General features: G+C 37.3%; 2 protein-coding genes across 17 annotated transcripts; both read right to left on the reverse strand.

Moving 5' to 3' along the window:
• Positions 1–30,255: 30,255 nt before the first annotated feature.
• Positions 30,256–312,815, reverse strand: MAP2 (microtubule associated protein 2). Of its 16 annotated transcripts, none has more exons than XM_047871613.1 (18): positions 312,673–312,815; positions 244,151–244,200; positions 169,947–170,014; positions 132,372–132,445; positions 107,081–107,365; positions 83,738–83,851; positions 81,325–81,402; positions 65,982–69,734; positions 65,577–65,783; positions 65,268–65,402; positions 62,369–62,430; positions 58,305–58,475; positions 57,177–57,324; positions 51,921–52,261; positions 40,683–40,775; positions 38,632–38,713; positions 34,407–34,519; positions 30,256–34,179 (listed from the first exon to the last, which is right to left on the reverse strand). In XM_047871613.1, the coding sequence occupies exons 5-18, from the start codon at positions 107,340–107,342 to the stop codon at positions 33,964–33,966; spliced, it is 5,775 nt and encodes a 1,924-aa protein (XP_047727569.1). In that variant the 5' UTR covers positions 107,343–107,365; positions 132,372–132,445; positions 169,947–170,014; positions 244,151–244,200; positions 312,673–312,815; the 3' UTR covers positions 30,256–33,963. The 16 variants fall into 16 exon arrangements, with proteins under 16 accessions (XP_047727569.1, XP_047727571.1, XP_047727568.1 ...); XM_047871615.1 differs by having other exon boundaries at positions 65,268–65,399; positions 132,372–132,449; XM_047871612.1 differs by having other exon boundaries at positions 132,372–132,449.
• Positions 312,816–529,328: 216,513 nt separating this feature from the next.
• On the reverse strand, positions 529,329–531,833 carry LOC125173066 (gamma-crystallin F). The gene is made up of 3 exons (XM_047871863.1): positions 531,800–531,833; positions 531,466–531,708; positions 529,329–529,601 (listed from the first exon to the last, which is right to left on the reverse strand). Exons 1-3 carry the CDS (start codon positions 531,806–531,808, stop codon positions 529,329–529,331), a joined length of 525 nt encoding a protein of 174 aa, XP_047727819.1. The 5' UTR covers positions 531,809–531,833.
• Between the last annotated feature and the right edge of the window lie 44,883 nt (positions 531,834–576,716).

A 576,716-nucleotide genomic window follows, 5' to 3' on the forward strand; every position in this document is an offset into this window, starting at 1 on the left:
TAGGATAGTAGGATAGGCAGAGTTCTAAGAGGGTCCCCAAGATTCCCACCCTTTGGTGTATATATGTACCCTCTCCAGTTACTCGATCAAAAACTAATCTAGGTGTTGCTGTGAAAAGATTTACAGAAAGCCTAAAGTTTTAAAAATTATTAATAAACTTTATTTCTTAAAGCAGTTTTAAGTTTACAGAAAAAATTAGACCAAAAATACAGACAGTTCTCATGTATCCTCTCTTCCAGTCCAGTTTCTTCTATTATTAACAGCTTGCATTTGTGTGGTACATTTATTATTACTGATGAGCCAGTATTGATATGTTATCATTAACTAAATCTATAGTTTAAAGCTCACTATATCTGTTGTACAGTTGTACATATTTTGCCAAATAATGTCATGTATCCATCGTTATGAGTTATAAGAATAGTTTCATGTCCTAAAAATCCTCTGTGCTTTACCCATTATTCCCTCCTTAATCCCTGGAAGCCACTAATATTTTTATTGTCTCCATAGTTTTGCCTTTTTCAGAATGTCATATAGTTGAAATCATATAGTACATAGCCTTTTTAGATTGGCTTCTTCACTTGGTAATATGTGTTTAAGTCTCCTCCATGTCTTTTTGTGACTTGATAACTCATTTCTTTTTATTGCTGATCAATATTTCATTGTATAGATGTACCATAGTTGGTTTATTCATTCATATACTGAAGGACATCTAAGTTGCTTTCAATTTTGGTCCATTATGAATAAATATGCTACAAATATTTCATGTGCACTTTTTGGTGTGGATGTAATTTTTAAACTCGTCTGGTTGAATACCTAGGAATACAGTTGCTGGATTGTATTTTAAGACTATGATTAGCTTTGTAAGAACTGCCAAACTATCTTCCAAAATGGCTATACTACAGAGTTTTTTAAAAATAAGAGACTTGAACATATTTATGGGCCAGAATGAAAAGTCATGGAAGAAGAAAATGTTGAGGCTATTTGAGAGAGGGGATAAAAGTTAACAAGGTTCTGGAGGATGTTATATCTGACACACAGAAGGATTAATCATTCTTTGGTGGAGGAATAATTCCTAAGATGGGAGATAAAAAGGAAGAATGGTAAAGGCTAAATCAGCAGAAAAAGAAGGATAAGCATAGGACAGAGTTCAGCCTTGATGGCCTATGTAAACTGTGAAGTAATCAGTATGGTCACTTTTTAGGAGTGATATTTGATGGAGAAGGAATAATGACATTTTTCAGAAAGATATTAATAGCAGATAACATACATTGAATACTTGCTATATGTCAAGGTCTATTTTAAATGTATCAATCAATTGATGCAAACACACACACACACGCACACACACAAACTCACTATAAATATTTTAAGAAGAGAAACCTGAGACACAGAAAGGTTATATAACCTGCCTGAAGTTACACAGTAAGTAATGAAAGAAACAGTGAAGTCAGCTTCAAAGTTCTGCCTTAACTTTTCAGCATAATACTGAGTGTTGTATAGTTGTGAGAGTTTGGAAAAAATGCTATGAGTCATGTTGGTGAGAACTGCTCAAGGACATATGCAAGAATTACCCTGTTGATGATAGAAGATGAAGAAGAGCTAACGGTCCTTTCCAATCCCAAATGCCCTTAAGGCATTGAGTCATCTAGGGGTGGAAGAAATCTATAATAAGTACCTTCAAGAGCAGTTTTCAGAATCACATAAAAATTACCATGATGGTTTACTTCTTGTATGCCTATCGAAAACCTCCAGGGGCGCCTGGGTGGCTCAGTCGGTTAGGCGTCCGACTTCGGCTCAGGTCACGATCTCGCGGTATGTGAGTTCAAGCCCTGCGTCGGGCTCTGTGCTGACTGCTCAGAGCCTGGAGCCTGTTTCAGATTCTGTATCTCCCTCTCTCTCTGACCCTCCCCCATTCATGCTCTGTCTCTCTCTGTCGCAAAAACAAATAAACATTAAAAAAAAAGATTTAAAAAAAACCTCCAAATAATTTTTGGTTTTTGGGAAAAAACCTGTCCTCCTTAAATGCTTTCATCTACATTGCCTTCTCCCATGCATTTATTTTTCAATTCAGATGAACACTGTTGGAGGGAAGCTAAGAACTGGGTAATCCAGTCAATTACACCATCACAGTTAATAAACCAGGTCCATGGTAATCACTGCATTATATTATAATCTCACTCTGCAAGAATGAATTGGAATGGAGCTTTCCCAAAGATGGTGCCAATGATGGAATGGCCTTGGGCAGGAGAGAGACTGGCTGTTGGACTTACAAAGCATGTGAAGGGAAATTGCAAACAGATACAGACAGATGTAGTTTTGAAGGTTATTGTCTTTTAAATGGAAGAGTGAATTTTGATAGTGGCCAGATGTTGAATTGCCAGATAAATATATAAATAAACATTCTTGGCAGACAGGTTGAACAGAGAACTCTGGGTCTTGGAAAAGACTGCTTCAGTAAGCAGAATCTAGAAGGCTATGTAAGTACATGAGAGCTAGTAATAATAAAAGCACTCATAGTAATTATAAAAACAGTTTTTGACAAGAGTCCACCATTAATCTATGGCAACCCATTAGAATTTAAATGTGAACAATTTAAATGATTGCTGTTATCTTCTGTCTGTCAGTAAGAAGCATATGGCAAATACATTGATGCAGTAGTTTTGCAGTTTTAGGAGAAAGGCCACACTTACTTTAAGGTCACTCCCATTATGCGGGAATGGGTATACTCAATGTGTCTTGGGCATCCTTAGCCCAAATAGCTGATCTCTCTAAGGAGGGCAAGGCTTACCGGTCTCTCAGTGAGTAGAACAAAGCTCCAAATCTCACAGTCCATGCTCATTTAGGCTTCGTGCTCAGGTTTGCAAGGGTCTTCATGATCTGACTGTGTTTCAAAACTCTTCCTGCTCCACTTTGCTCTGGACAGGCTGGCCTTTCAAGTACCTTGAATTTTTGGTCTTCTTCCACATCTGGACAAGGCTGGCACCTTTTCACTATTCAGGCCTCAGTTCAAATATAACCTCCTATGATAAGACTGTTTATTAACCTGCCTAAAGTAATCCTCCCTATACTGTTTCAGAAATGTTCTACTATAATTCTATTTTTTACTTCATAAAACCTATCATTTTCTGAATATCATGTTTACTTACTTTAAGGTTTGTCTGCTCAGCCTACAGAATAGCAAAAAGAATCTATAGGATATCCAGGAATAAATGTAACAAAAATATTTAATGTTTTTGTGGAAAAAAATACACTAAATTGTTTAGAGGCATAAAACCTTACAAAAATACCATGTTCTTGGGTAGGAAGACTCATTTTCATAAAGAAATATTGCTATTCTTTAAATCCAATGTTTTTTTTAGGATGTTTCATAATCTTAAAAAACTGTTCCTAAAGTCTATATGGAAGAATAATGAGTCAAAGATAGCCAAGAAGGAAATGGTTGAGGAATTATAAGACTATATAGTAATTAAGGCAGCGTGATCGATAATAACGTAGAGATGGAAAAATTAACTAGTAGAACAAAATAAAAAGTCCAAAAAATGAAATGTGAATATATAACATGTGACACCTTAGAATGTGTTGTTTCTATTCGGAGAAAGGTAAATTGAGATTCTTACCTGAACCCTACCAACAAATAAATTATTCAAGATGAGTTAAAGACCTAAATCTAAAATGTAAAAAGCAAAATTTATTTTTTTAAAAAAGAAATAGTTTTTATCTCCTGATGTTTTATAAACACTTTGAGTCTTACTTGAGAAAGACTTAAAAAGTTAAAATTATATAAGGAAATATAGATAACTCAAATATATTAAATAGTTTCTGCAATGAAAGGTCTATAAAAATAAGAATATACATCCTAGAATGGGAGAAGATATTTGGAATGCACTCTATAAACAAAAAATTAGAATCCAGAATATATTATTAAGTTTACTAAAAAACCAATAAACCAAGACAAAAAAATTTGAAAAATGAGATTATGCTTAAATCTCATCAATAATATGGGAAAATGCAAACAAAAAATTTAATACTTCTCCAAACTATAAAGTTTAAAAAAAGCTTTAAAATTCTGATAAATTTATGGGGCGCCTGGGTGGCGCAGTCGGTTAAGCGTCCGACTTCAGCCAGGTCACGATCTCGCGGTCCGTGAGTTCGAGCCCCGCGACAGGCTCTGGGCTGATGGCTCGGAGCCTGGAGCCTGTTTCCGATTCTGTGTCTCCCTCTCTCTCTGCCCCTCCCCCGTTCATGCTCTGTCTCTCTCTGTCCCAAAAATAAATAAATGTTGAAAAAAAAATTTAAAAAAAAATTCTGATAAATTTAACTAATGCAATAGACAATAAAAGGAAATAAAAGGTATATAGGCTGAGAAGAAAGTAATGATCTGATCATCTGTGGAGAAAAATCCAAAAACAATACAAAATAAGTCCCGCTGAAACTAATAAGTGATTATTGCAAGTTTCAGGATGCAAGATTAATACACAAAAGTCAATTGCTTTCCTATATACCAGCAATAGACAAGAGGAATTCAAAATGAAAAACACAACACAAATTATATTAGCACCCCCTAAAATGAAATATTTAGGTATGAATCTAAGAAATATACATGCACAACATCTGTATGAAGAAAACTATAAAATTCTGATGGATGAAATCAAAGAACTAAATAAATAGGGAGATACTACATGTTCATGAATAGAAAGACTCAATACTATCAAGATGACAGTTTTTCCCAACTTGATTTATGGAGTCAATGCCATCCCAATCGAAATCTCAGCAAGTTATTTTATGGATGTTACCAAACATATTCTAAAGTTTGTATGGAGAGGCAAATGACCCAGAACAGCCAATACAATACTGAAGAAGAACAAAATTAGAGGATTGACACTATCCAATTTACAACTTAATATAGAAATATGGTATAGGACAATGTGGTAGTGGTGAGAAAATAGACAAATAGATTAATGGAAATAATAGACAGCCTAGAAATAGACCCACAGATTTTTAGTCACTGATCTTTGTCAAAAGGACAAAGGCAATAAGATGGAGCAAAGATTGTGTTTTTAAAAAAATTTTTTAACCTTTATTATTATTGAGAGACAGAGCATGAGCATGACCATAGGAACGGTAGAGGGAGAGGGAGACACAGAATCTGAAGTGGGATCCAGGCTCTGAGCTGTCAGCACAGAGCCTGACACAGGGCTCGAACTCACGAACTACGAGATCATGACCTGAGCCGAAGTCAGACACTTAACCGACTGAGCCACCCAGGCACCCCTAGATTGTGTTTTCAACAAATGGTGCTAGCGCGATTAGATATGCATGCGCGCGCGCGCGCGCACACACACACACACACACACACACACACACACACACACACATATCTAGCCCTGACCTCATTCCATTCACAAAAATTAACTCAGGGATGCCTGGGTGGCTCTGTTGGTTAAGCATCTGACTTTGGCTCAGGTCATGATCCCACAGTTCATGAGTTTGAGCCCTGCATTGGGCTCTGTGCTGACAGCTCAGAGCCTAGAGTCTGCTTCAGATTCTTTGTCTTCTTCTCTATCTCCTCCTCCCCCAGTTGTGCACACTCTCTCTCAAAATATGAATAAACATTTAAAAAACTAAGAAAAAATTAACTCAAAATGGATCATAGACCTGAATGTAAAATGCAAAAGCATAAAACTCCTAGAAGATAATAGGGAAAACCTAGACTTCAGTAAAATTAAAAATTGCTCTGTGAATGACAATGGCCAGAGAATGAGAGGATGAGCCACAGACTGGGAAAGTATATTCGCAAAAGACGTATTTGATAAAGGACTATCCAAAGCATTACAAAGAACTCTTGAAACTCAAAAAAAAAAGAAAACATAAACTCAATTAATAAAAAAAAAAACAGGCCAAAGAACTTCAGAGACACCTCACCAAAGAAGACAGACAGATGGCAAATAAACATATTAAAAGATGCTCCACTTTAAAAACAGTATGGGATTTCCTCAAAAATTTAACAGTAGAACTACCTTATCCAGTAATTGCATGACTGGATATTTACCCCCAAAACAAGAGATACTAATTCAAAGGAATACATGCACCCCTATGGTTATTGCAGCATTATTTAAAATAGCTAAATTATGGAAGCAGCCCGAGTGTCCATCAACAGATGAAGGGATAAAGAAGATGTGGTATAGACATATAATAGAATATACTGAACCACAGAAAAGAAGGAAATCTTGCCATTTGCTATGACATGGATGGAGCTAGAGAGTATAATGCTAAGTGAAATAAGTCAGAGAAAAAATACCGTATGATTGCAATCACATGTGGAATTTAAGAAACAAATGAGCAAAGGAAAAAAGAGAGACAAACCAAGAAACAGACTCTTAACTATGGAGAACAAACTAATGGTTATCAGAGGGAAGGGGGAGGATGGGTAAAACAGGGATTAAAGAGTATGCTTAATGGGGTGCCTGGTGGCTCAGCTGGTTAAGTATTCGACTCAATTTTGGCTCAGGTCATAATCCCATGGTTTGTGGGATGGAACCCACATCAGGATCTGCACTGATAGCATGGAGCCAACTTGGGATTATCTCTCTCCACACCCCGCCCTCTCCCCTGCTTGCAGTCTCTGTCTGTCTGTCTGTCTGTCTCTCTCTCTCTCTCAAAATAAATAAACTTGAAAAAATACACTTATCCATGATGAGCACTGAGTAATGTATAAAATTGTTGAATCACTATATTGTACACCTGAAACTAATAATATACTCTATGTTAACTACACTGGAATTAAACTTAAAAACGTAATAAAAAAGATGCTCTACTTTGTATGGCATCATGAAAATGCAAATTAAAATAACAGTGAAATATCACTATATACCTATCAGAATGGCCAAAATTTGGAACATCGACAACACAAAATGTTGATGAGGGTGTGGAGCTAGAGGAACTCTCATTCTTTGCTGGTGGGAATGAAAAATAGCACAACTACTTTGAAAGATAAATTGGCAGTTTCTTACAAAACTACTCTTAGAGTATGGTAACATACTCTTACCACATGATTCAGCAATCGTACTTTCTGGCATGTGCCCAAATGAATTGAAAATTTATGTTTATGTGTATAGTAACAGCAGCTTTGTTCTTAATTTCCAAAGCCTGGAAGCAACCAAGACATTTTTCAATAGCTGAATGAATAACTAAACTGTGGTACATCCAGACAATGGAATATTATTCAGCAATAAAAAGAAACAAGCTATCAAGCCATGAAAATACATGGAGAGAATTTACATGCATATTTCAGAGTGAAAGAAGCCAGTCTGAAAAGGCTATGTACTCTATAATTCCGACTAACTATATAACATTCTGGAAATAGCAAAACTATGGGGACAGTAAGATCAGTGGCTACCTGGTATTGATGAGGGGCGAGAGATGACAGGTGAGAACAGAGGGTTTTTAGGGCAGTGAAAATACTCTGTAATATACTATAAATCAATATATGTTATCACACATTTGTTCAATCTATATAATGCACAACACCAAGAGGGGACCCTAGGTAAAATATAGATTTTAGGTGATTATGATAGGTCAGTGTAGGTTCACTGATTGTAACAAATGTACCAGTCTGATGGAGGTGTCACTATGGGGCAGTGTGAGGGCATGTGTGTGTGAGGGCAGGAGATATAGGCGAAATCTCTGTGCCTTCCTCTCAATTTTGCTGTGAACACAAAACTTTTCTAAAAAATTGTCTTTAAAAAAAGTCTGATAATACCAAGTTCTGTCAAGAATATGTAAGACTTCTATAATTTTGAAGACAACTTTGGCAATATCTAGTTAAAAAAACTGAAATATGTGCACACTTCAATCCAACAATCCCCTAAGTAGACCCTGGAGGATTTATCCCATATGTGCATAAAAAGATAAAAACATTACTCATAACACCAACATTTTAGCAGTGAATTCTAACCATCCTATGCACGTCCATATACGAGAGAATGCATAAATTATCTAAGATACATGCATACAAGGAAATAAAATACAGCATTTAACATGTATGATTTATAGCTTTATGTATCAACATGGGAAAATTTCCAAAATATAATGTTGAGTGAACAAAACAATTTGCAGAATGATCTCATGATATAATACCATTTAAGTGTTTTAAATATGCAAAACAGTGCTATATATTTTATGCATACCTAGGCTTAATCATTTAGTGAAAATATTTTCGGTTATTGTCTTGACCTGAGCTTCACAGGAAGCTGGGCTTGAAACCATGGCTTATGTGTTTCTTCCTACTAGGGAGTGCAGTCCAAGTGGGTAGAAGTGAACTAAAAATACATAAGGTGGAGGAGACAGAGCTAATAGGATGGCATATTACCAAGCTGACTACTACTTTGTATCAAATGCAATAGATTGCTTGATTTGGAGGTGGTCCTCTGAGAACCTGCTTCTCAGAATAACTGCTTCTCAGGAAAGTATGTCTACACAAGGAAGGGAGAAGAGTTTATCTGGAGGTTGCGTTGACTCTGTGGAGTGTCAGTTTGTCTGCACTTTCCTGACACATATGTATGGGCTCAGAGATGGTCCTACAGCATCTTGTGCCTTAATACCAACAGCGATTCCTGGGTCACTAGTAGTATATGTAGCAGGAGTATTAGGCAAGGTGAACTTGGTAAGGTCGCTCTACAGGAGAGACTGAAGCAAGAGCAAGTGGTCACTGGTTCCAGAAACAGATGAGGCTAAGAGGATTTGAAATAGCACACGAGAAGTTCAGATGTGATGACACCCCACTTCAAGACCCTTTAGAGAAAGGGTCTACCTTTTTTTGACTACCTGGGCTCAAGTACCAGTACTGCTGCTCACAAGTCATGTAACATTGAAAATGCCACTTACACCTTTTGGGATGAGCACTGGGTGTTGTATGGAAACCAATTTGTCAATAAATTTCATATATAAAAAAAATAAATAAAATAAAATATAAAAAAAAAGAAAATGCCACTTAATGTCTCTGAGACATTATCTGTCATTATCTGTCAATATCTTCATTGTTTATAAAAATGAAGAAAATAAGAGTAGCTATTTTGTAAGGTTGTGAGGATCCAGTAAGTCCATTTATTTTCTGGTCATAACTGTTACATAACAAGTGAATAGTCCAAATCTCAGTGGCATGAAACAACCATTTATTGTGCTCATGATTTGTGAGTCGGGGAATTGGGAGGTCTCTGCTGGGTAATTCTCCTTTAGAGTCTCTCATGCAGTTACAGTTAGTTGTGGGTTGGGACTGTAATTATGTGAGGACTTGAATGGTCGGTGTGTCCAAGGTGACTTGCCCACATGGTTGACAGTTGGGGCTGGCTGACATCTGGTTGCTCAGCTTGGGCTATCCACTGACCTCTTCTGAGTGATAGTCTCAAGATGGCTGGACATTTTACAGCTCAGTTCACCCAGAGAGAACATCCCAAGAGGACCAGTGGAAGCTGCATAGCTTTTTCTGATCTGGCCTCGTGTAGCAACACATTTGTAGTTTATTAAGTCACAACGTTTCCTTGATTACTGAAAGGAAGGGACATAGATCCCACCTCTTAATGGGAGAAGTGTCAAAGAACTTGTGGACCTATTTTAGAATAACTACAATATAGGTAAAGCTCTTGGCACAGTGCCTATTCTACGCGATCACGAGTCTTACTCTTTTGACATGATAACATAGCCTTTTAGTCTTTCACACAAACTCTTGTGAAGCTTAGTCTTCTTTTTCATTTTGTCTTGCTGGTGCAAATCCATGGTGCTCCTTCATGGAGTGACCCTGAGGAAGATGGACAAACAATGCTTCTGGTTATTCTTAGTCGATGTTCTATAAACCTTGCAGTTATGTGGAGAAGATGGCTACAACGTTTACATTTACACTTTTTTTTTCCACTTGGCATCTTCTTAGAGCTTCAGCATGTCCCTGAAGCACAGGGTAAAGTTATACGGAGTGGCTCACTGATGCTTGCAGACAATGGGGATGGACACAAGCTCTGGACATCACTTTGGGATTCATTTATTTGAAATCCTCACACATTCCCTTAATAGGTCAGATCTCGGTTTTAACTTTAATTCCAATGGTTTTACCAAAGAAATTCGTGCCAGCTCAGCCCTCTGATTCTGGTCAATTGTCTGACACCTCTGTTTTAGGAGTATGAAAGCTGTTTTCTGCTACAAGTTTAAGATGAAAAAAGGATGCATATTGTGCTTCGGTAGACTTCAATATCTTAAAGTCTATTGTCATTTGTTTCTAGCTTTATAAACAATCACGTTTTCTGTTTAAAGAGTGTGAAAGCCTCACAGTGCTGGAAGCCATATTTGCTGAGTCACTGAGTATTCATTTTCACTTAACATTGGTATGGCTTGAAATATTTTTACTTCTCCGGCTTTATTATTATGCACCCTGTTTGTCATATGATGAAGGTGATAAAGATGTGTAAGTTTCCACTTTATAGTATACTGTAATGGAGGGAGCTTTATTTTATTAAGGTGGAAATGCTGAGCAGTCCCTTAGAAAACTGCTCTTCAATTTAATTTTCCTCCTGATATGTAGCAAAAAAAAAATTTTTTTAAACGTCTTTTATACTATCACTCATTAAAGGAATGGTGAGAAGCGTGTTTTCCAGGAGTCCAAACCATTTCTGCACAGGGGCCAATTTAGAAAAAATAAAATGATTTCTTTTCAGAAGGTGTATCCTTTTAAAATGTGGAAAAGCAGTATCTGCACTTGAGTATTCTGTTGACTTTTTCTTACTAACGAAAGACTTGTGTGTGATGGGCTGAAATTTCAGAAATACCTTAATTAGTGTGCTCTGCAATAGGGAGTAATGAGCACTCGTGTGAGAGGAGACATGGCTTGCTGGGCTCCTTAGGAAATAGCCAGGGAGAAATAGTTTGGCTGCAGCTCTCCATCCCTCCTGCTGTGTCGCTTTGACCCCTCACTCCTGTTCCTCAGTGTGTGCGTCCTCTCCCAAGGTGGCAGCTTCTATCTGTGAGTCAGTCATGTGACAGTACCAGAAACCAGACCCTGACCTGCCTTCAGCAGAGAGAGCTTCCTCTGTTCTATAGTGAATGTAACACTCATTGCTTGTGCCCCAAACTGCATCTGAGAGTCTGCTTCCAGGGAACCTCACAGCGTGACCATGACCATGGGCTGCACTTCCTCTCCAGAGGAAGGGATTTGGTCTGCAGAAACATTTGCAACTTAATTGAAAATGCCAGCAAACTCTGACAGCTCATGGTTTTCTCCTTTAAAAAGGCAAGCACTAGCCATTGATAGAATACTTTAATTTTTCTTTATTTTCAGCACAATCACTTCTGTTGATAGAACCAAGCTCATGCAAGGCTTCCCAAGTCCATCTCATGCTGTTCTTCTGAGTTATATCAAGAATCATCTCTTCTCCTGTTTCCTTATCCAAAAGTGTTGTGCATCAGGATCAATATCTTTTTATCTGATTAAGAAATAAAGCACACATTTATCAACCCTACTGTTGACTAATTGGATTCTAAAAGAGGTTGCTAGGTTTCTTGAAACTAATGGTTCTCAACCCTGGTGATTAGAATCTTACCAAAGAGGAGCACCTGGCTGGTTCAGTTGGTAGAGCATGTGACTCTTGATCTTGGGATTATGAGTTTGAGTCCCACTTTGGGTGTAGAGATTACATAAAAATAAAATCTTTAAAAAGAAAAATCTCGGAGCGACTGGGTGGCTTAGTCGGTTGAACATCCAACTTTTGATTTCTGTTCAGGTCATGATCCCAGGGTCATGGGATCAAGCCCAGGTCAGGCTTCACACTGAGTATGGAGCCTACTTAAGATTCACTTTTTCTCTGTCCCTCTGCTCCTCCTCCCTAGTTCATGCACCCTCTTTCTCTCTTTAAGAGGAAAAAGAAAAAACTTATCAGAGAAACCCCAAAAGACATTAATTTCTAGTTCCCATATTTGATCACTTAAATCAGAATCTTTGGGGAATAGGAAGCTTACGAATATTTTTTGTGAAGGTCTGCAGGTGACTATAGTGCACAAAATAGATATGTGTACAGTAGAAAAAGCAGGTAAGTAGCTCAAGCCAATGGGGACAACTGAATACGTTAAAGGCACAAGATGACAGCACTTTTTTGAGTATAGAAAGAGACTACACAAAAGATTGAAAAACAGAAGTAAACAACTCCAACTGTCACATAAGTAGGGTTAATCAAGAAAGTACAGTTTTCTCACCAGCAAAAGCAGAAACAAATGCCATAAAAGGAAACACAATCTACTATATTCTACCTGCAAGCCTTTTATCAACATCTGATCATAGAATAGTCCTCATCCAAAACAAATGTCAGGGTTAGTAGTAATTAACGTTCTTTACTTCCCATGAGAAATAATTCAAAGTGGTTTGCCTACTTTAATTATATTTTTTAAATGTGCTCAATATTACATCAATATGTAGCTTCTCATGTCATTTTGACTATTACATGCTAGTTTCCTTTATTATTTTCACAATCATATATATGAATATATTATTTTTATGTTTCTCCCCCAAATCCTATAGGTCTACATAGGTCTTTACATACTGTAGGAAGGCAAGAAAAATGATTCATGGATCCAGCAGTATGCCTTGTTTTTGGGCTTATTTGGTCAGAAGAAACAGACCTATTCAGATGAGCTTAAACAAAGGAGGATACTATCAGGAGGGAAATCTCACAAACATAGAAGTTGTGCTTCAGTCTCGCTGACATGGAAGTAGGGTGTGCAAGGGTATGAAGAGGATCCACAGCAGGAGATCAGGCTGGAGCTCCTGTGTTCGTGTCTCGGCTACGCTCTGTGCACCTGCTCCTCTCTGTCACTTGGCCTAGGGTTTAGCTGCCTTTGAGTCATAGTGTCCTTACTGGCTCAGTAAATGGTGATAGAGTCAAGAGGAGAAAAGACATGTTCTAACCGGAACTATGACAGCAGGGATTCTGGGGGGTGGAGCTCAGACTCACTTTGAATTGGAGAGTGAGGCAGTTAAGTGATAAGTCCAGGATAAGGGGACAGCAGAAAAGGCAGCCACCTAGTCTTTTCAAATATAAGAGGCTCCATCTGGGTGGAGGTGAAAAAGCCTGGTTTTGCAGTTAGAAGTCTTGTCCATGGGGGTGTCTGGGTGGTTCAGTCAGTTAAGTGTCTGACTCTTGGTTTCAGCTTAGATCATGATCGCAGTATTAGTGAGATCAAGCCCCCTTGTAGGGCTCTGTGCTGACAGCACATTCTCATTCTCTCTCTCTCTCTCTCTCTCTCTCTCTCTCTTTCTCTCTTTCTCTCTTTCTCTCTCTCTCTCTCTCCCTCCCTCCTTCCCTCCCCTACTTGGATTCTTGCTTTCTCTCTCTCCATGCCCCTCCTCAGCTCACTCTCCCTCTCAAAATAAACAAACATGAAAAAAAAAAGACTTTTCTGTGTTCAACTTATAACTCTTTAACTTGGAAAATTACTTTGTATTAGTTTTCTCCCTATAAAATGTAGCAAGACTATATACCCCACAGGATTATTTTAAAGATTAAATAGAGGTCGAAAATGCTCTGTAAATCTAAAAACACCAAATGCAAAAGAATATTTCAGTGTACCAGAATGTCAGGTTAATTACTGTGAGGTGGGCAATGCAAGGTCACTGCTTATGAATAAATATCAGCTTGATTGTCCTTTTTAACTCATGTATCCAATACATTGATACCCTACCTCACCTGTGAATTTTCCAGAACTGAAGAATGTTGGCTGTTACTTAACTGCTTTCACATGAATGAAGGGCATCATATGGATGATTCCAATTTTGTTATAGGCAAGGGAAAGCTGAGATTCAGAGAGAATAAATTGTTTAAGTCCATACTAGTAGTAAATTCTAAAGCATGATTTGAAGCCATCTAGTATTGTGAAAGGATACAAGTCTTTACTTAAGACTAAAAAGGGCCCCGGTTTCTCCAATGACTGGCCCCTCTAGCTGCCGTCTCCCCCTGTGCCTTTGTTAGATGAAAATTAGGAAGACTGACCCACGTGAAAACACATTACGTCTACCCAAATTGCAGTTGACAAACTATAGCCTAGGCCAAATCAGCTCCTTTGTCTGTGTAGGCTAATAACAGTTTTTATATTTTAAATAAAAAAATAAAACGAATAAAAATATGAGACATGCAAGTATTATATGAAATTCACATTTCAGTGTCCATGAATAAAGTTTTATTGGAACAAGCCACACTCATTTGTGTACATGTTGTCAGTGGTTGCTCTCACATTCTAAGTGGAGTTGAGTCAACAGGGAAGATAAGGCTTGTAAAACCTAAAATAGTTACACTAAACCTGAGATTGTTACCGAACAAGTTCACAAATCCCTGATCTAAACTACTGATTGCTTTTAACGTGTTTTCTTGAAATTAATTGATCATGGGGTGCCTGGGTGGCTCAGTCGGTTGAGTGTCCAACTTCAGCTCAGGTCATGATCTCACAGCTCGTGAGTTCAAGCCCTGCGTCGGGCTCTGTGCTGACAGCTCAGAGCCTGGAGCCTGCTTCTGATTCTGTGTCTCTCTCTCTCTCTGCCCCTCCCCCACTCATGCTCGGGCGCGGGCTCGCTCTCTCTCTCTCTCTCTCTCTCTCTCTCTCTCTCTCTCTGTCTCAGAAATAAACATAAAAAATTTAAAAAAAGAAATTAATTGATCAGACACTATTTTCTTTATTTTCAAAGCATTTAAATTAAAGAACTAAATGTGTGCATAACTCATTAGCAAGGATAAAAAATTGAAGTGGTGAAATATTCCTCTATGGTGGCAATAAAAAGTAGCCTTCAGTTTTGGGAGGCAGTGTGGTTACATGTATAAAAAGCCCTTATATATTTAGCTCAATTCCACTGATAGAAATTTTGGGAAGGAAATAATTAGAGGTGTGTGCAAAGATGTGGGCAAGCAGAATCATATATAATGATGAAAATCTGCAAACAGACCAAGTGTCTAATTGCTTTGGTAAGGTACAGTATATCCACCAAAAGGAATGTAATAAAGTCATTTAAAAAGATAATCCACACCTACATGTATTAAAAAAATGTTCAAATTACATGTTTAGGGGAGAATGGCATGGTACACAAGAACACTATGTTCTTTTGGTAAAATTATGCTGGGATATTTCATTAAACATTCTTAAAGATATGAAAAATAGAACTGAAAATTTAGCATTTACTGAGTATCAAGTACTCTAACAGACAACCTTACACATTTATCTCATTTAAAAATCCCAACAACTCTATGAGCTATTCACTAATTTTAATTTAATCACATTTTAATGTGCCTACAAATGTGTCTGTTTTATAAGTATTCTCAGGCAGAGAAAAATTAAGTAAATTTCTCAAAGTTCCATATCCAGAAAGCACTAAGGGTAGGATTAGAAAGCTCATGTTCCTTGTATTCTATGACACACCTTCCTTTCAGCCTTGGGTTGGAGGTTTTATTTTAATAAAAATCATAAGTAAACTTTAATATATTTTTATTATTTTTTTAATGTTTATTTTTTGAGCAAGAGTTAGAGTGTGAGCAGGGGAGGAGCAGAGAGAAAGGGAGACACAGAATCCTAAGCAGGCTTCAGGCTCTGAGCTGTCAGCACAGAGCCCAACGCGGGGCTCAATCTCACCAACTGTGAGATCATGACCTGAGCTAAAGTCAGATGTTTAACCAACTGAGCCACCCAGGCGCCCCTAACATGTTTTTTTTTTAATGTAAATAACTGATGTCTTTCCTGGGATACAGCATAATTTAGTGGGAAAACTATAGGTTTTCCAATCAGATAGATCCATGGAATCCGTTGCTCAACCATTGATTGACATGTGAAACAAGTTATTTAGCCCTATGAGTCTCCATTTCCTTAAAATAAAATGGACAAAATGTTGTTTACCTAAGAATTATTATGAAGAGAGATGCCTGGAGGGCTCAGTCAGTTAAGCATCTGGCTCTTGATACTAGCTCAGGGCTTGATCTCAGGGTCGTGAGGTTGAGCCCCATATTGGGTTCTGCACTGGGCATCAGGCCTAGTTAAAAAAAAAAGTTATTATAAAGATTAAAAGAAACAATGTATCCAAGCACATAAGACATATTGGAAAAGCAATCTACTTTGATTCCCTTAAATACTTAATAAGAAACGAGTACCACAATTGGTACTGATGGCTGATAATACTAAGCAATGACTACGTAATTTAATTCTTCTTTTTAAATTTTTTTAAATGCTTATTTATTTTTGAGAGAGAGAGAAGGAGACAGCATGAGCAGGAGTGGGGCAGAGACACAGAATCTGAAGCAGGCTCCAAGCTCCAGCTGTCAGCATAGATCCTGATGCAGGGCTCAAACCCACGAACTATGAGATCATGATGTGAACTGAAGTTGGATGCTTAACCAACTGAGCCACTCAGGTGTCCCTTAATTCTGCTTCTTAACACCGGTTGTCAACAGTTGGTAACTACTAATTTAGAGATCATTAGTCTGTCTTTTTCAAGGAAACCATACTAAAGACTGACTTCTCACACACATAGCAATCATTCTCTGAGCCTTGCTATAAACTGTATAGCCCTTCCATTTATGAACAAGCACCCTTTACATCTAGAGGCATTACCCAGCCTGCCTAATGATATTTGCTGAAGAAAAAATGTTAGCAAGAGAAAGATTCAATTCTTCATAAAGAATGATGCTGGAAATTTCCTTTCCGGTAGTGTTAGCACTACAGCCTAGCAAGTTAAAAAAAAAAATTCCACCAATAGAGGAATGGTTGCTATGGGTTCCTCTTGTAAGTGTCATGGCTGGGGTACCAGAAATAGCTGAGCCAGCCATTGGTTCAAACACCAGAAAACAGCCTTGGTCAAGTATCTTGTACAGAGAATAATGGCATCCTGTGATTGAAACATTTTTGAGACACCAAAGGTGTTTCATCTTGCTCCGTGATTTGTGCTATGCCACACTTGGTAATTTTAATCTCTATTTTTCTAGCATATTTTCATCGGGAACAAGCCAAACAGACTTCTTTCAGTATTTACATCTTTCACGGATGTTACAGCCTAAGGTCTTTCTCTCAAATGTATGAAATTGATTCTATGAAACTTTAATGTCTCTAGAGAAGATTGGTGAGAATTTTGCTATAAAAAGGGAGTGACTGGGGTGCCTGGGTACCTTAATCAGTTCAGTGTCTGACTCGATTTCTGCTCAGGTTGATCTCAGTTTGTAGGTTGAGACTCCCCTCCCCTCCCTTCCCTTCTATCTGCACCCCCCCACCTCCACCCTGTGGGGCTCTGTGCTGGCAGTGTGGAGCCTCCTTGGGATTCTCTCTCTCTCTCTCTCTCTCTCTCTCTCTCTCTCTCTGCCCCTCCCCCACTTGTAAATAAACATTAAAAAAAATAAAAAGGGCATGACACTGGGTGTGGATTTGAGGTTCAGAAAAAAGTATTCTTCTTGCTCTCTTATATTTAATCCATGTTCTAAAAAAGAATTGAAGTCTCTTATTTATGCTTTAATGTTTAATAGGATTTCATTTTTTTTATTGGTGAAAAATTTCCTTCTAAAGCATAAGTAAATGCCCCATTTCATCTTGGGGATTTTTTTGCTTTGCAATAAGTTACGTTGCTCTGAATATGCTTCTCTAATCAAGCATCATTGTTCCTCTGGCATCAGGAACGAAAACCCAGGCAATATAGCTGGCAAAAACAAGCCTGCTGTCAGAATTAACCTGCAAATTTAGTTCCCCTTTCATTCTGGAATTGTCAGAAACACTTCTCATTTACCAGGAAATTAAAAACTAACTTAATTTTAGAATAGGCACACCATAAAATGTAGAATATTAAGTGTGCCCACATGCATGTTTGTGTAAAAACTGGAATCAGATCAAAATAGAACTCAAAGGCAAATATGTACAAGTGATTGCATGATTGTATAATGCATTCAAGTCTATCTAGAGAAGAAATCACAGTAAATTATGTAACCAAAATTAATCTGTGGTTTTCCAGACTGGCCCTGAAGGCAGAGGGTTTTAAATTCATGAACTCATTATCCATTACTCTCATAATGTGTAAATGAGAAAACTTAATAATTTTCACCTGAGATTCAGAAAGTACTCTGCAAATCTCATTGGCTAAACACAAGGACATAAGTAAGAACTATTATTTTCATTCTCGTGGCTGGAAGGGTTGGTTAAAAGATTTAAGACTAACAAATGAATCAGTAATGAAACAGGTATCAATCACTTTCTTTTAACCCCTGATATGCTTTGAGTTGCTTCACATACATAACCAAAGCCTGTTCATTCTTTTGAAAAATTTTATTCGTTCTTTTTATTATACAAGCAAATAAATCTGCTGATATTCATTTAGAAGTCAATGTCAGATTTAGCAGCTATGTGCCAGCAAAATAGCAAATGTAGGTGCTTGGGAAATAATGGAAATAGAAAGTGGCTTTCAAGAATAGCCATTGATTCAGCGCAGAGAAAAGCCTTTCCACCATTGATAATGTTGACAAACGTTGTGTACCCTGGATGAAAGGCATTTCAAGAGGAAAACATTTATATTTGAAGTTCTGCAAGCTATGCATGGGAAAATTCATTTTAGATTGCCCTTTTTTGCCAATGGCTCAGTTATGTAATTTGCCCCAGGTCATATATAAGTGAAATGAAGAAGTACAGCCCAAGAAGCCTGTTCTATCTTCAGCATCCACCATTGTTTTGCAAAGTCACCAAATGATCTATTTTAAAATTCAATGGCTTCTCATTTCTCACATTTGGCAGACTCTTTGCAAATTTTAACACTATGAAACATCCACTCCCGGGGCTTCTGTGACATTTTCTCTTAGTACCATCCCTCAAATGGCTGGTCTTCAGTTTTTATGATCATTTTTTTTCTCTGTTTGCCCCTTAAATATAGGAATTACACAAGTGTAATTTTGGGCTTTTTAAACTCCCTTTTGTGAGCCTAGTCTGCATGAACACATCCATTCTCTAGGACTAATGATTTCATTTACATGTTAGGAATTTTTCAAAGCTCTGTTTCAGATTAGTATCCTTGGCAAATGAGGAAAGAACAAACGTCAAATATTATTATAACACAGCAAAATTAATAACTTTGTCCTGACCCTTGCTGACTGATTTTAAGAATGTTATTCCTAGAGGACTTGATGTTTTGTCCCTAACCAGAAGAAATGGAGTCAAGATGTCTAATGTATACATGTCAAGAACATAAAAATCAGAAATAAAGGACCCTTCCTCACATATGACGAAACAGACAGAAAGGCGATAAATCATTTAAGAATCAGCACTGATGAAGACATAGGAAGAGTTGATACAAAATAACTACACCAAGGTAAGGAAGGATTTCTGTGGCCTGCGTTCTCCTGATTCAGATGATGTTTTAAAACTCAGCTCCTTTAACTTCCCCTAAAACCAACAACATCTTCAGAGATCTGTAACAGGCAAGTCATGGGCCTGGTGTGGTTACTAACATTACATGCATTGGTGACTAGATCAACTCTAAGGGATAATGCCTGAAATCAGAGAGACCCATGCTCTGGGATGAATGGCAAGAACACTGTTTATTATTGGTTTATATGGTTGGGTTGGAGATGACTGGGGCAAGCCACACCCCTTATTTATTCCCCTCATCCTCCCAGGCTTGAGCTCATCTAGAATCTGAGGAAATACTCGTATCCATCTTTGGTCATGATTCTACTTCTAAGATCCAGACATGAATTAACAGTTTTCTGAGATTGCCTCTTGGACATCCCACTGACATCTCATTTTCTCTACCTGTATACTTCACTACCTCATTTTCTCTACCTGTATACCTTCTTTAATACCTAAGTTTAAAAACTCAAATGTATTTCTCCTTCTCTGTTAACTAACTCATGTCCCATGGTCTCCAAGTTCTGTGCCATTTATTTCAAAAGTGCTGGAAATATCTTCCCTCCTCCCAATCTTCACTACCACTCTCCTGACTCAGACTCTGTCACCTCTCTGTGGTTTCCCCAGCTCTAGTCTCTTCTCTACAGTCCAGGTTCTTCACTGTGGTCAAAATTGCTCTTCTAAAATTCAGACGTGATCATGTCATTTCACATCCCTCCAAAACCCTGTAACAGTTGCTTATAGCTTTCACAATAGAATCCAAACTTCTGAGTGGAAGATCCCAAATCTGTCTCCAAGTTTTTTTGTCGTTGTTGTTGGGGGGGGGGGGAGTTCATTTTCTCTGACTCACCTATCCTCCAGATACACCAAGTGATTTCATAGTATCAGAATGTATCCTTCACTCATGCCTTTATGTGTCTGCTTTTGAAATCTGGTTCCATTCTCTATTCTTACTGGACTCTCTCCCTCCGCCTCCTCCCATAGGTTCTTTGTGAACTTGCATTACGACCACTATTCACTGTTTATCCTAGACTGTGGTTCATTGTTCATGATCTGCCCCCATCACTTGACTCTCTGATTCCTTGAGGGCACTGGACCAGATGAAGATGTACACTAAGTGTTTGTACCATTTATTCATTTTCTATTTAAAAAGGTAAGATATTATGAGATTACTCTAGCAAAAAGTGTAGAAAAGAAAACACAATGTTAGAATTAGATTCCTTTGGCTTGAGAGACTACCAAGGGGCTAGCCTGATTGACATCAGGACTCAAAAGTGAGTGAAAAACTGCCCTTTCTTTATGTACAGATTCATAAAGGAAATGATCTCCAGAACTGTGTTCCTGTCAGACTAAGAACGTAAAAAAAGGGGACACAGGGAGGGATTTGGTGAGAGGAGATTCATGAGGGCATTTCTTTGGACAGAGATGCCCTGCTGTCTGTGAGTCACATGTCCTTTTAGGACAGCCATGGGGAGGTGCTGCCTTCTAACCGAGGCTTTAATAAAAAGAGTGTTCAAATACTTGGAGAGATTGAAATGTGTCCCCTGATGTTGGGAGACACTGGAGTTCTATATGCTGGAGAGATCTAGTGTCTAGAGGAGAGCTCATGGTTCTGGTGCGGCTGAGTTGGAAACCACCTCTGCTCCTACAGCAGCAGGGGAGGGAATACAAAAGGGCCAGATGAGGGCCATAGAAGGGAGGCAGCTGGAGAAAGTCAGCTAAGTCAGCTTATGTCCCATCCTAGAAGATTGCCTGAATAGGAGACAAACCTCAGCAGAAAGAAGTTGGAAGTATACCACAGGATGCTGACTGAAAGGGAGGAACACGGCTGAAAGCACATTCCCTTACTTCTCCTACTCTCTGTTTTATACCAAGAGGAAGCAGAAACAGCACCTGTGTAGGACTATCCCCTACTCTCAATGCATGCTTGTAGCCCGAGGTAAATCCATACTGGGGAAGAGTATAGATCTTACACCGTCAGCTTCAGAGTTTTGACTGTTCCGTGAGCTGGACATTTTAATCTCAGAATTGAGACTCTTTTTTAGAATTGAGATTCCTTTTATAACCAGAAGAGTTTTATTATCTGAGAGTGACTAACAAGTCACACGTCTGCCCAAGTCTTCAGCTTGAGGCAGGGAGATTTCTTCCACTGCATAATGTTGAAAGAAACTGTGAGAGACAAAAATAAACTCACGTTTTGATCACAATTCATAGGAGTCATGCTTGTTCAACACAATGGTTACACAGGAAAAGACAAAATATTGGTACGTTGGTGCCCATATAATGAGTGCTTCTGATTTTTCTACAGTTGAAGCAGAAAAAGGGCTGAGAAGTCCTCTTGGTATCTATCTGGGTCTTAATTTTCTGATGCCAATGAAAATCAACATATTTCTGTTAACTAATATTACATATCAAAGATGACAATCTGAAGTGTGCATTCTATTTCCAAGGCCTGATCAGGAATTCTCCTAGTTTGTGCTATGGATTGCAGATCCTTGTTTCATAAGGAAAATTTAAGTGACATGCTATGATTGTAATAAAAGCAATAAATTTAATTCAGGTGTTGGTGTCATAACAGAGAAAGAAAAACAGCCTTTAAGAAAGCTGCACAGTGCTGGAAGCAAGGATGATCTGGTAAGTTAATACATACATTAGAAAAACTGCTTTTATTCTCTAAAAAAATACAAATTACAAAATGGCTTGTCAAGTGATGTGTGTTGCAGCACAAATCATTCATCCAATTTACCTAATAATTTCCAAACACACTATTGATTTTTAGAAACTATTGGTTGACCTTTGCTTGACATTAGATGTCACTTGCTACATGATGCCTTTGTATGAACCATGACTTGACATAGAGAATGGCATAATGTAGTTTCAAAGATTTCCTGTTTAGTTGATTGTCACTGGATAATTTTTATTTATAAAGAAAATAAGAAAAGAGAGCAAGAGAAGAAAAAGGAACAGAGAAGAACTATAAAAGCAACCAGAAAACAATGAAGAAAATGTCAATAATTATTGCCTATCAATACATACCTATCAATAATTAGCTAAATGTAAATGTTCTAAATGCTCCAATCAAAAGACATAGGGCAAAGTAGATAAAAGGCAAGACCCATCTATCTGCTGTCTGTATGAGACTGACTTCAGACCCAAAGACACATATAGACTGAAAGTGCAAGGATGGAAAAAGATACGCCGTGCAAATAGGAGAAGCAAAAAAGAAAAGAAGAGAAAAGAAAAAAGCCAGGGTGGCAATACTTAGACAAGATAGACTTTAAAACAAAGACTGTAACAAGAGACAAAAAGGGCATTCCATAATGATAAAGGGATCAATCCGACAGTAGGATATAGCAATTGTAAATATCTATGAACCCAACACTGGAGCACTTTTAATGCAAATATTAATAGACATAAAGGGAGGAATTGGTAGTAATACAATAGTAATAGGGGACTTAAACACCCCACTTACATCAATAGGTAGGTCATCCAGATAAGAAATCAATAAGGAGGGGTGCCTGGATGGCTCAGTCAGTTAAGAAGCCGACTTCAGCTCAGGTCATGATCTCGTGGTCTGTGGGTTGGAGCCCCGCTTCAGGCTCTGTGCTGACAGCTCAGAGCCTAGAGCCTGGAACCTGCTTCGGATTCTGTGTCTCCCTCTATCTCTCTGCCTCTCCCCCACTTGCACTCTGTCTCTCTCTGTCTCTCAAAAATGAATGAACATTTAAAAAAATTTAGAAATCAAACAGTGTCTTTGAATGACATATTACATAGGAAGTACTTAACATATATTTTTATAAAACATTCCATCCCAAAATAACAAGATACAAACCCTTTTCAAGTGCACATGGAACATCCTCCAGAATAATGATGTTAGGCCACAAACGAGTCTTAATAAATTTAAGAAGACAAATGATATCATGTATCTTTTCCAGCCACAACAGTGTGAAACTAGAAATCAATCACAAAAACTAGAAAAACCACAAATATGTGGCAACTAAACGACATGCTACTAAATAGCCAAAGGGTCAACGGAGAAATCAAAGAGAAAATAAATACATGGAGACAAATTGAAAGAAAACACAAGGGCCCAAAAGCTTTGGGGTGTAGTAAAAGCAGTACTAAGATGGAAATTTATAGTGATAAAGGCTTATCTCAAGAAACAAGGAAAATCTCAATCAATCTGACTTTATACCTAAAGAAACTAGAACAAGAAGAACAAAGACCAAAGTTAGTAGAAGGAAGGAAATAATATCAAAGCAGAAATAAATAAAACAGATTCTAAAAGAATAGAAAAGATCAATAAAACCAATAAAAATTGAATGAAAAAGAATAAAAATTGATAAATCTTAAGCAAGATTCATGAAGAAAAAAAAAGACACAAAATCAGAAATGAAAGAGAAGTGACAACTGACACTACAGAAATACAGACTATAACAGAATACCACACAAAAAAATGTATGCCAGCAAATTAAACACGCTAGAAGAAAGGGATAAATTCCTAGGAATATCTAATTTTCCAAAAATGAAATAAGAGCAATAGAAAATCTGAACAGAGCAATTAATAGTAAACAAAATTGAACTGGTAATCAAAAACTCCCAACAAACAAATTCCAAGATGAAATGGACTCATAAATGAATTCTACCATACATTTACAAGAGTCAGTCCCTATTTTCCACAAACTATTACAAAAGCAGAAGAGGAATGAAAGCTTCCAAATATATCCTATGAGGCCAGCATTGCTTTGACACCAAAACCAGATAAAAGACACTACAAAAGAGGAACACTAGAGGCTAATATCTCTGATGAATATAGATGCAAAAATCCTCAACAAAATATTAGCAAACTGCTTTCAACTATACACTAAAAGGATAATTCACCGTGATCAAGTGGAATTTATTCTGAGGATGCAAGAATGGTTCAAAATTTTCAAATCAATCAGTGTGATATACAACATCAACAAAATGAAGAATAAAAATCATACGATCATCTCAATAGATGGAGAAAAAGCATTTGACAAAATTCAAAATCCATTCATGATAAAAGCTCTCAACAAAGTGGGTTTAGAGGGAACATAGTTCAAAATCATAAAGGCCATATGCAAAACCCCACAGATAACATCATACTCCATGGTGAAAAACAGAGCTTTTCTTCTAAGGTCAAGGATGTCAACTCTTACCATTTTTATTCAATAGAGTATTGAAAAGTCCTAGCCACAGCAGACAAAAAAAAAAAAAAGCATCCAAATTGGTAAGGACGAAGTTAAACTGTTGCTATTTGCAGATGATATGATATTATACATAGAAAAACTCAAAGACTCCACCAAAAAGCTATTAGAATAACAAGTGAATTCAGCAAAGTTGCAGGAGCCAAAATTAATACACAGAAATCAGTTGCATTTCTATACACTAATAACAAAGTAGCAGAAAATGAAATTAAGAAAACATTCCATTTACAATTGCACCAAAAACAATAAGATAACTAGGAATAAACCTAACCAAAAAGATGAAAGACCTGTATTCTGAAACCTATAAAACACTGATGAAAAAATTGAAGATGACACAAGCAAATGGAAAGGTATTCCATTCTCATGGATAGGGAGAATTAATGTTAAAATATCCATACTACACAATGCAATTTACAGATTCAATGCAATCCCTATTAAAATACCAACAGCATTTTTCACAGAACTAGAATAATCCTACTATTGGTAGGAAACCACAAAAGACTCTAAATAGCCAAAGCATTCTTGAGAAAAGAAGATCAAAGCTGGAGATAACACAATTCAAAATTTCAAGATATACTGTAGAGTTGTAGTAAAACAGTATGGTACTGGCACAAAAAGAGAGACACAGATCAATGGAATGGAATAGAGAGCTCAAAAATAAACCCATGCTTATATGGTCAATTAATCTATGACAAAAAATGCAAGAATATACAATGGGGAAAAGGCAGTGTCTTTAACAAATCGTGCTGGGAAAACTATAGACAGCTACATGCAAAAGAGTGATATTAGACTACTTTCTTATGCCTACACAAAAGTAAACTGACAATGGAATAGAACCTAAATGTGAGATCTGAAACCATAAAATTCCTAGAAGAAAACACAGGCGGTAAGTTCTTTGAAGTTGGCTATCACAACATTTTTCTGAATATGCCTCCTAAAGCAAAGTTAAACGTCTGAGACTACACCAAAATAAAAGCCTCTTGCACAGAGAAGGAAACCATCAACAAAACAAAAAGGCAGTCTACTGAATGGAAGAAGATATTTGCAAATTGTATATCCAATAAGGGGTTAATGCTCCAATATATAAAGAACTTTTACAATTCGATGCCAAAAAAATAAATAACCCAGTGAAAAATGGGCATTTTTCCAAAGAAGACATAGAGATGGCCAACAGACACATGAAAACGTGCTCAACATCACTCATCATCAGGAAAATACAAATTAAAACCACAATGAGATACTACTTTACACCTGTCAGAATGACTAGATTCAAAAAGAAAAGAATTAATAAGTGTTGTGAGGATGTAGAGAGAAAGGAACCCTCATGTACTGCTGGTAGGAATGCAATTTGGTGACGCCACTATGAAAAACAGTATAGGGATTTTTCAAAAAATGAAAAATAGAAATACCACTGCTGTGTATTTACCCCCCAAAACCGAAAACACTAACTCAAAAAGAAATATGCTCATCTATGCACATTGTAGCATTATTTACAATGGCAAAGATATGGAAGCAATCCAAGTGTTCACAGTCCATTGATAGATGAATGGATAAAGAAGCAGCAGCACACACACACAATGGAATATTACTCAGCCACAAAAAAGGATGAGATCTTTCCATTTGCAACAACATGGACGGAACAAGAGGGCATTAAATAAAAGAAGTCAGACAGGGAGAAACAAATCCCATACAATTTCACTTATATCTGGAATCTATAAAACAAATGAATAAACAGCAGAAACAGACCCATAAGTATAGAGAACAAATTGATGGTTGCCAGAGGGTGGGGAGATGGGCAACATGAGTGAAGGGAAGTGAGAGATACAGGCTTTCGGTTATGGAACAAGTCATGGGGATAAAAGGTACAGCATAGAGTGTATAATCAATGGTAGTGTAATAGTGTTATATGGTAACAAATGATAGCTATACTTGTGGTGAGTACAGCACAATGTATAGACTTCTTAAATCAGTATGTTGTATGCCTAAAACTAATGTAACATTGTACATAAACTATAATTCAATTTAAAAAAAAGAAAAAATTGCGGTTTACATAATGACATTGTTTATGAGATGTAATCCTCCTTCCTTATTTGCTGAATTAACAGCAAATACATGACCATTTTTCTAGCTCCTATAATGCTCAGAGTTTTACATAATGTATATTTGGCATCTTTGTTATTGACTGTCATGAAAATTGCTGATTAGAATATTTAAAGAGATCAAAGCTAATCTATTGGACCAGATGAGACATCTTGGGCTGCTTGGGTTCAAATTCTGGCTCTGCCCATTAAGTTTTAAACAACCTTCCTACGCTTAGTTTTCTGATCCGTGAGATGGGGACGCTGATGATTACCAGTACTCATAGGAGTTAACATGTTTGTAAGGGAGCCTTCAAGACAGTCACTAAATATTTATAAAATCAATATCTATGCCAACTCCAATTGGGCTTTTCATGGGTTTTAGGCAAAGGTGAATTTCAACAGGAACCATAAAACGGCTTCTTTTCCTTGGGCATCGTTAACTGCACATTGCCCCATGGGGCCTATCTATTGCCCACAATCCTCTTCTGTTGTTGGCTTCAGGAAACCCATTACCTCCTCAGTGCCTTTTGCTATACCTTGTTAAGAGTTAAAGTCCTATGGTGACTATAGTTCCTACAAGCAACCATATGAGGGAAGTTCTGGGTGGAATGAAGACTGGTAGCAGATGACCATAGTGTGGTTACTGATCACCTGCTATTTGACAATGCCAGAAGAGGCACTGTCTCCCCTGTGGGCTTCCAGTCTTCCTCTGACTTGGAGGAGAGGGGCAATGCAGGGACAAAGGTAGGCAAGTGATGGCTGTGGCTGGCTGGCAGGCTGCTAGATGCCAGCATAGACCATCTGGGCTTCCTGGAACACCTGGTAATGCACAGGCCAGTCCTCCAGAGCCCGCTGAGGGGATCATAGCCACTGGTGATCCCTAAAAGGCAGGACTTTTGTGGGGACTGGGACAGATCTTGGAGGCTCTCGGTTGTATAAGGCACTGATTGACCTTACAGGTGTTAGAACTGGATGAGATCTGTGGAGGCTGGAGGAATAGACCTGGGGGGCCAAAGAGGGGCATTGGTAAGGAGAAGCTTGTGCAGCAAGTCTTTCAATATTCTCATTATTTATTCAAGTGAATAAGGGGTCTGTTGGCTGAAGATCAGCCCCGGGTTTAAGAACATGTCACTTGCTTCCCCAGGTTAGAACATCTTTCCAACCATGTCTTTTTTCTACTTCCAAAAGTTATAGACAAGTACTCTATAAGTTCAGGCCTACTAAGTAAGAGGATAGCTTTTGTCATTTCTCACTTGATAATGAGATTTTTATCTATCATAGGGTGGGGAAACAAGCAAACAAACTCCACTATATTTTTCTTTTTCCTTTATATTAATGATAAATACAGGTGGGAAAAGAATTTTAAATGTTTATCATAGGTATGAAAATTACCAATTGTTACTGTAAAATAAATGTACTTCTTAAAGATTTCTTTTCTTCTTTGTTGAGATAGGGCAAAAGTTGATTAAATATTGGTTCCCCAGGCTCCCAGTGGATTCTGATCTGACCTATTCAACCTGACCCTTCCCACTCCCACTTTAGGATTAGGGGTTTATTTTTTGGGGTTTTTGCTTCACAGGATGAGGAAATACTTAGGAGGGAGAGAAAAATAAGTGGGTCTAAACCTGAGGTTATAAACTAAATCTGTAGGGTCTAGCACCTACGGTAATGAGTGAATGTGAATAAGTGGTCTGAGAGTACTAACTGGCTAGGGTTGGCATTATGGCCAAGTGCAAGGAACAAACCCATATCATCATTCACGAACCAGCTCCAGCCAATTGATATCATGAATGGAGGCCCAATGTTGCCAAATTTTTTAACTTTTGAAAGATCCAAATCTAAGAGTGTGGGTCTGGGGGGTGGCGTGTGAACTTCCTTGGGCTTGAAAACACTGTGCGGGCCAAACAAAGCACATCTGGAGGCCACAGGTCTATTACCTCAACCAGGCCCGAGGCAGGCGATTTTAATGGAATTTGAAGGATTAGAAGTGGGAACAGCTGTGGTATATTGGTGATAAAAGGCAGGAGAGAAAAAAAATAAGGCTTTTTGGAGTGTGTCTGTGATGTTTCTTTGACACACTCAAGAAAACCTAGTAAAGGACAGTGGTTTGAAACAATTTTAGGTTGCTGGACTGTGTACTATGACAGGGACAACATCCTATCCCTGAATTGCTTCAGTCAATGTTCTAGAAGTACCATATCATAAAAGAGGAACAGTTTTTCTCTATATAAGCTAGAGGGTTATTTTGTAACCCTACATTATATGAGTTACTTATCTCTTCTCAAGACAAGTAAAATCTTTGCCTTGTTAATAAAAAAAGAAAATTAAGACTTTATTGTGATTAGTGCTACCAAATAAATGTCTAAATCCTGTGTAAAGACTTACTTGAAGGACAACAAGGATACTAATAAAAAAAAACACTATTAAAGAGAAAGTCCAGTGATGTTGGCTATATTGGACAAGGTCTGAATTATTAGTAAAGAAAGATGGAATGGAAGGTGATAACTCCATTGGTAGATGTAGGTTTCAGCCAAGCTAGAATGGCAAGTCTGGAAAACTTCTAATACGACACTTCTTCCACCAGTCACAAGTTTCTACCACTTGTGATAGAATTATCTAGACTCTTTAATATTAGACTTGGTGATATTATCTCATGTAGTCTTAGGAGTAATTCTTACCTGTTAGGGGGCTGCAGGGGAGCTCTTTCCCCTTGGACTAGAAGAGGTGAATGCTTCTCATCTTTAACATGCAGACTGGTTCACCTAGGGAAATGCTGGAAGTTGGCATGGGGGTGGAGCCTGTGAATTTGCATGTCTAACCAGGTCCCAGGTGATGCCTGAGCACAATTTGAGTAGCAAGAAGCTAAAGGATTGAATAAAGATAGTGAAAAGGGCATATGGACCCACAGGAAGTCCACATTAGGACCTGCACAGAATCAATTCCTCTTTTTTCTAGCAGTAGAACCCGACTTTACTTAGGACAGAACATTTAATTAGAAGGGAACATTTCCTCTTCACGATTAGTTTATGTAGTCCAGATAAGACCACTTCTTCCTTTGCTCTCCTCCTACCCCAACCGCCTGGGATAGAGTTAATCATGTGACCCAACCATGGGCAATCAGCAGAAGTAAGCAGGTGACCCAAAGTTAAATGATTTTCAGACCCGGGACCTTGGCTAATGCTAGTGGGAAGGAGGCTTTCTTTAGTGGGTTGTAAAACCTGGAGCTTCCAGTGACCATCATGAAAGGTCAATAAAGCCAACACAGAAGCAGCAGAGCTAAGATTTAGAAAAAGAAAGATTCCTAATGACATCTTTTGAATGCCTGGATCCATCCATGCCTGAGGCTTGAATTGTTGGTCACTTAAGTCAATTTGATCTGTGCTTCTGTCACTTAAAACAGATAGCATCCTGCTAAATACAGTAGTAGATGAAGCCTGGTACACAGTAGGAATTAGGGGGATAATTGTAGCCTTCTCAGCATAATTTTTCCTTGATTGAACTGAGCACTGTGTGTGCATGTGTGTATAATGTTTTTTTCCAGAGAAGAAACAATCTGAAACTATAAGTTAGGTGACAAGCAATTTTATTTTGCAAAACAATCACTATACAGCAACAAATACATTTGCAAATTTTGATTGAAAAACATGAACTAACTACAACCAGCCACTGAAGAAATGCCTTTCTATGGTAACAGGCTCTAGAATTATCAGAAGAAAGAAACCCCCCAGAGATTTGTAGTGGCATGTTGGAACCTTGGAATCCCAGCATACAGAGTATACTTTGTGTTGATTTTTTTTCTTTTTGCTAAAGTTGAAGTAGATTTTCATGATTGACATTTTCTAAGTTTAAAAATAAGCTATTTCCTGCAGAGGGACTTGGCCTCAACCTACACACCCAGGCTAAAAATCCTAGGTGTAAAAACACAAACATCAGTGTTGATTTTAGCACATCAATCTTGGAAGGAATGCCTAAAGTTTGTCTTTCCAAGTCATGAATGTATTTTTGTTTTTTGGGTACTTAGACCATGAATAGTTTATTTTCCTCATTTTTGTGGCATGAAAAATAGGAGAAAAAGTGTAATTGTAGCAATGTCACAATCAACCACATTGAGATGATTTCTTTAACAATAGCGACATGATGTTATATTTTGACTGATGATTCTATTTCCTGCTGTATTACTATATGAATGTGTGAAGAAGACCAGCTACCATCAGCAGATTCTTCCATTTAACAGAGTTCTCTCTTCAGCCTTCTTTAGCCAAACCTAGTTGGTGTTACACAGGTGTCTTGCTTGTGGGTGGGATTTCAGCCTATCACCCTGCTGGAACTCAGCAGGAGAATCCAGAGAGAGTTGGTTCCTAAATGAACATGGCCTTTGAAACTCATCAGGAACTTGGATCTTCCCTGCGTCATTATGAAGTACCCAATTATTGGTTGCAGGTGACCCAAGAGAGTGAGTTCATTGGAGAAGCTGGCCTTTTAACTCTTCACAGCTCTGGATTACTTATGTATCCTTAAACAGGTTCTCAAAGGCTAAAGCCAGAGAGAAACTGGCATTAGTAGATCTAGAATTGGAACTATGAAGCTTTAATTTCTAGATCAGCGTATGGGTATCCCCACAAGAGTGGTGTTCAAAAAGCTTAATTTGTGTCGTTAATCTTGAGAGTGAAGGCAAGATAGGTTCCACCCCCTCTTCCCATAAGAAGACATTTAGCCTGTGTGTTTCCCTCTTCCATTGGTACAAATTATCAGTTTCTTTTTGTTAACATTGTAAAGAATCACATTTCCATACAAAGGAAGGGCATTTATTCATTATAATTTTGCTGTGATTTGAAATAAACATTTGTTTTAATGCCAAATCTAAGTTAAACTTAGTGCTTTATATAATCTTTATTTGGGGCAAGTATTTGTAGGAAATGGAATTTTAATATGTACAGCATAATTACTTATTCTTAAGTTTTACAAAAAATTTAAACCAGATTGATAAAAAAATGCTTATTTTGTGGGTTAAGACTGTCCTAACCAACTGTTAACTTCTTTCTAGAGAACTTTAATCACTATCTAACACTATCAAACATGTAAGAAAGTACCATAAGTCTCCATATAACTATTCTTTCTTCCATTATTTTCTGGTGCATTTCAAGGGAAGCTGATGAGTAAAATGCTCAGATTGGTCAAATCCACATCACAGCACTTACTAGGCAGAAAATAGACATATCCATGGTCATACTGAGCAGTTTCTAATTTTTTGACTGTCGTATAAAATAACTGATTTATATTTTCAGACATGTTTGCCTATGTAAAGCCTCCTTGTTGAGAATGAATGATATGATTTTGCTCCTAGAGGTTTTTTGATGGGAGTCACATTGGTTGCAATATCCAGTGGTCACAAAATGGCAGTACCTGTGTCTGTCTTTGTATCCCTTGGCTGTGTTCTTAGATACTACTATACTTCCTCATTGCTACATCCATGCTCATCATTTCCTCCTTTATATTCAGGAATTGGCTTACGGAGATCAAACACCTATCAGACCATTTGCCTTTGACTGTTCATATCCAACCTACCAGCCCCGAGCAAGAAAAAACAGAGATAAAATACATAAGAGCATCCACCCAGACTGGTAACTCATTGCATATTCAGGCCATTGACTATAAATTGCTTATTCACAAGTCTAAAATGAATGATTTGTGAGAGGAATTAATTCATTTGTGATTTCTAGATTCAATATTAAGCCAGACCAACATTACCTTTTGATAAGTAATAGTCATATAGTGTTCCTTTACAGAGGGCAATGTTGGAAGTCCTGAAAAAACTGATTTAGATATCTGTATCTCAAATCTTTTGTAGCTATACCTTCTCAAAATACTGTATTTGTCCTTTCTGATCAAGGGATCTTTACTTTGGGTAAGAAAGCCAAATGTTTTCTATCAGGTAATTTAATTAGCAGTAACTTTTTGGAGGAGTGGGGCAACATGTCCCAAACTCCCTCTGTGAGTTTCAACTTTAGCAAATGGAAAAAAAAAAAAAAAAAAGAAAGAAATCCTAAGAAGTCTGTTTTGTGAATGATTACAGGAATAAAACACAAACTATTCCATAATTCAAAATGAGATAAATCCATAATCTTAAACCAATCTGTAAACCCTTTCAATGTATAACTGGACCCACCCCCACAAACTCCATGTTGGTAAAAGGAAAGAAAAAAAATTTTTCCTAGCATCACGGGAGAGACTTGTATCTGGCACTAAAACAGGGTTACAGCTCTGAGTTGTTACAGGAAGCAACTTCATGCTAAAACTTTTTGTTCTTTTTTAATGTATTTTTTTTTTTTTTGAGTAGGGAAAGAACCCTGCTAACATCTACTTTCACATACCTAAAATTGCAACACCGAAGGGTGCAGGAGACACAGATACTGTGAATAAGGAAGTATAATATTCAAGTATATGAGGAAGTATCACAAATGGCCACAGAGAAATATATATATATATTTATATCTATAATACTGTATCAAACAGATGGAAAGGGAGTGTGAAACTGGTAGTGTGGACACAAATCTAGCTGATCAACTGACATTCTAATCAGACACGAGCCCATCCTAATGAAAGTGCTTCATTCCTAAGAGATGCACTTTTATACCACTTCCTCAACCACAGATCAAATGCTTCGTAACTATTTTTAATTAGTTAAATAATTTATTGGATTGACTTATACTCTGATATAATTATCCAGGTCCCAAATGTTAATAACTTAACTGAATCTTTCTTCCCATTTATACAAAATAACACTTAAAAAAAAAAACAACTTATTTCTTACATGCTCTTTCCTTCCTGCAATCAGACTCCTTGATTTAATTTAACCTGTAATAAGTTAAAATGGGCAGCTTTTATCTTTTCACCCAGCAACAGAATAGTGAAATGAGCAGCTTGGATTTCAACAAGGCCTTTCAGAATGTATGGATAGCCTTCAGGCACATGAAAGGTAAAAATGCAAGTTTTAAAATAATAATACTCCATGCAAAACAGAGCAGAGCAAAAATAATTGTCCAACTGTACTCATGTAAAGCCAGTGTCTTCCTGTTGCAAATGGAAATCAAGTCAATTTCTGCATATACTATTCATTGTTTTTTTTTTTATAAAATTGTAACAATTACTACAGTTTGGGAATGAGATTATTTATTTTATGGTTTGTAAAGAATGAATATAACACCTGCTCAGAGCCCACGCCTGCCAAGAGCTCATGCCTAAATATTATTACTTCAACGCTAAATGAGAAATATTCACAAGCCCTGCTTAGCGAGTGCAGCAGTGACATCCTCGGCCAAAGTGGCAAGCTGAGGGGATTCGAGCAGGTTGATGCTTCCAGAGGAGGAGACATTGCTGAGTCGTCGGGGGGACGCCACGCTGGATCTGCCTGGGGACTGCGTGATGATCTCAGCTCCGTGGTCCACACGGGCCTTAGCATGCTCTCTGAAGTTCAGCTTTTGACTGTCAATCTGTTCAAGACAAACATCAGTCCTTGTTAACTCAAGCATCTTAAATGGCCCCTAGACCTCCCATCGTGTCTCAGAGCTGATGTCAATGTCACTTCTGTTCAGCTCTGCCATCTCTACTTCCTCTCTGGCCAGGTCTTCCATCTGGGACCCATTTTGATAAGGAGTATTTCAGAAGGATTAAAACAAAACAAAATAAGACAGGCTCGGCTCGCGACCTTGTTTCTTACCTTGACATTACCACCTCCAGGTACATGGTGAGCATTGTCGAGTGAGCCAACTTTAGCTTGGGCCTTTTCTTTGAAATCCAGTTTTACACTCTCAATCTTCACACGCCCACCACCTGTGAGAGGACAAAGCTTTTAAATGCCTTGCTACCATGACATCTTCTATTTGTGGTGACTATTTCCCTAAAATGATTTCAGTAGATAGACCATCACAAAGCACAAACTTCATTTACTATTCTTTTGACCACGGATGTGATGGGGATTTTTTTAGAATTCCAGTCCATACCATTATTCCCATAGCAGCCAAGGTAATGACATCTTTATTTTGTACCAGTATATGGCCTGCTCTACATATTAATATCTTTTTCCTCTAAGCCAAAGTGAAGGCTGATTTCTAGATAAGTTTCCAATGCACTTATCTATTTTGAAACTTATCCCCTCTGCTCTTTACTTTTCAACTAATAAATTCTTCTTAACAATCTACCTATGTCTAACCTAAAATATATGAGGGGCATTTCCTTATCAACAAAAACTCTAAAAATAACACAATGAAAATATCTTCTTTCACCCTTTCTAAAACATGGAACATCCAATCTCTTATGCTTAAGGGTACAAATTAAATTGAAATGAAAATCTTCTTTAATGTTCTTCATGGTAATAGGTCACTTTTCCAAAAAACTATAGGTTAGGAATGGTGCACATATGGGTCATATATTCATTTGTAAAATTTCAACACTGAGAGCTTGACTGATGAAATTCGAGCTGGAAACTAAGTGGTTTATAACTAGAGAGTTTTGAGAGTGTCCCGTTATCATTAGCAGATGGAGTAATAGGAGGAGAACATGAAGAGATCCCATTCTTACACAGATGCCATAGGACCAATCTTACACTCATTTTGATCTGATAATGGGGATACAGTTTGGACCATGCCATTTCCCTAAATGCTAGTCTTAAATTTGAGGATCTACTGATAGATGAGAGTGCCAACATGCCACCTTTTAGAGTGATGCCCCTATCTCTGCATGCCTTTTCCATCTTGCAAATGCAAGGAGTTCAAGCCCAGTTGGTATCCATTGTCCTTTAGTCTGAATTAGACTCCTTTACCTCTCCACCTAAGATTTGCTTTCACTTTGATTAGCAATTTGGTTTTGGCTGTGTGCATTTCTTTGAAAGGCCAGTGGTAAATGACATGATCCTCTACTATTATTGCATCTGTCTTAGGATTTTGACTTGGGAGAAACATGGAAAAGGTTTTTCAATTTTGGACTCTTGACGCTTATTTATCTCTCAAGGTCAGCAAAGAAAGGTCTGTTAAGTCTTCACAGACTTAGACCTTGCAGTATTTTTCTCATATGATACCTGGACATTTACAATGACACCCAACTACCTGGGAAAGTGCCCCTTGAAATTAAATGGTGTGATTAGATTACATTTTGAAGATATATCCATTCGTTCTTCTGAAGGTTTAGGATGTGCATGATGTTATTTAGCTCATGCTTACAGGAGACATGTAGTTGTCCCTACCTCAAAATATGTATTATTGCAATAAATTTTATTCTTCCAACATTTCACCTGGCCATGTGGGTCTCACTTGTTAGTTGTGATGGGATTAGTGTGATTTATAAAACATACTTATCTTGATTAGAGCATAGAGGATGTTGAATTCTCTAGATGAGATCCACTTTCTTGGGACCTTTTCTATTATTTTTTGGTAGCCTTTAATAGAAGTGGCCTTTTCAAGCTCTCTTTTATGATTCTATGTTGTGTCAACATAACTGTGTTAAAATTTTTGTTGAATTCTATTTTACGACAGAAAAAAAAATGTAAGGTTGACCCCAAATATATTCAGGAAAGGAAGCTCGAGAAGTCTCTTTTTGTGAAAAGCCTACTAGAAACTTTTATGTAACTATTGAGAAGCCCATTTGAATTCATGGATCTATCCCCTTGGTCCTGAAGAATCCTGGCATCCACCAGGAGCCGTGATTGTGAAGGACTATAATCTTTATCAGGCCTCATACATCCTAAAGTTGAGCTTCCAGGTATTGAGTTGTTGCCTTTATTTTCTCTGTACATATTCCACATTCCAAAGTAACTTTGTGAAAAGCTTGCTGTTGTCAAGGATCATGGTGTTAACACTTCTTTATGAATTTAGTCATCTGCTGCAGTTCTTAGAAAAGTAAGATCCAGATTTAGAAATAGGTGGGAGTCTATGACAATAGTCTTTTATGACCAATAAATCTTACATAGACTATTTCCTTAACTGTGTAACATTTTTCTGTGCATCAAGAGTCTGGTTGAATTTGGCTAATGGAATACCTATTGTCTAAAATAAAGAATTCAAAATTTTATTTTGTATTCTGGAAGAAAATAGGTGGTATGGCCAAATACTTGTCATGTTGACAAAGCAGTAGAGTCAACTAAGTGTTTGTAAGCTTGAGGTACAGACAGAATTGTGACGATATGCAGTATGACACCATGTCCCTGCTGCCTCAGGAATGAAAGAGAAGCTAATTCCAGGGTAACAGTTCTGAAATTAGTATTGGACATTATTGGGGATAATCTACAAAAAGACATGACCACTGATTGACCTGAGAGCTGGACCCGGGCACTTCGAGACTTCTCGTTCCCTACCCTGTCCTGGGAATGTGGGTTCTGCTTGCCTTTCCTGCTTCCAGAGGCTGCTCGAAGGACATAGCTCTGTGATAACGATGTGGTGTTGAGAGCCACACTGTAAACATGACTAAACCCAGTTAAGGCCTCTTTATAAGCTTCTAAGATTTGCAAGTAGGTGTTGGGATCCACCTTACTGCTACCCAAGACAAACATCATATGTAAATTCCCTTTCCTTATTAAAATTGCCACTGCCAACCTGGAGTGGCCTGCCTCTTTCTTCAGTTTCTTCCTGCCTTCTGAGTACAGGGGCCAATTTCAGATTATACCAGGGAAGCTCCCAAGAGGGTCGTGAACCAACAGAGATTCCATATATGTATTTTCTAACTCCTTGATTTACTTTATGAACACACCTTCTCAAAGTGAAGCCTGACCCCTAGACATGTTTCCAATGCATTTATTCATTTTGAAACTTATCCTATCTACATTTGGTTTTCAACTAATTTTCAATTAGTACATTGCTAATAATCTTCTCTTGGTCACAAATCTTATTGGACTCAATTGTTGTTGTCGTTCTTTTTCTTTTTAAATAGGCTTCATGCTCAGCGTGGAGCCCAATGCAGGGCTTGAACTCGACCCTGTGATCAAGATCTGAGCTGAGATCAAGAGTCGGTGCTTAACCAACTGAGCTACCCAGGTGCTCTGGGGCTCGCAGTTCTTATCCCTCATTTCTGATAACATTTGAGATAATGAATGGTAATAACCTATTACTTGGTTTAATTAAGTTATCAGGCATACTAACATCGTGTCCTTCTATAATTCAATGGTATATACTGTGTCAAAACATTCTTAAGAAAATTATAAATTTGAAAGTTGTCCACTATTTACATAGGCATGCAGGTAGAATTTAACAAAAATATGTGATAATGATACTCAGAATAAAAAATGACTTATAATATGTTAGATTTACATTTTAAAGATGAAATAATTCCCAACAAGTATGAATATAAGTTCTACTTTAGACCACTAGTCCCATAGGATATTCTAGAAAAACGAGAGGCCAATGGTTAAATAAATTGGGATGAGCACCGCATCAAGCAATGGATCCATTAAGCACTGCATTCTGCTGAGGGTTCGTAAGGCTTGTTGACCTACTATAGGATCTGAGAAATTCAGCAGATAAACACATTTCATCAGCTTTGCTTAAGCACAAACCCTATTTCACATAATGTAGAAAAAACGTTTTCATGAAAAATCTTTGGAAATGCTAATTTCAGCTCATGTAATTATGTATGAATACATGGCCCAAGGTATTTTATGGACTATATATTTTAAAAGAATTCCAGTGTGCAGGTTGAGAACGTAGAGATAAATGCATTTTATATATCTTTTGATTTTGAACTTGTCCTATGATATGTGGCCTCTTTGTGATATTGAAGTTTATCTGTCCAAATGAAGATGGCTTGAAGTTTCTAGCTTAAGTTTCTATTAATAAAAGCATGAATTTTCAGGATTTTGAGACATTTTTCCAATTAGTTATTTCATAACAAAAATTTTGCTTGTCAATTTCTTAAACACAATTTAATATTTCTCTAACTACTAAGAAGAATTTATTTACCTGGCCTGTGGCGGATGTTCTTCAGAGAGCCACATTTGGATGTCACATGGCTTAGGTCTATCTTCTTGGTAACAATCTGTACCTGTATGAGCCACATAAAATATGCTTAAAATGGTTGGGACATAGACAAGCTCCCAAGCTCATATGCAAAACCCACAAACATATCCAAGCTCACAACACCCAACAACACAGAAACCCAAACTGAAGTACACACACACACACAGGAAAACATAACCTCCCAATATCCTCCCACGTTTGGTTGGGGAGAAGGACTGAAGTGAAAGAAAATCCTAGGATAGAAGATTTTATTAGTAGAAAACAGATCATGCCACAAGAGGATAGCAACACCTGGATTAATAGGGCAAGCTTCCACTCAGAGAATGAAACCACACGGTGTTAAACCTTCCCATAAGCGAAAAGCCAAGTGAAGAGATGAATTATTTTTTTTAAAAGTGATTTTTACATAAAAGTGACCACCATTGCTCATAGATATAAGAAGACCACCACTGCTTTAAGATACAAGAAGAAAGCTGTAACCATGCTTTTCTAAAATACTATTGTCATGTCTTGGCTAATGGAATTTTTCTCATACACCAAATTATAAGATGGTATTAACATTTTTTCTTGTATTTTATTGAAATTATTTCCTCTCCCTGTGTTAGAAACAGTGCTTTTCCAAATGTGGGCTGTTGTCCATTTGCATTAGATGTACATGGGATTACTGAATTGGACACTGTGGAAATGAGGCCATGGAATCTGCATATTTGAACAAGTGATTCTTCTCTAGAGGAAAGTTTAAGACTATTGTTTTGGAGGTTGGAAGCTCCCCTAATTTCTTTAAGATGGTTAGTTATCTCATTTATCCTTTGCCACTTAGCTGTTTGGACCAGCAGGCCCTGCAGTAGAGGATAGGGGTCACCCTTTGATACCCTCCAGTTATTTCCCAGGACCGAGACTGTTTCTGTGAAAGTATCACATGGTTTGCACTTACAGTCAGGACACAGGGAGGAGGGCAACGTGTCAATGTAAATATTGATCCTGAGGCTTAGCCCAGCACCCTTAAAGGAGCCCAGCAAACCTTGTTATGGACTTCCTATGACAGTGACATTTTCATGCTCAGTGGGACTAGTTCAAGCAAGAGGTGACAGTTCCTGGTAGAAGGCAGTTGTTTGTCCCCTTTCACTGCTTGACTCCATCTCTGCCCAGCTGAGGAGCAAGGAGCCAAGAGTTATTAAACAGGTGAGAAATCTGGACTTTACACTGTAAATTACTTAAGTCACAGATGGCCAGGTTCTGAAGTTTTAGGTGACAGGATCTGTAGAACAGACAGTCAGCCTGGCTCACCTCTTTTATTATTCTTATTTTGTGAAGAATCATGCTGGCTATACCTTGGGTTTGCCTCTGCCTCAACTACATTTTAGAAACATGGATTCATCTTTCCCTTCCTCTCAAAGGACATTATTTCCACTCAATTCAAGGCACAGAAAACATAATCCCGTCAAGACAAAATTTATATTGGGACTTTGAATGACACATGAACTGTGTTTCATTAGTTTTGCATTATTGCAAATGATATCCTAACTCTCATGAATAGCGATGGACAAAAGACTGTCATAATACACTTTAGGTACTTTCAAGTGTATCAGCCTTTGCTTCAAGAGTAATTTAAATGGAACTATAAATGTGTGTGTGCCCAGCTGACTTCTGTTGGGGAGTAGAGACAGCATGAGGAAATACCTTGAAGCCAAAGGCCAGCAAACAAAATTGGCAAGTGAGGTGGGTTTGCCATCCCCCTGAAAACCACTGTGCAGTCCATTAAGGTTTTATTCCTCAATTCAAAGAAAGAAATTTGTTGATGACCTTACAGGGAAGGATGGGAAGTCCACCAGCAAAAATGCAAGGGTGACCAGCTCCCCGACCAGGGCACACGTGGAGCAGCAACAAGAAGGGGGGGTGTGTATTGTGAGGAAGGCAGGAAAAGAGACAGTGTGCTGGCTGTGCAGATGGCTCCACACAATCAGGACAGCTTTCTAATAGAAGCTTCTACTTACATTTCCGCCCCCAGCAGAATGTTTGATGTTATCCTTGGAACCACATCTGGACTGAACCTTGCTAAAATCGATCTTCTTGTTTAAAATCCTAACCTAAAAGGAATTGGAGGTAACTTCACCGTGCATTTTTCTTTCAGTATGCTGGGTATAGGGAGCCAGAATGGATCAGTGCCAAGGAGGCTCCAAACTTCCTTCCACCTACATAATCATTTAAGAGAAAAAAAAAACTAACACTGGAACTGAAGAACAGATCTATCATATAAATATGAGCCCCTATTCTCCTGAATCCCCAAGGGCCAAATGCTCAAGAACTTTAGATATCCAAGTTGCAGGCAGGTGTAATCTGGAAATGATGAGAAGAATAGAAAAATAAAAATTGGGTCATCTGTGATGGGGAGGCTCCTGATACTGTGGACAATGCTGGGACTCAGGTCTACTCTATGAAAGGCCCAATAGTGTAATTCAGTGTAGTAGATGCCCTACCCCCTTAAATCCTACAGTGTCAGCCATCGTAATGATAAATTACCTGGTACATTTGACTTTTTATTGGTTGACATAGCACAGGTGAGGTTCATGACTGGTTGGGCTGAATGCCATAGATGAGGGTTCTTATGCATCCAGTGGAAGAACCCTTGCTTTCCCAAGGGGGTCAACAAGGAGGCTCAGGGCCTCCTCTGCTGAAAGGGCTTCACTACTGCCTTGCAGGTTTGGTTCAGTGGTCTTCTGAGAGGCCTGTCTCTGACAGCTGCTCATAAACAGCCATAAACCTTGGATGATTGGTGTGGAAGCATTCTTTCCATTTTTAGAAGGAAGCAAACCAAGGACCATTAGTTAGCTGACTTATACTAGGTCGTAAAGGTAGTCCAGGCCTTCATTAGGTCCAAAAGGTTTGAGGTTAGGCGTTTTATTTCTATTTTCAGAAAGTTCAGTATTCATCTTAAGGACAATAGCAAATCTAGATCTGGACAGATATTACTCTAGTGTAATGTAATGTGTAAAGTAATAGCTCTTGTGACTTCTTTCATGTGTCTTACATTTTGCATGTTTTGGAGGGCACATGAATAACGTAAGCAGGGAAAGAAAGGTTTATTTTTGTTGTTTGTTTCTTTGATTTTTACTTTGGCTACTTCTACTACTCTGCCGGTGTCCCTTAAATAGCTAAAGAGAAATTATGTTTTCAATGCTTTAGGGGACAGTTTGTCCTCTTATTATAAATAAATATATCCTAGATATACAGCCCTCTCCAAGAGTGGTATCACATCTCTTGGTATTTGCAAAACAGAGTAAAAAATTCAAGTTGACATTGAGTCCTGACTATTTTTAACTAGACAAAGCTTAAATTGCAGTGCCTGCCTACCACTGACAAGAGAGCTTGTCCCTTACAGGGAAATATCATTGACAGCTCTCATCGGTTGCCCAAGGAAAGGGCCTCTTGCCAAAATCTGAATTCAGAAAACATGATGACTGGGCCACTCTTTAGGGCATGATAAAAATTCCAATTTAAAAAGAAGGGGGTAATTCACAGAGTCTGTATCTAACAATAAGTATAGTTGTATGCTAGGAATTTCACATAAAATGGAGACACAAATAACTTTGTCAACAAGGGCCATTACACCTCAAGCCTCACAGATAAATTATTTGTAGAAAGCAAATCCTTTTATTATTTCAAATAATAATACTTTTAATTATCCTCCATGAGTATCTAATTATTTTGTCAATGAAACAGAATTCATCTAAGCCATTTTTCCTAATCCTTGTGGATACAGGGTCCCATATTCCATTTGCAAATTTTAATTTAGAGATCATTAGAATACAAATCAAGTGACTCATTACCAAGTGATCAAAGCCAAATGTTAAATCTGATTCACTTGTTGCAAAAATGGAAATTCCAATTTTAGTTGCATGAATCTGTTTGACTCTAACATTTAATCAACTGGCAATTTTTATGATTTCTAAAACAAATGATTCAAACCTAAAGGGGGCACATTGCTAGCATTATTTAAAGACACTTTAAATCTTAAAATCCTAAAACTTAAAGGCTGACTTCTGTCGATTTTCCTCAGATTTTCTAAAGAATCATGGATTTTCTAGTGAAACAACCAGGGGTCTTTTTTGACGGTAGACTTTCCCAACCTATGTCTTTTCAATTCTTAAGATGAAGCAGACCTTTGACATGCATTAATGGCATGTTCTTTACATATTTCCATATTTGTAATAGCTTCAGAGTATATTGTTTTTGCTAAACAAATAAGGCAGAATATTACATTCACCATTTTGCTTGATGGTTGAATAGACAGAAACAAAATCACTTTGGGCACTAGATGCTTGATGCTCAGTAAAGTTGTACTCTAGCTTGACAACTTGCACCCACCTAGTCCATGTGATGCACATTTATGCTTTAACAAAATCACAAAATACTTCATGGCAAAGAACTCTGGGATAATTTACAAATAATTAACACCTTAGAGAGTTAAGTCCACAAATATCAGCAGTCCTCAGAAATCATTCCACAAAATAGAAAAATAGAAAGCTGCTGTGAAGGAGAAAGCTTTATTCCAGATTCGTGCTCTTTTTCTAAATCAGAGACTCAAATTTTAACTCTCTGTGCTCTATGGATGGGTCTAAATAAAAATGACTTTTTTGGGTAAGGAATTTCCATTGAGCTTTTGTTTTCCTATATATCAAGGGAAAATTATTTTGACATTTCAGAGATGGTCTAGAAAAAATATAACAAACTTCTATTTGATGAACTAATTTTCTATATTCATGATACGGAGGAAAAAATATTTGAATAATCATTATACAAGGTTAACTCTAAAGCACATTTTATCTTTTTTGTCAATTTCTTTCAGTCAAAATTTTTATGTGCACTATTAATGCAAAATGGAGTCATTTGAAACAGTAGCAATCTTTCCTTCTGTGTACTTTATAGTGGAAGGGAAACGTATTATTTCAATTAACTGAATCATCTTCCTAAAGCTCTGCCTTACTCAAAATTCTCCCAAAGTCTATTTTCTACTAGATGCATCAAAAATTCTTTGGTAGGCCATCAGGTTCTCCAAATTCTGATTTTTGAGCGTGCTTCTTAAAATTTTACATTTTGGCCAGACAGTGTTGCATTCCATACTTTAAGGCCCTTGTTTACGTTTTGAAGTTTATTCCCATGCTTTCTTTATGTTATCTCTCGCTAGAATGCCTCATTCCAAGTTGAGTCTGGAACTCGTCATTCTTCAAGGATCAGCCCATCAGTCCCTCTCATGGGATCAGTCCATCAGTCCCTCTCAAGGGAGGCTGGCAAAAAAGGATTTCAGTCTCAGGAACAAAGGTTGGCGACTTGCTTGCATTCACTGTTGACTTTTCATTTACATAAGAGTCATATAAGAAAGAGTTAAAAAGAATAGACTAATGTAATTGAATAATTAATCAGAATTATTTTATTTTACTTTTTACGAATTCTATCTTCCTCCACCACATTAGGGAAGAACAGTGTAGTGACTTTCTGGATATTCCTGGTGCGACTCTAGTTGGATTTTATAATGATGGTTCAGTTGAAATGATATGCCACTGTACTCTCTCTGCATGGAAGTTTGACTGCTCCTTTAGAGAAATACACTTCTTTTTCTCCCCAAATGAGGTTGCTTTAAGAAGGACCAGAAGACAAAACGTAGGATATGTCTGAAGGCAAGAACAAATTTCTTTTTACCAGAGCTTCGTTGGAAATACGAAACGTGTAAAATGAAAGAAAATATAATCCTGGTTTATGGTTTTTAGTAAAACGATTTATAAACCAGAGGCATTAATCACCATGTCAACTTGAATTTCTTAAGCAATGGTGTTTTGATCTTTTTTTTAAATTTGACACACTCTGATGCTGGTTTCTTTATCAAAAGATCCACATGCAGCTCAAGATAGCAAGATATGGAGATTGGGAGTTCAAAAGTTTGGATTCTCTTCTTGGCTCTCCTACATGATAGTGCTAGGCTCTACAGACAACCTCTAGCTAGGTATGATCCTTAATTGCTGTATCACTTCTTTATTCCTCCATCTAACGTTGTCTTAGAAAGAATACTTTTTTTTTCTTTTGAACAGCTAGTGGCCAGTGACACTCAACTGATTTCCCTTCAACTTTCCAGGAGATTAAGCTTTTCCCTTGGCTTTATATGATTTCTCAGGAGTGCTTAAAAATAAAGCCTTTCCTTGGCCTTGCATTAGAAAAACACTTTCTCTCCCTCTTTCTCTCTCAAAAGTATTTCCCATTTTGTAGCATTCAATTTTAATGAAAACTATTTATCGAACCTATTTAGGGTCCTGCAGTATCATGTATTAAAACAAAATGGGCTCCTGGGTGACTCAGTCAGTTAAGCATCGGACTCAGTTTCGGCTCAGGTCATGATCTCATGGTCATGAGTTTGAGCCTCGTGTGGAGCTCTGTGCTGACCATGGAGCCTGCTGTGACTCTCTCTCTCTCTCCCTCTCTCTCTGCCTCTCCCGCCTCTCAAAATAAAGAAATAAACACTTAAAAAAATGACAACCTCAGGTATTTCTGAAGAATAAAAGTTCTCTGGAACAGATGATGTTTTACAAAGACTCTTTTGTTAACAACCATGTACTCAGATTAAAATGCATATAGACTTTATAGTCTATTTCAAATTTTTTTTTATTTATTGAATTGCAAGGTCTCTTTTCTTTTTAATTTACACAGAGAGAGAGACAGAGTGCAAGCAGGAGAGAGGATCAGAGGGAGAGAAAGAAGAGAATCTTAAGTAGGCTCCATGCTCAGCACGGAACCCGACTTGGGGCTTGATCCCACGACTCTGGGATCATGACCTGAGCAGAAATCCAGAGCCGTTTATTCAACCCACTGAGCCACCCAGACGCCCCTCTATTTCAAACTTTAACTCTGCCTATACTGACCTATAACTTCTTCAGAATTTGATGTATCAAATATAAGCAATAAATAGAGTGCACATGTAAATGTAAATAGAAATAACAGTTTATATCAAAACCTACAATTCCACAGAACTCTAAAGGAAAAGGATACATTGGAGGGGCCCATCAAGATGACAGCCCAATTTTTCTGTGCAGGCTATGCCACACAGCAAAAAACAGAACCACATCAAAAACCCTGAATAAGCAAATAATGCTGAAAAATTTGTAAAGAAATGTTTGGTGGAACAGACACTGAGTTTAGGCATTAACCTCATGGTTGAACACTGGCACTACATTTTTTTTGTTCAGTTTAAATTTGTAAGAAATTTAAGGAATAGTGGACCAAGTGTAAAGGCAGTAATTTTTTTTTTAATTTTTTTAATGTTTATTTATTTTTGAGAGAGAGAGGCAGACTACAAGCGGGGAAGGGGTAGAGAGAGAGAGGGAGAGACAGAATTGAAGGCTGTCATTTCCACTGAGCCACCCAGGCACCCCAAGGCAGGAAGTTTTAAAGGGTTTATTTAGGGGGTGCCTGGGTAGCTCAGTAAGTTAAGCATCCAACTTCAGCTCAAGTCATGGTCTTGCAGTTTGTGAGTTCCAGCCCCACATCAGGCTCTGTGCTGACATCTCAGAGCCTGGAGCCTGCTTAGATTCTTTGTTTCCCTCTCTCTCTGCCCCTCCCCCACTCACACTCTCTCTCTCAAAAAATGAATAAACATTAAAAAAATTTTAATTTAGTTCAGTTGTTTGAAAATAATCTGAGATTCAAGGTTGTTCCTATGTCCTTGCTTGGCTTGTAAGTAAATAGCAAACATAAAAAGGACTCTATAGGCCTCAACTTGTAATGATTTTTATCATAGTTTTTAAATAATTAATATTTATCAAGCATAGCTCCAAAATTTTTCATTACCCTACAAAAGACACTTGAATTATAGTTATAAAATTTCTCTTGCATAAAGACAGGGTCCATGATATTAAGGAGCTTTTGCTTTGAGATAATGTTGACTTTCAAACACACACACACACACACACACACACACACACACACCCTTGTCAGTATAATATAATGCATATTCAGTGAATAGTTTTTCTTCATGCTGGATTGACAGTATTTTAAAGCTTATGGGATATTTTATTGCTTTTCTTATTTAGCACTTATTTATAGCCCAATGAGATGGAAAGAAATGGCTTGGAAAGAACTTTAAATTATTACATAAGGGCAAGACAGCTAGGGGAAGATAGGAAATGAAAAAAAAAAAGCCACTTCTTTTCTGCCTAGATTGTGGAGACCATGTCTCTTTCCATTTGTCATAGAGTACCCATCAGGGTCTTAATAAATGTTTGATGAAATAATACCCAATGAGAATGAGGAATAAATCTAAATAAATTTTAATTCTCTTTTAATTTATAAAGCTTATAATTTTATTAATTTACTTATATGTTAATAGCACTCAGTAGACCTTTCACAATGGTGGCCATCATAATTTGACAGAATGAGAAAAAAACCCTGTTTCAGTATAATTTATTACTTGCCTCCAGCATTAATTCCATTTTCTCCTTGAGTATGAAACTAAAAGTAACTTACTCAAATTACACGTGAAAGGCCCAAAAAGTTTTCTAATACCTAAAACTTTGTAAGAAAATCTAAAAAAGGTTCCTGTCCACATTTCCCTCATCCATTCCTTCCTTCCTCCCTCTCTCCCAATTACATTTCAGAAGCACTGATTGCTTTACTCAAGTTCAGCTTGCCCTTTGTGGCACATACTTAAGGAATTTGTTAGAATAGCTAAGTGAATATTCTTAATGAGTTGTAATGCAAAAATACTATCAATCTTTTAAGTAGAACCATGAATTTGAGAGTTTAAAGTGACCTCACCATCTGCTTAAATGAAATGGTATGACATTAAGATGGTACAAATACATTATATTAATGGCACTACAAAAAGAAGTATATTTTGTTGTTTCTATTGTCTTTTCAAAAAAGTTCACTTATTGATTTTGAGAGGGAGAGAGAGAGAGTGTGACTGGGGGAGGGGGCAGAGAAAGAGGGAGAGAGAGAATCCCAAGCAGGCTCTGGGCCGAGCCTCACGCGGGGTTCAAGTCTCATGAACCGTGAGATCATGACCTGAGCCGAAATCAAGAGTTGGATGTTTAACCAACTGAGGCACCCAGGTGCTCCTCAAGATAAGTTTTTTAAAAAGATGCTAGGGCAACACTGACTGGGAAGGTAATAGATTGACACATTCTACAAGATTCTGTATATAAAAGAGAAGTACTGTTCTTTCCTTTAACAGGTGTGACTTGCTCGAAGATGCCACCATCTTTAGCGCAGCTGACCTGAAAATGACTGACTGTTCCATGAACGAAGGAGAAGTATGTAATCCACAAGGTAATCAGTCAAATCCATAGACATGTCCTTGCACAGATCATGATCTAGCTAACCATCATATCCAAAAAGCTATAAAATAAAATAGTTTTTGTGAAGTCACCCCATCAGTAACTTTCAACTATGACAAGGGTACAAAAATTGTTCTTTGTATAAAGTGATCTTCATAAAGCTTTTGGAGAAAAAAACGAGAAACTTGTTAAAGCATGTAAAAGTATTCCACATAAATCAAAGTACCTATAAAAAAGCTGATCCATTGATAGGAAGGGTAAAAAGTACCATTCACTGCGTTCTTGCCTAAATTTTTTATGCCACGCATTTAGAGAAACTGTTTATTTTCCTACTTCTGTTTAAATCAAGCAGCTGTGTTCTTAAAAAGCTAACACTATTGATTGTAAAATCTAGATTTAGATTTCATGTAGAATAGGGAGCTAACTACATTGAAATAGTTTCAAGTTAATACACTAAGATAGTCTTACCTGAGCCTCGAGTTAAATTAACCAAGGTCACAATGTACAGTGAATCTAGGATTGGGTATGTTCTTTCCAGCAGAATGAATTTGTGTTTTAGCTGAAAAGATTAATATTATTGCTTTCTGTAAAGCTCCTCACATCTTCAGCTAGTTTATCTATTCCATTATGCATTGATTTGCTTCACTGAACTGAGCCACAGAGCTAAGCCTCTCTTCCAATATAAAATTGGACTTTTAACAGAAGCGATAATAAATGTAAGCACACAACCTATACATACGGAAGGGCAATAAATGCTCAGATTCAAGCAAATAATAAAGCTTCCCAACTTGAAAGTTGTTGGGTTCCCAAGACATATATATTTTTTATTACATATTTCCCCTCCCATTTCTTAATGATTATACAAACTTTAAAACAGCAATAATACAGCTTTTAAAATGAAATCATTGGCATACAGTCTACCCACTTCAGATTTAACAATAGAGCCTGTGTAGAAGAATTAAGGTTACATCTATAATTTTCCTCCTTTATTTATTAATAAGAGTTGTGTGACTAGTTTTCCTAATATCTATAGACTACATATCTCTATTATAAAACTTGCCTTCTACGGAAAGTATTGCTATTATCCTGTCCTCTTCAATGATTCTGAGTTGAACACCATCCATTCAAATATCTTAGGATTATCAATTTATAATTGGGAACAACATGCCATTGGCTACGGTCTCCCCAGTAGAGTGCATTTATGGATCCTCAATCAGATAACAAGGGTCTTTAGTATATCATCCTGATAATTTCTAACATGTTTTAACATAAAAATGTTTCCTAGTCATTCTGTAAAGTGGAATCTTGAATCATCCAGTCAAAACCTCCAGTTTAACATGTACAGAAAAAGAATCTCTCCTTACTCCTTGTGTTTGAGGCTTTTAAGCCTCAAAGAAAAAGATTTCTTGCAGCTTATATTAACACTGTTAAAGTGTTAAGTGATGTATTTTTCCTACCAAGACAGTTCAACTACAGAGCACCTCAATTTCCCAACTTATTTCCTCTTCCAACCTAAACACATTGTACCATCTATCACCAAATAGAAGGCAAGTATCTTCCTTCCATCTGTTGATCTTGGTGAGGAAATATCTCCTGCTTCTCCAACAAGAGTCGCTTCATAACTCCACTGTTGTGGACATTTTTCCAAGTCATCTGCAGCTGAGATAGGATAATTTTGCAGCAGATTAACACTTGCCTTATGAAAGAAGAGATTTTCTTCAAAGGACAGCATGAGTTTGAGGCTATTTTTATTCTGTAATTTTTGTGTCATATGTCTTTACTAGCCCTTAATTACGACAATCTCTGAGGCCATTTTAGTTGAATTCAAGAGAATGAGACATCTTCATGTCACTTTTATGAATTACCAAGTATAGTAGAAGTCAATTAATTAGACGTAAAAATATTCACAATCAGATATGGTAAAGAAGCAGAAGGATGAAGTATTCATATTTTTTGGACTAGTTTAACCTTAGTGACTCTGGCAAAGCGGAGGCTAAAACCATTCTTTATGCCTCTCTACCTTGAGGAGTCACATGTAGAATTTCCATGTCAAATTATACCAATAATTATTCCATTTTGATTACATTTTCTTTTTACTTTCAGGAAAATATTTTGGAGATGAGTTATATTCCCTTGTGATTCTAAGAAGAAACATGTTAAGTATCAGTATTTTCTAGAATATAAGTAAATAAACCCCACACTTAGATCAGGAAAATACAAACCAAAAGGATTATAGAAAGAGATTTGATTCTAAATATACTTACTGGCTATTGTATTTTAATAGGTATCTCAACAAAAACTAAAATGATACTTTAAAATCTGTACTAAATTTATTTTAGTCAACTAATATTTATATATAAATATAAAACATAAATATTACAAATGGTGTGTAATACAGCATTTGGGTATTTCCTAAAGACTCAAAATATTTCATTCTCTGGAGTGTGTAAAACTCTGAGGAATCCAAGAATACTATGAGATTTATGGAATTACAGGATCAAATTTGGTAGAATTAGTTTTTTGTTTTGTATTGTTTAAAAGAGATTTCTTGCAGCTCATATTTTAAGAACATCTTGTATGAAAAAGCATTTGTCGATGACTTTATTACTAGAGAATGTTACAGTCATTCTGCAGAGGGCATACTGAGCACCACCCCTGCCCTCCACTTCTTCCAACTCTTTGGTTGATTTTTCATACCTCCTTGGGCTTTGTGGAACGGAATCACAGTGAGACAGCAATCAAGTTTGGTGCTAAAGGAAGGGGCAATACTGAGTTTTTGTTTCAGCAGTGAGTAGGAATCCTTGATAGCTTCACATTTTGGCAAGATCTTTTTTCTAAACCTGCCTGAAAATATATTTTCTTTGGCATGGAAGAAGGATACCAAAAATCAGCGGCAGAAAATATAAGACACAAAATAAAGAGAGGCAGAAAAGAATACTGAAGTTAAAAGAAAGGCTTTTGGAGATGCTGAGAGGGCATTACAAGTTTGGTGATGCACAAAGGAAATGATACTTTCTTTCTTCTTTCTCTCAAGGGTGGGTGTTTTATCTCTTTACTGACAAGAAAAGTCAAACTATCCCATAGGCAGATCAATATCACAATGAAAACAAGAAATGATATTTGTATTATCTCCTTCCAGGCTAATTGTTTCATCTAAACAAACAGTATGTAAGCAAGGTTCAGGTCAAGGTAGAATTCAAACACCCTTGGTTGGTAAAAATGTGAACGTTCGTACTGGAGCTGAAGTTAAGACTTAATAGGTAGAGCTTTACTAATAATTCTATCCAATATAACTAATCTTAAAGAGTTCTGCTATAATAATTTCATGCATCAGAACTATACAAAACTGCCTGTTTATCATCAACACGAATGTCTACCCTTTGCAATTTGTAAACATGAGCAGCCAGAAAAGAAATTTGGCGAACCGTTCTGGTGTTGGTGTAGAGATGGGGAAATGGTAGATGTCATAGAAAATCATCGAAGGAGAAAGGAGATAAAAGTGGAATTCTTAAAAGATAGTCAAATGAGGTCACAGGATCTAAACTAGAACACTCAAATTCATATCAGAAATGTAATTTTAATCTCTTAAACCAAAGTCCACAAGGCAATAGACATACATTCAGAAAAGATCTGCTAGCAATTAATGGAAAAATTCTCCTGCATGGTCAAATCCATTTTTACCTGATAATAACCAGAAGGAATGGATATCTCATGTCATTTTCATTATACTTGATAAGCTAGATTTCTCAGATAAGGTCTAAACTCTTGGCAATGAACCATAACCATTAATTTTTTTAACACCTCCACCTCCCTTTTATTGTAAGAACTGTTAGCATATAATATGAGGAAGGCATTCTAATAATTAGTGGCAATTTACTTCCAGCAGCAAATATGGGTTCATATGATTCTTACCTGCCCCCCTTTAGGCTGGTATTTGATGTTGTCTGTTGATCCGATTTTGGATTTGACATTCTTCAGGTCTGGCAGTGGTTGGTTAATAAGCCGAAGCTGCTTGGGAGTAGCAGGAGATTTTGGAGGAGTACGTATGATGGCAACTTTCTTCTCACTGGGCACCAAGATGGCAGATTTGGGGGTTCCTGGTGTGTGAGGGGTTCTGGGATAGCTAGGGGTTCCAGGAGTGCCTGGTGTGCGTGAAGAATAGCTTGGTGGGGTGCCAGGAGTGATCGCGGTTGATCCAGGGGTGGTGGGTGTGGAAGTGCCACTTTTTCCTGCTCTGCGAATTGGCTCTGATCCTATATTCACAAACAAAACAAAACAAAACAAAAGAAAACAAAACAAAACTGAAACCACAGCATCAGAAAATTCTCCTCAAGACATCGTCTTCCCACGGGTGGTTAGAACTCACAATACATTAATTTTTAAGGAGTTGAGAATATTTATGGATAACAACAATGCTCCGAAAGGTGAAAGTCTCCTTTTTTTCAAAGGCTTATAACCTGGTAACATTTGTGAAAATGCATTGCTATCAATGCAAAGAAAGAACTTGGGTTTTCTTGATTTATTCTTCCTTCTAACTTTGAATGTGTCAAAAGTTTTTTATACTTGTGTGATCATTAAGGCATATGAATCTGCCTTTAGTTGGAAGAAGTGTCTGCACTGTATTTTTTGTGTGGGCTCATATTTACTAAAGATTCCTTGAATGATATGTGGACCATTTGCTCTTTTGTGCAGTAAGTTCATTCCAAGATTCAGGTAGACATACAACATACAACTGTGTGTTTATATCAGTAATTTTGAGCTGTGTACAAATTATTTATTGAATTGCATTTCAGTGGTACTTCTTCCATTTATATTGAGGAACACTGTGAATTGCAAATGTGTGTACTGAGGGCTATTCAGTCATGTTAGACATTGTTCTACAGTATTACATTTTCCTTTGTATGGAAATTCGTCTCAGGTCTTTTTTTTTTTTTTTTTAGTTTTTTTTTAACGTTTATTTATTTTTGAGAGAGAGAGAGAAAGAGACAGAACACAAAGAGGAGAGGGAGACAGAATCCGAAGCAGGCTCCGGGCTCTGAGCTGTCAGCATAGAGCCTGATGCGGGGCTTGAACTCACAAATTGGAGATCATGACCTGAGCCAAAGTCGGTCACATAACCGACTGAGCCACCTGGGCGTCCCTCGTCTCAGCTCTTAATACCACACACAAAAAAATCAATTTTTCTTCCTAGAAAAATAGGGTATTTTAACAATATATCCACTGTGCATCTTGTACCTGATTGTTTTCTCCTATACTTTCATTGCTAGTTTGCAGTTTGGAGTCAAACCAATAATCCCCCATTGTCAATTAAATATGATATTGTGGGAGGCATTTCTTTGCCTCAACCTGACTTGGGCATCATTTTACTATTTAGCTCCTTCCGCCCATTTTCCTGTACTATGTTTCTTTCACATTAACTTTTTAACTGTGTGTTTGAATGCCATTTCAAATCCTTTTTTGAAAAAAAAAAAGAGATACGTGAGACTACAGCACCTTATAGATTTCAAAGCACTTTTGTGAATACCAAACATGTGATGAGCAAACAAACACAGTAGTTAGAGGCAGCTCTTATTATTCCTAAATTCAAGAATGAGGATACTGAGGCTTGTTTACCCAGATGATACTAAATTCAAAGCCAGATATGATATTTAGCCTCTGAACTCTAATAATCTTTTCTCTTAAAATAACACATTCAGTCTAATAATACAACACTTATTTACATTGTTTACATTTATTATTCAAATACCTTCACTTTTTTTTGGTGTTTTATGGGAAGGGCATGAATTTTATTTTTTATTACTGAGTATGTATACTTTGTAAAATCAATAAATCTAGAAATTTTGTCGAGGACAAAGGTACAAGTCATTAGTTTTTAGATCAATGAAGTGAAAAGGATCTTTGAGTCATCTCGTACAATTGGTCATCAGTGTGGGAAGTTCTGCCTGAGAAAAGGGATAATTAATCATTGCTGGAATAATTACAGGGAGTGAGCTGAAGAGAGTTTCTTAGATAATTATAATCTACAGACAACATCTATTTACCTACTGGCCTGGGTTCAGTCTCCTGGAGAAACAGGAGCATTTCACTTCTTTCAGTGAACAGTTTTTACATATAAGCGAAAGCTGCCCTGTGTCCTTCTGGTTTTTTAACGTGTAAGGGCCAACCATGGGCAGACTGTTTAACTGACAATAGGAAATGGGATATAAGAAGACTAACATGACAGATGAGTGTGCGTTCTATGATTTTTATTGCTTTCCACAGAAATGACATTTCAAGACCAAGATGAAACAGCCACAGCTAACTTGGCTTTTTGAGGCTTCTTTGCTACAAAGTTCTTTTTTGGACCAAGTTTTTGATGTTTGAGTCAGTCATTCTGTCCTTCAGAAAAATCTCTTCAGAAACTTCATTTCCTCCTTAAATGTTTTCTCTATGCCTTCATCACCTTTGAATAGCTCAGGTCTTTTGGGAAGCGGAAACTTCTCTCTGTTATTTGTCACTGTATTGGTGCCTTCCATGAGATCTGTATACAGTAGGAGCTCAACATACTTTCTTTTTTATCAGTACAAATTGGATTCAGAATTAATCAGTGTGTTGAGGTGTGTTTTACTCGAGGGAGACTGAGCTGAAGCAATATTCTGCATGTGCATAACAAGTTTCACTAAAAGAAATAACTGTTTTTAAAGAGTCCTTTCTATACCCATAGAAAATGGCTTTAAGCTTCAGAAAACTAAGGAATGCAAGTTTTGTGTTACATCTGGAGAATGAAGAAAAACCAAAAGCATTAAGCCCTACCACCACTGTTGAATAGATAGGATTGATTCAAAGTATAATAAATTATATTCTAGTCATCAAATGGCAACTTCGAGTGTTTCCTATTTGTTCTGAAACTGAAAGAGTTAATTAAATCTGAAATACTAAAACAATGTGAAATATATCTATGAGAAAATATATATTTACAAATTACTTTATGAAACTGTGTTCTTATTAATCTTGTCAACTCCTCGATGACAATGCCTTTCTCTCCATTTGTGCTAAGGGCATAGCTTTGTTTCCTTCAAATCTTTTCAGTAGTGGTACAAAATGCCAGAATGTGTCTGTGTGTAGTTACGGAGATGATGGGTGAATGGGAGGAAGCACAGAACTTGTTCTTTTAGTTGTCCTTAGGCTTTTTAGCTATTGCTATAGGGAAACAAAATAAACCGAATGCTCTGAGATTATCAGGGTACCAGTTATGTTTCTTAGCAAATAATAAAATGCATCATGCTTATGAATGTAAATAAAGTTAGAAAGTCAAAATAGAATTGGCTCAGATCATAAAGGACAATTTATATATGGATGCATTTTAGAGGGCAGAGCACAGTAGTTTGAAGATGTGAAGTTATGAATAAAGTACCATTTTGCTCCCATAACCACAGATAGAAGCTTAATTCAAGGTATACCTTTGGGAAGCACTTGGTGCCTTTGTCTTGTCTGAACAACCTCCATACTGCTGATGCCCAATTCCAACTCCGGATATTTGGAATTGAAGTCTTTTCTCTGGGGATCACTATCTTTTCAATGCCTTCTTTGCTAGTTTGTTTGAATACTTTATTTTTGCGAAGAAATAGTTTTGTGATCTTAAAGGGTTCCTGGCATATACTTCAAAGAATGTTAATGCTTCATGAAACTAAATGGTGTTGGGCACAACTGCTCTAAATACAATAAACATTTTAATTCTAGGCAAAAATATGCTTTAAGTGTCATACAGAATGGTAATATTTGAAGTGGGCCAATTTTTATTAAATATTTTAAGAGTAAGTAACAAAATCAACTATAATGTGACGGGAGGAGCAATTTCCACCATTTTTAATGGTTTTTAAATGACAGAGATATTATTCTCCAAGTGATTCTACATAGTTTTATAGTACTACTTCTTCCACATAAATAAATATAAAAAAGACATTAAAAGGGCAGGTGAATGAAGTTATCAGTGGGCTTAAAACCAATTCAACCACTGTCTAGCTTAGTAGCATCGGACAAGTTACCCTCTTTAAAAGGTCAGTTTCCTCATGAGTAGATTTAACGAGGTTATTTTTACGTAACCATCAGCATTATTAACTTAAATGGAGTGAAAAACGTGTCTTAGGATCTTAGCATCTTCAGGTACTAAATAAATGGTAGCTATTTTTGTTGTAATAGAAACCTACTTGTGAAAATAATTTGCATCTGTCCTTTAACCAGATAATCTTGGTAGTAACACCACACAAGTGGGTAATGATTGGAACATTGTTATATTCTTTCCTTAAACTGTGATGACGCCAACTAGTTCATTATGGGCCATCAACCAAAAGAAATTTAAACTATTGCACGGAACATGTTATGTTTACACCCACATTGGAATGCGAATTCTTTTTTTTTTTTTTTAATTTATTTTGAGAGAGAGAGGCAGAGAGAAAGGGAGAGAGAGAATCCCAAGCAGGCTCCGCATTGTCAGTGTGAGGTCAACGCGGGGCTCAAACTCCAGAACCGTGAGATTATGAGCTGAGCAGAAATCAAGACGCTCAACTGACTGAACCACCCAGGTGCCCCTGGAATGTAAATTCCTACCAAATTGAGCAGGATCCTAGGTTTTGATTACTGACTTCCCAGTTAGACTTTAGGATTTGGAATTCTAAGGAAGTTAAGCTTATATAGATACATATTAAAAAAAAATTCCTGACTATTGGTCTTCTCTATGAATTACTTCCTTGTAGGTACTCATTTTCCAAAACAATCATTTTGAATCAAGCAGCTGTTTTGGATCCATCAATAGTCTGGCTTTTCTGATTCTTTAAAAAAAATTTTTTTTTACATTTATTTATTTTTGAGAAACAGAGTGAGACAAAGCGTGGGCGGGGGAGGGGCAGAGAGAGAAGGAGACACAGAATCCGAAGCAGGCTCCAGGCTCTGAGCTGTTAGCACAGAGCCTGACGAGGGGCTGGAACCCACAAACTGTGAGATCATGACCTGAGCCGAAGTCAGACGCTCAACCGACTGAGCCACCCAGGTGCCCCTGGCTTTTCTGATTCTTAGAAGAAATATAATTTGTTTTCAATGTGTGTTTTGTTTGAAAGATGTAAAATATAGACCTAGAATAGGCTCTACTCCACTTAAGGGATTAAAGAGGAAGCCAAATCAAAATAAACCTACTGGTGGTCCGCCTTGCTGAAGAGGAGATGGAACTGTTGAGAGAGAAGGAATTCTCCTCTCTGTCTCCTGATACACCGCGGCGAGGAGGGAGGATAGAGGAGGGCCTGGGCAGGGAAGAGCGCTTTTCTGGGCTCTTGGTTACTCCATCCTGATTGGGAAAAAAACACATTGGGTTCTCATGAATCTTCAGGTATACAAAGTGATTATGTTAGCCTGGCTAATTTCTTCCTGTGCTGATAGATACATTTCTTTTAATACACACTACTGAATTTCATATACTTAAAAGCATTTCCACTTTGAAACTTAGAAAGGGTTCCTATTTGCCTAGAGGTGCTATAAAAATCTATTATTCTGGAGTTCGTGCTAATAATTAATCATGAAATTCAAATTCTAAATAACATGGGAAAATAGTAATTTACCTAAGTAATCTCCAGCAAATGAAAAATTTTACTAATACCTCTTGATAAGCATGAAAACTCATTAATCAGAAAGGACTGGCAGTGGGCATTGCATGATGACAGTTAACAATGAACACTACCGTATGTTGTGCATTTATGTGACAGGAATTCTAAGCACTTTACATCCATTTATGATTTAATTCTTGCCACAAAATACTATGTGCATTTTATAGCCAAGGAAACAGGTTGAATCAATGTATGTAATTTTTTCAAAATCACTGAATTAATAGGTAGCAGAGGCAGTATTAAATCCTGATGTGTCTGAGTCCAAATGGTCTATCATATTATATATAATTCATCATTATTATACAATATTACATATTATACATTATATGCTATATGCTATATATATGTATATGCTACATGTTATATATTATGTATAATAGCATATATATTTTATTTTTTTGGTTTGTATCTGAAATTTTACAAGATACCAAATAAACAAATAATAAATTAATAAGGGACAGTATACCTAGATAGAGGCTTTTTTTTTTTTACTGATTAGACTATTAATAACTATTGAAACTTTTATTTGTTTATAAGAGAGTCTATTGTTTATATGTCAAACACTTTAGAGTTTAGTCTCTGTTTTTATATATTTACTGAACTGTGTCTTACAACCTCTGAAATTATATTCTTTTCTGAGACTTCAGTTGACCTGCTGCCTTACCTTGTTCCCTGATTCTGAGAATGGCAAACGGTCTGTGGAGCCTGCTGAGGTGGGCTTTATTGAAAAACTGTCAGAAAATGTAGCCCTTTTAGACGTACTAAGGCAGGCTGAGCTGCATCTTGGGGATTTTGAGCTACCCTGAAAGGCAGGAATCTTTGACAAAGTAGAATTCTAGCCATGAAAGAAAACAAACAAAAGCACAAAATAAACAAAACTATGAAGTAAAAGGAAAATAAAAAATGTATAAACATATAAGAAATTAAATACTGACATCTAAAAAGACCACATGATAAATGGTTATAATCAATGACAGAAATGCATATTATGTGAGAACAAGAGATTTTCATTGAACAGATGTTAACTGCAACTAACTTAAGAATGCTCATATATGAGAATACAGATTACAATACTCTTCATGAATTCTATGCAGAAAATCTGACTAATCCATAGGTCTTTCAATGATACCATATTTGAAAAATATCTTGAGTGTCTGTTGGAATTGTTCCTTTAATAAATACAACCCTCAAGGTGTATTTATAATAAAAATCTTGATCACATTTCAAGAACTTTAGAACAAGGTATATTTAAGGTCTCATAATGGAAAATACATTTTGTTCTTTCAGATGTCTACATTGATTTCATCAAAAAAAATTACAGAGTTTATATAAAATTAGTACATTTTATGAGTAAAATGCATACTGGGGGCCAAGTTTTACCATAGAATTGATAACATTTTTATGCATAGATCAGTTTGTACGGTGTCTTATAAATTCTAAAAATGAAAGTGAGCACTAAAGACATTGCCCATAAAAAAATCACAGGACTTAAATTACGGGTGTTGCTAGTCCCTGGAGAGATATTTCTCAAGTGGGAATCATCAGGGGGTCGGACATATGGCTTCTAGAGAAAGCTATGCTGACATGTTGCATATTTCACAGGGCACTTTGTTAAAAATGCAGAAAAGTATAAAGAAGCCAAGGAGATTTTATTTCATTAATTAATATGACTTTGCTGTTACAAAAATAGCAGTTGAAATCGACATCTTTATTTCGAGTTTTAACCTCCACAGGCACTTTAACAGGGTAGACCCATTAACAGATTGCACAAATCACTTCTCGTTTTCCAGACCCAGTGCCTTGAGCGGGACATGCACCTGGCTCGGCACAAGTCATTCTTTTTTGATTGATGCTACCCACAAAATAGTGAATTACAAAAGTGATACAGGAGAGAAAAAAATGGAATAATTGGATAGCCTCAAATTATGAAAGACAACTACTAATCCTGTGCTTAAAACGAAAACAAAAACAAAACAAATACGCAACAAATGAAGGATTATAGGTTAGGCTTACAATAAAGATCAATTGAAAAATCAGAAAGAACTGTTCTGAGGAATGTACTGAAAGTCACAGATAAAAACAGGTTAGACTTGGGGTTATAAAGGAAATTTATAGGAAGAGGGTGAGGTTATGAGGGGAAAGAATGTTAAATGAGAAAAAGTTAGAAAGAATGGTGGCCTATCTCTGTTCTTCAGAAAGGGGAGATGGGCATTTATAAAGGAAAAAAATTAGTTCTGTGTAGAAGATGTATATGGTTTCTTTTCTAAGTACAAGCATTTAATGCAAATTCCCAATGAGTTACTTGAAGACCAAGGGACTTGAAAATTTCCTAAATATTTTTCAAACAATAATAACAAACGATCCAAGGGAAAGAGAGAGAGAGAGAGACTCAAGAAACAGACTCTGAACTATACAGAACAAACTGATGGTTACCAGAGGGGAGGGGAGTAGAGGGATGGGTGAAATAGGTGAGGATTAAGGAGGGCACCTGTGATGAGAGCACTGAGCGCCATAGGGAAGTGTTGAATCACTATGTTGTACATCTGAAGCTAATATTACACTGTATGTTAACCAACTGGAATTAAAAGCCAAAAAAAAAAACCCAAAAGATTTTCCAAACAATGTCCACTTAAAAATGCTTTTTTTAAATGGGGGAAAGCTGACTTACTTTCTCTATCTGCTCCTAAAGACTTCTACCTTTCAAATAACAACAACGATCACTGTTTATTGAATAAATACTCTGTTCTAAGCACAATACAGTGTACTATTTTATAATTTACTGTATTTATTTTTCACAAAGTAGGATATAGGAATTTTAACCCTCCCTTTATTTTTGGAAAATTAAGACATAGGGAGCTATTTATTAGAGCTAATAAATGTTCAAGACCTAGACCTGGTGTGCTTCATAGCCCTGCTCTTAGCCACAATTCATTAGTTGCCCATCAGAAACAAAAGGTAAAGAGAAATCTTGAAGTTACAGTGTTTTCAAAATAAAGCCCAATATTTATCAAAGCAGTAAATGGAATCTATTGCTTCCCATATGTTCAGGAATATGCCTGGAAACATAAAAATCAATTTTTTTTTAAATCAACATAAAGTCCTTTAGGTTCAAAATGATATAAACAGTTTGGCTCTCATTGGAAATGTATTTCTATTTTTCATAATAAATAAAAAGTGAAAGTCTAAAATCTGACTAGTTTTTAGAATGCTAAACAAAGAGTTGTGATTTACATGTGACGTCTAAAACCTAGAACACTGTGATGTACTACTGGTTAACATCATTCAAAGTATTTATATTTTTATTTGTACAAAGTTTTGTAATTTTAGGATTTCTTTAATAGTCTTTCTTTTAAGATTTTATTTTTAAGTAATCTCTACACCCAGGTGGGGCTCAAACTCACAACTCTGAGATTGAGTAGCATACTCTACCAACTGAGTCAGCCAGGTGCCCCTCTTTAGTAGTCTTTTAATTTTTTTTTTTCTTTCAATCAGAAAGGAGTAAAATACTTCATGTTTGCTTTGGTCTTTTGGGAGTTTAAAAAATGATGGTTAATAACATAAAAAGTACAATAAAAAGAAATATGAAAGACAAACATATGAAGAAGTTAAACATCATTAATGCAACTAAATTAAAACAATATTTTATCCCCATAACTTGGTAAATATAGAAAAAGTACAAGAATATCTAGTAATAATAATGAACATGGGCACTCTTATATACAGCTGGAGAACATATAAGTCAGTAGAACACTTCTAGAGGACAATTTTGATAATGTTAGAAAAAAACTTTAAATGTGGACTTTCCGCTTGAAACAATAATTTCACTACTAGGAAATTATCCTAAGGAAAAGCATATGGATGCATTCACAGATTAAGCCAAAAAGATTTCTAGAGTAATATTGTTAAAACGACAATAAAAATAGTTTAAAAGTCAAGTAACAGGGAACTGATAATGTATATCACCATAAATAAATAAAACACAATGCAATGTAGTCATTAAAGTGATGTACAAGACTGGTTCATAAGAGGGAAATGTGTTTATTGATTTATTGTTTTAAAATCTATTACAAATTTAAAATCTAATAAACAAATCTATTCATTGTTTTAGTAAAAAACTGATACACAGTGCTTCCATTTTTGTCATTAAACCTACCAATATGTAGGAAAAAATAAAGATTTTATATCAAAATGGTAACTATAGTTTTCTTTAGATAAGGGGACTATAATATATTTTTACTTATATTTGCTCATCTACATTGTTTAATTTTCTCATATTCTTATTTTGTAATAACAATAATGAAAATGTCTTATAACGTACACTTTAGTGTGGATTATAGTGATTTATCTTGATTCCATGAAAAGTAAATAAACTGAGCTTCCCTATTTTTGCCAGATCATTGTGCTGTTTGTTTTTATCTTACTAAAAGAGAGACAGCCTAAATCCCAGCTCTGCCCTCACCAAGTACTATCAGATGTCATTCTAGAAGATACTGAGACATGCCCAAATGCCATGGAGAATCATTCTGGGCGAATGAATGATTAAAAATAAATAAATAAAAATAAATAAGTAAGTAAATAAATAAGTAAGTAAGTAAATAAATAAATAAATAAAATGACATGTAAGAGTAAACATCTGAAGTGTAACTTACAACTAAAGTTATTAAAACATTGCCACCAATACCAAAGGAAGCTTCAAGTGAAGAACAAGGAAAAAACCATTTTACTCACAGAGACTTTGTCCTTTGCCTGTTTAAATACACTGGAAGCCTGAGTTGTTTCACCACCTGTTGCTGTCGAAAAAAGAAGATACAAACAACCCCGAACTTAGTGGCTAAAAACCACACAATCAATTTTTTAATCTCTTTTGGTTATTCAGTTGTGTCAACAGATTAACGCAAAGCAAAATTTTGCTTATTTTGAGATTCAAATTCAGTAACTGAAGAAATCTGAATACCAACATTATAGCATGTGGCTCCCACTACAATGTGTGCTAATTAATACAACCCAGTGTTTACCAAAGCACAGGTAAGCACACCAAATAACTTCCTATTGGTTACCAAGGTACCTTTAAATCTTATTACTACATAAGCATAGATCCTTTAGAACGGAAGTCACAGAACACCATCCAAATACTGTCAAATTTAAGAAAAGGGGGAGTGATTGGTTTCTAGGGTTGGCATGATGTAAAAGAGCGTTCATGGAGATTCCCAAGCCCTCTTTTTATGGCCAGTGGCATACCTACAGATATTTCTACATTTTATATTCAAACTGTCATGGTCAGCCAACCCCTTTTCCTCTGTACCCCTTCATTTCACAACATGAGTGACACACTTGTTTGACGTGAAACGCACCACATGAGAAGAAAAACAGCTTGTCAAGGAAAGAAAACATGAGAGGAATTTCAAATTCAGTAATATAGAACATGTTCTACACATGCACTTCCTGTATGAAATTATTACCACATCTGTTACTGTTGTTTCTCTTGCTGCTGTTTAATACCTCTGGTTCCAATTTTAAACTCTACTATCCCCAGCACATTTTCTGTTGATGACTTACCTGACTTGACTCAAATATCTCTCATGATTGAAAACAACCCTTTGTGTTTTGGAAAAACGATCCCGATTTAAAAATTGTGCTTAGAAAATGAAAGGCACAAGCTTGTGTAGTTATTTCTTCCTTAATCTTCTTTCATAAGGGAAAACGTCAGGGCGGAAAAATTTAAAGCTTATAAGCACTCCAAATGAGTTTCAAAAAGGTTTCTTATGTCACATGCAGCTCTCACACACAAAAAAACAACTGTCTACAAGATGCTATATGCTATTTAGGACTGGCTAGTAAGATTCAGATTCTGGAATGATTTTTTTTTTTTTAAGAAGCAGTGCAAATGATGCTTCCCTAATGTATCTGTAGCATTTCTTAAATTTCTGCGACATAGAGCTTGCTTCAAGCCAATGACATCTAGTGTTTGGTATATGCTTTCTGCTTTAGTATCTTAATATCTGAACAGACTAAGATTCTAATTAGTCCAAACATCTTAAATTTCCCTTAATGAATGAGTTAAAAAGGTGTTTACTCTCAATGTGGTAAATCGAATACCAATGACATGTAGACACTTCACCAAACCATTTGACATTTCCTCTAAAATTTCATAATCCTGATACACTCTTTCATCCTTTTACGTATGATATCTGATTTTGATGCCCAAACCAAGAGAGTCTGTCAAGCATTTGTCTAATTAGAAGAAAAATTCCGAGTTTAATGCAAATGAATTAAGATGTGATATAAGAGTTAGAAATAGCATGTTAATGTCTAATTTAGAAAAGCTCCTCATCCTGAACTTCTATCATCAAGGTTTCTTTATAATTCTGAGCCTTCCACCTTCAAATACTGCCTGAAAGACTGCTTCTTGAAGGAAAGCTCACGAGATGATTACCATGTGGAACACAAATATAAAAAACTTGTAATTTTACTGACTATCATAAAACCATCAATTACCTTGATCTTCTTTTTCTTACAAAGGTTAATGCTGCTCTTAACCTTTAAAGCCATCCAAAGGTTTATATAAAGGTACTTCCAATATACACTGTAAAGGTAAATATTCCTTTCTGATTTAGCAATCTGATATCTTATTTACTAGACAAGTGTGCTACTTAATAAATGCTAAAATAAAATGTATTATAAATTAAGATTATCCGAGGGTAATCACACACTTAAATACTTGATACTGAAATTTAGGAATAGAGTTCGCATTATAGATATTTGTATGCGCTTTTATTTGTGATTTGTAATATGTTTTGCTCCTTCATTTCACTACTTTTTCAAGGTGAGTTAAAAACAAGTGTATTTGGAGAAGACAGAAAAATGAGGTAGTGAAATATAAATGCACCTAAGTTCTAAGAGATTCAGGGGGAAGGAGTTTTAGCTGGGAATTCTGAATACTAAATTATATCGGAAAATTAGCAGTTTGCATCCAACACATTTAAGAAAATCCCAATGACAAAAAGTCAGTGAAGAGATGGAGTACAGTGAACTGAAAGCCTTGCTAATTTTGGATACAAAAAATAAAATCTGATGGGATGACCAGACCATTTCCCTTCCTTTTCTTTTTCTTTCATCTGAAGCAAAGTAATTTTGAAATCACAATTTTACCCCAGATTTGCTTTTCATTTCCAATCTTGAAATCACTGCACATTCTTGGTAAATTCATCAACATCAGTAACAGATTTGGCAGTAACCATGTAGAAAATAGAACAAATATAGTATGGGTTTAAGCATGAGAGAGAGAAATAAGCAAAATAATGAGAGTGCATACCACAGTCCTATTCATCGTCATCCTCTAACCAAACACACAGAATGAAAATAGGAATCCCCAGAACGTGACACTAGAGCACAATGCCAAGATAAAATCACTGCTAAGTCTGAGCATAACAAAGAAACAGATGGTCATGACCTCTTCTGCAGGGAGGAGAAAAAAAAAAGAATAATGATACAAGACACTTAATAGCAAAACTGTTCATGACTGCTAAGATTCTTGGAAGAAAAACAAAATGAAGAAGCTGCTACGGTAATGAGATAAAAAAAATACACATCTATGTTTGCCAGCCACATTGCACAATTGAACAGTCACCTGTCGTTTTCCGCTTAACACAGGAGAGATGAGTTGGTCTAGTATATTTGATAGCAGGTTTTAAAATGAATTTCCTGGAGGGAGAGTGGGCCTGAACTTCTGTTTTTTTAGCAAGTTCAGCCTTCTTATAAACTGCTATGAATAAAAAAAAACACACACAAAAAGCATACCATCAGGAGAAAATAAACACTTGGAGCAAAACCGAATGAAATTTCATAAATAATTAGTTACCACTGTAAGGAAGTTTCTTTTACATAAGAGTAATAACAAATTCAAAAACATTTTGAAAGAAGGGATTGTTAAATGAACCTTTTTTCCTTCTCACTTCATCTCTGGAGACTGTGCTAGGTTCCTTTTTAGCTATTTTTCTTTCAGGAGTGGAAATTCTGCCTCTCCCGGTTTTAAAAGGCTTTTCTTTTCTATGTTTCTCAAGAGATGGTCTCCGAGCTTCCTTTTCAGCTTTCTCCTCTTTAGGAATAGTTTCTAACTGTTCTGTCATGATGCTCCTATCATCATCTGTGGATCAAAGCAAACCATGACAACAACAACAACAACAATGAAAACATTAGTAACAAATGTACAAAATCCTTCATATATTTAACAAAATGCAAAATCGAGATAAAGGGACATTTTAAAAAATGTTTAAAATCGAAAAAATCCATTAGGTTATGGGATTTTATTTGGAAGTAGAAAATTAAAAAAAAAAATGCACACCTTGAGTGTCCACCCAGAGGCTGTCGGCATCCATGATGGAATCATCAATGGTGGTTTCGTCTTTGTAATCGTCATAGGTTTCCGTCTTATATTCTGAGAGGGCAACCTCTTCTCTCTCAGGGGAAGCTGGAGCCTCCGGGGAGCCATCCTTGGGTTCTGCCTGGGCTTCGGCTGCCTCTTCTACTTCGAGCTCTTCTTCGGCGTGGGGGGACGGTCTCCTCTCCACCTCAGGCTGCTCTAGGGCTGCAAAACGCACACTGTGGGAACCTGACTCCCCTTCTTCAGTTGTGGTTTGCACTACAGTGATAAAATCATCCTCGATGGTTACCACGGACTCGATGACTCCTTTGTGCTCACCGGGGCAGGTCTCCACAAATTCCTCCCGGACACCTGCGATTCCCAGGTCGGTAATCTGAAGGGTGTCTGAGCGGAAGAGCAGTTTATCATATTCTCCCCGGGCTTCTATCTCTTCTTCTTCACTCTGAGCCTCTGCTGGTTCAGCCCCGATGGCTTTAGGTAATGGCTCAGTGACATCGGAGGGAGTGACAGATATATCTGGGGCCTCTTTGCTTTCTTCTTTTGGCTGCTGAATAAATTCCATCTGGACATCAGCTCTCTCATCTGGGGCTAAATCAGCCTCTGAAACAGCAGGTGCACAAGGTATTTCCACTGACAATTTGATGGCAATCTCATCTTGAATTAGAGAGGATTCTGGGGATGTTTCCTTCTTGCCCTCATCAGCTTTCAAAGACTCCATGGTGAGGCTCTCATGCTCACCACTGGACTCGTAGGACTCTTCTTTGTCCACAGCCTCCTGGTGCACCAAGTCAGGCTTGGCCACCTTCTCCTTGATTTCTGTCTCACTGGTTTTAGTGCCTTCTTTCATGTGGCCAGGATCAACACTCAGAAACATATCTCCCTCCTGAGGTACTGCAGATGAGGGGGTGAGATCTTGTGTAGCTTCGAGTTGAAGTTCTGTTGCTTTTCCAGCATCTCTGGTCAGTCCTGCAGCCATCTGTCCAAAGTCACTGATTTTAACATCTAATTGAACCTGGTCAGCTTTCTGTGCAATGACATCCAGTTCAGCTTTTTTGGATGGTTCCACCTCAGCTATCTCTGGGACTGAACTAAGACCTGTCTCAGCTTTCTCAGCCGCAGGAGGTGATGTGTCTTTTGATACGGGCAGTTCTTTGGTCGAAGGGTGCTCGTAGGTTACTCCTAATCCAAATGTTTCGACTTTATCACTGGCCTCTTCCGTTGCCTTGGCATGTTCTTTTGCATCAGCATGTTCTTCACTCTTTTCTAGTACAGTATCCAGCTTATCATTAGCTTTCCTCTCCTGATCAAACTCCCTACCCAGTACTGATTTGTCACCAGGGATATGTGGGGATACTTCTTTCTCAGCACCAAACTCATCTTTGACTCTGCCGGCAGCTGCCAATTTTACTTCAATCAACGAAAGGTCTGTGGCTAGATCTCTTCGCATTTTATCATCAGTGCCTTCGTAAAAGGAACCACTCTCCCCTGACAGATTCTCACTGTCTTGAACAGGTGATGGCAGTGGGACAGTGTATTTATTGAACACACAGTAACCCAGGTCTTCCAGCTGACTGTCTGTTTTAACAACAACATGGTTTTCGTCAGTGACAGGGGGCAAGCCGGCGCTACTCTCCTCAACCACAGTCTCTGATGGGACTGATTTCCTCCTGGCAACCTCAGCATCTGCACTCACAGAGGCTAATCTTGACCTTGTGCCTGCCAGGTCTAGCATTTCAGGCAGGTCAGGGGCCATGACAGTGCCATTTTTGTAATAATCTTTGGCTAGGAAAGGTGACTCACACGATGTCTCAACTTGAGCATTTTCCTCTCCGGTAGCTTTTTCTCCCTCTATCTGTTCTTCTTCCTCTTTGCTTTCTACTGGGAAACATGGGGCTTTCTCAAGTGCAGGGGTTGTGGCTGGAAGGTAATCATCTCCTTCATCCATACTTCCGCTAGTGTTCGTTAGAATATCAGAAGCCAGAGGAGAAAGATCATGTCCCCGACCAAAGTTAAATCCAAGGGCTATGGAATCCAGGCAAGACATGGGCAAATTGATTGACATGCTTCTTTGTTCTATTGCAGACCTTCCACCAAGTCCTAAACTCCTGCTTAATGTCAAGTCGTCCTTATTCTTACTGTGGAGATCCCTTTTCTCCCCATATACTTTTGGATCAATAGTAAACATTCTTTCTTGAGGAGAACTGGGTTCTTCAGGCACCTCAGATGGATAACTCTGTGCAAGAGTGCTATACCCTGCTTCTTGTGCTGGAGCACTGGGCTGGGGTTCTTTACCTGCCTGAAGTCCCTTGTCACCGTTTTTATATGCAGGAGATACGGTATCAAAAGGCTCTTGGGCACTTTCTCTTGTGTCACTTAGTTCATAGTAATCACTGCCTGGCTGGATGCTTTTTGTCACTTCTTCTTTCAAGGCAGATGTTTCAAAATACTTGGACATTCCTGACTTATCTTCATAAAATGGCATGTCAAGCTCAGCTGACGTTTCAGCCCCAACCCCTTCAACCTTATGATCTTTATCAGCAACTTTTTCTTGAAAAAGGTCCTGGGTTGCACTCTGTTCACTTACTGCAGCTGGTTCGGTCATGACTTTCTCCAGTGTCTTGGAGGTCATGGCTGAATCTGTAACTGTTTGCTCCAAACTTACAGGGAATGAGTCCTGTTTTAGTGTATCTGTGGTAGTGTCTTGGCCTTTCTGTTCTTCTTTCGAGAGGGTGTGCTCCACGGAGGGCTGAATTATGCCTGTTTCTTCATCTGTCAGTTTGGGGGGCTCACTCTCTTTTGGCATGGCTTCTTTGTCAGAGATGGTCGTTTTCTCTTCAAGCTTTAGCTGAGACTCCTTTTCAGTAAGTGTAGCTTCCTGTCCACTGAGGGTTGAGATCTCTGTTTTCTGCACACTCTCTTGCTTTATCGCCCCTTTTTCTTCTCCTAATACTTTCTCTGGGACATATTCTTCCACAGTTGGAATGTGGGCATCTTTGGATAAGGTGATTGCTTCTGAGGCTGGTGCTTCTGCCATTTTGTCAGGTTTATCCTTATGAGGCTCTTCAGCTTTAGAACTATCTTTGGCAGTCACTGGGCCACTGGTTTCTTCCAGAGATTTCTTGTCATCTGGCTGCAATAGGGCAGGGGCAAAGGGTGATGCTTCTGCAACTATTTCATTCTTTATGACATCTAAAGGAAGAGTGAAGCTTCCAGCCTGAAAGGGACTTGGCATGGGAGAATCAAATTGTTTCCCTTCCCATTTGGGGATATCCTCAAACACATCCTTTCCCTTCATGGGTGTTAGGGGGCCAGGTGATATGGGAGCAGCTAAACCCCACTCATCTTTTTTTGCTTCTACTGGCATTTCGATGAACCAGTCCTTTTGCTCTTTTGGAGCTGGGGGCTCTGCAGAGAGGTCAATACCAGGCACCACCAGGCTGGGTTCTGTCTTCTGTTTCATGTCTTCCAGCCCGGCACCAAGAGCATGCCCAAACAGGGCGGTGGGTGCTTTTTCTTCTTCTGTGCCTTGCATGTCCTTTTTATCAGGGGAAGTTTTAGTCGTCTCAGGCTGAGAAGCTAAGGCAGCATGTTTAAGGTCTTCACCAGGCTTACTTTGTTCCTCTGACTCCTTTTCCTTCTTGTCCAATGGCTCAGCTGGGGAGGGAGTCAATTCCTGCTGATCATGGAACTCCATCTTCGAGGCTGGAAGTAAACCTGAAGTAATTGGGTTGATTTTTAAACAAATAATAGGCAAATGCTTTCAGGCAGTAAGCTTAAAATTATATTTTGAAGTGACAAATGAATGGTAGGGTAAACAAAACAAAACAAAACAAAACAAAATGAAACTATGGAACATGCAAGCATGCTACCCATTTAAAAATCAATATGAAAATGTCAGGACTGAGATATATTTGTACTGCTAAAATGGACTCCTGTTGAGAATCTATGCATACAGGAATTGTAGTTAAGTGTGTAGTTTGAATACTCCTTTCTCCTTTATTTGGTCTTTCCTAAATAGTATGTCATGTATATTGTAGTGGAAAAAAATTTCATGTGCCTTCTACAGACAAAAATCATAAATTAAAGAATATTGAATAAGTCAGTAACATTATGGTATAAAAATACATTAAGGACTAAATATGAAAAAGGATGAATGTCTACTGAACTTTTCATTTTTGTTCTCGTTTAAAAATGAACTGGCAGGCCATGGGCAGAGTGCCAATTAATTCATAATAAGTATCAATAGTTTCAATTACCTTGATTTACACATGCCAGGGCCAATTTTTTGAACACTGAAAGGTTACTGACATAAGTTTTTAGAGATCATCTGAGATTAAATTTCAGGAATATAAATAAATATTTATGATATTTATCTATAAATATATTTTATATAAATATTTATAATGTAAATAAATATTTGCTATTCACTTTATATGATATGACCTAAAAGTTGACAAATCAATTTGTACCACAAATTCAAAATTCTTAATTCCTAATCATTTTAGTTAACCTACATGACAAATATAAGAAAATCTTAATTATACTGTTAACACTGGGATGTCATGTGAATACACATTTCAAAAAGAGTCAGTTATTATAACATCTTTCTCTCCCTGGTCATGACCTCATTCTCTGGAACATGACTAATGATAAGACACTAAGTAGTATTGGCTTTAAAGATGCTTCCCAGAAATTAAACAACTCTTTTTTCAATTTCAGTTTGTTCACTAACCCGAAAGGTTTTAGAGTCTCACTTTTGTCACAGGTATTTCACTGTGATCTTTAGGGCTAAATGTAATTATCTGGAAAAGATTTGGGGCAAATAAGAAAATTCAGTCATCTCTCGAAGAGCAAGTGTATGGGTCATCATTACCTTATATACTTGTGTGTCCTGTTGTAACAATAGAAAAGAAATACTTTATGAACTTCTAATAAAGGTTAGATGAATGAAAACTCAAGAGATATGGTGATGGTCAAAGAGGTTGGCTGCCATGGAGAGGAAATGATATGAGAAGCATCAGCAGGAGCTTTTAAGGAAACCAAACCAGTATTCATCGAAGCATAAAAAATATAGCACACTGCGGTTGCAAACAAAAACAATTCTACCATTTAAGCCTCTATGTGCCAAAATCCAACTCTACGATTTGAAAGAAAAGCGTATGAATCGCTGTCTCAAAAATAAAAATAAAAATATACATGTATTAGCAATGTGACTGGCAAACACTTGAGATGAGGGGGCGGACAAAAAGCTCACACAGCATCGTCAGCCTGGCCGCAAAGCGTATCGTATCATGGCAAAGTAAAACCAAGAATCAGCTGCAGCGGTGGAAAACCTAGCTGCCACACAGCACCTGTGCAAGCCACACTCTGCCCATCAAACCTAAAACAGTGGTCTTGGGACCATGAGAAGACCAAGCAATGGAATAGCATTGGAAAGGCATCAGGTTGGTAAGCTGCCGGAGAGATCATTTGCAACAAAACACATGCAAATCCTAGGAAAGACACACCTTCCCCAGCAGAGGAAGGGATTTTTACTTCTGGAGACACCTCCGAGACCTCTTTTACACTTTTCTCCTGTGGGGCCCCTGCTGGGGCACTCTCTTCAGGAACTATTTGGGCCTCCGCACTAGACTCCACTTGGCCCTCACTGAGGCCCTTGGGTTGGTCTGAGGCCTTGGCAGCCCCGCACTCTTTCCCAGGAAGAGTGGCAGGTTTCTCTTCCTCAGCCATTGTTCCCTCTAGCGTTTCTTCTTCTTAGGGATGAAAAAGATGTTGACATCATGACCACAGAACAATACACAAAATGGCAGAAATATCATTCAAGGAACACTTTCAGCTCCATTATGTTGACCTCACCAGAACCTCTTTTCCCATTTGGATGAGCAAATTAATATTCTAATGCAATGTGCATTATGTATTGCTTGGGAAATTATTATATATAATCTGCTAATAATGATGCCTTTTACACTCTTGATAAAAGACTGTTTTTTTAAAAACTTGAGAGCTGAAAGGGTTTTATTGCTCTATTACCCTTGGTGGAAATGGCAGGAAGTGGCACATGTATAGAAAGCTCGCTGGAAATAAGAGATGATGCTGCTGGACGATGGATGATCATGAAAAGATAGATGCATAGATGTACTGAAAAATACCTTTACATTTGTTAGACACCTGCTGTTTTCTCCAATGCAGTAAGCCCCTACATATGAATTTCTTATTACTTTACTTAAACCATGCAAACTTCAGTGAAGAATCTTTGGGAATTAAAAAAAACACCTGGTCTCAAAATGATAGCCACCAACTACCTTAACAGCTTTATCATGGAATCCATCAAAACTATTTTATTTAGTATTTAAAAGCAGAAGTATTTACTATTTAAAGCTTCAGACTGTACTTTAATTTGTTTAATATTTTTAAGGCAAATGACTTCCTGATTCAATTTATTTTACCTTCCTTGCATCACGTGGTATCAGAGAATGGGTAAGCAAAATATTGTGAAAAACAAGGTCCAGGTAAAATGTAATCTTCCCACTTAGAAAAGTCTACCTCTGGGACACAACTGTTACCCTATTGCTGAAACCCTTAAAATACCAATAATGTAGTTCATGTATACTTCTCTTTGATCCTGAATAAGAAAATGTGCATATTACCTATAAAGTCTTATTTCTGCAATTCAAAACAAAACCACCAAGATAACTGAATGGCAACTAAACTGCCAAAATATCCTCCCAAAAGATGTATACCACATGGGAAAATGTTAACAATTAAAATGTAGACAGCACACTTATGAAGGCCATGAATTGTCGTGTTTATTTGCTTCTCATTTGCACTTCAAATACCAATAAAATAAATCCCATTTTATTCCTTAAGAAATTAGAGGGAGATATATAAGCTGTTTTATAGTTCTCCATATGAAAGATTCTTATGAAATTCTCATGAAACAATTATACGTTATTTAAATGGCCTGGTGAGAAAGACGACAGATGGAAAGGAAAGGAATTTTCTTTTCTTTTCTTTTCTTTTCTTTTCTTTTCTTTTCTTTTCTTTTCTTTTTTGAGAAATATTAAAATTCTTGGGTGGGGGAGGGGAGAGAAATACTTCATCTATTTCCTCCCATTTAGCACCCAGCCACTTTCATTTTTATCATTTAATTATATAAGTAACATTTTAAAATTTCAGACTCCAAATTATTATTAAGGCCATTTTTACGATGCATAGAATTAGAGATTTTGATTACAGATGAGACTTTTAAAGTCACCTTGTTGTATAAAGTCTAATCAATTTAATCGACATGTTTTCCAAATCTACATAACCTTTTAGCTTTCCCTTTCCTTATTTCCTATAAATCATGTTTATTTCCACTGCACTTGTCCTTTATTCAAAATTTCACATATTTCTCTTAATTGTGGTAAGTTCACGCTATTGGAAGAACTTAGTATGGGTTAGATTTCTCTGTCAGAGTGTCTGAGCCATTGGGGTTCTTTGTTTTCCAAAGCACCCTTGAAGAAGTTTATTATCATGAATGTAGCTGGTAAGCTATGAATTTATTCCCTGTTGCCTTGGAACTATCGGCCCTTACATTAAATGCTGTCTCATATGAAAATAAACTCTTCACGCAAACAAGTCATTTCTCCCTATTTGAGAATAACCTCTTCACCTATGCAAAAAATGTTTTTAGCTCTAATTTTGTTTTCCTTTACAAAACTACCTAATTAGAATGAGATAAATTGCAGCCCACCACCCACATTTTTTACCCTCATCACAGCCAGTTATACACTAGGGTCTTCTGGCTTTATGAGGGTGGGATGATGACAAAGGCTGTGGATCAGTTCCTTCACTTTAGCCCAGGTCTGCTGATGTTAGCCAATATTCAGTCACCTGGGGGAGCCTCTCTACTTTCTGTAGAGGATTAAGTGTTTTGGAGAAATACATTCATTTTGTAACATTAATTCTGTTCCAAACAGATTCACAATCTTTCCCTTCTAAAGAGCTATTGTATTAACATGGCACTAAAAAGAAGGCTAATTCTATTTAAGTCTGGTCCTAGTAATATTATGTATCCAAAGAGGAAAAATTATATACAGGATCCTCTTCTTCAGTTTGAGTAAGAGGATATATTCTTCCCCCACTGATTTATTTACAGGGAGCAGAAAGGAGCCAAACTTTAATTGAACTCCTTTTGCTCCCTCCATTTCACTCCCCCATCTTTTTTGCCTTCTTCTCAGAAGCAATGATACAGAAAAAGAAAACACTCACATGCCTCAAATAAGGCTTCTTGTACATGAGGTATTTCGCTAGACATACAAACTATATAGGGACTTCACTTTCATGTGGAAAAAACAGGCTCTTTCCCCTCCCACCCCACATACAAAGGTACACTTAGTATGATGCATGTGGTCAAAGCTGCAGGCTGGGGAGGAGGAGCAAAAAGGGACCATGCTTGGTTCACCTTTCTCCTGGCCTAAGTGGGCCTCTGCACTCTGCGCTGGGACACTGGGGAGCACACTAGAGGTAGTCCATTGTGAGCTGAACAAAGGATGCTCATAGTACTCCTCATCGGAATTGCAAGGGTCATCATCAGGCACAGATACCGAGATGGAGGGGGCTAGGAGCCTACGCCTCTCCCCGCTGGTGGCAGGTTCATGGCTGGGGAACCTGTGTAGAGGACCCACTTGATCCTCAGCCCCTTCATCTACAAACAGACACACAGGAAGAAACTGCAGGGAGAACTGGACAAGACAGACACAAGATCAGACGAACGAGACAAACACCTGCACAAGGACACAATGGGCTACAGAACCAGCAGAGCGGGATGGAGGGGAATTAGCAAGACCAAGCTGATGGAGGATGGGAGAGAGTGAATGTTTCATGCTTCAGCAGCCACTGAATTTACACTATGCCTTAGGTAACCTTGCCATTGATTTAATAAATCAAATGCGCTAACACCCTTTACTGTATACATAATAGAAATGGTCTATACATTCCCCTCAAACAAGTCAGAATAACCACAAAAACACTGGAATAGAAACAAAGCATTACAATACAAAAGCAGTATTTGGAAGAAATGTTTTCAAGCAGGTTCTTTTCATGCTTCTGTCAATATTTTTATGAGTTAAAAAAGAAGAAAAGTGTTAGGACCTGATGCTATACAATTATAGAGGAAAACAGTCCTGTTAAAGCACAACCTTAATTATCTAGGATGCTCACATAGTTAGCACTTTGGTTAATTTAATTTTTTGTTAATGACTTTCACCAGAAAGCCATTTTTAATTCCAATCCAGTTGAGAAAAATCTATAGTGTATTATTCTTTCCTGTCTTGCTAAGGAGAGCACAGTGGCATAGCTCCTTAGATCTTTCTTTGGATGCCAAATCCTAGCGGTGTCCCTTCTAACACTGGTTCTCATTTGCATGACTGTGAAGGTAGCCGGTTTTAAGAAAGTCCCTAACAATATAAATCATTTCCTTTTCTTTTTCTTCTGAAAGTGTAAAAGTGATATAATTAGCTGAGAAGTTCCACAGAGCTGGATTCAGATTCACCAAGACTTTATTCTATGTGATTTCATTTGCACCTCTGGCTCTTGGCTGTCTTTATATTTTAAACCCTCATTGCATATTTCTCATTGAAATGCTAAAAGAACTGCTCTCACTTCTATCCTTTCCAGTGTCTTGGCTTAGAAATCAGCCTTATTTAAATATATGTCCTTAAAAACACAAGTGTAGGTTAGTCTGCTCGCACTTGGATTCTGGTATATTTCGTGAGCTTTAAGGATGATGACAGCAAACAATATTCAGCTTCTGATGTGGTATGCACACTACATCTCAGGCCTACATGACAGGTTACTGAACTTGCTAATCACTATTTGTTTACTTATAGAGAGAAATAAGTTTTAAATTTCATAACTTTCAATAATAAGAATGATTAAGATTTACTGAAAGTCTGTGTATCTATCTGTATAATTTTTATTTCTATCAAAACTTAAGCAGATGGATTAGAGCATTTATTTGAAAATGCACTGTATTTTTAGGGCAGTAACTAATTTTCAGCAACAAAGTCCTGCCAACTGGAAATAAATCTGAAATCATAAGGATACTAAAATAACATTTTATAGAGGGAATGCTTTTAATCTTTTGAGCACATTATTTACTGATTGTTCCATGTTATATTTTTTGGGGCTGGGTGCTCAGAACTTTCTCAGCCATGATGCTTATTATATCAGGGGGTAGCAGAAGACTAAAATTACATTTGATATTCTTAGTTCAACTCGGCACGATTTCTCAGCTGAGCAGATAATTGACTGAGATAATTGGCCTACAACACTGGCTGAATCATAAGCCCCGGGCTTGTCACATGTCCTAGCCATTCATATTTCCTCCAGGACTCCTTAAGGCTCTAAACACCTCATGTACGCAAGTTACTTCTAAAACTTCCAATATGCTCAATAGATTGCATGGACTATCAATAAGTGAAAATGGCATATTTGTCTCTCTGCTTTTCAACATTTTCTGGGGAGTAGGGGTTAACTATAATGTAAAATGAAAGAATTTAAAGCTGAGAGCTGATAGTTTAAAGGCAATACTCCTTGAATACATTAGCCTTTTGAAGATTTTGATCTCCTCTTTCTTGTTGCCATTGCTTGTTTTCGAAAGTGCCAAAATGTGAAAACAGTACAGAGTCTTGCTTCAGATCTGTAACATTTCACAGAAACAGTATTTTCTATTCTGAAAACTTTGACTCTAAACAGATAACAACAAAAACAGCAAAAAACTTTAGGGACTGCAGTGAAAAGGAGTTTCTCTGTAGTATTTGTATGGCCAGGCAACTCCAAAAAGAATGAATGTCTGGCAAAGTCCGGTCTTGGTACTATTAGCTGTAGGTGCTCCAAGTCTCTGTTTCGGACCTATGAGCCTCCAGTCCATCTACAAGTTGCAGAGATGTGCTAGGGAAGTTATACTAAGAGGACCATGGCTAGCTAAGACCAACCAGTGTGCTTGGTTCCAACAATAATGATAAAAGAAATAGATCTTATTTGCTACGGAATCGTAAATGGCAGGTGTTCTTGGTTCACACCCAGTGGAGGTGGGGTACATACTAATTATAAGTAAACAAATTATTTATTTTGGCATGGTTTCAAAAAAAAAAAAAAAAGGAAATTGGTCCAGGAGCTTAAACAAAAAAAACCCTCATTGGAAGATCACTTCCATTTCTTAGACCTACATTAAGAACCAAGAGAAGAATGGCTTTAGGGACACAGTGGACTATGACTGCAGGGACTGAGATTTGGATTGCAATCCTGAATTACTAGCCATGACATCCAGGGGCAAAAAGTGGAAGTGAATATATCTATCTCTGTGGGCTACTGGGAGGATTAAATGAGGAGATATCTGAGAAAATGCCAAGTGTGATGCTGGACTCCATGTATGTTAAGCATCTTTGTCTTCGATATACTCAACTTGTCATGTACCTGTGCTTTCCATTCATTTGATACACCAAGGCCAGACTTGAGAGATTTATAAAAAGTAAATTCATCTCATAAGTTAGTTTTGTCATTTATGGTCAGGATTGAATGTTTCCTTTTACTAAAAGTACACCTGTTTTGGGAGAGGGACTCTGCTTTCACCATGAAATATTCTATTTTATTTGATAATGTGATATTTCAAAGGATATGGTTACCTGATGAATCTTGGACTTTTACATAGTTCTGTTGCATAATGATAATATTCAGAAATGAAGCTTACCTGATTTCAGTGGAGGAGTACATCTCCCTGATTTGTTTTCGTACAATTTTTTTTTAAAGCATTGGAAACTCTATATTGAGTTAAAGTAAGATTTGCCACATAAAACCCAGCCTTGGTCTGTCTGTACCCTTTGGTACAAATGAGTAGTCACTTTGTAATAGACACGGAGTCTCTTGGGGTATCAGTGACTTCGTGATTTTGCCTGTCCTGGCATCGCGGCTTCTGTCCCACCACCTGGGGCAATTGGCTCTACTTACATTGTTCTCCACTATGTCTAAGCCCTTTCCATTCTGCAAGCTTTTGCTTCCCAGAGTGAGTTGGAAGGAAAAATACTTTCAGATTAGCAATGATAACTTTACGACATCACTGACACAGGAAAACACCACCCTAGGATTCTGGAGCAAACCTAAGAGGGCAGAAAGTTTCCTGGTTCTATTTTCAGATGATTCCATTGTTCTTGCACAGGCTTCCAAATTCTAACAGTTCAGTCCAAATGACAACTATTATGGTTAGGCCAAAAAGAAAAAGGAGATTAATCTGAAAACATGACAACTAATGCAGTATTAATTGAATCACTGTACCTGAGTTTCCTTTTAAGTGTGCTACTGATTTATTTTTGCCATCATAATCCCTTTGTTTCCCCAAATAAGCACACATTCTGAGAATTATTATTACATCAATTATAATAAATGAATATTCATAACTTACAGTAATTAACATCTTAAATTATTTTTGGTGGAAGCGTTCATGCTTCCCCTTTGGGAAAGAACAGATTTAAAAACTTTTGATAACATAAAAATAATCACATCCTCAAAAACATTGAATTACTCAATTTAATCTAACAGCTCTCTTACATTTGTATAAATGAATTGGCAGTCACATGCCTTTAAAGTTTCCTTGAGGGTGTGTTGAGGTAGGTAAAAAAAAAACCTTGCAGATGAAAAACCCACATACTCCTTTTCCACCCAACCTGCTATGAGCTATACATTAATAGAATTTTTCCCAGGTCTTTGCAAACCAATTGGTTTGAAAAACTGAAGAGTTCAATCCTGTCTTGTAACTTTTCACTATTTATTTTCTGATAAACAAAACCTAAAAAAAAATTATACATGCTTTCAGGGTGGCCTAAAATCAGACAGGGCAAGTAGAATTACCTAGACCCATACCTTTCACATATATAAGAATATTACTTGATCTTTTAAATTAATGAGGTAGAGTTTATAAAGGACATATATTTTTTTCATAGAAGTAAAAAATGGTTATCTTTTGAAAAGCAAATCATTAGGCCTTCATATAGTTTAATGCTTTCTTTTAAAAAAATAAAAAGTAATAATTCAATAAAAATACAAGTTTGGTTTGAAAAATGTTAAGGATAAAATATCTTGGATCATCTTCAATAGGAAGTATATTGAAAATTTCCCCAAATATACTCAAAACAACTTGGGGAAAGCAATCTCGAAATATAAGGAAATAGTTACTCTGGAAAGTGTATCAAAATATGAAAACGATTCTATGACTTATTTATATTTTCATTATATGCACGATAGCACCAATCAGAAAGCAGATTGGGTGAATTCCCAGGCGGATAGATGGATCCTACTACCCTTTCCGCTCCAACTCCCATATAAGAGTAAGAAGAGTAAATTACTAGCTTTCCAGCCAATTTTGGAGTGAACATCATACCCAAGTAACCATCTTGAGTTAAGAAGATTCTCTGATACTTGAAAGGCTTTAAGTAGAGGCTCAGAAACATTTTCAATGGCCTGAGGGAAGTACAGCTGTCATGGAAAGTTCTCCAGTGCATCCCCAGTGAAATCCAGGCTCATGAACCAAGGTGGCTACTGCTGACTCTTAAACTCCTTCAGTACTCAACCCCTTTCTCACTACCCAGTAGCCATGCGAAGTCTTTAGTTGCTAGAACACTTCATGTTCTTGTCCACCTGAGTTCCGCTGCATGTCCTGGTCTCTCCACCCCAAATGCCCTTTTCCCTGCATCTTTGCTTGACCAACTCTTCCTCATGCTTTTGAGTTCAGGTCCTTAACTGTCTTCTCACCATCCAATAAAACAAGATTTCCCTTGTTCTATCTTAAAGCTCTATTCTTTTCCTTCCTAGTGCTAATCCAACTTGAAATTATTTGTAAGCTTATTTATTGGATTGCTGTTCTCCACCAGACTCTGTGCTCCTTACAAGCAGGGATCACGTCTGTTTTGCCCACTAGTGTATACTTAGAATTTAAAGAGTGCTGGGAACACTGTAGGTGCTCTGCAAATATGTGTCAATGAATGGATGAAAATGAGGACAAAAAAATCTTTCAAATCTATAAAGGAAAAGATCAAATCACATTTTCAGGAAATTGACTAATAATCCCGATTATATCCACTAATTATAGTCCCCCAATTTTCTTTTATTCTTTAGAATAATTTAGCTCAGTTAATGCTATTTCAGGCAGTAAATTAGAAAAAAGGCCTCAATTTAAGAAAGAAAAACCTCATTAAAAGAAGTTTAGGTTTATAAATCTGTGATGATAAATAAATTATGTTTATTGATAGTTTACAGTTCTGTAACTTGGAAAATCTGTATTGAGGAACTCAAAGAATATTTTAAATGAACCTAATTATAAATTATTAAAAAAATGACTCTTTTGTGACATTGTTCAATTTTTAACCCAGTAAAATAATTGCTAAAAGGGACAACAAATGGAAAATAAATAAAACAGTAAGTGAATAAAATGGAATGGCTTTAAAATTCTGATTTTGCTATATGAAAACTAAATTATATTGAAACAAAACTTTAGCTATCGCTCTTCTCTGTCTTTGCCTGTAACTCAAACAATACACAAAAGTTAACTGATCTAAGTCAGAAAACCAGTAATAGTTTGCTTTTCAGTAGTGCCTCTCAGCTCAGATTCTGAATGAATATTCTTCAAAGGCATCCCTCTGTTTTATTGGAACTGAAAAGCTGACATAGCATTTTATGTTGAATAAAAGCATAAATATATTCATAGACAATAACAGGTCTCAGCAGGAAAGAAGCCATGATCTCAGCTTCCAGTTCACTGCTCTCAATATCAAATTCATTCATTGACTTCTTCATTTATTCATTAATATTTATTGAGAGTTTGCTATGGGCCAGGCCCTAGGGAAGTCCTTGGTAGCACAATAGTGAGCAAAACAGAGACAATTTCAGGTAACACTTCCTTATAATTTCACCAATAAATTTATTTTTGTTCAGTCACTTATAAGATAGGATTGTATCTTCTCTGTCAAAACATTTTACATTAATTAAGTGAACTGGTTCTCTGTAGCTATTTGAGCAATTTAAATAGAGTTACCTTCTCCTGCATCAAGGTGATTTTTCCTTTTTTTATTTACCATATTCCTCTACTTCTGATTTTGTATAGATAAATGATTATACATTTATGTAGAGTCTTTGTTTCTTCTTGACTGTTCGAAACAGACAGCTCTCAGCTGGGTCATGTACTAACCTATGCTGAAGTCCACTGCTTATGGATTGATGTCCATTAACACTTTACCAGAAGACAAACCTCAAAAAGTCCAATAGGCCTTACCTTCCTCCACTGTGACAGTCTGTTCTGAGGCTGGTGACGGAGGTGGAGAAGGAGGCAGATTAGGTGTCTCTTCAGCTGCTAAAGAGCAAACAGTGGAAAAACGAGATACAGCAATTAATCCTGCTAGGTCAGTAGATGGGTAACAGCTCTGCCATCTCTAAAAAGGCCACTCCACGAAATTTAGGAAAAGATTCAATAGTAAGTTGCGCTTGACTTATTTTTTGTCCCATTACCTGATTCACATATTTTAAAGAACCTAAAAAGAAAGAAAAGCATTTAATATTTTAAAAAATTCATTTTGTCTTCCCTCTAAAGAATGGATTACTGATGCCTGCTAAAGTTCTATCATTAATCCCATTAATTTGTGTCTGCTTGTTTGATTAATATAATATTTTATTCTGGCCCTAATCTACTGTATTCAAATGCACAGGCAAGCACTGTAGTTTGGATTTAGCTTGGCTGACTGAAAAAAAATTAGAACTCTATATTGTTTAAATTTTTGATCTGGAAACATATGTAACCTTCGTCATTCACAGTATTATAGGTGATGTATTTTTTTTAAACAACATTTTGTCCACTGAGTCTAATGTCAAACACTGAGTCTAATGTCAAAATGCATCTTCTGTTATGTATTCTCAGAAAAGAAAAATGAAGCTATCAGAGCCTGAGGCAACCTTCAGATGGAAACCATGCACTAGTGGGAGCTGAGTAATCTTCTGGCCTGGGCATTATACATAGAGAGCCAAAGAGAAAGGTTCTAAAAGATGTTAACACCACAGTTAACTCTACTTCTTTTCAAGACTCTTGCCTTCTTTATGACTACTCCTATGAAGGTGAGAAATTGCAAAAGGAAATGTTTATCATCAAGGCCAGCAGGAAAGTCTATCTTAAAGAGCATCTGTTTTCCCCTCTCCTAAATCAGTTACTAGTTGGAGCTTTGGGGTCACAGGCGACTTCTTAACCCCTTGACCCATAGGTTTCTATATAACACATTTTCAGGTTTCGATTTTTATTTTAATTAATTAATTAGTTAATTAATTTTTAAATGTTTGTTTGAGACAGAGCGCAAGTAGGGGAGGGGCAGAGAGACAGGGAGACACAGAATCTGAAGCAGGCTCCAGGCTCCAAGCTGTCAGCACAGAGCCCGACGCGGGGCTCGAACTCATGAACCGTGAGATTGTGACCTGAGCTGAAGTTGGACACTTAACCGACTCAGCCACCCAGGCTCCCCTCAAGTTTCAAATTTAAAAAAAATGGGTGGGGGTCTTCTATTTAAGGAATAGAAGTAAACCACAAGCAGAAGGTCAATGCTTTGAATAATATACTTTCCCTCCTGTTTTAAGAGAAAAATAAACCTTTATAATCAAAGAATATTCTACTACAAATAATGAGTATTGATTATTCTGGGAGAGCAGAATTTTAATTGCTTAATTTTTTGAGTTGCTCAAATTGCTTAAAGGGGTACTGACCAGAAAATCAAATATTAAGGGTACATGAGGCATGCGTTGGATATGTACTATTTTTTAGGCTTTAAAATTGTAACTTTCTGTGGATTAGTTATATGTACCTGTGAAATAGACATATGTTGAACCTAAGAGTTTTCTTTTTTGTGTCTTTGCATGTATATACACCTACATCTATTTATCTATCTATCTATCTATCTACCTATCTACCATGTATCTATCATTTATCTATCTCTCTTCTATCTATTTATCTGCCTATCTGCCTATCTACCATGTATCTATCATCTATCTATCTATCTATCTATCTATCTATCTGCCATCTATTTAGAGAAGAGTCAGCAAGCCTTTGGCTGAGAGTGTTTTCTTTGGCAAACACCATTACATTACTTGTTTGGCTCTGGAGGGCATCTGACTTGTGACCAAGGGAGAGAGCAATGCTATCTAGTGCCCTTAGATGAACCAAGTGAAGACCATACTGGGATACAAAGTCACTCATGATTCTAACAAAGCCCTGACTATAGGTTTTCTATAGCTGGTTCAGGGAGACTGAAATAAGACTAGACAATCATTTGCCAAAATCCATAAAGGGAAATAATCATTTCTAATTAAAGTTTTAACACATTTTCTATACAAGTGGGTGTCGTGACATCAATATGCATTGGCTTTATTTTTATAGTAAGTATCTCCAGTGGTCTAGAAATGAAAATTTAAAAACGATTTAGGGGCAAAGTCTAACTATAAGCTTATTACTCTAAAGACTGTCCAAATACCACAAATGAGCCTGGGAAGAAAGTGAAAACAGGTGCCAGTGCCTCCCAACAGAGGTGTTTGATGAATGTTATATGTAAGGATGAAGTATGAAGTAGGGCCTTCCTTTGAACATGAAGACTTGGTCCTGTGATCAGGGCACAGCAGGCATAGCCCCTGACCGAGGGTTCTTTCCCATTTACCTAAAGGCAGAGCTGCAGGCTGGACTTTATGTTCAGCTTCTTTCTCTTGTTCACCTTTCAGGACTGCTACAGCCTCAGCCGTGACTACTTGAACGATCCTTGCAGACACCTCCTCTGTAATACACAGTAACAAAAGAAAAGAAAGTGATGAGACGTCCAAAACAGGCAGCAAAGGGGAAAAGTAAGGAAACAATATGGCTGATTAAGATTTTATTTTCTATCCCCCCCCAAAATAAGTACGATAGAATTTATTAAATTGTAGATAAAACACAAATACATATATTGTAATCAGAAAAAGAAAAAAGAATAAAGAGAAAAAAAAGGGTTTGGCATTCTGGGAGCTATGCAAAATGAACACAGAATAAAAAAAATAATTAATTTGGATGGCAATTTGTTTTTAAAAGCTGTTCATGCAAACAGAAACAAAGTTTTTGTACCAAGTAACACAAATTCAGAGAAGAGAAGATTCATCTTGGGCTTAATATAAAATGTTTTGTGGTTTTCCAGAAAACTTTCTTTGCAATAGTTTCTATGCTGATTTGAAGAAAGACCATGATTTAAAACCTAAAAATGAGGCCTCAAAATGTGAATTTGTGATCAAACAGCATTATTCAGGATCAGTGTAAACAATACTGATTAAGAAAATCCTGGGAAGATAAAATTTGAATGAAACACATGGAAATGATATATCAGATGGTCTCTTTCTAAAGAGCTACTACTTTTTTAGACAGCAGAAGTTTTAAAGATTTTTAAGGCCATATGATATATACTCACCTCGTCAGGACAATAGTTTCATTCAACAAGATGGGGTTAAGGGGGGTTCATCACTAAAATAACCGGTTTGTGAGATGCCAGATAACTAGTTTTTGGGCTGAAGTGGGACCTCCTGGAGCATATCCCAGTGCTAATTTTATATAACCAAGTCAGATAAATATTCAAGAAACAATGTTCTGTATATCATCAACTAAAAATGAAAGAAGTAGCAAATAATCCCATGTACCGCCCTTACAGAAACAAGTTGTTCTACACAAGGAGGGTGGGGCAGTGGGATTTGTTCTCGTTATGTTAGCTTTCAGAATAAATCCTTACTTTGACTTTTCTATGATCAGAATTTGCACATTTACAAGCAGGTTGATAGAGGGCAGTGGGAATCCTATTTTTTCCTGGTTCATTTAGACTTAGTCTTCTCTGGAAAGCCTTCCTTACCCCACCCGGGATGATAGAGTATAGTGCTTGAGACCCAGCTTTTGGGGTGAGCAATCCACTCGCATAGGATTTATCTGAATTTTAAAAGCTAGATCACCTTATTGAGTATATTTGCCATCACATGTCTAACTTCCTGATTTTTAAATAGCCACTTGACACTATAGCCTACATACAGTCTTGATGCACTGTAGAAACACCCTTATCTAGACCGGGTAGCAGTCACAGGAATAGAAGCAGCTTTTTAAAAATACGGTGCTATGTGCCAAGCACTCTGCTAAAGTGTTTGCCCTCATTATTTCAATGAATGATTTACTATTGTTACTTCTATGTTTCAGATGAGGAAACAGACGACTAACAGGCCAGAGAATTAGACATTCTCACTATAAATATCATACTTAGAAAACCAACTTTCAAATAGTTGGGATCTTGTAAAATGCCTCAGGTACTATAACTAAACTAAATGTGATGTAATATTTCTTTTATTCTTGAAATATAATTTTAGGAAGCTGGAGACCTCATTCAAACTTTAAGTATTCAAAGAGCAAGTACTGACAGACTACTTAAAATTATTTCTGAAAAAGTTTTAATTTCTAAACAAGGCTCCAGCAAATTTGTCTCATATATTTATGTACTCAGTACTCTTCATAAAACATTTTTTTTACACGACACATTTTGTACTCTCAATTTAGCTTAAACTAAGAAGGATCTTCTCTTAATATTGCAAAAAATGTAAAGAATAATTATGATTTCAAACTAATAAGATACAGCTCATTCTTGTAAGGTGGTTTTATCCTATGCAATTTAATTCACAGCACCACAGCTGTACAGCTAAAAGGGCTTGAAGAGTAGATTGTATCTATATTCTCTCATTTTGTAGATGAGGAAATATAGTCTAGGCATGGTTATGAGATTTGCTCAAGTTCACACAGTCAATGGAGGCAAACTGAAATTAGAACCCAGATTCCCTGACTATTATGCTGTTCTTTGTCTCAAGCAGAAAAACAGCAGAAGGAATAATGAGAAAATAACCATAAACTTCCCTAACAGTCATGTAAGAATGCCCAGTGGAAATACATAAATTCTTCTAAAGGTATGAACTAAGGTAACATTCACTCTCAGACCTGCTCCTCTACCTAAAGTACAAAACTGCTATTCCTGAATGTATTCTGAGACTATGAAACAAGTAATTGACCACAACTGAGCAATAACTATGTATCCGCACATCTATGTATGTATGCATGTATGTATCCATCTATCTGTCCTCTCTATCAGCCATCTACCTGCCTACCTATATATCTTGTAGATAAAGTTGAATAGTGTAATAGATAACTTACCTCACTTCCATATAATCATTTTCAATAAAATTCAGACATTTAAAATCAATAAAGTGATTTTCAGTTCTTCTAGAACCTCAGTGTTTCATAGGAAATTCAGTGTAATGGAGAGGTGGAGCAAACACAGAGGAAACTGGGACATATATGAAACCCATGTATCTTATGGATCATTCCTGCATTACCCTGGTGGCATTTACACCAGTATAGTATCTCCTATGGCACTTAGTACATCTTGCATGGAATTGTGCTGGTACACATGCCTTATCTCCCTTGCTTTGTAGAGTTTCCCAACTCAAAGATTCTCTCTCTCTTTTTTTTTTAATTTTTTTTTTAACATTTATTTATTTTTTTTTGAGACAGAGAGAGACAGAGCATGAACGGGGGAGGGTCAGAGAGAGAGAGGGAGACACAGAATCTGAAACAGGCTCCAGGCTCTGAGCTGTCGGCACAGAGCCTGATGTGGAGCTCGAACTCACGGACCGTGGGATCATGACCTGAGCCGAAGTCGGATGCTCAACTGACTGAGCCACCCAGGCGCCCCAAAGACTCTCTCTTTATCACTGTTGCAGTCCTTGAAGCTCCTCTCATTGATGTTTACTCAGACTGGATGTCTAACAAAGTTTTTTGAAAGTATGAAAAGTTAACATGAAAGGTTTTGTTCATGCTATTTACACAAGCTTAGAAATAATCCATGCTCGTTATTATATTTACTAACTTAAACCTCCCCAAATTAATTATTTACTGAGTTCTTGTTTAAGTTTTGATGTATTTCAAAACAGTATTTCTTAAATAAGCGTTCCAGATTCTTGTGTAACTACTGATGAATTTTCCAGAGTCTGCAAACACTTAACATGAATAAAATTTCTTAATTTGGAAAAATAATCCAATAAAAATAATAAAAAGTATCTATTGGTTTGTGTGAACAAATTATAACTGAGCAATGCCACATTATTTGTCTTTTTGTTTGGAATTGCATTTAGAATAATTGTGACACCATAGACAATTAGTTTACCTGTTGTGGGCTAATGAGAAGAGAACAGGGGTGAGTGAACACTCTACAATAAAAAATGCATTCACAGAAGACATAGGCCAAATAACATCATGGTACACTATACAACAGACTTTCAAAATATTCTAGAGACAAGGAAAGGAAAAATAGGATCATTACTTTTCTCCAGTTAGTGTGGACATGTCCAACCTAAATAAAAATGCACTGTTATCACCCATTACCCCATTTCTTGTGAGCAATAGTTTAGTTTCAGTAAAGCAATAGTTTATTTTACATAATAAGTAGTGGAACATTTGAATTTTGTTGGCTTTGTTGTTTCAGATAAAATTGATTTATAAATGTGTTTGAGTTTCACAGTTGAATAAGAGCTTATGAATAAGGTAATTTTACATTTGTATATATTTAAGCAAAATGTGTAAGAAAATAATTTAACTCAGTTGTGGGAGAATTAATTATCTATTTTTCCTTAAAAGAACTTAACTGACTTTAAGAAATGCTATTTTAGAATAAGCAAACAGGCTGTGTGGGAGCCAAGATAATGACATATTATCTTCATTTTTTTTGAAAGCGTAATATTGCTAAAACTTTTCAAACAGGAAATATCACATTGTCTCATATTATTTTCCCAGTGCAATAAAACATGAGCATAGGATTATCCTGAGGGTTTCAATTGGTCCAGTCACTTTAAAATCTTCCTCTAAGCAAGGGCTGCTGTCAGTGCAGGGAGGTAGCTTCCTCCCCCCAAAGACAGATGGCCTTTTCCCAACAGAAACCTAATCAGCAAATCTCTGGGTGAGTTTTACCCTTAAAGCCTGGCTCCTGGGACAGGAGAAAATTCACTCAAGGTTTGAGGAAAGTTCAGAGAAAATTAACGGTAAACATGCCAAACAAACACAGAAGACAAAGGAAGAGAGTCACAAAATCAGACCTACAAAGATAAAAATATAAGTTATGATGTGTGTATGATGTATCTATATAGCTATCTATATCTATAATCTATATCTATATATAATTTACTCATTCATTCTACAAATATCTATTAAATGACTCTATCCACTTATCCATCCATCAAACCATCCATCTATCCAACAGATCTTTCTATCTGGGAGATCATTCCCTTTTATATTGTAGATTAAAGGAAGTCACATGGACTTTAATTCTGAGAAATGTGGGCACAAACTCTAGCATTGCTACTTTCTAGTTATTACATACTAAGAAATTTACTTGGAATGGAGTGCCTGGGTGGGTCAGTCGGTTAAGTGTCCAACTTCAGCTCAGGTCATGATCTTGTGGTTCATGAGATCGAGCCCCGCATCAGGCTCTGTGCTGACAGCTTGGAGCCTGGAGCCTGCTTCAGATTCTGTGTCTCTGTCTCTCTCTGCCCCTACCCACCTCACATTTTCTCTCTCTCTTAAAAAAAAAGAAAAACACAAAAAAATTTAAAAAATATGAAATTTACTCAGACTAATTGGGTTTCAATCCCTCATCCATGAAATGGAAATACTAATAGCACTTGTCTCACAAGTTGCTGTGCAGACTCAATTGCATAATTATAGAACAGGCCTGGAACATCAAGGAACTTGAGACTTCCAAGGAGTTCTTCACCAAGTTGTCTTTATTTCCCCCAGTCATACATTCTTCTGGGTCTTCTGGTATTTCTGCTTCAAAGGAAGAGCAACTAAAGGTCCAGACCAACTAGCCTATTACTATTATGAACATCAGATAATAGAGTTAATCTGCAATCATCTATGTTGATTTCAGGGACAGTGTTTCTTGGTTTTGCTTTGACTTTCCTAGACAAAGCTAGAGGGAAGTAAAAACTTTCTTTGTTATTTATTTTCTGGCTTCATAGCCATTTTTCTGGCTGCAGAGGTTCTGGGCTATGACCTGCTCTAGATTTCTGCTAGCGTCCCAACTTAGGACCATCTTCTGGACAGCACTCCAAGAGGCCTGATAACCCTTGTCTTCTCCTGAGAACTATTAGCAACATGAAAATATCTTTTTTCAGGGAAGAGCTACATTTTAATTTTTCATTGCTTATTTTTTCTACTTCTTTATTCCCTATCCTACTTTCTACTCTATTTTTTGGTTATTTTTTCTTTGGCACATTATATGTATAAAACTATAAATAGGACTTAGTTGTTCATAAAATTAAAGATGAATCTAGATTACACATAAACTGGCAAATTATTATACATAACTGAAAGGTAACATTGATCTTCACAGCTGAAAACGTTATACTTCTTAGCATAAGCAGAAATTATTAAGGACTCAGTTATCTTTCTTTTGAACATCTAAAGTTTTCTGGTAGTGGATATTTTTTAGTTTATGTTAAAAATTGCTTTAGTTAAGTGTATATAATTTGTATTTTATTTTCACTCTTGTTAATGTCAGGTTCTCAGTGTAAATAATTAATGGTAGTTTTTGCATTGAAGTGAGAACCAGTATTTGAATATTATTTTTCAATAGTGTCATTACAGTTAGTGAGACAGTTTCTGTAAGTATTACAAAAATATTTCATGACATGGTTCTAAGTCATATCATATCTAAATAAAATGAATGACAACTGGGATCTAATTTGGTAGGTAATGCGACCCTAAATCAGTTTGAAGGAAAACATTAAAATCAACTTATTTAAAACACATTTGTCTATTAAAATGATAGGCTGATACAAAATAAGGGTTAAAGATACAACCCATGTGACAGAGCCATGGGTGATACAGATCATCACTATATAGATAAATACCTTTAAGTAAAAAGTGAAGTCTGTCCTAAAAACTTATTCTGGGCAATGGAGATGGGGCCAGTATTCAAAAAACACTATCAAGGAAGCCCTTGGTAGATAAAATGAATTCTGGAAAGAAAGAATATTTTTTGTTGGTATTGGGGAAATAAACTGGTAGAAATACATATAGGAGGTAAATAGGGATAAGACACTAATTAAGACATGCTTGCATCTACAGAAACCTACCTGATAATCCTCAAAAGATATCATGCTAAGCTACTTATATTTCACCTAAATAATGAATAAACATCATATTGTGATACAAATTTATAAGTTGCTACCCCAGGCACTTTTATTTCTCATCAACAGATTGAATCCACACAATAATACATTTTCTCGATGGGAAAACTGGCAAAATAATGGATAAAGGTAACTTACGATCCCATTTAGACAACACTTTGAATTATATTGGTGTAGTTCAAATATTTTAGAGTAGTAGATTGTGGTGTCAGAAAATTCTGCCTCTATCTCTTACTAGCTACAAGTGAGTGACAATCTCTCTAACCTTCAGATTCCCTATCTGTAAAGTGGGAATTAAACTGGTGTTCACCTTTTGGTGTGTTGTGGCAATTAAATGCAATGATATATATATCAGTTGCTCATTTAAATTCTGTATCACTGGTTTAATCACTCTTGCTGTCTTACGGTCATCGAAGTCTATAATCATCATTTGACAAGATATAAAGATACGAAAGTTTTTGCCACATACAGAGATAATTCTGTCATTTTCCCCCGTGAGTACCTCCTTGCCTAAATGCTGAACCACTGCCTAACACACAATATGTCAGGTGCCTGCCATTAAACTAAAATGATAAACTAAATTTTACTCTACCTATAGTATTATTCAGTAGTATGCAATACTATTCAGCATGTATAGCTGTTATAACCTTCTGGCTTATTCCAAGTGCTGATTCATGCTATACCGTTGCTATGTTCTTCTGGTATTTTATCACGTCAAATTTTTAACACAGTCCCAAGGCCCTGTTTTTTGGCACATATTTCTAGTTTAGTTATTTTGTTATGTTAATCTATTGATATTGCTTGGCTGATTCATAACAAAAGCAATGGAGTTAAAACTTTCTCAGTGGTCCTGGAAACTTCAACTTGCCTCTGAGCAACATGACATTGTTGGTAGACACAGAAGTTTGATTTTGAACGTGTACTCTTTGAGTTTTCATCAGGACCAGCTGTGATTACTTGAACATGCAAAGGCTCACCAATTAGACTGTGGACAAAAAATCCAAAACAAGTTGGCATATGCTTGAGAACATATTTTTGTTGATTTCTTTCAGGTTGTTAAGGGAGAAGTAAGAGACACTAACAATAAATTCAACCATATGGAATATAAAAGCCAGTAAATGTTTCTGCTTTTAAGAATAATGGACATAATAATGCCGTGTTAAAAGAAATGACAAGTAAGCCTACCGTACACTTGTGAAAGAAGGAAAACAAAACAATTTTAGATAGAATGCTCCTGACAAGGAAAGGTTTTTCTCAGTAGGGTACAGAATGGTTGCCTAGGAAACGGGTGCTAATTGCTGCTGCTGATGGAAGCTAGTCAACAAGGAAAGCACTGTGTAGTTGGAAGCACTGTGCTAGACAAATACCCTTGATAAATTCATAAAAACAGGGAAAGAAGAAAAGTTCCTTGCTTAATTTGGAGAGCCAAATGGTTCCTCTGAAACTATTTCCTGCAATCAACTGGTGAAGAAGGAAATTAAAAGAGCAGATTGTTGGTTTTTGTTTGTTTGTTTCCTTGGCACCTCAGCATTAATTAAAGAGGCCAGCACTGGCATATCCTTCCTTAGTCAGACTCTGATCTCAAAGGGTCACCCTTGCCAATGTTGCAGCTGTAGGTCTTTGCATACCTTTCTTCCAAAGATTTCTTCTAAAGACTTACTGATTAAAACAAAGATCAATTTAGTTTATGGGGGAGAAATGCATTTGAGGTAAATTAAGTCTTGAGACATTATTAATAACATTAATAACATTTCTGCATTAAGTCCAATGAGACATCATTAGTAACATTAATGGGAAGATAAAATATCAATAAAACTAAGAGACCTTAAATAAATTCACACTTAGAGTAACTGTGGGATAAACAAAATTTAAACGTTTGTGTAGAAATGCAGTAGTGTGTGTGTGTGTGTGTGTGTGTGTGTGTGTGTGTGTGTGCCAGCACTCATATACATAAAAGTCTCTCCATGTTTTTAAAGTTCCACTTGTACTTGGGTACCTCAAAGACTTTGACCACCTAGAGTGAGGCTAGGATTTGGGTGAATCAATGTTCCTAAAGTTCCAAAATTTTTTTTTTAATGTTTATTTTTGAGAGTGTGCGCGCGAGAGACAGAGTGTGAGTGGGGAAGGCACATAGAGAGAGAGGGAGACATAGAATCTGAAGCAGGCTCCAGGCTCTGAGCTGTCAGCATAGAGCCCGACATGGGGCTGGAAGTCACAAACCGTGAGATCATGACCTGAGCCAAAGTCAGACGCTCAACTGACTGAGCCACCCAGGTACCCCTAGGTTCCTATAGTTTCAAAACTTAGGAATGCTTCAGACAGAGGATATGACGGAAAAATGGAAAAGTATTCCAGGTTCCAAAAAAAGTCATTGGAGTAAACTTTCGAAATGTAAGTTGTCTATATACCAGGAATAGTTTTTACTAGTTACTTCTATAAACTTAGTTATTTCTTCTAGGAGAAAGTGTTTGTTATGATAAAATGGCAGAAATCACCTTTTGTTCACTGCTTCTATCTCCTCCCCATCATAGTATAACTTACATGCTTTGTATGTAAGGCCTTTGGAGGCCTTGTGACCTAGAAGCATATGGAATTTAGGAACTGTGTGATAGGAAAATCACTTTGTTCACAACACATCGTAGGGTACAATCAGCACATAGAGAGACCAACATGATTTTTATGTAATTATAGTTTGCTTAAGCCTCCAGTCCCACCATGTTTCTAAGAATGAATGTGCAAATAGCAGCATATACATCAACCTTATGTGCGTTCTTCTTATCAAGTCTCTCATGAACTATAAATGTTTTAAGTGATTCTCCATCTTCTATAACTGCCTGTTTTATTTTTGCCATTATAGCTATATAAAATATCATCCACAAATATTCTCTTTACACAAGCCCTAAAACCACTTGGCAGATTTCAAGTCACTAATAAGTGTATATGGTAATTCTTCATAAATTTCAAATTATAAATGAATATACATATACCAGAGAACCGTAATTCAATAATCTGTGGGGAAAGGTACAATAGAATTAATTACATTATGAAATTCTGGAAACTAAAATGCCATGAAAATAAAACAAAAAGAAAAATAAGAAGATAGAGTTTTGAGCTAACCCTCTATTATTCATTAATAATTTTTGTTAAATAAAAGCTCAGCCACAACACAAGATAAGTGTGGCACATTCTCTGGAAAAGTTCCAAACAAGTAAAATTAATAATAAAGACTTTTTTCTTTTTTTAATTTTTTTTAACGTTTATTTATTTTTGAGACAGAGAGGGACAGAGCATGAACGGGGGAGGGGCAGAGAGAGGGGGAGACACAGAACCGGAAGTAGGCTCCAGGCTCTAAGCCATCAGCCCAGAGCCCTACTCGGGGCTCGAACTTACGGTCCGTGAGATCGTGACGTGAGCTGAAGTGGGACACTTAACCAACTGAGCCACCCAGATGCCCCTAAAGACTTTTTTCTAGGACCTCTAAGTAGCAAAATCAAGAGACTTTGCAAGATCCTTTAAGTAAGAAAATAAGTGTCAAGTCCAAAGTTATATTTGTAATTTGGTCACATTATGATAGGAAAGAGGAAAGACTTCAATAGAATTTTTAATTTCTTCATGACAAAAATTATTCTAGAATAAAGATGACTACTTTTGTATTCTGGATTGATTAATGCATCCCATAGAAAATGTTATTAAATGGGGGCGCCTGGGTGGCTTGGTCGGTTAAGCATCCGACTTCGGCTCAGGTCATGATCTCATGGTCGGTGGGTTCGAGCCCCGCGTCGGGTTCTGTGCTGACCGCTCAGAGCCTGGAGCCTGTTTCAGATTCTGTGTCTCCCTCTCTCTGTGACCCTCCCCCGTTCATGCTCTGTCTCTCTCTGTCTCAAAAATAAATAAACGTTAAAAAAAAATTAAAAAAAAGTAAAGAAAATGTTATTAAATGAATTTCTCTCCATCCACAGATTCAAAAGTTTCATTATGTATAACAAACAAGAACAAGTAATAGTAACTTCAAAGTTTTCTTCAGAAATTTGCAAATAACATACACATTCTACTTTATAAAATACCTCTTAGAGATCTGTTGAAATAAAATTTTACATTGATGATTTTGCTTCAGTGTTATTTACCATGTCAATCTCTATCTCTTCTCTGTGTATTGGTATCATTGTTACAAAGTATACTTCTAGAAATACTTGCAAATTTTGGGTGCCATCTATATCATGCTTAAATCAGCCAAAGACATTGAAGCTTTATATCAGAACGTAAACAACATCTAGAAAGCATAAAGCTGTAACTGATTATGGTAACAGTTCTGGTTGTTCTATTGTAGAAGCCCAGCAGAAAGAGAAAAATAGATTGATTTTGATGGAGTGGCAGAATTGAAAAAAAAAAAAAAGTAAGGACCAGATGTTATCTAGGTGGGTAGGCTGACATCAAGCAAGGGATTTGCATGGGGTTGAGGGGGGGATCCTGACCACATGAGGTAGCTTCAGATGCATACAGACAATCTGAAGAAAACGAAGAAATCGAGATTCAGGTACCAAAGCCAAAGGTGTTCAAGGTAAGTTTTATTTTCTTCATAATTTTGCTTAGGGCAGGCCCCAGGTAGGCAGATGCTACCGTAACTATAAGCTGTACTATGTTTAAAAACAGAGAGTTTCATTTGGCATGAAAACCACAATCCCATGTAAGGGATAGATGGGGTTACTTCATGCTAAGGTAAATCAGATTTCATAAACCTTCATTTCATTTCATAGCAGTAAAATCCAATTTACTATAAAAAACATATGAAAAGGTATATTATTTTCTTCCTGAGATCTAAGAAAAATTTGTGTATCAGGACTTGTAGCTTTTATTTTTTCAAAATGAAATTATAATTTTGTTATTTCGTACACGGTAGATCACAAACAGGTTGCCCAATTCCTGGTTCTAAGAAGAAGCCTGAAAATATTTCTGGTTCATTTCTATTTCCCTTGAAAGTTTACCAAGACTTTCTTCCCAACTTTTAGAGATATCCTCTACCCCTCAATAATGTTTTATTTGGGTTTATTTTGGGGTTTTGTTTTCCTGAAGAAAAGTTTGCTATAAAAGGAAAAACTTTCATGAAATCAGGGAACTTTGTTATTTCTGCTCTTTTTTTGTTTTTTGGCTAATTCCGACATGCAACATGAAATGCAGAGGCATGAATAACGTGGTCTGATAGGAAAAAGGTAATCAAAAGCTATAGGAAGAGAAGTATGGTCTTAATGCAACCATATGAATTAAAGCATCAAACTTAAAATTTTATAGGATAAAATAAAGGAACCACCTCAATATTTTAATCAAATAGATTTTCCAAAATATTTTCTAAAAGGCATATGTGGTAATTTTCACTTCTCTACAGACCAGGTGAAGAAAAATACTTTGTATTTATATAGTTTTTTCATATCCAATTGCATCACAGAGCATAAGGCAGAGGTGAAACTCAGCATTATTTGGGGCACAGGAGACTCAAGCATTTCCAATTAGAATTAAAGAAATGCTCATCATTTTAAAAATTTACTTTAAAAAGTTAAACATAATTTGGGAAGTTTATAATTTTTCACACTAAAAAAAAAAAAACCCAAAAAACAAATTCAATCTCATCTGGTGAATCCAGTCCTAAAATATTAAATTATCAGTGAGGGTAGCTTCAATTTACTCCTCCTTAAACAATGAAATCCAACTAGAAAGGAAATCTGTGTCACCAAAACATCCAAGTTCTTGAGAGTATTTAAAAAAATTTATTTTAATGTTTATTTACTTTTGAGAGAGAGAAAGAGAGAGAGAAAGAGAGAGAGAGAGAGAACGTGAGTGGGGGAGAGGCAGAGAAACAGGGAAACACAGATTCTGAAGCGGGCTCCAGGCTCTGAGCTGTCAGTACAGAGCCCTATGTGGGGCTCGAACCCATGAACCATGAGATCATAACCTGAGTTGAAGTCAGATGCTTAACCGACTGAGCCACCCAGGCACCCCATCTTGAGCAGTATTTTTAATGCTTCATTCAGATCATGTGTTAAGTTCGGTGTGGTCCACAGGGCATTTCAAGCAGTATAATTTTCACAGGCTGGATGGCAGATATGTCATGAGGACAGGGATCACAGGGATCATTATTACCCCAAATACATGAACTTCCCCTCCTAAAATGTGACTTTTTAGGAGAGTAGAATCTATATTTGCTTCAAACTCAGTTCTTTGTTTTCTGATTGAAATCAAGACTTTTAAGAATTGGGTGAGAACTGATCTGGAGGAATATCTTCCATGCTTTGTCACCTAGGTCAAGCTTTTTTTTTGGGGGGGGGGGGAAGCAGTTTTCCCTAGGTTAGCATTTTTGTTCTGGTAAAACTTTGAGTAAAGCAGATTTATCCCAATCTTTCCAATGCTTTAGGCACAAATCTCTAGTTTCTAAGCTGATGAGGAAAAACAATAAACAATTTTTTAAGAAAGAGAAAATGTACATAGGCTTTAAGATAAAGGATAGCAACATGCAAAATGCAAAAAGTATCTAAAATTTCATTTTTAAAATTGCTTATAAAAGCAATAGTAAATGATGATGATGATTTTCTCTTATGGAGAAGAAAAACAGTCTTATAAATGCTAAAATACTTAATGATTAGAATCAGAAAACACAAATGGGAGCATCTTTCATTTTAGTATACCAAAAAGGAAAAAAAAATGGGTTACAAAAAAATCTTATCATTTTTTAAAATAATGAAACTAAAGAAGCATATCCAATTGAAATCAAAACATTTTCCCTAAAGTTAACAAATAAATATCCCTGTTATTCAGTAGAGAAATGCTGTTTATTACCGAAGAACTTATCTTTGCAAATCATTTTACAGACTCAACGATGAAGTAGAGAGAAAAAGGACATTGGTGATACTTTTATTCAGGCTGACCTTCAAAAATAAGATTCATCTCTCCAAGACAAAACTGGTCTATTCCTTTAAAGAAGGATAATTAAATCTATGACTTAGAATATTCATTTGCTTTAAGATTCAGATTGTCCATTTGTCAGAAATGAAACTAATATGAGCTCCTGACCTAGAACAGTGAGGCGATCCTTACACATTACACCAGAGGATCAACAGGGATAAGAACTGTAAAGCTGTTTGCAGGATATTTCAGTGCCTTTCAAGTGGAGCCAACTGTTATATCGGGCTCAATTTTGCAGGAAGAGCATGAGAATTTATTTACTGTCCATGTGTTTCTTAGCTGCTATAGATGTCTCTTAGGTCATTTACCCTGAGTTTCCATACTCTTTCCAGTTCATTAATTTTTACAATCAAGAAAATATTTCTAATCAGGTGTCATACTGCTACCTTAATTAGGTCAAAGGTATATTTTCTTTACTCCAAACTTACACTCTCATTTTTAGACCATGCCATCTTCCGCTATATCCTTTCTTGACTTTCTTTTCACTACAGTATTTCTGAGTTCCTACTTAATTCCTTTCTGTTCCAGCCAACAGTTCGATAGTCCTCACTTTGATTCTAGCTTCCTCTCTCAGTTTCTCCTTTTGCTTCTTTATATCCAGCATTTCTCTCAATACAATCATTCTCTCAAGTGCGTTGCTCATACTGTGAAATAATTTTTGGAGCCCTGTTCTGCTTATGAGATTCCTGATCTCAAAACCTAATATGGATATGAACTCTTTCTCTTCTTTACATCAATTCAAAAATATTTATTAGTACTTACTATAGGAAACAATCATTGCATCACGTACTGAAAGGGACGTGAAATGATGAATGAAGCACAGCTTCTACCTCGAAACACTAACAACCTAGGGCTGGAGATTAAAACAGGTAAGAAGGCCAGTAACATGATCCATATGATGAGTGCTATTAGCAAGATACGAACATGTTACATGCAGGTGTTCAGAAGAAGATTCCTTGGAAAGAATAAAATCAACATCAGTTCTGGATCTTTGACCGTGGACTCTGAGAACCTCTCCTGTGGGATATGCACCTTTTCAAAACATTTTGCCATCACTGGTTCAATGCAGAACATGAATAAAACCACCGATTAGTCGGGCAAATGTAACTTGTTTTGCAAAAGAGAAGGTTGTTAGTTCACTCAGGGGAGTTGACCCTTCATGCTGGAGTCACTTATGGAAGAATCAGAGATGCTCATATCCCAACACTGTCTCGATCTGTCTTTCCAAATAAAAAATTTGGACAGAAAATCTTGAATCTAACTTTCAGGCTGCTGAAGCTGAATCATACTATTAAAGATGATTTTTCTCTGAATCTTGATTCCTCTGTTATTACTCATTTTGCCTGACGTCTTAAGGTTTGAACTTTTGAAATAAGTTGTAGAAACAGACATTTTGTTCTCATTTTTGTGTTCTAATAACCACCTAGCATTTGCATATTTATTAAAAGTTGCAATGAGAGCCTAAGACATATGTCATCAGTTTGGCTGGGTTTTGAATTGTATTTTCTATGAGTGTTGCCGAATGGTGACTCATTCTGTGAGATGAGCCGCACCGTGAGCAGGCAGCAAGCGGCTCAGTGTCCTTTTCCCCTCAGGACTCACGATGCCAAGTCAGATCATGCTTTCACTATCAGATCTGCAAGGCAGCACCAGTTGTTCTGTTCATCTGCTCCTGAAATGAATTTCCAGACTCCCCTGACAGTCAAAGCACGTGCTTTATGTAATGTGCTAAGGAGCAGTGAAGTGTGAGGGAATGAGAGGAAAAGGCTTGGTACCCTGAAGCAGAAAGAGTCGCAAGGGGAGGAAGGACAGGAGGAGCGATGACCGATGACCGTGAGATACTCCCTGGTCTACTAACCGCTTAGCAACAATAACATCAAAACCAGAGCCAGCCCTTGAGGTGGTATTTGGTATATAGGGACAGATATTTTTCTCAGGCACATACAAGCAATATAGTTAATTTGTATATAAGTTACACTTAAAAAATACATTGTTGATCAATGATTAATATATTCTCAAGATATCAGAGGAATTTATTTGTCGCAAATTACTATTAAAGTTGTTCTCTTATCTTTTTTTGTGAGGAGAGAATTCTTTTTTCTTTTTAATGTTTATTTATTTTTGAGAGAGAGAGAACACAAGTGGGGGAGGAGCAGAGAGAGAGGGAGATATAGAATCTGAAGCAGGCTCCAGGCTCTGAGCTGTAGCACAGAGCCTGACACGGGGTTCGAACCCATAAACTGTGAGATCGTGACCTGAGCCGAAGTTGGGTGCTTAACCAACTGAGCCACTCAGGCGCCCCTTGTGAGGTCAGAATTCTTAGTAATAGAACAAGAGACAGTCCAGTTGAGCATCTGACTCTTGATTTCAGCTTAGGTCATTATCTTATGGTCCGTGAGTTCAAACCCTGCATCAGGCTTTGCACTAACAGCACGCAGCCTGCTTGGGATTCTCTATCTCTCCCTCTCTCTGCCCCTCCCCCATCAAAGTAAATAAATAAAAAAAAAAAAAGAAATGGAACAAGAGACAGATAAAGGCTGTGCATAAGGCTAATCAAAACAAAGGCTTACATTGTCCAAAAATAAATCCAGGAAGACTTGCCTCCATGACTGATTATTTTCATCTGCTCACTGCAAATGGATTTTATGGGGCATGTAGAATTCTTCCTAAGTGGAAATTTTAAAAACCTCAAAAATACCTTAAAAAAATATGATGACAAAACGTGATAGCAAATTAGAGAGGAGGAAATGTGGTAATGTCTTGGAAAATACAGGATCAGGGGAGAGGGTCAAGTAAGAAAATACAGTGATAATTAAATTATATTTACATTTTAAAAAAAGCCAGACAGAATAATTTTACAAGTAGGTCTTAATTTTTCTTAGCTCAAATCTGTTGCAGTCATTAAGGTTCAAATTCAACAAAATAATTTTTCAGTGTCAGTGCCCAAAGAGAATGATAAACAATATTTTTCTTTAGTGACTGGGATTGTGGTTCTGACATTTAGTATAAAACAAGATGTAAAAAGAAATGGGACTAATTTTCACCAAGTGCATGGGAGGCATTTTGTGGAAGAATATACATGGGAGTAAATGTGTATGCAAATTAATATTAGTTTTCAAATCTCTTATTTATATTGTGTTAGAGCCTTGCTCCTCACAACTGGAAATGTTTGTAGGCAATTAAAATTCCAAGGAACAAAATCATATTTTAATTTGTTACATCACTGGGTTTAATTAAAATAAGTCTAGAGAAATCATGGTTTCCTTATATTTTGATTCAGAATTACTGACTTAAGACAATCTCATTCTACTTTAAGACTTCAGCTGAAGAGCAAAGAGAGATGTGAAGTCAATTTTTACAGGAAGAACCACCCCTAACTGCGCATTTAAGTAAACAACGTTATCTGGTGCCTGTCTTTTCCTCCACTTTGTGCAAACATTTTAAGCTCTAGCTATCAATATCTATATACAAGCTCATATCTTACCAAGAGTAGGAGATACAGTTCATTGTTATAACGTCCATGTAAGCAAGCTCTCCATCAGGTTCAGACCCTTCTATTTACCAACAAGACAAGCCACATTTTATGATTGAAGTTAATGCCCAAATCTGCCTCAAATGGTATAGAGACCACATAAGGACAAAGCAAACATGACAAATACAAACCTTGTGGAATTGCCTTTCTTTTTTTTTTCAATCAATCCTGTCTTTCTTACTCTTTCCAGCCCCAGATGCCTAACCATTCAAAGGAAACCACGGACGAGATCCCCATTTTGTGTACTCATCTATCGGCGCCTCCAGGCCCAGACGCTTCGCAGTGAGGCCCTGGTGCTTTTCTGCAGATCCAGCCTTGAATGCTAAATAACTGTGCTCTGCACACTCCTCTCTCTGCACAGCTCAGGGAAATGGCAGCTAGAGCAATGAGTGGTTGCCGTGGCAACAAGGAAAATCTGCAACCTCTTGTATTGTTAGGCCAGCGTGTTTACTTGCCTTGTGGGGTGGTGCAGATGGCTTTAGTCGTCTCACGAGAGACATGGTTCTGTACTTTTTTTGGCCCTGCGTACATTAATAAAATATCATATACAATATGCCATATTTTAAATGGGATGGTGACTCCTGCCAGTAAGTCTCAAATCTAGGAATGGAGGCAGGAAAAATGAGAGAGGTAAGAAAAAGGCAGGTTCACATTTCCTAAGATGAAAAAGGGAAAGAGAAGCTTAAAGGTATATTCAACTTTTTGCATGTGAATGATGACAAACTTTTCCTCCATTATGTATTTTTAAGCCTTCAGCTTCTAATTCCAGCAACAATAAACTTGCGTATCTCAGTATGTTGATCACCTGGCTGTCTAAGCTCTGGGGAGGTTAAAGTGCAGGTCAAGGCTTTCAAAGGCACAGCTCCATTGGTAAGCTCTGAAAAAGCAATAGTGTGTCACCTGGAACAGCTTTTACAGATCTCACGGCCGCAGCAGGAAGGAGACCTGAATAGGATCCCCAGGATGTTGGGAAAACAAAGCAGCTCTGGAGAACTGGAATGGGGGTAACTGGAGAAATGTCCTTTAATCTTTAAATTTACTCCAAGAGATGGCTGATACCGACTTTTGATGATCACAAAGGCCTTTACCCCCTGACTGGTCTTTCTTACTTGTGTTGAAAGCATTGCACCTTAGGGGAGTCAAAATCATGAAAGCATGATTTTTTTTTTTTACGTTTATTTATTTGTTTTGAGAGAGAGAGAATCCCAAGCGGGCTCCGCACTGCCAGAGCAAAGCCCCATGCAGGGCTCGAACTCACAAATGATGAGTTCATGACCTGAGCTAAAATCAAGAGTCGGATGCTTAACAGACTGAACTACCCAGGTGCTCCACAAAAGCATGATTTTAAATACTTCAATGTTGTGGCATCTATAAACTTCTGAGAATTGCCCCCTTTCTTGCTCCATTCATGCTAAAATCAAGACTAAAGTTAGGATGTTCTGTCATGCTGAAAGGTACAGGGATGTGGCTGTTCTGTAATAGAAGAAGGCTATAATTGGTAACAGCTGCAGCTGGCCGTGCTGCTCTGAATCTGGCAGAGTGGGGTGTGGGAAGCGCACAGGTCTATGCAGCTGGAGACCTGCAGTCTGGCTGTGGTCATGGGATCTCAGATGGGTGACTACAACAGTAAAGAGGAGGACTGAAAGGTGGTCTTACCTGTCTCTTCCAGTGATCTTGATATGAATGCTAATATGATAAGAAAGATAAGAAACTTAAAGATACGGCTCTTAGGGGCGCCTGAGTGGCTCAGTCAGTTAAGCATCTGACTTTTGGTTTCGGCTCAGGTCATGATCTCATGGTTCGTGGGTTCAAGCCCCACATTGGGCTCTGTATTGATGGTGTGGAGCCTGCCTGAGGTTCTCTCTCTCTCCCTCTCTCTTTCTGCCCCTCCCCTGCTCATACTCGCTTGCTTGCTCTCTCTCTCTCTCTCTCTCAATAAATAAATAAATAAATAAATAAACTTAACAAAAAAATTTTTTTTCTAAATAAAAAAAGATGCGGCTACTAATTTTCAGTCAGGATTGGAACTCTAGGGGTACCAAATGCAGTCCTCTTGCTTTCTTCAATAAAGATGAGGCAGAAAAGAGAGGAAAGGTTTATTACAAGCCTTTTATGATTCATGCTTTGGAAGATGATTTAAAATGACTGTTTTAAAACAAACAAAAAGCAGAAAGAGACTCCTAAATAAAGAGAATTAACCGATAGTTGCCAGAGGAAATGGGGTGAGGGGGCAGGGCAAGATGAGCATGGAGAGGAAGGTACAGGCTTCCAGTTATGGAATGAGTAGGTCATGGGGCTAAAAGGTACAGCATAGGGAATACAGTCAGTGGTACTGTAATAGTGTTGTATGGTGACAGATGGCAGCTATATTTGTGGGGAGTGTATCATAATGTGTAGAGAAGTTGAATCACTATGTTGTATACCTGAAACTAAAGTAACTTTATGTGTCAACTATATTTCAATAAAAACATAAATTTAAAAAAATGATGGTTTTAGTTTCATTATAATAGCAGCTCTCCTAAATGACTAGATTCTCAATGGTTTCTCCTTTTGTGGGGCGGGGGGGGGGGGAACTTTTATGTCATGGCTTCTAAAAAGGTTACTTTAGTGAATAAATACAGGAATAATCCTTAGAGTAATTAAAAGTTATGATACAATAAGCGAGTAAATCCATCTACTTTTCTATGGATTAGCTTTCAATTGTAAGAAAAGAGCCAAGATCTAGAAGAATAATCTGTAAAAAAAATATAAAATTTAAAATATTATTGCCTTCTAGAATTCCCTTCTCCCCCTTTCCCAGCCTCAGCACATAAGATCAAAGATAAGCTGACTATTGGTTTGCACATCTAAAAATTAAGAGTTATTATGGCCCAGAAATGAAGGTGAACATTGAAAAGCATAGGTAAGAGAGAATGAGGTAAGATCTCTGGTTCAAGTAAGCCCACCTGATGACAAAAGGAAGGAAGAAAGTGATGCAGTGATGGCGTTTCATTTATTATGGGATCTTGTTTTTAGAGAAGAATAAAAATAAACAACCTTGAGGAAAAATTTGTTTCTAAAAATTAAGAGAGGACTATAGCAAAGAAGGAAAGAAGAAAGATCTCTGGATTCAACCACTAGTGACTTGGACACCACAACATGTAGCTGAAGACCTGATGTTCCTAGGAAATGTGTCATGTTAAAAGTGCCCGGAGAAGTATCTTTTGTAAGGGAAAAATGCAATATACTGATATGTGAATATACATGTGAATGATACATGTGAATATACATGTATACATGAATATACATTCATATACATGTGAATGATAAAAGAGGAGGCCAGAATATAGCTCCTCTGGTCCTCTTTAATCACCTTGAAATACAAGGCCAGCTCACTTTAGTGATGCCTATTATCAATGGTTAGCATTTCTAAAGACTATCTTTGAGATTTAAGGACACTTCTTTTTATTGGGAATGATCTTTGTTTGTGAAACAGTTATATATAAACCATCAATAATAAAATGCATTATTTTATTAAGCAAAAGTTTGGAGAAAAATCTAACTGCACATTGAATTATCACTAGAACATCTTCTGTATCTCACATTTTTCCTTTCCCACAACTTTCTACATATGGATATTTTATGGACTTAAAAATGGTCTGTTATTTCTGGAGGGAGTTTAACTTAAGAAACATCATAGTTTGGATTGCACACTTCACTCTGGTGACCCACAACTGGCTGCTTACAACTTTTTTTCACTATGAACATACATACAGAACTTTCAGAATCAGTTTCTCAAAGGCAGTACAAGATTCGTGTGATATATGTTTAGATGAATTCAAAATTAACTCTGGATGGTCCTGAACCATAAATTAAAAGAAACATCTGTTAATCTCTTTTTAATTTATATTATTTTCTCAAAGAAGCTGGCAAGGACATACTGACCTTGCAAAGAGATTTTTCTGATGCTCTTAAATATTTAATTAAGACCACTGAAAAAATGGAATAGTAAGTGATATTGGTTCTTCCTTGACCAAACACGCTACAGGGATTTTTTTCCTTAGTATATTTCAAGCCGCTCTCATCATCAGTAAGATTCAACTGGTGAGAGCCCAAGAGACAAAGCAAGACTTTCAAGAGTTTTCATTCACCATTAATTTAAGTAGGACTTTCTTTCTTCTTTTGCATTCATTCACTCACTCATTCAACATACATTTAGTGAGTCCTTGAAGTGTAATGTCAGGTGTTGCAAGATATGACGATGAGAAAAATGTTGGTCTATCACATGATCTATTGCTTTCCCCACAACAATTTTGCTCCTCATGTCCTCGTCTCTTCATGCTTCAGTTTCTTCAAAATGTTCCTAGTTAGTGCTCCTGACACTCAGGTCCTGCCCTGTTCAAGTTGTATTATACTCAACTTTAGAAAAATATTCCTTGATCAAGAGTGCCCTATCGTCCATATTGACACCACTACTACCACCACCAATAATACTAATGGTAATTAATAGATACTATTTCTTGATTCATTGACTTTGTACACTTTACTATCTCATTTAATCCTCATTGTGGCCACGAAAGGCAAAAATAACATTTTTACTTCTCTTGTATCCACAATTCCTTACTAATGGGGCATATGTGTCTGTTGAGCACTGTGCAGCTGCTCAAATACTTAAATTAGATTGGACACTGCCACTCTCTTCTCCTGTTCCACATGACTTTCTGCAGGGTACTTGCTTCTTATTACAGCCGAAAACCTGACTTCACAAAGATAAATCTTGAAAAGGATTTTATATTTATATTTTATACTGTAATTGAATGTTGAAACTGTGGACTATCTTGAGGTCATGTAGTGCTTAACAGATGTTGAGTATCTCTGTGTTTCCTTTGAGCATTTAAAATATTCTGCCACACCCCTGAGTTTGCTGCGACTTATCAAGATGCTTCTGTAGGCAATTTGGGAACTTTGGTCCCAAGTAATAATGATCTTTCTTCAACTTTGCCTTTCTATACTGCTCATTTGGCACACAATACATTGTGTTTTGCATTTGAATTGTGTGCACAGGCCTCATATCTGCTACTGTATCCTCTGCTCTGTGAAGTTCAGAGACCACTCCTTGCAAGTGCCCTGGCACAGAAGCTAATATACCTTGCATATAGAAAATGCTCAACAGTAGTTTATCAAATGAGTGGATTAAAAAAATTACAGCACGTCCTTATGTAATTTCTCTTCAGTTATTTGAGAAGCCTTTAATATTACCCCCGTTAATTTTAAGTATATTTTTTGAACAAAGTGTACAGTTGATAAGTGCAGAAAATCAGTCTTTGAATAAGCAAGGGATGACTCTGAAGGAGGCATTACCTTTCTTATTACTTATAGTTTACCTACTCTTTTTGGAGTAGCATGTCAGCAAGTTATTGTGTACAAACACATTAAATTCTTATGACAGAAAAAACGGAAAGTAATGGTGAAGAATATAGTGAAAGCAAGTGTTTCTCTATGCTGTTAATGCTTTATAATGACTACACCATCAAGGAAGCTATTATCAATGAGAGTAAAGAGGACTATTGGTAGAAATTGCACTTTGAAAGGAAGTACTTAGGAGTAAACCAAATTAAGTTCTCCTTCAAGCATCTGTAATATTAGTTCTTCAAAAGCTCTCTGAGGAAGTATGAAATGGTTCCCATGTATGTGTTTCCTTCCCTTCCCTCCCCTCCCCTCCCTTCCCTATTCTCTCTCTCTCTCTCTTTTTATTTTAAGATTTTATTTTTTTAAAGTAATATCTATACTTAACTTGGGCCTTGAACTCACAACCCCAAGATCAAGAATCGCACGTTCCACCAACTGAGCCAGCCAGGCGCCCCAATCTCTCTGTCTCTTTTTTTTTTTTACAGGCTGGGAGATAGGCTCTATATGGCTTTCTGACCTAAAATGTACATATGCTTCTAATCAGTCAATCAGATTTAGGTCCAATATCATTCAAAGCATTTGTGAAGTTTTCTTTCAATGAGTTAAAAAGACTGAGAGTTAACTAGGAAAAGCACACACACACTGAGCCATCTGTCCATTAAAGTTAAAGTGGTAAATCTAAATAGGGAGATGAGATTAAGAATACAACTAATTTGGGGGAATGTTAGGCTCCTCCTCAAGATTTTTCTTTTCTCTTGGTGTCTATTTTCCCTGACGGACTGGAATTTTAGACCTTGTGCTGGTGAAAGAAGGTCATCATGGTAAATTAATTCAGTTTCAGACTAAACAGACTTCAAAGCACAAAGCCAGCACTGGTGACAGAGGAGCCCTTGGTTACCTGCTGTTTCTCTGTCAGCTGAGGTCAGCTCTCCATTGATGCCATTCTCTTTGGTATCTGAATAGGTGCTCTGTGACCCATGTTCTCCAAAGGCGCCCTCTTCATCCTCCCTGTATGGGAATCCATTGGCGCTTCTGACAAGTCCTTCCCCTGCCCCGCCTTGGTCCTTAATCTCAGGTGGATGTGGATGTGCAGATGCTTCTGTTAGTTGAGCTGAGGTCCAGTGAGGCGCCTTTGCTTCATCTTTCCGATCATCTGCCATTCTTCTACACCTTGTAACCTCTTCTGGGATTGGAATAAAAACAATAGCGGCCATCACTGTGGGGAACTACGATCTAATATTACTAAGATAGGGCACACTTATAGCAAACTCAATAGTTAGCTATGGTCAAAAAAACATGCTCAATAATCGACTGTTACTATCAAGAAAACAGCTGTTGTTAATACCTTCGTTTTTACAGATCTCTTCTGGCATATCAATTCTTTTAATACAGGATCACCATTAATTTACATATATATTTTTTACACTAGTATTTGGCATTTAAGGAGATATCTAACTTTCATTGATACATGATATTGACTATACAGTAGAGTCAAGGAATCCTTCAGGATAGGGAAAATTTGTAGTATGAGAAAATAGGGTAGAAGTATGTGAGAAAACAAATGGCTGAGGGGGAAATGATGAATTGGGGGAAACTACTCCAAGTACTCTTTTAAAAGCAATTCTCAGGGATGCCTGGGTGCCTCAGTTGGTTAAGCATCCAACTTTGGCTCAGGTCATGATCTCACAGTTTGTGAGTTGGAGCCCCAAGTCGGCCTCTGCACTGACAGCTCAGAGCCCGGAGCCTGTTTCAGATTTTGTGTCACCCTCTCTCTCTGCCCCTCCCCCCACTCATGTTCTGTCTCTCTCTCTCTCTCGAAAATAAACATTTAAAAAAAATTTTAAAAATATTTAAAAACACAATTCTCCCTGAACCCTAGAAAAGACAATGGCTAACACATTAGTCTTTTTTAAAAAAAATTTTAATTTTTATTTATTTTTGAGAGAGACAGAGAGAGAGAGAGAGAGAGAGTGAGCGAACACAAGTTGGGGAGGGGCAGAGAGATAGGGAAACAGAATGTGAAGCCGGCTCCAGGCTCTGAGCTATCAGCATAGAGCCTGATGCAGGGCTTGAACCCATGACAGTGAGATCATGACCTGAGCTGAAGTCGGATGCTTAACCGACTGAGCCACACAGGTGCTCCCACATTAGCTTTTTCCATTTCAAAGGTGTTCAATTCAAACCAGAGGTGGATATGTTTTCTTGGATACTGTATATTAAAAGAGAGTTTTGACTTAGTTTCTCTGCAAATTTTCCTAAACCCTATCTCTGGATTAAGAGTATACATAGATATACTAAGATTTTGTCTTAGTATATCTTACATAGAGAAAAGATTAAAAAAAATACAGTATTAGACCTACATCCTACCTTATAATGTTATTTCACAAATGAGTCAAATCAGATCTGGAAAAGTTAAATTACTGACATGTATCAGTAACTGTGAATTATAGTAAAGTTTGAAAAAGTCATGGAGTAGGTGTTTTGTACACATTAAGTCAGTGACAGACATTGCATGGCCTTCACTTACACACTGATGTCACTAGGTTTAGACATGTAGTTGATAAGAGATGATTCATTACTCACTTCTAGAAAGCTGTTGCCAGCAATGTGGTCTTATTCATGGCCTACTGTTCCCAGACTGAGGATAGAGACATAGGCCATGACTGTCTCTGATGGAAACTAAGAACACTTTCCCATTTTCTTTTTCTTTCCTTTTTTTTTTTTTACTTTCCTGTTTTCAAAACAGTAACTCAAGTAAAAACATCCAAACAAGCAAACAAAATTGTATTAAAACAAATCTTCCTGTTACTAAGCTCTGTTTAGAGACATCACAAGTAAACTAAGTTGTAAAGAAAGTAAGCTTTCCCACCAAATTCCTAACAAGCATTTGTCTTTTTTTCCCCCCAAATTTCAATGTGTTCTTCAGGTTCTCATTCTAGTTTTCTATTCATAGCTGGAAGAGCTAGATGAGTTAACTCATTTAAACTAATTTGACTACAATACCAAACCTACCCCTAACTGCTTCCCATAAGGGTTCTATTTATTATCCTTAAGAACATATTTAAAAAGTGATATGAATTTAGCTTTCAAAGCATTGATTGAAGGGCTTGTGAATAAACCAAGGAGCATCCCTATATCACCGACAATGTGTAAAGAACTTTATCCCCAGAAGTGTCTCTTCATCTGTAAAGCGAGGACAATGATGCCTAGTTTATTATTGTAAAGTTTGAACAGAAAAATATACAGGGCAGGGTGCCTTGGGTGGCTCAGTCGGCTGGGCGTCCAACTTCAGCTCAGGTCATGATCTCGCTGTCCGTGAGTTTGGGCCCCGCGTCAGGCTCTGTGCTGACAGCTCAGAGCCTGGAGCCTGTTTCAGATTCTGTGTCTCCCTCTCTCTCTGCCCCTTCCCCGCTCACGCTCTGTCTCTCTGTCTCTGAAAAATGAATAAACCTTGAAAAAAATTAAAAGGAAAAAAAAGAAAAATATACAGGGCTCAGCACAGTCCCAGTCATGTCCAATAATTAACAGTTACAATCTCTGTTATTGTTGTTAGAATTATACTACTAGCCATTATACTACAAGTCCTTATATATAAAATATTTTAAGTAGTTTTCTGGAATTATTGCCACAGGAACAAGAGTCTGAAAACTTGGTACAATAACAAGAGTTACTTGCAAATCTGTCTCCGGATATTATATGGGACTGAAAGAATGTTCCAAGGCAGACATGGGAAATGTCTGAGACATGGAAGCCTGATAGAAGGGGTGCACCGTCAGAATTAAGCACTCCAGGTACACATCTGAAATCTTCCCTACATCTTTTATAAAGATGATTCTGCACTGTTCTAGACTCCATTCTGTCATTGCCTTCCAGTCAAAAATCAAAGGACCTCATTTAGGTATATACAGATTATATTTTTTCTCAGTTGTTGCAGCATCTTCTATGTCCAATGGGCTGAAGAAATTATGTGGATTCAAACTGTCACCTTTGAATTTGAGACCCTTGGCTCAGCATCCTTTCTTTATATGCCTTGATTTCTTTACTTTTCTTTACTAAAATAGTTTAATTTAAATTTCCATATTCTTACATTATCCAATCTAGTTTGCATGCTGAGTAAATACTTGTAAGTAGCAAGTTTCCCCCCAAACAAGTACATGCCTTGTTAATGCCACTTTTAAAAAATTAATAGGCTTTATAATTTTAGAACAGTTTTAGATTTATAGAAATATTAACCAGATTGTACAAGAAGTTCCCATGCACCCCTGTACACAATTTCTATCACTAACATCTTACCTTAGTATGGTATATTTGTTATAATTAATTATAAAATATTAATATACTATTATTAACTAAAGTCCATAGTTCATTTAGATTATCTTAGTTCTAGCTAATGTCCTTTTGTTGTTGTTGTTCTAAAATTCCATCCAGGATACATTACATTTCATTGCCATGTCTCTTCAGGTTCCTCTTGGCTGTAAGATTTCTCAGACTTTCCTTGCTTTTGATGACTTTGAAAAATACTGGTCAGGTATAGATAATTCCTCTATTGAAATTTGTCTTGATTTTTTTCATGATTAGTCTTGGGTTATGTGTTTTGGGGAAGAAGACAGTCAGTGGCAAAGTGCTCAAATAAGCTTGAGAAATGCTGAGCTACAGAGGCATGTATATAACTTGAGGTTTTTAAGAGTTTTTGATAGGGGCCCCTGGGTGGCGCAGTCGGTTAAGCGTCCGACTTCAGCCAGGTCACAATCTGGCGGTCTGCGAGTTTGAGCCCTGCGTCAGGCTCTGGGCTGATGGCTCAGAGCCTGGAGCCTGTTTCCGATTCTGTGTCTCCCTCTCTCTCTGCCCCTCCCCCGTTCATGCTCTGTCTCTCTCTGTCCCAAAAATAAATAAATGTTGAAAAAAAAATTAAAAAAAAAAAGAGTTTTTGATAAGCTACTGGACTTTTGAATCTTAGGGATGGGCAATGATGTCCAAAGCATTCCAACCAGTTCAGCATAGAAAACTTTTTTTGATGCCATGTTTATTAACATGTCCAAAAGGATTTGGGAAATTCTTAGGTTTGCATTTTAGCCCTTGTTTAACACTAAGAGTCCTAGCCACAGATAGTCCAAGTAAATAAAACAATATAAGAACCCAAACTCCTAGCTAAAACTGGCAGTTTTTTCCCCAAGGTTCTCTGAGGAAGATTTGTCAGTGACCAAAAATCTTCACCTTGAACCTAAAAAAACAATGCCTTATTGGGGACAGTATCAATTAATTATCTTAAAATTAGTTATCTTAAAATGTTAAGATACTTTGTTTTAAAGAAACCAGGCCTTTACAAAGTAAACAAACTCCTTAATGTTCAAAGCTTTAGAGCTTTGGATTCTTTTTTTTTTTTTTTTTTTTTTCAGTTAATCAATAAAAGCTAATTTTGGAAAAAGAAAGAGCTGTCTGGTCATGCTGCTCCAATTAATATCAGAGGCATAAATACAGGGAATTAATTACCTAAAATTCATTATTTGACTTCCTGATAAGACTATTCAGATAATACACTTTAAAACACTTGCAGACGAATCAGATGCCACTTTCTAATTTGTTGGGTATTTGAAATGTACATAGTCTAACCATCTATTAAGTGAAAATCATTTGAGGAGATTTCAAGCTACAATCATCATTGCTCTGACAAAACTACTTTGACGGAAAATATGATTTGGAAAGATTTTCTTCTGCTGTACTGAAAAGTTGCTGGAATCAAAGGACACACTATTTGGCCATACTAACTTATAATCACAACATGGTATTATGAAAATCCCACACATTCATGGTAAACTTCACTTAAATTCCTAATCAGTGTTTTAGGGGTGTAGATTATTTCCACTCCTCAAAATGGTTTTACAATATAGTTAAAAGTGACCACAGCTTCCTTTCATTTCTTCTTCCTGATATATAGTCTTCCTTTACCTGAATCTCTCTGAAAACCGTGAATGTAGTATTAAAAAAGATAAGAAAGCTGAGATAAACTCCAATCCCCTCCAAAATATAGAAGGAAACTTGTGAGGTACTAGAAATTGTAACATCCATTCCTACTGTGTAATGAGAAAGACTCTATTTTCCATATCGCAAAAGATCACAGATCCTAACTGCTCTGAACAACTGAGCAGCTGGGGATCTGCCACACAATCATCTTACTGGAGAATTAAACTGAAAAGCTACCTGAATTCTTCCCCTCATCCCTCTCTTCCAAAAGCCTAGCTTGATAATGTGGGCAAGGAAATTATTAAGTTAAAAAGAACTGTACTAAGTCCGAGACATTGACTTCCAATGTACAACAAATTTGCAATGGGAATCTTACCTGCTAGGGCTAAACACAAGTGCCAATATCAGTGAGGATACGGCTACTTGTAATATGGATTTTAATGTTTTTAATTTTTATTATTATTTTTAAGTAGGCTCCATGCTCAGCACAGAGCCCAATGCAGGACTTGAACTCATGACCCTGAGATTAAGACCTAAGCTATGATCAAGAGTTGGACGCTCAACCGACTGAGCCACCCTGGCACCCTGTAAAACGGATTTTTTAAAAAGAGATCTTAAGGGTTCAAATTTCTCTTTATATCAGAATGAGATATTTCACTTGACTTTATCATTACCTTGCTATTATGCTGCATATTGCAGGCCCCAGTATTCATCTCAATTAAGATACACAGTTGGAAAGAAAGCTGAGAGAAGATCTTGTGCCACCAAAAATGTCAGTCATGGACTTGAGTGATAAGTTTCAATCTTTGCTACCATTTTTTTAATTTAACAATTTCCTGCTGATATTTGAGACTTCTCTAAGAACAGAGTTCTTTCTTCTTTCATCAAAAGTCTAGCCTTTAAAATTCCAGTTCTTAAAATTCTAGCTTTTTGCTTCTGCCAAAGGAAACAATCAACAAAATGAAAAGATAACCGGCAGAATGGGAGTAGATACTTACAAATGACATATCAGATAAAGGGTTAGTATAGAACATCTATAAAGAATTTACCAAACTCCACACCCAAAAAACAAGTATTCCAGTCAAGAAATGGGCAGAAGACATAAATAGGCACTTCTCCAAAGAAGGCATCCAGATGGCTAACAGCCACATGAAAAGATGCTCAACGTCACTCATCATCAGGGAAATACAAATCAAAACCACAATGAGATACCACCTCACACCAGTCAGAGTAGCTAAAATTAACAACTCAGGAAACAACAGATGTTGGTGAGGATGTGGAGAAAGGGCAACCCTCTTGCACTGTTGGGTGGGAATGCAAACTGGTACAGCCACTCTGGAAAACAGTATGGAGGTTCCTCAAAAAATTAAAAATAGAATTACCCTATCACCCAGCAATAGCACTACTAGGAATTTATCCAAAGGACACAGGAGTGCAGATTCGAAGGGACACATGCACCCCAATGTTTACAGCAGCACTATCGACAATAGCCAAAGTATGGAAAGAGACCAAATGTCCATAAACTGATGAATGGGTTAAGATGTGGTGTATGTATATACAACGGAATACTACTAGGTAACAACAACAACAAAAATGAAATCTTGCCATTCGCAACAATGTGGATGGAACTGGAGGGTATTATGCTAAGCAAAATAAGTCCATCAGAGAAAGATAGATATATGATTTCACTCATATGTAGAATTTAAGAAACATAACAGATGAACATGGGGAAGAGAGGGAAAAATTAGATACAAACAGAGAGGGAGGCAAACCATAAAAGACTCTTAAATACAGAGAACAACAAACTAAGGGTTGATGGGGGTGGGGAAAATGGGTGATGGGCATTAAGGAGGGCACTTGTTGGGATGAGCACTGGGTGTTATATGTAAGTGATGAATCACCGGATTCTACTCCTGAAGCCGAGACTACACAGTATATTAACTAACTTCAGAAAAAAAAAATTGTAGCTTTTCCCCCTCAACAATGCATGCTCTTATCCCAGCTGTTGAATCCTTGATCACTGCTACACTCTAAGTCATTTCTTTGATGACTAATTATTTAAAAAAATGTAAGATTCATTACCATGTGGCAATCTGTCATTAACTTTTGATTCTAGGGATATGGGCCAAATGATATGACTTGGCATTGATCAGATTTCCAACCTCTTAAAGATTCAATGTATACCACCGTATATTAAAACCAGAATGAATACAGTTTTTCTACAGATTAAATTCCAAGTTGAAATGGCATATGGATTAATTCCTTGTCTATTTGTTTATGTAAAATCATTCAATTTTGTTTTTAGATACAGTTGATGCATATATGTTTAATGCTGCTAAGTAAAATAAGTACTTTTTCACATATTGGGTAGAAGGTTTTAGTACCATGAATCAGGAGCCTTATAAGTAGTCAAATCTAGATAATTGTAGTTAAGAAATCCCAGGAAAGAGAAGAGCTATACAAGTAAGATACACAAGGAACAACAACAACAACAACAAAATTAAATGCCTAACTTAACATAAAACATGTCTGTATGGCAAAATTCAATCAATAGCTTGGGACAGATAAATTCCAACTTTTAATTATTTAATAAATAAATAAGTAAATATATCAATATTGTAACTAATTTAGGTTCCTGGAGATACATTTTGTAGCTTATGGATAGGTGTACCAGTCGGCACCACTATTATTTATCAGATTACTCGAATATTTATTATAATATCAGTAATTATATTTCTCCTGTATTAAGATTCTACTATATTTAAATACATCTGCTTTTCAAATTGCCCAGGTCTAAGACTGTAATGCTCTATGTTTCAAAACTCCGGATTTTATCTGAGTATCTATCTAGATACTTACATGAATTCATATATATCTATATGCACTGCTTTTTGTGTGTGTGAAAAAAATTTGCACTGGCCTACAGGCAACCTGAAAGTCTGCTTCTAATTGTATAAAGCCATTCTTGAAAACATTGCCTTTTGTGATATGATTGTCCCTTGCACAAGAATACACACAATAAAGTAATTTATATTAGAAATTCAAATATATTTATTTTGCTGATTTTTGACATTTCTTAGACAATCAAGTAATGTATCACTTTTGATATCTTTCTTTAATTACTAGGAACTTTAATGCTTCACTGCAGTATTTCCCAGCCTAAGACTGTGGTACTATGTTCTGTTTTTAATTGTAAAACTTGTCAAATCTTTTCTGAAATCAGGCAAACTATATATTATAAATAAATAATGACCATGCCTATTGCCTTCTAACAATTTACTTTAAGGTATCACTCTTTTGAGAAAATTATATAGGGGCACCTGGGTGGCTCGGTCGGTTAAGCGTCTGACTTTGGCTCAGGTCATGATCTCACAGTCCGTGAGTTCGAGCCCCGCGTCGGGCTCTGTGCTGACAGCTCAGAGCCTGGAGCCTGTTTCAGATTCTGTGTCTCCCTCTCTTTCTGCCACTCCCCTGTTCATGCTCTGTCTCTCTCTGTCTCAAAAATAAATGTTAAAAAAAAATTAAAAAGAAAATTATATAATATTATTTAGCACACAGTAGCTCTCATATTATCCCTCATGTATGTAAAATGAATAAAATACAAAAAGACTTAAATTTTTTCCACAGAGAACATTTATAAGGCCTTAATGTTCTAGATCTTTCAGATAGGTTATAGGCTAACAAAGTCACATGACAAATATGAGTTCTTGCAAAAACTAACAGTTTTTTTGTTTATTTTTGTTTTATTATTTTTTTTAGAGAGAGAGAGAGCACACTCACACACACATGAGTGGGGGAGGGGCAGAGAGAGGGAGAGAGAGAGAATCCCAACCAGGCTTTATGCTAGCAGCACAGAGCCTGACTCAGGGTTCCAGCTCAAGAACCCTGAGATCATGACCTGATCTGAAATCAAGAGTCGGACGCTTAACTGATCAAGTCACTCAGACGCCCCTAACATTACTTAGTTTTTTAAAAACAGTATTTCTCTTTTATCTATCTTCCGTAGAGTACTCTTTTAATTACTATTCTAGCAAATGTTGGTACTAAGTGAATGATAACTTTAAAATGAGAAGAGACTTATATTGATGATGTCCAAAAAACACATTTTTGTTGGTTCTCCCTAAAGGTTTAATATATGCACATTAAAACTTAATGCATTTTAAGCCCAGTTTGAAAAAAGAAGCATTTTCATCTAGACCTCCATCTATCATTGGACTACCTGAATCCTGTACTAGCAAAAAAATAGTGTGATAAGCTCTGATAGTTCCTATACTTCCTGTTCTTTACAACAAGGAGCAAATAGATACATTTATTTAAGTGCACCAAACAAAAGTTTCTAGGAACATATGCCCTGAACACTTGAAGATACAAGAAAATAAGATACGACTATCACATTTTCTCCACTATTTCAAGGGAAGAAATAAAAACTAAGTAGAAACACCAAGAATATAATGTCCCTTACAGCTCTATTGTCTTCCTGAAGTACCAAGTGAATTTCTTTTCTCAGGGCTAAAGATGCAAATCAGAGACACATTGCACTGAAAAGAAACCATTTTTTAATTTTCTGCCTACCTAGTTGGAGGTTTTCATATTTTTCTTTCAAAGTTTGAAAGGAAAGGGGTCATGCAAAAGTAAGATGTACACAAAGAAAACATGATAGTAATATACAAACTGTCCAAAATGTCATTTAGTCTTCAGTTGGGTTTCAAATATTTGTTAAATGTTGAATGAATTATTCATCAATACCCAACCTCAAGATAAACACATAGAAAAAGGTTCTGTCAGCTATGGGATGTTAGGCCAACACTAGCTCACTGGGTGAGAAGAGAATCTTTTTGAACCTAATTTTTCAGGCACAGTAGATTTGGACTCAAGTCCTAACTCCAGATGCTCCCTGGTGGTCTAATGGTTAGGATTTGGCATTCTCTCAAGTTCTAAGTCCATTGGAGAACATGTAAAAAATGACATCAAGTGCAAAGAGTAACTACACCTGGGTAAGACCTAGTATACGTAACAGAGACCATGTGAATGTCGGTTTAGAAATACCTTTAAGATAAACTCTTTTATCTCGTTTCAGAAAAGGTACTAAAATCATGAAACTGACACATTCTTTGGCAATCATCCATTCCAATGTACCTTAAAAGTGTTTTCAACCAATTACCTCCAGTATTGATCTGATAAATTAGAATTTCTGGGCATGGGGCTTGGAAATTGATTGGTAGTTTAACAAGACCAACAGGTGATTCTGATATACGAAAATTGGAAGACTCATGCTTTCAGGAAAGCCTGCTACATAGGACTTCAGAAAAGAACAGGGAAGATAGAAACACACACACACACACACAAACACCTTGTAGAATAAGTGGAGTAAAAAGTTAAGACAATAATCTTGATAGGTCACATGATCATTCTCACAAATATAGGCTGAAGCTTTTACTTCCTCAGTCTAGTACATTTATGATGAAGCAACCTAGTCCAATCACAGGACCAATTTCTTTTAGTCAGATTCCTAGGAGCATGGCAGTTTGCTGCTGTGTCTAATCCTACTTGAAGGAGGTAGAAATGTTTCAGAAGAATGTTTAGAATTACCCATTGTTTGTGGTAAAATCTACTTCACATTTTGAGAGCAGTAACTTGTCCTTAGTCAGTCTATCCACATCTTCAAATTGTCTTTAGAATATTTATTCTAGATACTCCCTGACATTCATTAATGGTTAAGGACAAAAGTGCATTTGCTTAAAATATCTCAAATCCAGTTATAATTCTCTTTATCCATTAGATCATTTTAGAAATGGATGTAGGGTAATAAACATGGTGTGAATATGTGATAATCTGAACTAGCAAAGCTCTCAAAGCAGTAACTGAATGTTTTACTATCTTGATAATTTAGATGCATGCTGAAAATGTCATTTAGTAGAGTATAACTTTTTCTCTCAGGATTCCCATATAACCACAAACCTCACTGTTTTTCTTCGGATTACAGTATTAGAAAGATCACAAAGCACAGAAATAGTCACTGATTATAGTTATTACCAGGCAACATTAAATACTCTCAAAAAATGGCAAAAAGAGAAACAATGAGAGCTTGGAAAATCTAAAGGAAAAATACACTGTGTGCCAGATAGGCAGGACTCCATTTTTCTAATGCTCTTGGCATGGACAGTTCTAGAATGTTTTCTATGATATGTTCTGCCCTGTCATCATGTAATGTACCGATTCAATAAAAACACTGGGATTGTAATTTTGTACTGCTGCATATCCAAGAATGAACAAAAGAATAAAACAACCAGTTATATAATGCAATTAATGAATGCTGTTTCCCTTTTCCATGTAGGCTCAATTATGCTTTATACTATTACTATCCATACCAGTACTACAAAACAGAAACTTTTGTTTTGGTCCCTGAGAGTATTAGAAATTTATGTAGAACGCACATCTTTGCTTATAAATGCTGAGTTCAAAGCTTAAACAGTTGTTGATGAAATGACTATAACCCTCTATTCCTTCTCTTTGTCTTCTATGCAAAACTGAGGGAAAAGTTCATGCTGACATGAGAAACTTAAGTTGAGAATCCAGATATTTGTTTCATGCCTTCTCTGTTCTTTTTCAGGATGACTGTAAAATACCTATAAGGATGATTCATTCTTCATTACACACCATGACTAATAAACAATTTGTATGAAGAGAGTTGATGGGTGCATAATTATTTCTGATGATGATGAACTCAAAGTACAAAACCCAGTGTGAGGTTATTGGTGGAATTATATAAGCTAATAGAAATAAAGCATAATCCCACGCAAGTTGGAAGTGCTCAATAAACCCTACCTATTATTTGTTATTACTTATGCCTTTTGAACATTTTTAGCAATAGCATCCATACATGGTTTATCCCAAATTAAAAAACTGAGGCCAGAGAGAGTAAATTGTTTCACCAAATTAGACACTTCTAGTAAAATCTAGAATGAGGAAACAAATCCACTAATATCCATATCATTGTTTGCTCTTTCACCAAATAGTGAGATAGTGGAATGGGGTTGGAACTAGAAAGGCCAATCCAGATAACACTAACTTCACAAGACTGCTCCATTGATAACAACCTACCATACTGAGCTGGGTAAGACACTTTATGTGACTAGTGTACAAGCTATACTTCACAGCTCTACATTATTTCTGATTCCTCTTTCCCACTAAGATGACTAATAAATACCTTATATACATTTCAGAAATAAATATTATAAAATGCTCTAAAGCTTTAGCTTCCACTGATGATATTTATTAAGGACCAGCACTTAGGTACTAAGATACGGTAGAATAAATAATAGATTTACAACCAGAAAATTAGGCCTGAATCCTGGCTCTCCCACTTACTAGGTTTGTAAACTTACATATGACACTAAACCTGAGTATTAATTTCATAAACATGAAACAAACTACTGAAGCATTCAACAAATACATTTTGACCCTTACATCAATATTTTTCTTTTCCAAACAAGGAGAAATTCAATCATAATAATTGCACTAACGTTTTCTTTAAATAAGCATAAATTTGAGCATCAGGGAAATTGTAATTTGGATTTGGGACAATTAATGATTTTGTTTTAAACTTTTTCCAGTTGAAATCTGATTTTAGATGTATCAGACTTCGTCCAGTGTCATATAACAAAACATTGTAAATATAAATCTCTTTTGGGTATCAATTTAAAGAATATTCTATGGAATTGCAGACATCCCCAAGGAAAAATTAGGTCACAAGTATTTACTTGCACCACCACCAAGTGAAGACCCTTTAGTTCTGGACACCTAAGATCCATAATAGGAAAGGCACTGGCTGGATGTTCAAGTGGTTATGATTTAAAAACAACAATCATTACTTGAGGAAAAGATGCTTCAGAGATTTCTTTATAGGAAATGGGAATAGAGCCATGACTTGGGTAAACTTGAAGGCTGTGTTATATACCACAAAATAAGATACTAGCATTAAAAACAAAAACCAACCAAACAAAAGCCAAAAAGCTGGAGAAGGAAATGACAGTCATGAAAAGAAAATAAAAGAAGAATGGAGAATTGGAAGTGAAGGGTGTGTAGAACCATATATTCAAAAATTAATGACTTATGGTTTTCCATGAAAGGAACCTGCTATTAGCTATTGAAGACAGAAGGAAGAGTGAAGACCTGGGGAATTATTAGCAAGATTCCATTTATTCTGTTTCCTCGTACTTTATCTGATCTCCTCAGTTCCTTTATCTTTTGGTGATCAATTCTCCTTCCACAGTTGCAAGCCATGTGATGCTGTCTCTAACATGTTTTAAAATCTTTTTCCAAATACAGTAAGTACATGGACTTACCATACAATGTCATAGCATTTGTTATATGTATTTCTTTGAACTTAATGCACTCCTTGACAGTGGATGTATTTAAGCAAAAGCCAAATGTCCACCCTGTGATGAATGTTATAGAATCAATTGTGGTTTTGACTGATGGAGCAATGGCTTATATGACTGCCAAAATGCCTTCCAATTCTAAGATTACAAATCTTAATTCATTAAACAAATAATTGTTTGAAAACTGTCTCTAAAACATTAATGGAAAGGCTTCATGTATCAGGCAATAGGGAAAAGATACATTGGGGATATAAGAAAAATATGTAGCCCTTTTGCTAAAGGGTCTCACAGACAAACCAATAACAAAAATATAGCATGGTACACGCAGATAAGTCAGGAAGTTGTAGAGGCACATGAACAGCTCCTACCACACTGGGAAGTCAACCAGCACTCCCAGGAGGAAGTAACCCCTGACCTGAGTTTAAAGAACAAGTAGGAACTAGCCAAAGAAAGGAGGGGAGTCTTTCTAGGAAGAATGAAAATGGATGATCACATCTTATGATGTGGTTAAGATACAGATTCTGACCATAAACAGCTCACACTATATAGAGGAAAGCAGATACGTTTGAAAAATGTAGGGTACAATATATCACAGTAAATGCAATGAAAGAGGACAAAGCAGGTGTTAAATGAATATAAGCCTTCTGAGTCATATGTATTTAAAAAGAAAAAAGGAAGAATGCAAAATATTTGCATTACATGCATTTTTAAATACACCAAACTTTTACATCCACGGAGAACCCCAAATCTAGTTCTAATTGTCTTCTAGAGAAAAGTAAAATATGAGTCATATAAGAGTAAAGTATGAGTCATATACAGTAGATCAATTTTTCCTTTCTTTCTTTTTGTTCTTTGGATTTAGGGCAGTCTGTGTGCTACATTGTGCTGTGGCACAGCTGGCTGTAATGGTGACTCAGGGGAATTCTAAGTAGAAAGTAGCCTTGCTCACTCCATCAGCAGAGTTGGGCCTTATCATTTGGACTTCCCTCATAACTCAGGTCTGATTCAATTGTCTTCATATACTGCTTGACGTATCTCTCTGAGCAGACATATCTTCGTGTGCCCTGGAGTGAATTCGAGAAATCAAGTCAATTTTCATGGCTTGTTATTTGTATTCTGCCAGACTTCTGGAGTGATATGATAGGACATAAATTTGCTAAATCCTCCAGGACTGACATGGATGTTATTTGTCTATGTTTATGAGGAGGTAAAAAACTGGACTGGAAAAAATATTCAAGTAAACAAATAGCCACAATGGTAAATTTTTCTATAATATATTCCAGTCTTATGTGTGAAAGTCTTAGTGTAGGCACAGATGTGGCAATATTAGATGGTAGGCTCATAGGTAAAATATTTTGATATAAGAATAGACTTACCATGGGCAAGTCAGGCAAATAACAGACTTAACACTGGCCAAGAGCAAATAAAACCATGATTTGATTTGGAATGTAAGAAATGTTAAATTAATTTGAAAATGAAATACACGTATAGAAAAGTCACAAAAAATTTGAGGAAGCATATTAATTTTTTAAATATATTCATTGTGAAGTGCTTACTTTCAATTTAAACCCAATACATTTTTAACACTTCATCATAGCCACTGAATTAATAAAGGATAGGAACTTTATGCTTTTTTAATGGCAACAGGAAAAGGGCAGAAAAGGGGTCAGACAGGGCTGCTGAGAAGTCTCTTCACAGGTTAGAGGTGTTGCTGGTGGTAACATCTCTGAAAAAGACAGGGTCACTGTGGACTGCTCCTCACCTTCCTTGGTCTCCAGATGAACTGAAACCAGAAAAGCATGACCACTGTAAATCTGCATCATTTAGGTAGATACTGTCTGAGCTTTTGTTTGGCACTCTGTGATTTTTGGATTTTTAACCTAAAAAATCCAAGAATCCACCTTAATATTTTTTTCAAAGCAGTGAATAGAACAATCCAGAAAATCTTCCTGTCTCTACTGTGAATCTCTAAAACATTTTTTTGAAATTCTTTTCAATTCCACACTGAAGAACTTGGGCACCAGAAAGAAATATATAGACTAAGAAATGGCTTCTCAACAATGGGAGAGCATAGTATTTCCACATGGTGTTCTTTTTAAAGGCTATAGATAGAGCCTTTCAAAGAAAGGCTTTCAAAACAAAGGGAAAAAAATCACAAATTGACCTGAGGTTCCTCAAAATCCTTAACATTGATAATTAAAATGAAAAATGTTTTTCTTACTATTTCTGAAAGCCTATAAAGAAGTGATGTACTGGGGCACCTGGGTGGCTCAGTTGGTTAGCTTCCGACTTCGGCTCAGGTCATGATCTCATGTTTGTTGAGTTCGAGCCTTGCATCAGGCTCTGCTCTTTCAGTATGAGCCTGCTTCCGATTCTCTCTCCCTCTCTCTCTCTGCCCCTCCCTCGCTCGTGCTGTCTCTCTCTCCAAAATAAATAAATGGACATTTAAAAAAAAAAGTGATGTACTATTAAAAAAGAGAGATGTCAGGATATAGCATCGGATTAGAGGAAATGGGTATGGGACTTTCAGAACATGGCTCATAGATCTCCATTTGGCCAAACCAAGTACTAGTAGACTCCTCGTCTACACTTAGGAGAACTGGTCCTATTGAAAAGGGTTTGACAGAAATAGATGGAAAAAGCAGTATCTTTACCCAACAAAGCGTGCGATCAAAAGACTTTGCTTCTTTGACTTTTTCAAAATATTTTATTATAGCTAAAATAGGAGGTAAATAGAGGAGAGAAAACTCTCCAAAGTTAAGTTAGGAATTTCAGAGTTAAGCTATGTAAAAAATGTGAACTCAAGATGGAATCAAGAAACTCAGTGATATAAGAATGCTCTAGATAACTGTTTTGTTTTGTTTTGTTTTTCCCAAGAAAATGGCTATAAACAACTGTTCTTTACCTTGACCTGGGATCCATATTTCCAGGGGAAATTTTGGTTGAGAATTTCTAAGCATCAAGATTTAATTTCATCTTTTCCACCTTTTTCTCTCTTTAACTTAAAAAATAAATTAGAATTAAATATTTTAACTAAAACTATATTCCATGTCTGGAATTTTAATCATTGAGACAAAAGGAAACAAACATTTCAGTAAACATAAATATTTTCTTGGTAAGCTCAGGATAATATAAATTACAATACATAGTCACATCTCCTTTGAGAAACCATAGACCTGAAACGTAAAGGAAACCAACATTTCTTAGAAAGTATAAAAGTCTTTTCAGGAATAATTTACATATAAGACAGAGACTACCTCACTCATCCTTATCTACAAGAAAACAAAAAGTGAGGCAGGAGCATTAAGCATAGGCAGTAAAAGAGAGAAATACGAGATCAGAAAATTTTCTCCTCTGATGGTGAAATTTAACAATATTTATTAAATACTTATTCTGTCACAGGCATGGTTCTAGATGCTGAGGTTATGAAAATACTGTCAAGACTCACTTTTGGCCTTCAGGAGTTACTGAGAGAAACTAACACTTTAACACATATTTAAGTAACAATATGACAAATGCTTTAAGAGAGGTATTAAATGAGTCAATGGAAGTTCCCAAGAAATCAGAAAGCCATGGGAGACTTCAGAATGACAAACTGGCTTTCAGTGTTGAAGGGTATTCATGGTGGACAGGGGCACAATTCTATACACAAAAACGGCAATACAAAGACATGCAGAGAGAGAACCGGAAATGTGCTAGAAAACGTCAAGGGATGTTTTGGAATGCCAGGAACCAGTGTAGCAGAAGATGCTGCCAAGAGAGGCAAGCATCTAGATGATAAAGCACTCTGCTTGTCAGGCTGTGAAGTATAACTTGTATCATCTTTAACAGCCTATCACTGAGAAACTTTGAATATATGCTGATGAGATGAGCCAGAGAAAGAGTTGCAGGTTATGATCAGAAACAGGAAAAGTAGATAGAGGGCCAATAATGTAATAATCAATGAGAGAGCAACATTGAGTTTGAATGAAGACAGCAGTGGGACTGGAGATGGGGGAAGATATAAGACATTTAGACTGAGACACAGGGAGGTCTCTCAAAATGCCCCAGGTCGTACAAACTTCCTATCCTAATGAAAGTGACATTTTAATGAGGCGATCATACAGTAACCAACGCCCTAATTAAAATGTAAACTGCAATATTTCATATGAGAATATGAACTGCCTTTTAATATTAAATTACTAAATTTATCATTTAATATATTTAATATAAAATCAAGAATGAGAAGAAGATAGCAAGGCAAGAAGTCATTTTTTTTTTTTTTCGATAGGATAGTCAGAGAAGCATCTCTGATGAGATGAACTCAGAGGAAACACAAATACTGTGGCGGGTGGTCCTTAAACACCTTTTTTAAAACAAAGTTTCCTTTAGATTTCTTAGGTTTCAAAAACAAGACCAACTTTGAAAAGAAACATATGCTAGAAAATGAAAACTAAAAACAAAAAGGTGTGCACACTGCTTCCCAACCACAGCAGTCTGCCTTAGAAAAAGGTCTATTTGATTGTTTTGGTCCTTTGCTCTTTATTTGGCATTGATTACTACCGTATTTTTCCTAGAGTTCTGATCACAGTGGTTTTAAATGATTCAAGCTTTGGCACCCCCTCACTAAAGTATTGCTTTAGTGAATTCTAAATTTCTCTCACAGAGACTACAACTGTGTCACAATCAAACTGCTTCCTGTAGTAATTACTGAGCACATCGTACAACTGGAGTCCTTGACATTCATTAAAAAAAAAAAAAGTGCAGGGGTGGAGAGTAAAAAAAAAAAATTAATCACAAGAAATTAGAAGGTTTAAGTAAATCATTCTACTTCTCAGGAAGGAGGATCTGACAGAGATATGGAAGGAATCAGCCTCCAGGATTCCAGGATCAGCCATGTTGGATTTTTGTTCATCACCTCCCATTCTTCCCACACAGGCTAAAGCATCAGACTTCCCTTCCTTCTGTGCTTGTAGAAAAGGCAGTTTTTCTCTGATGCCATGAGAACTTTATTAAATTGCTACCTATTCTCAAAGGGTAAAGGAATTTTAACTTTCCAGGAAAAACCAGTGATCATACATTTCTGTAATGTAATATAGTCACTCACCCAAGCATTCCACAGTCACAGGAAACTGAAACTCCATGACAGAATTATTTAGCAGATAAGTTGATTTTATGGAATATTTAGCTGACGGAATGGCTTTTCTACAACACCGTGACATGATATTCCATTCATAAAAAATAGATGGACTGCTACCCTTCATACAAATAGCAATATTTACTCCAAATAAATACATGGAACACAAAATATACTGTGAAGTGTGTTATGATTATTTGTGAGTTCATCAAAACATAAAAGTTCTTGAAAAATTTTTTGCAAAAGTACAAACCGGGTTTTTCCCCTCAATATTTTATCTTTACTCGTTATTTTTCTTTAAAAGGACACATCCTTCTTCAGTTCAAAATGGGTTTTGACCACTTCAGTCATGTCTTTTTATAATGAATTTTAGAAATTTGTCAAAGTACAAATACTCATTTTGCCTCTCAATTAAGCTTTCTTCATCTATTAATTAATCAATTGATTCACTTAGCAAGAAGTTATTAAAAAACTAAAGGTATTAGGCACTATGCTATTCTTAGCCATTATCTTCTTGGACACAATGCTTATTTCTATAAAGAAGGTTTTAAAAAAATATCTTATTTGTGTACTATTTTAAAAATTAGCATCGATAAGCTGATGTATTAAATACATTTACTGTTTTAACATGTTACTGAAATAATGATTCATAGTTTTGTTCCCATGGTATGATTGGCATCTCTTTTCACCAGGGTTTGAGTTGTTTGATCCAAATGTTCAAATATATTTATACTGGAGACAGATTTTTCCTTTGGTATCACAGAGTCAGCTAACAGTTTATCAGAATCTCTTCTTTTTCTGGAGCACATAGCAGGAATGTATTTCCTAACCATCCTTATAGTTAGGTGTAGTCATATAATTCAGCTCTAGCCAATGGAAGTTTGGCTCATATACAACGCCTATGTACTCCTCCCTGGTCTTTGCCCCTCTAGCAGCTGGATGGAGACAATGACAAAGTAAAGCCATGAATGGAAAGATCCCTTTGTCTGAAAGGAATCCCACAAATCTGTAAAAAAGACAGATAAGCTCCCAATCCAAACACTCATGCAGGACTGTTAAGTGAGCAAGAAATAATGTGATAATACATTTCTGGATCTATTTGTGTGTGCAATTAGCCATCCTAATGCTATGACATATGGATTGAAAACACATAGCTTTTCTAAGGCAGACAAGGGGAATCTAGGTATTTAGGCAGGAGTTGCGGAAATAACAAAGACAAGTGTAACGTGAGAAAAACATGGCTTACAAAGAGAATTAATTAAGTTGGAGAAGAAGCAACAAGTTGTCTGCCATGGTTGGAATGAAGGAAAGGCAGCTGAGTAGACAGATGGATTAGAGATTGTCCAGAAATGGCCCCTGGGAGCCCAGTTTTGAAGGGTGTTTACTGAGTTTGATACTTTATATTATAGAAAAATTTTAAGTAGGAAAAAGAAACGATCTGACGCACAGGAAAAAAAATCATGTGGTGCCTGCATGCAGGAGAGTCGGGTTGTAAAAGAGTCAGGAAAAGGGCAACTCTGAAGGTCACTGAAAGGTTCAGGTAAAGGTACTGGAGGCTGAACTGAGGGAGCAAGAGTATCCAGTCCTTGGATTATGAAGTACCTCAGTAACCACATAATTTTCCCACTTTCTTTAAGCAAAAATGTAGATTTCCATTGGCTTTCATTCCTTTCCCGAGTTGACTGAGACAAGGGCCCTGCAACTGGTCAAGAATTTTCTGAAGGCAAACATCCAACAAGAGTTGATTTTTAAGACCTCCCACAGTAAGCCTCCTTCTTTAAAAATAATAATAATAATAATGTTTATTTATTTTTGAGAGAGAGACAGAGTGCGAGCGGGGGAGGTGCAGGGAGAGAGGAGACACAGAATCCAAAGCAGAATCCAGGCTCTGAGCTGTCAGCACGGAGCCCGATGTGAGGCTCAAACCCACAGACCGCGAGATCATGACCCGAGCCAAAGTTGGACGCTTAACCGACTGAGCCAACCGACAGGCGCCCCAAGCCTCCTTCTTTAAGTCAGTTATACTCATGGCCAGCAAAAGAACTCAATGCATAATATTCATTCGTATATTCTATGCATTAGAAAAAGTGCTCATCGGCACCAAATTGTTGTGTTTTCCTACCTCCATTTGGCCAAACTGTTAAAAGGCAAGACTTGCTGACAGCATCGCCCTGACAAGAACCCGAGCCTTTTGCAGCAGGTGGTGCCCACCTCTGCCTACAGAATTGCAGCCCAAACAATCTGCTCGGAATTGCTGAGAAATCAGTAGAATGTGCTTATGACTCAGCCTGTTAAGTAGGAGGACTGTTATTGTTATTTTAACTCCTGCCAGAGTATGTGGGCAATTCTCCCTTTTTCTGTCTCTAGTTAACCATAAGACATCTTTCTTCAAAACCTCACCCCTGGAATAGGTTCTTGCTCAGTAAGAGCCAGAACAATTTGGGGTCTGTGTATAACTGCAAGCTGATAGTACAGATTAGAAGAGGCTTTCATAAAGGAGATATCTGATATCCTAATTTACCAATTGAGTTTATTTTTAGGATGTTTAATCTGCCTTTAAAATTATTCACATAGAGGGCCATGGGTCAAAGCTGAGTGCTGATAAGATAGTAACCAGTGTAAGACAAGGTACTTATTTTCAGAGAGGATAGTGAAAATACCAGGTTTTCTTTCTCTTTTCCCTAACTGTTGGGGACATTGCGGTCCTATTGTTTGTCTTTCTCTTGCCAGATGTTCTCAGCAATGTGAATACACATCAAGTGCTGTTCCTAAGGAATATTGTAAAAGTAAAAGAAAAAAAGTCAGCCTGTTTTACAGAAAATTGTTTTAAGGGCTAAAATTCACCCATCTATGAGTGATGAAAAGATACCCATCTATTCTAAAGATAAAGCAAAATCTAAGCAATGTCATGTTGTACCAAGTCTTAATATTTTAATTTAAAGGATGGCATGTAATTATAAAATAAATATCTTCTGCTCTTAAAATGGATTTCTCATATCTACCCAGCTGATCTGTGTTTAATTTCTCTGTGGTTTTAGGACTGTAAATTAAGATTCAAGATTATTTATCAGTAAAGTTTTATCATAATGTTATAAAGTTGTGCATCAAAATCGTGCACAAAAGCTCTCCAGCATCCCAGAAGCAATTGCCTCAATTAAAACAAACTGAAATAATCCTGAAAAGGGCAACAACCATCACTGATGTGTGTATTAAAGACATAGTGTGTATTCCACAGTACCCTTTACATACCTATTCAGTCCCCTTAGCAAGTGAGAATCCACCAAGATAGAGACACTGTTCTAGACGCAGCTCAGAATGTCACACAGTCCCCTTGGTGGGGGAAAAGGAGGTTGAGATCATGCCATAGAGGTAGAAGATGCCAGTTCGTATAGCACTTTGCTGGCCACAGGAGGAGCGTGGGCTTTATTCTGACTATTGGTGGATTTGGGGCAGCCACTGGTGGATTTTGAACAAAAAAGTCATATCAATTAAGATTTATAAAAGATCACATTATGTGAAGAACAGACTATAGGAGAGCAAGATTGAGCACAGGAGGCTACTGCAGTGGTCAAGATGAGAGAGAGTGGATTCCAATGGTACAAGTAGAGAGAATGAGAAATGATCACATTCTGGATGGACACCAGCTTGGTACCGTTATTATCTGCTGTGAAGCTTAAGGGAGTTAAACAAGATGCTTCTAATAGGTAGTAAAGGCTGAAAATAAACCAATCGTCAGGGTTGTTTATTACACTGTAATCTTTACATGGGGCTTTTGTGTCAAAGAGATGCTATTACGTGAAGTAGTAAGACCCTTATTAAACTTCAGAGACAGATACCAAGCTCTACATGGTATCTGAATTACATGTATTATGTATTCTGAATCTGAATCTGAATTACATGTATTATGTCTGAATTACATGTATTATGTTTGAAATACTTTATTCTAAATTTATATTTAGTAATAATGGCAATTGATTATAAAGATTATGTCATTTACAAAGCATTTTTACTCTTATTATCTCATTCAATTTAATCTAATTGGCATGGTTAGGTGACCAGGAAGGTAATTTACCTGGTAAACGATGTTAACATAGCATTGCAAAATAGAGATATCTAATGAAATAGTCACTTTTATGGTATTACCGAAGGAAACTTTGCCACTCCTAAATAGCCTGTTTTGTCTCTCTGGGTAGATCTTGTGGCTTTCTTGCCTTTCTAACATCAGTGTCTTCAAGTCATATAAAAAGATCCCAATAAATATTAGTGAAATAAAGGAAACTGCTATTTCTGTGTCAAATAGGTTAGGTAGGTTTTCTTTTTCTGGTAGACAGTATAGTTTTAGAGTCTGAGAAAAATGAATTTGAATCTAGCTCTGCAATCACTGTATGATCTTGATTAAGTTGCCTGACATATATGGACTTCAATTTCCCCATCTGCAGATTTGCATTGCACTTCTGATCTGGGTGCATACACAGTCTTGCACTTACTCATATACGCCCAGAAAAGGTTAGTTCATTTCTACTTTCTTCCCCAACACAGCTAGGGTACTCATCTACTCCCTCCAGAAATTAAGTCATGAAAGCTTCTATGTCTATAAATCTTACTAATGCATATTGATATCTCTTTTACCTTAAACAAATGCTAGAATTAAATGTAATGTTAGAGAAAATTAGAGAAAAAGTCCCTTTTTTTTAGTTTCCCTCATGATTTTTGAAGGAAATATGAGCAATTCACGTAGGCCAAATGAGAGAGTTTTTAAATATCTTTTAAATTTTGGAGGCAATATTTACATTGTATTTGGGAATAGTCGGTATTTCATCCATGGGTAAATAAAACATTTCAATTATTATATTATGGCAAAAACATTAAAAAACAACCAAAACATGAGTCTATTAATTAGCAAGATTCTTACAGTCAGTAAAAGGGATGATTTTCTACTAGGAAAAAAAACTAAAATATAAATAGAATTAGCATAGTATCACATATTAAGAACTTTGGATTCTTATATACAAATGCCAAAGATACCTTGAAAGCCATGCTTAAACCATCTTGGCATTAAATCTTCAAAATGTTAAAAGTTATTTTGAAGCAGTAATTTATAATACTAAATACCACAAGATTGAAACATTACAACAAGTCAACTTTATGACAAAATGAGTCAATCAGATCTTCATGTTTCAACATGGCTGAATCTCTATAATGTTGGGTGAAGGCAAAAGAAGTCTACAGTATGATGCCATTTATGTAAACTTTTAAAATGTAAATAATTATATGGCATATTGTTTCACACACACCATTCAAGTTCTAGAACACATATAGGAAGGATATATCATCTTTGGGATTATGACGCCTTACAGAAAAAAGGAAAAGGAGCAGGGTTAGCGTTTGTTCTCTCTGCGATGATTTATTTCATCAGAAAAGATCTGAACAAAGTTGAATATTAGCACTTGTTTAATCCATGTGGCTGATACTTAGGTAATTGTTATATGTTTTCTGTATTTTGATTTGAAAATTTTGTAAAGTTTCTTGATTAAAAATAAAGTGAGGAAGAATTCATGAAAACAGTAAAGCATACGTTGTTGTGACCAATTTAAGATTGGGTAACTAGTTACAGTGAAATACATTCTCCATTTCCTAGAATAAAAAGTCATTCATTTGCATTCTTTCTATCATATTATTCTGCTTTAACATAGGAATTTTGAGTTTAAAGAAAGGTGTAAAACAAAAGAAAAATTCTTTCTGCTTGTAAACTGAGCTAAATTTTATATATTCTTTTTTTTACTCATGCAACTATAATAAACTAACAAGTGCAAATATAAAGTAAATGTTGCCTGCCATGACTCTTTCAGTAAACACATTTTTTTTTCTTCTTGAAATTTGGATAGAACCAATTCAAAACATAGGAGAATCTGATGGCTAGGCATTTACACCACAACATGAAATTATTCTCACAATACTAGCTGGGGCTGGTGTTCTCCCAGTGCCTGCTCTTCCCAGACATATATATAAAACCTGAGTGAAGTCCTTACATCTACTTGCCTCCTCTCCCTCTGCGTCAAACCCTGAGTCTGTCTAATGCGGATGATCCCTGCATCTACTCACAGAGTTGTTGTAAGGAACACAGGGGTTAGTTATATGAAGTAAGTCATAAGTAGTTAGTTATATGAAGCACATACTAAGTGTTGAGAAAATACCACTGGTGTTTTTACCCATAGCAGGAGAAACAGGCTTAGTTCGGTCCTCATTTTAGAAAAAGATCTTTTCAACTCTTTTACTATTAAATCATTCAAAACATTTTGAAGTGCTAATTTAATAAACCTAAATCTATTAGCTGTAGAATTCATGTGTATTTCTCCCTTATCAAAACAAATTGATATTTATTTAGTAAAGTTTTTTGTTTTTTTTTGTTTTTTTTTTTTTTTAATGTGGCTGACATGGGCACCTAGATGGTTCAGTTGGTTAAGCCTATGACTTTGGCTCAGGTCATGATCTCACTCTTCATGAGTTCGAGCCCCGTGTCAGGCTCTGTGCTGACAACTCAGAGCCTGCTTCGGATTCTGTGTGTATGTGTCTTTCTCTGCCCCTCCCTCACTTGCACTCTGTCTCTCTCTCTCTCTCTCTCTCTCTCTCTCTCTCTCTCTCAAAAATAAACATTTAAAAATGTGGTTGACAACAAGTTATTTTTCAAAACTGTGGATAAGTCTTTAATTGTAGAGAGGATAGGGTCTTACCTACTCAAGGAAGTAGTAAAATGGTAAAATTCGTTATGGTGTATTCTCGAAGGGTTAATAATATGTTCTGGCTTCTTTCTGTAAAAAAAAAGAATTTAGGAAATTATTAATATAATCTATGATCCATATAAAAATCTATTACATCGTGTAGATCAACTTGTGGCTTTCTCTTGCTCTGTTGGGTAACTAGGAGGCTGCAAGATGGATTTAATGATGGTTTCTTCTACGGTCATACACTGAGCATTTACAACCAGCTAAGTGCCCTTTCATTTGTTTGGAACAGAGAAATGAAAATGTTAACAGATGCACACTTTTTCCTCATTTTTTAGCTTCACTCTAGTGAAGTTTCCTAAGTATTATATCCAAGGAAAAATAAAAATTTTAATTGTTTGAATTTTTTTAGCTAATAAATAGCAGGCAACTGTATTCTCTCACAAGAGAATATATTCATCCTAGTAAATTGTTAATTATATTTTAAAGGACTGGGCCTCTAGCCCAGCTGCACTGATTCCCTCCAGCACAGGATGGAGAGGAATTTTTTAACAACTAATTAAATTTTCCCTATACAGTATGAAACTTACTTTGACATTCATAATCCTAAAAGTCATACTGGATTAGTAATTCTGCTTAGAAATTTCACTAGAACAATACAGGACACTTCTTACTGGAGTGGTATGTGAAAATAAACCCAATTACTAGAAGGCACTAGGTTTTGTACCTCATTAAGCCATTCTCAACACATAAGCGATTTGTGTTTACATACAACAAGGGCAGAAATCACTTTGAAATCTTGCTATTTTACGACAGGTATCTAAATCTATCCATCTCTATGTGTTATCACCAGGGCCTGTGTGATTTCACACCTGGTAGAGTGGATGGATCCCATTATATACCCTCAAGGAAGATGTCATTCTATAAGTAAAGGGCCCTAAGACTCAAAGTGTGATAGCTATTAACTCTTCTTTGAGACCCAGTAGGAAATGGAAATGAACTTGGAAAGATAAGAAGTGGTGGCTCATTTCTTCTCTATCACCCTTCAGAGAACAATGCGTATAGAGATATGAGCAGACAGGGTTTGATTCAAAAGTAACAAACATTGACTGGGCCATGTTCCATATGCAGCAGCAAATAAGTCTACTACTGCATATTAAAGTTAGAAAGTCTTAACATTAAAAAAAATAAAATTCTGCAGGCAAGAAGAAACACAATAGAATTCCCCTATCTCTCAAATAACTTGACAGTTATCTTAGGGGAAAAAAGTTTTCACTGCCCACACGTCTGAACAGTTTTTCCCCCTCTATTTCAGCTCAGTGTTTTTCAAATTTGGAATATATATATATATATATATATATATATATATATATATATATATATATAACATTATTATACAGAGTTCTATACACAGTAACTTAAGACTACTTAAAAATTTTTAAGAGTAACTTTGATTAAAAGCATATTAAATGTTGTAGATTGATTTTAGAGGAAAAAGAGAGTGGTAGAGGAGGGTTCTTGAAGGGTTAATAATATGTTCTGGCTTCTTTCTGTAAAAAAAAAGAATTTAGGAAATTATTAATATAATCTATGATCCATATAAAAATCTATTACATGGACCTTGTTCAGAGAGAAAGGGTCCTCATATATTTAATCAATGAATGCTGAATAAAATATCATGCTTTGTTTCCTCTTTAAATTCCCTATTTTCCTTAAATTCCTTCATGTGCATATGTTTTACACTACATCTTCATGATTTTGAAGTACATGTCCATGTGTGTGTATAATGTGCAAGTACATATTATATATGTATGCATGTCTCTTGGACCCTAGTAAACCTTTATTAAAAGCAAGAAAGAATTCCATAGAACAAGGATCAGCGAACTGTGGTCCATGGACTGCATCTGTCCTGTTGCCTGTTTTTCCAAATACAGTGTTATTGGCATCCAGCCATGTTCATTCATTTCTTTGCTGTCTATGACTGCTTTCATGCTTCAATGCCACAGTCGAGAAGCTGTGACAGAAACTGTATGGCCTTTCATGTATTTATATATGACCCAAATGTTTACTATCTGTCTCTTTACCAAAAACATTTGCTCACACCTGTTATCAAAGAACATGTTCATCATTTGAGGAATACCAAAAGCAATATTAAAAAACTAATATCCTGTCTTTTATAGTCTTCCCAAATATTAACTCAATAGTTATATATGAATGAAAGTGAAATTACAGCCCTAAACACTTAAAAACTAATTTAATTCCAACAGAATTGGGAAATTATTGGCCAAAAGATGAGATCATTACTAGAAAATTGAGGTTACTCAGTCATAACAATTTTAGTCATAAAGATAATGTCCCATTTACCCATCATCCTGACTTTTGTGGTTTTTTTGTTTGTTATAAAATTAAAATGGCTGTGCTTCTTTCTAGACTTTATTTTATGAAAAAGAGATAAATGCCATCTGGGATTTATTTTTTAAAAGCAACTTGTGGCCTATTCCACTAGGCACATAAAATTGAATAGTCATTTTAAATTAACAGTGCAGCTAGAAGTGATCATTTTATTCCATATCAAAAGATTAAAATACTTTAACAGTTTTTGTTAAGAATATTATTTGACACAGTCTCAGTATTTGATATCTTACACATACTGGCTACAAATCCCTAAAATAATATTAGCAAACATTTATGCAGCATTTATTTTGTGCCACACAATGTTCCAAGTACTTCATATATACTAATTCACTTAGTCCTCACGATTACTCTCTATGACAGGTAACTATTGTTATCTCTACTTAAAGATGAGAAAACTGAGGCCAACAGACTTTAAGTGCCCTTCCCAGCATCACATAGCTAGGAGGTGGACAAGACTTTTCAACCATACACCAACTCCTTATGGACCCTGAGAATTGGTGTTAAGGTCTCCAACTCTGGGGAAAGACAATTTCAAGCACAAAGGCTTTTGTGGGCCCTTGAGAAGTGGTATTTCACCAATGGCAACCTTCAATTTACTAGAAACACCTACTAAAAATATATTTTATTCAGTATATTCAGCTTTTTTACCAAATTGAAATGTACTCAACTGCAGTTTTGCCTCTGTTCTCTACTCCATTATTTCTATCAGGTTTGGTTAAGCCACGTTCCAGAATCTATTAGAGTTGGGTGTGAAATCCTGAGAATCATGGCTGGCAACACCTGACAAAGTTAATTTACTTAACCACTATATTCAGGGGCCTATATATAATAGAGAATAGAGTGTACATTGGCATCACAAAATAAGCTGAGTAGATTATCTACTGAGAAAGCCAAGATAGACAATTGTTCAGCTATAGACAAAATCAGCTTTTACCAGTTTATTACCCAGATAAATAGGATGTACATACAATGCACTTAGTCTGCATATAATACATGTCTGGCTGTTGACATATTTATATGCAAGTTATGTTGTACCCCTAGCACTGAAGTTAGAATGATGAATTCATGCAGACTTAAAATCTCAGGAAGAAATTAATACCAACATGTGGTTTTCTCAAGTGATATAAGAACCAATGTTTCATTAAGCAACAAAGTCAAGATAAAATCTTCCTTAGATTATTAGGCCAGGATACACTTTTCATTAACCTTTGAAACACATTCTAGTATAAATACCATTTGATTATTTTTCCTGTTTTGATAGACTTTGTCAGATAAGTGAAACCGTGAGATGCTTGAAGTTGAAATCCTAAACAGCATTTCGGAAGGCTAACCTTAAACTCACTGGCTATCATTAGCTTATTCAGTTAGCTCTCAAATAAAAAATAGTAACATTGTTCTCTGCCTCCTTTATGAATATGCTCTATGTGATTTTGAACAGTTCATGTAATTCAGAGCACTTGTGATGGATAACAAGATTTCAACTACTGAGGACGTTCAAAATTGCCAGTACTATTGGGAAAGGATCCACTATCCAAGCAGTCTTTAAACAGGAGAGAAGCTGCCAACATAAAATCATTTAGTCTGATAGGCTATTAAACCATTTCTATTCCCTAATAGGTTTAGAAGCAGTTCATTATCACTACTTGTTTGTAAGTAGCCAAAAGTCATGGTGAACCAAAGTCACTGATAGTTAAACAGATCAGAGAGAGATCTTCCTTTCTTGGGGCTTTTGCCAAAGTTCTTTTTTGGAGAACATTATGTTTCTTGCAAAGGAAACATACCTCGAAATATATGAATTAAGGAGAGTTAACAAAAGCCCTACTCAAAACATATGGTCTCCATATCTAGGTAAGGTAGACGGTAAGAATTTTCCACTTTGATTCCCAAACCTGATATACTCCAGGCTATTGCTAAGGAGTAGCAGACTAGGTTAATCCAGTTGAGTAGAAATTAGCTAGTCTTGTCCAAAGCATCTCAACCTAATTCAAGGCCATAAAAATAGGATACAAGCAGGTGAAGGATAAAGGATTGGATTAGTCAGAAAAGTCAAGCTTAAGTCTCAGAGACTTTGCACAATAAAGGTTTATATCCTGCTCATACAAATCCTGATGTGGGTAAGGTAATGCTCCAGGACAGCTCTCTCTCATGATCACAGTACATCCTTTTTGTGGCTCAACTCATGGCCTCCAAGATTACAGTAGCAGGGAAGAAGATATGAGAGGGTTGCCCACAGCTTTTAAATGCTTTAACACAGAAGTGACACACATTATTACCTCCTCTTACCACTCAATGGACTGAACTAACCACTATGGCTCTGCCTACTTAAGGGGTTGAGAAACATGGAGGATAAATGGAACTCTGGGGGCACGTGGCTGCCTCACATTTAGTGGAGCATGTGACTCTTGATCTTGGGGTTTGAATTCAAGCTCCATGTTGGGCATAGAGATTACTTTAAAAAATAAATAAATACATGGAGATCTGGTGAGTAGTAAATGTCTCCATTGCAAGAGTGAAGGAAGCATGATGAGATGTCCAGTAGCTACTTTAGGGTCAGGTTTAGATTCCTTCTTGGTTGGAAAGGGTTGAAAAGAAATGGTCGGTGGTATCAGTGAAAAACTTATTTTGCTAAATTGTTAACATATGCTGACTCTGACTGGATATAAATAAATATCTTATTTTATAGATAAAATACAAGAGGCATTGCAATATAGAGAACCTTGGACAGCAACGGGGCACGTGTCAGTGTTTTCACGTATTTATATGTTACATTGCTGTTTTCTGCTCAGAGTCAGAATATATCTGAAGAACTAACACTTCTTTGCTTGACAGAAAGCCATCTGTTCATTTGTTTCTCATTTTCATACAAACACTAACCATTTTTAAAATGGTAGAATAAGTTAGTGCAGACTTGCAGGTTCATGCGGTACAAGAAGAAAGAACTGAGGAGGGACACAAAGGAAACAGCAGGCTGCCATAACATTATCTGACGAGGATGCCTCTTAGTGATTTCACTATCATGTTAAAAACTCTTCTGTCAACATGATAAAAACCAAATTTCTAGAACTGGTCTCAAAAGGTTCTACACTGTGCCTATGCTCAACTTGTTCAATTTCATCCCCAACTTTCTACCATCACAAAGATTCATATTGTCTCACTCTAGCCCCTTTATCAGCCTATTAATTGCCCTCTTTCCAATTTTGCATTTTTCTTCTTTCCCTCTACAAAGTCATCTTCTTTCTCTTTTTCTTCTCTTCCTCTCTCCCTGTCTCCTCCCTCCTCCATGTCTGTCAACTCCTCCTTGAATGGGAGCCCTGTTCTCTGTGAGGTCTCCCCAACGACTTCCAGGTGCATGTTGCTTGTTTTTATCACCTACTTGACATTCATATGAATGCTGTGAATGAAACTTATTGAAATTGAAAAAAATTCGCAGCCCCATCCTTTTTCTGCTTATTTCAATACTAGAAGCTATTGGTTTCTATCAAATATATGAATTCCTTTTTCTCATAGTATTCTGAATCCAAAATGAATACAAATGAAGAACAAAAAAATATGAAGACACATAAGAGTATACAATGCACTTCAAATAAGGGTACCATATTATCAAATTGTCTCAAGAAGTATTAGCAATTTACACCTCTACCACCGTCTATTTCCCTACACCATTAGCAGCACTGTGTGTTATTTATTTGTTTAATATCTGCTCCACCCCACCCCATCCCACTCCAAGGAATCTGCAAGCTCTAGAGGGCAGGGGCCATTTTTTTCATATTTACTATGACCCTTCCCTGTCTGGTAGCAAGTACTTGCTCAATAACTATTTAACAAATGAATTAAAATTGAGTCATGTACTGTAAAAAAGATAGAAAGGTGTGTTGATGCTTTAATTCTGTATATGTGAACTTGTCTGTTCTAACCAATATCTCCTTATCTAACTGGCTTACTGCTTCCCTGATTTGACAGTGGGTGATTGGCAAAAGCTGAATGAGTGAATAATTATAAGAATGATAACAGTTTATTTTTCTAACTATTCTGACTAGGATTTGATTAAGTTAGACTTTTAAAATAAAACTTTTAAAATAAAACACAAACTTTGGATATGGGTGTTGGAACACTGGCCTATCACCTACTGGCTGCATAAGACTGGGCACATCTTCTAAGTTTTTGGAACCTTAGTTTTATCAATAAAATGGAGATTATTAATGAGATTTCCCTTATAGAGTTGATACAAGAATTAAAGAAAATCATTTGTAGAAAAGTGGTTTGACAATTGTGGAAAATGGTAAGGTCTCAGATGATATATCTTCACCATTTAGCACTACTATATCCCTTATGAAGAGAGGATGCATTAACTTGAGCAAAATTCATGCAAATACATGGTTTCTAGCTTTACCTCTTCTCTTTAGTTTTGCTTAGCAGCCAAATGCCTTTTGTAAATTCTTAGGACAGAGAGTGTCTTTGAGAAGGATTGTGCCAGAGAAAGAAAGCAACTCATTTACTAATAGCCCAAGGTCACCTGCTGGGAGCCATCTGTCAACCTGCAGGAGCGAAGAGAGATTTCACTGGGGAAGCAGAGGAGGCATCTGGTTGAACCCCAGTGACAAGGCACCAGGCTATTTCTGAGGCCACTGTGAGCATGCAAATTCCAGCTGTAGTCTAAAAAAGTCAGATTTCAGCTGAGTGATGATGTTCTTTGCCAGAGGTCCTGCACTCTCTGAGGGCGACGTCCTGACTGCTGGAGAATTTGAAAAGTCATGTATTTAGGAAAGGGGGCTCCACCAAAGAGAGGAAAATACTTGCTGTGCTGTAGTCATCTGATGGGAAAGATGAAATTCTGGTAACTCTACTTCTAGCCCAAAGACCTAAAAGCTCTAGAAGCTGAGGGATTTCACCAACTCACTGAAGTCTTGGAGAAGCATTTACAATTAAGGGTGATCTCCAGCTGATTCAGGCCCTTCATCTCCTGCTGCATACTGTTTAAGAGGCAATGTGTGATAACTTAATCAGCACAGTGGGGATGAAGTAGGCACCTACCCCTCCCCTTCTGTAATGCTAATTTGAAATAACTTCTCTCCTCCCTAAGTTATTTTCTTAACAGTGGCAACCAACATTTTATTACTAAAGAAATTTTCAGTAATGACCCATTTTAAAAAGTGAAGATTTCTTAATTGAGTGAGAATATTACTTACTGGTTGAGAAAATACATCAAAATAAAAGTTTCCCTTAAAATATACCTGAATGAACTACATTAGCACTCCCAGGTGCTTTTGAAATTCAATAACAATATTAAGGCATGCATGATACAACAATTCTCCCATCAGTAAACTTAGAAATATTAAAACACATAAGGATATATCATTAAGATTTCACCAAACAAAAGGGGAGGGCTTGACACAGAGATGCTGGTAACAAAAGTGTTTGCCTCACTATAAATAGGAGGCAAAGGAGGAGGCAGATCGTCTGCTGGGGAGCTTTTTAAAATGTTTTTCCCCTCCTCTATTATTCTGTCAGTGGCCATGCAATTCCTCTTCTTTGTGCTCTTTTCAGAAGGGTGTTCTATTATTATGCTTTATTTAATTGGCTTAGATTTAAGTAAATAGACGCCACTGAGAAGAAGGGCAGTTGGAATGGAGGAAGGAGGCATTAGGAAATTAACACAGGAGGAGGGGCACAGAGAGACAGGGACTGTAACCAGATATCAGAGAACCTCAAGCCCTGCCTTCTCCAGAAACGCTTTTATCTACAGCTCCCAGTGGCCACTTAACATCTATAATCAAGCAACATGGGTCTGATTTATATAAAAACATATGAAAATAAGATTAAAGTCTAAGCTTTAAAAAAACCCAGCAAGCGAACCAATGAGGTTGCAAATATTCCAGCTGCTCTAATTACTGTTGTTTCAAAGGAAATGTGAGGGCTGCTGATGCCTAGCTAGGGTTCTCCTGGGTTCTTCTGGGACTCCATCAGCCCCTTTTGGTATCTGCAGGCACCAAAGTTTGCTTCAGAGGTAAGGTTCCATGCTCTCAATCTGAGAATGGCTTTTAGAGCTACGCTAGAGCCAAAGAAGAATCAACAGTCTTTAAACAAAATTATTGAGACTTTAAAACTGTATTATAATATTTAACAACTGTGGTTCCCAACTGTTACATCAGGAAAGTCTCAGAGTCTTCTAACTGCACGTGCAGGACCCTGCCCGATTCCCACTGACTGCCCCCATCTCTCCAGGATCTTCCCTGCACTGCGAGGGCCAGCCACCTGCTCTGTGAGTCCCCCTGCACCCTGGAAGTCATTCAGCTCAAACAAAACTCACGCAGCTAAAGAAAAGGGAGAAAACAGTTAAAACTAAGGCTGCAAGCCATTCCTTACTTCCTTTTTGCCTCATGTTTTTGGTGGCTCTATCTAGTGAGCATGGACTGAAATGTTTTATCTATACACAACCTCCTCCACTGCTCTCTCAGTTTCTTTGGAGATCTGGTGACCACAGAGGGGAATAGACCCTGGTTTAATAGAAGGTAATCTAATCAATTGCTTCCAGAAATTCCCTGAAAGCCATTACAGTAGAGCATAGACATGAAAGGGTGAGGACACATTAGATACTGACATAACTTTAAAATAACAATAAAATCGGGGCACTTGGGTGGCTCAGTCAGTTGAGCGTCCAACTTCGGCTCAGGTCATAATCTCACTGTTTACGAGTTCAAGCCCCGTATTGGGCTCTCTGCTGACAGCTCGGAGCCTGGAGCCTGCTTCTGATTCTCTCCCTCTCTCTCTGCCCCTCCCATGCTCACGCTCTGTCTCTCTCTCTCAAAAATAAAATAAATGTTAAAAAAAATTATTAAAAATAAATAAACAAAATAGCAATAAAATCTGAAACTCAGATTTCTACTAAATTGTTTGTAAGAAAACATGTTCTATCTAATTCCACTCCTTGACCAAAATATAAAGACCTTTCTGTGTCAGAAGAATGTTATAAGCTTGTCTGTCCTTGAATAAGATTCCCTTTCCAATGTGTTCTAATACGAAATTGTGTGTTAAAGGGGTCCATGCACTATCACAAAAGTCATCTACCATTCATTTCTCACCATGTTCTTGCATATTGTATTAGCATGTGGCATCATCTAACAGCCTCTGAAGTTTCAGTGTAAATTAAAAAAAAGGTTTATTTAATAGTTTTCCCATTCATTTAATAAATTACTCGCTACAGCTGCTGAATAGCACCATCAGTTTCTAGCAGGAACCACAAGGAATAATAGCCTTTTATGGCAGGTGACAACCCAGTCACAACAGACCCAGGGGAAATTTCAGGTTTCCAGTTTACCAGAGAATTGGTTTTGAGTATGTTACAAACCAACAGCCGTTGCTCCCAAATAATTAATTAAACAATTAAAATCTTTTTCCTTGAAAAGAAATTATCTGTGAAGATATTTTAAAAGAAATCATTGTTACTGTAATAAAGTTTCCATACAAATCAAATTAAAATTCTTCATATGATGACTTCATAACTAAAATGCAAACATATTTTTTTAATCTTTATTTATTTTTGAGAGAGAGAGCACAGAGCCCGACACGGGGCTCGAACTCACGAAATGTGAGCTGAAGTTGGACACTCAACCAACTGAGCCACCCAGGCATCCCAATGTGAGCATAGTTTTAAATGATAACTAGAGTAATTTGTTTTTCGTCATTCTCAAAATTGCAAGAATTGATTATATTATATCTATAATTTCGGCAAAGAAGTTTGAGCTCTTTTCAAGTAAATGCCTATAAAATAGAGATGATTGTCAGTTTTTTAAAGTGAATAATTAGTGCCCAAAAAAGGCCTTGAGTGAGATAAGGCATAATTAAGTGACATAGCACACACATATCACAGAGCCACCTCTCTTAGGCAGGAATATTATAAAAGCTCATATTTTAAAGAGGCCCAACAGACTGTCTTCCAGTTCCTTTATCGAGTTACACAGAGCTTTTTTCCTTTTCTTTTTTGGTAGTGATTTTAGAGTCACTTTGCATGATAGAATATTTGATTTTCCTTTATATTTTCTCCTTGTTAAATTGTAAAAACTGGAAGCAATTTTCTCATATTCACACTATTCCTGCCTATAAAGTGTTACCTCTGGAAGCTTCTTTTAGAAATGTGTCAGACAGTTGTGCTTAGCAAGATGGGCTCATGTGTTATACTTTGTTCATTATAATCTGTAATTTTGTTGATGACTGTGGATTTCAGTGGATGCTGACCAGAACTGTTAGACTCACACATAACTCCATTCACTTTTTTTCCTGGATACTTCCTGCAGTGGGTCACTGGCATAATGGTTACAGCAAAAGTCTACTTAATAGAGTGGAAAGAGAAGTTTTAGAGCCAGCCAGACCTCTATGTAGCAAGTTACTCAATTTCATCTGGCCATAATTTCTTCATCTATAAATTGTAAATAGTAATATCTACTCTCCCGTAGAAAGATTCTAAGGACTAGGAATAGGCTAGGGAAAGCTTTTTGTATAGGGTCTGACGTATATTCACCGATACGTGGTACTGATGTTATGACACAACTCAATGAATTGGGTAGGACTATTTGTCAAAACAGTGAAAAGAAAAAGTGTTGCTATTTATCATGCATTTTAGAACTTTCAACATGGCCAGACATCACAATCTCCTGGGATCCTGCTTAAAAATTCAGAGTCCTGAATTTCATTTCAGGGATTCTGATCCCAGAGGTCTGGAGTGGGTATAGGAATCTATATCTCTCACAGGTACTTAATACAATCTCTAAGAGGGTGATCTGGGGGTCCCAATTTGAGAAATAACTGGTATATAATATATAACTAATACTATTAGAATAATCATGAGTTTTTTACTGTGACTATATCAATTAAGAAAAGGAGGATATTGTTCTCAAGATACTAGCTTAGCAATAGCTGTTAATTTTTGTTATTTTTAATTGTATAGGCTTAGCCTTCTATAAGCGATCTAAAATAATCCCAAATATTTTTCCTAGTAATTTATGGGTTATTTATCTTCTCAAAAAAATCTGAGTTTAGCTTTTTGTGAGTGATAGACTCTTTATAAAATTCAGTGGAAGCTTTGGATCAACACCCGTGTGGCATGACCTTTATTTGTACAAAAGCTTCCTGGGTCCCATTCATATACTAGCTGGGATCTAACAAACCTCACGTTAAAAGCAGTTGGACTAAAGAATTAGGTATTAACCATTTGCAGTTTATTTCTGTACTCTTTAGATATCACAGGTCTAAAACATGATTATTGTGCAGTGGAAAAAATGTGACCTTTATATATCTATTTATTCTCAAGTAGCTTTGATTGCTTATTCTGTAGGAGGTTTGGAAAGAATAGCTCTTTACAAAATTGAATTGGAGAATTTTAATAAGGAGGCTGTTTATTCTGTTAAAATAACACAAGTTTCTAGTTTGGATAACAAGGAATTCAGTAAAAACAAACTTTAAATGCCACAGATTCTACCACAAGTTTTTGTAAAACAGATATGTATTGCCCAGCAAGTTTTACCTTTCTTATTGCATCTAAGTCCTGGGAGAGAGATGTAAGGCAATGTACATTTCCTTTTTGCTTACATTGTTCTAAGACGAAAATGCTTCAATGGCCCAATGCTCTTGGGAAAAAGACTAAAACATTACCTTGTTCTGGAATAACTTGCCTCCCTTGGATTTATTTATCTCTCCTGCCTCATTCTATGCTATACCCTCCCCACCCCCCCAACTCCCTGGTCTCCTATTATACCAGCCTCCTGGCATTCCCCCTTATATGCCATGCTTCTGTAGTCACAAGGCTCTTGCATGTGCTTTTGGTCTATCTAAAATGCTCTTTTCTACCTTCTTTGCCTAGTTAAGTATTAGGTATTCATAGATCATTACTAAATTATCCTCCCTGACAAGGTCAATTCATGAATCTCTCCTTCATAGCATTTTTTATAGTTCTAATTTTTCCCTTATTGATGTAATTATTTGACCTAAAGCTTTTTCCCCACTAGACTTTAAGCTTCACAGGGACGAAGACCACAGCTGTTTTTTGCTACCCAGACCATAAGGACTTGGTGGTCGATAATGAATTAAAAAAAAAAATGCTTTCATCATATCGTTACCTACCTAGCATCTAAAATAATACAAAACCCAATAACCAGCTAAAAGTCTAGGAATACCTCTTTGGACTTTTCTCATGCACAAAATGAGGGCTTTTGAGTAAATAATCACTGGGTTCATTTTCAGTTTTAAAAGTCAGTGACTCCACAACTCAAATGTCCATCAATTGATAAATGGATTAAAAAATGTGGCATATTCATTGGTGGAACATTATTTGGCCATAAAAAAACAATGAAGTACTGATTCTTGCCACAACATGAATGAATCCTTGAAATATTATGCTGAGTGAAAGAATCCTCTCTCAAAAGACCACATGTTGTATTACTTCACTTACAGGAAATGTTCAGAAGAAAAGGAAAATCCACAGAGACAGAAACTAGATTAGCAGTTGCCTAGAGTATAAATGAGGTGGAAATGGGGAGGGACTGCTAATAATTATGGGTATTCTTTTAGGGAGGGGATGGAAATGTACTAAAATTAGGTAGTGAAGACAGCTACATAACTCTGAATATACTAAAAATCACTGAATTGTACAATTTAAAAGGCTGAATTTTTGCTTGTGAATTATACCTCAATATAGTTATTACCAAAAAAATCAATGACCCATTGGCTATGTTAATTCATAATATATCTAATCTAAATAATTCAGTGAACATTCATCTTTTTAGAAGTTAAAGTTTCCAAGAAGTTTAAGCCCAAGGAGTAGGAAATCTTCCCATAGTGGAACAAAATATTCAGAATATTCATTCAGAGTACTTCATTGGTTACTATACATTAAACACTAAGTTATACCTACTTAGACTGTTTTAAAAAATGCATGAAACACCCTCCCTGATTGCAAGGAGCTTATACAATCATACCTGAGATGGTAATTATCTACAACACAAAGCACAGGGTGAGAATACAGATGAAACTGTACAAATCAGGGCCTACCTGGAGCCCAAGGAGAGATTATGTTGAATTTCAATTATTCAGGACAGCATGGTATTTAAGACAAACTTTATAGTTACATATGATTTGGACAAGGAAGGAAGAGGGATAGAAGAGAAGAAATTGATGGCTTAGGTCATGATCTCATGGTTCGTGAATTCAAGCCCCGTGTGGGGCTCTGTGCTGACAACTCAGAGCCTGGATCCTGCTTTGGATTCTGTGTCTCCCTGTCTCTCTCTGCCACTCCCTGACTCATCCTCTGTCTCTTTCCATCTCTCAAAAATGAATAAACATTAAAAAAATTAAAAAAAAGAAGAGAAGAAATTGAGAAAATAGTAGAAGCAAAAGAAGAGAAGCAGGCAATGAAAATTACAAGTAACTGGTACACAGGGAATTTGGGGGGAATTGGAAATGTAGGTTGGGGTCATATGAGAGAGAGCTTAGAATCTTAATTGGGAGAATGGATATTTATTCTATAGTAATGGATTCCTTGGAGGTTTTAGATAGTTTAGATTTTATGAATCAGTTGACTTTTAGGAAGATTAATCTTGAATTGACTGGACTTGGACGAGCTGATCAATTATATGTAAAACAAGTGTTTTGGCATAGACCAATAGTCATGGGATAGATCATCAATAGGGTGGCAGGATGAGGAAAAGCTAGCAAAGACAATAATGAAGAAACAAGACAAGTCAGTACTGCAAAATCTAATGAAAAAGAGATCTCAAGGAGAAATGGGTGGCTACTAATATATTTTATGCATGTGCACTATATTTAATCCTGGACAGTCTTTGGATAGTTTATAATTTGTCTGAGGTCTCACAATCAGTAGTAGGAGGCAAAGTCGACTGAAATCAGGTTTTCAGTTTTCTCTCCACTGAATTATTGCTGTGGCAAGAGAGGGCATTCAGTCTAAAGGCTGGGAGGCAACCATTCAATTTTTAAAATATGATCAACACAGGAGATCTCTCAAAAATGTTTTCAGTAAGTAGTAGAGTGAAAGAAAACATCTAGCAAAATGCTAAGAAGACAATAGGACAAATGGGAAATGAAACAGTAAGAGGAGTAGATATGTTAGAGGAGTTTGCAGAACAAGGGGAATAAGAAGATGGTAGCTGGAAATCATGTAAGCAATAAGCTTTTAGCCTGGGATTTTCACGATGAGGTATTCTGTTGTAAAAAGTTACCAGACTTGTCAGGATCTAGCAATGGACCACACTCAACAGGGGTAAGGCAGTCACATGATATTACACTGAAGGCTCCTGAAAGAGGGTGGGAGAATAATTTATTATATCTCAAAATGTGTTTGGTATGGACTGACCCTGGATCAAATTTTATGTGATTTCTTCACTAATTCATCTTAGTCAACAGAATAGTTGTTTCTCCCAGTATTTAAGTATATACCTCTTAATTTAGTGGAAGGGAAAAAAATTAAATACTCAGAGCATCCCTCAACTTTTGAAAATGTTTCAAATGATAAATTGTATCCAATGTTTATATTGTTCCCAGCTCTATTTGAAAGTAGAATACCTCCTACTTGGAAATGTACCTTGACTATATATCGTGTAATATAAATAGTATTGGTAATTGAATGAATTTGGTATTAATTTATTATACCACTGCAGATGCTATTAGTTTTTCTAATCACTAAAAATAAAGTCACTGAAAAATACATTTAAGGTTAATTAATATTTCTGATGGAGTTTAATAGGAACACAATAGCAAATAATATATTTAATATCATTAATGCTATAAGTTTACTGTGGAGTCCTCTTCAAATATGAATATGAGATCTTCTTTATCATGTGTCACTGGAGTTAGCATGTGACATTCTGTGATTGTTATTGTTTCTTTAAATGACAATTTAATTATGCAATTACTCAGCTCCAGAAAGGAAAGAGCCTCACAGATAGATGTAAAAGCAAATGACTCACAGACATGATCTCAACTATCAAACGTCATAATTATTTATTACATTCAAAACTATATCATCAAAACAAAGGGAGGGATTTGTACAGATTTTTCCAAAGCTTATATGCCCAACTTAATAGAAATTGATGCTAATTAACTGGTTTCTGATTAAACTGGATCCGCAAAGTGAATCTCCTGTAACTTTAACACCGATGTCCTCATTTCTTTTTCACATGTTAATATCCAGAAACACAACCTGCTCCTTTACTGTGCCTGAAAACAAAACATGTGTAGTCATCCCTGGCAACTCTGCATTTCTTATATATTTTTTACCCATGGACATATATTTAGAAATAGTCTTCAAGTTATTTTCTGAAAGAGCCAGAAATCAAAATGACTAAACAACTTATTGATAATAACTCTCTGTGGTCGTCTCAAGTAAATGGGCGATTTTATTTTTATTTATTTATTTATTTATTTATTTATTTATTTATTTATTTATTTAACAGAGAGAGAGCATAAGCAGGGGAGAGGGGCAGAAGGGGGAGAGAGAGAGAGAGAGAGAGAGAGAGAGAGAGAGAGAGAGAGAGAGAGAGAGAGACTCAAGCAGGCTTCATGCTCAGCATGGAGCCTGATGCGGGGCTCTATCTCTGGGATCATGACCTGAGCTGAAATCAAGAGTCAGATGTTCAACCTACAGAGCCACCCAGGCACGCTGTAAATGAGTTATTTCTTAAAGTAAAACCTTGATATATGATTTTAAGTGAGGGAGACCATTCTGCAAATTTGGAAAATTTCTTTTCTACGGGGTCCTCTCAGCATAATGTGAATACAGATCACTGACAAACTGAGCGTCAATCTGCACATCCATCTATCCTTTGGTTAACACTAGCTGTTTCTTAGAATTAGCATATAGGTGCAATTATAATGTAAAAATGTCTATGTACATTATTAATAAATTTATTTCATAATGTCTAATTGTAGTTTTTTAAACTAAAGCTTGCCTCACACTTTTTTCCACTATGTTTTAATGGAATTTGATTGGTGTTTGAGGAAGATTCATGTTAAATGTCTTTTTCTGATGCCAATTATTGTCAGATAATGAAGCTATCTTGTACATGTTCAATGCAAAAGATCTCATTTTGAATAAATCTATTTTCATAGATTTGCTGTCTAAAAGCCATACAAAACTTCTTAAGATATGGACTTGAGTCTAACCAAAATATTTTAGTGGAGACTACTGATGAATAGAGCCAGAAGAATCTGAATTTTTAAAATTGTTTCTTACAATAGTCCAGCGGCTTCTATCTAAATATTTTCCTTTCAGGGCTATTTACTCACTTCTGCATTCTCTCTCTCAATCACTTTCTCTCAGTATATTTCTGCCACACTAACTAAAATAAAGTGGGAAATTCTGGACTATGTTTAAAATCTCTGTCTCTCTGATTATGCATAATATATCATAACTATATACTCTTGTTCAGCCCTTGAAGTTTTTAGGATTTCTGTGGGGAGGCTGTTAGACGTGGGAGTTTATTTCAGTCTGCAGGGCATTGTTTTGGGATTTGCCGACACTAACACTTTGTATTTCCTGTCCCCTTATGCAACATGCCTGACAAATTATAATTATCAGTGTTTTCTTTTACAGAAGGATAATTATTTGTTATTTTTACTTAAGCAATAAAAAAAAACTGAACAGTGTTCTCCCCAAAAACAAGACTCAAATGCACAGGGTTATTGGCCTGCCAGTCTACATAATATGGAAAAATCCCAATTGCTCTCCATAAAACAGACTGCCATTTTCAGTTACTCCAGCAAAAATGCCAATGATAATTTTATAGAAATCCTTCACAAAAATCTTCCAAGAGAAAGCAAGAGAGTCACATTAAGAAGATCTCCTTTATGTTTTAGTTTTATATTTAGTTTAATTATATTTTAATTAAAATACTGATATTCATACAAGACAACAAATGTATCACTAAAATGATGTTGGTAAGATTCTTAAGACCAGGAGCAAAATCCTTTTTGCTACAATTTATGATTATGCAGAAAGGGCATTGAACTCCCTATGTGACAGTCATTTTACTTAATGCAAAGGCCAAACTACCAAATTAGCTCATCTGGATTAGGGCAGATTAAGATAGGATTTGTACAGCATTCTTGTTTCAAGGGCACTGGTCACAGACTTAATGAATACCTTGGTATCTACCGGGAATGCTAAATTGAAGCTATGATTAAACAAATGTAATCATTCTAAGAGTAAAAGTCTGTTCGTCTTTCTTGGTCCCTACCCTAATCTACGGCTTTCTTTTTGGTACCTCTCCTTAATGCTGGAGAGACCCAGTGAATCTCAGAGGTAGATTAATGCAAACTAGTGAATGCACACACTATGCAAAACGAAATCCTCCAACAGACCACGGGACCTGCCACCACTCAGCAAGGCAGAACCCTTAGCTCACTGGAATGTGTAACATGTTCCCCCAAGGCAATTGCACATTCCTCTGTCCAGCAAAAGCAGGACATCTGTGGCTTTACCTTGGCATTATATAAACTTTTCCAAATCTGATTTTGCCACCTGAGCACACACATCCTGTAGATTGTTAGATCAACTTTGAAGCCAGTAACAGTGCTTGTGCGTTGTCCCACTGATGAAAAGACCAGAACAGTACTGAAAAGAAGGGTCCTCCTATATAGCATTACATTTATTCAGAAAATTGAGATTCTGCCATAAATGGGCAAAACAATAGCTATCGTGTTATTTAGCCAAAAATGGAGGACACAAAGAAATGAGCAAAGGTTAAATTGGATGACAGAGTGTGAGTGACCCCTCTCCCCACTTAGCTATTAACATTGAGCAAAAGGAACTTCCCACCATCAAGCAGAAAAGCTTTGAAAACTTACCCTTAAATGTTTTCTCTGTGTCTACATATCAAAGGTCAACAGAACATCATTAGGGAAGGTACTGTTCATGTACTAGTAGGTTAAGCCCCACTTTCAAGTTTCTACATCAAATGAGACAATAACTATGAAGGCACACTGGAGATGATAAAGCTCTCTCTATTGATTATTTATTAGTATTATGGTCTTCCTAGGCATCAGGCATGGGCAACATCCTAGGTAGAAAAAAAAAATAATACCCATGCCATATTATAGTTTCCACATTGTACTTTGACCTTAAATAGAGTAAAGGGTTTCTTTTTCCCAGACATTTCTTGGCCTCAGGTCTATTTGGACAGCCAATCCTATTCAACCAACTATCATGCCCATGCTGGAAGCCAGTTTGACTCCTGCCTGGAGTTGAATGAAGAGTAGCTATGCACAGCCCGTGATCCTCTTTCTTAAGGATATTTTATCTTTCTTTGATATTTAAGGTTAAACAGTTTCTGTTGTAAATGGGCTCAGTTCAAGCCCTTGATTTTTGAACTTAAGATGTTTCTGCCTGAGTCATTAGCCTCCCTCCTAGGGCTGTCAGAGAGTGTGGTCGCCAGAGTATCTCTCGCCAGTCTGATTCCTATTTCCAGAAAACAAGGCAAGTCATGAAGCCATTTTAAAATCTGGTAGAGAATTTCCAACGTGTAATATTGATTTTCAGAAAAGTGGCACCAAGTCCCGTAGGAAGCACTTCACGTTTACAAAGATCCTGTTGGAGAATTAGTCCCGTTTCGGTGTGCTCAAAATCCACACTAAGGTTTTTACAAGAACCTGAGTCTTCTTTGTCTCTTTCAGTTATCAGGAGAGCTGCTTCCTATTCAATGAGCTGATTAAAAGAGATTCCCAGGGCAAATGTGCACTTTTATTGGGAGCGGGTATTAATTATCAATCTGAGTAAAGACAGAGTTTATTTCTGTATTCATCTTCCTATTTACACTAACTCTTCAAAGTGCTGGGATTCTGATCCAGTGAGCTTACTGAAAGCTCAATCCTTCTGACAGCAAAGGGGATGCCATGATGGCTCTGCGTCTGACTAAAGAAGAGCACGCAGAGAGCTCAGCCACACTTAGTTCATCACTGAACGGGTAACTGACTGCCTCTCTGTATCCTTTACTAATTCTACCTAAATGTATTTGAGGGAAAAAACTATTCCTAATAGTTTTTACATTTGCTTTAAAAGTCAATTACATTTTTAACCCCAACGGTAAGTGAAATCTACCAACTTTTTTCTTTTTAACTGAGACTGGATTTGTTTCATGTTAAGGGAAAACAGAAGGCAAATAAATAGTTGAGCCTTGTTTGAGCTGAACTGAAGGTAAGGCATATTGGTCAATTTCCTTTTTTAACCAGATAAAATTCAAAAGATGAACAAATAGTTTAGAAAAACAACCACCACATTATATGCCTTTAAGTCAGATGTTGTATACGTTCGTTTGGGAGATTTGTCACACCACATGTCTGTGAAGAAAGGAATTTATGAAGTTGAACCCTAAAGTTTAGGAGAATTAATGCACGTCACACAAGTAAACAACCTCCTTTCCCAAATGTTGTCAAGTAGTCAGTTTTACAATTTACTTTCAGTTTTGTAGATACAATGTGTACATCTTTATAGATAAAGATTTATTTTATAAAATATTAGTACTCCTTCAAAGAAGACTAAGATGCTGAATACCGTTTATTCTTTCTTATCTGTAGGTCCTCTATAGCAGAAAACTACATTGCCAGCCAAATGTAGTTTGACCTTCCTAGAATTGATTTGTAGCAGATGCAAGAATCATTATTGATGAAACCAGAATCAATCAGTGGTCTTCTCATTTACACACTTGGTAAGTCATTAGTGACATAAGGGGAGCAAACATTAAAGAAATAAAAACTCCCAGGAGCATTACCTTAATAGCATATTGACTTCCAAGCTCATTGCATTTCAGACATAATTCATGAGTTTTCTTTATAAATAAGGAAGAGCTATTCACCTTTTTTAAAGCAATGTTTTAAATAGCAAAGATTATTAAATACCTTATGAAAATAAGTATTTTTCTCTCTAGATAAAAAAAAATTCATTTTCCATAAAAGTAAAACATGGCTAAAGTTAAGCCTAAAGGAAAATTATTTTTTTCATGTAAGATGTAGAAATGAATGAGACACCTCGTCATGAAAATGTTCTGAAAATTAAACCCTACATTATTACTAAACAGAAAAACAAGGATAAACTGAAAAAAATTAATTGACTACCTATAACTTGTGCTTGTCACTAAATATAAATAAAAATAATTGAATACCAACTACTATGATTCACCACTGCTAAGTGCCCAATTGCAATAGAAATGTTAAGTAGAGCCTGTTTTACAATCTAATTTTTATTTGTAGATACAAAATGTAAGTCTTTAAAAATGAAGATTTATTAAGTACTTCACAATCTTGCTAAGCACTTCATAATCCATGTGATATTTGTTTATCACAATTTCGAAGTAAGGACTATTCACACTTATGGGTAAGAAACCTCTCCCTACAGAGTAACTGGCCAGAGCACACAGAGAAACCCAAAGCTGCACTGATCTCCGCTATTAGCCTGTCAACAATATGCTTGCTTAGTCATAAAAACATGAGCAACGAATCTGTGCACATAAAGAAAGCATAACCTTAGCCTACAGGAAAGGTTGTACGGTCACAATCCTGGCTCAACTGATTTGTTGAGTCCTGCAGAGAAGGAACAGCAGCCCATGTGAAATCAGATAGCTGAAAAGCACTAACACCTGGGGAGGGGAGCCTGCAAATTCCAGGCAGCTGCCTCCAAGATCATGGCCAGTGTCCTGGCTCCAGGAGCCCTACAAGGAGGTATACCACTCTTTATTCTGCAACAGGGACTGACAGCTCCTGCAAAAGATAACATCTGTGAAGCAAGAGGCAGAGTGTGCAAAATAATTTCTCAATAGTGTACCTTTCTTGAAGTCGAGCAATAATGGAGCCTTGTGATGTTGGGGATCAGTAGGGATTGTGATGTCAGTTAAGGGTAAAATGTTTATCTGAAACATGTTCTGGTGGTGGACAATCCTGAAAGCCAGCTGTAGAGAAGACAGAGCCTAGAGAGCTGAGAGCAGCTGGTTGGTCTGGAGGCTGAAAATAGTGAGGAAAGGCTTAGAAAAATCTGCATTGCAGATAAACCTCATGGGAGACAGCTGAACTCTTAACATCTCCCCAAGCCAGCTTCTCTCCAGAGAGCAGAGTGGTCTCAGGTGTTGTAATTTGGAATGTATATAATTTCCAGGCCTTTCTGGAGACCTTGGGTGATTTAACATAATTTTATCTTTTCCCTTGCTGCTTTTCACCTGTTTGTTGGTTGGTTGGTTGGCTGGTTGGTTTATGTAGTAGAGCAGGCAGAAAGGAGAAGCGGGCTACAATAAACAAAACTGTGAAGTACCCTCAAAACTTCTTTTACAGGTCTTATCTTTTATTTAATGTTGGGCCTTGTCTTTATCAAGCTTCTACCCTTCAGCTTTAAAACAACATAAAGGAAGAACCAAGCATCTACCTTGTCTGTTAAGAAGAGGGTGGAGAAATAAAAACTTAGAAAGTCATAATAATCACTAACAATTACAGGGCTTCCGCTATGTGAATTACCTTCGTTAACTCCTGCAATATCGTAATAAGGTTGTTTTTGTCACTCCTGTTTTATACATCTGAGGTTTGATAAATTCCCAATTTCTCATAGCTGATGAGGGGTACAACCTGGATTTGAAGCCAAGGGTATCTAATTTCAAAGTCTGTACTTATTTCACTACATTATAACCCAGCATTTGTTAAATGCCTTTAATGTGCCAAACATTCTGCTTGCAAGGCAGTTAATAGCCATAGCCTCTAGAAATTCCTGTTCTGTTGGGATGAAGGCACTGTTAAAGGGCTTTTTACATTGAGGCTGTTAATATTTAAAAAAAAAACTTTTCTAAAAGACTTCATTTTTCTAGAATGTATTTCCCCCAAAATTTAGAATTCTGTAAACAAATACCTGTAATTAAAGTCTAGCATATGATCACAAGAAAAGTAAATATTGGTAGAAAGGGGGAGGATGATGACATGGACTACAGAGGACTTTCCTTTTAAGTTTATTTATTTAGAGAGAGCAAGAGCACTGAGGGGACAGGGCAGAGAGAGAGAAAGAGAGAGAAAGAATCCCAAGTAGGCTCTGAGCTGTCAGCGTGGAGCCTGACGTGGGGCTCGATCCCACAAACCGCAAGATCATGACCTGAGCCAAAATCAAGAGTCATACACTTAACTGACTGAGCCACTCAAGCACTCTGAGCACAGAGTGGTTTTAAAGCAGTGACAGTATGATAGTATAATCATAGATATATGTCATTATACTTTTGTCAAACACCAAGAATGAAACCTAAGGTAAGCTATGGACTTTCGGTGAATTATGATCTGCCAATGTTCATCGTCGGTGGACAATGTATCATTCTGGTGAGGGATGTTGATAATAGGGGTGGATGGCCATGTGTGGGGGAAGTGGGTTTATGGGAAACCTCTGTACTTTCAATTTTTTTTTTTAATTTTTTTTTTTAACGTTTATTTATTTTTGGGACAGAGAGAGACAGAGCATGAACGGGGGAGGGGCAGAGAGAGAGGGAGACACAGAATCGAAAACAGGCTCCAGGCTCTGAGCCATCAGCCCAGAGCCCAACGCGGGGCTCGAACGCACGGACCGTGAGATCGTGACCTGGCTGAAGTCGGACGCTTAACCGACTGCGCCACCCAGGCGCCCCTGTACTTTCAATTTTATTGCAAATTTAAAATGCTTCTAAAATATAAAGTCATAGCAAAGGGGTGGAAATAAAGTATCTAATTAGAAGGAGAGAGCACATAAATGGTTTTAATAATCCAGAAGATGGATGGGATTTTGATAAGTGGAACTTTGGATGAGATATTAGGTATACTTTTCAAGGAAAGTGAAGAGAATAAAGGATCATTCTGTCAGTCAGCATTGTTGTTTGAACACCTACTCTGTATCAGTCCTCTCAGCAGATTCTGGGATTCTGGTTAGGAATGAGACATACAGTCATGGAGGTTCCAGTCTTGTGGGGAGGACATACATTCAACGGATGAATACAAGCGAAAGAAAAGCAGAGCACCATAGAGAATGTAATGAGCAGACCTGTTAGGCCAGAGGATGCAAGAAGGCTTACCTGGGAAATCCCAGACCTAACCAGTGAACAGGACTTATCTAAGTAGAGGGGTAGACGAAGTGAGAGTAAAGCAGAAGAGGAGGAGCATAGAAAGAGTGTTCCAGGCAAAGAGAATAGAAATATGTGCAATAGCCCCAAGGAAATAAACCCAGGATAGTCCTGGAGAGGCAGAAGCCAGATCATGGATAGGCTTATAGCACAGTTTATAGATTCCTGACTTTATGATGAATACTTATGGCTTTAAACACAGGAATATCATGATTAGATTGCATTTTTAAAAGATGGCACCAGTTACTATATGTATAATGGCTTATTGGAGGAAGAACTGATGCAGGCAGCTATCGCCGTTGTCAAGATCAGGGGTAATGGGAAACTAATGTAGTCCTTGGGGATATGGATGAAATGGATAGATTTGGAAAATGTTTACGAAGTAGAATCGACAGGACTTGGTAACAGATTGGACCAGTATGTTTTAGGTGACAATTTTTTTTTTTTTTTAAGCAAGCTCTACATCTAAAGTGGGGCTTGAGCTTACGAACCCAAAATCAAGAGAGGCATGCCTTACAAGTCAGCTAGGCATCCCTTTAACTAACAATTTTAATATAAATGTTTTTATATAAATAACAATGGCACTTGATAAAATGACAGTTCAGAGCCTTTGAAAGTAACTTTAAATTGTAAAATTGTCATACAAATGATGGTAAGTCATGGAGGAAGTCCAAATAACAGTGGCTTAAACAATAAAAATTCGTTACAAAGTTATCTCATATTCAAAGTGTTTACAGAAATTCTAGGCATCACCTCTGAATTCCTACCATAAGAATGGAAGAAAGAGTGATGAAGAGCACACTCCTTCCTTTTAATGTAAGTTTCACACACAATTGGAATTCATATCTTATTGGCTGGAACTGAGTCATATGGTTACACCTGTTGTCAGGGAGGCTGGAATTCTGGATCTTATTCTGACTGTCCATGTGACCACGAACCCTCCAAATAGCAGGGGTCCTATTATTACTGAGGAAGGAAGAGATAATCAATATTGGGGGCAAAAGTAATCTGCACCACATTAACTACGGGCTAAGGCCTTAGAGATGGAGTAGGAACAAATAACACTTACAAATGGTACCTGCCCTTTACAACAACAGAAAATTAAAACACATCAGAATGAACTCATTTTGAATTAGTATTCCACATTTTGTCTACGTCGCTACATACATTTTTTAACCTCAATTATAATCTAGATAGACTGGGTAAGTTAAACAGAGCTTCCCCATCAATAAATATGGCTTTATACTGCTACAAAACAGCCTCAGCTAGGCCAATATTTGAGCATAGTTGTTTATGGTTTCATTTCCTTTACTTTTAATAGTGGTCATAAAAAGCCAAACAAATGCATTTTATTCACATTCCTTTGGATGAGGCCTTGAATTTAAATTGTGTCACTGGATCCATTAACATTTAACTATGGCTGGTGACTTATCCTCTACAGACATTCAGCTTCAGAATGTAATAACTACATGCAGAAAATGAGAATAAATAGCTGTCAGATAGTGAATCATACACGCATCACTCAGCGTACATTCACATTGATTTATTTTGTTTTGTCTGTTTGATGTGTTTTCATTTTGTTTCTAAGAATAAAAGCTATCAATAAGATGCTGGATTTAATAATTTAAGGAAAAAACTCCTTTCATCAATTTTCCACAAATGGTTCTCAGTAGATTGAAATCAAAGGCTGCTGGGACTCTTAACTTTCTTTCTACATTTAATTTTCTGTTAACATTTCCGCAACTTTTCCGAGTAAGCCACTTTACTGTTATTCTCATTTTCTTCATTTTCCTTTTACTGGTGCTTCATGTCTCAACTTGACTGACAGAGCAGAAACCCTCAATTAACTAAAGCCATATTAAGTCAGTAATATTTTTGTGGCAGCTAATTAACAGCACTAAATTATACTCATTATTATCATAAATATTCACATTCTTAATTTTGCCAATCAAAAGGGATCACACAACATTAAGTCATATGTTCTTTGCCAAACCAAAAATTCAAATTTGTTTTAAATGAGCTATAGTATATCAACCACATTCTTGGTCTGCTTTTATCTTTGCTTTTCCCTTAGGTGTAAAATATATCAATAAACAACTGCTTATTTAATTATTTCTATTGATGCATAACTTCTGCTTCTTCTGCACTGCATAGTTCTTTTTTTTTTTTAATTTTTTTTTTCAACGTTTATTTATTTTTGGGACAGAGAGAGACAGAGCATGAACGGGGGAGGGGCAGAGAGAGAGGGAGACACAGAATCGGAAACAGGCTCCAGGCTCTGAGCCATCAGCCCAGAGCCTGACGTGGGGCTCAAACTCACGGACCGCGAGATCGTGACCTGGCTGAAGTCGGATGCTTAACCGACTGCGCCACCCAGGCGCCCCTGCACTGCATAGTTCTAGTGTCAAACTGGCATCGCCTTGCAATTCCTATTGCATAGGGAAAGGGTTTTCTTGTAACAATGGCCATTCAAGTTTGCATTATTTGTTACTCAGGACCTATGACAAAATCTTTTATGTAAAGACAGCTTATATTTGTATTCTACATTATAGTTTTCAACATGCATTCATATGTTCCATTTCAACCCAGAAAATAAGATGTTATCTTTATTTTACAGAAAGAGAAAGGCCCAAGAAAGGGAAATATTTTTTTCCAACTGACTAGTAAACAGTAAAGATAGAACACTGGAATAATAAGTGCAAAAGAGTACAAACTTAGACTGGTGCTATGAAAGTACATGGTAAAGAAGATTAAACATGATCGGTAATGGAGGAGTTATCACACCCTTCTCCTTTCTCTAGTTGTTTTTAAAATAATAAAAATGTTGAAAATGATGTAGCCCTAGCAAAACCGTTCTGAAGATACCCTAGAATGAAGATAAAGAAAGAAAGAGAAAAATTGCTGCCAGGAGCCCCTGCGTTAACAGAAGAACCTGGAGAAACCCCAAGCTTAGAGTCTTCAAATACAGGGTCCTAGGAAGCTATGAGACTAAAATCATGGCTCTTCATTAAGAAATGTATTCAGAACAATAGGGACCCTTTCTATTTATTCTTCTTCCCCTTGCTATTACATTTTTAGCTGATAGGAGAAGATTTTGCCCCCAATGGTGAAAGCAAGAACTAGCCTTTAATAAAAGCAAGTGATCAGTTTTAGAACCAGGTCTAATACAGATAAATTTATGCAGAACTGGAACAGTTGTAGGGATTGTAACCTGCTAATGTGCTGGTTACATTTCTGTGCTTCTCCTGGGATACCTGCTTCCTGACAAACTCTGCCCATTTACCCAGCATTTGCAATCAGCTTTCATGGTGAGCGGACGTACATATCTGCACAACTGCAGAGGAAACTTACAGCAGCTACCTATCATCTTCAGCCTAGTTCTTCATACATAAAAACAAACAAACAAAAGTCCTCCAAATCAAGACCTTTGAGAAACACCAGCAGCATGAACAAGCAAAATATTTTTAGAAATGACTCCTGAGGAAATAGAGATGGTTCAGGAAACAAGAGAACTTACAATTGTCTTTCTCAGAGAGATTTGAAAGAATATTGCACACTTTAAAAATGAACTTCCTTCCAAAAATGAATTTTAGAAAAGTATCAGATAGAGGGTAAGAAAAAAGTTTCTGGAAATTAATATGTGATTTCCCAAGTAAGTAGTTCATGAATTAATTAAAAATAGAATTGGCAGGGCTAAAGGCAAATAATAATTCAGCTGATAGGAAAAAAAGTCTTGAATATAGAAAAAGGGATTTTAAAAATATGTAAAGAAAAAAGGCAATTAAGACAGATCAATCCAGTAAGTCCAACATTTGTCAATAGGAATCTCCTAAATATAGGACAGAGGCAGGGATAGCAAAAAAAAAAAGGAAGCCAGAGGAAAGTTTCTCTGAGTTAAAAAGATCTAATTTAAATAGGTCATTTCCAAAAGACCTCCGGCAGCATGGGCAAATTGTCTCTGGTTAAGAATCATTGGTACAGAGTAAAACACTTGGCTATGAGAACAGACAGACCTGGGTTTCCTTCGAGCTCCACTAACCATTAGCAATTTATCTTTGGTGAATATACTTCATTAAACCTCTTCTGTGAATTGGGGATTTAAAAATCCTATCTGCAGGGTTCTTCTTTTTCTTCTTCCTCCTCTTCTCTTCCTCCTCCTCCCTCTTCCCCTTTTCGTCTTCTGAACTGTATGTACTTAGCACATAATATAGATTAAATAAATAAGGACTATTAATATTTTGATTATCATTGTAGTAATGATGATGAGGAAGAGGAAGAGAAAAATGTGTGGAGTGCAGGGTATGTGCCAAGGGTAGTGAGGGATAAGGAGAGGTCAATGTAGGCTTTGGATGCTTCGGTGAGGGACGTGGGTTATGCTTCCGATCAGCCCTCTCCAATGAAAGTTATCTCATTAGGGAAGTGTACTATAAAAGATAATGTTCTATAAAAATAATGTGGCTATGGAGCACTTGAAATGTGGTTAGTATGACTAAGGAAGTGAAATTTTAATTATTTTCATTTTAATTAATTTAGATTTAAATAGTTGCAAGTAGCTAGCTGCTACCATACTTATTGGCTAGCACAACTCAAGAAAACAAACAAGAGCCAAAGAAAAGTTTGTGTTAACAGTTTGTTTAGGCGATTAATGGGGTGATGGCGTTTGGGGCAGGAAGACAAGATAAAAGCATTTCAGCAACCCTGACAGCTATGAGAACCAGGATGAAGATGGTGGAAAGGAGAATTTGGGGGAGAGCTAGGTCTCCACAATGACAATGTCCTCAGTGGACCCGTACCTGTTGCTGTCTGCCTCAACACACCTAACCTCAGCCCTAGCCCTACTCAATGACCTCTGAGGTTATAATTTTCTTTATATATGCTACCCTCCTCTTTCTACATCTGAGATCAGAATTGGGATCCGTAGCTTCCAGCTTCTTCTTTCTTAGCTCTCATAATTGTCCTAAAAATAGGCAAATCAAAATGCCTGCTTTTACAAATCTTTCTCCATAGATCTGATTTCCTGAGGCTTTAATCATTTTCTTTGTGATCCGGGATTCTTGCTGAGTTACTTACCACTTGCTTAAAATTCTGTGAAACTTGAAACTAAACAATGGATTCTTATTAATCCATCCCTCTGGCAAATGCTTTTTAAATCATTAAGATTACATTTTCTGTGATATATTTAGTCTGATCTCTTTTTCATACTGAAAAGTATAAAGCCATTTCAGTAATAACTGCTATTTTTACTAGTATTTACTGAGCTCCATGCCATATTAATCCAGTACTCTAAAGGGCAGGAGTCTTTTGGGAGAGCAGAGCAATAATGCAGGCCAGGGCTACCTTGGAAATGTGTTCTTTATTTTAGCAGTCAAGTCAGTGCATTATTAAAATATTCCATATTTGGGATGATATACTCATTTATCTGCTTTGGCTACATCTTAGTAGAAAGTAAAAGCTTTAGAGTTAGAGCAAGGTTATGGGCCAAAGATCTACTGTTTTCTAGTGGAGGGACTTGGGTAGGTCATTTGCACTCTCCAAACTTCAGATATCCTATCTGTAATAAATATAACAAGATCTGCCATTCCCATTCCAGAGACTGTTGTGAGCTTTGGGAGGTCACATGCTTTCTAGCACTTAAAAAGTGGTACAGAAATAAGTTCTTTCTCAAAGTCTAAATGCTACTTCCTCACTGGTTGTATTATTTCAATAATTTTATAAACCAAAGTCTATGTCTTGGACCTTTTTGTGAGCATATCATAAGAAACAACTAAAAATGCGTGTACACATTAAACTATATATTACATTTATTATTGCCCTTTGACCTATTGGACTATCCACCCATCTTGTAGAGGAAAAGTCTGACCAGTTATGTGACTTACTCAGGACTATGAGTTCATGTATCATTTTAAAATCTTTTCAATGTTACATGTCATATTTCCTCAACTACCAACATAATCTTAAAAGTCAATCATTTTAGGGATTTCTGTCCCCACTACTTAAAGCAGGCTAATTATTCTTTTTTAAGATTCTAGAATATCACAAATTTACCTGCAGCTATGCTCAAAATCATGCTAATTAGCTGCTCTTAGGCACTGAGAGAATTCTTAATGCCTACATGTATCTTATTCTGTATATATAACCATGAAATCTTACCATGAGAAAATCCTACAGTAAGCAAGAAAATACTTTTAAGGAAAAGAAAGTAGCAACATCATTATTCACATTGGAAATAAAACATAAGATCTTCCTGAAAAGAAACATCATCTCTTAAGTTCCTATTCATTGTAAAGAAATATATTTTGGTTGTAAGTGTTAAATAGAGTAGCTTTGTTTTAACAATTACCAGATGTGGGCCAATATACATCTGGTGCCTTAAATAGTCATAATCCAAAGTCATTAACACCAGGAGAGAATCTGAAGAAAGGTTAATTCAAACCATCTGTGGCAGACCCAAATGGAATCCACAAAAAAAGAGGATTGATTCAATTTTTTTTTTTTTGAGAGAGAAAAGGAGAATTTTTCAGGAAGACCAGAGATTATCCTGTGCTACTCTGAGACTCTTAACTGTTGAATAAAATTGCAAAAAGGCAGAGGCATGGTATTCAAATTCTGGGTATTTTACCAATTCCAGTTTGTCTATGCAAAGACCAGTGATGTCCACTATAGGAAGACTAGTTACACACACACACACACACACACACACACACACACACACGCACACACGCACACATGCACGCACATACACTCATGCCCAACACTCATTTTCGTAGCTTCATCTTGACTTATGCATCAAGGACGTTTCTGAGCAGACAACATAATGAATGCAAAAATGCCCATGACATGGCTTTGCTCCTTAGATACCTCTCCTAAGTGTTTTCCTTGAAGAGATATCAATTTAAGTTGACTTCTCTTCATATGAAAACTAGCATTTCACTGGAATTTTTAATTCAAAGTTTCTAATGGCACTGCTCACATCTACTTGCTTGTTAAAGTAAACACCAAATGTCAAAATTACAGTGACAAAGACCACAGATCTAGTCACAGTATGGCCTAGAGATGGGAGCAACCATTTAAACAAAGGATAAATGCTAATAAGTGTGAGGACATCACAAATGTTTAATATGCACTTAAGGTGTTTCTATGTGATTTCTTGTTTTCTTAGATATTTTATTGCTGCAAAGGGTAGTGTGGAAGGAACCAAACACGCAAATGTTCACAAGTTCCTGAAGCTATAGAGGAGGACTAAGAGACTCATGGTGGAGGCAGAAAGATAACATCCCTCAAGAGTGTCAAGGCTTCTTGTGAACACTTAGCCTCTTTGAACACTCTAATCATCTGCAAAAAAACACATCCTTTCTCCGGAGGAATGCAGGTTGCTGCCACCAACCAAAACATTCCACCAAAGATAAATGATTTTGTTGGAAAAAATGCATTCCTTAAATCAGAGACTATTCTCCATACCCTGTAGTCCCCTGTGGCTTTAAAGTAGAGTCCCCCAAGGTTTGTATTGGGATGTGGTTGGCAAGAAGATGAGATGTGGACATCCAGGAGCTTTGCCACTAAGCACAGAGGGGCATGAGGTATGTCAAGTGCTAGGGGACCAGAGAATTTATCGGGCTGGTGCTGTGGTGAACATCCAGGCAGAGAGGAGGTGAGAAGTTCAAAGAAATCATGGAACAGGGAAACAGAACTGGAGTTAAGAAACTGGCACAGTGTTATATGGAAACACATCCTTGAACCTGAGCCATAAGAATTCATTATATGGCACAAGAAACATTGAGCATAGGGCAGAAAGATTGAAATGCCAGTAGCTCATTGTGGTTTGTTTAATGGATCTTTCATAAAACAACTGGCTGGAATTGAAAGAGTCAGAAACCAAGAGAGACAATTCTCTCTTACCACCAAAGAGGTGGGGAAGTATGCAGTGCTGCCACACTAAAAGAAGGGCTCACATTTGACTTGTTCATAACAACTGCTCCACTTATTTCTAACTTTTCTTGCCTGGACATTCACCTCCTAACCTCTTGCCAATCCATGCATGGGACACAGTCCAGCAGCGTCAACATTACCCAGGAGCTTGTTAAAACGTAGGCTCTCAGGTCCCTCCTCAGACCTAATGATTCCAAATCTGCATTTTAATGGGACTCCTCCTCTCTGCTGTGAAGTTTGAGGAGCTGATCTCCCTGGGTCTACTCTTACCACCTTATCATCCATTCTCTGCATAACTGCGTGAATAAATCTTTTAATTTTACTTGTACATCCACTGATTATTTCCCCCCTCTAGAAATAAAGTTCCATTAGGGAAGGAAAAGGGCATGGTATTGGTGTTCAATAAATATTCAATGAATGATTAAAAATGGATCTTCCTCTAGTCTGAAGTGAATTCTAGGGGATATGTAGGGCCCCCAATATCTTTTCTTTACCACTAGAAAAGTCCCACTCTCTTTTCTCTTGCTTTTATTAGGGAACATGAATTTTGTTTACCAAGCCTAAATCCTTGTCTGTGCTTTTTATCTCCTTTATCTCAGGACCTTTTCTATACTTTTGTCCTTCTTCTGCTTACACATACACCCTCCCTCTCTCTATGTGCCCTCCCTTTGGCTTAGGACTTACCAGGTTACTAAGAGTAAAGTCACACTGCAGTCACTGTCCTCCTTGCCTTATATATTTTCTCTTCTCTTGCCTTTGAGTTCTGGATCTCTTGAACATGTTTTCTTATTACTTTCATATCCTTATGCACTCATTCACTCCTCAAGAACAATTTGACTGGTCTGGAGTCATACCCAGATTCACAACTAGTCCTGACACTTGTGCAACTGTCACAGTCTCTGCTCCTCCATTTACGTGGACAGAACAGAATCTAAAGTCACTGTGATGATTAAAGTGCCTGTCACAGAGGCTGGCACATGGCAGGCGCTAATGTCATCCTAGATTCCCGTTGTTGGAACAAAAGTGAGGCTAGTTTTGAGCCACCAAATAATATTTGACCAGAAGTTTCACAACACAAAATACATTGATGCTTTTGTTATAGAAACATCCCTTGGAAATAATTTGAAATACCATGTGAGAGTAAAATACAATTCCATTGCAGCATTAGGATGGTAGTGAAAGGTTGGGAAACACGGGGGAATAAACATATCCAATGTCTTCATGATAGAATATTACACAGGTGGCAAAATATTGTAAGAGATGCTTAAGTACTCTGAGCAAAAAAAAAAGGCAAAATTCAAGTTGTATTGTTCTGATCCCAGTTACATAAATTTAAACACAATAGATGAAAGGAAGAAAGTTAAACAGAATATTAACCACAGGCTCTGGATAGTGTAATTATGGATGGCTATTACTTCCTTCCTTTACACTCTTCCAAATTTTACAAGTTTTATAAAACGTGGGTTTATTGTTTTTATAACAGAAAACATTACTGAAATAAATAATATATGCAACAGACTTTTACCTATTGTCATTCTTCAACTTTTTGGCATAATTTGAGTGTTAGCCTTGTTTTCTATTACTTCACCTGTCCTTTTTTTTTTTTTTAAATATTTCTTCCTTTAACTTTGTCAATTCCTGTTACTTAGTCTACCACCTAAATGTCGGTGCTATCAAGAATGTTCTCTCGGGTCCTCTTCTCTCCTCTCCTGATAATGTCACCCATGTCCTGTCTCCCCAGTTTCTGTTCTCAGTGTTGGCCCTACATGATCTGCAAACTACCAGATCAGTCTACCTGCATATCCAGCCCGTCGTGGCCTAACCCTGCTCCTTCTCTTTTTATCCCCTCTCTCATTCAGTCAATATTTATTGCCTGTACACTACATACTACACAGTCTGCTAGAGACTAGGATGCAACAGAAATGAAAGAGAGCCTCTTGTTTCAAGCAGCTTTTCATGACTTTTCTCCCCTCCTTTTTCCAGTTACCAAATTCCAACATTAGAGGCAGCACTGGGTCCTTCTGCTTTTCATTCTTCTTACTAATCAAGCAGTTGCTATATTCTGCTTATGAGTTTGAGCTCAGAAACATCTTTCATTTTCATGACCTCTTTTTTATGCCCACTGTGTTGACAGTCGCCCTCTTTGAGCCTTTATTATTTCCTGGATTACCGTATTATAGCTTCCAAAGCGATGCCTCCTTCAACATACTTTCACTCACAACTCCATCTCACACAGAGCTATAAATTAAGTCACCTGAAAACACAGTTTAGGTCATAGTGGCCTGCTATTCAAAATACACCCAACAGCTTCTCATCAAATACTGAACGGTTTCCTCAAGTTGGCATTTAGGGTCCCCTTTACAATGTATTGGGTTGACCTGAATGGATTTTTATTTTGTAGTTCAAAAGGGGGTAGAATCGTAGCCATTTCAGATGGCACAACTGAACACTATTTCCATCCACACCTTCTAAGAATCCCCTTCCTCTACCCTACACTCTAGAATATAAATGAGATCAGTCTATACTCCCCACTTGTTCACTTTCTTTGGTTTCTGCGCTAAGTGTTGCCTGTTCTTCCTGGAGCTCCTCCATGCATTCTCTCTCCCTGGAATACTTCTTTTGCTACCACTGAGCCTTGAGGGTACTTCTTTGTTTTATTCTGCTGCACCCCACTGGGCTCCAAAAGTGTTCTATTCTATATACGCTTTTCAAGTAGAGCATCTTAATACATGTTTGTAATTGTTAGTGTCCTCAGCTATTTTTCTGGCTAAGTTGTATATAAGGTTGAAGGTAGTGTCTGCACACTGCATACTGTTGCCAGCTTGTTTGTTTGTTTGTTTGTTTGTTTGGTCATTTGAAACTTCTGCCATATTTCAATTAAAAAAAAAGCTTTACAAAATATTGCATCAAGTTATGCTATTTAACACTTGGATATCTGGCTCATTTAGTTATGTGGACTATAATTCAGTAATATGTCTTCATCGTAATGACACAGGAATCCTTTATGGATTAATTTATTTTAAGACTTCCTAATTTCCCTCTGACATTCCTCCTTAAAGAATAAAGTTCTTCAGTTTAAATAAAAAATATATATATTAAAAATATAAAATATATCAGAATTTGATTATGTTACATATTTGAAGATATATTTAGTCCCACCTTATGCATATGAAAACAAGAATCTACAGGCATACTGTTTGAACCTTATTTCAGTATATGTCACGTGCATAAATAAAATATTAAAGCAAATGGCTATGAGCCAAAAAATCTACTAGGAAAAAAAGGTAGTATGTTGTGGTTACTATGAAGGACTTTGGGCCAGACTTGTGTTGGTTGCCCAGTTGGAATCTCTGTTCATCCATCCATAAAATGGAGACCATACCCACCTCCCAGGATTGTGGAGAGAGTTAAAACAAGATAACCTACATTAGGGGCTAAGGGTAATTATCTAGCACATAGTTAATAACAAAAAAACCATAGCTTTATTAATAAAAATAAATGGCAAGAAAAAATAGCATTCTCTAAAACTATCATGACTCTAGAAGTTTCTCTATACATTAGGAAATGATGTCATACTAGTCCACGATGAGCAACAAAGCGTTTAAGAAGACTATGACATCATTTCTAGGATTACAGAGGGAAAGAAAGAGACAGAAAGAGAAGGCCTCCTCCCCACTGCTGCAGCAAAATCTTGGCTGAAGACATGAAGAGCAATAAACAACGTCAAGCTTGGGAGTAGTATTTAGGAAGCATCCTTAAAGCAAAACTCATGCTGCAGTTTGGCACCCTTCCCTTGCTGATGAAAGTGAAAAGGGACATTTTTAAAAATTCTTTCCATCTTAACCTAAAACTGGAAAAATTCTTTTCTATATAACTTGGAGAAATTTCCACACATGGTTCGCCTGATTTTCTACCTGATATTAATTATCTAATTAATTATTTTTATTAATTAGAGACGATATAATGAATGTTTTGAGTAGATGAAAAAAAAAAGTACCAAATGTCTGTTTTACAGTGTGTAATCTCATGAAAAACAAGAACAAAAAAGTAACAGAGGAAAAATGCTGATGAAACATTTACTCATCAAATAAGTAAATATTTGTTGAACTCCTACTATGTTCCAGGCACTATTTTATGTGCTGTAGATATCAGTGAAAAAAATCAGTGAAATAATTAACCAATGTCAAGACAAGCCTGATTCGCAAAACCGTGATACAGATCCCTGACTCTCTTCGAGCCCAAAAGTCAAATTTAATTCTGATCTGATGCCATAACAGTCTATTTCAATAAACCCTAGTTGATGACACAAAGTCTGTCAACACACCCCTAGGTATATTTTAAAATGGTCCTAGAAAATGTAGGCACTAAGAGGCTTTAGGTGAGGTAATATGCCACTTTTCCAACACCCAGTTAAATCACAACAGAGCAGATTCGTTCTTATTAACAATATATTGAATACATTTTTTAGTGGTTAAATAGCAACATCATCCTTTTCCAACTCATGTATATACCCCAATGTTCAAAATTAATATAATGAGTTGCTAAATGATCCTGCAGATTAGGAAACAGATTCTCACATAAAATATATACTATATGGATTTTGTGAGATGGGAAAATACCAAATAGATTTTTTTGCACCAAAAATGAAATGTATTCACTACTCTGAGTGAAACCTAAAATGAGAGAATAGTCCCAAGGGTTTTACAATATCCAGGAGGAATAGTTAAGTCCTGTCTGGGGATTCCATACCTGACTCCACTGAGTAATTTCTAAGGAAAAATGCAATATATTTCCTGTATCTCTGAGACTAGTCTATTAGATTTTTGTTCAATATCTGAAATAATGCAGTTTCCTTTTTTTAGAACACACTGATTTATTGTAATGAATTCATTCTCTTGTGCAAAAATATTATGTGATATCGCCTACACTCTGGAAGGGTGGTTACAGTGGCATCTGCCCCTTCCTTCTCTCCCACAATAACTACCCACATTACCAAGGCTCTTAGTAAGTGCTTGTGGAATGAATAAATTAAGGGCCTCATAATACACACTGCAGAGAAAATTAAACGAGGACAATGCATTCATCTCCTTCAACTGGTACAAATATTCACACTCACAGATGTACACTCACATACTTCTGGCATTTCAGGATCTGTCGTTGAACATTAGCTATTTCCCAAGTACATTAAAAAAAAAAAAACTAACTTCACTGCATAAAAGATTTCAGACCGATAATCTTGAGAGGAAATACTATGTGAATGCCAAAGAAAGATTTAAGAGATGTTATTGATCTTCTCAGCAAGGCAGAAAATGTCTTCCATTTTTGGAAGGCAAATTTCAAATATAGCTTTTCTTGACATGAGTGTATGTTGAAGTCAGAGGTAATCTTAAGGAATTAAACAAAAGGTAATACCTGTAATTGCCATCTCCAATCAATACACATCGTGATGCTGAATTCAAAAATTAATATTTTTCATGTAAGGCATAAGGCCCAGGATCAATGGATTCAACTTGATTTCATGGCAAGATGAAGGATTACTTTCTTATGCCAATAAAGCATATGTAAAATCAGTTCTTTTAATAACCGACAACCTCAGCCTTTAAACATGGTGCTAAAGACTGAAGCATCAGTGAAGAAGTTACAATATTTTATTCGCAAAACCTAACAATACTGAGTCATTCCTAAGCTCTTGTCTCTAGCGCTCATTCTACCTGGGAATTTACCAGCGTTTCATTTACCAGTTTAAAAATATCACTTAGTAGCAGGATTCCCTCAGATAAAATCATTACTTTAGTATAGTTCTATTAAATTCAAATGACTGAATTTTCATTAATATAGAGAATTTTGGACATTTTTTTAGCTGCTATCATAATAAAAATCCAAAAATAAGCCAGGCATATTGATATTTGTTAACAACTTGCAACACAGGCAAAAGATATAATTCTTTAAACGTCTTATAATCAAAAAAGCCTTGGATAATGGCATTCTCTGCCTGGGGAATGATACATGCTACAGACAATGATCAACGTAGGCTTAAGGATAAAAGATCAACCATAGACAGATTAATTTGAATAAAAACATTCCAAATCTTTCCCGATTTTCCCTCATTTAAACACCCAAACAAAACATGTGGTACCTTTTAATTTTCTGAATGAGTAGTTCCCAATCAATGTTTCTTCGGTTAGAGACAACAAGCTGAAGAATCTACTGAAACAAAACACAAGAAAAAAAAATATACATATACAGGTTTGTTAACTAAATATTGAAAATTGTAACTCACCAGTAAGCAAATGTATTCTTTACAATCCAGATAATAAATCTATGTCTTGAGATCTGTAGTACAAAAAATGCAGTACTTGAATTTTTAGGAAGCTCAGTAATGAATTTTAAAGCATTTTACTTTGAGATCCCATCAAGCAGATCCTTTGAAAAATGGATTAAAAATAGAACAAAATAAAATTAAAAAAAAAAAACAAAAACCAAAAAACCCAAACCATTACCAGTGAATAGGCAGCGATACCACCCAAGTCTAGCCTTTGAGGATTGCTGCAGAATCCTTCTCCCGGAGCATTATCTCTACGGGCTGGCTCTAGCTCTCTAGCTCCAGACAGACGCAGTCTGCAAGCCACCAGCTCCTGTCTGTGTGTGTCGGGGAAAGGGAAGCTGCAAATTAGAAAAAGTCCCCGCAGTGGCGAAAAGGAAAATAAGGCGAGTGGGAGAGGGAGAGAGAGCTCACTAGCCTCAGAATTTTCGAGAATGATGACAAGCCACCCAGCTCCGCCATCATTCACTGACAATAAGATGCAGCCCTGGCTTATGATTTAGCGGTTTACCATAGGGGCTTCTGGTATCAAATGCCTGACAGGCATTTTAATTGCCTCCATCCAAGTGTGTCCCCAGGAGTCGAGTCTATAAGCCTATGAATGTCATCGTCTGGTCTCCTTTGTGTTAATGCCAGACACACACACACACACACACACACACACACACACACACACACTGCTTAAATAGAGAGGCAGTTTCCCGGCATATAGGATTACAAATAAATCTGGCTACACAAACTGGACATGACTAAATGGTAGTTTATGGGAATTTTTATTATCTGCATTAATGACATCAGAGGTTGTTTGATGTTTTGTCATTGGCTGCTAATTGCAATATTTTAAAAACTCAGTATCACATATTGCTTACTTATATTCCAAAATAAATAACTGTGCCCAATAGAAAAATGCATATATGTATTTGTATTTTCAGAGGGGAAATTCAATCCCCTTTTAACTGTGATAATTACACACTTGGCAATTTTTCCTTACAAGAGAGAATACCGCAAAAAAACAAAGAGGACTGGAAAACCAGGGTTGATGTGTGATTTCTGTGGGCAATCTATTTTATTCCATTTACATACAGAAGCAAAAGGAAGTGGCAAGGAGCTTGAGTACTGGGACTTTACCGTCCCCAAGGGCCAAGGCAGGGAACTGAATCTCTGGCATAATCAGTATCCCCTTTATGTTAGCAACTGAAATGAACAGTTGACTATCCCTGTTTTACGGTGCCCTTTATGTAGGGAGGTTACATGTGGAATAATTCCCTGAATTTATTGCCTGGACAAAAGAGCTGGGGAAAATGTTAATAAATAAATTAATTTTTATAGCACTGTTAGCTTCCTGCATCAGTGAATAGAACAAAATTCGATCTATACCAAAAGGGCTGGCTCTGAAGGAGGTTGCCAGGAGGGAGCATCACCATGGTTACCGGAAACAGAAAGTACTGAGAAAAATAAGGTGATGATAGAGAAAAGAGGAGACTCCAGTGGAGGAAATTTAGAGACCAAGGGATATGCTTCATTCTTTGCCTTCTGGAAAGAACTGTCTCTATCGGTTTTACATTCTATTTTTGACACATTAAGATGAATTTACATCCTCCATTAGCCACCTTTCCTCTCCACTTTTCGATCACTAGCTAATTTTGCTTTCATAAATATTCAAATTACGGTTCTTTTGTACGACATGGTTCCTACTTCTCCTTGCTTCTGTCCATATTCTGGATTCACGGACACCACTCAACCTAGTCCACACCCTTTGTCTCATAGGCGAGGAAGCAGAAGCCCAGGGAATCTGACCAAGGTCACAAAGCAGGCTGGAGATCCAGCAGAAATACCATCCCAGTTTCCTATCTCAGGTGCCCTGCTTTAATTCTTTCAGGAAGTGATTTTCATGCCCTGCTCTGTCCCGTTCTGTTTGCAAGCAAAAGCGATTCCAGAAACATCCTTTGTCTTTGATTTTGTAAGCTTTCCTTTACTTGCTAAAGCAGTGATCTTCCTCTTTAAAATATGTTCCAATAATTCTGAGACGAGTCTTGCTTAATAGCTGTGCTGTACTGTATTGGGGGTCTGAAGAATCTGGGGTAATTATGTCACTGCTTTTCTTTCATTTCCAGCCCGACAACCAGATGAATCCAGCATGATTACCCTTTTGTGAACCTATCTTGTTGAGCCTGAACTTAATCATCATATACTAGGCACTCTATCATCCCCGGCAGGCATTGTTCTTTCTGCAAGCATGAAATCGGGCAAACTCAGCTGTTTTCCCAAGGTTCCCCCTACTTTGTGTAGTTTCATGAAGTTACCCAAAATAATAAAACTGGAAAACTGGGAGCCCAAGTTAAAAAAAAAAAAAAAATTAAGAGATCTTTCACTCAAAAACCACCACTGGGGGGCGCAATATTTGTTAAAATCTTTCTGAGTCAGCAAAAATTGTGATTAGGATTTTGACCTTGCTGTTTTACTGTGTTTATTTCCTTCATAAAATGTTCTTTCAATATTCAGTTCTTATAACTCATTGCTTTTAGGTTAACTCATCCATAGGTAGGATCAGTTTGATTTTTCTGATGTCTGAAATACAGTTGCTGTCATTACTATTGTCCTCTGCCCCCAGTATGTCAACTACAAAATAAAGAAATAACATTTAAAATATGATTACCCTACTAAAATTACGAGAGAGTTCAGATTTCAGTTAACCTTACATAGTGGTTAGACATCTTCTCTTCCAAAAAGTGTTTCTTAAATATGATCTTTCTGTTAATTGTCTATTTTTCTCTAGTGATTTGGACACTAAAGTTATTTTTTTAAAGAAATGTTTTAATATATTAATTATTGATAATATATTGTTAACTTCTAAGCACAAAAAAAAAGATGCATAAGATTGTCATTTCTTCAAACAGAAATATTTTGTCAGAATCTTATAAAGTATACATAATGGTCCTGGTCAGTCTAAAAAAATAGCACAGCTTCAAAAATACTTAGGACTCTTTAGGAGTCATTTAATAGTTGAGAATATTTGCTTTGTCATTGAGAATGAATTGGTAGATTCTTTTCCTTTTTTTTTTTCTTTTCATTTGTTAGTGGATGGAAGCAACTATTACTTTAGCATGTGCATTGTATACTAAGCACTATATTTGTAATTCTTCTCTTTAATTCTATTCTAAGACCACAAGATGGCAGATAATTGAGAGCCTTTCATAACATTTTATATTTTTTATATTTGTGCTTATGAGCCTAAACTGTATTGCTTTCCTTCCCTTTATTCTCTTTGACAATATTCTAGACCTTCGCTTAGTACCATTCATCAGTTTAACCAATTTTGATGACATACAGACATATATTTCAAACACTTGATAGGTATGGGGGAAAAACAACATTTCCTTCTCCAGGAACTTCAACTATAGTGGAGAGGACATAAAAGTAAGCAGGAAATTAAGCTAACACTTCATTTTCTACCTTTGATGACACACTTTGTCTCTGCCCGTCTGTTAAAATCTACTTCATCTCAGATCCTGATGGTTAAGAATCTGATTTAACTACACCCCCAAATTCAGTTAGCTTAGCCCTATGGCTCTTCTGGAAGACCCTTAGTTTTACTCCCTAGATACAGTGGTCTGTATATTTGTGTATCACTCTTGGAGTTCTTTAGGAATGAATAATGGAGGTATTTCTTCCTTACCTCCTTGAAGCCTTTGCTCACATATCATCTTCCCAGCCAGGGCTTTCCTGACTATTATGATGAAAACTGTAACCATGTCTCCCACAGCCTTCGTCCCTGCTCCTGCTTCCCTTTTTCCACAGCACTTACCACTTTCTATCACACCATAAACCCGTATTTATTATGTTATTATTTACTACCTGCCTCATTCTGCTAGTTCTGTGAGGGAAATCATCTTTACACGTTTGGGATACATGTATCCCACACGTTTGGGATACACGCTGGTGTATCCAAAGCACCCAAAACAGTGGCTGGGAACATAGTAACATTCAAAATATATATATACATATTTTTAATGAGTAAATGTGAAAATCACATTAGCAGATGAATTGAAGCATTTAAGCACAAGAAAATTCTTTGTGTTCTATATTGATTTCCTTGTTCCATATATTCAGTCTTCCTTATGAATATTGTATTTTATTTGTATTATAAATCATTTTTCCCATGGAATCAATATTTTTTGTTATTTCCATTAAAGGATATACATTTATTTAACATAGGGACTTGTCTCTTGCTTTCTTTGAGTTCTCCAATGTTCCTAGCACAGGATTATCAGCTCTTAAATGCTAAGACAGAGATTGTTTGATAAATAATACTTCTATTGGTGTTAAATATGCTAACATTTAATCTTTAGATTATTTAAATAAAATTAGAATAGTTAATAAATCAATACTGCCTTATGGCCAAAATGCTTAGAAATGTCTTTTAATTTTTTAAATGTATTTTTATTATTTTTTAATATGAAATTTTTATATGAAATTGTCAAATTGGTTTCCATACAACACCCAGTGCTCATCCCAACAGGTGCCCTCCTCATTGCCCATCACCCACTTTCCCCTCTCCCCTACCCCCCATCAACCCTCAGTTTATTCTCAGTATTTAAGAGTCTCTTAGGTTTGTCTCCTTCCCTCTCTGTAACTTCCCTTCCCCCCTTCTCCCCCCAGAAGACCTTCCCCCCGGTCTTCTGTTGAGTTTCTCAGGATCCACATAAGAGTGAAAACATATGGTATCTGTCTTTCTCTGTATGATTTATTTCACTTAGCCTAACACTCTCCAGTTCCATCCATGTTGCTACAAAAGGCCATATTTCATTCTTTCTCATTGCCAAGTAGTATTCCATTATATATATAAACCACAACTTCTTTATCCTTTAGTCAGTTGATGGACATTTAGGCTCTTTCCATAATTTGGCTATTGTTGAGAGTGCTGCTATAAACATTGGGGTACAAGTGCCCCTATGCATCAACACTCCTGTATCTCTAGGGTAAATTCCTAGCAGTGCTATTGTTGGGTCATAGGGTAGATCTATTCTTAATTTTTTGAGGAACCTCCACACTGTTTTCCAGAGTGGCTAATTTTTTTTAATTTAAAAATAATTCTAAGATTTTATTTTTAAGTAATCTCTACATCCAACGTGGGGCTCAGACCCACAAGCCCCAGATCAAGAGTCACATGCTCTACCGACTGAGCCAGTCATGCGCCCTTGAAGTAGCTTTTTATAAATTGACTATAATTACTATACTTGGCACTTAAAAAAATTAATAATAGAAATAATAATTATACTTTTACCTTATACTCTGAAATTTGTCATTCTAAATATAAACAGATATCTGAGTATCTTACAAATTATATAACATCCAAATTCACTGCACACTGTTACGCCTTATTTATCACAGATGGCACCTCTTCTTTGAACAAATTTTGTCCACACAAAAGTATCCTGTGGTCAGGCTCCATGTCCCAGCACCCTGCCTGCCTTAAGACAGACTACTGAGTCAGGATTTCCATGGAATGGGCCTGAAGCCTGTGTACTCCAGGTGACTTGAATGCCCGGAAAACCTGGGGAAATGCTACTTCCAGAGTGTCCTCCTTCAAAGAAAGTCTAGAAAACTTGGGTGTTTTGGCGGCAGATTGAGTTTATGCTAATCAGAGGTAACCAAACTGCTCATGAAGCGTCAGTAGATATGGTTAATGGATGCTTCCATTGTTTATAAGATTCAAAAAACGTGTTAATGTAAAAAAAAAAAGTACACTGTGGTCAAACAAAAAACAAAAGGAAAGAAAAGTGTCACAATTAGTGTATCTGTCTGAATTATATGAAATGTTGAAATTCCATTACCTTTTAACCTATAAAATAGCAATTTCATATTGTTCAATAATACCTGGAGAAGTCATAAAAAGGAAGCCGAACTGAGTAGAGAACTGTACAAAATGTCCCAGTCTCTAGGCAAAGGCAAGTCTTCAATAGCCACTAAATAAAATATGACAAGTTTCAAATTCAATATGTGACACTTTCCAGAATATTACAAATTATGAGAAGCATAGGCCCCAATACTAGTGATTGCTTTTAAGGCCATGAGGCTCTATGATTCATGTGAGGATCTGAAAATCTTCTAGAAATGTTTCTTGAATTCTTTGACAAATTCTACAGTAAGTCTCTGGATTTCATTTCTTAAAAATGCCTAGGCAAACAGATTCAATGTAATATCAGCAGTGCAAGACATATGTTCTAGGGGATTCCTGATTTATGGGATGAATAACTGGTTGGGAGGTAAAAGACAATCCCTAAGCACCCAAAGGACACATTTACGTAAATTACTCACATGATGTTCTTTTGTTTTCATAGCAAACTATAAAAATTATTAACATAAACAAAGCTGAATTATCTTTATAAAAAATAAATAACCAATATCTTGAGAAATTCATATATAGGATTTTGAGAGCAGATAATGGGCAAAGTTATTATAGAAGGATAAAAATCCCTTGCCCCGCAATAAAATCTTTAAATCACTTGACTCTTGCCCCTAAATTCTTCTTGTTATGATTAAAGAGGATGAACTACATTCATCAGCTTGTTGTGTGCTTCATCTTTCACTGACTTTCACTAGGTACTCTATGCTACTGAGCTGGATTTTTACTTATCCAAAATTTGAAAACAGATTGATATTGTTCAGGCCTCAACTTCCATAATTATTCACCTTTTTAATATTTATATTAATTGTCTCTTCACATACAACCCAGTAGAAAAAATTTTAGGGGAGCCCGGTGGCTCAGTCAGTTGATCATCCAACTCTTGATTTCAGCTCAGGTCATGATCCCAGGATTGTGGGATTTTAGCCCCGTATCCAGCTCTGCACTGAGAGTGGAGCTTTCTTAAGATATTTTCTTTCTCTCTCTCTCTCTCTCAAATAAAAAGAAAATTTTAAATTTTTAAAAATAAAAACTTTTAAGCCAAGATACTTAGTATTTTCACTGAATTTAGATAGAGTGAATCAGAAATGGAGTATGTTTATAAAGAAGCAAAGAGCATACTTACATATGGGTCACCTACAGTCATCTTTGCCATGTTCACTGTGATTTTGATTAGACTTGACCCATACTGGGAAGGATGAATATATTCTAAGCAAGTAGGGTGAGGAGTAAGGCAACATAACTGGACTACTTTCCGTTTGCTCTTGTATCATGTTTTAATCCTCTGAGTCATCAGGATCAGAGTTTGGCTTCACAATTTCATTTTAAATCTTAGTGTGGTGATTTTTTTTCCTAAAGTTCAGTTATATTCTTATCCAAATATAAGCACAAAATACATTTCAAATTATTTTTGGGTTATGCACCATTTTTAACCTCAGAAATATTCATATTTCACGGGCAATTTTTCATAGGCAGCTTCAAAAATGATATGCTCTTGTTTTTCTTTATTCCATTAGTACTCTTATTTCACTCATTAAGGTGAAGCCAAAAAAAGATGATGTAAATAGAGAAAGGAAAGAGAAGTTTTTCCAATTGTCAGCACCCAAAATACAGTCTGACTGCTATTTAGTGAAATAGCTAGCTTAAAGGCCATATTTAAGTTGTGTATGCCATCACCACCGAGGCTTAGGAAATGACAGTTACCCCAAGTTCTATTCTGCTCATATACTTTCATCAAAGTAAACGGAACGAAACTTCTTTTTGCAAAACAGTGTTATGTGAACTTCAATTCTGAAAAATAATTGCTAGTTCAATTCATCAAGTTATAATCTCATTACACTTGAAGAACTATGTTGGGAATAAAATTCTCCAGGTACTGAAAACTATAATGGCAGAACAACTGAAACTCTTACCCACTGCTGGTGGGAGAACAAGCTAGTATAGACCCTTTTGAAACTTCTTTGGCAAGACTTAGTAAAGTAAAATGTAAGTCTACCTCATTAGCCAGTAATTCGATTTCTAGGTATATACTCAAGAGAACTGAATACATATGCCTATCTAAATACGTTTTTGGAAATGTTCTTAGTAGCTTTATTCATAACATCATGAAATTAGAAACCACTCAAATGCTCAACAATAGTAGAAGCTGTTACAGTATATTCATACAATGGATTAGCACAGTGAAAAAAATAAAGAATAAAAAAGGATTACTGTTACATGCAAGTACACTGATGAATCTCATAGGCATAATGATAAGTAAAAGATACAGACACAAAAGAGGACATACTGTTTTACTCCATTTATATGCAATTCAAGAACAGACAAAACTAATGTTCAGAAATAGAAGTCAGAATAGCGTTTACCTCTATGGGGATTAAGATAAAGGGTAGTACTGACTAAGAAGAAGTACAATGCGTCTTGACATGGGTGGCTGTGACATGTTGAGGGGGGTGTACAATCGTGATGCATGTGCTTTATTAAGGTATATTATACCTCAATAATAATAACAATAGCAACAAAATACTATGATGCCAATGGTTTAGAAATTCTGTTTATAGCACATTTTAGGATCCACAGTGAACATTCTGCAAAGGGTTCTGGTATGAACATACATACTCAGGTGTGGAACCATGGCCTCATAAATGAAGGCCCTATGAGTATTATGTGTTTGTTAAATAAACGAATTGCAAGAACATTTCACATGGGCTTTTAATAAATAAATAGGAAGCAGTGAACTAAAAAAACTGTATAGTAAAATGTGTATCTTAGAAATTTAGTAACATGGGAAAATACTTGTCTATAGCAATACCTACTCAACTACACTGTGATGACCAAAGCATGGACAGGTGAGGTGCCTTTTATACTGTCCCTTTCACGCAAATCCCTTGCCCATTGACACCCAGAATAGTCACTAGTTTTCTTCAAAATCATCTACTTCTTTGCAACCAACCAAAATCTTAGACTTCCTGTTTTGTCCATTTAATGTTCTGCCCTCTTTTATAAAAGGCTTCCAGAACAGCTCCAGTACACACTTTGCTTTCTCAGAATCACCCTGATACCAAATAAAATAAAATAAAACAAAATCACCATGATGCTATAATGACTGATATTATATATGGCCTTGGGCTAGTCTTATGTTGTTTATATTCATTTATTTATTCTAATATTGACAAATTAAAAAGCATAAGACACAATTGTAATATAAATGATTAAGTACCTATAATGTGCCAACCTCTTTGAACACATTGTTTTATTTAGGGGCGCCTGGGTGGCTCAGTTGGTTTAGCGTCTGACTTCAGCTCAGGTCATGATCTCACAGTTCGTGAGTTTAAGCCCCGTGTCGGGCTCTGTGCTGACAGCTCAGAACCTGGAGCCTACTTCGATTCTGTCTCCCTCTCTTTCTGCCCTCTCCATTCGCTCTCTGTCTCTCTCTAAAAAATAAATAAAACATTAAAAAATAAATAAATAGAACATTGTTTTATTTCACAACTCTGAGAGTTATGAACCTCCACTTTACAATAGAGGTAAGAGTCCAATTAGGTTTAGTTATATGCCAAGCACACAGCCGGTAAATGGTGAAGCAGAAATTCAATCCCTGGACTTCTGAGTTAATTATTTGTAATCCACCTTAACAATTCTAAGGTGTCATCAGAAGAAAGGAGCTAAACTGAACATAGAAATAATAATTTTTCATTTTTCTAGGTCAGGTACTTTAAGACAGACTATACTACTCTAAGTGTGCATAAAAGAGATAGTCTTAGAAATAAAAAATTTTACTTTCAGAATTATTTCAGTTTCCATCAGTTCATATATAAATGAGGAAACACAAGCATTCCTATAGTTAAGGAAGACACTGTAATTTTATCTACTATCTGGTCTAATCTTGACAGAGTGACATGCATGAGATATATGCTCACGTGGTTTTTAAGAACTTCATTGATAATTTGGGTTTACTGTGCATATTTTTAACCTCTTGTTGAAATTAACATATGTCTTAAAAATATAGATTACAGGGGTGCTTGGGTGGCTCAGTCGGTTAAGTGTCTGACTTCAGCTCAGGTCATGGTCTCATGGTTTGTGAGTTTGAGCCCCGCATCAGGCTCTATGCTAATAGCTCAGAGCCTGGAGCCTGCTTTGGATTCTGTGTCTCCCTCTCTCTCTGTTCTTCCCCCGCCTGCACTCTGCCTCCCTCTCTCTCTAAAGTAAATAAAGATTAAAAAAATTTTTTTAACTATAGATTATAATGGTAAAATACTTGTTTTACATAGCCAATTACTATTTCCATTTTATTATATCAAGTTAGAAATAATTGAATACCATGGTTAACCATAAAGGTTACATCAGAAAACATTACACCAATATCATATGCCAGTGCATGCCTTGTTTAAATTAACTTAAATTTATCTACAGTTAAGGTGCGGGATACTTTTCTTCCAAATAACTCCATTGCCTCCATCAAGCCCTTCCTCAAATATTATCTTCTCAGTGAGGCTTAATGTGACCATTGCAATCTGCAATTCCCATTCCCAGTCTCCATTATTGCATTTGGCAGAATACTTATCATTTCCTAATATACTATATAACTTACATATTTTTTATGCTTATTCTTTGTAGTCTGTCTCTCCTCATTCATTTGTGAGCCCCAGAAAAGCAAAACTCTGCCTCTTTTGTTCACTAATATCCGCAGGTTCTTAGGCCTGGTACATAATCAGCACATAATAAATACTCCTTGAACTCATGTATGCATGAATGGATGACTGAAATTATAACACTAAGACTCATATAAAAAGGATGAATGACCTCATAAAAATCTGAAGTCTGAGTTGCAACAGTTGGCAAAATTGGTGGAAATCACTAGTTTCAGAAATCATTTGACAAAATACATGGTGCAATGATTTTATTTATTTTTGTGTCTTGGTTATTTAAATATACACGTTTTAGGCTTTTCATCTATGACACATTTGTAGCCATTTTAAGTGCATCTCACAATTTAAATTTTTACAAAAAGTTATCTATGTGTTTATTATTTATTTTGACAAAACTTCTTCTTGCAACTTTTGTACATGCTTGTGAATCCTTAGTTATAACTTGCATGTTTAGCTTTCCAATCACCTAAAAGTTGATGCAAACTGCTTTCTTTCACTGTATACAGTCAGCCTATAGGGAATCTATATTATTAGGAGAAAATGGGAAGTCATGAAAGAAAATTATAAGATTTGGTGTTGAGGAATTCTCAATGAAAAGTTTCATTTAACAGCCTGCCAAGCAGAATCATCTTCAGGAGTTATGAATTTCTTGGCTGATCTTCCTGGAAGCCGGAAATGAACCTTTATTTGATTGACCGTCTCCACCAATGGGACCATTAGGATTTAATGGAAGAATAAATAATGGCACAAAGTCAAATGCTACAAAATCAAATGCTACATTGCATGAAATTAGTTCTAAAATTCTGATTTCTTTTTGAAAAATGCTAAAAGAAGTTATTTTGTTCACTGCTTTTCTAGATTTCAAGATTATTATCTCAATATTGTAAACCTTTCTCATTTCTTCAATACTTGGCAACTTCATAGAACTGGAGAGTTAGCAGTATTTGAGAGGCCAATCCATATGAATTAGGCAGTCTCTAACCTTAACATTAGTACCAGATTATTCTGAAAAGGTTTAAATTTTACAAGCCCTTATAGTATTTTCTTCCAGCATTAAATATTTCCAGGTCAATTCATAAAACATCTACTGTGATGGCTTCATAAATGCAACAGCATATGTGGAATGCTTCTCGAAAATGCATATATTAAAAAATATATATATTCTGTGAATAGCTAAAATCCACATTCCAAAAATTTATGAAATCCATACTTATTTTCTTTGCTGTTTAGGGGAGAGTATACCCTGGGGTAACAGCCACCAGGAAATGTATATAAAGTTTTTTAGTCCTTATCTTTCCTCTTCTTCCAGTCCTTCTACCAAGGGTACGTCAGACATGAGAAGAGAATTTACTGGTGATATGAGTGTTTATTTGTACATTGTTTAAATAAAACAGTTTGCCAGAACAACACACACTTTGAATATTTAGAATAAATCCACTGATATACCTAAATGTGCACGAAAGTCCTAAATCCTCCTGTTGATTGGAGCTAGAGAACATAGATTACGGATATCAAACCCCTTGTGAAAAGAGAGGGGAACTGGAATGGAGAGCAGGAATACTTTTATGTTTCATCCTATCAGATTTCTAAGCTACAAAAGACTCTAGATAAAAGACATATTGGTTTTTAAATTAAAAGGAAATATTAGATATGATCCATGTCTATATATGGACATTCTTTCTCAACAGTACCATCAAGTTGGCTAGAAAGGGTTCATGTGGGAAGAATTCTATATGACAATGTCTGAAATTACATTATATTTATACTATCATTTTCCACAATTCTGTGGCTTTCCTCCCTTTTGCTTCTAATAGCAAACATATAATTAAAGAAATAAGAATGTTTTATTTAATATGTTGGGGAAAAAACCTCAGTTTTTTTCCAGATATCATCCATCTATTATAACTTATTTTTCAAATGGATTGAAAGAACATGATCTTTGCAGAAGTAGCCATTGTTAAGTATCCGGGCCAATGAATCTGTCTGTGAGAGAAATTACCACATCCCTGAGAACACTAACTTTTTTCTTAAACTGTTACACTCTTGTTGTGTGTGTGTGTGTGTGTGTGTGTGTGTGTGTGTTTCCTCTCCCATTCTCTATGCTTTGTCTATCCCTTTTCAATTCTTTCTTCTCCTTCTACCCCAAAGTCATGGGGAACATGGTCAAGAAAACAGGAAAATAGGTAAGGAATCATTTGGACAACTTTTCTCTACCGAAGCCTTTGGTTTCACTTCAGTTAAGGGCAGGCTTGATGTGTTTTATAGCATTTTCTTTCTACAATATCTATAGATTCTTCTTACATTGGTGTAGAATAAATAATGTGTGTCTTGGGTGCTGACTCAGAAAAAAATGTAACTGGAAACGGGGAGAAAAATATATAGTTATTGTTTTCACTATACATAATATTATAGCATGGTATCTATTTATTTTGAACTCACTAGAATTAAAGAAATAAAGACAAGGGAATAGAATGCCCAGCTTACAGGGGCACCTGGGTGGCTCAGTCAGTTACGCGTCCAACCTTGGCTCAGGTCATGATCTCACTGTTTGTGGGTTCGAGCCACACATTGGGCTCTGTGATGAAGCTCAGAGCCTGGAGCCTGCTTCAGATTCTATGTCTTCCTCTCTTTCTGCCCCTCCCCTGCTTACCCTCTGTCTCTTTGTGTCTCTCAAAAATGAATAAACATTTAAAAATTAAAAAAAAAAAGAATGCCCAGCTTCCAGATACCTTCTGCTGAAACACCTGTGAGCACATAGATGCCACATTAGAAAAGAACAGGTGGTACCTCAATGACAGGTTTTTCTAGATGGCAATGGTTGATTATAACTCTGTTATAATTTCAAATGTTAATTTGGAAATCCCCAGTAGAATGTATGATTGATTGATTTGCTGATTGGAGATGGGGAAGTAAAGCCTTTGTTAAATGCATAAGGACTGCAAAAAGGGAAACCTTTGAGAAATTGGCAAGGCATTCCATTAAAAGCCAAGTGCAACAAAAAAGAAATTTATTTTACAACAGGGAAAAACTTTGGAAAGGGGAGTGAAGAGGAGTGAAAGTAATAAAATAGCATAGACATGCTGACCTTGACCCAGTGCTATTTGTGCAGCATCTGAAGAAAAAAAGTAAATAAAAACTGATGACATGTGCTAGAAGGGTTAAGACACTCAAATCAGAAGGAAAAGTAAGAATATGGGAGAAGGGTAGAGAAAAGTTGGAAGATCAAGAACTTTGGAAGCAAACAGGGTTTCATTTATAAACCAGTGAGCCAGTCTGACAGGTGAGGCGGGCTGAGGCACTTGAAAGATCTTATTCAGTGGCTGGCATTACTGAATGCCCAGCTGGGTCCGAACAAGAGTTGTTTTAAACAGGGACATTGTTCTAAAGAAATCTTAAGTTTCATTGGCCCTCCAATGAAGCCTTATAAATCTTGAACAGCATCAATATTCACCAACCACCTGCAATCAGCATTACTCTAGAATTTGCTAGACACAGCATGTCCTTGACAGGGAATGTTTTAATTTGGATGGCTGGCCCTCTACTCAGGACTTACGTATATTGATGATATGCAAATCAGTTCAGTTCAGAAGCTGTCCCATCAATAGCATAAATTAAGTGTATCCTATCATGAGGATTATCTCGGAAACAGAGAATGTCACCCTCAAAATGCCTATGGCCTAGAGGTGAACAGTCAGCAGTCTCTGAGTGAGGGAGAGTGAAAAACAAAGAGTATTTCATCACTATTGACTGGCTGGCTGCATTCTTCTTTAGGTTAAATGCTGGATTACTTACATAAAATATCTTTGCTCAGAAAAACTTTCTTTCCAACATCCGTGCAGCCTGACAAGAGATTCAAAGATAGCACTTTGATCAAGAGTCCCTGATACCGTAACCTTTATGTTAATATTGCATATTTCATTGAGAAATGATGACCTCTAGCATAGGACATGTGTTTTGTACTAGTGAGAATAGATTTGTGACTTTCTGTTACACATTCTAGGTAACTTAGAGTTCATAAAAAGCTAAAGTCTCCAGAGAGAAAGATCACAAGATTGTATGACAAATATAAGAAAAAGAAAACAGCTTTGTTGTTAGGATATCTTACCTATGACAGATTTTCAAAAAGACCTTATAAATCAGAGGCTGGAATTACATGATTAAAGGTAATTCAGATATAACTCATTCTACAATGCAATTTAAAGGCATTTTCCATTAAGTTTGCAATTCCCTCCAATACATGTTATCCAGACAGCTTGTTAGGATACTATCAATGAAAAATAATTTTTAAAGTCTGGATTTGGGACGCCTGGGTGGCTCAGTCGGTTGAGCGTCCGACTTTGGCTCAGGTCACGATCTCACGGTCCGTGAATTTGAGCCCCGCGTCAGGCTCTGGGCTGATGGCTCAGAGCCTGGAGCCTGTTTCCGATTCTGTGTCTCCCTCTCTCTCTGCCCCTCCCTCGTTCATGCTCTGTCTCTCTCTATCCCAAAAATAAATAAACGTTAAAAAAAATTAAAAAAAAAATAAAGTCTGGATTTAATAACAGATAAAGGGAAATAGTGAGACTATTCTTGAAGCCTGATTACAAGTGGTGAACGTGTGTGAGGTGATTGAATTCATTGTTCATGATGCCACAAGAGTTGAAGAAAACTGGGGTTCTCACAGTGAGGCACATGGACAAGTCAAAGGAGATAGAAGAAGTCCTGGAGTCCTGCACAGCTTTTAGAAGCTTTGAAGTAAGTAAACATACAACAATATTGAATGGAAAAGGCATAAATAGAACATCATCTCTGCCAAGACAGATATGCATCAACCAAGTATATGAGGGAGGCAAATGGAAGTGGAGATCAGAGATTAAAAGAAAAATTTTAAATAATGTGAATCAAGAAAGGAACTTTCATTTTCTGATGATGATGTGCCCCTAAAAATGAAGATCATGAAGAACTCAATTCTTTGGACCTGTGGTTCAGAATACCACCACCATCATCACCACCAACAACAAAAGGTTATGAAACCTGAGATTCTGCAAGGTTATGAAGTGAGATCTTGCCCTCACTCCTCCCAATACCATCTATGGGGCAGAGACTGTGAAAGTGGAGAACATGGCTGCGGTTCCCAACATTTGTTCTGGATTCCACAGAGTTGTGCTAAAATGCTAGGTTTCACCATTGTGTGTTGATTTAGAAGTCTAGAGATGGCCCAAGAACCCACGGTGTAACGCCTCAGATGATTCTGATGCTACTGGTTCATGGAATACATCTTGAAAAAATAATGCCACAAAAGAGAGAGAGAGAGAGAGAGAGAGAGAGAGAGAGAGAGAAAAGAAAAGAAAAGAAAGAAAAAAAGAAAGAAGAGAGAAGAAGGAAAGAAAGAAAGAAAGAAAGAAAGAAAGAAAGAAAGAAAGAAAGAGGGAGGAGATAAATTACTCACTAATTGCAAAGGTATTTATCTCTTGTGCTAATGAAAGCAACAGGGGTTCCAAAAAAGGGGGTGAAGTGGCCAAACTATGTGTCAATATGAATTTGTGCCAACAACAAGTGTAGTAAATTACCACAATGTCTTTTATAATTAAAGATTATGCTAAAATTACAAAACATATTTTTTAAAGAACATGACTTACTTTATTTCCTTTTATTTTTCTGTTCATTTTTCCTTTCTTAGTATTCTTTCCTCATTAGCTATAATCAGTTATAACAGGTAATATCCAGAAAAAAGTACTGCTCTACTCAAACATTTTAAGATTAACTCTTTTGCTACACTATGACTGTTAAGAATGAACAGAAATGAAGACAGAAAGAGGATTCCAAGATTGTACTTAGGATATATACTTTAAATAAAACCTACAAATATTGCTCGTAAAATTATAATGTTGACCTCACCATTTTTATCTTATTTCTATCAACTAATGTGAGTTTTGAATTTGATGCTTGTGAACTTGGAGCCCCAGATAAAAGCTTATTCTTTCAACTGCCAAGCAACCATAAGGTGAGACACCTGTTTATGTCAGATAAGCGCAACATTACTTTAGCTCTCAAAGGGCTTTATCTTGATTAGAAACCAAAACCTCTATCAAGAATTTGGGGACATGGGGCACCTGAGGGGCTCAGTTGGTTGAGTGTCCAACTCTTGATTTTGGCTCAGGTTATGATCTCACAAGGGATGGAGCCCTGTGTTGAGCTCTGTGCTGATAGTGCGGAGTCTGCTTGGGATTCTCTCTCTCTCTCTCTCTCTCTCTCTCTCTCTCTCTCTCTCTTTCAAAATAAATAAATAAATAAATAAATAAATAAATAAATAAATAAGCATTAAAAAAAAAAGAATTTTGGAACAGCACAGCCAGCATCCAGAAGAGGGTATGCCCATAAGTATGTTAACATGAACATGGTCTGCAGAGCCTTGGACTGATTTCAGAGGTTGAGAAAGGGAAAGGGAGGAAGGGGGAGCAGATGTCCTTACTCCTAAACTGGGTTCAGATGGCCTCTATAAGGACTTGCTCCCATGAATCTCTACAGATAATAATGAGGAATTTCTATCAGGGACTTGCTAAAGACGAAACACTTTTTTTGAGCATGTATTTACATTAACTTATTTAATCTTCACAGCAACTCTGAGGTAGTTACTGTTATGCCCGTGTTATAAATTAGAAAGCCAAAATTCGTAGTAGATTAAATGTATTAATAGTAGATTAAACTATTGGATATGAACTCAGTGCATATCTGACTGCAGTTATGCTTTTAAAACTGTATTCTAAAATAAAACAACAACAACAACAACAACAACAACAAAAAACAGCAAAATGCCCTAAATTCTACTCCTCAGTATTCTCCTCCATTTTGGATGTAATCTAAACTTTTCCTAGCAGGGAGATGGTTAAAGATCTTACAAAGACTATTGTTTGGCATCCCTATCTTCCAGCTGCAAATTTTGACAATGAGTCCACATCAGTAATACACACAATATGGATAATCTGGTACCCAGGGAGCAATGGAAATCCAAAAACATATATATTTTTTGGTAACTTATTTCTTAGTCTTTTAATTTTCTGAGATGTATGAATAACAACATTAAAGATTCAATTTTTAAAATGAAACCTGTCTTCAATTTTAAAAGCTGCCTTATATTTTAAGGTTAGTTAAAAAGTCAAGAAATAAAAAGCTCTGTGTTTTGGTACTTGAGTCAGTGTGGAATCACTGTTGGTCTTCTGGGCAATAGTTTCAGTTTTTTTGAAGTTTCATGTAGATGCTGTTTGCATCACCTTTTTAAGCTGGAAACACACCAGTGCATAAGTGCCTTTGTGACTCGTGTGCTCCAGCTGAAAGTGGAAAGTGATACCTTATTCTTTTAAAGTATAAGATGCCCAGGGGAAATAAATTATTAGTACTTAGAGCCTTGGACGTTATGATAAATTCCAAAATAAAATCTTCAGAATCACATTTATTGACTGCTCTAAGGTTAAAGCATACTTTCTTAAAAACACTCTGGTCAGCAAGCAAGATTATTTTATATTTTCATTTTGGAAAGTTCTTTGCAGCTTTGTTAATTTGGGGAATATCTGCTCATCCACCTTGACTCTGAAGTATAAAAATTCCTTAATTTTCCCAACCATACACTATTGTACCTTGTAATACTAATTATCAAACCAAATAACATTCTTAATTTATGTAATGGTCAGTCCCACCAGAGTTAGCCACTTAAGAATAAGTATCACATTATATTTTTGTATCCCTAGCATCTGGTAGAGTGCTGGCCATAGCGGGTACTTCATCAATGTGTCTTGTATGGAGTTGTGGACTTAGTTACTGAGAGGCATTAAAAGTGTAAAAATACTTCATGTCTAGGAAAGGAAGTTAAATTAATCCATAACAAAATAAAGTCAGAAAGTTGATTTTAGGATTGAGTGTTTGATCCATTTGTTGACTGGATTGTTTTAAAATTTTCAAATACTGATAAGAAGTAATATTATTTTCTTAATATCTGTTTCTATTTCGACATATATAAATAACAACAGCAAGAACTAATGTTTGTTGGGTGCTGAGTATTTGCCTATATTATATTAAACACTTTGAAGATAAAATAGGACCTTATAAGGAAGGTCCTTTTATTAATTCCATTTTCTAGGGGGACGCCTGGGTGGCACAGTCGGTTAAGTGTCCGACTTCAGCCAGGTCACGATCTCGCGGTCCGTGAGTTCGAGCCCCGCGTTGGGCTCTGTGCTGACCACTCAGAGCCTGGAGCCTGTTTCCGATTCTGTGTCTCCCTCTCTCTCTGCCCCTCCCCCGTTCATGCTCTGTCTCTCTCTGTCCCAAAAATAAAATAAAACGTTGAAAAAAAAAATTTTAATTCCATTTTCTAGGTAAGCAAGTTGAGACAGAGAGGTTAAATAACTTACCCAAAGACAAACTGCCAGTAAACTGAGGAACTTTATCAACTAGACAATCTGGTATGAGTTTCTCCAAGAGCCTACATTTTTCTGCAGATGTTCTGAATTCTGTGTAGCACTACCCCATTTTCTTCAGTATTGGAAAATGATGAGTTCTTGAAACAACTGAAACAAACCCAATCACCTTCTTTTCTTAGCTCAGCCTCCCCCAAAAACACACAGGCATTTGACATCCCTTCATCTGAGTTTTATACAAAACCACAAATAGAAAAATAAAGGGCATTCCAATGTAGAGCATACAATCACATGGCTTTAGTTCCTCTCCATTTTTAGCCTGGTTTCCTATGAAAAAAGGACTTGTAAAACCACTGGGTCTTTGTGGGGTGTCTTCCTTACTCCATCTTCATTCCTCCCTTTACCACCACCATCAAAAGAAATAGTCCTGGCAGTTAAAAAGAAAAGAATTGCTGTTTCCTGGACATCTGGCCTATTTTGCTTTCCTTCCAGGAATTAATGAGATGCTAAGCATCACCTGTTTACCAATCTCTGTCCTCTGTCCAATTTATCATCATCTATGGTCTCACAAGGGAATGTCATAAAAAAGTTTTAATTTGAGAGTATAAAGAGATGCAGTACAAGTAGGAAGGCCTGGAAATTAAACCAAATGATATTTATAGTGTGAATCTTAACAGTGAAATCATATAGACAACTAGGTATGCTTTTTATTTGCAGTAAAGTCACAGGAAGCAACACTTTCAACAATCAATTTGCCCACAAAGAAACTCAAAGATACCACAACATTACTTCCTTAAATGTGACAAGAAGTATACCATCCAGTGGGGAAAATAAAAGAAGCTATATATTGGAAATATAAAAAATTAAGAAATCTTTAAATTACACTATTCTTTTAAAACCAACTAAATAAATAAAATAAGAAATGTAAAAACAGAAATCACAGGGGCGCCTGGGTGGCTCAGTTGGTTAAGTGTCCGATTTTGGCTCAGGTCATATTCTCACGGTCTGTGGGTTCGAGACCCACATTGGGCTTTGTGACAGCTCAGAGCCTGGAGTCTGCTTTGGATTCCGTTTCTCCTTCTCTCTCTGCCCTCCCCCACTCATGTTCTGTCTCTCTGTGTCTCTTTAAAATGAATAAATGTTAAAAAAAATTTTAAATAAAAAAAAACAGAAATCACACATTTATATTTCATCTTTCAAATGACTGTTTCATTTTTTAAAAAGATTTTAATTGGCTCACAAAATAAAATGCTTTGTGCCTTTCTATCTGAAATATTAAAGAAAGCAACTCGGGGGAAAAGGTAGACTACAGTCCACAGCTTTTCTTCTGTTTTATACACTCTCTTAGAGCTGTAAGACAAGGACTCACACTGTACCTGACAAAGCTGGCTTATTTTTCTCCTCCCCCTTCGCATGTGTCCTGTGTCTCCTAGTTACTCTCTAAACACAGAGAGACTCATGGTGCTGCTATTTAGCATTACTCCCAATAAGCTGAATGCCTGTCAGTGACACTAAGAACAATCGTGATCGTATAGAGCTTTAGAGTTTATGAAGTACTCTCACATCAATTATTTCATTCTGTCCTAAAAGCAATGACATCCTTGTCTTATTTTCTAAATACCATGTTTTACTAAAAGGACCCAGAACTTCTTCAAAAAAGTGGCTGAACCCAGGGCTGCAGCAGGGAAAGTACAAAGAGTCCCTGGACATCTTGTTGTGTCAGAAAGCAGAGACCGGCTGAAGGATTAATGGGGCTTATCAAAAAGACAGCACTGCTGTCTCAGAGGGGCTCCCAATGGCCAAACTTGAGTGAATTTAGGCATCAAATATAATAATGATGGCACTAAGATTGTAAGACATCAAATCAAAGAAAACCCATGAGTCTATAGAGATCCGCTAAAGAGGGCAGGGGGAACAGATGAAGGGAGGGAGGGAGGAAGAGAAAGAGAGAGTCAGAAGAGGGAAAGAACCCTAGAGGAGAGGAGTGGTGTTAAAGTCTTTTTTTAGAGAAGAATGCTAGTTACAAAAAGTAAAAAGAATGATTTTTTTTTTCAAGTCACCAGCATACCCCCGATATATAAGCGACAAAAGCAGGAATCATGAATGCATACTAAACTACTGGGTGAAACATTGCTAGGAAACAGGATATTCCCATGGCCTCAAAGTATCACCCAGTTTTCTTCTTTGTTACAGAGGGAGAAAGGCATTTTTATAGTTAATTGCCAGGGAGTCCCAATATCACCTATTCTCTCCCGAAATATATACTCTGAACACAATCACAAGGAAGCAAACAAAAAGTTCATCACGTGATAGTTTACAAGACACCTGGTATGGAATTACCAGAAACATTAATGTCATGAAAGGAAAAAAAAAAAAAAAAAAAAAAGAAAGAAAGAAAGAAAGAAAGAAAAAGGTAAGGGGCCTCTGCTACATTAAAGGAGACTAAAGAGACATGGCAACCATAACTGTCTCTTGGATTTAAAAAAAGAAAAAAAAACAATAAAGGACATTTTGGGGACAACTGAGGAAATTTGAATATGGGTGGTATACTACATAATATTATTGAATAACTGTTAAATTTCTTGGCTTTGATAATGGTACTGTGGTTATGAGAATGGTCATAACATGGCACCATGTTAATTAGTGAATCTACTACAAACACATAGACATTCATCCTACCATTCTTTCAACTTTTCTGTAGCTGTAAAATTATTCAAAACTAAAAGGTGGGAGTAAAGATGTTGTTTATGTTCCAAAGAGCTCACAATAAAGTGGTGAAGAAAGGTATGTAAAAGTTGTTTAGAGTTCAATGTGGTGAGCTCTGCAAGAGTATCTCCTACGGAGCCAGGAAAGCACAGAGGAAGATGAGATGGATTCTAACCTCAGGACCCTGAGACCCTGTTCTAAGCTTCTCCCACCCTCACACGCTGTTCCTGGACTTTCACCTCTAGTCACTCAACCTCTTATCTTTACCTTCCTGATAAAAGGAAATCTAATCTAAACTGAAGACCATCTGGCTTATTCTCAGCCCCCAGGCCCCTTTAGATCCAAGTGGTTTCAAGATACCCAGGACAAAGAACTCCTTTTACAGACAAATTTTGGTGTTTGTAAACTCACATGGAAAAAAATTAGGTGGGCCTTCTAGCAATGCTTGAGACTGGAGTTGGATAGTAGCTGTACTGGAAAAGGCCTTCACACAAGATTCACTCTTGACTGGATTATACTCCATGACTTAAAACATAGCAGAAAGACAACAATTATTTTCCTGCCATTTACCTTTATATTATCTGGAAGAACCGGACAATGGTCTTCTCTTCTTACCAGAAAGGTGATTTTGCCATCAGAGTGACACTGAAGTTTTAGTACTCTTAATGAGGCCTAAGTGGTTACATTTTGTGAGTAAGAAACTTCTGTAAGTCTGTTGTTTGAGCTCACAATTGGAAAGAAGTCATAAGATTCAAGAATTCATGTGAACCTCAAGATTATTTTGTTGAATGCACTTTTAATTGACAGTAAATGTGAGATCACAGATTTTTCAAAGTCTACTGGGGGTTATTTATTTCTTAACTAGATTAATTTTTTATTTTTTTTAATTTATTTTTTTTAACGTTTATTTATTCTTGAGACAGAGAGAGACAGAACATGAACGGGGGAGGGTCAGAGAGAGAGGGAGACACAGAATCTGAAACAGGCTCCAGGCTCTGAGTGGTCAGCACAGAACCCGACGCGGGGCTTGAACTCACTGACCGTGAGATCATGACCTGAGCCGAAGTCGGATGCTTAACCAACTGAGCCACCCAGGCGCCCCTAGATTAATTTTTTAAATTAAGATTTTATTTTTTTTAGAGTAGCTTTAGGTTTATAGCAAAATTGAGGGGAAAGTATTGAGAATTCCTATATATAGCCCCTGCCCCTACACAAGCATAGCCTTCTCCATTATCCACATCCCCCACTAGAGTGGTTACAATTAATGCAACTATTCTGACTCATCACAATTACCCAAAGTCCATAGTTTACATTATTGTTCACCTCTTTATGTTTTAGTCTATGGGTTTGGACAAATGTATAATGACTTGTATCCAACATTATTTTATCACATAGAGTGTTTTCACTGCCCTAAAAATTCTCTGGGCTCCACCTATTCATCCCTCCTTCCACCCATCTCTCGGCCACCACTGATTTTTATACTGCCTCCATAGTTTTGCCTTTTCCAGAATTTGGAATAATACAGTATACACATAGCCTTTCTAGACTGGTTTATTTATGTAGTAATATGTATTTAAGTTGAAGTTTCTTCCATGTCTTTTCATGGCTTGACAGCTCATTTCTTTTTAGCGCTGAATAATTTTCCATTGACTTGAATGTACCAGTTCATTTATCCTTTCATCTCCTCAAGGACATCTTGGTTGCTCCCAAGTTTAGGTAATTATAAATAAAGCCTCTTGAAACATCCATAGGCAGGTGTTTGTGTAGACATTAGTTTTCAACTTCTTTGGGTAAATACCAAGGAGTATGATTATTGTATTGTTTAGTAAGACTATGTTTAATTTTGTAAGAAACCTCCAAACTGCCTTCCAAAGTATCTGTACCATTTTGCATTCCCATAAGCAATGATTGGGAGTTCCTGTTGCTCTATATGCTCACCAGTATTTGGTATTGTCATTGCTCCAGATTTTGGCCATTCTAATAGGTGTGTAGTGAGATCTCATTGTTTTTATTTGCATTTCTTTGATGATATATGATATGGGACACCTTTTCAAATGTTTATTTACATCTGTATATCTTTTAAGATTTTTTATTTTTTTTAAGCTTTAAATTTTTTAAAGTAAACTCTATACCCAACATGGGGCTCAAACCCATGACCCCAAGATGAGTCACATGCTCTGCTGACTGAGCCAGCCTATTGCCCCCCACCTGTAAATCTTTTTTGGTGAAGTGTCTGTTAAGGTCTTTGGCCCATTTTTTAATTGTGTTTTTTCTTATTATTGAGTTTTAAGAGTCCTTTTTGTATTTTAGATAACAGTCTTTTTATCAAATGTGTCTTTTGCAAACATTTCCTCCAAGTCTGTGACTTGTTTTCTTATTCCTTGACGTTGTTCTTTACAGAATAAAAGTTTTTTTTTTATTTTGATGAAGTCCAATTTATCCATTATTTCTTTCATGAATCATGCCTTTGGTGTTGCATCTAAAAAGGCATCACTATATCCAAGGTCATCAGGGTTTTCTCCTATGTTATCTTCTAGAAGTTTTATGGTTTTGCATTTTACATTTAGGTTTGTGATCATTTTTGAGTTAATTTTTGTTAAGTGTGTAAAATCTGTGTCTAGATTGTTTTTGCATGTGCACATCCAGTTATTCTGGCTCCATTTGTTGAAAAGATTATCTTTGCTCCATAGTATTGCCTTTGCGTGTTTGTCAAAGATAGTGACTACATTTATATGAGTCTATTTCTAGGCTCTCTATTCTGTTCCATTGAGTTGTTTTTCTATTCTTTTGTCAATACCACACTGTCTTGATTACTGTAGCATTATAGTAAGTCTTAAAATTGCATGGTTTCAGTCTTCCAACTTTGTTCTTCCTCAACGTTGTATTGGCTATTTTGGGTCTTTTGCCTCGCCATATAAACTTTAGAATCCCTTTGTTAATATCCACAAAATAACTGGGATTTTGATTGGGATTGCACTGAATCTATAGATCAAGTTGGGAAGACCTGACATCTTGACAATATTAAATCTTCCTATCCAAGAACTCTCCATTTATTTAGTTCTCCTTAGATATCTTCAATCAGAATGTATAGTTTTCCTCATATAGATATTATATTTTGTTAGAATTAAACCTAAGTTTTTCTCTTTTTTGTATGCTAATGTAAATGGTATTGTGTTTTTAATTTCAAAATCCACTTGTTCATTGCTGGTCTATAGGAAACCAATTGACTTCTATATATTAACCTTATATCTTGCAACCCTGCTACAATCACTTACTGGTATAGGGGGTTGTTTTTTGTGTGTGTGTTTGTTTGTTAATTCTTTTGGATATTCTACACAGATGATCTGTGAATAAAGACAGTTTTATTTCTTCCTTCTCAATCTGTGCACCTTTCTTTTCCTTTTCTTATCTGACTGTATTATCTAGGACTTCCAGTACTATGCTGAAAAGGAGTGGTGAGAGGGGGCATTTTTGCCTTATATCTGATCTTAGTGGGAAATGTTCAAGTTTATCACTATTAATTATAATGTTAACTGTATGTTTTTTGTAGATATTCTTTATCAAGTTATGAAGATGTTAAATTATTTTTAATAGTTCAAAAGAAAATGTCTTCAGTTAAACCTGAAGATTCAAATAATATTCATTTTCTCATCTAGAGGACTTCACATACAGTGCCTACCAGCATCTTTCTTGATCTGAATAATCTATAATTCTAATCTACACATATACCAACTAATCATATTTCCTTTAGGAGAATAACCAGCACTGCACTTAAATTCTTGTGTTTTTTTTCTTTTGTACTCCTTAACAATTTTTTAAAAATCAACCCCAGAGGCACAATTTTTCACATGAGATTTACAAATACATTTACCTTTAAGAGTTTTTATTTTTATTTTTTTTAATGTTTTTTTATTTTTGAGATAGAGAGAGGGAGAAAGCACGATTGGAGAAGGGACAGAGAAAGAGGGAGACAGAGGAACTGAAGCAGAGCTGACAGCAGAGAGCCCGATGCAGGGCTCAAACTCATGAACCATGAGATCATGACCTGAGCCGAGTCGGATGCTTAGCCGACTGAGCCACCCAGTCACCTAACTTCAAGAATTTTTAGAAGGCAGGTTAGAGCAATTATGGATTTTATATGCCAACACAGGCTGCAATGCTTATATGCTGAGTTACCTCTAGTTGAAATATTTCTTTCAATTTTGATTGTTTTTTTCCACTGTGTTGTTCTTTTTAATGAACCAGATTATGTTGCTGTGTGTGTGTGTGCGTGTGTGTGTGTGAGAGAGAGAAAGACAGAGAGAGAGAGGTGTATGTGTTTGTGTGTGTGTCTGTGAGAGAGAGAGAGAGAGACAGAGACAGAGAGAGAGAGAGAGAAGGAGGTGCATCAAGCTAAAATTTGGCACTATTTTTTTCTTGGTCCCTATGTTTCTCTCTAAGCAGTAGAGGGCAGAACTGTTGTGCATACTATGTGCCAGATACTGTGCTCTGCACTTAACAAGGCTCAGGTAATACAGGTTTCCCACATTATCTAAAAGTAGAACATTCCTACAAAATCTTTTGTAAGCCAGAATGTGATAAAGTGAAGAAGCAATTACCATTAACTTATACGGAAAAATATTTAGAGCGTTCCTGGACCTCTGAAATAACCTCTTGGTTTTTCTGATACCTTAGGACACATCTTTGCTAACTGATGCACAAATGAATCAAGACACAGTACAAAGCTATGGGGGCTTGATGCTGGGATGCGCAGTGTGGTTCCTGGGGAAGAGCCTGGCAGAGGCCACACTCACTATTTGGAGCATATGCTGCCTCTATAATGGCTCGCTGCAAAGCAAATGCTGGACGCTATTTTTTCTTTTTACCTTTTTTTTTTTTTGTAAAGGCAAAATTCCTCTTCAGATTTCTTTTGGTTAGCAAACACAGGCACTGATATTGGCCTTTGCATAACAGCAAAGCAGTAAAACATGAACTTTCAAAAAGCAGAGGATACCTTACTTACAAAATTTAGGAGGCAGCACTGTAGTTATCTCCATTTCACAGATATTGAAACTGAAGCACAAAAAAACTAAGTAACTTGCCCTCCAAAAACAATAAACAGTAGGACTACAAATCATAAAAGAAAGAATGCTTTAAAACAATTCTATGTTTCCAATTTCTTCTCAAGTAGAAAATGTAGTTTTCCCAGAATTAACACCATTAATAAGATAGAACACAACTGTTAAACCCTAGCTGTGTGTAACTGACATGTGTTAACAACTGCAGAAGCGTGGGGGGGGGGGGTGGGCGTCTGGGTGGCTCAGTCAGTTAAGCATCCAATTTCGGCTCAAGTTATGATCTCACGGTGCATGAGTTCAAGCTCCCGCATCGGGCTCTCTGCTGTCAGCCCAGAGCCTGCTTCAGATCCTCTCTCTCTCTCCCTCTCAATGCCCCTACTCCCCACCAAGAATAAATAAACATTTAAAAAAATAAAAAAAATAATAAGACTTTTAAATTTATTCTTGAGTGAAGGATGGGAGTGGAATGTCAGCACTCACCAGTTTATGAAGAATATTAGATATTACTTGGGTTCCCCACCTAGCCCACAGAAATCTATTTAACTCACATGTGGTTGAATCATAGTACAAATCTGAGATGAAACTGTTTTTGGGGAGCACTATGCCTGGAACACCCAATGGCTTCACAAATGCTGAATGGATGAATCAAAGAAAGAAACAAGTTGTAAATGAGGAGATAAAGCTGAGTTTCTGTTTTGACTTTTTGTACTGAAAACTAATAGATAAGCACCTTTGTTATTTAAAAAAATAAAACTTTTCCTGTATTTCTCTATGCTCTCAATGTCTAACTTACTTTACCTCCAGCCCAACTGTACGTTCGAATCTCAATAAAAAATCCCCTTCAGGTCTGTCCACCCTCTTACATTTTCCATTAAACTAAATTGCCTAGCTCTCAGACTGCATTAAAACTCTCTTCCACAGTAAAGTCTACCTGATTATTAAAAATAAATCAATAACTGAATTGAATGGATGTTTGCTAGCATCTTCGCTTTCTAAGAATATATGGATTTTTTAAAAAACTTTATTTATTTATTTACTTACTTACTTACTTACTTACTTACTAGTCTCTACACCCAATGTGGGACTCAAACTCACAACCCTGAGATTCAGAGTCACATGCTTTTCTGATACAACCAGCTAGGCTGGTTCTACATGCATTTTTTTTAAGGGAAATCAATTTTTATCAGATGTTTTCTATCAAATGAATACCCATGGTTGAATTCAAGGCAGTAACAGAGATTCAAACAAAAAGCAGACATACTACCATAAAATTAAGAACAATCATGATTACAATGGGCACTTTTGTTGTCTTCTGGTACACATCATGTGCTATTTCCTAGTTTTTCAGTTAGAAGTCCTGTGAATCAAGGCTGTATAATTGTTTTTGCCCCTTCAATAACTAACCTGAAGTTATTCCCAACACTTCAAATCCTTTCTGAAAAAAGGCTGAGAATAAGCAGGTAAATACATGTGTGTGTGTGTGTGTGTGTGTGTGTACAGATCGACACACACAGTTCAGTTCAGTGCCTCCATGAGATTTACCAGAAGCACCCAAAGCAAACAGCCCAATGTTCCCACATAAAATTTATCAAACAAACATTAAATACATTTCTGGGGTTCCATATGTATATATAAAATCAAACAGCTATTGCTTGTTTATATCCTGTGGGCTCAGTTTACCTGTTATTAAAATAAATTGAAAATTTTAACCCCAGAATATGCCATGGTTCTATTTGCCTGAATTGTGTACCCTCAAGGAGAGGGAGAGTGGGAGGTAGAGGTGGGGGATGGGTACACATAGCTACAATGGTGGTGGGCTTAATTTGGAAGGGACAGAAGAAGAGCAGAGGGATCCTCCTGAAGACAACCTCGCTTTCATGGGCTATAAGGCTGAGGCAAGTCAGGGTCTAGTAGACAGAGTTTAGACTTAAATACCCAAAAGACTGAATTTAAATGCTCCATTAGAGACCAGAAATAGATATTATGAGGTGCCTGGGTGGCTCAGTTGGTTGGGCATCTGACTCTTGACTTTGGCTCAGGTCATGATCCCAGGGTTGTGGGATCAAGTCCCAAGCCCTGCTCTATTCTGAGCGTGGAGGTTACTTAAGACCCCTCTGCTCTGGCTCACACATGCGCGCTCTCTCTCTCTCTCTCTCTCTCTCTCTCTCTCTCTCTAATAAATAAATAAACAAATTAAAAAAAAATAGAAATAGATACTGTATTGAGAGGCAAAGATCCAAAAGATCTTGAACTGAATTAGAGGTGTGCATTTCTGTCCATGCCTTTGTTCTCAGTAGGTTACACAGTGAGACAGGCACCTGGAGGCCGTCACCTTGAACACACCCATCTGTGCCCAGACCCATGTGTGTGTGCTGGGCTGGCTCCTACCTGCCTGCAAGAGCCAGCCATGTGCTTCTCTCCCTAACTCTGTGGCCAGTGACATGATGGCACCTTGAAATCATCCACAGGAGGAGGATTTACACACAGAAACCCACTAACTCTACAAATTGGAATTGTTTTCTTCTTGCTGCACCCGCCTTCCCCTTTCAGAGTCAGGTTACCAATACCAGCATGCTATTGATTCTCAAAAGTTTGAGAGTCTTCCTTTGGACACATTCTTACACTTCTTTCAGCAGTGGTGACAACCCCAAATGCCTCATTTACAGATGAGGACAAGTTAATTCAAATGGTAAGGACAGTTCAAAAACAAGAGTAATAGAGGCATAAAAACAGGAAAAATTACTTGAAATGACTTGGACTTCAAAGGAGTAGTTCCAATTAGTGGCACCACTACTATTAAGTGGTGGTATTAATGGCAGCTTTGACAATCAGGGTGGTCATTTGCCCCTGAACATAATCATATTGTTTCGGGTATGTTACCTCCTATGTCCTTGATGCAAATCTTGGAAAGGTGCTGGGCCCGGTACTGTTTTCTTCCCACACATCCCTTCATCAGCTTAGACTTCTGGTTTCTGCACAAAGCAACACCAGGAGCTGTGCTGCATGATTTCTAGTACAGGAGTCTTCTCCCTACACCACACTACCTCTTAGAAATAAATGTGTGTTGTTGTTTCATGTTTTCACTCTGTTTTGTGAGGTCTCCACACTCTCAAACCGTGTTTGTTAGATTTTTAAAAATCCTCCAAGTTAAATTAATTTTAATTTTAGTGAATCTTAAAAATCCCTTAAAAGCAGGCTTTGGTCATTTATGTGGGATTTTTAAAAGAAGAGATCGTATGGAAAAGGTCGCAGTGACAGACATGGCAAGGAAGGTGAGGCCACTGGATTGCTTTCTTCACTCTAAATTCTGATGTTATTAAGAGCATAAATTCAACATTACTTAAATATATTATGTTCCTGGCACTGTGCTAAGTCTGCCTCTAGCCTTAAAAATAGAAATAGAGGGAATGGATGCAGGAAGTTGTTACAAGCGAGGGTTCCAAATGGACTAAAAGACATTTTTGTTCCTAACAGGTTAAGGTTTGAAACTTTACAGTAAATTGGAAATAGTAAAAAGAGCTAAGACTGTCTATAATGAAGTCTCATTTTATTATAAATATTTTTATTTATGGGGCGCCTGGGTGGCGCAGTCGGTTAAGCGTCCGACTTCAGCCAGGTCACGATCTCGCGGTCCGGGAGTTCGAGCCCCGCGTCAGGCTCTGGGCTGATGGCTCAGAGCCTGGAGCCTGTTTCCGATTCTGTGTCTCCCTCTCTCTCTGCCCCTCCCCCGTTCATGCTCTGTCTCTCTCTGTCCCAAAAATAAATAAACGTTGAAAAAAAAAAATAAATATTTTTATTTATAGAAGTTCCTATCCGTAATTTAACAATGGGGAAAAAATGGAATATATGCTTTAAAGAAACACATATGCATCTTTTTGCCTAGGCAGAAACTTCATGTGCCATGACTCCATAACAGAAATAACTCATAGATCCAAAAGTGTACTTATTCATTTAGAGCCATTTAATTTTACTGGCAGCATGGTATACTGAGCAGTGCATGGCCGTGGGATGAGTCTTAAGTTTAAAATTGAGTTCCGTTATTCGCGAGCTGTAAAGCCTGGGGGAAATTAAGTAGCCTAGACTTAATAAATCCCTACTTCATAAGATCATTATATGAAATAAATAACTTGATGTGCCCAAAGTAATAGTACATCCTACCCTCCCCATAAAGTTAGTCCTCTGTCTTTCTTAATAGGCCATGCCATACTCTGGTTTCACCTGCATTAGACTATGCATATAACGAAATTATCAAAATGTATTTTAAGACAGAACAGGCACACTAGAACTCTCTGGGCTCCATGCAAGAACATGATAAACACATTCCAAACTAAAACATTTTTGAATAATTATGAAATGTATCTTATCAGGTGAATGCAATGGGCTTCCCACAGTGAATAATGTAATGTAAGAAAATAATGCAATATAAGAAAATGCTTCCAAAAGACAACATTGTATGTATGCCACTTTTCAAAGAAATATAATAAAAATTGACAGATGAAACTGGGAAAACTAGCTGATCAAAAATAAACACGGAGAAGAGGAGCACTATTAGGACAGCACCTTTTCTTACTCAGATGATGTTTTTTAACAGAAATCCACAGACAAACTATTTCCATCTAATAATGCCAGGTACGCTCCTTACTTGCAGCTCTCAATTTTCCACGGATAAAAAAGGGGTGCCTGGGTGGCTCAGTCACTTAAATGTCTGACTCTTGATTTCAGCTCAGGTCATGCTCTTGTGGATTGTTCAGTTCGAGCCCCATGTCAGGCTCTGTGCTGACAGCATGAAACCTGCTTGGGATTCTCTCCCCTTCTCTCTCTCTCTCTCTCTGCCCCCACTAAATAAATAAATAATCTCTTAAAATTTTTAAAAAATAAAAAGAAGGATGGATTGTATTTTTTTTCTACCTAGCCCTTTTACTTGCTAGGCAACAGTTAGCGGTAGGGTAATTTGGAATCCTTTATAGGATGTCCTTGATGGTGTTTGAGATTAAACAGCATCCGCACCATATATCTTTCTTCTGATTGTGTTCTGCCGAGAACCAAACTAAAATGAGTATGCTATCAGAAGGGATAGAGGAAGGCTCAGGGTGACCTCCTCACTGTGACTAGGAGATCCTATCTAATGCAACTTCTACGTAATTTAGCACTCATTTGGGGGGACCTGAGATAACCAAACTCTGTAAAGTTTTAATACTTAATTATATTTGATCAAACAAAAAGTACACTATGAGAACTGTGAGTGGTAGGAAGCGTTTCCAGAAATATTTTATCCATGACAAAACCAGTTCTATTCTTGGGTCTTCTGAACACTGCAACTGTTACAGCCTTTAGTTAACTGCAATAACTAATCTTGATTACTTATTAATCATCTAAACATTGCTTCTGGCAACATTTCCTAAATGTTCTAGCTGTATCTGGTTAACTCTGGCTCAGAAGTTAAGAAACACTATCCAGGAGTCTGTCTTATATTCATCATCAACATTTCAAAGTATTGTTTCAGGTTCAGAGAAAATATCAAATGTAGGAATTAGAATCAGAAAAGTCAAATATTTTTGTGAAAGAAAATCCAAAAAACTTCCAATTTCTTTGAATCTTTTAATCAACTTTTCTAACTGGACCTAATAATGCATTTTAAATTTAGCACTCATGACAGTCTCCTGTTGAAACTTAGGGGAAACATTACTTTATAAAGCATGATATATGTTATTGCTATAACCATAAGCATATGGACTCCCTGCCCATTCATTTTTCCATCAAATAGATGTTGTGAACAGCTTCAATATTTTGAGTATGGTTTGATAGTCTCAGAGGAGAGGGAGGCTAGGGATGTCGTTTTTTAAATATGGCACATTGTTAGGTAATTTTTCCAACAGCAGTTGCATTTTAAACATTTTTAATGTAAAATACAGAGTTGACTAATTCACTATTATAGCTTCCACAAGAATCGACAATAATAGAATGAACCAAATGCTTGCTTCCTTTCTCTAAGACCACCCAAATCCCTTTTAAAAAAATTTGGGAAAGATCTCCTAACAGCTAATATTGGAAATTTGTGTTACAATGAATCAGCATATTTTCCAGCATAGGAAGCAGAATAAAATCAAAAGTTATTTTAAAAAGTATCCAGGGGGCGCCTGGGTGGCGCAGTCGGTTGAGTGTCCGACTTCAGCCAGGTCACAATCTCGCGGCCCGTGAGTTCGAGCCCCGCGTCAGGCTCTGGGCTGATGGCTCCGAGCCTGGAGCCTGTTTCCGATTCTGTGTCTCCCTCTCTCTCTGCCCCTCCCCCGTTCATGCTCTGTCTCTCTCTGTCCCAAAAATAAATAAATGTTGAAAAAACAATTAAAAAAAAAAAAAAAAAGTATCCAGGTAACCCTCTCACATAATGTCAATGGGCCAAATACGCAATTAGGATTAGGTTAGTTTTGTTCATCACCAGTTGTAAAGATGCATAAAACCTATGGTTCCCAGAGGGTCACCAAGAGAGGCTAAGAAAACTGGAGCTGCTTTTAAAGTGTTTAACAAGGCAGAAACTGGAACGGATGTGCCACAAACCAATACCCATTACCGCAAAGCAATTGCTAAATTTTCTTGTAAAATAGCTATCAGCTGGCCTATTCAGCATCATGCCATTACAGCTAAAAAGAGCAACCAACTTGCGATTGTTACCATGAAAATAGCAGGCAGTAGAATATACAGTAGATGCAAAGAAGAAAACAAGAACAAGAAAAAGAAGTTTTCTGACAGATTTAAATCTACGTCAGTTTCTCTAAAGATCTAAGAAATGTGTCTTTAAAAAGTTTTTTTTTTTTTCCAGGCAATAGTATGGTGATTTATTTATCAATAAGCAATATGTTTCTAATTGTCCTTTAAAGGTAATTAAAATTAACTTTCAGGAATAACAACACAGTTCTAGAAAGGATTCAAAGAACACTTCTTTGATTAATGAAGGGTTGTAGTGGGGTAAGGTGGAAGCCACTAGAGCGAACTAAGTTTGCAGCCAACTGTGAGACCTTTGCCAGTCTGCTTTGGAGAAAAGACTGATTTTTTCATTGGTCAAAGACAGGTGTGCAGACACTCCATTGTCTTTTCAAGAGCCATTTTCTTTGGCCAGTGATTGGTTTGGAGTGGGGCAAATAACAAATAAAACAAATAAAAGGGAAAATAAAATAAAATAAAACATAACATAAAATATAATAAAATAAAAATAAAATAAAATAAAATAAAAATAAAAACAAATAAAAGGGAAAATATCCTGAAGAGAGCAATTTGTCCTAAATTGAAATACAAACCCTCAGGAAGAAAAAGCCTTTACCATTCCTTTTTCCTGCCTGGAATACAGATATGATACCTGATGGTGTAGCAGCTGTTTTGTAAGTATGAGGCAAAAAGTATGATGGAAAAAAAGTCAACATTATGAGGATACACAAAAATGTAAAAAGATAAGAGGACCCTAGGTATCCAATGATATCACTGAACATTGATTGCATTTTTGACAGATTAATTTCTGTACTTGTGTCATTTGTATGACATCTGAAAAGGCTTCTCTTTCCATATTTGCCAAAATGATTCATAAAGTTATATGTGGATTCAGCCAAGCCTGCTATTTGTTCAGCAAAGAAAAAATACAGAAAAGAGCTAGAATATCTGGTGAGTAGCAGAAAGAGAACAAATAAAAAAATACAAAGCCTTCCTAGACAGGTTATCATCTTAATTGTCCATCTAAACAGTGGTTAATTGTCCCTAGATACAAATACAAGGTTTGTGGAACTCTTCACTTTCCCTACCAACGCTGAATGATTTGCCTCCTTGAACGGCTGCCTTCATTACAATAATGTACATTTAAGCTACTCAGAAAATATTTTCCTACTGATCCTGAAGTCTAATTTAGTATGGAATGTTGAATAATTTACATGCGTAGATGAACCGAAGCAATCAGGACATTTGTGTCCAGATAATAAACAGCAGTCAATTTATTTCTGGTGTTTTATTGAGAAAAGTACTATGTAAAGCTTCACTGTTTGAGTAAAAAAAAAAAAAAAAAAAAAAAAAAAAAAAAAATGAAAAAAGGAGAAGCCTTGTGTTCTTATTTCTATCCTTTCTCCCATTTAACGACTAGTGCACAATGACTATCATTTTTTGTAAAGAGACTGACTATATTCTAGTATAAAAAATGTGAAAGAATTCTAGCCTTCAGGCACATTTACAAGTTTGTTTCCATGTGATATGACATTTATTAATATAATAGTAATAATGATGACAATGATGGAAATTCCAGCAAGAACTAATCCTTATTTTATAAGCGTTTTATATGGATTTCCTACTTAATTCTCACAACCACGATGAGACCAATGGTTTTATTCTACTCATTTGACAGAGGGAACTCAGGCACAGAGAGATTAAGTAACATGTCCAAAGACACACAGCAAATAAGTTGTCAGGCAGGAATTTGAACTCAGGTGATATGGCTCCAGAACCCTCTATATCCTCTATATTCATATGAAATATGACTATTTTTATTACCAACATCATTTTTTTTTCTTCTTTAGGTCCTTCAAGCTTTAAAATCTGCTTGTATTTTAAGCATTGCTACAAATTAAATGTCATTATTTAAAGCTCACTTACCTTGAAAGTGGTGATGACTACAAAATTACAACATATTAAGAGGTGGCTCAGTCTGTTAAGCATTCAAGTTCAGCTCAGATTATGATCTCATGGTTCATGGGTTCCAGCCCTGCATCGGGCTCTGTGCTGACAGCTCAGAGCCTACAACCTGCTTCGGATTCTGGGTCTCTCTCTCTCTCTCTCTGCCCCTTCCCCACTCATGCTCTGTCTCTCTATCGCCCTCAAAAATAAAAACATTATTAAAAATTTAAAAAAAAAAAGAATTTAAAATTGAGTAGGAGGGGGACTGGGGACTTTTACATTGCTAAAGCAAACATACTTTGTTTAATTCAAAGGAATGTTTTGGTGGTTTTCTTTTGTGGGGGGGGGTGTGGTTTTGTGTGCAGATTGTGGGGAAAAGCAGAGTAGCAGAGCCTCCAAGCTATTGCTCCAAACCCACCTTTGCTCAAGGGTCCTGCTTCTGGGTGCATATCTCTTAACACAACCCTGGCACCAACCAGCATGAGTATTTTAGAAATGAGAAGAGACAATTATAGCAGCTTATAGTATCTACAACAAAAACAACTTAGGATATGTATAATTGGGTAATTTTTCCCTGTTGGACCAATAAAGTGGGCATTTTAAATATTTTATTTCCAAATATGTATAAAACTTTTCTTTTGTCTAGTATATTTATTGACTCACTGGAAAGTCATCATGTGTGCTCCATACTCGAAGCATTTTTTTAGCCACTGAACTATGTAAATTCATAACTTCATATTTTAGTCAATCTTTCTGTTTTAACCAGTGAAAAATAAAGGGGAAAGAGTTTTAGTTACTTAATTCTTCTAAAATCTGGATTATATGGAGAATTATTACATAACAATGTTACAAAAATGCTTTCTAATTTGGGCTAACCACATGGTTTTAGAAGCCAAGCATATCATATCCTTTATCTCATTTTTAACAACGTATATCCTTTTAAGACTCAAAGAAATTTTGTAGTTCTTCAAGCTCAGGGGAAGGTCAACTAACTGAAAACCTTGTATGTGCCTGACACATTACATATTGTCTTATTTACTGTTCCTAGCTAGTCTTTTTGACATACGTTAACTTATAGGTGAGGCAACTGGTGCTCAAAAAGATGAAAAAAATATATATAAGCAGTGAGAGGCAGACAAAATTGAAATTCAGCTTTATCTTATTCCATAGACCAAGTTTTTTCCTTATGACAACATTGACAATACATAACTACATAATCATTTGACTGTTTAGATATAGTATTAAAGATACTTCCCCATACAAATAGATGCATATATACATATTTATATGTAAAGAAACATACATACATAGATATTTAGTTGTGTAATTAAATCTATATACCAATATGTATATATCCATATGTACACAGTGTCCACATATATGCAAGCATATAAAGGTATACACACACACACACACACACACACACACACTTCTATGTGATAAACACCCATACACGGGTGAAATGAACAGGACTATAAATTATAAAAGCTTGCATTTCCTAAATTATGCTTGTTAAATATCATCTACTTTACATGTAGATTTAACTCAGTACCATTCACTTTCTCATGTTGAACTGAAAACTTAACTATTCAGTTTTATAGTTTTAGATGAAGTTTCTAAACCTCATCTAACTTCTTGTTAATTAGGAATTTAAATTGTAACAAAAACAAAACACAAATGCAGCAATTTGTGTGCTACACACAAGGAATGAGGTAAGTTTTGTTTTCTTTAAATCTTTTATAATGTTTATTATTTTATTTATTATTTTTTTTTATTTTATTTTTTGAGAGAGAGACAGAACAAGAGTGAGGTAGGGGCAGAGACAGAGGGAGACACAGAATCTGAAGCAGGCTCCAGGCTCTGAGCTGTCAGCACAGAGCCCAACATGGGGCTCAAACCATGAACAGTGAGATCATGAGCTAAGCCAAAGTCGGACACTTAACCAACTGAGCCACCCAGGGACCCATCTTTTACTCTTATAAATGAAGAGACATGATCAATTTAAACAGAAAACAAACTCTCTGGTTAATAGGTTACTAATCATGTGACTTGACTAATAATGTTACAATACTGTCAGCTACATTGTTTTCATAATATTATTGTCACCAGGTCAACTGATTTATAGTCCAAGCTCTACACCCATGAAAATTAAAAAAAAAAAAAAAATCAGTATTAAAAAATAGTAATTACCTGCCTCTTGAATTTTACTAGGACTTGTTTCTTTGATTTGGAGACCCAATAGTGCAGCTTAGGTAACTTTACAAAAGAGGATGCCTTTCCAAAGGTGGATTTCATCACAAGAGGATACTATAGGCAAGAATCTATTAAATCCTTAAGACATAGACAGATGGTAAAGTGTAAATTAAGGTTCAGCACATTGCAGGAATCTCACAACTACTTTCAGTAATTGGTAGAGTATAAATAACCTAATTTAAATGTGTAAAAAATCCAATCACTGCCAGATCACCCCACCCACCCAAAAAAGAAAACTCTTATCATTATCCCATAGTTGAAATCTCTTTAAAAAATTAACAGCAGTGTTCTTCTTTTAAAAAGGAGCAAAAATAGTTTGGATTCTATTTTATCTGCTACCATTTCCACTGCTCATGTTCTGATAGATATTTTAATGAGCAGTGAAATGGCCAGAAGAAGATTCCAGTTTAACAAAGGCTGATGCAATTTAGACCCTACCTACCAAAGCCCTGAAAAATCAAGTACCTGCCATAATTATATTTTAATGCACACGTAAAAATATTGACAGTTTGCAATGCTGACTACATATAGAATTTAGGTATCACATTATTGGGTTACTCTACATTTTTAAAAGGGATAAGGAATCTAAGGGTGAGTGGTCAATGACTGTGATTTCACTCTTCTGCTTTTACCCAGTAATGCAAGGGTTTCTCAGAAAATAATAGCTAATATATATATTAGTATTTAGGAGTGCCAGCACTTTACGTGGATTATCTCTTTTAATTCTAATTAAAGAACAAAAAAGCCTATGATGAAGTAACCCCACTTTATAGAAGAACTGTGGTTTCAGAGGTGAGCAACTTGCTCAAGCTTATATCCCGCTGTGCTGGCCTAACCAATGACTTGTGAAGAAATAAAACATTAAGAGAAGACAGACCAAACCAGTTCCAAATGATATATATAATAATTATTTTAAAGCCCTTCTGCTCCTATAAATAAAATCCATAGATATCCCTCTCTTCCACAGTCAAGATGAAAAACTGTTACTCTTTCTCCACTGCCATAAAAATTCTTTCCAATGCCATTTTGTTATCCTTGTTATTTTCAAGATTATCATGATACTGCTGGGACAGAGGGGGAAAAAAAGAAAAAGGAAATAGAAGGATTAAAAAAGGATACTAATGGAATGAAAGCTTTTAGGAAGGGAAGCTTCACATATTTATGACAAAATTATTATTTTTAAACAACTGCAAAAGAAAACTTGATATTCCATTTTCATGCAATTTTAAAGCCAAGATTTCAATGCTCTGTTTTCTACAGAGTAATGTATTGAGAGAAAAAATATATTCTTTAAAATATAAAACAAATATCTAAATATCTGCCACCAAATAGGACTTGTCTCTTAAAATTTTATTTCATTAAATAATGTACATATATTACTTAACTCTTTTATTTTTAATACATATATTTTTATTTACATATTTTGAGACTTTATTCCAAAATATATGGCTAAAATATCAAGCTATTCTCTTGCAAAAGAAGCCATCTAAACCAATCTGCTCTATGTTATGAGTTTCAGTCTACTTTTAAGAAGAAAGAGTTAATGAAATGCATTATATTACAGAAGAATAAAGTGACATACTTTGGGCACTGGAATCACACAAACCAGGATAGTTTCATGACTTATAAACTATATGTTCTTGAGTAAGTTGTTTAGTCTCTCTGGCCCTCAACTGCCCTATGGAGTAATTGTAACACCCACCTTGCAGAATTGAACAGAAGAAATGAGATCATGTATAAAAAAGTGGAATCACTGCCCACAGATGTTAATCAAAAAATGGTAGTTATGATGAATAATTAGGACTGTTTAACTTTTATAAAGTACAGATTTCTGCTTACTGTACTCTCTCCCCTAATTAAGATTCTTAAATTACAGAAAATTTTGATTCAAAAACCCTGTAATATATTATGAATTAAGATAAAGATCAAGTAAAGCTTTATTTTTTTTTCAAGATAAACTAGCATCCTCTATACCATATTTAAGGCTGAAAACTAATACACATCCAAGTTGAATTAAATAATGAGTCACTAGAAGAAACAACACAACAAATTTTTCAATGTAATTTGAATTAATTTATACCTGGGGAGGCTCTGTATAAACTAACAAGGCAACTGGAAGCTTAATAAAAATAATTCTGGTTGTTTCTGTACTGAGACTATATTTAGATGAAACGATTAAATGAACCAAAACTCTTATGGAACATCATAAAAAACAAATTGTACAATTTTCTAGATAATGCATTTCAGAAACTGATTACAGGTGTGTGTGTGTGTATTATGTACTATTTCTTTATGTATAGTAGCTTTGTCTCTTTGTATTTCAAGGGCTTTGAGGGCAATGGCATTGTTTATGTGCCTGCACTATAGCCCCTATACTATCCAGCATGATATTGAGAAACTAGCTAGAATTCTATTAGTATTTGTTGATTAGTTTGTAATTAAGCCAAGTCCTTTCAAAGGTCTGAAGTAACCTTGGGGTGATGCTAATAGACCCTGGACTCACAGTGAAGACTCTAGCTGATATTCTTGAATATTTTACTTATTTCCTTCACCTGCCTGAGATTCAGCCTTCAATGCATCTTATGAGGAAACTGCATTACTGACCAATATGAGTTTAATTTCCTTTCCCTTCCACTGCTCACAGAGGTATTAAGATGCATTGAAATGAAAATAACATCAACCGTATTTGATGTTTGGCATCTGAGCCAATATTCTGCATATTATTTCATCTCTAATCTTCAGGTAAAAATACAATAATAAATACCATAATAACATCTGGCTCATCAAGGTTAAATAACTCCCCCAAGGTTACAGTCTGGCAGATTCAAGTTGGTCCACTTCATTTAAGCATCATTATAGAATATTTTGATGTTGGACACAGATACTCTCTGGCTGTGTCTTACATACAAACCTATTGGCTAATTTTTATTAAGGGCACTTTGACATTTTGGATTTCTGTCTATGAATATTGTCTCCATTGAATACTTTATAAGTGGCTAATACAACTTATGATAAGATAAATGGGCTGCATTTTGAAAACAATGCTTAGAGAAGAGAGGGAAAACAACAGTGGAATAGGTTGATACTTTGGATTCATGACCTTGGTGGTGACCAACATTAGGTTAAAAGAGCTGTTTAGTGGATTTCCAACCCTGAATGATATTTTTGTTATTTTAAATCACTGACTCACATGCCAACAAGTTCTTCAAATCCTCTTTGTCAAAATAGTAATAATGAAGGATCTTTAATGTTTGCTAATTTTTTTTTTGAGCCAGTTGAAATAAAACACAATTCAATCCAAAAAAATGTAGATGAATCAGTGTCAGAGGACAAGAGCCAACTACCTGTTTTCTTCTCTGCATGTGGCTTTGGGTATAAATGGAACTGGTAATAAACTGTTTTGGGAGAAATGTGGTACACATTGGAAAAGATGAATGCAAATGCTCAGTATACTCTGAATTAAAATACATAGTAAATTTCCATATTATCGCCCTCTGCCTCTGCAGTTAATGAAAACACATTGGGAAATTGAGGATGTTGGAAAAAAAAGTATTTCTTTCCCAGTACATCACACTGATTCAATCAAATCTATTGTTGACTACCCTAATGTTTGCTCAGTAAAAAGGAAGTTAACTAACTCTTAAACAGGTATGTGTTAGAGTACATAACAAAGAATATCATTGTTGTTATTAAGTTAGTTATGGAAAAATAATCAGTGGTTTCCTTCTTTAAGAATTGGGTACATTTTGGGGCGCTGGACGTCTGACTTCAGCTCAGATTATGATGTCACAGTTTGTGGGTTCAAGCCCCACATCGGTCTCTGTGCTGACAACTCAGAGCCTGGAGCCTGCTTTGGATTCTGTGTCTCCCTCTCTCTCTGCCCTTCCCCCGCTCTCACTCTGTCTCTTTTCCAGAAGTAAATGAACGTTAAAAAATTAAAAAAAAAAAAAAAGAATCAGGTACATTTTAATAGCTTAATTTTTAACTCAAGTCTATACCTATAAAACTAGTTTTTCAACAAATTATTAAAATGACATATTTTTTGTGTAATCCTGATATTTAAAACAGAGATCAATATCCCTTTGGCAACTGATGATATTGTGAACTAAAACATAAATTTTTAGTTCAACCTTATTTCATTTGACTGACAACCCTATAGTTGTCCAGGATCCTTATTACTCTGGGGATTACCTTAAATTTATGGATTATTTCTATTCTTACAGAGTGCCACGTATATAGATCAGAGTAAATATCTTATTTAGAATTAGCTGAAAAATGTTTCTGTAATACATGTGAATATATTCTGTATGTAATAAGTTTTGGGGTCTAATCAATTCTATATTCACATCCACTCCATGATTCAGCCACTCATGTGACCTAACTTAAAACATGAATCAGGGATGCCTGGGTGACTTAGTCGGTTGAGTGTCCGACTTTGGCTCAGGTTACGATCCCATGGTTCATGAGTTCAAGCCCTGTGTCGGGCTCTGTGCTGACAGTTCAGAGCCTGGAGCCTGCTTCGGATTCTGTGTCTCTCTCTTTCTCTGCCCCTTCCCTACTCATGCTCTGTCTCTCAAAAATAAATAGATGTTCAAAAATTTTTAAAAAAAACCATGAATCAGAATACCTGGACTAGTCATATAAAGTAACTAATATTTTCTGCAGAAAAAATTAATATTATCTACTCTGAATATCTAAGGAAAATAATACATTTGCCTTTATGCTGAGATGTTCATTTGAATATTAAATATAGAAGCAATTTTGTGATCTTATTGCTTTTAGAGGATTCTTTTTCCTAAACAATATCCAAAAAAACTGGTCTTAATTTTAGGATTAAATACTTCATTGGTTGTCTTTTTCTATGGCTTTATGATCCTCATCATGGTTGCTGACATGTTGATTTCTGAAAAGAAATCACTTATTTTGAATATCATTTAAATGAATACTATAATCTAATTATATTTACTTCTAAATATAAATGTCAAGTATTTTAAACTTAAAAATTCAACAATCTACTTTTCTGTGTCTGCAGTAAGGAATAGTGCAAATTTGTTATTGACAAACTCAAGGAAGACATATTTGTTTACTTGCCTAAACCACACAAAAACCACATTAATTTAGAAAAGCAGATTTGGTCCTGAATCTTTCACTGAGAGTGACCTCAAAGAGTACAGGAAATATGCAATAACTACTTTCTGTGACTGTCAACTTGAGGAAAAGTTAGAGAAAATTTTAAGGAAAGTAAAAAAGGTAAATTTTGAAGACTCGCATTTATGTAATGCATTCCTAAGTACTATCTCCATTAAAAAATTAATAAAAAGCTTGAGGCACCTGGGTGGCTCAGTCCGTTGAGCATCCAACTCTTGATATTGGCTCAGGTCATGATCTCACTGCTGTGAGATAGAGCCCAACATGGGGCTCCACACCGAGCATGGAGCCTGTTTGGAGCCTCACTCTCTCTCTGCCCCTTCCCTACTTGTGCACACGCACACGCGCGCTCTCTCTCTCTCTCTCTCTCTCTCTCTCTCTCTCTCAAAATAAACACTTAAAACATTTAATAAAAAGCTAAGGTACTTTATAAGGCCAACATCTCAACAATACCTAAGCCCTTTTCATTCTCATAACGTGACAGCGAAGTGCACCTTCACGTTCACATCATCGATAAAAGTGATGTCTGGGGCTATCAAGTAATAGTACTAAATAAAGTGAAACATTGGGGCGCCTGGGTGGCTCAGTCAGTTAAGCATCCAACTACAGTTCAGGTCATGATCTCACAGTTTTGTGAGTTCGAGCCCCACATCAGGCTCTGTGCTGACAGCTTGGAACCTGGAGCCTGCTTCAAATTCTGTGTCTCCTCTCTCTCTGTCCCTCCTCAGCTCATGCTCTGTCTCTGCCTCTCAAAAATAAATAAACGTTAAAAAACATTTTTTAAGTGAAACATCTAATAAATTTCAGGGATATATCAAAAATTTTCCTGTTTTTATGTTTAAGAAATTAAGTTATTTTTTTTTAAGTTTTTATTTAAATTCCAGTTAGTTAACATACAGTATATTAGTTTCAGGTATACAACACAGTACTTTAACACTTCTATATAACATCCAATGCTCATCACAAAAAGTACACTCCTTATTCCCCATTAGGACACATCAAAAATTTTCAAAATATATTTGTACTTGATATCATCAGTCTACTGTATTTTACTATTAAAAATAGTAACTGACTCTTGGGTCAGTGTTGTTTGGTGACATAGAAAAAACTACAAAATCCATGGCCTCCCACTTGTGAGCTGCCTTCAGAGTATGTACACAAATATTAATAGACCTATTCAATGCAAACCTTGCTTTGGTGCACCTCAATAGAGTGGAAATGGAAACAAAAGGTGAAGACAAAAGCTTCCATCCTGGATAGGCACAAATGTTTCTTCTGCCCAGTTCATTGCATGGACTTCTTATAGGTTTCTTAAAAAAATGTATTGTATTTTACAGAGCACCTGGGTGGCTCAGTCAGTCAAGCTCTGACTTCAGCTCAGGTCGTGATCTTGCAGTTCATGGGTTCAAGCCTCATGTTGGGCTCTGTGTTGACAGCTCAGAGCCTGGAGCCTGCTTTGGATTCTGTGTCTTCCTCTCTCCCTGCCCCTCCCCCAGTAGCACTCTGTCTCTCTCTCAAAAATAAATAAACGTTTATTTTTTAGATTAAATTAACAAGAAACTAAATTTATGCTCCAAAATAGGTTCATATTCTAAAAGTTAAATATTGACCTTATAAAAATGACCTTATAAAAACTGCCTGAAGAATGCAATTTTTAAGTTAATATATCAATAATATTCACTGCCTTAATACTGCTTCATAGTCCTTGAACACATACCAAAATGTAACTCCAGAGCTATTAAAGAAGAGGACGTCAACAATTTTGGAGGCATGAAATAATTCCCAGAGTTATGACTGTGAACCCAAATATATTAGAGTCAAAACCACCTATAGCTCAGCCAAAGATTTCAATTATATGGTATCTATTCTAAAAGCTCTGAATTCATTCTAAATAATCAATCTGAAGAGACAATTTGTAGCTACAGCAAAAGCATTTAATGAGTTGGAGTTGACTGATAAAATATTTTCCCAATACAAGCTTATATCATCAGTATTTAAATTTTTGTTACAAGTACATAATTTGGTTTGTAGTGTATCTGAATCTGTGACTGGCCTTATCACTGCACGTCAAATCACTTAGCTTTCCTGATGTCAGCTCAAACTCAAAATGCAGCAGATAGATCAGTCTATTAAAGTCATTGGCAAGAAATACATAGATAGCTGGAACTGTAATAGTATGAAAACGTGACATCACTTTGCCAGTGATTTTATACTTGCATACGTCATAAAAATTTGAGATATACTTGAAAACACCTAGTCCAGTTTATGGCACAGATCAAGTGATTGACAAATGTTTAGGAGAACAATTTCAAAATTCAGCTGCCTCAATCTGAGACAGTGCTGAAATAAAAATAGTTGCCAAATAATTAAAATGCCAATTTATTACAATTTATTTTTACCTATAATCTGTCTCATTCTAAGAAAGCTTTGAAGAAGCTAATTATCTGGAGGTTTTTGATAAAATTCATTCTAGATTTACAAATGTACAATGACCAGAACAAAGGCTTACAAAATGTAATCACAGTTCAGTTACTATTATATAATAGGTCAGCTTGCAGGAAAAGACACTGAGGAACAGAATAAGTAAAATCTTAAATTATACTAGCTTCCATATTCTTTTAATCAATTATATTTAATTTGGTGTAACTGAGAGTACCTTAAAAACAATACATACAATATAATATTACATACAACATACAACATACAATGTGGTATAACTGAGAAAACTTTAAAAGTCATACAAAAATATACATTATTTATCACCAGTTTTAATCTCTTTTGCAATTTTATTAACGGAGGCTAAACTACAGTCCTCCCAAAATGTAGTGATTATACTGCATTCTCATGATTTGCTTCGCAGCTTTCTCTTTATTCCAATTCAAAGTCATGGATCAGTTTTCCTCTGTAAGGAAAGATACTTTACAAAATTATAGAGAACGAATGCCTTGAGCAAAGCATGCATGACTGAAAAATATATTTATGATGGATGAAGAGGTGTTGAGGAGGACATGGGCATCTCTGAAGTAGTAAAGAGTGTTTCTGAAGCTTTCTTCGCAAGAACCACTATCTGTCTACAGCCTACAGAAGTTAGAATTCTCAGTGCTTCTTGGAAATGATATGATATCCAGTGATATTTCAAGAATAAATAGGGAGTCAACATTTTGGTGGCATCGAGGGTGAAGATCCTTAGAGAAAAATATAACACAAGGAATAATTGGGTATATGTTACAACTTGGACGAACTTGGGAAATGTTATGCTAAGTGAAAGAAGTCAGTCACAAAAATCCACATATTATATGATTCCATTCATATGAAAATCCAGAATAGGGAAATCTATAGATACAGAAAGTAGACTGATGGTTGCTTATGCCTGAGAGTGGAAGGCAGTTTGGGAGGTGATAGCTAAAGGGTTCAGGATTTCTTCTTGACATGATAAAAATGTTCTAAAGTTGACTGTGGCGATGGTTACACATATCTGCCAATAAACTAAAAACCACTGAATTGTATACTTTAAATAAGTGAAAAGTGTGGTATGTGAATTGTATCCCCCCCCCAAAACTATTCAAAAAAGTAAAATGCAAGTATTCCATTCAACAGAATACATAAGTATTCCATTCAATGAAATGCAAGGCAGGGTACATGACCTTCTGACTCATGGACATTTCTACATGTCACTACAGATTAGCTTGAACACTACTGTTATTTCAGAGCAGCAATTCACTTAAATATTGAATTGCAGCTCTTGTAGAACTTGTGGCAATTGAGAAAGATGTTCTTGTTATATAATTCTACCTTCTATCTGAATAAATTTGAGGTCCAGGGAGGAAAAAAACGGACAGAATCAAGAACCCAGAAATAATAAAGAGCCCAGGATACTTCTAAGTCAGAAGACAGTTTGAATATCTGCCATATTTATAGGTCAGATTTTATAAAGTAATTTGGAAGGGGTAAGCAATGTTATCTTTATACATTACTTTGATGACCTCCAGAAAATACTGCCTCCCGCTACACACATACATGATTTCTTCTAGTAGATTAGAATCCCACCTTAAACCCCAGACAAAAGACTAAATCACAGACCATGTGGCAGTCAAGAGTAAGAACTCTGGAGTCAAACAATCCCTGGACTGGAATTCCTATCCCTCTAATTATCCAAGTGGCCTTAGTCATAGCCATCAACTTCTCAAGGCCTCTGACTCCTTATCTGTAACATGGAGATCCTAACAGTGACCGCCTTGTAAGGGCTGAATGAGATAACACCAGGACAGGAAATAGATTAGCCAGTGCTGCACACATACTCAAGAAACATTAGCTGTTATTAATGGCAAACTAACAAAAGGTCTCGCATCAGTTATTTGCAGGGCTCAGAAATAATGAAATCAGCCTATGCTTTAAGCTGAAGGTTTCATGCATTTTGGCAGGTTACCTTGGTATTTTATATAGCCCCTTGGGGCGGCAGCCAGACTGCTGACTGGCCCTTTGGAACCCAGGCCTCTTGGGATCCCCTGACTCCTTCTGCAAGCATCAGCTTCCATTCCCTCCAGCTGGGCTAGGTCACTGCTTAGATCCTCCTTGTGTTGAAATTCCTAGAAAGACTTCTGGTACCTGGACCAGCTCTCCTTACCCTGCCTCACCTCAGTTCTCTCAGGAATAGTCTTGACCTGTAAGCGACTCTCTGGTCCTCCCCTGGAGGGTTGCATTACATCAATTTCCCAAATACAAACCAAGTTAGGTTCTTAGTGAACATCCCCCCGCCCCCCAACACCCAATGACCAGAAACCTTTGTCTAATCTGAACAGGAAACAAGTCCTGACAATGAGTCCTTTGTTTTAAAGGGCTGTCTCCTATTAACAGAATAATTCCTCATGCCTTAGAAATCTTTCATACAACAAAAGAAGACTAGAAGGAAATTTGCCAACATGCATACTGTAGCAGCATCTGGGTGGTACAGTCCTAGGTCTTATATTTCTTTCTGCTTCTTTATACTGTTCTGTACTTTTCTAAAACTTCCACAGAGAGAACAGGTCAATCAGAAAACCAGAAAAAAAATATATCTTGACTAGGGAGATGGGGGCAGTAAGGAAGAATAATGTGAAAGTAAATTTGCACTTATTTTACAAGACTTGCTTTTGAAGTGGTAAAAAGGGGCATTGAACACAGAAGGCAGTGTGGAACTCCTGAAGGGAAAAAAAAAGGTCTGAAAGGAAAAGTGGTGTGAGTGTAGGGTTAGGTGACTGGTGGGCACACCTCAGCTATTTCATGAGTTCACCCAAGAGCAGGTTAGGCCGAGTGTGTAAGGTACATTAATTTTCTGGTGAAAATTCATTGAGCTGATTGGTCAACGAAAGCCATCAACCCACTGAGTCAAACAGCAAATGCAAACAGCCTATAGATCTAGTCAATATCCATCTGTAACCCAAAATTCCAGGGCAACAGCTACAACAAAGAAAGAAGATTTAGCAGGAAGGCACTAAAAGCGGGCATCTAAACATGGCCAATTCCAGATTGGAGAATCTTTGAGTTGATGTATATGGGCATCACAGCATGGTTTAGAAGGTAGGCTCCAGATTGCCTCCACTTGGATCCAGGCCCAGTCAGTTATTGGGTAAATTGTTTAACTTTATTAAGTATCAGTTAGGTCATCTTTAAAATCAGGATAAAAGTAATAGCTACTTCTCAGAACTGTTAAAAGGATTCATTGAAACAACACATGGCAAGCATTTAGTGCTCTGTAAAAATTGGGCATGATGATGAAGAAAATGATTATGCTGATGAAGAACTTATATAAAATAAGCAAACCCTAGAACAACTGAAGTCATACCTAGGGTTCCTATTTTCCAGTGAGCCAAAGGAAGGAAACAATCAACATGGATATTTTAGAAAGGAATGATATCGTATCGTTTAAAAACACTTTTTCTCAGTAAGACCTTTCCCTCAGGGCTCTAAGGTTGGTTGCCTAAGAATACCCTAATTTGGTACATCAAAAACATCAAAACTGTTTGTACTGGGATAATTAAACTCACTTAAATTTAGCATTACAAACAGAAAAAGGAACTGACTGCAAAATTAGTGATAGTGATCCATATATTGAAAACTTTATAATTCAATCTTATTATTCAAATTTTCTTAAAATTCAAAACTTTTATTATTCAAATTAGCCAAGATAACTTAAATTTTAAAAACTAGGTGAAACCATACTGACAAATTAGTCACATTAATCAACCAATAAATATTCCAACAGAACTGAAGGATAATTGTATTCAATTTCTGTCTCAATATTCTCAAGGCTAATATACATAAATGTAGCAGGCAAACATTTAATTATTTTATAACTTATTTCACAAAAGTCTGTTTCAGTTTCATAAAAGGACTGCTTGTATTTTCTTTTCTGTAGCACTCAAATATTACAACCACTAAATGGCACTAGACATGCTTTTTAAAATTAAATGGCTTTTAAAACCATGCTATTAAATGATGAAAACAAACAAACAAGCACAAACTTCAGGAGAGGAAGCACAGATGTTTTGGGACACAGAATATGGACAAAATTAACCAACAATATGAGAAGAGTCAGGTGCAGTAAGAACACAGAAACAAAGAGAAGGACATTGGCTTTTCTTTCCTGTTAATCTGTTTCTCTCCTTTGTTTTTCTTATGAAGAAAAGGACTACTTGGAATCTCCTACTTACCATGTCACCTACTTAATAAAATTTTAGCCATTATGTAAATTCGGTCAGAAATTAAACATAGCAAAGACAGTAGCTAGCTAGCATTAGATCGTCTGCAAATGAAAGAAATATTTCATAGTGTCAGAAAAAAATAGTGGATTTAGTATTTCATTCATTTATTCAGTAGCTATAGGTTATTACCCTTAACAAGGAGGATCTGAAGATGGATGAAAGAAACTAAATACCATGCCAGTGAAACTGAAGAGCTCCTGGGATATAGAAAAGTAATAGGGGAGACACATATTTTGTGATCACATGGACATGGGTAAAAATCCAACTCCATTTTTTAATTATCTATGGGACCTTGAGCCAATTAATTCTTCTAATCCTCAGATCCTTCAGCTACAAAAGAAAGTGAATTACTGGATGGTTATAAAAAAATATATTGGATGGCTATAAAGAAAAAAAAAGATACATCAGGAACCTGGTATGCTGCCTGCCTGGAACTTCATAAATGTTTGTCCTGTTATCAACACAAATCACTAGCATTTATGATTTAATTCAAGCTGAGAAAAATGCTTAGCCTCATAAATAGCAGGCAACTTTAAGGTCTCAAATTACACAATTTGCAAAAGACATTTAATTTCCTCTCTATATTTGTCCTATAATCATGTTACTGATCGGTAAACATTCACTGCAACCCAAATAATCTGCATTTCCTCCCGTTTACAAAATAAACAGAGCTAATTCTAGTGTGGCAGAGGATACAAATTGTCCTCCATTACTCATTCTCTCCTTCCTCTTCAGCAGAAGAATCCTCAAATGTTAGTTGGGTATGTATTTATTCTGAATAAATGCCACATTTCATCTCAATAGCAAAGTATGACCAATAATTAAGTTCTGGTCAATGGGAATTGAGAACAAGAGGTGTGTCTGACTAGTGGGAAATCTGTGTACAAGGTAGGACCATACCCTTCCCCTGTTCTTCCTGTTCCTGCCCCCTGGGATGTCTGTCAGACAGTGGGCACTGAAGCAGTCATCTTGAACGCTAACTGGAAGACACACGCTGAGGATGGCAGGGCGAAAACATAGAAGGTATCTGAGTCCTCGATGATGATGGAGCACTATGCTAAACTTCGATGGGCCGAAGTTACTGTTATTTCAAATTTCAGAATTTAATTAAGATAACAAATTTTAAAACTAATTGTAAACCAATACTGACAAATATTTTTCAGGTTTGATTTTTGTTTCTTTTTTTTTTTTTTTTTTTTGTCATTCTTCCCTGGATCTAGTCAAAATTAAACATACCTAAGAGAAACTCTGCTCTCAACCCTCAGAATTGTTGGATTCATTTTCCTTTCACAGTCACTAATTGAAAAGAAAACTTAGGCCATATGTAATCCTAACAAATTACTTTAGCAGTCCAGAAGTGAGTAACTGGTCTAGGATAGCCAAGAATACAATTAAAGTTTATGGTTAAAATGAGAAATAAATAGCTTTTAGGTACTTAGTGACATATACATATTTGCTCAAAGTATTTATTGCTTCTCCCTGGACCATTTTTCATCTTGCTGACACGCTTTAGGGACTGATGAATTTGCTTGCCTCCTACTTATTTCAAATGGAATTCTACTTTTAGAGCAATTAAAAACCAGGATTTTAGGGGCGCCTGGGCAGCTCAGTGGGTTAAGTGCCTGACTTCAGCTCAGGTCATGATCTTACCGTCCGTGGGTTCAAGCCCCACGTCAGGCTCTGCGCCAACAGCTCAGAGCCTGGAGCCTGTTTCAGATTCTGTGTCCCACCCCCCCCCCCCCCACCCCTTTCCTGCTTGTGCTCTGTCTCTCTCTCAAAATAAAAACATTTTAAAAACATGGGATTATCGGGGACTCTTTGTCGTTATAAGACTGGGTACGCTAGTAAATAACATTCCTGATTATCAAGCCATTTTTTTCTTGAAGAGCTATTTTAATGGACTTAATGATAATGCTTATGATTTTCATAGGAGAAATGTGCTTTTCCTCCTTCACACCAGGCAATGCCCCTCATTCCATAAATTCAATTACCACCTCTTCATCAGAGCACACATACAATCATTTGCTGAGAAGTTCACTTACAATGCATTAACTACAAGTTGGTTTGGACTGAATGGTCTGCTAATTAAATGCAGCCATCACAACAACACAATTCCAGTTTTCCAAAACTTGCTTATTTCCCTTCAAAATCCAATGCCCTCATTGTTCTACTACTGCACCTCTGATAATCTGCTGCCACTTCAACTTCATCCCCACATTCCTAACCGTAGCCCTCCTTAGTTCTCATTTAGAACAGGAAAACTCCACTCTGGAGGACAAATAGCACCTCTTTATTCTTAGTTCAGACACAAAGATTATTAAGGAACCATAATGAATTGGTCTTCCAAATAAAGAGAGGCAAGAGATGTGATTCTGCTTTTAAGTATGCAAAAAAAAAATGACTGAGGAGAAATATGGATATATATTTCTGCAAGGGTCTAGGATGACATGAGTTCAGCCACCATCCAGTTGCTTTTTTGAGAGACAGTCCTAAATCCGGGTGCTCTTTTCACCACAGTAAAAAGGTATAGAAGCTGGACACAAAGCTTGTAAGACTGAACTCTCAATACATTAACCTAACTATAATCAAATGATGAGTAAAATGCGGCATCTGAAATATCTTCCCATAGATGGTAGAAGCAGTTCTAGCCAAAAAATAGGCGCAATATTATTTTACAAATTAAAGCAGATTTTGTACATAAATACTTAAACAGGGGCAACCATTCCTATCCTTTAAAACAGAAATCCATAGGATTTCTAGGAAAAAAATGTATAATATCTGTGTTATATTTCCTATTCTAAAATATTTAATTTTTTAGTCTTAGACCCAATAAGTTATTTTGTATATTTTCCATAAAGAACAATGGCTCACTTCCAGCAGGTTCTGGGGTTGAATTTATATATGTCCTGTGGTGGGGGTGTGGGAGTGGAAGTGGGATGGAGGAAGTAGACATACAGCAAGAGATTGGGAATTATAATCAACTCCTCTAGAAACTAGATTTTGAATATTTTCTGGAAAAAAAAAGAGAAAGTTTCAACAATGTGAAACAAATCCTACAAAGGCACATAATTTATTACGTAGATTCTGTTCACCATGCCCACAATTTAATAAAAAAATTTTAAGCCCTTGTATTTTTTTAAATGTATAGTTATTTATTTTGAGACAGAGAGAGAGCTCATGTGCACATATGCATGAGTGCAGGAGGGGCAAAGAGAGATAGAGAGAAAATCCCAAGTAGGCTCCACATTGTCACTGTAGAGCTCGCTGTGGGGCTCAGTCCCATGAAGAATGAATTCATGACCTGAGCTGAAATCAAGAATCCGAGGCGTAACCAACGGAGCCATATAGGCGCCTCTACCCCTATACTAACCTAAATAGAGAATTGAGTATAATGAGCCGTTATTGGATCCCCCGAACAAATGAAGCCACAGAAATTACAGGCTTTTCAGAAAGTTAAAAACAATGTCAGGGATGCAACCTGTGTCCCACCACTGGCCCCCACATTTTAGCATTAGAATCAGATGGAAGGCTTGATAAAACAGATTTGGGCTGCATCCACACATTTCTGATTCATTAGGTCCTGGGCAGGGCCCAAAAAAAGAAATTTACATTTCCAACAAGTTCCCAGGTGATGCTGCTGCTGCTGGTCCAGGGAACACACTTTGAGAACCTCTGTCTTATATGGAGGAAGAACATAAGGAAGCCAAAGGAGCTCAACCTCTACTTCTAAGAGAACATAGCCACATAGGGTGTCACACTAAGCACCTGGGAAAAATCTAGAAGAGAGTCTCCTGAAACAAGTGTGCAGTCTCCAGTTATGCAGTGAATAAGTCATGGGAATAAAAGGCACAGCCTAAAGGAACATAGTCAATGATACTGTAATAGTGATGTAATGGGACAGATGACAGCTACACTGTGGTGAACATAGCATAACATATAAACTAGTCAAATCAGTAAGTTGTACACCTGAAACTAATGTAACATTGGGTGTCAACTATACTCAAATTAGAAAGAAAGAAAGAAAGAAAGAAAGAAAGAAAGAAAGAAAGAAAGAAAGAAAAGGAAAGAGAGTGTGTAACTTCATTGTAGTGAAGCAAGCCACTACTTGAGGATGGGAACTGTGGAGAGAGCAGAGAGGGAGACTGCATGTGTATTCAGGAGAAGAACAAAGACCAGCGGACAACAGTGGATGCATGGTAATAACAACAAGATTTATTTATTCGATACATATTTAGTAAGCAACTACTAAGTGATAAAAACTGGGCCGGGGGTTAGGGACACATCAGGAATCAAAATAGAAAATGTGGGGCACCTGGGTGGCTCAGTCACTTGAGCAACCGACTCTTAATTCCAGCTCAGGTCATGGTGTCACAGTTCATGAGATTGAGCCCCACGAGGGAGCTCTGCCCTGACAGTGTGGAGCCTGCTTGGAATACTCCCCCTCCCTTTCCTTGTCTGCCCCTTCCCTGTTTGCATGCTCGTGAACTCTCTCTCTCTTTCAAAATGAATTAATAAATTTAAAAATGCTCCTGCTCTCAGGAGCTTTCTAGTTAGAGGAAACACATAATAAGTAATTTCACAGATAAATAAAACATATCAAATATTTCTACAATATATAACTGCCATGGAGAAAAAAAAATACAGGGTAAGGTAGATTGGAGTGAAGTATTCATTTTTCACACAGGGCAATGTGGGAAGGATGCCTACCAGATATCAGACATAAGAGCTGCTGCAAGAAACTGAGACAATTCCAACCTGTAACTTTAGCAGTGACTTATCCCCCAGATACCAGGATTAGTATAAAGAATTTCAGATAGTGAGGGTGTAGAATTCATGGGAGTCCTCCAGCTTAGAGACCTACTGCATTCGTATATTCACAGATACAGTTTAACTAGGTCTGGGAGAGAAGAGAAAGTATTTGATGGTTTCTGGTCTGCTAGCTTTACAGAGTTGGAACTACATCCCAATCACAGATGTGTTTTGGAGGATCAGGCTTAGGACAGAGGTTTGCACATCTTCCAGGTGTGAAACGAAATTTTTCCAACAGACAATGACCACAATCAGAAAATAGGAATACCGTCTGATTTAGTTATAGCTCTCATTCTAGTGACACTTCCTTCTTTTACGTTTAGAATGGCAGAAATCAGCCAATGCTTCTTCAAGGATCTAGCACAGAGAGTTCAATTAGGAGATAAATTCTGCAGCAACTTCTTACTTTTCAACATATAACATAGAGGCAGAAGGACAGAAGGATTTGCTCCCAGGCAGAGTGCTAGCCTAATTTTATAAATGCTTACATCTGAACTGTAAATACTCAGTAACTTACTCAAATAAATCTAGAGTGCTCTAAACACATACTCCCACCACCACCACCCCCAAAATAAACCAGAAAGATCCCAGAAAACCAAAAGACTGAGAAAAGTCTCACTCACTCCATTGTATATCTCCATGTGCTCATATGTAGACACTTATCTGTATATTCTTTGAATTGCATTTCCCTCCACTTTCAGAATTTTCATACATTCAATGAAATATTCTGTTTGTCCTTTGTATATTATTATTATTTAATCTCTTAGTTTTTTGCATTCTCATCAGGTCACTTCCTATACTTGTAGTTTCCTCTTTTAGACCACAGCTGCCTCAAGCTGACTGCTATACTCAAGAGCATATGACATAGGAAAACAGTGATTGGGCACTCCCAATCCACTGATGGTTAAGGATACGTTCTGAATTATCAGACTGGCTTTCAAAGCCCACGGCATGTTTAATTATGTGGACATCTCTTCTGTACTGCTTTTTAAACTTTGAAAATATCAAAATCATGGCATGATGTGGGAAGAATTCCATTTTGACAAAATGAAAAACACAAAAATTCTTCTACTCAGAAAAAAAAATGTAATGGAGAAAATAAATGCAAAAATAGAATTGGCTAGAAACCAGCAACCACAAGAAAAGAAATATTGCAGGAAATGGAACTAATCAGTTACTATAGTGAAGATTTTTTTTTCCCAGACTTTCTTTGGGAAGGGGAAAAAAAAGAAATTGTAAATTAATGTATGAACCAAGTTTGGACAAAGCTACATATGCGGTCTTGAAGTATACAGAACTCCATGTGAATGTATCTTGAAAGGACAACAGAGTTTTGATTTAGTGGAATTTTCCAAGTTAATCTTGAGATTCTTCTGATAGCCTAGTAAAAACTTTAGTTACAAAGGTTGAAGCTTTTGAGGAGTAAGGTCTATATAATTATGCTCTGATACCCTTTCCAAAGGCATAGTTACCTTTGTCCCTAACTCAAATTACTCCAAGGGGCAGTCCATTCAGGAATGGACTTGCTCTGGCAGAACTTTCCTCAGCTCAACAACAGTCACTGCCTACAGATGAACCTTCCATGAATTAACAGTCGTCCACACACTGGCAAATTTTATAACCTGAGAAAGTTGCTCCTTTGGGTCATTCTCTTATAACTTCCTCATATCACTTGGCTATTTTGGTATAAAATACACTGATTGTTTTTTAACTGTTTTAAGCCTAAGAAATGCCAATTCTAAATATGGATATGGAAAATTGATCTCTGTGTTTTTAAAAATAGATTTAGAAATAATTGTCATTTACTTGCTAAGAGTTTTTGGAAAACCAGGGTTATCAAACATGCCAAATATTCTGTGATTCTAAGTTTAAAAAAATTAGTTCCTTATTTACTTAAAGTTATTTTTTTTAAGTTTGACAGCCTTTGGGCACTGCAGGGATGGCAGTTTCAGGACTATAAAGGGAGTAAAATAATCTTTATATAACGTCCAATATCATACTTGAATTTAGTATGTGGTGTCAAGAAAAAAATGGGTGCCCAGAAGTTCAGACTTTATCCTGACACCCAGGTTGACAACAATCATAGTATTAAAAACCCAGAATATCTATACATCAGAAACCACATGGCTTATCTTCATGTAGTTTATATACAAGAAAACCCAGGTCCTGAGAGTTAAAATTTTTTTATTCAAAATCACGCAGGAGCTTAGCAGAAGAGGCAAGAATCAAACCCAGGTTTCCGGATCCCAAGGGACATTGAGGGTCACTATCATGGGATAAGAGAGCTCCAGTCAGTAACAGAACAACACAACAGGTAATGAATTTAAAAAATGGTTGACATGGAACTTTTTTTACACCTTGTTTTAAACCACAGAAGTTTATGCACATATAAATTAGTGAAGGTCTTGAGACATTTTATAACCACTATGTCATAATATTCAGGCAAAAGACAATGATTGAAAAAAGAATGGCTAATGGAAAGGTTTTTGAATCAAAGTATTTTGTGGAATTTTTCTTTTGCCTACTCTTCTTGTATTTTACAAATTTAAGTATGAAAGTTGATGAATGTGTATTTCATGCAAGATACTCTGCTAAGTACATTACATACATTACCTCATTTATTTTTTTATAACTACCATATCAACTTTTAATCTCAATTTTTTAAGACTTTTAATATAGCAATTGTCATATAGCTAGTAAGTGCTGGAACCAGCATTTGAACCCATTTCTATATGATTCCACAGCCCATATGTATATCCAACAAATTAAATCTCTTAATTCTTGAAAGTTATCCCTCTGACCCTGCCTACCTTCTCCTTATTAGTCTCTAATAAAATATGTATTTCTTTTAAAAAATTTTCATTAAAGAAGCTGTTTCTGTCCATGGAAAAAAAATCATATTTCTAAAACTGGATGGAAATAAACATGAAAATTGATTCTGAGTAGGAATAAATAAGATAACCAGGATTTTCAAAATGAAAATCTTTATGTATCAAGCATCTAAAATGCCTTCTCAAGGTTTCCATGCCAACCATTCTAGATACTAAAATAAGCTGTGAAATAACATTTACTCACACCACGTTATGTAGGCTTTTGATACATTAAACTGTTTTAATAAGCCCAACTAAATTTTGAATCTTTAGCAAATGGGAGAAATAACACTGGCACAACTCATCAGTGAGGCAAGCAACATAGTTTTTGTTTTTCTAAATGAGAGAAGCCTTGTCAAACAGATTTAAAGGGGACTTTTCATTTCCGTTAACTTTCTTTTTATGTATTTCCATAGTTAGTCATAGCTTTTCAAAATAGAGTTTTATAAAGTTACGCTTAAGCTATAAACGGCGCTAAGTGCTTAACACTGAATTTGTAGGCAACAGTTCCGCAAATGTAGGGCACTTCCATCCTTGATACAGACCACCTAGCAAAAAAATAAATAAATGAATAAAAAGTCAAATGGAGCTGAACAGGTCTGCTGATTCCTCTCATGCAGTATGAAGGGATTTCTTTTTATTTGCCAAACTCCTTAAGGGCGAAAATATTGCAGTTTGATTGACAGCTGAGTATGACAGGGGCCTCCACTGGGGAAGAAGAAGGGACTTCTGCAGGTCAGGAGGAGCAGAAAGGAGGCCCAGCCTCCAAAATGCAGAAGGCCCAGGCACAGGGCAGCCCAAACGGAGTGGTTAGAAAGGGATACCACTGCTCAAGACAGTATTTTGAGAGAGGCACACAAGGCACTGGGAATAACAACCAGCAACCCAACAACAGCAATGACAGTGAGTGTAATCAACACTTAATAGCTACAAAAACTCTATCAGGCAGGTTACAGAAAGAGGGCAATGACAAGGCATGCATGGTCTCTGCCTTCAAGGAACTTAGAATCTAATTACTAAGAAAAATGAAGGTTGATTAAGCAATGCAAAAAAAGTGAAGTGTAATGACAGGTGAAAGTCGAGGTGTTACAGGAATGCATAGCCAAAACATCTAGCCCAGTGGAGGGAAGGCTTCTCTATGAAACTGATACGTGACCACGCATTTCAACAGAAAAATGGAAAATAAAGGGAGAGGAAGTAGCAAAAGATGAGGCTGAGGAACTATTTACTGGAACTAATTTCAGGTGAATACAAATATCAGAATTTAATTTGTATCTTACCAGCCTTTCCATAAGCATGCAATATGTCATATCTAAAAACCAGACTGAGGTATCCATAGATAAACAGGAAAAGACAACTCTAAATTCATTAGAGTCACGACTACTCGACTACTCTTATGTCACCTATGATTGTGGGCTGCCTTGAGTTGATGTCTATGGTTTATTGGTTTGTGTTTCCTGTCCATAAATTATAATATGTCTGAGTGGGACACTTATTTCTGAGGGGGTAGCATCAACTATTACTTTCCCTTAATGAGATAGATTTAAAATTTGGCCAAAGGTGAACAGACAAAGAACTTCTAAGTAAGAGCTTTCGGAAAGACCCTAATTGACGACTCTTCTAATAACAATTTCCAGGATTCCATGCCTCTCTCATTAGGAGAGACCCACAACTGCAAGCTTTTTATACCTATTAATAATTTTGAAACTTATTTTATGTTTTTAAATTTTATTTATTTATTTTGAGAGAGAGAGAGAGAGAGAGAGAGAATGAGCTGGGGAGGGGCAGAGAGAGGGAGAAAGAGAAAATCCCAGGCAGGCTCCGCACTCAGCACAGAGCTTAGCACAGGGCTCCAACTCCCGAATGGTGAGATCATGACCTGAGCCGAAATCAAGAGTAGGATGCTTAACCAACGGAGCCACCCAAGTGCCCTGAAATGTATTTTACATACTGATTTAAACCCTCAATCAGTGACTCCAAATCATAAAATACATTCACAGCCCTTTCAAGTTATTTTGAAAAGTATTTGTCACAAACATTTCTTGAAACATGCTATAAGGCACTATTTTCCTCAGTCTTGAAGATTTGTCAACCTACTTCAATGACATGATTTAGTATCATTCATCTAAACCTGTAAGACTTCTGCCAACTCACTTTTCTTTCTCTGCCTTCAGGGTTCAAAATGCTATTTTGTGGCAAATGACATCATTTTTGCTCTGGCCATGTGCATAACACTCCTGACTTCTGTCTTCTTCGTTCACGGCCATGCCTTTCTGCTCTGATTAGCTCTTGATGTCTATGTTACTCCTTTTTTTTTTTTTTTTCTCTCCTATCGTAGAGGAGATCCAACTGGTGAAATAAAAGGAGCATTGCCATTTGTGGCAGAAATGACCGGAATGACACTGGCAAGAGCTGTCTGGTTGGATCTCTAGTGTCAGGAGAAGCTCACCACAGGTTCTGCTACATCTCTAAAAGTGAGTGGACAAACTCCCCTCATTTGAATTATATTTATGAAGACAACCTATTCTCAACCAAATCTCTGAACATCTATCTGCCAAAAATTTTGTGTGTGTGATTTATGCTTTTACTTATAAGAAGTCATAATGCTGAACAACTGAACTATATTATCAAATATTTAATCTATCATTTCAGCGAAAGGAATGGGGGGCTCTTATACTTATGACACAATAATTACTCAATTTGGCAAATTAGTGTGTGAAGCTTCTCCTTTAAAATATGCTATAGAATTTTATATGTAAAGCTTTAACTATTGATCTCAAGATCCCAATTTCCTGGAGTATCAGTTTAGATGGAACATGAATGTGCTTCTAATGTCGTCTTTGAAAGGCACAGAGTCCCAGCTGACAGAATTTGAATATGGCCAAGTCTCTTTACTGTTCTTTCTCTGAGAAGTTAGAAAAGAGGGATCTCAATCCTTACAAATGAAGTAGCTTTTTTTGTTGTTAAAGAAGATTAAAGAGTTTACCAGAAGCAAGGCAGAAGAACAAAGACAGACAGATGAAGGTAGGAGGAAAGGGTTATGATCCAATCAGACATCCTTTATTCTTTAAGAATAAATTGTGTCGTTTCCTAGTGATGACAAAAAAAGGGGGTAGGAGGGAAACTTGACAGGTGCTGCCACAAAAAGGCTTTTAAAAGCCATCAATAGATGCATTTTTAACTTGTTGATAGATGAAGACAAATCATTTAGCAAACTCTGTATCACATGTAGATACGCCACACAAATGTTCTGTAGAAGACGTGTTTGTATTTCAAAGGCTGTTCCACTTAAGTCCTGAATATTAGAAAGCAAGACAGTGCCTGTCACGTTCCCTTTGATGGGGTTCAGGACCGGTCACCCCAAAAGGTGCCACTTGGCATACTGATTGCTTTGAAATTAAAGACACTTAAGAAACAGCTGAAGTAAGAAGGACAATTTGATTCTTCTCTGTCCTCATGAAAGCAGGACATGAATTTCCTCTGTGAAGGGTACCCTCCCTGAACTTGGAGGGCGGAAGCCCTCCTTCTCACCATCGATAGGGATTTCAGGGCCAAAAAGCCTATATAAACAAATCTTGCTACTTCATTAATTTGCTACCCAAGCCTAAACTTCTTTGTCTTGTCAACTCTTCACAAATTTATGGTTTCTTTGTCTAAAAGGTATAAAAGCTGCCTTCTTTCATCACTTCTTTGGATCTCATATCTTTGGGGCCCATGCATGAATGAAATGAAATTAAATTTGTTTTTCTCCTGTTAATCTCTCTTTCATTACAGGGTTGTCTCAGCTGAGAACCCAGAAGGGTAAAGGGAAATTTAGTTTTCCTCCCCTACACCTTCCGGCACACTTCTTGGCACGTCATGGTGCTCACAAAAGCTTTTCTTTAATGAACCAGAAATTTACTATTTGTAAAATGTACATTTACACAGCCTGGAAGTAAGCTTGCCTGAACACTAAAATAGCAAAGTATAAGTTCTAACCCTGACTTTAGAGGCAAGTTGGCAAAATGAGGGATTCTCAAACAAGGACGCCACACACGATCTTTAATCTGTTGTCTATCAACATTATTTCAATAAGGCAGTAATTCAGCATAAACAGTTTTGCTCAAATGTTGTTGTGTGATATGGGCCAGGGTAAAAATAATCCAATAATATACAATGAAATCTAAAACTGAGTCCACTAAAAATTATCCTATGAAATGATAACCTCTTGAGAAGTAAATGGCCTTACTCACATGGGAAAGTAATTTTCCTTGTTAAAGGATGACTCCTAGAAGCCTTATGTTGTCTGGAGAATTTCCCCTTAGATACATTCCCTTATGATTAGAAGTTAGGTCTTCATCCCCAAATTAATAAAACAGAACAGAATAAAATGATATCAAATGATACTTCTGCTGAAAAGATTAAGCCCTTGTAACATTCTTTACTCTGCACAGGAAACTAAAATGTATGTAGGGGAAGGGTGCTGCTTCATTATTAGCCATTATTAGTCATTATTAGAGCTTTTCCATGTCTTCCTTTAGAATGCTAATATATGCACATACACAAATACGCATTTTCAACTGTTCCAATTAAATTTGAAGAATTTTAAGGAAAAAAAATAACTTGTACGGAAAAAGAATGCTCTCATTAGAGTATATGGGTTTTTGCTCTGTATATGTATACATATATGAAGAAATTAATAACTGGATGTCTTATAAGGAAGCCTGGTCTTAGTAATCTCCAGATCTATTTATCATCAGCAGATGCTCATCTGGGTGCAACCAGAGTGATTACTCCCAGAAAGCTCATAATTGCAGTAATTAGGGTCACGTGACCTCCAGCTTGCATTTCTTTAAAAAAGCAGAAGGCCAAACATTAGCATTTGAATGAGTACCAGAGGTCCACCAGTTCAGAAAGTTTAAGTTAAATGCACCAGAAAGCTTTGAACACACTTAAAGGAGTAGTTTAAGTTATTTTTATATTGTCCACTCCGCCCTCTGCAGAGCCTGAGCCTTCCCTGACAAAGGCCAAATCTGAGCAGTACGGCCCCACTAATTTACCCAGCAATGGCGTTACAATGACTGAGGAAGAAGTGATGATTTTACCTAAATCTTTCCACTTTAAAGCCTATTTTTTCCCTTTGTTTTAGAATATATTAGCAGTATATTTGGAGGACCCAAACGATCCATTGCCTACTTTTTTAAAGAAAGTGATTTTATTCATTGGAAGGGCAAACACAAATGAAAAATAAGAGGCTTAATTCTGCCCATTAAAAATAAGAGACTTCACCCTCCGCCTTTATCTTTTAGAATTTTTTTCATTCTCCTTTTCAAATGCATATAAGTCTTTATAATGGCTAATTAAGCCTTTGGCCCCTCTTACACTCAGGAATGTTTCTTCAAGGGCCTAGGAGCCTTTTTTTTTTTTTTTTTTTTTATGCAAACATGAAAGGAGGTAGCTTCTCTCTCTCTTTATATCTTCCTGTGGGAGATGAGGAGCCTAACTTCAGTGGGCTCCTTGCTCCAAACTGTAAAACTACTTGCTATCATAAAGGTTAGGAGAAGTGTGTTTCTCCTCTAGAGAAAGCCAATTAGCTAACACAGATGGTCACCCCAATTACCAGGTAAATTTAGTGCTCTTACAGAAGGATTAGTTATTGTTTCTCTTGAAAGCATGTAGATAATGGGTTTTATCTGCTTGATTATAAAAAAGACTGAAATTTCTTTTGGTCTTTGCAATCTCTTCTTACTGGATTGCCTTCAATGTGCACCACATTCTCATTTAGTGTTTATTGAACAAAAGGCGGTGTTTTGTTTTTTTGTGTGTTTTTGTTTTTGTTTTTTTTGTTTTTCCTCTACTACCTTTGTGGAGAAGATTTCTGAGTTGGAAGAAGTTTGTTTTTAATTATATTTCCCCAATAATTTCAATTCCAATTAACCCTTCTCCCTTTAGTGGAGCCCTTTTAGATAATTTAACAAATAATTTAAATGGTGAAATTCCAAATTTCCCATGTGAAATTTGATTATAGTACTTCAATTTAGTACTTCATTTACCTTTAATTATAAACATTATTGAATTATAAATTTAATTATAATTATATACCCAAAATAATTATCATTTGATTATAGTGCTTAAATTTAGTACTTCATTTACCTTTAATTATAAACAAGTTTGGCAACATTGATATCAAAATTAAATAAAACCTGATAGCACGAATGTCAGCTGGAGCATTAGTTCCCTTATGTTGAGATACTGTGGTTTTTTTGTTTTTTTGGTTTTTTTTCATAAAATCTAACACACAAATGTAACTTTCTTAATGGAAGCTCTTGGAACAGACATTCACATTAGTATTTCTGTATGTAATTATTCTTTGTGCACCAAAAGAGTATGAAAGATCTAATGAATTGAATTCCTGCTTAGAGTGAAAAAAACAGATACACATTAAAGTTGACAAAGGATATGTGGATCAACAAAATGGAGGCTACCCACCCCAGTGGCACAGCCCAGGTGACAAATCTAAACTTAAGTCAGACTGCACTTTTGGGAAATAACTGTCCAGGAATCCTATCATATACCAGTCACAATCATCCAACCCAGCTTTAGCTAGGTTACCTTTCCCTAAATAATAGAACCTGCTTAGAAAGAAATCCTCAACCTCCTAGCCAATCAGGCCCTGTTTCTGCATTGCCTCTTCTAATGCTCTATAAAACTCACGGTTAACCAACCAAAGTCCCCAGAAAACCATTCCACTGCTTGTGTTCCACTGTGCTCCTTGTCTTTCCTTGAACAGAGGACATAAGATTTGTTACTAAATTGTATTGTTATTGTCATCTGACATAGTTCAACAAATATTTGTGGAAAGAAAAAACAAGAAAGGGAAGACTGAGAAGAGGAGAGGGAAGAGGTAGAATCAGGTCCAAAGTAAAACTGTCTTGCACCTTCTGTTTCAGGTTTCCTAACTTCTCAGTCTTTGGTACTTTCTCTGTGCCTTGGCTTCCATAGACCCCTTTCAAGAAATGCCCTTCTTTCTCGACCTCTCACTTTCTATTTTGCCTAAATTCTATTCACCTTTAAACCCAACTTAAATTCTTTTTAAAATGAGGTAGGTCTCTGTAAATTACAGTGAATTAAATCTTCTCTAGATCTCCCTAGAAGGTTATGTCTGTACTTAGGATTTGATTGTATCACATGTATTAGTTACTATTTACATGCTTTAGTTTTCCCTTTCCTTAACTTGACCACAAGCTATTGGAGAAAAAATGAATCATTTTTAATACTTCTAAAGCATCCACAGAACCCAGCACTCAAATAAATTGCAAGTGTATTCTCAATACTTGACTTATTAATAACTGTTCTGTTTCACTGGAACTATACTTTCTCATGTAGGCTATTTCATATTTGCAAAGACTTTAATATGAGAGTACAGGTAACAACTCATGATTTAGAAATCCTTTCATCTGTAAATTTCCATGAAACAATGAGACTGAAAAAAATAATTTGATTCCCCATAGGCACAAAGAGTTCACATCTGGGCTATCTTACTCCCCTCCCCACTCCCTGCCTCTTTCCTTTTTAAAAATTTCCATTTGGCTATCAGACATTTATCTGTGACTAGGATTTTTTTTTTTTTACATAAACTATTCTCCTCGTTGGGCACATTTCTTGCTTCCCCCACCCCTCATGATCATTTCACCATATGAAGTGATGTACCTCCATGTGGGGCCACCTTAGCTAATGACTCCTGCATCCAATAATGCACTACATTGTTTGATAGGCTGAGTTGGACACCATATATGGCAAAATCAAAATGATGAAATAAATAAGTATCAAGAACAAAATCTGTGTGGACTTCATGGGATAAATAATAACCTGGGAAAAATACCACTGAGCAAACCATGACATAGAAGTGGAAAAGATACTACATTTAGGAGCGCCTGGGTGGCGCAGTCGGTTAAGCGTCCGACTTCAGCCAGGTCACCATCTCGCGGTCCGGGAGTTCGAGCCCCGCGTCAGGCTCTGGGCTGACGGCTCAGAGCCTGGAGCCTGTTTCCGATTCTGTGTCTCCCTCTCTCTCTGCCCCTCCCCCGTTCATGCTCTGTCTCTCTCTGTTCCAAAAATAAAATAAAAACGTTGAAAAAAAATTAAAAAAAAAAGATACTACATTTAATCCAAAGAGAAACTAAATACAGGAAAATAATAAAATTAACAAACATTGCTTCAGTCTCTGCAATGTAAAAAGAGAATACAATTCCAGGTACAGTGGAAAAGGCAGAATGATATTTGATAAGGGAAATAAAAATTACTTAGGTAACTTTTCTGGGGAATTTATGTTTACAGTTGATGCACAATCACTCAAGTATCATGAGATATTTTAAGGTCATTTAAGTAATTATTAATATGTACCATGGGGGCACCTGGGTGGCTCAGTCGGTTAAGCATCCGACTTCGGCTCAGGTCATGATCTCGCGGTTCATGAGTTTGAGCCCCGCGTCGGGCTCTGTGCTGACGGCTCAGAGCCTGGAGCCTGCTTCAGATTCTGCCCCTCCCATGCTCATGCTCTGTCTCTCTCTCTCAAAAATAAAATAAACATTAAAAGAAAAATGTTTTTTAAAAATATGTAACATGCATTTTTTTATGTTGTGTAATACTTGTGTGAAATATAAGAAAAGGTGATCACACTACACTTAAATACCTACATGTAATAGCCTGGCTTGAAAACAGAAATAAATTTCTCTTTGGTCATTGATTTCACCTAGCCTACATAGCTGCTTGTGCATGCCTCAAATATACTACTAATAGTGAAAAATGTATATCCTAATTTCCAGTTATTTAAAACAGGAAGAAAATCCCAAAGGAACGGAGTACAAAGGTCCTCTCCCTGTGATATTATTGCCAAATCATCTGTATTACATCTCTCAGTCCCTGAAAGATAATGGAAAGTCAAATGGAATTTGAAAGTGTTTGCATCTATAGAGTTGCCTATCAAATTAAACATTCTGTTTACTAACCCATTTTTTATACTTATTTTATCCCCCAAAACACCTCTATATTTTTAAGAACTATTACATTTTACACAGAATCAGTCGTTAATAAAAATTGTCTGGTTTTGTGACTAAGTTTCTCTACTCATAAAATGAGGATGATAGTACCTAAAGTTTTAAATATCTATTCATATTCTAAAAGTTAGAATATAAATATGCTTGCCCTACTTTTGAACTATAAACTTTATTTGAAAGACATATAACTTTTACAAAAGACAGAAAGGGGGGCTGAAAGAGAGACATGGATGGATATATAAATATAGAAGCATGTATATAATGTACTGTTTTGTTTTTATTCAGCTCTTTACTAATTAGATTAAAATAGTGGCAAGAAAAGTAAACAAAGCAAAGACTGAAAAAAACATAAGCTAATGGTCACGGGACATTGAATAATATGGAATGAAACCAAGTCTACTTGGATTTTCAACTAACATTTTTATATTGCCAAATAACTGTAGGGAGTTTGTTCAGAAAAGGCAGATAATTTTACCTTCTTTAACAAGAATGGCCCATCAAGTATGCCCCAAAGCAAAGCCCTTGTATTGTTTATTGCCAAAACTATCCAACACCAGTAGGCATATCTATGTATCTATCTAACATCTATATATGTTACATTCCTTTTTCTGCTATGCAACTGATGATTTTCTATTCATAGATGAATAACTAATGAAACTTAATAACATCACGTGGGTTTATAGAAGCTGAGGAAGAAGAAAGCATATCCCCTTTCAATAAAATAAAGTTATTACCTTGCAGTAAGTAGGCTGTGAAAGAAATAAAGCATTTCTAAATGAATGGGCTCCTTACATAAGAAGAAAGTACTTCTTGTTTTTAAATCCTTCAAACTTCCCTAATAAGATATAGGCCCAAATTAAATTCATGGTATTCTTTAATGATATAAATAATCTGCAAAAAGATCAGCAGAGCTACTCTTTGGAACAGCATTCTTTCTTTCACATGAATTGAGGAAAAAAATAAAAATTAGCTGGTCAGTGAATTAAACCCACAAGTTTGTTTTCAGAAGCAAGGGATTTATTTGAAAATATAGCCAAAGGACTGTCTTTTGTAGCCATTTGATACCATAAACATTTAGTTAAGAAAAAAAGACTCAGCTAGAATTTTTTTTTTTGACAAAGAAAAAATAGACTCATTAGTAGTTACTTGATATATTTCCAGTGAGTTGCTTTATCCTATTTGTCCTCTGTGGCAACAACAAGCCTGTTTCCTCAGTATGTCAAGACTCTCTCAAAATAAAGAAGCAATTCTGGTAACACATCTTCCTGAGGTTATTTCCCTAGATCATACGAGGAGATTGAGAGGTGATGGCAAGTTTGTTTCTGATTAGGTTCTGGGCAGGCTACCCCAAAGTATGTCACTTGGCATATTGATTATTTTAAATAAAATTTATTGGGGCGCCTGGGTGGCGCAGTCGGTTAAGCGTCCGACTTCAGCCAGGTCACGATCTCGCGGCCCGTGAGTTCGAGCCCCGCGTCAGGCTCTGGGCTGATGGCTCCGAGCCTGGAGCCTGTTTCCGATTCTGTGTCTCCCTCTCTCTCTGCCCCTCCCCCATTCATGCTCTGTCTCTCTCTGTCCCAAAAATAAATAAACGTTGAAAAAAAAAAAATTAAAAAAAAAAAATAAAATTTATTTAAGGAATAGCCAGTGCAAGAAAGACACCCTGATCCTCTTTTGTCCTCCCGAAAGCAGGAAATAAATCTCCCTTATGAAAGGTATCCTCCCTGTACTAGGAGGTAAAGAGACATCCTTATCACCAGAGAGAGGGAATTCAGAGTCCAGAAGGCTGAATGAACAAACCTTGTTACTTCCTCACTAATTTACTACCCCTGAGCCCAAACTTCTTTATCATGTCAATGTTTCACAAATTTATTGTTTCTTTGTCTAAAAGGTACAAAAGCTGCCTGCTTTGGTCGCTTCTTTGAGTCTCATATTTTTATGAGCTCTCATACAAAATTAAATTTGTTTATCCCCTATGTTAGTATGTCCTATGTCAATTTAATTATTAGGGTAGCCAAAGCACCTGGAAGGAAAAAAGAGAAAACTTTTCCTCTCCTACACCTGTCACCCCCACTTTCACCTGCCCCCACCTCTCCCATTCCAAATCATGTCACAAGCTTATTTCTTGATTTCAATGTTTGTAATGGGAAAGGATTACCTTTTATAAAAAGGAGAAAATAAGGATTTACGATGCTTCAGATTTCAGAAAGCTGCACCAGAGAAAGCAAATTCTCCCTAGAACCAACTGGTCTTTCCAGTTTGACATGTGATTCTAGTAGCTTTGGATCTTTCCTTAAAGTGGCAATCAAATAATTAGGCATTCTGCAAATTTTCCTGGAATCTCAGAGTCACTTTGTCACATGTTAATCCAATGATTAGAATTCTGGGTAAGTTTTCATCCATTAGTATATTTATACTATTATATTATGCTAAATGTAGGGATAAAACAGAATGACAAAACAATCACCTTTACTTTTTTAAATTCCACATATTAAACCTAATGATTGTTACTGCTTCAAATGTCTTTTGGGTGATTTATTGTTCAAATAAAAGCCCCTGCTTTTTTGTTCAAATTTTTCCATCACCAGGGGAGAAAATACGGTGATTAATAATTATTAGGACTGGGGCGCCTGGGTGGCTCAGTCGGTTAAGTGTCCAACTCTCAGTTTGGGCTCAGGTCATGATCTCACGAGTTCATGTGTTCGAGCCCCGCATCAGACTCTAGACGTATATATACGCACAGATCCATATATATGTTTAACTGTGTATTTCGCTTATAGACACACAACAAAATTGTTCATTGTGGCTTGCTTCTAATCTTCAGAATTCATACAATAAGCAATTCCTGGATGTTCACTCCTACAAGGCCTGACCAGAGCATGAGACAAAATGGCAAAGACCCCAGTTGCTATGAGTTACTAGGAGAGATAAGAAATATCCAGAACTAATCATAACATATCGAAGTATGAAGAAACACTGTGAGGTATGTGTGAAGCAACATGAAACAATTTAGAGGCGAAATAGAGTTTCTCCCTCAGGTGATACTGAAGGCTACATAGCTGGTCAAAGACTTGTTGGTCTTGACCCTGGAAAGCTCAAAGCACAAAGCTTATTCAGAAGACATAAGTGTATCCTCTCTCCCCACTCCTGATTATATTATTCTCATTTTCTACATTGGTTTTCTTTTTTTGTTTGTTTGCTTGTTTTCAATTTTTTTAATGTTTGTTTATTTGAGAGAGAGAGAGAGAAAGAGACAGACAGAATATGAGTGGGGGAGGGGGCAGAGAGAGGGAGACAGAATCTGAAGCAGGCTCCAGGCTCTGAGCTGTCAGCCCAAAGCCAGACACAGGGCTCAAACCCATGACCCAAGAAATCAAAACCTGAGTCAAAGTCATATGCCCAACCGACTGAGCCACCAAGGTGCCCCATTCTACACTGGTTTTCTTAAGTGAAAGTCCATTCAGTTGTGCAATATGCAGCTTAGTTTGTCATATATGTGTATAAAAGTTCTGGCTTCCTTCATTTTTATATTTTATTTTAGAATATTTATATTTTATTTTTAAAATTAATGTCAATTTAAAGATCTTCATTAGTTTTATTGTCTGCCTTAAGAGAAGCACCAGAATATATTCCTTATGCAAAACCTAGAGGAAAAAAAGACCTCTGATAGAGATTTTAAAAGTGATTTGGAACCCTCCCTTTTTTTACTCATAATTATACATTACCACATTTAATATTTTAATTGAAGTATAAGTTATTTTTGTTCCCGTTTTAGAGATGAAATAATGAAAGCAAAGAACTTGATGGCAAGCAGCCTAGTAGTATAGAAACATAATAGAAAGCATCAGAATTCAAGGCAGATGTATAGACTAGAATTAGGAGGAAGGACCACGTCCAAGTTGAAATGGTGAGATATTAGAAATCATCTGAGTGTCCAACAATAAGTAAAATAGTGAAAAAAAATATAGAATATCTATAGGATAAAACCACGCAGTCACTAAAACCACATTTTCAAGTAACCAGAAGTTACAGGATACAAAGTTTAACTTCAATTTTGTGAAAACAAAGCAAGATAAAAAATGGAGGGAAATATACCGAAATATTAGTAGCAGTATAAATAATGAAGAGAAAAAATGAATTGGAAAAGTAGATACACATTTATACACATTCTTTTAAAGATAAAATGGTGGTGCAAAATGTTTTAAGAATCAGTAACAAGTCTGACTTTCTAGTTTCTGGACATCATTCTGGTTCCCATTTGTAATAACTTTAGGGAATTTAAATTTTTTGCCAATCTAAATTTAGTAATACTGTATTTCATAGAATCTAAGATACAATCTATTGTAAGACATACTTCCATTTGCTAGGATAAAAGAAAAAAATATTTGCCAACTATGGCATTCTTTTTTAATTTTACATAGTTTTGTGTGAAAGAAATGGACATCTTAGAATTGATGAAATTTTGCAAAGACATTTCTCTTCTAAAAATTTTATTGAGGTATAACTAACATATAAAATTACATTACTTTCAGTATATAACATGATTCGATATTTGTATATATTGCAAAATGATCACCACGATAAGCTGTGTTAAATCTGTCACCACACATAGTTATAAAATTGTATTTTGTTCTGATGAGAACTTTTAAGATCTATTTTCTCAGCAACTTTCAAATAGGTAGTACAGAATTATTAACTACAGTTACCATGATATATATTACATCCCCATGACTTATTCATTTCAATACAGAAAGTTGGCACCTTTTGACTACCATTACCCATTTTGCCCACCCCCCCCATGCCCCTGCCTCTGGCAGCCACCAATCTGTTCTCTGTATCTATGAACTTAGGTTGTTTTCAACTTTTTTTTTTTTAAGATTTCACATATAAGTGACAACATATAGTATTTGTCTTTCTTTGTCTGACTTACTTCATTTAGCATAATGCCCTCAAGATTCATCCATGATGTCACAAATGGGCAGATTTCATTATTTTCTATGTCTAAGTAAGTCCATTTTGCACACACACACACACACACACACACACACACCACATCTTCTTTATTCATCCATCAATGGACACAGATTGTTTTCATACCTTGGCTATTATACATAATGCTGCAATGAACATGAGGGTGCATATCTTTTTGAGTTAGTGTTTTCATTTCAGAAGTGAAATTGCTGGATTATATGGTTGTTCTATTTTTAGATTTTTGAGGAACCTCCATACTGATTTTCATAGTAGCTGTATCCATTTACATTCCCACCAACAATGCACAAAGGTTTCTTCTTCTAGACAGCCTTGCCAACACCTGTTATTCTGTATCTTTTTGATCCTGGCCATTCTAACAGGTGTAAGGTGGCATCTGATTGTGGTTTCTATTTGCATTTCCCTGATGATTAGTAATGTTGACCATCTTTTCATGTGTCCAGTGGCTATTGGTATGTCTTCTTCAGGAAAATGTCTTATTTAGTCCTCTATCCATTTTTTAATCAGATTGTGTTTTTGCTATTGAGTTGTATGAGTTATTGATATATTGCGAATACCTTATCAGATAGATGTTTGCAAATATTTTCTACTATTCAGTAGGATGCTTTTTTATTTTGTTGATGTTTCTTTGTTGTGCAGAAGTGCAAGAACATTTCTGGCAGCCCCTTTTGTATACCCCATCTGTATCTTGCTTTTATCCAGCGTCACTAGTTATTTTGCTCAGCTAATATTAAGAAGGAGCTTTTCTATGAGGAAGACTTTTTTCTGAAGCAAAAGACTTAGCTCTAGTTTTGAAAAGAATGGTCATTTTCATTATCTTATTTTATGTTGAGAGTCTGGCTGTTTCTGGTGAATTAATACATTTTTGAAAAGCCCTGCTATATCTAGCTACGTTTTCAAAGTATGATTTAGATAACTAACAAATTTAACTCTTTTCGTTCTCAGCTGAAAAGAAAAACAATACCAATTATGCTAAACCACACATATACATGTGGGAAGACACCTAGCAATGAGAGGATTAAACACATTTCCATTTCTACATACATTTTATATATCTTAATTGATATATTTATTTTGGAATATGTAAGTCACCCTGACTTATCTCAGTTAGACTGAACACACTTAAATTATGTTCACCCTTCCACAAAAGCAACTCTCCATATGGAAGATGGGTAGTGGCTCAGATCAAGAAAAGTTTCTGTGTATTACTCTTAACGTTTTTTTTTAACAAAATTTTTTACTTCTTTTCTTTTACATGTTTCTTTTTATTTTTTTTCTTCTTTCTGGAAAGTGGCCAAAAGGAGATAAGATTTCAAGTTGCCATGTCAATCAGACCAACCATAAAACACAACCCAAGAAGGAAGAGGGGCAAAGTATGACTTACTTTTAATTAAAATGAAAAAGTAACAGTTCAAAGTTAACCCTATATATGAAAATATTCCTAATTCAAAGGTTTACACTTTGCCAAAAATCTCATCTACTTGTAATTTCTGCTTGGCAGATGGATACGGACTGGCAAGAAAAAGAGGAGTAGCCAGAAGTTCAAAAAGTCTTACAAGAAATTTCATGTTTAAATGTGTGCAAGTTTACATAGAATGTACTCAGGAGCAGATGTGAAAGGAAGCCAAGCTAAGTATCTTCAATAAACTCAACTCCAAACTATATGAATACACATGATAAAATATTACAGGATACAAATAAAGATTTTCAACTATCCTTGTGTAAACATTTTACTTTTTTTTAATTGTTTCTAATTATCAGTAGGCATGATTCCAACATAGTCTATTTACTATAATCCATACATATTTCAAAGATAGGAAAGCATAGTTTGTACATGAAAAAGAGAAACAGTCTGTGGTGTGTGTGTGTGTGTGTGTGTGTGTGTGTGTGTGTGTGTAGGGGGTAGATGAGTGAGGTCAGAATTGAAGACAGAAAAGGTACATATTTACTGTGTGCCTGCCATGTGCTAGACACTGCAATTTGAAGGGTAAATGTGGGCTTTGAAGGCTAATCGTGATTAATGTAAGCATAAATGAAAAGCCGATGTTTTTCTCTGTTAATTATTAATCAAAGCCCTACACAAAAAATTTAGCAACACCTGGCATTTTGCTGTTATATGAGCAACAAAAGCCCTCATTTCATACAATGACTGGTTTTTTCCTTTGTTTTAAAATCTGAATACATATTCTAGAGAAGAAAATAGAAAGGGTAAGTAAAATTCCAAGCTTACTGATGTGAGCAAACTTCAAGACTCTGTTACTACTCTAAACCCAGTTTAAGCTAGTTTTGAGTCTCCCATAAAACCAATTAACAAGAAAATAGAACAAAAGGAATGGCATCTTAACATTTTTGCCAATTAATCGAAATTTGCAGCTGATAAGCAATGTCTCAACTCCACCCATCTCAGGAAGTGTGGACACCAAACTGTGGGTCTCAAGTGTTTCCCTGCAAATTCAGGAAGCTGACCATTCTTTAAAATGTTAGCCAGCCTTACAAAGAAGTCATTCTTCTGACATATGTATTTATTAAATGAATAAATTAGAATTGGATCTTATTTATTTGATCAAAATTCAGCTAGTAAGACAGGTAAAATAAATGAAACAATACTTGACAATGAAATAAATTATACTAACTATGAAAACAAATGCTGCTGAGGAAAACATGTGTGTTAAGTGCCCCAAGTCTGAAATCATCCATTTCTCACTAACTTTTGGCTTTCAACATCACGCTCTGCAAGAGTTGTTTGACCCAGCTGTCCAAAGGCCCAAGATGCCTCTATTTTATTTCACAGCTTATTCATAATCGATATAAACACATCACCAACCTTAATTCCAGCCAGAAGTCACAAGATACCTTGGATCAGATCAATAAAATCTGAAAGATAAACAGAAAAACATCCTGTAAATTAAATCAACTGAATGATTCAATCTTTTATTTTACTAAGAAAGAAGATGAAGTCAAGTTATTTGGTTCCTTGACCATAAAATGTACTGGCTGACAACACATACGTTTATAATAAGGAGGGTTATGTAGTTATAAAACTTTATTTTCTGGATCTTGTTTAACAAGATGTATTATATGCCCAAATTAGGCCCTATTTTTATGTTCAGCAGTTTTTACGTAAAGCAGAACAATGCTTGTGCTTATGTTCTAAAACATCAACCTCCCCTCAATTTTTTAACCAATTCTGTATTCATAGACTACCATTTCTCATGAAAGATGTTTAATTGAAAATAATAAAACGACTGCATTTGGATCCTTAATCTGGTTTAACAGTCTGCAGATTTTTAGTCCAGTATCAACAATCTGTTAAAAAGCAACAGAAGCCAAATAAGGCAATTCCAGGGGCAAAATATCCATCTTCCCACTCCTGTCTTACACTTTAGTCCTGCCACTGAATTATGCTGAGAAGCACACTATCAAATGGAAGTACCAAGGAAGATACACCAAGGACAAAAGCAAACCCAAAACTTCCGTGCCAAATGTCAGCCTATCTTTTGGAAAGTTAGTCAAGATAATAACTAAAATGACATAGAGTATAACTGTTGACTTGCTGCAGGGAGTGTCTACTGCTAAATCTCCAATTAAAAACAAAAAACAAGTGAGAAGTATATTTGTGAGTTAACTGGTTAGAAGTTAGAATTTGTTCCCCAAGATATTGTTACAAATGGTCATTATTAGACTCCTAGGTTAAATCCAAAAGTAAAATTAACCTTAAATGGTAATTATTTAATGAAAAGATAGTCCAAAGTAATATTCATATACTCTAGGGAGTTCCGTTAGTTAGCTTGGCTACAGTAATCATTTCACTATGTATATCCAAGCATCACGTTATCCACCTTAAGTATATAGTTTTTATTAAAAGATAATATAAAAGAAATACTAATAAACCAAAAAAGTATGATTGGACATGAAATTCCTGATTTTTAATCTCAAGGGTAGGTGCTTAAAAAAAAGTGAACTTTATTTTGCAAGAATGAATTAACAGGTGGATAAATTTCTGAAGATTAAACGATAGGATTTGGGGGCATTTTGAGGGACTTTCAAGATTAATGCCTTTAATAGGTCTACTCCCATTTCAAACACCTGCCTTTATCTTACTTTGATACCAATATTATTATTTTTCTATAAAGCCACCAATTCCCAGGCTGTGTGTCACAGTACCCCAGGGCACCAGTGTAAATTCAGAGACTGATAAATACATTCAATAAATGAAAAACACAGCAACATCCATCAGGCACAACACAAACTACTAACTTGAAGTAAGCCACAGTTTCAATTTTAGATTTTGCTATGTGTGTTTCAAAGATACGATAACTTTGCAAAGTTGGATTTTGATAACGTTTGTAACATAAAAGCAAATACGGCATGAAAACCAATGTGGAATAAGAAATGAGGATGACAACATCCAATCAGACTCCCAGCTTTGAGGGCTGGGCTGTACCCAGCAGGCACACACACACATACCATTGGTAAGTAACTGTGGGTTTCTAAGTATGAAGTAAAAAGACTTTTCTTTCAATGTTTGTGTATTTTTTTTTTTCCAAAAAGCCATTCAGTTGTTAGGGCATACATACTTATGCTAATGAAACAGAACTGTGAAGCATTTCTTTTGGCCTATGGGGTGCCATGAAAAAAATTACTGAGATACCCAGAATGCCACAGAGAAAGTCTGGGACACTCTCCATTAAGCCTAGTTTTGTTTTGTTTTGTTTCTTTTTTGCCCCACAAATTTAAATAAAAAAGAAAGTGGGAGGGATTAAACCAAGAAAAAAAGACTAGTAAAGGAGAGAAAAGGAAAAAGAGAGGAAGGAAAATTTTCCTAAAATAAGAAGAAAAATACTGGGAGAGGAGGAAGGTCAGTGGTTCAACACACCGAGCGACTTTGTATGTGTGGCTGTGTGTGCTATATACGTACACGTGCATGTGTGAGTGTCCTATTGTGTGTGAAAGAGGAGGCTAAAATAGTACACATGAATACCAGAAATGAACGACAAAGAACAAGTAGTGGGCACACTGCATATATGTACATTCTCACCATGTTGATTACCAGCCATCATTCCCTAAGAAAATGTGGCTCCTTCGTTGTCTGGAGCCAAGAGAGACTACATAGATCTGCACATTCATTTATGTGCTGTCCTAAGCCTCGATGTACGATTTGGCCATAGCTACTGCTTGCTAAGACTTCTTTAACATACTAGATCAAGATCCTGATATCTTTAATATTCTTTTAAATAAGTTGGATTTTATCCTTTCTACATATATGTTTTCATAGTAAAAACAGAATGATATTTATAGAGCTTTTCAGAAGTCAGGCTTTATGGAATATGAACCTGGCTATTTATGTATTCCATACATGGGGAGAAATTCTAACTTGCCACGGCCACTACCTCCCCACCCCAACCCAGCTCTGCCTCCAAAAAATTCTAGTTTATTTTCTTTTCAATATAGCATGAGTCAAATACAAACTTTATTTAAAATATTAATTCTGGGGTGCCTGGGTGGCTCTTGATTTCGGCTCAGGTCCCAAAGTCATTGGATCAAGCCCCAGGTCAGGCTCCATGCTGAGCGTGGAGTCCGCTTAATTTTCTCTCTCTTGCTCCCTGTGTCCTTCTCCCCCACTCATGCTCTCATGCTCTCTCTCTCAAAAAAAAAATAATAATAATAATAATAATGCTATTTTAGCTATGCAAATCTTATATTTGAACCCTTTGGCTTAGCACAGTGTTTAGCACCCAGGAGAATGTAAATAAATATTTGTCAAATGAATGAGGGTGCTTGGTGTTGTGCTTTTCTGATGCTTTGCCAAATTTCAATAGTTGAAAATTCCCCTTTGGGCAGAAATAAGAAAAAAAAAAATTTCATCCTGTCCCACCTGACTTGCATCAAAAAAATTTAATGGAGACAAAGTTCTGAGGAAGAAGGGGTGGACAGTCTTGACCTGGTGGACTTATGTTCACTTGGGCTCTTAGGATTTTTGTTTGTTTGCTTGCTTTTCTTATCTTAAGGAGGCTCTTCCATTTGCAGTGCCAAGCAAGAGCAGCTGCTTTCTAAATAACAAGTCTCTAGACCGTTTTTTTTTTTTCTTTCATTCAACCCAGTTATTGAGCAAATAGGCACAGAATAGTGAAGATTTATGTTGCCCTAAGGCTCAGCCTTCACTGTGAACATCTGCCATTTCAAACACACAGGTCAAGACTCAGTGTAGTATTGCACTAAACAATGCCCTAAGCAGAACTCAAATGAAATTCTTTTCAATAGGATTCTGCATCTGCTTCCAGGCAGCTTAACTTATCAGCATATAAAAGCACCACTTCTCCATCCTCTTGCTCCACAACAAAAAGGTAGGGGAAATGTCAGAAAATAATCTTGAGAGTTAACTGCTACAGCTTGTTTCCCTGCTCTCTTTTCCAATAAGAAATGATCTCACGCCTACATTTTATAAATCATATTGTAATGATGAAATCAGATTATAAACTCTGTATCAAGCTGAAGTTTGCTTGTTTATACCTCACAAGAAATAAAAATGGAAAACAGCAGACATATTTTAACTATTAGATTACCCAGGTCCGTTGTGAATTGAAAACCCACCTTTCACACTTGCTGTGCTTTTCCCTTAGAGTTACACATGAATCTCAGTTTACAGAAACTGTTGTTGATTAGTAGAAAAGTTACTGCTTGAGCATCAATTTACAGATACAAACGTAGGAAAGACTGCAGTTGCAAGACAAATTAAAAATCAATTCTGTTAAAAAAAATTAATTGAAGTGCTTTTTAATTGTTTATAATCTTTAGTTTTTAAAATATAGAACAGTTCTGTGGGGTATTTTTTTAATAGCCTTGTTTAATATTTCAGAGATCTAAAGTTCTTTACCATCAAAGAGCTTAGTGAGAATGCGGTGGGATGGGGGTGGTTATGAAAAGCCAAAAGCCAAAAGCTATGATACTAAACAGAATATGCTTGCTGTCACAAAGAAATACCAGCAAAGAGCTACAGGAGATCAAAGAAGAGGAAATAAAAAACACAACGAAATCCTATTATATAGATAAGGATTCACAGAGGACAGGCATTTGAGTTGGGCCTTGAAGGAGGTAAAGGATTTTGATAAGCAGAGATGGAATGGGAAGGAGACCCACTCAGATTAATGGACTCAGCAGAAACAAAGTAATGAAAGAAGCTAACCCCAGGGGCTGTCTGTACAAACACCTGCAAGCCTACCTGACTGGAATATAACACATAAGAAAAACACTAATTGGGTGAAAGGCTAGGTTGGGTCTGTATAGGGTAATAACCTTGAATGACAAGCTGACGAGGCTACATAATTAAATATATTTAATTTTGTATGCTAAAGTGAACCACTGAAGGTTTTAAATTCAAGAATGGCATAATTAGGTAACTGAATCTGGCAACACTGTATAGATTGGATCAGAGATGAGATGAGATTAAAGAGTCAACCACTTAGATGACTCCTTCCAAAGTCCAAGTGAATGATAAGGAAGAGTCAACTCAGGTAGAGATAGTGTCAGTGCAAAGGAGGAAGAATACCCTAACTACTGCATAGCAAGTATCTTAGCTCAGGCTGCCAGAACAAAATGCCATAGATGAGGAGACTTAAACAACAGAAATGCATTTCCTCACAGTTCTGGAGCCTGGAAGTCTGACATCAGGGTACCAGCTTGATCAGTTTCTGGTAAAAGCCCATATCCTGGCTTGTATACAGCCACCTTCTCACTGTGCCCTTACATAGCCACTCTCAAATTAGGGCCTCATTTTATAGACCTTATTTAATACTAGCTACCTCCCCAAAGTCCTATCTCTAAATACAGTCACTTTGGGGGTTAGGGCTTCAATGTAGGAGCTTTGAGGGGATGCAATTCAGTCCATAGTGCTGTGTGTAAGTCACGGAACTTAGGAATCGGTTGGATATGAAAGGCGCAGGACAGAGAAAAGGTGCCGAACGAATTCTGAGGGTTTGAGACAGACTCTCAGAAAGATGGTGCCATTCTTAGAAACGGGTAAGGCTGAAAGAAGATCAAGGCGCTGAGCAAGAGTAGAGGGCGAGGGGCTTTTGTAGACACATTAAGTTTGAGTTTCTGGCAGGATAATCAAGGGAAGGTATTTTATCAGACAACTGACCTATTCGTGGAGAGTATGATTCATGTGATATGCAAAAAGAATGAAGTCTTACTTAACACTAAAAACAGAACAAAAAGGAATGAAAACTATGGTGATATAATTAGGCTAAAACATATCAATATAAAATCAGAAGTATATGTGTATGATCCAAACCATAGAGTTAGGTAATCTAGCCAGCCCACATTATTGTATATTTAGTCACCATCTTGATAGGTAGATATAACATTAATAAAGTACTGGCCACATGCATACCCATATTGTTCTTAATGAATGATGCTGTAGCCTGCCTACCCAGACTGTGGGCTGCTCTGGGTCAGTGACCCAGCAAATCCATGTTTGTATCTCAAGCACTTAATGTGGTGTATGGCATAAAGTCAGGGATCTATCTATAAATGTGGAATGAGTCACTCCCCGGAAAAACAGGCTGAGTCATGGACACTCCAACTAATTTCACCTCTAGACTTTATATTATTCATATAAAATAACACTGTAGGAAGCCAGGCACTAGGTATGGCTCTTAATGGAATGTTCTGTACTCTGACATGTTTGCTGCAGCTGCTATAATAATGATGGCAAATACAGGGTAAGACTACAGAGGGCCAGCTACGTGTGTCTAAGTCACTCATCTACTGTCACAACACAGAAAAAAGAATGACTGGGTGTTAGGACAACTGGATAATAAGAGCTCACTTAAAGTGAAGCACTTTCAAACACCTCAGTCATGGAATTTGTTTTCCAAAACTATTGTACTGTTTCTAATACACAACAACAGCAATAGTAAGAAATGATCATTAAGTGTCTACATAACTCAGACATTGTACAAAAATATGTCACACACATTATTCACTTCACCCTTACAAAACCAAATACAGCAGATACTATTATTATATATTAGTTTCCCAGGAGAAAACTAAGCTCATAAAGATTAAATATCCAGTACCTATAAATAAAGATCACTAAGTAATTGACACTACACAAACATCATTTATTAAGGCAAAGAAATAACAATAGAAGTCAGAGACAAGATGGGGCACCTGGGTGGCTCAGTTGGTTGAGTATCTGACCTCGGCTCAGGTCATTCATTATCTCACAGTGGTGAGTTCGAGCCCCATGTCAGGCTCTGTGCTTACAGCTCATAGCCCGGAGCTTGATTCAGATTCTCATTCTCTCATTCTCTCTCTCTCTCTCTCTCTCTCTCTCTCTGCCCCTCTCCCACTTGCTCTGTCTCACAAAAATAAATAAAAGCATTAAAAAAAAAGAGACAAGGTGAAATACATACATACATTTGGGTGTATGGCCTGTGTATATTTATATATACATATATTCTTTAATCTCTTATTTTAAGTTAGAATTCTTTTTTTTTTAATTTTTTTTAACGTTTATTTATTTTTGAGACAGAGAGAGGGGAGGGGCAGAGAGAGTGGGAGACACAGAATCTGAAACAGGCTGCAGGCTCTGAGCGGTCAGCACAGAGCCCGACGCGGGGCTCGAACTCACGGCCGTGAGATCATGACCTGAGCCAAAGTCAGATGCTTAACCGACCAAGCCACCCAGGTGCCCCTTAAGTTAGAATTCTGATGGTTCTTTCCAACTGCGTGATTCCTTAAGGAATTCTGGCATATTCAAATTCAGGCAGAAACAGTGACTGTAAGCATGCTCTAAAAAAAAAAAAAAAAAAAAAAAGACAAATTTTGGAAATAGAGCCTGGTCTCCTGTAGTTCTCTCTACAAGTATTTTCAGTGGGACAAATATTTGGAAGATGGCAGTATTTATTTTTTAAGAAATATTTTGCTGACCTTACCTTATAGGTCTATAGGAAAAAGATCTAACATATTTTCATCCAAGAGCTTTTCATTTTTTTTCTTCTTTATAATTTTTCTTTTATTAATGTTAGGCATATAAATAGTTTAAGAAGTTAACTGTTATATTTAAGGCTTATGATGAAACACAGCAGTAGGGAACATGAGTTATTTGAGAGTTGGAAGGTATCTGAATGATGCTGTATTTATTTAGGTAGTAAGGTGGTACACTGACTGGAAGGAGGATAGAATCTGCAAAAGCCAATAAGCTCACTTTTTTTCAGTATGAAAAACCTATCGGTTCACTCAAACCATTAGTCGTTAAAATCCAAGGTCTCCTTTAAAATGGTTTTATAGTAAAGTGAATGCATTATTAATTATTTGTCCAAAATCTATAGTGAAGAATCTTGACACTAATACTTGGATTTACAGCGGAGATTTGGAAAGATGTGGGAAACATACGAGACACTCATCAAGAAGGAGAAATGTTGCTTGTGTCTAACATCACGATATTTTTTAAGATTGTCACAACCCTGATTTTCTCTAATTCAGAAAGCACACATTCTCCTAGGCCTACCAACAGGTCATTTTGTCATCTCAGTGAAACTTGGATTTCAAAGGAATGTGCAGCTATAGGCAATCCTTAAACAATAAAGTAAATCTGTTGCCCAAAGCTCTCATTTCCTGAAAACTCTAGTACGGCACTAACAAGCCAAATTGGAGCATTCCACACATTACTGAACCTACATCTCTGAGTCACAGGCTTTCTCCTGGGTGAATCCAGTTATACTTAACTCCTACATATGTTGTTATTATAACTCATTTCCAACATAATTTAATTAATTTAATAAAGAATCGCAAATACCCAAACGAGGTATAAAAGGATTGACTTCAGAACTATTATTATAAAGAACATTTTCATCCATTTGAATATTCTTATTCCATTTCATATTACATACAAAGGACTAGAAAAAAGTCTAGAATTTATACATAAATTTATACTTTTTTTCTAGAAAAAAGTCTAGAATTTATACATAATAATGGAAAATCCTATATATGGAAGAAATGTAACAGCAGCAAAAAGTTAGGGTTTCCTATAAGTCTAAAAGCATTAATGTTGGAAACAGATCTGCTGTTACCAATGTTAAATATTAAGTACTTTCTCAGACTCTTGCCATCCCTCAACTGAACAAATCAGGGGCTAAAGCTTTAATTTCCCGCAAAGTAGCACTGAAGCAAAAAGCATTATAGTGGAACGAAAGTAAATTAGCAATACATATTTTCCCTGTATGTCACACGCCGGCACTCCTATACTAATAATTTCCCAAACCATTTATTGAAAGCTATAAAGGACCTATTACAAATGGTGGTTAAATTCCTAACCTGGCCTGTTTAATTCTTAGTAAAACCAAATAGTGCTGCCTCGCTAAATAGAATGTTTATAGCCTGACAGTGTTCCAAGATACAACTTCGTCATTATTTTCTGTAAGGATATTTTCCCAAGCAAATGGAATACACTTGGGAGTTAGTTATTCACTCTTTTAACTAATAATTTTTGAATACTGCTTCATGGCAGCCATTTCTTGGGACTGGTATATGTTGGTGGCCAATAAGTTATCAACAAGATTCCTGCCCCTTTGGAGCTTCCATTCCTCTAACAGAACACAAATACATAAGATTGTGGTCATTTCTATAAAGAAAACAAAGCAGGGTAAGCAATGGTAGTTGGGAGCCTTCTCTACCGCCCAATTTCAGCAGCTGATAGATACAAGCTGAAATGGCATGATCACGGCCAGAAAGCTAGACCCTCACCCGCTGCCTTTTCAGAGGGGAATATTTCAACCAGCAGATAGATCCCTGGCTTACAACTGTCCTCAAGTTTGAAAGTGCAAATGTAACATGTTCATGTGCATTCTCAAAATGCACCCAAGATGCAGTTTGTGAACTAGCGTGGGGTTTTAGTAGTCGTATCAGTGCGAACACTAAAAACTATCACTTTACATCTAGAGACTTTAAGTTTTTCCACATATACAGTGTTGCTTAATTCTGTAAACTAAGATACCTCTGTTGACCTAGATTTAGTTGGTCCTGGCTCATTATACCTGCTTCCCAATGAAAGGCAATCTCTAGTAACCGGCTATCCACAACCGTTAGTTTACCAAAGTGTCAAATGTCAAGCGAGAAAGAAAATAATCCAGAGACCGAGGAAAACAAATGACCTAGGTTTTGATACACTCATGTGCTGAAGTATTTCCAAATAATAACATGTGTTTCATGTTTCCAAACTTTTAACATAAAAAAAAAAATATGTTGGAGAAGGTAGGTTCTATAATCCATCCATAATGAATGAACTCTTCTTGCTTGGGCCGGGCACAAAATTACTTACAATACACTAGTAAAAGTTCCCCTTGGTACAGACATTTTCAACCAGTTAGCAGAGAGGGAAATAAACTTTGACAGCAGTCAGGCAACACTAACATGCTGCCCCATGTGACTCATATGAAGACAGCCAGCAGTAGCGTGTACAGCCGGTCCCCTTGTCACTTCCTGGAGCACTCAGTATTTGATGGACCCAGTGCCACAGCACTGGAACTGAATATACTCTTTAGCAGTAAAGAAAGTCAACAGGCCTCTCCCTGCCGGTAATAAGGAACCCAATTACCAACTTCTGTTGTGTGTTATGTCACGGCTGCAGTCGTACTGCAAAATTGCTATTGTGTTTCCATCTGCCAGTTTCAGTGTGCTTCTGGGAACCGAGCTAGAAGATTTAAGTTCTTTCACAGAATTTTTCTTTTTTAACTAGAGCTTACAGCTGATCGAAGAGGCATTATTTTCTAGCCAATCCCAAATCAAGAAGGCCAAGGTGCTAAAAAGGCAGAGTAAAAACAAAATGAGTATTTCCTGACTTGGAATAACTCATTCCCAAGCAAACTTGTTGAGAAAGGTAAGATTCGGTATAAGGATGCATTAAAGAAACCGCCTTGACTTCCTGGTGGTATGCTATAAACTACTGACCACACGTCAGTAAATGTTCACTGCTGTAAGAAGGCAAACTGAGTTTCCAACTGAACTCAGGGGAAGTCATTTTACTGTTCTAACAGTCAACTCGAATGGCTCCCACAAGAGTTAAAATTTTTTTTTTCAAATGCAAATGATTTTTTCTTTATATCATCCTTAGGAAGATTAGAGGGTATAAGGGACCTTACCCATATATTTGAAAAATAGAATCAAGCTTCAAGAGATTAAGGAGATGTCCTAAAGTCATCTAAATTATCAGAAACACAATGAGGTCCAGAGCCAAATTTCCTGGTGGGATGATAACCTGCGTGAAGCTATAAGGGAACTGGCAGAAAATGCTGCATAATCAATCTTCTGGAAGACTCTGAGGCCCCTACAAAAATCTCTCCCAGCTGTCAACCACCTTTCCAGACTCCACGCATTCTATGTAATCCCTCCCAGGATGAAAGGACGGATAGAAGTAAATGGTGTGTGCTCTCTTACAGCAAAACATGCTGATGTGACTTGGAAATTTTTCAAAAGATTACTACAAACTCTGGCATTGCCCAAAAGGCAAATTGAACAATGAATTATGACATTTTGGCCTCAAATTTGAAAATGCATTTTCTTCTTGTATATAAACAAGAACCATAATAGACTGGATCACCAAAGTAAAATAAGTAATTTCAAGAACAACTTTTTTTCAACAAAGGGTAAATGTGCCACTGAATTTTGGTACAAGTACTAGTAATGAAATCAACACTAAAACAAGGAACCCATTTCAATGCTGTTATTTTTCTCTTCTTTTATATTTATCTCATTTTTTTGTATTAAGTTTTCTTTAATGAATATGCATCATATCCAGTAACAAAAAAATAGAAGAAAAAATAATTTTTAGAAAATATTTTTTCTGTGGTCACAGTACAAAATTTCTACTTTAAGAAAAACATTCTAAAAACAAAATTTCAGGTCATGTTTGCAGTCATTAGTGTGTAATAAAGAATTTAGATTGTCCTTAGTTGAATCTAAGTGTTTAATGAAGTGTCCTTGCATCCTGCCATTTTTTTTTTTTAACCAATTAGTGTTTAAATATATGTATGAGCCTCAGTTTTCTCATCTTTGGAATGGAGATAAGAATACTATTTCCCAGATTTCTTTGAGGATTACATAGATATTACGTATTCAGAGTATATCACAAAATTTGGCATATAGTGAGTTTTTTCACTCTATAACATGCGTGTGCAAATCTGCTTAGGTTTTAAGACTGATGTATATCTTGCCAATAATATATTAATCTGTACACATATTACCACATGTGCCAAATAGGAAAGGGTTCACCTAGTTTTTAATGAGGCAAACTCTGATAGGCTACTGGACACTGACACTGAAGTGATTGAAGCTGACATTGGATTTCTGATGGTGATATTATTTTACTTAATATAAGCCTTAACTACCCATGATTATTACTGACACATTCACTTACACAAATATTTTTATGTTGTCTACACTATGCAGGGTTGGGTGCTATGTGATCTAAGCAACACAAGGCAAGCATACCTATACTCCATTTTCAGAGAGTTACAATTTAATAATAGAGCTAAGACACATGACCCATCCTTATGATGGAACTACAGATATTAGTTTTTAAGTATGAATAGACAAGGTGTCAAGACTGATTCCACTGTTTTCTTTGAGACAAATCATTCAGCCCCAGCTTTTCCTATGTGTTTCTTCCTAAGACACTTCATTTAAATACAGTTAAATGAGTTTATTCAGATGCATAAGAACATACTATTTTGAAAAAAAATGAGATTCATGTATACTTCAATCCAGAAAAAAATCTACAATACCATAAACTCCACATGAATAAGAAATTCATGCAAACTAGCTGTCCCTTAATTTATATTATACTGTGAGCTAGTAAATACTTAATAACAGAGGATAGGTTTAGAACAAAAACATATCCAGATTATATGTTCTGAATAAATATCCACCATATACTTTCCTTCATTTTTCAAAATTTAAGATGACCTGGCTTCATAGTTAAGGGATCTATGTGAGGAATTTTCATGTATACATATGTTTCATGTACAGTATATGTATGTATATTTTCATGTATACATATATGTATCTCTTCTTCTGGAGCTGAATTCACCTTTCTGGGGAAGAACCGATTTTATACACTTTAGATGGGGCTGACACAGAAACCGAACCCACCCCAGCCTCTGTCATAGGACACTATAGCTCAATTTATGGACTCTCCTTCCTAGACACCTTAACTGGTTGAGAGGTTCCCCACTCTCTGGCAAATTCCCTAAACTATTTCAAGGAACCACTTAATTTCATAACTTGAAAATTAATCACCAAATGCTAGGATATTAAATATTAATGTTAATTTTATTCATTACAGAATGCTTTATTAATTGCTTCTCGAATAAAACTGCTTAAAGTGAAAACAAGTCGATAAAACTGTGTGACCGGGTAAATGCTACACACTTCTTTACAAAGTTGTCTCAAACCCTGGCATAGTCCACACAGCCTATTGAATTTCACCCCATGTAGTTACAGTGAGGGCGTCCAATTGAAATATGAGCAGCTCCTTCAAATTTAATACATAACCCATGATGTCAATTTCAAAAATTTACATTTGCATATTAAATCTGGAAAAGAAATGGGAAACAAGTGAACAAAGTAAATAGGCAGAACTTTATAGTGAATGGAAGACAGCAGGCCCTACACGTTGGTACTTAAATAATGTAGGATGAACACCAGCAAAAACTAAATTATTTACATGAGTCTGCCCAACATACATTTGGAAAGTAGACTATTCGGGAAAAGAGTCTAAGTAGAAGTGATGTGCTACGTGTTCACAAGAGTTTCTAACTGTTCATATTTCATATTCTTCTCAAATGAGGTGTTGCAAATTGTACTTCAAATACCCAGAAACTTTTTGAAGTCTTGGCAGTACTAGTAGTTAGATACTACTGTAGTTAGATAAATAAGCTAATACTCACTGATATTTTATATTAAACAGACACACATACATATACGTATACATATTAACTCACATGGTCTTCTTAATAAGCTTAAAAGGCAGATAATATAATGGCCACCCCCTTCTAGAGATAAGGATATTAGGCACTAAAGGTCACAGGTAAGGAGCGCGATCTGGGTTTGACTCTGTGCTGCTTGATGTCGGAAACCAGGTTCCTAACCTAACTATAACTGACACCCTTCCCTTCACAGGTAATTGTAGCAATAAGAACATGTTTGCTATGATTTTTTTTTTCATTTTCATCTCCCACACCTAACTGATCCAAACCACGCTCTATAAACCTTTAGCCTGACTTGGTACTTCTCTAATGCAATAGAACTAGACTAATCCAGCACTACTTTTAATGTCAGAACCGTCAGCATAGAGGGAGGGGGCCAGGAGGAAAGAGAGGTCAGAGGAAGCGAAGGAAACATACAAAGAGACAGAGACAGATTTAAATATCCATTTAAACCCACTGTGCTCTGGTTACAGAATAATCTAACACTATTCCACCTCCTCCTCCACTACCTGCAATAGTAAAGGGTTTTAGGCACATGCATGTGCCTAACATGCATGTGCCTAAACAATAGAAAGAAAAAAAAAACCTGTGTTTAACTTTGTATTCCATATTTATTTTAACTAAATTTTTTGAAGATAAAGCCATCCTTATACATTACAGTTCGGTTCTTTCATATTTAGTTGCTCTGGTTGTCCCTTTTACAATATAACTTTTTATTTTTAAATAACTTAGGCCTCACCAGAAGTTGTAGAAGAGGCTCAGATTATTGTGTACCTTTCACCTGGCTTCCCCCAATTCCACCCTTCATTTTTTTTTTTGTTTTTCTTTTTGCATGAGAGAAAGCAAATGGACTGCTTTACTTCCAAATCTACCATCTGAAAGCAGGGAAAATAATACTTGTGCAGAAAGCACACCACTGGCCTGCAAGGTGGCTTCACTGCAGGACTCTTGAAGAAGCTTTGAGCAGACGTAGTGAAACCCTGGCCTCGAATGTTAAACCTATTGGCAAACTGCCCTTGCACAGTATGGTCTTCGTCATGGGTGCCAACAAGACTTGGCCTCATTTAAAAAGAAAAATAGCTCAGCCGATCTTTGTGGCAAAGTTTTTGAACACTTAACTGAATTCAATTAAGACGGGAAAAAGGATTTGCCCTAATACATGCAGAATAAAAAATCTTTGTTTTTATTTTTTTCCTCTAGAGAGCTCACTCTTCTCAAATGAGAAAGGACATCTCGTTTAGTATAAAAAAGATGAACTGTAATAAAGAAAACTTAAAAGACTTTGCATCATAACAGATTACATTCAAGAGCAATATTTAGGGGACAGGTTAAGGGAACAGCTGGTACAATTAAGGCCTGAATGTGCAGTCTGTGGTTGAAAAGAAACTGAAGAGCATTTAATCATATGGACATTGTGTATTTGTCAAGAAATGAAACCTCCAATGTTGCTTTTCCCAGACTAAGGTTAGTGAAAAATCTCTGAGACTGTTTTTATTACTTTGGGCCCTCAGCCCAGTTTTAATCACCGTTAGGGAAACAGGGAAATGGGGCTCTGACCAGGATAGTATGTTTCACTTTCAAGATAGCTCGTGGAAATACAGCAATATACTTCCAAAATTATGGCCTGAATTATATGTATAAGAGAATTAAAAAAAAGAAAAAAACATCGTGGGAGGATAGCAGTTTGGCTATTTTACTTTCCTCTGTAAATGAGACTCTTTCTTCAGCATCCGTTTACTGAGATGCTTAATTCCAAAGTAAGAGAAACAATCTTAAGTCAGAGGTCAATGGATCTTATTCCTAACTGACTGTTACCACTTTTAGGTGGACAGGACTCTTATTTCCAAAATTAAGATCTATCGTTATGTTCTTGGAGAAGGCCTCAGCTTAAAATTTGTACCAGTTTGTAAAGTATTTTCTAAATGTTTGTTTCTTCTGGAGGCTTTTTCCTCTGTCTTGGAAGGTAAGAAACTTGCTTTTTGAGATGAGAAGTTCTCACTAGAATAAAATACATTCAATCTGAAAGGATAAAATCATTTTAACATTGAAAAAGTTGTCTATTTTGAGGGAGGGAAAGTTTTGTCTAATAAAAATCCAACATTTACCACCTGACCTCACATTAATTCTTTAACAATTTTCCTAGACAATGTTCATAGAAGGCTCTAGAATAGTACTACATTGTGACCCACCCTATTCATGTTTCTTGTACTTAGGTACTTAGAATGTATGTTCCACAGAAGTTGAGATAATACATAGCATTAAAGTAAAAAATGTATTAGAAGAGAGGAGAATGCATACATACAAAGGCTGATACTTACTTAGAATTGATATATAAATAGACGCTAAGAACTATACTTCAAAATGGCATTGTTGTTTTATGAATACATATAAAACCAGAAGGATGGTCGCTCCCATTAGAACATGGCAATAGTGATTTGACCCTTAAGTTGTACTTCACTATTTAACATAATTTCTGGTTAAGAGTTTTGTGAGACTCTTCTTTTCAAATATACTCTTTGTATAAGAATATACCTATTAGACATTTATTGCTAAATAAATATTATTCTTCCCCTAATGTTATAGAATATTTTGCTCTCAAGACCCTGCACTGGAATGAGAAGAAGAGGAACACTTGTAGTTGAGTGTATACAGTGGTTTAAGTTAAAAATATATGAATAAAATTCCATCTGCAATCTATAATTTTATAGTAAATAAAGAAAACACAAAACCTTACAAATAAGTATTTTTAAGACCTGATTGAAGGTGGTTTTACATTCCCTGGCTTGTGATTTGTCTATCACATGTGTTTATATCATAAGCACATGGTAGGATGTTAACCTCTTTTATGCAAACTTTATGACATAAGCAAACTGCTCCACCAGAATACATTGTGTTTAAGGATTTATGACTATAAATCAACTTTCCAGTCTAACGGACCAAGATAAGGAAGAGAGAGCTAAACTCACTCCTCTCCATATATACAGAAAATTATTAGGTAGGGAAAACGTGCTTTCCACCAAATGAAGGATAGTATAGTGAAAAGCTATCACTTGCAAAAAGTCTCTATTTTAAATTATACTTGAAATTATCCCTGTTAGGAGGGAGAGGATAAATCATGACCAAATTGGATTCAGAAATACTACTGGCTGAATTGAGAAAATGACCTATGTTCTCCTCATGCCTGTTTATAGGTTTAAACTAGATGTATCTATGTAAGCCTGGAGTAACAATTCCCATGCATTTTACTTGCTGGCAAGTAAAATATTACTTAACTTTTTGTCTGAAAATCACTCACTTCAACCTCCAAGAAACACTGCTTTTTCCTAGTATTTTTTGACTTACTGAAGTTGCCATTTGTTATTGACATGCACATTTAATTTTTGTAATACTATATATATATATATATATATGTATATATTGTAATATATATATTGTAATAACATGTAATTGGTAATATATGTATCATATAAAATGTATGATATTTTTGTAATAACATATATAAAATACACACCTCCCCACTGTCTTTCTCATAGCAATACTGATCTCCAAACTGAGGGATACTGAATGTATCATGCTGAATATAATGAGAAACCTTTTGTCAGAAACTAATATTGAGAATCCTTTTCCCATAGATTATGCTTTTTTCCTAGGTTATTGGAATAATCGAATAATGACTATTTTAAAGGCTGTGGGATTGCCTTTCTACCATCCTGTATCATATGACATGGAGGGTCCTGTCATATCATATGGAGGACTCATAATTTCCTTTTTGGCCAAGACAAAAAATCCAGCTGACAAAACATATGCATAAAGGCATTGTCTTCAGGCACTTACAACATTTGGCTCCACTGAATTGCAGTGACTTCCTAAAACCTAGATCAAAGGTAAATACATCCGCAAAGATCAAATCACAAATCAGTTGTAACCAAAATTGCTTTGGTTCATCTCCTGGTGGAATGCCCATATCTCAAGCTCCCCTTGGGTTAACCACTACAGAGTGCATCTAAGGTAATGAGTACTCATTTCTAAATTTGCCTCCCCAGATTGGTTCAATGTCACAAAACACTACGAATCAGGTTTGTGAAATGTGAGTAAAGTGCTGGGTAGTGTACCCTCAACTGGTGAAACCAAAGAGAAATAGTAGGGTGGGGATTGCATGGAGTGAATAAATGCAGTAATCTAGAGAAACTACTAGAACTGATATATGAATTCAGTAAAGTTGCAGGATACAAAATCAACGTGTAGAAATCTGTTCCATTTCTATACACGAATAATGAAACAGCAGAAAGAGAAATTAAGAAAACAATCCCATTTACAATTGCACCAAAAAGAATAAAATACCTAGGAATAAACCTACCCAAAGAGATCAAAGACCTGTACTCTGAAAACTATAAAATATTGATGAAAGGAATCGAAGACAACACAAAGAAATGGAAAGATATTTCATGTTTGTGGACTGAAAGAACAAATATTGTTAAAATGTCTATGTCACCCAAAGCAATCTACAGATTTAATGCAATCCCTATCATAATACTAACAGCATTTTTCACAAAACCAGAACAATCTTAAAATTTATATGGAAGCATGAAAGACCCTGAATAGCCAAAGCAATTTTGAAAAACCAAAGCAAAGCTGGAGACATCAGAATTCTGGACTTCAAGTTATATTAAAAGCTGTAGTGACCAAAACAGTATGGTACTGGAGTAAAAACAGACACACAGATCAGTGGAACAGAATAGAAAACTCAGAAATAAACGCACAATTATATGGTCGATTAATCTCAACAAAGCAGGAAAGAATATGCAATGGGAAAAAGATAGTCTCTTTAACAAATGGTTTTGGCGAAACTGAACAACGACATGCAAAAGAATGAAACGACCATTTCGTTACACTACAAACAAAAGTAAATTCAAAATGGATTAAAGACCTAAAAGTGAGTCCTGAAACCATAAAAATCTTAGAAGAGAGCTCAGATAGTAATGTCTCTGACATCAGCTACAGCAACATTTTTCTAGATATGTTTTCTGAGGCAAGGAAAATAGAAGCAAAAATAAATTATTGGGACTACATCGAAATAAAAAGTTTCTGCACTGTGAAAGAAATAATCAAAAGGCAACCTACTGAATAGGGGAAGATGTTTGCAAATGACATATTTAATAAAGGGTTAGTATCCAAAATATATAAAAAACTTTTAAAACTCAACACCCAGAAAACAAAAATAATCCAATTAAAAATGGGCAGAAGACATGAACAGACATTTCTCTCAAGAAAACATTCAGATGACCAACAGACACATGAAATGATGCTCAACAGCACTCATCATCAGGGAAATGCAAATCAAAGCTACAATGAGGTATCACATCACCCCTGTCAGAATAGCTAAAATTAAAAACATAAAAAAAATAAGCAGAAAGTGTTAGTGAGTATATAAAGAAAAGGAGTATGTAAAGAAAAAGGAACCCTCTCACACTGTTGGTGGGAATGCAAACTGGAAACAATTATGTAGTTTCCACAAAAAGTTAAAAATAGAACTACCACACAATCTAGTAATCACAATACTGGATATTTACCCAAAAAATACAAGAACACTAATTGAAAAGGATACCTGCCACCCTGATGTATATAGCAGCATTATTTACAATAGCCAAATTATGGAAGATTTGTTCAACATCCACTGATAAATGAAGGGATAAAGAAGATGTTGTAATATATACAATGGAATATTATTCAACCATAAAAAAATGAAATCTTGCCATTTGCAATAACATGGATGGAGCTAGAGAGTATAATGCTAAGTGAAGTAAGTCAGTTAGAGAAAGACAAACACCCTATAATTTCACTCATAAGTACAATTGAAGAAATAAAACAAGTGAACAAAGGAAAAAAAGAGAGACAGACAAACTAAGAAACAGAGTCTTAACCATGGAGAACAAACTGATGGTTACCAGAGGGTAGGTCGGTGGGAGGATGGGTGAAATAGGTGATGGGGACTAAGGAATGCACTTGTGATGAGGACTGGGTGATGTATGGAAAAAAATGCAATAAGTTGGAAATACTAATATTCTCTCCTACTGAAATCTTAAAAAAGAAATATACAATACTATTCAAAAAATACATACTGCAAAATACCATGGTATAAATATGTTTAATCATTGTTTGACAAGGTAGTTTTAAAAGAGTAATTCATAATTTTAGTTTTTTTCTCTGATATGTTCTAATTTATTATTAGTTGCTTCATATCTAAGCCCTTTATTAAATACATCATAAACTAGTCTCACACATACTTCAGAGGACTCTGCTAAGAATTCTTGTACCTTTTTACTTATAAGCCACAACTATTTTATAAAAGTAGACTATATATCTCTATTGTAGCTCTATGTCTATCTCTATCCCCAAGTACAAAATTTAAAATTAAAATCCAGACATTTGGGGGTGATAGCTCTTACTAAAATCGTGCAGGTCCCTTGATGAAAATGTGCTTGGTTAATGCAGAATCCTCAAATATGTATGTGACGATAGCTCCTTCTAGCTCTTAGGCTCTGCTGTAGCCTCTTCCCTCAAGTCCCTAACTCTGTAACAAATGGATTTTCATTAATTAATTAATCTACATTAAAATACTCACAAGAATGAAGGGGAAAAAAACATTTCTACTTGTAAATATATCTTCCAAATGTTGCTAGTTAGATTAGTTTATGATTATTTATTTTCCCAGCAAAAACTAATTATTGAGAACCAACAGCTTGTGAATCACTTGTCAAACATGTAGGATCCATAGATGAACAAAATATGGTGGTGGACACAGACCAGCCCAAATACACCACAGTCCCCGGTGGGTAGTGCAGTAACAGCTGCCGTGGGGACAATGTTCTATGAAACCTTGACTTGAGGTTTGGCTTGAGTTGGGCCAGAGAGCAACACCCCTGGAACTCAGACTGTGATACTAGCCATCAAAGGTCTTCGTCTGATGATGAGAGAATCAGAAGAATATAAAATACGTATATACATAAAAATAACCTGGAACACATTTGTATCAACGGACAATTCTTAATTCACTATTTTTTCTTTCTGTAAAACAAGACTGGACTAGAAGATCTCTAAACTTCCTTCTAATTCAGTGCTAAGATTCTATTAAGTAGTATCACTATTTTATACAAATTCACAATTGTCTGTTCTTGGATGTAAAACAATGACAAAGCAACAACTTGGCAATAACTTTCAATTGAGCAGTCTGAGCCATTCATAACTGTGTTATATAATTGTCTTTTTTTTTCTTCCTCCTTCAGGTATTAGGGGCAAAAAGTCCTCAGTAGTTAGGGTTTAATTTCTCTTTCTTTCATCAGGAAGAGCCACTTAAATGCTGATGCCTCTGTCATCAGTAATTTGATAAATTATTACTTTCAATCTTTTGGAAACAAAAAGCATGGACTGCAAGCTTTAGCTTCCCTTGAGATTTACCTAGCCCTAAGCCTAAGGAGGGTTACTTTATAAGCCCAATGTAACTCAGAGCTGGGTCCACCCATTGGAATGCTGGTCTAATTGTAGCCAAGAACCTGGACTACTTTTCAGCACGGTGTTAATATACCTGCAACAATCCTAAGGGACCCATTTTCTCCTTAATACACCCAGATGCGAATTTAAGTCCCTGGCTATTGGCCCAGACACACACTGGCTCTGAGGGGCATCAGTAATGATATCCCAGAGGGGCTCCAAGTGAAAATTAATATTTGACTGTTTTCCAAAACATATCTAGTATATTAACCTAATGGAAAATCTTCAGGATGAAGGCGGGTGGGGACAGCAGTACGGCTGAAACCTCTTCTAACCATACCATTTGACTTATTCATCTTTTTATTGTAGCAGTGAAAATGTGCAATACCTAATTTCCATGAGCTCCCCTTAAGGACTTTGTAAAGCCAGAAAAACTTTTCAGACTTTTTATTTATCTTTTTTAATTTTTAATGTTTATATTTGAGAGAGAGAGAGAGAGAGAGAGAGTGAGTTTGCAAGCAGGGGATGGGCAGAGAGAGAGAGACAGAATCCAAACGAGGATCCAGGCCCCAAGCTGTCAGCACAGAGACCGATGCAGGGCTCAAACTCATGAGCTATGAGATCATGACCTGAACCAAAATCAGACGCTTAACTGACTGAGCCACTCAGGTGCCCCTGCTTTCCTGACTTTTTAAATCCAGAGCTCCCAATGCTCTGTGCAAGCAGTTGTGGCCCTTAGAACGTGTTTCCTTTCTGTATTCACTTTTGGAATCCAGGTGTCTGATCTTGGAAGAAGACGGGCGAGACTGGGGAGAAGGTGACCCTAGCTAACTTCAGGGCTGAAAGCAAACTGTGTATGGGAATCCTAATAGAGACAGAACCAAGGGTGGTGATGGGGCTGACCTTGAGACACTGTTGATGGGAAAGACAGGGTCTCTTCCTGATTAGGTTTTGCTTTTTACCCACTGTGGTTCAGTGGCATTACCTGCTTTAAATGGGTAAACACGCATGTGTGTGTGCACGGGCACACACACACACACACACACACACACACACACACACACACGGGAAAGGGGATTATTGAAAAAACATTTTCTTAACTGAGTTTCTTCTCTAAATAGAGCAGAAGTCTACAAGGGAGGGAAGTATGTGTAATTACAATGTAGCACAAGCTCAAACTGCTAAAGAAGACACATTAATAATATGCCCGATTAGATAAATATACAAGAGCACTTTGCCATATGTAATTTTTTTTTTTTTGCTTTTAAAACAGTGCCAAGGGGGCATTGCTCATCTACATGACAAGCTGTTTCCAATGATCATCTTCTCCTGCACATCATCTGCCTTGCCCAAAGCATTGTTTGGATTTTCACTTCTTTCAATTACAAGTGTTTAAATTCAAACATGCCATACTAATTTTGAATACTGAAGATTTGCTATATTAAAAAAATATGGATGACTAAGGTCTGAAAGCAAACATGTGTGTTTGATGCAGCAAACCATAATAAAACTAGTAGGTGGGCTCTTGAGAATGTAGACCCACAGTGGAACGGAAACCCACAGTTCTTAAAAACTTATATAAGCCAGGCTCTCTCACATTTACTATTTCATTTAATAGCCACCACTTGCCAGTAAGAAAAGAATTTAATTTTCCATTTTGCAGGTGAAGAAATGGAAATGCATTCAGTTAGGATAACATAGCTAGTAAGTGGCAATGCTGGAATTCAAATACTAATTTGTGCAGCTGAAAGGCAAATAATCTTCATAATACTGTCTGCAAGCATGAGGTAATTTGCTTAGGCAATTCTTAGCCTGGGTAGGAACCAAGGCACTGAAGGTGGGGGGTGCATGGGGTGGGGGGAGGGGTGGAATAGAGACAAAGAGAGACAAAGAGGTTGAGTGTGAAGGGAGGAAACAGCAGGTGTACTAGAAAAGCAGAGAAAGGATAGAGTAGACTGAACATATCACTGCTTTTTCTCTTCCTAAGATGGAGAGGAAAATAAGGAAGGGCCCATTAATCACCAATGAAAAAAAGGACACTGTGCATATACTTACTGGCATAGAGTCAGGAAAGGTTTTTGTTTTTAAGTAAAATATGAAAACTTGTGCCATATTAGAAACATATGAAAGAGCTAAGGATATTCAACTTAGAGAAGAAGACACGGAGATGGGGTACAGTATCTGCCTTCTTATACTGGAAAAAAACCTACTTATGGAAAAATATCAGACAAGTCATGAATAGTTTAAGGGAAGGACTTGCAAAATGGGCAAACTACAAGAGATCAGGCTATGCCTTGATACTCAGAAGCTCTTTCTAGCAATGAGAAAATGTGGTAAGCTAACAAGAGATAATGAGCTCCTTAACATTATAGGAGTTCAAATAAAGGCTGAATGAGCTCAGGTAATAAATTTGTTTAAAGGGGATCATGTATAAGGAATTGAACAAGATGATATCCAAGACCTCTTCCAACTCTCTGATTCTTATTAAGAAAATGCCACGATCTGATGCAGTCTGTGGCTCACAGTGTGGTCCTGAGAGTATCGTCCTGGATATTATCCTGGAACCTTCGGAGGCAACATATCCCGGAAGTTCGGAGCAGCAGAGAATGTTCCCACATGTTGGCAGCCCGGGGCACTGGAGGAGTCAGATGGCTCTAAGTCCCATCCACATTGCTTGGCTGCCCTATGCCTCTGCTTCCTGTTTCCTCACCTACTAAGTAAGGGTAATACGTGCTCAGATCAAAGACATCCACATGGTTTAATTAGATACACTCTGTAAAACCCTTTGGCTAAGGTACCATATCATTATCTGTTGGTATAGATTGTGAAAACACAAGAACCATAAAGCCTATGAGGCTGAGGACTGAAGGGATAGACTCTCCATCAGTTGAATCTAAAGTTTTGTGTGCTAAAAAATTACCGAACTCATAGGACCTTTCAGTTCTCTTAAAAACTCAATTTACTTGCTCAGAGAGATATGGCAAAGCTAACCAGACAGATAAGGCCGGCCCAAACCTTAGAACAATTCTATTGGGCATGAAGATAAGAATGAAGGAAGGATGAGGATCTTTCAAGAACCAAGTACCAAATCCCATTATGTACAAATATGATGAAAAAAGCAAAAATCCCATCCTCAAGTTGGGGGTGGGAGGGGACAGGCTTAGGTAAACACGCAAGCAAATAAAATGGTGCAGGAGATCACCACTCATAAAGGAAGTATTAACCAGTTGCTGCAGTCAATTCTTAATTCTTTCATTTAACAAACTTTTATAGTGCTTCCTGTGAGCCCGGCACCATTCTAAGTGCTTTTCATTTAATATAATCCGCAAAACAATCTAGGAGATAGGTACTATTACTGGCCCCATTTTACAAACATGATAACTGAGGCACAGGGATGTTAAGAAATGACACAGGTCTTATGGCTAGCAACTGGCAGAGCCGAGAATGAGCCCTTGGCGATCTGTCCATGTTTTTTATCCTTTTTTGCTATCCTGCCTCTTCTGTCCAGACAAGAGAGAGTGAAATGACTCTTACCCCCAGGGGAAATGCAGGAAGCAAATCAAGTGCTTTAGTAATAAGATCCATGTGAGATTTTGGCTGGTAGAAGGGGAACAAAATGGCAAAACAGAGATAGAGAGAGTAGCACAGAAAAGGCATAATGAGAAGAATGGAATAAATAAAGAAGGAATGAATAAAGAAGGAATGGTGGAAAATGGTGTGGGTGCAGGTTGGCTGGAGAGGAGGGTCCATGAAAAGAAGCAGTGAAAGATAAACTAAGAAAAGCACATTTGCAAAATTATAAGTGGCCTTTATTGGTATGTTGTTGGAAGTTAGAATTTATTTTTTAAAAACTGACAGACATTGGAAGTGACTATTCAGGAGAGCGACAGGGTTGAGGATGGAATTTGGCAGCAGTCTGTAAGACAACGTGCTGGTGGTAGAAATGGAACAGAGACACTCCAATAAAGAAGTCACAATACTTTTACAAGAGGGACATAAGGCCTGAACAAGCAGGGTGGAAATAAAAGTGAAAAGTAAAATACAGCAAAAAATGGCACAACTTGAATAAATACAGAGGTGAGGGAAAGGTTACACTCTATCAGAGTCTGGATGACAAGGTGGATGTCCTGCGTCCTCAGTAAAAATGGGAAAAAATAGGATAAATAGGAGAGGGTTTGGAGGAGGTGGTGAGTTCTAACGGGGACATACTGAGATTGAAGTACGAGTGGAACATTCAGGGAAAAATGTCAACTGGTAGCTGGAATCTGGGAGGTTGGGGCAAGGAGGGGAAATCTAACTCCACGGACCAACACTCTCTAAGATCCCACATCCTAGTCAGGCCTACAGTCCCTCTCACCTAGTAAGATACCAGGTAAGCCTTTTATTTTGAAGACAGCAGGCATCTGATATACTCCCTTCTTGGCTTATTGTCGCGTCATGGGTGAAATAAGTTCTTTTCAACCTACTATTGCAGAAACAAATACAACTCCCTTCTTTAAGTGTTTTCATGGAGGAAGAAATATATAGTACTTGGATAATGGAATGCAACGATTCTGGCTTGAACTCTTTGCTCTGTTATCCCTTAATTAAGTTACCATTTCAAAGTCTACATTTCTTCATCTGTATAATGGGTATCATTGCCACAAGATCAACTCTGATGGTGTATATAAAGTGTCTTGTACCTAGGAGTCCTCTGATAAATGGAGCTATAAACTGAACACTTATTATGGCCCAGGCACTCTAATTGCTTAGGCAATCTTCACAATGACCTTTAGTAAAGGTACTATTATTAGTCTCACTTTACAGGTAAGAAAACTAAGTCATAGGGAAGTTAGGCAACTAGTTCAGGGTCACAATCCTAGAATGTTGTTTTAGAATAAACTGTTTTAGAAAAAAATCAGCTTAGAATGAGGTGTCAAGATGAAGTTACTGTGAAAAAAGGAATGTGAAAGGTGCAGACAGTGATTTGCAGGTGATATCTGAATCAGGAGATAATACTGGAAATGTAATTGCACTGGGTGGCAAAGGCAGACACCAATAGCTTATAGAATCTCATTTTATTCTTAAATATATCTCTACAAAAAATAGACAAAATCTGTAGTAGTATTCCTTGGGACTAAATATCATTTCTCCAGAAATATCATGGGACTTTTATAAGAACCAGCCTGTTCAAAGTTTGGTGATATTTGAATACATACCTTCAATCTTAGCTTTAGGTAATTTGGCAAGGAAATGTTCTTCATGGCCTAAAGTAAGTGCTGGCGTTTCTGATTCTTTTGGTCCCTTGCCCGGTAGTCTTAACTGGGTCTACACCTGAGAAGGACCAAGGCTTCATCACCACACTGTTCTTGGAAAATGAAGCATAGCCCACTGATGCACCTATTCTTAAAAAAATCACACCTCTAGACACCATTAGAACAGGAAAAGGCTAACATCCCAAGAACTGACATATATCCAAGACCGAAGGGAGTTTACTGAATAAACTATCATTTAGAATGACATGGAAGCCATAAATCACAGTGTTGTGAACACTACATAAGGAAATGAAATATAAAGTTAAAGGCCGAATAGTTACATCCTAGAGTGGAAAAAGTATTATTGTTCCTTGCAATAACTCAGATTATTAGAATGGAAAGAATTTTAGAAACCAAGTTTACTTTTCAATATGTGCTCTCTTTATAGTCATGTAATTAGCTCAGTTTGGAGAAAGCAGAGCAGAAACTCACTTTCTGATTTTCACTCAATGTGATGTTTTGTGTGTCCCTTTCTTTCAGCGATAGCAACTACAAAAGTTATGTTATGCGAATGCATTTTGCCCTTTAAAATGTGAAGAAAATATTTATAGCAAATGATATATTAGTCACCCCAATGATAGATTACTCATCCATATTTTTTATTCTATTTCGAAAGTGCCTTGACTGATTTAGTTTATTTTTCTTTCACTATTTTTTTAAAGAAAAAATATTTCTGGAATTACATAACTCACATTTTTTTTTCTAAAGAAAATAAAATAATCCCTAAGTCAATTAACCTTTCTAAACCTTAATTCAAACTATAAAATCTAATTACAAAAGGAAAAGAACGGGATTAAATCTTCTCTAACCCCCTTCCAACTCTATGACTTTATTAACCCATGACTTTTGGAAACAACTGAAGTGCCCCACAGCAAGAGAATGGTCATAGTCCATTCTTATGATAAAACGTATTCAGCCTGGAACAGAAATGTTATGACATGACATGAATACGGTAAAGCACAAAACAGTATACAATTATTCACACACAATTATGACCTGTGTATATATACACACACATATACTCACACTAATTTAAAAAAAGAAAAAGAGCTAATTTAAAAAAAAAGAGCATGTTTTAAAGAAGATGTTACAGGGGCGCCTGGGTGGCGCAGTCGGTTAAGCGTCTGATTTCAGCCAGGTCACGATCTCACGGTCTGTGAGTTCGAGCCCCGCGTCAGGCTCTGGGCTGATGGCTCAGAGCCTGGAGCCTGCTTCCGATTCTGTGTCTCCCTCTCTCTCTGCCCCTCCCCCGTTCATGTTCTGTCTCTCTCTGTCCCCAAAATAAATAAACGTTCAAAAAAAAATTTTTTTTAAATAAGAAAGAAAATGTTACAAAATTATTTCACTTGTTAGGGAAATAATACAATTTTAATTTGTGTTTATACTTTAAAAAGTCTACTAGCTGTCCATAATGACCTTATATTATCAGTAGACAGAATTATTTTGAAACATCTATGTCTTTGTAGCCTTCCATTCAAGCTGATTTTTTAACTTGAGCATGTATATTATTAAAATATTACTGATAGGGTCACCTGGGTGGTTCAGTAGGTAGAGACTTTGGCTCAGGTCATGATCTCACGGTTCATGGATTCAAGCGCCACATCGGGCTTTGCACTGACAGCAAGGAGCCTGCTTTGGATTCTTGGTTTCTCTCTCTCCTCTCTGCTCCTCCCCCACTTGCATGCACACACATTCTTTCTCAAAAATAAATAATTATTTTTTTAAAAATCAGTGATAAATTCAAGATAATTAACTGTAGGATGGTTAATTGAATGCTGGATTGGGATAAATCAATCACTACTGGAATCAATGAATAATGTACAATTTAATATCTATAGAATCATACCTCTGTTTTTCAGGAAAATTGAAATAAAAATAATTCTTTCAGGAATAGAAATATGTCTCCTCCCACAGGATCCTGAAACTTCCCCCTCCCTAAAGAACAAAAATTATCTAATAATGTTACCAAAAGAGTCTGTCAACAGTTTTTCTTCCTTAGGCAGCATAATTTGAGTAAACTGAAGTTATTTCATTGAAATTATTTTAATTAATCACATGCAGGGATTTTTACCACATTATTTCAAGGGTAGAGAATAGTTATAAATACCTATAGAAATTTATATTATTTTCACCCAAAATAGTCATGCCTATTCCTCAGAAAGAAGACTAAAATTAAAGCTATGTCAACAAGCGACAAGCTAGTCTTATTTTGGTACTAAGATGGAATAATCTATTTTATTTTTTTAAGTTTATTTATTTTTGAGAGAGAGACAGAGAGCATACATATGTGTGAGCAAGCACGGGGAGAGGGACAGGGAGAGAGAGAATGCCAAACAGGCTCTGCACTGTCAGCATAGAGCCCAACACAGGACACAACCCCATGAGACCGGGACCTGAGCTTAAATCAAGAGTCAGAACCTAACCGACTGAGTCACCCAGGTGCCCCAATTAATCTGTTTTAGTGAACCACTGCAATCATTCATGAAATTTGGAGTGGCACAGAGTGTGGTTTCAAATTTCAGACTTGCTACTGTAGACTGACCTGTTGATGATAAAAAAAAATAATAGAGCCCATTCACCCTAGTCATTCATTCAACATTCCTGAACTCTGTGATTTGTGCACCTGTGACATTCATCAAGTTAAGAATTGGATGTCTCAGAAAGAGAAAGTTGTTTGCAAACCACTCTAAATCTAGGGACATAGAAATAGTTCAACAGCGAGCAATCCCTACATCGATAATTTTATTGACTTTACTGAATCTAGTCTCTAATTTGACTCCAGCTGATAATAATATTTTACAAACATTCAGACCTTCAATAAAAAGGCACCTGTTAAGATAAAGCAGGAAAAGGGACTAAACAACTAGTATAGATTTTTTCAATTTTTTAAAAAATTTTTTAATGTTTGTTTATTTTTTAGAGAGAGAGAGGGAGACAGACAGAGCGTGAGCAGCGGAGGAGCAGAGAGAGAGGGAGACACAGAATCCGAAGCAGGCTCCAGGCTCTGAGTTGTCAGCACAGAGCCCGACATGGGGCTCGAACTCATGAACTGTGAGATCGTGACCTCGGCTGAAGTCAGATGTTTAACCAACTGAGCCACCCAGGTGCCCCTCAATTCTTTCTTTTAATAATAATAGTTTAAAAGATGGTGTTGTAGTAAGTGCCCTGTGAAGTAACTGGAGACAAAATCTAATCCTGGGTTTTACCTACAGTGTTTTTGAAATAACCCTCTTTTTACCCTATGATCCTATGCAATTAAGTTATCGTTCTGGATTCTAGTTTCCTCATATGTGAACTACAGGCATTGGTCTTTTGCTGCATACATTTTTAAGATTTTTCACTTTAAATGTATCATAAGTGCATCTCATAAAACTCCAAAAATAAAGAATCGGTTAAAAGCTGTTTTCTCTTCAGAGAGAGACCAGAAAAAGAAAAACATTCTCAGGGTATCTAATGGCTAGAGGGGTCAGACCTTACTTAGAAATGGATCATAAAGCACTAAAGGGATTCTTCATTAAAAGGACACTTTTTGTGAGACAATAAAAGTTAAGAAGTGGTAGGAAGTTGATTTGCATTATTTTCTAGAACATAAAACATAGTAGTCATATTATAACTAATCAGAACAATTTTTTAAAGACCACATTACTAAATGAAGAATAAGTTTATAGTAAAAGAATGACTATGTAAGGTGTTGTATAAAAAACCATTTCTCAAGGCACCTGGGTGGCTCAGTTGGTTAAGCATCTGACTCTTGATTTCGGTTCAGGTCATGGTCTCGGGGTTCGTGAGACTGAGTCCTGCGTCAGGCTCCACACTGGCAGTGTAAACCTTGCTTGCAATTCTCTCTCTCCCTCTCTCTCCCTCCCCCACTCATGCTCTCTCTCAAAATAAATAAACTTTAAAAAATTTAAAAAAAAAACAAACTTTCTCCATTCTTTCATCCATATCTCCCTGCCTTTCCTCCTTCTATCATTTATGAAATAAGCATGATGAGATAGATACTGAGATTATGGAGATAAAAGACACATTGTTGCTTTCAAGTTGTTCATGAGCACGTGTGTTTGTCGGGGTGGGTATGTGGGTGGGTGTGGTGTGTGCACACACACGAGAGTACTGGGTGCTGATAGAAGAGAAGACAAGTAGATAGATAATTACACACAAGTTCCCCCTCACTGAAAAAGATGGCATTTCCAAAAGCCACTTATGCTAAAGTGATTTACAGCTAAAGATCTTAAAACTAAGTTGAGAGAAATCGTGTCAGAAAAAAATTAAGTAATCTCTTTAAAATATATTTATGTTTATTAAACCAAGCAACTAAGGACATAACACGAGCAAAATACTAAATCAGTGACTTGTCTCTCATACTAGTAATAATTTGTAATTAGCAATAATTAGCAAAACATTTGTGGAGGAGAACATCCAAAGTAAGAGGCGTGGTGTGGTTTTCGAATGGGTTAACGCCTCTCTGGTTTCATGACCGGAAATTAACTTCTTCAGTCTATTGGATCCCAAATCCTAGTGTCTATAGAGCTCTCAGAGATATAAAATAGCATGTGTGCTTGCCAAAGTTTCTGGTTACATGTATATAACCTAATTGGAATAACTAAGTTTTTTAATCAAACCTCTGACCCAATATTGGATTCCAAGGCATTATTTCTTCCCATGTTGAGTTCATTACAACGCCCCTGCTCTTTCTACACATGACCCTCTCTTCAAGGATACCACTAGAGTGCAGTTCTGAAGCCTGAGTTTTCTTCCTGTATATGAATTGATCTTGCCCAATAATGTCTCTTGAAAACTCTGCCATTCACTTTACTTCTCATTTCTATATCCAAATACTAGTTTCCTCTTTTTCTCATTTATTCTCAAAAAGAAAATTAGAATAAATAATTTAATGGTTGTCCAAAATTAAACAAAGTAAAATTCATATGTTACCAAGATTTTCTATAAGACAACTCAAGATACAAGAGGAATCATAGAAGAATTTTGACAAGGGTGATGATTCATAAAATAAAAATAAACTGAATGTGCTATTGAGACTCAGACTTTTAAGGGCAACTAACCTAGAGAGAGAAGAATGAGCAAGGTTTTCTGCCAGGTGGTATCTGGACTAAATTCTAAGATGGAAAGCAACCAGAGGAAAAGGGGCAATCTTGGCAAATAACGTGTAAGGGGACTGAGAATGTATAAGAATAAAAAAGATCAGTGATTGCAGAAGGAGGTTCAATACAGCTGCAAAGTGGCAAAAGAAGAGGCTGGAAGACCAGAGGATCAGGAACCAAAGAATAAAACGATAAAAACATTAAGCTAAGAGCCTGTTAAGCTAAAAACCAATCATAAACAGAGAAATGACTTGAAGCAATGATGTACAACTGAACTTTCTGCAGTAACCCAGTACTGAAATTATGTGAACCGGTGCTATCAAAGAGAGCTTTCTGAACTGCCTAACATTGTAGCCACTGGCCATCTGTGGCCATGGAGCACTTGAAATAATGCAACTGAGAAGTTAAATTTTAAATTTTGTTTAATTTTAACTCATGTATTTACATTCAAATTTAATAGCCACTTGAAGTGAATTTTGGACATCATAGATTTTGGAAAAAAATGCTTTATTTTTACTTTGAATGACTATGAATGGTTTTCTACTAATAATAAATTCATTTAATGAACACGTTTTCTGGAGTATTTACAGTGACTTTTTTATGTTTTTACTTTCTAGTAGAACTAGTTTGTATCTTTAAAGTTTCCATTTTTTAATCACCCATTTAAGCAATTCTACTTACCACAAACAGGTAAAAGGAAATTTGTTAATAGTTTAAAAATGAAAAATAAAAGAGTAAAGAGAAAGGGAGAAAAATTATTCCTTCACAGTCCACCCAGATCTCAGGTACTAAGAGAACTTCTTCGGGGAGCCTGGGTGGCTCAGTCGGTTGAGCATCCGACTTCGGCTCAGGGCAGGATCTCGCAGTTTGTGAGTTCTAGCTCTGCATCGGGCTCTGTGCTGACAGCTCAGAGCCTGGAGCCTGTTTCAGATTCTGTGTCTCCCTCTCTCTGCCCCTTCCCCGCTCATGCTCTGTCTCTCTCTGTCTCTCAAAAATGAACAAACGTTAAAAAAATTGTTTTAAATTAAAAAAAAGAGAACGTCTTCTCCCTGCAATTTAACACACCTGAGTCACTTAATTTATTGCATTGCAATAGTTTTTCTAGGGCAAACCAACATTTCCATTATGAAACCAGTATCCACACCCAAAAGAACCAGTTTGTTCTTTTTCAAACCACCCATGTTGGTTTCCTTTGGATAGGTATAGCCTGACAAAGACTGTCATTGAGAACATTAGTCATATATTAGTAATTTCCATACATTGTGGTGGCCAATTTTTTTCATCTATTTTATGTATCTCTAACTTGACTAAAATGATAATTCCAGAATTTATCGAGGAAACTATGCACAAACTAAACACACGCACGCACACACACACACACACACACACACACACACACACACACTGAAATATCACACTTGTACTAGAAAGTAAAAACAGGTCACTGTACAAACACTGAGATATAATTTCCAAAAAGGAGAATTTAGATGCTGAGTTGAGAAATTTTGGTCTGCTGATTTGTATGCAACTATTTGTTTTTTATAAGGGTAGTTGAAATCATAGAATATCAATCTAGAAATGGGTCTTATTTTCTCATTGAGGCTAGTGTTACTGGGCAAGGCAGATAAGGAGGGTGTAAGACCTGGATATACTATTCACAGAGAGGAGACGGTTTCAGGTACTAAAGAGAGGTTCCAGTAAATAATCAGATGTAATGATCCAAGACCTATGGAACATCCAGTGCAATCCTGTAGGCATGAGGAGTAAGGTCCAGAAGCCCCAGGCACTGAATATCAAAGAAGTTTGCCAATGAATCTGTTGTATGACAGTCCTACGGGGCAGAAATAAAGGATCTCATAGGCAAGAGAGTCCAGGGAGTGTCAACAGAGAGCTAGAGTACAAACCAAAACACAAGAATCATATTAGAAAGTCACATATGTAAACTGGACAACAAGATCAGGCTCTGCCTGGAGGACAGGTTGATGTAACATTGAGATACACATAGAATGATTACTTAAAGATGCTCCTGTATCTTTCAATTTAGACCAAGTTTGGTCTTAAACATTAGGGAAGGAATAGATACGAGTGGAGTATCTAGTGGTCCCAGAAAGTTACAGAGAAGAGAAATTGTAAAGGAAATTAATGATAATAATGCTAGCATTGGATGAGCACCAAGCATGTGCCAGACATTGTTCTAGGGCTTTCCATGTCTTACCTCATTTACTCATTACTTACCTCCTAATACCTCTATCGTTATTATCTCCACTTTACACATGAGGAAACAGAGACAATAAGAGGTAAGTTACCCAAAATTAGAGCTAACCGTGAGTGAAACCATAATTCAAACATAAGCAGTTTGACTTCCTAACTCATTCTCTTAATCACTACACAGAATACTAGAAAATAAAAACATCTTTTAGAGGTAAAATAAATTTCATAAATAGCAACAGCTTGACTTAAATTTGTCATTCAACTTTGATCAGTAGTAGTTGTTAGATAACATTACCCTTAGCAATTCTAAGAACTTTACATACATTAAATTGTGGCAATCTTCCCATCGGCCTTGTGCAATAGGTATAAGTATTACCCCTGCTTGACATGTGAGGAAACTAAGATACAGAGAGGTTCAACAACTTAACCAAAGCTACTCCAGATCCTATACTCCAGCCAGTATCCTCTACAGCTTTTCAGGTAGGGGGAGGCAGCCCATGAAGGCATCATACAGCTTTATGGGACTTTTGATCTGCAGGGATAGCCTATGAGATTTGGGGCCTAATGTTCCCAGGTTTGGAACTATAGAGCTCTACCCATACGAATTATCATTCTGAGTAGAAGTAAACAAGACAGACTTTGGGGGAAATTTGTGATTCAAAATATCTTTCAGCATTTCCAAACTCCCACTTACTTCATTATTCAAATTCAGTCATCCATCCTTTTAGCCAATCCCAACCATTTCTCAATGGGCAGTCTGACTCCTTCATGTGAGTTTGATTGGCATTAATCTATACCTCTGTTTCCCCATTTACTTTGCTTCCAATATTATTTCCACCTCTTTTTAAAAAGTTTCAGTCAACAGAGGGTATACTTGGAATGCATCTTTTCATGTAATAGAGGTATAACTATACATCTTTGAATTGTTTGGGGAGGTGAATTCCCTCCAGGTCCTCTGTGTTACTTTCTCTGGATAATTTATATTCTTCCACGACTCCAAACAGAGAGATGAAGACTTTGTTAACAGGTGGTTTCTCACTGGGGAACCTCCTGTTCTGGGAGTCAAGCCAAGCCCTTTATAATGATTCTACTTTATTAAATGGGATTCCTGGCATTTTAACAGCAGGGACTTCTGTCAGAGAGAAAAATTGTACCTGTTTATTTGTATTATTATCCTAATGCTTAGGACACACTGATAACCAATAGGGTTACACAGTGTGACCTTTTTAAATTTAACAAGGCAAATTTTCCAATCCCAACAAAATCAGGAAAAAGCATGTTGGTAAGATAACTTCTTTTGTAGTTGCAGTTCATTTGAATGGTTGAGATGGATATTGGCATATTGTGGAACATGGTTCATAACTTACTTTGGACCATTTTAACTCAAGAAGGAAGGGGAAAAGTGGCAATGAAACTCAAGTCTTTGTATCTATAGGACACATTCTGGCCTAACCTCTACCCCTACCTCCATTCTTCACCCTCAGAACACTTCTCAGGCATTTTGTAGTTTTCAAAGAACTTTCATATGCTGCATTAAGTTTGGTCTTCTCAACAATCCTGTGAAATATACAGAGTGGATATTCTTGTCGTCCTTAATGGATGGGAAGTTTGATACTTGGAGAGAATACGTTAAATGCTTGGATCAGAGAATTCATAAGTAGAAAAGCTGGAGTAGATACATTCATATTTTGGTACAGAATCCAGCACTCTTTCACTATACTATAGTAGCCCACTCATGCAAAAACTCTAAACTGAAAGAATCTTTGTAGGCCTCATTAGTTTGTTGTATTACATTTTTCTTGCTTCCAAAACTGGGCGATGACATAGGGCTCTCTTGTGCCTACTCACAGTCATTTCCTAGCTGCTGGCTCACTGCGCCCTAGCTGTGATACTCAGGTTAACAGGTGCCTCTCAAGACTAGCTGGTGGATATAATTTTGGAAGATCTTACAAGACCCAGTGAAGTGCAGGATAGATGTGGCAGTACCCAGGCGAAAGCCAATCTGGGCAGCTGCCATAAACCATTCATCCTTTTCAAGATGCATTCTCTTGCCGGGGCACCTCAGTGGCTCAGTTGATTAAGTGTCTGAGTCCTGATCTGGGTTTAAGTCATTATCTCATGATCATGGAATCTAGCCCCATGTTGGGTTCTGCACGGAGAGTGGAGCCTGCATGGGATATTCTCTCTCTCTCTCTCTCTCTCTCTCTCTCTCTCTGTCCCTCCCCTGCTTGTGACCTCTCTCTCTCTTTCTCAAAATAAATAAACACATAAATTTCTTTTAAAAAAACAAAAACAAAAGACTTTACTTAAAAAAAGATTCATTCTCTTTGAGACTCAGTGTCTTCATCTGTAAAACCAAGAAAGTATTAACTACCACTTCAAAAAGGTTGTAATGATTCCATGGAATAATGTACGTGAAATACACTTTTATACAACAAAGTACTAAATAAATATTGTGATTAAGATGGTCACTTATTGGTGGGAATAGGGTTTTCATTAAAATGATCCATCTGCTTTCTTCTTTGATCTGTGTGTTTTCTGTGTGTGTGTGTGTGTGTAAATGTGTTAAGTGGGGAAATTCTTCTAAAATTCCTACAATGTGACCATTTTTTTCTATTCCAAACATTAATTTCCTTTAGGAAAATAAAGTCCCTCACAATCCTGCCATTCTTTGATTTTTTTTTTTTTTTTTTTTTTTGAGCAGGGAACCAATCCCCTCAGCCTGAGATTATAATTCCTAGACTACACTGGAAGATCTTATACATCCTTTCAGTTCCCTCAGTCAAAGCAGGAAATTCACCATTGAGCATCTCAGATGAGACCTACCCCTTGGAAGAGGCCACCTGAAGAGGACTCAGAGACATGAGAATGACCTGCTATCTGGGAGCCTGAGTGACAGCTGCCTCTTACTACTGCTTTAGATTAAAGATGCACAGGGGCGCCTGGGTGGCGCAGTCGGTTAAGCGTCCGACTTCAGCCAGGTCACGATCTCGCGGTCCGTGAGTTCGAGCCCCGCGTCGGGCTCTGGGCTGATGGCTCAGAGCCTGGAGCCTGTTTCCGATTCTGTGTCTCCCTCTCTCTCTGCCCCTCCCCCGTTCATGCTCTGTCTCTCTCTGTCCCAAAAATAAATAAACGTTGAAAAAAAAATTTAAAAAAAAAAAAAAAGATGCACAGGTTTTAACCTTAATGCTAAGAGGCTGACAATAACCTGGGGTAAACTAACTTAATAAGATCATTATGAGAATTTAAGCAACATAGTATAGGTTTAGTGCTTAATAATATATCTGGTAGTTAGGAAACCTAAGTTCCTATTCACAGTAATAGTGTAATAGGAGTAGTTGTACCAGAGTGGTAGTTCTCACATAGTTGATGTAGATCAGTCAAGTTCATAGCCAGGTGAATGATTAACCAATAAGAATGAGAATCCAGTTATTCCGAATCACCAAAACTGAGTCACAATCAGGCTCTGGATTTCTAAGTGGATTCTCTAAACATTATTAGTTTTCTTTAAAATATTTGTAAGTATATTAGGGATATGAAGAGGCAATTTTTATTTTGTTCTACATCTTACAGGAGTATTTAGCATTAATAATTTTTGCCCTACGCCAGGAAATCTTCCTAAAGATGCATCTGTATTTCAGCCATTTGGGGATTATTATAAGGAATAGTGAATATAGAACAAAAGTAAACAAATTTGCCCTTCACTTTGGTTATTTGAAGTACAGACCTACATTGACATAACTAAGCAGAGAGCTTGAGCAATTTCAAAGACACCTTGTTAATCCATTTTATTTTAATGTACCTTTAAAATGTGATAGTTGATAAGCACTAAATGCCAGAGATAGTGTAGAATAATTTCATACAAGTAAAAATATTACCTAAGTAACCTAGAGATTACTTTGAATCATAAAAATATAGCAATCTATTAAGAAAATTATATCAAGGAATTAAGGATGACCACAAAAATATCTTGAACGCAAACTCACACAAAAGAGAACACACACAATTTTACAGGAGAAAGTTGACTCTAATTGTTAAGATTATGAAATAAAATTGTAACTTCAAAACTAATTACCTATGTGACCCTGACAAATTATGTAACATCTCCTTCTCCTCAGCTTCCTCCATTGTAAGACCAGGTTAATAATAGTACATATTCATGAGGTTCTTACACACACACAAACATACACATTGGGAAGAGTACAAGACATATGCTTAACCCTCACTATAGTACATAAATAGTATCTATTAGCACATATTTACATATTATGTCTCCTACATGTTGCATCCTACATATTTTAAAACAGACTTTTGTCATTTATGGAATTTATTAAGATATTTATCACTCACTGAATATATTAATGATTTTCTAATGTATTAGCTTCTAATGTATTATCCTACCTCACACCATGAAGAAGAATGACTACACAATTCCTTTTATCTGATGTTAGGACTGTCACTCACTACTGGCTGAGCTAATGGCATTAAACTTGCCCTTGTGTTTTGTTTTGTTTTGTTTTTTTTATTACAGTAGAAGGGTGATTCTATATAGTCTATATGTCTGTGTATTGGTACTAATACCCATATCAAGATAACTACTCATGTAACCAACTTTGCGTTCCATGATAGGACACTTCCTCTGAGTAAACAGAGAATTAGGGAAACTTTGGATGGGAAAAAATTTTATTGATATAAAAAGAAATCCAAATAAGAAATTTGGTTACTAAGAGAATGTGTGGGATCTTTATCATAAAGAGTTTCAATGTAAGATGGGCACATAAATGTTTGGGATGATTTGGGTTTTATTCTTTTGGATAACAAATATAATCAGTCATAAGTATTAATATGTAATCCTAACCCTCTTCTAACCCATCTTAAATTGTTATGCTGCATTGTTGTTTATTAAAACTGTTCATTCTAATCTTAAAATATTGTAATGTTAATTGATCATAATTTGACATTTTATTTCCTGGGGCAGGGAATATGTTTGCTTTTAATTTATGAAATCTTACTAATATAGGATGGAATGTGCCAAATTGTTACTATCATGGTCAGCTTGTCATTAATTTCTTAAACAAAAGCATAAATTCAAAATGGATAATGGCTGATTATGCATCATTAAAGTAGAGAAATATCCGGGGGTTCAGATCATTCACTAAAGAAACAACAATATCTCTATAATTATATTGCCATTCTTAGAGGTAATAACAGAGTATAAAACACAAAGACCATAAGGCACGTTTCCACTCTGTGTGAAAGATGTTTTTACATAAGCTACAGAATTCACTTTTTGGCTATTCTACATTCAAAATATAGATAAGCAGGAGAAAACATAGAAAGGAACAAAGAAAACAACAGGTTCGAAGAATTATGAGCGAAAATTAAAGGTTAGGGCTAAATATCTTCAAAATCTTTTAGAGTGGAGAAGAAAAACTAGACAGATGTAAATTATTATTCGTATACAGGAAAGATCAATAGTATTTGCAAAAAGGGCGGTGACCAACCAAGTGTGTCCCCTTTGATTACAAAACAAAACAAAACAAAACAAAACAACAACAAAAACCGCTTAAGGTTGCAGCAAAGGGTTTAGACAAGACACTGAAAGTATTCCCCTGTGCCTCCCTCCATGTTTCAACTTACATAGAAAATTGTCGGCTGGTACCAAGGTGTGTCTGCAGGCTAACCGAAGGGAAGAAGGAACATCATGACCGATGAGGCTGGGTACTGCAGGCACCAAACACATTGCTAACAAGGAAACTAACATTTGGGTCCGTCCTTTAATATGGGTTTATTCTAATCCAACTGACAAAGTTTCATTATAAAAATATACTTTATCAGAAATGTCATTATCAGAGGCAGAAGGAAAATGGATGCCTAAGGATATGCCTCAGGACACCATAAAGGGCTACTAAAATACTATGACTTGTTTCTAGGTGTGTGACAAAATTCAAAATGTATAAGGAGGTCCTCAGATTAAAGGAAAGAATACTGATTTTGTCTCAAAAAAGGATAGGAGAGCTCCTGATAGAATGCCTTTCTTGAAAGAACGATGTGCCATGAGATTAAAGTGGGTTTTACCTCCTTGAAGAAGCCCGGAAAACCAAATAGCTCCTAGAAATAGGTCTTTAGTATTTGCATATAGGTCAACCCTCCCCCTACTCTCTCTGCTTCTGGAGACCACAGGTCCACCCCTAAAGGAGAAAAATACCTAGACTGTCACTTCATACTCTTTCCTACTCCTAACCTCAAAGAATGATCAGGTTTACTCTCAAGGCTAGACTTGCAAATAGACCTAGTTTTATTTCAAGATGTTCTTTTGGGTCCTCAAGTCCTCACAGCTGCCTAAAATTCCATCACACAATCAATACAGTTTTTCTATATATAATGAGAGAGAGACGATTGAAAAGGTGGATGCTAGGCTGAGAAGTGAGGTACATTTCTCTAAAATTCTATTTTAAAATAGTATGTGGTCAAGTAAACAAGGGTAACTGCTGACTAGTATCAGGTTGTTTTTGAGAGCGGGGAGAGGATTCGATTGCAAGTAAAAAGCTGGTACCAAAAGATAAAGTTCTTACCGAGCCCAAAAAATTGGAGTTAGAATTGCAAAAGATTCCCAGAAAAAAAAAAAAAAATAGATGCTGCAGGCAGAACTATTCTTAGCCTCCTACAGCTGTGCCTACATATACCCGGCAGCAAGTTTGCTGAAGACCTGTGTTAAACACTCCAACATTGTTTAGCATGTGTATCTGTCATGCTCTGATTAGAAAAGTGGGGTTCTGATGAGGGGGTCCTTTACAGAGATGTGGATAAAATTAAGGAAATCAACCAGGGATGTTGCAGCAACCAGAGCCTAGAAGAGCAAGAAGCTGTTTCCAACCCTGGCACTTGGGAGCCAGCAGAGGCAACAGTGTAACCACACTCCACAAAAACTGCGGTCATCCAAGGGGGCTGCCTTATCTACCAGAGAGATACAAGTCTCTCGGGAATTACAGCAGCAACAAGGAGGTGGGAGAGATCCTTCTCCCACTTGCTGTTTACCTATCTTGCTTCCCATTGGCCGAATCTGACAGGAAGCCAGAGATAACAGGAGATTGGATGGGGCAGATCCTGAGAGTCGCATTCAATCCCCTCACCAGGGCTGAGAAAGATGGGGAGGCAGTGTGGATGAAGAGTACATAAAGAATCTTTTATAAACTTTGTTTTGCTGTAAACATGGCTCAACTGCATTTTAAAGAAGCTTCCATATCAAGGCGTATATTATGGAGGCAATGGTGAATAAGCAACTTAAATAGTCACATATTATGTGGATTTGGATTATATCCCTCAGGCTACCAGTCCAATGGATATTGTGTTGCATGCTCCACAGGAGAAATAAAAGGTAAAACTCCAACTTACTAATAGCTTTGAAAAACAGACAACTCTTTCACAAAAGAACTTTGAAATTCTAATAATTATAGCCATTAAATAGTAGCCTATAGTTTACAGTACAATTCAAAAAAATGTTATATGCTCTACTATACTGTCCATTTTACTAGGCTGCATTGAGGTGATTTCTATTAGATTCTGTTAAAATTATTTTATTCTGTTTTTAAATTTTTTTATGTTTATTTATTTGAGATGGGGCGGGGGGGGGGAGAAAGAGAGAGAAAAAAGGAGGGGCAGAAAGAGACAGAGATAAAGGATCTGAAATGGGCTCTGTGCTGACAGCAGTGAGCCCAGTGTGGGGTTTGAACTCACAAACCGCAAGATCATGACCTGAGCCAAAGTCAGACATTCAACAGACTGAGCCACCCAGGCACCCCGACTATTAAAATGATTTCAATGAATCAAAAAAATCATAGAACAATAGGACTTTCCAATTAGCTGTAGCCCTTAATCACCATTTACAAGATGCTTTTGGATGATATATAGAATACTGCAGTTTAAGACATGACCATCTTCATTACAGATGTTCTGAGGAACATACGACTATAGTTGAGCAAGGGCAAATAATGGAGTTTTAGATAGTCTAGTACTAAGTGATACAGTGAAAATAATGTGGTCTCTCTTGTAGCACAGGAAGTAAACATTAGAAATTCCATTTATAATTTTTTTCTGAAAGGGAGGAAAATGAAATTAAATGTTGCTACTGTTTAATATGTTAATTGATGCTGGCATTTTCACTTTGTATGTCAAATGCCACATTACCATGACGAAATGAGCTATCCAGCAGATGACCGTATGGTCGCTAATAAAGGGAACTTCTCCCACTTGTTCATTGTTCTTAGCTTATTACAATGTATAGCAATGTGTCTTTTTAGATAAAGACAAGGAAAGTCTACACACATCTGACAAGAAGTCGGCCAAAGAAATAGGAAATCAAGAAGATTATTTATAGTACAGATTTATATCCAATATCATTAATAATAAAACTCACTTAAATTACATATTAAATGATATTTTATTCCATACTTCACTCACCCTTTTTATTTTCTATTTTTATATTAATAATTACACAACATAGTTCTAATCCATGGAACTTTTTAAGGTATAGAAAATAAATTAATACATATTAGGCGGTATGTTCAATGCTGTCGTAGTACTAGGGCGGTCTATCAAAGGATTTTGAGATCACTGGCACAGACTGGGAAGATGGGAAAGCTTGATGGAAGAGGTGAGCCTTGGAATGAAAACACAGGACTTGGTTATACAGAGAGAAGAGGGAAGGACATTCTCTGAATATCTGATTTTCTTAATCAGTCCTTCCCAAAAGTATTTCTATAGTTCTGGAATAAGGAGCAGGACCGCTTGTTCCTTCCTAAATATTTGTGCTTGGGCCCAAAATACTTTTCTGACCCTATTGGTTGTTCCTTCTTTCATTAAAATATATATATATATATATATGCTAAGTACCTACTATGATCCAGCCAATGTACTAGGTGATAGGCTGGTAAATAAGACTCATGGAACTTATAGTCTAATGGTTGGGTCTCCAGTTGTCTCTTTAGCCCAACATGCTAAACACGCTTGGGTAGCTCCATATCTAATCCCTAGAACAAAATCAGACACTAAATCAGAGTGCATCTAATGGAAGTAGGTTCAAGACTTTCTCTAGTTAGTTGTAGGATTCTAATAATGACATTATGAAAGTCAGCTCTAGTGTCCCGTATCTCTGTCTCTAGTCCAAAAACCACAGCCATCAGTGCCAATGGTATGTTGTAGCTACCCCATTTTTCAGAAAGACGGGTGTAAGGGACTGAATAGTGATCCCCCAAAAGATAAATCCACTCCCTAATCCCTAGAACTTGTGAATGTTACCGTATGTTTGTAAAAAGGATTTTTGAAGACGTAAGTTAGAGATCTTGAGATGAAGAGATGATTATGAATTATCCAGATGGACCCCAAATCCAATTACAAGTATCCTTACAAGAGACACAGGAAGGAGTTTTGAAAGACAAAGGACTCTTCCTTTGGGAGAACGCCATGTGAAATGGAGGCAGAGAACTGGAGCGATGTAGCCACAAGGCAAGGAATAACAACAGCCAATAGAAACTGAATGGTCCTTAAGTCAGTTAAGGACCTCGGCTCAGGTCATGATCTCACAGTTCGTGAATTTGAGCTTCATGTCACACTCTGTGCTGATAGCTCAGAACCCGGAGTCTGCTTCAGATTCTGGGTCTCCCTCTCTCTCTCTGCCCTTTCCCCACTCATACTCTGTCTCTCTCTCTCTTTGTCTCTCTCTCTCTCTCTCTCTCTCTCAAAAATAAATAAACATTAAAAACAAACAAAAAAGCTGAAAGAAACACGATACAGAATCCCCCTTAGAGCTTGTACCTTTTGATTTAAGAATTCCAGCCTCCAGAATGGTGAGAAAATGAATTTCTATTGTTTCAGGGCATCGATTTGTTACAGCAGTCACAATAAATTAATACGACCAGTTATAGTTCTAGAGTCCCAGTATGTGAAGCATGGAAGTATTAATCCTTGGGAAAAAGTAAATGTAGGCATTAGTAAGAATTCTTGTTTGGAAAGCATGCAAGAGGATGGTCTGCACTCCCGGAGCTAGGGTATAGAGTACCGTCCACTATATCCTGAGTGATCAAGACTTGGCTGGTACTCTGTTTCTTATTTGGAAGCACTGACAGCACAAGTCTCTCAAACTCAAGAGGATCAGGAACAACCCTCTTAAGGGTTGTTAAGTGACCCTTGGGGGTTGACAAAATCACCAAGGATGGTATCAAGAATTATATGGCTATCCTCTCCAACAGCAAGTGTGAGTGTCCCTTGAGACTCTCTAGACTAAATGGTATTGCTTCTTTTGCTAGCTACTCATATTTTTAGCATGAATTTCTTCATACAAATAAGATGCTAGCAGAGGAGATTTCTGGAGCTTGAGGTTTTGTACCATATTATATTTTAACTCTAGTTAAGTTGAAAAGAGACATATACGACACAGGCAGTTTAAGGAGCCATGGTGACCAAAACTTCAGTGGTTCAAGTTATATTGGTGGGCTAGTACTTCCTAGTTCCACAGAAGTGACCACTTGCCTCACAGTCAAACTTGAAAGCTTGTAAGCTACTAAAAAGCCACATTAAAAAAAAAAACATTTTTGTTAATGTTTGTTTTTGAGAGAAAGAGAGAAGCAACACAAGCAGGGGAGGGGGAGAGAGAGAGGCAGGCACAGAATCCAAAGCAGGCTCCATGCTCTGAGCTGTCAGCACAGAGCTCAACACAGGTCTCAAACCAATGAACCGCAAGATCATGACCTGAGCCAAAGTCAGACACTTACTTGACCAAGCCATCCAGGCACCCCTCAAAAGTCACAGTTTTAACATCACTGAGAGCTGACTATAAGGGGTATCTTCATTAGGCACTAAGATAGGTCAGAATCCCAGGTCCCTGTGGAAGCCAGGTCTGAGAAAAGAAGCCACAATTACTCTGGTGTCCCATGGCATTCCTCCACTTACTTACCCGAACACTAGCTACACAAAGAGAAAGCCAGATACAGGCAGTGGCAAACTGGAACTTTCCTGCAATAAAGATTTGCTGGCCTTGGAGAACCTAATTAAATCTCAATAGAAGGCCATGGGCTTCAAAATCTGCAGAATTTACAAACAGACTACCAGGAAGGTATGAGGTAGCAGCCTGTTGGGCTCTATTACTGGTTCCACAGAGAAAAAAAAAAAACAAACAAAAACAAAAACAATTCCCATGATATGAGAAAACCAAGTATTTATTCCAACTAGGGTGGAGAGATAAAACAGCTGGAACCTCCCATTTTAACAATGTGATTGTAGATGCTTTTGTGGTGACTACAACATTGTTTCCCTTCGTTCATTCACATTTAGGTAGTTGTACATCAAAAACTTTCTACCACTGTAAATTTAAAGTGTGTTTCAGGGGCGCCTGGGTGGCTAGGTCGGTTGAGCATCCGACTTTGGCTCAGGTCATGATCTCACAGCTCATGAGTTCAAGCCCCACGTCGGGCTCTGTGCTGACAGCTCAGAGCCTGGAGCCTGCTTCAGATTCTGTGTCTCCCTCTCTCTCTCTGCCCTTAACCCACCCGCATTCTGTCTCTGTCTCTCTCAAAAATAAATAAATATTAAAAAAAATAATAAAGTGTGTTTCATTTTTAAGCATTAAATATCCACATTCCCAAAATAGTTTTAAGGTAGTAGCCTTATTTTTTTTTTTTAACTGAGATTGGTGGTAGTTCCAAGAAGGGTAAATATGTCCAAGCTATCCTTGAAACCTTTCTTTTTCAACACAAAAAGATAAAATATACAATGTAACATTGAAGCTAAATCAAAGGAAGACAAAAATCTAAGGCAGACTCTTGGACAGAACTACAGGCCTACATAAATCTAAAGAAATCAGGACCATATCCACCAGTCTACTAATATTTCCTTTACTTCTATATTTGACATTTGTTAGCCAGTGAATAGAACTGTGGTTAGTAAAAACTGAAAAGCTATACGAAAAGTTACACTTTTCTTAAATAATTTTACTCTTTCTAAAAACACATCAAGCTTCTAACCATGTTATGACATTAAATTGAACAATTTTAAAGTTAACCCCCAAATCCAAATATTTTCCAATATGGCATCTTGCAGATGAATCTTGTTATGGAATATTGATTTTTTGCATGGTATTCTATAATGGGCAGGAAGCACAGGAACTTAGGTTTTGATTGTCAGAAACATGTGGCTTTTAGTTCACTTAGTTTATGGTATGTTTTATGGTCTGTAGACAAAAAAAAAAAAGGCACTGCTATGGTTTCCTTGTTGAATTTAAACCCACATATTATTAAAACATGCTGCTTAATAATACCTCAATGCAAAGTTGCTATTATGAGTAATTTTCTTGGAAAATGTAGGTGGTTGAATAGTTTGCCAATGCTTCTGATTATTATTCCCAAGTTTAGTCCTACTGGTGGAACATGATTTTCTCCATCATATTTATTAGTAAACCATCACAGTTAAGATGTTACATAAAAATGGCATCTTACTCTCTTAATGCAGACTATGTGCCCAGCAGGATCTTATATTCCGAGCGATTTTTGCTTTTCCATAAGGAGTAAAAGCACCAACTTTTTCTCTTGGCTTTATCACATTTTTGGCTACATGTTTTAAATGTGTTGCAACTTGTCTGCTGAAAAACCTGTGCCACATAGCTTTAGGGTTTTAAGAAAACCCAAACACTGAAGCCACACTCTGTCAATCTATTCTGAACAGTGACTATGACACTGTTTTTATTTTCATGTGATATTCACTCTCATCGTTGCCTAAGCATAAGCTTACATTGTATATCTCAAAGATACATTCTTTAAATGTGATCATAAACCTCGCTCCTGAGAGCATAAGGATAATAATGACATTAGTGTCCTTATCGCCCATTAGATGTTAGAATTGGATTGTATTTTATTAGTAATGTTTAAAATTTCTTAAATATGGGAGCCATGTTTAAGTAAGCTAACAAGACATTATGTGAGTAGGTATCACAATGTAAACACTCTTAGATTATAAACCAAAATCTGAATGATCCAGACATATTTTCTAAATCCAAAGGCTTTGAAACTAAATAGTTCCTGGGACGTTTACTGACTACAGAATCAGGCAAAAACAATATTGCATTCAAACCAAAATGATGACCCATGTCTTCAGAGTAAAGCTGGTAATCCATCCATCATCACAGAATCTTGACTTACGCTTTTTTTAAATGTAACAATCACAAATTTTTTTGAAAGTGTGCAATTTTACAAAACATTTTAAAATTTAAATACACACTATTTCCAAAGTTGCTCCCAGTTAAAATAAAATTAATACAGAAACCAAGTGGCGTTTTTTTTTCCCCCACATTTCTTCAAAGGATATTTCAATAGCAAACTGTCTCAATGATGACTCAATTTGAAAAACAGTTGTTATAATTAAATTCCAAGTTAAATAAATAACTCACATACCCCTCTAGAAGTTACAATAATAGGATTTGAATTATACTTTAATTTTTCCTTTCCCCTAACAATTTTAAAGTAATTTTATTAAGCTGCAACCAAAAACTTACTTAAGATCTTGGTTCAAAGTATCAACCCAGTTCTAATTTTAGACCAATAGCTTTGCCACAGTATACACTGTACTGACTAGATGGATTTAATTGGAATGTATATTAATATTTGACCTGATGGCCCTATATAGATGTAATCCAAGACTTCTAATTATAAGATACTAATTAGTATTGCAGAGATGTTCACTATATATTATTTAGACAAAAATTATTAATTTTTTATTCACTGAGACTGAGCAATATAATAAATCCTTGAGCAAAGGTAAGAAATAGTAAATATGATAGACATAAATTTTGTATTTTAGTTCCCATGAAAGACTTCAAGTTTCAGGTCCTAATTTCCTGCACTGACCTAAGACAAGTATGATAAGCTTCTGATTACTTTGCTGATTTTATTTTATTTTTTTTTTAATGTTTATTTATTTTTGAGACAGGGAGAGACAGCATGAACGGGGGAGGGTCAGAGAGAGAGGAGACACAGAATCTGAAACAGGCTCCAGGCTCTGAGCTGTCAGCACAGAGCCTGACGTGGGGCTTGAACTCACCGACCGTGAGATCATGACCTGAGCCAAAGTCGGATGCTTAACCGACTGAGCCACCCAGGTGCCCCACTCTGCTGATTTTAATGATTAATCTATTTGGTAAATCATTTATTGTCATTAAATTCAGTTAACCTAAGCAAAACAATATAGATTTCAAGCATACTAGGATCCTTGCTCACTTTATGAAATGCTAGTATAATTGTCACTTAAATATTTAATTATTATACAAAGGATATTGTTACAATAATTCTTTCTCACTGGTTTATTCTAAAAACTCAATTTGCTTGGAGGCTTGTTGAGGTAAAAGTTATGTCAAATGTGTAAAGTCAGACCCATAGCATGGTCCTATGATAGTTGAGAATTTTAGCTCACCTCTCTCCTATTAGCAGTTGAACATTCATTCTTATTTCCCAACAGCAATGCTGAAACATTTTAGAAAGCATGAAGAGTCATTATTTTTTCTGAAAAATCACTAAATACTTATTGAGCTCTAATGCTGTGCTTAACACCATGCTACCATTTTCACAAAAGCTCTTTATCACAGTTAATTCTCATAAGAACCCTTTGAAAAGGAACTAGGGTGAAGAAACTGAGGTTCAGAGCCTTTAACTTACTCAGGGTTGGGTGCTCTCTGGGAGTGGATGGTGAAGAGATGGGGAGCACAGATCAAGAAGCATGATAAAATTACTTGGTACACCAAAGTATTTGACTGAAGTTAGCTCCCTGGATGGAAACTCAGTGTAGCAGACAAGCACCCACTTAATCAAAGTCATCAGTAGCAAAAGCTAAATGCAACCATAAACCAGCATTGTTTAGTTCAACAGACAATTACTAAATGTGTAGTATATAGCAGGGCACTCTGCCAGTGCCTGGATTTACAAAGATAAATATGATCATTCCTTCCCTCAAGAAGCATAAATACCCCAGTGGGAGAGAAATACAAAAGCTGATCTGATTTTAAAAAATGAAAAGCAGTTAGTGAAGGAAGAAAACAAAAAAACCTGTAATGGGAAGAAGATAGTAAGTCATCGGTAGTTTGGTAGTTTGGTAGTTTGGTAGTTTGGTAGTTCTGAGGGTGGCCAAAAATACACGCAGGGAGTGGCTGGCTGACAATAAGATTGAAGAAGAGACAGCATACTTAATTTACATGCCTTTAGAAGCTATGTGAAAAAGATAATAGATTCAGGATTTTAAGGAGAAGAGTAATCTAGATAGATACACAGTTTAGAAAGATCACTCCAGTTCATATAAAGATGGAATTTAATAGGAAAAGATTGGAGACAGGAAAATTAATTGCTATATTTAACAGATAAAAGATGAAAAACCAGTGAGAGTAGGGGATGAAAAGGAGAAAAAGCTGAAAGGAAAATACATGTAGGAAATATTTTGAGAAGTCTAGGATGACCTTTGGTTTCTGACTTGGAATAATTCCATTATGTACAACAGGGACTCTAAGAGGAATGTAGGACGGATGTTGGAATCAGTTTCCTTATGAACATGTTGAGTTTCAGATGCCCACAGAACCCAAGCAGAGCTACCTGGTAGGCATTGGAGTATATGAATCTGAGTCTCCAGAGAAGAAATCTAAGCTGGAGACACAGATTAGAGAGTTATGAGAATACAGATGATTGTTAAAGCTCAAAAAATGGAACAAATAAACCAGCAAGAGTGCATAAAGAGAAAGAGTCATGGATCTAAATGAAACACTGGGTTGGGGGTAAGGAAAGGTGCTAAAATTTAAGCTTGTAATTAAATATTTATTTACTAATCAAACCCCTTATTATTTCAGACATTAACTCTGATCTGATTTTTAGCTGATCTGATTTTAGAACACTATAGAAATTGTTCACCAATGCAAATAAACTTTATGGTCATATAAAAGACAATTATTGACCACTTTTTCATAAAAAAATGTATAAGGCTCCATACCCCAAAATCTTAGACTTTAAAGTTATTTTACTTTCTTTCACAGTGTGTGTAAAACCCAAATATAAATTATATATATATTCCCCATTTTTTTTTCCTCACTGACATTTGATTTCTTCATTACAGAAGCGTGATGTCTGAGTAACAGCGACATTAAATACTAGGACCAGAAAGTCAGTTCAAATGAACATATACCTGTATGACTTACATGTAGCCTTTTGGATCTTTTATGAAGCACTTAAATTTGAACAAAAAAAAAATAAAATAAAAACGAATTTGGGGCACCTGGGCGGCTCAGTCAGTTAAATGACTGACTTCAGCTCAGGTCATGATCTCGCAGTTCGTGGGTTCAAGCCCCGCATCAGGTTCTGTGCTGACCGCTTGCTTGGAGCCTGGAGCCTGCTTCAGATTCTGTGTCTCCTTCTCTCTCTGCCCCTCCCCCACTTGTGCTCTGCCTCACTCTGTCTCTCAAAAATAAATAAATGTATAAAAATTTTTTTAAATAGGGGTGCCTGAATGGCTCAGTCGGTTGAGCATCTGACTTGGGCTCAGGTCACGATCTCACAGCTCGTGAGTTCGAGCCCCACATTGGGCTCTGCACTGATAGGATAGCTTAGAGCCTGGAGCCTGCTTCAGATTCTGTGTCTCTCTCTCTGCCCCTCCCCTGCTCATGCTCACATTCTCTCTCTCTCTCTCTCTCTCTCAAAAATAAACATTAAATTTTTTTTAATTTTAAATAAAAGCTAATTTATTCATGAAAATCCTTGCATTTGAAAGCTTTCATGGGTTTTTGTCCTCTGATTTATGTAGAAAATCCTGAACAAGCCCATGCTTAATCTTTCTATTTTGTTCCCATGTGGCACTGACTGTTGCCCTGTACTCAAAGACTTCTGTTTTGATTCATAAAACCACATAAATTGAAATGCAACTCATGCCAGCACCCTAGTTCAATTTACAGCCCTGCCATGGTACTGATGCAGTGACTTCCTCAATTCTGTACAGTTACCTCGTGATTTGGATTCAGTCCCAGCAGAACTGAAGGTCTGTTCCTCAATGAACTCAGCTGTCCAGAGTACTAGACAATCCATGGGTTGTGTCCAGTTGGGTTCTTGTAAATCACTTCCCTCCCAGCCTTTGAGTTCATCATCCGTGACTTGTGCATAGTAGAAAATCTTCCCAAACCCTTTGCTTACTCTGATTGCACTGGGCATTGTCTGAAAGGAATGGCTCTCATTATCCTCCTTTGATAATTTACATTTTAATTCTAGTTCCAAAACAGCTGGCCTCTGCTTTGAAAAAATGGTACAATAAATCCTCTGGGCACACCTCCTCCTCCTTTCCAACCTTTTCAAAGCGTCATCATGTCTTCCAAAGGACTTCCATTTGAAGCAGAAGCCATTCTCATAGAATTTAAATGGACATTTAAAGATCATCTGGAATTAACAAAATTAACTTAATTAACTTAAAGGAGTCATGAGAAATATTTTCTCCATAATAATTTCGATGGAAGACTTACCACACAAAGAAATAAAATGTGTATCGTATATATTAGTGAACAGAACATTTTTATTGTCCTTCTATTGCAAAATAGCTTTTTCAAAAACAATTCTTTTCTTCTTCTTTTTTTTTTAATTCCCACTGGCTATAAGAAGGGCAAATATCTGCCACGTGTGTAGAGTTGCTTCCATCTTTTCCTAAAGCCTTGTCACAGTCTCATCTCTCCATCAGCTCACAGTATTTGTACCACTCATAACCATACCATGACTTGGTTCCTAGTCAAAGCTGGCCCATACACACTTCCTCCTCCATGTACTGGACACAGGGAAATTAGTGATGTGCTGTAAGTGTTCATTTATAGACTGTTTAGTTATCCAAAACATGTGACCTGGTTGTCTTCCCCTACCCTGTAATAAGTTTCTGGAGAGTAAGGATGCAGTCTTGTTTTTTTCCTCATACGGCTAACATGACTCACCACAGCAGGGGGCTCATAACTGGTTCTTAGTAAGCATTTGCTGAATATAAAGAAGGTGCCCACAATGGATAAAGTGTGAAAGACATCTCATAAGGCCAACCTTCTTGGTGACATTCAGCTTTCCCTAATAAAAAAGAAATAAAAAAACTTATCTGTACAGCACTTTAATCACTGAAATCTTTGCTGGCCAAATAGCTAGCTAACATGAAAAACTGATTTGTGCAAATGTGGAAATTAAGGCGATATCCTTTCAATTCACTATAGAATGTGAAGCAGTCTTAAAGACAATGGAATTCATCTCCTCATTTTGTAGATTAGAAAACCGAGGCCCAGGGACTCAAAAACTTTCTCAAGATCTCAATAAGAGTGTAGACTGATAATGCTTTCTACATCTTGAACAAAGGTAAAGATTGAGATTTTAGACAAATGGCTTTTTTTTCTTTTTTTTTCTTTTTTTTTCTTAATTTTTTTTCCAATGTTTTTTATTTATTTTTGGGACAGAGAGAGACAGAGCATGAACGGGGGAGGGGCAGAGAGAGAGGGAGACACAGAATCCGAAGCAGGCTCCAGGCTACGAGCCATCAGCCCAGAGCCCGACGCGGGGCTCGAACTCACGGACCGCGAGATCGTGACCTGGCTGAAGTTGGATGCTTAACCGACTGCGCCACCCAGGCGCCCTGGCTTTTTTTTCTTTTTAAGAGAAAGAGTCAGTATTGATTTTTAAAATATTACCACCCCAAAACAGAGCCATCATTTCCTTTTGGGTACAGTACTAAATAAGTTGGGATTCTAAACAACTTTATCTAAAATTGTTCACTCTTTCAAAAATATTTGTTGACCACTCCCTTCACAAAATTTTCTTGGCAGTAGGGATATCTTGTAGTTACTGTACAAACAAGCAAATAAAAATTATATACTAACTATAACATCACATTCTCTAATAATGAAATTATTGAATTTTTCAAAGAACTACTCGGTGAAAATGTTTATAGCCTACATACAATGACTTAGAGAGAAATCTAAGTGAAATGTAACAGAAAGTTTTTAATTCATCATGATAAAGATACTATGTTGTCTATACCAAACAATAAAATAAGGGTCTGTAAAATATTATTTTCATTTACATTCTCTTCCAAATAAATTCAGTGCAATGCCCATGTCTATTCATGTTGTATATCCCAGTATCAATTCATGGGATGACTTAACATTGACTTAAGATGTTGTGAACTGCTAAGCCTTATGTCCAAAAAAGTCTGCACAGTTCCTTAGTTTCCAACTGGCTAATATAACCACTGGGTGACAGACATCTCTCTCCCTCTTTTTTGATGTTTATTTATTTTGAAAGGGTGAGAGGGAGGGAGAGACGGAGATAGAGACAGAGAGAGAGAGTGTGTGTGTGTGTGCATGTGTACGGGAGGGTCAGAGAGAGAGGGAGAAAGAGAATCCCAAGCAGCCTCCTTGCTGTCAGTGCAGAGCTCCATGTAGAACTCATGAACCTTGAGATGATGACCTGAGCTGAAATCAAGAGTTGGATGCTCAGCTGACTGAGCTACCCAGCACTCCTAGACATCTCTTAAATATGATAATTCTGTCACTGCCTTTCTTCTTTGGAAATATAATTGTGGAAGGTAGAGCATTTTGTTCACCATGTTTTGCTCCCTAGAAACAAGAAATCCTTGTCCTAAAAGATAGCTCTAATTTGGCTTCCAGATTCTTATATCTAAAAACAACAAAACAAAAGCCTGAGAGATCTTTGGCAGCTAACCTCATTTTTTAAAATTATTTTAATGTTTATTATTTTTTAGGAAGAGAGACAGAATGCAAGTGGGGGAGGGGCAGAGAGAGAGGGAGACACAGAATCCAAAGCAGGCTCCAGACTCTGAGCTGTCAGCAGCCCAATGCAGGGCTCAAACCCATGAACCACAAGATCATGACATGAGCCGAAGTCAGATGCTCAACCGACTGAGCTACCCAGGCGCCCCAGCAGCTATCCTCATTTTAAAGATAACAAAAGAAGGGCCAAGGTGGTTGTAGATTTATTTGGAGGGCATTTCCTTTATGAGTCTATGCTAAGACAAGTTGCCCTTTGTAAATCATACACATAAATACAGGTACATATGCGCATGCACACACATTAGGCATCTTGTTCAGAGGAGTATAGGTATTAATAAACGTGGACCTTGGCAATCACACATAGTTGTGGAATTATGTAATTAAGTGTGTAGTCTTACAAATAACAAATGAAACAGCAACAATGTGGGCTCACAGAAATAATGCAAATAAAGCTGGAGTTAAGCAAAGTGATTGCCATATGATTCTCCTCTCTGTTCTCCATTTTGTCCTCTCTAACTTCAGATGTGGAAAGAAATTTTTATAGCTCTTCAATGACCAGTCAATGTACATAATTGTACATGTATATATTCATGAACAATTTTAAGTGTTTAAATTTTAAATTTTATTAATTTAAGTAGTGACAGAATAAAATTCTGTAAATTATATTTTTTATTTTTATTATTTAAAAAAAAACTGCATGAGCAGAGGAACAGACAGAGAGAGAGAGAGAGGAAGACACAGAATCTGAAGCAGGTTCCAGACTCCGAGCTGTCAACACAGAGCCCCATGCAGGGCTTGAACCCACAAACCGCGAGATCATGACCTGAGCCAAAGTCAGACACTTAACCACTGAGCCCCCCAGGCGCCCTACTAAATTATATTTTAAGTGCAAAATGAAATTCTCATTAGATTTGGTATAAATTTTTCCAATACCGGGTCAATTTTTCTTCTATTATTAGATATTATAACTAATTGTATAACATAGTTATCCAAAATTTGAAACATTGTTTCAGTGTTAACTACATCCCATGTAGACACATGTACACATTTACCATTTCCTATGTCACTCTCCTTGGGTAGGTCTAAAGATCATTACCAAGTTGCACCTAATTGATAACACTTTTTTTTTTTTTTTTTTCAGGCTAAGAGCTCTCTTGTCCATTATACCATATCTAGAAGAGTAAAACAAAACCATCTCACTATTAATTTAACTGGATGGTCAAAAATTGTCCAACTATTTAATTCCAATGTATTAACAAGGTCTTACTGAAATCAGAAGGCAACAGTATCATTTCACAAGAAGAGTATGTAAAACAAAACAAAACAAATTAAAACTCGTAGTTTCTTATACCATGAGTCCCAGATTTCAATTTGGAGTGACAAAATCTCACACAGCATTCTGGAGAGAAAGAGAACAATATTTAAATTATCTGAATCCTAATCCCCAGAGTATTTCCATGTTCATGTACTCATAAAAGAGAGAAAATATTTGAGTTTTAGCAGCTTCCTGCCAGGATCACTTGAATCCTGAGGGTTTAAAACTCATTTGAAAGGCATTTGTGACCACAGACACAGTGAAATGTTCAGAAGCAACAAACCATCCCATTTTTTTTTAATGTGAGAATAACAGATTTCATAAATGTCCTCTGATATCATATTCACATAAGAGTTACAGTTTATGTGTGAGAAAACTATTTCAGTTGTGTAAATAGGGTAACAAGAGCAATGCAATCTGTCCTAATTTAATAGCAAACATGATTGAAATGCCACACCACCTTCACTCCTGGAAAGTAAGAATTCTCTGCACACAGACTTTAATTAAAAATGGCTCTCTCATGAAAATATAGAAAGCAGCCTTATTTTATCTTACCTTGTTCTAAAAAAGGGTTCAAAAGATAAGGACAAAAGAAAATCATAAGTAAGAAAGTAAAGCATAGAAGAGTTAGTATGTGAAATGTATTAACTATAGGTTCAAACAGTTTTGGAAATGGAACACAATTTTATTCTGAAGTTACCAGAGGCTGAGGAAAAAATAATGTAAACACAATCCATGCCCATATGATGAAACTAATCCAGTGGCTTAGGACAAGTTCTATAGTTTCTAATATGTTCTGATATGTTCTAATATGTTCGGTTACATAATTTCAAAGACATTTTCTAGATCTATGCCAAAACAGGACACTACATGCCAGGAGTTGGTAAGTTACAGTCCACAGGTCAAATGGGCCTATCACCTTTATTTGTAAATAAAGTTTTATTGAAACACTTCAATACCCAGTGGTTTACATATTACTTATGGTTGCTTTCTTGTTACAAAACAGAGCTGAGTAATTGGGGACAGAGAGTGTATGTGACCTACAAAGCCTAAACATTTTCTATCTGGCCTTTTACAAAATAGCTTACATATAACCATATGATACTAGTTTTAAAGATGTCAAACATTTTAAGAATCCAAATATTTAAAATCAGAACTAAATAACAAAAATAATTTTGTAATTTTTTACAAAAAAAAATCTGTTTAAACACACACACATTTCATTGATTTTTCAGTCACTGTTTACTATAGTAATTTGTGAAGTCATGTAGTCCATTTCCAATATAGCCTAGAAATCAGAGGAGTTGTATTGAAATTTGTCCTAAATTCTTTGCTATCTTCCAAAGCCAATTCTTTTTAAAAGTACATATTTTGCACACATGTGACATCACCCCAGTAGAGGCTCATATTACTAACCGCAGTTCTACCTGGCTTCTAACTAACTCTTCGGGCTTCCTCAAATCTATCTTTCAAAAAATGTCAAAGAGCTGACATTCCTCATTCCATCTCTATAGGTGTCACCTACTTTCATTTGTTGGTATTGATATTTTCTTAACTGTTCATGAAAATGTCTGAAACCAGAGCTCCCAAACAAATCTTTTAGTCTCGTACTCTAAATAGGTTGGTGTCTCTAGGCTATGCCATACGTAGAAATTCTAAACCTGCCATTCTGTTCTCTCAAATTTGTCTTGCTAATCTTAGGGTATCACATGCTTTCTTGCCATTCCCCAGGTCAAAATCCCTCAGTAATTTCCAAACGCTTGCCTCCAGTGGCCTTAATGATAAAACCAAAACCTCTACTAAGCCCAGTGTTTAAGGACCTCTACAAACCCAGGACTATCTTCCAATCCCATTGTTCTCTTAACGGAATCCTCTATTGCTGGCAATCTGGTTTACCTTGCTCATTGTCACCTCCCTGCCTTTGCTTTCACAACTGTCCTACCTGGGCACTTTTCCAAACCCAGCCACTTATACAGCCCCACTCCACATTCTGCTTCCCACACAAAATCTTCAGTTTCTACACATGGTGATATACCTCCCTCTTCTGAACTTGCAAAGCATTTATAGGCCATACTATATCATTTACCTTATTGTGCACTATATTCTTTTTTAGTTTTGTGTCTCACGTCTCTAGTGAATGTCAACTAGGGGACAGCAATATGCTGTATATTTTATATTCCATAGCATAAGCATGGTTGTATATTTAGAAGAAAATTACTGTTTCTTTTTAAAGCCTGATCATCAATCCTTTGAAATAACATGTTCCACTATATTTGATGCTTAGTGATATCTCAATATTAAGAAGCCCACATTTGAATAAAATTCTAAGAATACTATTCAATTTAATATATATCAGAATTATTTCTTGGTTTGTTATTCATACTTTTAATATTTAAGTTGAGTAACTGCAAATCTGGGAAATAGATATATCACTCTATCTAATGGTGCCACATAAAACCAATTAACATTATGATTTAATTAATCCTAAAAACAAAACAAAATGGAGTCAAGAAAAGAAGCTTGAAGAAAAATCAACATTAATTCAATTCTTCCTTATAAAATAAAAATACTAATTTCTCCTACATTATGTAGCATATTGAAATGTCTGGAATATAACATTACATGAAGGAATAAAAAAAAAATGATTCTCTTTTCTACTGAGGAATGCCTAGAGAAAACGTTAACAGCCTTGCAGTATGCCAGAGGTAAAATCAATCAAATGTCTGGCAAACTGTGTTTAACGCTAAGCTCAACAGAGCATCACATTAGATCTACAAATATATGAAAAGTGTATTAAATATTTTAGTATAATATATGCATGATCATTAATCACACAGGTGATCCAATATCATCAGGAAATTGGATCAGCTCACTTATAAATTCTCAGATTTAAACTATTGCCTTAATACTATGTGCAAAATATGTGAAGCAAAATATGTGTTGCTCTGTTATTTAATTTATTTAGAAATTTCAGTACAATGTTGGTTGTTGCTTGGCACCTGGACTTGTTTACAATAAAGCTGCTGTGGGGAAATAGCCAAATAACAAATCCATATTGAAACTAAAATGATTTGGGGGACTTTTCTCATATACATACTTGTACTTTTCTGTTTGGATTTACTTTTTAAAGGTTAGTTTGGGGTGCAAAAAGGCTATAAGAGGTTAAAATTACTTATATACATAATTTTCCAACACCTAAAGAAAATGACACAATTTGGGTTACTATGTTTATTTATTTTTTTTAATTTTTAATGTTTATTTATTTTTGAGAGAGTGAGAGAGAGTGCGAGCAGGGGAGGGGCAGAGAGAGGGGGAGACACAGAATCTGAAGCAGGCTCCAGGCTCTGAGCTGTCAGCACAGAGCCTGATGCTGGGCTCGAACTCATGAATTGCCAAATAATTACCTGAACCGAAGTCGGATGCTTAACTGAGCCACCCATCACCTCAAGGGTTGCCTATGTTTAAACTGTTATATTAGACCAGGTTAACACACATCTAATTTTACCCCCACCATTGATTTTTGATTTTCTAAATTACTTCTCTCTTGTGATTTAACACATTAGTGAATAAGATACAGATATGTCCATAGGGACTTAGATAATATAATTAATCTTTGGAAGCTTTTATGAGGTTCTCAAAGAATTCTGCTTCTACTACCTTAAAAATCAGAAAGCACTGCAAGTCACATAAAAGTCAAACCCCTCATCAAGAGGACCTATGTGGCCTGGCACCTGCCTTCTGCCCCGATTTCCTCTCCAACCCTTTATCGTGTTCGTTAGATTCCAGTGCCATTGGCCTTGTATTTGTTTCTCCAATACGCCAGGCTTCTTCCTGTTTCAAGGCTGTTGTTTATGCTGTCCCTACAGCTTGAAAATTCTTGCCCGCCCACATTCCCATGGCTATTTCTCATTACTTGAGTCTATAAAGGCAGCCTATCCCATCCCAAATAAGCGTTATTATAATATGCTTTTGTTTCCTCTTTCTTATAGCATTTCTTCATGCTTCAAATGTTCATTCACTTACTTATTTATTAGTTTCTGTCTCCTGTTATTAGACTATAAGCTACATAAAGGCGGGAATTTGTATGCTATGTCCCAATTTCCTACACATTTAGAAAAATTCTGATGTATACTAGGGATCCAATAACCTTTTGTTAAATAAATAATGAATGATTTATGGGCGATGACACTAGAAATACTTACGGCTCACTAGCCTGATATTTAAGTGGAAAAAAGACAGAGAGTGAATCCTTCCCAAGGAAGAATACCATTTTAATTTCTTAAAGATCATTTAGATTTTCAGATTATCAAATTCAATAAACCACAACAAAGAAGAGCAAGGAATATCTTAATTTTTTAAAATTTGCCTTTATAAAGTATAGATTCGTGGTGTGCAGTTAAGATAACTTTTCCTGTATTTATGGCTCAAAATAAAAACATCCCAGAGAAAGACAATATGCACAACACAGTCTTTCACAAATGTACATGGAAAATATTTTAAGGAATTCTGTTACATCTACTCACTGATAAAAGTCACTCCGATTCTGACGGGCGATTAAACATGTTCATCTAGATAAACAGGACCTGCTATATAACATTCTCTAACAGAAGGGTAACACTAGAATTCCTTCATTCCCTAGGTAGTGATATCGTTTCAGTTTTCAGTGACTAGGAATATGTTCCTCTTTAAATATTTAAGCATGGCTTCTGCTTAATTTCTTTCCTCCAAGATGCTTTTCATGCCTTTCAAATATTTGTCAACTTAAGACTCTACAACGCCTAAGCAATGTGGGTGCAGGTGAAGCTCTACTGAACATGGTAACCATAGCAACACCTAATTCTTATTTAATTTGCTGTCTCCTTGGAAGAAGCAAAATCCAAGAGGGATGGAGCACTGGAAACAGAGAAACAGGAGGACATACAAGAGTAAGAAAGAGGGAAACAGGCACAGACACAGAGGCCCACAGCCTTTCTAGCTCACTTCCTCCTAGCTAAAAATATTAAAGCTGGGGGAAACACAAAAGGAAAGCTATTTTTGAGAAAATTTCATGTTGCTATAGGTCAGAAAAAAGTTTCAATCTGGCTATTTTTGTTGAATTCCCCTTGTACATACAGCCAAGTTTAAACACAGACTCCATCAATCTAGAAGCATCAGTATGGATAGTTCAAGCTCAGAGAAAAGCTCCTTGGCTTCCCAGGTACCTTGAGTCTGGGCACACATCCCCAGAGAGTTTAAACTTCTGTTTTAAGAGATCCAAACCACAGGAATGGCCCTGGGCAGAAGCCCAGTCAGTGTTTCCTGGATCAGGTTTAGTCTTAACAATTTCTGAAGTGTGGCTGGCATGGAGCTGGTTGGAATGGCCTTAGAATTCCAAGTCCCTCCCTCTTTGGTGTCCATGAGAAAGTCACAGTAGGATCACAAAGTTGGGCAGGTATGATTGTCACTTCACCTAAACCCCTCAGCTCAGAAAACGACAATATAATCAGAATTGGAAACAGAAAGTCAGAGTGGAATGGTTCTTCACTGGCACCCTTAACAAGCTCTGAGTTGAATCCATAATGACAGTTTTAGGCCTGGCTCTGCTCCTCAGGACCTTGGGTAAGTCACTTAACAGCTCTGTGTACCGGTTTGTTCACACGTATGTCAAAGGTTCACATCATTTTCTCTTGGCAGTCCCTCTTCCCCTTCAAACATCATCTAGTTCATGTATAATTAGCAAGCCTTAAGAACTAGTGTCCTTTCTGCAATGGGGCAGAGGCATAAAACTAAAGAATACATTAATGTCATCTTATGTTTCCAGGTACGTAAGCACATAATCCTTCGAAGCTACTAATTAATAGGGTTATGAAGAGCTACTCTGTTATATACAGTACAAATAAATTAGAAGCAAAAGGAAAATATTTTATTTTTTAAAAATATTTATTTATTTTTGAGAGAGAAAGAGAAAGAGAGAGTGGGAGAGAGACAGAATCCCAAGCAGGCTCCCCGCTGTTGACACAGAGCCTGATGTGGGGCTCAATCTCACAAACCATGAGAGCATGACCTGAGCCAAAATCAAGAGCTAGATGCTTAACTGGCTATGCCACCCAGGCACCCCAGGAAAATATTTTATTAAAAACCAAAAATCAGTTAACTCATTTTCTTTTTTTTTTTAATTAAAAAAAATTTTTTTAACATTTATTCATTTTTGAGACACAGAGAGAGACAGAGCGTAAGTGGGGAAGGGACAGAGAGGGAGACATAGAACCCGAAGCAGGCTCCAGGCTCTGAGAGGTCAGCACAGAGCCCAACGTGGGGTTCAAACTCATGGACCACAAGATCATGACCTGAGCTGAAGTCAGACACTTAACCAACTGAGCTACCCAGGCACCCCTCAGTTTACTCATTTTCAATATCAGCTTTTTAATGAACATTTGGATTCTTATCACATACCCTCATGTAGTTTTTAAGAAGGGGCTGATATAGGGCTGTGAGATTATCCAGAATTGTGCAGTTTTCATAAATTCTAATTTTGATAGTGACCACCCTCATATAATGTAGTCCTATTTAAAACAAAAGGAACAAAAATCATGGAACTGGTGACTGAGTCTGAAATAGAGAACTTAAAAAAAAAACAAAAACCCACAAAATCTCAATTTCACCAAAGGCCACTCAGTAGTCTATAATAATTTCAATCACGTAATCTATGAATGAGGCAAGCTTTAGATTGAGACACAATGGCTAAAGTCCATTTAAATAATGCTAGACCATACTCACTTTATTGTTTTAGAAGAGATTTGGCTTTCAGTAGGATGCTTAGTGTTTTAACGCTTTCTTGGCAGTAAAATTTCTAAAGTTCCATCAACTCAAGCTTCTCCTGTTGCAATGAAGATAAATTGCATTTTATATGCAAAAGCAGTGCCACCTAAACTTTTTAAAAGATAAACTTAAGTGGCCAATATTTCATTTTAGGACATTTTGACTTGATCAAAACAGATATTTTTATTTGAGCACAATATTTAGCCTTATCATTTGATTTCAATAATGGACAATGGAATCTGGACTATTATCTCTAAACAGAAAAGTATACAAATAGGTTGAAATTAATACAATTTAATTTCATTAATGAACACCCATATCATTGTTTTGCCTCTAAAAATGTATTTAATACCAAAAGTTCTCATGTGGAACATCATAGTAAAATTTTAATTTTCTCTAAATCAACTGATTGTGAAATAATTTATTTCAACTACAAAAAATGGCATAGTTATAATAGGCTGTCTTAGATTATCTCACACACACACAAACACACACACATACACACACAACACCATGCAAGCCCTTTGTGAAACAGAAGGAAAACAAATTTCATGTGTTCATAAATTGTTACATGTACTATGACTCCATATTATTGTTCCCTGAAGAAATTGTATGCTACAGATTGCAAATTTTGGTTCAACAATAAATGAAAAACATGTGCAGTAAATTAATGAGTGGGAGCTTTTCCTAGCTATACAGTACTCATTAACAAAAAGAGAATGCATAACTGAACGCTTAAACTTTTTTGCTTGTTTTTAAAAAGGGCCAAAGGAATATGGTATCTCATACAAACATCAACAAAAAGTGAGCAGCATATTGTTTAAAATATTGTTCTGCCAAAAGCATGTATACGCTTAAGGAAAAACTAAATTACAATTTTGAAAGACACGATGCCCAAATAATGAAATTTCAAAGCTGAGCATTACTTAATTGCTTTCATGTCAATGCAACTGATGTTGCATCATTCTTTCTAGCCAATAAAATTAAGAACACTTTTTCATATCAATTCATTACAGAATTTCACTGCTGTCCATTAACAATACAACACAGTACTGTTAAAATTGTTACAGCAATAAAACATAGCCAACTATAAAGCCATTAACACTTAAAGTAATGTGAAAGGCTGATATTGGCATGATTAGTGGACCTCAAATTAATAGAATTTGTGTATTTACTTGTGAGTTTGCTTTATATGTAATAGACCTGGACAATTAAGTGATGAAATATCCTCATGGATATTCAGGCACTCTGCTTTATGATCATTTTGAAATGGACTCAAGATGGCTAATGATGATGTTGTTCAGAGCAATTTAATCAGAAATATTTTATATGAAACTGAATTAATTTGGTTCAGCATTTTCAGAATAGTCATTGACTAGCTAGTACTCCAAGTATTAGGTATATATCTGTGGAGTTAGTTAAGCAGCATAAAATGAAGATAATGGATTGACTTTACTAGTCGATTTAATTTATAAAAATAGCTGAACCATTTTACTTGGCTTCAGGTGAACAAAATGACAAAAATAGCAGTTGATTAACCAAATTTTTCATTTTGAAAACAATTAGTCATTTAGATGTACCATTACCTGCAGATTTTTTAAAGAATTAATTTAAAGAAGGCTGGTGAGGACACAGTTGGGATGAGCATTTATGTTTAAGATAAGAGAACCTGGGGAAACTTGGTTCCAGTCATGGGAAGAAACAAGGTAGTAACTTTTCTTCCAGATTCACAAAGGCCTTCTAGAGGAAGGGAACATGAGCAAACACTGGTATACAAGGAAAAGATTATTCAAGGCTAGAGGATATAAAAGGTAGGATCAAAGAAAGAGCCAAGATAGGGATGGAATGCTAAGGAGGAGGAGAATGTAGCATAAAACTGCATGTTAAATGAGAAATATAGGTGTAATGGAAAATAAATTTTAATAAAAATAGTATTGGCACCTTTCTAATCATCAATGATTTTTGCACAAATTGAAAGGAAGGAGCAAAGAAAAGAAAGAAGGGCAAAGTCAAGCTGTGTGATCTTATAAGTGAAATTATTTTCTCTTTTTTTTAAAATTTTTTTTTAACATTTATTTATTTTTGAGACAGGGAGAGATAGCATGAACGGGGGAGGGTCAGAGAGGGATGGAGACACAGAATCTGAAGCAGGCTCCAGGCTCTGAGCTGTCAGCACAGAGCCCCACGCGGGGCTCGAACTCACGGACCGTGAGATCATGACCTGAGCCGAAGTCAGCCGCTTAACCGTCTGAGCCACCCAGGCGCCCCAGAAATTGTTTTCTCTAAAGGATTGTTAACATAACAAAAAAGCAAAATTAAAAAAAAAAGATTTTTGCCACTTCTGGTGTGTTTTAACGGAAGTAAATTGTTTTCAACTTTCCCCAAAGCCACAGTACAAGTTAACCAACTGTAAGAGGAAATCCTGGGCTCTTTAGTTTGTCTAAATTCTCACAGAATTTCCCTCAAATGTATAAGTAAAAATATCAGTTAAAATACTATCACTCAAAGGAAAGCTTGTTTCTCTTGAACAGGAAAGATAAAGTTCAAAGATTAGATTCAAAGCGTTTTGCATAAAACGTCAACTAATAGTGCTCACATTCTTTTAAAATTTTGATTCACTACAGAATGGCTTCCAATAAGCATCCTTTATAAATTTTATAAGGAAACACCTACGGCCTTAGTTCAAAGTAATGAAAGGGAGGAATATGAACAAAATATTATGAGGAGGTGGAAAAAAAGGACTTCTTCCTTCCCCACCCACTTAGACACAGGCTCTTCTCCATCCTGAATGGACAACTATTAACAACTGAGAATTTGCTTTCATTCCTCATCTCCTCTACTCCCACCCACCCACCCAAACTTTCCCATAGACCCTTTCCCTTGATTTTGGTCCTCTGTCTACCACTTCTGACTTCATAGTTCTTTAACTGCTTTTGAGGCCTGGAACCAATTCCTGGGACAGATAATTCCTTGAGAATATCCAAAAAACTCTGAATTTGAATTTTCATGTGCTGTACAGTATTTAATGACATGACTTTCTACAGTTGACTGATGGAAGTATTTGAGGGGCTATTACTATTTCCATTATGTAAGTATGTATACGTACACACACACACACACACACAGTTATGTTTTGTCATTCTCCAATTCAAAAAATATATATGGAATAAAGAAGGTACGTCTACATTAAGGCATTTATATAAGTTATGCATAATAGCTTGTCTTTGAGATGCTGGGACATTGCAGTCCCTTGCACTCTGTCGTATCTGTAATACAACAGCTACTCATTTGAATGTCACCTCTTATAAAAGAAACAAATCCTTCCAACTTTATTTGTAAGTTTCTTTCCTCTTATTTATTTTTATTTATATTTTTATACGAAATTTATTGTTAAATTGGTTTCCATACAACACCCAGTGCTCATCCCAACAGCTGCCCTCCTCAATGCCCATCACCCACTTCCCCCCCACCCCCCACCAACCCTCAGTTTATTTGTAAGTTTCTTAAAGCCAAGGACTATGTCTTCCTTTTTTTTTGGTATCTCATTACATAGCCTCCCGTATGATACTTTGCCTCTCGTAGAAACTTAATAGATGTGTAATAAATAAATAGGAATAAATGTTCTCCTAAAAGTTAATTTGTACTGAAAGCAATACTATGAGAGAATAGTAGTAATAGAAATAGAGAAGTCTAACATTCAGATGTGAGATTAAAATGGTGTGAAGGGAGGAGAGAACTGGTGAAATGATCAAAATACTGCCACCTGTATAAGAGGCGTACACTGAATAGATCAAGACGATGATGATAATAAAAGCATTGAGAGAATTAAAGTAGCAAAAAGAACTGATATATCTGAAAGAATCAGATGTGACTTGCAGACCTTAACAGCATCTTTAACTCATGTATGAAGAGACAAAAGAGCTTATGACAGCTTCAGAATGTTATCTTCAGGTTCACGCATCTAGTAATGACTTACCTAATGACTACTTTTAGCATTAGGAAATACAGTATTGACCTAGGGGTGCTGTTGTCATCTACTATAACTCTTATTTCAGATTCTTATCTTAATCTGTCACAAAGAAATTCAGCATTGAAAAGACTTCATGAATCAGAATAATCAACTTGAAAATTGAACTCGCCCAATTGGTTTCACACGGTCTGCCTCCTATGGATATTGATGAATAATTCAGGAAAGTACATATTGTCATGTATACATCTAATCAAACATAATAACTATTTAATTTTCAACTCCAATAATGCAGCTATAGTTCTCAAACAGCATAGCGGTCCAGTCTATTATCCAGTTGCTAGTAAAATTCAACACAAAATATGTGTGTCATAAGAAAACATGCAAAAAATACAGTAACAAATATTTTTCTTCCTTTTCCCTTCCGATGTTTAGAAAATTTGCAAATTGATTTAAGCCAAAAGCGGTAAAGGAATGAAATAGTTCCTTCAGGCTCAGATTCTGTGCCAAGTTTCATTTCTGGCTGCATATTTTCGTCCAAGTTCAAGATCTCTGAAATACTTAAAAGAGAAAACATCTCTTTAACCTCAGCAAAGCAAAATCAGTAGAGGCTGCTATGGGAAGAGGAGGGCTTCTGCCTAGAGATGGGTGTGCTCCAGTGTTTGGTTTCCACTGAGAGGATGTCTGCTCTCTCAATGAATCTGAAGTAGCTACTACGATGAGGTAATGGCTGTTTCACTGGGTCATGCTCTCTCAGCACATTCTTTCTCTTTCTCCTCCCTGAGAAGGTGCTGTAAACAGGTCATCCTGATGGAGAGTTGCTGCAGAGAATGAACAATTCCTACACTCAAAATTCCTGAGAGAACTATCTCTGCTTTTGGTAGTTTAGACACAACTAGAAGCTGAAAGCAGCCCTGACAACCAGAAAGAAACAGGGTTACTTGACAAGAAAGAGGGGGGAAAATAGGAGAGAAACGAAATGAAAACTAAGGTAATAGGGGCACCTGGGCGGCTCAGTTGGTTAAGTGTCCGACTTCAGCTCAGGTCATGATCTTGCAGTTTGTGAGTTCAAGCCCCATGTCAGTCTCTGTGCTGACAGCTTGCTCAGAGCCTGGAGGCTGCTCCGGATTCTGTCTCCCTTTCTCTCTGCCCCTCCCCCGTTCACACTCCGTCTCTGTCTCTCTCAAAAATAAATAAACATTCAAAAAAATTTTTTAAAAGAAATTAAGGTAATCAAAACAATGCTTAAAGGAAGATCAATTTTTAAATTACTAAGATCTCCAGATGCATATTAGACAATTTTCTACTTATGTGTAAAATTTTTAAAAACTTTTATAAATTAAATAATATGACAGCAAACTGTGAAATGCTACAAATTAAAATCAAATAAATCATGAACAGATAAACAGTCTGTGCCAACAATCTTAAAGGCACCATAGCTCTGATAATATACGAATCATACATACAGATGTAAACCTATGATAATCAAATAAAATCACCAGAAAATCAATGTTAAAACACACACACACACACACACACACACACACACACACACACACAAATAAATATTCTTTATTCAAAGAAAAAATGCAATTTACCTTTTCTTGGAGGGACGATGCTTTGTGCATGAAGGGGAGAGGGTTGACTGAAACACCTAGGATGTACAAATCATAAAGATTTCTACCTAAACATACCTATTAAACATGCCCAGTGAAATGGGTGTTCTGTGTCACATTCAGGTGAAAGGCTGTAATCTTCCTCTTGGGCACTCTAAAGGGCTTTTATTTGTTTAATCTATTTCCATTGCCAAATATATATATATATATATTTGCCCACAGTGAAATGACAGAGTGACAAAGCTATGCTTTACACTGGGCTGGTACCTGAAGTTCAAGCATGGGACATTTTGCATAATGTGGCTCACATAAAAGGCTTTGTTCTCCATCGCCTCACTGCGGCTGCAAACCTCAATTTCAGTTTGCAGTCATTTCCTCTCCCGGACCAACCATTTCTAAATAAATTACACCTTTAATATCTGAGTTAGTTCCTGCCAACATCCATTAATCCTTCTGCCTCACATTCAAAATTATATATCACCTGAGAATATTTTTTTTTGTTTTGCACTACAGATTTCATTCACACCATAAGCCCCAAACCCTCAAAGATGAATTTTAAAAGATTTGTCTTTTAAGCAGTTACTCTCTCTTCTGTATATATTCTGTATATAGTGTATTACATATGTGTAAGCGTGTGTGTGATGTGCACAAGTGCACGCATCGTGAGTATGTATGTGTATGCATTGAAACAAAAACCCTTCACATTGTGTCAGTTTTAAAGGTCTGTATCCTGGAATCATTGTGCTAAGGGCTTACAGCAGATGGCACACAGTAATTGTGATAAATGGGCTTGTTGCTAATGAAAGCTTTTTATTTTCTGACAAAAATCCTTAAGCCCTGACGCCAAGCAATATAATATCAATTCCAGTTTTCCAAAGATGCTTTTTTTCTGACCCCATCTGCTTTACTCTCCCCTCCCCTCCCCTCCCCTCCACACACCCAAACACAACACCTCCCCACTCCTTTCATACACTCCTTTAAATTTCCACCCTTAAACAAAAGACTACATTGGGGAAGGAGGGCAATTGGCAATGCGGGCCCCCAAAAGCCTTTAAAAATAAAAAGAATAGATGGACTGTAGGTGCAGCTTTCTCACCCCTATCGTTTGAAGCAGAAATATTGTGTAAACGCTCAGACTCATCCAGACATTTTTTTTTTCGTGTCCCGCCCTTCAACACGATCATAGATTTCTCATTTGCCTAAAATTATACTTATCAATTTTTTCTTCCGGCTGTTTTTGGAAGAATTACAAGGAAAATGATTTCAAATTGACAAGGCTTCTCTAACTCACTCATTCGTCAGTATGCAGTTCTCTGCAGCTAGATGGACAAAAAAATTCTCTACCTCGAATTCTCCACACCCCCCACCTCCATTACCTTTGTATAACCCACTCCTCGTCTTTCTACAGCTCAGGTAATATTAGCTCTCAATATGGATATCCTAACCCGACGTAAGTTCCCCGGGTTTCAAAGTGGTACCTGACAAGGTCACACACTCTACAAATCTAGAGCCCAGGCGCAGCGCCCATTCCCGTGCTCAGTGGTGACACCTGGAGAGGCCGGGCCTGAAGCTTCCGCCAGGTGGGAGACGGGATAGCCGACCAACCTGTCCCGGCTTCCAAGGCAGAGAAGACAAGACAGCCCAGCCCCTTCTCCAGTCCCACCCGTTTCCGAGCTGAGGCTCCCACCAACAGAAAGCTGGGCGGAGGAAGGAAGGGCACGGAATACAGAACCAGAGGTGGCGACAGCTCTCTTACCTGGACGCAGAATCTGGATGCACCCGCCCTGGCTGCTGCCTGCGCTCACGGACCTGAGGACTAAAGGCCCTCCGGACAAGGAGAAAAAGGGGAGACGGGGCAGGGGAAGGAGAAGAGGGAGAAGAGAAAGAAACGGAAGGAAAGAAAAGGACGCGAGGAGGGAGGAGGAGGAGGAGGAGGAGGTGGAGGAGGAGGAGGAGGAGGTGGAGGAGGAGGAGGAGGAGGAGGAGGAGGATGCTGCCCAGCGGCCGCCGAGAGCCCGCGCAGCCCGAGCGCCCGGCCCAGTCTGAGCGCCGCCCTGGCCCGGGCTCCCCTAGCGGCCGCCCCGCCCTGGCCCCGCCTCCCCGCGCCGGCCCCGCCTCCCCGCGCCCGGCGCCCCGCCCCGGCCCCTCCTCACCATGCGGCGGCCGCTCGGCCGGGGGGCTGTGCCCCCGCCGCAGTGTCCGGGAACGGGGAGCGCGGCGGCCCCGCCTCCTGCCGCAGCCAGCCCGCCGCCCGGTGGGGACCGAGGGAGTGGCAGCCACCCAGAGCCTGCCGAGCCCCGGCCACACCGGGTCCAGAGAATTCCCGCTCCGCCGCCAAAGGGAGACCAGCGCCCTCGGAACAGAGGCACCCAGCGGACCTTCTCTGCTCCTGGCGGGGAGATGGGGGAGTCTCTATAAATACCTTCCTTTCCTTCCTCTGTCACTGTGAGGCGTGGGTTCCCGTTACCCCTCCACGGAGAAGGCCCATTGCACTTGCCTCCACAAACCTGACAACAGTTGCATTCGGAAAGGACAGAAAAATTGGGGGGAGCATGAGGACAGAGACCAACTTTTGTCAACGCTAAGGGAGCAATGGCTGTCATCAATCAGATTCAGACATTCATTTATTCATTCAATAAATGTTTATTAAAACCTACTCTGTCAGGCACTGTTGTAGGCACTGTGGAAGCAGCATTGAATAAAACAAGATTGCCTTGCCTCCCTGCCCCGCACTTTGGCTTCATAGATTTAATTTACCTGCTACTTAGCTAGATGTATGATCCAGAGTCCCTTCATTTAATCTAAATCTCAGTGTATGAATGAGGATTAAAAATATTAGCCATACTCCTCTGCCATGTTTAATATGAGGATACAATTAGATCATGAATAAGAAGAGTCTGTGAAGAATATGAAGACAAATATAAGAATAATGAATTAGCACAGAAAATGTTGACTTTGAAATGTCGCCATTAAAAATATCACCTCAAATACTTTTGAAAGTGATATGACCAACTGAGACAACAGATGAGTCTTTACCATGGAATCTTTCTAATCAGAGAACAGCACTTTATTGTAAGTAAGAGAGGTAAGATGCAACTCAGAATTGCTTCAAGCATCTATATCAAGTCGTAACAAGGTGTTTTTAAGGTCAGCCAAGATAGAGAGGTGTGGCTTGCACAGTTTCAACAGCGCTGATGAAATAGCACCCATAATTTGGTTGTGTCATTTCAATTATCCATAGAATCATAGACCATAGAACATTAGAGTTGATTTTCTCGGCATTTGGTCCAATTCTCTTAATTTTCATATGGAAGACAGAAACCTAATGATGAGAGGCTATGAAGATTAAAAACTGTAACAGAGCAAAATCTGAAAGCCCGACTTCTGAAGTCACACCCCATGCTCCGTTTGTTGCTTCCCTCCGCCCAGCTACACCCCATGTCTCTGTGACGCTTGCAATGAGGCTGGAAGTATCAGGGCACACCCAAGTAGCAGGGAAGTTGGAGGAGTTAGGACTTTTCCTCAGAACATGGCCTGCGTGAGAAGAAGGACATCTTAGGAGACTGTGAAATGATATGAGGGATGGAAGGAAAAGTAAGAATCCTGCTACAGCGTTAGCGACTGACAATTATGACCTAGCACACAGTTGCGGATGCTCTCTGAGAGTATCTCTTCAGTCCCACATAGTCCAATTATTGTTTCTCAGTTCCTGTTAATTCCGTGCTATTTGATATAAGAACCACGTTCCAAAAGGAAGGTGCTCCTTCTGTCTTCCCTCACTCCAGGCAGAATTCCCCTGAGTCTGCATCAACTCTGAGCCTCAAGTAGACAGATGCGGGGGTGCCTGGGTGACTCAGTCCATTAAGCATCTGACTCTTGGTTTCACTCAGGTCATGATCTCAGGGTTCTGGGATGGAGCCCCGAGTGCTGGCATGTCAGCATGGAGCTTGCTTGGGATTCTCTCTCTCCCTCTCTCTGCCCCTCCCCAGCTCATGCACACACACTCTCTCTCAAAATGAATAAACTTAAAAAAATGAATAAAGTGGACAACCACAACTTCGGGCCTTGAATACAATCCTGCCCATCCTCATTGTCTGCAAACAAAAACAGAGTTCCAGTTTTACAATTAGTCTTGAAGCCAAGCATTGCAAGTCAACCTGAGTGGCTCAGTCGGTTGAGCGTCCAACTTCGGCTCAGGTCTTGAACTCACGTTTCCTGAATTCAAGCCCCACATCAAGCTCACTCCTGTTAGTGCAGAGCCCAATTCAGATATTCTGCTCCCCACCTCAGCCCCCTCCCTGCTTGTGCTCTCTCTCTCAGAAATAAATAAATCTTAAAAAAGTACTGCTCTAGCTTTACAATTAGCCTTGAAATCAAGTATTGCAAGTCCTACAATGTTATTATTCTTTCAAAATTTTCAATTTTCTTTTGAATCATCTAGTTTTTTTCATTTCTATATAAATTTTAATGCAAAATTGTCAATTTCTATAAAAATAGTGCTGTTTTAGCATATAAAAAGAATTATTCACCATGATCAAGTGGGATTCATTCCTGGGCTGCAGGGCTGGTTCAACATTCGCAAATCAATCAACGTGATACATCACATTAATAAAAGAAAAGATAAGAACCATATGATCCTGTCAATGCAGAAAAGGCCTTTGACAAAATTTAGCATCATTTCTTAATAAAACCCTCAAGAAAGTCGGGATAGAAGGAACATACTTAAACATCATAAAAACCATTTATGAAAAGCCCACAGCTAACATTATCCTCAATGGGGAAAAACTGAGAGCTTTCTCCCTGATATCAGGAACATGACAGGGATGCCCACTCTCACCGCTGTTGTTTAACATAGTGTTGGAATTTCTAGCATCAGCAATCAGATGGAAGCTTTCACTTTTTGCAGATGACATGATACTATACATGGAAAATCCGATAGACTCCACCAAAACTCTGCTAGAACTGATACATGAATTCAGCAAAGTTGCAGGATACAAAATCAACGTACAGAAGTCAGTTGCATTCTTATACACTAATAATGAAGCAACAGAAAGACAAATAAGGAAACTGATGTCATTCACAATTGCACCAAGAAGCATAAAATACCTAGGAATAAATCTAACCAAAGATGTAAAATATCTGTATGCTGAAAACTATAGAAAGCTTATGAAGGAAATTGAAGAAGATATAAAGAAATGGAAAGACATTCCCTGTTCATGGATTGGAAGAATAAATATCGTTAAAATGTCAATACTACCCAAAGCTATCTACACATTCAATGCAATCCCAATCAAAATTGCACCAGCATTCTTCTCAAAGGTAGAACAAGCAATCCTAAAATTCATATGGAACCACAAAAGGCCCCGAATAGCCAAAGTAATTTTGAAGAAGAAGACCAAAGCAGGAGGCATCACAATCCCAGACTTTAGCCTCTACTACAAAGCTATAATCAGCAAGACAGCATGGTATTGGCACAAAAACAGACACATAGACCAATGGAACAGAATAGAAACCCCAGAACTAGACCCATAAACGTATGGCCAACTAATCTTTGACAAAGCAGGAAAGAACATCCAATGGAAAAAAGACAGTCTCTTTAACAAATGTGCTGGGAGAACTGGACAGCAACATGCAGAAGGTTGAAACTAGACCACTTTCTCACACCATTCACAAAAATAAACTCAAAATGGATAAAGGACCTGAATGTGAGACAGGAAACCATCAAAACCCTAGAGGAGAAAGCAGGAAAAGACCTCTCTGACCTCAGCGGTAGCAATCTCTTACTTGACACATCCCCAAAGGCAAGGGAATTAAAAGCAAAAATGAATTACTGGGACCTTATGAAGACAAAAAGCTTCTGCACAGCAAAGGAAATAATCAACAAAACTAAAAGGCAACCAACGGAATGGGAAAAGATATTTGCAAATGACATATCGGACAAAGGGCTAGTATCCAAAATCTATAAAGAGCTCACCAAACTCCATACCCGAAAAACAAATAACCCAGTGAAGAAATGGGCAGAAAACATGAATAGACACTTCTCTAAAGAAGACATCCGGATGGCCAACAGGCACATGAAAAGATGCTCAACGTCGCTCCTCATCAGGGAAATACAAATCAAAACCACACTCAGATATCACCTCACGCCAGTCAGAGTGGCCAAAATGAACAAATCAGGAGACTATAGATGCTGGAGAGGATATGGAGAAACGGGAACCCTCTTGCACTGTTGGTGGGAATGCAAATCGGTACAGCCACTCTGGAAAACAGTGTGGAGGTTCCTGAAAAAACTAAAAATAGACCTACCCTATGACCCAGCAATAGCACTACTAGGAATTTACCCAAGGGATACAGGAGTACTGATGCATAGGGGCACTTGTACCCCAATGTTCATAGCAGCACTCTCAACAATAGCCAAATTATGGAAAGAGCCTAAATGTCCATCAACTGATGAATGGATAAAGAAATTGTGGTTTATATACACAATGGCAATGAGAAAGAATGAAATATGGCCCTTGGTAGCAACGTGGATGGAACTGGAGAGTGTGATGCTAAGTGAAATAAGCCATACAGAGAAAGACAGATACTATATGTTTTCACTCTTATGTGGATCCTGAGAAACTTAACAGAAACCCATGGGGGAGGGGAAGGAAAAAAAAAAGAGGTTAGAGTGGGAGAGTCAAAGCATAAGAGACTCTTAAAAACTGAGAACAAACTGAGGGTTGATGGGGGATGGGAGGGAGGGGAGGGTGGGTGATGGATATTGAGGAGGGCACCTTTTGGGATGAGCACTGGGTGTTGTATGGAAACCAATTTGACAATAAATTTCGTATATTGAAAAAAAAATAAAGCATCTCACCCTTAAAAAAATAGTGCTGTTTTTTCAGTTAAAATTGTATTCAATTTACAGGTCAATTTTTGCAGAATTGCCATCTTATCAATATTGAGTCTTTCAATCCATGAACATGGTATAAGCCTCTATTTCTTTAGCTCTTCTGGAAGTTTTATAGAAAAATATTATTAACAAACTTTATTTCTGAGTGGTTTTACATTTACAGAAAAATTGAACAGAAAGTATAGAGAGTTCCTAATATACTTCCTTTCCCTCTGCCCAGACTTTCTCCTATTGGTAACTTCCTGCACAGATATGGTACCTTTTTTTTATAATTGATGAACCAGTATGGAGACATTATTATTAATAAACTCTATAGTTTACATTATGGCTCACTCTTGGTGTCATAGTTTTACAGATTTTGCCAAACATATAATATCCACCATCTACAGTGTGATGGAAAATAGTTCACTGCCCTAAAATTCCCCTGTGCTCTACTTATCCCTCCCCCCTTCTTCTGCTCCCTACTCAGATGTCATGTAGTTGGAATCTAATAATGCACAGCCCTTTCAGACTGGCTTCTTTGATTTAGCAGTAAGCATTTAAGATTTCCTCATGCCCATGGCTTGATAGCTCATTTCTTTTTATCGTGGAATAGCGTTTCATTGTATGAATGTACCAGTTTATCTATTCACCTATTGAAGGCATCTTGATTGCTTCTAATTTTTGACAATTATGAATGAAGCTGTTATAAACATTCAAGTTCACGTTTTTGTGCTGACATATGTTTTCAACTCATTTAAGTAAATACCTAGGAGCACAATTGCTGGATTGTGTAGCAGACTGTTTAGCTTTGTAGAGATTGCCAAATTATCTTCTGAAGTGGTTGTACTTTTCCACCAATAATGATAAAAATTCCTGTTGCTCCACATCCTCAACAGCATTTGGTGTTGTCAGTGTTTCAGATTTTAGACTTTCTAATAGCTATATGATTGTACCTCATTGCTGATTTAATTTGCAGTCCCCTCTATTAGTGACCCCTGTCTCCTGGTTAGAGTAATCGAACCATAAACTCGGAGATTTTTTTTCTGAGGGAAAACACCAACTGGGAACTAGTAAATCTACCACCTCCATGAAGAGCAGTAACTGTCAAACAATGTAAATTGCCTGGGGTGGACGGCATAAGGAGAGAGGAGAAACTATCTAAGAACTGCACCAAGTGGGTATTGTATGTCCTGTCCATAATGCTTTTAATAGTCTTGTGTGACCAATAAAAAAGCCACATGGCTCATGGTAGATGACCATGGACTACCAAGAATTAAATAAGGTAGTACCCCCCTCCCCGCAAGCCATGAGGCTGTTCCCTGTATTGCCATCATCTTAGATAACTTGGCCATGGTCCTAGGAGAGTACCATGCTGTACTGGACCTTGCAAATGCTTTTTTTTTTTTCAGCATAACCTTGGCTGCTAAGTCAGAGGATGAATTTTGCCTTCATGAGGGAGGGGCAACAGTAGACCTTTCAAGTCCTTCCTCAAGGCTACCTGCACAGCCCCACAGTATGTCATGGGATGCTAGCCAAAGATTTGTCTCTGTTCTCCTTCCCCACAGTAAAATGGGTCCATTACATTGGTGGTATAATAAAGACTTGCCTCTGCTGCAAGACACTCTGCAGACTTTTCTGGAACATCTGTGAGCAAGAGGATGGACTGTGAACCCACAGAATTTTAAGACCCAGGCCCTGCCATAAAGTTTTTGGGAGTCTTCGGTTGGGTAGAGACACGGGTTGTCCCAGACACCACGATTCATAAGGTGCAAGCCTATCTGACCCCTAAGGACATGAGAGAGGTACAAGAGTTTGTAGGGATTTAGGGATTTTGAAGGACTTTTATTAGTTTGAAGGACCTGGCAGAATGCCTCCACATCTTATATAACTTGACAAAGAAAGGGCACATGTGAGACTGAGAATCAGTATAACAACCTGCCTTTGAGAAAGCAAAAATGTTAGTGAAGCCTATTGAAGCTCTGGGATTCCATCTGAGTTAGATGTGTCTATAACTCTGGAAGGTGTAGGTTGGGCGCTATGGCAGAGACAGCAGAAGAAGAGAACACCCCTAGGATTTTGGTCCCAGCTGTGGAAGGGGGCAGAAACCTGAGATGCCTCCATGGAACAAGAGCTCCCAGCAGTGTACACAGTACTCCTGCAGGTAGAGCCGCTCATGAAGGAACGAGATGTGCAAACTTTCTTTCTTATCATGGGGTGGCTTAGGAATGTGTTCCATGGGCTCACTTCTGCTGTGGCTCAAACTCCCACTTTGACGAAGGCCTGTCTATTTACAGCAGAGGAGCACCCTATCCAACAGCCCACTGTCTCTAGGAATGCAGTGCTATTAGGCCCTGTAGAGTGTGTAGAATTTCTATATGCCTCCGCCACATTCCTGTGGTGGTCCCTTTGGCCTATAAAAGGGAGCAGAGGAAATTCTCCCTGAAGCATGGTAAAGAGAGGAGTCTAGTCTGGACAACTCATCCACATAGACTGCAGCCCAATACTGACACCAGCTGGGTAGAAACAGGAACAAACCACAGCAACCACTGGGCTGAACTCAGAGTGGTTTAGTTGGTATTCACTCATGAGCCCTGGCCATTAACCCTTTGCACTGACAGTTGGACTGTTCCAAAGGGTTTAACCCTATAGCTTGACCAATGGGAATCTAAGGGGTGGATGATCAAGAATAAGCCCTTTTGGGGTCAGGATATATGGAAAGACATTTGCATTCCCCTGCAAGAGTCTGAGGTAATCCTCACTGTCTTCCATGTCCCAGCGCATAAGGGGCTGACACCCGTTGGAAGCTGATGCCATAGCTCAGGTATGAGACCTAGCAACTGAATTTTCAGAAGATGCAGCAGATTCAGTGTTAAAAAGAGCAACTACCATAGTGCCTAGGATGTGTGATGCATTGTCAAGGAGGAAGGATTAAAATATAGTGACTTGGTTAATATGGTAACAGCATGTTCTGTGTGTTCTAGACGACACCCAAGGCAACCGTCAAAGGAATCTGGAACATCCACAGGAATTCCAAACCCGTGAAGAATTGGCAAGTTAATTATTCTGCCCCCTTCCTCTGAGTGACAATTCTAAGTATGCCTCCGTTTGTGTGGAAACACTGGGTATGGCCTAACCTTTCCCCTTTTGCTGCACAAACCAGGCTTGCCACCATTAGGGGATGAGAGGATGCTAAGTACCATGTACAGACACTCTCATTCAGGAGACAATGACCAGGGGTCACATTTCAAAGGCTATGATGTACAAGATTGGGCAAAAGAACATGACATTGAATGGAGGTTCCCTCTCCCCTACAACATGCAAGCAGCAGAGTTGGTCAAAAGGAAGAATGGAATGTTAAAGCAGCACACTGAATTACTAACAGGTAAAACCCACCTTGGGCAAGTAGTACTTTCTCAGGCTTTTTAACACACTTGAATGATCAGCCAGTAGGGCCTGTTGCTCTGTATGCCAGACTGGGGATGCCTGCCAAGATGTCCAATACTGTAAAAGGTATAGAAGTTTGGGGAAATAGCCAACATTCTGATTCTCACTGGGGTGAGGCTGTTGAGAACACCAAGGTCCATTACAGCTGGAAAGGGCCTCATCGACTGGAATTTGCAACGGGACATCTCACCTGGGTGGGGAGTTACTTGGCATCACTGGGTGAGGGGGAACTACTCAATCTCCACTGAGATCCCATTATCCTGCTTCAGGTTGGACCTATTGAAACACACCATACCTGGAATGGAAAATTCACCATTCAAAGGGGAGAAGGTGAAGTACTGGTCTGGTACATGCCTTCCCCAGTACATCTCCTCACTCTGAACAGTGTTGCTTCCCCTGGTCAACAGGTAGGGTATACACAGCCAGGTCAAATTCCTAAAGCTGTACCGCATTAACATCTAAGGATCAGGCCACAAGTGTAATTCTTATAGGAGGGGAAGACCCTCCAATAGAAGTTCCTACTAAATATCCATTTTTCAACCTTAGACTTCTGCTATTCCTATGGTATCCAGTCATAGGACAAGCATCTGCTGGAAATACCTACCTACAATAGGCCCAAACATGTGTCTGGCTAGAAAATCAATCCAGCTATTGGATATGTGGACAACTGCCCCCCTCTAGCTTGTCATGATTGCAGTGGTGGGTATCACCACTCCAGGGAGGGAATTGGAAGGCACTAAAGCAGTACATTAAGTAAGAACAAGCTAGGACTCTTATTCTTAATTCACCTGGTATTACCAATACTGACCCAGAAACTTGGCCTATGGCACACAGTATCAACCCTGGGCATGGGGATTCCTTTGCTATCAAACTACACAGGCAGCCCATCAAACCGCTGACTGGAAGGGTCCTAAAAATATCACCATCGAGGCCATGAGTGGCTATGCTCAGATTTGGGATGCGTTCCTGTGGCTCACCTCAGGTTCTGCAGATTTGAGCACAAAGGCACCCTTATTGCAAGTTGGGAAGAGAAAAATGCCAAACAAAACCAACTCAATTATACCAAGAACATGGGATGCATTTTACTGGAACTGTGTAGCCATTCTGTCATCTTAAGGATAGCCATTGGTTTGACACTAACTAGTCACATCACCCAGGTGTGTATTGGGTAGCCCCGAATGAATCCCAATGGTTGTGAGATATGAATCTTTGCAACTTTCCACCTATGTGGTTGGGCTGCTGTACCCTGGGTTTCCCCTGGACATAGGGGAGAATCTGCCCCATGGCAATATAACTTGCCAATCTTCTTCTTTTCAGGGCCAGATGGACAGATTCTATTTTCTATTGGTATGATCGTTTGGCCACTTTTTTCCCCTCTTCTGGCCTGGAAGATGTTAAGGCACACATAGAAAAAGCCCCTACTGAGTGCAGTCAATAATCTTAAATGACGGCCTGCAAATCTTGTCTTTCTTTTCTTTTTAAAATTTTTTTTAATGTTTATTTATTTTTGAGAGAGAGAGAGAGAGATAGCACAAGCGGGAAAGGGGCAGAGAGGGAGACAGAATCCGAAACAGGCTCCAGGCTCCGTGCTGTCACCACAGAGCCCGATGCGGAACTCGAACTCATGAACTGCAAGATCATGACCTGAGCCAAAGTCGGACACTTAACCGACTGAGCCACCCAGGCGCCCCAAATCTTGTCTTTCTGCACACCAAAATGACTCTCATAAGAAAAGCTGTCCTCCGAAATAGTATGGTCTTGGACATTATTACTGCTTTGCAAGAAGGCACGTGTGCCATTATCCAAAAAGAATGTTGTATGTTCATACTTACACGAGTAGGTACACATACATGGTAAGTCTGCTAATGTATCATCTTGATTAAATTACTTGAGGTGAGGACACAAGTGAACACCCTGGGTGATCTGCCTCCCAGCCTAGGGCACTTAATAAATTAGTGGTTTGGATCATAGGGCTTTCAGCAGAAAAACATTGTTACTTAATTTAAAGATCATTATCTTAATCTCTGTGTGTGTGTGTGTGTGTGTGTGTGTGTGTGTGTGTGTGTTTGTGTGTGTGTGTGTGTGTGTGTGTGTGTGTGTGTGTGTGTTTTCCTGCGTATGCCTATACCATCACTGTGGCTTCTACTTCCAATGCAGTCAGATAGCTGCCAAATGAGTCACCTCCATGGTTAGTGAAACCCCTTGCTAACCACTCAGGGAATGCTGCAGACACGGGGGCATTTAAGATCGTAAGAGCTGGTCACTGGAGAGGTGAAGTGTTAGAAAAGGTCATCGAGAGGTCGTGACCGCCAGTTGACCTGTGAGCTGGCTCTGAGCAATTAGAGGTTCCTCACCCCCTCCTCTGTCCTTGGAATGTACTTTCTGCCCACTATTCCCACAGTGGGAGAAGTTTTCAAGGATGCAGCTGTGAGAGAGCAATGTGTTGCTGAGACCATCTGAACTGAGGTGAGGCCTCTTATAAACTTTTTTTCCTGGTGGGCGAGCACAGAGATCCGTTCATCTTGTGGCCACCCAAGGCAAGCCTTGAATGTCAGTTTCTTTGCATGTTAATCCTGCCACCTACCAATATGAGGTGGCCTGCTTCTTTCTATGGTCTCTTCTTGACCTCTGTGAACAGTTTCAGATTTCACGCGGAAGCTCCCAAGCTTCCCAAGTGAACCAAGAGTCATGTATTCTGTAAAGGCTTTGTATGTAGAAATTATAGAGAGTTCTCAGAACTCAATAATATGAAGATAAACAGCCCTCCATCCAAAGACTAAATATTTGAATAGATGCTTTACCACAGAATATATAGTAATGACTACCAAGAACATAAGATGCTTAATAGCAAGTAACCATTAGGAAAACATAAATCTGAACATGAGATACCATTACATATACGCTAGGAAGAATATAATCAAAGACCAGCATTACCACGTGTAGTGTGGATATGAAGAAATTGGAATTCTATACATTGATGGTAATAGCATAGAGCCATACATTCACTTTGGGAAACAGTTTGTTGGTTTCTTAAACATTTAAACGTGCACTTACATATGACTAGGTATTCTACTCTTGGTTCTCTGCCCAAGGAAAATGAAACATATGTCCATACAAAGATGTCTGTCTTCATGTTCGTAGCAGCATAATTCATAATAACTGAAAACTGGAAGTCACCCATATGTCCATGAACTATTGAGCAGATAATATAGTTCTACATTAGAATACTACTACACAGTAATGGGACAAAATAGTGACGTATGCAACAAGCAAGATAAACCTCAAAGACGTTTTTCTAAGTTAAAGAAGCCAGACACAACAATCGACTTACTGAGTTTTTTCATCCATGTGAAATTTTAGAGAAGGTAAAACAATAGAAACAGAAAGTAGATCGCTGGTTGCCTGAGGTGAGGAATGGGAACAACGATTAACTACAAACCAGCACGAGGGAATTTTTTTGTGGTGTTTTTAGTGTTTCAAAACTGTTGTTATAGGTGCACAACTGTGTAAACCTACTAACACTCATCACACTGTACGCTTACAGTGAGGGAATTTTATAGTATGTAAATTATATATCAATAAATCTGTTAGGAGAAAAATATGCCTTGTGCTTTTGCTAAGTGAAGTGTTTATTGTCTATTATGCCAATTTGCCCCGTATGGTTGTTTATATCAATATCCCTGTAGATTTTCTTTTTATTTGATCTCGAGATGAAGACAAGAGTATTGAAATATCCAACTGTAATTGTAGATTTGTCTATTTCTCCTTTGAGTTCTGTTAGATTCTTCCATCATGGTTTTTGAAGCTCTGAAAGAGTATACATGCACATATAAGGATTATTAGATGTTTTCTTGATGAATTATTCCATGTGTTATGATTAATGTTCCTCCTTTCCCGGTAATACTGTTTTTGCAAAGTCCACTTTGTCTGAATTAATGTAATCACTCCAGACTTCTTTTGAGTAAGATTTATAGAGTATATCTTGCTCTACTTTTAAAATTGAGATTTAATTCAAATATTAATTAAAATTCACCCTTCTAAAAAGTGCAATTCTGTGGGTTTTAGCATATTCACAAAGTTGTGCAACCATCTCCACTAATTTCAGAATGTTTTCATCACCATAAAAAGAAACCTCCATACTTATAGCAGTGTACTGCCTGCTCCCACCTTTCCCAGCCCCTAAGAAGTATTAATTTACTTTATGTCCCTATGGATTTCCCTATTTTGGACATTTAGTATAAATGGAACCATATACTATGTAGTCTTTTGTGCCTGAATTCTTTCACTTAGCTTAATCCATGTAGTAACATGTATTAGTTCTTCATTCCTTTTAATGGCTTAATAATATTCCATTGTAGGATATGCCACATTTTGTTCAACCACTGATAAACACAGTTGATGCACATTGGGTTGTTTCCACTTCTTGGATGCTGTGAATTATGCTACTATGCACATTTGTGTATAACTTCTTATATGGATATATGTTTTCAGTTCTTTTGTGTATATGCCTAGGAATGAAGCAGAAATGTAATATATGTATATATATAATATATATATATACATACAAATATGTATATATGTATATATATGTATATATATAATGTGTATATATGTGTGTGTATGTATATAAATATATATATATAATATGTATATATATGTATATATATGTATATATATAATGTGTATATGTGTGTGTGTGTATACATACACACACACACATATATCCTATACATCCTATAAATATGTATATATTTATAGTTGTATTTATATATGTATATATATAGTTGTATATATATGTATATATATAATGTGTATATATGTGTGTGTATATACATACATATATACATACACACACACATATATCCTATACATCCTATAAATATGTATATATTTATAGTTGTATTTAACTACATTTTTAATAATTTGACTAACTGCTAAACTGTTTTTTTAAAGTAGTTGCACCATTTTACATTCTTACCAGCAGTGTATGAAGGTTTCAGTCTTTCCATATCATTACCAAAATTTGGAATTGCTTGCCTTTATTTTTTTTTAATTTTAGCCATTCCAGTGGGTGTAGAGTAGTATCTCATTGTGGTCTTGATTTGCACATCCCTAGTGACTAATGGTATTGAGCATTGTTTCGTATGCTTCTTAGCCATTTATATATGTTACTTGGAAAATCATCTGTTCAAATTCTTTACCCATTTTGAAAATTGAGCTACGTCTTTTATTGTTGAGTTGAAAGTGTTATTTGCATATTTTGTATATTAATCCTTCATCTGGTATATGATTTGTAAATATTTTACCTGATTCTGTGGGTTATCCTTTCATGTTCTTGACATGTCCACTGAAACAGTTTTTTTTTTTTTAACGTTTATTTATTTTTGGGACAGAGAGAGACAGAGCATGAACAGGGGAGGGGCAGAGAGAGAGGGAGACACAGAATCCGAAACAGGCTCCAGACTCTGAGCTGTCAGCACAGAGCCCGACGCGGGGCCCGAACTCACGGACCGTGAGATCATGACCTGAGCCGAAGTCGGACGCTCAACCGACCAAGCCACCCAGGCGCCCCACTGAAACAGTTTTTAATTCCAATGATGTCTGATATATCTATGGGGGGGGGGGTTTACTATATTTTTTGGGTCATATGTAAGAATCCATTGCCTAGTCTAAAGTCATGGAAATTTTTATGTTTTTTCTAAGAGTTTTATACTTTCAGGATCTACATGCAGGTTTTTAAATTCATTTTGGGTTGATTTTTTATGTGGTATGAGATACAAGCTCAACTTTATTCTTTTGCATATTGACCACCAGTTATCCCAGTACCATTTCCTGAAAACCATTCTTTCCCCATTGAATTGTCTTGGCATATTCTTCAAAAATTAATTCACAAAAAATGTGAAGATTTATTTCTGGAATCTCATTTCTATTCTACTGATCTGTATATCCATCTTTATGCCAATGCTATATTGTCCTGATTACTGTAGCTTTGTAGTAACTTTTGAAATTGGGAAAGATGAGCCACAATGATAGGACTTGCATTGAATCTATAGATAAGTTTGGGAGTATCACTATTATAACAATATTAAGTCTTCTAATCCATGAACACAGGATGTGCCTCCATTTATTTAGGTTTTTATTAATTTCTTTCAATGTTATTTTTAATGTACAAATCTTGCACTTCTTTCGTTAAATTTATTTCTAAGTATTTAATACTTTTTGATGTTATATATGTTGGGGGTTGTTTGTTGATAGTTAAGGGAATATAACTGAGTGTGTTTTCTGCAAATTTGCTGAACTCATTTATTAATTCTAATAATTTTCATCTTTTTTTGACTCCTTAGGTTTTTCTGTTTCAAAAAAAGTGTCATCTGCATATAGATACAGATTTACTTCTTCCTTTTTAATCTGGATGTTTTTATTATTATTTTATTATTATTATTATTATTAGCCTAATTTCCCTGGCTACAATCTTCAGCACCATGCTGAATAGAAGCAGTAAGAACATACATTTTCTTCTTGTTCTTGGTTTTAGAAGAAACTATTTCAGTCTTTTTTTAGGAAGTATGATGTTACCTGTGGGATTTTCATCAATATTCTTTATCAGGTTGAGGAAATTCCGTCTATTAGTTTGTTGAGTGCTTTTATCAGAAAGGATGTTGAATTTTGTCAAATGCTTTTTCTGTATCCTTTGGGATGATTATTTGGGTTTTGTCTTTTATTTTATTACAATAAGTTATCATATAGATTACATGTTGAACTTATCTTACATTCTTGAGATTAATCACACTTGATCATATTGTACAATCCTTTTTAAATGTTATTGGATTTGGGGATGCCTGGGTGATTCAGTTGGTTAAGCGTCCAAATTCGTCTCAGGTCATAATCTCACAGTTTATGTGTTCAAGGCCTGCATCAGGCTTTGTGCTGACAGCTCAGAGCCTGGAGCTGCTTCAGATTCTGTGTCTCCCTCTCCCTCTGCCCCTTCTCTCTCTCTCTCTCTCTCTCTCTCTCTCTCTCTCTCTCTCTCCCTCTCAAAAACAAACATTAAAAAAATAAAAATAAATGTTATTGTATTTGAATGGTTAAATTGTTGAAGATTTTATTTATATATTTATATTTAACGACTTGTTTTGTGTGTCTCTCTTATGGATAGTATATATTTGGAACAGTTTTTAAAGTGCATTTGGTCAATATCTGCATTTTCCAATCCATTTACATTTAATATATTTATGGTAAGGTAGGATTTATATGTCATTGGTTTGTATATATCTTAAGTCTTTTTTGTTCTTCTATTGTCCCATTTCTGACTTTGATAATTAAGTATTTTATATTGTATCATTTTCATCATTATTTCTTTTACTATATTTTTCTGTTATTTTCTAGTGGATACTTTTGGGATTGTAATCAGCATCATAGTTTATAGGTATATAGTTCAGATTAACCCCAATTTAATTTCAATGGTATAAAACACTGTGTTTCTTTTTTTTTAATTTTTTAAATGTTTATTTATTTTTGAGAGAGAGAGACAGAGCATGAGCAGAGGAGGGGCAGAGAGAGAGAGGGAGACACAGAATCAGAAGCAGGCTCCAGGCTCCGAGCTGTCAGCACAGAGCCCAATGTGGGGCTTGAACTCACAGACTGTGAGATCATGACCTTAGCCAAAGTCAGACACCCAACTGAGTGAGCCACCCAGGCATCACTAAAAACTGTGTTTCTATTTAGTATCATTTCCTCCCTTCTTTTTTGTCTTACTACTGCTGTACAAATTATATCTTTATACATTGTATTCTCATCAATGTAGATTTATAAGTATTGCTTCCGAAATTCTTTTAAATCAAAAAAGAGAGCAAAAGAATTGCAAATAAAAAATACATTTGTACTGTCTTTAATATCATCAAACTGTAGTTATCAATTGTAGTGTTCTTATAGTTTAGGTCTGTGGGTAACAAATTTTATCAGATTTTATTGTCTTTAAATTTTTTTATTTTGTCTGTCTTTTTATTTATTTGTTTGTTTGTTTTTATAGTGCCCCAGTGTACTCACACTGTAAACAATTTTTTTTTTTTATTGTCAAGTTAGCTAACATACAATGTAGCCTTGGCTTCAGGAGTAGAATCCTGTGATTTATCACTTACATACAACACCAGTGCTCATCCCAACAAGTGCCTTCCTTTATGTCTTATCACCCCCATTTTCCCTACCACCCAAGCCCCACCCCCATCAACCCTCAGTTTGTTCTCTGTATTTAAGAGTTTCTTATGATTTGCCTCCCTGTTTGTATTTTATTTTTCCTTCCATTCCCCCATGGTGATCTGTTGTTTCTCAAATTCCACACATGAGTGAAATCATAGGATATTTGTCTTTGTCTGATTGATACTTCGCTTAACATAATACCCTCCAGTTCCATCCATGTTGTTGCAATTGGCAAGATTTCATCTTTTTCATCCCCAAGTAGTATTCCATTGTGTATATGTAGATAGATAGATAGATAGATTCATATATACATAGAGATACATATGTAAATATAGACACATACATATATATACATATATAGATACATACATATATATAATATGTATCACATCACATCTTCTTAATCCATTCATCAGTTGATGGACATTTGGGCCCTTTCCATAAGTTGGTTATTGTTGATAGAGCTGCTATAGACATTGGGGTGCATGTGTCCCTCCAAATCAGAACTCCTGTATCCTTTGGATAAGTTCCTAGTAGTGCAATTGCTGGGTCATAGGGTAATTCTATTTTCAATTTTTTGAGGAAGCTCCACACTGTTTTCCAGAGTTGCTGTACCAGTTTGCATTCCCAGCAATAGTGCAAGAGGGTTCCCCGTCTCCACATCCTTGCCAACATCTGTTGTTGCCTGAGTTGTTAATTTTAGCCATTCTGACTGGTGAGAAGTGGTATCTCATTGTGGTTTTGATTCGTATTTCCCTGATGACGAGTGATGTTGAGCATCTTTTCATATGTCTGTTAGCCATCTGTATATCTTCTTTGGAAAAGTGTCTATTCATGTCTTCTGCCCATTTCTTCACTGGATTATTTGTTTTTGGGGGAGTTGAGTTTGGTAAATTGTTTATAGATTTTTGATACTAACCCTTTATCTGATATGTCATTTGCAAATATATTCTCCCATTTTGTTGATTGCCTTGCCTTTCTTTCTAAAAACATTTTCACAAGTAATGCAATTTTTAGTTGATAAATTTCTTCATTTCATCACTTTAATGATATATCTCCATTTTCCTCTGTCTTGCATATTTTTTGATGAGAAGACTACAGTCATTTTCCCCCTGTATGTAATGTATAAAGTTTTACAGCTGCTTTTATAATTTTTCTTTAGAATTTAATTATTATGTTCCTTAGTAAGTGGCTTGTGTGTTGTATGATGTGTATCCTCCTTAGTGGTTTATGAGCCCCCTAAATCCTTGGGTTTATAATTTTCTTTAAATTTCAAAATTCCCTGACCAGTATTTCTTTAGTATTTTATTAGTGTTTACATGGTATATTAAATATTAAGATACATGGCTACTTAAGTTCTTGATCTTGTTTCATATGTCACTGAGATTGTTAATTTTCTCTGTCTTTTCTTTGTGCCTGTGTCTAGAAATAATCTATTTTGTGTCTTTAGATTCATTAATGCTGTCTCTATGTCATTTAATCCTCAGTGCATCTCAGAAAGTTGAGTTTCCATTTCCAGTATATTTAGACGTTCCGTTGTTTTTGATGCTTCCATTTTTCTCTTCACTGTGCTCTTGTTTTTCTTTAAAAACTTGAACATCAACATTTGTACCTTTTTAAGATCCTTTCATTCCTATTTCTGCCATCTGTGTTATTTCTGCTTCTTTTACCTTTGAGTGATATTTCTCTTAGTTATCATCGTATTGTTAACTTATCTAGTAATTTTCAGTTGGACACTGGACATTTATGATCTAACATAAGCAGTTAAACTGAAATCCTCCCTGAATATTGCTTTAGTTGCACTCTAACAATGTTATGTTGTATTTTTATTATCTTTAAGTTCAAAATATTTCTAATTTCCTTTGTGTTTGTAATATCATTTAAATAAAAATTATTATGTTGTTTAATATCCTAAATATCTTACTTTAAATTAACTTCTAATTTATTTCCAATGTGGTCGGAGAACATACTCTGAATGATATGCTTCATGTTGGCCATCTCCTACACAAGGTCGTGAGGCAAATTTCCATGTTAATTTCCATGTTAATTTTTTTAAATTTATTTTTAGGCAATCTCTACACCCAATGTGGGGCTTGAACTCACGACCCTGAGATCAAGAGTCACACGCTCTCCCAGCTGAGTCAGCCAGGCTCCCCTCCAGAAGCTTTTTGATTAGGTTTTACATTAATATCGATGGTGCACCTGAAATTAATGTTTGATGGTATGATGTAAATGTTTTTTTAACCATGAATCTCCTATTCACCCAGTATCATTATTGAATGATATCAATTACTCATATTGAAAATATGAGTTATGATATTGTATACCTTTATCTCATTCCTTATCCCAGAGAGAATGTTTTCAATATTTTACTATTAAATATGATGCTTATATATATTTTTTGTATTCAACCTTCATCACACTAAAGATGGCCCCTTATGTTAAATTTTGTGAATAATTTTTTTAAATTATGGCACAGAATGGTATTGAAATTTATCAAATGCTTTTTATATATTTGTATTAGTTTACTATGGCTGCTATAGCTAATTGCCATAAATTTAATAACTTGAAACAACACAGATTTATTATCTACAATTTTGTAGGTTAAGTGTCTGGCATGAGTTTGACAGGCTAAAATCAACATGTCGGTAGGCTTGCCTTTGTTACTGGAGGTTGCAGGGAAGAATCAGCATTCTTGCTCATTTCAGTTGTTGATAGAATTTAGTTCCTTGTGGTTATAGATCCAAGGTCCCATTTTCTTGCTGGTTGTAAGCTGAGGTCTATTTCCAGCTTCTAGATGCTACTGCATTTTTTGGACTCGTTCCTAAAATTTAAAGCCATATGGGGAAGGGGTATCAATCTTTCTCACATTGCATGTCTCTGACCGCAGCTAGGAAAGGTTCTTCACTTTTAAGGATGCATTGTTAGAATGAATCCACGTGCGTATTCCAGAATAATCTCTCTATCTCAAGATCTTTAACCTTAATCACATCTGAAAAGTGTTTTTACCATGTAAGGTAACATATCCACAGGTTTTGGAGACTAGATGTAGACATCCTTGCAGGAAGGAAATCTTATTTTATCTTCCACAACATCTATTGATATATTTGTGTAGTTTTCTTTTTTACTATGTTAATATGGTGAGGAGATTTGATTTTTGAATGTGATACCAGTCTTGAATTCCCAGTTCAACTGTGTTATGATTTACATCAGCTTTGCTGCTGGACATGATGTGCAAATATTTTATTATGTTCATGTTTCATGTTCTTTGTGCTACATCTATGTTTAAAGAAGAATTGATCTGCAAGTTTTCTTTATTGCTATATCCTTACCAAGTGTTAATATCAAGTTTATTCGACCCTATGAAACCAATTTAGACATTTTCCTTTTTTTCTATATCTGGATGAATTTGCGTAGGTTTGGTATTCTTTCTTTCATAAATGACTGGAACAATTTGCCAGTAATGCCACCCAGACTTGGTGCTTTTTTTGCAGAAAGTTGTCCAATTCAAAGTTAAATTTACTTAACAAATGTATTTAGATTTTTACTGCTATTTTGGTGTATTTTAATATACTTTGTTTTCCAGATTATCATCTCACTAAATTTCCAGATTTATTGGTATTAAGTTTTTTATGAGATCCTTATTATCTTACATTCATAATTTTATTCATGATATTGGCAATTTGTACCTTTTATATTTCTTTTTCATCAGCTTTGCCAAGACTATAATTTCTTAAGTCATTTTGACAAAATGACTTTTGTCTTTATTGAAATAGAAAATAATTGCTTTCTATCATCAGTTTTTTCCTATTATCTATCTTCTTTATTCTGTACTACCTTTTTTGAAATTCATATGCTGTTCTTTTTCTAGCTTCTTCATATAGAAGCTGAAATTCTTTTCTAACAATTGCATTTAAGGCCATGACTCTCTCTCTAAACATAGTTTTAGCTCTATTTCTTAGATATGATATATCATATTTTAATTATCATTCAGTCAAACTTATTTTCTATTTTCCATTGTGATTTCCTTCTTGACCCATGGTTATTTATTTTATTTTTTTTTTTTTTTGTTTTTTTTTTTGTTTTTTTTTTTTTTTTGTTTTTAACAGCTTTATTCATAATCACTTCTAACTGGAAATAACCAAAATGTCCTTCGGTAGGTGAATAGGTGAACAGACTGTGTTATTTTCATACAATGGAATATTATTCAGTGATAAAAGAAATGAGCTATCATGTTTTTTTTTTTTTTAATTTTTTTTTTATGAAATTTATTGACAAATTGGTTTCCATACAACACCCAGTGCTCATCCCAAAAGGTGCCCTCCTCAATACCCATCACCCACCCTCTCCTCCCTCCCACCCCCCATCAACCCTCAGTTTGTTCTCAGTTTTTAAGTCTCTTATGCTTTGGCTCTCTCCCATTCTAACCTCTTTTTTTTTTTTTTTTTCCTTCCCCTCCCCGATGGGTTCCTGTGAAGTTTCTCAGGATCCACATAAGAGTGAAACCATATGGTATCTGTCTTTCTCTGTATGGCTTATTTCACTTAGCATCACACTCTCCAGTTCCATCCATGTTGCTACGAAAGGCCATATTTCATTTTTTCTCATTGCCACGTAATATTCCATTGTGTATATAAACCACAATTTCTTTATCCATTCATCAGTTGATGGACATTTAGGCTCTTTCCATAATTTGGCTATTGTTGAGAGTGCTGCTATGAACATTGGGGTACACGTGGCCCTATGCATCAGTGCTCCTGTATCCCTTGGATAAATTCCTAGCAGTGCTATTGCTGGGTCATAGGGTAGGTCTATTTTTAATTTTCTGAGGAACCTCCACACTGTTTTCCAGAGCGGCTGCACCAATTTGCATTCCCACCAACAGTGCAAGAGGGTTCCCGTTTCTCCACATCCTCTCCAGCATCTATAGTCTCCGGATTTGTTCATTTTGGCCACTCTGACTGGCGTGAGGTGATACCTGAGTGTGGTTTTGATTTGTATTTCCCTGATAAGGAGCGACGCTGAACATCTTTTCATGTGCCTGTTGGCCATCCGGATGTCTTCTTTAGAGAAGTGTCTATTCATGTTTTCTGCCCATTTCTTCACTGGGTTATTTGTTTTTCGGGTGTGGAGTTTGGTGAGCTCTTTATAGATTTTGGATACTAGCCCTTTGTCCGATATGTCATTTGCGAATATCTTTTCCCATTCCGTTGGTTGCCTTTTAGTTTTGTTGGTTGTTTCCTTGGCTGTGCAGAAGCTTTTTATCTTCATAAGGTCCCAGTAATTCACTTTTGCTTTTAATTCCCTTGCCTTTGGGGATGTGTCGAGTAAGAGATTGCTACGGCTGAGGTCAGAGAGGTCTTTTCCTGCTTTCTCCTCTAAGGTTTTGATGGTTTCCTGTCTCACATTTAGGTCCTTTATCCATTTTGAGTTTATTTTTGTGAATGGTGTGAGAAAGTGGTCTAGTTTCAACCTTCTGCATGTTGCTGTCCAGTTCTCCCAGCACCATTTGTTAAAGAGGCTGTCTTTTTTCCATTGGATGTTCTTTCCTGCTTTGTCAAAGATGAGTTGGCCATACGTTTGTGGGTCTAGTTCTGGGGTTTCTATTCTATTCCATTGGTCTATGTGTCTGTTTTGGTGCCAATACCATGCTGTCTTGATGATGACAGCTTTGTAGTAGAGGCTCAAGTCTGGGATTGTGATGCCTCCTGCTTTGGTCTTCTTCTTCAAAATTCCTTTGGCTATTCGGGGCCTTTTGTGGTTCCATATGAATTTTAGGATGGCTTGTTCTAGTTTCGAGAAGAATGCTGGTGCAATTTTTATTGGGATTGCATTGAATGTGTAGATAGCTTTGGGTAGTATTGACATTTTGACAATATTTATTTTTCCAATCCATGAGCAGGGAATGTCTTTCCATTTCTTTAAATCTTCTTCAATTTCCTTCATAAGCTTTCTATAATTTTCAGCATACAGATCCTTTACATCTTTGGTTAGATTTATTCCTAGGTATTTTATGCTTCTTGGTGCAATTGTGAATGGGATCAGTTTCTTTATTTGTCTTTCTGTTGCTTCATTGTTAGTGTATAAGAATGCAACTGATTTCTGTACATTGATTTTGTATCCTGCAACTTTGCTGAATTCCTGTATCAGTTCTAGCAGACTTTTGGTGGAGTCTATCGGATTTTCCATGTATAATATCATGTCATCTGCAAAAAGCGAAAGCTTGACTTCATCTTTGCCAATTTGGATGCCTTTGATTTCCTTTTGTTGTCTGATTGCTGATGCTAGAACTTCCAGCACTATGTTAAACAGCAGCGGTGAGAGTGGGCATCCTTGTCGTGTTCCTGATCTCAGGGAAAAAGCTCTCAGTTTTTCCCCGTTGAGGATGATGTTAGCTGTGGGCTTTTCATAAATGGCTTTTATGATCTTTAAGTATGTTCCTTCTATCCCGACTTTCTCAAGGGTTTTTATTAAGAAAGGGTGCTGGATTTTGTCGAAGGCCTTTTCTGCATCGATTGACAGGATCATATGGTTCTTCTCTTTTTTTTTGGTAATGTGATGTATCACGTTGATTGATTTGCGAATGTTGAACCAGCCCTGCATCCCAGGAATGAATCCCACTTGATCATGGTGAATAATTCTTTTTATATGCCGTTGAATTCGATTTGCTAGTACCTTATTGAGAATTTTTGCATCCATATTCATCAGGGATATTGGCCTGTAGTTCTCTTTTTTTACTGGGTCTCTGTCTGGTTTAGGAATCAAAGTAATACTGGCTTCATAGAATGAGTCTGGAAGTTTTCCTTCCCTTTCTATTTCTTGGAATAGCTTGAGAAGGATAGGTATTATCTCTGCTTTAAACGTCTGGTAGAACTCCCCTGGGAAGCCATCTGGTCCTGGACTCTTATTTGTTGGGAGATTTTTGATAACCGATTCAATTTCTTCGCTGGTTATGGGTCTGTTCAAGCTTTCTATTTCCTCCTGATTGAGTTTTGGAAGAGTGTGGTTGTTCAGGAATTTGTCCATTTCTTCCAGGTTGTCCAGTTTGTTGGCATATAATTTTTCATAGTATTCCCTGATAATTGTTTGTATCTCTGAGGGATTGGTTGTAATAATTCCATTTTCATTCATGATTTTATCTATTTGGGTCATCTCCCTTTTCTTTTTGAGAAGCCTGGCTAGAGGTTTGTCAATTTTGTTTATTTTTTCAAAAAACCAACTCTTGGTTTCGTTGATCTGCTCTACAGTTTTTTTAGTTTCTATATTGTTTATTTCTGCCCTGATCTTTATTATTTCTCTTCTTCTGCTGGGCTTAGGCTGCCTTTGCTGTTCTGCTTCTAGTTCCTTTAGGTGTGCTGTTAGATTTTGTATTTGGGATTTTTCTTGTTTCTTGAGATAGGCCTGGATTGCAATGTATTTTCCTCTCAGGACTGCCTTTGCTGCGTCCCAAAGCGTTTGGATTGTTGTATTTTCATTTTCATTTGTTTCCATATATTTTTTAATTTCTTCTCTAATTGCCTGGTTGACCCACTCATTCGTTAGTAGGGTGTTCTTTAACCTCCATGCTTTTGGAGGTTTTCCAGACTTTTTTCTGTGGTTGATTTCAAGCTTCATAGCATTGTGGTCTGAAAGTAAGCATGGTATAATTTCAATTCTTGTAAACTTATGAAGGGCTGTTTTGTGACCCAGTATATGATCTATCTTGGAGAATGTTCCATGTGCACTCGAGAAGAAAGTATATTCTGTTGCTTTGGGATGCAGAGTTCTAAATATATCTGTCAAGTCCATCTGATCCAATGTCTCATTCAGGGCCCTTGTTTCTTTATTGACCGTGTGTCTAGATGATCTATCCATTTCTGTAAGTGGTGTATTAAAGTCCCCTGCAATTACCACATTCTTATCAATAAGGTTGCTTATGTTTATGAGTAATTGTTTTATATATTTGGGGGCTCCGGTATTCGGTGCATAGACATTTATAATTGTTAGCTCTTCCTGATGGATAGACCCTGTAACTATTATATAATGTCCTTCTTCATCTCTTGTTACAGCCTTTAATTTAAAGTCTAGTTTGTCTGATATAAGTATGGCTACTCCAGCTTTCTTTTGGCTTCCAGTCGCATGATAAATAGTTCTCCATCCCCTCACTCTCAATCTAAAGGTGTCCTCAGGTCTAAAATGAGTCTCTTGTAGACAGCAAATAGATGGGTCTTGTTTTTTTATCCATTCTGATACCCTATGTCTTTTGGTTGGCGCATTTAATCCATTTACATTCAGTGTGATTATAGAAAGATACGGGTTTAGAGTCATTGTGATGTCTGTATGTTTTATGCTTGTAGTGATGTCTCTGGGACTTTGTCTCACAGGGTCCCCCTTAGGATCTCTTGTAGGGCTGGTTTAGTGGTGACAAATTCCTTCAGTTTTTGTTTGTTTGGGAAGACCTTTATCTCTCCTTCTATTCTAAATGACAGACTTGCTGGATAAAGGATTCTCGGCTGCATATTTTTTCTGTCTAGCACCCTGAAGATCTCGTGCCAATTCTTTCTGGCCTGCCAAGTTTCAACAGAGAGATCAGTCACGAGTCTTATAGGTCTCCCTTTATATGTGAGGGCACGTTTACCCCTTGCTGCTTTCAGAATTTTCTCTTTATCCTTGTATTTTGCCAGTTTCACTATGATATGTCGTGCAGAAGATCGATTCAAGTTACGTCTGAAGGGAGTTCTCTGTGCCTCTTGGATTTCAATGCCTTTTTCCTTCCCCAGTTCAGGGAAGTTCTCAGCTATAATTTCTTCAAGTACCCCTTCAGCACCTTTCCCTCTCTCTTCCTCCTCTGGGATACCAATTATGCGTATATTATTTCTTTTTAGTGTATCACTTAATTCTCTAATTTTCCCCTCATACTCCTGGATTTTTTTATCTCTCTTTTTCTCAGCTTCCTCTTTTTCCATAACTTTATCTTCTAGTTCACCTATTCTCTCCTCTGCCTCTTCAAGCCGAGCTGTGGTGGTTTCCATTTTGTTATGCATTTCATTTAAAGCGTTTTTCAGCTCCTCGTGACTGTTCCTTAGTCCCTTGATCTCTGTAGCAAGAGATTCTCTGCTGTCCTGTATACTGTTTTCAAGCCCAGCGATTAATTTTATGACAATTATTCTAAATTCACCTTCTGTTATATTATTTAAATCCTTTTTGATCAGCTCATTAGCTGTTGTTATTTCCTGGAGATTCTTCTGAGGGGAGTTCTTCCGCTTGGTCATTTTGGATAGTCCCTGGAGTGGTGCGGACCTGCAGGGCACTTCCCCTGTGCTGTAGTGTGTAACTGGAGTTGGTGGGCGGGGCCGCAGTCAGACCTGATGTCTGTCCCCAGCCCACCGCTGGGGCCACGGTCAGACTGGTGTGTGCCTTCTCTTCCCCTCTCCTAGGGGCGGGATTCACTGTGGGGTGGTGTGGCTCGTCTGGGCTACTTGCACCGTGCCAGGCTTGTGATGCTGAGGATCTGGCGTATTAGCTGGGGTGGGTAGGCAAGGTGCTCGGGGGCAGGAGGGGCAGGCTTAGATCGCTTCTCCTTAGGTGATCCACTTCAGGAGGGGCCCTGTGGCAGCGGGAGGGAGTCAGATCCGCTGCCGGAGGTTTGGCTCCGCCGAAGCGCAGAGTTGGGTGTTTGCGCGGAGCGAGCAAGTTCCCCGGCAGGAACAGGTTCTCTTTGGGATTTCGGCTGGGGGATGGGCGGGGGAGATGGCGCTGGCGAGCGCCTTTGTTCCCCACCAAACTGAGCTCTGTTGTCAGGGGGCTCAGCAGCTCTCCCTCCCTTTGTCCTCCAGCCTTCCCGCTTTCCGAGCAGAGCTGTTAACTTATGACCTCCCAGACGCTAAGTTGCGCTTGTTGTGGGAACACAGTCCGTCAGGCCCCTCCGCTTTTGCAAGCCAGACTCGGTGGCTGTGCTTGGCCGGTGAGCCACCCCTCCGCCCCGGCTCCCTCCCGCCAGTCCGTGGAGCGCGCACTGCCTCGCCGCCCTTCCTACCCTCTTCCGTGGGCCTCTCGTCTGCGTTTGGCTCCGGCGACTCCGTTCTGCTAATCCTCTGGCGGTTTTCTGGGTTATTTAGGCAGATGTAGATGGAATCTAAGTGATCAGCAGGACGTGCGGTGAGCCCAGCGTCCTCCTAAGCCGCCATCTTGCCGCCGACCAATCGAGCTATCATGTTATCTTGACCCATGGTTATTTAGTAGAATAGCATTTCGTTTTCAAACTCTTCAGAACTTTTTACATTATCTTTTTTGTTTATTTCTGGATCAAAAATACATATATTTCTCTACTGTGGTCAGAGACCACATTTTTTTATGACCTAGTACCTGGTTAAATTTGCTGAATCGCCCATTTGCACTTAAAAATTACATGTAATCTGCAGTTGTTCAAGTTATTGTTTCACAATGTATCTACTAGATCAATTTTTCAATTTGTAGTTTTAAATCTTGTCTTTCTTACTGATCTTTTGTTAGCTTGTTCTAGTAGTTTCTGAGGGCTATGTGTTGAAATCTCCCACTGTGATGATCTATTCTTCTCTTAATTCCACCAAATTTGGGGTTGCTTGGGTGGCTCAGTCAGTTAAGCATCCAACTTTGGCTCAGGTCATGATCTTGCAGTTCGGGGATTTGAGCCCCACATCAGGCTCTGTGTTGACAGTTCAGAGCCTGGAGCCTGTTTTGGAGTCTGTGTTTCCCTCTCTCTCTGCCCCTCCCTACTCACACTCTGTCTGTCTGTTTCTCTCTCTCTCTCAAAAATAAATAAACATTAGAAAATAAAAAATAATAATTCTGCCAGTTTTTGCTTCACATGTTGAAGGCTATGCTAAACAAAGCATCGAAATGATCGAATGATCATATATTCTTGGTTAATTGGTTGTTTTATAACATGAGCTATTCCTCTTTTTTGTGGTAATGTCTTAGAGCCTATTTTACTCATATTTGTACACTTCCATCAACCTTCTTTTGGCCACTGTTCACATGGAATAACTTTTTCCATTATTTCATTTTAGTCCTTTTATGTTAATGTTAATTCATAAGTAGTTTGTGTGCAACATTGAGTTAAGTTTTGTTCTTTTTCCAGTCTGACAATTTTGGTCTGTTTTATCTGTTTCCACTTACTGTAATTCATTTACGTTGAGGCTTCAGTCTACCATCTTACTATTTGTTTTATATTTGCACGTACTGCTTCATGTTCCTTTTTCTTTCTTTCTTCCCTCGTCTCAATAAATTGGCTATTTTTATTTCATATTTCCTCCATTAGATTGTTGCCTGTACATTCTTTTATTTCTGCTAGTGATTTCAACCTGCATGTATCCTTTTACCACTTCCTGGAAATCCAGAAAAGTTAGAGCACTTTAATTCAGCTTATATCCCCTCCTGACTCATGTGCAATTTTCATTTATTTTATTTCTTTGGGTGTTTTAAATGCCAAATGCATTATTGTTGTTGTTTTATACCATCAATATTCATTTGGAGCTACTTTCACACAGATATATGTTTACATTTTGTCCAGATCTTCGCATTCTTCTTGGAGGGAGAATCGGGCTACAATAAACTATTCTACAATTACTAAGAGCTGAAATCCCTAACATCCTCTTTTCATTATCCAGTCTTCAGTGTTCCTAGGGGAAACGAGAGCACTTCTGTCTGGATTATCTTGCAGTAAACAAAAACCACTCAACATACTTTAGACAGAAAGGGATTCAATATAGGAAATAAAATACTAACACATTTTTAGAACCGATGGAATAGGGGGCTGAGGCTTGGCCTTCAAACGAGAATGAGAACATCCCTTCTGGACTGGTCGGTCAGGAACACTCTTACCTCTATCACAACCGGAGAGCTGCAAATCATGAAGCTGCTATTGTAAGTAATGAGTTTAAGAGCGGTGACCTAAATGAGATCTAGCTATCAGGAAACCAGTCCTGCTTACACCACAACTGCCTCTTCACAATCACGCAGCTGGTGATAAATGCAGAAAAACCCATTGTCTCCTCAACTACACTAATCAGCAGCAGTAGCCGAATCACTATCCTTACTTCTTTCTAAATGGCAGGAAATCGTGAATGTAATTTCCAGAACCCAATCTGCAAGAGCATAGGGCACGTGTCTGTTTTGGTTTTCTAGCCTTTGCAGTGTGCAATGGAAGGATGAAGGTGGAAGAAATGCTGTGTGCCAATTTATTATATCCAAATTGATTAAATTGTAATGTGTAAGCAAGCTGTTCTCCAAACATGAGTCATTATGATTTAGTTCTTTCAACACTCTGTACAACTCAGCATTCCAAAAGAAACCACTTAATAATGAGACATTGCTATACAGTTAATAAGCTTTCCTTTGTGCAAAGTAGCACTTTTCCCTGTTCTATCTGAATGATACTCTCTCACCGATCAAGGATATTTTGGCTGCATCTTCAACTTTGCAGGGCACAGTGATAGTCAACATGAAATGAGAATAGTTATTCTTGTGACAATGCTATGAAAATGTGTAGGATGAATATTAAAGCACAGGATACCATAAACTCTAGCTGCTAAGAGACATATAGCATTGCCCCCCACCCACCCACCCCCGCCATGTCTTGCCAGGTGCTTAGAAGGCAACTGTAATAACATCAATCAGCAGCTCCATGAAGCTGCTCTTACTTACCATTGGAAAGGGAGTCAGAGTTCTCTGCATAATTGCACTGGAAAAGGCACAGTGTTGAACAGCTCCTGACACAGAAGCCAGTTTGCCCCAAGGCCAATGGGGGTAATTCAGAGCTTTTGTATTTTTCCATCAACAAACAGCAGTACTTTTGTACTGCCTTTAACCAGCCCTGAGTTATGGTGATTGCTACTGAGCCTGCTCAGACTTTGGATAGTGTTGTGAAGTTTCAACCCACCTTCAGTTCTGCAGAAAGACTCAAGCACTCCAACAACTGTCTATTCACTTTCCTTTTGCAAAAGTAACATTGGTAATATTTGAAAGTGACGGAAATGAAAAATACAAATACATTTCTCCTATCACATTATAGATCATTTATGCTCTCTTCCTAACTTCTCAGACTCTCATGTCTTGCAAGCCCACCTAACTATACACACATACACCCCACTCAAAACACCAGTATACATTTAAATGATGACCTCATGCTCAAAGTAGCCCACATAATTAAGAAAAGCATTTCCAGTTTGAGTGTCATTTTTCAAAATTTGTAATACTTGACAAGGTCAAAAGACAAGGTCTTTAGATATCTAGAGGCCAAATAATTCTGCAATAATTGTTGTAGCACTCTGAATAACTCTTTGTGCTTTAATTAACAAGATTGAAAAATGCAGATATAAATGTAGTTTGACATAAAGTGAAGAATACTAGAAACCTCCTAGTCACATATGCTGCCCCCACTTGTTCATCATTTTGTTATGAAATTACTGAAGGAAGAGAGGAAAAACAACAACAACAACAACAATTGGATAACTATGCTATGTCCTAAAATATGTTGTACATTTAAAGACATATTGTTTCTCAAAGCAGTAAGATAAAACACATTAGTCTCTTGAATAGTGAATCAAAATATTTCTATAGCATTTGTTTTTTGTTTTTTTTTTCAATGTTTATTTATTTTTGGGACAGAGAGAGACAGAGCATGAACGGGGGAGGGGCAGAGAGAGAGGGAGACACAGAATCGGAAACAGGCTCCAGGCTCTGAGCCATCAGCCCAGAGCCTGACGCGGGGCTTGAACTCATGGACCGCGAGATCATGACCTGGCTGAAGTCGGACGCTTAACCAACTGCGCCACCCAGGCACCCCTATAGCATTTGTTTTAATTTAGCTCTTTTTACATGAAGAATTCAGAAAGCCTACCAGCTTAGAAGCTCAAGGAATTAATTTTTATTTTAAATACAAATGAATATTCTAATATTTTATTTTACCATGGGGTATTTTTTTATTATTTAAGTTAAAGTAAAATTCAGGCTAACATCTGAAACCTAGAGCAACTTACATTAAAATTTTCTACTGTATGCCTTGTGCCATTATTTATTACACAGTTCTTCAAACTTTATTACCTCAAGAAAGGTGTTCACAGAAAGCCAAAATAATATTCCTGATACGATTCTAAATTGAACTAATGAAATGAGTGGATGATGCCTTTTAATGATCAGTTTCATGGAAATATGCTTTTTTTCAAAGATGAAGCTGGTTGAGTCCATGAGTGAGGAGGAATTTGAATAGTAATCTCCCAAACAAGGCCATTACATCCAACAGCAGCTTTGTCTGTTAATAGGTTGACCTAATGGGAAAATCAGTTACTAAAGTCTATCTTGACTGACATGTAATTTAATCCAAGTTTGTCATAGTAAGAAATAAAGTGATCATTGTATCTGCTATTTAAAAATAAATGTTGGAACATCATTATTTTTAAAATGAAGTACATGTGGCTGTTTTCACAAGGAATGTTCTTATTTTATAAAGATCTTAAAGAAAGAAGGGCTTGAACATTTCACAAGGCATTTTGAGTGCTAAGTTTAACAAAGAATACCACAGTTCCTAAAGATGGAAGTGAACAAGCTATAAGATTACTTTCAGTGTGAGAATATAATGATATTTAAGGAAGAAGTGTGAAGTTTGCAGTTGTCAAAATGTGAATTGGATATTATTCTCAATAAATTTCTTTCTCTAAACATACTGATATCCTAATATAATTCTCACTTTTTTATCAACTGAATTTCCATTTGTTCCCTTAAGTGTTGTTTCTTTTCTTATGATTCTTTTTTTATTTTTACCATTCATTCATTCATTCATTCATTCACTTTTCTTTCTTAGGATTCTTTCTGAGAGGCCCAGGGTGTTCCATTGAAGCATCCATTCCCTTGTATGCAAGTATGTATGAGTTCTTCTAACATTTACAAGTAATATAGCAAAATTGAACAAAAAGCAATTTTTGCACGTGACTCAAGATGGTGAGATATTAGTTGTCTGTAGAAGGTGATGTCATTAAAATAGCTCTGTTAAACTGTACCGAGTGAAGGTCCGTCATTTTTTTTCAAGGAATTATGGAGCTGCATAGGTGCTAGAGCTTCCTTATTATTTGAATAATAAAAGCAAAATTTTAAAATTTGATCCACTAAAGATTGAGGTTTAGCAACTACTTACATATTTAAAAATTGAGAAAATATTAAAATGTCTCATAAGTCACATATAAAAAGAAAAATCCCAATTGTTCCTCTCAATCTTCCTTTCTTTAAATCTTGCTCTAAACGTGACCCCACTTTACCATTCTTAACAATTAATGAGTACTTAGTGTTAATGCTTTGTTCAATGGGATCCAAAAAGCAAGAAATATATACCAGGCATGGCTGGGCGCCATGTAACATGCAAAGATAAATCAAATGAAGAGTTAGGGTTTTTTTGTTTTTTTGTTTTTAGGAAAGTGCATTTCTTTATATTGTGTGCTTTTGCCCATACCTTCTTTTAACTATAGCGACACTAATCCTAGTGATTAGGTCTTGCTTTATAAATGCAGCGTCAGCAGTCACCTGGTGGCTGGCAAGGCAGAATGTATTACGTGATAGGTAGAAATAAATTGATTCTGCAAATCCGGTCTTGCAAACCAGAAAGTAAATTACTTGGCACTTAAAAACAATTTTGTTATGAGCAAGTTAGCACAAAAGTTGTTTTTATGGCCACCGATGCTCAGTGACACCAGCAAAATCACTGTGTATTCTTTGCTAGATAATTATCCTCCAGTGCCCTTTAGTGCAAATGCATTTATCGTGCTTTGGTATTTCTTCCTTTATACAGACAGTTCTCTAACCTTGGCATTCTTAAATCTATTGCTATTTTTTCCCAACATTTTTTTTGTTTCCAGGCACTCAAAAACCAAATGTTCTAGTAGGTCTTCTTTCCCCACATGCTGCTTTAGAATGTGATTGTCCTTATACCTCTCTCAAAACCATTTTCTCTGTTATGAATATTTCTCCTAGCTGGGTCATCCACAGCATGATTTGGTGTCTCCTTGGCAACCGCATGGTCTTACCATTTCTCAGTATCCCTTTTTACTCCCACTCACTTCTTTCTAATCATTAATCCTTGAAATATCTTCATGTAGTCCTTGCCCTTGCTTTTATATCCTCCACGTTAATTGTCCATATTCTCATACATATTCTACACCCCAGTCTTTTAACAGCATTAATTAGCTTTTTTATAGGCCAGGGATCAGATCTATTTAAGATAGATAAATCTCTCTTACAGTTCCTCTTGCTGTGTTATTAGGCTGTACAATTTGCAATTGAACTGGAAGTTTGGTAACTGAGGGTGATGCCTGATGTTCCTGTAACAAGGTTATATAATCTATTTTGATCCCAGATACAAATCTGAAATTTAGATAGGCAACCAAGTTTTATGAGCACGCCCTATTCTAGAATTGAGCTGCTGTCTCTAAACAGTAGTTAGATAGTAGAGTGTTTAAAATTAACAAGCTTCAAAATCATACAGAATTCCTAAGTTTGAGTCCCAGTTCTGCCTCTTACCAGCTGGATGATGTTGGACAATATACACAAACTCTCTTACCTAAAGTAGGAAAGTAGTATCCTTCTTGAGTGGTTGGAAAGTTCAGCTGAAATAATGCAATACACAGTGAATAGGTAGGAGCTTAATTAATAGTAGCTTTTAATAAATAAGGCCTCCTCCTAGCCACGTGGAATAATTGGAGGCCTCTATTTCGAGTAGATTTAGCCCACATCCACTTACAGTTGATGCACCTTATAGAAAACCAAGGCAAAACTTTGACCTATTTTCTTTCTCCATTCACTGGTTTAATAAACTGTAAAATGTATATGTTTTTCATTACCCTTTTTATAGCTCTAGAAACTAGCTTTACTATGTATTTAATATCTCAACATTTTTACCTAGAGAGAGAGAGAAAAACTGTATACACTATCTGAGAGTAAGGATGTAGAAATGTATCTTTCCTTATAGTGGCTTTTCATTAGTTTATCTTTGCTTTCAGATTCTTTTGTGTTAAAAATTTTACAATTTTCACACAGACGTAGGACAACAAGAATTGTGTGTTATGTTGTAAGCTTTGCATTGATAATTTCATGCACCATTATGCTTTCTGCAGTAATGAGTTTTCTACAGCTGTAATTCTTTCCTTCTCTGGGTCTTGAAACTTTCCACAGCAACATTACTTTACAGTTACAGGGTAAACACATCGTGACATGGAGGAGTGTGTGTTCATTGAGAGGGTACATCCTCAATCCCCTGACTCTTGTTGGGCTCCTGGCTGCCCACACTTCTTCAACTAAGCCTCTGATTTATCTCCGTTCCTTGCTGAGTCAAACACAGCTTGCATTCTTTAGACTTCATTTTATGTTGGATTTATGTACAGTCTTCTCCAGAAACTAATTGACCCATTGTTTTTGAAGTATCAGTCCTCTAAAAGAATGTCATAATCTGTGTTATTTTCTCTTCTAGTTGCACGTGAATATATAACATTGTGCTCTGGGTAGATTTAAAAGGATTTCAGCACACCCATCTCCTTTGATACTGACATCTTTCAAATTTTTACTTTTTTCTGTCTTCATTGGATAATGCCTGTCAGTGTTCTCTTGAAAGAGCTGGTGCCAGAGCTAATTATTTCTGGCTGCTATCCTATGGCTGGAATGTTCTGAAATGCTTAGTCTTTGACCTATTTTGCATGGCTTTTTCAAGTCTTATTCCAATCTCCTGCCTGCAATTTACATTGTTCATTTTAATTGTTGCATCAGGTAAGGGCATAATGTCATGACTTTCAGTGTTTTTCCTAACTTCTAACCTCAGTGTAAAGTTAAGGTTTTATCAGGCATGCATTTTTCTGCCACTGAGGCACTTTTTTTTAATCTTATTATTTTTTTTTTTTACTTAGACTAATAAAAGTGACTAGAAATCTACAAATAGACATGCCATTTGGCCAGCAATTCCATCTATACCTATGAGTACATAAAAAAGAAAAAATAATAAAGATTTTGTGATAGGAATGTTCAATGTAGCTTAGGTAATAATAACAAAATTTGGAAGCAGTCTAAATGACCTTATATGATGGTTGGTTAAATACATGTAAGTATAAAATTATATTGAAATAATATATAGCCATTAGGATGATGAAAACAATTTAATGAGCACTTAGCGTATGCTAGGTACTATGCTACTTTATGCATAATCCCATTTAATTTGTGTATCAGTGCTATGAGGTAAGTACTTTTGTTATTCCCATTACATTTATAAGCAATTAAATCTTAGAGAAGTTTAGTGTGCAAAAGCACACAAGTAATAAGTAGCAGAATTTAATTCCAGAATTTCTAACTTCAGAGCCTAGGGTCTTGACCAGTAGTCTGTCTTGAATTTGTAATAGAGAAAACAATATTCATGTATTTACTTATAAGATTTATTACATGCAATAAAAAGCAATAAGATGAGCCTTTTACTTATTGAATTTTAATTACATTTTTGTGCCCCACACATTATATAAATTATTATATAATAAAATAGCACATGCTGAAATAAAAGTATGAAAATACACAAAAAATATTGTTTACAACACATTTATATGTAAATATAATCATTTTCCCCATCTTTCTTTATAGTCCTGGTGTTTTAAAATTCTTTTCAAAACAAATATTCTTTGTAATTTGGTCAAAGGGCTCAGGGCCATGAATGTAGTTTTCCACTCCGTTCTGTTCAATACTATAAATATTTATCATTCTTATTGACTATGTCACCCATTTTATCATAACCAATTAGACACCTCTTTGGATGTACATCAAGTATACTTTTCATTTTAAAGTAAACCCAGTAAAATGCCTCCTCCAGTTTGTTTTCTCTTGACCATAACTGGACTCACTGACCACCCTTTCTTTTTAAAACCCTCTGTAATTATATTTCAGGTACATTTTATAGGTTCACTCTAGCCAATTTTTTAAAGGCTGGTGAATTTTTATAAAGATTCCTATATGTATTTGTTTAATTGAGAACTTTCTTACAAAAGTGACTAGAAATAATCTAGACCTGTATTATCTTTCTTCCTTCAATATTGTTAAATATTTTTTTCATTCAAATAAATTTAGTGTTCTTCCCTTGCCTTCATTCTTGCCAGTTGGCATTTCTCTCTCTCTCCATATCCATATCTATATATTTTTATATACCTCTACATATAGATTTATATGTGTCACCATAACCTATGCGCTAAGGATATTAACAAACTGATGTCTGATAAGAAAGATGAGGAAATTAGTGAGTCAACATCCTATTAACATATCTCCTGCTAAAGATAGTCATAAACCAACCCAAAACTTTCTTGTTGGTAGGAAGAATAGTGAGGAGGCTGTTGTGAGAGCCTATGCAAGAGATATTCATGAAGAGAACCCTCATGGTAGTGGTGAAAATGGAGATAAATGCATACATTCCAGCGGGGTTGGGGGTTAGCACATAAGTTTGCAATAAATAATTCTTTAATGAATAAATGGGTAAATAAACTTAAAAAATTACTAATATCAGATCTTTGCCCTTAGGTAATGCATAATCTAATCATGGAGATACATAAATACAAACAATTATCAGATTTTTTTAAGTATCATTTTCATTGTGTGGATCTTGAACTAAATAAGCAAGGGGCTTCATTCAATCCATTAATCCCCATGTTATTGTTGAAAAATGAACAAATCTTTTTTTTTTGTTTAATGCTGAAGAAAATCAAGATTAATATGAAAATTCTGCAAAGGAGTTGCAATACATATTCATAAGATCTGAGAATGAAATGGCTAGTAAGCATGTTTTTTTTTTTTTAATTTTTTTTTTCAACGTTTATTTATTTTTCGGACAGAGAGAGACAGAGCATGAACGGGGAAGGGGCAGAGAGAGAGGGAGACACAGAATCGGAAACAAGCTCCAGGCTCCGAGCCATCAGCCCAGAGCCTGACGCGGGGCTCGAACTCCCGGACCGCGAGATCGTGACCTGGCTGAAGTCGGACGCTTAACCGACTGCGCCACCCAGGCGCCCCAAGCATGTTTTAAAAATACAGCAGTATAACTTGATATATATTTTAACTTCAGTTCTTTTACTATTACAAAGTGTCTTTGTTAAAAAATAGTAACGAATCAATTTATCGGGAGGAGACACATAAAAATTAATGAAATAAAAGAGGACAGGACATAGAATCATACTCTAGATTTGCAAAAATAATGATAATTTTTATTTCATTATTACTATGTATCAGACCTTGGGTAAAGCACTTAATGTACATTACCTCATTTAATAATGATATTTAATATCACTATTAAACATTGGTAATTTGAACTATTTTAAATATATAATTTAAATTCTAAGCAAAAATGTTTACTTTAGCACATGCTAATTTTTTAGTGTATGTGCTGCTGAAGTGAGCACAAAATATGCTAATTTTTTATCAATTTGTCCAAATGGTTTTTGATCTCTTCCAGAATCTTAAAGTTTTTGAATCATCAGGCAAATATACAAGTATAACTAAACAGTTGATGAAAATTGACTCTCCTCATTTATTTTTATAACATTCATTTAAAGTGTTTACATTTCTGGGGCGCCTGGGTGGCTCAGTTTGTTAACCTTCCTACTCTTGGTTTCAGCTCAGGTCATGATCTCATGGTTCATGAGTTCGAGCCCCACATTGGGCTCTGTACTGACAATGCAGAGCCTGCTTGGGACTCTCTCTCTCTCTCTTGCTCTTCCCCTCCTCCTCTCTTTCTCTCTCTCAAAATAAATAAATAAACTTTAAAAAGTATTTACATTTCTTTGCAAGTGCTAACAAAGATGCTGAAGCAAATATTTTTAAGTAATTATTAAGTCTCAACAGTAACACTCTTCCTTTCCTGATGTTTCTGAATCTTTGTGGAGTGAATGAGTGGTAAGATTTAAGGGATAATCTACTGGGTGATGAGCTAACAGACATACCGAGCAAGTGACTGAAGTAAGGACAGCTGCTGTTTTCTACAAGATTCGGACTGCCAGGCAGCTAAGGACAAATGTCATTATTTCAGGGAAATCTGAAATCTTGGACTCAGACACAATCAATGAACCTGGTCATTTACCACAGTTTGAGGAGTTTTGGGAAAAGTCCCTCCTATCCCTCAACGCTGAAACAATTTCTCTACCTGCTTGTCCACAGTCCCTGAAAAATTCCAATTAGCCATCCTCTGTGGTTAATTTAGAGGACTTGTTGGGCAATATAGAAAAACGTACTTTGTTGGAAAAAGCAGCAGATTTGGAGTCAGCTGGTTTGCCTTGAACAAGTTACTCAGCTTTCTGATTCTCCTGTTGCAAAATGAAAAGAATGTCTTCCTCAAGGAGTTATTCTGTGAAAATTAAATGTAATCATGTAAGTATTTCTGTACATGGAATTCTATTTATGGTGATGCTAATTCACCTAATTTTTCCTACTGTGGATAGTTCACAGGCTTCGGGAGATGAGGACACCAGTTAGGATTCAGGTAATATAGTGAGTAACATTCTGCTGTAGAGAAAGGCAAGCAAGGCACATTTAAAAAAAAAATTTTTTTAATGTTTATTTATTTTTGAGAGAGAGAGAGAGGAGACAGAGTGCGAGTGGGGGAGAGGGAGACACAGAATCTGAAGCAGGCTCCAGGCTCTGAGCTGTCAGCACAGAGCCCGATGTGGGGCTTGAACTCATGAACTGTGACATCATGACCTGAACCAAAGTCAGACGCTTAACTGGCTGAGCCACCCAGGCGCCCCAAGTGAGGCACATTTTGATTATGTCAGTGTTTTGTAGGAGGCTGACCATCAATGAATGCATTGAAAGTTTGATAAGCATGTGATAAAATGTGATAAATGGAGCTATATTAAATGATATGGAAACTCCGGCCTGTCCTTCAGATTTCAAGATGGCATTGTTCCCAGACAAGTTACTCATCCTGTTCCTAAAAACTTCAGAGAAAGAGCTTTCTGCTTTAGTAAAGCACCCCAGGGTTTGCCAGCCACAACAACGTAGAAACCCTTCCAAATATCTCACTGCATTCCTGCTGCGATTGGCCTGACTGTGCCCTTCTTGGAGATGGAAAAATACAGATGGGACTCACTTAAAGGAAATCCAGTATGTAAAAAAAATTAATGATGCTGATGATTCAGTGTGCAAAACTTAAAAAAATTACATAGAAAATGTATTGTTACATACAATATTGCCTTTCATCTATTTATGAAATAATCAGGAATCAGAATTAATCATAGAATATAAACGATGAAATAAAAATACAAATGTTGCTGTGGCCAGTAGTTTTATGGAAGACAGTTTTCCTTCGGGTTCCTAACACTTGTAATTACCAAAGGTCTAGATTGTTGAAGTCACTTTTGCACATTTTTAGTTAACCTTACTAACTGGAGAATTTGAAAAGGGGGAACCACGGGGAAGAGAGGGGGGAGAGGAAGAAGGGAGAAAAGGAGGTTCCTGAAGGTCTTGTAAAATTGAAATTCACTTGCCAAAGGTAAAGTGGAAAAAATCTTGGGCCTAAATTATGCTAAGATATACAGAGAAACTGACTCTGGACAGGCTAAAAAACAGGCTTGTTTAAATAAAACATAAAATCTTTTATTCTTTTAACTGCTTTTTTAAATATTAAGCAGCATTGGGGCAGCTGGATGGCTCAGTCCAGTAAGTGTCCCACTTTGGCTCAGGTCACGACCTCACAGTTCATCTTCCATCGGGCTCTGTGCTGACAGCTCAGAGACTGGAGACTGCTTCGGATTCTGTGTCTCCCTCTCTCTCGGCCCCTCCCCTGCTCACACCCTGTCTCTCTCTGTCCCCAAATAAATAAGCATTACATTAAAAAAATTTTAAAAATAATAAATATTAAGCAACATAAATTTTAAGAGTCTTTTGCCAATATTTTCAAAGAATTGAATTTATTCAACTTCCTGTTTTCATTATATGCATTAATTTCCTCTAATAATTCCTAAAATGATAAGGATAATGTTTCATAATAGATTTTTGTTATTATTCAAGCAGATTAAAATATGCCAGAGTGCCTTAGGTAATTAAGCAAGCAATGGACTGCTTACTTTGGAGGCAAATAAACATTTGGGCAACTAGACTATTATCAAGTAAGTGAGCACTTCAGTGCACTAAATGGTACCCTAAGGAATGCTTCTGAAATGATAACTTAATAATAGCTAATATTTATTGAGTGCTTATGCTATGCAAGGCACTGTTAAGTGCCTTACAAGTAGTGACTTATTTATTTCTCACAACTCCATAATGGAAGTACCATCATTCTTATTTTACATATGTAGAAACTGAGGTCAGAGAAGGTATGGAAGTTGCCTAAAGTCAAAGAGCCGGAAGGGACAGATCTGGGAATGGAAACCACATTGTCACTCCCAAGGGTCTATTCTCTTATCCACAGGGTGACACCTTCTGAAATAATCAGTGATGTGATGGGGAGAAAATGAGCAGAGAAGTTCAGATTTAATGTCACCCCTGCTATGTTAAGTTAGAAGATGCACTAGTACACTCTCACTTTCTTACATTTGCCACAAGAGATTATGAACGTGAAGTGATTAGCCCTGAAAAGAGCTACATTTTGTAACACAATGAATTACAAAAGCTGATCCTGCAAAACCCAACAGAGTCTGTGCAGGATAAAAACATGTCTTTTCACCTGTTTCAAAATGAAAACATTATGCAATGCAAAAACAGAAGTTTTTGTTATTGACCATTTTTCTGAGGAAGTCTGTTTGCATAGAGGTCTTAAATGACAGATAGCACATGGTATTATATTTTCTGGTTGATGACTTGAAGATCCTTGGAGGTAATCGAGTTCAATCCTTTCATTTTAAAGGGGAAGAACCCAAGACTCAAGTATTAATATCAAGCAGTAAGCAGGACAGATTAAAACCTAGGCCTTCTGAATCCTTGTGTTGAATATTCCCAGACAGTTTACATAAATAGAACCACTGGAGGCAGAATGGATCCATCTCTCAACCCCCATTTCTTCCTGTTTTGTACTCTGAATACTCTATTAGCTCCAAGAAAGCAACATGAAAAGAAAAGCTTTAGGATGGAATTTTATTCCTCTCAAGAGGTGTCAGAAAGTCATGAAATCTGGGGAAGGATTATCCCCTTATGACAGGCAGGGGATAATCTTTGCTATTGTGGGTATGGTGGTCTGACAAGACTAGTGACTCCCTGGGGCTGTTTGATATTTCTTAAATAAAGAGTCTTTGGAATACCTTGCTCGGACTGGGTTGCCATGGAAACAGTGGAGTCAGCGGTTGCAGCCTGTTAGTAAAAGATTTCCTCTATTTGCGTACCTTCCAAAACGTGGTTGGTGCAGATTCTCAAAACAGCAGCTTTGCCTATAAAGCATTTGACATTGACCATGGACTCTGATTTGGGAGGTCACCTTTTAAATGTCATTCTGCAATCAATGATGCTACAGTAGCCTGGAAAAACAATACGGTGAGGATTGCCAAGCTGGCACCGTATAGCTTGAAGTAGGGATGCCTGTGTTACAAAGTCTGCAAAGCATTTCTAGCTCTCCCCGCCTCCCGCCCCCACTCTCTACCCTAAACAATTTAGCCATAGATATCTGTTTCCATGTCAGCGATGGAGTGCAGAGAAGAAGGTACACAAGGGATGAAAGGAAAGGAGAAAAGGGAAGGGAGGGAGGAGACGGAAAGGAGACATGGGTCCAGCATGACTTGCAAAATTGAAACGCACAGTATCTAACGTGAGAGAGGAAAAGGGCCAGTGTAAATTCTTAGGCAACGCTGGCGGTAACACGTTTGGGGGAAAAAATTAACATTCCCAGTGGATTTGAAAATGCACATAATCCACGAGCCACCAGTTGTACTCCTTGGAACAGAATCTCAAGACATCCTTGCATATGTACAACAGAATACATGGTCAAGAATGTTCCTGGCATCTCCGGGTTTAATAGAAAAAATGGTGGGGACTTTACAGAATGCTTTACACACATCAGTGTCGATGATTCTCACAACCTAATGTTGAATGGAGAAGCAAGTCATAATAGGATATACGCAGTAAGAAAGTAAACTATTCAAAACTAAACGTAGTGTTTAAGGAAGCATACACAAAGGATACAATTATAAAGAAGAATAAGAGAATCATTAACACACAATCCAGCATTGTGTTTATGTTTGGAGAAGAGAGGGAATGATTTTGGTTGGCAGAGTAACGTGGGTACTGGTAATATCCCACTACTTTTAAAAAGAAATTGTAGGGGCGCCTGAGTGGCTCAGTTGGTTGAGCGTAGGACTTTGGCTCAGGTCATGATGATCTCGTGGTTCAGGAGTTCAAGCCCCATGTGGGGCTCTGTGCTGACAGCTCAGAGCCTGAAGCCTGCTTCAGATTCTGTGTCTCCCTCTCTCTGTGCCCCTCCCCTGCTCATGCTCTGTCTCTGTCAAAAGTAAATAAACATTAAAAAAAAATTTTAAGTATGCATATCTTTACAGACACTCTTAAAAGTAATGTTAAAATAATAAAAAGTTGAAAAATGGAAATTCACCTGCAACCATTATTTTTACCTTTGTCAGAAAAGAGCATTGCAGATGGATATTATTATTGTCAAACATAATAATAGCATTTGCATAGAAGTCGATAATTAGTGAAGAAAGTTCACAACACTTTAAGGAGGATTTAATTATTTCTAAATCAAAATAATAGAGGCAACCAAATAATAGAGGCTCAGAGGTGATGTGTACAAAGAAACAGACCTACAAAATGAGTAAACTGAAACTCTGGGCAGGCAACTCAATAACCTGATGATCTTTCCCCTGGACTCTACCAAAATCCACATCTATTCGTGCTATCCTTCTTACACAGTACAGTCTTTGACTGGAATCATTTGGCTATTACTCTTTCTCATCTCCTCTCTTAACATCTCTCACTCTCCCATTGCTCACACTTGAAAATTTTGTGCTGTCTCATATGCCCAGGTCTTTGCATATCTTTGCATATTTGCTCAGCAGACAGGGCTCTCTCAAATCACAACTCCCCGTCAGTCCTTTTGGTTTGTTCATTCCTCTTCATCCGTCAGGTCTGAGCTTAGATGCAACTCAATCTAGGGCACCTGAATCCTCGACATTAGGTTAGATGTCTCGTAGTTACCCTAGACAGTAATTTACCTTCTGCCTGCTGATTTGTATCATCTACTAAATCGTAAATCCCTTGAAAACAAGAATTATGTCTTGTTAACTGCCTTATCCTCAGCACCAGCACCAGAATCAATCTATCTGTTTGCCTTTGCCACAGTGAGATTGCAAAAGAAAGCACCATAAAGCTCAATGGCTTAAAGTAACAATCATTTATTCTTCCTCATGCATTTGCAGGTCTGCAGGGGGTTGGCTGATATACATTTGGCTCCAAAGTGCAGACTGAATCCACCTCTGCTCCACGTGTCTCTCTCATCTTCCCTGGACCTGTGCACTAGCTTGGTTATGCTCTACTCACAGCTGTTGAAGAGGACAATAGAATGCACAAGCACATTTGAAGCTGCTGTTGGCTAGCAGTCTTTGGGATAGCCACAAAGCCAAGCCCAAAGTCAAGGGTAGGAAAGAACATTTTGCCTTTAGTGGGAAGAACTTCAAAGGCACAAGGCAAAGATGGTGGATATATGGAAAGGTGACAAATCAGGGCCAATAATTCAAGATACCAGGGCATGCCATTCACAAGAGGGCTTCTAGATGTCAACATATGGCTTTGAGGCTCCTTTGCCTTCCCTTTTATGGGCCCCTTCCCCAATCACAGAACTTTTCTCTTACTCTGCCTCTTCTCCAACCTGCATCTTTTTTATTCCTCCCCAAACTGTTTCCTACCAAAATATGTCCTTTTGCTCAGCTTTGTGCATTTTAATGGATGACTGTAAGTCCTCAAAATATTTCAAGATCCAGGATAATGGATTTTAATAGACTTGGGTAGGTGGTTGGGAAGACTTGGGAGGATCAATTCCTCATCGGGCCCCTACACATGTTTATGGATAGTAGAGCTGAACCACCAACATTCCTTTACCTGTGTCTCTTAGGGCAATTGTTAGTTTATCACTAATTTTGAATGTCACTCATTTACTCCTTAATGTAAAGAATTTTCCACCCTTCTATATATCCATTTTTATTCAAATGGGTAAAAATGAACTGGGGAAAAAAAGGAATAAATAATGCATGCATATTTTTCAATGTAATCTATATTAGTTTCTGCCCCAAATATATTTTATTTGGGCAAAGAAAATGCTTTACACCTCTTTTAGAAGCCAGCATAAATATATATAAATCATTTTATAGCATTCATAAAACCTTTTAGTATTTTTTTATGAATAGTATATTGTTTATAGAATTGAAAAGGAGTTTAATTATGAAATTCTGATGAAAAATTGAAGGTAAAGATAATGGAAATAATTTTACCCTATATTCATCCTCATTCAGTCATGCTTTTATTAGGAAAATTTTTGCGTTATTGGAAAAATGACAAGTCTGTAGACTGTTTCTTTAATGTCACATTATTGAGAGGCAGAGCAAGTTTTATTTGTTGCTGTTGAAGAAAAAATAGAAAAGCAAAAAAAAAATTATCAGATTTAAAATCTTACCGTGGAATTACATATTGAGAAACGCATGAAGGTAATGTGAATGTGTATCTAGGTATCTTGATTTTTTGATTTGTAGCGATCACTGTGGTTTTAAACATTCCTGCAATTTATTTGGTCTTTTTCCCATTGAAATCAGGTTATGGAGATCACAAACTTATTCTAGGCGGTCCTTGAGTTTCTGAAATGTGAACAGCTTTAGTCTAATGATTGTAGCTTGGATATTTCCCACTTAAGAAAGGGTAACTAATGTTTCTGTTTAATATGTATTTTTATACTGACTGTGAACCATAAACTACGTGGAAGTATTATGTACAACTCTTTTTTTTTAATTTATTTATTTAGAGAGAATGAGAGACAGCAAGCGAGCATGAGCAGAGGAAGGACAGAGAGAAAGGGAGAGAGGGAATTCCAAGCAGGCTCTGAACTGTCAGCACAGAGCCCAGTGTGGGGCTTGATCTCAGGAACCATGAGATCATGACCTGAGTCAAAATCAAGAGTATTAACCAACTGAGCCACCCATGTGCCCCGATACTCAATCCTTTTTTTTAATTTTAATTTTTATGTTTTTAAATTTACATCCAAATTAGTTAGCATATAGTGCAACAATGATTTCAGGAGTAGATTCCTTAGTGCCCCTGACCCATTTAGCCCATCCCCCTCCCACAACCCCTCCAGTAACCCTCAGTTTGTTCTCCATATTTATGAGTCTCTTTTGTCCCCCTCCCTGTTTTTATATTATTTTTGTTTCTACTCAACTCTTAATAGATCTCCTCTTCCAATTAATTTGGAGCTTATGGGTTCTGCTAATGTTTTAATTTGTCATGTTTAGACCACAAATCAATAAACTCTTGGTCATTTGTGAACATCTAAGAATTAAAGGCATAGAAAAATATGGCTCTATCGCTGATGTTTTACTTTTGCAATTTTGAGGTCTCCCAACTTCCTCCTCATGGCATTTAACTATGTATTTACTTTGAACCTATGGGAGCTTAATTAATCAATTGATGTCACATCTTTTACTTTGTTTTATAATTACATTTGTTAGAAAAAAATAGTATGGGCTATAAGCCTTTACTTCCCAGGTAGGTGAGCTCAGAGCTATGTTTGAACCTTGAGACAATAATAAGACCTTGAAGAAAAACCAGCCAGCCAACCAACCAACCAACCAAACTGAAGGGAAGCTTTCCTCCCTCTTCAGGATCATTAGCTATGAAACTCTGCTGTTTTCCTCATCCCAAAGCAGGGAGGTTGGCTAATGTTAGAAAAATTCCCTTACAGCATAGCACTCTCTGACTCAATGGATATGACTCAGCATGCTTGACAGCCAGGTCTAGCCTTAAAACATCAGATGCAATTTCCTGGAAGCTGTTGTCAAATCTATTCACGAAGCCAAGCAGAAAGAGTTTCATCAGGAACTCAGCTGTGCACCTGTCTTGAGTATCTGTGGAAACTCCTTTATCTGCTGTGAGGCTATAGAAATTACAAGGGAGAGGGTGAGCTGTGAAGGGTTTACCTGCGACAATAAACTGAAAAAGAGAACAATGAGTTCTTTGCCTTTCTCACTCCTCCACTGTCAATACATGAACTTACAAAAAAAAAAAAATCACAAGACACACATGCACACACACACAGGAGAGGAGTGTAGGAAGGGAGGGAAGACAGAAGATTGCTATTTGAGTGGAGACCTGGCTAAGTGTCAGAATAAGGCCTTTGGGAAAGAGATTATAAGAACTAGAAGAACCGGTTTGTCTCCACTCCTGAGTTGGAGCAAAAGGGTGTGGGAGTGAAAGGAGCATCAGGGGAAGAGATTTGGAGAAAGGTGTCTGAGAGCTGTGTTGCCCCTCTCCAGGCCACCCTCCTCACAATGGGGGCTGCTGGTACTTCATTCATCTTCCTGGGAGGTTAGATGTCCCTATGGAACATGTCCATGGAATTTTGGGGTGAGTCTTTAATTAGAGGACTGGTGACTACTTTTTAACTGGAGTTTGTAGAGCAGCAGAATTTGAGAACATAGAAGAAGCTGGAATGGCATTTATTTTTTTAAGTTTTATTCATTTATTTTAAGAGAGAGACAACACAAGTAGGGGTGGGGTAGAGAGAGAGAAAGAGAGAGGGAGAGAGAGGATCTCAAGTAGGCTCTGTGCTGTCAGCGCAGAGCCTGACATAGGGCTCAACTTCACATAAACTGAGGTCGTGACCTGAGCCGAAATCAGGAGTCTGACGCTTAACCGACCACACCACCCAAGTGTCCCAGAATGGCATTTCTAAATGAGAGAGGAAAGAGGTTCCTCCACCCCCATGTCCTATTTGGGAGTGGCTGTCATTTCTAAATTTCTCATTTAGGCTGAGGGTTGTCCAGAGAAATTAATTTGAATCATGAGACTGACTACCAGTTTCCCAAGGAATTGCTCAGTAATGTGAGAATCACCTTTGCACCATTTGTGACATACATGGTTGTAACTGGGCACCCAAAGACGAAGTGGTCCAGAAACAAGAACTTCAGCTCCCATGGGTCTTCACAGCTGTCAGCAACATGATCATCCTGAACACCTGGCTGAGAAGCAGGCAGGGCTGAAAGAGCCCAACTCAGTCCTCATGATGCCAACCTCTGCCAGCTCACGCTCTCAGACTCCTTCCCCCTCCACTGGCAGTGAGGCATCTGTGACTTCTGAGCAGTTGATGGTCAGACTAGAAGGAAGGAGAATTGTCATTAAATGAGAAAAAAGAAGCTTAGAAAGATGTACTAAATAATAAACTTAGTGTTTGACTGAACGATATCCTCCCCAAAAGTTAGGTTTTTAACAAGCAGGGAAGGAGGCTGCTAAGTTGTTTTTTTTTTTTGAAATCTGTGACTAGAACTCTGTTTTTGTGTATGCATATAATAGTGACTGGTTGAACAATCAACTCCATCTGTTCTGTATGTTTCTTCTGGCAGTGAGACATCAACTTCCAATCCTTCGGTAAGTTTGCTCCCAACAGTGAACAACTCTAGCACATCAACCCTTTACCTAATTTCCTGGTCAAGGATTGCATCCAATTTCTCTAAAATTAAAAGGAAGAGGGGGAGGTCTGTTGTTTGATCCTGAATTTGTAACAATTTTTATAATAGGGCAAATGTACACAATGTTATAGTAATATGTAAGCCCTAAAATTTCAGTTGCTTGCTTAATGCAACCAAAAATTATTTCTTGCTCAGTTTCTAGCCACCTGTGGTTATTGAACATTTGAAATGTGTCTAGTCTGAATTTAAAGATAACACACTGGATTTAGCCTTAGTAAAAATAAAACCGCAAAATATCTCAATAATTATTTGTATATTGCTTACATGTTGAAAGGATAATATCTTGGATGTATTGGATAAACAGAGTACATTATTGAATTAACTTCATGTATTTATTTTAATGGACTGCTAAAAAATTTAATGTTACATATGGGGTTTGTATCATATTTATTGCACAGCACAGATCTAGGAACATGTGGCCACCTGCTCTTAGCTGCCCAGCTTGTAAATGACGCATGTCATTTTCATTCCTGTTTCCTTGTCCAGAATTAGTCATGTAGCCCAAACCTAAGGGGTTATGGGAAATGGATATTTTGTGTGTCCTCAAAATCTCTGCTATACAGTCCTTTTTCTCTGTTTTACAATTGCTCATTATTCCTTTGCATCTGTCCTTTCCCAGTCTCATTTTTTTAATATTAAGACTTTATTTTTAAGAGCAGTTTTAGGTATAGCAATTGAAGAGAAGGTACAGAGATTTCCATATATTCTCTGCCTCTACACACACATAGCCTCCCCCATTGTTAAGACTCCCCACCAGAGTGGTGCATTGTTATAATCAATGAACCTACATTGAAACATTATCATCACCCAAAGATCATAGTTCACATTATGGTTCAACTTGGTGTTGTAAATTCTATATGTATAAATTCATTATACATGTATGTATAACGACATGCATCCATCATTATAGTGTCATACAGGGTAGTTTCACTGCCCTAAAAATTCTTAATGCTCCACCCACACATCTCTCTACCCTCTTTAATTCCTGACTTTTTAAAAAGACTTTATTTTTAAGTAATCTCCACACCCAACATGGGACTCAAACTCACAACCCCAAGATTAAGAGTCACATGCTCTACCGAATTCCTGACTTTTGCCAAGATCTCCATAGATCTGTTTTTCCCAGAATGTTATATAGTTGGACTCATACAGTATGTAACCTTTTCAGATTGGCTTCTTTCACTTAGTAATGTGCATTTAAGTTTCCCCCATGTCTTTTCATGGCTTGATAGCCCATGCCATTTTAGTATGGAATAATAGTATTCCAGTGTCTGGATGTACCATGTTCTATTTATTCATTCACCTAATGAAGGACATCTTGGTTGCTACTAAGTTTTGGCAGTTATAACTAAAGCTACTATAAACAACCGTGTGCAAGTTTTTGTGTGGATATAAGTTTCAACTCCTTTGGGCAAATACTAAGGAGCACAATTGCTGGATCATATGTTAAGGGTATGTTTAATTTTGTAATTTTTGTCTTCCAAAATGGCCGTACCATTTTGCATTCCCACCAGCAATGAGATTTCCTGTTGCTTCACATCCTGGCCAACATTTGGTGTTACAGATTTTGGCCATTCTAATAGTAGTGGTATCTCATTGTTCTAATTTGCATTTCCATAATGACATATGATGTGGAGCATCTTTTTATATGTTTATCTGTCATTGGTCTACTTTTTTGGTAGATGTCTGTTAAGGTCTTTGACCCATTTGTTAGGTTGTTTGCTTCTTTCTTTTTCATATTTCATTTCCTAGTCTTTCTCCCCTTTATCTGCCTTTTAACCGTTCTTTGCCTTATTTTGTTTCCTTGTTCTATATTACTAAATTTGTAATGTGTTATTTTAAAAAGTACACAGTAACAAATTAAATCTTTGGAGAAAGTGTCAGGGAGCAAATTAAGTGAAATTGATTATTCTCATTAATATTGAAGGATAATGAAGTGTACATTCACCATTTTTGAGGGGAAACAACTCATTAAGTTGTAAGCAGAATTCCCAGTAATGGGTCTGTATCCTCTACCTCCGCTATATTGTAAGGATTCTTCCTTTGCCCTCATTCAATCCCCAGAAAAGTGCCAAAGTGCCTTTTCTCTTATACTGGCCCATGGAAAAAAATGCCAACTAGTATGGTCCAACTATAACATATTCTCATAGTATGTGTTTTTCCTGTTGCTCTCATTTTAAATGAAACTCCTTGCCTTCTGAAGAGCTTACTGAACTTGGCCCAACACCATAGCCTCAGGACATTCAAAGTTCTCCCCATACTTTTGGAAATCCCTGTTTACATTTTCATGGTTCTTCTTCTGGTTCAATTTCCTTTCTGCTCTTGGCTTTATTCTAAGTCAGTGGTCAAACAAAAACAAGTCAAAAATTTAGAAACTTTGCTGAAGATCTGAGAGTCACAGAAGGGATGGTCAAGTTTGTCGGTGTCTTGCTAGCTCCTGTGTGAATAGATTTCTTTTGAACCACAGTCGATACACAAGGGCTTCCTGCTATCTAATAATCATATTATCAGTGTCTATGACACTGCTCTCTGTGCCCAACCTCCTGGCAGGAGTAGCACAGTCCATCCTTCTTTTCTGCTAGACTGATCTTCTAGGATCGTTGTAGAAAACAGTGTTAAGTACATCATTGAATATACTCGTATTAGTCAGCTTAGGCTGCTATAACAAAATCATAGAGTGGGTGGCTTAAACAACATAAATGCATTTTTTACCTTTCTGGAGGCTCGAAGTCCTAGATTGGTCAAGTTTTGGTGAGAACGCCTTCCTGGCTTGTAGATGGCCACCCACTTGCTGTGTGCTCATGTGGCCTTTCCTTGCAATATTTGCATGTCAATAAAGATACCTCCCTCTCTTCCTCTTCTTATAAGGCCACAATTCTATCAGATTAAGACTTTACCCTTATGACCTTATTTAACCTTAATTACCTCCTAAAAGCCCTGTCTCCAGATACAGTCACATTGGTAGTACGGGCTTCAACATATGAATTTGGGCAGGGAGGAGGGAATACATATATTGGTTCACAGCAATACTACTCTGCATCTAATTACAATATCATTTAGATCTTAAGAGGTACATGCTGAACTTTTCAGTTAATCAATTTGAGATCATGGGGCAGGTGTTCGGAGCCTCCAATTTTAAGATATCTTGTGGCTATTAGGGCTAAAAGAGAATAAAACCATCAGAAATCCTTGAAGAATTAAAATAACTAAAAGTATTGGTAGAACCAGAAGGAGAAGGCAATAATCCTGACTAATCTCCCCCTCCTGGATCCATAGCATAGAAATCTGAGTTTAGAATGAGAAATCAGGGGCATGAGAGACTAAATTGTGTATGATGAGCCTTATTTTCACTCAGTCTACTTCCTCCTTTTCAAAACTCAAAGTTGTAAATCCCTTGTCTATCTCATTTTAGCAAGACTATCTCAATTATTTTGGTGTAAGGAACTTGAAAAACAGAGGTGATTCAGGAAAGCAAACCAGGAAGACTCTGGGCACCACACAGAGATCAGATTGCAGACTGAATTGGCCTATTATAAATATTAGGAGCCGCGGTAACTGCTCCAGTATGGCTCCTAGGTTTTCCTTTGCAACATCCTGCCTCAATGTTCCACTGCATAAGCTCCCATTACAGAGCTACAGGCCTTATTGACTCATTACTGGGGTTAGTCAAGTGTGGAATGGGTTAAGATTGCTATAATATCCCATTATGTGGCTGTTCTGCCCCATTATCTGAGCTGGCCTAGGGCAGTGTGCTGGATATAATGCTGCTCGGCAGTGCAAGAAGGTACAGCTTAATTCAGAGACCTTTAACAACTCACAGGAAGAATAGTCTAGAAATCAAGGCACACGTACAAACAAATGAACAAGTCTCAGTTGCCACATACTGCTCTCCAATTGCTAAGGCACACTTCCAGTATTCAGGTTCAAGTGCTGAGAGAGTCGCAAGGAGTCTCTCGTGGTTAGAACGAACATTTTGAAGAACAGTTGTGATTAAATGAACCTGTAGATTTCATTTCACCTATAGGCTCGGGAGACAAGTCCCTTTGTTCTTGGTCAGGGTTGTCAATGACCTGGCATCAGATATCTAATTCCCTGGGGAATTGAGCCAGGCCACACCGTGGTGTCCGTAGTCTTATTGTTCTTGACTCAACCTCTCAGGCCAACTTCCTGGCTTCTGGTTCGTTATTATTCCCTTATGGTAACCAAACCCTCAACTCTATCTTCCTTCAATGCAGAGTCTTTAAAATATGCTTTGGAAACCCTGGGACCTGTGAAAACCCAGGGCAAAGGCAACAGCAAATCCCACTTGGGTGTAGGGTTATAGAATATTAATTAAAGTTATATATTTTTACATTGAAAATAATACAACTACTCTGAAAAAAATTAACAGTTTGTTTTATATATACTGGATATTATGGTAACTAAATGTTTATATTCATTTTAGCACTATTCACATTGTGACTAAATGCTTGTTTAGGAATTTACTTGTTTCACGACGGTCTCCCCCCATAGATGGTTAAATCCTTGAGGGAAAGGATCTAGTGTCTTTTGACTGTCAGATCATCCCTATACTTAGTAGGGATTATACACAACAGATTATCATAAATTCTGGTTGTAAAAATAAATGAACCCATGGTTTTTCTAACCATGGTGATTTGGTGAAAGTAAATATTTTAGCTTATTTTCTCATCTTTCTGTGACTATGGCTTGGTACCAGTTGAGTTGGCTACTATTTTTGCTTCTCTACAACTGGGGCTTGAATGTTTCTGGGGTAAGGTCCATCAGGAAGTTGCACACTCATGTTTAATTCAACTTCTGTAGATACTTAACTAATTATGACATCAGAGGATGCTATGGAGTATAGAGGGAAGATCACTAGACTGAAAGTCAAAGACGTTTGTGTTGCTAAACTACCTTAGAATGTCATTTAATTTCTCTCAACTTCAGTTTCCTCCTTGAAAAGAAATGCAATGAAAATGACTATTATGCTTATTTAAAAAAATTTTTTTTGATCCAAAATGGGAAAACAGCCATGGCTATGCTTGACATATAGTACAAATTCAATTTATGTTGAATCTGATCTCCGCAAAAATAAACCATTGTCAGATACAGTTCAGGTGCATCGGATAACAAGTGATGCTCTTTAAACCCGACCCCAGGAGCAAGTTCTCCATCGTTCCAGCTGGGCCACTTATTGCTTAGTTCACCCCTACACAATCACAACTCCAGTGCTCGGTCAGCATGTCTGCCCTTAGACTATAGTGCAGCTGGTAACATCAAGAATGCAAGCCATCTTGCAGAAGTCTCAGGAGAAAGAGCAAAATGTGAGTAAATAGTCCGCAATATATAAGTGCTAAGAATTCCATCGTGTTAGGCTGGGAAGGACTTTAGAATCCACTTTCTGCTTAGGCTGTCTTTCCTGATACAGAAAACTTTCAGAAATAACCTCACAAGATTTATCACGTCACGGTGTACAAGAATGGTCAGGGAAAACTGAAGACCTGTCTTCCTCATGCTTCCCCAGCTGTAGCCAGAGAGTGAACCAAGGGCAGAGCCCGAAGGATACAACTGTAGAAATTATGGGAAAATAAAGCCTTTGAAACATCATTAAGACACACTACCTTATCTCTTCAGTTATGAGATAACAGATAAGGGAGATTCTGTAATTCTCTATTTGACCATTGTCTCTTCTGCAATCCCTATGGATTTGTTAATTTTCACATCTTGGGCTACTACACATAATAAAAAGACTGTGTCAGGTGGACTCACATGGGGTCTTTTGAGTGAATTAGTCTTTTTTGATTATATAGAGTATAGCAATGTACCTTAAAATTTGCTCACAACACTAGGATTTAAGTACTGCTAAAAGCATTTTTTCCTTCAGGAAATCTGCCATGGGCCATTACATTTTTTTTTGTTGTTGATTTTTGGCTATGGCATGTGCACCCCACACTCATTTTCAGTAGATGCCCAGTTACTTAAGCTCTGCTAATATAATGCCTTCATTTTAAGTCTTTTGTTGTTTTCTTTTTCTCCACAATTCTTCCTAATAAATTCTATTTAGCCTTCATTGCGGGCATTAAAAACCTGCCCGTCACCTTCTCCGGCATCTGGCCTTATGGCTGTTCTTTGAATAATAGTAATTAACATTTGTGCAGAATAATTTTTATTCACAGAATTCTGAGGCATTAATTAGTGTCATAACATCCCTAAGAGGTAAGTAATTATAATCCTCACACTTTTTACACAGGAGAGACTGAGACACATCTGGGTTAAGTCATATGCTTAAACTCATGCATAAGAAGGTAAAAAATGCACCAAGGCCTGCGTACACAAAAGCTTCACTATGCCTGACATCAGTGAGCAGTCTGTCTGCCACCTTGCTTATAGCATTACACACCGCTGTCTTCTGGGTGGCTAGAACATTTTATTTTGATTCTTATGAGTGGAATCTCATAAGGAGGGAAATTTTCTGAGAAGTCAAATTAGCGAGTGAGCATGAGTTGTGCCCATCGAGAACTCTAGAGGAAATATGAAGTCCTCCTATGAAGACATGTGAAATGCATTGAAAGTACGTACGAGGCCGGTCAACCAGCCGTCTCCCTGTTTTCATCGTTTTGCCTAATGGCTTAGTGAACGTTACTCTTCCCAAAGGTTTCTACTTTGGATTTTAACGTAGGACCAAGGAGAAGAAAGTCGCGGTTATACATTTCTATGTCAAACCTCAAAACATAATGGATCAATACAAATAGTATTAAAAATGGAGTATTTCAAAATTATTTGGCTTTTTAAAAGTTTTGTTAATGTTTATTTATCTTTGAGAGAGAGAGAGAGAGAGAGAGAGACAGAGCATGAGGGAGGGAGGGGCAGAGACAGGGAGAAGCATAACTCGAAGCAGGCTCCAGGCTCTGAGCTGTCAGCACAGAGCCCGACGTGGGGCTTAAACTCACAAACTGTGAGACCATGACCTGAGCCAAAGTCAGACACTCAACCAACTGAGCCACCCAGGTGCCCCTCAAAACTATTTGGCTCTTAATTTACAAGTTAATAACTTCCCACGTGATGCATAAAGTTGGGGCATGATTCCATTAATAACAATGGAGATCATTTTGACCAAAACTAATTTTTAAGCTAATGTTTATTGATAAAGCTTGGGAGATTGTCATTTTGTGTGTGCACATATTTGAATACTTGCTTAATTATCAGAGACATAATTTCTGAAAAGCATTCCATTTTAGTACTTTGTAACTTATTTTTAAACTCCTGATGATTTAATTACTCGTGGAGTAATTAACCGGACTCTCTAGTTGCTTTTATGGAGCCGATGAAGTTTGGAGCAATTAAATACCCTTCCTGTCTTTTCACACCCTTCTCTTTTCTCTGAAGTAAGGTAGAAATGAGAACCCACATGCTGTACCTGCAGTTCCCCTCTGCAGAGCCTTTGGTCAATCTGTCGTGGTCTCGATTTAACTTGGGAGAAAAGTAGATATTGATTGTGTAAATCTGATGTAACCCTAGACTCCAAGTTAAGAGTTAGACACTATTGTCACCTTAGATAAGAATATCTTCAGATAAAATATTGACTTGTTTGATTTCTAAACCTACACTTTGTCTAAGTGGTCGTGCAGCAAGCCAGCGAGCTGGGTTATATACCACCCTAGAGAAACTTGTCCCCCCAAATAAATACAGGAATGACCTGAGGAGAAAAATCACAACACCCTTTGGGAAGCGACTAGTGGAGGAAAGTCATCAGTTATATTTAAAAGCACTGAGTGTTGTTAATTCTGCTCCTAAAATAAGAACCCAAACTGCCACTCTCTCTTTATTCTCAGTACAACGGCTTAATCCCAGACTTTTTTTTCTTTAGTATATTCTCCTTCTTGTTCAAATTAACAAATTGAACCCCTACTTATTTACAGAAAAATCTTCCAGAATGCAGTGGATGGTGTCATTCACTCCCCTATGTCATCTTCATTAGCTCCTGGGAGCCCAAAATAGATGTAAAGCTTCATAGGTAGAATACAGACCATTCATCATGTGGCTTCTGTATATTCTGCAATTTCCCACTGAAACCTTGGGGTTTCATCAGACCAACTGTACTGCTATGATTTTATTTGGCTGAAAAAGGCATTCTGTACCTTGATATGTCATGATGCTCTCAGTAAAATATCCTTCTCCTCTTTGTCTGATAAATGAAATCTTACTCTTCAAGACGCTCCATCAAAGTCATTTTGAGAACACATTTCTTGCCATTCCCTCACAAACAACAGATAGTCGTCCCTACCCCTGTGCTTCAGTTGTGCTTTAAATAAGTCTCTCCACACATGTATCGTGTTATACTGCAATCACATTAAGGACAGAAATGATTTCTTTTTCTTCTTTGCTTGTGAGGCACGTAATAAGTGCCCCATAATTGTTTATGGAACTGCCATTTCATCTTTCCTAGGTTATTTTTCCTCTGTAAATAATAGTGTTAAAATCATTTTCATTAATGTCCTGTGTTATTAGATACTTTATTTAACCAAGTCTCGGTTGTGTCATCTGGAAAAACCTGTGAAAATTGTAATTAGTCCCTTCACAAGGATATCACGTAGATTAATTAGTATCCTCAAAGTGTTCATAAAATGTAGGACATATTGTTTAGGTGTTAAGTTCTATTGCCTAAGATCAGCAGTAAAGCTTTCTAAATGCCAAGAGTAAAGTTTGAGAACCTGCTGCCACAGAAAATCTATAAGAAGGTGCAAGCTAAGTGTGAAGTTTCCTTTTAGGTAATTTTGTTTCCGAAACTTCACATTGTTGGCTGGAAATTGAGTTTATCAGAATAAGATTAAAGGGGAAGCGGAGTGTTCAGTGTTCTATAGACAGACGTGTCACTGTGTATTTATAGGCATATGTATGTTATATATAGTACATGTATAATGTGACCACAAGTATGTATGGTATGCCTGTACAAAATCATGATGCACATATGTTTAAATATCTTATACACACACACATTCACACACATGAACAGAAGTTAATTAGTTAGTTAGTTAGTCCTGCTAAAGCCACTAAGGTTAAGTAAGGAAGGCTCTCTGGGAGCCTTCCAATTTATGAGCACTAACATTTTGTGTCCTCTCCTTTCAAGCCATAATATATATCCTTTTGGCTTTGGAACCAACTGCACATCAGCCCATTCACTGGTTCTCAGTGAATTCTTCATTTACCAACTTTGTGATTTATTGGTAAAAAAGACAAGGGTCCACATAACTTAAATTTCTATGAGACTTGAAGAGCTGTAAAATTCTTTCATGTATATTTGAGATAAATCCCTGTTTTTTGATACTAACAGGTCTAATGGTCAGTTGGTTTTAAAATAAAAATGATTTTATTGCGGAAGCTTAAAAATAATACGTGCCTAACTTTAAGTGGTTTGAAAAATCCACAGTAACTTGTCAATATTTTGATTTTGTGCCAAGATCTTCTTTATTCTGGATTCCCTGCTTTGAGTTGTCATCTTCCTGCCCAATCCACATCGAAAATTCATCCTATACAATTTTGAGATTTAGTTTCCTTAAAGAGGAATAGGAATTTAAAGATATTTACAAAGCCAGTAGAGTACAAATTTCTTTGATGTATTTTATGATTTTCCCTTCAGATTTTTAGTTTTCTAGATATACCTGAATTGATAAAGAATTTTGGTAATATTACATTTATGATCTTTCCAAAGCATTCAACTTCATTTTCATAGAAATGATCTTCTTTTTACATGCATATTTCCATTAATATATACAATGATTGATTCAAATATGTTGTTAATAGCACCGAAACCATATGAATCGAAGTCATATTCCATGAGCTCATGTCTGAAACTTTTCATTGACTAAATAAATACATTTTTCTTAAATGCTTACTAGTGCTGGGCACTGTGCACTATTTATGTTTCTATTACAATATGTGCTTCACATTTTGCATGTGATATTTGCTATCAAAATTAATTCAGGACTGGTGTTTTTCTCACAGCTGTCAGGACCTAGGGCATGGAGAACCCCAAGACTCTCCCTCTTTGTGGTTTATGGACTTAACGATCTGACAAAGCGTTGCAATGGAGCAGATAAAACAATGTCAGGTAACTAGAATTGAATATGTAGCTGCTAAATGTAAGGGTGCTAATTCATATGTGGGTAAAATGGGAGACAGAAGTCCAAGTCAACGAGCATCTGTTCAAATACTTTGACCTCTGACCCACCTGTCTGGACTCATTTGGCTCTCACTTCTTCTAACTGAAGGGAATCATCGCCCTGAGGCACCCTCCAGCTTGACAAACATTATTCTAAATAATTTGAGAAAGACCATAAATGCTTCCATAGCAATGCAATCTGACAGATGACAGCTTTTGTTTATAATTCATATTGCACTTGTCATTATTACATAGTTTTTTATTACCAGTCAGATCAATTAAAAATTATTTTATTTCATTATTTTTTTTTTTAATTTTTTTTTCAACATTTATTTATTTTTGGGACTGAGAGAGACAGAGCATGAATGGGGGAGGGGCAGAGAGAGAGGGAGACACAGAATCGGAAACAAGCTCCAGGCTCTGAGCCATCAGCCCAGAGCCGGATGCGGGGCTCGAACTCACGGACCGCGAGATCGTGACCTGGCTGAAGTCGGACGCTTAACCGACTGCGCCACCCAGGCGCCCCAAAAAAATTATTTTATTTCAAATAGTAATACATTTCTTATCATCTTTATGATGTGATAAAGGAAAAAGCAATATATATTGTAGTGATGTGTCTTGCCTAGACTTTCAAACAAATGAACAAACCAAAAAGGGATGGTGTTGGATTGTTCATGGCTGCACTTAATAGATGGCTATGCCTTGAGACAGAAGAAGAATCAGCAGTCTTCTCTGTCAAATGCTTGTATTTCTTTGCAGCATGGTTGCTTTCCTTCCTAAGGGCAAAAGTTGGACAGGTCCAGAGATTCTGTTTTACTCTATAGTCGCTTTGTCTTCACAATAGACTAAGACAACTGATGCTTCACCTAAAAAAAAAAAAAAAAAAGTCACACTCGATAGTGGTTGAAACAACCAGCTATTAAGTTTTTAAATAATGTTATACTTATAGATGAGCTAAAGACATTACAGAAAGGCATGGTTTAAATACGGGTCTTTGCTCTGATTCAAATCAGAACTGTCTCAGGAATAATTTAAACATAAAGAAAATGTTCTAGCCACCACTTGTGATCAACATGAAGCCATAGTTCTCGATCAGGAGTCTATGATGCCATTTTTGTCAACAAGATTTCTTGTTTCGGTGCCATTGTTGGTTTCATTCCAGTGCCATGAATCAGTCAGCTGGTGTGGTGTTGTCTCAGCTGGCAGGTGTAAGAGGCGAGAATTCCTGGCAAAGCTCCAATCAGATAAGAAGCAATGTAACCTGCTAGGAATGCCAGGCCTTCCTGAGAGGGGACAGAGAATGTTGCTGTTGTCTAGAATTAAAACCACTTTATTATGGTTAACGTGCAAAACCACTTGAAACTTTGAAATTTACTCTAGGTATCAAGAAGAACAAACATTTTTTTTAAATGTTTTTAAATGTTTATTTATTTTTGAGTGGGGGAAGGGCAGAGAGAGAGGGAGAGGAACCTCAGCAGGCTCCTCACTGTCAGCACAGAGCCTGACACGGGTCTTGAACGCACAAACCATGAGAACGCACAAACCTGAGCTGAAATCAAGAGTCAGACACTTAACTGACTGAGCCACCCAGGTGCCCCCAAAAGAACAAATATTTTTTATTATTAAATTCTTGCAATGCAGTTTCAATGGCATAGCAGTTCTTATTTTGACAGGCAATGTTTTGTATGACAGATCGAGATATTCTTTACTTGTAAGTGTGCAAGATACAGGGGCTGCATGAAGCTTTATTAAATATTTAAAGCCACAGACCACCAAGGCATGGAAAGCCCTGACCCTAAGCTAAATTGTGAAGGAGTGAAGCTCACGTTGGGCTTTGCACGTCTTTTTTTTCTGTAGTCCTTTCCTTGCATGCCTCTCTTGGTGCCGGGTGAGTCGGAGGTGGGATGGGCTGACCACGGAGCTTGGAGTTAGCAGTCAGGTTTGCATCCTGCCACTCACAATAATAATGAAGCCTACCCGCACAGAACATATGTAACAAGAATATAAGATAAAACAAGAACAGAAAATAAACGCTTAGCGAGTCAGTCAAATACTCCTTTAAGTGATTTTATCCAGTAACTCATTTAATGCTTAAAACCATCCGTGATGTAGGTACTATTATTATCTCGGTTTACAGATGGGGAAAGTGAGACACAGAATGGATGAATAACTTGCCCGAGTTCACCCAGCTGGTCGCAGCTAGAGCTGGGACATGGATTTGGGCAACATTAAAGCCATGACTCTTAGCACAATGCTGTCTGTGTTAAACAAAAGAAAACATTACAAGCGTTGAGTGTGCTATAAACACTTGTGGCAGAGACTATGAAATGCCTACCTAATAGTCACTCAACTTTTCTTCCTTAGTATGACGGCTAATTTTATTAGGGGATTTACAGTGCCCACCTGAAAGACTACATTTCCTAGCCACTGAGAATAAAGAAACAATAGCAGAAATTGTTAGGTGGAAAGTCCCACAAAACCTTTTTGAGGAGCGGGTAGACAGTTGGCATGGGTCTTTTCTGCCCCTCACTCCTTCCTTTCCTCTTTCCTCCTGGATATGCTAGACTACTAGTTGGCACTTTGCCCTACAAAGAAACCTTGGGTTTGTGAGCTACCTGCTAAGGCTGAGAAACCGGAAAGTTACTAAGGTCTTTGATAACGAAAAGAGCTGCCACTCCCACCAGAGTTGCTTTATACAGGCTTTTTTCTTTCTTTTTTATTTTTTTTAATGCAGAGAAATGAATTTCTACCCTATTATAGCTACTTATTTCTGGTCTCTTGCCAGCAGCTAACATTGGGAATTGATTAAGAATTCAATCCATTTTTAAAATTTTTTGATCAATTGAACCAGATTTCTTCAGTGTACTCTTAATGCTAACCACTGTGAGGATGGTAATAAAGAGAACTCAAAAGGACGATCATGCTGGCTCTGCTATTCGAGGAGCTTAGGCTCTTGCTGTGGAGATAAACACACGAAGCGATGATGAAGTGCTTAACAGTGTTTTGTAAATTTGGTATAATCTCAAAACTTAGAGAAGTGATCGACTTATGAAAGCTGGAACAATCAGGGAAGGATTCCTGTAGATGAGGGGCACTTTAGTTCAGCCTTGGAGGGTGGGAAAGGGACCAAGAAGGTCAGGAAGTCAGGTCAACTGTTCCAGAAAAGGTGAGAGACCCTAGGGTAACTGTAGGACTGTTTTCATGGGGCTATGAAGAGAGTGGCATGTTTAGAACAGAGTCCTAAACAGAATAATATATAGAAAAGCTCTTAGCACTGTGCCTGGTACATACTTTTCTTCTTTATCATTTCAATTTATATCCCAGATTCTAAACTCTCCCACCTTTGAAGTGATTTTCTATATTGCTCCTAATGTACTTTTTCTAAATTACAATTCAATTCACATTTCTCTCATGCTTAAAATTATTCATTAAATTTCTGTTAAGTACAGGAAAGAGTCCAGCTCATTGTTTTGGTTTTGTAAAGCTAGCCTTTATTTCTGTAATTCCCTCCTTCCCCGATCCTTTTTTAATAATATAAAATGAACTACTTGTAGATCAGCAGCAACATGCAATGCTATTTTCACAAATTTATGCCTTTGAACACGCTGTGACTTCTCTCTGAAATGTCCTTTCTCAATGTCTCCCAAATAAACACCATTGTCTTTCAATTCCTACTTCATATATAACCCTTAACTCCAACTCAGAAAAACTTAACCTGTCCTGTGTGTGTATGTGTGTGCACACACATGTGTGTATAATGTGTATATTTAATTGAAAATACATTAAATAATTTAAAATTTGTTTGAGATTTCTTGAAGAAATGTGTATAATATGATACAAATAAATCAATGGGAAAATATATTCAAAAGACAAATAAGAAATTAGAATAAAAATGAAATATAGCCAAATGTAGGAATACAAGATATTTTATTTAAAAATTTTTAATCCAGTAGCTGAAGTTGGCTGCAAATATGGTTCTAAGCTTCTCAATAGCCAGAGATAGATATTTTTGAGATTCAGAATATCCATGAGATACATTTTTAAAAGACCAGATGCTTGAGAACTTTCAGGATGAAAATTTTCCCAAGGGTCTTCATAAATAAGCCATTGGCTGATATACTAATAAATCTTGTCAACTGCATTCAGGATTGCCATTCAGTGGGCACGTATTGGATGGCATCCTCGTTGTTAAAATATTGAAATACGGGGCTCCTGGGTGGCTCAGTCGGTTGAGCGTCCGACTTCTGCTCAGGTCACGATCTCACGGTCCGTGAGTTCGAGCCCCGCGTCAGGCTCTGGGCTGATGGCTCAGAGCCTGGAGCCTGCTTCCGATTCTGTGTCTCCCTCTCTCTCTGCCCCTCCCCCGTTCATGCTCTGTCTCTCTCTGTCCCAAAAATAAATAAACGTTAAAAAAAATTTTTTAAGTATTTAAACACTTCCTTACTGATTGGTAAACTGCCACTGCCCTCGATGCCTTTTCTTTACTCTTTCTGATGTGAACCTGCCTTCATAATTCTCTGCTTATCCTCAACATCCATGAGGCAAGGATGAAATCTGGCACAGCAAGGGGTGCCTCAAGATCTGCTCCAACACTCTGGCAGTGTTCCTCCTGATGGGTCAGTGTCCAGGCCTCACTGGCTGTGAAATGTGTCGTCTCATCATTTCCAAATCAAAACAACGTACTTCTTGAGACTTCGATACTATATTCCCTACAATACGTAGCCACGTGGATTTCTCACAGGCACCTCAAAATTAACACATCATAAAACAACTTTTTAAAAAGTTGAACAAATCAATAGATACAATATTGAGTTGTATGTTCTTCTTCTTCGTTTCTTTAACTCAAGCTGATGGTCTAATACCAAAGCGCAAGTTACTAAAAGAGAATCTAGGAAGACTAAATAATGTATACCTCTGAATGAACAGAATAACTACTCACACAGGCAGTGCTCCAAATAAAATTACTTATCACAGCCAAAATTTTAATGAGAATTAGCAACAGGGTGCTTCAGGCCTTAATTTTGGGGGAGACTTGAAGGGCAGTTGTTTTGTGTTGCTAACTAAGGAGAGCTCCACAGGCTTTGATAACTTGCCAGGCTGAGGAGAGGGGTGGAAATTTTCAGTGAACCTGGAGAAGTCAATCAGAACAGCTGTCTCGAGAGATGGCTGTTCCATCTCAACACAGGAGTGGCAGGGGATTTTTCCTCCGAAAATAATTCTGAGACCATGTCCAATATGGCAAAATAGGGACCAGAGACCATTTACACACCAGAAACCAAGGCTGGGTTGTGTCATCATAATAAATTAGCAAACATGTAAATTAATCTCTTGATGATTTTTTAAAATTTTATATCAACTTTGTTGAGATGTCATTTATATAAAAAGAAGTGAACCCATTTTAAGTGTATAGTTCAATAAGTATTAAGAAATGATCACCCATGGAACTCATCCGTGATCAGGTTATAAAATTTTCCGTCATCTCAACAAGATACTTTCTCTCTCTTGGCATTCAATACCCTACCCCCACCCCCACTATAGGCCTCAGGCAACCACTTTTGTGCTTGTTATCATTAGAGATTACTTTCACTTATCTAAAATTCCATATTAATGGAATTGTTCAATAATTACTTTTATCTCATTTATTCAGCATAAAGTTTGTGACAGTGATCTTTACTGTAGTTTCTTTCATTAAAGTAGAATCCCATTGTATAAATGTCACAATGTATTTATTCATTCAACTCTTAATAAACATTAGTTTCTAGGTTTTTTTAAATTTTTTTAATGTTTATTTATTTTTGAGAGAGAAAGAGAGGGCGGGGGAGAGAGAGAGAGAGAGAGAGACAGAGTGTGAGCAGGGGAAGGGCAGAGAGAGAGGGAGACACAGAATCTGAAGCAGGCTCCAGGCTCTGAGTTCTTAGCACAGAGCCGGACAGGGGGCTCAAACCCACGAACTGTGAGATCATGACGTGAGCCAAAATCGAACACTTAATTGACTGAGCCACTCAGGTGCCCCAGGATAGTTTCTAGTTTAAAAAACTATTATTAAGAGTAGTGCTACTGTAGATATTTATTTATAAATCCTTTAAAAATTTTGTATTGAGATTTATGTACCTTTGCATCCTTTGCATTTATTTTGAGAGAGAGAGAGAGAAAGCATGAGGGGAGGAGCAGAGAGAGAGAGGGAGAGAGAGAGAGTCCCAAGCAGGCTTCACACCAGTGTGGAGCCTGATGTGGGGCTTGAACCCACGAACCACTAGATCACGACCTGAGCTAAAGTGGCCACTTAACCGACCGAGCCACCCCGGCGCCCTTATGTTTTTTAGACTTCATTTTAACTTAAAATATAATAAAATGATTATTGGATTTAAAAGAAATAATTTTTAAAAATTAAAATTTTAAAATTTAATTAAAAAGAATTTTAAATTTACAGAAACATTGCAATAGTGCAGAGAGTTCCCACTTACTCTTCACCATAATTCTCCTAACGCTAGCATATCCCATAACCACGGTAAAGCTGACAAAATTAAGAATGTAACGTTGGTGCGACTGCTAACCAGACTCTAGACTTTGTTTGAAGGTTCCCAGGTTTTCAGGGCCATCCTGTCCTCCAGGATTCCGCCCAGGCCACCACATTACAGTTACTTGTCATGTCTCCTTAGTCTCCTCCAACCCATGGTGGTTTCTCAGTCTTTCCTCGCCTTTATGACCTTGATACTTTTGAAGAGCAGCAGCCAGGTACTTTGCAGAACATCCCTCAGTTGAATTCATTTGATGCTTTCTAATGATTAGATGAAGAATATGAATTTTGCAGAAGAAAATCACAGAGAAGATGTGGGGGTTTTTGTTGTTGTTGTTGTTTTTGTATTTTTCGTATACTGTATCAGAGTTAAGTGATATCACTCTGTCCCATGACTGGGGATGTACTTTTGGTCGTTTGATAAGGTAGTGCCTGCTAGATTTCTCCACAATAAAATCACCATTTTTCCCTTTCTGAGGTCTATGTTATTTATGTATCTATTTATCTATCCACTTATATTACATACATATTATCGTTAAATATACAGAAAATTAAATAAATTTATACATATATTCCCAATTCCAATCTACTACCACAGGATTCATTCCACCATGTCCCCTTTGCATATCTGTAACTTTACATTGAGGACCTACTTTACAGGTTCTCCTAGTGATAAACCTGGTTTTCATCACTTACAATACATTTACTTATTTGTTCCATGCTAATACACCTATAAAATAGTTTCAGAAGTGCTAGCATGTACCCCTGTAAGAAACAGATTTACTTATTAGAGTACAGTGTTTTGTACATTTTTAAAATTTTTATCCTTAAAGTGTCAAGTCAAAACACTATTCCTTCCCCCAACATGACCATTAATCACAACTCTACTGCTAACTAGCTCTGTGGCATTGGAAAAATGACCTGCCCTCTTTGCTTTAGTGTTGTCGTTTGTGAGATGGACAGTATAATAGTAAGAACTTTCTTGATTATAAATAGTAGATGCCTGGCACATAATAAACATTAGATAATCATTTGCTGCTACCATATCCCATTAGTCATTAACAAGACAATAAATTGACTTACAGTTATTGCACATATAATTTTGTGTTATAATTCATTTTTCTTTGTCCTCTTTAGGTGGTGAACTTTTTAAGAGTAGGAATTGTCTTTATTTTGTTTCTTTACACAGGTGTCTTGCATGATAAGTTCTCAAAAGTTATTGGCTGATGTTATTTAGCAGTAGGTTCATGTTAAATATTTATAAAACCAAATATAAAACAGTTAATGATATTAATGTGCTAATAAATGAAAATAGTTCAAAATTATCTTTGTTTAGTCACAAGCTTATGTTTTGACATAATTCTTCTTGAGAAAGTACGTTTTCACATATGCATATTCTCTCTTCCAGAAACTTACAGAATAATGTCTAAAATTCCACTATTTGATCTTTCCTTTGGATCAACAGTTTTTCAAACTCCTTTGAAGGCAAATCCAACATGATGTGTGATAAGAGCTAATCAGATCTCTTTTATCTTTCCATCTCAAAAAAAAAAAAAAAGGCTTGACCAAGTTAGCATAAAAGAAGGAGGGAATCAGGAAATGGAAAAGCAAGAATACAAAGATTGCAATTACTCTGTATCAAGGACAACCACTTAGCAAGAATTAAAATGTAAACATTAAATCATGATTTTGTTTTAGGGGAAGATAGAACATCCTCTTTCATAATGACAGATTTTATTCTTATTGTGGTAATCTGCTCTGGTTGTTGTATCCCTTTAATTTCTGCAAGTATTTTGGATAATAAAGCATTAGAGAGATATAAGATATATATATATATATGATATATATATATCCATGATATATATATATATCCATGATACATATATATATCTTATATATATGTGTATATATTATATATATATATCTTATATATGTGTATATATTATATATATCATATATATGTGTATATATTATATATATGTATATATTATATATATATTTTAATTTACATCCAAATTAGTTAGCATATAGTGCAATAATAATTTCAGGAGTAGAATCCAGTGATTCACCCCTACGTATAACACCCAGTGCTGATCCCAAGTGTCTTCCTCAATGCCCCTTGCCCATTTAGCCATCCCCCCACCCACAACCTCTCCAGCAGCCCTCAGTTTGTTCCCTATATTTAAGAGGAGATATAAGAGATATTTTTATCTGTCTTTATTTTGAATCTATAATTAGGAATGACTTTATGCTAAAGAAATATCATATATAAATAAAATAACAACTACATAAGTTTCATATTATTATATTAAATCTCCAAGGAATGTGCAGAAATCATGTTTTAGGGAATCAAGAAGTAATCTGCATTACCCTGAATATAATAATTTGGAATTATAGAAGAAATTTAATGTTAAGTAAGTAAATGTTTTTAGAACTGTTACATTTGTGCTTTAGCAATAGCATTTGACAATGTTTAAATAGCTAACAGAAAGGAATTAATTTTCCTAAAAAATACTATTTAACCAAAATGATTAATGTAGTATTTGGTTTCTGGGGAATTTTTATAATGTCATGTCAGAAATGAAGACAAGATTATTAAACAATAAGAAATTGATTTCCTCAAATTTCCATATAAACCTTATAAGGTCAGATTCATATGCATTAGTACAACTTTGTAGAATCTCCAGTATTGCAAATTTACATTAGGTATTGCATATCATCTCTGAATTGAGGCAAAATTTACTGCCTTAGAGAAAGAGATACAGTATTTGTAATTTCACTAACATGTCACACTGACCATAAGCTTAGGTTTCTATGGAAGCAGGAACATTTAATTGCTATGCACTGAAAAATAAAAGCTGTCCTATTGTGTTATAGTCGAGATAATAAAATATCTGCTGTGACGGTACATACTGGTTGTCAATCTTTTACCCATAAACCACTTATTGATTAGGCATTCTGGTCAATGTACTGGACTAGACAGTGGGAAATATAAAGATAAAAACCCACCCTATTTATGTACATACAGAATTACAATACAAGGTTGGAATTGAAAAGGCAATATGATTAACATATTTATATTATGCAAATGGAAGGTAATATTATGTTAAGTTACAATAAAATCAACCACAAAGAAAAGCATGGTGGCCTGCTTAGAAAAGGACTTGCCCTTGATCTACAATGCTATTGTTGCATCAAATCATAATCATTTTTTTAAACTTTTGTTTAATGTTTATTTTTGAGAGAGAGAGAGAGAGAGAGACAGAGACAGAGACAGAGCATAAGTGAGGGAGGGGCAGAGAGAGAGAGGGGGACACAGAATTTGAAGCAGGCTCCAGGCTCTGAGCTGTCAGCACAGAGCCTGACAAGGGGCTCGAACCCAGAAACCATGATCTGACCTGAATCAGATCATGACCTGAATCAAAGTCAGATGCTTAACTGACTGAGCCACCCAGGCGCCCCTAAACCTTTTTATTTGAGAGAGAGAGAGAGAGAACAGGGAAGAGGGTGAGAGGAACAGAAAGAGAGAGAGAGAGAGAAAAAGAATCTCAAGTAGGATCCATGCTCAGCGTGGAGCCTGATACAGGGCTCGATCCCACAACACTGGGATTATGACTTGAGCCTAAATCAAGAGTCGAATGGTCAACCAACTGAGCCACCCAGGCACCCCCAAATCATAGTCACTTTCGTATCAGCGTATTTGGGGAGGAGACACTGCTAGGAAATATTATGGTGAACACACACATTTTATTTTCTAATAACAATATTTTATTTTTCTAATAATATTTTTTAAATCATATGCTGTTTCTTTGTTTAGCATCACAAAGTAAGTTTTCTTCACGTTGAAAGTATAAAGATTCTTTTAACTTACTTTTGGGCCTTGGCAAATATGCATATTTAATATCACGGGTACATATTGCTCTTTATAACATTATTTTAATCATTTGGCACCATTCAGATGGTTAATATAATTTCAAAAGACAGCAAAGAGTACCACAGTACTGTTAGCATTTTTTATTTAACTGAATACATAGATTTGTTTTTCTTTTAATTGACTTTAGCATCGCGGGAATTAAACAACTTTTCTTGAAAAAAAGAGTGAAGCAGAGAGTGAGCGAGAAGCTTTTGACAGATACATTTTAATGACTTAAAATGATGGGTCACATCAGCCTGCTTGTTTCAAAATTTCTCTGATCGGTTCTGAGATAGTCATCAGTTTTAACGGCCTCAGATTTCTCAATGTCAAAACGAAATTCAGTTTTGTCTACTTGTAGGTTTATCCTTTTTGGGTTGGTTCGGTAATGTAATAGGCTATTGCTTTACAAGAAGGTAACTACATACTGTAATTCTTCCAATGATGAATATCTATTTCACTTTTGGTCAATATATACTTTACAGATCTAGTTCTTCTCTACTGCTTATATAGAATCCTTTTGTTTCAAAGATGCCAGATGTGGGTTAATGGATGTCAGAAAAATAAAACAAGAAAGAGAAAAGTGTATTGCTTCCCATTGTTTGTATAAAATCTGTTACACACACATGTAGTTTTTTTTTTTAATTTTTTTTAACGTTTATTTTTTTTTTTTTTTTTTTTTGATTTATGTATCCAGTTATGAGAATTCACTTGGATTTAATGTTTTTTTTTTTTTGCTAGTTTTCTTTTTTTTTTTTTTTATTTTTTTATGAAATTTATTGACAACTTGGTTTCCATACAACACCCAGTGCTCATCCCAAAAGGTGCCCTCCTCAGTACCCATCACCCACCCTCCCCTCCCTCCCACCCTCCCCTCCCTCCCACCCTCCATCAACCCTCAGTTCTCGGTTTTTAACAGTCTCTTATGCTTTGGCTCTCTCCCACTCTAACCTCTTTTTTTTTTTTTCCTTCCCCTCCCCCATGGGTTCCTGGTAAGTTTCTCAGGATCCACATAAGAGTGAAACCATATGGTATCTGTCTTTCTCTGTATGGCTTATTTCACTTAGCATCACACTCTCCAGTTCCATCCACGTTGCTACAAAAGGCCATATTTCATTTTTTCTCATTGCCACGTAATATTCCATTGTGTATATAAACCACAGTTTCTTTATCCATTCATCAGTTGATGGACATTTAGGCTCTTTCCATAATTTGGCTATTGTTGAGAGTGCTGCTATGAACATTGGGGTACAAGTGGCCCTATGCATCAGTACTCCTGTATCCCTTGGATAAATTCCTAGCAGTGGTATTGCTGGGTCATAGGGTAGGTCTATTTTTAATTTTCTGAGGAACCTCCACACTGCTTTCCAGAGCGGCTGCACCAATTTGCATTCCCACCAACAGTGCAAGAGGGTTCCCGTTTCTCCACATCCTCTCCAGCATCTATAGTCTCCTGATTTGTTCATTTTGGCCACTCTGACTGGCGTGAGGTGATACCTGAGTGTGGTTTTGATTTGTATTTCCCTGATAAGGAGCGACGCTGAACATCTTTTCATGTGCCTGTTGGCCATCCGGATGTCTTCTTTAGAGAAGTGTCTATTCATGTTTTCTGCCCATTTCTTCACTGGGTTATTTGTTTTTCGGGTGTGGAGTTTCGTGAGCTCTTTATAGATTTTGGATACTAGCCCTTTGTCCGATACGTCATTTGCGAATATCTTTTCCCATTCCGTTGGTTGCCTTTTAGTTTTGTTGGTTGTTTCCTTTGCTGTGCAGAAGCTTTTTATCTTCATAAGGTCCCAGTAATTCACTTTTGCTTTTAATTCCCTTGCCTTTGGGGATGTGTCGAGTAAGAGATTGCTACGGCTGAGGTCAGAGAGGTCTTTTCCTGCTTTCTCCTCTAAGGTTTTGATGGTGTCCTGTCTCACATTTAGGTCCTTTATCCATTTTGAGTTTATTTTTGTGAATGGTGTGAGAAAGTGGTCTAGTTTCAACCTTCTGCATGTTGCTGTCCAGTTCTCCCAGCACCATTTGTTAAAGAGACTGTCTTTTTTCCATTGGATGTTCTTTCCTGCTTTGTCAAAGATAAGTTGGCCATACGTTTGTGGGTCTAGTTCTGGGGTTTCTATTCTATTCCATTGGTCTATGTGTCTGTTTTGGTGCCAATACCATGCTGTCTTGATGATGACAGCTTTGTAGTAGAGGCTAAAGTCTGGGATTGTGATGCCTCCTGCTTTGGTCTTCTTCTTCAAAATTCCTTTGGCTATTCGGGGCCTTTTGTGGTTCCATATGAATTTTAGGATTGCTTGTTCTAGTTTCGAGAAGAATGCTGGTGCAATTTTGATTGGGATTGCATTGAATGTGTAGATAGCTTTGGGTAGTATTGACATTTTGACAATATTTATTTTTCCAATCCATGAGCAGGGAATGTCTTTCCATTTCTTTAAATCTTCTTCAATTTCCTTCATAAGCTTTCTATAATTTTCAGCATACAGATCCTTTACATCTTTGGTTAGATTTATTCCTAGGTATTTTATGCTTCTTGGTGCAATTGTGAATGGGATCAGTTTCTTTATTTGTCTTTCTGTTGCTTCATTGTTAGTGTATAAGAATGCAATTGATTTCTGTACATTGATTTTGTATCCTGCAACTTTGCTGAATTCCTGTATCAGTTCTAGCAGACTTTTGGTGGAGTCTATCGGATTTTCCATGTATAATATCATGTCATCTGCAAAAAGCGAAAGCTTGACTTCATCTTTGCCAATTTGGATGCCTTTGATTTCCTTTTGTTGTCTGATTGCTGATGCTAGAACTTCCAGCACTATGTTAAACAGCAGCGGTGAGAGTGGGCATCCTTGTCGTGTTCCTGATCTCAGGGAAAAAGCTCTCAATTTTTCCCCGTTGAGGATGATGTTAGCTGTGGGCTTTTCATAGATGGCTTTTATGATCTTTAAGTATGTTCCTTCTATCCCGACTTTCTCAAGGGTTTTTATTAAGAAAGGGTGCTGGATTTTGTCGAAGGCCTTTTCTGCATCGATTGACAGGATCATATGGTTCTTCTCTTTTTTTTTGTTAATGTGATGTATCACGTTGATTGATTTGCGAATGTTGAACCAGCCCTGCATCCCAGGAATGAATCCCACTTGATCATGGTGAATAATTCTTTTTATATGCCGTTGAATTCGATTTGCTAGTATCTTATTGAGAATTTTTGCATCCATATTCATCAGGGATATTGGCCTGTAGTTCTCTTTTTTTACTGGGTCTCTGTCTGGTTTAGGAATCAAAGTAATACTGGCTTCATAGAATGAGTCTGGAAGTTTTCCTTCCCTTTCTATTTCTTGGAATAGCTTGAGAAGGATAGGTATTATCTCTGCTTTAAACGTCTGGTAGAACTCCCCTGGGAAGCCATCTGGTCCTGGACTCTTATTTGTTGGGAGATTTTTGATAACCGATTCAATTTCTTCGCTGGTTATGGGTCTGTTCAAGCTTTCTATTTCCTCCTGATTGAGTTTTGGAAGCGTGTGGGTGTTCAGGAATTTGTCCATTTCTTCCAGGTTGTCCAATTTGTTGGCATATAAGTTTTCATAGTATTCCCTGATAATTGTTTGTATCTCTGAGGGATTGGTTGTAATAATTCCATTTTCATTCATGATTTTATCTATTTGGGTCATCTCCCTTTTCTTTTTGAGAAGCCTGGCTAGAGGTTTGTCAATTTTGTTTATTTTTTCAAAAAACCAACTCTTGGTTTCGTTGATCTGTTCTACAGTTTTTTTAGATTCTATATTGTTTATTTCTGCTCTGATCTTTATTATTTCTCTTCTTCTGCTAGGTTTAGGCTGCCTTTGCTGTTCTGCTTCTAGTTCCTTTAGGTGTGCTGTTAGAGTTTGTATTTGGGATTTTTCTTGTTTCTTGAGATAGGACTGGATGGCAATGTATTTTCCTCTCAGGACTGCCTTTGCTGCGTCCCAAAGCGTTTGGATTGTTGTATTTTCGTTTTCGTTTGTTTCCATATATTTTTTAATTTCTTCTCTAATTGCCTGGTTGACCCACTCATTCGTTAGTAGGGTGTTCTTTAACCTCCATGCTTTTGGAGGTTTTCCAGACTTTTTTCTGTGGTTGATTTCAAGCTTCATAGCATTGTGGTCTGAAAGTAAGCATGGTATAATTTCAATTCTTGTAAACTTATGAAGGGCTGTTTTGTGACCCAGTATATGATCTATCTTGGAGAATGTTCCATGTGCACTCGAGAAGAAAGTATATTCTGTTGCTTTGGGATGCAGAGTTCTAAATATATCTGTCAAGTCCATCTGATCCAATGTGTCATTCAGGGCCCTTGTTTCTTTATTGACCGTGTGTCTAGATGATCTATCCATTTCTGTAAGTGGGGTGTTAAAGTCCCCTGCAATTACCACATTCTTACCAATAAGGTTGCTTATGTTTATGAGTAATTGTTTTATATATTTGGGGGCTCCGGTGTTTGGCGCATAGACATTTATAATTGTTACCTCTTCCTGATGGATAGACCCTGTAACTATTATATAATGTCCTTCTTCATCTCTTGTTACAGCCTTTAATTTAAAGTCTAGTTTGTCTGATATAAGTATGGCTACTCCAGCTTTTTTTTGGCTTCCAGTCGCATGATAAATAGTTCTCCATCCCCTCACTCTCAATCTAAAGGTGTCCTCAGGTCTAAAATGAGTCTCTTGTAGACAGCAAATAGATGGGTCTTGTTTTTTTATCCATTCTGATACCCTATGTCTTTTGGTTGGCGCATTTAATCCATTTACATTCAGTGTTATTATAGAAAGATACGGGTTTAGAGTCATTGTGATGTCTGTATGTTTTATGCTTGTAGTGATGTCTCTGGGACTTTGTCTCACAGGGTCCCCCTTAGGATCTCTTGTAGGGCTGGTTTAGTGGTGACAAATTCCTTCAGTTTTTGTTTGTTCGGGAAGACCTTTATCTCTCCTTCTATTCTAAATGACAGACTTGCTGGATAAAGGATTCTTGGCTGCATATTTTTTCTGTCTAGCACCCTGAAAATCTCGTGCCAATTCTTTCTGGCCTGCCAAGTTTCAAAAGAGAGATCAGTCACGAGTCTTATAGGTCTCCCTTTATATGTGAGGGCACGTTTACCCCTTGCTGCTTTCAGAATTTTCTCTTTATCCTTGTATTTTGCCAGTTTCACTATGATATGTCGTGCAGAAGATCGATTCAAGTTACGTCTGAAGGGAGTTCTCTGTGCCTCTTGGATTTCAATGCCTTTTTCCTTCCCCAGTTCAGGGAAGTTCTCAGCTATTATTTCTTCAAGTACCCCTTCAGCACCTTTCCCTCTCTCTTCCTCCTCTGGGATACCAATTATGCGTATATTATTTCTCTTTAGTGCATCACTTAGTTCTCTAATTTTCCCCTCATACTCCTGGATTTTTTTATCTCTCTTTTTCTCAGTTTCCTCTTTTTCCATAACTTTATCTTCTAGTTCACCTATTCTCTCCTCTGACTCTTCAAGCCGAGCTGTGGTGGTTTCCATTTTGTTATGCATTTCGTTTAAAGCGTTTTTCAGCTCCTCGTGACTGTTCCTTAGTCCCTTGATCTCTGTAGCAAGAGATTCTCTGCTGTCCTGTATACTGTTTTCAAGCCCAGCGATTAATTTTATGACAATTATTCTAAATTCACTTTCTGTTATGTTATTTAAGTCCTTTTTGATCAGCTCATTAGCTGTTGTTATTTCCTGGAGATTCTTCTGAGGGGAATTCTTCCGCTTGGTCATTTTGGATAGTCCCTGGCGTGGTGAGGACCTGCAGGGCACTTCCCCTGTGCTGTGGTGTATACCTGGAGTTGGTGGGCGGGGCCGCAGTCAGACCTGATGTCTGCCCCCAGCCCACCGCTGGGGCCACAGTCAGACTGGTGTGTGCCTTCTCTTCCCCTCTCCTAGGGGCGGGATTCACTGTGGGGTGGTGTGGCTCGTCTGGGCTACTTGCACCCTGCCAGGCTTGTGATGCTGGGGATCTGGCGTATTAGCTGGGGTGGGTAGGCAAGGTGCACGGGGGCAGGAGGGGCAGGCTTAGATCGCTTCTCCTTAGGTGATCCACTTCAGGAGGGGCCCTGTGGCAGCGGGAGGGAGTCAGATCCGCTGCCGGAGGTTTGGCGGTTTGGCTCCGCAGAAGCGCAGAGTTGGGTGTTTGCACGGAGCGAGCAAGTTCCCTGGAAGGAACTGGTTCTCTTTGGGATTTTGGCTGGGGGATGGGCGGGGGAGATGGCGCTGGCGAGCGCCTTTGTTCCCCACCAAACTGAGCTCTGTTGTCAGGGGGCTCAGCAGCTCTCCCTCCCTTTGTCCTCCAGCCTTCCCGCTTTCCGAGCAGAGCTGTTAACTTATGACCTCCCAGACGCTAAGTCGCGCTTGTTGTGGGAACACAGTCCGTCAGGCCCCTCCGCTTTTGCAAGCCAGACTCGGGGGCTCTGCTTGGCCGGCGAGCTGCCCCTCCGCCCCGGCTCCCTCCCGCCAGTCCGTGGAGCGCGCACCGCCTCGCCGCCCTTCCTACCCTCTTCCGCAGGCCTCTCGTCTGCGTTTGGCTCCGGCGACTCTGTTCTGCTAATCCTCTGTTGTTTTCTGGGTTATTTAGGCGGGTGTAGATGGAATCCAAGTGATCAGCAGGACGTGCGGTGAGCCCAGCGTCCTCCTAAGCCGCCATCTTGCCGAAAGTCCACGTTTATTTTATTTTTGAAACAGAGAGAGACAGACCATGAACGGGGGAGGGTCAGAGAGAGGGAGACACAGAATCCGAAACAGGCTCCAGGCTCTGAGCTGTCAGCACAGAGCCTGACGTGGGGCTCGAACTCACAGACTGCAAGATCATGACCTGAGTGGGGGTTGGCTACTTAACCGACTGAGCCACCCAGGCGCCCCCTTTTTTTTTTTTTAATTTTTTTTTTTAACACGCACACATGTAGTTTTAAGGAATGGTGTGGCTCAGCATACATACACTCGGGTAAATTTATTTCTCCAGCCAAAAGGGTGTGTGAGTCCAGATGGGGACCCTAAATTATTTGAGCAGGTTTGACAACAGAGCTCGAAACAACAGCTACCTGCCCTGGATTGGTGTGGTCATTCTCCCAGAAAAAAGTCCCATAGAATCTAAATCACTTCCAGTGAATCTGTAGCTAAGAGCCTCAGGAGAAAGCGTTGTTCTGCTCCAACAGAAGCAGGAAAATATATTCATATTGCTTTGCAAGAGGCTGTTTCTATTTTTCAGACTTTATTGCTTTTTGAATTATGAATGCAATAATGTTCATTATAATAAATCCCAACAATACAGAATAAAACATTACAAAATTTCCTCCTCTTCCTCTGACTGTCTCCTTCCCCAAGGATGATCATTGTTGGGTGTCTTTTGAGATTTTAGTGTATACAAATATTCTCAATGTGTGAACATTCCCACACACATTGAATGGACTATATCATATATAACCATCAAGTTTATCACATAGAGGTCTAACAACATTCTTCAGCATAGCAACAGAGTATTTTATTCTGTGGGCATGCTATCATTTTTTCAACAATTCCCTATTAAAGGTTGTATAGGTTGATTCATTTTCTATTTTTCTGTAGTAAAAATGCTTTTATAAATACATCTATATTGGGGCACCTCTGTGGCTCAGTTAGTTGAGTGCCTGACTCTTGATGTTGGCTCAGGTCATGGTCCCAACATCATGGGATCAAGTCCGGCATTGGGCTCTGCACTGAGTATGGAGCCTGCTTGGGATTCTCTTTCTCTGTCTCTTTCTTTCTTTCTCTCTCTCTCCTCCCAGTCCTCTCTAAAATAAATAGATAAATAAATAAATAAATAAATAAATACTTCTGTATAGAAATCTTTGCAAGTATGTATTATATTCTTGTAGGATTCTTAGAGGTAAACTCATTACCACAAAAACTTGTGTATTTAATATTTTGATAGATAACACTGAACTGTTGACAAAAAACAAGATTGTGTTTTTTGATATCCTCACCAAGTGTATGTGTGATTTTTTAGTTTCACAAATTCCAGTTATTATCATTATATTTTTTTAAATTTTATTTTGTACACTTTGATATTTAATCACCTAGAATTTATTTCATGTATCATGTGAAGTGGAACTCAAACATAGCTTTTTTTTCCAAGTGAGTATAAAGGCTCAGAATCATTTATGCATTGCTTATCCTTTCTCTAGCAATTTTACTATAAACTGTATTCTCAAATGTAATTCATGTGTCACTTAAGATTCTTAGATGCAAACAGCAAAATCTGCATAAAAGGAATTTGTTTCAGGATGTTATATAGCTCACAGAGTCATTCAATTGCTAGAAAAACAGATTAGAACCAAACTTCTAGGACACTTCCTGAACCACTGTGCTTGACCAGCCCAGACAGCAGCCATCACTCAAGCCATAAAAAAATGGAAGGCTGTTGATTCACATAGGTCGGACTGACACTAAGTCTCACATAGGTGCATTTTATTGTAGGAAGCTGGTCCACCTGTCTGTCCCCTAGCTTTTGCACAGGCTAGAAATACCAGATTTCAGTACATCTAAGAAGCTATCAATTATGAAATACATGATTATTTTATGTACCACTAACGAAAAGAAAACGCTGACCACTAAACTCTGATATAATGCTTTCACTTAGAATTTTAAATTTATAATTATTATTTTAAAAGTAAACTGTATCCACAACGTGAGGCTCAAATTCGCGACCTCAAGATCAAAAGCACATGTTCTACTGACAGAGGCAGTCAGGCACTCCTAACTGGTAACTATTGAAAAGGACAGTACTTTGAATTTATTCAGACAGATTTGTATTACGTGTTCTTATGTATATGTAAAAAGGATATTATAGGCAAAGCAATTTAAGCCATTCTAAAACTTTATTGAAAGGGGTGCCTGGGTGGCGCAGTCGGTTAAGCGTCCGACTTCAGCCAGGTCACGATCTCGCGGTCCGTGAGTTCGAGCCCCGCGTTGGGCTCTGGGCTGATGGCTCAGAGCCTGGAGCCTGTTTCCGATTCTGTGTCTCCCTCTCTCTCTGCCCCTCGCCCGTTCATGCTCTGTCTCTCTCTGTCCCCAAAATAAATAAACGTTGAAAAAAAATTTTTTTTAAACTTTATTGAAAGAATAAGCCCAGTTCTTATTTTGAATGAAGGAATCAGCCTAGTTCTGATTTCAAATAGAGAAACAGAGGCAAGCAAACGCCATAAGGAACTTTCTCAGACTGTAGATAGCAGCCTCGAGAGAGATTAGGAGGCACACCAATCCATCCAGAGTCAGGCTTGAAAACAGGATTCGATTTAAGTAGGGAAGGAGCAAAAAGTTCCTTGCTCTTTTACCCACTTTCCCGACCATTCTATTAGAAAAGGCTTACATAGTGGCAATACTTCATTATGTGTTGCTCTATTTGGAACATGGAAAGAGTGTGGGGCGCCTGGGTGGCTCAGTGGGTTAAGTATCTGACTTTGGCTCAGGTCATGATCTTGGCTGTTTGAGGGTTTGAGCCCCATGTAGGGCTCTGGGCTGACAGGTCAGAGACTGGAACCTGCCTTGTTTTCTGTGTCTCCTCCGCTCTCTGCCCCACCCCTGCTAACGCTCTCTCTTTCCCTCTCAAAAATAAACTTTTGAAAAAACTTAAAAGAAAAAAAAGAATGTGGAAAGAGTGTTTTCCATCCTTTGGGTATATATCCAGAAGTCTAGTTTAGGAATACCATTCTTAAGAAGGCAGTCCTCTTTGACTCAGACTACCTCCTAAAACAGAAAGTACAGAATTTCACATTTATAATCTCTTACTAAAAGGATAGTATCAGAATAAAAAGAATTGTAAAAAAGGCTGCAGAATATATGTATGCAAATGAAAAGAAAATGCTCCAGAAGGAAATCTATCAAATAAATAGCAGTGAATACCTCTGGGGATGATACTGAGATGAGGGAAAAATGGAGAAAGTTTGATAAGACACTTTCATTTTTTATATATTTAGTTCCTGTTAAGATTTGTTTTTACAAGAAAGAAGGATACATGGAATCCCTATGTAGGTAAAATGTTAATTAACATTTCTATAAGGATATAGATTAATATTATCAAAAGATGTCAGCTGGGTCCTTCCTGCCCAATGAAATCTAGGATTGCCGTAAAACTCTACTTCCTTGGCCTGCAGAATTACCAATCTCTGGATTCCAAGAATTAACTTTTTCATGTTTTTTTTTGTGCTTCTTCTTCCATCCTTAGGTACTTTGTGTTATAGTAGATGGGCTGAGGTGTATAGCCCGACAATCGCGAGGTTTCTGCAAAGATCCAGTCATATGAAAGCTATGAGGGCAATGCAGACCTTTATAAAGGCCTTGCGTGGGAAGTGAGGGAGGACCCAATACTACACAAGCTAACATGCTTGTTTACAGTTGTTTTCCGAAGATGCGTTTCACCGCCTTCCCACCCTCCAGCATTCCCTTTCCCTTTCTTCTTCCACGTAGTGCCGAGGATCCTTGGGTTCTCTCTTTTCCCTCCCAATTTTCAATTTCTATCTTTCTATTTGCCTTAGTTATTTAGCTCTGAATGCCAATTTTCACTAAACATTTCAAGGTGCCTGTGAAGAATACAGCGATGATTTTAGAGAGAAGTTCTTGTTATAGGAGCCAATTATTATTATCTCTCATGTTATGCCTTCCTCCCTTGAAAGAAAAAAAAATTGCAATTCTTAAAACTTTTCTGATTCAGGGCCCATTGCCTTTCTTTGTACTTGGAATTTTCTTGTCGGTGCCTTCTGCCTAACAGAGAGAGGATCTCTCGTCTTCTTGAAGGTTAACCACACTGGCCTCTACTCCACCCTGTTCGGGAAGGGGCTTTGCTTCTCATTATTTCTGCATCTGGGCTGAGTCATACTTGCATGAACTTCAGTTCTCCGATTGCTTCCAGTCCTACCAAGACGATTCTGTTTTGTTCTGTAGGGAATGCTGAAGTCATTTTCCTCTCTGCCTCATCCCAAATTATCTCCATTTACTATGATAATTTATGGAGACACTCAGGGCTCTTCGATACTGTGTGGTTCCCTAAAATATTCTGCACCAAACTGCTTCTGCAGTGACTTGCAGTGAAAAACCAGATTTTTCAAACTAAGTTCAATAGCACTTGTTTGTAGGGCTCATTTCAGTCATCTCTGATTTGAAAGTATATGCAGAGGGATACTCAGACATGCATAATCTGCAATTGCAAAAAAAATCTTGGACGAAAACCAAATATCAGTCAATACTGGAATGAATATATGTATTTCATTGGAATATGCAGTGAGATACCATTGGCAACAAAGAGTCAATTATTCAGAGCTATATGTGAAAAATCATATAAATCTCATGATCATAATATTGAGTGGAAAGCAAATTATATGGGAATAGTCATAGTTTAATTCCATTTATATAAAGTTCAAAAGCACACAAGTTCAAGCAAAATAAAAACATATAACATTACAAATATAGGTGGTAAAACTATAAATAAAAGTAGGGGCATGATATCCCCCATATTCAGATTTGGGATACTGCTATCTCTGAAAGGAGATAAATAGGTAGGATTGGAGAGGCTTACTCAGAGGCCTTCAAAAACATTCTTAATAATTTACTTTTTAAACTTGATGGTAGTCAGATAGAGGTTTTTGTCTATTCTTCATGCCTTACATTAAATTATAAGTGCTTTGTATACACATATATATCAATATTTATAACTAACATGTATATCATCCATATATATATCTAAAATAATAACTTAAAACTCTTGTGCTGTGTTAGTCTAATTCTGAGATTGGTTTTAATTTTTGAAATATATCATTTGGAATATGTTTAGGAACTAGGGTTCACTACAACTCAGAGGTGACAAAGCAAGAGGATCAAGAGAAGTAGCCAGTACTGGCAAAAGAAACCAACTATACTGCCATTTCCTGTGAAATAATCTGTGTTTCTGTAATTTTAGAAAGAGAAACTATTTTGTTAGTGAAAAATGCTAGTTGTAGCTTATTACAACAGGCCTAGACCTATTGTACCTTGACCCTGAGGAACTCCTCAGAGATTAGGCACATGGCCCCTTGAAACACCCCAGAGACTGAACTCCAAGAAGAACAGGTGTGAGTGATGTGAGATAACGTCAGGTAGAGTTTCATCCTGGAGATTTCTGTGAAGCAGGAAGAAGACATTTTACAATATCTTCCACAGTTTTCTAGGGCAACCAAGCCTGATAATTAAGAACAACTATCCGAGGGGAAACTGGCAGCTAATGAAAAGGACTGGAAACAAAGCTCTGTAACCTTAAAGTAAATTCTCAGATTGTATCTCTCAGGAGAGGCACCTTGGCACTAATATGTGCTCCCATGGGTGCCCCAGCGGCATCAACCACTAGGAACTAAATGCTGCCACCCAGAAAAGATACAGCCCTTTTACACACACTCTATTTGCAATAGCAACTCAACAGCAATACCTGACTTTAGGAGAGCAGGTGGGCAGTTCTCCAGGAGTACAGAAGTATTTGCATGCGCACACACAGGAGTCACGCCTACTGCCCCGAACAGGAACCAAAGACCGTTTCATTGGAAGTTCTAATTTATCTATATGTGAATGTTTCTCTAGGAAAAAATAATTATATGATCCCCAAACTAACCAGTTTCAGCAAAAACACCAACTGCCAACCCCAGAAACTTGAGAAATCTCTTGTCCAATATGTCTGCCTTCATTTACTCACTGGAAGAGATGAAATTAATGTAAAACTAATGGGAAAAGGGAACATATTTATTATATGAGCATTCATCACCCAGATTCCAGGGAGTTTATGACCCTGAACATCATATAGCAAAATAGAGCTTTTGCCCTTTCGAAAGCTTCCCCTTGGAGGAAAAGATAAACCTCCCACGCATCATTTCAACAGACTCTTCATAGACCACAAGCTACTTCGGTTAAAAGAAATAAGGAAAATATGGTTAGGAAAGAGAAAAATGGGTCAGAAATGGAAGAATATTATTTAAAATGGAAGGGCAATGGATTAATTTTGAACAGTTTTGCCTAAACTGCTTATCCATCCTTTCTGTAGTTAGACATGGTAATCAGTTTGTTGTTTTTTTTTTTTTTTAAATTAAACAGTTGTCAATCTTCCAAATAAAAATTGTGGCTCTCTTATTGCTGTGACAAAAATTAGGGGATCATTTAGCTGCAAGGGATATTCGATTCCATTTTATACTTGTCTCTGCCTTTGAGAAACTCCACCTTAGAACAGGCCAAGTCAGAAAAGTTTTAAAGTCATGCTTTGTATATTTTTCTCTATCTTTACCAGCCATTTTTTTTCTTCAAGCATTTAAATGTCCTTGGCTATCAAGAAGGTGAAATCTCATTACTCTGAACCAGCAATTCTCAAAGATTTGTAGTCTTAAGGTCCTCATAGGATTGTTGTTTAAAAAAAAAATCATATTTCTAGATGTTATCTCTGAAGATACTGACTCAGAAGATCTCAAGTAAGGCCCAACGACCTCCATTTTAAACCAGAGCCCCCGTTGGTTCTGTTGTCAAAGATCTGAATACAACCTTTTGAGAAACACAGTTATAAAGTGATGGACAACATAGATCAGTTCATTCAGGTATGTTGGCAAAACCTGCAATAAACGGATGACCAGGAGACTGGCTGGTTACTACTTATGATGGCACCCCAAGGAAGTTGTGTGTTTCTATGGTACTGATTCTTTATGGAAACTTTGGCATTTGTTGTCCTGTGACCTCCATCAGTCTAGTAGTGAACTCCACCAGTAACAAGACACTAATACAGGCCCTGTGGAAAGCAACATAAACAGACGTTGGCACTGACCTCAGGAGCTTATACTCTTATGAGAGTAAATCCATGCAGACCAGTTACAAAGGAGAAATAGATGCAAGGAGGTGGCTTTTGACTGGGCCTTGAAGGAAAAGTAGCATCTTAGCAGGCATCTAAGTGAATTGAATACATTCACATTAGTGGGGACAGTATGGACCTAGGCTCAGATGGAGAGACACTCAATTATATGTTAGGAAATGACTAGTGATCCAGGTTGGCCATATGTCATGATGTGATAATTCTCTAAGTGATTTGTTTGCAGTCTAAAACTTTTTAAATAAACAATTTTTTTTGGTGGTTGGGGGGGGGGGTGGGAATAAAGAAGAGAGGGGAAAAGTTGACATAATAATTTTCCCCTGATGGTCACTATAATAATCTGTACCATTTAATCTCAGTTTATTCTCAGGTTAATTCTTTAGTGAAAGGCCAAGAAATTAAAATCCTCCAACAGTGGGGAAGGGGAGGAAGGAGAGGAGCTGAATGGAATGAGAAACCAGATGACACCCATGTGCTTGAAAAGAGCATTCCCCAACTGCTGGGGTTATTGTGATCCTTCCTATTGGATTAAGCTTGGCATAAAAAAGGTACTTAGGAATTGGCAGCCACACAAAGGAAGGCAATAAGGAGATAGACATGATTTTAAAACACAGTCAGTTCAAAAAGCTCCCAAGAAATTACTTAATGTACTCAAGGAAGTATAATATGTGATTTGCCTAAGAATAGTGTATAAATGCCATTTCCGATTGTGATAATATGTAATGTTACGTTCAAGGCCCATACTTTGCTCATAATTAAAAAGGCTCTTAGAGAAATGAGAATCAGTTTGCCTGAGGAATTTATTCCATCACATATATGCTTATTCTATGAGATGCCCCATCTCTAATAAGAACAGTTATCACACATCACTCTCATTTTTGATTGATTTTTGACATTATTTTTTAAAGGATTTCTGAAATCAGAAGATGAATTAACTTTACTTTTGCCAAAGCAGGCTGCATTGTAGTAGGTTCCAGAGAAATCCACTTAAAGTGCTTTGGTCAGAAGAATGTTTCTCCAAATTGAGAGGATGAACTCTGAGAAATATCAAATAAATTTGAATTGCTCTTATTTATGTAACACAACTATCTCTGAGTGTAGATAACATAATCCCACATATTAATAACCATATTAATAAGCCATGGCATCATATTGGAGTCTGGGGTAAGTTATGTTTGTTTGTAAGCTCCACGAATTACCTAGTGTTTCTCCGATGAGAGATTATGGTAAACAAAATCGCAACTTTATATTTTTTCCAAAAATTTAATAGATTTATTACCCTCTACCAAAAAAAAGAATAAGATCTTTCAGAGCATCAAAAAAAGTTCCACATAATTTTCCAGAAATATGTCTATTGCAGTAAGTAAAACAATCACTAACATGGTAACAGATACAAAGAGAGAACATGGGAATCCTAATCTGAGTATTAAACAGCACCAGACTACAGGGATATGGGAGTGGAATTTATCCTGAAAAGATATGTAGACTGAAATGCTCTAGCAATGAGGATGTGCCCATTTTGAACATCTTTGAGTAGGATCACAATAACCCCCAGCAGTTGGGGAATGTTCTTTTCAAGCACATGGGTGTCATCTGATTCTCTCATTCCATTCTGTGTAGTTAGTTAACTGCAAGGTTGTGTAGCTGGAAAGAGAACCAGATCGATCTGTGCACACTGAACAAACTGCTTGGCCTTGAGCCAATCGCCTAGCTTCTCTGGACCTCATTTTACTCATCTGAAAATAACGGGGTTAGACCAGAGGCTTGTTACTGAAAGCTTTGAAAATGCAGAACATTGGGTCTCAATCAGACCTACAGAATTACTAATTAACAAGACTTATGGATGATTCCTGTGTACCTCAAGTTTGGAAAGCACTGGCCCAGATATTCTTTATGTTACCCGAAATTGTACTTTTCTTTGAGGGTCTCCTTCTCTACAAGTTCTCCTTTCTGCAAGAGAGGCAATAGGCTTAGGAAAAAGGTCAATGTTTTCCTGAGTTTGGGAATCAGACAAATTTGGGGTGGAATCCTGGCTCTAGAAGTTAGTTACTTTGTTACTCCAGGTAACTGACTTTGCTTTACTTAATCACAGCTTTCTCATCTTCAGTATTGCATACTAATGTGTTCCTTGCATGGTTTCTGTGTTTGTTAATGTATGTCAAGCCTCTGACACATACAGGCTTAATGACTAGTAGCTGTAATTATTGCTATTATTCCTATCATTTTTTAGACCCTGAATTGTTCTCCTTAACTCCTATTAGCTAAAGGATAAGTATAGATACTTACTTAAGAGGATATTGTTCATGGAAGGGCATAGTCAAAATGGCCATCAGCTCTTTTCTCTTCTCAGTGTCTCTGGACTGTGACAGGACTCTGGATAAATGGCAGGCCCTAGACCCACTTCCTCTAATGCTCATAAGGAAGTTAGAAGTTTCCTGTCCCAGAAATATTGCCGATCTCTGATTTAAGTTTTGGAAAATACCAACCATGACATATCGTCATATGCTGGATGAGCTGACAGAGGAGTCCAAATATCCTTAGTGCATGCACATACACGCCCATTTGGGGAAAAAATTGGCCCCAAAGGGTCTTTCCCAATCTTGGAAGTCATTGCTAGTGCAATTTATTTTGTCAGAAGGAGGTATCCAGCCGCTGCCCAGGTCATAGCAAATTTTATCTGGACTATTCTCTGACCCCAATACAGGCTAGTTCCTAACATCTGTCATCTTGCATCAAGAAACATAAGGCCCACAGGGGCACCCGGCTGGCTCTGTTGATAGACTATCCCACTCTCGATCTCAGGGTCATGAGCTCAAGCCCCACTTTGAGCATGGAGCCTCCTTAAAAAAATAAGAAATGAAAAAGAAACAGAGGCACACATACCATGTCTCTAAACCAAAGTTATAAATTGAAACTTAAAGTCAGCATTCTTCATTTATTATTTATTTATCCCTTCTATTGAAACATTTGATCATTCATTTATCTCTTTAATTGAAGTATAGCTGGCACACAATTTTACATTAGCTTCAGGTGTCCAGCATTTGTGACTGGAAAAGTCTATATGTTATTCTCTGCTCCCCACAAGTGTAGCTCCCATCTGTCACCCTACAATGCTATTACAGTACCACTGACTACACCTACTATGTTGTACCTTTTATCCCTGTGAAAATCAGCATTATTTAGATAAGTCTGGAAGTTTTGTTTTAAGTCTGGAATTTTTATGTTAATTTTTAAAATTTAATTAAATTATTAAATTACTTTTATAAAGAACATAATTATCTACCATTCTAGTATTCAATATCTTCTTAGTTGCCCAGGAGAAAATTAGTATTGCACTAATGTCTATGTTTCTTTCTCTAAAGTTAATGTGTGTGTATATATACATATGTATATGTACATATATACATATGTGTATATATATACTTGCATATATAAGGCTATATCACATCGCAGTAACCATTCACAACTGTTGCAAACACCCCACTGGTTCATGAGTTTCCACAAATTGAGATATAAAGGGAAGCAATGAAATGGACCATCTTTATTCCTCGGCAACAACACTTAATTATGCAAGAATCAGAAGCATAATATCTGAGAAGAAGGTAGCAAGAAGTTACTTCATTAGTCTTTTCAGTTATGTGAAGGCTGTACCTACCCAGCTTTCCCCCACATTCTGAAGCAGTATATTTTTCCAAAGTAGGCAGCAGAGGTAAAACCCTCAAACCTTCATGACTTCCGTCTGCATGTGCTTTTCTTTTGAGAATGTGGAGCAAAAGATGTTGGGTAGCTATTCTCTGGAGCTTGAAGGGCGTTCCTCAAGAGAGAGGATGTGCGGGTTACAGATCATCTGTGACAAGTGACCCAAGAGTCTTTGTGCTCTTTAAGACACTTATTATTCTTCACCTGTCTGTTAAGAAGAAACCTTTTCTAAATGGAGGGGGTGGTGTAGGATCCCCTCTAGCTTGGGGGTTCAGGGCAGCAGGTTTCTTCAGCTGATCACACAGGGATAGTTGGCCAAAACTGCCCAATAGGACTCTAGCACACCAGATGATATCCTAGCCACCCCAAGCAAACTCTTCCCTTTGGGAAATGGGTGGTTATGTGGCTAGTATTTCTGTCTTAAAACTTGTCAAGCCAGTTTTCTGTGTATTTATGAAGACTCTTATACCTCATGAAATTTGGATAACTGAATCTGAGTTGATGGGTTGCCAACAAACTGATTTCTGCTCTTACCTCATGCACTGTCATCCTTGCAATAAATATACATTGTTGTAGATAGTCTGGGATTTTTATGTCTTGAGACCCTGGGTGACTTAAACAGTATGTTTAGTACATATTCTTCACTTAAGTTTTTTTGAATGTTTATTAATTTTTGACAGCAAGAGAGAGAGAGAGAGACAGAGCACACGCAGCGTAGGGGCAGAGAGAGAGGGAGACACAGATCCGAAGCAGGCTCCAGGCTCTGAGCTGTCAGCACAGAGCCTGACGCAGGGCTCGAACCCACCATGAGATCATGACCTGAGCCAAAGTCAGATGCTTAACCAACTGAGCCACCCTCAAACAGCTTCACTTTAAAGCTATGTTATCTTGTATAAGCCTTTAATATACCAGAGCTTCAATTATCTACTACCATAAAATAAAGAAAATTACATTTGTCATTCAGGGTTGCTTCAAAGATGACCTATGTTCATATGCTTAGAAGGTGCTCAGTTAATTAAATGTGAATGTAAAGCAAAAAGAGGTCTGAAACCTAGAAATATTTCTATCAGTAATACATCTACAATTTCTAGCAAGGTAGTTGAGGTGTTATTTTCTCTCCCACAGTGTTGTGTTTTGTTTTAGTCGAATGAGTGTCCCTACAATGAAGCTAATAGCTCACTCTCATTTGGAGAGTGACTGGTTCCTTACATCAGTCACAGGTTTCGGAAAGAGGCAGCAGGAAGCTGGGGCGGGTTGCTGAGTCAGGCTCCTACCTGAGGACTGCCAAGGTGGGTTAAACCTGCAGGTCTTCCGAGGCTCAGAGGAAATGAACTTTTAGTCGGAAGGAGCCCTAGGGCACAAGTAAAATGTCATTTGCTACATTTCTGGGACGTATTGCATAGAAAACAGCTGAAACATTTCTTTTCTCCAGCAGCTGCTCACTCCCGTTTTGTTTTCACTTTGCTGAATCCAATCACTGGTGGAGTTTATTGTTCCTACCAAAACCTTCATGCTTAGATTTCCTTAAAGCTACTTCTTGTATTATGACCTTTCAAGTTTTCTAGAAATATTTTGTAACATTCAGAGTCACTTTGCAGATTTGCTATCTGACATCTGATATTGGATAACAATGGGAAATGCAGGATAAAAAGCATGAAATGCCTGCATTTAAATATGGTTGTCTAATTAGTCAGATATATTGTGTTTTATCCTTCATCTGTTTCCTAAAGGATTCAGGGACTAATTGCATTATTATGCATCCAAAATAAACATTTGAAATAAACATGTTTAAAGTCAGACCAAAATCTATGGCAAAACAGAATAAATGCTGAATCAGAAGCTTAGGATTAGTTAGCTAGTCTTACGGAATTCACAATTTAAATCTGTGGCACAGAATCCACGAGCAGGAAGTGTTCACATTGAATGAAATAGCCATCATACTCATTATGTGAAAAAATGTCCAGATATCACCTGAAGATACAAACCTATTCTAAGTATGCATCCTGCCCCCCAGGAGACCACATGCTCCCGTGTCATTTATCTTTCTAATCCTAACATTCAGCATAAAGCCTGTTCACAGTAGACCCTCACAAGAGCTTGTAAAATGAATTAATGTATTGCATGGATCCCAGTAACATGGTAAATATGAAACACAATAAAAATGTGGTTAAAGTTTTGCAAGAGATTCTAAATATAAAATTGGAGCACAGTTCTTCAAGTTTTCTGTGCAAGGCTATTCTTTAATTTTGTTCCCCTAGTTCCACCATTGTATTCGTTGATTTACCTTGGATGTATACATACGCTTATACAATATGCAGTGTCATTTTGCATTTGTGTATTTTCAATACATATGAGTGGTACGTCGCTCTGGACCTTATCAATTGTTTTTGCTTGACACTACTCATTTTGGTGTATGTGTGTTAATTGGTTTTTAACTGGAGAGTATTTAGTAATAGTTACACTTCTACCTGGTGGGCATGGTGCTTTCCATTTCTCTACACACTTTCCAACATTTGATTTTAAACTCCGTTAAACAACGTTCTGATTTTAAACTTTGGCTCATATGATGTGTTAAGAGTATCGTCTTGGGCGTCTGGGTGGCTCAGTCAGTTAAGCATTTGACTCTTGATTTTAGCTCAGGTCATGATCTCACGGTTCATGAGACTGAGCCCTGTGTCAGGCCCTGTTCTATTAGTGCGGAGCCTGCTTGGGATTCTCTCTCTCTCTTTCTGCCCCTCCCCTACTTGTGCTCTCCCCCTCTCTCAAAATAAATAAAGCTTAAAACAAAATAATAACAAAAAATAAAACAAAAAAGAGTATTGTCTTGTTTTAATATGCATTTCTCCAATTATTGCATGAAACAATATTAGTTTACCTACTTGTTAGCAGATTTCCCATTTTGTCTGTTTGTTAGATCATTGGATCATTTTTTTCTACCAATTCATTTCTTTTTGATTTTTAGGAATTCCATGTATACTCTGTATATTGATCCTCAGTCAGTTTTAGATATCACAAATATCTTTTCCCAGTCTGTCATTATCAATTAATTTTTTAATATTTTTTAAAATTTATTTTATTTATCATTGAAGTATGGTTGACATACAATGTCATATTAGTTTCAGGTGTACAACATAGTGATTCCACAATTCTACACATTACTCAGTGCTCACCATGGTGCATGTAGTTACCGCCTGTCACCACCTGTCACCGTACAATGTTATTACAGTGTTATTGACTATATCCCCTATGCTGTACTTTTCATCTTGTGACTTATTTATTTTATAACTGGAAATTTATACCTCTTAATCCCCTTCACCTTTGCCCATTCCTTCACCAACTTCCCCTCTGACTCCACCAGTTTTTTCTCTGTATTTAAGAGTCTGGTTTTTTTTATTTGTTCATTTGTTTTGTTTTTTCAGATTTCACATGTAAGTGAAATCATGCTATTTGTCTTTCTCTGACTTCTTTCACTTAGCATAATATTCTCTAGGTCCATCCATGTTTTTACAAATGGCAAGATTTCATTCTTTTTTATGACTAATATTCCCTCCCTCCCTCTCTCTTTCTCTCTCTCTCTCCCTCTGTGTGTGTGTGTGTGTGTGTATGTGTGTATTTGTATCACGTCTTCTTTATCCATTCATCTAAAGATGGACACTTGAGTTGCTTTCATACCTTGACTATTGTAAATAATACTGCAAAAGCATAAGGCTGCATTTATCTTTTTGAATCAGTGTTTTCTTTTTTTCAACTTTTTAAAGTTTATTTATTTATTCTGAGAAAGAGAGAGAATGCAAGCAGGGGAGGGACAGAGAGAGAGGGAGAGAGAATCCCAAGCAGGCTCTGTACTGACAGTGCGTAGCTCAATGCGGGGCTCCAACTCATGAACCCATGAGATCATAACCTGGGCTGAGACCAAGAGTTGGATGCTTAACCGACTGGGTCACCCAGGCACCCCTGAATCAGTGTTTTCATTTTCTTTGTGTAAATACCCAATAGTGGAATTACTGGATCATGTGCTATTTCTATTTTTAATTTATTGAGGAAATTAAACCGGTTTTCACAGTGGTTGCAGCAATTTACATTTCCACCAATAGAGCATGAGGGTTCCTTTTCTCTCCACATCCTTGCTAACATTTATATTTCTTGTCTTTTTGATACTAGCCATTCTGACTGGTGTGATATGATATCTCATTGTAGTTTTGATTTGTATTTCCCTGATGATGAGTGATGTTGAACATCTTTTCATGTGTCTGTTGGCCATCTGTCTTCTTTGGAAAACATATCTATTCAGGTCCTCTACCCACTCTTTAATCCGATTTTTTTTTTTTTGGTTTTGAGTTGTATAATATCTTTATATATTTTGAATACTAACTCCTTATCAGATATATCACTCGCAAATATCTTCTTCCACTAAGTAGGTTGCGGTTTCATTTTATTGATGGTTTCCTTTGCTTTACAAAAGCTTTTTATTTTGGTGTGGTCCCAGAAGTTTATTGTTGCTTTTGTTTCCCTTGCCTGAAGAGATAGATCTATAAATATGTTGTTAAGGCTGATGTCCAAGAGATTACTGCCTATGTTTTCTTTTAGGAGTTTATGGTTTGGGGTCTCACATTCAGGTTTAAATCCATTTCTAGTTTATTTTTGTGTATTAGTTAATTTTGTCTATGATTCAATTCACTGATCAGACATTCTTTATATTGATGTGTTTAAAGCCAATTACTTAGTCTTATGATTTGTGATTTTGGGTCCTACAACATTGTTTTTTACCTCAAAGTTCCAAAGATAAGAGTTTATATTTTCTTCTGTTAGCATTTTAGTTTTATTTTTATGTATGTTTTTAAACTATTATCAGTTTCTGTCACACTATTTTATTTTATTTATCAATAATGTCACATCAGAAATAATGTGACACATACCTTTCTTTATTTTTGGTCTATCCTCCCACTCTGGAATGTAAGCTCTATGAGAAAGGACTTTGTGGGTTTGGTTCTCCACTTTATTTTCAATGTCCAGAACATGCTTGGCACAATATTTATTACATAAATTCATTATTGAAATATTTCACTTAATCATTGAAAAATGACTCCCAGATATAGAAATTTTAACTCTATAATAGTTTATCCAAATTGGACACTTTTAGAAACATTTAATCAATGGATTAAGTTTCTTTTTTTTAATATTTTATTTTATTTTTTATTTTTTTAATGTTTATTTATTTTTGAGAGAGATAGAGAGAGACACAGTGTGAGCAGGGGAGGGACAGATTGAGAGGGGGAGACACAGAATCTGAAGCAGGCTTCAGGCTCTGAGATGTCAGCACAGAGCCCAATGCGGGGCTCGAGCTCACAGACCATGACCTGAGCTGAAGAAGTCTGATGCTCAATTGACTGAGCCACCCAGGCGCCCCCATTGGATTAAATTTCTTAAGGCTTCTTAAGTTATGGCTACTAAGTGAAGACATCATCGTAGAGAAGAATGCTTACCTTGCTATTCAATGGAACTCATTAATTTAATGAATTTACCAAGTGCTATTAAAAATCGAAGTGTTAAGGCAGCTTCTTTTATGCTATTTAGAATTGGAATTTCTACTGAATTCTGGCTTACAGTGTTAAGTATGGCAACAATTAGAAACAAACAAACAAACATAAGAGCCTTAGGTCTAAACACAGATTGTACATAAATGCATTCTGTGTCTGTGGTTAAGATCTGATGTATAATGGTATAGCACTCCAGCCCCAGTCCCCAACCCCTTTGTACATTTCTATAGCTTTCTTCCCTGCCCTCTTCCCCAACCTCCTTCCACTCTTTGGCTTTCATTGTGTCTTCCATGGCTAAATCTGGGGCTCTTCAGTTAACTGCCCTAGGCAGTGGGCCTCCACTCCCCATGTGGGAGTACTAAATTTCGGTTCCCTCACATGCTGGAGACAATCTTGAGGTGTATCTCATGCTCCAGAGTTCCCCTGCAGAATCAAGTTGGACCATACCTTTGTCTCTAGTATGACTCATATCTTGGAAAATACCTCCTTAAAACATTACTTGTACACAGATCCTCTTTGTAAGCTAGACTGAGAAGCCCAACTTGGCACAATAGTTGATGGACTCCAGCAAGACTCCTGAACCTTCACTCCTGTAGCTGAAACAAGACAATGAAGTTTAGTTCTACCTCAACTCTGCTTGTTTTTCAGAGTTGAGGAACCCAGCCCCCAATGTCAAAAAGAAATAATAAAGGGCATGTTTAGAAGTTCTAAGATATTTTAAGGGATGTTGTAAACTAATTTGTAATTTTTTAAAAAAATTCTGACGATGGGGTAGTTTCCTTTTTAATTTTTTTTAATGTTTATTTATTTCAGAGACAGAGAGAGACAGAGCATGAGTGGGGGAGGGGCAGAGAAAGAGAGGGAGACACAGAATCCGAAGCAGGCTCTAGGCTCCAAGCTGTCAGCACAGAGCCCTCCCTACGCAGGGCTCCAACCACAAAGCGTGAGATCATGACCTGAGCCGAAGTCGTCCCCGACTGAGCCACCCAGACACCCCGGGGTAGTTTTCTTTTTAAATTCCTGCAGGGAGAAATCTGACCAAGGAGCAAAGAGCTAATTAGGAAAAATTGATATATCAGCAATTCTTCAGTGGGAGAGACTTTCTCTTAGAACAGTAAGAATTTTACATAATTAATGGAGTGTTTAGCAGATGCTGATCCTAGACTACACCTAAGGAAAACAATTCAATGCATAAACTGCAGCAAAATCCTCATAAAGATGTGAATTTTTCTGAACTGACCCAGCAGTCATATGGTTTCTCACCAAAACTTTGCCAGAGGCAAAATGATTTCCAGACCTGCTTTTTTGTTGACCTCTGAACCTGTTATCAAGCTGCATTGGACCCAACTTAGTTTTTCTTAGTACATTGTTTTTTTCCAAATCTGCTTTTTTTTGTTGACCTCTGAAGCTGTTACCAAGTCTCATTAGACTCAATTTAGTTTTTTCCTAGTACATTGTTTATTAATAAAATATTTTTGAATGGGTATAGTTATATGATTCAAAAAGTCTCACATTTCTATTATAATTGACCTGGTCCCCACCCCCACTCCCACAGATAACCATTATTAGTAGTATTTTGCATATTCTCCCAGAGTTTCCTTGTGTAAATATAAGCAGATATAAGTGTGATTTCTTATCCTTTTCAGTGACCTGATGCCCAGGTAGAGAGCAGGTCAAGTGGGTTGCAATGTGTCAGTAGTTGTTGCTATGAGGTTATAGAGGTGGCTTTTCCAAGAGTTCTGAACAGGATGCTGAAAATTCGTTTGACTCCAACCTCATCTTCCTGACTAAGTTCTTCTTGCAATAGCATCAACAGGGGTGTGGATGTGTGGGCATCTTTTGAGTTTTCTAAGGGATACGCGCTGAATATTAGCTTCCCATTTAACTTTGATGGCAATGAATTAAGATGGGTCCTATAAATAAGCATGTCCGGTTTTCATTTTCTGAGACGTGACACTTACCTGTTTGTTTAATTCCACATGCCCATTTTGTGGTATCAATTTTTAAAAATTTTTTTAATGTTTATTTTTTGAGAGAGAGAGACACAGAGCGTGAAGCAGGAGGGCCAGAGAGAGAGGGAAACACAGAAGCAGGAGACCTGAAGCAGGTTCTAGGCTCCAAGCTGTCAGCACAGAGCCCGAAGCAGGGCTCAAACTCATAGACCACGAGATCATGACCTGAGCCGAAGTCGGACGCTTAACCAACTGAGCCACCCAAGCACCCTTCAATTATTAAGACCTGAGTGCATTCTGTTCATTAGCCAAACCTTTTTTTTTTTTTAACAAGAGGGAGAGAGACAAATGAATATAATGAAAAAACATGGACAGTCGCTCACGCATAGCCTTTTTTAGGCTTTGTCTTTGAAGCCTACATAGAATAGTGAATTAAACATTAATTTTTTTAAAAAGGCATGCAATTTTTACAAGCTCCCTCAAAAGTAATTTTTATTCTTAACTAGGAATTCTTAAATTATAATATTAGTATGTAAGTACATTCTCATTATTTTAAAAAAAATCAGTGTACATAAAAATTAAGTTACAACTTGGTGGCTTTTCCAGCCTCCACAAATTCTATTCCCAGAGGAAACCACTATAATTGGTTTTGCCTTTACCCTGTCAGACACTTTTTCTGTACATTTATGTACAATTTGTGCATCTGTAGATAATAGTTTTGTTTTTATTTTTACATATGTGCTCATTTTCATGAATGAAGTCTGTAGAATTCTCTCTGCTTTTCCCACAAAGAGATAAAATCTTATTTTTTAAATATCATAACATATACATCCTACCTAGTATTCTGACATAGGGTAAGTTGCTTCATTGCTCTTTGTCTTAGATTTATTTTTTTATCTCTATAATGACAATAGTAATGAAACCTGCCACTTGAGGTTATTCTGAGGACTGTGTGAGGTAAAGGTATGAAATGCAAGTAAACCTTCCACCTCTTCGAATGTTGCTTATTGGACATTTGTACTTCTCTTGCTATAAATAGCGCATTTATGTCCTGGTTTCATTTTTCTTATTATTTTTCCTTATTATTTATGTCCTGATTATTTTTCTTATTAACCTATACATATGCTTATATCATTAATTAGCCTACATCTGTCACATTCCTGCAAATATTTTTTCATAGCTTGTTCATTTTCTGTTGACTTGGTTTATGACATTTGAATTTTTGCCTATGAGCAAATGTGTTATTTCATTTAAGACATGTGTGTGTAGCATATTTATATAAAACACTATGGACCTTATAAAAGGTATATTCTTGTGGAGAAGATGGAAAATTTATAACTCGACATACCAGACCATGTCAGTTAAGTATCTGGAAAATACCAAGTGCTTTAAGGACAAAGCAGGGGAAAGATATAGGGAGAGGGGAAGTGGAAGCTGCTCTCAGATGGTTATATTTGGATGAAGATCATAACCAAGTGAGAGAACACACCACGGAAATTTGGAAATGCCTGTGTTAATCGAGCTCTAGGCAACGAGTAGCAAATGCAAAGATCCTGAGTCAGACATAGGTTTAACACGTTCTGGAACCAGAAAGGGCTACTGTGGCTTGAACAGAGTGAGGAAAAGGGAAAAAAGCAGCACATGAAATTGAATAGGTAACCACTGATTAAATCATGTATATTCTTAAAGACTGTAGAAAGATATGTGACTTTTTTTTTCTTTTTTCTATACACTAAGGAAATTTATTAAAAGATTTTTAACAGGAAACCGACATTGTCTGACCTCAAGAATAAAGGCCAGATGGGAGTCTATTGCAATCATGTAGACTTGGACTAGAGTCGTATGCAGGAAGTTGGTAAAAGATAATTCTATCTGGTTACTTTGAAAGTAGAAAGTTAGAATTTCCTAAGTAAATGATGGCATAGAAAGAAAGGGAAACTCACAGATGATGTTAAAGGTTTATCCTTGATCAAAGGTAATGGCATTATTATTTAGTAGGTATAGGGAAAAAATTGAAAAATAGCTTTATGTGTGAAAGGGAGTAGAAGGTACAGGTTTCCAGTTATGGAATGAATAAGTCATAGGGATGAAAGGTACAGCCCAAGGAATATAGTCAGTGGTATTGTAATAGCGTTATATGGTGACAGATGGTACCTTGATGAACAGAGACTAACATATAAAGAAGCTGAATCATTATGTTGTACACCTGAAACTAATGTAACATTGTGAGTCAACTATACTTCAATAATAATAGTAATAAAAAGTAAATTTATGAATAGAGATCAAGTTGTGTTTCATGTACTGTATCTGAAATGAGTATAAGATAAGCAAGAAGAGATGGCAAGTAGACAATGGAATATGAAAGTCAAAGGCAGAGGACAGAGCAGAGAAAATATAAATGTAAGAATCATTAATGTATGGATGGCGTTTAAAGTAATGCTACTGGAAGAAATCACTTAAGGTTTAATGATAATGAGGGGATGAAGAAGACCCAGGGAACTCCAACTTTTAAAGACCAGGACGAGGAGGTAAATTCAACAAAAAAAGATAAGCAGAATCAGCTTAAGAGTGGGAGATAAACCAGGATCATGTAGTGTCCTGGAAGCCAATTGTAAAAAATATTTCTACTGTCTACAATGCTCCTAAGAGGTTGAGTACTATGAGTGGACCAGTGGATTTAGCAATATGGAGGTTCTGTTGAAAACAGAAGCACTAAGGACAATAGCCAGATTAAAGTGAGAAGGAGAAATAACATGTCGTTATTTCTCTTTAAATCATCTCCATTTCAAATCAAACCGCAAAAGGGCTTCCCTATGCAAAGATTCTATAAATACATGATACAAGATATTATAATGGAATTACCTCAGACTCGATTTTGTCAAAGGCATTAACCACACTGATAGATGCGAGATGTGAGACTCAAATAAACATCGTAGGAGAATATTGATTTCCATCATTGGCTGACCACTTACTTCTAATGAATCTTGAATAGGCTAAGAAAAAAGATGATTGGAAATTCAAAGAGAATTTTTGGATAGAGTATTGGTGTTCTGAGATTCTTCCTAACCACAAAAGGCAAGGTGTTTTCCCTTTCTTTCAGACAAGAAAAAAGGTTGTTAAAAACAAACAAAACAAAACAAACAAAAACCAACAACTTGGAGAGCTTACTGTATTCCTTTCACTACTTCCATGTCTGACTCATGTCTGAGACAGTCAAAAGGCAAGCCCTGGGCTGGCTTTCTGATGGTGATAGGAAAGAGGTTGCCATTACTTCAGAATCATCTTACTCTTTCAAGTTCAAGGCAATGCTGTATGTTTTTCCTATATTGGACATGGGCCCTGGCAAAAGAAAGACAATGTGAGCTTGTTTTGGTTCTTGCCTAGGGAGTGTGTATCAGTTAGGCTTTGTTGTATAACAAACCAGCCCAAACTTCAGCGAATGTCTATTATTTTCACGGGCCAACTGTGTGATTATTCTGTGGTCACCCGGCAGCATGGCTGGGACTAGATTGCCTAGGAGACCTTCATTCATTGGTGTCGCTGCTGGCTAGACACTGACGAAGGTGATGGTGATGACATGGCTGTCACCCTTCAGCAGGCCAGCTGGCACTGTTCACATGTGGTGGCCACAGGGAGAACTAAACATTTCCAAGAATAAGTTTTCCTTATGCCTCCCTTTCAAACATTTTCTTTATATAAGCATTGTAGGTTAATTGCAAAATGTATTCCTTGCTTATTTATATTTTTGTTAATACTATTATCAACAACAACATAATAATGAAGTTAACGTTACTTTTCAATATTATTAGCCCTTAATTTTGGAATAGTTGATATTTTGAAAAGTCATGGGTTATTAAAAATCAGACATTTTAATTATTTTTCAGTGATGAGATCTGCTTAGTTATTTTTTATCTTATTTTTATTTTTCATGTTCATTTATTTTTGAGACAGAGAGAGAGACAGAGACAGAGCACAAGTGGGGGAGGGGCAGAGAGAAAGGGAGACACAGAATCTGAAGAGACTCCAGGCTCTGAGCTGTCAGGACAGAGCCCAACGTGGGGCTCAAAACCACAAGCCGTGAGATCATGACCTGAGCTGAAGTTGGACGCTTAACCGACTGAGCCACCCAGCTGCCCCTGCTTAGTTATTTCTTAAATTCCGATTCTCTATTTTGGATATACTTCTGTACTGAGTTCACAGAGATGAGGCTATCACTATTGTGTATCTATCTCACTTATATTCCTTGAACTTTCCTTTTATTATTTTAATGATCTGTAATTTGGTGTATAAAGATTATCAACAGGTAGTTAATATGATTTGTTCTCATTTATGATCATAAAATATCTGTATTTTTTCACTTCAGAATTATTACTTTGAATTCAAGTTTATAAACCTCTTCTACGTTCTTATTTAATAACAGATTTCTCCAAACTTGGTGAAAGTTTGGTAATTTATACTTTTTCATAATTCAGAAAAACGTTAAGCTAAATTTATATTTAATGTTACTTATTTATAGGCTACTTAAGCATTTATAAAATTCTAAAGATCCATCTTCCAAATTTTTAAGGACAAATTTTTTTCTAATACCTTGAAGGCTATATTTGCAAATAGATGTTTAAACATCTACACTCCTCACTTGCTCCAAAAATGCTTTTTCTTTGACCAAAAGTGAATTTTAAAGATAGAAATAAATGTGGCCAAAGGCTTTGCTAGAAACTGTATAATATAATTCAAGTATTAGAGTAGTGACCATGTCACAGATTTTGTCTTCCTTGCAACAAGCACCATATACAAACTATTAATATGCTAGTTACGAATCAATAATATCTGTTCAGTAACATAACCATTGTTTGCAGAGCCCTTATTCCATGCATTTACATTGTACAAAGCATTGCTACACATTACCTAATTTAAATCTCACAATGATATGTGCAGCAAATGTTTAATTTGTATTTACAGATGAGAGAATGTGAGACCCAGAGAAGTAAAGTGACTTCTTAAGGTCACCCAGCTAGTAAGTGGCGGAAGTAGGATTTGGACTGTAGTCAGTTAAACCAAAGGCCATGCGCTTTATCAGCTTTGTTCCTACGCTTAAAATACCCTTTCTAGGAAATGACTCGAGTGAATAAAGAGATGTTAGTTTAATAAGGAAGAAATATATTTACAGAAAACAACATAACTGCATTTAAGTGTGCGATCGGGTTTTTGCTAGGTCACGTAGATAGGTCTTCTAGCTAGGGTGAATTAATGAGGTTTCACTATTAGTATTTTTGTATTATGGCATGAAAGACTGAATAATTTTAGAACCTGAATTGTATACAGTTCTTGTAAAAACATTTATCTACTTTAAACATAAAAGCTAAGGATCTGAACAATCTGCAAAGTTCTGAATTTTCTGAAGCTCAGGTGACGCTCAGCCATGGAAGTCTTCGATGGCGTACTCAAATCTCTAGGGGAAGAAGTGCTTGTGCTGGCTTCCAGCGGCTTCCACAATCCACAGCGCGTGCGCAGGGCAAGGAGCGTTTTTCCTTCCAGCTCTCAGCCTGAGGCACTAAATTCTGCTGTCTGGGCCACTGGTGCCCTCTGCAGGTCAGATGAATGCTCTGCAGGCCCAGGTTTCTTCTGTAAAAATGTCTCAGCAACGGAAACATTGAGTAAATCGCCCACTGTAGTGTCATTCCTGTGTCTGGCAGTTAACTAGGTATTAGCTGGGGTAATGGTGATGACACGTGTCCCATCCTTCGGCAGGCTAGTCTGGGCTGTTCACGTGGTAGTGGGCACAGGGAGCATTGAAAATTTCAGACTATGCTTTCCTTCCACTCCTCAATCACTTTTTAGAAATTTTTGTACATAGGTGTTATATAACTATAATGCAACGCTCACATTTCAGTGTTTTAAGGTATTTAACTAAATCAGGATGATTTAAAAAATAAGGGGGGGGGGCAGAGTGGAGACACAGAGCTGGAGTTGGCAGTTGATTTTCCTTTAGAATGTAAATTAAAGTCTTTGAGAGACTGCATGGCATATTGCAAAGAATATTTTCTGCAATGACAGCATGGCAATCACATTCTGGCTTTCTCATTCACTAACTGATGACTTTGAATGTGTTGATGAACATCTCTGAGCCTCAGTGTTCGTATCTATGAAATAGAGTTAATATCTTCCCTGTTGGTTTATTTTAAGAGTTTGATAAACTAGAAACCTAACCTTGTGGTCTTTGTTCAGGGTCATATTTTAACTTATTGATGATTTTCCAACAAAGACTAGTTTGCAACTCCTACCTTTGGTAAAGAGGCAGTCTTTTGGTTTGGTTTGGTTTGGTTTTTTTTCAAACATTATATAACTTAGCGCACTAGGGTTTTGTTTTCGACCTTTAGGCTGGATAAGAAATTCATATAAAGATGCCCAAGACTTCTTTTCCTGGGTATGTTCTAAGTTCTTCACACATATTAACTTATTTTGTTTTCATACCAATCCTTCAACCTAGGGACTATTATTTTTCAAAAGAGGAAACTGAGGTAGCAAGATTTTTAAAAATTGTTAAAGATGGCACAGTTTATAAGTGTTGGACCCAAATCCATCTTGGCAAATCTGGTTTCAGTGTCTATATATTTAACTGTATATTCAACATTGAAGAATTTTAAAAGATGCTATTTAAATTAAACTATTGCTATGGGAATTAATATTAATCAGACCATTATTTTTCACACTCAGGCAAACTACTTCATGTATTAACAAAGTTAATATTTACAACATGGGACCATTTAGGATGATCAAAATTAAGCATTAGAATTAGAGTTCTGGATATTGTAAAGCTGGAGCAGGACATGATGTTTCTCTTCACTTAAACGGATTCGATTTTCTTTGGTTGCTTAGGTTTTTATGCAACTTTATGCCAATAGTGCACCTCCTGATGGCAGCGGTAACAAGAGGTATGATGGTTAGATCAGGAGACAAGATTCCACTAAAGTGATTTTTTGAAGTTAAACTCTTAAAAAACAAACATGATCTGTGTACATATTTGGAAGAGTTAAATGATTTAACCATCTTAGTCTGTTGGGACCTGCTGTAACAAAATACCATAGACTGAGTAGCTTATAAACAACAGAAAATTGTTCAACTGCTCTGGACACTGGTGAGTCCGAGATTAAAGTGCAGCAGATTTGGTATCTCCTGCTGGCCCACTTCTTGATTCATAGGTGGCTCATTTTCTTCCGTGGAAGAAGAGGAGAGAGAGTTCTCTGTGGTCTTGTTCATAAGGGCACTAATCTCTTCATGAGGGCTCCACTCTCATGACCTAATCACCTCCCAAAGGCCCCACCTCCTGGTACCATCACCTTGGGGATCAGAACTCAGGATATGGATTTGGGGCGGGGACACAAACATTAAATGTATAGCATTAACCATATATGTGAGAGCAACTATACCCTGCCTAACCCTTCCCCACACTAGACTCATGATTAAAAGTAAAACCAATGAAAAAAACAAACAAAACTACTTTTAGGGTTTTTTGTTGGTGTTGTTATTCTTCTGATAGCACTAAAGACTGTGCCTATAACAAGATATCAACTTTAATTTCATCCTAATTTCAGCCTCCCCATTTCTGCTGTTCAGCTTACCACCATTCTCAGTTCCTTGACTCCTCAGCTCTGCAAGGTTTAACAACATGCAAAACCTCCAATTCTTCAATTACCACTTGATAGAAGAGTGTGAGGAATAAGCGTAGGAATTCCCTGAGCCTGCACTGATGGGTTAACAAAGCATAAAGAACTAGAAAGCCATAGGATGTTCACACACAAGTTTGGGTAAACAAGATCAGGGAAATAGGTATAGGTAAGGCAAGGCAAAGTCCCCAGTATAGGACAAAGGTATACGAGGTAAACAAGATTAGGTATTCAGGGCGGAAATGCCCCCCAACTTTGTACTATAGCAGAAAGCTGCTTTCACAGGAAGGAAGGACCAAATTAGGTAAACAGGTAAATAGGTCTATAGACTGCTATGGGGTGAAGTTGCCCAGAGCTGGAGCTAATTAACAAAAGAAAGGTGCCTTGCTGACCCTGAGATAGCAAGCTCTGTCTTTCTCGTCCCCTAGGCCAGTTTAGGTAAACAGAGGTGGTGCCTCATGTCTGCTGTAAGCATCCTTCTGCCCTCGCCAGGATTTTGTTTTGTATTGACCCAAACCCCTAACACTGCATATCTTCAAAGCCCCCTTTCCCTCACACCCATGAGTTAATGTTCACAATTTCATTGTCTCTTTGTGCACGTCTAAACTATGTTTGTAAGCCTTCTGATCCTAATAAAAATGGAGCAAGGACCCTTAATCGGGCTCTTGTCTTCTCCTGGACATTAACCATCGCTCGCATTTTTAATCCTGCATCCCGCCTTCCTGCTGGACAAGAAAGAATTCCAGACCCAGAGTCTACAACAGAAGAGCATATTAATGCCCCCATTTTTTTCCTCATCCTTTCTTACCCTCACCCTGCCTTCATTTTTTGTCAGTTTTGTCGAAGTTGAAAACACTTATATTCTGTTTTATGACAATCGTGAAATACCGTATGATGTGCCTATAGGTTTTTAGCTAAACAATGAAGCCGGCACTTACGTTGCTATGACCATAGAAATATTGTTCACTTCAAAGCCAGGAAGTGCACCATGGCTACATTACCTTTTCTGCCAATGCAGTGTTGTAAATCTGTGTCATTAGATGGAAAATGTTACTAGCATTAGGTACAAATGGGTTGTCTTGTTTTATGCTGAAACAATTCTTTATTATTTTTTACTTTATTTATTTATTTATTTATTTATTTATTTATTTATTTTTGAGAGACAGAGAGAGAGAATGAGCAGGGTAGGGGTAGAGAGAGAGGGAGAGAGAGAGAATTGCAAGCAGGCTCCGTGCTCTGTGCTGAGTCCCACATGGGGCTTGATCTCACGACTATGAGATCATGACCTGAGCCAAAATCAAGAGTCGGGAGGTTAATTGAGCAAATCTCAAAATATTAGAGCAAGCCTCTGCAACGAATGTAGTTTCTCTTTTCCAATCAGAGTTTCCTTCAGGAAAGAAAAAAGGGATTTTTTAAACTCCCCTTCCATGAGTGATTTATTTTGCAGTATTTTATTTAATTGCAGTTAAATTCTAACCAGAGATAACGAAAACTTTAAGTTGTCATTTTTGTTTTTTGAAACTTAAAATATAATTTGAACCTATTTACCCCCCCAATATAAAATAATTTTAACATTTTATACAATTTCCTTTTGATGACACTAAGTGACGAAGAGCACAGTGTACTATTTTTGTGTGTTTGGACACTTTTTTCCAGCTGCAGAATTGAAAAGGACTCGTAGAATAGATTGCTTCTCTAATGCCTCTGAGGTTACATGACATTGAGTATTTTATGAGTCTGCCAACAACGTGGAATTTAGATTTTGAAGAGTAAAGTAAAAACTACAAATCTAGACTAACACCTCATTTCAACTGATACTTCGTAAGAAAACTAAAATTCCATTTCCATCATAATTTTTCTCCAATACTGTTACCTCCCTATGAAGTCTTGTTGAGATTGTGTTTTCAGAGTTAATGCTCTTCCATTATGAATTCATAAACACTGAGAGCCAAACTCAGCCAACTAACTTTGTAATCAGACAAATCGAGGCACTGAGAGTTTAAATGGCTTCCTCAAATAGGTCCACAACTAACTACTGGTAGCCTGGTGCTATCCAACAAATTTTTGATGTTTTGTAGTTCCATTCTTACACAGTGCAACATATTTTTAGTTGTTTTTTTTTTCTTATAACTTCTTTGATACCTGGTTACTTAGAAATGCTATTTCATTTCTAAACATTTGGGGGATTTTGCAGATATCTTTCCCTTGATTTGCAATTTAATTCCATTGTGGTTGGAGAATGTTCTTTGCATGATTTCATTTCTTTCGAGACATTGAGACTTTGTGTATGACACAGAAAATAATCTTTTAGTAAGAGCTCTGTGTGAACTTCAAGAGAACACATTTTCTTTTTCCTTTTCTTTTTCTTGTTCTTTTTTTTTCTTCTTTTTCTTTTTCTTTTTATTTTTTGCATTTGGTGGAAGTCATCCACTGAGGGTATTCTTGAATTTGCTGGGAAAGTGTTGTGCTGCCTGCAGAACTTTCCGGGAAGCTGTCCGTGGGTGTCTCATGGAAACTTGCTGGAAGTAAGCTCAATTGGGTGTCCCACTTGCTGGCTGAATACTGTAGGAGCAAGAAAGGAAAAAAAGCACCTCGGAAAGGTAAAGAGAAGGTCCTTCCTCCTCATGCTATGTCCCTCAGGGTCCCTCTGCTGGCAAAGCTTGCCATCTTGCCAGCCGGAAAGAGAGAGATGCTTATAAGATTCAGCTCCACTGTCACAAGTAAGACAATGAAGAGTGGATGTGGAGTTTGGAGGCAATAAATTGATGTAACTGGCACACCATAAATAGTATTATTTACATAATTCTTTCTAACCTTTATTAAAACGTATCTTATTTTCTCTACTGTATTTTATCAATACCAGTCATAATCAACAAGGAGACTTAGAAATGAAAATTCTGGGACTATCCACAAGCTAAGTAGACATAGGATAGTTCCTATAATTTTCATCTTTAATTATTAATGTAATAAAATTAAACTGTCACAAATACGTGGATTTATCAGTAGATGGTGCTATATGCCTTATATTTTAATTATTTTCTGGAGGGCTTAACAATGTTTTGATTTCCCTTTATATAACTATTTCGTACCTTTAAAAAGGTATAGAATGCAACTTACATTCAAGTAATTTACAAAAATACTTAAAATTTAAATTATATTTGAAAAACGGGGCACGCTTTCACAGAACACGTAAAAGTGCAAATAGGAAAAAATGCAAACAGTGATGCTTTCATAACAGTAAACATTCTGCCAGCTGTCTGGTAAGTTAGTTCTTAATTGTAAGTACTTCAGTTTGTATAAAAAATAAAGTAAAAATGATGGGTAATACTAAAATCACTCACTATATACCTTTGTTGGATTGATTTCCGAGTGACTTCAGGTATAAGCATTCATTCTTCCAAATAGAAAAAGGACGGCATGGATGAGTGGATCATTGAAGACAGCTTTCCCCAATTTATGTTACCTAATCAAAAATGTTAGTTTTAGCATAATAGATGTAATCGGATTGTAGAAATAGATGACAGTGTTGCCTGGAGTTTTGACAAAAGGTAAGTAGTTAATTCTGCTAAGAATGAGGGATGGACGTGTGCCAGAGATGGCGATGTTTTGTCGTTGCAAGGAAATAAGAATGGATAGAGAAGTAAGTTGTATTCAAACTTTTACCGGCTTAAAAACTTCATAGGATTGCACTTATATGAGGAATCCAAAAAACCAAAACAAAGGAATAAAACAAAACTCACCGATACAGAGCATAGGTTGGTGGTTATTAGAAGGGAAGAGCACTGGGGGGTGGGTGAAAGGGGGCAAGGGGGCTATTGTATGTTGACAGATGATAACCAATTGTGATCACTTTGCACCATATGCAGATATCAAATTATTCTTTTGTACACCTAAAACTACCATAATGTTATAGACCAATCTTACCTCAATAAAAATTTTTAATGATAAATGCTTTATTGAGTACAATTTTTCTATTTCATACACAAAAATACAGATTCTCATATTAGAAAAAGAAGTATCACTTTGCTTTGGAGAGTAGATACCATTTATATGCTAAAAGTAAAATTCGAGATTTGACTTGGAAGGTTTTGCAGAAACCTAGTGAGTTCAGAATAGCGCGGTGCATTGCTCTTTCTGATAACACTGTCCCAGTTGTTTTGGGAGGGTCGTCTGTGAAATATATTTTGTTGTTTGTCCTCCAGCTTAGAAATGCACAGTGGGTGTATAAATAACTTTCACATATAAACGTGTGCTTCTGCACCTCTACAGCACCTCACTTGCTCTTGAGTCTCTGTTATTGCTGCTGGGAGCATCATGAAAACAAGTCAGACTTTTAATTCTGTTTTCCTTGGTGTGACCTATATGAACAGAATTATGTGGAATACTTCTTTAAAAATGGCTCCTAAGAGTAGGAAGTGGGAACATCCCCACAGTCAGGTCCCTTGAGCTGTCACTATGTTTTATAATACATTTCCCCCATTTCTGAATCCATGGAACCATGTATGATTCTGTATGGCCCATACTCTACTGAAAAAGAAGGGGAAAAAACCTAAAATATAATATAATATAGTCACACTTGCCAGATTTACATACGGATATACATGTTTTCTTTTCTTTTCTTTTCTTTTCTTTCTTTCTTTCTTTCTTTCCTTCTTTCTTTCTTTTTAGTCTTCATGTATTTTTAAAAAAATAGTCTGGATGCAATGGATGAAACCAATAACCATTTACAACAGGGTTAGTATAAGGAAATTTTCTGAAGTCTAAACAGGTGACTTACAAATAAATGTCTCTGAGCAATAAATTAGTTTAAATATTAAGAGTCATAGGCATACATGTGTGTGTTCTATATCCCAAATATTAAGTCATAATTATTTAAAGAAAGTGACTTACTAAGTGATTTCTTTGTAACACATTGTTGATTTTTAAAACCTTAATTATTTTTGTAAGTTCTCTTTTAAGTTTTGAAGATCTTTGTTAATGAAGTACATTTGTCATTCCCAAAGAGGATCGCTTCATCTTCCCATGTCTAGTTTTTGTCTCCTTTATTTCCTGCTGTGTGCTCTCCTTCTAATTTTGCTTTGTTATAGCAATGTCGAGGAATGCTAAATTCATTTCAAGTTTCTATAATTCCTTAATTTCAATTAATGTAAAATTAACAAAATGATAGAAGTAGAGAAACAAATGTACTTTTCAGAAAGGCTGAAACGTACTTCTGAAATATACCTAAAATTTATTGTACTATCACGTACTCCAAAAAAATTATTTAAGTAAACTCTACCTCCAACGTGGGGCTCAAATTCACAACCCTGAGGTCAAGAGTTGCATGCTCCACTGATTAAGCCAGTCAGGCACCCCTGTGCTATCATGTACTTTAATTATTAGTTTAGCTTGATGATCATGGTGTGTGCTCTTTTGTGAGAGATTCATCACAGTCAGCTTCCAAATCAGAGTTTTCAGCTGCTTGTGGTTAAGCAATATATTTAAAAACATATCCCAAGAATAGCAGATAGTTGTAACATTTTGCCATTAACATTTGTCAGTGAGAGAGAAAAGGATGTTTGTTTTCAGAAAAATAACCAATTTTTTTTTCCAATTTTGTGCTTCCTCTTCCTTTCTTTCTCTTCCCTTTTCTTCTTCTTTTCATTCCTAAATATCTCTCCAGGACAATTTTGTCCTAAAGCCCTAGGTAGAGACATATAGTGAGGGGGAGAGGGAAGAAGCAAAAAGGGGGGGGGGGGGAAGAAAAGTGAGGGGTCAGAGATCTAGGAAGGAGAAAGACAGCTGCCTTGAAGGGCTGCTTGGTGCAGAACCCTAGCAAGGAGAGGAGCAAGCTCATGTGACAGGGCACTTGGTGAGTGGTGTCAGAGCAGAGCCGGGGAGGGCATTCTTGCAGGCAGCAAATCTGAGGTGGGGAGTCAGAGACCATGCAGGGTAAGGACGGGATACATGTGGAGGTTAGGGATGAGTATGGAAATCTGAGTAGGCTCAGGGTGCCCATACATACCCAGTGTGGAGCGCCTGAGCCTGAGTACTATGGTGAATGGCATCCCTGCAGTGGTGTCCCATGACCTTGAGCATCAAAGCCCAAACAGGGCAAGGGCAGCATGCACACAGTGGAGACAGATGGCACGGTGTGCAGAGTCACAGCCTGAGAAGCACATTTCTGAGTATCCGAGGCAACTCTGTGAGGGGTGGTGGACATCAAAGTGGGTCTCAGCACATTTGGATTTAAAACTATAGACTGAATATACCGAAAATCAGATCTACATCCCAGGAGGAAATACTTGTTCTTTATGGTTAGGACACAAAAGCATCCAAGTTGTGACGTTAATAACTGTTTTCAGTCATTGGGTTTTATGAAGCCCCACATCTTAATAGTTCTCTTAAGTCAGGGTGTGTCAATGAGAAAGGAAGGGATGCTCTTGGAAAAGCTATCCTGGTCTCCTTGCTTTCTTAGAGAAATGCTAGCCAGAATTTTCCACCATTAGGGTCTGAGACTTCCTCATCAAGTTTGAGCGTGTTTAGAAATTCTGGAACATCCTTCAGACTTCCTCCTGTTTGCCTTTCTTGGTAAGTAAGGCACAACTGGGTTTTTCCACCTAATGCCGTACGTTGGAATGCACTTCATGTAACCTCTCGATGAAAACCCTTAGCTGTTCAGGGTTTCAGGATACCGTACGTTCCACCCACATTTTTACACCTCAAATTAAAAAATTCAAACATAGAGTACAGGTTTTAGGACCACTTGCATCTCTCATGAACTACTGAACAGCATCCCCTGCCCTACCAAGCTCACAAGTAGCGTTTAGGCTTCTGATTACATATCTCTCATAGCAGAAAACTCATTACTCACCAGATTGCCCATTCTATTTCCTGTTAGAGTGATGGTTTTGCCTTGAAACAAAATTGTCTCCCTGTATCTTTGTCCCATCAGAGGCACCTGGGTGGCTCAGTCGGTGAAGCAACCGACTTCAGTTCTGGTATGATCTCACAGTTCGTGGTTTGAAGACCCGCGTTGGGCTCTGTGCTGACAGCTCAGAGCCTGGAGCCTACTTCAGATTCTGTGTCTCCCTCTGTCTCTGCCCCCTCCCGCTCGCTCTCTCTCTCTCAAAAAATAAATAAACATAAAAAAAAAAAGGAACTCATTCTGTACCTTAAGATCACAAGAAATGGAATGTACACCATTTTCCCATGCCAATCATTCAGATACTTAGCATATGGCTCCCTGTTCACCTGTGTCTTCTCCATAGTAAACAGCCAAAGTCCCTCCCATAGCTCCTTAGACAAGATGGTTTTCTAATCATGTAATCTCATCTACCTCATCATGATGTGTTTCTCTTAACATGATCCCATTTCTTGACCTACGTGTGTAGAATGGAACATGATACTCCAAATGATTTTACCTCCACAATTTTGGTATTGATTTAAGAAATTTAATATATCTTTATATGAAAATAAGCTCTGCTTACTATATTGGCAATTTTTCAGTAACCTAAAACTGCTCTAAATAAAAAGTTTAATTAAAAATCGCTGAATTGATTTTAAATACAAATATTAATATTGAAATATTTAATTCAACATTTTTAATATGCACACATTCATATACATGAACACTTTCATTGTTTATAGAAAAAAATTCTGAAATCCCACTGTTAAACTTAATATGTAAGTTTAGTGAGTCATTTAATTTCAGAAGGCCAGTTTTCTCATCCAGGAAATGATATACTTGGATTAGATGTTCCTTAAATTTTATACAGTTTTTAAGTTGAAAAAGCAACACTTTTTTTGACATATTATTTTCAGTAGAATTTGGAAGTTACACCAGGACATTCCAGATGTTCAGTAACTTAGTAGTACTTCAATAAACTTTTCTGACAGTTTCTGTAATCCTCCATGAGATGGTGCTATGTTACTATAAGAAAATTGTCAAATTTCCAATTTCACAAAGCTTGGCATCAATTATCCTTAGCTGTTAGAGTGCACCTATTTTTTTTTTCAAAAAGTATTGGAGAAAAAATATAGTGAATCCATCTAACTAACAAAGGAATTAATTTATGATAAAGTTATGGATTAACTTTGATAAAATCCATTACTTAAATTAGAGGTGGGTAATTTTTTTTAAAGGACCAGAGAGTAAATATGTTAGGATTTGTGGACCAGATTGTGATCTCTTTCTCTACAAATTCAAATATCATTGTTTGATGAAAGCAGCCAAAGACAATTTACAAACAAGTGCATGTGGCTGTGGGCCAGTAAGACTTTGTTTACAAAAACAGACAGTAGGCTCATGGGCTTGATGATCCAAGATATAAATCACAGATGAAATTCAGCCACGATTTATGTCTGCTTGCAAACCGGCCTCCATACACAGAGGGCAAGGAGAGACTGAAGAACGAGGCAGACAACTCCAGATTGGTAGGTGGCAAGTTTTAGTAAGCAAAAGAACTTATGTATGATCCTTGCCTTGGGCAACCACAAGATGAGTGGGTCTCTGCACACAGTCTGCCAGAATCCTAAAAGTTTATATGGAGTCTATAACTGGGTTAAATCACATATTCAGTCCCGATGGTCTCAAAAACACCACAGTCTCTCAAGGCTCTCAAGTCTCTCAAGTTCTCAAGGGAACTTCTCAAGAAGTTCCCACTGTGAGAACGGTAGGTGGAATGTACATTTCTAAGGCAGGAGAAAGGGTGAGGGGCCTCTGATTACCTGGGTCTAGATCGTTCAGTCCATCAGTGGTCATTTCCTCTCGACAACCTCCCCCAACAATTTATTAGTGAACATGTTTACTGCGCCAACATTGGTACTTCTATAAGATAAATGGACTCCAGAGTGGCTCCTCCATGATCCTTGCCTCCTGGTATTCATGACTTTCTGTGATTCTTTCCCCTTGTGTGTGGGCAGGACCTCAGACTTCCTTTTAACCCGTAGCATATTACACTGGTGTTGGGATGTTATGCCTGTAATTATGCTTTGTTAGGTAGGAGTCCATTTTGCTAGCAGACTTACTGTGGACACTGTGTCCTTGCTGATGTGATTTTAAAAAAAGTGACCATTTTGGGGGAAGTCCACATGAGAAGCTGAGGGTCACCTCCAGCAGTCAGTAAGAAACTGGAGCCCTCAGTCCTACAGCCACAAGGAAATGAACTTTACCAGCAATCTAATTGTTGATAAGAGCTTGAATTGGAACGTTTCCCCCAGGTGAACTTCTAGATGAGAATCCAGCTTTGCTGATACTTTAAAAAAATTTTTTTAATGTTTTGTTTTTGAGAGAGAGAGACAGAGACAGAGACAGAATGCTAGCAGGGAAGGGGCAGAGAGAGGGGGAGACACAGAATCTGAAACAGGCTCCAAGCTCTGAGCAGTCAGCACAGAGCCCCACATGGGGCTCAAACTCACAACCGTGAGATCATGACCTGACTTGAAGTCAGACGCCTAACCGACTGAGCCACCCAGGTGCCCCTGGCTGATAGTTTAATTGCAGTTTTGCAGAGGACTCATTTAGGCTATGCCTGGATTCCTGACCCACAAAACTGTGAGATTAAAGAATGTGTGTTGTTTTAGACTTCTATTTGTTAGGGGCGCCTGGGTAGCTCAGTTGGTTAAGTGTCCGACTTCAGCTCAGGTCATGATCTCACAGTTTGTGATTTCGAGCTCCACATCGAGCTCTGTGCTGACAGCATGGAGCCTGGAGTCCGCTTGGGATTCTGTGTCTCCCTCTCTCTCTGCCCCTCCCCTGCTCATGCTCTGTCTCTCTCTCAAAAATAAACATTAAAAAAATTTAAACTTCTATTTGTTATGCAGCAATAGGAAACTAATACACCATAGTTTCACATATATGCCTATATCTGTTTATAGCTATGACTCCATACATATGTATTTATGTGTATGTATTACATTTATATCTAAATATTTCTTTACATCTCTGTCCCACTTCCGAAATTTATTTGGTTTGACTGTGGCTTTTTCATTGTTTCAAAGATGTTATAGGACAAAAGAATAAAAGCAAAGAAGACAGGAATTTTAAAAACTGAATTGTGGTTTTAGAGGTCTATATGTACTCTTAGGAGAACAGGAAAGACTCATGGAAAAAACCAAAGGTTAACAATTGGTAGTTCATAGCCCAAATTTAGCTTCTGTTGTTTTCCTCTGATATATATTTTCAAAGAATTTGAATGCTGTTTGCCTAGCATCTTCATATTGATGTTATGTGTCTGAAAGCCTTTGAGTTTGAATTTCATGACATGGACAAAAAAAGGATAACAGAATAACAAACACAAAACAAAGGAAAAAGGGAAGGAAGGAAGGAAAGAAGGGACCAATGTTAGTAAACTATCAGATCTAGCTGGAAATGACTTGCCTTTGAGAGAAAGGAGAGGTCTCAATGAAAGCAATGAGAATTGCAAATGACAAGATGAATCCTAAAGTGAGGGATCTCCTTCTCTAAGCATCAGGCTGAGTTTAGGGAAAGTAGAACATGAAAGAAGGTGTCAAAACTGAAGGGATCCCAGAGCAGATGTGCTTCCCTGAGACATTAACACCCATCTGGCCTCATCTCTCATGGCCACACAATTGCAGACTGTCGTTTCCTGGGGCCCTGAAAGCTTTGTGTTGGAGTCATGAGACTTGTACTATGTTGTTGTCATGTGGGTTGAGTTGATGTTCATCCTGTAACTATTTTTAAAGGTAATGAAATTGAGGCTGAGTGGAGTCTATCATGTCACACAAGTTTGATTTTTTTTAAGATTTTATATTTAAGTAATCTCTACAACCAATGTGGGGCTCGAAATTATGACCTTGGAATCAAGAGTCCCATGCTCTCTCTACTGACTGAGCCAGCCAGGTGCCCCAGAGTTTGATTTTTATTAAGATTCCAAGAATACTAATGCTGGTTGAGCAAACGGAGCATAGAACGACTAGAATTGGTAAAATAAGAGAACAGAGAAATCTGGAGCTCAGTGTCACGTGAAACCAGCAAATAAAAGAACCTCCAAAAAGAGGAAATTAGCAAAGGGGCATCAAGTAATTGAGGGAAGACTGGCCACATGTAAAGTTTACCGTTGACTGAGTGAAGGTGGTGGTGGGGGTGGGGGCGGGGGAAGCCATGGCATCCACTCCTCTCCTCCCTTGATAAACTGGTTCTCTCTCCTTTTTCACATATGCCCATATCTCTACCCTAATGTTTCTTTTAAGATATGAGAGTATTTCATGATGTTCTGAGGCCACAGTTACTGCTTAATGAACTGGAAGCTACCCTTAGGCCCCCACATAGAGAATATGAACTGAATGGATCCTGTCACCCTCACTGCATTCAAATTATTCACAAACCGATTTCTTCATTCTGCCTTTGTCCTTCCTCTTTTCTCCCTCTCTCTATTTCTCCTTCAGTTTCTCCGTGTCTGTCTCTCTTCACACACACACACACACACACACACACACAGCTTTGTTGAAAAGAGTATTTCCTAAGTAGCTTCCATGAAATTGCTGTAGGGATGAAGAAGTGGGAACACAGATCTTTCCCACTTAAACTTGAATTTATTATTGAGTAAATTGCAGTGAAAATGACCAAGAAGAACTGCCTAGAGGACATAGATGTCTGCTGGCCGAGAGGTTTCCATTTTGGGAAAAAAAGCAATGTCAAAATAAGGGAGATAAAATACTGAACTGTGGCAAAATTTTTTATCACATCTTTGGCATGGCAGTTTGAGAATGCTTTCTAATCTGTACTGTAATGTTCTATCCCACAAAAACAATGCGAATGCTTTTTTTTCTTGAAGAATTTCAAAGAAAATTATCTTTGTCTTTAAATTTATCGACATAGGTAACTCTTCTTTATGGTTTTCATAACTCCATCATATATCTTTATCAGTGTTTTAGGGAAATATAATTCTTTTGACTTGTAGCAAATACTACCCTCTTCCAGACTCTAGAAGAGTCTCTTCCACATTTATAGGCATCACTCATATTCTGATTTCCATCTCTAAGCTGCTATTTCTCATAGAAAGTCAATGAAAAATGTGTTTTATTTGGATTTTGCAGTGTTAGATTTATGAACACTGCACATAACACAGTGTTAGAGTTATGAAAGATTTATACTAGGGATTCAGGATTTTTTTTAACCAATGCCATCCATTTAAAGATAATACTTATTCATTTGATTAATGACATTATCAATACTGTACAAGTACTCTGTGCGTATATTTTAAAGTTTATTTTCTCTTAGGGAGTTTTGTTTTTTGCTTTTAGTTTTCATTTTCTTCTTTGATAAATTTAAAGTAGATGCTGTAGAATAAAAGGCAAATATTTTAGAAAAAGTCAAAGTCTACACAAGAATATTTAAGAGAGATAAGATTTATGCCCTACTCTGTAAAGCTGGTAGGCTCTTTATAGTTCCACCTGACAGAGTGCATGATAATCAATGGACTCCGTCATTATGTGGCAACAATGACCCAAGCTTTCTACATTGACAAATTTCTCTTTCCTCAGAAAATAACATTATAATAAGCTTCTATCTAAGGGAAATGATGGCGGATGATGAAACACCCCTTTGTCACTAAATTGTGGGTGATAATAGCATCTGACACTTTGTCTCTCATTGACTACATTAACTAGCAAAAATCAAGTGTGCGTACATATATACATACCTTATGTATTTTTTCCTATTCTGGATTTTCAATTTTTCTCGGATCATAGTAGTTAATTGTGAAAGTTAGTGGAACTGTCTGAGTAGGCGATGTGATTTGATACCTCACTGTCACTATCTGTGAAAGATGGCTGCACATAATTGGATAATTGGAATATAGAGATAGAGAGATTTTTTTTTCAGAAGCATTAGCATCTATTCACATTGAATCACAAAACAGGATTGCTTCAAGGGATATAGAAGAACAGAAAACAATCAGTTTCAGAATTTGCATTAAATATGAGTCTGGTGATTCAGTTTACCTCACAAGTAATGGTGTTTATGTAAAAGAATGAGTGGCTCGATAAGTCAGTCAGAGTTTACCCTCAGATTAACCCTCTATCAGCTCTAAAACTGTTACAACTATCCAGAATGCATTTCCTGTGTGGTTGCGGCTCCTAATATCCTAGAGTAACACAAATTAATATTACAGAGACGGTTAGGCCATAGAATCTCAGGGATGTGTCATCCTTCATGTTCTGAACGTGACTTTTCTGATCAAGACTGTCTTAGAGATGGAGGCTTTCACAGAACTTGCACTGACTTCAAAACTGCAACAACTTCAGCGTCTTTTTCAGCTGCTTCTTATTCCTTTTAACACCGTCAGTCAACCATCTTTTTTTAGGACCACAGAGAAGAAAAGAAAGAAATCATTATTCAAAAAGCTTACAATCTATGAGATGTAGGGGATAAGGTATGATATCTGGAGACTTCTGCAAAATCTACACCGAGAATATAATCATAATGGCAAAGTGTTTCAAGTATGTACCTGTTCTTTTAAAGCATGGAAGGAACGTGCTCATATTTTATAAGCCATCTTCTGTTGCAAACCTTCTTACAAGGTCATAGAGTAAGTGGGAAACTGGGAGTTGGATTTAGCCAGGGTGAGAGGGTGTGCTCTTAGTCACCAGGATGGAATGTGTCTTCTAGCACAAAGTAAAACAATGTTAAACTCATTGACCATCAGCCCACAACAACCCAGAGGGATCCATTGTGGATGGGACACTCCAGAATCTCTTTCCAAACCCAGAGTTGTGTGATACAGCGGGTCTAAATTTTCCAGGTCCAGAAATATGTCATACCAAATAGACACAATCCAGAGAATAGTGAAACCCTCACTGAGTAGAATGTTAAACATCAATTGACGATATTGCCTGAAGGCAAATAAATTAATTCGAATCACTGGAAGGTAAATGTTGGGAATAGTAACGAAGGAATTCTTCTTTCCTTGAAGTCAGCGGAAAGTTGGAAGATTCAATTTACTTTCATTTCAATCCTCTTTTTCCCTCCTAATGGATAACATCCATGTGAGAAAAACATCAGGATGTATTTGAGGAAGGAACATACTATGTTATGTACCTTTTAACTGGAAATGCAGTGATCCACTTATCATGCACATTGCATGTGATATGCATAGAGAAGATAGAAATGTAAGTTCCTCTCATAGGTGGTGAAATTACACAGTGCTGAGTGCTAAATACCAGTAACATTTCTTTGTGTCCTGACCACATCTATGAAATCAAGAAGAGGCCCAAATATGTTGGGACAATGTCACTTAATACTAGTTGGGATTTTAAGTTCTTAGTTGAGATGTATTAGCGAAATCAGATTCTATCATTTTGCAGGGCAGTCAGCATTGAACTTTCCACAGTGCAGTTTATTAGAATGTGAGGAATATTATTTTTGTTATTACTCAAACTTGTATGGAGACAGAACATATCTTTGACGAAGTTGTTAGTTCCTGAAAGGGACCTCATAAAAGGACTAGAGCAAGTGTTTACATGCTAACAGATGGATTAAACATAACCAATGTCAGGGGCACCTGGGTTGCTCAGTCGGTTAAGTGTTCGACTTCGCCTCAGGTCAGGATCTCACAGTTCATAGGTTCAAGCCCTGCATCAGGCTCTGTGCTAACAGCTCGGAGCCTGAAGCCTGCTTGGGATTCTGTGTCTCCCTGTCTCTCTCTGCCCCTCCCCTGCTCATGCTCTGTTTCCCTCTCTCTCTCTGTCTGTCTTAAAAATAAGTAAACATTAAAAAAATAACCAATGTCATCTAAACCAAGCATTTTTTACTCTCATAAATAGTCAAGAGATAGTGTATATGCATATGTGTAGGGAGGTGTTTGTATCTGAAAGCCAGACACATTGACTAGGGTAGTTAGCATTTTATGTGAGAAAAACTAAGGATAGACCTGATAAATTAGAGTATTTGCTTACCTTGCAATTAAAATTTTTATATTAATAAAACAGGGCTAGTAAAATTTTGTAAATAAATATAAATATAATTATATATACATATACATGTACATAAATGTATATATGCACACTATGTAGATGTATTATCAAACCAAGAAGAGTGAGCTCAGGAAGATTAATTACAAAATTCTATATTCTCTGGTGCTTTTATTGGAAAATGTGCAATTAAAGTCAAACTTTGTTACACACTTATCTGAAAGAAACTTAATATATTTGCTTATTTAAATTTAAGTCTACAAATAAAATTTTAAGTAATCAGTAATCTTAAAGAGCAGAGATAAAAACTTCTAATATTCATAAAGCTATCCTCCCAACTCATTAAAAAAAGTATATGTGTGTATTTCTTTGGGGAAAGAAATCTCTACATACTTTTTTATAGCTTATGATTTTACTCAAAAGCAACTTTCTGTGTCAGCAGACAGACAGCTTTATTTAAAATGGGTTGCATACGTATCTCATTACATGTGCATTTCCTTATATTTGTATATTTTCACAGATCCACTTATTTTAGTATGTCAAAATATTGAACATTTTTGTAATAACTTTATTTGTCCATGTGCAATTATTTCCTAAGAGTATTTTTGATAATTAATACATGCCACCCTTTAGGCTCTGGGTGCTTTTAGCCTAGTTAACTGCAGTAAGAGTTCCACTATATTAAGCAATAACTAAATAACATCAATATTCAAGAAGTTAATCTTCCACATTTTCATTAAAATTTTTTTTTAATGTTTATTTATTCTTGAGAGAGAGAGAGAGAGCATGAGCGGGGGAGAGGCAGAGAAAGAGGGAGGAGACACAGAATCGGCAGCAGGTTTCAGGCTCTGAGCTGTCAGTACAGAGCCTGACATGGGGCTCAAACTCATGACCGTGAGATCATGACCTGAGTCCAAGTCGGACGCTCAAATGACTGAGCCACTCAGGTGCCCCCGCATTTTCATTTTAATACTATTCATTACTAATGGCCTATAAGCACCATAAATTATGATAAATCTTTGACCTTCGTATTTTCTGTAACCTGATAGATAAGGTGTTTCTTCTATGTAGTGTATCTTTGTTTGCCTTTTAATCCAGGCTCAAAGGCTTTTTCTCATTGGAAATGTTTGGTCTACTTAGAGCTGACATAACGGGCTTATAACTACATTTTACTATTGTTTTATATTTGTTCCTCCTATTTTATGTTCACTTCTTTCTCCCTTCTTTTATCTCTTTTTGACTTGTGTTTGGAAGTTTTGTTTTTTTGTTATTTCCATTCTACGAACTTCCTTTTGTTTTAATTTTTTTAACCTTTATTTTTAAGAGGCAGAGAGAGACAGAGCATGAGCAGGCACAGGGGCAGAGAGAGAGGGAGACACAGAATCCGAAGCAGGCTCCGGGCTCTGAGCTGTCAGCACAGAGCCCGACGTGGGGCTTGAACCCACTGAACTGTGAGATCCTGACCTGAGCCGAAGTCCGACGCTTAACCGACTGAGCCACCCAAGTGCTCCTCATTCTACAAACTTCTTAGTTTTACATCCTGATTCTTGTTTTAGTGGTTACCTTGAATGTTATAATATGCATCATTGTCTTATTGAAATTTAATATAAATTATCCCATTTACCACTTCTGTCAAAATTCAAGGACTTTAGAATAGTTTAACTTAGTTTGCTTCCCTCTTGTATTTTAAAAATCATTTTGACATTTTTGTATACGTGTTTCAGACTCTCAAAATATTGTTGCCTGTACAGCCAATATCCATTTATATTATTATACAGTTACTGTTTTTGATTTTTTTCCTGAGGCCCTCGACTTCCATCTAAGCATCTAAATTCATTTTCTTTATGCCTGAAGAATGCTTTTTTAGTAAAAACTGCTACCAATGATTTCCATTATCTTGTTTTTCTGAAAATGTCTTTATTTCACTTTCATGTAGATGGCTGTTTTTACTCTGTATCAAATTCTAGATTATGTATTTATTTGCATCTTAAAGATGTCATTTCATTCTTTTCTGGCTTCCATGTGTTCTGGTGAGAAATTAACTTTTGGTTTCATTGTTGCATCTTGGACAGTAATGCTTGGTTTACAGCAGTTTTACTATGATGTTCTCAGATGCAATTTGCTTTTTATTTATCCTGCTTGGAGTTCAGAGTGCTTCTTGAATCTGTGGTGTTCATTACTGGATCCATGAGATATTCCTCTCTTCCCTTTCAGTGATTCTAATATATATGTTAATCCTACCTACCTTTTCCTATAATGTTCTTATGATCTCTAGTGTGTTTCCATGCCTTTTACTTCCCATGCTTTACTTAGTATATTTTCTATCTTCCAGTTTGGTAATTTACTGTTACATATATCTATGAAGTTCATAATTTTATTTTATTTTTTAATTTTTTTAATGTTTATTTATTTTTGAGACAGAGACAGAGCATGAATGGGGGAGGGGCAGAGGGAGAGGGAGACACAGAATCGGAAGCAGGCTCCAGCCCAGAGCCTGACGCGGGGCTCGAACTCACGAACCGTGAGATCGTGACCTGAGCTGAAGTCGGACGCTCAACCGACTGAGCCACCCAGGCGGTCCTGAAGTTCATAATTTTAATTAGTCGTAGCTTTTAGCTCTGGACATTCCATTTAGCTTGCTTTTATGGTTTATGATTCTGTGCTCAAATTCACTATCTTGTCATTTAAATTCTTGAAAATACTAATCCAAGTTAGTATAGGGTCCATGTTTAAAAGCTCCAATATCTGGATCTCCCATGGCTCTGTGTTTATTTTTGCCTGTTTTTATTTCGCAGGTTTTGCTAAATTTTCCCATTCCACTAATGTAGAACATGACCACATGACTTATTTTGCCAGTGGGATGTTAGTGTGTATGACACAGCAGAACAGCGAAAGGTGCTTTGTCTCTTAGATTCCTGTCACTACCAAGAGAACATGTTTTGGGTAGCCTGTTAGTCTCAGGAGAATGAGGCACATGAAACAGACCCACACTGATCCTGAAGTCTGACTGCAAGCCTTCTTGATTTAACGTGCAATCAGCTGAACCCCAGCAGATCTTAAGTCAGGCGACTGGAAACAAATCCTTCCTCTAGCGCTCCATTGAGTTTTGGGGTTGTTTGATATACACAATTTGTGGAAATACTTTACAGATACACAAGTCTATAAATAATTTGTTAGTATTTGCTTGCTTGAAAATAATCGATAACAAGTTAACTCTTTATTCTTTATTACTATTCACAACTCCTGGACTAAAATGCAAGACTAATTTGAATTCTGAGTAAATTCCAATCAGTTTTACGGGTTCTAAATTGGTTGTCTGCATCTCTTAGATTATTTTTTCTTTTCGCTTCTATTGATGTGGCCTTATCCATATCATGTTTTTCTTAGAAAAACTCTGCCAACTAATTTTCAATGTACTTCCCTTAAATTGGACAAATAATATTATTCAGAATTCAAGGGAAAGGTATTTTCTTTTATTAAATGACTCATATGGCAATTTCTTAGGCTGCCATTGATTATTTTCCAAAATGTTTTTAAAAATAAATTATTTTCTGTTCCATAGTAATCACACTAATTAGAATTTTCCAAGCAAGTATATTCTTAGAATTTATTTTAATGATAATATAACAATATGGAACACATGCTGTGCACTATTGCACCTTAAGTATTTAACCTGAAAATGAACAACACTCCAGTGCATTATCTGCTGATAAATAGTATCTTAATAACCTCAAGAATTATTAGTACATACATAACTTGATATTATGGGGTAGTTTCAATACACATAAAAAAGTCAAATTTTATGGGGCGCCTGGTTGGCTCAGTCAGTTGAGTGTCTATCCCTTGATTTAGGCTCAGGTCATGATCGTAAGGTCGTGAGATCAAGCCCCATCTCAGGCTCCACGCTAAGCCTGGAGCTGCTTAAGATTCTCTCTCTCTCCCTCTGCCCTTCTCCCCCACTAGTGCACTCTCTCTCTCTCTCTAAAAAAAATTCAAATTCTAAGTAATAATAAAATCAATACCACAGCGTTGAAGTTGTGTTTGCAAGGTGGTTTTTAGAGTCACAAAATTTGAGACTTAATTCTTTTTCAAGGTGTAAACACATCCCCATTTGTAAACTTCTCATCATATTGAAATTTTATTATGATCTCAGATTTTTAGGGTCTCTCGATGTCCTTCAGTCTCTACAAGTCAGTGTGACTTTGATAAGTCATTGGTTGTGTGATAGCGCCCTATTGTTCACTTCTATAGGTAATACAGCAACTGATGCTAAGTGGGAACGAATGAGAGAAAAAGATAAAAACATTCTATATTGGGTCATTCTAAATTGAAAACATTGAAGAGACTCATGAGTGCTTCCTTCTCGTGTATTTAACACAGAGGCACAGATTGTTCTCTTTGCAGGTGCATACCTTGAGCCACACCACAATACCTGCATTAGGTAACCCTTCACAAGAAGTAGCATAACTATTTTTGTGAAACCTTCTCTAAGTGACCCACATAGATAGAAAGTCTTTGCCGCTCTGTTCCCCTTACAGTTAGCTACTCTATTGTTTGTTAACTGCCTCTATTTTTGCTTCCCATTAGATGGTAAACTATGAGAGCAGAGAGCATGATTCACGCTAACATAATGTTAGGAATCTCCTTGAGACACAGAATGTATCTGTAGAATTAAAGGAAAACCTCAGACACAGAACTAAGAAGAGGGATCTAGTTTTCCCCTTCTTTTGATATTGGAAAAATAAGCTACATATCTTAACCAAAAATCTTCTTTCAACCACGTATATGAGTGCTGTAAGAGTTAAATATTTTTGCTTCTAGTTTATTTGCTATTAAGTTGATATGAAAAAAATTGGCTTTGTGGTTTGGGCACTTGAGTGTCTCATGCATACTTAACAATATTCAGAATTATCTGGAGTACTTGCAGGTATGGGTTTTTCCCATTTACTGAGCTATAAAGTTGGATCAAAATACTATCTTTGAATGCACTAAAATTATGTTCTTCAAAATAATTTCCCAAACCACAATAAGCGGTATCATTTTCCTGCTTACCTATTTCTTTATAAACATTCTAGCCCCTATTTCTTGGGAATTTCTTTTTCCAGCTTGTTACCATATGGCTTTTATGTTTTTCCAATATCATCATATTTTTTGCTCTTCTCAGAATTTTAACATAAATTATTACTTATTCCTTTTTACGGAAAATGTAAGTGCTATATGATACTTGAAATGCAGTGAACCAAAGTTGGCAAAAGGCAGTAGCTCCTCTCTAACAATCCTCTTTTATGGCAGACATATTTCAGTTAATTCCACACCAAATAATTTAGAATACACAACAATAAAGTTTGAGGGGTGTCTGGGTGGTTCAGTTGGTTAAGCCACCAACTCTTGATTTTGGGTCAGGTCATGATCTCTCGGTCATGGGACTGAGCCCCAAATGGAACTCTTTTCTAAGCACAGAGCCTGCTTGGGACTCTCTCTCTCCCTCTCTGCCCTTCCCCGCTCACATGCATGCTCTCACTCTCTCTCTTTCTCTCAAAATAAATAAACATTAAAAAAAAACCCCAAAAACCCATGATGCTGAGCCTGCTTCCCCACACACAGAAGTGGAGATAGAACCCTGAGGCTATTAGCTTACAGGAGCTGGAGTGATAGTGTAAATACTCTAGGAAGTTACAGAATTAAGCTAACAAATATACTTTACATTTTAGTATGGCAATTGTAAAAGCTGAAAATGCCTAGTAGTTCTATGTTCAGACTTTTTTTTAAACTAACATTTGTGAATATACTCATGAGAAAGAACTGTTCATTCTACAATCAATAAGCTGCTAACAGGTTCTTAAAAGGGATTAGCCATCTTGCTGATGGTGAGAGCAGGTGTTTCCAGGGTGTCTGCTTACCATTGTGTCTGCAATTCAGTATGTATTCAATGTCAAAACAGTCCTTTACGAAGAGAATTGTGGCTTTGGGTGCTAGTGGGAGACAGATGGTTAATATGACAAATAATAGATAGAAGTTTCATTAAAGCAATGTGTTTCACATATTTTTAGATATGGACATATGCTCCATTGAAGGGAGAATAAATTCATCACTGGGAAACGTCTGGAACAGAAATGCGTAGACATTCCAGTGCTCACGAGGTGCTGTGTCCACACGTTTGCACTAACTCCACACGAATCATCACCCACTTCTGAATCGCTTCATCTCCCAAGCAGACAGAGTGTGCTGCCTTCTCACACTAATCATACACATTTTAAATATGTGAGGACGTGATACAATCCAGTGATTGGCCTTTTCAGAGAATAAGAAGAAATTGATCATTCTCTTTTTTTGGAAACCTATTCAACTGAAAAGAGTTTAGTTGAAAGGAAAGGATTTAACTGACATGGATTTTTTTTTTTTTAATAAATGCTTGTTTCTTTATCTTTGTGTTTAGGTGTTGATGGAAGTCTTTCAACTGCCAAAGTTGCCAATAGAAGGTGGTGTTAATTTTTAAATTTGGGGGTTTATTCTTTTGATCAATCAAGTAATTTCATCACCTGGAAAGAAATAAGTCACAGACTCTAAAGACACAAATTGAGGATTTAACATCAGAGAAAAATGTGATTAATGTACCTGACTTCCCTTCAAAGGGAAAATTTAAATCTAACCTTAGCAGATTGAGTAGCATTATATAACAACAATTTGTCTTTAAGTTTTTTTTAAAATGTTTTAAAATATAATTTATTGTCAAGTTGGTTTCCATACAACACCCGGTGCTCATCCTTACTTTAAGTTTTAAACTTACTTACCCAGTTGTGGGGATTTAACAAAAAAACTTCTATCTTTAGATAACTATTTGATTATTTTCATCGTTATCTAACATGCCCTATGAAAAATTATAACATGCTATATTGGGTGTTCGATTCACTGGAAGGATCTATGCAATATGTGAGTTTATTGTGTCGGTTATATTGAACTGGTATCTGCTAAAGTTTACAAATCGTAGCCTATTAGAAATGAAGCCACTTTTTAAAACAAATCGGGTTAAAAAACCAAATTGGTTTACTTTATACTTGTTTAAATTTGGTTATATCTTCATGAAACTTTTGGAGATATCGACCACCCATCATTATCACATTTATGAAGCTGACTTATGAGAGACTCAGCAACAATGAGACATTTCTCTAAAAGAATTATATATCCTGTTACCCTTATATTTATTCTTTCCTTTTTGCCTTAAAATTTTTCAGAGAGAGTCCGGAAATTTGTATTCCTTTTTTTTTTTTAAGTTTTTTCAAAATTTGTTTATTTTTGAGAGAGAGAGAGAAAGAGAGCACAAGCAGGGGAGAGGCAGAGAGAGAAGCAGACAAGAATCCAAAGCAGGCTGCAGGCTCCAAGCTGTCAGCACAGAGCCCGTTGCAGGGTTCAAACTCACAAAGGGTGAGATCATGACCTGAGCTGAAGTCAGATGCTCAACCGACTGAGCCATGGGGAATTTGTATTCCTAATTACGATCTTCCCAAATATTTCTGTCATTGTCTTGAGTCTATGAAGTGCATGAAGTTGGTTCTGGAGCAGGGTAACTTTATATATTACTCTTTGCTCACCTACCTGGTTAAACCCAGCTTCCCAGCTTTTTCTTGTCCTCAGCGGGACCTTTGGAAGGCTGTTGTAGTCTTGGAAGCATCATCGTTGGCCAGCTGTCATTTACTCTCCCAGAAAAGTGGCTAAAACCCACCAAGGGACTAGCTTGTGGGGCTAGTTTGTACATCTGCTGTATCTTGACATGCATGTCCCAAGCCTTAAAGAATGAACCCAGTTTGTGATTCAAAGTACATTCATATTTTTTACACATATTTTTAGCTTAAACTGTGCACTTGGCTGTTAGCTTCCATGGGCCCCTTCTGATTGGCCTGGAAAATTGAATGCATAAGCCTATTATGCACATTTTTTCTTTTGCTTTCCTGGCTTGGGGTGAACTTGCCCATGTTTTTACATTTGTCTGACATCTGGATCTTAACTTTGACTTTATGTGATAGTGACATATTCTATTTCTAAAAGGATTATTCCTTGATCATAGTCAATAGGCTTTATATTGGCCTGAATGAACTTCCCTCTTGCCCTCACCTATTTGTAGATCTCTATGACTTTCTCTAAACAATGACCACAATAACCACATAGCATAGATTTTCCAGAATTATCTTCATTTTTACTGTACGTCTTATTATCAGGCCAGGTGACAGAAAATGTATGCCTACTTTTGATTTAGGAAACAGAGTATCTGGTTTGATCATAACCTACTGCTCGAGATTACTAAAGAAAATAAATAAACTTATAAAAAAGAAAGTAAAAAAGAACATCAGACTAGCCCCAATCTGAATGATCATTTATTCCAAATTAGAATGTTTTAGGGAAATGTGGATTATTTGTATATCTAAGACACTCATTTTCAAATATGACAGATAATAAAACATTTTCCAAAAACAAAATTAAATAGTTTTTCCCTTTTCTGGCAATTTGCGAATGATGGTATGTATAATATTCTGTTTTTAAATAGGGTTCTTGAATGTGTAAGAGATGACTCAAGAAACACACTATTCTATTTGGGTTCATCATATGATAAATATGACTTGAAAGATCTAGGTATTTGCTTCTCTTATTTTCTGGCTTCCTTATAATTCTTCCTCTCATTCATATCCGTTTTATGCTTGTGTCACTTTCCCAAAGCTACTTTCTGTTAAAATGACCAGTGGACTATTTGCTAGAGCTGCCATAACAAAGTACCACAGCCAGGCAGTTTAAACAAGTTTGTTTTGTTTTGTTTTGTTTTGTTTTGTTTTGTTTTGTTTTGTTTTTCTCCTCACAATCCTGGAGGCTGAATATCTGAATGTAAGGCGTTGGCTAGATTGATCTCTTCTGAAGCCTCTCTTCTCAGTTTGAAGATGGCCATCTTCTCCCTGTCTTCACACATTCTTACTGGTGTATGTTTGTGTCCAAATTTCCTCTTCTTATAAGGACTTCAGTCATATTGGATTAGGCCGTTATCGGATGATCTTATCTGAATTAAATTACATCTTTAGAAACCCTATCTCCAAACATAGTCCATTGGCAAACATACAGCCATCTATAAACCATCTACAAACCCGGTCTGTAATACTTTGTTTTGGCAGCACTAGAAAGCTAAATTAAATTCAACGGATTAAATTACTCATTGTTTCAAGTAAAAGGTGAAAATGTTCAGTGATTTTATTTACCACCCCACGTTTAAAGCAAGGTAGCTCACGAAGCATGAAGGAGGGAGGTAGTAAAAAGAAAACTTGAGATATAAGAGTGAGGCGTTTTTAGATAATGTGTTAGCCTTGGGACTTGTAACTTTAATAGACACAATATGAGACATAGATGAAGGCCACGTTCCTCTGAGTGAAGAGAGACTTAGAAGCCAGGGCTCGGCCATGAGGCGTTATTCAAGATCTATGGCCCTGGAGGAAGGAGGAAAGGAAAGCAATATTTGTTGGCAAGTAGGAGAGATATTTTTCTTCAGAAAAGAAGAAAGAAAGAGAGGTGTGTGAGAATAAAGAGCAAATTAGTGGGTAAGATTTAATATATTGCCCCTAAAAGGGACATAAAATAGGGGCTAATTCTTTAAACCAAACAATATAATTTGAAAGACGAATTTTAGATTTCTGTGTGGATGCCTGACGGAGATATTTCTGGATAGGGGTTTTGCGACATTCTACCCAGGTGGCTGCTCTATAAGATCAGCCTTGATTTTCTGAGAAATACCCATTAGAAGAGTCCTATGTTTTATAAACCTTCATTTTGAAGTCGGAAAGATTTTATTGGAAGCCTGGCTCAGTTCTTAGAGAGTTATGTAGCTTTGGGCAGGTTAATTAACATGAAATTGTTCTCTTCTATGGAATGTGAGTGTATAATGATGTCAACCTCATGGAGACGCTGTAGAATTCAGTGAGCCCAGGCATACTGAGAAGGCAATGATCCTGTTATGATCGATAGATGTTGAGGTCAGCTGACTCTGCTAGAGCAGCACACAGATTTCTTGTTCCTCTTCAAGCTGCAGATTTGAAAGCGAATTTAATTTAATTTAAATTAAAAATCAAAAGGAAAATGCTGGCTATAGAGACGAGAACCCAGCGTTCACAGAGACAAAGTCCAAGAATTATACATATACTTTCTGGTGTCTATTAGCTATTCACCATTGTATGAAATAGTTAGAAATAGAAATAGAAATAGAAATAGGAATTAACTAACTAAATAAATACCTTACAAGATTGACTTTCTTTCCTTCCCACAAAAAGAGTGGTGGGAATTTTCGGAGAGTATTTTGCGACTGTAGGAAATCTGTTTAATACTGATTTATACGATTTAATACTGATTTATATTGATTAATATGATTAATACCATATGCTTCCAAATCCATTAGTTCTCAAGTTGTATTTCACAGAACATCTGAAGTTCTACTTGTGATTGTCTCCATTTTGTGGAAGGAAGAAAAGGGGACTAGTGGTAGCCTAAAGAGGCAGAGAGTTCTCAGCAGAACATTTCTATGGTTATATACCTTTGGGAGAGAAGTTAAGAGCCAGTACTGAATATGTTCAAAGTTAGAGATTGAGGGTGTTAAGTTTTAAAGAAGGAGGCCAGGCTAGAGGAATTAATTTTCCACATTACATAAAGTGACTGAGTCATTAGTCCTCTTCTGAGTATATGGTAGGAGGCAAGGAGGCTTAAAAGGCAAGCTCCCTCTTGTGATGTAGCGACCTGAGAGATTAGAAGGGTTCAAAGTCCTGTTTCTAGTAGGCAGGCTTACAGAGGGATGCTCCAGAGAGTCGAGGGAGGATCCAATCCTGAGTGGGGAATGGAGTCTGCTTAAGAAGATTAGAATTGGAGGCTAAACAAGGCCCCTATGTAATAATCTAAAACAGACGTGCCATAATCCAAGAACGACCAGAAATATCACATATGTCAGCAGCCACATTCATCCTGAGAGAGATGCCCGAGCCAAGCCAGTGCCCTCTGCAAGGCGACAACAAGGGAAAATTGTCTTTGGTGCCACTCGTATGATTTCCTTGCCTACAGAACCCTCATGCAGTTCCTCGCTGTTTTCTTTTTCCTCTTTTAAAAAATGCTGGCTGTTACCATTTAAACCAAAGGAGGATAAGAATGGTTTCAATGAGGTAGCTCAGAGACTGTTCTGTGTAACTCTGTTTTGTTCATCAAAGTCAGTGAATGCGAACCTGGAACTTTGAGCCCTGTGGTCAAAGCGTGGATATCAGTAAACAAACTCACGTCACTTGTTAAGAGCAAAGGACATTTTGTATATTTAAAGTTTATTTATTTTAAGAAAGAGCGTGAGCAGGAGAGGGGCAGAGAGAGGGAGAGAGAAAGAATCCCAAGCAGGCTTCATGCCTTCAGTGTGGAGCCTGACATGGGGCTCGAACTCACGAACCGTGAAATCACGTCATGAGGAGAAACCAAGAGTCGGTCGCTTACCCGACTGAACCACCTAGCTCCCCACAAAGGACATTTTATATGACTAAATCAGCGTTCGTATTCTCTCAGCTTTCTGAGCTTTCAATGAGGTGATAGCTTCAAAAGACACACTAAATAAGAAAAATAGAAACAAAATACAAAGTAATGAAAACACGATTTCCCACATTTATTTACTGAGCAAAAACTTGCTTTTCCAAGGTTGTCATTCTGTTACCTTTTAGAAACTTTCCTTAGCCTAAAAATTTGACAAGGATGAAGTATTTTGACTGAGATCAATTTATTATCCCTCTATTCCAGTGTAAATGGAAAAAAAAAAACTAAAATAAAACTTCAAAGTCTCTAGAATCTCTCTTAACCACAGTGGAAAGATTGTATGAAAGCCAGGAGCATTTTTCCCCCATCTGTGTCAAAGATGTGATTACTGAATTGTGTGAGCAAGATAATAAACCAAATGACATTCTGCCTGAGTGTCAGTGTGCAAGCCTTACAAGTCTTTTGTTTTTTGTTGTGACAATGGAGACAAATTGAAGGCTGACACCAAATAGAAAAGTTAATTTTTGAAATCATATTAGTTTGATGGGGACTCCCTTGCCACTTTTCCGTCAAAATATGTTACTCTAAGAACCTCCACTCTGCTCTTATGGGGTTTATATTCATTATTATTCCTGTCCTGGATGATATGTCTTCTCTCCAAATAAGAGGTCCTATCTTCAGTCACATATCTAGATTATCTCAAAAGAGTAAAGATATTTTTGCAGTCTTTTTTATAAGTGAATAAAGGAACCAATTCCTCGACGTGTCTTCTTACATAATTACTCTACTAATTTAACATTTTCACAGCAATTTTGAGAAGTTATTTAAAAGTGTTATGTATTTTATTGGATTAATTTTATTCATTTTCTAATTAGTAGAAGATCTTTAGTATTGGTATACAGATTTATATGGGCCCAGCAGATCATTCATATTTAAAAGGACTTGTTCCGGTAACCACATCTACTTTCTTCCCACTCATAGATTCTGTTAATCAATTTTCTCACCTAACTGCCCCTTAGAAGGGAAAACAAAAATCTTTTTACATGCTCAGCCACACAGGGAACCATTTTGAAAAGCTTTTCTATGCGTTGATAGTTTTAAATTCATATTTTTGCCTGAAGCGAATAAAAATAAATACAGATAAGGAAAAATAGTAATGTAAATAGTTTATCTTAGAGTCATATTAAATCCTTAAGAAGTTCATTTGTTCTATTCTGTCTTTATTATAGACATTAATTAAACCATTTTAATGTATTTAATTTTATTCCTCCATTAAAATGAATTATCTTACTTCCCTAATTTCTCTCTGGAAGACATAAAGGTCATGCAGTGGTGACAGTGTTTCCAGGAATATGAATAGGGCTTGAGGCGCATGGTGGAAGATGAGAAGGAAAGGACTTTTAGCAGTACTGAAATAGTTGGGGTCACAGTACTGAGTCACAGTGGTGACTAGGAGTATTTGGAGACTGTGGCACAGCAGTAATGGACTTCAATTACTGAGGAAGGATTCAGGGCGGTGGACTGTGCATTTTAGTCAGAACCACACTGCTCTTGGCTTTCCATGTAGGAAACGCAATTTTAGTCTTTCCCCTGGCGATGATGTTAGAGTTAGGGAGGTGCATCCGCATTACTATTTGATTTCCCATTCACAAAGTAGTGGAAATGGTTTCCCAGAGCTAGACGCTCAAAAGCGAATCCCCATGTTTCAGGGAACCACTTCAGATTCTAATGGAAATACAATTCATATTTATGTGGCAACGCAAAGGACCTTAAATGGTTGATCCAATTTTGAAAGACAAAGAAGGTAGAGTAATTAAGACAATGTGGTATCACAATGACATTGATGGAATTGCTGATGTAAGATTTTACAAACATTTGGGAAACTATCTGGCAGTTTCATATAAGTTGAGCTAGTCATGCCGTCCTTACGCAGAGACCAAAGAAGAATGAACACATAGCCGCGTGGCTAAAAGACTTGTACAAGAGCGTTCATGGCAGCGTTATGCCTAAGAGCCAAAACATGGAAGCAAGCATTGACAAGGGGATGGATAAACATATCGTGATACACTCATGTAGCAAAATATTCAAATGGCAAAATGCTCAGTGTAAAAGAGAACTGGATAATGACACATACAACAGTAAGTATAAATCTCAAAAGCATGCTGAGGGAAGCACATGATGAAAGCCAACCTCATCACCACAAATACACAAGCATCAAAGAAATTAAAATTGTTAAGTTTGTCTCTTTCCCATTCCCTCGTTATGAAACTTGCTTGTATTTGTTTTCTTTTGTACCTCAGCTGATAGCTGAAGTATCTGCTATTTTTCTTCACTAGTGTTCCCCCCATTCTCTAGCATAAATGCCTAAATGATAAACACTACACTGGTTGTGTGATGGGATTTTATTTTTATTTGAAGAAGATTTGATCACATCTTATATTCTTTGGGGGCCAAAAAGAACTAGCTTCTTTTAGAAGAGTCTCTTGAAGTTGTATGGCAGTAAAGCAACTAGCTGTCAAACTTGCAGGATAAAATGTCCTCCTATATAAACCTTTTCAACATTTCAAATTGAATGCTTTTTCTTATAAAATATTTTGTTCATAATTGATCTGTAGCACTGTTTTTTTAAGACTGAAAGCTCACATGAGAAGAAACAGGCAATGTGAATAGGCCTGTGCGTATTTGAAACTTGAATAAATAACTACTAATCTTCAAACGCAGAAAATCCCAGACTCAGATTTACTGACTGTTGAATTCTACCAAACGATTTGGGAAGAAGTTACACCAATTCTCTATCATTTCTTCCAGAAAATACAATCAGAGGAAATACTTCCCAAGTCATTCTTTGAGGTCCAAAATAAAATACTCAGAATAGTCTGCACAATATTTAGGGAGAAGAACAAAGTCAAAGGACTGATTATTTGCAATATCAAGATTTACTATAAAACTGTAATAATCAAGGTATGTTATATTGATGAACAATAGACAAATAGACCAATAAAACAAAGTAAAGAGCTAAGAAATAGACCCAACAAGTGTAGTTAACTGATCTTTGACAAAAGAGCAAAGGCAATAATATGGTGGAGAAAACACAATCTCTTCAACAAATGGTGACAGAAAAAAAAAAACCCTAAAAGTTATTATCTAGAATTTCTATTGTATTTTAGAATTTGAGGGAAAAAATACTTCAACTGGAATTTACAACAGTGCTATAAGATAGGGCTATATATTTTTATTTTTTCTATCGCAGTAATGACCTCAAGCCCAGCAAGGTTTAATAAGTTGTTCAACACTTCTGGTCATGTTAGTAATATGGCAGGATTTTAAATAACATCTAAACGTTAAACTACAGTGTTGTCTTTCCAACAAAGTAGAAATCTTTTTACCACGGGCACAGATTTCAAACACACACACACATACTATATTTGTTCTAATTCTTACGAACATAGAATTCTACTTTTTCATGATATAAATATATACGTATCTCCGACTTCATGATTGTAAGTTACTCTGGGTTATTGTGAATACACATAGGAAAGTCCTGATAGATTTATGGGGGGGGGGGGAATATTCTTTTCTCTTCCACTACTACAGCAATTGGAAGATTATCTGATTATCTTCCACATATGAAATAAATCTCATTTATTTATTTGATTCTCATATTTAGTCAAAATATGTATATTATTGTCAGTTTGGTATAATTTTGATGATCTTGATACTCATGAAATTTGTCTAAATTTGAATTAAATTTTTCCTCACATACTGTCATATTTACTTAGACACTGCCTTAGATATTAATTAGCACATTATTACTATAGAGGAAAAGTACAAAGGTCAGACTCAAATTATCAAGTACAAAAATTAACATATTGAAAAATGGCACCAGTTGCAAATAAATCAAGATGTTTAATTTCATTTCATCAGCAAAAAGTCCCTTTGCCACCTAAGGTAACAAATTCACAGGTATGAGGAATTAGGTCATGTACAAAATTATTTTTTGCACAAGAGGGGTCACAAATCCACCTATCACACTTCTGTGAAAAGGTAGACTTGCTTTGAGCACTTTAATAAGGTTAAGATAATTTCAATCTGCTTCCTTCAGTTGTGAAGGAGTGGGAAAAATATTCATTAAATTAAGATATTAATGCAGTACCTAGAACAGCATCTTTCACTCATAATTAAAAGCATCAAAAGACCCTCAAGAAAATAAATAAATAAAACGTTATCTTTAACATCTACATTAAAAGTAAAATTGATCTGACACAATGTAATCATTTATGTGGAGGAGAAATTCTAGGCACTCACCCTGAAATTGGAGTAAAAAAAAAAGAAAAAATAGACAGAATGGATAGATTTAGAAATTAAAAATTTTCTATTGAAGTAATAGTGATAAAAAATAATCTAGATTAATATAACAGAGATAAAACCTAGATCTAAAATTAAAATTCAAAAATACAGAGTTGGAGCTCCCAACTGCCAAAGCTAGAAACAGTTGGGCTACTAAGCATTTGTATTTTTGCTACACTCCCACGAATCATATACAGGGATAAAAATGAATAAAATAAATATCCCGATTTCATAATGATATAAATAACTATTTAAACGCATAAATATAAGAAAGGACACCCCTTCCTTACAAAACAGTACCACTAATTCATGTACAGAGAATGAGGGTGCCGTGGTCTGAATTGTGTCCCCCTAAAATTCCTACGTCAAAGCCCTAGCACCCAATGTGACTGTATTTGGAGGTAGGGTCTATAGGAAGTCATTAAGGTTATATGAGGTTTTAAAGATGGGGCTCTAATCCAATAGAACTGGTGTCCCTATTAGAAGAGGAAGAGGCCAGAGATGTCTCTCTCTCCATACTCACACAGAGAACATGTGAGGACACAGGAACAAACTATTGGTCCCTTGATTTGGGACTTCTAACCTCCAGAAGGCTGAGAAAGGGCATTAGTATTGCTTGCGCCACCTGGTCTGTGGTGTTTGGCCTTGGCCGCCAAGCAGGTTGAGACAGAGGAGAATGGAAAGTCACCATTAAAACCACCACAGTAATCCTTGCCGCGGTCAAGACCCACTGATAGATGCTAAAATTAGCGAGCACAAAGTTTGAGACACGGCATCTTTGCACAGTCTGAAAACATCTTCAGCAAATATACATACCCATTAAATATAAAGAAAAAAGTAATGAAAGTAGAGAAACCTGGCAGAGAACCACCTTAACCAAGCGAATGAATGAATGCCTGATGATACCTCATATGAATGGAATCATGAAATTATTTGTCTTTCTGTGGCTGGCTTATTTCACTTAGCATCGTGTCTTGCAGCTACAGTGACATTTCATTCTAGCAGGAGCAGCTAATCCCACTTGGCTCTTCTCCCAGCCCCTTGCACCAGCCTCATTATGCCTCTCAAAAATGTCAGCACCAATTTTGGTGCTTTCTCCTCAGATGTCTGGCTCCACATCTAAGGTTCTGAGGCCATAAGAGCAGCCAAACAGCACCCCCTCCTCAGAGATCTGAGTCTCAGCTTTGTTCTAGCTGTCATCCAAGCGTCTATGTTTCAAAATTACAAACTGTTCCTCTTGTTCCTCCGATTAACTTCTTTCTGCCCTGATTCCCAAAGTGCTACCATTGTGTTCTTCTTTTGCTCTTTGTTTCCTAATAACACCCAGTTAATAATTCTTGATAGTAAGTTCTCTCTCTGTTGAAACAACAGATACGTTTCTGTATCCAGACTAGACTTTCATTGATACATATTCTATTTCTATGATAATAATATCGAGATAGATTATAGTAATCTAGTCTTGAAAAAATTTGGATACCATCAGCTGTGGACTTGCTGTAAGATTATTTTTGCCTCTTTTACTTTTGCTGATACACAGTCAGCTCCAGAGCATTACGTGTGTTTTGTGACTCATTGAAGGGAAATTTTATCTGAAATACGAGGAAAATGTTGTCATAAAGCATCGGTTTATTTATCAGCAATAGTTTATTGCTCTTCTTCACAATTCACCGCATCCAACAGATTTAGAAACAAAATATTCTTTATAATGTTGGATATTGTAAAATTTGCAGCTCTTATTTCTCAATTTATCAGGATAAATAACCTTTATCAAGAGAATTTAAAAAAAAAGGCTCTATAATTTCATTACTAAAAGTTTACCTCTGGTACTTTAGAGTACATAAAGGTACTTTCTAACTGCTACTTCGCTCTGAAAAGTACTTAAATTGTCAACCTGAGATGAGGCCCTCACAGCAAATGTTTGGCCACATTGTGGCCACTTGTTGGCCACATTCTTTATGCTAAAGTGACGGCTTTCAGGCTGATTGAATGCTCTATGTTTATAAAATCCTGACTCAAACTCCAAAAAGTTTGTCATCATTACTTGATAAAAATGCTATAATGACCTGAAGACAAAAAAAAAAAAAATCCTATTTCATTTCTGCAATTGTTATTGACTTTTACAAGTAACCATTCTGATACTGGCAGTTTAAGTTCATTTTCACTTTTGTTCTTGGATTTTTAAGGGGAAAACACAAATGAATCGAATTGTCTCCAAGATATTATTTCATATAAATGGAGTCATGGTTGGCCTGTATATATTTTAGGCATCATAACTGCAGGGCCTGTGGATTAAGTTTGGCCCTTACTTGTTCTATCTTGTTGTTTTTCAATCTGTTGAACCATTTGGATAATTTTAGGTAAAAGTGGAAGAAACATTTTTCAAATTGGCCTAAATAATAGGAAAGAATATTATCGCACAGAAAAGAAAGTCAGGAAATAGCGTGGATTTAGGGTCAGTTGACCAGTGGCTGGAAGATCGATCACATCAAGTTCCCAAGATTTTGTAATTAAATATTTGAGTTTACACAGCTGGTTGGCTCGGCCAATAATTGCTTCAGGGTATTTTATGTGCTATTTTATTTCTGGTTGAGAGTGGAATGGAATTAATCCTTAAGCTAATCAAACCTCAGTTCAAGAGCAGAACTTCAGCTTTTCCAAGGCACTTGGGTCAGGAGTGTGTGTGTGTGTGGTTGGGGGGAGGAAGAAAAAATAGGTTTCAGAATGATATCCAACGCTCTTAGGAAGGAGAAAGGGAAGAATGGATTTTGGGTAGGCAACTATCTATTGTTAACCTTTAAACACCAGAAAATTATAAATATTAATCTATATTTTTAGAGTATTTTGAAAAATCAAAACTCTGGTAAATTCCTGCAAGGAAACAATTGGCCAGAACTTCAAAACAAGGAACCTGTGACCCCTTAACCAGGACACCCTCTTGGGCAAGGTCTGTATTCCTCATTGCTTTTACTCTACTTGTTTAATTGTTGACTGGCTTTGCGAATCAACTGAATTTATGGCTCATGTTGAACTTTAACTATATTCCATAATATATGTTTCTTTTAACTTCCCTTGGACATTTTGTATCCTAATTCCTAATTCATGTGAGACTTTTCTTTCTAAGTGAAAACTCAAGATCCAATAAAGATCTTTAAACATCATTGTTTTCAGTATTAATGTTGTGAGATTAACACTTTGAAACTTCTGATTTTACTTCCAAAGTCAGGTTTGCTAAGAATAATAACCTCATGTGAAATTTATGGTATTCAGTATTGAAATTTAGACTTTTTTCCAAAACAAAATCAGCATTTCAATTACACACACACACACACACACACACACACGTGTGTGTGTGTATAATTTTTTGTTTCTTTATTCAGCAATCCACTGTAAAATTTCTACATGATTTACAAATTTGTGTTCCTTACATTATCATGCCGTTCTACTTTTTATCTAATATAAAGAATAAATGAGCAAATAATTCAAATGAAGTTAACAATTATTTATATACAACTATGAAATCTAAAACTTGAAGTATCCTGAAAGATATGTATAACTCATCAAATGTAAGAGTTTTATATTTATGTGTAATTTTAGACCATGTTATACTAATATTACTATAACACTGTTACGTATGCCAATGTTTTAAATCTTATTTTCCTTAAATACAATATTTTCCTTTTTATGCCATGTTTGCAATTAAAATAACTTAAGCATTAATGATTTTAAAATCCATTTCTCATCAAGGCTATGATAGAAAGTTGAAAATAATTTCCATTTTGTAGGTCCAAAAGTGGTCACCGAAAAGCATTCAGAAAATAATTTGCAATTGTTTTTTCAGCAACAGTTTTTTAAACAAACTGCCTTCACAAAAGGTGATTGTTTTTCCACATTGCTTAATATTTTGCTTTTCCACGTCCTATAATCAGATGCAACATCTTGTTCAGGAAGAACAATGACTTGTGATTTGAATAAAACACCATATTTTATAATGATAATGTTCTGGTGAAAAAAAGAAGAAAAATAACAGGTACTAACTCCCCACAAAACCCATTTAACCAAGAACGTAACTCAACCCAGTATGAAGTGGGATGCCATGCTTACTCTTGCTAGCTCGTTTTATCACCTCCCCAGGAGGGTGAATACTTACTGTTGGAAAAGTGAGCATAAAATTATTGTGGGTTAAAGTTAGGCTCATAGTTGTGTAAAGGCTCTTAAGGCTTCTATCAAAGTGGGATGTTTCCTTAAAAAGAACACCGGAAAGCAAAATTCTTGCAGCTTTATATAGTTCTCCTTCCCCAAAGCTACTTTGGATCTTTCACTCTATCCAGAAATCCATTACATAAATAGACCATTCTTATACAGGTTCAAGTCACCAAATATTCTCCTGAGAATTTTTCCTGAAAAAAAAGTTCAAAGGGCTGTTAATTTTCCTTCAGAAAAATTAAAGGGTGGTAGGTTTAATGGTCAGATAAGTTTAGGAAAGATGAAGTAAATTAAGTCAGTATTATGAATCCCAAGAATGGGGAAACTCTCTCTGTATCTGTTTCTGCACTTTTCATCACGAGTGCCTTAGAATATACTCCTCTCTCACGTTCTTAAGATATTCCATATTGCTATTGCAAGATTTTTTATCTTCATGCATTTTAAATCTACACAGTTTTCACCAAGACAGGAAATTCCAAGAAGCACATTTTCTTGGAGATGTTAGTTAACGTTTAATGGCATGAAAGTGGCCAGTGAACTGTATCATGACAGTCTGTCCAACTCTCAAATGTAATGACATCACCCAAGAAATACTGAGAAGATTTTAAAGTTATACTTTGAGTAGAACAGTGCATTCTTTTAGAAACTAGTTATGTGAGATAACACTGATTAGCAACAAATATTTATGTTGGAGTTTGTAGATGGGATAATGATATTATTTTCTCTTCATGTCTGAGATGGACTCAGACGGAGGACTATTCTGACAAGTGGAATTTGGCTTTGGTCCATCAGCCACCCTCTGGGGCCTAATATTCCCTCACATTTGTCCTTTGGGAAATCCCATCTGAAACTAAATTAGAGAACAAAAACAAAAGACCTAAATTGCAGAGCAGATTTACCAGAAAAGTACGAAGGGAGTTAATTTACTGCCTCACACTTACTTGGTCTGTTGGCCCAAACAGAGAAAGATGGACCTTCGCATCTGCCTGATGAAGAAAAACTTGGATATCTGCTGTTGTAATTGCTGGCTAGATGGTGGAGTAAGGCAAGGCCCACCTGCTTTTGAAGCAGATAGTTTTCAAAGGTCTGAGCCAGGCAAAAATCACTTTCTTTGCCCAGTCTCAATAAATCAAGGAAAAATTTAAGACAAGCAAAAATGCAATCTTCTAAAGAATAGGTTAGGTGATGGGGTGGGGGAGAGGAAGGGCAGAAGATACCTTTCTAAAATAGTTTGACATCTTGTATTTTCTTTCAAATATTTCTAAATACCTAAATTTTAGTGTCAGGTACACAAAATGTTTAGATAGTCATATATAATTTTAAATATTAATAAATTTAACATGATATATTTATGGGAAAAATTTAATAGCAAAGCATTTTGGCTAAGGTCATTTAACAAATGGGGTGGGAGCTCTCAAATACTTACAGTCTGTGATATACAAAGCTCAAGTTGTGTTTCATGTTGGTTTAATGATGTTTTACTATCATCAAACTATTGAATAACACACGAAACATTTATCTAAAAAGTTGTTTATAGAAAGTAACTCTCAGCAACTCAGATTAATAGATGTAGCAAAAGCAACAACCACAGAAATATGACTATATTGAAAATATGAATGTCTATAGGTGATAAATGTACTTGAGTCAGTACATATAAAATAAACTATGTCATACACAAGCAATAAACAGTTTCTTATGTATTATGTAAGAAATATTTTGCTATTTTTTCATAAAACAGTTTCTTTTTCTTCAGAAAGTTCAAATTTTGATTGAACAACTGATCCTTTTTTATTTTTTTTAAAAATTTTTTAACGTTTTATTCATTTTTGAGACAGGGAGAGACAGAGCATGAACGATGGAGGGTCAGAGACAGGGAGACACAGAATCTGAAACAGGCTCCAGGCTCTGAGCCGTCAGCACAGAGCCCGACGGAACTCACGGACGGCGAGATCATGACCTGAGCCAAAGTTGGAGGCTTAACCAACTGAGCCACCCAGGCACCCCTCCTTTTTTATTTAAAGACAAGGACTTTGTTGTACAATGAGAATGGGTTTTAACTATAATAGGCATGGTTTTTAATTTTTAATTTTATATAAAAAATGCATTGTTTCATACCAGGCAAAATCTGTGATTTCATGTTAAGTATACAAACTAATGTTTTCCATTCATTTTCCATCAGAGTCATATATTTATTTGTAGTAATTCCTATTAAATGAATTTAGGACTAAAGACTTGGACACTTTGGAGTTGAATCAAGTTCTGCCATTTTTAAGCAGGATTGTGTAGAAGTAAAATATGTGACTTTGGAGTCAGGCAGCCTTAGTAGACTCCAAATGAATATCATCTTTAATTAATTTAAATTGTTTTACCACAACCGGCAGATTTTGAAATTGGTAAGGTAATTTTAAAAAATCAATGTGGGGGGGCCTGGGTGGCGCAGTCGGTTAAGCGTCCGACTTCAGCCAGGTCACGATCTCGCGGTCCGTGAGTTCGAGCCCCGCGTCGGGCTCTGGGCTGATGGCTCGGAGCCTGGAGCCTGTTTCCGATTCTGTGTCTCCCTCTCTCTCTGCCCCTCCCCCGTTCATGCTCTGTCTCTCTCTGTCCTAAAAATAAATAAAAAAACGTTGAAAAAAAAATTAAAAAAAAAAAAAATAAAAAATCAATGTGTTCTTCTTCTACAACACATGTAAACACCACATTTACAACGAGAACACGTGTAAATAAAGCTAGAAATTTTCAAAAAGATATTTTTAGTTAAAGCTGGAAGCATTTCAAATATTAAAATTTTATTTCAAATTAAAGTCTTTATAGAAAGAAATAAGATGGATCTAGCACATGGTCTGAAATTTCTTCTCTTGAAATTACTGCTCAAGGGCCTATGATTCATGAAAATCCCACGGAAGACATATCAGGGAGTAGGGTCTCATTGTATGAGCAAATGCCTGGGGTTGGGCTGCGGAGGTGCGGTGAGGCATGATGGGAAAGGGAGTGTGGAGATGGGTTGGTGTGCAAACAACTGTTTGTCTCTGGGTGTGAGAGTGCAGCTGATTTTTGCTTTTCTTCCACTTGTATATGCATTTAGAAACGCGTTTAATAGTAAAGGTGAATAAGTTTAAATCACAAAAATAGTCTAAATTTGTTTTAATATTTTAGCACCTGCACCCTCTTGCACGTACATGAGAGTTTATTTATTTTTAATTTTTAAAAATGTTTATTGATACTTGAGAGAGAGAGAGAGAGAATGAGCGGGAAAGGGGCAGAGAGAGAAGGAGACAGAATCCAAGCAGGCTCCAGGTTCTGAGCTGTCAGCACAGAGCCGCTGGCAGGGGTGGGTGCAGGGCTCTAACCCACAAACTGTGAAATTATGACCTGAGCCAGTCAGACGTTTAACTGACTAAACCACCCAGGCACCCCCTAAAATTGTTTAAATTAAAAAAAAAAATGATAATTTAAATATCCTCCTACAATTCAGTTAGTTTTTTTCTTTTAAAGAAATTAGAGAAATTTAAATTAAATTCTCTTTCTTTGAGGGAGAGAGAGCATGCGAGCAGGGGAAAGGAGCAAAGAGAAAGAGAGACTCTTAAGCAAGGCGCCACCGTCAGCTCAGACCTGGGCATGGGGTTCAATCCCACGACCCCAGAATCATGACCTGAACCGAAATCAAGAGTCAGACACTTAGCTTGAGCCACCCAGGTGCCTTTTAATGAATTTTTGGTACTTTGGTAATAGATTAGAAAAGAAGTTAATGCTCTTTGTATGTTTAGTTCCACGGGCCCATGGAATGTATGTTCGTGTTGTTTTGCCCGAGGGTTGGAAAGCTGTACCGAAATGCGCTTGACTTTGCTTGCATTTTGTGACTGATGGAATATCCTGGTGAAATTCTGGTAGAGGTGTTGCCTTCCCTGTGACACCAACACACCTGCGGTAGCTGGCGAGTGCACTCATACTGTGGACTTTATATACCCTGAACTTCACGTCACTGATACACTTGCAGAGTGAAATTTTTACATAGTCTGTAACCCTGAAAAGTTTAGGGTTAGTCTACCTTAAATTTTTTTCTTCCTGGCTAATTTTAAAGACTTTTAGGAAAGTTTCAGAGTATTCTGAGAAATTGATTTCTCCATTATTTTAAAATGGAAGTTAGGTGATGAATATATATGATTGTGTTCATAGAATAACAAAGAAAGTGATTAAACAATATGTAATATCTAAATTAAAAAAAAATTCCCCTGAGACCATTAAGTGACTGCTAACAAAATTTGCTTTTGCTAACAAACCTTCCCAACCAGTTTTTTGGATAGCATTTGTTGGGTGCTAACTATGTCAATATCGGATGCTAATAAATCCTGTCAATGTATTTACTCATTGAATTCTTGAAAAAAAAACCAAAAACTTATGGGATAGGTAGTCCCAAGTTCCCATTGCACAGATGAGGAAAATGAGGCATAGAGGTTAAATAACTTGCCCGAAGTCATAAGGCTAGGAACTGGTGAGCCAGGATTTAAACATAGACAGTTGGACTTCAGTTTTTACATTATTAATCTTTACACTGCACTGAAATGTGATAAGAAATGAAACAACATCTTTAGCCTTGTTTTTCTTTGTCAAGCTATTCTAAGCAACTAAACATCTTGGATTCGAATGTGGGATACTAAGATACCTAATTAAACTGTCATTTATTTTTTAAATTTACTCAAAATCTACTCTTCGCGTTATAGTCCTGTCTTTTGTGGCATTTTATTAATAAGAGTATGACATGGTAAGTGGTATTTCCTGCCAGTTTAAAATTTCCAGAAAAAGAATTCTTCTTAAGATTTGATTGAGACATAGTATCTATTGTCACTAGTTTCAATTGTAAATGTTAAGAGAGAACAAATGCTTGTACTTTTAATGTCTTTTAAATTACCCATTAAGACTATCTTTATATTCTAACAAGCTTTTCTAAGTGAAGCAGGTACTTTACAGAACTCTTTCAGGAAAACTAGGAATGCCTTGGTCTCCAACTTTGACATTCAATACTGTAAGTCCTAGAGCTAATTAATTGCAGACTAATTCCTGTGAATTTATATTCATGCTTTCATGTTGTACTTTTAACCATTAACATCATAAAAGTTAATAACAGATTCCAAATGACTAATACATAAGACCAAATTACCTTTTATAATAAAGACAAAGGCGGTAAAACCATGTACCAAGGCTTAAAATCATTAGTGTTTAGTTTGATTAACTACGGATCAATATAATAAGTAAAACTTGCCATCTTCCGGAAGTCTAATCTTAGAATAAACCAAACTGATTGGATTTGCTTAGTTCAGATAACATCCAACAAGTATGGCATAAATGTGCCCTGTGCTTTAACGAAGAAGGTTTGTTGTGAAAGATAGAGGAAGCATTCTGACGCTGTGAACTAGGTTGGGGTTGCTGCATTCTCCCAAACAGCTCATAACACAGCTATGCTTTATGGATTTGTGAGCACACTTTAATATTCACATGCCTGTGACCATATGCTCCAGGACCCGAATGCCTGGAACACAGCAACTGCTCAATAGTCATTTTTGAATAGACAAAAGAAAAACAGAATCCAATTAATTAATCTTTCCATGGTTTTTATTAGGAACAATAATTTCCACGTTGGAAATGATTACACAGAGTAATTAAGAGAAAGCTCAAAAGAGAAGAGAAACATGTCAGATAACAAATAGCTCTTTCAAATGAGCGCAGGAATAAGTAGATTTAATTTTTAGGTGCTAAAATAATTTCTTCTCTGAAGTCTATTTCTTCTTTTTTTTTAAATCTTTTTAAAAACTGTTTATTTATTTTTGAGAGAGAGAGAGACAGAGCGTGAGGGGGGAGGGGCAGAGGCAGACACAGAATCCAAAGCAGGTTCCAAGCTCTGAGCTATCAGCACAGAGCCCGATGTGGGGCTCGAACCCATGAACCATGAGCTCATGACCTAAGCTGAAGTCAGATGTTTAACCGACTAAGCCATGCAGGTGCCCCAAAAGTCTATTTATTTTTCTTACTTCATCAAAAAATGACATGGAAATTTTAAAAATTTGTATTTCTATTCCTCACTTCTCAAATTTTGAATTTAGTTTGAGATGGAGGTCCAGGAATCTTTATTTTGTCAAAACTTCCCAGATTTCAGAATCACCGAAAGTATGAAGCAAAGGGCTCAAGATTTGCTTTGCTCAAATGGAAATCACATTAACCCCGCATGATTTAAAGAAATGTTGAAGCATTCTCACTGCCTCACGTTTGTCATAAAGTGACTGACCGTACATATTCTGTCTTCCGCTATAGTTTCTCCCGTGTTTGAAGCAAAAGGTCCAAAGGTCCCATATTTTGACAACAATTTCTATTGTTAGTAAAAATTAGAGATTCTCAAGTTAAGTCTACTTTTCAGCATTAAATTCCCATCTCTATAGTAAATTTTTTCTGTACTAAATTGTCTTCTTTCCGTAAGTTCTTGGCATTGTCATGATCTCTCTACATAGAGATGTTTAATGAATAGCATGGTGGGGATCTAGGGGACATTATTGCCTTGATATACAAATGGAAAGGGATGTGAGATTTTAGCGTTTTAGCTTGTCAAATGTTTTTATAGCTGCTGAGAAACAGACATTTAGATATTGTTCTCATGACTTTAAGTAATAAAAATGGTGAGTTCAAGTTTCCGGGAACTAACTTACCATGAACAATAGCACTTACTATTCATTCGCCTCCTATTCACTGGTCCATTTTACTTCAAGTGCCCTTGCTATTTAAACCACAACTTTACATCTTTTTAAGATACTCCACAAATATTATTTAATTTCTTCATGTAGGATTTCTATAAGTGTACATGTCTTATTCCTCTATGAAAATAAATCATTATTATTATAGGAAAGGAAGGAAACGTAAGTAGATTGTAGCATAAGCCTCCAGCAACTTACGTCGTTAGTAGGGAAGTGTTCTGGTAATTGTCACTATAGCATAGAGGTATTTGGTTTTTTTTTCCCTTTGGAATCACAGAATAGTAGTGAGGTTTTGATAAAAGTAAGCAAATGTTGGTCAATTTGCAGAATATCACTAAAAATATTTTTATTTCTAGCAATCAGATATAGAAGCCATTTTGTGACATGTTTGATTGCATGATAGGCTTTCTGTAATTTTTAAACATTTTATTTTATTTTTTAAGAGACAGAGAGGGACAGAGCACAAGCAGGGGAGGAGCAGAGAGAAAGAGAGAGAGAGAGAGAGAGAGACAATCGGAAGCTCCAGGCTCCGAGCTGTCAGCACAGAGCCCCACGCAGGGCTTGAACCCGTGAACTGCGAGATCATGACCTGAGCTGAAGTCGGACGCTCAACCGACTGAGCCATCCAGGCATGCCTGCTTTCTGTATTTCTGAAACAGTTGAGTAAATTATTTTTTCTGTGTCCATAGAAAACAGTGAGACGCCCTTTGAGGTCCACTTTGTGTCCCGCTTTGTTATCACTTATGGCCTTTGTTATTTAGGTCTCGTATTAAAAATTTTACATGAATACCATCGTAAAGCCTATTTCTCAGTATTTCTCAAATGAGATTGCACAGTATTCTGCTGTTGAATTGCCATTATTCTTCATCCACGTCATCAAATACAAATGAATGGAATACACTTAAATGTATATTACTAGGCAAAAGAAGACAATATGAAAAGGCTGTATACTGTACGATTACAACTGTATGACACTCTAGAAAAGTCAAAACTATGGAGACAATAAAAATATCAGTGGTTGCTGGGGCAGGGGAGAGGGAAGGGGTGAACAGGTGGAGCGCAGAGAATTTTTAGGGCAACAAAAATACTCTATGTGATGTTATAATTGTGCAGATATGCCGTTATACATTTGTCCAAGCCTATAGAATGTACAACACCAAGAATGAGCCCTAATGTAAATTATCAACTGTGGATGATAACGATGTTTCAGTGTAGATCCATCAGTTGTAAAAAATGTACCACTCTGATTGGGGGTTTTGACAATGGGGGAGGCTTTGCATGTGAGGGAGCAGGGGATATATGGGAAATCTCTGCAACTTCTGCTCAATTTTACGGTAAACCTGAAACTTATCTAAAATATAAAGCTTATTTAAAAATGAATGGAATGCTAGTATATAAGATTTTTCCAATTTCATCATAATTTCACTATTTTCCACTGTGGTAACAAATGATGTCTATATTGTAAATTTGGGTAATAAGCAAGCCCTTTGACAGAATAAAGGAATATATTTTTCCAAATAGCAAAAACGATGGATTAATTTGTTGCTCTATTCATAAAGAAAATAACGTCAAAGCAAAGATATCACTCAGACAGATTGGAGTTATATTCAAATCAGATACTTATGTTTGATTTTGATACAAATTTTCTGCATGGAAATAAAAAGTAGTTTTTATTATTCCTTCAAACGATTTTGAAAAATTCAACCACAACTTCCTCCTTAAAACTGATTGCAACAAGCCAGGATAGATGTTCTGAATAGGATAGATCTTCCAGTCATATTAATTCAGCATGCAAGAATATGGGACAAGGGTGCATATTTCTGTGGGGCCGCCCGTTGCAGTGACACACATATTCAGAGGCGGCATCATCAGGACAGATCATGTTCCTGGGAACAAGCCGCCCTAAACCATACTTCTGGAGTTGCCGCCATCTTTGCCTACTAGAATCTCACCTTGATAAATTCACTCATGGATATCTGTCTATATCTCAGAGCTGTTCAAGAATGACTCTTTGGTTATTGGCTGTGTAGATAGATGTACCCAAGCCTCGCAACCTAAGAGGTGACATGGTTTGAGGACTCTAACCCGGTAAGAATGCTCTGTGTTGGACAGTGACTACAGAATCTATTCTGAACCTCTTTCTTGGACATTGTGATGTCTAGAGATGGCAGCAGAGGTAAGGGCTGCATGTAAACATGAGTTATTGGGGCAGAAACTGACAGGGCGCTGGTTTGTAAGCAGAGTGGAGTCACTGGAGTGGGAAGGAAGGGGAAGCTGGCTTTCAAAGGGATGATGAAACAAACAAGCACTTTTTGTTCATCCAAGTTGTCATTGTCTCTTGAATGTTACAAGTGGTCCTCCAGTCCTCCACAGGCTCAAACGGTTTCCTCAATTTCTCTAATTTCTGGGATACAGTTAATAAATCTCTGTCTGGTGACCCTGGCATGCCCTGCTCCTTGTAAAGTGAAAGACTCTATCACAGTGGTAAAAATGAAAGCAGTAAATGAAGTCTGTACTGGGACAGCATACATTCTAACAGTTGGGCAAAATCACACCATACTTACTATTAAAGTTTAGCCGTATGATGCTTCTAATATACTATAGGAAGCAATGATTGTATTTTTGCAAAAATTATATGAGTAGTATTAACTGTTATTAGTTGACATAGCAGCCCTTTTTATTACAACAGATATTTGTTTAAGAAGCTTTCCTAGTTAGTAAGAAACTAACTAGGAAATCTTGAGAAGGGATTTTATTATCTATGCTATATTAGAATGGTTATTATTTGAATTACAATATATACTTTAAAATTCCCTCTTGGAAATTTAAATAAACTCAAAGGAGACAAATAGTCATTTTCTCCATGGGCTCTCATTAACTGAAGATTAAATACTTTTGCAAACCTTCAGTATATTTGCAGTTAAAACTTCATGTCACCACAAGAATTGATGAACAGAAATGCATACAGAATATGCAAAGTGATTTTGAAAGTACCTATGACTTTTCGTTAGGTATTTAAGACTGACATTTCAACCCACACAGGCAATTAAGTAACAAGAGTACTAAAAGAAAATCTTCATCTGAATCATCTACATATTTTGGCTATTTTCAGGGATCTAGTATGCAGTTTCCATAGCTCATATTAGTTAGCAGATTGCCTCAGTTGTACTCAAGTTTAATAAATGTGGGATCCCTGGTCTGCATTTTTTGTCCCTTCCCCATCTTGCCATATACTCCCATCACATCCCCTTTCCTGGAAAATGTCTTTTAAAGAATCTACTCAATTATGCAAATGCATTTTGTCCCCTGGACAAGATTGATAGCTTTCTTTGGTACCTACAATCAACTTGAACTCTGGTAGAATCTAGATCATTTTTTAATAAAAGATGATAGCTGTTTTAATTTATTTTGCTTATAAATTCAACTTAGGGATATAGCACTCTACTCTTTTTAGATAGAACTGGCTAATTCAGGTCGTATGAAAATATGTTTCCTTTTCCTATGTTACACCACTCTGCGGATTTCAAAGCATTTTACAAAGGTGACTAATTCACAAACCCAGATCTGTCATGCACATGTTATACTGGGAAAACAAAAACAAAAACAATAAGAGCCCTACAAATATATAAAGGTTAGATATATGCTGGCATTTTCACTATAAATTCACAAAATTCACACACAAGAAAATGAGAACCTTAAAAATGCAGGAAAGAGACAAAAAGTTAATAAAGTATTACTGCCAGATTTTCTTTTTTAGCTCATTTTTTTTTTCTTTCCAGTCCTGAATGTACGGACTAGTATATTTGACTAGTTTAACATCCTGGAAATACTATGCATGCCCAGAATCCTGTTTTATTACTTATAGATTTTTTTTATTGACCCCTATCATTTTCACATATTTACTCAATAAAAAAATAATGTCTCGCATATGAAGACTATTTACCAGGGGAAATTTATATTTGCTCCAATAGTATTTTAATATGTTGCTACTTCCTTTCAAATATTTGTAAAGACTGCAGTGCATTCTTGAGATATATGTCCTCAGCTATTCTTTTTGGATTCTGTCCAACAGTTATTGAAAGTTGGAACATGATATCAAGCAGAAAACGTTGCCTTATTGCCTCACAGATTGCTATTTTGTGTCCTGAAATTCCACTCATATGAAAATTGGAAAAAAAATTCCCTCAGAACATTCAAAATATTTATTCTGAAATGCTGCCAATTCTCAAGGTACGAAATGTATTCCATCTTTAATCAGAGGTAAAATACTAGTCTTTCTTTCAGAATTAATCAAATTGCCTACTTTTTCTGGGAATTTGTGATCATAGAGAAATTAAAGATCTTCATAAACCAGAAATATTATCAAAAGTGTATTCTTTTGCATCCACTTAAGTTATCCTAGTTAATTAAATGGAAAATTAACTTATATAAACATTTTCCAAAGTAAACATCATATTAACTTATGACATGTGCAATAATGGCTAGGTATCAGGGCTGTTAACATTCCCTGACAGCCTTGGACATGAGTGTTTTGGTCTCCATAGATCTCTCTTGCAAAACATGTTCAATTAATAATAATTCCCCATTTTCATGTCACCAACTCAATAAAAAATAGATTGAGCATATTAAATAGTAAACTCTTTTAATGGCACCAGGGGAAAAATAGTAAAAATCACTCTATAGAAACATAGAAAAATATATATGTCTACTCAATACTAAGATATTAAAATAGTTTCATTCTTCCTTCAAAATTCCTCTTAAGTAAAAATGTGGTTGGAATTTCATTCTTAAAGGCAGTACCTTGGTGTAATGTGGTGGGAGGTGTTGAGGACAGGTGAAATCGCCTGGGATCTGAGGTCACCTTTGCAGCTCACCAGTTCTGTTTTTTTGTTGTTGTTGTTTGTTTAATGTTTATTTATTTTTGACACACAGAGAGAGACAGAGCATGAGCGGGGGAGGGGACAGAGAGAGAGAGGGAGACACAGAATCAGAAGCAGGCTCCAGCTTCTGTGCTGACAGCTCAGAGCCCGACGCGGGGCTCCAACTCACAGACCGCGAGATCATGACCTGAGCCGAAGTCGGTCGCTCAACCGACTGAGCCACCCAGGCGCCCCACCAGCTCGCCAGTTCTGATCCCGGGACTACTCACTAAACATCTTGAAGGTTTGGTGCGCTTGTTTATAACATGGACATAATAATAGCTACTTGCACGGTGGTTGTGAGGGTTAGCGACGATATACATAACTGACCAGTACTTGGCACATCAGTATGTTGCACTTCAAGCCGTGTAACGGAAGAAGCAGTTGACAACTGAAGATGTTGACCCAACTCCGTCGTTCTCTCTACACATCCTGCAGCTCCTCGGTGAGATTCTCAAGTGTGACTGCAGTTTATACCATCACCTGTCTTGAATGTTTAATAAGTAATAAATACCAGGCTGAGTTATTTTAAATGACAGTTTTTAACATTTATTCATTTTGAGAGCAGAGAGAAACAGAGCACGAGTGGGGGAGGGGCACAAGTGGGGGAGGGGCAGGGAGAAGGAGACACAGAATCCGAAGCCGGATCCAGGCTCTGAGCTGTCAGCACAGAGCCCGTGTGGGGCTCGAACTCACAGCCCATGAGATCATGACCTGAGCTGAAGTCCCACGCTTAACCAACTGAACCACCCAGGCGCCCCTAAGTGACGTTTAGTGAAAACAGTTGCTGCCTTGCTGGGTTTCCATGGAAAACATTTTATATGAAACCAAGTATGGTATTAATGTTCTTTACACCTACTTTTTTTTTTTTTTTTGGCTATAATATGGAGACACAAAGGGAGAACCCTCTGAAAGCACATTTATGCAATTGAATGATGATATATCATCATAACTTTTCTAATAAGTCAAGGCTTTCAGTGATTCACTTAGACCCTGTTCTTTAGTTAATCAACTTTGGGACTAAAGAGCAAGTATGAAATTATTACCTGCCTTTTAGGAATATATTTACATTTTTCAGAGTCATTGAAGAGGCAATATAATAATATAATAATAGTAGTAAATATTTGGCTTAATATTTTTAATGGATTCTTAAAAACCTTAAGAAGGTTTTGAGACTTAAAATGGATTCAAACTGCATAGCTTAGAGATAATTGGTATAGAGTATTCCTTGTAGAAAATATCTAGTGTATTCTAACACAGTGAAAAGTATCTGAATTATTCTAAATCAATTTCAGCATTCCATTGGCTTTTTTCCAGATTTCATGCAGGCTCTCAATATAAACTTGAACACTATGTATCTTACATGAGCCGCAGATTTTTGTAATAGCTAACCCATAGTTTAGTCATAAATATTAAATAAACAGCACAGGGCAAGTCTCCCTGACACAGTGTAGGTTCCCCCTAAAATGTTAATTTCCTCCAGCCTCTGTTAACATCAAGGGCATTTATTTCTTTTCTTTTTTTTTTTTTTAAGTTTATTTATTTATTCTGAAAGAGAGAGAGAGAGAGAGAGAGAGAGAATGAGCCAGGGAGGGGCAGAGAGAGAGAGAGAGAGAGAATCCCAAGCGGGCTTTGCACTGTCAGGGCATAACCCAACACCAGGCTCTAACCCACAAACCATAACATCGTGACCTGAGCAGAAACAAAGAGTCAGATGCCGAACCGACTGAGCCACCCAGGGACCCAAGGAACGTTTATTTCTAAGTTAAATTTAAGAAGTTTCATGGAGTTACATAATGAAGAAATGCACCCAATATCATTCACAGACTAAAATTCACAGACTACTCTTTTGTACATCATGAGAACACTTATAAGGGAATTTAAAAAATTTTAAATGCTCCTTTATCTTATCTCACCAGGGCTTTATCATGCTTCATGAGGCATGAATGACAGTAATTTTTTTTCACTTAGTATTATGAAGACAAAAGTACTTAGTTTCATTTTATTTTATTCATTTTTTTTAATTTTTTTTAACGTTTATTTTTGAGACAGAGAGAGACAGAGCATGAACGGGGGAGGGGCAGAGAGAGAGGGAGACACAGAATCGGAAACAGGCTCCAGGCCCAGAGCCCGACGCGGGGCTCGAACTCACGGACCGCGAGATCATGACCCGAGCTGAAGTCGGACGCCCAACCGACTGCGCCACCCAGGCACCCCCTTAGTTTCATTTTAGATAGAATCACTGATCATGCATGTATGTGATACTGTCTCATCTTATTTAAAATATTGATCCCTTTTCCATTTGGGGAATAAATATTTCCCTGAACACTCCTCATAGTTCTGTAGGAAGAGGAAGTCTCAATCTCCTTTTGTGTGGTTCATGCTGGTCTTGTGGAAACAGTAAGCTGTATACATTTGTATGCTCAAAGAGCTAAATTTCTCTTAGGTGGGCTAATCCAAAGTATACACTGGCAGTAGTTAGTAGATTGAAGCTATATTCTCTAACATGAATTTTACAGTATTAGAGGTAATGGCTTGATTTCCATGTGCTCAATTCCTGTCTGTGTCTGTAAACTGGTTCTGAATTTATTTGGTGATAAATGGTATGTTTTCTCTTCTCAATCCCCAACACTACTTTAAAAAGACCTGAAGAAGTCAGTAACTACTCAAGTTTACACAGCAAATAGGACATTTAAATTACAAGTCTACACCTTCGTATACAAAGTCCAGAGCTCTTTTCAAAAATATTAGGCAATGTATTTATAGTGCGTTTTTTGTTCACATATGTATATTTTGCCTGGAAATATTATTCCTTGGGCCACTGCTTACTAGCTTTCTGAGTCCCAGTGTCCTTTCTACAGTAGAACTAGAAATAAAAATAGCCTCACCAGTCTGTTATAAGGCATGTGTGTGTGTGTGTGTGTGTGTAGAGTATATCAAATATATATGATCAGAAATGTGTCCTCAGAAATGTGACTTTCTTTTTCTCCTTCACTCTATTTGTATAACTTCTAGTCCAAACAGTTTTATTTAAATGTTGAAGTTAGATTATTTAATTAAAATATGTTTCTAGGGGTCATTACTCCTGGAATTATGCATGTTCCTATTATTAATCTATGTAAAAAAAAAAGAATATCTCATTTCATGAGTGATTAGAAAAGATCACATAATTTATTTCATCAACTTCTTATTTATTTCTCTTATAATATAAAAGTACTTTATTCACAAATTTTGAATGAATTGTAGTGAGTAATCATTCTGCTACCACTTTAAATGTAGAGCAATTAAACCCTCCTCTGGTAATTACTATTTAAACAAAAAATAGGACCTTGAAAAGAAAATGTCACAAAACATATTTTCATTGAAAGTTTTGTTAATACATGAAAATCTCTTTGTAGAATACATGCAAATGGAGAAGCCAGCTCAAGAGATTGGTTGCCAATTAACAGTGGGGGGGAGGGGAAGTTCTAGAAACTCATTAGGTCTAATTGTTTACTCTTTCCGCCTCCATGCCCTTTGTAGTTTCTCTCCCCAGTGCAAGTGAGTGTTTCCTCACGCCTTTCTTCTAAAAGATCACGTGCTTTGCTCTGCTCACTAAAATGTGATGGAAGTGGCAATGAGTTAGTTCTGAGCCTAAACCCTAAACACATTCCGGCTTGTCTGGTGTGCCTCGACTATCAGTTCCATGAGAATACAGACCAACTGGTTGAAGTGGGTGAGAAACACGTGGAACTCGGTAATCCCAGCCTACCCAAACCTTAAGTGAGGGGCAACCAGTGTGCAGGACACAGGGCCACCTAGCAAAGCACACCCTCAATCAACCAATCCCCAGCTGACCTACAGCTCTAAAAGCAAAAATGATTATTATTTAAGTCACACCGAAAGGACTACATTCGAAAAGGGAGTGAAAAGAAAGAAATGCCCTGGGCTTTCTCTTTTCCCACCCTCCTGCCTGTGGCTCCTATTCATCCGGAATCCAGCTGGGAAGAAAGCACAAGTAAGGCAATCCAGAAGGGTCAGTCGCCCTTGTCACAAAGCAGGGCACAGATAGGTAGGGAAATCATATTAGGAATGGCAGGCAGTTAATTGAGAATGAGCAACATAATAGATATAGGAATCAGGAGTTAGTATTGGGTTTTGACTTGAAAGAAATTTTTTTCCAAGTTTCCTCCTTATGCCTTTCTTATTCATTCATTCATATTTTGTTTATTGAAAACGTTTGCAAGTTGGTAGACTTCTGTCCCATGCCACAGGACAGCCTTGGCTTGGGCAGTGGAGACCTTGACTTGTTTAACAGACGTATATGTGTAATACACACATGTTGACAGATTATCCAGTTAATAAACATTTATTGCAACTTATGGCACCTTATTGTTATATCTCTGTCTATATATAGAGAGAGATACATATACAGATACATAGATAGATATAGATATACAGATAAATAGATAAATATATATTTTTAAAAATCTATTATTCCTGGATGGATGATATAACATACTTTTAGGGTTGGAATGATGAAATTTGTTCTTAGAAAGTAAGATGTTATGATTTGAGAGGAAATTACATTTATAAGACTAGAAAAACCAAACAGCCGTGTATTCTACCAAAATGCTGTAAGAAATGAGTTAGTATATTGTGGAGTCATATCCAGGATTGAAGAGCACCATGATTTTTGTTTTATATAAGGCTATAAAAACTATTAAAAGATTTTGATAGATCTGCCTTTAAGATATCTTTTGCTTAAATATAGTTTTCCTATTTCCAGCTGAACTGGCCTTGCAAAACTGCAGGGATTATGACCAAGTTCAGGCCATTCATCTCCCACACACTGGTAATTATTTAATGTGGTGCAGCATTGGGCCAGAAGGCACAGCATCCCAATCTTCAACTAGGAGCTTTTCAAAACCTGTTTTTCCTAGCTATTCATTTGAAGACTTTGTTTCTGTTGACTTATTTTCTGGGCATGTTGCCCACTTGGATTCATGCTTACATACTCAAATAACTACAGGTCTATTTTGGTTTGGGAGGTTGGAACCATGAATTTTACTATAATCACTGCATGGCACTGTAATGTCAAAAGTCTTTGAAAAAAAATAAACAAGTAAAGTATCTATACATGTGAATAGGTTGCTGATAACCAGAGCATTGTTTTCAAATATCAAGCCACCGTGAACAAAACTTAAATACAGAGAAAATAATATACTGAAATATGACTCTGTTTAATGTAAACTAAAATGATTAAAAAAACAAAAAAGTAAATGGTATGATGATAATATAATAAATATACAGAGCATAAAAATACTTTACACAATTCTAAATGTCACATAATTCAGACTGCCTTTCAACTTTCACATCATCCAATGGTACTTAATACCAATGATTTCTAAAGATTAATCTTCTTTCATATAAATTGTAATCTTTTCATTAACTTTTATTTTGGTAGGATTTATCCCACAATGCCTAGCATAGCATTGTCTTTCAGTTTATGATGGACATGTACTTAACAGATTAAACTTTAGTATTATTTGACTTTGAATAAAGTTAATTTTGGGATGCTCTAAGTCAGGGTCAAGGTTGTACTTACCAATTGGATAAGCTACCTCAGTTCCTTACATGATTGTAGAGATGTCCATACGGGGAAACAAAAGACGAACAAAGGAAGACCTAAGAACCTTGAACATCCTGAGATAACAAAGTCACAGAATTATGCAGAATTCAAGAGAATTCAGAAGCACTATGTACATGATACAGTTTTTTCAAAGTATCTCCAACATTATTATATATTGAAATATTGAATAAACGTAAAGAAAAAATGGCCTATCATTCTTGTAGGATTTCATTTCTCATGTACCATTTTTACTTCAAAAAAATCACTAGGTAAAAGAAAACAATAAGTACCTAACTTTTGTTGAAATGGTGTCGTGTCTCAGGATCACATCCAGATTTTCTTTTTCTTCTTAGTATTTATGACTTCTTTCTTAAGATAAGCACTTTTGTATCTAGTGATGTTTGGATTCGTAACAGTACTCAATAAGAAAATTCATCACAGGAATTGGCCAGAGGATTACACAGGGTAAAATTTTACCTTTTGAAGTAGTTTTACTGATGTATGAGCTTGAAATATGTTTGGCCTTGTGGCCTCTTTTCTGTGATACTTACATATCCTTCCATGAAGTAATTGTCTTAATTTCTTAATGAGATGTGATGATGGAACTAATATCACTGCTAAAGGAGTAAAAGTGCTTTCTTAGGGACAAGAATGAAAAAATTCCTTTCAGTAGTGAATCAATATATTTTCAATTTACAAGACATACAGCAGACTACAGTTCTGACATATCACACTTTCAAGGAATTGGAACTGATCTGAGAAGAGATCACGGGCTCTTTTCAGTATTACCTATACAAATCTAAAGGCATGTTTATTTTATTTACCAGAGATAAGTTGCATGTCAAATAAATGCTGAGAAATGTTTATGTCTAATCTCCTATGCAAAATGAGTCTTGATAGTTTCTATAAGGACATAGTGAAAAACTTTATTCTTTTTCTGATGGGGGGGGCAAGTTTTCTCATTTCAAATAATATTTTGACAGTAAATACTCCAGAGTTAGCCAATAAGAGGGAAGTATAACTTTTTGCAGAACAAAACACATAGATTGTTAGGAAACAGATTACAGTTTTTAATATCTGACTTTGCCATGTAGACATGCCTATGTGTCTCTTAGAGCCTCTGCCTTCTAATTCATTTTTCTTAAACCACAAGCAGCACTGTCTCAGTGTGCTGCACTGACTTCTACAAACCTTTACAAATTAACTAGAACTCTAGATAAAGAGTAACTAGAACTCTGCATTATCCATCAATCTCTGTATGTATAAATGGACATTATACACTTGGACAAAAATAATGGACAATTTGGTGCACACATTAAATCTTTATTTTTAGTGAGGACATTGGGAAATAAGTCATTTTTTTCATATAGCAATATTATAAAAAATATTTTCTCAAAGTAGAATAAATATATTTCTTAAAGGAAAATAAATGAAAGGATATACCAAACCTAGGTTTTTGATATGTATTTCTGCTGATGTAACATATGTTTTTAACAGACTTTAATTTTGCATTCCTGTGTGGCTCAGTCAGTTAAGCATCTGACTTTGACTCAGGTCCAGAACTCACAGTTCATAAGTTCAAATCCCACATCAGGTGATTTCCAATCCCTCATTGGGTGAACTCATGTCCCACTTCAGGTGAACATGAGCCTGCTTTGGGTGAGCCCTACTTCTCTTTCTCTCCTATCTATCTCTTCTCCCTCTCTCTGTCTCTCTCTGCCCCTCATGGGATTCTTTCTCTCCCTCTCTCTCTATCTCCCCCTCACTCATTTGCAACCTCTCTCTCTCGTAAAGAGCATATCAGTTTATATACTCACAAATAAATAAATATATAAATAGACTTTAATTTTTAGAGAAGTTTTAGGTACACAGTGAATTGAGTGGAGGTTACAGACGTGTCCCATATCCTCCTTCCCCTCCACACGCATAGCCTCCCCCATTACCAACATTTTCCACCAGAGTGCTACATTTGTTATAATTAATGAACCTGCATTGACACATAATTATCACCCAAACTCTATAGTTTACGTTGGGGTTCACTCTTAGTGTTGTACATTCTATGGATTTGGATAAACTTATAATGACATATACCTACCTTTATAGTATCATACTAAGTAGTTTCACTGACCTAAAAATCCTCTGTGCTCTACTTACTCATTCCTTCCTTCTCCCTTACCCCTGGCTACTACTGATACTTTTGCTATTTCCATAGTTTTGCCTTTTCCAGCACGTTATATTTTATAAATACATAGTATGTAACCTTTTTAGATTGACTTATTTCTCCTAGGAATATGCTTGTAAGTTTCCTCCTTGTCTTTTCCTGGTTTGACAGCTCATTTTTTGATACTGAATAATATCACATTGTCTGAATATATCAGTTTATCCATTCACGTATAGAGTAACATCTTGGTTGCATCCAACTTTTGTCATTATGAATAAAGTTACTATGAACATTTGTGTGCAAGTTTCTGTGTGGATGTAAGTTTTTAATTCTTTTGAGTAAATACTAAGGAATACAATAGCTGGATCATTTGGTAAAAGTATATTTAATTTTATAGAAACTGCTAAATTGTCTTCTAAAGTATCTGTACCATTTTGCACCACACTAGTAATGAATGAACATTTCTGTTGCTCTATATCATCACTAGTATTTGGTGTTGTCAGTGGTTTAGATTTGGACCACTTGTAGTTGTATATCATTGTTTTAATTTGTATTTCCTTGATGACATATGATGTGGAACATCTTTGCATATGCATAAATGGCCATCTATATATCTTTTGGGGGAGGGTAGATAAGTTTTCTGACCAATTTTTTTTTTAATTTTTTTTTTCAACGTTTATTTATTTTTGGGACAGAGAGAGACAGAGCATGAACGGGGGAGGGGCAGAGAGAGAGGGAGACACAGAATCGGAAACAGGCTCCAGGCTCTGAGCCATCAGCCCAGAGCCTGACGCGGGGCTTGAACTCATGGACCACGAGATCGTGACCTGGCTGAAGTCAGACGCTTAACCAACTGCACCACCCAGGCGCCCCTCTGACCAATTTTTAAAGTGGGATTGTTTTCTTATTGCTGACCTTTAAGAGTTCTTTGTATATTTTTTGGATAATAATCCTTTATTAGATATGTCTCTTACAAAAGTTTTCTCCAAGTTAGAGGTTTGTCTTTTCATTCTTGACATTGTCTTTCACAGAATAGAAGTTTTTTTATATTTAAATTCAAGTTAGTTAACATATAATATAGTGTTGGTTTCAGGAGTAGAATTTAGTGACTCATCACTTACATATAATATCCAGTGCACATCTCAACAAATGCCCTCCTTAATGCCCCTTACCCATTTAGCCCATCCCCCGACCCTCTTCCCCTCCACAACCCTCAGTTTGTTCTCTATATTTAAGTCTTTTATGGTTTGCCTCCTCTCTGTTTTTATCTTATTTTATTTTTCATTCCCTTCCCATATGTTCATCTGTTTTGTTTCTTAAATTCCACATATAAATGAAATAATATGGTATTTGTCTTTCCCTGACTGATTTCTTTTAGATACACTCTAGTCCCATCCACATTGTTGCAAATGGCAAGATTTCATTCTTTTTTATGTCTGAGTAATAGTCCATTGTACATATGTATACCACATATTCTTTATCCATTCATCAGTTAATGAACATTTGGGCTCTTTCCATAATTTGGCTACTGTTGATAGTGTTGCTATAAACATTGGGATGCATGTTCCCCTTTGAATCAGCATTTTTGTATCCTTTGGGTAAATACCTAGTGCAATTGCTGGGTCATAGGGTAGTTCTATTTTTAACTTTTTGAGGAAACTCCATAATGTTTTTCAGAGTGGCTACACCAGTTTGCATTCTTACCAACAGTGCAAAAGTGTTCCCTTTTCTTTGCATCCTTGCCAACATCTGTTCTTTCCTGAATTGTTAATTTTATCCATTCTGATAGGTGTGAGGTAGTCTCTGCGGTTTTGTTTGTATTTCCCTGATGATGAGTGATATTGAGCATCTTTTAATGTGTCTCTTAATCATCTGGATGTCTTCTTTGGAAAAGTGTCTACTCATGTCTTTTGCCCTTTTCTTCACTGGATTATTCGTTTTTTGGGATGTTGAGTTTGATAAGTTCCTTATGGATTTTGGATACTAACCTTTTATCTGATATGTCATTTGCAAATATCTTTTCCCATTCCATGGGTTGCCTTTCAGTGTTGTTAATTGTCTCCTTCACTGTGTGAAGCTTTTTATCTTGTTGAGGTCTCAATAGTTCATTTCTGCTTTTGTTTCTCTTGCCTCCGGAGACATGTGTAGTAAGAAGTGGCTGCAACTGACGTCAAAGAGTTGCTACCTTTTTCTCCTCTACGATTTTGATGGTTTCCTGTCGTACATTTAGATTTTTCATCCACTTTGAGTTTATTTTTGTGTATGGTGTAAGAAAGTGATCCAATTTCATTCTTCTGCATGTCACTGTCCAGTTTTTCCAACATTATTTGCTGAAGAGACTGTATTTTTTTCCATTGGATATTCTTTCCTGTTTGTTGAAGATTAGTTGGCCATACATTTGTGGGTCCATTTCTGGGTTCTCTATTCTGTTCCACTGATCTGTGTGTCTGTTTTTGTGCCAGTACCATGCTGTCTTGATGATTACAGCTTTGTAATACAATTTGAAGTCTGGAATTGTGATGCCTCAGCTTTGGTTTTCTTTTTCAACATTACTTGGCTATTCAGAGTCTTTTCTGGTTCCATACAAATTTTAGGATTGTTTATTCTAACTGTGAAGAATAGGGATTGCATTTAATGTGCAGATTGCTTTGGAAATTATAGACATTTTAATAGTATTTGTTCTCCCAATCCATGAGCATGGAATGTTTTTCCATTTCTTTATTTCTTCTTCAATTTCTTTCATAAACTTTCTATAGTTTTCAGTGTACAGATCTTTTATTTCTTTGGTTAAATTTATTCCTACGTATTTCACGGGTTTTAGTGTAATTGTAAATGGGATCTATTCTTTGATTTCTCTTTGTGTTGCTTCATTACTTGTGTATAGAAATGCAACCAATTTCTGTACATTGATGATATATTCTGTGACTTTTCTGAATTCATGGATCAGTTCTAGAAGTTTTTTTGGTGGAATCTTTTGGGTTTCCATGTAGAATATCATGTTGTCTGTGAAGAGTGAAAGTTTGACATCTTCCTTGCCAATATGTATGCCTTTAATTTCTTTTTGTTGTCTGATTTCTGGGGCTAGGACTTCCAATACTATGTCAAACAACAGTAGTGAGAGTAAATATCCTTGTCATCAGAACAGAATTTTTTAAACTTTAGTGAAGTCCAGGTTACCAATTCTTTCTTTCATAGATCATGCCTTTGATGTTACATGTAAAAAGTCATTGCCAATACTACTGTTATCTAGATTTTCTCCTATGTTATCTTCTAGGAGTTTTATAGTTTTGTGTTTTACATTTAAGTAAGCAATCCATTTTGAATACATTTTTGTGAGTAGTGTAAGGTCTGAATCTAGTTTACTTTTTTGCCTGTGGATGTCAGTTGTTCGAGCACCATTTATTGAAAAGACCACCTTTGATCCATTGTATTACCCTTGATCCGTTGTCAAACATCAGTTGATTATACATAGGGGATCTATTTCTGGTCTGCCTATTCCACTGATTGGTTTATTTTTTCACTCATACCACACTGTCTTGATTACTGTAGCTTTACAGTAAGTTTTAAAATTGGGGAGTGTCAGTTCTACAACTCTCTTCTTCTTCAATGTTGTGTTGGCTATTCTGAGTCTTTTGCCTCTCCATATAAACTTCAGAATCAGTTTGTCAATATCCACAAAATAGCTTGCTGGGATTTTGACCGGAATTGCACTGAATCTATGGATCAAGTTGGGAAGAACTGACATCTTGATATTACTGTCTTCTTATCCATGGACATGAAATATCTTTCCATTTATTTAGTTATTCCTTGATTTCTTTAAATCAGTATTTGTAGTTTTCTTCATATATGCCTTATAGATATTATGTTAGATTTATACTTGAGTATTTTTTGATGATGATACAAATGGTAGTGTGCTTTTAACTTCAAATTCCACATTTTCATTGTTAACATATAGGAAAGTTATTGATGTTTGTGTATTAACCATATAACTTGCAACTCTGCTATAATCACTTATTAGTTCCAGGAGTTGTTTTTTTTTTTTTTCTACATAGATAATCATGTCATCTGCAACCAAAGACAATTTTATTTTTTTTTCTTTCCAATCTGTAAGCTTTTAATTTTCTTTTCTTGTCTTATTATATTAAGTAGGACTTCCAGTAAAACGTTGTAAGAAGGTATAAGAAAAAAAAAGGTTAGAGAGGGAGGGAATCAAAACATAAGAGACTTAAAAACTGAGAACAAACTGAGGGTTGATGGGGGTGGGAGGGAGGGGATGGTGGGTGATGAGTATTGAGGAGGGCACCTGTTGGGAGGAGCACTGGGCACTGTATGGAAACCAATTTGACAATAAATTTCATATTAAAAAAAAAGAAGTGTGAGAGGGCACATCCTTTGGGAAGGGTATGAGGTAACTTAAGTTTTATTCTAGAACAGTTTTGTCCAAAACAAATATAATATGGTCCATATATGGAACTTAAAAGTAATGAAGAACAGGTGATTTTAAGAATATATTTAATTTCAGGGTGTCTGGGTGGCTTAGTTGGTTAAGCATCCGACTTTGGCTCAGTTCATGATCTCATGGTGTGTGAGTTTGAGTCCCACGTAAGGCTGTGTGCTGACAGCTCAGAGCCTGGAGCCTGCTTCAGATTCTGTGTCTCCCTCTCTCTCTCTCAAAAATAAATAAACATTAAAAAAAGAATATATCTAATTTAGTCCGATGTTTATCAATAACAATGATATAAAATATAATAGTGAGACACTGTATATTCTTTTTGTTGTTGTATTATCATATTACATAAAGTTGGTATGTAATGCTTATAGCACATCTCAGCTTAAATACTATATTTGCAACAGAAATACATTTTAATTTGTGCGTATTAAGTAAATCCCCTAATTCTTACACCAGCATGGTATTATTAATATTGAAATGAAGGAGTATTGAATAAATTGCAAAGCAATTTTAAATTTTGTATATAGCAAAGCAGTCTTCCAACTTATCTTGCAGATTTTGCAGCAAGTTTACATAATACTGCTGATAAAATTAAGATCTTCTGTATACTAATGTTAGAAATTGTTTAAAATTATTTGTACTGATTTGTATTAAGCTATTTTAAACTCACTATAAATTTGGGGGCCTCTTTAATAAGTCAAAAATAAGCTTTTACTTTCCTTGGAGCTTCAAATTTAGCTTGTTTATCTGTAGTGTGGTAGCAGTGAGAGAATAAGTTACATTACTGTATTTTTGGCCTTTGAATATTGAATATTTGTCAAGGATTCTTTTTGTTTCAAACAAATTTTGTATAACTCTTCTAAAGTTAACTAATGAACATTGGCAAATAATACAAGACCATTAAATAAATCATCTTCTATTTTTCAATAACTGCATAAACTAGGGATAATTTGCATGTATATACTGCACAATGTTAATCAGTGTATCCGAGGCATTTTGTACAGCTTGCTTCAGGGGAAAAATAAATATGGATCACACAGTGAAATGTTGCAATAAAGGCAACAGAAGCCCATTCCTAAATTTCATAAACTGAAGCATCATCCACCAATGATTAAAAATTCGTATTTTCATATCGAGCTAAAATTTTTCTTTAATAGGTGTAAGAAATTTAAGTTTCTACATCATGAGTTCAGTATTCTAGGCGGCAAATCGACATGTCTCTATAAATATTGAGGTGCTGATGTATTTTGAGATGGAGGCAATCAGAGAACTTGAGAGGGTTGTGGACAGTGCTTAGCACACAGGTGTCGCACACCACACTACCCAGGGCCTGCCTTGGCTGGTGGCTCTTCTGGACAGCAGGGAACTTTGAGACCACTCCCCGAGGACCCAGGGCGCCCCAAGAGACAGCGGGTTGGAAGCCGGTACAGAGTGGACAGAAGTAGAGACGTAGAGACGGCGGGAGCTGCGGGTGGCGGGTCCGTGGCCCTCGGGTCCTCTGGGCTGCGGGACGCAGAGACTTTGAAGAGGAGCGCGAGCGTCCCCCCTCCCCTCCTGCCTCCACGCGGGGCGCGCCGGGATCGGGGGCGGGGGGGTGGTGGTCCGAGAGCGCCCCCCTCTCCCACGCGGGCCTCGCGGGGCGGTGAGTCAAGGCCGGGAGCCGAGCCGCTCTCCCCGGCAGACCCTACCGAGGCGCGGGCGGCGGCGCGCAGGACTGGGATCCGAGACGCGCTCCCGCCGCCCCAGCTGCGCTGCGCTCCCGGCCACAAGTTTGCCCCGCGTTGGCCAAGTTGCGAGTGGGGAGCCTCTCCGGGCTCCGGGGTGAGCGACCGTTTTCTCGCTCGGGCTGGTCCGGGCATGGCCGGGCCGGGAGCGTCGCCCCATGTCTGGGGGTGGCTGCTGCTCGGAGGTTGCCTTCTCGTCGGAGCCCAGGTAAGAGTCCGTGCCCCGCGGCACCTGCTTCCTGGAGCCTCGCGGCGAGGCTTTAGGGAGACGGAGACCGAGGCGCGCTGGGCTCACGCTGACACATCCGGGCACACACACACACACACACAGGGAGGAAGAAGAAACGGGAGGAAAAACTTTGTGATGGTAGTGGAAAATATTGATTGTGTAGTAAAAAAAAAAAGAAAAGAAAAAAAAGAAAAGAAAAGAAAAAAGAAAGAAAGAAAAAAAAAAGTTAAGTCAGTTTAGACGATGTGTGCGGGCTTATTTCACAGTGGAGCCTCTCCAATATGAAAATAACTGTTCATCCATAGATCCACCGAACCAAATAAAATGTCAGGTTTTCACTTACCTTTTTTGTTGAGTGAAAGAGTGTGACAAGTGATACTAGAGAAAGTTAATTCTGTGTTACTTCATTTTAGTTACTTCATGTTTTAACCACAGTACCATAGGGGGCGCGCTGAGACTGTCCAATGAAAGTCTAACGCGGCCAAGTCATTGATTCCTATACTGGTATGATCCAAAATAATACTGTATACACTTGGCTTTCAGATGATGAACGTCCAATTATTACAAAATACGACGCCCCCTTTAAACGACCTGTAAGTCCAGATAAGCTATTTCTACTAAAATAAAGGATCTTAGAGATCAAAAGTCTTTGGCTTTAACCAAAATATGGTCAGAGGTTTAAAATAGACTGATTCTACACCAACTCACTTGTGTTTGGTGTATTGGGTAACTACATGAGCAACAAATTTTTAAAAGTATAATTAACCTCACAATTAATTAATCTACTCTGAATTTTGCCCTGAGTTAGTGGGAGGAACATGAGTGCAGAGAAATCTATGTATCGATTTTGGTACTAAATTTACATGATAGTAGTAGAAAACAGATGGTCTTTAAAGCCTTTCTTTCTATTTCGTGAGAAACCTATAATAAATGTTTAAACACATTTCTTCCTATATGTGATGCAAATGAAGTATTGCCTTGTATGTTATTTATCAAATGTGTTCCAACTTACTTTTTCTAAGATAGTGGAAAGTCGTATTTTGTTGAGTAGAGAGAAATCACTACAGATTATATGTACAGTGTTTTGTATTGATAACCACAATTTGCTCCTAGCTTTAAATCAAACTATAGCTTTATATAAAACTATAGTTGTAAATTTGGGCGCCTGGGTGGCTCAGTTGGTTGAGCATCTGACTCTTGATTTGCAATCAGGTCATGATCTTACAGTTTGTGGGTTCAAGCCCTCTGTAGGCTCTGGACTGACGGTGAGGAGGCTGCTTGAGATTCTGTCTCTCGCTCTCTCTCTTTGCCCCCTCCCCTGCTTGCATGCACACTTTCTCTCAAAATAAATGAATAAACTTAAAAAAAAGAAAAATACTTTATAAAAAACTATAGTTGTAAATGACTATATTTGCAATAATAGCTTCAAACTGATGTATATTTATGGTTGTAACTTGTAAATTATTTAAAATGATAATTTTTGATGACATACAAAATGTGATCAAGTGTGTGGTGCTTCAAAAAAATCTAAATGCTAAATTAAACGTGTTTACTTATTTATTTTTTTAATATGAAATTTATTGTCAAATGGGTTTCCATACAACACCCAGAGCTCATCCCAACAGTTGCCCTCCTCAATACCCATCACCCACCCTCCCCTCCCTCCCACCCTCCATCAATCCTCAGTTTGTTCTCAGTTTTTAAGAGTCTCTTATGGTTTGGCTCTCTCTCTCTTTTTTTTCTTCCCCTCCCCCATGGACTTCTGTTAAGTTTCTCAGGATCCGCATAAGAGTGAAAACATATGGTACCTGTCTTTCTCTGCCTGACATATTTCACTTAGCATAACACTCTCCAGTTCCATCCATGTGGCTACAAAAGGCCATATTTCATTCTTTCTCATTGCCACATAGTACTCCATTGTGCATATAAACCACAATTTCTTTATCCATTCATCAATTGATGGACATTTAGGCTCTTTCCATCATTTGGCTATTGTTGAGAGTGCTGCTATAAACATTGGGGTACAAGTGCCCCTATGCATCAGCACTCCTGTATCCTTTGGGTCAATTCCTAGTAGTGCTATTGCTGGGTCATAGGGTAGATCTATTTTTAATTTTTTGAGGAAACTCCACACCGTTTTCCAGAGCGGCTGCACCAGTTTGCATTCCCACCAACAGTACAAGAGGGTTCCCTTTTCTCCACATCCTCTCCAGCATCTATAGTCTCCTGATTTGTTCATTTTGGCCACTCTGACTGGCGGGAGGTGGTATCTCAGTGTGGTTTTGATTTGTATTTCCCTGATGAGGAGTGACATTGAACATCTTTTTATGTGCCTGTTGGCCATCCGGATGTCTTCTTTAGAGAAGTGTCTATTCATGTTTTCTGCCCATTTCTTCACTGGATTATTTGTTTTTCGGGTGTGGAGTTTGGTGAGCTCTTTATAGATTTTGGATACTAGCCCTTTGTCCGATATGTCACTTGCAAATATCTTTTCCCATTCCGTTGGTTGTCTTTTAGTTTTGTTGATTGTTTCCTTTGCTGTGCAGAAGCTTTTTATTTTCATGAGGTCCTGATAGTTCATTTTTTGCTTTCAATTCCCTTGCCCTTGGGGATGTGTCAAGTAAGAAATTGCTGCGGCTGAGGTCAGAGAGGTTTTTTCCTGCTTTCTCCTCTAGGGTCTTGATGGTTTCCTGTCTCACATTCAGGTCCTTTATGCATTTTGAGTTTATTTTTGTGAATGGTGTAAGAAAGTGGTCTAGTTTCATCCTTCTGCATGTTGCTGTCCAGTTCTCCCAGCACCATTTGTTAAAGAGACAGACTGTCTTTTTCCCATTGGATATTCTTTCGTGCTTTGTCAAAGATTAGTTGGCCATACTTTTGTGGGTATAATTCTGGGGTTTCTATTCTGTTCCATTGGTCTATGTGTCTGTTTTTGTGCCAATACCATGCTGTCTTGATGATTACAGCTTTGTAGTAGAGGCTGAAGTCTGGGATTGTGATGCCTCCTGCTTTGGTCTTCTTCAAAATTACTTTGGCTATTTGGAGCCTTTTGTGGTTCCATACAAATTTTAGGATTGCTTGTTCTACCTTTGAGAAGAATGCTGGTGCAATTTTGATTGGGATTGCATTGAATGTGTAGATAGCTTTGGGTAGTATTGACATTTTAACAATATTTATTCTTCCAATCCATGAGCACGGAATGTTTTTCCATTTCTTTATATCTTCCATTTCTTTCATAAGGTTTCTGTAGTTTTCAGCATACAGATCTTATGCATCTTTGGTTGGGTTTATCCCTAGGTATTTTATGCTTCTTGGTGCAATTGTGAATGGCATCAGTTTCTTTATTTGTCTTTCTGTTGCTTCATTATTAGTGTATAAGAATGCAACTGATTTCTGTACATTGATTTTGTATCCTGCAACTTTGCTGAATTCGTGTATCCGTTCTAGCAGACTTTTGGTGGAGTCTATCGGATTTTCCATGTATAATATCGTATCATCTGCAAAAAGTGAAAGCTTGACTTTATCTTTGCCAGTTTTGTGCCTTTGATTTCCTTTTGTTGTCTGATTGCTGATGCTAGAACTTCCAACACTATGTTAAACAACAGCGATGAGAGTGGACAACCCTGTCGTGTTCCTGATCTCAGGGGGAAAGCTCTCAGTTTTTCTCCACTGAGGATGATATTAGCTGTGGGCTTTTCATAAATGGCTTTTATGATGTTTAAGTATGTTCCTTCTATCCTGACTTTTTTGAGGGTTTTTAAGAAAGGATGCTGAATTTTGTCAAATGCTTTTTCTTCGTCGATTGACAGGATCATATGGTTCTTATCTTTTCTTTTATTAATGTGATGTATCACATTGATTGATTTGCGAATGTTGAACCAGCCCTGCAGCCCAGGAATGAATCCCACTTGATCATGGTGAATAATTCTTTTTATATGCTGTTGAATTCGATTTGCTAGTATCTTATTCAGAAATTTTGCATCCATATTCATCAGGGATATTGGCCTGTAGTTCTCTTTTTTTACTGGGTCTCTGTCTGGTTTAGGAATCAAAGTAATTCTGGCTTCATAGAATGAGTCTGGGAGTTTTCCTTCCCTTTCTATTTTTTGGAATAGCTTGAGAAGGATAGGCATTATTTCTGCTTTAAATGTCTGGTAGAATTTTCCTGGGAAAACATCTGGTCCTGGACTCTTATTTGTTGGGAGATTTTTGATAACTGACTCAATTTCTTTGCTGGTTACGTGTCTGTTCAAGCTTTCTATTTCTTCCTGTTTGAGTTTTGGAAGTATGTGGGTTTTTAGGAATTTGTCCATTTCTTCCAGGTTGTCCAGTTTGTTGGCATATAATTTTTCATAGTATTCCCTGATAATTGCTTGTATCTCTGAGGGATTGGTTGTAATCATTCCATTTTCATTCATGATTTTATCTATTTGGGTCATCTCCCTTTTCTTTTTGAGAAGCCTGGCTAGAGGTTTATCAATTTTGTTTATGTTTTCAAAAAAACAATTCTTGGTTTCATTGATCTGCTCTACAGTTTTTTTAGATTCTATATTGTTTATTTCTGCTCTGATCTTTATTATTTCTCTTCTTCTGCTGGCTTTGGGGTGTCTTTGCTGTTCTGCTTCTATTTCCTTTAGGTGTGCTGTTAGATTTTGTATTTGGGATTTTTCTTGTTTCTTGAGATAGGCCTGGATTGCAATATATTTTCCTCTCAGGAGTGCCTTCACTGCATCCCAAAGCATTTGTATTGTTGTATTTTCATTTTCATTTGGTTCCATATAGTTCTTAATTTCTTCTCTAATTGCCTGGTTGACCCATTCATTCTGTAGTAGGGTGTTCTTTAACTTCCATGCTTTTGGAGGTTTTTCAGACTTTTTCCTGTGGTTGATTTCAAGCTTCATAGCATTGTGGTCTGAAAGTATGCATGGTATGATCTCAATTCTTGTATACTTAAGAAGGGCTGTTTTGTGACCCAGTATGTGATCTATCTTGGAGAATGTTCCATGTGCACTCGAGAAGAAAGTATATTCTGTTGCTTTGGGATGCAGAGTTCTAAATACATCTGTCAAGTCCATCTGATCCAATGTATCATTCAGGGCCTTTGTTTATTTATTGATCCTGTGTCTAGATGATCTATCCATTGTGGTAAGTGGAGTAGTAAAGTCCTTTGCAATTACCACATTCTTATCAATAAGGTTGCTTATGTTTGTGATTAATTGTTTTATATATTTGGGGGCTTCCGAATTTGGCACATAGACATTTATAATTGTTAGCTCTTCCTGATGGATAGACCCTGTGATTATTATATAAAGCCCTTCTTCATCTCTTGTTACAGCCTTTAATTTAAAGTCTAGTTTGTCTGATATAAGGATGGCTACTCTAGCTTTCTTTTGACTTCCAGTAGCATGATAAATGGTTCTCCAACTCCTCACTTTCAATCTGAAGGTGTCCTCAGGTCTAAAATGAGTGTCTTGTAGACAGCAAATAGATAGGTCTTGTTTTTTTTTATCCATTCTGATACCCTGTGTCTTTTGGTTGGAGCATTTAGTCCATTTACATTCAGTGTTATTATATAAAGACATGGGTTTAGAGTCATTGTGATGTCTGTAGGTTTCCTGCTTGTAGTGATGTCTCTGGTACTTTGTGGTCCTTGCAACATTTCACTCACAGAATCCCCCTTAGGATCTCTTGTAGGGCTGGTTTAGTGGTGATGAAATCCTTCAGTTTTTGTTTGTTTGGGAAGACCTTGATCTCTCCTTCTATTCTAAGTGACAGACTTGTTGGATAAAGGATTTTCAGCTGCATATTTTTTCTGTTCCCCGCATTGAAGATTTCCTGCCATTCCTTTCTGGCCTGCCAAATTTCAGTAGATAGATCCGTCACTAGTCTTATCGGTCTCCCTTTATATGTTAGAGCATGTTTATCCCTAGCTGCTTTCAGAATTTTCTCTTTATCCTTGTATTTTGCCAGTTTTCACTATGATATGTCGTGCAGAAGGTCGATTCAAGTTACGTCTGAAGGGAGTTCTCTGTGTCTCTTGGATTTCAATGCCTTTTTCCTTCCCCACATCAGGGAAGTTCTCAGCTATGATTTCTTCAAGTACACCTTCAGCACCTTTCCCTCTCTCTTTCTCTTCTGGAATCCCAATTATGCATATATTATTATGTTTAATTGTGTCACTTAGTTCTCTAATTCTCTCCTCATACTCCTGGATTTTTTTAATCTCTGTTTTTCTCAGCTTCCTCATTTTCCATAATTTTATCTTCTAATTCACCTATTCTCTCCTCTGCCTCTTCAATCCGAGCTGTGGTCACCTCCATTTTATTTTGCAGCTAATTTATAGCATTTTTTAGCTCCTCCTGGCTGTTTCTTAGTCCCTTGATCTCTGTAGTAGATCTCTGTAGTAGATGGGACATCCAACATTTCTCTGTTAAAAAAATGATGAAAAAAGTATGTTTTTGTTTTCAATATGTATATTGCTTACTTCATTTTTTTCCTAGTCTTATTGTATTGGTAAGACTCAGTACAGTGTTGAAAGGTAGTGGTTACAAGTGTGAAGTCTTACTTTAATACAGAATATCTAAAGTTCGTTTAAGAAATGTATTTTGCATAACTATTTGGTAGGTATCATATCCTTTATAATCGTGATGATTTGACTAAATGTAATAAGAGTTTTGAATCACCAGAAGAGATATAATTTTGCATTTAAAATTTATAAAATTTAACTAAAAATTACAAAGAATATACCATTAATTTTGAACATATGTAAATAAGTGATATGGGCCTCCTCATCCATATTTTGGGCAGAGCAGGAAATGACCCTTCATAACTTGCTCAATGTGACTGGCATCTAGCAGATGCCCATTAAATGTTAGATGATGCCTGTCTGGCTGTAACTATAAAAGCTATTATATACTTCAAGTTGACAGTTCTCAGCCAACAGGTCAGAACTCTTGATAAGGAAGAGATGCAAACTGGTCACTTGAATTATTTATATGGTTAGATTGCCTGTTTCCTATGAGGGAAAGTTTTGAGCTACTTGTCTTGCAATGTATTTGGACCAATTGAATGGGCATGAGATACTTCTGAGCTTGCAAATGTTTCTGCTTACACTAAAAGAAAACATGGTTTCTATAGTTGCAAAAAATACTCATACATATAAGTGGGTTCCAAAATGTAACTTCCAGTGTCATCACATATTCTGGCAGCTCATTTCCTGGATGAGTATCTGAAAGATATAAAAGCCTTCAATAGCCTGTGGTTGTCACACATGCAAAACTTGAGTGCTTTTTTTTCATACTGACTAACATGGCCTAGAGCTATGTGAAAGTCTAAAGACATCTCAAGTGAAAACAATGCATGAGAAATTCTCTGGTTCTTTTTCTGCAAGATAAAAAATGTCTACTAAATCCATTTCAAGTATATCACAGAACGCCATTACCCAGCAGATTGGTCACATATTTGTAATGGCATTCTGTCTGTAGGCTTATTGCCTTTGAGAACACACACAGAAGTTGTTATATAGTTTCTTATATCGCAAGTACTTGAGAATGTATCATTCCTCCTAAACTAGCTTGATGGTTATAAGTTTGGCATTGTCCATCACCTTCTGCCATGGTGCCCCCAGGAACATTTTTGCATGCGTTTGTGGAACAAATGAACTCAATAGTCCTTGCTGATGCACCAGTAGAATTTGGTCCAGAATGTAGTTAAATAACTGGCTAATGGATTTTCCACTCTTAAAATTCTTTTTTCCTAGGTCATTTTATTTTCAAAACAACACATTGACTGAGATGCTGAGCACAATATTTATTGTGAATGTCCAGTGAGTGAGCCATGACCCATACCCCAGAGAAGCTCAAGGGAGGACATAGATGAATTGACACTAATGCCAAGATGTGCCCTTTGCTGCCACCCTTGACTTCGGTGTCACTCTCCTTTTCCTTGTCCTTAATGTTTATCATTTATGTGTTTCTATAACTTAATTCCATGTGTGTGTGCACAGTGGAAGTTATGCTTAAAACAGAGATGAAAAGGACTACTTGATATATGTTAGGTCCTTCAGTATTTTAAATACTGTTGCTAAAATGGAAATTCATTTTCATACCACCTCTAAAAGATGTAGTCTCCTTGTGAAGGGAATTGGCCAGCAGCCTCCTTCATGTTAGATTTCTTCTCTTTGTATCTCTCCCCTCACCAAGTCTGTTCCAAAAGTTGTTCCCCAATTTGCAAATACAACCGTGTTGTCCTGTCTGAACTAATTTCTCCTTGCCCCAGGAAGATCTCACAAACTTTAACCCCTTGAAACACCTTTGTTTTTACAAGATGTTTAAGATTATATATTCAATTTATCACATTCCTTTCTGCTTTCCTGATTTTCTCTGATGTTATCTCTAATGTCCAAGAACAAATCCACCCTTTGCAACTTCTTTTTGGTTCATATCCAGATGTATTTTTATGACTATAACCGTTTATTGGAAATTAGGAATGCCAAGCTTTCATTCCAACTTTTACTCCATTGTTGAGTGACCATAGCAAGCAGTTCAAAATCCCAGGACTTCTTGGCCAGTGTTCTCCTATGTGTGGTTCTTAAGACCACATGTGGGATAGTTATGGACAATGAGGAATTGAGGTTCTAATTTTTCACTTTGGATGACTTTGCCTTATTGTTTTGGCCCCAAATCAGCCTCCACATGGCACATTTGCTATAAAAGGGGAGTTTCCACCAAACTGCTGTTACTTTCCAGATGCTCACGGCCATGTTAAATACCAAAAAGATGGAAATCAGCATCTCATACCCAGTTTACTAAGGGAAACATTTTGGAAGCCTGGAGTAGTTGCACTTGTTACTTATGGTCATAATGGCAGATCCTACAGCCTGTCTATGTCGGCTTGGGGCTTGGTTCTCTGTTACTTCAAATTCTAAGTACCAAAGGCCTGATGCATGTGTTCTTTATGGGTTATTTGTCACATCTTTGCCAGAAAAGTACACTGATGCAGGCACTACTTTGGAAATATCCAATCAGGAAATAGTAAAAATTTACAAAATAAGAATCCAGAAAAACTGGATTATGGATAATAAACTTGCTACAGCCTTTAAATAAGATCTAATATTCACACTCCATCTGACCATCATCTAGGCATAAAACTTAAAAAAAAATTTAATGTTTATTTTTGAGAGAGAGACAAAGCACGAAGAGGGGAAGGGCAGAGAGAGAGGGAGACACAGAATCTGAAGCAGGCTCCAGGCTATGAGCTGTCAGCACAGAGCCTGTCATGGGGCTCGAACCCATGAACCGTGGGATCACGACCTGAGCCATGAACCGTGAGATCACGACCTGAGCCAAAGTCAGACGCTCAACCAACTGAGTCACCCAGGCACCTCTAGGCATAAAACTTTTAAGAACTATAGTTCTTGGCAAATGAAAGGTATAAGAACTTTTCTTATAAAATTTTCTTTTCCTAAAAATTAGAGCTCACTGACTTTCATTGTGGGGTGTGGGCCACTTTGAAATCTCTTGTGATGAGACAGCTAAAGTTGTCTTTTGTTATGCCAGTGAGGCAACTTTTGGACTGGGCTTATGGATGGGAACTGGTTGCCAGTTGAGCTAATCATGTAATCATGTGATCAGACACACAGTTGAAACTTCAAGGCCCCCCTGTCCCCACCACCACCAACACCACCTCTGGGACAAGAGAGAGGCTGGAGATTGAATTCTATCACCAGTGACCAATGATTTCATTAATATGTTTATGTAATGAAACCCAAAACCCAAGAGAACTACTCAGGAGAGCTTCCAGGCTGGTGAACATGCGGAGGTACAAGGCGAATGGCTCCCTCAGAAAGGGCATGGAAGCTTGGTGCCCTTTCCCCACTCTTTGCATCTCTTCTATCTGCCTCTTCCTAAGTTGTATCTCTTCATAATAAACCAGTAATCTAGTCAGCAAAATGTTTCTCTGAGTTCTGTGAACCACTCTGGCAAATGAATTGAACCCACAGAGCTGGTTGACCTATAACCAGTTGAATAGAAGCACAGGTGACAATCTGGGGCCAGAGGGCAGTCTAGTCTTGTAGGACTGAGCCTTTAAACAATGGGACTTGGTTCTATCTCCAGGTAGACAGTAGGACTCCCCTACTCCCAGGTAGACAGTAGGACAGTAGGACTCTCCCAGTGTCAGAGAACTGCTTAGTGGTTTAGGAAACTATCCTGTCACACATTGGCATTGGTTACAGAATCATAATTGAGTACAGAACTTTCAGTGACTCTCTTCAGGAGAGGATAATTGCCAAGGGCAGAGCTGTTGGTGGTCAGTACTCCCCCAAATTGGGGGTGGTAAACCTTCTGTCCTGAAGAGGATATTTCTATAAATTCTTGGGACAACAATTATAGTGGTTTTAGGTTGAAAGTGTGACAATTATTTGTTGCAATTGAGTGAAATTTTCTGGGAACTAAGAAAATTCATCTTCTGAGTATGAGAGTGATTTCTCTATCAAGAAAATTTGTTGTATTTTATTTTAATGACAATAAAAGTAACTTTTTATTCCACTATACTTAAGAAAGTCTTACAATTTGCTCAGTTGTTCTTGTATTCTCACTATTTAAAAAATTATTTCAGAAATAATTACAACTGTTCCCTTATTGCAATGGGTCAGTTAATAATATGGAGCTCAGAACCCATTAATCCTTCATATTTTGGTTCTTTTAAGTTATTTTTCTCCTTTTTTTCTTTAAGCATCAGCCTATAACCAATTGCATAAAATATTTTTGAGAGACTTAAAACATTATTTAATTCTCATTATCTGCTTTGCTGATTGATTCATTAAAGCTCTCATTACAGATGCTGGGGACATAGTGTTGGAGATTCCAGGTGAATTCATCAACACTCAGTCCTAGAAACTATGGTGGAAGTTGAATAGCTTGAACACATACATATATAAAGAAGAATATTTGAAAGGCACTTTATTTTGATTTTGTGAGAGGTAGAACAGAGGAAACAGCCCAGCCCATTCATTCTTCTGACCTATAGAACTATGACATAATCAATTTGCATCATTTTAAACCACTAAATTTGTGATGATTTGTTACAACAGGAAATATATATATATATATTCTATAATTACTATATATATATAATATGATTTATATAATTATATAATATATATATATATATTTCCAGGGTGATACCTTATCCATATTCAAATGGAATAGCATGAATTATTTGTTTCTCTGCTTTGCCTCATTTTGGGAATTCAATTATTCAATCAGAAGCCTTAGAAGCCTTATAGGCATGGTGTGAAAGCAGAATTTTATAAACAGAGACTTAAGAGAAGGAAGTCTGTGGAGTGTAATTTTATTTTGAGCATAAATTAAATATTTAAAGTCATATCTTTTCTTATCACCTATGTATCAAAACAAATCTAAATAAGCTTATTAAAATAAAATAATGAGCATGATAGCATGTAAAGCACTTAAGCCCATCTGCATGGATATTACCTTCTCTGGAAGACTGATGATACTCTGTTAGATTGAGTTAATCTCTTGAGTGAAGTTGAAAATAAAAAGGTGTGTGGTTGACTTGTGTTTGAACACATTAACACACATATGCACACAAACACATACACACACATTCACACACAAAGATTTCCACAAAACAAGTGTAACCCTCTTAGTACAGTTTTATAAAATTGAGCCTTGGATTAATTCAAATAGTTATTTTAAATCAATATTGATGTGAAGAAAATCAAGGAATGATTCAGACCAAACATGGTAACTAACATTTTTTTCCCTAAATCCTGTAACTCAGTGTCTTTGTGAGGCAAAACGCAATGGTGATTAGCAAAAGTGGATGAACATATACAGGAAAAATTCAAAATTTAATAGAGAAGTAAATTTGCTGATTCTTTTTCAGTTTATGCAGATGTCCAATATGCATTAAATTAAAAAATTGACTTTTCTGTTTATGTATTTTGGTATAAATTACCCATTATTTATTGTATAATATAATAACAATACTATGTTTTAAGTCTGAAGCCACTACTTTCTTTTTGACTTTTCCCAGCAAGTACTCACCATCCCTGAGCCTCTTTCCTCATGTGCAATGGAAACCTTGAAAGAATGGTGTCTGGAAGAAATGAGACAACAGGTGCAAAAGCCAAAGCACGTCCAGTGTCTGTGCTCAATGGGCAGCTGCTTCATTTAGAGAGAGAGCCTTTCTCGTTATACATACTCATCTAGGTACTTAAAAAGAAAAGGTGAAAGATGATTAAGACATGTCCCCAGCTTTGGGAGAACCCACAATCTAGCAGATGGGACAGGAAACCAATCAGAGCATTAGAGTAAAGCAGATAAGTGCCAGGAAGGAGTGTATATACAAAGTGCTGTGGGGATGTGGGAGAGAAGATTGCTTTAGCTTCAGGCAAAGTCAAAGAGGTTTTAAAGGAATGATGTTTCACAAATCAATGTGATACATCACATTAATAAAAGAAAAGATAAGAACCATATGATCCTGTCAATCGATGCAGAAAAAGCATTTGACAAAATTCAGCATCCTTTCTTAATAAAAACCCTCGAAAAAGTCGGGATAGAAGGAACATACTTAAACATCATAAAAGCCATTTATGAAAAGCCCACAGCTAATATCATCCTCAGTGGGGAAAAACTGAGAGCTTTCCCCCGAGATCAGGAACACGACAAGGATGTCCACTCTCACCGCTGTTGTTTAACACAGTGTTGGAAGTGCTAGCATCAGCAATCAGACAACAAAAGGAAATCAAAGGCATCAAAATTGGCAATGATGAAGTCAAGCTTTCGCTTTTTGCAGATGACATGATATTATACATGGAAAACCCGATAGACTCCACCAAAAGTCTGCTAGAACTGATACATGAATTCAGCAAAGTTGCAGGATACAAAATCAATGTACAGAAATCAGTTGCATTCTTATACACTAATAATGAAGCAACAGAAAGACAAATAAAGAAACTGATGCCATTCACAATTGCACCAAGAAGCATAAAATACCTAGGGATAAACCCAACCAAAGATGCATAAGATCTGTATGCTGAAAACTACAGAAACCTTATGAAAGAAATGGAAGATATAAAGAAATGGAAAAACATTCCGTGCTCATGGATTGGAAGAATAAATATTGTTAAAATGTCAATACTACCCAAAGCTATCTACACATTCAATGCAATCCCAATCAAAATTGCACCAGCATTCTTCTCAAAGGTAGAACAAGCAATCCTAAAATTCATATGGAACCACAAAAGACCCCAAATAGCCAAAGTAATTTTGAAGAAGACCAAAGCAGGAGGCATCACAATCTCAGACTTCAGCCTCTACTAAAGATGTAATCATCAAGACAGCATGGTATTGGCACAAAAACAGACACATAGACCAATGGAACAGAATAGAAACCCCAGAATTATACCCACAAAAGTATGGCCAACTAATCTTTGACAAAGCACGAAAGAATATCCAATGGGAAAAAGACAGTCTGTCTCTTTAACAAATGGTGCTGGGAGAACTGGACAGCAACATGCAGAAGGATGAAACTAGACCACTTTCTTACACCATTCACAAAAATAAACTCAAAATGCATAAAGGACCTGAATGTGAGACAGGAAACCATCAAGACCCTAGAGGAGAAAGCAGGAAAAAACCTCTCTGACCTCAGCCGCAGCAATTTCTTACTTGACACATCCCCAAGGGCAAGGGAATTGAAAGCAAAAAATGAACTATCAGGACCTCATGAAAATAAAAAGCTTCTGCACAGCAAAGGAAACAATCAACAAAACTAAAAGACAACCAACGGAATGGGAAAAGATATTTGCAAGTGACATATCGGACAAAGGGCTAGTATCCAAAATCTATAAAGAGCTCACCAAACTCCACACCCGAAAAACAAATAATCCAGTGAAGAAATTGGCAGAAAACATGTCTTCTCTAAAGAAGACATCCAGATGGCCAACAGGCACATGAAAAGATGCTCAACGTCGCTCCTCATCAGGGAAATACAAATCAAAACCACACTGAGATACCACCTCCCACCAGTCAGAGTGGCCAAAATGAACAAATCAGGAGACTATAGATGCTGGAGAGGATGTGGAGAAACAGGAACCCTCTTGCACTGTTGGTGGGAATGCAAATTGGTGCAGCCGCTCTGGAAAACAGTGTGGAGGTTCCTCAAAAAATTAAAAATAGACCTACCCTATGACCCAGCAAGAGCACTGCTAGGATTTTACCCAAGGGATACAGGAGTGCTGATGCATAGGGGCACTTGTACCCCAATGTTTCTAGCAGCACTCTCAACAATAGCCAAATGATGGAAAGAGCCTAAATGTCCATCAACCGATGAATGGATAAAGAAATTGTGGTTTATATACACAATGGAATGCTATGTGGCAATGAGAAAGAATGAAATCTGGCCTTTTGTAGCCACGTGGATGGAACTGGAGAGTGTTATGCTAAGTGAAATAAGTCAGGCAGAGAAAGACAGATACCATATGTTTTCACTCTTATGTGGATCCTGAGAAACTTAACAGAAGACCATGGGGGAGGGGAAGAAAAAAAAAAGAGGTTAGAGAGGGAGGGAGCCAAACCATAAAAGACTCTTAAAAACTGAGAACAAACTGAGGGTTGATGGGGGTGGGAGGGAGGGGAGGGTGGGTGATGGGTATTGAGGAGGGCAACTGTTGGGATGAGCACTGGGTGTTGTATGGGAACAATAAATTTGACAACAAATTTTATACTTAAATTAAAAATAAATAAATAAAAATCCTAAGGAAATAAATAAATAAATAAATGAAGGAATGATGTTTTCGAGTAAAATTGTCAGTTGAAATTGACAAATTCCACTCCAGGTGGAAAAATTTCAGCAAAACAGCACCACGCAACGAGAGATCCACAGCAGTGCTGGTCCAACAGATGTGACTGTGGAAAGACATGAAGTGAGGAGAAAATATCACATATTGGAGAATGGTAAGTATCGAGGTCTCATTTTTCTGAACAAGACCTGGGAATAAAACTTTTTGATTTCTTTCCTTTCGTGGCTTTGACATTGGACACACAGCCACCTCCATGTGCTAGCTGAAGCTAGAAGGCTATCATCAGTCAGTGCACTCCTGAGTCTTCCCATTAGGCGACTGCTCCTTTTCAGAGAGCTGGGCTGCAAAGATGTGGGTGGTTGTGCAGTTGGATGGGTGACCAGATGTACGTCCACTGAATCTGTGCCCCAAGAGCTAGATGACTGTGTCAATGGAAAGGTCTATCTTAATGAGTGAAGAGACGACATTGCCCAATGCATATATTTAAAATCTGGCAGAACAAGTAACTAAGTTCGCCATTCGCTACATTGAACCAAACTGGCTCTACACTTGTACATCTGTGAGTCTTTCACACCATATGTCCCTATGTTCCACTTTAACTTAATTTTCCGATGCCAGTATCTTAGAATAGGAACAATTGAAGTCAAGTTTTATTTGGGGGGAAAAAAAACCTTCCAGGAGTATGTAGAAATTCATAAAAATAGAGAGAAGACAAATTTCTATATAGAATAATGTTGACTCAAAGACTCGAAGGTTTTTTCTTTTTTTGAAAGTGTAATTAACACTGTTTTCCCTTGACAGTTGTACTGAATTGAATTATAATGCAAGGATTATCCTGGTGCTCAGCCCAGCCCAGGCAGTGATCCAAGAAGGCACCCAAGTAGTTATGGCTTAGAAGTTGAATGAGCTTATTCCAGGGAATACATGACCGTTGAATTAGGAGACAGTTACAATTAAAGCTAAGGCCATATTAATCCAGTGCCTTTAACTTCATGGATATTTATTCCTGGATGCAGCCATGGATACAATGAAGTAACCACGTCTGCCTTAAAATTGTCCTTAGCTTGCCTAACTTCAGTCTTTCTCCTGTTCCTAGGCCCTGAGCTCCTTTCATAGAACATTTACTTTAGAAAACTTGGAATTACAATGCTTTCTTTGCCCCTTTGTGTTAAAAATCTTTTTAAAGCCCACTAGCCAGTTTTATAACCCAGCACTGTATTTCTCAAAGACCTAGCAGCATATCTTTGAAATGTAATCTAATCATCAAGGAGCTAGCACTCCCAGCTCCCAGTTTCTGTGGGAGAGGAGGAACCTAAATTTGGTGGGTGCCTTGCTCTAACTTATACAACTACCTGCTGTTTGAAGATAGGAGAAAGTTGTCTTTTCCTTTGTATAAATCCAGCTAGCAAACACATAGGGCCTACTATCTCTCCCTCATCCCAGCTCTAAAAATTTTTCTGTTCTTTGTTTCAGCAGAGTGAAGTGCAAAATGAATAACCTTGAATCAGGTTTTCCTAGTCTGTTTAACTTTGGTGAAGCTTTCGCTTCAACAGAATCTAAAACTGTGTTTTCTAATTGAATGGATGTTGGTACCTCACTGTGTGAGGTAAGAAGACAAGGGACAGCTAAAACAAAGGGCACACTAGGGCCCCGGGGGATCTGTGAATGTGCATGAAGCAGATGGCCTTGAAACAAGAGGAGCACGTGGTCAGTGGAGAGATGAGAAAAGCAAAGGAGAATGGGGCGGAATACATGTTCAACTGCACACATTCAAACTGGACACTTGTCAACGATTTGTGCTTCTTTTGAGTTCCTATATGATTAGAAGACAGTGATGTGATCTGGAAAATGGATAATAAATTATTTAGTAACATCGTAGAAGCGTTCCTATAGACTTTTTTTTTGCATGTTATCTTCATACATTAGAGATAATTAAACCAAGTCAACTAATTTTTTTCTACACCTGCCAGCCAGATAATGTAAACCATTTATTTAATTGAATCCATTTCTCCTTATTTTTGATCCACTGGGCTTTCAATTCATTTACATTTCTTGTTTCAAAAGGGGAGCACCTAGGTGGCTCAGCTGGTTGAGTGTGTGTCTCTTTGAGTTCAGGTCAAGTCATGATCCCAGGGTCATGGGATCGAGCCTTGCATTGGGCTCCATGCTGAGTGTGGAGTCTGCTTAAGATTCTCTCTCTCTCTCTGTCTGCCCCTCTTCCTTGCTCACATGTTCTCTCTCTCTCTAAGACAAAAACAAAACAAAACCTAAAGGGAAGAAAATGAAAAACTGTTGGAGGAAAATCTAGAAAGAAGGATAATTAAATAGTCTTGGTTTAAAAACTGAGCTTATCAGGACTTCAATGATTCAGAGAGTTTTCCTTGCCTTCAAGGGAAAAAGGGAGATATTTGAGACATTAAAAGGAGTCCTGATTTAACAGTATATTAAAAAAAGTAAAACTAACAAAATAACCAGCACATGGGTTTAGGAGATGAGGAAGAGAATGGAAGGTCCTGTAAAATGCAAGAAGATGTATAAAATGTGCAACGTGTATAAGTTGCCAGCTTTGGGGATTTATTAGAGATTGTTGGTGTTGGTTTAACAATGGACAAGAGAGCTGTATAGACAATTTGAGATATAATGCTTGCTGGCGAGGGAATGTGTAGAGAAAGAGAAAGAATGGGAAATTGACCAAGTAAATGTCCCAGGGAAGGGGTGCCTGGGTGGCTCAGATAGTTAAGCATCCAACTTCGGTTCAGGTCACGATCTCACAGTTCTCAAGCTGGAATTCACATCAGGCTCTCTGCTGTCAGCGCGGGGCCTGCTTTGGATCCTCTGGCTCCTCTCTCTCTGTCCCCTCTTTCCCCCACTCTCTCAAAAATAAACATTAATAAAAATAAATGCTCCAGGAAATAAATACAATTAGAGAACCAAAAAAAAAAGAAAAGAATGCAATACGTCCCCAAGAAAATAAAATAAAAGCAAAACAAAATAATAAAATAAAATAAAACAAAAGCAAAAGGTGGTTAATTTGCAGTGATAATGATAATGACTGTTTATTGTTAAACAAGGTTTAGGACAGAGCAGAGGCATTTGAAAGTAAAATGAAAACTGTATCATCTAAACAATTAGAATGTAAATGAGGTTAGTAAGAGCTAGGCACTAATAGTTATAGGAAGTAAAAACAAATGACCTTATTGAGAGTGGATGCGACAGACCGAAAGAGGAGGGAGAAAAGTAAATGGTGACAAGTAGAAACAGAGAGGAAGAAGAAAAAGAATACTCTTGGCTCTAGTAAGGTTTGCCCCTCCCCCAAAGCAAGCTATCTTTACTAAAAATCATTTGATTTGAGTTGATTAATAAAAGGCTTGCCATTGTCTTTCTGGAAACTCCACAGGTGGACTCTGGTCCAGGTCCTGGTCTCCAGACCACATCACATCGTATCATATGCCTGCTCCACTCTTTCCCTGGGTGCCAGTGGGAGATCTGGATACACTGTGAACTCTTCTTCAACTCCTTTCAAGAAGAGAGTGCTTTTTGGAGATCTTGTTCTCATAAATGGCTTTTGCATCTTTGCACTCTCCTCCCCTACACCCTCTTTTCTCTGGTTTTAAAGCACTTGCTGATTTATAAGACTTGATGCACCAACCCTACTTAACTTTCTTACTTCAACTCAAGTCATGCTGGCCCTTGCCCATCAAGATCCCGCCATGTCAGTTTTCTTTCTATGACTCAAATATACCAAGCATATCCCTGCCTGAGGACCCTGTACTCGGATTTCCTCTGCCTGAAATGCCTTCTCCTTAGTAGTCTCAGTGTTGGCTCCTTTTCATTCAGATCTCATCAGCTGAGACTTTCCTGAAGTCCAATCAGTCACCCTCTAACGTAGCTAACACATCACCTCTTTTAATTACCTCTATAGCCCTTTTTCTTATATTTTATTATTTTTTGGTGGTTATTTGTCATATTTTATCCGAACCATCTCATGCCAGAATGTACCCTCTGAGAGAACAGGGACCTCCTATGTCTCTGTCACCATATTGCCATCACCTTGAATGGACCTCGCACATGGGAGGACCAAATACATATTTTGAATGAATTTTATTATATTATTTTTTCAAAGTTTATTTATTTTTGAGAGAGAAAGGGAGAGAGTAGGGGGGTGCACTCAAGTCGGGGAGGGGCAGAGAGAGGGAGACACAGAATCCGAAGCAGGCTCTAGACTCTGAGCTGTCAGCACAGAGCCAGACTCAGGGCTCAAACCCACACACCATAAGATCATGGCCTGAGCCAAAGTTAGATGCTTAACCGACTGAGCCACCCAGGCACCCTGAGAATGAATTTTAAAAATAACATTTTTGGCATGTAATATCTTACCCATTGTTTCCATGACTCAGAATCCAAATATTTATGAGTATACATGGGATTTGCGTCTTCTTTTCTTTTTTTTAATTTGCATCCAAATTAGTTAGCATGTAGTGCAACAATGATTTCAGGAGTAGATTCCTTAGTGCCCCTTACTCATTTAGACCATCCCCCCTCTGATACCCCCTCCAGTAACCCTCTGTTTGTTCTCCATATTTATGAGTCTCTTATGTTTTGTCCGCCTCCCTGTTTTTATATTATTTTTGTTTCCCTTCCCTTCATTCATCTGTTTTGTCTCTTAAAGTCCTCATGTGAGTGAAGTCATATGATATTTGTCTTTCTCTGACTGACTGATTTCCCTTAGCATAATACCCTCCAGTTCCATCCACGTAGTTGCAAATGGCAAGATTTCATTCTTTTTGATTGCCGAGTAACAGTCCATTGTATGTATATATACCACATCTTCTTATCCATTCATCCATCGATGGACATTTGGGCTCTTTCCATACTTTGGTTATTGTTGATAGTGCTGCTACAAACATGGGGGTCCCTGTGTCCCTTCGAAACAACACACCTGTATTCCTTGGATAAATACCTAGTAGTGAAATTGCTGGGTCCTAGCAGAGTTCTATTTTTAGTTTTTTGAGGAACCTCCATACTGTTTTCCAGAGTGGCTGTACCAGCTTGCACTGCCACCAGCAATGCAAAAGAGATCCTCTTTCTCCGCATCCTCGCCAACATCTGTTGTTGCCTGAGTTGTTAATGTTAGCCATTCTGACAGTTGTAAGATGGTATCTCATTGTGGTTTTGATTTGTATTTCCCTGATGATGAGTGATGTTGAGCATTTTTTCATGTGTCGGTTGGCCATCTGGATGTCTTCTTTGGAGAGGTGTCTATTCATGTCCTTTGCCCATTTCTTCACTGGATTATTTGTTTTTTGGGTGTTGAATTTGATAAGTTCTTTATAGATTTTGGATACTAACCCTTTATCTGATATGTCATTTGCAAATATCTTCTCCCATTCTGTCGGTTGCCTTTTAGTTTTGCTGATTGTTTCCTTCGCTTTTACTTTGATGAGGTCCCAGTAGTTAATTTTTGCTTTTGTTTCCCTTGCCTCCAGAGATGTGTTGAGTAAGAAGTTGCTGCAGCCAAGATCAAAGAGGTTTTTGCCTGCTTTCTCCTCCAGCATCTTGACATATTGTATTCTATCATATGTTTGGTAAATTTGTCTCTAAGAACAGGACTCAAATAGGAAAGAAAGCAAAATAAAGTTTGACTTTTAAAAGACTGGGAGATTGGGGTGCCTGGGTGGCTCAGTCAGTTAAGTGTCTGACATCAGCTCTGGTCATGATCTCAGAGTTCATGAGTTTGAGCCCCGTATGAAGGCTGCTTTGGATTCTATGTCTCCCTGTCTCTCACTGCACCTCCCCTGCTCATGCTCTGTCTCTCACTCTCTGAAATAAAGAAACATTTTTTTAAAAGACTAAAATAATAAAAATAAAAGTGAAAAGATAAAAAACTTGGAGAGAATAATTTTATATCTTGCTCAAGAAATCATGAAAAAGGAAGTTTTTTTGAAAATTCATGCATTTTAACAAAAGACAGTTTAGTGAATTTTTAGTTGCCTGAACATTCTGATTTCGTGTTCTCTGGGGTTTCTTTGTGTCTATTATCTACTGCTCCAGTAAAGGAGAGGTAAAATTAAAAGAAGGACACCCATTCAGAAAGTTCAACTCTGGTTTTGTTTTTCAGTGATTACCATCAATTGGATTAATAATTTCTTAAGACTCACCAGGAATCAAAGAATAGAAAATACACAAAAGAAAATGAGAGAAAAAAATCAAAGCATGTCAATGCAAAATTTGATGAAGCACAAAGGAATGTAGCAAGAGAAAATAACAAGACACAAAATAATTAAAACAATAGTCTTTCCTTATTAGTAATTACTTTAAATGCAAATGGATCAAACTCTCCATTTGGAAGACAGAGTGGCTACATGGATTAAAAAATAAGATCAAAGTCTCTTCTGGCCACAAGAGACTCACTTTAGAGGTAAAGACATACATAGGCTGAAAGTGACAGGATGGATAAGATACTCCATGTAAACGGTAACTGAAAGATGGCAGAGGGGGCCATATGTATTAGGATGGCTACTATCAAAAAATACAAAACAACAAAATAGCAAAAATGTGGGGAAATTCAAACCATTGTGCACTGTTCATGGGATTGTAAAATTATACAAGCACTATGGAAAACGATAAGAAATTTCCTCAAAAATTTAAAAATAGAATTAGCATTGGATCCAGCAATCCTACTTCTGGGTATACATCCAAAAGAATTGAAAACTGGATCTTTGAGACCGATTTACACCCATGTTCACTGCAGCATTATTTATAATAGCTAAATTATGGAAGCAACCTAAATGGAAATGTGCTATAGAAATACAATGGGATATTATTCAATCCCCAAAAAGAAGGAGGTCCTGGCATATATGCCTCAACAAGGATGAACCTTGATGACATTATACTAAATGAAGCAAGTCAGTCACAGAAGGAGAAATCATGCATGACTATACTTACATGAAGTTCTCAAGTAATCAGACACTTAGAAAGTTGAATGGTGGTGGCCAGGGTTGGTGGGGAGGGAAAACAGAGTTGCTCAATGGGTGCAGACTTTTAGTCATGAGAAAGGAAAATGTTCCAGAGATCTATTGTACAATAGGGTGCATATAGTTGACAGTAATGTGCTGTACATTTAAACATTGCTACAAGGATATGTATTTACATTATGTGTTTTTTACTGCAATAAAAAAATTGCTAGAACGCACTGATATTTGGAAAGATAACACAACAGTTTCATATTCTAGCCCATCCTTAAAATTGCATTCAATTGAAAATTCTGTAATGTCATTTTTGGGGGTCTAAAAATCCATTAAAATAGTTATTTGTCTTTTAAAACTTTAATCTGGCGATATGACAAGCTTAAATAGCTTAGGAAATTCTACTTTATATCTTTTTTGGATATTCAGTCGGTGTTCACCGACACTGTTGGATGTGTTTCACGTTTCTTTCTTTCAAATTTTAAATAGTTTGTAAGCCTATAATGAGAACTGTTCCAGTAGACTCCCTGCTGTTTCTTGCCTGATAAAAGGACTGGAAGTTACTGCATTCTACCTTTGTTCCCATAGAGAGACTTTGAATGAATGGCATCTCATTGAATGTGTATGTGTGTGGGGCGGGGGAGAGGGGGTGTCTGTGTTATTTTGCCAATTGGTGACGGGGACGTATTTTTGATGAAAAGAACTTTGTTTTTTTTCAGGTGACTTTGACTGATTTTCCACTGTCTTCAGTGGAACTTCCAAATTAGTGTCCTCTCAAGAAGTTGCAACAAGCACAATACAATAGCAGTAATTCAATTTTAGTATATGTGCTGCCGAAGCGAGCATTCAATAGCAGTAATTCAAATGCGAGTCTTGCCCTAACAAATGTATTCCTAGTGACCCTTCTTTCCTTTTGTTCCCTCTCTCTCTTCTCCCACAGTCCCTCCCCCCCAGGAGAATCACAAGGAGGGTAGTCTACTTTCCCAGCAAGGTACTTTCCATACCATTCTTCTGCCCTTAGTGGGTGCTGATTTGTCCCTTATTCCTTCTAAACCCCCAGGTCCGCTTGCTTCTCTACAGACCTATCTCATATTTCTATTACTGTATTTCAAGTTATAGTGGAACACTGACCTTGAACAAACTCCTTAACATCATTTAAAAATACTTTCAATTTCAGGGGCAACTGAGTGGCTCGGTTGGTTAAGCCTCCAACTCTTGATTTGGCTCAGGTTATGATCTCATGGTTGTGAGATTGAGCCCTGGGGTCTGTGCTGGGCACGGAGCCTGCTTAAGATGCTCTCTCTCCCTCTTTCTCTCTCCTGCGGGTGAGCACACACGTGCACGCTCTCTCTCTCAAAAAAGAAAATTCAAAAAAATACTTTTAATTTGGAAGTAATTTTATTAGATTTACAGAAGTGTTAGAAAACAGTGCAAAATTCCTTTGTATCTTTTGCCCATCTTTCCCTAAATTAATATCTTATAAAATCATGGTAGATCTATCAAAACTAGGAAATTAACATTGGAATAAAACTTTAAACTACAGACTTTATTCATATTTCACTAGTTTTCCCCTAATCTTAGATTCAGTGTTTCATCTTTAAAATGGATATAATGTCACCTACCTTGTAGGGTGTTTTTGTATAGAGAGTATACAGGTAAAATCCCTGAGACACAGTGAGCCCTCAATAGTATTTGTTATTTTGTTGTTGCACAGAAACGCTGTTCTTTATCCATTACAATTGTTGTTATAGAAATGGGCCAAACATCTGTCCAAAAAGGTTGCAAGGACTCCCTGGTACACAGTGTGTGTATTGTGGCTTAGGTTCAGTCTGAGACGAAGATGTGGCGCGGGTGGGATCTCTCCATTGAAACGAAAAAGGCGCCCCCATGTGGTGGCCACAGATAAGGCTCAGTGCTCACCACCCATACTGAGCACCCCAACCAGTCTTGGATAATGGTGCTCATCCACTTCAAAGTGGCCAAGACAGTCAGCAGACACTGAAGGTCTTTAAGATGTCAGCATGGATAACTTATAACGTTATTTTGCAATTTCTCCAGAAGGGGTAAAAGACTACAGAGAGAAGTCACATTTTTGCTGGAAGAGAAAGGGCAGAGAAAATCCAGATTATGGTAATGATACTCAGAGAAGGGAAAGCTTTCAAAGGCCACTCTTTTACAGAGCCCTGTGGTAGAGAAGGACACAGAGTATCTCTGGGGTGAGAGGGTGAGTAGTGCAAAATCAGAACAAAGAAGAGGGGGAGTCACAGACGACAGTCTGTTTTCAGAGGCAAGCTATGGCAGTAATCAAAAGATTATTAATCAAGCGTATGTGTAATCAAGTGTACATATAGTAAAAATAACACAAAGCATTTGGACATTGGATAGTAGAAGAACTAGGTTCCGTTGGAAGGGTAGACCATGTAGCTCGCCTGCAGAGAAGTGTGGAAACAGTAGGTCACATTAAGAATAATTATATCCCAAAACTCAGACATCTTATTCTGTGCTGCTTATGGTGGTTGGGGTTGGATGGGATTGAAAACTGGAAATAAAAGGAAAAAAAGAAATAAAACAAAGGTGTCCTGCAGACTGATGACATTAGTGGGCCACAAACTGGGGACTGCAGCTTAGAGCGTAAGAACTCTCTGGGCAAACAAACTACAAGTCCAGGCTGTTGCAGTGTACATAGATATTTTCATGGTTCTCTTCTTAGCCCACTAACCTCTAGGGCTTTTCCAAGCACAGGAGAGCAGCGTTTAGATGATCTTTGGTAGTATCGTAAGGCAGTATCTGCCTGTCTCCATGGTCACACTCTAAATAGATGAATTTTTATAGATCTGATGTCAAGCCAGTGAGATTACCGATACTTTTTGGCAGCCCTTAATGGCAGAGCTCATTAAGTAGGTTTTCACTATTACATGAGAGAAAAAGGAATAAAGGCAAAACTAATATCATATTACATTCATAAGAAAAATTATCATTTTGTGTCTCCTGGCCAAGAACTTACGGAATGAAAGAGAATAATAATGTTTTAAATTAATTATAAAGGTGAAACCAGAGCACGGCTCATGACTTTCTAGTTTGAGTAATGGACAATATTTTTAGAGCCATTTTCTTTAAATAGTTCTAATAAATAGCCTGTTATTCTAATTGAAGTCTTCTCCCTCAATGCTAATTTTGAGGTGCCTAGTGTAAATTGAGAGTCCTTTTGTTCTTAGATCAGTAACTTAATTTTTCTACAATAAATGCTAGTTGAAATCATCCAGACATTTTTAACATAGTTCTAAATAAATCAGACAGATGAATCATAATGTGGTTGGAAAAGATTCTCTTAATATAATGGTAAGTTTAAAAGGCGGATCCCAGAACAATGTGCATTAATTAGTGTCATTTTTTTTTAATAAAAGTATGTGTTCATAGGTTCTTAAGGTTTTTGGAAGTTTTTAAACAAAATGCTAAACCTGACCATAAATGGATGATTTTTTGACTGTATATAATTTGTAATCTTTTCTCTAGTAAAACCTTGATTAGTTGCATAAAATTTTCTCTTTAGAAATTTAAAAATTTCCTCTTTAGAAAATAAAAGGTAAGACATATTTAAAGCATGGCCACATAGGATAGCATTGCTAAGAAGTCCTGTGATGTAGGTCTTTAAGAGTAACAGTAATAAGACTTTCATAATTTCTTGTTAAGGTTAGAAATAGTATGAGAAATACACCAGGGTGCTTTTAAACACATTATATCATTGTATGGGAAGTGGAGAGATCTGTCCAAAAGAGCTTACCTTGGTGTTTTGATCACAGTAGCATAGTTTCATAGTAACAAATTATTGTCTAGATGGACATTATGCACAGAGACAAAACTGGCATTTATAGGTCTATTGTACCATTTTGGATAGTTTCTTTTTAAGTAACAGAAACTCTGACCCAATGTGGCTAAAGAAATAAGTGCAGAGGTAAGTTGGACTCAGGAGTTCATTGATAAAAATGGACTAATGTAGGCATCAGGGACTCTGGTTCTGTCTTTCCCTAGGCTCTACTATCTTTAATGTAACTTAACTAACATTAACTTAACATCCTTAACTTTTTCCTCAGGCTGACTGTAGAAAGGCTGCAGCAGTCCCAGGCATGATAGCCTGATATGACAGAGTCCAAAAACATCATGCTGTCCAATTCTTCTTGTGGCTGTCTTTTGGACTTGAAGCTGTCTTTTGGACTTGAAGCTAAACTTTCTAAGAAGTGACCAGAAAACTCTCCCACATCTGATTTGCCTTTCCTGAATCAATCTAAGAGTAGGAGTGAGCATTGATACAATATCCCCAACATGTATCACTTACATGGAATCCTAGTTGAAAACATTAGAAAGCCATAGTGTAGTAAAATGAATTCATGATACGAGGGTTATTGCCAGTTTGGGGTTACAATAAACTTTTCTGTACGTGTCTCCTTGGGCACATATATTAGTAGTATTAGAACTGATGGGCAGATATCTTTTCAATGTTATGAATTCTAAACTGTCCACAAACCAATTGAAATAATTTCCCTCCATTCTTCATTATGTGAGGGTTCTGTTGCTTCTTATTTTCACAAACAACTTGTTAAAGTGATTTTTAACCATTTGTTATGTGAGCAATATCTTGTTATGATTCTATTTGTCTGGTTGTTAATGAATATATATATATATAATTTCCTTTACTGTCCATTTGTTTCTTTATTTTAATTTTGTGATGTAACTCTTCAACTCTTTTACACATTTTGTACTGGTTTTCTCCTCTGTTAGTTTCTTTTTATTTTCTAGATTCTAGGCACATCCTTATACTATCTTTTGCATATCTCCTTAATATTGTATTTTAAATTTATTTTTAATTTAAAAAACTGCAGTCATCAGAATTCATGTTTTTGGCATACAGTTTTATGAGTTTTAAACATGCACAATTTTTGTAACTGCCACAGTGCAAAACAATTCTGACATCCCAAAGAATTTCCTTGTGCTGCCTTTTGTACTCAGACCATCTTCCCATCTTTGGCCAATGGTAACAACTGATCTGTTTTCTATTTTTCTATTTTTGCCTTTTTAAGAATGCCATATAAATGAAATCATCTTGTATATAACTTTCTTGAGACTGGTTTCTTTCATTCAATTTACTGCATTTGAGATTCATCAATGTTGTATCAATAATTCATTCTTTTTGTAATTGCTTAGTAATATTCTACAGTATAGATGATCACAGCGTGTTGATGTAGGCACTTGTTGAAGGACATTTATGTTGTTTTCAACTATAGGCATTCCTCGTTTTATTGTGCTTCACTTGACTATGCTTTGCAGATAGTGCGTTTTTTTGTTTGTTTGTTTACAAATTGAAGGTTTGTGGTGACCTTGCATTGAACAAGTCTATTGATGCCATTTCTCTAACACCATGTGTTCACTTTGTGACTCTATCACACTTTGGTAACTTTTGCAATATTTCGAACTTGCATTATTGTATTTGTTATGGTGATCTGTGATCAGTGATTATGACCTACTGAGAGCTCAGATGATTGTTAGCATTTTTTAGCAATAAATTATTTTTATTTTTTTAATTTAATTTAATGTATTTATTTTGAGAGAGAGAGAGAGAGAGAGAGAGAGGAAGCACACAAGCAGGAGAGGGGCAGAGGAAGAGGGAGAGAGAGAATCTCAAGCAGGCTCCACACCCAGTGCAGAGCCCAACTCAGGGTTCCATCTCACAACCATGAGATCATGACCTGAACCGGAATCAAGAGTCCAATGCTTGACCAACTGAGCCACCTGGGCGCCCCAAGTATTTTTAAATTAAGGCATGTACTCTGTCTTTTTGGACATAATATTATTGCACACTTAATAAACTACACTATAGTGTAAACATAACTTTCATATGTATTGGGAAGCCAAAAAATTTGTTTGACTTACATTATTGCTGTATTTGCTTTGTTTCAGTGGCCTGGAACCAAACCCACAATATCTCTGAGGAATGCCTGTACTGATCATTGCAAATAATGATCCTATGAGCATTCATGCACAGGTGTGTGAAAATGTTTTCATTTCTCTATAATAAACCCTTTGAATTGGAATTGCTGGGTCGTATAAGTGTATGCCTAACTTTTTATTTTTATTTTTTTTTAATGTCTATTTATTTTTGAGAGAGAGACAGAGACAGAGAGCAAGCAGGGGAGGGGCAGAGAGAGAGGGAGACACAGGAATCCGAGGCAGGCTCCAGGCTCTGAACTGTCAGCACAGAGCTCGACACGGGGCTCGAACCCACAAACCGTGAGATCATGACCTGAGCGGAAGTCAGACGCTCAACCGACTGAGCCACTTAGGCGCCCCAGTGTATGCCTAACTTTTAAAGAAACTATTAAAATGTCTTTTGATGGAAAGAAGTTTATAAATATGAATTTTGGACGTTATGATTGGTGTTTTTGTGTGTCTTGCTTAACAAATTCTTCCCTTCTCTAGAGGGAAGAGGGATATCATGGAGATATTCCCTTACATTATTATCTAAGTGCTTTACAATGCTGGCCCTTTCGTTTAGATCTATAAACTACCTGTAATTGAGGTACAGGTGTTAAAGGTCATTATCTAGATGTTTAAGCATTCTGGCAATATAGTAGACTAATGTTTTGGTTTAATTTGTCAGCTATTTTTTCTATAAAAATAATTCTATAATAATAATTTTGCTGCTATTTTTCTATAATAATTTTCTATAATAATAATTCTGTCTAATATTAAAAACTATTTTAAAGGAAAAACAAAGTCAAAACAAATTGGAGTGAATCTCACAATATTATTGTCATAAAATTGAATTGAATGCACAGATCTTATACATGGCTTGCTTTTTTAATTGTTTTTAGTGTGAATAGAATGATAATGGATACAGAGCTTTACTTTTCAAAGTAGGCAGCAAAAACATCGTCTTCTCTTTGTATTTTTCCCAAGAAGAAATAGTATTAATAAAACATTAGACAAATAAGAAAGTTAGCAGGAGTAGAGAAATATGATCTTGATTGAGACTTAAAACAAAATCATGCAATATCAAGTTACTTGATCATTGCCCTTGAAAGAGTTATCCTGTGTGAGCTTGGTTCACTACAGTGGAATCTTTCCTAGTAACTGTTATGAAATTTTTGTATGGCCTTATTCCTCAGAATATAAACAGGCAAATGTTAACCTGAGGCTCTTTCCATGAAATATGTTGAGGGCCATTTTGGGCACCTTTCCACCTGAATGTTATCTTAAGCTTGTTTTGGGGATCTGTACTACTTATGAATATATCCTTCATGGATTCAGACTTCTGACTCCTGATATTGACTTTACTCTGTTGGTGACAGCTGTCAGGAAAAAACAAAAACGAAAAAACACGGACAGAAAGATCTGATGCGCCTAAGACCTGGGTAAAACTAACCTCCTCAGTAAGACTTTTGAGTTTAAATAGGCTTTTATGAGAGTATGAGGATATGAGGACACAAGTTGGTGAAAACTGGTTTAGTTCCCAATGTCACTGGAATGGATGCCCTTCCTTGCCTTTCAGGAAGGGAAGGAGAAGCTAGATTGGCATCGTGCTCTTTTTTCTGATTCTTCCTTTCTTCCTTCCCTGCAATCAAGTTAAGCTAACAATGTTTAACTTTTTCTTTTGAAATAAGTCAGTTTTAATTTTGGTTAAGTCCAATTTATCCATGTATTTCTTTTATAGACCCTACATTTGGAGTTGTATCTAAGCAGTCTTGCACTTTGAGACCCAAGGTCTCAAATATTTTTCTTTTTATAGACTATGCTCTACCTTTTAGACTCTCTGTTCTGTTCCGTTGATCTATCTTCATGCGAGTACCGTACGGTCTTGCTTACAGTAGCTTTTGAAATCAGGAATTATTAGTCATCCAATTTAGTTCTTTCTCAAAATTATTTTGGTTCTTCTAGATCCATTGAATTTGCATACAGATTTTGGAACCATTGTGTCAATTTATCCAAAAACTTCGTAAAGTTCTGGTTCGGACTGCATTGATTCCACAGATCAATTTGAATAAAATAGACATTTAGAACATATTTAGTTGCACAACCCATGAGCAAGGTATATCTTTCCATTTATTTTGGTTTTCTCTAATTTATCTCACCAATGGTTTCTAATTTTAAGTATTCAGGCATTCTACACGACTTGTACATGTTTTGTCAGATTTATCGCTAAGTATTTCATATTTTTGGCATCCCTATGAATGGTTTTCTTTTTTAAAATTTTAATTTCTGGGGGCGCCTGGGTGGCTCAGTGGTTGAGCGTCCGACTTCAGCTCAGGTCATGATCTCACAGTTCGTGAGTTTGAGACCCTGCGTCGGGCTCTGTGCGGGCAGCTGGGAGCCTGGACCCTGCTTCTGATTCTGTGTCTACCTCTCTCTCTGCTCCTCCCCTACTCACGCTCTCTCTCTGTCTCTCAAAAATAAATAAACATTAAAAAAAACTTTAAAATTTCAATTTCTGATTGTTCACGTCCAGCTTATAGGATTACAATAGATTTTCAGATACATTGATTTTTGTTTCATATTAATTTGGGAAATGTTGAGGGTGTTTGTTAAGACACTTTTAATAGCAGTTAATATTCAAATGTCAAGAGGAGGATTTTCTTACTTTACCTGAACTACTAAGGATTTTCCCTTTGTCTGTTGTTGTCAGCAGTTTGCATATTGATGTGGCATGCTTTTGAGTATGCATATGTGTGTATGTATTTATTCCATTGTTCTCTGAGTTTCTTACATCTATGATTCCATATCTGTTGCTATTTCTGGCCACTTTGTACCTGTCATTTCTTCAAATACTTCTTTTGCCCTGTTCTATCTCCTGTCTCCTTCCAGAATTTAATTATGTGTATGTGAGGACATTTGGTATTTTCTTATAGCTCTTGGCTATTTCGTTCTGTTTTGGGCAGTCTTTTTTAATCTTTGTATTTTGGTCTGGGCTATTTCTTTTGACCTATGTTCAAGGTCATCGGTCCTGTGGCTCTGCTGATTCTACAGATGAGCCCACTGAGGGCATCTTTCACCTCTCTACTATGTTCCATTGCTAGCATTCCCACCTGACTCATTCCTATAGTTCCATCTCTCTGCAAATTACCCATCCTATCTTGCATGGTATTCACCATTTCTGTTAGAACCTTTACCATGCAAAGCATAATTATTTAAATTCTTTTTCAGATAATTCTAATACCTGTGTGTTAATTGAGTCTGGTTGTTGATTAATTTTCTCTTAGCAAAAATTGGTTTTCTTGCATTTTCCATGTCATGTAGAACAGTGGAGTGAGGTAAATGCTTAGTTTGGAAATGGGCCTGAGCTCTTTCTGGTAGGCATTTAGCGTGAGATCTTGTTAGTCTAGTTGCAGTGTGATTCACATTTCTTTTCACTGCACTTATCCTTGGTGCACAAGCTTCATAATTCTCTGCTGGCACCTGGTGTTTAGGGTGGGGGCTGATTTACTGGAGGATTTTTCTCAAATGATGCTTTTCCCTCAGTTTTAGTTCTTTGCTTGTTCTGTGCCTCAGAGACTATACGTCTTTTGCAGCTTTTGAACAGTATTCGATTATTACTTATACTCCAGACTTATTAGCATAATGCTGGAAAGTAGCTAGGGGATGTCAAAAGACATTTTTGTCAGGGCACCTGGGTGGCTCAGTTGGTTGAACCTCTGACTTCGGCTCAGGTCGTGATCTTGCGGTTGATGAGTTCGAGCCCTGCATCGGGTTCTGTGATGACAGCTCAGAGCCTGGAGCCTGCTTGGGATTCTGTCTGTCTGTCTGTCTCTCTCTCTCCCTGCCCCTCCCCCTCCCCTGCTCATGCTCTCTCTCTGTCTCAAAGATAAAAGAAACATTAAAAAAAAATTTTTTTAAAGACATTTTTGTCTGCCAAAACTGGGCAGTGCTTTTAATATCTTGCATTCCAGAGTACAGCATTCCGCCAACAAAGATTTCTCTGCCTCAGAGTGTCAAATAGTGTCAAAGTTGAGAAACTTCCCTAGAGCGTAGAGGGATTTTTAGGTTTCTTTATTTCTGTTGCCGTCTCTTAGCTGAAATGGGTTTTCATTAAGTCCTTAAGGGCTAGAGTTATATTATTATTTGTTTTTCTTTTCACCTTCTTCCCACTTAGATTCTTTTGCTTTATAAAGAAGGTGAAGATTCCAAGTAGTGTTTCTTCTCATTCTGGGGCATCTTTATTCCCAGGACTGTGCCCCTTCAGGTGGAAAGTGCAGAGAGTAAGGTTTGCAAGAGTGATGGAACCCCCTTCCCACATCACTCACGAGTTCTTGCCAGCCACATTCAGCTTCCACCAGTTCACCACCAGTTTTAGCTGAATTATTTTTACCCCTTGACCAGCGGGGCTCCAGGTAAGAAGCATCCCTTTTCATCTAGTCTCTCCCTACAGGTCCCTGTCTCCCCCTAGAATTAGGGTTAGTTGGGTGCTCTGCTTCCTCAGCTCTCTTGTGGGGTCACAGAAATTCATGAACTTGCAATTGGCCTGAATTTATTTTTATTTTAAAGGTAGGAGCCATGTTCTTTCTAGTTCTTTTCAACCCCCAAGCAAAACTTGGAAATTACACCATCACGTTTCTGTATGAAAATTAACCAGCGAGGCATATTCCTTCTGAAGCAGATAACCCCACTTCAAAATTTTGAAGTTTGATTTTGACATAAAAACATTTCAAATGACATTTATCTTCCCGCATTTCTTTTCTCCAGTATTTGCTTGAGTAAATAAGTAAATTAATGCAAGACTAATTTTGAATAATGTTCTCTATGTAAAAATATCCCTTGATATTTGTACCTAGTTAAGAATATAATAAAAGTATATTCATACCTTTACGGTTGTTTTAAAATTTTGCAATGTGAATACTGATCTAACAATATCTACGAATTCTGCCTTTTTATGCATTTCATTGATCACTATTGACACTGCACATATTACCATATCATGCCTGTAACTCGGGAGTAGCTGAAAACCGGATAGCTGGAGGAATGGTTCTTTGAAGAATGCTCAGAGTATCAGAAATTTCTGTATTTTGTTCTCACCTCCTTGACCTAGAAAGACTTAAAAGTAGATTGGACAATAGGTGGGTGACAAACGCTTTTCCCTTTCTAAAGTGTTCTAAACATGCTTGAAAGGAATGAGGTTGGAAAAGGGAAAAGAGTGAAAATGGGATCCCCACAACAGACATTTCTACACAAGGGTTAAAAACTCTGAATAAGTTTTCTCTTTTTGCCTCTTCCCCACTCTCCTTCCTTCCCCACATTTTCTCCTTGTTCCACTTTTCCCAGAGACTGGACTGAAATGTTTTGATGTTCTCTGCTTCGTAATGAAAAGTAATTTCTTTCCACTTCTTTAATTATTTCAAAGTCATTAATAATTCTTGTACGTGTGTTTAAACATGGAATTGAATGCAATATTGCTACTAATTATATTTGTTCAGCTGAAATTCTCTGTGTGGGAAGAACTCACTGTCAAAAGGGGAGAATGACGAATCACTGTGGGAAGGTTGAAAATTATCTAAATCTCTCAAAATGTCATGACCAAATTAAGGTTTAATTAAAAGCTAAAAAAAAAAAAAAAGAAATAAAGAAAGAAAAAAAGAAAGAAAAGTCACCTGATGTTGAATCCCAGAAAACTGTTTTAGAAAATAACTCTTTGTGATATTAGAATTCAGTATTTTAGCCTGTTTTCTAATCCACATGTTATAAATTTGAATTTCAACTATAATGGATGCTTGCCTTTTTTGCAGCTAGAATACTAGGCATAACCTAAGTTTTACCCCTAGAAATTTTCTCTACCATCCAGCTCTAATGGAATTTTCTTGACTCAACTGGTCGATAAATGTCGCCGAATGTTCTCAGCATAGGATTAGGGCACTTATAGCGTGGTAACCTTGCCATAAATGCTGTGCTCTCTCCTTCTGCCCCACTCTGTTCTCACATAAATTGCAAAGCAATGCGGTGAAAAAACTAAAGGAATATAAGATGATCCTCAGACTATAGATCTCAATAGCAGGGAACTAACTAACCAAAACGAATCAAAACAAGAGTAGCTTTAGCTGTTTAAAATACAAAGTATTTTAAGACCAATGTATTTTATTTTGCATGTTAAGGCAAGTATAATATGCAAAGAAATGTACATGTGCACAATACAGGTGTGCATTTTATAACCTCTGGCATGTGGGAGAGGATTTTAAATACCTACCCATGGATAAAGAACTATTTCTCACTAACCCCATCTCTGAATCAGGTGTGAAAATATGCCTATATGGGTGAGGTTGAATATTCTATCAAGCGTTTTATACCTTGTTAATGTGAAACTACTTAATGGAATTAAAATAGGTCACTGGAGGGGCGCCTGGGTGGCGCAGTCGGTTAAGCGTCCGACTTCAGCCAGGTCACGATCTCGCGGTTCGTGAGTTCGAGCCCCGCGACAGGCTCTGGGCTGATGGCTCAGAGCCTGGAGCCTGTTTCCAATTCTGTGTCTCCCTCTCTCTCTGCCCCTCCCCCGTTCATGCTCTGTCTCTCTCTGTCCCAAAAATAAATAAACGTTGAAAAAAAAAATAAAATAAAATAGGTCACTGGAGGTGAACTTGTTATTAAGCTCCAATACTGACCAGCAGATACTATTTGGGATATGTTGGGTTTTCTGAAATTAAGTATATGAGAGATTTTCAACCAGTAAACATTTGTCCAACATTTGCTATATGCCAGGTACTACTGTGGGCATATTGGAGGTGTCCACCAACAAATGGATAAAAATCTCTGCCTTTAAGAAAGTAAGGCTGGGGCTGGGGTGCCTGCACTAGCATGACCCTGAGCATCTCTTTACCTCACCCTAGACCAGCCCTATGACATGAACCTTATATTCTACAGGGAAAACTGGCAACACACAAGATTAGTGTGAAAAATATATGGCATTTTCTCTCTCTTTTTTCTTGTTTAAAATTTTAATTTCATTTAGTTAGCATACTGTTATATTAGTTTAATGGGGAAAATATAGTTATTCAACAAATATATGGTATTTTGGATTATGATAAATGCTATAGGGTAAAATAAAGTAGGAAAATAGATAGTAAGATTGGGAGGGGGGCAGGAGGAAAGTTTGAAATTTCAGTTAAGAGTGTCCACGGATGTTCTACTTGAGAAAATGGCAGTTGGGCAAGCCTGAAATAGGAAAGGTAGCAAATCACGTGGAGACCTGGGGAAGGCACTCTAGACAAAGGAACAGCAAGCCAAGGAATGGGGTACAAACTTACTTAGTATTCTAGAACAGCAGAGAGGAAGCCAGTAGTTGGAGTAGAATGAGCAAGAGAGTTGTAGGGAATCAGTGATAAGACTGGGCCCAGATCAAGAGGGAAATTAGATCACAAGAGGACTTTGGCTTCTATTCTGCATGATACAGACAACACTGGAGAGATTTGAGTCAAGGATTACCGTGATCTAACCTACTTACCTGTAGTGCTCTGTGGCTGTCTGCAGAAAAGACATTAAGGTTGCTAGTTCCAAGTGGTGAGATCAGAGAGAAGTCTACAGCAAGACATGAAGTGAATGGATCCTGGATATATTTTGAATGTAAGGATTTTCTGTGGGTTGGATTGGAGGGAGAAAGAGAAATAGAAGCATCATGGACGACCCAAGGTTTTTGACTTAAAAACCAGAAGAATAATGTTGTTGTTAATTGGCAGGCAAAGATTGCTCAACTTGTAAGCTGTTAACTTCAAGATTTAGATTAGACATCCTTAGATGTCAAGTAGTTGATTCCCTGTAAGAATGTTGAAAACTGAAAGGAAGCATGTTCCTCCAGTGAAAGAGGGTCTCTTAAAAATCACAAACCAAACAAAACCTGCCACTGCCCAAGCTCACATCTCACAAGGTCTCCCCATTCAAAGAAAATCAATAGTATAAAGAAATGTGTGGAATCAATGAAAACATCTCTGAAGAAACTTGAGCAAAAGGCAAGTGAAAACAATGAATTGCAAGAGACTCACTAAATGGAGAAGAGGAAGACATCTGGTAAATAATTCTCCATAGTCAGTCCCAAGTGAAATATTATCTAGAAAAATCTCCACAAAGGCACAGTGAGGTTTAAAGGAAAGATTAGAAGACAAAAAAAAAAAAAAAAAAAGAAGAAAAACAAACTAGATGACAGTGAGGAGGAAAGGATGTAAAGCAAAAACACTCCAGAGGCAAAGTCATATTAGAAGCCACAGGAAGAAGTAATTTAGAGTGAAATTGTAGTCAGGGCGATAGTATTCAGGATTGAAGAAATTTCAAAACTCAGCAAGGTAAAGAACATATGCAAAATATAAATTATAAAGATTATGTATGTAAAAGATAAAGAAAGTTCAGCATTAACCTGAGTTTTCCTAAGATAGAAGCATGTAGAATTACAAACCAAGGATATATGGGAGAAACCTTTCCCCAAAATAAACATGCACTCTGTAGATCAAAAAACTTTCCAGAGTGAAAATATAGACAGAAAATAATCAATACCAAGAGGCAGACTTGTAAAGTTTACTACAATTCAAGAATCTTAGAATATCAAGGCAGGAAAACTTAGTCTTGAATAAAGGAGAAAAAAACTTCTCTAGGAATAATCATAATATGAGAAGAGAGTGGAGTGATGTTTACAAAAAGATCTAAGTACAGGGAGCATCCAACTTCATCTCATGTCATGATCTCACAGTTTGTGACTTTGAGCCTCACATAGTGCTCGCTGCTGTCAACACAGGGCCCGCTTCACATCCTCTGTCCTCCTCTCTCTCTGCCCCTCCCATAGTCATATTCTCTCCCTCAAAAATAAGTAAATATTAAAAAAAAAAGGATCTGAGTAGGAAGATACGCTGGTATGTTTTTGACATAAACACAAGAGGTGTATATTCTTAAACATTTAAGAACTCAGGGAATACAGCATCTTGAACACTCATGAAAACCTATTGGACCAAACCCAAATATTAAAGACACAAATCAGAACAAAAAACTCAGGTATATTTGTTTCCTATTGCTGCTATAATAACACCAACTTTGTAAATTTAAAACAAGTTTCTTATCTTCCAGTTCTGTGGGTCAGAAGTCCAAAATGAGCCTTCCTGGGCTAAAATCAAGAGTGGGTGAAACTTCTAGAGACTCTAGAAAAAAATCAGTTTCCTTGCCTTTTTCAGAGACTAGAAGTTGCCTACTCTCCTTGGCTCATAGCCATTTTCTCTCTTCAAATCCAGCAGAACAGCATTTTCAAATCTCTTTCTGACTCTCACATGCCTGCCCCCCCCCCCCGCCCGTTACTTCTAAGGATTCTTTATATTGAACATTGTGTTGTGATGATATTGGACCCACCCCAGATAATCCTGGATCATCTCCCATCTCAGGGTCCTTAACTTAATCATATTTACGATGTCTTTTCTGCAATGTAAGGTAGTGTATTCACAGGTCCTGGGGATTATAGGGTGGATATCTCTGGGAGCCATTATCCTGCCTATCATGTCAGTTATGGAGAAACTACAGTAAAGGATGGATGCGAATACTGACTCTACCTCCATATTAAGTTTTTTGGAAATATAAAAATCATGAAATTATAGAAAATGGGATATGGAAGAAATTGTAAGTACAGTAATTGCCTTAGTGTTTTATAGTAGGAGTTCAATAGTTAACATGGGAAGTTGAAATATGTTAGTACAGGCCACTTTAAAAAAAATCAACTTAGATACTTTAGTTCCTAAAATATCTTGCTGTGAAAATAATTTCATATATTCATTTCAATTTTCTTTTGATAAATTCAAGTACATTTTCTTTCTTCCTTTTTAACAAAAATAGAATGGGAAAATGATGTAAAGTAAAAAAAAAACTTACTTCTCTTTATCCTATTTCCAGTATAGACATTTGTTTGAAAAAAGCTCTAGTGATTTAAAAATTATTACTCTTAATGGATTTGAAACTGTTTCCTTTGCTCTTTTCTATATTGTTTGATGGTAATGATACCATTTTATATAACACATATATAATGAATGCCAAATGTATAAAATCCCCAAAGATAATACACAGCTCTAGTTACAACTACATTTTTGGGGGGCGCCTGGGTGGCGCAGTCGGTTGAGCATCCGACTTCAGCCAGGTCACGATCTCGCGGTCCATGAGTTCGAGCCCCGCGTCAGGCTCTGAGCTGATGGCTCGGAGCCTGGAGCCTGTTTCCGATTCTGTGTCTCCCTCTCTCTCTGCCCCTCCCCCGTTCATGCTCTGTGTCTGTCCCAAAAATAAATAAAAAACGTTGAAAAAAAAATTTTAAAAAAACTACAATTTTGTTTTTTTTTAAATTAAGGAGGAAATAGCTAACATATTTTTAAGACACAGATATGTAAATAGTGATGATCTCTAATATAATGTAACCAGTGATTGCCTCTCAGTGGTGCGATTTTTGTGACCATAATTTCTTATTTATATTTTCCCTTATTTTTCCCAGTTTCTATAACAGATGATACTGGAATTAAATATATATATATATATATATATATATATATATATATATATATGTATAGAGGGACCTGGGTGGCTCAGTTGGTTAAGTATCTGACTCCTGATTTCGGCTCAGGTCATGTCCCAGGGTAGTGGGATCAAGGCCTGTGTTGGGCTCCTCGCTAAGCATGGAAACTGCTTAAGATTTTCTCTCTCTCTACCTCTTGCCCCTCTTCCCTGCTCATGCTCTGTCTCTCTCTCTCTCTCAAAAAAAAACAAAACCCATATATATATTACATATGTATGAAAATGAAATGTTACCTACCAACACACACACATATATGCACACAAACATAAAACCAACAATGTACTGATGGAGATATCAAAAATCCCTACATTATGGATATATACAAAAAAGGGTAACATAAAACAATATTTCATATAAAATCTAAGCCATGGCATCAAGGCTTTTTTGTTTTGATTTGTTTCACTGATACATTTATTTCATTTGCTATATATTTATTATTTTTATTGAAGTTTGAATTAGAGGGAAAAGAAAGGAAAGAAATCAGGGAACTGCAAAAAAAGAAATGATTTATGGAATAGGAAGAGATCAAAGAGTGAAAGAGACAGATCAGCAGATAAGGAAAAAAATACAGATGAATCATGGAGCTGACTTATCCATCGCTCTTGTTTTGCATCAGGATTTGGTAAAGTGAATGACAAACGGTTGTCATGAGTTAGATATTTTTATTTAAAAACCCAGTGGTTCATAAGTGAACCTCTATTAGACATTCCATTTAAGCTGAGATACTGGGGATGATAAACATGTCAACTACCCAACATCTACCCAACAACTACCCAACTCCGTGTGGTTCCATGACAAACACATATTCCAACAAAATGGACTAAAATGAGCCATCGCAACTCAAATCTCCGTTTCAGTGACTCACTGTCTTAACATAAAGAGATACATTTGTTGAGTAAATTATCATGTGCCAAGTGCAGTTCAGTGGACAAGGAAATCATCAAGTAACACAGCAAAAGTTTATGTCCCTATGGAGCTTAACTCTAGTGGATGGAGACAGACTACAGTAAAAACTAATTTAGAATATGTTCAAGGGAGGCAGTTTCTATGGGTCATCAAAAGGAAAAGTAGAGTGATGGTGACTAGTCACACTGGAGCAGGCAGTGAATTGGAAGGTTTGTAGTATGGAATGGGATGATCCACAAGAGCCCTTTGAGCAAACTTGAAGGTTAGGAAATTGCTAGTCAGGAAGGTATCTGGAGAAGAACACATCAGGCAGAGGGTATAACTAAAGAAAAACCTCTAACGTGAGAGCCTGCTGGCTTGCTCCATCGAAGTGTTTCAAAGTAAAATAACAAACAGAAGAATAATAGGGAAGGAAGCCAGTGAGATAACTGTCAGATCACAGGGACTTTTAGGCTAAAATAAAGGCTTCAGCTTTTACTTTAATTGATGGAAACACGGTGCCAGAGTTTTAGCAGAAAAGTAACATAACATAACTTGTTATAAAAGGATCATACCGGCTCCTTTGTTGAAAGTAGACCGTGGAAGAAAAGGAGATGCCGAGGGCCTTCCATGAGACTATTTATTGTCGTAAGCCCAGGCAACAGATGATGGCGCACTTAGTCCAACGTGCAAGTCGCGGACCTAAGGAGAAGGGATAGGGTTACGGAGATGCACTGAAGAAAAAGCTGACAGGTGGGTTACATGTGGAATAGTAAAGAAGAGGAGTCAAGCATAACCCAAATGTTTTCTTTTTAATTTAAGTAACTGAAAAGATAAGGGATATGAATTCAAAACCAGGTTTTGAAGGGGGAAGTGACACAGCTTGGCAGCCTGGCAGGTGAAGGATATTTAAGTTAGTAGTAACAAGTGAAAATAACTCAAAGCATTGATTAGAGCATCTAGGTGAGGTTTAAATGGGCGTAGCAGTTTTTTAAAGAGTTTTTTAAAAAGTTTTTTTTTAAGTTTTTTAAAGCAATTTGTCACTGTATGGGACCTCACATAATACCTATTTTTACACTTTTTATACTCTACTTCCAAAACTGAAGTGAAACTGTAAATACCTAAAAAGCACAGACACCATGAAAGCAAGAAAGACCAGAATCAAGTTTTTTGAAAAGGTGATTCAAGAACAGAGGTATATATAGCCAACTATTTCGCCACAAGATGCTAATTTTGTCCAAAGATAGGAACCGGGAGAGGCTTTACTGCCTGCCAATGGCATGCCTTGATTTCTACTCGGGCTCAGTTATTGGCCCCTTCTTCTCTTTGCTTGCCAATCAATATTTATGTTTAGCCAAATTTTACCTCCTTACCAAATGGCAGAGATTTGGGGTTGGGAAGAGGCTGCATATAGCTTCCTTTTCATTCCAGTCGCCAGAGGCCAACACTATTTGACATTGTCGATCAGCCAAACCGTGAAGTGAGCATCCAACAAAGACATAACCAATTGAAACAACATGTAAGCAAATATAATTTGAAGTGCAGCATTTTCTTCTGAAACCTTAGTGACTGCCCCTCCTATTGGTTACCTGTCATCAGTCAGAGCATTCCAGCTCTACAACCACAGGGCGACCTCTGTACTTCTCTTAGGTTGATTTTAATGAAACCCTAACCATGGTCCCAGACTGGACGTGAGTCCTCATTCCTAGAAATGTAATTCATTTGGTGAAGAGGCATAAGGAAGACAAAGATGTGGGTCTGGAAAAGGTGGGATTTTTACGTGCCGACAACATGAAAGCAGGAAAATAAAAAATGGCCACCAAAACGAAGATCAGCACCTTCAACTAAGACATTTGTGAGTCCCTATTCTGTAGAAGAAACTCATGTAGATACCAGAGAGACCAAAAGTCTAAAACAGCTCCAAGCCTTTAAGGGAAGGTAAAATGACAGAAATGTTAACAGGAACAAGAAAAATAAGAAGTTAATGGTACAGCACACCAAACACAGGGAACTTTTAGGAAACTGCTTGTGTTTCTGCATTCCTTTCAAGCAGACAGTTTTCCATTTCATCTGCAGGGCATAGATGGCATTAAGAATTCATTTGATTTGAGCAATTAAATAAGACAGAGCCAACTGAAATAAGAGTTTCAATGGGTCGCCAAAAAGACCTCTTTAACTTTCAGCCCCTCCTAGTCTGTCTTAGAACACTCCGTTCTTTCTATACTCCTAGTTTTCACCAGTATTTTTCATCTCACTAATACACTGAGCACTAAATACAATTCGAAGATCAGTGAGTGAGAGGGGAAAAAATTGACCTCAACCACGGATTGCGCCTTCTCTCTAAGAAACCACTCTTTCAAGGAAGAATGAGACACTCTTTTCAAAAATCACAATTGGAGGTGAGAAATGATTCCTTTTAACTTTGGCTTGAATTAACTCCGACTTGTTTGTACTGTATTTTCTAAAGGTCTGGGGTCAAAATCTGTACATTTTTATTTTCATCGAATAAAATAGGCAATTAATTTTAATAAAATAAGCTTAAATAATGAATAAAATAGAAGTCGCGTCCCTGTGACCATATTTCCTTGCTGTTTAATACAATTCCATTTTCTGGGCTTGAGTATTTGAAACCAGCAATTTGAAGGGCTGTGTTGCTAAGAGACCAAGTCCTAGGTTGAAGTCAGAAAACCAGGCTTCTGTTTGCACATCTGTTACTGATTGCATAGGACTTTGTGGAAACCACTTATACGTCCTGCACATCCTTTAGTTCAGAAAAATTATCTTTTCATCAACTTCCTGGTTAAAGCATCAAATATAAAATTTTATTGTAGAGCAAGAAATTTAACAAGAGAAAAAAAAGGCTTAAAAATTCTAAGATTATTTTGTCTGTGATATTGTGAGCCCGACGCCCTGAAGCCGTCCTCTATGTTTTTGAAATGTTTTAAGATATAATTCACATTCAACGCAATCATTCACCCTATCCCTAGGCAACCACCAACTTACTTCCTATCTTTGTAGCTTTGTCTATTCTGGAAATTTTCTATTAATGGAACCGTACAGTATGCAATTCGTATGACTGGCTGCTTTGCTCAGCATTATGCTTTCGAGGCTGACCCATGTTGTGGCATGTACTTTACTTCTTTTTATTGTTGAATAATATTCCACTGTATGAATATATCACATTCTGCCTGTCTGTTGATCAGTTGGTGGACATTTGTGTTGTTTCCATCTTAGGCTGTTATGAATAATGCTGCTATAAACAAGTTTGTATATGAACATATGCTTTCATTTCTCTTGGGTAAATATATAACATTTAACTATTTGAGAAACTTCCAGACTGTTTTCCAGAGCGGCTGTACCATTTATGCTCCTACCAGCAGTGTATGAGGGTTCCAATTTCTCCACGTCCTCTCTAACACTTACGTTTTTTGTTTGTTTCTTTGTTTGTTTGTTTGTTTTAGAGCCACTCAAGTGAGTATGAAGTGTTATGTCGTGGGGGTTTGGGTTTGCATTTCCCTGATGGCTACTAGTGTTGAATATCTTTTCATATCTTCTTTGGAGAAATATCTATTCAGATCCTTTTACCTATTTTATTTCAGTTATTTATCTTTTTATTATTGAATTGTAGTAGCTACTCTATGTTTTTCCAACTTTACATGTCCTGTAACTCTCAGCAGAGTTTGTTTTATTTGATGAAGGAAACCACCCCCTTGTTCCCATCAAGCCACCTTCTCCTGGCTGTACATTTTCCAGCACAAAGTCCCTCCCCTCCGTTTATAAACAAGGGTCCCCATGATAAATATAACCTGAGGTTTCAGTCTAAGCAAAAATTTATATCTAGAGATGAATGGACCCACTTGAAATTGCCAGAAAATGAAAGCTATGCAGACCATTATGCTTCCCCTATTTGCAGCAGATGCCAGAGAACTTGGAGATCGTTACTTCACTGTCGCGAAGTGCTTTAGGTCTACTCAACTAAAGTGCATTTTGTTAGCTTGAAATGGGATCTGGTTTGTTTTAGATGTAAATGGCTCTTTCCCTGTCCATTTTAATCTCTAACTCATCTCCATTCCTTTCAGAAACAGACATGGCAAAACTTTGAAATAAAAATACTGGGAGAAATGAAAAAGGTACTTACAGTTCTTTATCTATTAAAGAAAAAAAGTCACTTTTTGTTCTCTTCGTGCCATGGAAAGTGAGCAGTGTCCCTGAGAATGAAGTCTAAAGCTTCCTGGGGTGTGTCAAATCATCGAGGTCCAACTGTCTTCGCCAACACAAAGAAGTCATAAAGTCTTTCAGAGTGTGAGAAGGTAATGGGCGGGTGAAGCTTTTGAATTACTGAAAGTGAGATGCAATAAATTCTATCATTCATAGGACGTGGGGCAGTATCTCTTCCCCAATACCTGCCGGGGCCTTTTGTGATATGGGAACATCACACAGTACCCATTCTTTCCCTATCCCATAGGTAAGGGCTAGGCAGAACTTCACAGGAGATACAGATTGTTGTTTCAAGTCAACATCCTCTCTGCCCCTTTCAACAACCATGGATTTAACACTATCTCTTCCAGTTCCCACTTTCCCCACCATGTTGTTTTTTTTTTAAGTTTATTTATTTTGAGAGAGACAGAGACAGTGTGAGTGGGGTAGGGGCAGGGAGATGGAGAGGGAGAGAGAGAATCCTAAGCAGGTTCCACACTTCCAGTGCAGAGCCTGATGTGGAGCTCGAACCCATGAAGCCATCAGATTATGACTTAAACCAAAACCAGGAGTCTGATGCTTAGCCGACTGAGTCACCCAGGGGCCCCTACCCCACCATATTCGTATCATTTTTGACTAAGTATTAGATCAACAGCTTATCCTCCATCTGTCCCACCCAGAGATGTTTGCATGCTCAGAGAACATTCTAAAAGAGGAAAATGCTCTTCTCACCGGGGGAATACATTCTCATAGTAGACTAGTATTCTAGGAAAATTTTGGTTGACTCGTTGAACATTTTTCTGTTTTTCTGAAGATGGTAGCAGGTATTTTTCATGGTCCCGCTGAAATCAGAGGCAAAAATATTCTGCACTTGCTTGCGTGCCTGGGTTTTTCATAACCTCACTTCATTGTTTTGATCAAAAGCTGCCTTGCTGGTTGAATCCCTCACCTAATTCGTCCTGCTACATCACTGGTGCTGATGCACAAGCTGCTTCCACACTTAATAGGAGATTTGCTGTCACGGACAATTGTCGAAAGAATATGTCGAATGCTATAGCAGGGTTTCAAAACAAGAATAAGCCCCCAAATTTTCCTGAGCCATAGCAATGTGAATAACTTCTCAGCAGGACCACATTGAAAACTCTGGCACTAATGTTAGTGTTTAACTATGTGTTTAAAGTACGAGTTGTGTTATTATGCAGGTAAAAGTGGTGTAGGCATCAACTTTCGTTATTTTCCTAACGTGGAACATGGAGTGTTTGTGCCTGGCCTGAGACAAGTGAAAACACACCACGGCAGTATTAATGAAGATGATCTCTTGTGTTCTGCAGCTTGTCTCATGGCCTCTTGGAAAACGGCAGCTGACCAATCTGCCATTCTCTGTGCGTGAATTACATAAAGGGAGGAACTCTACTGCAGGTTCTCCACCGACTATAAACTTTGTAAAGGAAAAGATATGTTGTCTTCACATTGGCTTAATTTCCCAGTTGAAGATTTATTATTATTTTTTTTAATGAGTGGGTTTCTGGGGGCGCCTGGGTGGCTCAGTCGGCTAAGCGTCCGACTTCAGCTCAGGTCACGATCTCGCAGTTCGTGGGTTCGAACCCCGCATCGGGCTCTGTGCTGACAGCTCAGAGCCTGGAGCCTGTTTCAGATTCTGTGTCTCCCTCTCTCTCTGACCCTCCCCCATTCATGCTCTATCTCTCTCTGTCTCAAAAATAAACGTTAAATGAGTGGGTTTCTGGCCCTTTCAAACCTGCAGATCCTTTTGAAAAATAATTGCAGTCGTCGAATGTAGATCATGCACAAAAAAATGAAAACTCCAATAGAAATATACCCACACTAGTATTTTTTTAGAGGCTTAACTCTCATGTAGGATGCCTTCAGTTGTAAGGCACAGAAAATTCAATCTAAAATGGCATAAGGGAAAAGGAAGCTCACTGGTTTAGTGTAGATACCAGAGCTATATCCAGTCTCATTCTTATCCACTGGGGAATCAAAAGAAAGTTCAGTTCCTCCAAATTTTCCATTTGCAGATCTGAAGCTCCTCCACCCTGATGGGACAGACCTGGGCATGTGCCCAAATCTCAGCCACCAAGTGTGGAGTTTGGAAAAATGTAATTGGATTAAGTTCAGGAGGGCCTTCTCAGGAGCTCCAGGTACAGTGAGTTCTTCCCTGCCTCCGTTACAATGCTTTGGGCTACTTGTAATGAAAACTCCATCTCAAATTAGCTTAAACTATAAAGATATTTAGTATTTCACATAATAGGAAGTTTAAAGAGAGGACAGTCTCCAAGCATGGTCAAAATGGGATTCTGGCTTCTCTGCAATTTCCTTGGCTCTGCCTTCCCCCATGAATTGGCTTTACTAAAATGAGGTTGTTTCTGGACTTTTTAAGTACTGCAAACCTACCCATGACGTTTCCAGATAGCTAAAGTAACTCAGTAGGACAAAGAGAAAGCTTTGACTCCAACATGTAACAACTGGCTTTTCTTTAGTATGGGGAAGCCAGTTTAGGTCATATGTCAACTCTCATCTGATATCAGTCATCAGGAGAATGTCTTGATCTGTCTGGCTTAAAGCTGAATTCCTTAATTGGATGGGCAGGCAGGATTAACACAATTGGTTTAGAATTCGTAACTGCTTCTGAGCTGGGGCTGGGGTTGCCTCCCCTGAGAATCACAGAGCACATGGAGAAGGCTGAACACTTGAGCACAATTTGGATTTTCCAAGAGAAGGAAGAATAGATGGTAGATATGCAGTCAACAGTGGTTGGTCCATCCACACCACACGGTCAGGAAACTCGGAGAAGAAGAGAGAGTGACTGGCAGGAAATACAAGGAAAAATTATCCCCGTGGTAATGTTTTCTCCTTTTAACATCTGACTGATAATGTGAATAAAACCTTGCCTGGGTAAAACATGGTAACTCAGAAGTAGCACTCTAGAAGTAATTAGATTTCAATTTCAGAAAATATTCAAAGGAACCACCACTTACCCGATTTCAATTTTGAGCTTGGGTCTGGTGGAAACGGTACTGTGATGCATCATCCAGGAGGGAAAGGAGAGATGAAATGGAAATAGGAGTTGAATCCATTAACTACATGTGCATTATGGTCCTTAAAGTTAGTAACAATATAATCATTTGAATTATTATTTTTGTACTATAATCATTATCAGCAGTATCATTACTGAGCCTATAATATCAAAACCTTGTTCTCACGAGTGACCATCTTTCCCCTTTTGGAACACTATGATAAAATGAGGATAAATAGGGGCGCCTGGGTGGCGCAGTCGGTTAAGCGTCGGACTTCAGCCAGGTCACGATCTCGCGGTCCGGGAGTTCGAGCCCCGCGTCGGGCTCTGGGCTGATGGCTCAGAGCCTGGAGCCTGTTTCCGATTCTGTGTCTCCCTCTCTCTCTGACCCTCCCCCGTTCATGCTCTGTCTCTCTCTGTCCCAAAAATAAATAAACGTTGAAAAAAAAATTTTTTTTTAAAAATGAGGATAAATAAATGAATCAGATGAAAGAAGGGGCAGACCCTCATCTTGTCACTTCTTTTTCTTAATTCTGATGATTCCTGACAAGGGACACTGGGACAGAATTTGAGAATCCTGAGGACATTGAGTGATTTTTTTTTTTTTTTGAATACCAAAAACCTCTGAGTAAATCTCGTTTCTCCGCATTCAGTCAGCACTGATGCCCATTCTGGACGAGCATTCTCTTATCCAGTTTATTTTCTGGTTCTTAAAAATGAAGCTTCCAGTTCACACGAGCACTTGTTTCATATCACCATGCACCGACTGGAAATACAGTAGTCTCCCTTTATCCAGGGCCTCAGTTACCCAAGGTCAACCACAGTTTAGAAGCAGATGATCTGACAATATGTCAGAAGGTCAATAGTAGCCTGATGATCCGTGCCATGCCTACATCATTCCCCTCACTTCATCTCACCACATTGGCATTGTATTGTCTCACATCGACCCAAGAAGAAGGGTGAGCCCAGCACAATAAGATATCTTGAGAGAGAGACAGACCGCATTCACATAAGTTTTATTGCAGTACATAGTTATGATCGCTCTATATTATTTTAGTTATTATTTTAGTCTCTTATGTGCCTAATTTATAAATTAAACTTTAACATAGGTGTATAAGTATAGGAAAAACACATAATATATATAGGGTTTGGTGCTATCCACTTTTGGGCATCCACTGGGGGTGAGAGGGAACCCATCCCCTGCAAACAAGAGAGATCTAACATAATACATCCTGAAGCAAAGAAGACAAAATTATTTATTTATTTATTTACTTACTTACTTCTTTATTTATTATTTCTCAAATCAGAGCAGATTTCAGTTCAGAAGTTCACCGTCCTGTTCCTGGGACACTCCCTTTCTCCATTGATGAGTTTCAAAGGAAAAACAGTTTCAGAATAGGAAAACCTTACAAAAGGATGATAAACCCTGATTGTCCTGTGAATATTTTATAGACTGACCTAATTTACTAATGGAGTTAGTGTAGGAAGTCATTGAGTATAATGTTTTTTAAATTTGTTTAAGGTTTATTTATTTATTTTGAGAGGGAGAGAGGGAGAGAGAGCACAAGCAGGGGAGGGACAGAGACAGAGGAAGCATTGGAAGGCATTAAGTGTAATCTCGTCAATATGTAACAGAGACATTGGAATTCAGGGAACCAAGATTTTCTGTTCTAACTTATTGCTCTATTGTTTTGTTGTTTAGTGATGGCAACTCACTGGATAAAACCAATCCAATAGCGGAAAGATTAGATTGGTATAATTTGTAAATCTAATATTGTCAACTTTAATCTCAAATACAGTCCCTTTAATATAAGAAAAGAAAGAAAATCAAACTGGCATTTATTACGTGTCAGATAGGTAGTATTTTCATTTTTCTTTATACCTCCATTTGACTGAAATTCATGCTTTTCCTACTATCTTCAACAAAGCAAAGTGTTCCACCATGAATTACCAGGCAAATAGAGCCATCAGTTTTGGTGAGGAAAGGAAAAGACAAGCACAATCATTGAACACCCAGTCTGCACTTGGCCGTATGCAAGGCAAATACAATGCAATATTTCACTCTGTCTACTTGACAGACAAAATAACCAAGACTTATAAGGGTTTGATAGTATGCCCAAAGGCACACGTCTGTGCCTGGAAGAGCAAGAAGCCAATGCCAATGCTTTGACTCCAAGACCATCCCCAATTCACTCTGCCACGAAACAACTTGCACTAAAACCGGTTAGACTAACATGGACGTGTTCTTACTGGAGCTAAGCTATTAGTAATTAGGAGTGCCATTTAAAAAAATACAAGGCACAAGAGCACGATTAAAGACAAGAACTTGGGCAAGGCACACATTTTTATATAAATTGAGGAATGTGTGATGTCTTGTCCTCCGATAATGCGTGTTCCGAGGGTGGTGGGCGTGTAGACTGAGACTCTCTGGGAAATTAGTTTCCAAAGTGCTCCACTGCCTACATTTTCACAAAGGAGATATGTGGACAACAAAACAGAAAAAAAAAAACTCTGAATCCTGCAGACAGACATACTTTTTTCTGCATTCTCTTATTTTCCCTCTGTGATCTGATAGTGGGTTTGATTTGGCTCACATCTGGCATAAGCTTGTGAGTGAACATAACCAATAGCTATGTATTGCGCATGGTCCTCTTGGGTGAAATGCACACTACTTGTAAGGCTGAACTACTATCAATGTGTATTTGTTATGAATCAAAGTTTTCAGTTTTTCTCTTTCCATTTAATTAGTAAGTATGACCCTGAGCTCCTCTCCTGGCTAGAGTAAAGGTTCTTCATGAGACTAATCAGTACACGTAACTCTTACTAAAGTAACTCTTTACCTCTTCGGGACTGTGTACAGTTTATCACTTTGTTACTCAGAGTCTTTTATCAAAACTCTAGTTTCCTCCACTGCGGAGAATTCCTTCAGTCAGTCAACCTGATAGCATCTTTCTTTATTGCTACAAATGTGGCTGGGTGAAAATAATTGCATGTCAGAACAAACAGAAACTTTCCATTGCCCTCATCTTGTCAAAAACGTACTTGAATTGAGTTTTGAAGACCAGCATATAATTTGAAAAATAAAAAAAATGTCCCTTTTTGATATGGCGTTTTCTTTGCCTTTGATCTATCAACATTTATTCAAATAGAACAGTATGCAATGTCCAGGTTTTTGGCTGGGCATGTTAATGAATAGTTACGTTCTCTGGGTTTTATTTTCCACATTATATTCCACATATAGCTACTCTCATCCCGCTATTTGACAAACATTTTCAACTATTTCTGCAAAATATCAGAGCCTGCATTTTGAAGGGGAAAAAAAAATCTCTCTTTGAACTCCTCTATAACTGAAATACAGGATTTCGCTGTCATCCCATATTTGGAACAAGAACTTATTCAAAATCTTATAGATGTGTCAGGGCCATTGATAAGTTAGAAGCATCTAGGTCCCTCTTGTTTAATTATGCTTCCTCCCAGACTAGATTCCAATTTCAGGGACTGTCAAACTGGACTCCATCTTATCTGATTATTTTCCCAGTAGTTGGAAAAGTAGAGTGAATAAATAGAGGGAAACGGAAATAGATAGAGGGACATTCCAGCATCAGTGACAGTGGCTTCCAGGAGGTTCTACTCCTCTTTCTTACGTTCCACTTTTACCTTTTTAGCAGATTGCTGTTTTTCTCATCATTACAACTTCTATAAAATCCGGTTCTTCCCCTAAGTACTAGCAAGTGATCCTGTTCAGAAATGGCTAAGGTACTGATCTGGCCAGGATAAAGTCAAAGATAAATATATTTTAGACAGTGATTTTTCATGCTTTTTATAAAATCTATAACAATGTCAACAGTGTTTGAAAAGTTAAGAGATGTATTAAAAATCTTTTTTTTTTCTTTTAGAGTTTGATTGTTTCTCTCCTTCAGTTTATTTGATTTGCTTCATTTTTTGTACAAACAATGAATAATTTAAGAGAAGAATCAGAAAATATATACAAGTAAACTGACAAAATAAGACATACGTAATCTCATCTATATGGAGACAACCACTTTAATATCATATAGTATATTTTGGTCAGATTTCCTTCTATACACACATATATGCATATATAATTTCAGATCAATTTCTATACACATTTGTGTGAAAACACACGTAATTGTAATATATCGAATTGTATTTTAAAGATTTATCTTTGACTGTAAGATCCATTTTATACAATATTTTTAAATGACTCCATAGTTTTTAATTTATAAATGTATAGTCATCACTTAGACAGTACTTTATTGTTGGTCTGCATATTACCTAAAATGTGTCTCTCTTATAAATAATTCAGGGCAGCCATGATTGAATGAAATTAAAATTAAAAAAAAAAACTAAAAAAATCTCGAAGAACAGACAAAAGTTATTTTAAAGCATAAAAGTGTGAAACCTAATCCTTGGTTTAACAAATTTTCAAACGGTTGAGCAAAGCAGTACTGGCAATCTTGATTTCCAACTGGTTTCTTTTAACTCATTGTCTTAAACAATTTGTTTTTCACCAGCTTACTAGGAATTTCTCTCATCTGGGCTCCTTCACCTCTCCTACACTGTTCTTGTATGTGTCAGACAATTCTATGGGTTCACCCATCATCTCCATGAAGATATCTCCCAAGTCTATAGCACTGGATGTAATCACCAAGGACTTTTAACGACTGCTCTGTTCAGATGATCAACTCCCCACCTTGACCTTGAGCACATCTCCCCATTTTATGTCCCACTGCAAGACAAAGGTTTAGTGTGAATATGTGGCACAAGACAGTTTTCTTCTCCTCATATGCATCTTACAAAAGTGAAAAGGTGAATCAGGGGCGCCTGGGTGGCGCAGTCGGTTAAGCGTCCGACTTCAGCCAGGTCACGATCTCGCGGTCCGGGAGTTAGAGCCCCGCGTCGGGCTCTGGGCTGATGGCTCAGAGCCTGGAGCCTGTTTCCGATTCTGTGTCTCCCTCTCTCTGTGCCCCTCGCCCGTTCACGCTCTGTCTCTCTCTGTCCCAAAAATAAATAAACGTTGAAAAAAAAAATTTAAAAAAAAAGAAAAGGTGAATCAAGGATGCAAACTATTTTCAGCAATACTGGGAGCAAAGTAAAAAATGAGAATGTAAAATTATACCTCAGTGGTGCTGAAAGCTGCAGGCTCTTTTTTGATGCTGTACAGGGAGAAGAACAGCAGAGGCTGAGAGGCCAGGAGGGTAGAGAATGTGGCACAATGGGGCAGATGTTTGGAAACTCCAGCATGAATTCACTTCCTGTTACTAATGGGCTCAACGGGGAAATGACAGTTCTGTTTTCTTTCATGAAACAGGGTGGAGATAAACAGAAGGCCCACAGAGAAAAGATAACTGAAGTGTTTTCTACTACCATCATGTGAGAATGTAAACTGCAGGCTGAACAAGGCCATGTAAGAAAGTGCATTGAGGGAGTAGCCCAGCTTCAGGCTGGTAAGTGGCCATTTCCTGCCTGTCAGCCTATAGCTCTTAGTGCAAAGTTTTGCTTTAAATTTTTTTTAATGTTTATTTATTTTTTGAGAGACAGACAGAGAGAGAGCAACCTGGCTAGGGACAGAGAGAGAGGGAGAGAGTAAGAAATCCCAAGCAGCTATCAGCGGAGAACCCGACTCAGGTCTTGATCTCACAAACCGTGAAATCATGACCTGAGCCAAAGCCAAGAGTCAGACATTTAACCAACCGAGATACCCAGGTGCCCTGAAAAATTTCCTTTTAACTTGGAGGACATGGCTCTATTTGGTCTCTGTGGATAATGAGTTGAACACATGAGAAATGAGCTATGTGAAGGGATGTCCTATGGCCACCAGACTGGGTGGGATTTAAAGGTCTGGTTCCCAAAAACTGTCCTTTATGAAAACCTGTCTCTTTTTGCCTAAAGCATTCTTTTTAGAGTAGATTGTGTCTGTGCAGAGGTGGCAAAGGAGCAGCCCTTAGGTTCAGATGGATCGTATTTTCCGAGTGTTTTAAACTTGTTGAGTCATAATGCCGTTAAGTAGGATGCGTACTTTCCAATTAGTCATAAACCTCACCACCCTGTTAGTATCTACCAACAGCTTCTCACATTCCCATTACCTTCTTGGCCACCCAAGGCTTTTAGACTTACCCCTTTTACCTCACTTAGGTCAAGGTACTGTTTCCAGAAAAGAACGTATTAAACTCTTTTATCCAATCTTCAGAAACCACGGACTCACATATACTTTCTCCTTTGTTGAATGTGTTCATTCAACATCACTGGACCTGCTTTGTATTAGGCACACTCTGCTAGATCCTTCAGAAGATATAAATGTGTTTGAGATATTATCCCTAGCTCTAGAAGTTTTAAATTTGGTAGGGGAGGCAATCATGCCAGCTTCCAGAATAAAAACGCTGTAATTGAATGGCCACCACTGAACAGGGAAAGGGATGGGAAAAACTAGCTGAGGAAAGAAGGAGCTTGACCTCTAGAGTGGAGGATCATTCCTATTTGTTGTTGTAACTTCAGTTCAGTGTAGTTAGTGGAAAATCCATGTGATGAGAGAAGGCAGGGACCCATTCCCTCACTGCCTCAGTCCATGGGAGGTGACCATGATAACTTCACCGAGTACCTCCTCATAACGGAAGGGATGTTTGATGACTATATAAAACTCAAACATGACCTCTGCCACCTTTTCATTTTCAGGTTTTATATAATTCAGTATTCAGGCTGAGCTGTATCTGAATACAAATTACAACTCATCCTTCAGCCTGGGTGTCTGCTCAGTAGGCACAGAATGAGAAACACAAGTGGAATCTCAAATTTTCATGAAAATGATTGAAAGAAACAGGTAAAATAGATTTCATTTAAGTGCATATATAAAAATACTATAATTTCATTTAAATTCATATGAAAAATAAGGAGATCTTTGGCATTCTACTTTTTGTACAAGCCTTTGACATCCGGTGTGTGTTTTATACTTAGGACAACTTCGCTTGGGTTCGTCTCATTTCAATGGTCCGGTAATGTCATGTGATGACGGCTGCTGCCTTGGGCAGTGCAGATCTAAATGCTCTTAATGCTTCTTCACACACCTAGGAGCGTGCATGTGTGTTAGGGAAGTAAAATGCATAAAGAATATGACTACAGGGGCGCCTGGGTGGCTCAGTGGGTTAAGCGTCCGACTTCGGCTCAGGTCATGATCTTGTGGTTTGTGAGCTCCAGCCCCGCATCGGGCTCTGTGCTGACAGCTCAGAGCCTGGAGTCTGCTTCCAATGCTGTGTCTCCCTCTCTCTCTGCCCCTCCCCTATTCACGCTCTGTCTCTTAATAATAAGTAAACGTTAAAAAAAAAAAAGAATATGACTACGTTATTCCTCTAATGTTGGAGGTTTGAGAAGCAATGTATTTCCTAGCTGAACATATCCCTTCTTTTTTTTTTTTCTGCAAGTAGAAAATCATTTTCAATGGTTCCTTCAAAATTGTGGCCGCTCAGCTCACCAAGACCCTATTTCAACAATAGGTTGCCATTCTCACAATTAAGGCAAACCCCTAATTGGAAAGAAATTTGGTTTTTTTCTCAATTACATGTAAACGTCTGAAATTGAGAAGTACTGTCATAGAATACCTACTTAGATTTCATTTGAGGAAATTCATCTGCCTGCAAAGAAATGTTGAACTTAATTAAATGAATAGTGTCCATAAGTTTCCTTTTTTTCTTTCTTAGTGCTGTTATTATTATTATTATCAAATGCTGATTCATGAATTAGATGTAATGAAGATTGATTCAAGTTAGGAGACCATGTCAGCCTGGCCAATAATAGGTTTACGAACTTTGCATGATTACATTTCATTTTCCTGATCATGTGTACCTTCTGCCTTTACTTTGTCACTCTGTGCTCATTTTTATCAGAGCATATTATCTAAGGGCTCTGTACCTCCCGTAAGTAGAAAAATATCTGGAAGAGTCCTTTGGGCTGTTTATTTAGGTGACACTTTGTTCTTACATTTAAGCTCTGGATACATAAATAATAAATCTATTCAGCCGAGTCACATATTTTTAGACCTAAGACAGGTCAGATGTAGTTACCTTAACAAACTTATCTATCTCTGTCTCCCTCAGATGCAACTTCACTTAGCTGTCCCACTTAATGCAATCTCCAAAAGTGAATTCTACTAAGAAAGACTAGCAAGAAAGTGGCCAGATGTTTCACCAGCAAGCTCACAGAACAGCTTCTTAGAAATTACTATATGCAAAGCTCAACTGTGTCAGTGACTTTAAAATAAAAACTCATGGAATCACATCACAACCTTATGAGATGAAGAGTGTTATTACCCCGAGTTTTACAAGTTGGGAAACCGAAGCCCAGAAATGCTAAGGAATTTGCCCCATCACCTATAGCTAGTAAGGGTTTGGATCAGGCATTTGGGTCCCAGAGGCGGCTCTTTTAACTGCTATACCATACCAGCCTTGCCGCTGGTAAGTATAAGCAAATTTACATTATTCCCAGCTTTCTTTCTCCTGAGCCTAAAAGGAAAAGAGGACCACGTGATTGCATCAAACACGCAGGAAATATTTTATTAGGTTCCAGCTGGAGAATAAGGTGGAGTAAAAATATTTCAGTAGAAATCCATGGCTCTCCTCAAAGAGCCCACTCGGGCACTCGTGGCCCCCCAGTCGTGGTAGCGCCTGTAGTCCCCCGGTCTCAGCAGGTACTGCCGCCCCCGGTAGTTGGGCATCTCGTAGAGGACCCAGTAGCCCTCCAGCACTTGGAAGGAGTGGATCTCACTGAAGTGGAAGCGGTCGTGAAGCGAGGAGCAGTCCTCGGTGATCTCTACCATCTGGCCCCTGTAGTCTTCTCGCTCATAAATCCTGATCCTGTGGGAGCTGGTCTGTGGGTTCAGCAATTAGCAGATGAGGAAAAGTCAGAAAATCTAGCCCTTAGCAACCAGGGACACAACCCCCAAGGGACTGGATGTTCCCTTCTCTTTTCTACATCAAAGATGACAAATTTTAAAGATAGCCAACACCAGGGCAGCTGTGTGCAATTGAATAGACTGTATACTGCAGAACTGAAGAAGGTGTCATTCGCGTAAAGAGACGCATGGTGCTCCCTAGAGCTAAGACCACAACCTATATGAACCATACATACTGGCCCTAGGTAGTATCATTCTTTTTTTTTTTTAATGTTTATTTATTTTTGAAAGAGAGTGACAGAGCCTGAGTGGGGAAGGGGCAGAGAGAGAGACGGAGACACAGAATCCAAAGTAGACTTCAGACTCCGAGCTATCAGCACAGAGCCCGACACAGGGCTCGAACCCACTGACCTGAGCCAAAGTCGGATGCTCAACTGACTGAGCCACCTAGGCACCCTTAGTTGGTATCATTCTTAAGTAATAATTTATGTATATTTTATATATCATATACATTTTAAATTTGTTTATTTTATATATTTATTAAATTTATTAATTAAATTTATTATTCATATATTATAAATTTATATATTATATATAATTTATATATAAGTAATAATTTATATATCTTTATTTAAATAAATTTTTAAAAATGATCCCTGGAAAAAAAAGTTATAATTTTGAATCTCAACAGTATTAGAAGAAGCTAGTGGGAAAGGAAGTCAAGTTGCTTTTCCTTCAGGGGAAGTCACAGACTGGTGGCAATTCAAGAAGAGAGTCCAGTCCAGGCAATCCTTAGACCCTCCCCTTCTCCTTTAAGCCCTGCTTCTCTAAGATCCTGAAAAGCAAGAGCCATCACAAAGATCAGCTTCAATTCTCAGCTCTAGGATATGCTCCTGCAAATCTGCTTTAGGCAATAAACAGGAAATTCTCCCGAGGAATATCCTGCAGCATTAAGGGCTGCTAGTGAGGAATCTTCCATGGTCGTCAAGGACCCACGTGTACATCGCGTGATTTGGTCGCCACAACAGCCCCACACCTGTTTCCTCTTTTAGGAGAAGCTCGTGACTAGAGCTCTCAGCGTGTCACGTGGAAGGTCGGGGCAGGCACGTGGAAACCCAGGTTTTCAGGCTCCTCGTGCTGGGCTGGGTCTTATCAAGGCGTTAAACCCTCCGAGGGGGTGTCAGACGTGGCCGGAGCGGTACCTTTTCCACAGGACTGGGTCGCAGTCAGGTTAGAGAATCCCTAACTGCAGAATTCCAGGCCGCTGGGGCTTTATTTGGGTAACGGCGGGCTTTGCCGGAGCGGCTGGAATCACACTGTCGGCCACTTGTTTTGCCTGATCGGGAAGCAGGGCGGGAGGCTCGTGCTAACACTGGTGGCTGGGGGAGGGGAGGCTTGCCAGGTGCCAGGTGCCCACCTCTCACCCTCGTGCCGGCCCTGTGAGCTAGCCGCCTTCACGAGCCCCATTCTACAGAAGGAGAGAGAGAGAGAGAGAGAGAGAGAGAGAGAGCGCCCCAGGAAGTAGCCCAGGCCACCTGATGCAAAGGTGCTAAAGTGCTGCTTATTCACCGCCTGGGGCATAGACTCTCTGAAGGCACCGGGTGCCCTACTTTGTCCCAGCAGAGGTGAGTTTACTTGTAGCAGAGCAGAATGAACTTTTAAAAGAGAAGCGTCCCCTCGCATACTTCTGCAGTGGAAGGAAAGCTTAGAGATGTTGGCAAAGGAGAGGAGACCCTGGCGAGAGGCAGCCAAAGGAGGCCGCCACCCTGCACGACGAAGGCCGCCTCCGGAGCACCCATGTGGCTCCGGGGCCCGGCGGGGCCCGCGGGGCCGGACTCACGTGGGGGATGAGGCGGCAGGAGCGGACCGCGTCGCTGAGGCCCATCCACTGCTGGTAGTCCGGGTAGTCCCCGCGCCGCAGGAAATACTGGCAGCCCGAGTAGTTGGGCTGCTCATAGAGCATCCAGCAGCCGCTGTCCACGCGGATGGAGTTGCAGCGGCTGAAATAGGGCTGCAGGTTCGGGTGGTCACTGCTGCACTCGTAGTGGCGGCCCTGGAAGCCCCGGTCCTCGTAGAAGGTGATCTGCAAGGCAAGGGGAGGAAAGGCTCAGAGGCCTGGCCCCCGGCCCCGGGGCGCGGGGGCCCCTCCCGGCCTGCGGCTGCGCTGGGCTCACCTTCCCCATGGCTGGTGGATGGAGGTCAGTGATGGGCCGCCGGCGCGCGGGTCTATATAGCACGAGGGCTGCTGCGTTGGCAAGAACAACACAAAAGGGGCCCGCGGGGTGAGGAGGGGATTTTCTCTCGCTCTTTTCTACATAATGACGGCGGGGGTGGGGTGGGGGACTTATTGTATGTTTCCTCTTAGACTCTCCAGTGCTTTCGAACTGATGACCCGCGTTAAAACTGTCACTTGGTGCCTCTGGGGCCTTTAAATGAAGCCTGTTTAGGAATTTGGAACTGAGCAAAGGCCCTTAGCCAGTTAATAATTGTAATGAGGTATTTTGGTTATCTTTTACAGTTTCAGAATGATCTCCTTTTTGACTACCGAGGCCGGGCAGTGACTGAGACCGAGGTCAGCATAGGCCCCAGCATGAGGCATCTGGATTAGAGAGCATTTCCTTGGAGTGAGGGTCTCAGCAGGGACAAGAACCGCCTTCTCCATAATACGTTTGAAATTAGATGGGATTTCCCTCCAAGAGGTCCCCTCTCTGAACCTACAGGCTGGCAAGTGGCTACAGCAGATATACTGACACACTTGAGGAGGGGTGACAGGGGCTTGGACCCCTAGAAAGCGTGCTGTGTAGGCACCTGGCCTCTGCTCTGCTCCCCGGACACTGGGCGGGACCAGGGCCATCTCTGGAGCCTCAGCTGGGGTACCTCTGGCCAGGAAACCCTCACCTTTGGAATTCATGAGGTGCAAGTCTGTTGTTCTTACTCTGTAGCTTTCTATTTAATAATTTTGCTAAGTGCTAAGCTTATTTGTTTGGATCTAGCTGCTAGTTAATGTGCAAATATAACAAAATTTTAAATACCACAATTTTGCAAGGCTTTTGTCTTCTCTACCTTTCCCAGCCCTGGGCAAGCTGTGGTTGCTAGGTAGTTAAGGCTCTGGCTCCAGGGGCTGGAGTCTTCTTTCCTCTGCAGCAAGACCAACCCACCCTCCCCTAGCAGTTCCTGATGCCCTACTCTCTTTAGAGCAGACTTTCTCAACCTCAGCAGTATTTGACATTTTAGACTGAAAAAGTTTCTGTGTGGGTGGCTGTCCTGTACATGGTAGGTAGGGTATTTAACAACATCCCTGTCTATTACACACTGGATGCCAGAAGCATCCTGTTCTGCTTCCCCAAGTTATGACAACCAAAAAAATGTCTTCGGATATTACCAAACATCCCTGGGGGGGGGGGACACCCCCCCCCCCTTGAAAAGTACTGATCTAAAGGTGTGAACCATATACCTAAAGTTCTCCCATTAGCTACTCCACTGCCTTAATAGGATGGTCTGTAGACTGTCGGGAACTGTAGAAATTCCTCAGAGATGCTCTGGAGCCACTCAGACAGCAAGTAGGAGGGAAAGGCAGAGTGCCCCTGATCCTATCCCTCCACTGCAAACTGAGCATCTTCACTTGGATCTGTTTTATATAAACTTTATTTGACAACAGAGTTTATCACTAGCTAAGAATAATTTTTAAAAAATAAATATTTGAAAACCATTGATTTTAGGTACTGTGACTCTCACAATGCCTACTGACCACAGCACATGATAAAATTGTCATCCTTTTTTGTATCAGTGTAAATGCATTTCCCAGGACGGCTAGCTAGTTCCTCATGAAAAGATCTTGAGAGAATCAAACATAAGCCTGATAGATTTCGTTGTGTTAAAGTCTGGAAACATTGGATCATGGCATCTTGCCAAAGAGACAAGAATGAGGTGGATTCCACGTGGAATGTTCTGGACAACCAGAGATTAGCTTATGAACAGTGGGCACAGGAAAAAGGGTTTGAAGAGCTGGCAGAGAGAATGTGTTAAAACTGGGCTCAAACAAATTCAGTCTGATCCAGAAGCTGATTTTAGTTTGGGGCTCTGTTTTGAAGATTTCAAAATATCCTTTATGGTCAGTGTCTGAAGATGAAATTAGGGATTTATTGGTTTGTTTACTTTTTTTAACTCACTAAGGATTAGTTCAGTTATTCATGATGCTTTTTAAATTTCGACTTTAGTACTGAGTAGATTCCTTTTTTGTTTGGTTGGTTTTTTTAGAGAAGGAGAGACGGAGTGTGAGCAGGGGAGGGGCAGAGAGAGAGGGAGACACAGAATCTGAATCTGGATCTAGCTGCTAGTTAATGTGCACATATAACAAAATTTTAAATACCACAATTTTGCAAGCCCAATGCAGGGCTCAAACCCAGGAACTGTGAGATCGTGACCTGAGCTGAAGTCAGACACTTACCCTACTGTGCCACCCAGGTGCGCCAGGAGAGAGAGAGAATCTTAAGCAATCTCCACACTCGGTGTGGAGCCCAATGCGTGGCTCAATTCACAACCCTGGGATCATGACCTGAGCCAATATCAAGAGTTGGACACTCAACCGACTGAGTCACCCAGGTGCCCTTGAGTAGTTGCCTTCTTAACTAAAACTTTCCAGGACACTGAAAATGAATAACACCAATTTCTATATTAGGAAATCTGGTGAAAGACTTTATAACTGTATGAACAGAAAAGGACAAATAGCGTGGAGACACGGGCACATAGCTTAACAGGAATATGTTTTCATCTCATCTCCTCCGAAAGTACTACTAAGGCACTTAAGCTTTATCTCCAAGCTCTTGAGGGAAAAAAGCAAAGCACGAGAAACAGTCCTTTAGAAAATAATGCAGAGTAAAATGGGAATTGAAGCCCTGCGAGAGAAAGCATGTGATACTAAGTATGTTGGCAAGAGAATATGAAAAACTTGAATCACCAGTGTCTTTCTTCTGAAGATGACATGTTTTCCCAAAAGGCTGTAGTAAACTTTCTTCCAACTGACTGCTCTATTATTTAAGCCTTTTGATCAGTGTTTATTTTCCCTAAACAAGTATCAAATAATGAATTTCCAAGTAATTGTATTCTTTCCTGAAGTATTTTAAAGGCATCTTGGGGATTAAATATTACAGCCAACAAATTATGTTTCTACTCCAAATCACAGGCTATACAATGACATTCTGTAATTGGGTTTTGTTTCAGTAAGAGGCACTGCCCTCCCCCAACACTGATCACAGAGAAGTACCAAGGTTCTCAAATGAGCCATGCAGAGAAATACAAAGTGTTATTAGCCTGATCATTAATCAGTTGAGGCAGGAGTGACTCTGTCCATCACAAATGTCTTTTATCAAAGTCTTACAAACCGTCTGCTTATTTAATATAGCTATTTGCTTTTATTGAATTTGCAGCATTCTTGCAGATAGCAGAAAATAAAGGCAATTCATGCTTGATCAGTTTGTGAAATGCAAACCGTACAAAACGTGGGTAAAAAATCCACCCCTCGTGTTAGCATGCTAAAAGAGATGCTAAAAATAAAGTTAAATTTCCAATTTCAGGTCAATAAGAAAAAGAGGAAAGAAGAGGTACATTGCATCCTATGGATTTTAAGAAATTCAAATTCTAACTGCATCTGTGATTATGTATATAATATATATTTAAATAATGAAAAAGAACTCTGACCCCAAAATGCCAGATGAGAATATAAAGTTACAATTAAAGATATGAGATTATTTTTCCTATTTGAAGTGGCTAACCTATTTTTTTTCCAAAGGATTAAAATGTAATACATTTTAAATATCTAATTTCAAGTATATCAATAAAACCACGAGAAAAGAAATTTTAAAAATACTCAGGGAGCAAGATTGCTGAATTTTTTTTTTTACTGGAAAAATTTTAGCCATTACCTTTCTTTATCAAATAGTCACTAACAGTTAAACTAGGAATGATAGCACACTTCTAAGTGAAAAAAAAAATAATAAGGTTTAAGCAAAATAAAAACATAAGCCAATAAACATTGCAAAAAGTGATGATTCGTATCTTGCCTTCCATTTCTTTGTGCTGTTTTTACTAATGTGTAAGAAGCATCATCCCTTTGATGGAATATAAATAAGAGAATCTAATAATACTGTTGCCCAGAGAAAATCTTTGTAAATTGTTTTCTTTTTTCCCTAAGAGCTTTTTGTATATCAACATTAAATAAGTAATGTAGATCAAACCTCAATAAAATAAAGTCTGCATTTTTTTTTCTTAGAAGGAAAGTGAAAAAAAGATACTTGTATGGTTGGTCTAGATATCTAAAAAATAGCAGAGTGGTTTTTTTGTTGTTTATAATAGGAAAATTCAAAACATACTGGCTGCTAGAACAAAAAATTAATACTAAATTCTAAAATTAAGCAATGTTGGTTACTAAAACCCCACAACAGAATGTGTGATACTATATTTGAAAACATAGAGGTTGTGATATATAATATATGACTAAAATACATTTTCTATATTTTCAGCTCTACAGTAGTAAGTAACTCACAAAACCTCTGTGGTTTCCTTTTACTACCAAATGAGGGTGTTCAATTTAGAGATTCTGGAGACGTTCGAGGTCATCTTTAACACATAAAGTTCTATTCATCATGACACAAGGTGAAAAAAGTGTAAGCAAGGGCAAAAGAGCAGGACTGGTTTTTTGATCCTTTTTTATTTTAAACTGAAAATTAGGTTACCAAACAAAAGATGTGACAGACTCCCTGTTGTTTTCTCAGCTTATTATTTAATTTAACAGATAAATTAATTGTTTATTTATATGCAAATTACCTTAGCAGAGAACTATTGATCCTTAGAGAAATTTATTTCATTATCATCTTAATGTTGAGACCATTAATTCACCTTGTCTTCAAGAACATAAAGCAGCAGCTAAAATAACTGATTATTTCTTTCCACAGTCCCACTCTAGCTAATATCTAATTTCTAAAATTTGCCTTAAACACTATTTTCTTTCTATTATTTTTAAATCATTTCCATCAGAACAAAGTACACCTCAACTATCTAAACTGGAATTAAATCACCATCATTATAAACCCTCTTCAAAAGAGAAGTTAAGCTTTATTCTTTTAATTATGATTCAGAAAGAAAAGTTTACTCTTACTCAATGTTTATACTACTCTTTGTGCAATTCCGTTCTAGGTGATTGGAATATATCCGCACACAAAACAGGCAGAGATTTCCACATTTTTGAATTTTGTTCTTTTTTAAAATTATTTTTTAAGTGTTTATTTTTGAGAGACAGAGAGAGAGAGGGGGAGAGGCAGAGAGACAGGGGACAGAGGATCCAAAGCAGGCTCCATGCTGACAGCAGAAGAGCCTGAGGTGAGGCTCAAACTCACAAACCATGAGATCATGACCTGAACCAAAGTAGAAGCTTAAGGAACTGAGCCGTCCAGGTGCCGCTTGAATTTTAGTCTAACCGAAGGAAGTGGATCCTGAAAGTAGACAAATAACTAAGTTTTATTTTTAAATGTGGTAAGCCATGTAAAAGCTGGAAAGAAAGGAGGTTTTCCCACACTGGATAGTGGGATCATGAACTGATTTTAGCCCCTGGGAGCTCCTAGAACCATTTAGCCTGCTTTTTTCTACAGTTGATTCAGCATGATGAAATATTCTTACATTTCCCTTTCCATATAACTATTTACTGGTGTAACAATCAACCCTGCTTCTTTATTAATCTTACCCAATAAAAGAGAATGTCATCATTATGTTTGTTTAATGTATGTTCATTCAAAAAACAGATCTTTTGAATATTCCCTTACCAAATTCCAAATTAATATTGTTTATTGACAGGATTTATCATAAAGGGGAAAAGTCAGTAACAGGTTAATACACAATAACTCTTATAGACTTTCTTAGACAATTCTTTACGAAAGGCGTATTTTGTTCAATTTGGCCAAACTTGTGTCATGCTATAAAGCATTCATTGTATTAAATATTAAGACTAAACATATATACTGATGGCCAGTGTATTTTTAGTGATTCCTGACTTTGGAATGATAAGGAAATAAAGAGGTTTTTCTTTTTAACTGCTCTGTCAACTCTTCAGAAAGTAAACAATTCATGAATTAAGAGCGTTACTTTAGAAGGTATAGGAATTCCTTAGTAGATCAAAAGCTAAACATGGTGCTTAACTAAAATGCTTTGTAAAACTTGAAGACAAATCTATGGAGAGCTTAATATTTCTATTGTAAGTGCATAAAATATCACAAAATGGCAGCCAATCAGTTTAAAAGGTTTATGAGGATGAGATTGGGGAAAACCAGACAAGTCAACTAATGGCCCAGATAAGCTCAAGCAGATTCTTGCCAAAATCCTCAATGAAATATCTCTGTTGGCTGGGTTATTAAATGCTTAAACTTTTCTAGGAGAACAGAGGATGTGGCAATTCATTCTGCATTTGTAACATATAATTTGGGAAGAGTTCTAACTGTGGGTCACAGACTACAATGTTGTCCTATGGTAGTCTTTGAGCATCTCCAGGTAGACTTTATGCAATTGTCTTTTTCTGTGACTTACCAATGTATACCTGAAACCCTGTGTTTATTGTCTGTATGGATTAAAGCATACCTTTTTCAAAATGGCTAAAAATATATTGAATTCTTCATCCCTACTTGTTCATTCTGATTTATATACTCAAAGATAGGTAATGCGTTTTCTTAGATGGTTATTTCTGAATTATATATGGATTTTCTTCTTACATAGAAAATTCACTATCTCCATCATTCTTAATTCACTCTCCACTCTAGATATAGAGTCAAGTGACTGCTAATTCATGATTCTCAGGAAAAGAGGACAATTGCAAAATTGCTTCCATCAAAGACATTAGAATTGTATTCCCCTTAACGCTGTATCCCTTTATTGTCACATCTTTCCTTTTCATAGTTTGTTTGTTATCCCTTTTGTCATCATTTCCCTCATTACTACTTAAATTTTTATGATTTAGCCTATTGTTTTTCCTTGTATTGATAAAAAATCTTTTCTCAATTTGGCTTTCCCTAGGGACAATCCCTGTCCATAATTCAGCTCTCTCGATCTGTTTATAGTGAGACTAATTTAATTGATCCTCGAATGCATTTTGTGGGGTTAGTGGTTAACAGACTTTTCTATATATACATACACCTCTCAAATGTCCTTAGTGGATAATGTTTCTTTCCAAATAGTCTGAAGGGAGAGGTCTTTTCTGGTGGAAAAAAATGTCTTATCTTAGCTGATGCAAAAAAATAATACATCCCATCTCCAGTGGACACAATAAATTCATTTATAATCCTTTGGTAATTATAAAGGCTCTTCTTTTGGCAAACTGGTGGTGATGTTCATGGGAAGAAGGAAGATCTACACAACTGCTATCATTTCATATTTTACCTGGATTAATGTTATGGGTAAAGTGGAACAATCTATAAGCAAAAAAGTAATGAATGAATAAAAAAAATAAAAAAGCAAACAAATCCTGGCTATTTAAGGTAAACTCAGGGAGTCATTAGAACTTACTTAGTGATTTTAATGGGACCAGAAAAGATGCAAACTGCATTTTATAAAATTCATCACAGAAAACTAGTAATTCGTGGGTTCTGGGACTTTTCACATAGGTGTAAAAACATGAAAACAAGAAGCTAAAGTAGAAAGACCGTGGTTGTGGCAATGTCTTGATTAGAAAAAAATGCAAATTAAAATTTAGATTTAGATTATTGGTAAACCAAATCATACAAGATATGTGCCCTCATGGAATTTAAAGTCTGGAATGTCTTACCTGGAAGCTGAGACAAGAGTATGTTAGACAAAATAAAAAAGTGTTCTGTTTTTGGAAGGAAGATAGGCAGGCTAACATTCAGTCAGTGACAGGCAAACCAAATTTTAAATTATTTAAAAACATATTTTTTCTTATTTTTTAAACTTCCTGATTGTAAAGATTGAGAATGAGTGCGCATGTAAATAAGTTAGTGGGAATGTAGAAAGTTTTATTTTATAATGATTTCTTTTTTTTTAATATTTATTTATTTTTAAGACAGAGACAGAGCACAAGTGGGGGAAGGGCAGAGAGAGAGACACACACAGAATCCAAAGCAGTCTCCGGACTCCAAGCTATCAGCACAGAGCCCAATGCGGGGCTTGAACCCGTGAATCATGAGATCATGATATGAGCCGAAGTCGGATGTTCACCGACTGAGCCACCCAGGCACACCCATTTCTTTTTTTTTTTTAATTTGTCTACTTTACATTCTAAATCACATTGTAATGCATCATCAAAAATTACATTTAATAATATAACATAAAAAAATAAAGTTTCTTTTCAATTTTGTAAGGAACAAAGTATTAGATTCCATCTTCCATATGGAAGATTCTGGTTGCCTAGTTAATTTTTATCTGGGAAGGATGATTGGAAGTCTTCTCCAAGTGAAAATTCTTGTTATATATAAAAGTGTAATAATAAAAATATAAATGGTGAATATTTAAATATTTAAATTAAATATATAAATAAAATATATTTATATATTTTACTTATATTAGTTACTTTCTCACTTATAAGTCTCTTATTTATGGCACTAAATTAGGGAAAACTGAGGCAAAAACTCCATCCAATCTTAGAAATTGCACATTTTATACTATTCACTGTAACTTTTAAATTAAACACCTATATGTTTATAACTAATTTCATTTTTAGGTCTTTTCATCGTGTGATTAATAGATACTGAAAGATCAACTGATATTTGAAAGTTATTATTTTGATAGACATACTTGAAATAATTAGCTTTTAATTATTATGTGATAAAATAGCAACAGCACAAGATTTGAGAAGAAGGGATGGATTCTATTTATATGAAGCAGATTTTATCATAGATATATTTTGTTCTAAATCTCAACACAGATTAGATGTTATGTTTTTAATTTATTTCGTGGAAATTATCCCCAAAGGAAGAGAAAGTTGGGAAAGGTAGTTGGAGGGGGGCACGAGATAGTTCAGGATTTGCATTTCATTTCATTTGTATCTGAAAAAGAACTTGTATCAAAATATTCAAAGAACTCTTACAAATAAACAACCAAAAGTCAAATAAACCAATTAAAAATATGCATAAAACATGAATAAACTCTTCACAAACGATGTAATACAATCCAGTCACAACAAAAAGTGCTTAAACTCTTAATTCTTTTTTTGTTTAATTTTTTTTCAATGTTTTTTATTTATTTTGGGGACAGAGAGAGACAGAGCATGAACGGGGGAGGGTCAGAGAGAGAGGGAGACACAGAATCGGAAACAGGCTCCAGGCTCTGAGCCATCAGCCCAGAGCCCGACGCGGGGCTCGAACCCACGGACCGCGAGATCGTGACCTGGCCGAAGTCGGACGCCCAACCGACTGCGCCACCCAGGTGCCCTGTAAACTCTTAATTCTTAAGGAAACACAAATAATACCCATAAGTCATTGTTAATACTCTTTATTAGAGGGAACATATTTTAAAAGCTGAACATTTCTAGTGGGAGGTAGTATTTATAACCAATTGGGGAAACCATTTGAAGTTTCTCATAGAGTTTATCTTACTCCTGCCCTATGACCCATTCTGTATAGGTCATATTATGGGTATACCCATTCTATATGGGTATATATTATATGTAAGAGAAATGAAAACACCTATCCACCAAGATTCGGAGAAGTTTTCGTCTTAATGGCTCCAAACTGAAAACAGCATAAATGTCCCTCAAGAGAAGAATAAAGAAATAAATTTTGTTACATTCATATGAATACTATCCAAAAAGGGAGAAAGAATGAGAATGCAGAGAACCCACATGCTCAAGTGTACTTGCCAATAGATTCATCTATGACTGGTTACATTTATGACTGATTACTGACTGGTCATCACAGAAACAAGATCACTCAAAAAGCAGAGGAGGATATAAGCTTTGGATGCCCATCAATAGTGATGGCTTGACTCTATCCCTTCTGTGTGCACTATAAATGTGCATACTAATAAGTCCTGCACAATCACAAGATGGTCACAGTGTCTGGCTACCTTCACGTGGCTCAGAGCCTGGTAGTTTTAAAATGGTTAAATTCTGTAAATAGACAAGGGATTCTCAACTTGAACATGTGGATGGACCGCAGGCAACCAAGCCAAGAACCTCCCACAATGAAAAGAAAATGTTATCATATGCATTTAGAATCATTTCTACGTAGAGAAGCTTTCATCAGAGGCTTTGACAGTTATGAATTGCTGATACTAAAAATTAATGGTGGTCCCATTAACGTACCTTTTCAGAAAAGCCACTGTAAACTCAACAACTACCTATGGAAATAATGTTCTCAATTTTCAGTAAGTAATGAGCAATATACCTTCAGTTTTCCAATGCTGTTCATGATCATTAAATATATTGTTTTAGGGGCACCTAGATGGCTCAGATGGTTAAGCAGTGAAGCATCTGACTTTGGCTCAGGTCATGATCTCGCGGTTTGTGGGTTCAAGCTCTATGTCGGGCTCTGTGCTGACAGCTCAGAACCTGCAGCCTGCTTCAGATTCTGTGTCTCCCTCTCTCTTTGCTCCTCCTCTGCTCGTGGTCTGTCTCACTCTGTTTCAAAAATAAAAAAACATAAAAAAATAACAATATATATGTATATATTGTTTTAAATTCATTTGATTGAGTTTGAATTTGCACTTCTTAACCTTTACCCCTTTTAGGTGCTCAATTACATGATTTTTGAAAAATGCATACTGTTCTATAACGACCACCACCGTCATTATATACAGCATTTGCAAATTGACAGTCATTTTAAAAGGCACTTTAAAGGGGCGCCTGGGTGGCTTAGTCGGTTAAGCGGCCGACTTCGGCTCAGGTCATGATCTCGCGGTCCGTGAGTTCGAGCCCCGCGTCGGGCTCTGTGCTGACAGCTCAGAGCCTGGAGCCCGTTTCAGATTCTGTGTCTCCCTCTCTCTGACCCTCCCCCGTTCATGCTCTGTCTCTCTCTTTCTCAAAAATAAATAAACGTTAGGGGCGCCTGGGTGGCGCAGTCGGTTAAGCGTCCGACTTCAGCCAGGTCACGATCTCGCGGTCTGTGAGTTCGAGCCCCGCGTCAGGCTCTGGGCTGATGGCTCAGAGCCTGGAGCCTGTTTCCAATTCTGTGTCTTCCTCTCTCTCTGCCCCTCCCCCGTTCATGCTCTGTCTCTCTCTGTCCCAAAAATAAATAAAAAACGTGGAAAAAAAATTAAAAAAAAAAAAAAAATAAACGTTAAAAAAAATTTTAAAAAAGGCACTTTAAAGATGCCACTCTGTTGTCTTTTCACTTCCTTAATTTCTTTTTTTTTTTAATGCTTATTTATTTTTGAGACAGAGAGAAAGTATGAGTGGGGGGAAAAGGCAGAAAGATAGGGAGACAGAGAATCCCAAGCAGGCTCTATGCTGTCAGTACAGAACCGGATGCAGGGCTTGCACTCCTGAGTAGCAAGATCATGACCTGAGTCGGATGTTTAACCAACTGAACCATGTGCCCCTCACTTCCCTAATTTCTAATGAAAAGGCTACTATCATTCCTGTGTTTATTCCCTTGTATAAAATGTGTCTCTTTTCTCTGATGGCATTTAAAATTTTCACTTTATTATTTGGTTTCAGCATTTCAATTATTTTATGCTTTGGAGTGGTTTTACTTCTGTTTATTCTGCTTCAGGGTTATTGATCTTCTTGGATCTGCGTTTTAATAGTTTTCATTAAATTGAAAGTTTTAAGTCATTATTTTTTCTAATATTTTTATACCTCGCATCACCTTTTGGGATCCCATGTACATACTTATCAGACTGCTTGATATTGTCCCCCAAATTACTGAGGCTCTATGTTTTTTCAGTCTTTTGCCTCCTTGTCCTTTATTTTGGTGTACTTTATATTGCTGTCTTTGAGTTCATTGATCTTTTCTTCTGAAGTATATAATATGCTTAGTTCCCATCCAGTGTAATTTTCATTTCAGATACAATGTGCTTTTCTACTCTTTATGTTCATTTTTTTTGTACTGTCTTTAATTTACAGGACACATTTATAGTATTTCTTTCTTAAGTGTCTGTGCCTGCAATTCCATCAGTGCTATCATTTCTAGGTCTGTGTCTATTTACTGATTTTTATTATAATTATAAATCATATTTTTCTGCTTCATAACATAGCTGATAATTCTTTTTTTTTTTTTTCAACGTTTATTTATTTTTGGGACAGAGAGAGACAGAGCATGAACGGGGGAGGGGCAGAGAGAGAGGGAGACACAGAATCGGAAACAGGCTCCAGGCTCTGAGCCATCAGCCCAGAGCCTGACGCGGGGCTCGAACTCGCAGACCGCGAGATCGTGACCTGGCTGAAGTCTGACGCTTAACCGACTGCGCCACCCAGGCGCCCCCATAGCTGATAGTTCTTGATTGGATGCCAGACATTGTGAATTTTACATTTTGGTGCTGGGGGATTTTTTTGTGTATGTTTGTTTTTGTTTTCTGCATATCTTTGTTTTATTGTTTTTTAATGTTTATTTATTTATTTTTGAGAAAAAGCATGAGTAGACAAGGGCAGAGAGAGAGAGAGAGGGAGACAGATAATTCCAAGCACGCCCCATGCTGTCAGAGCAGAGTCCAATGTGGGGCTCGAATTCAGGAACTGTGAGGTCATGACCTGAGCCTAAATCAAGAGTGGAATGCTTAACCGGCTGAGCCACCCAGGCGCCCATTTTTTGCATTCATTTCAATAATCCTGCTCTTTGTTCTGTGATACAGTTATGTTACATGAGTCAGGTCAGTTAGAATTTTAAAGGATTACTTTTAAGTTCTCTGTGGACTATACGATTACTCTATATTATGCCTTTGTTTGTTTGTTTGTTTTGTCTTATAGGAACAGGAACTATAACTATGCTGGTGTGATCTTTGGAATCCTGTTGGCTCTTAGTGGCAAAGTGCTTACATAGAAATTTGAATTTGTGTAGGGCTCAGCACAAACCAAAAATATTAAGATACATTATGTGTATTATTTCCCTGATTGCCTCAAAACTTCACAATTTTTTTTCTTTTATATTTTATGGATAAGACTAAAACATCACTATGAGGCACCTGGGTGGTTCAGTCAGTTAACTGACTCTTGATTTCAGTCATGATCTCACAGTTCCACACTACCAGCACAGAACCTGCTTGGGATTCTGTCTCTCTCCCTCTCTCTCTCTTCCTCTCTCTCTCTCTCTCTCAAAATAAATAAAGATTTTTAAAATCACTATATTACTTCATATAGTTGTTCTAAGGATTAGATGTGAAAATAATCTAGTAAATTGCCTAACTCCTAATTGCTCACACACTTCTATTGAGTGTCATTAATTATCCAAGTTAATGGCCATGCAGCCAATTTAGAGAAGTGGCTTCCATGATTTTGGTAACTATCCAAATGTAGACACATTGCCTGGAGAGCATCAGGCAGAACACAGAGTCTCCCAGTTGTCAATGGAGTTCACTACACTAAGCAACATTTGTAGCCCAGCAGACCCAGTGTTCTAGACTATGATTTTCGTTTGTTACTGTGAACTGTTGCAAGTGGAATTGAGAATCTTCTGATCAGATGCCTTGAAAGTTCCTCTAGTGCCTCACCCTCATGCCTTTTTGGAAATGTGCACAAACCTTAGTCTGAGGAGATGATTTTCTCATTTTTGAAGTCTTGTAAAGAAGAATCTCGGGGCGCCTGGGTGGCGCAGTCGGTTAAGCGTCCGATTTCAGCCAGGTCACGATCTCGCGGTCCGTGAGTTCGAGCCCCGCGTCGGGCTCTGAGCTGATGGCTCAGAGCCTGGAGCCTGTTTCCGATTCTGTGTCTCCCTCTCTCTCTGCCCCTCCCCCGTTCATGCTCTGTCTCTCTCTGTCCCAAAAATAAATAAACGTTGAAAAAAAAATTTAAAAAAAAAAAAAAAGAAGAAGAATCTCAATTTCATGTGGCAAAAAATTTCATGACCCATAACAGTTTAGGTCAGGGAATGCCTCCTTGAGATTAAAACTTATCTTTTCCATGTTCAGTGGAAAAAGACCCTGTTAATATGTGCCATTTCAGACTAGAAAGGACTTTGGAAGTTATTCGGATGAATGTTCTGTTTTGCAGATGAGGTTCAGAAAATTTGTATCAGAATCTAGACCAGAAGTTGATTTTCTTTAGTGTTAGTTCAATGCTCTTTCTATTATGTTATTCTGTCTCCTTGTAGCTAAACAGAGCTCCAAAGGCCCCAGTCTATCTCCATTCATAGTATGAACAGTGGCACATTTGTATATTTTCTAGGGAACTTTCAAAAAGTTTCTAGAGTACTCAGTGTTACCATCAATAGTGTTACAATGTCAAAAAAAAAAAAATGCTGGACAAATGAACCATCCTGACATGGGTCCACATGCATTTAAGAAAATGAATAAAATGTTTTCTCAAAGTAAAAGAGTAGCTTCTTAGTGTTTCACTCATCAGTCCATTAATGTCATAGATGTTCTCTTCCATACAATAAATAAATAAATAAATGAAAGAAGCTTTATAATTATCAAAGGAATATGAAGTTCTGGAGGCTCCATATTATTATCTAAACTTCTGGTCCAAAAAATAATTACTGTATCTTCAGTGGGTACCCCCGTACAAAAAAAGCTAATAACAGGAAGAAAATAAACACAGACATAATTATTGAGTATTCCTCGGAACAGGAGAAAGCCTCTATCAGGGGCAGATCTTGTGTTTTGAAGAAAACAGGCAGTTCTAGAATTGTAAGTTTCATCCTATGGACACTGGGTACCTCAGTTTCATTAACTATAAAATAAATGTGGTGATATGATATCAAAAATTGTTGACAAAAAGATTTCAGATAGGGTACATTTGAATACAAGTAAATACCTGACTCACACTGGAATAAATAATGACATTTATCTTTACATAAATGTAGGGCAATCTAGAACAATGGTACCCTTAGGGAAATACCATGCTTTAATTAGCATTAGCCAAGGCTCTGGGGCACAAGGTAATGAAATTACCACGAAACTGGTCGAGATGAGAATCATCTTTTCCTTAGTCACATCGATTTCATTAGAGAGGGGTGGACACCTAAATCTCATCATTACTTGGTTCAGAAAAAGCAAGGTTGAACACCTGCTAGTTTATCTCCATTGTAAGTGTGTCTATGCCATTACAAGTAATAAAAGATAATAAAATTTATGGATATTAAAAAAATTTTAATGTTTATTTTTTGAGAGAGAGAGATTGAAAGCATGAGCAGGGAAGGGGCAGAAAGTAAGGGACACACAGAATCTGAAGCAGGCTCCAGGCTCTGAGCTGTCAGCCCAGAGCCCGACGCAGGGCTTGAACTCATGAACTGCAAGCTCATGACCTGGGAGCTCATGAACTGTGAGATCGGACGCTAAACCGACTGCACCACCCAGGCGCCCCTACATTTATGGATATTTTATAAAACATTGGCAAATTTAATTTGAATCTTCCTTGAGCTGTTCCTGGTAGATAGTTGAATTAACATACCAAAGAAATAATATCCTTTCAAAAACATAATTTTACATTTTTAAAATGAATATAATGTATTGTCAAATTGACTTATATACAAACGCCAGTGCTCATCCCAACAAGTGCCCTCCTCAATGCCCACCACCCATTTTCCCCTCTCCCCCACCCCCACCCACCCTCAGTTTGTTCTCAGTATTTAAGAGTCTCTTGTGGTTTGCCTCCCTCCCTCTCTATATCTACTTTTTTTTCCCCTTCCCTTCCCCCATGGTCTTCTGTTAAGTTTCTCAAGATCCACATATGAGTGAAAACATATGATATCTGTCCTTCTTTGACTGACTTATTTCACTCAGCATAATACCGTCCAGTTCCATAATTTTACATTTAAATCCTCTGGATGTCAACCTCCCATACAATGACAGTTACTTATTGTTCCATTGCCTTTCTCTCAGTATTAATTAATTAATTTTTAATTTATTTGTTCTGGTTAAAATATTGTGCAGGTAATAACCTGTATTTGTTAAATTAAAAATTAAAAAGTAAGATTTGTGATTTTTGTTTTTCCTCAAAATTGTTTCTCTTTGTCAAGCCTAACTGAAAAGCTAATAAGAATAAGGTAACATGAAATTACCTAAATGACACAGGGATGGGCTATTGTGAGAGTCACCTACAGTTATGCAAATAATTTCTGATTATTTATTATACCAGATATATATGATATACTATGTTAGTATCTTACAACATTACATATTTCTGATTATTTATAATTTCTGATTATCATAGGGGAAGGGGCTAATGAAATCCATTAGAATATGTTATGACCACTCTTTTATCTAGTTTTTTTATTAAAAATTTTTTTATTACATTTATTTATTTTGAGAGAAAGTGAGACAGAGCACGAGCTGGGAAGGGGCAGAGAGAGGAGACACAGAATCCGAAGCAGGCCCAGGTTCTGAGCTGTCTGCCCAGAGCCTGATGCTGGGCCCAAACCCACAAACTGTGAGATCATGACCTGAGTTGAACTCGGACACTTAACCAACTGAGCCACCCGGGTTCCCCTCTTTATCTAGTTTTAATTTTCCTTGAAAAACTGCTGGAAAATATTACCTATGGAAGTATGGAAAATTACATTTGCAGCCTATATAAAGCAGTTGAAGAAGTGAATTCTGTTTTGCCAAACTTGACCCTTATTAAACAGATCAGACTCTTCATTATCTTGACCCTTCTAAAAACGGTGACCTTACTGGGCATATGGGTAGCCTAGGAGCAAAGAGGGAGGGACAAGAAAGGTCCCAGTGGGCAGCCCAGTACTTAGGGTTGTATGGATCACCAGGGAAGAGTTCAAATTCAGAACTGCTTTTGGAAATAACATTTTATGAGTGAGTTTTTTTGACTGAAGTTTTGCCGTCTAGTGAGCTGTTATTTAGTTATTCCCACATTAGTGCTTATCACTTTTATTCCTTCCCCCCAACCCCTGTTCAAATGGACCAATTATGCTTTTATTCCCAAGCCAGAAACAGGAGGCACAGCCTTCAGACACAGCTTCTCTTTTCTGTGGGGAGGGCTCTGGGAAATTGTAGACCTCACTCAGAAAGTACAACAGAATCATGAGGTAAGAAGGTAAAGAGGGAAGAATCAATAAATTATCTTGAATGACTATATTTTCTAACTTTTCCTTCCTTATATTATTTTTGTTTTTCAAAATTCTCGTTTTGAACTTCAGTTTGCTATATGGTGCCACCTAAATTTCAACATTTTCACACAGTTTTAAATATGTACAAATAAAAAACGAGAGCAAATAAAACCTTCCACCGGCCATGCCTTAGCCCAGCCGGGAAAGAAAGTAGATTACTTACTTTAAATAACCTATAAGCAGTGAATCCAAATCCAAACCTACCAGATCCAGCCCCAGATCTCACACCTGCACAGAAAGTTGTCAGAAAATGTACAGCATGTTTGAACGAGAGGAGTCAGGTGTGGAAGGCTTGGGGGTGGGGGGCAGTGATGAAACAGTACGGTCAACCCTCCAAACCAGCAAGTGCAACTGGAGGAGAGAAGAGCTTTTAAAAAAAATATTTCTGGGGCGCCTGGGTGGCTCGGTCGCTTAAGCGTCTGACTTTGGCTCAGGTCATGATCTCATGGTCCGTGAGTTCGAGCCCCGCATTGGGCTCTGTGCTGACCGCTCAGAGCCTGGAGCCTGTTTCAGATTCTGTGTATCCCTCTCTCTCTGCCCCTCCCCTGTTCATGCTCTGTCTCTCTCTGTCTCAAAAATAAATGTTTAAAAAAAAAAAGAAAATAAATATTTCTAACTACAGAACTCTGGATAACTTTATCAAAGTTGAATTGTTCTTGTGTGTGCATGTGTGTATGAGTGTGTGTGTCTGTGTCTTCTTAGCAGCTTCCCTAAGTAGCACATGATACCTTGAGGTTTTGTGAGAGAAAAAGACAAGTACTAATTATTTAAAATAAGCTTTACGGGCACCTGGGTGGCTCAGTTGGTTAAATGTCTACTTCAGCTCAGGTCACGATCTCGTGGTTTGTGAGTTCAATCCCCATGTCAGGCTCTGTGCTGACAGCACGGAGTCTGCTTCAGATCCTCTGCCTCCCTCTGTCTGCCCCTCCCCTGCTCATGTTCTTACTCTCTCTCTCAAAAATAAACATTAAATAATCTTTAAATCATTAAATAATATTTAAAAATAATTCTGTGCATCAGTCTACTTTTCCTGTCTTATATAAAAGCAAAGTTTATCTCAGTGCAAACTCAGGTCTATAGTGGTCAAGCATAAAACATAAATACATGAAGGAGGTTGACTGTAAATCACCAGCCGCTAAGCTGCCTGCATCACAAAGCACCTGTCTAGTGACCTTGCCTTTCAAACACTATAGAGGTCTATAGGACTAAACTAAATAGCTCTCAAGGCTGGTTGACCTAAGTGTCACTGGTTTGCAACAAGAAGTTTTCTAATATTTGTTTCTTACCAAAAATGAAATAGGAAACTGCCTAGCAAGAAAAATTGGCTAAGGTTCACAAAGATGGAGAAATAGCAAAAAATCCTCAACAAAAATGGCTGTTAATTAAGAGGCTAAATGAGCTCCTGTGGCTTTCTCCATATAGCTGTTCCAATAGTTCATGATCGTGTGCCCTGGACTGTGCGGTGATGGTCTTGGAGTGTTACAGCCGGAGGGGATGTGGGAATATGTGGGCCACACAACTCCACGTGTGAGGTCTTCACTTCTGCACATTCTGCTGGAGCTCCAGCCTGTGTGACCCTAACTATCATGTGCAAGGCACTTTAGTGAGGCCATAGCAGGCCCAGGTCCAGAAGCTAGTTATCATGTGTCTCAGAATAGCTTGGTATTTGATATTAGAGGTTGGAATATCAATTTACTCTTGCTTTTCTTTCTACCAAAAAGAAACTCACTTTGAGCAAGTGAATGTCTATGAAAGTCCCATCCCTTTTGGTCACCGTGTAAGATGGCTTCCTTGCTGGCAGCTGCTTGGAATTAAAATTTCATTCAGTCTGTTGGCAATAGGACCAGGACATTAGATGAGAACCAGGTGGATAAAATAGATGCGGTATATAAATACCATGAAATATTGTTCAGCCATGCAAAAGAATGAAATCTTGCCATTTGCAACAACGTGAATGGAGCTAGAAGGTATTATGCTAAGGGAAGTCAGTCAGAGAAAGACAAATACCATATGATTTCACTCATATGTGGAATTTAAGAAAAAAAAACAGATAACACAGGGGAAGGGAAGGAAAAATGAAATAAGATAAAAACAGATGGAGGCAAACCATAAGAGACTTTTAACTCTGAAGAACAAACTGAGGGTTTCTGGATGGGAGGCGAGTGGGGGGATGGGCTAAATGGGGGATGGGCATTAAGGAGGGCACTTGTTATGGTGAGTATTGTATGCAAGTGATGAATCACTAAATTCTACTCCTGAAACCAATATTACACTATACGCTATGTGTTAACTAACTTGCATTTAAATAAAATCTTGGAAGGGAAAAAAAAAAAAGAACCGGTTGGCAATTTTGGTGAATGCCAGAAAACAGGGAGATGACTTTTTCTTTTGTTTTTAACTTATTATTTTTTAATTTTAAAAAATATTTATTTATTCTGAGAGCGAGACGGAGCATGAGCAAGGGAGGGGCAGAGAGAAAGGGAGAGAGAGAATCCTAAGCACGCTCTCTGCTGTCAGCACAGAGCCCGATGCAGAGCTGGAACCCACGAACCACAAGATCATGACCTGAACCGAAATTGAGAGTCAGATGCTTAACCAACTGAGCCACCCAGGTGCCTCTTTTTAACTTCTTAATTGTTTCTTGATGCATTAGGGAAATATTACACCCCTGACATTTTAGCCAATTTCAGACAACCTCCAGAAATACCTGTCATCCAGACTTCCAAGGGTTTCTGCAGTTTTTATATCATCCAGTATAATTCATGGAAAGGTTTTCAGTGCTATTAAATTTATCTCAGTGCTATTAAATGTAATGCTATTAAAGCTTTATCTCCATTGCCTAGATTAATGATATTTTTAAATCACAGGTATGGTTTTGATTTAATATTATGCTTTCTTCCTCTATTTGTGGCAGAATTGCAAGATCCAAAGAATTAAAAAACTTTTTGTTATATTGTATATGTCCCCATTTAATTGAGCTATCTCTCCTTCGAATTCATGATGAAGGTGTTTTTTGTGTCATTGATGAATGTTGATTAGATTTTCTTACACCAGTCACCACTATGTTATAAGATTTGTGACTAAAAGTTTTAGGCACTAGTCTCAAAGCATGTACATTTTCTAAGAACAAAGCTCTTTCCATTACTTAAGTGTGTTCTTTCTTGTTGCACTGTTCATTCATTCTTCTCTGAAGAATTTAATTCTCTGAGAAGTTGCATTATGCTTATTTCTAAAGAACACTGAGAGTATTTAAAACTAGAACTGTAAATGTGTTTTGATTTAATTAATGCCACTTAAAATTTGATCAAATTTGATGAATTAAAAAGGCTACAGACCTTCAACTATTGATTCTGGATGATTTCATAACAATTTCTTTAAACAGGAAAGCCTCAGAACCATCTGTCCATATTAGATTCAAAATGTATCAGGCAAAAATCCTCAAATGTGGGGCATATTTTTAAAAAAAATTGTTCTAGTAAAAACAACAAAATGTCCTCTCTACTGATGATGTGCTCAGTAGTAACAGATCAAAGATTGAAAGACAACGTAGCCTATACACAGTCTGCAAGGATCTTGGGGGTGTGAGAACTTGTGGTTTGTTGCTGTGCAGCTCAGGGCTTGGGACACTCTAAGTGGAAACACATTTTGACTATTTGCAGTAATCTTTATTTCCACTTTTCCTTTCAGACCCTACATAATTATGTAGGCTTCCTGCATAATTAAGGAAACATGTTGCATTTTCGCCACATACTTTTAAAAAAATGTTTCATGCTTCTCCAAATTGTAAGGAAGGTATTGTTTGATACTCCAAGTGGGAGCATTCAAAACTAAACATTTTTGAGCCCAAAGAGATCTCAAAAGTAATGTAACCTAGTCCCAGTATTTCATTAAGGAGAAACTCAAAGCCCAAGAAGCGACATGACTTTTCCAAAGTCTCACCATTACTATGTGATCTAGTCAGGGCTGGTGGTCAGTATTTATCTACCCCCTCTTTGATGTGTTTTTTGGCAAATCACACGTACTCAGGCATGGACTCTGCCCTTCTGGAGATCACTATTTACAAAAAGAAAGCCTAGAGAAGCCACGGTAGACACATAACGTATGTAGTGCCATGACCACAAGTTTTCATTATGTCTCCAGTGGAGTATAGCCAGGGGCTCATTCCAGTCTTACCTCATTCCTGAAAAACATCAGAAATTCTGGAAATATGTTGTTTCCATAAGCTATATGAGGCATAATTCTAAAAACACACGTATTTAGATACCAAGTGTGTAAACTTTGTACAGATCTTGCGGTTGTCATGAGAATGCGCCTTACAGATACTAAATTTTGAGTCATTGGCCAAGGGCCCAGCTGCTACACTCTGAAATTTTCCCCTAAGTTCTGTGGAAACCACATTTTCCACCTGCTGACTGAATGCAACAGGGTCACTCAGGCAAGCCCATTCATGGAAGACACAGAACTCCTGTGATGACTGAATTTGGCTCATGGACTCCTCGGTGGTCTTGCTAAACCTTCCTTAGACTGGATGGCAGTGTAAGAATCTACATGCCACTTTGGATGTTTCCATTCATCTTTCTCTCCCTATTTCCTTCAGTCAGGGTCACACTTGCTTCATAATCTGAAAGGTCCCCAGGTCTTTGTTAGCTTATTCCCCATCTTCTCTCCCTAGGAATTTCTTGTAATAAAATCTTTGCATATTTTAATCTCTAGGCTGGAGAGTTTTCTTCTTTTAAGTTTATTTATTTATTTTGAAAGAGAGAGAGAGAGAGGGAGGGAGCACAGGAGGGGCAGAGAGAGAGGGGGAGAGAGACAATCCCATGCAGGCTCTGCACTGTTCGTGTAGAGCCCATTTCGAGACTGGAAGTCACGAACTGCGAGATCATGACCTGAGGTGAAATCTAGACTGAGCCACCCAGGTGCCCTTATAGGCTGGAGAATTTTAAGAATCCTCTCCAGGGTTGCCAGAAAAAGGTCATTCGGTTCCTTGGCTGTTGTTCAGCATCTTTGTCCTTTTTCTTCCTACTTTTTGCTTTTGTTGACCAGCTAGTGACTTCTATCCCATGGGCCTCCAGCCCAGTGGCCTTCCTGTCAATACCTGATATACCTCTGCAGTACATACATCACTAGACCTCAATTTTGCTTTCAATTCTTTTTTCCTAGTAGGGCCTTGGTAGGCTGTTCATCTACCTCCAAGATGTGATTAGAAGGCTTTTAATGGAAGCAGAAAACAATATTGTCAGGCGGTTCCAAGCTAGCAGCCATCTTCAGCCATAATTTAGAAAAAGCAACCACAGGGGCACCTGGGTGGCTCAGCTGGTTGGGCGTCCAACTTCAGTTCAGGTCTTGATCTCATGCTTTGTGGGTTCGAGCCCTGCATCAGGCTCTGTGCTGACAGCTCAGAACCTGAAGCCTGCTTGGGATTCTGTGTCTCCTTCTCTCTCTCTGCCCCTTCCCGGCTTGCACTCTGTCTCTGTCTCTCTCTCAAAAATAAATAAACATTAAAACAAAAATTTTTTTTTAAATTAAAAAAAAAAGAAAAAGCAACCATGTTTGATTAACAGGAGCCTTACAGATCTGTCTTCATAGTAAACATTTTGGATTTGAAATTATCTTGGAAGTCAAACAATAAGAGCAGAGTCCAGTGCAAGGAGCTTGGAGGTATTCAAAACCTATGAATACAAAGCTCTATTATTTACTAAGTTACGGGAACAGGGATGAATCTCTGCGAGCAGGAGAGAAATGCGATCAGTGCACACTTGGTGACTACCCAGAGATGGCCAACGGAGGAGTCGTCAGGGAAAAAAAAATCACTAGGGTCCAGCAAGAAATAGAAGTGAGAGGTTATGAGCAGGCTGTGCAATTTCAGAACAACCAAACTGGGAAAATAATGGCACTCCCATCTATAATACCCCAAGTTATTACTTGGAAAAAGGGAAAATAAAAGACTCTCCTGGAAATTGAGGGAGGTGCCTTATATTAATAGCTTGCTATCAAAACATGAAGAAAATAGCCTTCCATAATCCCTGCTTCCTGTCTCGTACTGAAAACATTAATGGCTTCAGGTCCCTCTGCATTGCCTTTTGTGTGAGATGCTCTATATTGTAAAGATCATTATACCCACAAGATAATAACTGAATCTGATTTAAAGGAGGCAAAGTAGTTATCAAAGGAAGGAAATGATTCCCTGCAGTCATCAATTCCAACAGCTATTCAACTTAGATTGAAAAGAAGGGCATTCTTACGTTTCCATAGGCACTTGGATTCTCCACTGGCCTGGCTTTCTTCCTCCTTCATTCAAAAACCAGGTTCAATTCGTGGGAGCTCCAGATACCCCAGCTTTTTCTTTAGAAAAATGCTCTTAGGAATAGTAGGGACTTATTTTTGTGTGTGGTTTTCTATGAACATAAAGCTAGTATGGGTCAAAGATATTATTAATAATAACAGCAAACCAACACTGCTACACTGCCTTAATGTCTTTTTTTGTACGTACTCATATATTCCTCGCAATAACTCTTTAAGATATTATGCTCATTTTATAGAAGTGGAAATCGACACATGGGAAGGTTAAAGAATTTAATCAAAATCCCACATTTCCTTCACGCAAAATCACACGCCGTGTGGCACTTACAAAATGCCACCTGGGAGGTGGCGTGGCCAGGGGTCACCCTGAGCAATCCACCTCCAGATACTGTGCTCTTTGCTCCTAGACTCTGGGGTTCATGCTTTCTCCTCATTGTCGCTTTTTAAAATACCCCTTTTCTCTACAATATTTTCAAGCCATCTTTCCAAGCGTTGCTTCCCGTTTGCTCTCAGACAGTCTCAGTTCTCTCCAGTCTTCAAAAGAATGTTCCCTTGAGCCCACCACTTCTATGTGGTCAGCCCCTTATGGCTCTCTTTCCTTCAAGTGCATACCTCGCTGAAGATATGTCTTCCTCACCCGCTTCCTCCACTCCTTATCCCTCCCTTCCCCCATCTCCCACCTGACAGATCCTGTCCACTCCTCCCTTGAACACACCCCCACCCCCAACACTTACATAGCCTCGTCTGTCACTCCCTATGACCTTCTGCTTACCAAATCCAGGGGATTTATCATCGAGTTAACTTCAGCAGCATGTGACAGTACGCCTTCCTCATCGCTCTTGACTCTTCATCCAGAGGCTGTATCATAAGCTGTCCTCTCCTGGATATTTGTTTCTTTTCTTCTAATTTCAATTTTTGTTTTGTTTTTTTTCTTTTTCCACTTCCTCACTGTAGGTACTTTCAAATGCTCTCTCCTTTGCCCTGGGCATTTCTCTCTATAGTTTCACTTCTGCATGTTCTCCTGACTTGATCTTCCCCGTATCTACATTTCTACCAGCTGCAACTAAACCAGTTACCAAGCAACTAAATGAGAATCTTTGGGTGCGGCCTGAGCACGATATATTTTAAAAGCTATCCAAGGGATTGTAATATACAGGCAGGGTCGAGTAACACTGGCAAAGGTCTCCATACTGATAGTTTAAATCAATTTTATTGTTAAGCAAGACAGTCCTTTCACAGCTCATAATGTAATCACTGCTCTAACAAGTAGTAGAGCCTAGGGAGAAAGAGCCTCTGTGGGAGGGTGGCTCCTGTTTTTAATGGTCCTTCCTGGTATAAGCCACAACACTTATTATTTTAGTTCAGTAAGTAAATTATCTCATCATCCAATAGTGTCCCTCTTGTATACCATCTTACTAGAGATAGGAAAGTTGCCTGTGTACTTGATTTTCACAGACATAGACTCTCAGAATACAGGCTTTCCTGAAACTTCAGAGAGAGATGGGCGTGTGTGGTTTACAGTGCTCAATAGAAACACTTGTAAAGAAAATGTTTTGTAAAATATAATATCGTAAAATATCTTTCGGCTCATCCTACCATCGTGTTTCATTGCTTCCTAGGACCTTTACTTATCTCCTTTAGGAAAGTTCTTTTGGCTTCGTCCAAATGCCAATCTTTCCACCTTATTTTACTGGGCAATTCAGCTCTGAAGCCCCTTCTCATCTACAAGCCTAACTCTGTACACCGAAAGGCTCTACTGTGTCCTGTTGTCCAGGTTTCTGAGTTTTAGGAAAAAAATAAAATAAAACTGGAAGAGGTTTAGAAATTTTCATATTCTCTCACCGGTGCCTATAGTGTTATGCCCAGAATTCGTGATCCCCAAAGACCACCAGGGAGCCGAGTCCGATGCAAAAGCAAAAGAGGCTTTATTCAAGCCAGCTCGAGCCCAATCCCCTACCTGCACTGACTCAGCGGTGAGATACCCGGGAGAGAGAGCGAGTTTCAAAAGCACAAAGGTTTTATAGGGGTCTAGGGGCAGTTGGTGAGGTAATGGCTGTGGCCTCAGCCGATTGGCTGGGGAAGGGTCGGAGTCCTGTTACGCAGGTCGCTGGGCATGTTTTGATCAGGAAGTTTGAACAGGTGAATGGGAGGTTACTCAAGGGGAGGAGGCGTGGTCTAGGTGAAGGACACAGAACAAGATGGAGTCGGCCGGTGTAGGCCCGCCTTTTCAATAGGAAAGCGACTTACATTGCCCATGAATACAAACCATGTGCTTTGCTTTAGAACAAAAGGAGTCACAAGCAAGTTTGGTTGAAAATACCAATTTTTCTCTGACAAATATTTTTTTTTTTACACATGGGCATAGAAAACGTTAACAGTGTTTACCTGCAGGTAGAGGAATATGGAATTTTATGCTTTATTACATTTTCAGGTATTTTCTAAATATTTTATCACGTCTGGAAGTTTTTAAACAGTGCAAAAACCACTCTCATCCAACTCTGTCACCTCTTATTTAGTTCTCTGTTTCCAAATCATTGTGAGATCGCTCCACTAGACTGATTAGAACTCATACATGCCCCAGGCTTCTCAGACCTGCTTTCTTTTCACCACTTCCTCGTGGGCTGCTTCCATGTTTTACTTACTTCTCACTTCCCGTCCTCTTTTACTCATGCATCTATCCATGCCCTCATTCTGTAGAGATTCCTTGAACTTCATTACAATAGACGCTAGGCTTGGCTGTGTAGCCGGTCTGTGCAATCTGAATAATTCTCTTCGTTTTAAGTGCCTATCTATAATAAAAAAGAGTCTGTTTAAATTCCAGCTTCTTCACTTTCTGGCTATGGAAACCTTGTGCAAGTCACTTAACTTCTCTGCAGAATAAGGATAATGATTCTCAGCTCACATGGTGGTTACAAGGAGAAAAATGCCTTAAAAGATATGCGATGCTTAGAAAAGGAAGCAGCACATGATGAGGGCTGGAAGAGTTTTACCTTGTAATACATTGTTACTTTCACTGTGCTCTGATTATTGGGTTGGTTTGTTTCATCCAATGTTGTCTCCTAAACTGATGACATACTCCTCTTTGTCAGTTGCTTTCTTGGCCGTGGCTTTCCTGCCGCAATGCTTCCTTCATCTGCCTTTATTGTTGGAAACTGTGTAGTGAGCTTTCAACACCAGCTGCTTCCTTGAATGGCAGCAGAACAAAAGAGTCAAAGGCTTTACAATTCAAATCCTGTCTGTACTGATAACCAGATTTGTGCAATGGTATCAGCCAGCTATCTTCTTAAATGCTTTATGTATACAATCCTGCAGGTAGTATCTACTGTTCAGGTTGCATGCATTGTTGCATGCATACAAGAGCTATAACTGTATAGTCTGGCCAGCCCTTAGGTGTTACATTGTTCCTGTAGAATAGACTCCTTCACAGCGTCTCCAGCTCTGCTCATTCCCACCTGGGATTCACATCTTCACCTTCCCTAATCTGTCTGTCTGTTTGAAATCACACCTACCTTATTGTTCTATGTCCCTGATTCCTGTCTATTTCAAATCCTAATTTCATTTGCATGTTACCTCTAAGACAGTCTTCTTAAAACATTATTTTACCCTTTCATTGCCCTGTGCATTAACAATCCAGCTTTCTTACCCAGTTTTACAAATAAAGTTTCTGAATTGTTTGTCTACTACCACATTCCACAAAAATGACTGGACAAAAAAAAATCGACAAAATTTGGAAGGTATGTTTGGAATGATCTTATGTAATGTCTGCACGTGTGGATAGACTCAAAATTCAATCAGGACATCTTGAGACAGACAGTTTTAGGACATTCACTACTGAGGTCAGAGTATCCGAAAATGTGAAGAATATTCTTGGTGTGATATCACTTAAAATTGGCCCTATGACGTATAGCAAGCTCACTTCAAGAAGTCCTAGTGAATGAACACCTCATATGGATCAGTAGTGATCCCTCTAACCTGTAGAAATTAAGGAACAGTCGCATACCATTCAGTAGTCACATGCTGTAGGGAGGATCCAAACCAGACCAAACAAAAACCAGTGGGTTTTTGGTTTTGTTGTTTTTGTGGGGTTTTTTTGACCTACCAAAAAAACTTACAAGGTCAGAAGGCTTTGGATGGCTGGTGTTGATTCCTAATCAATCTCTTTGTCATGATAGCTCCATGTGGTACAGTCCAAAATGAATAGAAATGAAAGTGACTTTTACATGTAAGGTTAGTTAATGATTTCCCCAAGTGTCATTAGGTAAGCCAATTGATTAGCATATTAAACATTGATCTCCCTGAAAGGATGCCAGATATAAAATTTAAGTCTCTAACCAGAAGTGCCCAGCAAATCACTTGTGGGTGCTTTGAAATAAAGGCTCTAACATCAAAGATTTCGATTCAGCAGATCAGGGATGGCACCTGGACCAGAGATTTTAAGAAACAATGAAAGTAAGATATTTGGATAAGTTCTAATTACCAAGCTCCTTGAAATGAATAAGACTGCTGCCAAATTTGAATTCATTCTTAGCAGGGCTTATATTTGAAAGAATTCTTCTCTTTGCCTCAGAATAAATTTGAACAGGAAAAACTAAAATTATTTTGGTATGTATTGCCTTTAAAAGAAGAATCGTTTTTAAATACACATTTTAGGGCAGAAGTCTTTAAAAAGTGAAGTATAGTGAGAGATACTTTAAAAGAAATATACCAAGAGGAGAAAAAACGTCTATAATGTCATACAAATTTTAGCATAAACTCCAAGGACTGAGTAAAAAGCAAGAGAGCTGGGTTTTGTTTAAGGCATGCTGACTGGCTACATTCTCTAAAGTGGAGACAAAGCCTGAGCTACTGGATAGGCAGAATTCTAAGGAAGATTTCTTGCCGGAGGATAGTAAGAAAAGCTAGTTTAGCATTCAAGTGGACGCCAATAAAAAGCCTGGCAGTCGGTCTTCAGAAAATATCAACTAATATCTTAGCCAGAGGTTTTTTGTTTACATTTTTCTCCTCCAATTTCAGGGTTGTCTCCCTAAAGAAAAATAAACAAAGAACCGAGGGTGGATATTTTTTTTTCTAAAAATTCAGATCTAGTAAATGAGTCTTTAAAAATAAAGATGGCTGACAGACTCACTCATTTCCCACATATAGGGCTTGCACAGTGCTCTCTATTCAACACCTCAGGCCATGTGATATGTCTCTTATCTGGACTGAGGCATGAGATTTCTGGAAGTCACACTTTCATCACAGGGAAACCCATGTGCCCCTCAAAATCTAAATGCTAAGGAGGTTTTCTAAAGTAGTCTTATTATCACCAGGGTGCTTTCACAGACCATCTAAAGATCTGCTAACAGATAGTGATCTTTCAATCCAACTGGCAAACTGGTTAACTCTTAGAGGGGGTTGCTTCACTATAAATAAATAAGCAAATAATACATTTTTGTGCAAATTAAATACAATGTCAACCTGTTTTTCATATTGTTACTTTATCAAGCCTCATTGACTATTTTTACTGGGCACTAGCCATCAGGGAAGACAAAAGATGTCTCAGTAAATATTTGTTAAGCTAATTTGCTCTCATCCCACAGTGGAAGAAAGAACTGCTCAATGTATTTTGATGTTTTGCATCTGTCTTGTTTTTGTATGAGACCATTTGCTACCTGAGTGGCCAGCACTGGTCTACCGACATGGTTCTACACCTTATGGAACTTGTTTATCTCCACATGTAGATGGACCCCGCCATTCCTGATATGTTTTCACCTATGCAGTGGCATTTCTAAAATACTTTGCTAAAGGTTAGCATCAAAAGGTTAATTCAAAGGACATTTTTATTGTATGTGTAACTCATGCTAAAGAAAAAAAAAACTACAAAAGAGTCAGATAAAAAGGAAAAGGAGGAAATAGCCCATCATATGAAAATGTGTTTTAAAAAAAACCTTTCCCAACCATTTGAAGGGGCTGCAATGCTCCATAGTTACCTTGAGTGACAGTAAATCAGAATATCTTGGCTTAGATTCAGGTATGACCACATTGGGAGCAAGGAGAAAAATTAAACCTACTTCCCTTGACCATAGTTCCTGTTCAGAAGTCTTTTTAGAAGTACTTAAAAATCCACTGATATAAAAGCATTCACCAAGGAATACTTTTTCTTTTCTTATCAAATTAGTACAAGCTCATTACTGATGGGTAAGGAAGAAGCAGCGAAAGTCCTGACAGTATTTGCTGCCAGAGCAGGTGCACCTGATACAGGGAAGCAGAGTTGGTTTGAGGTTATCAGAGACCTACAGGCTCCTCGACTATCAGCGTGATCATGAAATCTGTCTTTCTGCTCTAAAATAAATTTTGGCCAAGTGGAAGGCCGAGTTTTCTGAAGTTCGTGGATTGCCCGAAAAAATATTTTATTGATTCTACTTTGCTTCCAAATAAACTGTAACGAGCAGAAAGCGAAGTGATGCAGAGAGAAAAGCATTGATGACTGTTGATTTCCAGGGTCAGTTCATGAACTGTGATTTCACAAGCCCTGACCTGGAAATCATGTTGTCTCAGGGCCATTTTTCAGCTCTCTGTCCATCCTAACCTCCCTCCAGCTCACTGACCTCACAGGTCGATTGCAGCTGCCCTTGCCTGTGGTCCTGTGACTTTCAGGAAGTGAGTTCTCTTTTGTCTTTTTAGCCTTTTAGTTATTCTTTGCTGGTACGCTCGTCAACCCTCATTTAAAAAGTTATTTAAATTTAAACTTGCAGTTGTAACATCCATCTTTCTGATCAGTGGGAAAAGAAGCTTTCTTGGGAGTAAGAAGATTATGATGCCATAAATGCTTTAAAACATACTTTGTTTACTGCAAGAAAATATGGATTGACACCAATGTTAAGAACCTCTGCCCTTAGAGTGACCCAAAGTGACCACACCATCTCTCTGAGGAGAGCAACTGCCCCTGTATCTTCCATGTTACTTAGAAAGTGAAGGAGAGGCTGGGGCGCCTGGGTGTTTCAGTCAGTTAAGCATCTGACTCTTGATTTTGGCTCAGTCATGATCTCACGGTATATGAATTCAAGCCCTGAATTGGGCTCTTCACTGACAGTGTGGAGCCTGCTTGGGATTCTCTCTCTCTCTCTCTCTCTCTCTCTCTCTCTGTCTCTTTCTCTTTGCCCCTTCCACTCTCTGTCTCTGTCTCTCTCTCTCAAAATGAATAAACGTAAAACAAATAATTAAAAAAATAAAGTATAGGAGAGGCCAACATTCATCCTGTTGGGAACACGGGCAAGACACTCTCCAAGATCACTCACATTCTTGACTCCCAGTGGCATAAACCATGACCTGTGTATTAAAATGTTACTATGTAATTGAATATTATTACAAGTCAATGATCTGTTTTCCACATCCTCCATACCATGAAGTAACCATGACATGAAGTTCTTTTGAAGTAGTCCAAATCATATCAGACTTCTAAAGAAAAGAGACAGGGGTGCCTGGGTGGCTGAGTCGGTTAAGTGTCCAACTTCCACTCAGGTCATGAGCACATGGTTTGTGAGTTCAAGCCCCGCGTCGGGCTCTGTGCTGACAGCTCAGGGCCTGGAGCCTGTTTCGGATTCTGCATCTCCCCTTCTCTCCGCCCCCCCTGTGCTCGTGCTCTGTCTCTGTCTCTCAGTAATAAATAAACGTTAAAAAAAAATTTAAATAAATAAATAATAAAAAATTAAAAAAGAGAAATCATAACTTAAAGGTTATGGAGCTATTCTTTTGATTATGTATTTGATAAGTCATTCTGAAAATGTGTTTGAATTTTACCATTATATTGCTTTATGATAACAGAAGAGATTATGGATTAAGAACTGTGGCATTTGCAAAACCCTGAATGTAGGAATGAAGGTCTCAACAATTTAATTCTAATGCCATTGCCTAAGCTGCAGCATCACAGTATGAGCTGTTTCCGTGTGGGGAAAGTAGTCCTAAAGAACTCACCAAGTGTATCTCTTGACTCTGCTTCAGTGTTAGAGAATCAAGTGTCTCTGCTGTGATAATAAAATGAATGATTGTAAGTTCCTTTAAGGAAAAGCAATGATTTTGCTTATTAATATTTCCATTGTTAGGGATTAACATTGGATAGCTTCTCACAGCCAAGGTCACATCGTTCTTGTACATCACTTTTCTTTGCATATATATTTCTCCTGAAATAGAAAAAAAAAAAAAAACCAGCAACAACACTGTTTTCAAGTCAGTTGGATCTGAGAAATGCAGCCAAACAAGCCAAGGGACAACAGCAACCGCAACCACGTGGGCTCAGACAGCAAGGCTGCATGAAGTCCTGCCTGGGTGACGGCAAAGGTCTCTGAACAGTTCTGTCATCATCTGGCTTTCCTCACAGCCGTTCCTAGCATGGCCACTAAGAGGCGCTACTCAAAATGCAAAGCTGTTGCCAGTTTGGCCTAGCTTAATTTAAACCTCTGTAGTAGCTTTTCATTTCTTTTGGGACAAAGACCAAGTTCCTTCACAGAGCTGCTAGGTTTCTGCAGGTCAGGCTTCCTCTCTTCCTGGCTTATCGCAGCCTTCTCAAGTCTTTGTTTCTTGGTTCTAGTCTCTTGTCTTCTTTGAGCATTTTGATCTCGTGGCCCTTCTGCCCCAGGACTATTGTACAGACATCTGTACAGGCCTTAGGCACTTCGTATGTAGCACATTCCCCAATCATCTTCTGTTCCCCATCCTTCCTCTGTTTATTCTTTGAGCTCACTTACATGGTTCCTCAGAGAAGCCCTCTGCAACATCCCGGTCTAGACAGTCTTTTGTAATAAGCTGTCAGAGAACAACCATTCTCTCCTGTTTAATACTAATTTCGGGTATGATAACCTTGCTCTTTTTGTTATTTGATAAGTTCTCTCTCTCCCAATAGATATATAAGGTCCATGAATCCTTATTATATGAGAGTGACTGACACATAAGTGGCCCTAAATAAATATTTGTTGAAAGAAGAAATTAATAATTGGCAAATATCATAGTAAGACAGATGTCCCTAGGTTTATACTCGTCTGAATTAACCAGTGCTGCTATTTCCTGCTGGTACAAAATACCACTTCACAGAGGTAAGGCTTTCCTCAGGAAGTTTCCAGCAAGAAGAATAATGGGGTTAACAACTTACTGTCATACAGTTCATTATTAGCACAGAGACGTAGCCACACATTTTAGAGGAAAAGAATCGAGAAGAAATATAACAATATCTCATGTTTTGTTCTTATTTATTACATGTACAACATAAATTCAAAAAATGTACACTTTCTTTTCCTGCAGAAGTTAATGTTGTTTTTTATTATCTAGTTTAGAGATTACCAAAGTCCACTTTCAGAGACCCCAGGAGGGAAAGAAATTGTCCATTGACAGAGTCATTTTGTGCCATAGGGGAGATTACCAGTGGAGTTTTATGGCATTTTTGCATTAAGTATTGTTTTCCTCTCCCAGACCTGCACCACGAGGGGATGTTTTCTCATGATTCTTGCTAACTGGGGGACCACTTGCATACTCTCCTTCATAGGTTTTCACCCTCAGAGGCTCTATCCTCTCCCAACATCACACACCAGGCCTCCAGATGAACTGTTCTAACTGAATTCTTGCTGGTGTCAAGCTGCACCTGCTCCTGGTTCTTAGGGGTTTGGCCCCCTCTTTCTGCCTGCATACTTCTGGCTCTCCTTAGGTTTCAGTTTTGCTGCTTGCCTTCCAACCTCTGCTGTCGGATAATTTCAAGAAAAATCACAGACTTGCTGGCTGTCCAGATTTTTGTTTTTCTTTTTGTTTTTATAAGTAGGAGAACAACATTCTTTTGCTTATCCCTACATTCCCAGATGAAAACTAGAATTAAATAATTGATGTTGGAATGTAAAATAAAACTTTAGCTTCAGGAAAATCTTTACTTGGCCATGTTACATTATTATTTTTTTTTACATATTATTGTACTTAATTTACTTATATTTTGTTGAGGACTTTTTGTGTCAATATTTATGAGGGGTATTGGTTTACATTTTGCCTTCTTAAGAATGCCCTTATAAAGGGTCGATCACAAGTTTAGGCTGTTGTCATAAAATGAGTAAAGGATGTCCCTCTCTTTTCACATTCTGAAGGAGTTATAATTTGAATATTATTTATACTTCAAATTGTTTATAGAATTCACCAGTGGAGTAATCTTGGCCTGAAGTTTTCTCTGTGGGAAGATTTCTAATTACCAATTCAATTTCCTTCTTAGATAAAAGATTTGTGTCAATTTTTGTAAATATGTCTAACCATTCTGGGTTCCTATGTTCCAGGGTCTTTGCCATTCAAGTCTTGGCTTGATTTCAAATAGGCTTTTTTTTTTTTTTGCATTTTTCAACCTAAATTTTCTAATTGTTCTTGGTGAGAAAATTGGTCTTAATAAAATGCTCCACCCTTGCTAGAATGTCGAATGCAGAAAATCTTAATATGTTAAACTCTATTCCAATCCCTGTTCTGTGTGTGTGTGTGTGTGTGTGTGTGTGTGTTTGCATTCAAAGATTCATTCAGAAATGAATTAAAAGATTCCCCCAATATTAAAGTTTTGAATACACACACAAAATATGAGGATGATTCTATTATATTTCTCTCCTTTAAGGGGTGAAATTCAGGCCTCATCAATGCTATGCTGCATGAATACTAAGGAAGTTTCCTGTCAGCCTTGTCTACATCATCTGTCACCAATTCACAGGAACCAGCAAAATTTTAAAATTTGGCTGGAATGTTCCAATTAATCCTTGTAGGATATCTGATATTTGGTAGTTGAGATTGAAACCCACTTACACAATTTCCAGGAAACTCAGAAATAGAATAAATGCACCGAGAATTATCAGAATGTGGATATTCCACTACAATTTACCCAAACATAATGAACATTATTTCAGCCTGCTTGGAAATGGAATGTATATTTTGATGAAGCATCTCTGGATGAAATGTTGCCAAAAAGAGTAGGGCAATTAGTTGACTGCGGATGGATGTATTGACCTTCAATTATGCCAGTAAAAGGAGCCATCAACATTTACTACTTAGATGCAAAGGACCTTTTGATTTTATACTTTAAGTTATTCTAGAGTAATTTACGAAAGTAAGAATAAAGAGTGTAACCAACTTCACTGGAAATTGTAATAAGAATTAGTCATAGCATCCAGTTTTTTCCTGCATCATCTTGTTTTAACAAGATGACTTCAATGTAACGAACGCTTTTCACTTGGAATACATCCATCTTATGAATATTGACTTCAGATTTCAAATGAATCTCTAATAGGTTCTGGTTTCCATTCACCTCAAATTTTTCTTGTACTTGTATTATCAAAATTCAACACCTTTGAAATTGTCGACTCATAATTTGGTTGAAAAGATGATAACCATTTCTTGCTCTGTAATTACAAAATGTTTTCATTTTCAGATTTAGAATCCCTAGGTAGAATGGTCAATCCAATAATTGTTCTTAAGTTACTGCATCTTCAATGTCCTTCCCATCATCTTTGTATGCATGCCCACTTTTAGCCTTTGACCATCTACAAACAGGATCAAGTGAAATTCGAAGGGCAAACATAAAAATAAAAGAATATGGTCACATATTCTTTTACCAAATTGGGAGGTCTAGGTTTTTGTCACAAAACATTGTGTGAAAAAGTGCTCATTGTAAGAAGACTAATGGGATGATAATGCAGTATTTTCCTTTTGTGCCTGGAAATCTTTTGCTCATCCATCAATTCTTGATTTTGAAAAAAGTTTGAGTGCAAAAGTTGTACTGTGCACCAGGCAGAAATGTCCCAGCTCTGATATACCTGCCATGTGCAGTTTTCACTGGGAACAGCCTGGGGAAAGTGTAACCTAGGCATGACACTTCAGTGTCTCTACAGACATGGCTGACGGATGCTGTCAGTCAGCTCTGTTTTCTGCAGATTGCTCTCAAGAGGAGATCAGAGTGACCCAACTCCATCACCACCATGCAGAGGGAAACAGGATATGATTCTTTTTCTTTTCTTTCTTTCTTTCTTTCTTTCTTTCTTTCTTTCTTTCTTTTGCATGCCTGAGTGTTTTTTACAGAATACCACATCATGTTTATGAAAAATTATGGAGATAAATTGAGACTATGGGTGTTATCTTCCTTCAGACAGGATTTCCTTTTGTTTCTGGAAACCAAGTGCAATCAGGATAGGGTAGATCTAAGCCAATCATTGATGGAAGGGAGCTGAACATTAACTTCGGTCTTGAGGGCTCGTCTATTTCAGTTTCTCCCTTATTCTAAGCACCCAATTCCTTGGGAGTCCTTACTGGAAGCCTGACATCTTTATCAAAGAACCTCCCAGTTAACAGTTTGGAACCTCCTATTTTTACCAGCAGCTCTATAAGGCCACTAAAAGTCCTGTTCACACTCTTGATGTCTAAGTTGCTAATTTCACAGCACTAAATTCCTCAAGAAGAAAAGCAATGCTGAATACTTCACTGTGCCCTCTGGGTTTCCGTTCACTGTAGGATTCAAGGCCCTCAAGGTTTCCCTTGACTTCAAACATTTCTCCTAGATATTCTAATTTTACTTGATTGAAAAAAAATATTGGTCTTAAACCAGCCAATTAGCTATTGCTGGAATGATATGTTATTTTATTATTGTAATAAATCTGCTAATGTTTTAGGTTGGAATGTGTATATATAATTACACACACATATATAATATATTATACAAATAAAACAAACCAAGCATGTATATAGTAAAACCTTGGATTGCGAGTAACTTGTTCTGTGAGTGTTCCACAAGACAAGCAAAAATTTCTAATAAATTTTAATTTGATAAATGAATGATATCTTGCAATATGAGTAGTATGTGATGCCGAACATCACAACTGAGTCAATGGTTCTTCTCTCTCTTCTCTCTCTATCTCTGTCTCTGTGAGATTGTGGGTGATCTCTCCCATGCTCAGATGCTTGCTCTCAGGCTGCGGTGTTTGGCATAAATCAATGATTTTTCGTTGGAAGTGTATTTTTTTTGTCATGTCAAAGCACCTCTGGACAGTCCTTTGCTTGTCCATACAAGAGTAAGCTTAGGAATGCTTTGCTTCATTCTAGGTCAGGCTGCCTGCAGACATAGACCCTTTCCTCTGCTCCTTATTGCCAATTACACTCAATATAGTATATGACAAGAGTTTATTATACTGTACTATAGTCAACATCCATTTGAACGTATACAATGGCCCCCATGCAGAAAAAGGTTGAAAACAAAGGTAGTAAGAAGGAGATGATTACAGTAGAAGTTCAGAAGGAAATCATTGAGAAGTACAAACAAGGTATGCGAGTGGCTGAAATTGCAAAATTTTATAAGAAGTCTATGTCTGCAGCTGGTCTGCAGAGGAAGAGGAGAAAAGGGTGGAGGAATCCCTCACTTAAATGAGATTAGGGAGATGTGTAAAATGTGGGAAACAGTGAAAAATTCTGTAGAAAACACCACCCAAATAAGGTTGTAGCCGCACGAGCAATGAATCTGTTTAACGGTAATGCAATGTCGCATTTCTGCAAAATCCTCAAAAGGAGGCAAAAGCAAGTGTCATTGGATAGGTTCCTTGTTAAAGTTGCATGAAAAGATAAAGATTCCGTTGAGCCAATAGATAGATAGCAGTGATTCCGTTAGTGATAGTGAAAGTCGTCCTACACAATAACCCTTCTCTCTTGTCTCCCTCACACCAGGCACAAAGGTTTTCAAAGGTAAGTGCAGCTTAATTTGTTTATTTTGCTTTATATTTTGTATTTTGTTGATTATTTTGTATTATATTATAGTATTGTAATCATTTTTATATGAATATTTTTGGGTTGTGGAACGAATCATCTGAGTTTCCATTACTTATGGGGAAATTTGCTTTGATATACAGGTGCTTTGGATTACAAGCATGTTTCTGGAATGAATTATGCTCACAAACCAAGATTTTACTGTATATTGTATGTACACTCTATGTGAATATATATGTTGTATAAGTCATAGTAATTTAGTATACTTACGCTGCTTTTAAAAATGAGTTTAAATCTTGAAATCAGAACATTTAAAAATTTACAATAATAATTAGGGGGAAGGGTAAACTTCCCATGAATTTCTCCATAAATTATAAAAACTTTTTCTTTTCTCTAACATGTTCTTGATCTTTCTCAAAGACTAGTTGTATCTGTTGTTGCTTTTGCATTATTCGCTGTCTATAACTAGTGTTTTTTTTCTGTTTTCCTTTCTTTGTCCTTTACCCTTATATATGTTTAAGTGTATGTTCTATACCAGTATTTTAATTTCTATGCTACACTTTTTTGCACATTTTCTTTTGCAGTCTAAGTAAATTCAATGTTTCTTTAAAATTTTTATTTTATTTCATTTGCCGTTGCTCCCCCCACATTCTATCACCTTTTTATTCCATCCAGTCTCCTTCTATGTCATTTTTGTCCCTTACCTAGGGATTATAGTTCTCTTTATTTTTTCCCCCACATCTGAAAAGTTGTGTACTCTTCTGAAAACGCTAAAGAATTCTGTGATCTGTCTTCTGGTTTTACAGTTTCCTTTTCATATCCTCAATATCTTCCTTTTTTCTTATGTCTTTTCTCTTGATCTCTTTTCTTCTTCTTTTTTTTTTTCTTCTTTTTATTCGTTTCCCAGCATAATGATACTTTCTGATCCTGGTGTTGACCAAAAGATAAGGTAAACAAGTACCATTCTGATTGATTGATTGATTGGGCTCAAATAACGTATTTATTTATTTATAAAGAAAGGCAGACTGCCACGTGCAGCACCTCACTTGGAAGTGTCTGGAGTCTTGGAAGCTTGTCTACCCTACCCTCTCTTACAAATGGACCTTGAAAGCTTGTTTGGAGGTTCTAGGAGGGGAGCACAGCTATTCGTATACCCTTGAAGGAAGAACAGTCCTCCTCTATCGGGGAAGGTTGTCCTCTTTGATTGAGCACGCACAGCTTTGGGAGGGACGCACATGGAGAGGTCAGGGAGGAAGCGGACACCTGCCTAGCCAGCCAGATCAGCCAAATCAACCCTGGCAATCAATGGGGTGACAGATGTCACAGCCAGATTGCCCTCATATCCTCAAATAGCGTTTTTAGATGTAAGAGCATGCAAGTTGCTACTCAGAGTTCACAATAAAATCCTCCATTTTTAGCATCTACTCTGCTTAATTTCTCCTAACTTCATATTTTAATTCTTTGGTACTCTCCTTCCAAACTCTAATTCTTAGCTAAATTCATATACTTTTTACCTCTTCAGCAATATTGTACCACTGGTATATTCTAATCACCTCAGTACTATTCCTTGACTTTTCAGGCATATAGAAATCACAGTATTTTTCATCGCTGTTTTTCTTGACTGACTCTTAGAGAGCTAATTTGAATTCTAAGTACAGAAGAAGTCAGCCCTTCTTGGTTCTAAATTGGTTCACCCATTTGTATTGCTTAGATTTGTTTCCTTTTGATCCCCTGAAGATTTTCCCTTTATATAATTCTTGTTCTCAGAATAAATTCTAGAAAGTGATTGTCAGGCCACTGCACTTGAATCCAGCAAATAACCTACTCAGCAGAATTCAAAGGAAAAGTAATTTATTTTGCTGAATGACTCATAGGCAATTTATCATTCTTACATTAACCTTTTTTTGAGTCTTATTTTTTAAATAAATATTCAGGTTTAGGTTTACACAAAAGTGATGACAGTATGGGCAATACTCTCTGCTATACCACAAACTCAATTTCTCTTATTACTAACATCTTACATTTGTGTGGTATGTTTGTCACAACGAATAAAGCAGTATTAGTACATTATTATTAACTAAAGCCCATGCCTTATTCAGATTTCCTTAGTTTACATCTGTCCTCTTTCTTAAAAAAAGAAAGACTTTAATACAGAGAACAAACTGAGGGGGACGGGGAGGGTGGGGGAGAGGGGAAAATGGGTGGTTGGCATTGAGGAGGGCACTTGTTGGGATGAGCACTGGGTGTTGTATGTAAGCCAATTTGACAATAAATTATATTTAAAAATGAATAAAAACATTAAACATTTTTTTAAAAAAAGGTTTTGTGTTTAAGTAATCTCTACACCCAACGTGGAGCTCGAATTTAAAACCCCAAGATCAAGAGTCGCATGTTCCAATGCCTGAGCCAGCCAGGCGCCCCATATCTGTCCTCTTTCTATTCCAAGATGCCATCCAGGACACCAAGTTACAGTAGGTCTTCATATCTCCTTGGCTTCCTCCTGGGCTGGGATAGTTTCTCAGATTTTTCTGGTTTTGATGACCTTGACAGCTTTGAGAAATAGTGGTCGGTATTTTGTAGACTACACCTCAGTTGGGAATTGTTGATGGTTTTCTTGTGATTGTATTGGGTTTATAAGTGTTTGGAAGGCAGACCACAGAGATACCACCCTTGATAGGGTACATATAATTAATGACCTACCACTCTTCCTATGAATCTTGGTCCTCTGGATGAGGTAGTGTTTGTCAAGATTCTCCACTATACTGTTGCTCTTTCTTTCCTTTTCCCCTTTCCATATTGTACTTTTAGTGTGGACGTCATATGGGAATCCTACTCTTAGGGAGTTGAGAGTTATACTCCATCTCTTTGAGGGTAGAATTTTTACATAAATTATTTGGAATACTTCTGTTTAGGAGGTTTGTCTCTTCTCCTCAGGGTGTTTGTTTATTTAATCATTTATTTATACCAGTAAGGCTCATGGATATTTATTTTATACTTTGGGTTATAATCCAATGCTATTTAATTTATCTTATTACCTGAATTATTCTAGCTTTGGCCATTGGAAGCTCTTTCAGTTGGCACCTGAGTTCCTATGGCATACCACTGGTCTTGTGGATGGTTGTTGTTGTTGTTGTTGTTGTTGTTTTTCCTTTTTAATCTCAAAGTACGTCCTTTCTCTCAGGCTAGAAGATACTCCAGGCTCATCTTATATATTCCTTACCCTTCCATAGAATCATTTATTTCTATAAGGAGCATTGGTTCATTTGATTGGGAAATGCCATTAGAAACCAAGATCTGGAGGTTATCCTGTTCACTGTCACTGGGATATTGTTGCTTGGCCTCTCAGCTGACAGAGGAAGTGTTGGTTCTCAACTCTCTTAGGAGCTTCTCAGGTGTAATCTGAAACTGGCTTCCAGAGACAGAAGAGGCAGGCCACTCCAAGTTGGCAGGTGGCAGGGTTAATCAGCAAAGGGAACTTACATCTGAGGCTTTTCCTGGGTGCCAGCAAGACAAATGGATCCCCACGCCTGCCCTCCAAATCACAGAAGCTTATAAAGAGGCTCTAACTGGGCTCAGTCATGTATACCATGCAGATGTTTTTGACACCACATCACCATCTGCAGGCTGTGTCTCTGGAGAAACCTCTGGGGCAGGAAAGACAAGTGGAACCCACATTCCGAGGACAGGGGAGAGAATAAGGAACCTCCGAGTGCCTGGGTCCAACTCGCATGTCAGTTCAGGGGTCACATCTTTTATGACATTACCCAACAGAAAAAGATACATACAGTTTTATACTAACCTCTTTATAAACACATAGCTCTAAATATTTCTAGATATATGTCCATCCTTATCTGCATTATGCCGAATATGAATTCATACTGATATTCCCAACTCTGGGCCTTCTTCCTTTGCTTCTTCCTATGACCTCCCTCTGCAACAATGAGAAATCTGGCTCCCCCCAACCTCCATCTATTTACTTTATTGTTCAATTAAAATATATATGTGATGCATGATCAGAATTATTAAACTGTACCCCATGCGAAATAACTTTTTCAACTGAAGTGGTAAGGTACTTTTTGCTTTGAGTCTTACAGATTCCTCTCATTGCCAAAGTTGCTTATGTCAGCACATTTTCCCATCACTTTCTTTAGTGAAACTGTTTCATACATTTTTAATATAGTTAGACTTTTCTGTCAGAGTCCGCGTTCACTATGGGGGTTCCCCCACCTCCTAAACATTTTTAAATTTTGCATACATTAAGATTTACCCTTTGTGCTGTAAAGTTCTCTTCTGTGGGGTTTGACATGTGTAGTGTCATGAAGAATAGTTCCGCCATCCTAAACCATTCCCTGCCCCCCTGCCCCTCCCACCCAACCCCCCCCCGCCTCCCCTAAAACCCCAACAACCACAGATTTGCTTATTGTCCCTGCAGTTTTGACTTTTCTAGAATATCATATAAGTTGAATCATAAAGTATGTAGCCTTTTCAAACTGCCCGTTTTCACTTAGAGATATGCCTTTCAGGTGGAGAAATTAGAACCCTTGTACATTGTTGATGGGAATGTAAAATGGTGTGGCTGCTAATGGTGTAGCTACAGTTTGGAGGTAACTCAAGAAATTACAAATAGAACTACTGCATGATCTAGCAATCTCACTTCCAGATATATATCCAGAAGGATTGAAGTCAGGCTCTAGAAGATATATCTGCACCCCCATATTCACTGCAACATTATTCATAATAACCAAGACATGGAAACAACCTAAATGTCTACCAACAGATAAAAGAAACAGAAGATTGAGTTTTGAACAACACAGGTTTGAATTGTTCAGGTCCACTTACATGTGGATTTTTTTTCGATAAATACAGTACTGGAAATGGATTTTGCTTTCCTTATGATTTCGTTAATAACATTTTCTTTTCTCCAGCTTACTCTGTTGTAAGACTACAGTATATAATGCATATAACATAAGGTATGTGTTAATCGACTGGTATGTTACCAGTAAGGCTTCTAGTCAATACTAGGCTATTAGTATTTACATTTTGAGGGAGTCAAAAGTTATATGCCAACTTTTTTTTTTAATGTTTATTTATTTTTGAGAGAGAGCACAAGCAGGGGAGGGTCAGAAAGACAGAGGGAGACACAGAATCCGAAGCAGGCTCCAGGCTCTGAGCTGTCAGCACAGAGCCCAATGCAGGGCTTGAACCCACAAACCATGTGATCATGACTTGAGCTGAAGTCGGAAGCTGAACCAACTGAGCCACCCAGGCACCCCAACATATGCCAATTTTTAACTGCACGAGGAGTCTGTGCCCCTAATCCTCACATTGTTCAAGGGTTAACTGTATACACGATGGAGTAATATTCTGCTTAAAAAAGAAAGAAATCCTGGCATATACAATAACATGTTGGACAACATAATGCTAAGTGAAATAAGCCAGTCACAGATAGAAATATACTAATTTCACTTAAATGAGGGTATCTGAAATAGCCGAATTCATAGCAGCAGAGAGAATGGTGGTTGCTAGGTGGTGATGGGGGAGGGGGAAACAGGGACATTGTTCAATAGGTATAAAGTTTCAGTTATGCAAAACCAGTAAGTTTTAGAGAACTGCTATACAACTGTCTATAGTTAACAGTATTGTATTCTACAGTTAAAATTTTAAGTAGATAATCTCATGTTGAAAGTCCTTATCACAATTAAAAGAAAAACAGCAGTGGCACTGAAAAAAAAAAAAGATTCAATCACGTCTTCGTAGTCTGCGTGGCTTAATAGCTCGCTAGTGGTTTTCCGATTAGAGAATTTTTGAGAAAAATTTAATATTTATGATTTATTCATCAGAAAACGTATTCATCCCCATGGATTCAAAAAGTTGCTCACAGATTGTGACTATGGATTGACGGTCTCGTTAAAAACCAAATCACTTCTAATATGATGGGAACTCATGTCTCCAGGGTGAGAACTTCTGCACTTCCAGGTGGCATTCAGTCTGTGACAGCCCTGGCAACAGAAAATCCGTGAGAGATGATACCAGGAGACAGAAAGTTAATACGACCAAAAAATGGGAAGTGGTTCCTGGGAAGGCATACATGTGCTAACACATTTTTAGATAGTGATACACACTCCAAAAATCTGAGGATAAATTATGTATTAAGACTAAGCATGTAAAGAGCTTTAGAGAGAGATTCAAATGCTTATAGAGAGGTATTGCTAATGGATCCTGAATTTCTTTTGACCTTAAATGGATTTTTATTACTTGGTACTGAACTGCCAAATGTCATAAGCAGGTGCATTAGGCTACCGAGTCACATTGTGCACACATTATGCACACATTATGCACACCTCTACCTGTGTGAATAAAAGATAAAGTCTGGATGATTAGTTTTCAGAGAAAATATGGGAGTAAGTTGACTCATATTATCTCAGAAACCTACTTAGAAGAAAATAATCTTATTTAAGGAAGAGAATTTAAGTGATTTATCTTTTACAATTACTTCTTCCTTTACCTTTGTGTTTGAATGATGGGTTTTTTAAAATTTTTTGAATATTAGGGGCGCCTGGACCTCTAATGGACGAAATGGACCTCTAAATCACCAAGCTCTGGTAGCCAGTGGGGCTTGTATTCACAAGACCCACAGGACTTTATAGTAAACACAGAAGCAGGTTTCAAATAGGCACACTAGAACCCCACCTGGCCGTAAACCAGGGCTCACCACAGAGGAGCAGGCAAGAACACTCGTCGCCCAGTTTCTCCCTGGAAGGGCTTCGACTGCGTATTTTCCCAGCCGCTGCAGGAGGGACCAGCTTCTAAGTAGCCTACATCTAGGTGCCCAATGGGATCCTGCTGGGAGCCTATGGGAGCCAGGAGGCTCTTCCCCCGCTGTCTCCCCTGGCTTACACCAAAGGTGAAACCAAGTCTCCAGTTTCTCCCTGAAAGAAGCTTGTCCGCACACCTAGCACCCCAATGTTTGAAGCTGTCACCTGAGGAATGAGCCCTCAAATTACCTAGCTCAGGATCCAGTGGGGCTCAGCATTTACAAGTCCCACAGGACCATGTTAAACAAAAAAAAGGTCATTTTCAAACGGGCGTGCAAGCCCTTGCCTCAGCTGTCCACCCCAGGCCCGGGACAGAGAGAGCAAGCGAAATCATCCATTTCTGAGGTGCTCCCTGATGGGAGTCGACTACAATCCTTCCAGCTGCTGCTGGGATTCCAGCTTCTAATCAGCCTGCGTGTGGGAGCTGACAGGGCTTCTCCCGGGAGTTGGCAGGCAGCTTCCTTGCTGCCTCCCCCAAGCCCACACCGCTCACTCTAACAGCAAAACCAAGCCTCCAGCTTCTTCCTGGAAGCAGAGCCTCCACACGTCCAGCACCCCGAGTGTTACAGCTGCCACTGGAGGGACTAGCTCCCAAATTACCTAGTTCTCGCTGACGCTGGGCATAGCATTCACGAGTCCCCTGGGACAACACAGAAGGAAGGTGGTTCTTTTCGGGGGGACAGTCGCTCAGAGCCACAGTTCCCTCTGGTTCAGCACAGACTGAATGAGCAAAGACACCCAGCTCTTGGGTCTGACCCTATTAGGGGCTAGATTGCATACCTAATGTCCTGAGTTTTTCAGCTGTTGCTTGAAGGTCAGCCTCCCTCCCCAAAACATCCTATTAATTTAACTTTATTATTTATAGTATTTGTTTTGATAATGATTTGATGAGTTTCCCTAAGAGAATTTTGAATGTGATCAGTGGTAAACATTCTGTCATTCTTCTGGCTGGTCAATATGCAACTTCCACGTCTGTTGAGGAAATTTCCAGTTATGGGTTTTGACCTTGTGAAGATGTGCTGTGTCAGATACATCTT

This window comes from Prionailurus viverrinus, chromosome C1 (genome assembly GCF_022837055.1).
Source record: "Prionailurus viverrinus isolate Anna chromosome C1, UM_Priviv_1.0, whole genome shotgun sequence".
In the NCBI taxonomy this organism is placed as follows: Eukaryota; Metazoa; Chordata; class Mammalia; order Carnivora; family Felidae; genus Prionailurus; species Prionailurus viverrinus.

Bases quoted from the DNA above. Each gene is read 5' to 3' on its own strand.
- LOC125173066 (XM_047871863.1), bottom strand. The intron at 529,602-531,465 runs GTGAGTCCGGCC...CTGAACCCACAG, and splicing joins CCTGCCGCCTCATCCCCCAC to ACCAGCTCCCACAGGATCAG.
- MAP2 (XM_047871614.1), bottom strand. From the start codon at position 107,342: ATGGCAGATGATCGGAAAGATGAAGCAAAGGCGCCTCACTGGACCTCA. The intron at 65,784-65,981 runs GTGTGCATTTTT...TTTGATCCACAG, and splicing joins CCTCTGGGTGGACACTCAAG to ATGATGATAGGAGCATCATG. The intron at 38,714-40,682 runs GTAAGTAGAAGC...TGGCTCATACAG, and splicing joins ATTCTGCTGGGGGCGGAAAT to GTACAGATTGTTACCAAGAA.